The 498390-nt window shown below is 43.6% G+C and overlaps 6 protein-coding genes across 20 annotated transcripts; all 6 read left to right on the top strand.

Annotated features, from left to right (window-relative positions):
- Positions 1 to 9627: 9627 nt before the first annotated feature.
- FBLN5 (fibulin 5) lies at positions 9628 to 72791 on the top strand. 2 transcript variants are annotated; one of them, XR_013228567.1, is made up of 12 exons: positions 9628 to 9940; positions 17611 to 17665; positions 20294 to 20345; positions 24883 to 25125; positions 49361 to 49483; positions 52975 to 53091; positions 55744 to 55863; positions 61281 to 61403; positions 65819 to 65945; positions 68823 to 69018; positions 69904 to 72027; positions 72138 to 72791. XR_013228567.1 is itself a non-coding variant. In XM_077323512.1 (11 exons), exons 1-11 carry the CDS (start codon positions 9924 to 9926, stop codon positions 70063 to 70065), a joined length of 1335 nt encoding a protein of 444 aa, XP_077179627.1. In that variant the 5' UTR covers positions 9628 to 9923; the 3' UTR covers positions 70066 to 72791. The 2 variants fall into 2 exon arrangements, 1 of the variants encoding a protein (XP_077179627.1); XM_077323512.1 differs by having other exon boundaries at positions 69904 to 72791.
- Positions 72792 to 83876: 11085 nt separating this feature from the next.
- TC2N (tandem C2 domains, nuclear) lies at positions 83877 to 133998 on the top strand. Of its 10 annotated transcripts, none has more exons than XM_077323505.1 (12): positions 83877 to 83924; positions 110747 to 110866; positions 111670 to 111900; positions 113851 to 114030; positions 115229 to 115320; positions 115945 to 116020; positions 119002 to 119102; positions 120896 to 121012; positions 127292 to 127483; positions 128538 to 128652; positions 129569 to 129768; positions 133323 to 133998. In XM_077323505.1, the coding sequence occupies exons 2-12, from the start codon at positions 110800 to 110802 to the stop codon at positions 133431 to 133433; spliced, it is 1482 nt and encodes a 493-aa protein (XP_077179620.1). In that variant the 5' UTR covers positions 83877 to 83924; positions 110747 to 110799; the 3' UTR covers positions 133434 to 133998. The 10 variants fall into 10 exon arrangements, with proteins under 10 accessions (XP_077179620.1, XP_077179625.1, XP_077179619.1 ...); XM_077323510.1 differs by having other exon boundaries at positions 83907 to 83924; positions 110784 to 110866; XM_077323504.1 differs by lacking the exon at positions 83877 to 83924 and adding an exon at positions 84919 to 85033.
- Positions 133999 to 139324: 5326 nt separating this feature from the next.
- LOC143830670 (cation channel sperm-associated auxiliary subunit beta-like) lies at positions 139325 to 231559 on the top strand. 2 transcript variants are annotated; one of them, XM_077323499.1, is made up of 27 exons: positions 139325 to 139560; positions 141285 to 141369; positions 143874 to 143971; positions 148068 to 148220; positions 149127 to 149187; positions 154837 to 154932; positions 156762 to 156902; positions 157778 to 157870; positions 163409 to 163527; positions 165526 to 165558; positions 166205 to 166271; positions 166687 to 166733; positions 170218 to 170370; positions 171930 to 172082; positions 178173 to 178317; positions 183407 to 183558; positions 192035 to 192186; positions 198758 to 198954; positions 203002 to 203328; positions 204715 to 204854; positions 207835 to 208023; positions 211875 to 211985; positions 213391 to 213501; positions 214384 to 214522; positions 215409 to 215509; positions 218160 to 218234; positions 231169 to 231559. In XM_077323499.1, exons 2-27 carry the CDS (start codon positions 141285 to 141287, stop codon positions 231394 to 231396), a joined length of 3366 nt encoding a protein of 1121 aa, XP_077179614.1. In that variant the 5' UTR covers positions 139325 to 139560; the 3' UTR covers positions 231397 to 231559. The 2 variants fall into 2 exon arrangements, with proteins under 2 accessions (XP_077179614.1, XP_077179616.1); XM_077323501.1 differs by lacking the exon at positions 139325 to 139560 and adding an exon at positions 141041 to 141152.
- Positions 231560 to 236973: 5414 nt separating this feature from the next.
- Positions 236974 to 310476, top strand: CATSPERB (catsper channel auxiliary subunit beta). Its single transcript, XM_077319105.1, has 26 exons — positions 236974 to 236980; positions 237544 to 237638; positions 240854 to 241006; positions 241464 to 241524; positions 243299 to 243394; positions 247922 to 248062; positions 249110 to 249202; positions 250415 to 250533; positions 258546 to 258578; positions 259834 to 259900; positions 261394 to 261440; positions 264487 to 264639; positions 265740 to 265892; positions 266880 to 267024; positions 268079 to 268230; positions 276249 to 276400; positions 277833 to 278029; positions 286900 to 287226; positions 289148 to 289287; positions 290083 to 290271; positions 290914 to 291024; positions 294695 to 294805; positions 297291 to 297429; positions 299481 to 299581; positions 301807 to 301881; positions 310049 to 310476. The coding sequence occupies exons 1-26, from the start codon at positions 236974 to 236976 to the stop codon at positions 310271 to 310273; spliced, it is 3282 nt and encodes a 1093-aa protein (XP_077175220.1). The 3' UTR covers positions 310274 to 310476.
- Positions 310477 to 315322: 4846 nt separating this feature from the next.
- Positions 315323 to 349509, top strand: PPP4R3A (protein phosphatase 4 regulatory subunit 3A). 2 transcript variants are annotated; one of them, XM_077323498.1, is made up of 16 exons: positions 315323 to 316768; positions 320533 to 320588; positions 323399 to 323497; positions 325567 to 326184; positions 333259 to 333336; positions 333422 to 333538; positions 334040 to 334156; positions 336960 to 337091; positions 337196 to 337298; positions 338459 to 338617; positions 339914 to 340083; positions 341737 to 341879; positions 342924 to 343114; positions 344170 to 344396; positions 348135 to 348200; positions 348445 to 349509. In XM_077323498.1, exons 1-15 carry the CDS (start codon positions 316627 to 316629, stop codon positions 348153 to 348155), a joined length of 2373 nt encoding a protein of 790 aa, XP_077179613.1. In that variant the 5' UTR covers positions 315323 to 316626; the 3' UTR covers positions 348156 to 348200; positions 348445 to 349509. The 2 variants fall into 2 exon arrangements, with proteins under 2 accessions (XP_077179613.1, XP_077179612.1); XM_077323497.1 differs by lacking the exon at positions 348135 to 348200 and having other exon boundaries at positions 315332 to 316768.
- An 11820-nt stretch (positions 349510 to 361329) lies between these two features.
- CCDC88C (coiled-coil and HOOK domain protein 88C) lies at positions 361330 to 493764 on the top strand. 3 transcript variants are annotated; one of them, XM_077323495.1, is made up of 30 exons: positions 361334 to 361805; positions 363855 to 363955; positions 380291 to 380399; positions 415090 to 415159; positions 429565 to 429623; positions 436889 to 436972; positions 438446 to 438586; positions 441109 to 441293; positions 442434 to 442515; positions 443770 to 443928; positions 446204 to 446350; positions 449240 to 449384; positions 452043 to 452224; positions 462878 to 463015; positions 463728 to 464798; positions 465844 to 465971; positions 466932 to 467073; positions 468544 to 468729; positions 469864 to 470025; positions 472297 to 472574; positions 474222 to 474365; positions 476194 to 476380; positions 476602 to 476747; positions 477889 to 477978; positions 479071 to 479309; positions 483488 to 483652; positions 485452 to 485517; positions 488647 to 488715; positions 489853 to 490115; positions 491071 to 493764. In XM_077323495.1, exons 1-30 carry the CDS (start codon positions 361746 to 361748, stop codon positions 492085 to 492087), a joined length of 6015 nt encoding a protein of 2004 aa, XP_077179610.1. In that variant the 5' UTR covers positions 361334 to 361745; the 3' UTR covers positions 492088 to 493764. The 3 variants fall into 3 exon arrangements, 2 of the variants coding, with proteins under 2 accessions (XP_077179610.1, XP_077179611.1); XM_077323496.1 differs by lacking the exon at positions 488647 to 488715 and having other exon boundaries at positions 361335 to 361805; XR_013228565.1 differs by lacking the exons at positions 485452 to 485517; positions 488647 to 488715; positions 489853 to 490115; positions 491071 to 493764 and adding an exon at positions 481036 to 481504 and having other exon boundaries at positions 361330 to 361805; positions 483488 to 483627.
- The last annotated feature ends 4626 nt before the right edge of the window (positions 493765 to 498390 follow it).

The raw sequence follows: 498390 nt of genomic DNA, 5'->3' as shown, positions 1-498390 counted from the left end.
GAATTAAATAAGCATGCTGTTATATATCCTAATATGAGTGAGAGGCAAAAACCAAACTTGAAAATATAATTTTATCTCACATTTTAATGCTGAGCTTATAGACTACTTGAAAAGTTTTCTTCAAAAAGAAGAGTTGGTTCTTATATGCCGCTTTTCCCTACCCGAAGGAGACTCAAAGCGGCTTACAGTGACCTTCCCATTCCTCTCCCCACAACAGACCCTGTGGGGTGGGTGAGGCTGAGAGAGCCCTGATATCACTGTCCGGTCAGAACAGTTTTATCAGTGCCGTGGCCAGCCCAAGGTCACCCAGCTGGCTGCATGTGGGGGAGCGCAGACTCAAACCCGGCATGCCAGATTAGAAGTCCGCACTCCTAACCACTACACCAAACTGGCTCTAAAAAACCATCTTATATTTTCCCAATAGTCTGCAAAAGAAAAAATACTTTGTGTGTATCAGCATTCTGTGACATACATTACAGTTCAAAATGGAGTTGCTTATTACCAGTGATACTAACAAATGAATATAGCAGATGGGCTTGGAGATGCTCCTTAAAGCGGTGGCTCCCAACCTTTTTGGTATAGTGATCCACTGAGGGCTGGCTCAAGTTTTTGGGTGCCCTAGGCAAGCTGTGGTCTTGGTCCCCATCTAGTTCAGCATTCCGCTTTCTACAGTGGCTAACCAGATGTTTTTGAGAAACCATTAACCAGCGCACTGAGGACACATCTGCCCTCAAGATGAACCCCAAGAAGAAGAGTTGGTTCTTATATGCTGCTTTTCCCTACCCGAAGGAGTCTCAAAGCAGCTTACATTCACCTTCCCTTTCCTCTCTCCACAACAGACACCTTGTGAGGGAGGGGAGGCTGAGAGAGCCCTGATATTACTGCTCTGTCAACAGCTTTATCAGGGCTGTGAGAAGCCCATGTTCACCCAGCTGGCTGCAAGCGGAGGAGTGTGGAATCACACCCGGCTCGCCAGATTAGAAGTCAGAGCACCTAACCACTATACCAAGCAAATAGTATTATTATGACATACACAGCATTTCATTTGGAGGTTACATGCCAGCCTTCTCCATAATTTTTTCTTGTGCTCTTCAAGGTTCTTCCTCCATTTACCACCGGAACACATTTTACTTAAGCAATATGTGCAGTGAAGAAACAAAAAAAAAATACTGTTTCCAGGGCCCAATTTTGGTTTCTAAGATGCAATGGAAAGGTCGCAGAGGGGAGCTTATCAGGGAGGGCTGGCCCATGACCCACTTGCAAGAAGCTTTGTGACCTACAGGTGGGGAAAGACTGCTTTAAAAACAGTGCAGGCTACACAGATGGCTGCATTCCATGTCGTTAAACAAGCTCTTATTGACAAGCCTGCATTTTCCCCGTTCTGCAGGGTAAATGCATTCAACTAGGCACAGAATCCAGCATCTTGAGAATATTGCCTTTATCTTTAAAATAGGCATGTTTCTAGGCCTATTTATAGTGAGAAGGGTGTGAGACTTCTTTTCATGATCAGCAAAAAGCAGAATAAAGTTATTCATGACAAAGAATGGAGATCTGCATAATTTGTTCGGGTTTCAAAATATATCTTTTTTTAACATACAATTGATTTCTTCTTCCTTCACCAATAGCTTTGCTTGTGTAAACTTGCTCAAGATGGGGGTAGGGGGTGATTCTATCTGATTCCTGCTCTTCCCTGCAGACACCACCCCACTTGTGCTTTGTGGTACTTTGTTCATATGCACCCCTGCTCCTTGAAGAAGAGTTGGCTCTTAGATGCTACTTTTCTCCACCCGAAGGAGTCTCAAAGCAAAGCAGCTTACAGTCGCCTTCCCTTTCCTCTCCCCACAACAGACACCCTGTGAGGTAGGTGGGGCTGAGAGAGCCCTGATATCACTGCCCTGTCAGAGCAGTTTTCTCAGAAATACTGCAAGACTTCAGGTTTTGACTGCAGAGTTCATCCACTGTGGAAAAGATGGAGAGTTTTTGATCAGTTTTATTTCTTTTAGGTTGATGGTAACTAGATCCCCCTCCCCTTCTTCTTATAAGATGAAGTGAGCTGAGCTAGACGCTTAAGAATCACTCATTCCAACCGTAGATTCAAATGGTAGCCGTGTTGGTCTGAAGTAGCACAATAAAATCAGAGTCCAGTAGCACCTTTAAGACCAACAGAGATTTATTCAAGGCTGTCATGATGGAAGTTCATAGTCTGACGACGAGTGAAAGCTCACACCTTGAATAAATCTTTGTGGGTCTTAAAGGTGCTACTGGACTCTGATTTTATTATTGCAACCATGTCAGCCTATTCAGGTATGTGAGTCTTGGCCTACATACCTTGCTTGCCTTGTAGGCATGGCCTCTCAGTTCTAATGTCATTCAACTTGCATATATTTCTGAGGTTCCTATGGACTTTAAAATTTTACGAAGCGCACATTGGCAGTGTTATGCTGAACGAAAAGCAAACAGCTGCTGACTTTTAAAAGAAAGGAATAATGGCCTGCACACATTACTTGCAGCTGCCATAAATATCAACTCTTCGCTGAATTAGTGTAACTTAAGTGCTAGGTTCACGTCTAAGCAGCCTTTTTCTGCAGTTAGCACTTCATCTGTAATACATAGTACTACTTACCCTTAGAAATGACTTTGCCATCAAAGGTAATGGGTACATTTTACTGAACGGTGTCTTAATGCTTGCAGGCGAGTGATTTTTTTTTTAATGTGAAAAAAGAGGATTTTCTAGGGCCAGAACTAGTTTTAAAAACAGATTCTTTGGTTGATCCTGGGATAGGAGCAAAACTTGAGAATTTAGAACTTGGAAGAAAGAAGTATCCTGGCTGTTACCAGAAGGGGGTGGGTGAGGACTAAGGATGGAGTTATGTAGAGACGGTCTGGGATCTTGGCTGATAATATGGCTAAGGGGGAAAGAAAGGTATATTTAGTTTTTTGTTTCCCCCCAAAAGAGCTGTGAAATAGAACATCTCTGACAGCCTGTGCTGTATATCCGGGGTAGTCAACCTGTGGTCCTCCAGATGTTCATGGACTACTATTCCCATGAGCTCCTGCCAGCATTTGCTGGCAGGGGCTCATGGGAATTGTAGTCCATGAACATCTGGAGGACCACAGGTTGACTACCCCTGCTGTATATGACCCATAATTCTATATTATAAATGGGGTGAGGATTGAGTACAATGGTTGAGGGGCAGTTGCTTAGTCACAAGGAAAATGTACGTTCTTCATGGTTATGGGATTGAAGATAAATTCAAGGAGTTGGTAAGCTCTCAAACAAATTAGACTGTAGTGGACACCATTTTCCCTGTGGTTTGAGTTGTCCCCCCACCCCCACCTTGCAAGATTGTGGTTCTGAGTCTTGCTTTTCAAGAGGGAAGAAGCCTAAGGGGTACTATGAGACTTAAAAGAAAGTACGTCTTCATAGTGAATAAGGAAGCTTAATGAAAATATCCCACACAACTTAGATATGGGGAAGTTTGGTGGGGTTGACAGCTGTCGAGCAGGCATCAATTGGCGAGACTGGCTCAAAGAATCCGAAGAGGTGACCACTGCCCAGTGTTATGTATTATTTTCAAGAAGAGCTCATCTCTGCAAAAATTGCCACAGCTGCTGTTTGGTGGAGAAAAGGCAGCTACTTATCCTTCAAATATACTCTTTTAGGGCAGCGGTTAAAAAGCGGTAGACTCTAATCTGGAGAACGAGGCTTGATTCTCCACTCCTCCACTTGAATTGCCGGGTGGTCTCCGAGTATTATAAGCTGTGTAGCCTCAATTTTCAACTTACCCTGCCCTATCTAGGGAGGTGCTTCAGTCTAGAGGTCTCCAAAGGTGGATAACATTGTTAATCGCCCTCTGTTTGGATACTGTGACAGAAGTAATGTCAGTCACTTTCAGTGGGAGAAGTATATTGTAGAATGGAGCCATTGGCCCTGTCCGTCCCATGGCCTGTGCCGCTGCTGTGGGTCGCTGCTTGAAGAGTTCTTTGAAATGTATTTCTCTGGCATCCTTTGGTCCAGATCAGGGGTAGTCAAACTGCAGCCCTCCAGATGTCCATGGACTACAATTCCCATGAGCCCCCACCAGCAAATTGTAGTCCATGGACATCTGGAAGGCCGCAGTTTGACTACCCCTGGTCCAGCTCCTGTGCAGGGACAGAACAATAATAACTGATTATCTCTGTGATATTGAATTTATAGTAAGCTGCCTGAAACAGATCCCTGGAGATGTGGCACCCACATTTTCTAATTATCATAGAATGATAGAGTTGGAAGGGGCCATACAGGCCATCTAGTCCACCCCCCTGCTCAACGCAGGATTAGCCCTAAGCATCCTAAAGCATCCAAGAAAAGTGTGTATCCAACCTTTGCTTGAAGACTTCCAGTGAGGGGGAGCTCACCACCTCCTTAGGCAGCCTATTCCACTGCTGAACTACTCTGACTGTGAAAAACCTTTTCCTGATATCTAGCCTATATCGTTGTACTTGAAGTTTAAACCCATTACTGCGTGTCCTCTCCTCTGCAGCCAGCAGAAACAGCATCCTGCCCTCCTTCAAGTGACAACCTTTCAAATACTTAAAGAGGGCTATCATGTCCCCTCTCAACCTCCTTTTCTCCAGGCTGAACATTCCCAAGTCCCTCAACCTATCTTCATAGGGCTTGGTCCCTTGGCCCCAGATCATCTTCATCGCTCTCCTCTGTACCCTTTCAATTTTATCGACGTCCTTCTTGAAGTGAGGCCTCCAGAACTGCACACAGTACTCCAGGTGTGGTCTGACCAGTGCCGTATACAATGGGACTATGACATCTTGTGATTTTGATGTGATGCCCCTGTTGATACAGCCCAAAATGGCATTTGCCTTTTTTACCGCTGCATCACACTGCCTGCTCATGTTTAGTTTACAATCCACAAGTACCCCAAGGTCTCGTTCACACACAGTGCTACCTAGAAGTGTATCCCCCATCCAGTAGGCATGCTTTTCATTTTTCTGACCCAGATGCAGAACTTTACACTTATCTTTATTAAATTGCATCTTGTTCTCATTTGCCCATTTTTCCATTGTGTTCAGATCTCGTTGAACTCTGTCTCTATCTTCCGGAGTATTTGCCAGTCCTCCCAATTTGGTGTCATCTGCAAACTTGATGAGTAGTCCCTCCACCCCCTCATCTAGATCATTAATAAATTTATCAATAGAAACCAGTAGGAATTTCAAAGCAATGTGTTGTCCGCATTACATTCCAGCAACTGGACTTGTTTAACACCAGTTGCCTTCAGTCCATCAGAAACGTCCTCTTGTCTCTTATGTTTTCAGGGTAAAAGGAATTAATCTGAGGAATAAATATGCTTTTAACTTCCATAAGAAATCTAAGAAGAATGTAAATGTTGTCTTGATACATCCAACAGGAGCAGATCTCCGTCTTTGGAAATCTCCATCCTTGGAGATTTTTAAACAGAGGCTGGATAGCCTTCTGACAGAGAAGCTGATTCTGTGAAGGTTCAAGGGGGTGGCAGGTTAGAGTGGATAAGCGATAGGGTTGTGAGTGTCCTGCATAGTGCAGGAGGATGGACTAGATGGCCCAGGAGATCCCTTCCAACTCTATGATTCTATGATTCTAGAAGGTTTTTGTACCCCGTTTTTCATTACCCAAAGGAGTCTCAAAACAGCTGTCAATCTCCTTCCCTTCCTCTCCCCACAAAATGTACCTTGCGAGGTTGGTGTGGCTGAGGGAGCTCTGAGAGAACTGACTGGCTCAAGGTCACCCAGCTGGCTTCAGGTGGAGGAGGAGGAGGAGGGAATCAAACCCAGTTCTCCAGATTACAGTCCATTGCTCTACACCACACCACCATTAAGGTCTGTCTACTCCAGATCTCTGTGTCCAGTGTTGGTCAGACACCTCTAAGACACAGAAACTGAGCATAGTCTTTTCTCTTTGCCCCCAGCAATACACTGCCTCTCAGCATATTCTTTCTCACTATTATGGCTATCAGCAATCAATTCTCCATTCTTTTCAAAAGCCCATGGCCACCATGATATCTTCTTTGTTTTCTATCAGCTGTTTCAAGGGGATCTCCCATCCATCTGCAGCCATATTATTTTCTGACACTATTCTGGCAACAATCAAAGCCAATTCCCTAGAGGGTGAGGGTGTCTAAGTGGCAAACTATCCCTTTTAGAGCTCTGAGGATAAGAACCGGAAACTGCTTTTTTCTGCAGTGGGTGTTTTGCAAAGTATTTCCTTTGTGGCTGATGGACTTTTTCTACAGTCTATAGCAGGGGTAGTCAAACTGCAACCCTCCAGATGTCCATGGACTACAATTCCCATGAGCCCCAGCCAGCGTTCCCTGGCAGGGGCTCATGGGAATTGTAGTCCATGGACATCTGGAGGGCCACAGTTTGACTACCCCTGGTCTATAGTAATGCAACTTAACTGAAGGGATGGGGGTGCATACTTCACAATGACAGAACCAAGAAAAAATATTTTTAAAAGAAATACTTTGAAAGATGTCCAACAACACCGGGAACAGTCTTTGCTTAACTCAGTAGGTTCCAGACCAATCCTGCAAAAAGGACTGTTAAAAATGGTTGACTTCATAGGACATGGATCTCCTCCTTTGCCAATGGTTATTACCAAGCCATGTCTTGTGGACAGACATCTTTCTTTATGAGTGTGCTATGTTTATGTACTATAATGCAGAGTGACTAGCTTTCCCAGGGCAGAATTAATGAGTCTTGCCTTCAGTCTCCTTCGCAGACCATCAAGCCCTACCCGCCTTTAACACTGGAGTGCCAGATGTCATTTTTTCCCCAAAAGGAAAGAACCAAATTGCCTGAGACAGCCAGACCTGTCAGTGGTCTGGTTGGTACTATTTACTGCAAAAGAATATTAAAAGTGACAACAAGGAATTTTTGAAACCAGCTGTATTCCCATCTGCGGTTAGCAGATTACGCATATAGGGGCTTGCCTGTTTAAATTATATACCTGTGAGATGAGATGTAAAATATGCATTCATGCTTATGAGAAGAAATTTAATGTGTCAGCTGTCTAGCGTTTTAGAGGCAGTCTGCTCCCGGTCTTGTTTCAGCTCATCAAAACCAAAACAAAGCAACCCATCTCCTATCTTTCTGACTGGCCAAATTAATTTCTATGTTTCCTGTTTTTCAGAGATTCTAAATGCATTTAATGGTGTTTGGTACTAACTCTGTGGGCAGTGTGAGAGTTCCCTCCCTATGGCATATGTATAAAATGCAGTAAAGTGAAAAACCTAGTAGGAGCCCTATATATATCTATCAAACCAGCCCAGCTCACACATTCCTTTCTTCACAATATGTAACAAAGAATTATATAAAAAGGTAAAGGTATCCCCTGTGCAAGCACCGAGTCATGTCTGACCCTTGGGGTGACGCCCTCTAGTGTTTTCATGGCAGACTCAATACGGGGTGGTTTGCCAGTGCCTTCCCCAGTCATTACCGTTTACCCCCCAGCAAGCTGGGTACTCATTTTACCGACCTCGGAAGGATGGAAGGCTGAGTCAACCTTGAGCCGGCTGCTGGGATTGAACTCCCAGCCTTATGGGCAGAGCTTTCAGACAGCTGCCTTACCACTCTGCGCCACAAGAGGCTCATGTAAGAATTATATAGATGTGGATATTTGAATGAGTATCATATTTCTACAAGAGGGGACTAGCAAGGGCTGCTCATTTCCCTCTCCCCCACTATTTCCTCTCTCTTTTTCCTGCTTCTTTCTCTCCTTCCCACTCAAAAGCTAACCTGGATTTATCTGACCCTCTGTCTTCAGTCTCCCCTTGCCCTGCCTCTGCCTAGGAAAACTATGGCCCAGTTGTATGGCACCAACTACTGGGCCGGGGCCAGTTGTATTGTAGGGGATCCTCAAGGTCTCCTTCCCCTGTATCCCTCTCCCCACATTAACTCCTCCTCCTTCTGGCCACTCCCATATCCTTTCCTCTTTATCTGTTTCATTATCTTCTCAGCCACTCACCAACCTAGCTGCTTCCCATCCCATTTCTTATTTGTCTTCTTCATTTATACCTCATCTTTCTCCTCAGTGGGGATCAAAACAGCGGACATTATTCTCCCCTCTTCTGTTTTGTCCTCCCAACAACCCTGTGAGGTAGGTTAGGCTGAAAGTATGTGACTGGACCAAAATCACCCAGGGAACGGTCACAACATGACAGAGATTTGGACATGGATCCCCCAGACCCTACCCGGAAGCTCTAACCGCTTTACCACAGTGGTGTTCATAGGCAGGCTGCTATGGAACAGTAGCAGGCACCTAGGCGTAGGTGGCTCATACAAATTAGGAATCAAATCTCCCAGTGATTGCTGCCATGCCTTGATCCAATAAGTCCTCCTTCAAAGGCCAAAATATAGCTGGAAAGGACCTTTCCCTGCTCATTTCTTCAGATCTAAAGGTGCTAGGGTAACACAAGCTATGTGTACGTGTCACATTTCCATTGTACCCTATTAACCTGAAAATATCAGTTTTATGCTCCATCGCATTATACTCAACTGAGGTCCCTCCCTGCTCCAAATCCCATCCACTCCTAGCCCCACCCCCAAAGTCTCCAGGGATTTCCCAACCCAGAGCTGGCCACCCTAGTGACTGCCACAAAGTCTAGTTCTTTATCTGCTAGGCGGCCCCAGCTTTTCCTAGTGTGCCATTGGTCAGATATGTGTCAGCAGTGGGCAGACAGGCGAGATCTATGCAGCCTCACTCTTTGTGGAAGGCCCTTGATGTGTGTCTGTCGCTTTCAACAGTTTCGTGCTCACAATGAGAGAGCCAGTTTGGTGTAGCAGTTAGGAGTGTGGACTTCTAATCCGGCGAGGCGGGTTTGATTCTCCACTCCATCTCCAAATGCAGCCAGCTGGGTGACCTTGGGCTTGCCGCAGCACTGATAAAGCTGTTCTGACTGAGCCTCACCCACCTCACAGGGTGTCTGTTGTGGGGAGAGGAAAGGGAAGGTGATTGTAAGCTGCTTTGAGACTCCTTCGGGTAGAGAAAAGCGGCATATAAGAACCAGCTCTTCTTCTCCTTCAGTAATATCAGGGCTCTCTCAGCCTCACCCACCTCACAGGGTGTCTGTTGTGGGGAGAGGAAAGGGAAGGTGATTGTAAACCATTTTGAGACTCCTTCGGGTAGAGAAAAGCGGCATATAAGAACCAGCTCTTCTTCTCCTTCAATAATATCAGGGCTCTCTCAGCCTCACCCACCTCACAGGGTGTCTGTTGTGGGGAGAGGAAAGGGAAGGTGATTGTAAACCGCTTTGAGACTCCTTCGGGTAGAGAAAAGCGGCATATAAGAACCAAGTCTTCTTCTTCTTCTACGATGCTCCCTGCCCTGTGCCAGTGCTCCCTTTGGATGAGGCACCCTTCCTGATAATGTCTGCAAAAGAAGCAGCGGCTTCCCTTCCAATGTCCAGCGTTTTCTCCTTCTCCTGGCAGGCTCCTCAGGAGTGTTGTGAGGAGTCTAGCCAGTTGGTGAGCTCTCTAATCTAAACCAGCTGTCCCCAGGCTGAGGCCTCCCATTTGCATTGTTTAACATACTTAGAAAATGAAGTGTTCATTTTTAACATTCCTCCTCCAATTGGTTTAATGCTGAATTACAGAAGAGTACTAAGCAAAACCAGGTGCCTTTGCTGTATTCTCTCCAGGGTCTGAGGAGGAGCAGACCTCTCCTTCTCCCTTCCCTCTTCTCCCCTCCTTCCCTCCCTCTTCCTTCCTTCCCTCACTCTTTTTCTCTCTAACTCTGCTTCTGTATTATTTGCGCTTTCATTTCCTGGGATAAATAAATGATGGTCGGGCTGGACTTCTAGCAAAAGCTCTAATGCACGAACCCAGGTTCTAACTACTCAGCAAATATTCGCAGCACCGTTTTCATCGCCTCGGCTTCCTTCACTGCTTTGGACATGACAGGATTAAAAAGGTACGTCCTGTGCACTTAATGCATTATTATCTTTTAAATTATTGTTTGTCAAATGCCGTACTCAGTCCAGAGCGAAGGACTGCCCATCTCATCAGAGTTCCGTGTAAAGAAACAGAACTGGGGCAAGGGGACCTGATTCTTTAGTGTTTTATGTATTCCACATGGGACAGTCTCAGTTGCACTATATTCTGGCTTTTATGGCACCGGCAACTTACCAAGATGCACAGTCTCCCCAGGTGTGCATGAGCAGTTGTTGATTTCAGCTTGTGGGTCATTTAATTGTGGTGAAATTTCCTATTAGCAATTTTGCTAAACCAGCGTGCTGCGTTTGACGTTTTCTTGACAGTTTGAAGGGGTTGTGCTATGTCTCGCTGGAGTATAGGTGTCTTGAAGATCGGGTTGCAGACCATAATTTTTCATCCCCCCATCTGCTCACTGCCAGTGGCCAAGGGGGACCTGGCAACCCTAACCAAGAGGAACCTTCTGGTGTTTTGTAGAGTACAAAGATGGGTTTTAAAACTCACAGCATCATAAATATATATTGTCACACTGCTTCTGCCAATGAGGCCTTTAAAGAGAAGGGGAATAGTACAGTGGCTCAGAGACATGCCGTGTCACTGACCTTAGAAAGTAAAGATTCCACTTAGGATGGCTCTGTAAATAACATATCCGGAAGCCCCCAGCTCAAATCTTAACTCTGTCATGAATCACTAGGTGGCTTTAGGCAAGGCAATCTCTCTTTTCCTTCAGTATGAGGATAGCAGTACTGACCTACTTTGCAAGGCTGTTGCACAGAAAGGAAGGTAGGTGAACATTTGAACAAATGCTGGGTGACACTAATCTTCGACCTGAGAATCTTCGACACCATCTCAATTTTGAAATTGCAAAAGTTGACACAGGGAAAAAAGGAAGACCGGGGTGCATGTTGAACGGAAGGAGACAACTACATGTTTTTAAGTTTGAATAGGGGGTTAAGGAGTTTTCCCAAAAGGTTAACCTTGTTGTCTAGTTTGATTGTGGTCATTTGATTCTGAAAATTCCTCTGGTGACATTTAGCAGACTCAGCTGGCAGTGCTTTGATTTCAGCAGGGGGGAGACCAAGGTTCTCCGGGGCCTTTTCATAACCTCCATTTGAAGCTTACTTGTTAAGGTGAATGTATAGCCATGTGCTAGCAGATCAATGGGTACTGTACAGGTGTCCTTGTCACATCACCAGGATAGGCTGTTAAGTGTGCACCCAGCTGCAAGCCCGAATTTTCTTGTTATGCAATGTAGTTTCATTTTATGTGACGTGCTAAAACGAAATGGTGCATGTTTTGCATTGCATCCGGAGAGGTGCTTTTGAAATGATCCCATGGCTCTAGAAGGCTTTTGGAGGATCCCTGGACGAAGTGCAATGTTAAACGGTGGGTGACCCAGCACTTCCAATTGCAGTGGATTCGATTCCGGGCAATCACTCTGGAGAACAAGTCTATTTTTCTGCAGCTTAGGAAAGCTGCCAAAGAAGCAACATCTGCCTGGAAAGGACTGCTAGCTTTGGGATGTGCTGGTTTTTCTGTGCTTATTCTGAAGGGTTTGAGAAGCTGCCATCGGAACTAGAAAATGGGTTAGTTAGTGGCCGTTGGATGCATTGGCTGTCGTAACCTCTTGAAGTGGCTGGTAATCGGGGGCAAGTGGCTTCTTTTCTGAAAGATGGCCTTTCTAAGCTGGTTTCAATTAGTTTATATTAATAGCAGTTACTTAATCTTCCACAAATATGACTATTTAATAGGCACACCAGGAAGTGTTATACATGGCCATGATCTGTCTCTCATTGTTTCCTCTCTTCCCTCATCCTACCTTTGAGGATCTTGAGGAGGCACACCGGACTTCCCTCTCTACCACCCCATCCCTTCCAAATTTCCGATGAAGTGGGCCAGGCTGAGTGACAGGCCCTGTGTGACCCAGATGACAGGGTCCTGATTCAAGAGGAGGGGGTCTGGACCTGTCTCTTTCAGATCCCCTCACCCCTGGTTCTCATTAGGGTTGCCAGCATCCAGGTGGGATGCAGGGATCCCCAGAATTAGCCTCAATTGCTCTTGGGAGCTACAGGCTGCCTGAAGAAAAAGATGTCCTTTTAATATGGCTTGGTGGGATGCTATTAACTAACTCACTTTTAAGGTCTTTTGGCACAAAATCAGATATAGAGAGTGAATTATCTTGCATTACTGGGTGCCTCTAGTTTTGCCAGTCTCCAACTGAGTCCTGAATATCTCCCAGAATTGATCCCCTGGAGGTTAGGGGATGGAGCCTGGGAAGCACAGAGACCTCGGACAATGCCACAGTCCACCCTTCAAAGCTACCATTTTCTCCAGGAGAACTGATCTCTGTCACCTGGAGATGAGCTACAATTCCAGGAGATCTCCAGGCCTCACCTGGAGGCAGGCACCTCTAAGGCCATGGGAAGATGGGCAACGGGAGAACCTACGTCAGCAAGCCAAACAGGGATGAGGTATGTGTGGATGTTGTTCCCGCCTATTCTCTTGTCACTTGCTGATGCTATTGCGGCAGGGGCAAGTTTTGTGCCTTCATGGATATGGACATGCAGCCCATTTCAGTTTTAGAGAGCCCATTACATTCCACACGATGGGCACGGTGGTGGCTGGTGAGGCCCTGGTTGCTGCCCCACCACCACCTCCTTCGCTTGTCTTCTGAGGCCATCTTCACACTCCTGATGGCCGAGACGAGTGGTAGAGGAAGAGGCAGCACAGTGAGTGGGGCTCAGCACCAGGCCTGGCTAGCCACCATCTACTGACGTGCTCCCTGGGATGGGACAACGGGTGTTGTGTGCGTAGTCATATCCAGTAGATGTGTTTCCACATTAGAAACACTTCATTATTGTTGTGCTGCATAGTGCAGGGGGTTGGACTAGATGACCCATGCGGTCCCTTCCAACTCTATTATTCTATGATTCTAGGACACTGAATGTATCAGTATAGAAGCAACATTGATCTATGCAGGGCCCATGGGGGAATGGATTTCACATTTTTCTTATTCAGTGAGGCCAAGGGTTGTCAGCTTTGAGGTAAGGCAGGAGTTAGGGAGGAGAGGGGTCTCTGCAGGGCATAATTTCTTTCAAAGCAGCCATTTGGCCTAATGTAACATTACAGTGTGGCTTGGCAGGGCAAGGGGAAGGGGACTGGTGAGGTAGAGGGCAGCATTTTGTAAGCAGAATTTGATTCCACACTGAAATGTCAAAATGGAGGCTCCACTCTTCCCACCCTGCAGGTTCCCCTTTCAAATCAGAGAAAATTAGGGGCCATTCCGCACCAGGATCTATGTAGCAAATTGGTTGCGGAATGAAAAAAAGCCATTTTAAATAGTGGAATTCGTCGTTATGCATACCTGCCTTTGTAGTGGAATCCAGTTGCGTTTCTATTGTTTCCCACAGGTGTCCGGTCTCGGCAAAAATCGCTAGCCAGGAAGTGATATTGCGGAGCTTTGTCCTGCCCCTGGCCGTCAAGCAGCCAATGGGTGGCCGTTATCATGCTCCCAAAAAGCCCCTTTCCCTTTAAGGAAGGTTTTTAAATAAAACACACACATTGCAACGAATCTGCGTTGATTCGTTGCAACCAAGAGACCCATCTAGCTAGCAGGTGGTGTTTGAGCTGCCATTTCATCGTTGCCACGCTCCCCCCAAGTGAAAAAAAAATACCCCCCCCCCCCACATGGGTGCGATTTTCAGCTGAAAATAGAGTGAAAAATAAAGGGAAAATAAACCAGCAAACGGAGCTGTGTGTTGCTTGGTGCTTGGTGACTTAAAACAGCTCTGGGGATGGACTGCAGCCAGGGAAGCCTCGCTGGGTAAACTAAGGCTCGCCGGTGCGTTGATCTCCGCTTGCTCCGAGAAAAAAAAATGGCGATCACTTCACCGGAAGATCAGAGGAGAGAGCTAGGGGGAGGGACTTTGCAGAAACCGCAACAATGGTAACGCACAGAACTTTCCCGCTAGTGTTGCAGATTGGTTGCAAGAGTGTAGCGCTTTCTGGAGGGTGAATCCACTTTTTGGGATTTCCCTGAAAGCGCTACAACGAAGCGCTTTTTGCGGATTGGTTTCAGGAGTGTTGCAGATTGTCAACGACGTTGTGCATAACAGCAAAACAGTAGCGATTTCAATTTGCAACTACTGTGCAATTTTGAATGAGTTTTCTAATTCCTTCAGAGAGCCTCTTGTGATGCAGAGTGGTAAGGCAGCATACATGCAATTTGAAGCTCTGCCCATGAGGCTGGGAGTTCGATCCCAGCAGCTGGCTCAAGGTTGACTCAGCCTCCCATCCTTCCGAGGTCGGTAAAATGAGTACCCAGCTTGCTGGGGGGTAAAACAGTAATGACTGGGGAAGGCACTGGCAAACCACCCCGTATTGAGTCTGCCATGAAAACGCTGGAGGGTGTCACCGCACAGGTCTGACAAGACCCGGTGCTTGCATAGGGGATAACTTTACCTTTACTTTAATTCCTTCAGGGAAAGGAGGGGGGAAATGGGGAATGGAGAAATGGATTGGCATAATGTCATCTGGATGTAGGGTTGCCAATTCTAGGCAGTGTCTAGAGATCTCCTGGGGTTACAGTTGATTTTCAAGTGACAGGATAAGTACATGTGAAGAAAATTGTGGACTCCATGGCAGGGGTTGACAAACTGTAGCTCTCTAGATGTCCATGGACTACAATTCCCATGAGCCCTGGCAAGGCAGGGGAACCCTGGCAGAGGGCCTATGGGAATTGTAATCCATGGACATCCGGTAAGCCACAGTGTAGCCACCCCTGTTTGATGGCATTATTCCCCACGGAAGTCCCTCCCTCTTCAGTCTCCACCCTCAGGTTCTTGCAGAGCTGGCAGTCCTATATGGTACCCTTTATGGAGAGGGCTTCCAGCAGCCCATGAGGGAGAAAATCCCTGTGTCAAAGAAGACAGCATACCATAGGCCTCCTTATGGCCCTGACGCCATGCCAGCTCCCAACAACACTGCTGTGATGTTCGACAAGATACACTCTTCTGAAAAACATAATGTTTTGAAAAATTGAACGAGATAATAAAGAACTATAAGAACAAAGCTTTTAAAATGTTTTGGGGAGGTTTAGGGAAATATACATGTCCGGCTTCAGCTTCAGAATTTCCCAGGGCAGGGCATTCACCCAGACATCCCCCACCCTGGCCTCAGCCCTGAAGTCGCTTAATTTCCTCTTTCCAAGGACAAAGTGTGTGAGGGAAGCTTGCCAAGGTTTTAGAAGTTCATGCATGATCTTTCATCTGGAAGAACGAATGGCTGATTGGAACAGCCTTTCCCATTGCTGAGTGAGCATTCGGTTTATGAGAGAGATTAACCCTGTTATTCCCAAATAGAGCCTGGAGACCAAACCACAGATATTCACGGAAGAAGTTCCCTCCAAGGGTTGCTGGCTCTGGGTTGGGAATTCCTGGAGGTTTAGGGTGTGAAGACTGCAGAGAGCAGGGTTTGGGGAGGGGTACAACACCATTGAGTTCACCTTCTGAAGCAGCCATTTTCTCCAGGGGCACGCTTCTCTGTTGCCTAGAGACCAGCTGTAATGCCAAGAGATCTCCCATCACCAGTTGTAGGTTGTCATGACTCAATGCATGATTTACTTGTTCTGGCATTGACTTCTTTAATTGGGAGTGGGTAGATTATTAGTTATTCCTAATTAGGAAGGCCAGATCTCCCCTGGCCACTGGCACAGGATGGGAGATAGGGTTGCTAGATCCAGGTTGGGAAACTCCTGAAAATTTGGGGAATAGAGCCTGAGGAGGGCAGAGAGCTCAGTAGGATGCAAGGTCACAGAGTCCACCCTCCAAAGTTGCCATTTTCTCCAGAGGAACTGTTCTCTGTATTCTGGAGAAGAGCTGTAATTCCAGGGGATCCCCAGGTCGCACATGGAAACTGGCACCCCTAGGAAATGCAGCGATGTTACCTGTCTTAATGCACAGAACAATGACTCATTCAGAAGCACTGTGGGCTGGCTCCACAAAGTGTTTTAATTTTGCATTCTCTTCACGTTTGTAAGAGGGATATGTTTCCTCCATGTTTAATACAGGGAATGGAAAGGATGCCGGGCTAAATTACACATTATACTCAAGTGTGTGACTTTGTTTTCTTTTCATTAAAGCAGTTAACAGATGGAGAGTTTCAGGGGACAAGAAGAGTTGGATATTATATGCTGCTTTTCTCTACCTGAAGGCATCTCAAAGTGGCTTACATTCGCCTTCCCTTTCCTCTCCCCACAACAGACACCCTGTGGGGTGGGTGAGGCTGAGAGAGCCCTGATACTGCTTGGTCAGAACAGCTTTATCAGTGTTGTGGTGAGCCCAAGGTCACCCAGCTGGCTTCATGTGGGGGAGCTGGGAATCAAACCCGGCTCTCCAGAATAGAAGTTGGCATTCCTAGCCCCTACATCAAGCCTGCTCTCATCTGACAAGCAATGGGGTGGGCTGCACATCCCTTTATTGTGTTTTTTTTTCTTGTACAAAAATCATGCTCAGTCTGCTGTTTTTCATCCTGCAGAAAAAAGGTAACAGCTGGGAGGGAAACATTGAAGTGACCCTCTCCTTTGACAGCCAAATGGGCTACCAGTGTTGATGACAAGCACAGCCAGTGGGATTCCAGAAGTTGGCAAGAACTTCTCACCATCTGTCTGATCAAACTCATAGCCCTCTAGAGACTGCTTGCTTAAACATTTTTTAAAAGATAAATGTGACTGTGCATATAGGGTTGCCAGCTCTGTTTGGAAAATACCTGGAGATTTTGGGGGGGGGTGGAGCCTGAGAAGGGCAAGGTTTGGGGAACGGAGGCACATAAATGGGGCCTAATGCCAGAGTCTACCCTGAAGAACAGGCATTTTTTCCAGAGGAACTGATCTCTGTCCCCAGATGGATAGATTCAAGTGGGTAGCAGGAATGTTTCACACTTGGGTGGAGACCGAGGGGGCCAGCAACAAATGGTAAAGTGGAAGCTGTTAATCACTGACATAGACAGTTTTATTTCTCCTATGTTTTTGTGAACTACAACTGAATTCCAGGGGACCAATTAGCTGTTTTAGCAAAGAATTATCATAGGGCTGCATTTGGATGTTGTGACACAGGTTCCTAATTTAACAGGATCAACTTTTGCTCTATATCCCCACTGTCAAGATGGTCAGTTCATAGTCTGAGGAAAAGTGCTTGCACTCGAAAGTTCACACCTTGAATAAATCTTTGTTGGTCTTAAAGGGGCCACTGGACTCTCAGTTTGTTCTGTCCCCAGAAGACCAGTTATAATCCCAGGAGATCTCCAGCCACAACCTGGAGATTGGCAGCCCTATATACATAACTTGTTAATTGACTCTTTGTTGGAAATTTGTGAAATGCATGATTCACTGTGGGATAGCCAGGGTCTGGCTTTGATCATCCAGACATGTGCATCTTGCGTTCTTCTAGTGGCGGCTGCAGTTATGAAAGTGTTCATTGTCCACACTGACTTCTCAGGCCTGATGAGGGGAAGCTGCTCTCAGCTAATCTTCCCTCTGGTATGGCTCTGAATGCCGGGGAGTTGCATCAGGGAACAGTGGGTTGCCTGTACCTAACCCCACATGTTAACCATCCACAGGGCAATGTTTACAGCCTCTTTCCTTTCTGGTTGCAGGATACTGACCATTTTCATGGTGGTCGGCTGCCTTATAAGTCGTGGAAAGACACAGGTGAGAGATACATTTAGAAATATCTTAATTGTTCTTGTGGGGGGAGGTCATTGGCAGGCACAGTGTTGGAACAGAAAGCTATGCAATTAGATTCAGTGTAAAAGAATAAGAAGAGTTGGTTATGATATGCCGCTTTTCTCTACCTGAAGGAGTCTCAAAGCGGCTTACAGTTGCCTTCCCTTTCCTCTCCCCACAACAGATACCTTGTGAGGTAGGTGAGGCTGAGAGAGCCCTGATATTACTGAAGAAGAAGAGTTGGTTCTTATATGCTGCTTTTCTCTACCTGAAGGAGTCTCAAAGCAGCTTATAGTCACCTTCCCTTCCTCTCCCCACAACAGACACCCTGTGGGGTGGGTGAGGCTGAGAGAGCCCTGATATCACTGCTCAGTCAGAACAGCATTATCAGTGCCATGACAAGCCCAAGGTCACCCAGCTGTCTGCATGTGGGGGAGCGCAGAATCAAACCTGGCTCGCCAGATTAGAAGTCCGCACTCCTAACCACTACACTCTGTGTACAGTGATGGGTTAGAGCCACATTTTCTCATTATTGAATAATCTCTGTCAGCATGGCAGGAAAATCATTTAAATTTTTTTATCTCCCCCCCCCCATTACTCTCTATTTGTGCCCTCCATCTCCTGCCTGCTTCCCCCTCCCAGTCCAGCTGTAGTGGTAGCAGCAGCCCTTCCAGCTGCCCTGCTTCCTCCTCCCACCCCCTGCAGCATCAGGGGCAGTGGCAGTGCTCTAAGAATCACAGCAGATCTCCCAGTTCCAGTTCCCTTTAGGCCTGATAGTTTCAGGTCAGGACATTGCTGGAGATCTGGGGGTAAAGCCTTGGAAGGGTCAGGTGTGAGGATGGAAAGGAATTCAGGAAGGTATAATGTCCTTCCAAAGTAGTCATTTTTTTCTAGGGAGGCGATCTCTGTCCTCACATAAGTTGTAATTCTGGGTGCTCTCCAGCCCTCAGCTGGAGGTTGGCAAGATTACTTCCTCTGGAGGAAATGGCTGCTTTGGAGTCCCTCCACTCCTTAAATCCCTCCCATCCCAGACTCCACCCTGCAAATCTCTAGGAATTTCCCAATTTGGTGTTGGCAGCCCTATCACCTTCCCACCCAACAGCCAGCCTACCTCCACCTGCCCTTCTGTCTTCAACTTTCCATCTCCTTTCCCTCTGCAGCCTCTACTGAGGAAAGCTATAGTCTTTCTTCACACTGTGGAGCAAAGCGACTCACATTATTCTCTCCTTTTTATCTGTGCAACAACCCTGTGAGGTAGGTTAGGCTGAACACGTGTGACTGGTCCAAACTCATCCCATGAGTTTCCACAGCAAGATGGGCATCTGAACCTGGACCTCCCAGACTCCAAGTCTCCAAATCCTGGCTGCCCTAGGGTGGCCGCTGTTGCAGAGTAACAAGCAGCCAGGCTTACGGTCATACAAATTACCCCAATTTGGTCACCTCTGACCTAGGCCTAGTCTGCACACATAGGATAATGCACTTTCAATGTGCTTTGGCAGCTGGATTTTCCTGTGCAGAACAGGAAAATCTACTTCTAAAGCGCATTGAAAGTGCATTATCTATTGTGTGCAGACTAGGCCCTAGAGTATGCTGGAAGGCCTAGGGTTGCCAAACCGACAAGTAGGACCTGGAGAACTTGCAGAATTACAACTGAGAATCCCTGTTTTGCCAGTCCTCTTCTGTACACCGTAGATCTATCGGAGCATTACTGTATTTGCCATTTTATTTGCAGTCCTTATAATCTCCAGCATCCACCCACACCGAGCTGACTGTTTCATTGAGCTACCCACTGCGTAATCTTTCCCTCCCAATCTCAAACAGTTCCCAGTTCCTTAGCCTCGAGCGGAAGAAGTGTGTGTTACGGCACAGAGAGCTCTGAGTTGGATTAAAATATAATTCTGCACAGGGAGAAAATGTTGTTGCTCACAGAAATACGCAAAATTGGAAATATTCCCGTAGCAATATGCCTCATAGGATCAATTTCCCGTAACACACCCATTTATTTATTTCTTAGATTTTTTAGCCCGCCACTCTCCAGAGACTCGTGGTGGGGTACAATATACAACCCCACCCCCCATAAAACATAAAAACCCCATCCCAGAACATGAGCTGAAAAGATAAAACAAGGTTGGCTGTGTAGTCCCTCCCCCATCCCTGCAGCCATTCCTCTCCCGAGAGTGGGGTACGATAGATGTTACCGTGTAGCCTGACTAGGGGCCCCATTGTTCCTAGCCCTGACCTCAACCCAAGCCCTGGCAGAAGAGCTCTATTTTCCAGGCCCTACAGAACTCTGATAGCTCTGTCAGGGCCCTCAGCTCACCGGGGAGTTTATCCCACCAGATTGAGGCCAGGACCAAAAAGGCCCTGGCCCAGGTCAAGGCCAGGCATGCTTCCTTAGGGCCAGGGATCTCCAGTAGAGTGGAGAGCCCTGCAGGGGGTATAAGGAGACAAGTGGTCCCTCAGATAGGACAAGTGGTCCCTGTATATTGTGTACGAGTTGTATATTTCTGGAATGAGCATAGAAGAGCAAGGGGCTGGGTAGTATTCTATCCAATCTGTGGATTTATGTTCATATAGTATTTGTATTGAATATCCTTTCTGTTTTCTTTTTAGCAACAATGCTCAAATGGATTTGAGGTGGACCGTACCACAGGCCAGTGCTTAGGTAAGATTTCGACTATATCAGTTGTTTTGAAACAGGGATTCATAGTCTTTGTTTATTGATACCTCCCCCCATCACTGGAGTTTGGGGCTCTCAGTCCCTAAACTCAGCCTAGTAATTTTACTTAAAGGGATGGTTGGAGCATTTAATACATTTTATATAAGAAATTGGGTTTTAACTATCTATTGTTTTTAAAACCATGCATGTGTGGGTTTTTACATGCTGTTAACCGCCATGATACTGTTGCTGGAGTAGGGTGGTCTACAAATCAAATTAATGATATAACAACAACAACATCAAAAACAACAACAACAAATTCATCTCCTGTTGTGTCTTCCTCTTTTTCTGCTTTCAACTTTTCCTAGCATTATTGTTTCTTCCAGTAGCTCTTGTCTTCTCCTAGACCGTTTATGCACTGGAGGTTTCATGCCGGGCTGCAGGCTGGAGTTTTAGTCGTGGCAGGTTGCCCCACTTCTTCCTGCACCCACATAGGGGAGAATTTGGCCTGGTGCACCTCATCCGCCCCCGATTTGTGCTCCTGCATGAGAGCTGGGGCAGTGAAGTTCTCAGTGCATAAACGGTCCTAATGTGACTTGTAAAATGTCTTCAGATCTAGAAAATACTGATTTGTCTTTTTAGTCCCTTGTGTCCATAAACTCTTCTCTGATACCACATTTCAAATGAATCCACTTTCTCCATTACCCAGTTTTTGCACCCATACATATAAATAGGGAATACTGCAGCATGATTTAACTTGACCTTGTCTGCCAGAGACCTTTTCCAATTCATGGCTGCCCTTCCCAGCCTTGATTTCTTGGTTTCTTGAGTGCAGTCGCCTTTTTAGTTGATGATGGAGCCAAGGGACAGAAAATCTTGAAAATCGTGAAGACTTAAAACAACTACTGATGAAGGTTAAAGCAGTTGTTTCAAGTCTTCACTATTTTCTGCCAGCATTGTGTTGTCATCTGCAGACCTCAAATTGTTAATGTGCCATTCACCAATTTTCACTCCACTTTAATCAAAAGCCCTATGATGAGAAAAGGGGGTTGTGTGTCAAACTTTTGCTGGTTCCTACTTTCACTTTAGACCTCCACTTTATCCCCCAAGTCAGAGAGCACAATATGCTGCAGATGGAAAAGGGAGCAAGGAAATTTCAGTGCTATGAATACTGCTCTGTTTTTGCTAGAAAGGATTCATCCCAATGAATAACGCAAAGAGGATATAAGAATGATGTGTGGCAATGGCAAATTATTGGACTTGGATTCTAGAGATCTGAGCACAGATCCATAATTCCCGAGTGAATCTGTAGATGCCAATTTCTAATCAGCAAAACAAAACTGGAAGAAGAGGAGGCAAATGAAAACTTAATCCAGTATTAGGATGGGAATTAGATCATTCAAATTGGGAATTAGCTACTTCCTGTATTTTGACACCACAGACTTCTAGGAAAACAGTAGAGTTGGCAGAAAAGTGTGACAGATGTATTGACTGAAATAATTTTTTGAAAGGTTAAATGCTTGGGAATCCAAATAGACTGTAATTCAGGAACATGCAACTGCCCGATTCAGAAGGCTACACTGAGTGATGTATGTGGTAATGAGAAATAGCTCAAGACCTTTTGATGCTTGGTGGAGAAAATCTAAATATCATCACAATAGCGGCAAACCTCTAGTATTAAAGTAAGTTAATTTCCTTCACTTTAAAAGGTAAAGGTATCCCCTGTGCAAGCACTGGGTCATGTCTGACCCTTGGGTTGACGCCCTCTAGCGTTTTCATGGCAGACTCAATACGGGGTGGTTTGCCAGTGCCTTCCCCAGTCATTACCGTTTACCCCCCAGCAAGCTGGGTACTCATTTTACCGACCTCAGAAGGATGGAAGGCTGAGTCAACCTTGAGCCGGCTGCTGGGATTGAACTCCCAACATCATGGGCAGAGTTTTCAGACTGCATGTCTGCTGCCTTACCACTCTGCGCCACAAGAGGCTCTACCTTCACTTTACTGAGCTCTAAAATCCACCACTTGCAGGGGACCTGTGTAGGAACCATATTTCTTGTAGTAGGGTTTCTGTATATAAGATTTCATGTGGCAGGATTTCTATATAGGCTGTTTCCGTATGGGGGGAAGAGCCAGATGGGTTGGAGGGGGACAAGGATGAGGTCCACATGCTCTATCCCTGCCCTACCTGCTGCTGCCCCTGCCCCCCTGTTGCCCTGGCACAGAAGAAGCAATGTAACAGAAAGCTTGGTGACCCCTTTCCCATGGCCCTGCATCCCCATCTCTCCCTTTGCAGCTAAGCCAGGACTCACAACTGAGTTGTGTCTCAACTGTTAACTTTTAAATAATGCCTGTTAAAGGACTGAAGGCAACAGGAGAAGAACAGAACTTAGCTCCACTGTCGCCCTCCTCAGGTTGGCTGTAGGCAGAGCTTCCACACAGGGCTTTGCTGCCCCCTTCCTGCCATTTCCCATTTAAGTCAGAGCAAAAGAGGTGTTCACTTTGGACTCCCCAAGAGCACCAGGCATCATGCTTGGAGTTGTTTCAAATAACATGTATTTATTCCAGAAACTGGCTGTGACAATGACATCATTGGCCATGCTGTCCCTTGGCTCTCTGGGTGCTTTCTGACCGGGCCTCCACATTGGACCAAGGGTTAACTTTGCTTATGACCCTATTCCTCTCTTTCTCTTCTGCCTGCCTCTGCTGTTCCTAAGGCCTCTTTGCCAGTGACTCCTCACTCTTGGTCCTTCCTTCGCAGACACACTTTGCAGCCTCTGCCATCAACCTTTGCTCTTTGATCTTGACGTATTTCTTGTCCAGCTGCCCATCAGCTGTGTGTCTGCTCCTTTAAATGGCCTGGATATGTCTGTCCAGTCAATCCCAGTGTAATGTGTGGTTGGAAACAGTTCATTAAGGGCTGACTGTGTAGTGGATGATCCCGTACATGGGAGGTTTTGGGCAGGAAGGTTGCTTATAAAAGGCAGGGTTATTGTGATTATTGGATGTTGGTTCTTGCTTGCTGTTATCATCCTTATCCATTGTTCCTCTTAATATTTGTGAAACTGCCTGGGGGGTGGAATGAGTCCGGGGTGTCTGAGTTGGAATAGGGCCAGTCAGGGTGCTGGCCACATCCTGATTGGCCCTGCCCCTACAGCTCCAGCCCTCCTTTCCTGGACACTAGCCACTTTGCTCTCAGACACCTGAGACAGAGAGACAGAGAGACAGAGAGACAGAGAGCCTTGCCAAACCACAAATGAGCCCTGATTATCTGCTATGGCTCCTGCTGAGAGAGAGAGAGAGAGAGAGAGAGAGAGAGAGAGAGAGAGAGAGAGAGAGAGAGAGATTTGCACCTGCCGGTGTCCCTTGGGTCCTAGCGCCCATTGCATTCCTGGTTGCAATGGGCTTTCTTGCTAGTGTGGGAATAAAATTGAGTTACGGAAGAATGGCCTTCATTCTTAGGATGCTTCATCCAGGCATCTACCAAACTCCTCTCCCTTCAAGGCAAGAAACCAACAGAGATTGTTTGTCACTGCTTGCCTCTGAGTAAGAATCCTGGACTTCCTTGGTAGTTTCCCGCCTGAGTATGAAGCAGCAGCAGCAGAAAAGTTGGTTATTATAAGCCGTGCCACCATGGTTCGTTTCCAAGATCTGATGAGATCAGGCTAGCCTGGGTCATCCAAGTCAAGGAAAGTTTGTGTCAATTTTGTTTAAGAATGATATGTGAAAACACCACGAATGGATCATGTAGCAGCATCTGCTCTGTAACACACCAGGAAAAGTGGTATAAAAAGTGGTATATTAGTGGTATCATTCCAGGAAAAGTGGTATATAAGTAGTATCATTCCATTTCCCTGCTGAAAATTGGTGTCTTCCTGCTGCTTTGACCGGCACTAGAGAAAAACAAATATGTACTTATGAATGTATTTATTTATTTCATTGATTTACTGCCTTTCTCCCCTGAGGGGCTTACATAATTATCTTCTTCATTTTATCCTCACAAACAGCCTCGTGAGGTAGGTTAGGCTGGGAGTTTGTGCCAGGCCCAGGGTTCCCCAGCAATCTTGCATCTCAGTGTGGGGATTCAAACCGAGGTCAATCAGACCCAGTTCAATATTCTAACAACTGCACACATTTGCCCTAGCTAGGCTTTAAAGCCCCTCTTCCTTTATGCTGGCCTGTCTTTTAAACCCCAGCTCTGGTGGCTGTATTCTGTAAAAGAAGAAAAGGGTCAAAGGATTGTGGAATACTCCATTCCCTTATGCATCACGTCGAGGGCTTTTTCAATTCGAGGTTTGTTCCCTGTGCATGGTGGGTAGCCACTGATGGACTAATCTTCTACGATTTTGTCTAATCTTCCTTTAAAAAATTAATCTCCCTAACAAGGAAATATATTTATAATAGATAGATGTGAACGATTAAGGATTCAGTTTAAATATATTCATTATGAATTGGTTTGAACAGCAGAAAATGAATTGACTAAAATATTTAATGGGCTGACAAGCTGTACTGATTTATTTTTTTGTTTGTCCCTGGGTTCTTTCAGATATCGATGAATGTCGGACGATTGCTGAGGCTTGCAGAGGAGACATGGTGTGTGTGAATCAGAATGGTGGCTATTTATGCGCTCCCCGAACAAACCCGTTTTTTCGGTCACCATATCTGAATCAGTATTCTAACATCTATCCACCACCTCCAGCTCCAGCTCCTCCTCCCGCATATCCCGCAGCTGCAAGAACAGCTGTGTGCCGGTTTGGTTACCAAATGAGTGACGACAACCAGTGTGTAGGTGAGAAGGACACTACCTTGTGAATCCTTAGGTACAGCTTGTTCTAAATGTGCTACTGTATTAAGGTTGTCTGTCAGTTTTGTTTCCTGGAGAGCACTTTGGGCGTCTGGTGCAAATTCATTGGTAGTCTCTGGCCCCTGGCCCCAGCCTGGTGGAATGAGCTGCCACTTGAGACTGGGGCCCTGACGGAGCTATTACAGCTCTTCCGCCTGGCCTACAGATGAGGCCAGAGTGATCTATTGAAAGGCCTCCATCTGATCCTTGCAGTTCTTCCCCACTCCTTTCCTCTGTGCAGCTGAGGCACTGCCATATCCAACAGGCGGGAAATGAGATGATAAAAATGTGTGTGGAGGATAGGTAGCTAGGTAGCTAATTGGCCAAATAAGTTGCTAGGTAGAGAGTTGGTTATTTTGGTTGGTTATTTTAGTGGTCTGAATGTTAGAATTTTTAATATGCAGTGAATATATTCTTGCTATGTATTTTTAATTTGTTGTAAAGACCAATGGGAGAACAGCAGTCTAGAAACTTAAGAACATTTTTCTGCCGATATTTATACTAATGTTATCATCATTATGAAATATACTAGTAAATGGACATGGATACTGCTTCAGGTGAGGCTATAAATTAGGGGTGGTATGGCTCTCCTCGTGCTATTAGATCTGTCAGCCACATTTGATGAATTATTAGCCCACTGCCTCACCTGGCCTAGAATCCGAGGGACAGCCCTACAGTGGCTGAGTGCTTTCCTCCAGAACTGGATATAGGGTGGCTGTGGGGGAGAATTCTTCATGTCCTTACCAACTTTTCTGTGGAGTGCCACAAGGAGTGATACCCCCCCCCCCACACACACACACATTGTTCAACATTTACATGCACACAGTGGCCCAGCTGATACAGAGTTTGGGGCTGGACAGAAGACTCCCAACTCTACCTCCTGATGGGTGGTTGGCCTGATTCCCTTTCCCAGACATTTGCCAGATGTTTAGAAGCGTTGACTGTCTGGCTAAAGCCAGTTTCATGGGTTGAAACTCAACCCTTCCAAGATGGAGGTCCTGTGGCTGGGTAGGAAAGAGTCAGATTAGGAAATGCATCTCTGCTGCCTGGGAGGGGCCCAGTTACAGATCTGCCAGGAATTTGGGGGTGATCTTTGATGCCTCCTTGTAAATGGAGGCGCAGGTCACAAGAGTAACCAATTAGCATTTTTCCATCTGCAGCAAGTGAGGCTACTAGGGTCCTATCTGACCCTGTAGCACTTTAGCCACAGTGATCCACCCAACAGTCTCCTCCAGGCTAGACTTCTGTAACTTGCTGTACATAGGCCTACCCTTGGCTTTGACCTGGAAGTTGCAACTGATGCAAAACACGGCTGCTAGGGTCCTCATGGGAACATCTTTGAGGACCTGTATTCAGCCAGTTCTGAAACAGCTGCAATGATTGCCAGTGGATCAAGTTTCTGGATCAAATTCAAGGTTTTTGGTATTGACCTTCAAAGCCATTTGTGGTCTGGGCCCAACATCCGAGGGGCTGTTTATCTCCTTATGCCCTCACAGAGCACTTCACTCTGCAGGTGCTAATAGGTTACCTTGAGGTAACCATGTGAAGTGTGCCTGGCTTTGACCAGGGCCAGAGCCTTTTCAGTCCTGGCCCCTATTTGGTAGAACGAGTTCCCGGAAGAGCTAAGGGCCCTGTTAGAATTGGCGGAGTTCTGCAGGGCCTGCAAGACAGAGCTCTTCGACCAGGCGTTTGGTTGAGATTGGGGCAAAGAAAATCCCCCCCCTCTCAGGATGTTCTAGACCAGTGGTCCCCAACCCCCGGTCCGGGGACTGGGACCGGTCCGTGGATCAGTCGGTACCGGGCCGCTGCTCCTCCTCATCTTCCTCCCCGGCTGCTGCCTCAGGGGCTGCCCTGCCAGTCTGCCACTGGCTCTTCTTTGGTGCTCTGCAGTAACCGCCATGGCTGGGGTTCCCCCTTGGTGTTGCACTGCGCAGATGCTGCTGGCAGCGCCCCCCAGTGGGTGGCGGGAAGTCAGGAGCACCAGCAGGAAAGCAAGTGGAGCAGGGGCTCAGGCGGTGATGTCCCTCGGCAAAAGACTACCCCCCCCCCCCCGGGCCTCAGTAGAATTGTTAAGCGTCGACTGGTCCCCGGTGATATAAAGGTTGGGGACCACTGTTCTAGACAGCTCTATGCACTTTCTGGCCATCTACCCCTGAGCACAGGATCAAGTGGAGGGGGTTCATCGAGTGGGTATAGTGGGGGGTTAAATGTCATAGATTTCTGCCACCTTTTATTACTATATCTACTGTATTTTAATTGTATCTGACTGTATTTTACGCTTTTCTGATTTTCAAACTGCCACAAGCTAGTTAGTCTGAGAGCAGAGGTGAATAAATCAATACATAATAAATAAAGGAGAGATACTGCTTCATATTAGGTGACAAGTCAGCTTGCTTTTCAAAGTGGTAACATTTTAAAGGTTGTACAATATGGAACCCATACCAAAGGTTCATTAGCTCAGTCTGATTGGTAGTGGCTACTACGGTAAATCTCAGACAGAGACAAATCTGCAACCAATTCCTATATTACATGGTGAACTGAACTATAAGGATGGCAATGAGAGCAATCCTAAGAAGGCCTACTTGGAAGTCAAGCCCATTTTATTGAAAGGGTACAGAGGAGAGTGACGAAGATGATCTGGGGCCAAGAGACCAAGCCCTATGAAGATAGGTTGAGGGACTTGGGAATGTTCAGCCTGGAGAAAAGGAGGTTGAGAGGGGACATGATAGCCCTCTTTAAGTATTTGAAAGGTTGTCACTTGGAGGAGGGCAGGATGCTGTTCCCATTAGCTGCAAAGGACGCGCAGTGATGGGTTTAAACTACAAGTACAACAATATAGGCTAGATATCAGGAAAAAATTTTTCACAATCAGAGTAGTTCAGTAGTGGAATGGGCTGCCTAAGGAGGTGGTGAGCTCCCCCTCACTGGCAATCTTCAAACAAAGGTTGGATACACACTTTTCTTGGATGCTTTAGGATGCTTAGGGCTGATCCTGCGTTGAGCAGGGGGTTGGACTAGATGGCCTGTATGGCCCCTTCCAACTCTATGATTCTATGATTCTATTCATTGAGACTTACTCCTTGGAAAGCACGCTTGTGATTGCTGCCAATGTTACCATTTAGTAATCCCACTAGAATGTGTGAAATTGAAAAATTCAAGACCGGTGTGTCAGAGAGGGAAGGGGATGGAGATATCCTGAAATTGAAAGCTTAGCTGAACCACTTTTTGACAATACTGTCTCACCCCAATTTATAACAGGGTATGTAATTCTTGTTTTGTCTGTAAAAGAGGTCTTAAGAAATTTGTTTGCTTTCAGTCCAGAGCCAAAACATAAGATTTTCGTTTTTGTTTGGTCTACTTGGATTACATAGTGATTTGTTGTATGATATCATAGGGTTGCCAGGCACGTTCCTGTAACCCCCCCGCCCCCCTAGGATATTGGTAAAAACCCAGAACTAATGTCTCCGATAGTTCAGGTTTTGCCATAGAGATCTGTTAAGTCCTAGAAAGGTGGTGACATCATTTCCAGCTAAAAGCCAGATTTTAGCAGGAAGTCATGTCAACACGTTGATGCCATCTCCCATCCCTTATCTCTCCACTGTTCATATGAGCAGTCGTAGAGGCCCGGATTCATCAGGAGATTGCCGGCTCTAGTGTGCAAACCCGCATTCTGACCATGTGATTGCCCTAATCTATATTTCTGGAACCTTGTTTAAAATGCACATGTCATTAATGTGTTTTGTGAAATACACATCCAATAAACATTTTATGATTAGGGATGCCAGCCTGGGGACCTGAGGATCTCCTGGCATTACAACTCATCTCCAGACTACAGAGTTCAGTTTCTCTGGGGAAAAACAGATGCTTTGGGGGGCAGACTCTACAGCATTATATCCCCTTGAGGTCCCTGTCCTCCCCAGGCTCCATCCCCAAATCTTCAGAGGCCAGAGGAGAACTGGCAATCCTATTGACAATGCACGTGTGTATTAAGAATCAGATGGTTAGGTGAACTTGATTTCTTCATTCAACATGCTGCTGAGTGCCTTTCATGTGGCAGATTTCCCTGCATCTGCTTTGAGGCCTCTTGAACTAGCTTATCTCTCAACATTCTGTTCCTCTTAAAACCAAGAACTGCGCCGAGAAAAAGCCTGTGTTAAAAGACGAGTTCCTTTACGGTTGCTTCAGGTTGCTTCTAGAGTGGAAAAATCTCCTTGTTCATGACAGCATATAACGTATCCTATTCCAAGTGAGCACGGCTGTTTATTTAAGTGGTGTATTCCATAATATATCCATAGCACATAAGGAATTTCTGTTGAAAGTGGATACTTTGACATTCTTCTTAGTTTTTTGCGACTGTGCCAATGGCTTCATGTGCTTTGGTTTGACTTCCTCCATTGCATATTGCTTCAAGGCTCCCTCTGGGTTTCTCAAGGCTAGCTACTACTGGAAACAAAGCGCTGGCCCTTGGTTTTATCCAGTTTGGTGGCTCTTTTCTTTCTAAAATGCAAGTTATAATCACTAAGCTAAAATGTGAGCATCAAGCAGATAAGCATTCACTGGAACCTTTCCATACTGGCACATAGTGAGTACCTGAATAGCCATAGCTATGTTCTTGTAACTGTCTGACTATGCAGAGCTTAGCTGCAGGATGGCACATGATGGGTCTGCCCATGTTCAAAGAGAAAAGCAGAGGCAGGAGATATAGAAGGTTGATATGGGAGTAGACTCAGTGTAAGAACTCTAGGATCCTAGTGCTTGAATGAAAACATACAGCAGTCCAGCCCATTAGGAAAAGAAGAGTTGGTTTTTATACCATGCTTTTCACTGCTTGAAGGAGTCTTGAAGTGGCTTACAATCATCTTCCCTTCCTCTCCCCACAGCATTGATATTGTATCTGAGGAAGTGTGCGTGCACATGAAAGCTCATACCTTGAATAAAACTTTGTTGGTCTTAAAGGTGCTACTGGGCTCAACATTTGTTCTCCCCACAACAGACACTCTGTGAAGTAGGTGAGCTTTTAACAGGACTGTGACTAGCTCAAAGTCACCCAGCTGGCTGCATGTGGAGAAGCGGGGAATCAAATGAAGCACACCAGATTAAAAGTTGCTGCTCTTAACCATTACATCAGGCAGGCTGTCATTACCCCAAGGCATGCCAGAAACGTCTGCCAAGTGTGGGAATAGTTAGAACAGTCTATCTAGATAGCTTCAGCACATGGGCCAAGGCATACACTACAGGGAAAGGCATGCCATGCACACACATACCTTTACTTCTCAGTCCCAAATATGGCCATTGATTTAAGAATCTAAGCATGAAATAATGCCCAATATGTCAAATCCGGTGACACAGGAAGAAGCCTGGTAACACCACTTTTTGTGATGTAGCAGTTGTCTTGATGTCACATCCAGTGGGAGTGTCTAGGTGATGTCACTTCTGGTGGCACATGATTTCCTGGGATGTGGCCAACTGATGACACTTCTGGGGGTCCTCAAAGCCTGAAGAATACTTCAGGGGGGGTCCTCCATGGTCAAAAGGTTGAAAAACACTGACCCAGAGAGTTCACTCATGCTGTTGTGGCTTACCAAAGGCTTTTAATTTTTTAAAAGGGACCATGGTTCCTTTAAAGTTTAAGTGCCTTTCCCCTCTTCTGCTGGAAATAATAGATGATGGGGGTACCTTCAAGGGGGGGGGCTCATAAAATTGGACCCCCTGGAGTCTTTTTGAGAAGAGGCATCAGCAGCTATGCTGCAAATTTGGTGCCGTTACCTCAAAACAGCCCCCCTCTCGTGTACCAGTTACCCCCAGATGGATTCTCCATTAAAGCCTGTGGGGTCTATTGAATATAATGGTCCTCCTAGGTAGGTTATAATGGAATTGAACATTTTTGGCAGTCCTGAATATTTACCAAATCCAAATACCACAGAGGTTTTGGGATTCAAGAATATTGAGAAATATCAATATTTTTCAGATTCAATATGTTGGAATATTCAAGTTCTTCAATGTACATGATTGAACAGAATATGGAGACTGTCCTGAAGGGGGCATTGAAGGAGATATGTATTTAGCAGGGTTAGACTGGAAACTTTCTGATATTTTCAAATAAGGTTCAGCATCCTGATTGCCTCATTGGAGACTTCCTGCTGCATTGAGCACACTTGTTCCCTGCTTGCCTCTGGCATGGACTGAATGAAAAAAGAACAGACAGTAAAGTATGGAAGATGGCTAATAGAATAGGAACAGGCTTTGGCACAGACCTGTTGTTTAACTGGTGCAGAAGACCAGGACCCAAATGCAATTGTGGTGCAGGCCGCTAAACTATTCTTCATCTGCCGTAGGAATATGAGTGTCATGCTTTCCAGGATGATGTGACAGAGCTCACTAAACTCTCCCCAGCTGCAATTGAGTGGATTGAAAATTCAGATATTAGTATTTAGGGGGATTACCCAATCGGTCTGTTTCCTGTATGCAATAAATAATAATAGCACACAGTGCTTAATGTAGGCTAACATTTCTGATCTGGCTCCAATCCTTTTAGCTTGTTCCATTTTTTACTGTGATTCGTCCAGGCTCTAGAACACTTAGCCATAATAATCACACTTTTGTTCAAAGAACACAGCCCAGTAACCCTTGGCAGATCTTGACTGAGGCTAAAGTCTCACGTTCTTTCACTGCACATTCAAAAACGGAACATTCCTTCCAAATTCCCTTCACCCCCACCCTGCCATTTCCTGTTTTACAGTGATTTTTGCAATCCTTTTTTTGGGATAGTACGCCACAAATAGATGGCCTTTCATTTTTAGCTTTCTTTCCTGTGAACACAAGGTTTAGCACAACTGGGTAAAAAGAGGTAAAACATGAAAACATGGAAGGAGGTAGAGGAATACCTATACTGAGCAAAACAGAAGAGAGGCTGCAAAATACAGGAAGCCAAAGAGACTGTTTTGTTCTCTTTGTTCCCTCATAGACAGGAAGATTCAGGCAACAAGTCTTCATAGGATTACTTCCTTTGTGAAGAGATCACCTGACCAGGACTGCGCTAGTCTCCCCATAAGGATAAAAAAGTGCCAGCAACCGTATTCTTGGCCATTCTGTGGAAACATCCCAAATAATGGCCGGAGTGACAGCTGGCGAGTCCAGGTGCCAGGCCCCGACCACTGCGCTGCCTCTGCCACTGCCTCCTCCACCCAGCCGTCCATGCTCTCCTGAGGGCAGGGGTGGGCTCAGAGGGCAGGCAGCAGTGGTGCGGCAAATGGGGCTGGGCTCTGGGGCTCGCCAGCTGATGCCACTTGCTCTTCTAGGCTGCCCACATTCTCCTGAGGACGCTGGCAACCTCGGAGCACAGGTGGCAGCAGCACAGCAAATGGGGCTCAACTCTCAGCCTTGCCAGCTGCAGCTGCCACTTGTTCTTTGAGGCCACCTGTGCTCATCATCTACTGGCACAGTCCCTGGGTACGGGACTATGGACATCATGTCCATAGACTTCCATCTGAGGGGCCACACCAGTAGATGTTTTCCACATCAACAAACCATTGAGTTAATTTAGTTCAATAGAGTCTGCTGTACAAAACTACAGTTCTTCAGAATACAAAGGCAGACAAAGGTCTTACCACATGCTAACGGAGATCTTTGAACATTAGGTCCCAAAGATTTAAACTTAGATTTTCGATACTCAAAGCCAGAGCTATACCATTGAGTCACATTCCTCCCCTATGGCCCCTTCTTGGCAGGAAGCTGTAAAGATCAGGCTTAATTATCTTTTTCTGGTTTCTCCCCCTCCCCGCCTCCAACATCCCTCAGCAGGTGTGGAGCACCACAAATTCCAGAAAGTATTAGGTATCAGCCATTAGTAGTCACATGGGAGGATCTCACAGGATATGCTGCAGACATGTTATCTCCCACTGCTTCATGGGATTTCAAGGCACAGTGGAGATTTCTAGGTTGCAGTGTGGCAAACTTATGTGCCTGCACAACCTAAGAAAGAAATGTTATGGCTTGGATCTACTATGGAATTTCTGTGAAGGCAAGGTGGGGGGATGATTTGTGCCAGCTCTCCCTCTCATGGCAGATCTCCAGCAACACCCCCCCCCCCAATGCTATGCTTGGGGGTCCCAAGTTCTCCAGTATCAGCTCAGGGAGCATTTTGACTGCAGCAAGAGAGGAGAAGTCATGTTTCACAGACTTAGAAAATATCCACTGGTTCTAAACCTGTACTTGTTAGATTTAGCCAGATGCTATATCTCTTTTGAAGAGCCTCTGGCTTGCACAGGGGATACCTTTACCTTTACCTTTATATCTCTTTTGAGGTGCAGTGACCAGAACTGTATATAGCAGCAGTTCTGAACCTGGGGGTTGAGACCCCTTTGGGAGTCAAGCAGCTCTTTCACAGGGGTCGTGGCAGGGCGAAGAGCTTGGCCGGAGGGGCACCACCACTGTTGCCGTTCCTCCTGCAGGTGCCCGCGCTCGGCCTCTTGCCATTCCAGCAGCACCTCCAGTGCAGGGCAGTCTCCTGCTAGGCGCTCCAGGTGGCGGCAGTGCATCTCCTGCAGCAGTGCACCCAACCTCTCCAGATCTTCATGCCATTGGTCAGTTTCGGTTTGATTTCTGTGAAAGAACACTTGCATCATTTTTTGGTGGGGGGTCACCACAACTTGAGGAACTGTATTAAATGGTTGCAGCATTAGGAAGATTGAGAACCACAGGTATATAGTATTCCAACTGAGGCTACACCATCAATTTATACAGGGGCATTATAGCTGATTTGTTTTTAATTCCTTTCCTAATAATCCCCAAGCATTACTCCATGGGGATGTGCGATTCAGCTTGGATAAGCCCCCCAAAACTTGAATCAATGCTGATTCAAAGTTTTTTCCTGGCCTATGCAATCACAATTCCCATTAGTTTAAATGGGCTGAATCAGAGAAACCCAATTCAATTCAGGCTTCATTTGGCTGATCCAGTTGATTGAGAAAAAAACAACAACACCAAACAGCTGAGCTCTAGGATCAGCTGTTTGATGGTGTTTTTAAACGTCTCTCCAGTAGACCCGGTCTGATGCTGCTGAGAGCCAGTCTCCACAGCATCAGCTGTTTGTCCCGTTCCCATGGAGATTAATAGATTTGGGTAAACCCAAGTAATGGGAACCCAAATAATTGTTCTGAGCTGATTCAGGTATATCCTAATCAATCCAGGATGAATCCAAATTGTACTGTGTACATCCCTATCGCTCACTTGGTTGACATTTGTGTTACCTACCATGCCTCCAAGGTCTCTCTCCCGGTCAGTCTACATGAGTTCAGACCCCCTTCAATATGTATTTATAATTAGGATTTTTGGCTCCAGTGTGCATTAAATATAATAACTTTGTTCAGACGACATAATACTTTACAGTTTCCCCTCCTGATTTTCCCTTTTCCATAAGCCTTTGAAGAAGGCCATTCTGATTTCCTATTTTTACAGGTGGGGATCTGAAGCTGAGGTGCAGTGGCTTTTCCCAGGGCCACCCAACAAGTCTGCAGAGGGCTGAAATTTGAATTAGGCATCCAAGTTCCAAGTGTAACATTCTGGACCACACTGGCTCTAATGTGTTTGTCCATTCGTTCTTCTTTTTCAATTGTCCATCTGGGAATATGGTCAGCAAATAAAAATAGGGAAGGCAAAGAAAGAGAAATTGCTTCTGTAGTTATTTTCATTGTTTTTATAGTGCTTTTCCAGAGCTAAAAGCACTTTCTGATTCTGAAAAAACAGATGTCATTCTTCTACTAAAAATTACAGGACTTGTTTTCTGTGATCCTCCTCTACTTCATTGCATGGTGGTGCAAAGTGCCATCTTGAGCCTTCACAGAATCAGCCTCTCCGTCAGATGGCTATCTAGCCTCTCTTTAAAAATTTAAAAATTCCACCTCCCAAGGAAGCCTGGTCCACTGAGAAACTGCTCTGTCAGGAACTTCTTCCTGATGTTTAGGCAGAGAATTAATTTCATCCAGTTGGATCTGGTCCGTCCTTCCAGGGCAAGAGAGAACAACTCTGCTCTATCCTCTATATGGCAGCCTTTTAAATACTTGAAGAATTGCCAACTTATGGCAATTCTGCAGGGTTTACAAGGAATGAGATTAACAGAAATGGTTTGCCATTACCTGCTTCTGTGTAGCAACCTTGGACTTCCTTGGCAGTCTTGAATTCATGTACTATACAGGGTCAATCCTGCTTAGCTTCCAACATCTGACAAGATAGTGCTAGCCTGGGCCATATCGAAGAGAATAACTAATAATATTGAAGATGTGATAGGATCCCATTTTATATAAAAAGATCTCTGTTACTTGCATCAAATCAAAGGACTAGTCTAATAATTTGCTTTCCACAATGTCTTTCCATTTATATGATTGTTTTGCCCACTCTTCTCCTTTAGAGGCAAGATTTTTCCTTCATTTTTCTCTCTTTCTGAGCAGACTTACATATTTATCAATTTCTTTTCTGAAGAACTATGGCTATCTCACCTTTACACAGTATAAAACTTTGCTGTTGGCTCTGCCCAGAAACCTGAGGGAAGGGTCAAGATAGAGTTAAATAATTCTTGTTAAACCACTGATATAGCACCTGAGGCTCCTTAAAGTTTAAAAATAATAAAATATTTTATTCAATGCAGGGAGAAAGGTCAAATGAAACCAGTGGCAAAATTTCTTAGATAAATCAATACAGGCATAGAAACAGTTCATATGTTTCAAGCAACTGAGATTTTCTTAACCTTTTAACAGTGATCCAGAATCTTTACAATGAGAAGCTTATGTTTCAGTGTTTCCCAAACACACCAGTATACTTTTTTTTAGTGTATTTGGCTCTTTTGGTTTTCAGGAGGCAGGGATATTCTGTCCAGTATTCACAAGGGAATGTCCCTTATGAGTACCACCCTAATCCTAACATTAGTAGTACCCTAGTAGTACACCACTAGGTATTTTTCTAAAGGTATCTGTGAGTCTATACAACCATCTGGTTTTAAAGACTGTTCATGGGGAAGAGTATAGTACTTTTTGCAATACCACAGTAAATAACTGTGTGCTGAACATAAAATCTTATTGACTGATTGGATTTATATGCGGCCCCTCAAAGTGACATCTCGGCACAAAACTGAACTGTTTGTACCCCACTCTTGTGTCCCATCTCCAGTGTAAATGGATGCATGCATAGAAGGCTTAAAAGAAACCTGGCTACCTGGCAACCCTGGGAATGAGCTGCCAGACCCTTGTCTCACAGCCAGAACCCGAGGTCTCACAATCCTACTTATGTTATTTGTCATCCGCCCTTCTCACTGAGAGCCATGACAGATCGTACATAGACTCCGACATGGAAGCTATGTCTGCCAGTCCCCCAGCCCTCAGAGCACTGGGAAATGATGTGTCCCACAGGCTGCATGTAGCTAGAGATGCCAGTATTCACACTGACAGAGTAAAACGTTTGCTGTTCTTGGCGCCGTCTTATGTTTCTTGGTTCAGCTGTGCTTGTTTCTCTTTGGTTTGGTTCCAGCTCTGAAGATGGCAACAATTCTATGCCACAATCAAGATGCTGGGCCAAAATATGTAGCAAATATGAACTAGCTCTACAGCATTTCCAAACTGGCCAGATAGTCCAGGTGGGTTGCCAAGCCCTATAGGCAGAGATCTATTTGAGTCCAATGTCTTTCTCCCAGCAAGTGCCTAAATGTGGTGCTGTGTTGTACAAGGTTTTAACACGTCTGACCTACCCTGATCTTTCTCCTGCTTTGGGCCTCTTGACACATCCCATGCTTGCTTGTATAACAACAACAGTATTGTTTTAGGTGATCTCAAATTGTAAAATGGCAGTCTTCAAGCAAAGTCACTGGCAGACTTCAAGCAAAGGTTGGATACACACTTTTCTTGGATGCTTTAGGATGCTTAGGGCTGATCCTGCGTTGAGCAGGGGGTTGGACTAGATGGCCTGTATGGTCCCTTCCAACTCTATGGTTCTATGATTCTATGAAAATGTGAACACAACATGAGAGTGTGTGTGTGTGGGGGGGGGGAATCCTGTGGACCTGTACTGCTAATGACAGTGCCTTTTGTTAGTGCTATTCAAGTGTCACTGTTAGTGGAATGGATCTATGGAATCCAACCTGACATTTGGAAAGAAATACATGTTGATCAGAGAACCAGGTGGCTGCGGCTCCCTGTTGAGTTGATGGCAAACCCAGGTTATTGCTTTGTAATATGTTAAATGCCCTTTTATTAAGTGCTTTTAAAGATAATAGACAAATAGGTGATAATATGATGCTTCATCAAATGTGTATCAGCGTTTTAATTATGGGTCATATTCCACACGGTCAGTTTTCTGGTGAAAATTCCTTACAGCCAGATATGTTGTTGATGGGATGTTAGTTATTTTCACTGAAGGTGACTTTTGGTGTTTTGGCTAAGCTAGAAGATGGATTTTACATTTTGTCCTTCACTCCAGTTTAAGCAATTTTCCCAAGTTTACTTGCATGTATGGACCTAGAATTTTTCCACATACGTGGTAACACAGCCTGGGCCAGACTGCTCTTCAAGCTGGCTTTAAAAGAATCATTTGTCAGGATTCATCTGTCCTGCTCCTCAGTCACCAAGAAGGAGCCAGAAAGTGTCTGTAGACATACTCGTGGCTTGGTTGGCAAGGTGTGAGCTACTGAATGCTCCATTTCCTCTGTTTACTAGTTGCCAGGCAGACAATGATGCTTTGGAGCATATGAATCTGCCACATTGCATCAGGCCCTCCAGTCTGGTATTGCCTGCTTTGACAAACATGGGCTGTCTTGTGTTCTCAGGGGGAAAACAGCTGAGGGGCTGGACAATACATGTTCAAATCCTCCAACTTTAGAGAAAATCCCAAATAGAAACCACATAAGAGCCCAGTTAAGATCGGGATTTGTGATAAAGATTTTCTTCCATTTCCTGGGATTTGCTGATGACACCCAGCTCTATTTATTTATCTCGATCTGGCTGTTGGAACAGGGACAGCTTGTTAAGAGTTTCATTCATGCTGAACGAATTTAGACTGCTTTGACTCTAGAGGGAGCCATGGTGCATTCTCTGGAGTTCAGGGTTTATTGTCTGCTTTCTTTTGCTGTTCAGTTCAGTCTCCTAGGTCCCCCCCCCCCCCCGCCTTTTGTTCTTGTTGTTGTTGTGTATTAGTGCTTGAACTCTAAAGGCCTCTCTGTTATGGCCTGCAGTCCAGTTACTGTCTTGTTGCAAATCCTGCTGACAGTAAAGGTCATTGAAAGCAAACTTCAATGTGTGGGATTGGATTATTTCGAATTAGAATAATAGAATCATAGAGTTGGAAGGGACCTCCAGGGTCCTCTAGTCCAACCCCTTGCACAATACAGGACACTCACAACTACCTGCCCATCCAGAGTGACCCCAATTTCATGCCTATGTAATCCCTCCAACAAAAATCGCCAGTATCTAGCATGGCCTGGAGGAAATTCACCAACCATCCCACAGTAGCAGTCAGCAGTTCCTTGGATATGCAAGGAAGGACCACGAGAGACACATCCCTTCCTGACCACCCACTCACAGTCTGCCTAAGTTCATAAAATCAGCATTTCTGTCAGATGACTATCTAGCTTCTGTTCAAAACTTCCAAGGAAGGAGAACCCACCACCTTCTGAAGAAGCCTGTTCCACTGAGGAACCGCTGTGTCAGGAACTTCTTCCAGATGTTTAGCCAAAATTCTTTTGAATTAATTTCTACCCATTGGTTCTGGTCTGCCCCTCTGGAACAAGAGAAAACAACTCTGCTCCATCTTCTATATGACAGACCTTCAAGTACTTGAAGATGGTTATCATAACACCTCTCAGTCATCTCCTCTCCCGGCTAAACGGACCAAGCTCCCTCAACCTGTCCTCATACGACTTGGTCTCTAAACCCCTCACCATCTTTGTAGCACTCCTCTGGACACACTGTTCATTCTTCCAACACTGTTCCCAAAGCAACAGTGTCCTTCCTCATGTAGTGTCTGGTATGCATGCAGTGCTGGATGAGGCCAAACAGCTGATACTTGGCAACCACTAGAGCTGAATGTCTAGGTGACCTGTAGCCTCCCCATTGGCATCAAGCAGCTGGTGAAACCAGGGTGTACCTTGCAGATGCAAGACACAATCAACACAACCTTGGCTCCATCAACTGTTTGTCACTGATGAGGGGAGAGAGTCTCTCCCCATCAGTGCTTACTTAGATGTGCCCTGGTTCTATCAGCTGTTTGGCACTAATTGTGGGCATGTAACTTTAATAATCTTGTATCTTCTAAAGAAGCAAGGAATATTCATTCCTATGGCTCAGAACTATGTGGTCATATAATATCCACCTAGAGTTGTCAACCCAGCATGGGCCCATGGGTCGAGATCTACCCGATCAATGGTATACTGATTAGTCGCAGGAACAACAATGGACATTGCATCATTGTAACTTTATAAGATGTACCTAAAACTCTAGGGTTAAACCATATACAGTTAAACTTCAGGTGACTCCTAGGGCATCACACTGCTGCGGTGACATCATTTCTGGTTTATGTCAGAAGTGATATTGGACTATCCTGGCTACCCCCCTGAAATATATTTTCTGCATTAGCCAAAGAGAAAAGGGACCAACAGGAACAATATTTCTCAAACTGTGAAGCAGGCCTCCCTGAAGAAAGTCCATTGTAGTAATTTCCTCCAGTTATTACGTGCTCTTCGGCTTCCGGCACGAGCATGTACCCCACCCACCATAGCATTATACAATCAAGTTTTTGACAATTTATTGACTCCAAAGTACTTGTTAATAGGACCATGTTTGTGTTGAAATTGTTTCTACACAAGGGCTGTTTTCTGACTCTGTTTCAGGCAGCTTGGCATTTATCCCTGGCCACATTTTCCATCATTATGTGGATTAGCTGTAGGCCCATATCCTAATTGTGTTTTCTCTTTTGTCCGGGAATGTTTTGTTTGATTAACTCAGAAGAGATTGACAGGAATCGGTCATTCATATAAAAGTGTTCCAAAAAAAGCTGCCTTCTTAATCTGAAAGGACAGCTGATAGTTCTGCTCAAGGTGACGGGTTTCACGGTTTTTCTGTTGGCTGTTCCCTCCGATGCTAGAACTTGCACTTTTTCATTGGCAGCCCTAATTCTATGAAATGCATTGATGGAAGGAGACAGGAAGGTGTCTTCATTGCTCCTGTTTGGAGAGCCAGAAAAACAGCTTTTATTCAAGTATTTATTCTCTGCTTTCCTCCCCAATAGGGACCTAAATTGGCATATAACATGGTTCTCCAGCCTCCATTATATCCCTAAAACAACAACCCTGTGAAGTTGTTTAGGTAGAGAGAGAGAGAGAGAGAGAGAGAGAGAATGGTTAAAGTTCTACCAGTGAACTTCCAAAACAGACGGTGTGTCTCTCGATGGGCATGAACCAATTCAGAAGCTAAAATTCGTGACGGATTAGGCCTGGTTCGAGGCTTGCAAACCAAGGTTCAGGGGAGGCACCTTCCCCAAACATATTCCAGATTTTTGTCCAGTTTGATTTGGGGGGTTTGGGCTCTTTAAACCATCTGTTTTGCTCCCCCCTTCCATGAACCACTGTAATGGCTGTCAGCCATTTCAGCCTAAATGGACAAGCATGTCTGCCCCCATTGTTAGGCTGAAATGATTGCTAGCCACTTAAACCTGACAGCTTGGCAGGACTTCCAAGCGAAGGGGGGCGGAAGCAAAGGGATAGCTGCAATGGCTCGCAGTATTAAAAGATTATAGCCATGAGAGCCCAACAGCGGGGTAGGGGCAGGTGGACATGCTAGAACTTCTCTTTGTCTGTCAAGCACTGAGCCACTTAAGCCTCCTCCCCCCACCCCAGCTTGGGGAGGAAGAAAAAGGGAAGGCTTTTCAGCCCTATCTTATATTTTTTTGTTAAAAAAATCACTGTTGTGCACCCAAACTTCATTTTACACTGCAAAGGAACAGATTGAAATGTTTGTATTTGTTTTTTTAAACCCTTAAGAAGAGGAGCCAGACCAATGGTCCATCTAGTGCAGCATCCTGTCTCACACAGTGGCCAACAACAGGGCATAGAGGCCGAGATCTTCCCCTGACGTTGCCTCCTGGCTCTGGGATACCTCTGAATGTGGAGGTTCCCCCTCAGTCTCCATGGCTAGTAGCCATTTGATAGGCTTATCCTCCATGAATCTATCTAATTAGCTTTTAAAGCTGTTTATTCCTGAGGTCATGACTACATCATCTATAAGTGAATTCCACATATTAATCACTCACTGTGTAAAGAAGTATTTCCTTTTTTTCCATCCTGTTGAGTGAGAGAGAAAAATGTATCTTTGTCAACTCTCTCCACTCCTACTGGTTGAGCATAAACATATCTGTAAACCGCTCCACAGGAACGGTAAAAATAAAACTGTAAGGGGTAAGTGGGTGGAGAAAAGGGTGGGGCGAGTCCGGGATAAAAACTCGAAGGGGCCAATCGGGAACTGCAAAGCGGCTCCCGATTGGCCCCTCCAAGTGTCAGTCCAGGGCCAAGGGGCCAATCGGGAGCCGCACAACGCTCAGGCCAGGGGGGCCTCCCGCACCCAGCCACTGCCCGCTAGCACCCGCTGAATTTGGCTACAGCAGGCTTAAATTCTAGTTGAGCGTAAAGCAGTTTGAAGAGTGGTGATTTTGAACAGAAACATGGCAGTACAAAAAATGGTAAAGAACCCTTTCCCTCTTGCTGCTCTGATGTTTTTGTACTTTAGTTTGCAGCTCCTTTGGATGCAGTTTACTGAAACAATCATTACATATTTATTAAATATTTATTAAATAAATTATCTCCTTTAGACTCCTCATTTACCCATGGTGGTTATGATTTTGCTCGGCTCATAGTGGTTATCAGTTTCATGCCAAAGTGGATCACTGTAACTCAAACCAATAACTGTTACAGCCGGCCATAAATGGGTTATAGTTCAGGATGAAACCAGAGGCATTTCCAGTGGAGAATATTACTTAAAGTCAGAGGAGAGGATTTTGTAATGTGAAAGTTAGAAAGGGACATTTTTTATTCCATTACTTTGTAATGAGGACACAGCTGTTACAGCCTCCAAGCCAATACTTTTCAAGAAGTTTTCTTCATGCTTGGCTGTTGTCCATTATGACTTCTTTGCATCTAAAGGAACAACAACAACAACAACAAAACCCCCACAATGCTTAGAAGAGAATTTCTTAGCTTTATGGGGATTTCACTAGGAGCACATCTGGCTGAAGGACAAACCCAACATTGAGAGAAAAACAATTTCTTTTCTCTGGGATAAGACTTTTGGTTACTGCAAGGCCAAAGATCACAATATCTTAGCTCAAGAAAAAGAGGTAATTGTCTTTCTCTAGAGCCCATCTGGACTTCCCCTGAAGCAACTGGCAAAGGAGGTGGATCACAGATGTTTTTTGTGAAATGCATCATTTCTAACAAAACTCTTTGAATGCTCATCTCCTGCCTGGAAAGAGAACAGCTAGGAGCAACGGGGTTCATCCCATGCCATTCGTTTCCAGATTTTCTTCATAATTTGTGCTGCTGCTGATGTGATGTCATTTATGTATTTATTCCAAATAAATATATGTACCACATATTGTACCACATCTTTCTCTCTAAATGCGGTTTCCAAACATAGCATTATTCCCCTCTCCATTTTATCCATTTTATCCTCAAAGCCACTACATGTTGGACCAATATGCAATTTGGACTTGTGTGTGTGTATACACACATACACATACATATAGACACATACATATAGACACATACAAATAGTATCCCAACTGCTGGTATCACAGATTTGCCCAGGACCCAGGATGTAGACCAGAATTTCCCAGTCATGGTGAGGCCCCTCAATGGTACTGTGGTATGGGAGCTTTCAAAATGGTGGCTGTGGAGAACCAGTGCACCCTGTAACTACCATTTCCCACTCTGAGCAAAGAAAAAAAGAATAAGTTTTTTTTTAATCTATCCTTATTTGGACAAGTTGACCCGCCTCCTACCAAAGTGGCCAATGACGGACCAAGAGGGGGTGTCCACTGGCAGGTCATGCAGAGTCACGTCTAACAATATTGAGCATCAGGGAAGCATTTGTTTATTCATTGTTGTGTTGAGAGTAAAATGATTGGGTTGTGCACATATCTACTATAAAGGGAAAAGGTATAGAACTGTGTGTTTCATTGTACTCCTTGCTAGTTAGGGTGGGCTTGTTTGTTTGTTGCTGTCTTGAGTGGGATCGCTAGTGGTTTTCTATTTATATTGATTTTGCATTGGATTTATTTTATTTTTATTTATTTATTATTGGATTTTTATACCGCCACTCCTGGGACAGCCAGGATAGCAGACCAGAACTATTTGTGTAGGATAAGAAACTGATCATTTGGGCTGATCCTGCGTTGAGCAGGGGGTTGGACTAGATGGCCTGTATGGCCCCTTCCAACTCTATGATTCTATGAAATACGATAATGTATTAAAAGAGATTAACTTGTGAACTAGGTGCACAGGTGCATTATATCTGTTATAGGACATCTGCCCTTTTTTCCTGATCAGTGTATACATTTGCAAATGTCATAATATATTTAATGCTGCAGCTACAGTGCTGGATCAGTTCATTCTGTTGGTTCATTAGAATGGTGTTTGAATAACATATACCGGTATTCTACTTGCTCACTGTCTCTGCAAAATAGTTGAACTTAGATTTAACTCTGGAGATTATAAGGATTCCTTGCAAAATTTGTAAGAATGAGTTGCTGGAAAATACATTTCTCAGAGCCCATCCTGAGTTTACAGAAATTAAAATCTCAGTCTATAAAATCCAAATAGCAATCTTGTACAGCCTCAATTCACCTCATGGCCTCATGTAAGGGACAAGATGTTTTAGGCTTCACCCTCCACTCAAAACTAGGCTCTCTGTTTGGTTATCAGTATATTTACAATCTGCTTCTAGCCTGAGGTTTGCTATGAGAATAATTTTAAGTGCAAAAATGTTTTATGCCTTGAGACTTACATTTTTTTTGGTTCTGGGCTTTTATGTGCCTTTATTTTTTCAGGTTTCATTTAATGGTTTTAAATGGTTGTTAGAATTATTTTAAAAATTATGTTTTTATCTTGCTATGTGAGCCACCTTGAGTGGCTCTCTGAAGAAATAGCATTTAAATATTTTAAATAAATAAACTGCAGAGTAAATTAGTACAACATACCACAGTCAGACTAGCCACTCTGCCAATGTATGAGTTTCCATAAAGGTGCTTGCTTTGTTTTCATTGCACCCCTTAATCACACCATTCTGTACCTTTGATCACCTCTCCTCATTCCCCCAAAATGTCCTGAATGTGATTATTTTTAAACCCTTCATAATAACATTATAATGACGCTGGGCAAGACTGCTTTAAAAAAAAAAACTTTGAAACTGTCCACTCTCCACTATGATAGAAAAAAGGAAGGTTTCTTTGAGGGGTAGGTTGGTTGATGGGTCTCTCTCTCCAGGAGTGGAGACATCTCAGCCATGTGAATGTTTGTGAGCAGAAATATTGGCTGCTGGGAGCCGAAGGGTGGGGGTAACTTTTGCCTGGCAAATAACATTAAAGCTTCAATTAAAGGGACAGGACATTTCCCCAAGCCTATAGGCAACCTACATTAAGTGGGACCTGGCTGATGATTTCCCATTTTCTAACTGGGAGAGAATCATAGAATAGAATCATAGAATCATAGAGTTGGAAGGGGCCATACAGGCCATCTAGTCCAACCCCCTGCTCAACGCAGGATCAGCCCAAAGCATCCTAAAGCATCCAAGAAATGTGTGTATCCAACCTTTGCTTGAAAACTGTCAGTGAGGAGGAGCTTACCACCTCCTTAGGGAGAGAGAAGGGAACAATATTAATCAGAGCTGCTAAAGCAAATCCCTACTTTATCATTTCTTTAAAAGGGTCAATAATAAGCAAAGACTGGACATCTGGACTCTGCAGAATGGTGACTGCATCCAACTGTATTTGGAATCTGGTGTTTGATGTGAATTTCCTCTTTGCCATTCTTTTTTTGGATTCTGGCAAAATAAGTTCTGCTATAGTAGATTTTTCTGCCATGAAATCACATGCTTTCTCCTTCCCTCCTTTCTCCCAAGATAATTGCATTTGATAAGAAGGAGTGCTTAATAATTCAACATTCCTAAAGGACAAGCTAAAGCCAAATTCAAAGTACTGCTGTGTTGAGTCAGTGTTATTTTACCAAGGAAAGTTAGCTAGATTGGAACCTGTTCAAGACCAGCTCTCTCAACACCTGTTTAAGTATAAATGGGACTAAAGTGTCCAAAAACTAAGCTTTCAATATTTAAAAAAAACCTGGACATGATCCAATCCAACTACAGCTCTTTGAAGTCTCACTGATTACAGCAAAACACATATAAGTGTTTGTTGAAACACTTTTATTGATGTTGTTAGGAGTTCAAAGTGCCTAGCTTTGGAATTATGCCTAATTTTAAACAAAAAAATGTGACACAGGTTAGAAAAATTTCATAGAATGATAGAATCATAGAGTTGGAAGGGGCCATACAGGCCATAGAATCATAGAGTTGGAAGGGGCCACACAGGCCATCTAGTCCAACCCCCTGCTCTACGCAGGATCAGCCCTAAGCATCCTAAAGCATCCAAGAATTTCTGACATAAAAGGCGGAGGGAATGAAGCCTAGAGAAAATATATTAAGGGAAAGTGCTGTAGTGGTTAGAGTGAGCTTTCTCAACCAGGGTTTTTTGAATCCTGGAGCTCCTTGATAGCTCTGGAAGGGTTTTTTGAATGGGTGGGTGTTAATTGGTTTTTAATACATTTTAAAAATTTGGGGCCGGTGTGGGAAGGGAAGGGTGGGAGGGATTTTTATTGTTTTAAAAAATTATGTTGTGATCCACCGTGAGCCAGCTGTGCTGGGAACGGCAGAATATAATTAACAAAAGATAAATAAATAACCAGGTGATATGACCATATATAGTCAAGTCAACCTCCCCCCCCCAATGACCAATGATGTCCTGGAGGGGTGGGGAGGGGAGGGTCCTTGGGTAAGCATGTACACAGCTATGCTCCCTAACCATATTTTGCAGGATTGCACCCTTTCTGGGGTTTCTCGAAGCCTGAAGAATGTTTCAGGGGGTTCTTAATGGTAAAAAGATTGAAAAAGGCTGGATTAGAGCATTGAAGCAGGATCTAGAAATAGAAAAGAGCAAAAGCCCAGCATTATTATTGTTTGGGTTTATTATTCACCACGAAGGGCCTTAAAGGTCAATACCAAAACCTTGAACTTGATCCAGGCTGCAAGTGACAACCAATGCAGCTGCCTCGGCACAGGCTGGACATGGGCCCTTCAAGGCCCAAGTAGCGCCTTAAAGACTAGCAAAACCTGTGGCAGGGATCTTTCATGAGTCACTGCTCACTTCTTCAGGTGCCAATCTAGGAGATAAGAGCTTTGAATCCCCAGGTTGCCATAGAAGTTTGCTGGGTGACTGGGCCAGTCTTCAGCCTAACCTACCTTGTAGTGTTGTTGTGAAGATAAAATGGAGGACTTATATGCTGCTTTGGATCCTTATAGGAGGGAGCACAGTATAAATGAAGTAAAATAAAAATTAGAAGGCACAACAGTTTTCTTATCAAGGGCCAGCACTTGGTAAAAAAGCATAAATCAATTCTAGGTATAGAGGGGAGATTTTGGTTGCATTTTCAAAGGAAAAATTCTCAAGCAATAAGAAAAGCTGTGCAACCGTTGTTGAAAGACTATATGACATTTCCACTGCCGCCCAGATGTGTCAGTTCATCCCGTTTCTGTCTCTGTTTGTAATTTGTGAAAAGAAGTGATGCAATCAATTCCTTAGCCCATGCTTTGTCTTCTCATGGGCTATCAGGAAATTTGGGATTCTTTTCTGAGTTTTCTTACAGAATGGCTCTAGGGCACATTGCTTTGGCTTAAGGAAGGCCTGCTTGAAAAGTAATGCCAGATGCACAAACAGGGCACATGTAGGTAACTATTGGTTCTCTGCTTCTGTGCTTGAAATGATGACAAGCTGGCATCGTATCTGCCTGGGTCACAGAGGCACGACACGGGAGTGCTGCTGCCCTATTAAAAACAGTAAAGAAATGGAAAGGATTAGGCCTGTTCTATATTTCATGACAGACACAAATGGCAGCAAAAGGATTTGGCAGCTCATCCATGGGCTGCACAAAATGAAGCCATTTATTCCTATATTTCTGTAATGTACTGCATGATTGAAATGGGAAATGATGTTTACATAACAGCCTTGGGTCCATTTGCTCTTGCTTGTGATTTTCCACTGGACCAAAAGGTGCCAAAGAATGTCCTTGGAGCACTGCTTATATGTACTTTAGGTCTATGTGGGCCGTAAGGCTGAAATATGCCCCCCATTAGATGTTCAGCTTTATTGTTATCACTTCCTCTGATGTGAAATGACAACAGGGTAGTTGCCTCACTGTCTGTAAAGGTAAAGGTATCCCCTGTGCAAGCACCGGGTCATGTCTGACCCTTGGGGTGACGCCCTCTAGCGTTTTCATGGCAGACTCAATACGGGGTGGTTTGCCAGTGCCTTCCCCAGTCATTACCGTTTACCCCCCAGCAAGCTGGGTACTCATTTTACCGACCTCGGAAGGATGGAAGGCTGAGTCAACCTTGAGCCGGCTGCTGGGATTGAACTCCCAGCCTCATGGACAGAGCTTTCAGACTGCATGTCTGCTGCCTTATCACTCTCTGCCACAAGAGGCTCATCTCGCTGTCTGTATGACTGTGCAAATAAGACAAGAGTGGAGAAGGGCCCAGGAAGTACTCCTTTTTCCTGGGTTCTCACCCCTTTTTGTTAGTACAGTCATAATATGCTCTAATGTAGACTATGGAGCACCTATGTAGACTATGGAGGACCTATGCTCTAATGTAGACTATGGAGCACCTTTCAAGTGTTTTGTTGTATGCACATGCCTGGACATAGGCAAATCACAGCAACAGAACTGGACTATTTCAAGAGATAGCCTTATCCACTTTCACCCTTCTTGTAGGGTCTTAAATAAGTGTGAGAGGGTAACACCCCTGCTAGTTCTGGGTATTGATTGACTACATGCGAGCAGAGTCTTTGTGTGTACAAATTGTGTGATCTGGCAACCTGCAGAGAGCTGGAGTTATAAACAGTCCTCAAAAGAATTAACCTTTCTAAGCCTACTGGAATAAATGGGTTTAGAAGTGTATAATTCTGTTTAGGATTGTGGTACAAAAAAGTCACTTTAGATATGTTCTCTAGGCATCTGCTTGGTATATAAGAACATGATATACAGTCTTGAACCAATGCTGTGTTGGATTTACATCAACATTCCGACAATATTTGTTTGACTAGTGTATTGATTGTACCCTTTTTGACAAAAATGTTGAAAATCATGTACAGCAAAAAACTGAGCTGAAATGGGTTCAGTGAGACCTACTTCCTAGTAACTGTTGGATCCCATGTTTATTCAGAGAGAAGACCCATAGACTTCAATGGGACTTGCTCCCAAGGACACATACATTGGACTGCAACCAAACAGTGTTTGTAGGAGGCATCTCTTCTGAAAGGGATTACTCCCATGAAACTTTGCATACAACTGCAAAAGTCTTAAGCTTGCTTACCAGAGGGTCAGCCCCATTGAACTGTGGAGACCTACATTGTGTAATTACGCTGCAGATATGTTGAGGACTGCGTCTCTGGTGCCCTGGAGATCAGCCATAAAACATGTCTGATCGGAAAAGGCATTTTTATTATATGTCGTTACAACTCCCCAGTTGGTAAGAGTGCAGAAACATTGCATACCACGAAAGCAACCAGTAGATGTAATATGATACCCAAAAAACTAGAAACACCCTTGGTTCTATGAGTCAGAGCATCTGTTGGGTGGATGTGTCTCCCGAACTGCCAAGTAGTTTCATGCACTTAATATTTTGGCTCACAATGTACGACAGTGGATTTTGTTCAGTGCCTCGGAGGCGATGGTCAAAGCAGCTCCAAATATATTCTGGCATGGCTTTTGTCACAAACATATCTTTTATGTACTTGATTGTATGACTGGGGCTCTGTAGTTAAAACAAATGCTGCTTTGTGTCTGGATACTCACGTGGTGCTATTGTGGCATATCTCTGTGTTACAGATATTGATGAATGTGCAACTGAGTCACATCAGTGCAACCCCACCCAAATCTGCATCAACACCGAAGGAGGATATACTTGCTCCTGTACTGAAGGCTACTGGCTTTTGGAAGGACAATGTATAGGTAGGTATTGGGATGAAGTACATTTTTTAAAAATTGTATGTTTACATGGAGGATTCTAGGAGAACCACCAGCCTTCAGTCAATGGGATGGCACTGCTCAAAATGTACACCTTACATAAAGCAAATTACTTTGTGAGTTATTTAGGTGCAGTTAAATGAATTTCAACATGTTTAGTTTCACAATTATGTTGTTTCCCCCCCACATGATTACATTTTCTTGCTGCTAGTAAGCCTTTGCCAAAATGTTTAGAAGGTTGTATAGCAAAATGGGGGGGGGGGGGACAGTTTGTGATTTTTGAGATGAGTGTGTCTCAATGTCTGCTCATGAACCTAGATAAATTTAGTTATAATTTAAACCAACTTGAGGTCTGCAGGGTAGAAAGGAAGCTAATCTGTTCCACATAGTATATTTCTGGTAAGGGCTTGGAGGAGGAGCGTGTCTCATGGCTTAAGTGCCACTCAGCGCTTAACACCCACTAAGGGTGGCTGTCCCGCCCCCGAGTGCCTCCTTCCACAACCGGCTTGCCTTTCTGGCCAGTGGCCAGCCAATCACCTTTTGTCCCCCACCCCTGACCACCCCCTCCTCCTTCCACTTCCCTCTGAGGCTTGGAGGCTGCAGATCCCTGCTGCGTGAGAGCCGCCCCTGCTGCTGAGTTCCCTTCCCGGGGGCTGACAGCCTTTCCAGGTCCTGGGGGAGAGGCCATCCACTCCCCAATCTAGTGTCCATTGTATTCCTGAATGCAATGGGCTTGGCCCCTAGTAAATATTATAAATCAATGAGTTGTTATGGTTGGGACTTCTCTATTATATTATTTTACAGTGCTAAGGAATAGAAGTAGTGATAATAGCAGCTAGCATGAGCTAAATCCAAGGTGGAAAAAAACACTGGGAATGTGTCATTCATCTGAGAAGTATGTTTCCAGCTGCATCCTAAACAGTTTGGCTGGATGTGCATGTTTGTGAAGCTGGGTCACTTACAAAACAACAGAGTGCAGAGACAACTAGCATTTAAAAGGAAGGATTGTACATTCCCCTTCTCCATGTTCTTTACATGCACTCCAAGTGTCCAGAACCCTAGTTGCCAGAGAAGCTCTTGGGGCAGGGTGCTGCAGCAGATTAAATAGCCAATGGGAAAGGAGAAAGAGTTTTTCTGATGTAAATGCCCCCCTACCTCACGGCTGTACAGCTGTTCTGAGGAGAGCCTAGTTCTCAGACTCAGGTCTCCACCAGATGTGAAGGTCTCACTTTACATTTCGTCCAAATACAGCAGGTCATTCCAGCTTGGAAGCAAAAGGACATATTTGCTTTCCCTACAAAACCCACTCATCTATGACAACCATGTTTACAGGATGTTCTCAGACAGGAGTATCTTCCAGTACTGTCTTTTCCATCTGTTGCTTGCCAAAGCAGTTGAGGTGTTGGGAGAGTGGAACTATCAGGATAAAGAATTTGCTACAAGAATCATTCATAAGGCAGTGATGGAGCAGAGAATTAAAGACAGAAGTCATGTAGGTAGATCCTGAAGTTTGAAGTGCTGCCAATTACAAAATCATTACAAATTGTGAATTTGGTGTAGTGGTTAGGAGTGCAGACTTCTAATCTGGCGAGCCCAGTTAATCATAGAATCATAGAGTTGGAAGGGGCCACACAGGCCATCTAGTCCAATCCCCTGCTCAATGCAGGATCAGCCCTATGCATCCTAAACATCCAAGAAAAGTGTGTATCTAACCTTTGCTTGAAGACTGCCAGTGAGGGGGAGCTCACCACCTCCTTAGGCAGCCTATTTCACTGCTGAGCATGATTCCATGCTCCTCTACATGCAACCAGCTGTGTGACCTGTGTGACTTTTTCTCCCTCATATCCAGCTGGTACCTTTGAGACCCCCTTGGGTAGAGAAAAGTGGCATATAAGAACCAACTCTTCTTCTAAAAATTGGGATCAAAAAAGGAAGAAAAATTATTAGGTGACTGAATTGATTTTTTGGGGTGTGTGATGAGAAGGAAAAAGCTATTTTCTCCTCAGTGTTAACATTATTCATTTTTAATCCTACTAAGACTCAAGGATTTTGTTTGTTTGGTGGTGGTTCTTTTCTTTCATCCATATCCCTTGCATGTCACAATTTCAGTCAAGAAAATATGTGATTCTAATAGATTTTGAAGTCTACTCATAATGCAAATAAAAATATTTGAATGGAATGCTACTGCTAGAATGACAGAAGTCTTCTTGGAATAGTGGCTGTTCTTGCTTTCCTTCCTTCCTTAGAGTTCTATAAAGTATGGATGAGAGAAGGCCCTGATCCTTGTTTAAAATTTTGCAGTGTTCAGCGAGACGAGCCCTGAAAAAAAGCCTAAGTGATAAGATATGGCACTATATTATAGTCTCCCCCGCCTTGCTGAAGTTAAAGTTCCAGAATTAATAGGGCAGCTATTGGGGGATTCTTCCCTGTCAGTCGTGGGCAGCGTATCCCTTGCAAATATGGGTCTCTTTATTCATGTTTTTAGCCTCAAATGGAAATTATACAAGCATCATTTCTTCATGACTTATGTGGAATTCCCAATTGTGTGGTTTCTTCGGTCCTTTGTTAGGAAGTGGGTATGAAAGAGTTAGCAATTCCAGATTAGTTTAATGCCATGTACGTAGAAGAAGAAGAGTTGGTTTTTATACCCTGCTTTTCACTGCCCGAAGGAGTCTCAAAGCGGCTTACAATCACCTCCCCTTCCTATCTCCGCTACAGACACCCAGTGAGGTAGGTGGGGCTGAGAGAGCACCGACAGAACTGCTCTGTGAGAACAGAACTATTAGGACTATGACAAACACAAGGTCCCCCAGCTGGCTGCATGTGGAGGAACAGGGAATCAAACCCGTTTCGCCAGATTAGAAGCCGCCACTCTTAACCACTACACCATGTTGGCTCTTGGTTATTCTTCTCCCTGTTGGATTTCCCTTCCTTTACTGGATCTACTATGTTCTGAGCCTGTTGTTAGTACATGGAGTGTGCTGGTAGATACCAGAACTGGGGAGCTGGATTTCTCAATCTCAGTCTTTACTGTCCTGGTGCTTAATAGCCACGGGGTCTTCATCTGCCACCATGGCTTTGGCTAAGCCATTTATTTTATTCCAGTTCAGTAGATTGGATGGGAATAATAGATACACTAAAGAGCTGTCCTTGATTTTTGTCCAGGCCTTCAGAATCACTAAGATGGCCCCTGTCTGGGTGGTATCTAGGGATGTTTTCTCTTCTCTCTTTTGCTACTCCGTCCAATACAGATTGGATGCCTTTTCAAGGATCATTGACATGTCCTGCCAAGAGTACATCTGTCATATCTAGGTTAAGATTCTGCTTGCTCATCCTCATCCAGCCCAACATTGGCCAAATCCATAGCTTTTTCAGGAGCTGTTGAAAAAGAACAGCAGATCAGGATAGTTGTAAATTTTGTGGCACATGGCAGGTTCAATTATGAGCCAGACTTACAATTCACAGTTTTCTTTCAGACATAGATGAATGTCGTTATGGTTACTGTCATCAGCTGTGTGCCAACGTCCCTGGCTCTTACTCCTGTACCTGCAATCCAGGGTTTATCCTAAATGAAGATGGAAGATCATGCCAAGGTATTACCTGTGTGTATAGAAGGAATGAGAGGCAGTGGCTGCCATGTTTGCTCTTAGCCCCAGGCCCTTTGGGTGTGTTATATGCACTCCCCTCTTACAACTGTAGTTGGACATGTTATATAAACTCTTGCAACTGTAGTTGTGTGCTGGATTTCTGTGCTGCATACTTTACTTTAAAAGTCTGGTGGTTTTTAAATTAAATTTTTGTGCTGGGAAGAGCTGAATTCTTAATATATGCATATGACGGAGCAAATGTATTTATTTGAGTTATTCTAAAACCACGCTCATTAAAAAATATCAAGGATCTATGGGGTACTAATGTGTTCCTCTGCTCATTGACCAGTCTGCTCAGACATACCAATGGCTAATGTTGGTCAGGGTATTTTCTGCACACATTTGAAAATGTTTAGAAACTTGATGGGATTCTTGGGATGCTGAATTTTACACTTTATGTAAAATTTATCCCTTTCTGATGTATACTCATGGGATACACCCATCCCTATGTGTGTTTGTGTGTGCTTGTATTTGGTATTTAAAAGGTTTGTGTAAAAGGATTCCTTGTACTTAATCCATTACATTATCTGCACAGACAAACAAATCCAGAAGCCTCCCTGTAATTTGTTCATAAACAAGATTAAGAAGAGTTAAAGCTTTCTGTCACAGGCCTTTATACATTAACCTTCCCCCTTCTTTTTATCCTGCTGGTTTTGGCCAGGTTTTGTTATGCTTAGAACAGTGGGAGTTTTAAAAGTGGTAGATAAACAAGGAAACACCTGCAGGATATACTCCAGTTTGTCTGCTGTACTGAAGTCAGATTCCAAACAGACGACGCAGACTCTTTTAAGGATACCACAGTAGTCAAATCAAATATTTTCTCCACTGAAGTGTTATTTGCTTGTTAGAGATTGGAGTACATCACCCATTGTTTCCTGTTAAATATTGCAATAGGTGGGCAATATGTGTGGGAAGCTATGGACGTTTCCCAATAGTGCCAATACACAACAGAAGACAGCCGAGTGGCTGGCATATCACCTTGTCTTCATGTCCAGAGTTGTGACTCACACATCTCCATTAATGGATTTTGCAAAATGTCTGAGGTGGGGTGGGGGGAGTCATCTGTTTTTTATTATTTGCTGTTAGATCAGTTCCTGTGCAGGTAAAGACCAGGAGAGGATCATAGAATTATAGAGTGGGAAAGGGACATACAGTCCATTTAGTATGGTAACCCCCTGCTCAAGCATCCCTGAGGAGTATTTGTCCAGCCACTGCCTGAAGTTTGCTAGTGAGGGGGAGCTGGCCATATACCCAGGGAGCAGTTCCGCTGCTGAACTACTCTTTCTCTCTCATATCCAGCTGGTACCTTTCTCCTCATAATTTAAACCCATCACTGCAAGCCCTATCCTCTTCTATCAACAGGAACAGCTCCCTGCCCTCCCCTGTGATGGCCTTCCAAATATTTAAAGAGAGTAATAATGTCCCCTTGCAACCTCCTCTTCTCCATAGTGAACATTCCCCTCAGCCTTTTCTCCAGCCCCCTAATCACCTCCATGCCCCTCCTCTGCACTGCCCCATCGTTTTTGAAGTGACGCCTCCAGGACTGCACAAGGTACTCCCGGTGTGACCTGACCAATGCAGTGTACAAGAGAAGGGAAGCTGTAGCGGAGGTGGAAGTGAAGTCAGCCAAAGGGTAGCTGCAGTCAGCGAGACCAGTTCTCATAGCTCTTGAGAGCAGCAAGCCAGCCTGACCTGGAATATGTAATATCTTGCTTGTTTAATCATTTATATCCCACCTTTCATCGTGGTTCAGGTCAGTTTACGATAATCATTAAAACAGGAATAGCCTAGATTTGTGGCAGGAATTTCCCGGCCCAAAGTGGGCAGCCTGACTGTGAAGGCTCCCTTGGTTGGTGTCATCACATTTCCTCTATTTAACCTCAGCTAGGGCCCGTTATGCACTCATTGGATAATGCACTCTCAATGTGCATTTGCAGCAGAATTTTCCGATGAGGAGCAGGATAATCTACTTGTAAAGTGCCTTGAAAGTGCATTCTCTAATGTGTGTATAATGAGCCTAGGTGGCATTTGCCTGCTAAGGGCACAACCTAGTGGGCTTAAGGCCGTGGCAGATGTCTGCCCAGTGTCTATTTTCCTATTACATTTTAATCCAGCCCTTCCTCTTGGTAGCATCATAGATGTTCCTTCTCCATTTTACCCAGACAACAACCTCGCAAGGCAAGTTAGGGTGAGAGAGAATGACTGGCAAGCTTCATGTCACAGTGGGGATTTGAACCTGGTTTTCTCAGATGTTAGCCTGGTGCTGTAACCACTAGGCCACATTGACTCATAACTCCTCCACAAGCGGAAACCCTGATAAAAGCTCTAATTGGAACACGTTCTAGACATAAAATCTGAAGGTCAAGTGGTGACTGGTATTAGGCTGGTGTTTTATTTGTAATTTTGAACATTTCAGTCTATTTTAAGGTTTGGAAGAAATGAGGAGTTTTAGGCTGTGTGTGTGTGTTAAATTTGGACATTTGGACACAAACCCACCCATCCACCTGCCTCAAAGTTTACTTAATTTTTCATGAAAGAATGAATGATGGTTGAATCATGGAAAAAGTCATTGACATTCTAAGTGCTGGTTTTCCACAGATGTGAATGAATGTACAACGGACAACCCTTGTGTGCAAAACTGTGTCAACACCTACGGCTCTTTCCTTTGTCGCTGTGACCCTGGCTATGAAATGGAAACTGATGGGATTAGTTGTAGTGGTAAGTAGCAATGATGGTGATGATTAATTTTTCCTTTTTGGAGAAAGGTAACCACTTGCCCCTTTCTTTCTGGTTATTACCCCATGAAAGCTCAGGGCTACAGGAAGAAGGTGAGAGATTAATGAGTACACCTCACCCCAGAATATTTAGCAGAATTGAGGCCAGTCGTTCTGAAACAAGGTGAGAGTGGCCAATAGAGAAGGACTGAAAATTACTGGCCAGGGCACCATACTGAAGGGAACAATTGTGTAATGTATGTGGACATCATAAGGAAGTGCAGAACTATATGCAAATGAGGGCTTGAGACAAGACACTGGTTACCAGTTGAATCCCGGATCAGGCTTAAGGCCCTGACACTTGCCTTTAAGGCCTTGTGCCCAGTGTACCTGAGGGACCACCTCGCTATATATCCCATCAGCCATGGGAGAATTTATTTTTTAATGGCTGTTGGGCTGATGATGTGATGTCACCTCCAGGAAAACGATGGAAGTGACATCACACATCTAGAAATCTCCAGAAACTCTATGGTTTTACACTACGACTGATTGCAAGGCTCATACTGGCAACCCCAGCTGAACTCCATCCCATCTTCTCCTCATTTTCCTGCTGGAATTAAAGACTTCTTCTTCTTAAAGACTGCAATCTTTGGGGTCAGCAAGGTTCTTTTGGATTCTCACACTGCCTTAGAGAGAGGAAGTTTAGGAATGAAGTTAGTGAGGCACATCCTACTTGGAAAGCTCCCCTCAGCCATTGTATACAGAAGACTTTGAAACTGAGGAAAGCCAGAACTCTTAGGATGTGGCAAGCTTTTCTGATGTGACCAAACCATACAGTAGAGGAAAGTCACACAGGCAAAAGAGGGATCATAACTGGTATTAGAGCATGAGTAGCTCTAAATAAGTGCAGAACTGGATCAGAACGGCTTCCTTAGCTAGGTACATTGCCACAGAGGACATGATGAAGGGATGCAGGCAAGGTGGCCATGAGATGGAGCATGAATACAAGTAGAAGGCACCAAATTATGTCCTGGATCCTTCTAAACAACCCTCTAGGGGAGGATATTACATCTTATTGGATAGCCTGAGCCTGTCAGATCTTGGAAGCAAAGTAAGGTTGGCCCTTGATAGTATTTGGATGGGAGACGATCAAAGAATATCGGCATCACTATGCAGAGGTAGAGCCTCTTGTGGTGCAGAGTGGTAAGGCAGCAGACATGCAGTCTGAAACTCTGCCCATTAGGCTGGGAGTTCAATCCCAGCAGCCGGCTCAAGGTTGACTCAGCCTTCCATCCTTCTGAGGTCGGTAAAATGAGTACCCAGCTTGCTGCTAGGGGGTAAACAGTAATGACTGGGGAATGCACTGGCAAACCACCCTGTATTGAGTCTGCCATGAAAACGCTAGAGCAGGGGTAGCCAACCTGTGGTCCTCCAGATGTTCATGAACTACAATTCCCATGAGCCCCTGCCAGAAAATGCTGGCAGGGGCACATGGGAATTGTAGTTCATGAACATCTGGAGGACCACAGGTTGATGTCGCTAGAGGACATCAGCCCAAGGGTCAGACATGACCCGGTGCTTGCACAGGAGATACCTTTACCTTTACCTTTTTATGTAGAGGCAGGCGATGGTAAGTCACCTGTGAATGTATCTTGCCTTGAAAACCCTACAGTGTTGCTATGAGTCATCTGCAACTCACAAAAGTGGGGGAAGGCATCCTCGGTCTCCCTGATACCATGGTTTAGAGCAGGGGTTTTAAGACTCTTGTATTTCTGGGAAAGACTTTGGTTACCTGTACATTTCAATGCATAAATATTCTTCTTCCTGGCCACGTGTCAGCAAAACTCTTTTGGCCTGCATTTTCAACTTCAACCAAATGGCCTTAGCAGCAAGCCCCACAGATATTCTCCAGCGAGTGCTCAGGATCCCGGCTTTATTATATGGAGCCAGTACCATTTAACAGCAGGGCTTTAACCTCAAATGCACTTCACTCTGCCTCCTGCAATTGAAGACATATTTTCATGGATTCTCACTGCTAACCTGTTGGCTGCGGCAATAATCACTTGTGACCAATGAATTCAAGCATATGGCTACAATAAGGATTGTATGACTGTTCCCAGTGCTGTTGTGCTTGTGTTGGTTTGAGTGCTCTCAGCTTTTGGCAGCATTGAAAAAAGGATTACTTGAATCTATTTGTGTAGTGAAAGAGTCCCTGGGGCCTAGTTAAATGGGAGAGTCCAGCTCACACTCAGGAAAAAAAATAAATAACTGGAAAAATCCTTTGTTGATTGTTGGTTTTTTTTTTTTTACTGTAAGCAGATGCAACATTTTCTTGGTTGATGATGAAAGGAGCATGTGGTGTGTGGGAACAGGGAGGAGAAAGTTAGCATCTTTCAAGTCATTCATCAGGATCATTGCTGCTTTTCAAAAGAGAGAGAAGTCCCAGGCCCACCTTTTTCCCCCAGATACCTCTGTCTTCTGTTCCTCATTTTTGCAGGAATGCTTGTCACAGGCCTTCAGAAAAAAAATATCTCTGTTCCCATGTACAGCCATGACACCCCTGAATGAACTCACCAGTCCACTCTAGGAGTCCATCATCACACATTTTAACCCTTTGTTTAAGTAAAATAAATAGCAAGTAGCTTCTTGCTATGATTTTCCGAGTGAGAAAAGGGTTAAAAGAAGTACCTATTCCAACAAAAAATGGTGGCTAATACATATGTGTCATTGACAAACTCAGAGGAAAAGTTTTGGTTTATAAAGAGAAATGGAGAAAAGAACTTGCAATACCTAATCTGAATGAATCTTTAAAAAAAAAGTCATTGAAGATTTCAGCAATGTAGGGCTGAGAGAGAATGTAGTAAAAGCTACATATAGGGGGTATCTATCCCCTGATAAAATGGCCAATATGTTTTCCACAACTTCTAGAAGGTATTGCTATGGTAAAGAAAAACAGGGAACTTTTCTATATAATTGGTGGCTCTGTCCACAGGTTCCATGGTTCCTCTATTTATTTGTGAAACAGCCGGGGGGGTGGAACATGTCCGGATGTCCAAGTTGGAATAGGGCCAATCAGGGTGCAGCCAGCAATGCTGGCTGCACCCTGATTGGCCCTGCCCCTACAGCTCCCGCCCTCCCTCCCTGGACACTAGCCGTTCTTCTCAGATGCATCAGAGACAGAGAGAGACACACAGAACCCTGCCAGACCGAACACGAGTCCTCATTCCCTCCTATTGCTCCTGCTGCGAGGGAGGCAGAGAGAAACACAGAGAGAGCTGCCCCAAGCTGCTGACCAGCCCTGCTTTCTTCCTAAGAACAAGCCTTCATTACCTACTATGGCTCCTGCTGCCACGGAGAGAGAGACACAGGGAGAGCCGCCCCTGCTGTGACGGAGGGAGAAAGAGACAGAAAGGGAGGTAGAGAGAGAGAGAGAGAGAGAGAGAGAGAGAGACAGAAAGCTGCCCTGCTGTGATGGAGGGAGAGAGAGATACAGAGAGCTGCCCCAAACTGTACACCAGCCCTACTTCCCTTCTACAAACCAGCCCTGATTACCTGCTATGCCTCCTGCTGCGAGGCATACCGAGTGACACGCAGTGAGAGGGAGAGAAAGAGACACAGAGACAATCTGCACCTCCCAGTATCCCCTGGGTCCTAGTGCCCATTGCATTCCTGTTTGCTAGTATTTAATATAATGGAAGCCATTTTACAGATTAGAATACCAAGTAATCCTGAGATTGCTATCCCAAGGTTGGTATCCAAGAAGGGTAAGAAAGGCCCATAAACCAGGGATGCCTACCTTGGGGGGGGGGGTGAGCTCTCCTGGAATTGCAGCTGATCTCCAGACTACAGATATCTGTTCCCTTGGAGAAAGTGGTTGCTCTGGAAGAGCATTATAGCTTGCTGATGTCCCTCCCCAAGTTCCACTCTCAAATCTCCAGGAATTTCCCAGCCCAGAGTTGGAAACTCTATAGTAGATTATGAAGAAGCTCTTAGTTATGGCTAGGCTGTTAGTAGCATGGGGTTGGATGCCATCTAACCTACAAAAGATAGAAATATGGCTTCAGAAGGTTTGGTTTGTCATACCTATGAGGAAAAAACTATGATTTCTAGAAGGCTATAGGATGGAAGGAGAGTTATGTAGGTGCTGAAAACCTTTCTTAAAGAACTGGAATAGAAGGGACCTTGGAAACAACAAAGTAAAACAGACAAGAGTATATTTAAAGATAGGGTTAATAAATTATTAAATTGACTGTAATGTTTTTGGCCTTGTATCTTCATGCTGATAAATATGAATTTATATGGGGATCTTGTGGGTGGCAGGGGGAATTACAAGTAGAAAAATAAACTGCTAATCAGGCCTAGATCCAGGAGGCTGAGGAAGAAAAGAGAAGGTAGGTCACTCCCTTTAGCTTCTCTGCAGTCCCGTACGTGAATGCCTGAACTTGGCATTTCCTCAGTTTGGCTCAGCTCTTAAGTGGCTTTGGTCCTGTGGGTTTCCTCAGAATTTAAAGTCTACTCCCCAGACACATCACATAAATTGCATTTCAATCTGGTTTCAATAAAAATTTTGGAAGGTTGCTTTGTAATCTTGATATTGCGAAATCCTATGTTGACCTAGTCCAGCACTGACCTAGACTGATTCTTTATTGGCTGAAGGCCATCATTTAACCAAAACCAGCCCTGATATGGAATGGGAAGGCTTGCCCTAAGATGAGTGACGGGATTTCTTGTCCCGGGGATCTATATTTGGCAGAGCATTTAGAGCTATAGTGATGAAGTCCCCAGAACTGGTTAGGATGACAAAATAACAAGGGCACCCTGCATCTGCCACTCAGCTTATGGAGGAAAATGCAGGAGAAATTAGGGTTGCCAACTGCAAATTGAGATGTCCCTGGAAAAGAGGAGGCAGAGTTTGGGGAGGGGAAGGAGCTTAAGGGGGGATATGATGCTGTAGATTGCTCCAAAGCTGCCATTATCTCCAGAGCAAGTGATCACTATAGCCTGTAGTTCCAGGAAGCAGCAGCAAACATCAACCACACAGAAACCTGGGTTTCCTGAATGGCTGGGAATTAATTTTGTATATATAATTTGTATATATAATTTGTTAAATATTTATTGGGTGATATGACCATATATAGACACACTGACCTTCTCCCCCCCCCCAAAAAAAATGGCCAAAGATGGACCTGGGGGTGGGCATGTATCCAGCTCTGCTTCCCAACCATATTCTGCATGATTGTGCCACTTCTGGGATTCCTCAAAGCCTGAAGAATGTTTCAGGAGTGTCTCAATGCTAAAAAAGCTGAGAAAGGCTAGCTTATAGGTAGGACCCTTTATCTATCTTGGGTAATAGTGATCAGAATTTAATGGGAGTCAACAGTTTGTCTTTCTTTAATACTAAATTTCATCCAACTCTTGCAGATATGGATGAATGCAGCTTCTCAGAATTTCTTTGTCAACATGAATGTGCCAATCAGCCAGGCGGCTACTACTGCTTCTGCCCTCCTGGCTACATACTGCTCGATGACACCAGAAGTTGTCAGGGTAAGAACCAGCTGGCCATTTTTATTGAAGGGGGGAAATACTGGAGCAAAATGTATTCAAATTTTTCAGACTACAATCTAAGCAAGGAATTTTGTTTTGTAAGACATCACACAGCAGGAACTCTTGTGCAATACCGCTGAGCACATAACCATGCGAGGGGTGTCATTACAATTAATGGAATTCCTGGTCTAACCAAGTATGGTTAAAGATTACACAATAGGTCTCATGTTGTCCCCTTTTCTACTCCCACTGTGAAGACAAGTGGCAACATTCCCAGTGGCCTTAACAGAGGAAAGCCAGCTCTACATGTAACCTGGCCTCTTGTTTACTACAGAGCTGAGAAAACACTGAATGCATGAAATAATTTCTTGAATAACTATGTTTGAATGCTAGTTCTGGATATATGTGCCCCTCTGCCTTAAGCATAATTGGGCAGAAGTTTTGACTGCCTTACTATTGGCAGAACTAAGTGATTGCAATTCCAACTTCGTTTTTTCTAGTACTTGTGCTGTCACATTGCAGAAGTCAAGCCCAGCAAATGCTTTTCTGTCTTCCTTATCAGAGAGGTAGATAAGACACGGAAAGTTGAAAATCCTAATCCTTATCCATGGTTCCTCGATATATTTGTGAAACAGCTTGGGGGGTGGAACGTGTCCAGCTGTCCAAGTTGGAATAGAGCCAATCAGGGTGCAGCCTGCAACGCTGGCTGCACCCTGATTGGCCTTGCCACTCCAGCTCCCACCCTCTGTCCCTGGACTCTAGCCTCTTTGCTCTCAGATGCACCTCAGTGCCTGGATCCAGCAGCAGGTAAGGGGAGAGAGCCCTGGGGACAGGGTCATGGTGGAGGGCCTGCTAACTAGGGCCTCTTGGCCTGCTAAGCAGGGCCTGCTAACGAGGGCCTCTTGGCCTACTAGGCTGGGCCTGCTAATGAGGGCCTCCCAGCCTGCTGACTGCCTGCTAAGGAGCTCTGTCCTGGGCCTGCTGCTGCGAGCTGCAGCCCAAAGCCACCTTAAGCTGCCTGGCCAGGGGCCAGGGGAGGGAACTCTTTCAAGGCCCCTTCTTAGGAATGGGCTTTGAAGCTAGTTTACAATGAAGCAGATGTTCATAACCTTTTTTAACACATTTCTCTTGAAGACAAATAATATCGGCACCTATTCTTGAGTTGAGTAAAAGCCTTGGATCTCTTGGCTGGTGAATTCAAACAATTTACATTTACCAAGATTATTTTAAACCTTTCCATCTTTCTTTTCCTGAAGGCCCTGCCAGAAAGCTGCAATTCCTAACTGTTTCAAACTGCTTGAATTCTCCACATGATTGGTCAAGCATTTGATCCGGTGGAGAAAAAGTACTGGAAAGCTAAAGCATAATCCTAAAACAAGTTACACCATCTTAAATCCATTGAAACAAGGGAATGGCTGAATTTCTGGAGGTGACTTCTAGCCATTCACATGTACATCCTGGTTTTTGCTAAATTTTCTTGATGCAGTTGAGTGTCCACATAAAGTGGACTAGCACTTCCACACCATTATCTGTCACCTGCATTCTTCTTTAACCTTTTAACTAATGTATCTATAACTCTTTGGGGGACCTTCAAAATAGGTTCAGTCTTGCTTTCCTGTCCTGCTTATGGTTTGTATTCATGATATTGGCCTTCAGAGTTTTGACCTGTTGGAATAAAGTTAATGTGGGCATCTATGTGGTCATTCACAGAGTTGTTAACCATCAAATGATTCCCACAGTATATGTCTTTATTCCATGAGAAAGAGAATGTGTAAGAAGATGGCAATGAGCCCATCAGATGTCACAGTGAGGGGCAGTATATAAGCTGAATAAATATATATAAAATAAATAAATAGTATCTGGAGCAGTCACACAACCAAACTTGACACATGTTTGGCACTTGGCGTACATTGCCCTTCCCCATCATCTTATGTTTGTCTGTTTTTTTGATACATCTGAATAGGGATCAGGAAGGAACTGTCAAGGCACTTGTAAATGTGGCATGTTAACAACTCAATGGCGCATTGTTATAACTCTCCAGTGATCGCCGTTTCTAGGTCAGTGACTGCAGGGCTTAGTTTCTTTTGGACGAGAACACAGTGAGAATCCTGACATCTTTGCAGTTTATTTATATTCATTTTGAGCTTAGGGGAGAGAGAGAGAGAGAGAGAGAGAGAGAGAGAGAGAGAGAGAGAGAGCACTATTCTGTAGAGCCATATCAGTCCCCCCCCACAAAACCAGTGTTGACCAGTTGAGAGTCTCCAAGGTTCCTTCCTCCAGTACCTTCCATTCTTTTCTCCCTTGCTGATTGCAGCATTACTTCTGTGCAGACAAGTCTCTCTCTGCCACACATATGTGCTGTGCAACATTAGTCTCTAGCTTAAGTATGCTTGGCTCATAGTAGCCATCAGTCACCCTGGCTTATGTTTGATTTTATGTTTCAGCTGTGAGTGCCCACTGAGGACACTTCAGTCCAGGGGTAGTCAAACTGCGGCCCTCCAGATGTCCATGGACTACAATTCCCATGGACCCCTGCTTCAGTCAATCAGCACTAGTCATTAGCAGACAATCACTTATACAATAGATAATACCATTTTCACTGTTTGTTGTTTCTTGGGGACAGAATATTTGCTCTGATTTCTTTTCATCTCCCAGGATTCCAAAGTGCTGAGTAGATGGGGTGTAGCATAACTTGTCAAAGCATTTGTTTGTTTGTTTGTTTGTTTTCAATTTCTAGCCCGCTGTGCCTGCAAGCAGCTTGTGGCAGGTTACAATATTGTCCCCAGTAAAACCTCAGCCCACCCATTAAAACCCCTAATATAGTTAAATACGATTAAAAAACACCCTCCCCTCAGTCATAGTTTTAATAGTTTTAATGAGCTCTTTGATATTTTGTGTTATTTAAATCAGTTTACTAAATATTTTTAAAATACAGCAGAACAGTTCTCAGGTTGTGCATTTGCACAACATCCCATCCTTCCTCTCAAGAATTTGGAGCAAGATATATTGCAGCTAGAGAGCCTTTTGGTGTAGTGGTTAGGAGTGCGGACTTCTAATCTGGCATGCCAGGTTCGATTCTGCACTCCCCCACATGCAACCAGCTGGGTGACCTTAGGCTCGCCACGGCACTGATAAAGCTGTTCTGACCAAGCAGCGATATCAGGGCTCTCTCAGCCTCACCCACCCCACAGGGTGTCTGTTGTGGGGAGAGGAAAGGGAAGGCGACTGTAAGCCGCTTTGAGCCTCCTTCGGGTAGGGAAAAGTGGCATATAAGAACCAACTCTTCTTCTTTTTCTACTTACAACAATGTATAAGATAGGTAACATGAAAGTATATAACTATTCTAAAGGAAGGTAACCCTGATCACTTCATGGCATGTGGAAAATTCAAGAGGAGATAGGTTTGAAGAAGAGTTGGTTGCTGCTTTTCTCTACCAGGAGTCTCAAAGCAGCTTACAATCGCCTTCCCTTTCCTCTCCCCATGACAGACACCCTGTGAGGGAGGTGAGGCTGGGAGAGCCCTTATATTACTGCTCAGAACAGCTTTAGCAGTGCTAAGGAGAGCCCAAGGTCACCCAGCTGGCTGCATGTGGGGGAGCGGGGAATCAAACCCGGCTCACCAGATTAGAAACCTCTATTCTTAACTACTACACCAAGCCGGTTCGATACACAATATGTATTTGGCATCTACACGTGCCAAATCTCTCCATTCTTGCTTGTGCCCAGAGTTGAACTCTGTTGGTCATGGAGGTGTCACTGAATTCAAACTTTCTCATCCGTTTGTGAACTTTTGTATTTGTATGCTTATTGCCATACACAGATCTTATCAACCGCCTTAATCCAATGTCAGCCACAATTGCCCAGTTACTTAACTTATACATCTTGACTCCAACCAGCCTTCCTGGCAACTACCCACCCCTTGCATATATAATGGTTGAGGACATTCTGTTTCACTGTATCTGAGGTGTGTTTGCATACAAAAGCTTATATCCTGCATAAACCTCTGTTGGTCTTCAAGATGCCACTGGATTGAAATGTTGTTCTGCTGCTTCCGACCAACACAGCTACCCACCTGAAGTTTCTGGTTCAAGTTCAGCAGGCCAATCACTATACCACGCAGGGCCATGGAACCAGAGGATTTAAGATTCAATTTAGGCCAAATTCCTATGTGTTGGAATTCCTGCTGTTGGTATGCATGCGTAAAATACAGAAAGCATTTCGAAAATAACTTTTTGATGGGTGAAAAGCAGTTCCCCATGCTTTTGTCGCAAGTCTCTGAATTGACTGATGGCCTTGTAAGAAGGTTGATTTCTTTCACTTTATAATGCATATGAAATGTCAGCCGTGAATGAACCATTTCCTGTGCCACTTGCCTGAAAATAGTGTATCCAATACAGTATTTTTTTTTCATTTTAGAAATTAACGAATGTGAAATTGGAAACCACACTTGCACTGTGCACCAAACCTGTTTCAACATTCAAGGTGGATTCAAATGCCTGGACCCAATAACATGCGAGGATCCTTATATCAAGATCAATGATCAGTAAGTGGTGTTTTCATAGGAAGATGTTCCTTTTCTTAATGAGGCTAAAGGGGTAGAGGCATTAACCGAAGCACAGCAGTTCTGTTGGCCTACTGTTATACAAACATAGTCTTCTAGATTCTCTGAACATTCCTTTTATTATGCGCATGCCTGTGGTTAATGAAAATGTGTTATGCCCAGCAGTGATTGGTGAAGAACCTGAGAATAGCTGTAGTTATTTGTTGAATTGTTATGTTGTTATGTGCGAAGTCGTGTCCGACCCATCGCGACCCCATGGACAATGATCCTCCAGGCCTTCCTGTCCTCTACCATTCCCACTTCAAGGATCGCTGCCTTGTTGTGGCAAGGGGGCTTGCGTAGTTCAGTGAAGCTATGAGCTATACCGTGCAGGGCCACCCAAGACGGACAGGTCATAGCTGAGAGCTCTGACAAAAGGTGATCCACTGGAGAAGGAAATGGCAAACCACTCCAGTATCTTTGCCATGAAAACTCTATGGACAGTTGAATGTATACCTAGTGGCAAATTTGTGTTTGTTGCTGTCTAATATGCAAAACAGTTCTTATCTTGAAGCACCAGCGAGATTTTATTTATCACGTTTATTAACTGCCTTTCTACCTTAAAGAAAATCAATACAATACAAACAGCAACAATACACAATAAAATTCATACTGACCACTTATTAAAAGCAGCCATTTTAAACTGTTGATAGGGAGAAGAACTGGAATAAATCAAAAGCTGTCAATGGATGATGCTGGTGATAAAAAAGATTGGAGCTTTATACCCTGCTTTTCACTACCTGAAGAATCTCACAGCAGTTTACAATTGCCTTCCCTTTCTCTCCTCACAACAGAAACCCTGAGAGAGCTCTGACCAAATTGCTCTGTGAGAACAGTTCTATTAGGGCTGCATCTAGTCCAAAGTCACCCAGCTGGCTGGGGAGGAGTGGAGAATCAAACCTGGCTTTCCAGACTAGAATCAAACCCGGCTGTCCACTACACCAAGTTGGCTCTTGGATAGATGGGCAGCCCAGTGACTGCAGTGTAGTTACAACAATATGGCTCTGCTACAGTGGAGGCACTACCAGTTGGTTCCCTGTGGACATTTTGCAGGGGGGAAATCACAACATGTACCCCTCCACAGGGCCCAGACCAGAATCATAGAATCATAGAATCACAGAGTTGGAAGGGGCCGTACAGGCCATCTAGTCCAACCCCCTGCTCAACGCAGGATCAGCCCAAAGCATCCTAAAGCATCCAAGAAAAGTGTGTATCCAACCTTTGCTTGAAGACTGCCAGTGAGGGGGAGCTCACCACCTCCTTAGGCAGCCTATTCCACTGCTAAACTACTCTTACTGTGAAAATTCTTTTCTTGATATCTAGCCTATATCGTTGTACTTGTAGTTTAAACCCATTACTGCGTGTCCTCTCCTCTGCAGCCAACAGAAACAGCATCCTGCCGTCCTCCAAATGACAACCTTTCAAATACTTAAAGAGGGCTATCATGTCCCCTCTCAACCTCCTTTTCTCCAGGCTGAACATTCCCAAGTCCCTCAACCTATCTTCATAGGGCTTGGTCCCTTGGCCCCAGATCATCCTAGTTGCTCTCCTCTGTACCCTTTCAATTTTATCTATGTCCTTCTTGAAGTGAGGCCTCCAGAACTGCATGATGTTCCTGCAAGAGGCATAAACAAGTATGCTTATGCCCCAGGGACCGCACTTCCCCCACCACTGCACAATACTTCATTTATTTATTCAATATATTTTTGTATGAGTTTCCATTCCAAGGATTCTCAAAGCAATTTGTACATAAGCTGCCTTTACCTTCATTGTTTCTTTTAATGCGAACAATCTTTATACCTGGGGTAAAATATAATCCCTGGCTAGGTCAGCAGATGGCAGGAGACTCAACTGTTATGTACAATTACAGTAGGAAAATCTCCTTATGAAGCAATGCAAGCAGCACTCAGTGATGGTGAAGGAGTTTAGCAATTAACAGGTTCAATAGAATGGTTTTCAGTGGGAGCTACTTTATATGAAATAGTACTTGCCGATGATGGTATACTGCCTCTGTGTCTCTCTCTCTTGATTCATGTAAGCTAAATGTGGCTTATATTGTTCTCCCCTACTCCATTTTATCCTCTCAGCAACAACCTTGAGGTAGGTTAGGCTGAGAGAGTGTGCCAGACCCAGGGTCACACCCAGCAAAGGTCCATGGCACAGCGTGGATTCAAAATTTAAGAATTCAGATGCTAATGTCAAATTAAGGGGACTGTGAGGAATTATGGGGGGAGGAAGACTGTCAAGAAATCCCACAATCCAAATCTTCCACTCAAGGCCTGAGTTCCTAGGGAGACTTTTTCAAGCTCATGACCATGGAAGAACCCCTGAAGGACCTCAGGAATGCCCCTTCAGAGAAGTGGACGCAGAAGTCAGATGCAGCCAATGAATCAAGTGACCATTTACTGTTTCCATTGTGAAGAAAGAGACTGCCTGTAGAGCAACAGGGAAGTGGGCTGCATTGACATCTAGTGACATCAGTGGCCATCTGAACTCCTGTGAAAGGCTGTGTAACCCTTAGGGAGCTCTTGTACAGCCCCAGGCTTCCCCAGAACCCTAGTTGGGAATCTCTTGCGTAGGGCCTTAAGAATGCCAATTTCTTATCCCAAATATTTGCCCAGTTAACATTCTAAGCTGTTCTTCATGTTCTAAGCCTTCTGGAACATATTCAGGCTACCCACTTTCCCGTTCATTAATTTAATTTTCTGCACACCTGGGGAGTGGGTAGAAATCCCTACTTTGTGACTGGTCTGCTCTTGTGGCTTTTGTTATAACTATATTATTGGTTATACTGTAATAATAATACCTTTGTTCTGACAGCCACTGCATGTGCCCAGCTGAAAATCCTGGTTGTAGAGACCAGCCGTTCAACATTATCTATAGAGACATGGACGTTGTGTCAGGGCGCTCGGTACCCTCGGATATATTTCAGATGCAAGCAACGACCCGCTACCCTGGAGCCTATTATATCTTCCAGATCAAATCAGGGAATGAAGGCAGAGAATTCTACATGAGGGTGAGTGGAAATCTGGGACAGGACTAAAGCCAGATGCCTGGGTCACCCTTAGCACTTCTATGGGCACACACAGCATAAGTTTTCTTGTATACCCTTATAAAGGTAAAGGTAAAGGTATCCCCTGTGCAAGCACCGATAGATGTCTGATCCTTGGGGTGATGCCCTCCAGTGTTTTCATGGCAGACTCAATACGGGGTGGTTTGCCAGTGCCTTCCCCAGTCATTACCGTTTACCCCCCAGCAAGCTGGGTACTCATTTTACCGACCTCGGAAGGATGGAAGGCTGAGTCAACCTTGAGCCGGCTGCTGGGATTGAACTCCCAGCCTCATGGGCAAAGCTGTCAGATGGCTGCCTTACCACTCTGCGCCACAAGAGGCTCTGTATACCCTTATAGACGTCCATAAAGATGCTTTATTAGCCTGCATGTCTATATATAATAATGTTAATCATACGAAGCATACTGAAGTTATGGGGGTAGAGGGACACTACATAATTTTCCATTTCCATTTTTCCCACTCTCCTAATAGAGATTTCTTCAGTGTGGTTATTTATACATTTTGGGGAGAGGGGAAACTGTTATTTAATAATTTAGGCTAATGCTTTACTGCAGGGGTAGTCATCCTGTGGTCCTCCAGATGTTCATGGACTACAATTCCCATGAGCCCCTGCCAGCATGGGAATTGTAGTCCATGAACATCTGGAGGACCACAGGTTGACTACCCCTGCTTTACTGTACAGATGGATCTCTGTGCACACCAGAATGCACAAGCATTCTAGTGGACTTCAGTACCAGTGTCATGGCTTCCTTGCATAAATAAAGGGAGGATTAGCTTTGAGGAGATGTTTCAAGAAGCTCATGCTCTTCTTTCTGTACTTTGCACACAGCAAACGGGGCCTATCAGTGCGACTCTAGTGATGACCCGCCCTGTGAAGGGGCCCCGTGACATTCAGCTGGACCTCGAGATGATTACTGTTAACACCGTCATCAACTTCAGGGGAAGCTCCGTCATTCGGCTGAGGATATACGTGTCACAGTACTCCTTCTAAATTGGAGTTCCTCGCCCTTTTTCTTTAAAGAGTAACTGCTGGAAAAGACATTACTCCTTTCTTGCCAGAACTTTCTCCCCAGGAATCCGTGTGTCTCACAATTCCACACCAAGTATTAAATGTCAAGAGAATAGCTCACATTGCAATGGTGGGGCCAGGTCTCCCACGGATTGAAGGCACTCTAGCTTTTTATTGTCAATGGATCCTCACAGGGGTTTGTTTGTGTTCATCGATCATGTGCTGTTGCCAATCTTTTGTCTTGCTTTCCGAGGTTTATAAAATTGAATTATAACCTTAAGACACTGTGAAATTTTCCACCTTTATAATGGCAAGGCTGCTTAATAAAGGCTCCAGAGAAGCTGTGGGGAAAGGTGGCTTTTTCTATTCTGAGGGGCAGCTGCATTAAGTTTGTTGTTGCAAAATACAATACAAGTCCAGCAGCACCTTACAAGGCTGATCGGTTCGTCTTTAAGGTGCCACTGAGTTTTTATTTCATTTTTTGCTACTCTGCTCTCTTCTCCCTTCGCTTTAAAAAAAGAAAGTGCAAAGCAAAACAAAAGGCCGCCTATGCATAGGGATGCCAACCTCCAGGTGGGACCCGGGGATCCCCTGGAATTAAAGCTCATCGCCAGACTACAGAAGCCCATTCCCCTGGAGAGATTGAATGTTTCGGAGGGTGGATTCTGTGGTATTGTACTCCACTGAGGTCCCTGTCCTTCGCAGGCTACATCCCCAAATCTCCAGAAGTTTCCCAACCTGGATCTGGCAACCTGTCCCACCCTCATCCTCTACTGGTAGCTGGGGGGGGACGTGGCAACCCTACCTGTGAGGTGTGGGAACCTTCAGTCCCTCTCTCGTGTCTGTCACATCTTTGGTCACATCAGTTTCCAACCAACTGCCTTAATTTTTTTCCCCCAAAATGAAAAAAGCTTTCTTCGTTTGGGTAGATCCAAAGAACCACCATAACATGCTCAAGAGGGATTTGGGCCTGTGTTTCTGGGACTGCAGTAACTCTTGTGTCATGTGGCCCTTGTGCCTTCATTAAATGGAGGGGGACTTTCAAAAGGAGTTTGGAGTCTGGCATGGGAATCTGAGGCTCAAAGAAAAGGCGTGTAGGAACAAAGAAATCGCAGCCATCATGTATAATTGATCTCTGAGATAGATATTAGATGGTATATTTTTAAATATTTATTGTAAAATATATAGTGCCTGGTTTTTCACTTACGCTTCAAGCTCACATCACTGTCGATAAAGCAGTCTGCAATTGGATAGAGATCTTTACAGAATCTGGCAAAAAGTTTACTTAAGCCACATTTGAGCAGCTCTGTCGCATGCTCTGCACATGAAGGGATTTCTTTGCTCTCTTTATGCCGATAGGGGAAGCCATTTATTTACAAAGAGTTGTCCTTGGGAGGGGCATAGCTCCGTGGCAGAAGGCAGAAGAACAGGTCTTAGATAGCAGTTTAGGAAAGACCTTTGAATGAGGACTTCCTACTAGTAGAATCATAGAATCATAGAGTGGGAGGGGATCTCCAGGGACATCTGGTCCAATCCCCTGCGCAATGCAGGAAGTAAATAATGTTGGACTAAAGCAGTCTTTCTCAACCTTCCTAGCGCTGTGACCCCCAGGTTGAGAACCACTGGACGAAAGGAACCAGGGGAGTAATGGCGACATGGTATGCCCAGTCTCATCCTGAAATTTAAGCGGGGTCAGTACTTGGGTCGGATGCCAACAAGTCTTTGCAGAGGAAGGCAATGGTAAACCACCTCTGCTTCTCACGTACCTTGAAAGCCCCTTGCTATGGTCTCGGTTGCAACTTGATGGCACTTATGTATATTAGAGGGATCTGTGATCTGGCATAGCATTATATGTCAGATTTATATGCTAACTGCTGTGTGAACACAACAAAATTCCCTATGTGGAAAGCATGCAGGAGCTCTGGCTCATACCCTAGATCAGGGGTAGTCAACCTGTGGTCCTCCAGATGTTCATGGACTACAATTCCCATGAGCCCCTGCCACTGGCAGGGGCTCATGGGAATTGTAGTCCATGAACATCTGGAGGACCACAGGTTGACTACCCCTGCCCTAGATTGCTCCAGCCATTATTGTACTGTATGACATTTGTCTACTCTGAGGGAATTTTATTTCAGGAGCCTTTGAAAGTATCCCAAGATGTAAACTATTTCAATGTCTCTTTTCAGTTGCTATTGGTTGGTCATTGTACATGAGCTGATTTAGGATTGAGCTATAGTCAACTGGCATATAGAACCAAACACTTTCTGAATTCAAATCCAAAATTCTGCTTTTTGCCTGTGTTTCAATAGTAGAAACCGAGACTAGAAGACAACAAAATAAAATCTGAATTTTCTGTCTGTTCCTCTCCTGGGATTTTAGAAGAGGCTCATTGTCATGGTATATGTATATTTAGAGAGCATGTATTTGCAGGAACAATCATTGGATCAAATCATACTGGGAGTAAAGCTGAAAATGGCCTCCTGCATTACCAATAAAACAGATTTTCTTCCACTATGAAGAATCAGTTTGCAGCATGAATAGTTGTATAAACACAGGTGCTTTTAACATATCATTTCAATAGATCTGAGCAATGATAGGCAGGAAGTAGCATATAATATTGGTTGTTAATGCTTGGGGTTTTTTTCATGTGTGATTTTACCCATAGTTTTCACTACATTTTTAAGAAATACAGTATATAAGAAATATAAGAGGCCAGTTCTTTCAGTGGGCCAACACAGCAAGATTTCTGTGTGCATAACTCAAATTATTGACATTGTAGTCCTAAACACAGCTACACTCACAGAAGCCCACTGGCTTCAATGGACTTAGAAGGGTGGAACTCATTCAAAGATTGCGCTGTTAAGCTTCAAGCACTAATTTTTATACGAACGTGAGCCATTCTAGTAAGGCTTGTCCAGATGAGGACGCAGGCTTCTTGTGGGCAGAAAATACATTTTTTACCCATTTGTGCAATACCCAAATGACATTCATTCTGCTGGCATCTCCTCTTTTCCCTGTATTACGTGATGATTGAATATGATAGTACCATCAGAGGCTTTGATCCTGCCAAGCAGGTAGAAGGATTTCTGCTCTCTAGGGGCAAATTTGACGCTACCCTCTCCTGCTACCCTGGAATTACGTGTTCTACGAGCCAAAGGACCACCTCCTTGAACAGCATTTCAGACGGAAGCAACCAAGTTGTACTGCACAGGCAGAAATCTTTCCATTCATGACAACACTTGGGTGGATCTTAGCCAGAGATCCCTGCTACGGCTGGAAGTTCTTCCAAAGTTGCACTGAAATGAGTGAAAGGACCATATGAATACATTAGTCTAACGAGTACATTTTAATCCTTCCCAAGGAACTCTCAGTGGCGCATAGGGTTTTTCCTACCACTACAAACTTGTGGGAAGGCTGGGCTGAGAAAGTGAGTGGCCCAAACTCCACAGTCTTCATGGCAGTGTGGGGATTCAAACCTGGGTCTCCACAATGTTAGCCCTAAGCTAACTAGGGTGCAGCTCAGAAAGCAGCACTGCTATTATTTGATTGAAATATTGCTTAAATAATGTTATTTGAGTAGGAGAATTTCCGTTCACTTGAGTAGGAGAATTTCCAAGCATGTTGTGAGAGTTCATGAGTTCTTGTGGCTTTGCCAAGCAATTGGCTCTGTTTTGGCCAGCTATGGATGACTACCTGGTTTTCAGGATGGAGAAATCACCCCTTGTCCTTAGTGTTCCAGTGGCTAGAAGTGCTGCCACTTTGTACTGAACCCTGAAGTTGGATTTCAGTTTAGGGCTTGTGCCATGGCTTACTTATGAAGTGTATTGAATCCCATCATTTTTAATGTCAGCATTCATTCCATTTAGATTCATAATCTGAAACATTTTAAGATCTGATCAGCCTGCTTTCATTGACAAAGAGTCTGGAGGACATTGAATACTTCAAAGATGGTGCAGAATTGCAAAACAGATGACTTTTTAAAGTTCTTTGTGATATCTTCAGAAAAGACTTGAATTTCCTGTTCATTGGCTTTATGATATGAATAACTGATATACAATTGTGGATATAAATTCTGATTGATTACTACAATTTGAATATTCTCAATGTGTGAGACTCTTATGGTTTAAAGGGATTCTGGAAACTGAAAATAACATTGTACACAGCAAGAAGAAGAGAATCTGGTTTATTATTATTATTTTAGGGTTGCAGAATCATAGGATCACAGAATCATAAAATCATAGAGTTGAAAGGGACCTCCAAGCTCATCTAGTCCAACCCCCTGCAGAATGCAGGAGATTTACAACCACACCATCACATAATTCACATAATCGCTTGATCACAGAATACTGCAATCAAAAGATTATGATATAAGAAAGCAGATTATATGAAACTCTATAAGTATTATTTCAAAACACATAAAATAGTGTCCACATGTAGAGGATCAATTTTTCTTCTCTCCCATGTATATACATGCATCAGTGTATTTGCAGGGAGTGCAAGAGGAATTAGGGTAAACTGTAGATTTGGGGTAAACTGTAATATTGCCTGTCATATTCATAGCCAGCCCTCTACCTCTACTGGGTATGAGCTCTTGGCTCTCTGGAGCACAAGAAGTCTTTACAAGAAGGAGGACAAGATGAGAATACAGGAGGTTTTAGACCTTCCATATCTCTTAATAGCCTCTTCTACTGCTTATGTGTAAACCCTATGGAGGGAGGAAAACAAATTGGGATCCTCTGGATGCAGGTCCTGTGCCAGTGGACTGGATCATGTCCATAACTAAGACAATGCTAATTGGTTTAGAAGTCTGGACTTGGCAAATAATGCCTTGCCATTCAAAAAGGCAGCTGGGACAAAAAAAAAAGATTCTGGCTAAAAGAAATCTCACATAGGAAACCTTTCCAGATCAGAAAGTTAGCCAGTGAAGTCTTGCCTTTATTTTTCCTGGCCACCATTAGTTTATGAGGTAACTGTTTATAGTCAAAGTTAAAATCAAAAAGACCAAAAAGAGATCTTTTTAGGGGAACTAGGTTAGAAGACTGGGTGTTTATGTGTTCCTTTATAAAGTAAGGAGATCTTTCAAACTTCTGTCATTGGGGTAGTACTGGAGTATAAATGTGCCTTTGCAAAAAATGTAGGAACATTGCCCACGGGGTAAACTAAATGGATAATACGTAAAACTGTGTCAAGATAACAAAGAGAGACCAACACAACTGAGCTGGCCTGGTATCCCAAGCCAAGATGCCTAGATGTACAAGATGTACAAGATGCCTAGATGTGAAAGCCATTATTTTTGCTTGGGGAATTTTGGCAGAGAGGCCCTGAAATTCCACATTGAGAAGCAGGCCCCCTGAAGTCTGTAAATAAAATCTGGTTTCTAGATCATAGCCTACAATTGCAAACACTTTTATCAGGAAAAAGTAACCTCTCTCTCCCAAGTGTGCTTTGTAACTAAGATATTAGCAAAATGCTCATCACTTGGATGGACAGGGTGAATTCAGGAGGACAATTCCTACATGCTGCTGTCAGTGAGGGCTCCCCCTCAGTAACAATGCTCCCAACTGTAGTTCTTTGTTTTCCAGAGGGATGGAATGACGACTGGTTACTCACATGGGAGGAATCAAAGAGTAGAGGCATAGTGGGGATGGAGCCTAAACCTGTTCCTGACTCCTGATCATCAAGGCTGCTCTTACCTGCATAACTTCATCATGGCCCTTTTTTGGCTTATGCTAATGCAGAGGTGGCCAAGCTGTAGCTCTCCAGCTGTCCATGGATTACAATTGCCATGAGCCCCTGACAACGGACTGTAGTTTATGGACATATGTAGTTCAGGAACATCTGTGAACAGGAACTCGGGGTAATTGTGGTCCATGGACATCTGGAGAGCCACAGTTTGGCCACCCCTTGTCTAGTGTGTAACAGAATGTTGGAAACCAGCTTTTACATATATGGATAGACATTATGTGTTAACCCCAAGCATTCCATTCAGTTCAGGTTGGCCCATTCCATTGACGTAAATAACAACTTGAGGCAGCCGAGACTGTAGCATCCAAAGGATGCCACCTGCACGGATGGAATGCACCATTCATAGCTGAGCAGAATAGTTGGGCACAACCCATTATTACAAGGAAACAGGTATGCAGTTTAACTAGTTTTTAAAAATTAAGTGCACAGGTAATAGCTTTAATACTGGAGTTCTGTTCTGTTGACTAGGATATGATTAGCCACAGATATGATTGGCCGAATTGTGCTCCAGGTTTTCCAAGGTGCACAATTCAAATTGTTAAGCATTGGCTCTCTGACCAGTATGTGTTTGCTCACAGGAGTGATATTGCCATTTGATTTGGGGGACTTTAATTATTCTGTTTTTTCCTTCTTCTCACACACAATGTCTTACTTGTTTGTATGTGAAACCAAACATTTTAAAATCCTTGCATCCTTTTTCAAAATTGTGAAGAAACATCATGTTAAATATGCTAATATGGGAGAGTTTAAAGCTTTTGTAAAAATGAGAATTTAATTTCCAATAAAATTATAAGAAGAGCTGCTTGTTTTTGTAGCCTATGTTTAACTACCCGAAGGAGTCTCCGAGTGGTTTACCATTGCCTTCCCCTTCCTCTCCCCATAACAGACACCCTGTGAGGTAGGTGGGCAGAGAGAGATCTGAGAGAACTGTGACTAGCCAAAGGTCACCCAGCTGGCTGCATGCGAAGGGGTAGGGAAATCATACCCAGCTCTACAGATTTGAGGCCGCTGCTCTTAAGCACTACACCAAACAGGCTCTTGATTTCTCAGTCATTGATTCATAGTATTGATGGTGTTGTGATATTTTAAATATAGAGAAGAGAGTCGTAATAGTGCATTTTAAAATTTACTTTATCATGTTACAATTTTTAATGATCTGACACTGGTATCTGCACCAGTCCATACTTGGGGTCCCTCTGTAGTTGTGTATCAGCTTTGTATCAGAAGGTACCAGAAGGTATCAGTCCCTGGCATTGGCAGTCCCCCCCCCAAAAAAAAGATCAGGTTGTAGATAATATGAGAAATGTATCGCAGAGACCCTGGAGAGCTACTGCCAATGAGAACATAGGTAAAGGTAAAGGTATCCCCTGTGCAAGCACCAGGTCATGTCTGACCCTTGGGGTGACGCCCTCTAGCGTTTTCATGGCAGACTCAATACGGGGTGGTTTGCCAGTGCCTTCCCCAGTCATTACCGTTTACCCCCCAGCAAGCTGGGTACTCATTTTACTGACCTTGGAAGGATGGAAGGCTGAGTCAACCTTGACCTGGCTGCTGGGATTGAGCTCCCAACCTCATGGACAGACAGCTTCAGACAGCATTTCTGCTGCCTTACCACCCTGCGCCACAAGAGGCTCTTAATGAGAACATACCTACACTGAAAAAACAATGTTTTTATCAAGTGTTAAAAGGTAGCTTTGTGAGTTCATGTGTTCACCCTAGTAATTGATATTTATTTATTATTTCTTTTATTCTCCACCTTTCTCACTGAGACACAAGGTGGGATTACACAGTATAAAACACTGCAATCATGTAGCATGTTGATCTAATAAGCAGTACAAAAGGGCTATGATTATAAAAAATAGAAACATTATAAAAAAGTATCAGTCAAGCAATGAAGACAGTGAAATTACAAAATATACAGGGAGTTCCTATATGGAGGCACTAAGCAAACAGTTGGTCTGGGAATCCAAAATATGAACTGAAGTTACGACTGGGATTGAGTTAACTATCCAGGGTTGTAGTCCCTGAACTCTCTTCAGGCACTGTCGGGAACCTTTTCAGCTCTGGCTCCATCCTGGTGCAACAAGCTCCCGGGGAAATCAGGACCTCAATCAATTCTGCTGGGCCTGCAAGACAGAGCTGTTCCACTGAGCGTACAGTTGAGGACTACAATAACATCCACCGAACAGCTGGCTTCACCACTAGGAGGAGAAGGAGAAATTAGCAGATAGGCTTCCTTCCAGAGGACTCCCCTTTTGGAGTATTTTAGAGGGGTTGATTGTGTCGGCTGATTGTTTTGAAGTTTTAAACTGTATGTTCATTTTATTGATGTTACCCACCCTAAGCGTTTAGAGGGGTGGGAGGCTACAAATAAAATAATGTTCTTTCAATGTGCTTTGCAGCTAGGTTTTCCCATGTGAAACAGGAAAATTCATTTGTGAGATGTTGGGTGCTGATGCTGACATTTATAGTTTGTCTACAAGACAGGGAAAATATGGCTAAATTATTATTTTTTACTTGAACTTTGCCCTCTGAATGTTTATAAGAGTAAATTTGGAATGCTGAAAAGCTTTTGGTCTTATTTGTCTAGGACAGTATTTGTCTAGGAACTAAATGAAACTATTTGGTGATTATAAGCCGTGACTTCAGGTAGAAACCACTTGGTGATTTTTAATTAATTTTTTTTTATTTTTGCTTTGTCTCCAGGTGATGCATGTGCGTGACTGAGATTGTACAGGCTCTGTCACTTTTACATTCATTGGGACATATTACGTTTACAAGCTATTTCTGATGCTGATAAGGATCTTTAGTGGTTTCAAAGACAAATGAACATCTCGGTTGTTGCCTACAAGTGACACCCTGTGCAGCAGGTTCCCCAGGACAGCACGGCAAACAGATTACCATTGAATCATGCTGGCAATTACCAAAAGATTGCTTAAGTCCAGGTGGAGATCTAGAACTGAGTGTTCCAACTACTCTCCCACTCAGCATGTTATCACTAATTTATAACCTGTGGCAAGAAATGGCAAAATGCCTCTAAAGATAGATTTGGAGAGTTGACTTTCGCTCTATAAATAGGGGTGGATGATGATGAGAAGTTCCAGGAATGCTTCATTTGCTTTCATTTCACTGTGAATAGTTAATTTGTAAGCCGCTGGAGTGGCTAAGGATGGAGCTGTGAACCAGGAAGTTCTGCCTTATAGGGAATCAGGCCATTGTCGGTAGCAATTTGTGGTTAAAAATGGCAATCTGTTTTGTATGGAATACACTGGTTTTAATGAGTTTTAGATTCTGTAAACCACCTCGAGATGGTATTTCCAAGAGGGGAGGTATATAAATCTTCTAATAAACAAAGTCAGTATTGTCTGCTGATTGACAACAGCTTTCCAGAGGTGTCAGGCAGTGGCCTACCACATCACCTGTTACTTTAGCCTTTCTCCTTGGAGATACTAAGAAATGAACGTGGGATATTCTGCCACTAAGCTACTTGTCTTCATTCAGTCTGTTCTGAAGGGAAGCAGGGCAGCTGAGCCAGCATGGAGAGTCTTATCCACACTGGCCCTGCTGTCTTGAGCTCACTAAGGCTCCCTGCCAGTTCGCCTGCCTCAGGTTGCCTGGTGTGGCCCCTTTAAAGTATCAGTCAAATCAGTCTTCACTGTTTGACTGATACACCTTATGTGTAAGTCTCTGGGAAGCTCTCAGGCTTCAATATCTGCTCCACCTCACCAACTCCTCCTTGTGTAGCCCCTCAGTCAGTGACCTCATTTCTTTACTGTGTTTGTCTAGACTACGCAAGACTTGTGCTGTGTCTGGAACTTCCTCTTCTTCTTCTCCTTTCTTTTTTGGATTTCTCTTCGCATAAGCCATTTCCTTCATTTCCTTAGATGAGAAATAATTTGAGATAGGCTTTTAGATTTTGGTTATCTTGAAAAGTGTCTCAACTTAGCTGACATATATCAAAATATTAGTAATCAAATTTAGTATTCATTGTCACAATACCTATACCCAAGAACAGTATCTATCTCTATCTCTATCCCTATCTCTACCTATATATGACTTTTAGTTTAACAGCATTAGTTAGCAGTGGCCACTGAATATATGATATAGTATAGTATATATACTGCCTACCTGTGGGACCACTTGCTTGTTTATACCCCTTCGCTCTGCAAGTATGAATTTACTGGTTGTCCCGGGCCCCCGGGACGTATACCTGGCCTTGGCCAGGGCCTTTTCAGTCCTGGCCCCAACCTGGTGGAATGAGCTCCCGGAAGAGCGAAGGGCCCTGCCGGAGTTACCAGCTTTCCGCAGGGACTGTAAGACGGAGCTCTTCCGCCAGGCATACAGTTGAGGCCAGGGCAGAGTCCCGGGGGAGGGGTTTTCCAACTGGTTCCCAAATTCATCCCAGTCCCGGCTCTCATTACATTAGATTAGATTTAGTGCCCACCCTGAACAAGGAGGGATTACGAGAGTGTATGGTTGCCATTGTGATTATTATTTTAATGGGGTTTTATTGTTTTAGAGAGCCTCTTGTGGCGCAGGGTGGTAAGGCAGCAGAAATGCTGTCTGAAGCTATCTGCCCATCAGGCTGGGAGTTCGATCCCAGCAGCCGGCTCAAGGTTGACTCAGCCTTCCATCCTTCCGAGGTCGGTAAAATGAGTACCCAGCTTGCTGGGGGGTAAATGGTAATGACTGGGGAAGGCACTGGCAAACCACCCCGTATTGAGTCTGCCATGAAAACGCTAGAGGGCGTCACCCCAAGGGTCAGACATGACCTGGTGCTTGCACAGGGGATACCTTTACCTTTACCTTTACCTATTGTTTTAGAATTTTATGTGTATACCGCCACGAGGCTACAGCAAGTGGCGGTATAGAAATCAAATAAATAAATAAATATAGTATAATAGTATAATATAACTGTCACTATACATACAACAAATGAAAAAGAAAGACAGAGGAGAGGAAAAACCAACTCTATCATCAGTCTGTTAATACTAGGCAGAGCTAAATATTAAGCACTCTGACAGTGTGAACCTTAAGTTTCCAATCTCGATCGGTCAAACCCTTAAATTTTAAAAAAAGAAAAAAAAGGAGTAGATCTCTTCAACCCTTGCACTGGAAGCTTTTCCATGATTTATTCCAAGAAGCGTGGGCTGGTATTTCCTGTATTGAGGGTGGAGGTGGTAAGATTTGGTGGCTTATAAGACCCCCTGCAATTCTAGGATGTTATGGCCTTGGGACCCATTTTTTCCTGAGAAGTTACATGAAAGTTACATTTGGGGTGCAGGCATGTACTGACAAGTTGATCTTTCATAGAGTGAGTCGCTAGCTTTTCACCTCTATGTTCGCTCACAGATTTGAGGCTCAGCATAAAGCAAGCCTGACAAACATACAAGAAAACACCTTAGGCAACGGGGTGTTTGCTCATTTGGAAAGGACCAGCCTTTTTGACAAATAAAATGGCTTCCTACCTTTCAGAGAACAAATAAGTAAATAGCAGCCTGAATTATGATGTTTGGCAAACCATCACTGTTCAGCCAGCGACTTCTACTTATTTGTGAAGCGTTTCAAGGAATGCAGTCATCTGGAGAATATATTTTGTGCACTGTAAGCAAAAAGCTGATGCTTACTTGCAGGCAATAAAAACAGTGCCACCAAAGGTGTTGGAGCGGAGGCTACAAAATTGTCTGGGCCCAAGACAGTAAGAATCACCCTTCATTCAACCAATGCCCCTTAGTTTTCTTTCTTTTCATGTCATTCTGCAATGCAGCCACTAGGGGCACAGTCAAGGTAGGGCAGAGCAAACAGAAAGATGCACACATAGGTTTCCTGACACTGTTTTCCATCATTTTTAGCAGCAAATTTTATTTTAGAAAGCTCCTCGTGGTTGCAAGCTTTTTAAACAGTGAAGCTGCATTTTCCCTATCATGAAGTGTTCCTGAACTCATCAACCAACCTTCTGAGCCTTGGTATAGTTCTCCAGACTCTAATCTGGAGAACCAGGTTTAAATCCCCACTCCTCCAGATGCAGTCAGCCGGATGACCTTGGGCCAGTTACTGTTCTCTCAGAGCTCTCTCACCTCACCTACCTCACAGGGTGCCTGTTGTGGGAAGAGGAAGGGAAATGTGTTTGTAAAATGTACGGAGCTCATACCTCGAATAAATCTTTGTCAGTCTTAAAGGTGCCATTGGATTCAAATTTTGTTTTCCGAGAGTCCTGTTTCATGCTTCAGGCAAAATAATTCTTCAGTATATATATTTTAGTATATATTTGTTATTCTTCAGTATATATTTGTACTCACAAATTTCCTTAGTGGAGGAAATTATGGCTGACATCAAATATGGTAGGCCATGACCTGGATTGTTTGTTAACAAAGTGCTAAGGAAATCATAAAAATAATTGCAGAGTCAGATGGACACTTTCCTGAACATTGACACAAATTTTCTGTTCTGAGCCAATGAAGTCACTGGAAAACTTTAAAATCTATTATGGAACATAATCCAGATGAAACAACAGTTCAATGGATACAAAGCCGAGAAATGGAAAACATTAGACCTTTCCATCAGATTAATGACAGATTTGCACTGAGTTTTTGGCTTTGTTCTCAGGTTAGCTCAATACTATGGTCTCTCATGCTTGTTTTATAATATGTGAAAGTCATAAGCATCACACAAGATGGCAATTGTGACTGATTCAAAACTAATGTTGTGCTTATGCTAGGGTGGGGTAGAAGTTAGAATGTCAGACTGGATTTGAAAGACCCAGGTTCAAATCCCCACTCTGTCATGATATCTTGTGGGGGCAATTTGGGTCAGCCATTCTTCTCTCAGCTTAATTTATGTCACAGGTTAGTTATTCTGAAGAGAAGTGGTGTTTAAAAGAATGGATGACAACCTTAACTGATCATACAGTTATTTTAAGTTGGCTTTATTAAGGCGACCAGATTTTAACATTGGTAAAGTGGGACACCATTGACCGGGGGGGTTCTTGGTTAAAAATTTGGTCTATACGGAGCAACAAAAGGTTTCATAGAAGGCATAGAATGCAAAAATAGTATTGTAATATATATATATATTTAATTTCAACATAAGTACAATGTGCCAGGTGCCCCCAGATGTCCCTCCAAAAGCGGGGCAATCTGGTCACCTTACTTTAGTTCTATATTAGAGACCAAGATCTGATCTCCTTCATCTTTATATTAATGCTGTTTACTATGTAATCTTTCACCTAAAGTGGAAAACAGAACAGCTTGAATATAGATAAGGGAAAGAATTATGCCAAAATAGCCTGCAGATAGCCCTTCGTTTATTATTATTTTTATTATTATTTATATCCCGCCCTTTCGTATCATGTAGGGTGGGTAACAATATTTAGACTAAGCTTCTGCACCGCTGTAACTTTACATCCATGATAGAACAATGTTTGCTACATACTGACACCAGGAATATCCTGTGTTTAGTATAAGCTTGAAGGATGAATTCTGACTTGGTGACCCTGTCACATCAGAGGCATGAGATCAGGGCTCCAGGGCTGGCCTAGAGACTTTGGGGGTTGCCCTGGAGATGAAATGAAGGGTGGAGAATTATAAACGGCCCAGGTCAAACTGCCAGCCCCTTAGGTAGAAATACAAACTCCTATGTAACTGATTATTCTTTGCAAAGGTTTCAATGAACATGAGTTTCCTGTGACTTTGTTTCCACTGAAGCTAAAAAAAAATTAAAAATCAAAAGATTTTCCAATCTGTTGTGTTTTTGGATAACTCATGCTAGGCAAAGGACCTTGTTTGGCCCCAGGTTGACTAAGGGTGGAAAGGAGAACAATGTTGTAAGCTACTTTGGGCTTACCTTGGTGGAAAAGTAGAGTATAAATCAATATATTCAGAGATTGTGAAAATATGGTGCTGCCCATCAAGGACTTCACCTGGGAGCTCTCACAATCTGAAAATTGCATCACTGAGGCTCCGTATCACCTGCAGCAGATGATGCTATTAAAGAGCCCCTCAGTGAAATCAGCTTCAGATGTGGACTAGCCAATCAAAAGCCTGATAGGCCTGATGTAGCTGCTGCCATGTAGCTGCTGCCTCTCTCTCAGTTTTTGTGTAAGAACCATACTTGACTTTATTTTAAATAATCTGTTGCTGCCATTTTGCTTTGAACTGGCTTAATTAACACATCACCAAACTGGTATTTATGGCTGCAAGGTTCCTGCTGGGCACCAGCAGTGGATTGGGGTGATGCTATAGGTTAAGGTGACCAGATTTTAACATTGGTAAAGCAGGACACCATTGACCGGGGGAGGGGGGTTCTTGATTTAAAATTTGGTCTATATGGAGCAACAAAAAGTTTCATAGAATGCAAAAATAGTATTGTAATATATATATATTTAATTTCAGCATAAGTACAATTTACCAGGTGCCCCCAGATGTCCCTCCAAATGTGGGACAATCTGGTCACCTTAGTATAGGTTGCCATATCCAGGTTGGGAAGCTTCTAGAGATTTGGGGCTGGAGCCTGGAGAGGACAAAGTGGGGTATAATGCCATAGAACCCATCCTCCAAAGCATTTATTTTCTCCATGGGAATGGATCTCGGTAGTCTGGACCATCCCAGGTCTCACCTGGTTGCCGGCATCCCTACTGGTGTCTGTTGGCATGATGGACAGAAGATTCCACCCTCTTTTTTCCCCATTCAGCACAGGCCATTCAGATTTTAAAAGGCTACTGAATACTAAAGTGGAAAAAATATATCCTGAGAGGTTTAACAATAACCAACTAACAGGCTAAAGAAGGAGTTTTGGGGAGAGAGAAGGCATAGGAGGCTGTCAAGGGACTGCCTTGTTGTAGTGAGTCAGCAAGCTGCCTCCTCTTCTGAGGATGAGGATATGAAAGAATTAGGTTCTGCACCAGTGGAATGACTGCCTGAGCAGCTGGATTTAGAAGCAGAGGCAGCAAAGGAAAAGCCAAGAAATGAGAGTTGTTCATTCTGGCAGGAGAAGAAACAGGTAGAACAGAGATAAGAGTGTTAGTCTCTGTCAGCAATAGTACTTTTTAAAAAATGAACTGAGCACTGAAATGAGCAAAATCCATGCAGAAGAAAAAAGAAAGCCTGATGCACCTGTGAAATGAAAGTGAGCTGGCATGCAGAAAGAAAAAAAATACACCCAATGGGAATGCATGTTAAAAGCAAAGGAAAACACCAGTGCATAAAAGGTAACATCTAAAGAACCAGTGCTTATAAATATGTTTAGGTTATATATTTAGCTTTATTATTCTCTCCTAACTGTTCACCAGCCTTATATATTCCTACACATTCTTTTAATAACCCTCATTAATTATGCTATGTGGGGTTCTTGGATTTGGATGCTTTAATCTGAGTCTAGTACATTATCCTTTATTGGCTACAGCTGCTAGAATAGCGGTTCTCTGGAACTCAGTTTGGTAAATATTCTACTTTGCACGGCTGACTTCTTGATCTTAAAGCCGGGAGGGCTAAGAGTCCTTCCATCTCTGGGAAATGGGTTAATCAAGGGGACTTGTGGTAGCAATACCAATTACCAGCTCAAACACAAGGTAAGTAAATAAGGAAGGAAATCTTTCTAGCTATATTTGTAAGAGGCATTTTTTTCTGATTGGTAATCCTGTTTTTATTACACTTCTTCCTTATTTTGGGTCTTGTCATGCATTTGTCAAGATTGCTTATTGCCACACAACTGAACCTTGGAGTTGACAGGAAACAAGAGAATGATAAGATCTTGAGACTATGAGATGGAACCAATGGCATCATTTCAGGTTTCGGTGAGATGCGAGAACAGGCAGGTCCAGAGCCCATTCCTGAATGTTTTTTAAAAATCACGTTGTTGAAAAGTGGCATGTGTTAATTATTTCACCTGCTGTAATGGGTTGGGTTTTCCTCACCCTCTGGACACAGCCCTGGTTGGGGAAGAGTGTATGTGTTCATGATAACTGGCTAACAGAATCCCCCATGTTCACACCATGTCTACGTGGCCAATGATAAACCAGATAAAAATTATGTAAATAAGAACAGGGGGAACACAAGCAAGCCCTCAGTTCATTAATGTAACGTGTGCACAAACAGTCCCTGAAAGCCAGGCTGGCAGATGTGATATAAGTAAGATAAGAGGACAAGAGAGATTGCTTAGCAAACTTGGAAATTCCACTCTTTGCACAACAAAACCAGTTTCACTTTAGGACCCAAAGGAAAGGCTGCTGCATCAGGTTGCAAGAAAGGCATGGTAAGGAAGTACAGGTGCATGCCTTCGGACTCAGTTCAAGAAGGGAATGTAACAGCTGCACCTTTGTATTTGTACAAGAGTCAAAACGCAGAGAGAAGTGGGGGAGGAAGACACCTGCAAGGAACAGGGGCGACAAAACTCGGGAGCAAAAGAGACTCCGTGGAAGCGCTGCACCCACATGCCTCCCAGAAGAACCCGAGGCTGACTTCAAGCAGGACGGAAAGTTAGAAGACCCCCCCTCCCGGCGGGGGGTGGGGGGAACCGGGACATTTTCGCGCAGGCGCAGGAAAAAGCCGCGCGCCTCTGCAAAGTGTGTGGGCACCAAGGGCCTCTGCGCGCACAGCTGGGGTGTTTGTGTGTGTGGAAGGGCCCCCTTCGCAGCTACGCCAGGAAGGGGCTGCTGGGAGCCTCCCTCGGGAGCTATCCTCGCCGGCTCAGGCGGGCCGTGCTCCGGAGCGAAGTTCAGCCGGCGCTGGGAAGCCGCCCCCTCGCAAGAGAGAGGCCAGGCCACGAGGAGGAAGCCGCGGGCGGGGCCGAGGGCTCGCCTCCCAAGCGGCAGGTGCCTCTGCGCGGAGCCGGCTTCTCTCCTCGCGGGGCCGGTCTCGCCTGGCGCGCAAAACTTCGCCTTCGGGGCCGCGTGAGGCGCGCACCTCGGGGCGGAGCGGGGCTTGGCTGCTGCAGGACCAGAGATGGAGGATGAAGGGCACTGACCGAGGACGGCGGCGGCGGCACCTGGCTGAGGTAGCGCCTTGGGCGGGACGGGACCAGTGGCGCCGGGGCTCCCCGAGGGGCAGCAGCAAGACGGCCAGAGCTTCCCTCGCGGGGACATCCGGGTGGGGGCGATGGGGAAGACTTCGCCTGCTGGGCATGGCCCGGTCTCCCGTTCTTAAAGGAGCCCTGCAGACGGATGAGGGCAGATGCTCTCCGCTTGCCCAGCGGCCGCGTTCTCCCCGCAGAAGGTTGGTTTGGATCCCCTTCTGGAAACCCTTTAAAGCAGGGGTAGTCAACCTGTGGTCCTCCAGATGTCCATGGACTACATTTCCCATGAGCCCCTGCCAGCGTTTGCTGGCAGGGGCTCATGGGAATTGTAGTCCATGGACATCTGGAGGACCACAGGGCTGAAGTTTTCCTTTCCTTGGATTGATTTTTGGGTTTGGCGTGATCCTGATACTTGATGTGATGCTTTAAAGAAGTACTTGACTGCCTGTTTTTGCTTATATAAAACCAGTCCAGTTCTTGCATAGCATCGCCAACAATGTGTAGGGATATTCCTATTTTAACAGTTGTTCCTGATTCTGCTGTGCCGGTTGTTTCTGGCCCTCACCTGTTTTTCATGTGTGCGTAAATGGAAGCTGGATGGGTTCTAGTTCCTCCTTTGTATATAGCCTGCCTCGCCTACTCAGACTCAAGGTGGATTCCAAAAATATGAACAGCAATTCGATCAGATAGCCGAGACCTCCAATAAGCAATTTATTAGGACAAGAAGTATGGTTAGCAACAGCAGATAGCAATCCTCTCTGACTCCTCCAGAATGTAATGTTAAATCTGTGAAAAATGGCTAAGAAAAGTGGAGCTATTTTCCACTTCTTTGTGCTAACCATTAACAAAAGTCCTGATCATTAGTGAGCTAGACTTGAGCTCAATAAGAGTTTCAGCTTTTGCAAACCAAAGCTCTCCTCATCAGACACAATAGAGTATAAAAGTGGATCTGAGTCTTTTTATCCTAGTCGGAAGGCAGGAAGGGTCTAGGATGCAGAGGTACCTTGTAGATTGTTTGCTTGATTAGAGCAGAAGGAAAGTGCCTGGAGGCAGAACATTCACACAGGTACTGAGGTTAATAGTTAGGGAATGTGAATTGATCTAATGAAGTAGTAGTCCTCTGTGTTCTTAAAAAACTAGGGATTCAATTTAAAAAATGACTGGAACTGATAGTATTTAAATTCAAGTTGGTTTGGTCTGATGCGGCAGAACAAATTTAGAGTCCTGGAGCACCTTTAAGACCAACAAAGTTTTATTCAAGGTGTGAGCTTTCGTATGCACACACGCTTCCTGGTATGCATGCACATGAAAGCTCATATAAGTAGTAAAGGACATACTTTGTTGGTCTTAAAGGTGGACTCTAAATTTGTTCTGGTAGTATTTAACTGAGCTGTGCTACATTTCTGCTCTTAATTTCAGTATAATTAAAGATAACCATTTTATTTAGGCTGGGACTTAACAGTATACACTTTGGTAGAATAGGTAGACTGACTAATGAACCTTTAGCCACAGGTTACCCCTGGCTGAATAACATTGTGTTAGTAACCATTAAGAGCATACAGGTATTCCAGGTTCTGTCTTCCCATACTAGATGTATTTATATTAAAAGCTGCTAAATACTGCAATCTATCAATATACTTGTGGGACTTGCTGGGTGCTGAACTTGTTTTGTTTATTAAAAGTCATTTTAAACTCTGGTGCCTATAGTCACCAATTGGATGAGAAAGAACACTTAAAATTTAATCAAACCACTTTTAAGTCAGTTGGCAGCCCAAATAAGAAACTGTAGCAGTGTTATGTGCTTCATGGGGGTTAGATAAATGTTCCTGTTATGCAGATAGTGGGGCTACAGAGTTACATCACTTTTTCTATCAGTGCAGCACATATGAATTCATCTCCAGTGCCATCAAGAAGAGTTGGTTGTTATATGCCGCTTTGACTACCAAAAGGAGTCTCAAAGGGGTTTACAGTTGCCTTCCCTTTCCTCTCCCCACAACAGACACCCTGTGAGGTAGGTGGGGCTGATATTACTGTTTGGTCAGAACAGCTCTATCAATGTTGTGATGAGCCCAAGGTCACTCAGCTAGCTGCATGTGGAAGAGCAGGAATCAAACCTGGCTCACCAGATTAGAAGCCACTGCTCTTAACCACTACATCAAACTGGCTCCTTGTGTGGCAACTTCTTTTTCTATGCTGATTATTGTATTTAGAGCCCGGTTAAAAAAAAAAAATCTGTGTGTTTCTGCTGTTACCCTGGCTTACATTCCTTTATCTCACTCAATCTTGACTCCTGGGAATTTGCTTTTCTTGATTCCGCCGATCACTAAGAACTCATGAATGCATCAGCCCAGTGACTTCTTAAAGGGGTGTGGTGATCAATTAAAGCAAAATAATCTTTTACGTCAGATCAAACTAGTTGTCGAAGCAAGTATTCCTTCTAAGTTCTTCCGATTAGCTAAGGGAATTCACTTTGTGTAAATGAAGTCTAACTTTCTGATATCATCCCAGGCATCTTTCATTCAGAATTCCCCATGTGGGAAGTCTCAATATTGGAACATACTGTTCCAATACCAGACCACATACACTCTGAACCACCTGCCTCCTTGGGTGTGTTCAAGTCTGGCTTGCCTTTTTATGTAGCTCACTAAAATCAGCTTGAACTAGTCCTGTAACTTGCTTTATGTTTGGCAGAAACTCGTCCCAGTGTGTTTTAGAAGAATAGTGCTGGGCATTTTTATTACATCACTGGGATGTACAAAGCACCCTTTACATCATTTGGCAGCCCAACTAAGAAATTGTAACAGTTCTATGTGCTTCATGGGGGGTGGGGGTGTAGAAATGTTCCTGTTTCTTCAGGTGCTGAGGGATTTATGTATTTGCTTTTTCATGATTATCCTGATTCAATAATGCTATTCTTTAAATAGAATGTCAATACTGGTTTGTGTGGGCCAACCTTGGCTTGAAAATATAAATTACATAACTTACTGTAGAGAATCACACCAGCAAGAGTGAAGAATCATAGAATCATAGAGTTAGAAGGTGCTTCCAGGGTCATAATGCAGGAAACTTACAACTACTGAGAACCTTAGTTGCTTATGAACAATCTCATGTGCAGCTATAGATTGCCTGGTTCATCTGGATCTATTGTGCCGTTTTTGTGTTCAGAAGAATTTCCACCTGCACAGCATAATTCCCCCCTCCCCCCACCAAAAAATTGGCTTGCAGTAGGAGCAGGGAGAAGAGAAAGTTGTGGTTTATAGAAATTTTTTCTGTCTGTGGAAAGTTAAGTCAGTGGTTGAATAATCCAGCCATAATCAATATTTGGATGGGAGACCGCTAAAGAAGAGTTGGCTTGCTTTGTAAAGGAAGGCAATGGAAAACCTCTTCTGCTCATCTCTTGCCTTGAAAACCCCCTGGTCCTGTGTTCACCATGGACTGGTTGCAATTCGTCAGCACACAATTATTATTAGTGAGCAATGAGCAATGCAATTTTATAAGACTATCCAAGAAAAAAGTTCTAACGCTTGCTAGAAGTTTGCATTGTTTTTATTACATTTTTTTAAAGAAATTGTGTTGCCTTGTAACTTTTAAAATGTTGAGCTACTAAGGATTTCACCCCATAATATACATGTTTTGTACGTAGCCTTCATTTTAACTTCATTGGTAACTAAAACCAGTGCCTTCCTTTGGTAAGCAAATCACTTTTCTCTTGGCTTTCACCTGAATTGAAGTGCTCAGGTCATGGAACATAATAGATGCATTCACTCCTGTTTATCACATCTGCCACTTCCTCTACACACTTCCTTATCCAAGTCATTGAGCATATTTCCAAGTTACAGAAACAATATTATCTAAAGGAATAATTACAGGGCATAAACCAGACCCTTGCCCTATCACAGCACTAAAAATTTGTATAGAGAACAAATTTAAAATGGATTTAAAGCTGGGCAGGATCAGGGCTGTTTTAGTGTATTCAGTTAATTTTTGCGGTACCCTGTCTGGTTCAAGATCTGGTCAGTCAAATATGTGGATAGTTGTTTCAGAGTTGAAGCATGATAACTTTGAGCTGTCTTTTTGCTCTGTTGTTAATTTCTCCATTCTGAAACTTTCAACTGGTGTTTTTGTTTCTAAATGGCCATGTCTAGTAAGAGAACCTGGTAGATTGCTTTTCGCTCTATAAAAACATGCACCTTCTTTGTTGTTGTTAGGTGCGAAGTCGTGTCCGACCCATCGCGACCCCATGGACAATGATCCTCCAGGCCTTCCTGTCCTCTACCATTCCCCGGAGTCCATTTAAGTTCACACCTACTGCTACAGTGACTCCATCCAGCCACCTCATTCTCTGTCGTCCCCTTCTTCTTTTGCCCTCAATCGTTCCCAGCATTAGGCTCTTCTCCAGGGAGTCCTTCCTTCTCATGAGGTGGCCAAAGTATTTGAGTTTCATCTTCAGGATCTGGCCTTCTAAGGAGCAGTCAGGGCTGATCTCCTCTAGGACTGACCGGTTTGTTCGCCTTGCAGTCCAAGGGACTCGCAAGAGTCTTCTCCAGCACCAGAGTTCAAAAGCCTCAATTCTTTGACGCTCAGCCCTTCCTTATGGTCCAACTTTCACAGCCATACATTGCAACTGGGAATACCTTCTTAGTGAGCAACATTATTTTTCTATTTTATGGCCACTCTGAGTCAAGTTTCATACTTTGCGGTTTCACTTGCATTTGCTTCCATGTACTTTAAATTTAGTGTTTTGACATGCTTGGTGTTAAAATTTCTGCTGGTCACTAACCAGGACTGTATAATCAAGCTAGGTCACTATATGTTACTAGCTTTTCCATCTAGGAAATACAGTCACGCATACTATTAAAGCATATTGTACCAGCTTGGTGTAGTGGGTAGGAGTGCGGACTTCTAATCTGGCATGCCGGGTTTGATTCTACATTCCCCCACATGCAGCCAGCTGGGTGACCTTGGGCTCCCACGGCACTGATAAAACTGTTCTGACCGGGCAATGATATCAGGGCTCTCTCAGCCTCACCCACCTCACAGGGTGTCTGTTGTGGGGAGAGAACAGGGAAGGTGAATGTAAACCGCTTTAAGACTCCTTCGGGTAGAGAAAGGCGGCATATAAGAATCAACTCTTTTTTTTCTTCTACCCCATTTCCCAATGTTGAGCATGTATAAGAAGCTGTAGTGAATATGCTTTTAATGGGTTTCCTAGTGGTTGGCCTTGTGGGGAGGTTAACTTACATCTCAGCTTTGTATGCTTTACTACATAACTTCTGGTTTTATTTCTTGCACTGATAAAAGACCTCCCAGATTCAGGCCATCTTTATCAGTTAACCAGCTGTAGTATGTTAATTCTGTGATTAATTTCTAGCACAGCATATGAAGAAGGCAGGGGTGCACCAATACTAGGCTTAGCAATGACAATAAATACAATTAACGTTATAACAGACAACCATGGGATTTAAAAAGTTCTCTTAGATCCAGCCAACTCTGTAGAAGAAGTTGCTCAAATATTGCATCTTTTACACACATTCTTCCAACCTCCCTAGAAAGCTGGAGAAACAGAATTCATACCCTGTCGTGCTTTTCAGTAATCCAAAAGTGAGTTATGAGTCTTAACAATCTTGAACTCCTGCAAGCTATGACACCTTAAAGAAACAAAGACAAGGAATATAAATATAAATACAAGTAATAAATGCTTCATGTGACCTCAATGGTCTTGTGTATCCCCAACAGAACTTCAGTTGGTACAATACCGACTTCCTGATTCTACACATACTTTTCTTTCATGTACTTACAATCTTTTATATCAAACAAAACATACTTTTCAAGAATGGATTTCTCCCCCGGAGTTTTTAACTGCTTTCAGTTCTATGGAATAGATCTTATTTTACACTGTCATTAAGTTTGTAAAGCATTTCCCCCTTGGGGAAAGGGGCTACTGTCTTGCTTAAAAGAGCAGCAGCACAGAAAGGTTAGGGCTGAGCGTTATGTAGGCTGAGCATTATGCTATTCTTGTAAATGTTAATGTATTCTTATGGGTGACCTGTGACTCCTCCTCTCCTTTTGTAGCCTGGCAGTCCCCTTAGCTGCTGCTCATAGAGTCTGTAAATGTGTAGTGTGATGACGTCAATCTGTGTAGTCTGTTTAGCTGTGTATCAAAGAGGTGAGAACTTGGCATGGGGCTGCTATTTTCATTGGCAACTCTGTGTTTCTTGTAATGTGTGCTTCTGCCCTTATGGTGCAACCTATGCTCATGGATTTAGAAGGGTATGACTCCTCCTTAGGTTTGTGCTGTAAGTCTCCGAATGAGCGATAGCAGTGAAATACTGGCAGTCTTCAAGCAAAGGTTGGATACACAGTTTTCTTGGATGCTTAGGGCTGATCCTGCGTTGAGGATCAGCCCTAAGGGTTGGACTAGATGGCCTGAATGACCCCTTCCAACTCTATGATTCTATGATTCTATGTGGGTAACCAGTTTCTCAGTCATTTTAATATTTTGTATCAGAGGACCTTTCCATTTGAAACTTATTAATTTGAAGGGGTGTTTGCAATTCTTATACGGTTAAAGTGTCAACCTTTTGTTCAGGCTCGTGCTTAACCTTGAATGCATCCAGCTGTAGAGCTGTGCGTTCAAAATCAAGTGACTGAAAGTTGGCAAACCATTTAATCTGATATTGATGGCAGGTGATTTTTTTTTTAATGACACACAGCACTTTTATCAAGATTGAACTGCAGGGAAACTTTATTGACATCGAGGAGGGGGGCACGAGAGAACAGTTCTCTTCCGGTTTACAGAAACTTCCCTGTCTGTAGGTGGTTTTTACTCAACGTGTCAGTTCTGGAAGTTGGTTGACCACATTGATTGCTGCTGTAGTGTGTGTGTTGATTTTGAAGCAGTTGGTGCAAACTTAAATGGACTCCGGGGAATGGTAGAGGACAGGAAGGCATGGAGGAACATTGTCCATGGGGTTGCGATGGGTTGGACACAACTTCGCACCTAACAACAACAACAACAATAGTGTATGTGTATGTTTTTTTGGGGGGGAGTTCTTCTATGTTGCCCCCACTCACTCAACACCCCGGAATAACTGATCAGGAATTCACAGATTTGTTCTTCATACTTGCACATGCTTCTCTGCTGTGCTGGAAGGTTAGGGGAGGGGCATGATCTCTGGCCTCACGTTACACTATAGCATCAATGTCTCTGAAGTGCCCTGCAACATAAATGAGTGTCTTCCCACCACACTTCAGAATCCTCCCTGACCTTATGCTTCAGTAGTGCTCTCCATGTGTCTAATGCTCAGCCTGACATTCAAGTCCCTGCTCCTCAAGTAAGCTGGACTTAAGATGAAAGATCGTGCACCGCCACTGCGCTAGTGGTTGAAGCAAGAAATATTTAATGCCGTTAGCTTTTGTGGCCTGCTGCGGAGTCCATCCTGTCATTGCCATGAGGGCTGCAACTTCTGGGTTGAGAAATCCCTAGAGCTTGCAGATGTAACTTGGGGAAGGACCTCTGCAGGGCATAAAGCCACTGAGTACGCTCACTGAAGCACATGATCTCCGTCACCTTTAGGCCTCCTATACCTCAATATCTCCAGGCCCTCTCTGGATATTGGCAACCCTAGTGATGACCCTTAACAAGAACTCTTACGATCTTCTTTGAAACTGGCTTCAGCTCTCGTTTTGTTCTGGCTTCTGGCTGGGGTTTCTCATTCAGGATATTGTTTAAGTAGAACGCCGATTTCTAACCCCTCCCCAATCAACTAGTGATTGCCAGGGATACTTTTGATTTGCAGAGTTTTAACGTCTGTATAGATACAGATCTCTTAGTGGACCATCTTTGTGGCTCATTAGCTGCATTTGTTGGGTCAGAATGTCTTCAGGTTGCATGCAGTTGGGTCGGCTGCTGTGGGCTTGGAAATTCTGGGAGATTTGGGGGTGGAACCTGGGGAAGGCAGAGTTTGGTGAGAGGAGGGGCTTCACCATTGAGCCCACCCTCCAGAGCAGCCATTACTCCAGGGGAACTGAGAGCTGGAGACCAGTTTTAATTCAGTGAACTCCCCAGTCCTTACTTGAGCTGAAAGCCAAATTGCTATTAGGAGGTGTATATTTCTCCAAGAAAGATTCATGTGATTTATATGCAAGAATGGATTAACATTACATGGGAGGAGCTTAGCCACTGATGAAAACCTTTGTGCATGAAAATGAGAGTGAAGTTCCGGACGTCATTCTGGCAAAGCCCCCAGTTAGTTGTGGCCGAATGAGCCTTTGAATGTTTGGGATTAAAAGTACTTTATTGTTCAGCCATCGTTGTTTCTTTTCTTCGTTGACACATGTGGGAGTGACTGATTTTCTCTTTTGGACTCACCTGGAAATTGGCAACCCAGTGTACTATGACAGTAGAGGAAAACAACATCGTTATAATAGTCTCTTCAGCTGTGGAGACATACAATATCTCCAACCCAAGAAGGAAGGTACTTACAGAGGTTGCGGTGCTAGTGGAAATGGAATATTCCTCTCCTAATATTTTCTTTTCTTGGCAAAGGCTATTTATTCATTATCAGGAATATGAGAGGGAAGGAATAAAACACCGTAACAGATAATTGCACAATAAACAACGTAAAGAGGAAGCTAGTTCCCAGCCAAAGGCAGTTAGTGGCTTGCTTACATAACAAGGAATTTCTATACTTATTAAAGTTTAGGTCAGGCTGATGTCATGGTTGGATGTCTTCATATGTGTTTCTGCAATATAGGGGCAGGGGATTAATTATTGCCCCCAATGTGGCTCATTCAATAACCAGTAGTTTAATCAAACGTACGCACAAATATTTAGTTTACTGGAACTCGTAACTAGCTATGCTGCACTGTGCTTCTAAAAAGTTTTTATTATTAGAGAAGTATGCCTTGCAAAAGAGTTTCAGAGGGGAACCATGCTGGCTTACAGCTGGAGAGTTAGATTTTCCAGTAGCCTCTTAAAGACTAGCAGGAAAATCTTGCTCGTCTCTTTGCTGTTACCAGAATCAAATCTAGCTCTTGCAGAAGAGGGGAGAAGTGTTCCCTATCCTTTTCATTTTATGCAAGTAAAAGAAATTATTATAATTAGTCAATTAACTAATTTAATTTGATTTATAGGCCACCACAATCCCTATAAAAACACAATCCCTTCCAACCAAGTCTATCTCCAACATACCAAGATGGCAGAAACCCTCCTACCTCTCACAGCCTTCCACCAAGGGGTTGTCCCGGTGCTATAGCAGAGCCTGAGGGGGTGGGGTATTGATCTTAACCCAGCCTCAACTGAAGACCTGGTGGAAGAGCTCCGTTTTACAGGCTCTGCGGAATTGTGACAGCTCTTCCGGGAGCTCATTCTACCAGCAGTTGCCCCCTGTTTCAAAGCCATAGGAAACTAAAAATCATTGATGTGGTGCTCCCTCAAAGTGATAGTGCATGTGGGGATGAGGGTGCTTGAATGTTCTATCAAGACCCAGATCTGGGTCCCCTGAGCTACTGCCCATCTGACAGGCCGGCGGTGTCCACACCCATGGGTCCCTGAAGTGACATGCACACAGGAAACCAGCCCTTTTATTTAAAAAAAAATAAGAAAAGGTGTATTTGGATAACAAAAGAAAAAGGATTTGTGCTAGGCAATACAGTCTGCTGAATTAAATAGCATTAAATATTAAATATTAAAACTGGCTTTTCTAAGAAGGCATCGATAACAGATAACAGCCATAGAATTTCAAGGTTCAGAACTGGAGGTTGAAGCATTCTTCTACAGCTCAGCATTATCCATGCCTCTTTCCCATAAAGTCACCAAGTCAATAGTCCCTGTCCCTTGGTCTCTAACTCAGTTATACTCCTCGGCCCTTTAGCGTCAGGTGAGGCTCCAAATCCAGTCAAGGTCTACATTCACAGGAACAATCTAGAACAGGGGTAGTCAACCTGTGGTCCTCCAGATGTTCATGGACTACAATTCCCATGAGCCCCTGCCAGCGTTTGCTGGCAGAAGCTCATGGGAATTGTAGTTCATGAACATCTGGAGGACCACAGGTTGACTACCCCTGATCTAGAAGACTGCGTCATCACTTCTGCCCCCCCCCCCCAATCTTGCGGGCAGCAGATCTTCAGAAAAACTAACTGCCACATTCTGGGCTCCGGCTTTGAAAGAGATAAGAGTCTGTGGACAGGATGGATTAGTTATGAACACCTGCAAGGCTGGAATAGGTCCACTAATATTCACATTAACCCTTAGGAGGAAACAGGGTGCTTTGGTTCTCACTACCTTTTCAATGCATTTTGGCCATGATTGCAAGCTAAGGTTACTTATAAATAGGATGAAGCTGTAGAGCTTAGCGGTAGAGCATCTGCTTGCATGCAGAAAGTCCCAGGTCTACTCCTGGCATCAGGAACTGGGTGATGTGGAAAGGGGGGGGTTACCAGGTCCTCCGTGGCCAATGGTGGGGGGGGTGGAGGAACGGTAGGGTTGCCACCTCCAGGTTGGGAAACTCTTGGAGATCTGAGGGTGAGCCTGAGGTGGGCAAGTACCTCAGTGAGGTCCAAGGCCATAGAACTCATTCTCCAAAGTATCTATTTTTTCTCGGGGGAACTGATATTTGTAGTCTGGATATGAGCTGTAATTTCAGGGGATCTCCAGGCCCCACCTGGAGGCTGGCAGCCCTTGTGGAAGACATCTGCCTCAGACTTTGGAGAGCTGCTACCAGTTAGATAGGGCACTATTATTGCTCAACTGTGTGACATGAGAATTTCTCAATACAGCATAAAGTAAATGTAAAAGTGCTTAAGATAGATTGAATTTTCCAAAGCAGTAGGATCCTTTTCTCCAAATGAAAAATATTTATGTCTGTGATCTCCAGAACTAAGCAGGGTCAGTATTTGAATGGAAGAGACCACCAATGAAGGTTCTGTAGAGGAAGGCAATGGCCTAACACCTCCATTTGGTGCTTGCCTTGAAAAGACCACTTTTGAGGGTTGCCACAAGTTGGTTGCAGTTTGAAGGCACTTATGTACACATGTATGCTTGAACAATAAGAATTGTTTGGAAAACAAATTGAATTGTACTCTGCTCTTCTCTCTGCAGGTAAAAGACTAATGTAATCACAGGAAGACTAGGTTTTTGTTTTGTGGTAATTTTGTGCTCTCTCTCTCTCACTCTCTCTCTTTGGAAGTTCAAGGTGACTTTAATTGCAGAAGAATAGATGAAACTCCATCAGGTGACCTCAACAGCATAGAATTAAGGCAGTGAGATTACCGGCAAGCCAGGTTCTCTAATAAAAAGGCAATAGAAGTGGCTGTCACGTGTTCAGTATGTGTCTTTAATATCTTGTTGGAAAGAGAGGGTTATGTAAGAGAATCATGACATGGATATTCACTTTAAGAAGATTATGGAACAGTCAGACGAAATGGGAGAATGGGGGTGTGGGCAAAATGCACACAGCCAGCGGTATGATATAAGTCAGACATAGCAGGTGAACTGAAGTGAGGCTGCTTGTTCAATTTTACAAATCTGTCTGGTTGTCCAGGTGAGTAATGGATACTGGTCATTTTCTTTTGTGGCTCAGTAGCGGGAGACAAAGTTTGCTGATTTCCTTATAATGCTAGGAGAAGTTGAAGCTTGTGGGAAAAGAGGAAGGCTCAACGTGAGATGGATTGACCCAATCCGGGAAGCCATGGCCCTCAGATTGCAAGACCTGAGAATATCTGTTAACGATAGGATGGTTTGGAGGACATTAATTCACAGGGTTGCCATGAGTTGGAAGCGACAGGATGGCACTTAACACATGCACATATTACTGTATGCTGGATTCACAAATAAACGAAGAAATTCCATAAAACAAACACAAGCGCTTCTGACCCTCACTCCTTGGCTCAAATGTTCTTGCCAGCTTGCTGTATCTTTATAGGTAAACCTTGCTGCTTTTGACATTTGTCTTTGGTGTGAGGCAACAGTAGTTTGGCAGTAATTTTTCCGGCTCAGCATCTGTGTTCATACAGTATATAAGCGAGAACCAAAAAGGTTAGAGAGAAAATTAATTTTAGAAAAACATAGACTCTTTGTTATTGGAGCTCAAATGTTTAAAAACTATAAAAAAATGTATTTGGCACACATAAAACATGTAAGTTGACCTTGCCCTGTTAAATTAATTTTTTTGACCTTGACCTGTTAAACTAGTTCTTTAGTTTTTAGTTCTCACCCGTATGTCAGGTTAGATTTTTGTTTCCCTTTTTGCTACTTGTTTAGATAGTATAGAAGCCTTGAAAGAGAACAGAAACATAGTGGCAAAACTGAGGCTTTAGCGTATTAATAGATTCATGTTCTAATAAGGTGACCTGTCAAATTGGTTATTATATCCTTAACACTATTTTGCTCCCTTATATTTGGGAAACAGCCTCCTGGGAGGAGACTGTCCAGGGCCCTGTCCGTCCTGGTCCACCCTGATTGGCCCTCCCCCTCCATCTCTCGCCCTCCCTTCTTGCCTGCTAGCAGCGCTGCTGCCTCCAGACAGGTCTTTGCCGCCGAACAGGAGGCTGGGCTGCAGAGATGCTGCCGATGGCTAGGAGCCAAGCCGGCCACAGGGCTTTGCTGCCGAAGAGAGGCTCCCCCTGGGGGGAAGAGGGGGGAGGGGGAGGCTTTCCAGCCTCCCTTGGGCTACAAAGCCCTGTTGCCGGCTCGTGGAGGGCCTCGCAGCCAGCAAGGGCCTTCCCCTACCCCCTTCACAGCCCATTTGTAAAATGGGCTTTTCTACTAGATGTTTAATAATTTTGGTTAGTTCCTTGCCTGTGCTTTTGTGCTGCATACCTTTGGGTACACTTCTGGAACATTATGGTTACAAGTGCTGTGAATTCAATTTTATGTTCTGTCTGATGGTTTTGCCGTTGTTCTCCTTCCATGAAATTTTCTCATAAACGTGAAACGGTGTAGTTGCATGGGTTTGGCTTGGACATTTGTTGGTTAGTCCATATGAAAGTAACATCTCGACCTGTTCATAATTAACTGAATAAAATATCAAACTGCTGCTGGGAAGTGTGACCTACCTGTCTGTCTGGGCCAGGAAAGAGGTTCCTCTATGCAGCTGCATCCTTGGGGCACGTTGGACCCGCCCCGGCTTGATTCTGCCATCATGTGAGTGCACTTGGGGGAACCTTGGGCTTGCCCACTGCCTCTTCTGGCAATCACATACAGACAGCTACAGCATGCCATAGGTTGCTATTATATCTGAACCAACTAATGGTGTCTTTTGCTTTCCCCGCCTCACTGCCTGCATCCCCCAGACAGCTTTACGCTGTGTCATTTCCAACTGGCTGGTGATCCCTGGCCCCAAAGCAGCATGTCTGACCTCAACCAGGGCCAGAGCTTTTTCAGCCCTTGATTATATGTTCTCTTTACAGTCAGTCCCTGTTATGATATCCAAATTTACTTAATTGGTTTTTGAAAGTCTTTGTGTCCCTCTTCAAATATTTGTACCCTGTGTCTGGGAGAAAAGTCTTTGATATCCGATTTATCTGATATTGTTGTGCAGTGTGGCTAGGCAAATCTGGGAATCATTAAGATAATTATGTTCTCTTGTCTAACCCCATTAAAGCCGTAAAGATTAAATTCTTTAGGAGTGTGTCTGGCAGGCTTTCACACACACACCATCTTATGTTTCATGTATCTCAAGCACTAATCGTACTTTACAGTCTCTTGGGTCTTATCCACATCTATGTGGAAAAGTGTTGCATTTGGTTTAGTAGCTTGATAACAGGGTGGAAGGTAACACTCTGAACAGAACATAGAAGGACTTCACTATGGAGGAAGATGTATTATTATTGTGTAGTACCATGATACTAAGTGGGGGGTGGAGGATGGCAGGTTACAGTGGATGAGCAATAGGGTTGTGAGTGTCCTGCATAGTGCTGGGGGTTGGACTAGATGACCCATGAGGTCCCTTCCAACTCTATGATTCTATGATTTGTCCCTTTGCTGAGAATTGTGTAAACAAAGATTAAATTCCAAGATAACTCCATCATGAGATAGAAATGCCTGGAATCTAGTAACTGTGTGTTAGCTTTGAAAGATACCTTCTATCTAGCGCAGTATGGATCCATGTCTGGTTGTATCACCTCACAAGTACCGATACATTCATTGCTACATTTGCTGCCACTCAGAGCAAATGCTAATCTCATTAAGGTCACTCTTCCTCTGTCATTCTGGGACAATTGGGTTTGTGGCCCTAGTTTGAATGCCATCATTCTTCTGCCCCCATCAAAGTGGGTCTTGTGAGAATTCTGTGGTGGCCTGTTTATGTAGGCATAATCCTTTAAATTTGAATATGGAAGAGTAAGGATATCAGCCTTAATACAAAGTGCTGGCTGATCAACGCCATTGTCTTCCCCATAACAACCTATGGAAGAGAAAGCTGGACCCTGAAGAAGGACGACAGGAAGAGAATAGATGCTTTTGAATTATGGTGTTGGAGATGAATGCTGTGAATCTCATGGACAGTCAAAGTTACCAACAAGATGGTTTTAGAGAGGAGCAAACCAACTATGTCATTAGAAGGCAAGAGATTACGGCTAAAGCTCACCTACTTTGGACACATCATGTGATCAAACTCGCTAGAAAATCATTAATGCTCGGCATGGTCAGCAGCAAAAGGAAACGTGGTCGCCAAAGGATCCGCTGGCTCGACAAGATCAAAGCCGACACAGGGATGACCATGAACCAATTAAAAGAAGCAGTCAGAGACGGGCGCATGGCTAAGACTTTCCTATAGAATCGCCGAGGGTCGGACATGACTGAACAGATGACATCATCATCAATATTTTAAATTAAGAGTGTGTGAGAGAAGCCCTGACCTAGATTACTCAGGCTAGCCTGATCTTATCAGATATAACAAGCTAAACAGTGTCAGTCCTGGTTAGTATCTAGTAGGGTCAGGCAGCAGAAGGTGTCCAAGTCGAGATTTGCCGTGGGAGCTATCTCTGGAATGTCTCCTTCTAGAACTGATACAAGGCATCAGCGGTACCATTACTAGTGCCTGCAATATATTGTGCGGAAAGATATGTTAGCAGTCAGGCATGTTAGGACAAACTTGCACACTAGACTCATAACTCATTCTGAATGTGACATCTGCTAATTATTCTGACTACCGCCTGATGGTTGCACCAAGACAATACCCACCTGTTCCTGGACTTCTTGCACCACAGGCAGGCAGTCACCAGTATCAGGAAGACTTCTAGAAAGGCGAGATCCCTCAGGATCCTGGAATGGCCCTGATGTGCCCGCCATCAGTGGGTGTATCAGCATATCTGAGGTGGCCGGAAGAGAGTCCTCCGGTTACAGTGTCATCTGCCATATAGTGATCCCACTGAAGCTGCCCAAAATCTGAGCCAGACCAAAATATCCACCTGCATGCCTCATGTTGCCCTGATTAAATGATGGGGCACTTGAATCTTGGCTGTAGCCCAGGCCAATCTGGCTCCAGAGGCACATCCTGGTGAGACTACCCTGTGCACAAAATTCAAGTGTCCTAATGCCACCTGTAGTTTCCTCAGTGTGCACTTTCTGTTCCCCCATTTAACTGTGCAGTATCCCTTTCAAAGGGCAAGGAGACTGAAGGGGCCCTGCTTGGAGTCGAGCATTATCTCTAAGAATGCCAGCTGGGTTACTGGACATAGCAAGGTGTAGTGGTTAAGAGAGGTGGCTTCTAATCTGACGATCCAGGTTTGATTCCCTGCTCCTGTACACGCAGCCAGCTGGGTGACCAACCAAGCAGTCCTACCAGAGCTCTCTCAGCCTCATAAGGTGTCTGTTGTGGGGACAGGAAGGGAAGGAGATTTGACTGATATTCCTGCTCAGTCAGAACAGCTTTATCAGTGCTGTGGTGAGCCCAAGGTCACCCAGCTGGCTGCATGTGGGGGAGCAGGGAATCAAACCCGCCTCACCAGATTAGAAGTCCAAAATCCTAACCAGTACACCAAACAGGTATGAGGAAAGAAGATTCTGGTAATGAATGAGGTGAACAACCAACGATTAATCAGATTTAACTAAGGGAAGAAGAGGCAGGGTTTTTTATGATGGAGATCAATATGACTTGATGATGGGTTGAATATGACAGGCTGGATTAAAACTAAGATTTCGGCTGACAGGAGGCAGATCTGCCTGCAGGACAACATTTTCCTGCTGCAGCCCACTGGTCTTGCTGAAAAGCTGTTCTTGGAGGGTAGGAGGCTCTCAGGAATGGCTGGAGGAGCAGCAGGAAGGGAGAGTTGGCAGAAATTACACAAATAAAATTTAGCCTGGCTGCAGGCTACAACAAAAAACGAAGATGAAGCCCTAAGTTTGTGCCTGGTAGACATTGTGATGATGCTGATGCCTGTGCAGTTGAGGAACGGGAAAGCTGGGTGGAAGAAGAAGAGCTCTTGAGCCTTGGGAACGGAGCAGTGAGGGTTCTGTGTGGAAATAGCAGGCAGAAAGCTGGAGATGGTTCCGCCTCACAACAGCACTGGGCCCTGAAGGCTGATTGACTTGCAGTGTTGCTCCTGCAGATTCACTCTTCAGCCTAATTCTGTGAACAGAATTCTGGGAATTTGTAAATTTCCCCCAATGGATTTGTGAGCAAGGGCTTATCCTCCTGCTGGAACCCGTTTCTGGCTTTGGCTCCAGGCAAGTTTCTGAATAACCAACCAAGCTTCAGTGTGTATGCACACAAAGGAGTGTGTTTAAAAAGAAATAAATAAATCTATCAGCACAAAAGGTTGCTTTGGAAGAGACCCAGGAGCTGCAGTACATTCTGCAGCAGATGTTTCTGTGAGAGGACTGTTTTCTTGAAAAACCAAAAACCCTGAAGAACATTTATATCATCTCAGGAGAGGTCCGCAATGGCTCCTTCCACACTGCCTAGCCGAGAAAACTGAAATGGGGACAAAATTCCAGATGAAACAAGAATTAGTAGCTTGGATCCCAGGGACACTTTCCACAAACAAAAAGGGAGGGCAATGTTTTGGCTAATTTCCCCTTCCCACTCCAGTCTTCCAACTTTTGCCTCATGCAGTTCCTTGGGGGGCCCTTCTACCTCCCCCCCCTCAGCAGCATTTCAGGGAACCATTTGGTTTTATAGCCCAAGTTTTGTTTGTAGCTTGTTTAAAGGGTTGCCAGGTTTCCCCCTGTCACTGTTGATAAGGGGAGAGTAGGGCTGCCAGATCCAGGTTGGGAAACTCCGGAGCTTGAGGAAAATAAGGACCTCAGTGGAATACAGTGCCATGGAGTCTCCCTCCAAAGGAAATGAATCCTGGGGCATCCCCAGGTCTCACCTGGAAGTTGGCTTCCTAAGGGTTTTAGCAGTGAGAGCCATTTTGGTGTAGTGGTTAAGAGTGGCGGCTTCTGATCTGGAGAACTGGGTTTGGAGGAGAGGAGAACAATGTAAGCTTGCTTTGCGTCCCCTTTGCAGGGTAAAAAGGTAAAGGTATCCCCTGTGCAAGCACCGAGTCATGTCTGACCCTTGGGGTGATGCCCTCTAGTGTTTTCATGGCAGACTCAATACGGGGTGGTTTGCCAGTGCCTTCCCCAGTCATTACCGTTTACCCCCCCCAGCAAGCTGGGTACTCATTTTACCAACCTTGGAAGGATGGAAGGCTGAGTCAACCTTGAGCCGGCTGCTGGGATTGAACTCCCGGCCTCATGGGCAAAGCTTTTAGATGGCTGCCTTACCACTCTGCGCCACAAGAGGCTCTCTTTGCAGGGTATAAATGAACAAAATAATTTTTTTAAATTTTGTCCTATGCAATCTGTTTTGAGTCTCGTTGAGGCAGGTGGACTATAAATAAAGGAAATAAGTAAATACTTGTAAAACATGTTAAACACTTGGTCAAAAGGGAGAGGCAAAATTCTCTTTCTAAAATTAATGCTATAGTTTAATGACTGTTCATATGGTTGGCATCTTTCTGGAGTAATACATAGTAAAAATTTGTTAAAGTTTACCCACTCCTTTAAAACTCTGGCAGTGCAGCAAATATTTCCCCAGTGGAGTATGTTCTGTTCTGTTCATCAGTATTGATGTCATATTTGCAAACTGGACTTTCAAGATCCCCCCCCCGCCCCCATTAAGGTATAGAGAGAGGTTTCTTAGGTAACCTGCTTTCCTCTGTTTGTGTACAGCAAGTGATTTAGATTCAGCACAGGTGTAACTTGTAAACCTTTGTTTCATACATGGGGGCCTCTTCAACTGCTATGGGTCTGTTTATATTGGACCCAGCGCTATTACTAGAGAAGCAAAACAAATTTAGAGTCCAGGAGCACCCTTAAGACCAACAAAGTTTTATTCAAGGTGTGAGCTTCTGTGTGCACGCACACACTTCCTCAGATACAGTATGATGGGATGGAGGCAACCAGTCCATACTTTCAGGCAATGTGTGAGAGTGTAAATCAGGGGTAGTCAACCTGTGGTCCTTGGGGTAGTCAACCTCAGGGGTAGTCAACCTGTGGTTCATGGACTACAATTTCCATGAGCCCCTGCCAGCATTTGCTGGCAGGGGCTCATGGGAATTGTAGTCCATGAACATCTGGAGGACCACAGGTTGATTACCCCTGGTGTAAATCAACGTACAGCATAATTAAAATGGTGAAAGGATTCCAGAGATAAAAAGGAAAAAACAGCCATTTGGATTTGTTTGTATTCACATGAGATTGAATTGCATGGGAGACATCTTGGGCTCAATAAATATGTCTACATTAAGAGAATAATGGGCAACTAGATAATGGGTTGCTGGCAACAGTTAGCTGAGCAAGTTAACGTTAATGCCCTGAGGCAGGGTTGGCCCTGCTTAGTATTTGGATGGGAGACTGCCAAGGTAAAGGTATCCTCTGTGCAAGCACCTATTAGGCAGATGCAGCCAATGGCAAGCCACCTCTGAATGTCTCTTGCCTTGGAAACCCCATGGGGTCTCCATTAGTCAGCTGTGATTTGATGCCACTTTCTACCATCCAATTAATGTAGCTGCAAAAAAGGCATCCTGCCAGTTTCATGTAGCATGGAAGGCGGTCCCCGACCTTGATGGAGCTGATCTTGTCACCTGGATCCATGCTATCTTGAGGCCAGGATGTTGGAGTACCCTACATGAGTGTGCTTTTAAAGACAACCCAGAAACTCCAAATGGTGCAGATTGCTGCAGGCAGGTTACTCTTGGGAGTGAGCTGTAATTTGCATGTCACACCCATTCTGCAGACACTGTCCTGGTTACCAGTCGGGTCTTGAGGCCAGTTCATTTCAAGGTTCTGATTACCTCTTAATGGCTTGGCTCTCCCATACCTGCAGGGCTCCTGCCTTTGTTGCAATGCTCCACTCTGACAATTTTGCTCACCTGGGGAAAGGCTTAAGGTGCCACCCGTCATGCCCTTTCACGGGCATTCTCAGTGGTGGCTCGCACCTTGTGGAACATCCTGCCTGAGAAAGTCAGGAAAGCTCCCATACTTCTGTCATTCTGCATTACATGCCAAACAGAAATGTTCCGGAGGTCATTTTTTAAAAAGTGATTGGAACTGTAGTAAAACAGTCTGGGAGGGCCCTTTATAATGGAATAGGTTGCAGTCCGTTGCAATATTATACGTTTCTTATATCTTGTAATCACCTTTCTGCCTTGTCTTAGTTTGTTTGCATTATTTTCAAATTCTGTAGTTGATTTATATTGTTCGTTGGTTGTTCCATGCCATCTGAGTGCTCTGTAGTCTGCCTTGTGTCTCTTTGAGAAAGGCAGACTGTAAATAACATAATCAATCAAATCAGTGCCTAAAAACTGTCATTAGAACTTTTATTTATTGTTTATTTGCTATTGCTTGTTTGTATGTTTGCAGTGGCCTTTGGCTATGCGTAATAAATATGACTGACTGATTTATTTGCCATGGCCTCTCTGGAGACTCAGGATGGCTTTATTGGCTTTTATTTTTAGTTTTTGCTTTCTAATCTGTAACCTACCTTAGGATGCTTGTCACTGTATTGTAAATCGTGTTTTATTTAATCAGATATCCCTTTTCAGTATAGTTAAGGGAACTATATAGGGCTGGAGGAATGGCTGGCACAGTGGCTTGAGTATTAATTTCCTGTGACCAAAGACTGCCCAATATCCTCTGTGCTTTTATCTCCAAATAACTCTCATTGTTCCAGTGCTTTAAAAAAACTTTGAGCTCTTTGGCTTATACTTTGTTGAGTGTCACAAACATCCTCATCAGCTGTCATGGACTATATGAATGAGAAAAACATACTTTCAGTTAGGATGAGGCAGCTTTAGTCTCTTGGAAATATTTTAGACAGTACATTTCGTAGAAAGAGTCCAGTTGTTTAAAAAGTTACTCCTAATGTTTTCCAGCTGTGTCCTTAATATATAAAACTCCTTCAAGCAAAATTAAACAGATGTAGTGAATTCTGCATACTTATTGCTTCCCAGGCTCATAAGAAAAGGATCTTGTATTTGTAGCAAGGCATGTTAAGGCAGTGGTGGTGCCTCAGCTGTTAATGGTTACATGAGATTTTTGGATGTATGAGGAATCAGAATAAAAACATAGCAGCTTAACCTAGATGGGCTAACTTTAGCCTTGTATGCTATTTCTTTTTCATTTGAATCAAAAACCTTCATCGGTTTTCAAAAATGTTTTTGACAAAGCCAGAGTGTATCTATTGTGTTTCTTAACAGTTCAGGCATATATAACTTGTGTTAAGTGACCATGTGCATGCACTCCTGTTTAAGAACGAAATATTAAAAATGTGCCCAATCTAGTACTCTGGGCAAGGATCCAAGCAATAAGCACAGGAATTGGCAATAGACCATGCTCTGCATAAATGAGGGGACCAAGCAACAAGCAAAGCTGAACCTATAAGACAAGCTTTCTCAACCCTGGGGTTTCCTGAATGGATGGAAGTTAGCTAGAAATTTTTTTTTCATTTATTGCATTGGTTCTCAACCCAGGGGCCGTGACCCCTTTGGGGGTTGAATGACCCTTTCACAGGGGTTGTGGCAAGGCAAGCAGCTTGGCAGGGGGGGGGGCACTTCCACTGTAGCCAATCCTCCTGCAGGCAGAAAAGAGCAAGATGGCATGGTGGGGCAAGGGGCAGAACTGAACTGAGAAACCCTGGAAAAAAACCAATTTATATACAGCCATGAACAATGGATCTTCATGCCATTGGTCAGTTTGGGTTTAATTTCTGTGAAAATTATGGTTGGGGTCACCACAACATGGGGAACTGTATTAAAGGATCACGGCATTAGGAAGGTTGAGAACCACTGATTTATCTGGTGATATGGCCATATATGGCTTGTGATGGGACTGGAGGGGGGTGGGAGGGAGAGGGACCTCGATAGGCCTTTAAAACAGCTCTGCTTCCCAACCATAATCTGCATAATTGCACCGCATCTGGAGTTTCTCGAAGCCTGAAGAATGTTTCAGGGGTTTCTCAGTAGTAAAAAGCTTGAGAAAGGTCAGCTTGGTGTAGTGGTGAGGAGTGCTAATCTGGTGGGTCTGGGTTTGATTCCCTGCTTCTCTTCCACATGCAGCCAACTGGGTGACCCTGGACTCTCTACACAGCCTCCTTGTGCATGCCTGTTATTCTACTAACTTGGTGTAGTGGTTAGCTTGCTGTAGTGCGGACTTCTAACCTGGTGAGCCAGGTTTGCTTCCGCGCTCCCCCACATGCAGCCAGTTGGGTGACCTTGGGCTCGCCACAGCACTGATAAGGCTGTTCTGACTGAGCAGTAATATCAGGGCTCTCTCGGCCTCACAGGTTGTCTGTTGTGGGGAGAGGAAAGGGAAGGCAATTGGAAGCCGCTTTGAGACTCCTCTGGTAGAGAAAAGTGGCATATAGGAACCAAATCTTCTTAAGGGAAAGGAGCATTTGGTAAATGCAAAAAGGTTGTTAGTGTTACTCAGGAATTGCATTTCAGATTTCCTTAGTTCCTACTAATTTCCCACAATTTATATTGTGTTCATACTGCCAAATATGTATGCAAAAAAATCCGCCTGATTTTCAGAACCTGAATAAATTTTTATTATTGGAAGCTTAACAGCAAGAAGAATCAACTTAGTTCTAAGCAATAGAGTTTTACATAGCCTTGAAAATAGTGGACAGCTCATTGTTTGGTGTGGATGGACTTCAATGACCACGTCTACTTTCAAGATTTGCTCCATATTGTTTATCTTGTATATGTTGGGGATATTCAAGCATCTATAACCAGTTCTGCAGCATTGGCAATAGCTATCTGTTAGTTCCCTGTTCAAAGTTCTGGTTTTAGTTTGAAAGGTCTTCATAGACCTGCGTTCATATGGGGCCACCTCTTCCAATACGTTCTCCATGCCAAGTAAGATCTGCATTGGATTGTCCCTGGATTATATACGTTCAAGTTGGCTTCAGCAAGAAGAAGGGCTTGGGACGAGAGGTCTGGGAAATGGCTTTTGGGAGGGAGCTTGCCAAAGCATGTATGTCCCTGGTGTCTTTTAGAAAAGGTGCTCAGGATCATGTTATTTAAGCATTTGGGCGTTGTGATTGGTTGAACGATTGTTCCTGTTTTAAAACTGTATTTATAATTTTATTTCTGATAATTTTTATAAGTAGTGGGTTTAAAAAAATAATAAAGCTTGTAAGCTCCATAAGGTGAGGAAGAGTATAATCATGTTAACTACATTCTTATTTAAATTAGCAAAAGTTGCCAGAATGGGTCTTACAGTATTCACATTTGGCATCAATTTTGCTTAGATTACAAATGGGAAAACCATAAGGACTTGTGGGGGCCCTCTTTTTGTTCCCACCCTCATAATTCCCTCATTCCTTCTCTGAATATCCCTTATAGCCTCTCCTTGTCTCCTGCTTCCTTCTCTTCTTTTTGCCTGCCAGGTAACCTACCTTTATTTCTCTTCTGTCTTCAGCTCCCCCCCTTTAACAGCAAAACTATGGCTCAGCTATGCAGTATTTGCTAACAGACCCAGCAGCATATCTGGGAAACTGCTAGGACTTGTGGGAGGGACTTTCTTTTCCCTTTTATCCCCCTCCCCACACAATTTCCTCTTTCTCTCCTCTTGGAAGCCCCCATATCCTCTCTTCTTTCATTGCTTCCTTCTCTCTCTCCCCCCCCCCACAAGGAACTAAACAGTCTTTTCCTCCCTCCCCCACGCCTTCTTCAGCTATGGTTATTATTTAGCTACTTCATTTATACCCCTCCTTTCTCCACAATGGGGCCCAAATCAGCTTACGTCACTCTCATCTCCTTCACTATCCTCACAATAGCCCCGTGTGGTCGGACATGCTAAGAACGGGTCACTTCACTGGTGCCAGGTCACCCTGTGAGCTTCCATGACGCAATGGTGAATGGAATCTGGGTCTCCCAAATCCTAGTCTGAAACTCTGTCCATTACACAACACTGGCTTTTACGAACCATCTGGCTGTTGAAGAGTAGCAATCACCTTGGTCCGGATGAGTTATGAAACTTGCAAGGTAGCCAGTTGCCAAGCGGTTCTTGTCAGGCTTGATCCCAGTGAGTCTTCCTTTAAAGGCCAAAGCAGCTCTGAAAAAGCTCCTGTCCTCCTTCTTGCCTTATACTGACATAAATCAAGACTGGAACTGGTTGGCAGTACTGCGAGGTTGCCTAGTAATGATTACTGTAGGCATCTGTTCCTTAAAGCTATAGGTGCTCATTGTTATTTGGGGAGGTTATAAATTCAGATTTTTTTTGCAGACTTGGGGCATTTTCCCCATTTATTAAAAGATCTGTTTTGTCTATTCATAGTTCCATTCTCTGTGTTGGCAGATACATTAATAAAGTGATGGTTCTAAGCATTGTATTAGATGTCGTGCAGATGGAAATATGCCTGCAGTCTAATTGACGGTGTTTCTAATCAAATTTCGCTTTGTTTTTTCTTGTTGCTAGAGGCCTGATTTCTGCCTTTCTGGTTCCTTGTCTGAAGGTATTCCAGCTTGGTAATGGCAACAGAATTCATCAAGAACTGCTGCAGAGGGTGTTTGTACGTTGAGAAAGAAAAGCATGACTGTAAGTTCAATTTGCATCTTGTCAGTTCTGGCAAGGGGTTTTGAATGCTAGGAGCCATGCCATTCTTTTTTTCAGTGGATGAAATGTCTTGAGTGTTCATTTGTGCAAAAAGTCTATTAATACGTTGTATGATGTTGCATGCTGCTAATGATTTGTATTTACTAGGCAACTGCATTGTTATTTCTGTCCGCCTCAAGGGTAAGGTGACCAGATTGTCCCACTTTTGGAGGGACATCTGGGGGGTACCTGGCAAATTGTACTTATGTTGAAATTAAAAGAAAAATTAAAATACTATTTTTGCATTCTATGCATTCTATGAAACTTTTTGTTGCTCCAGATAGACCAAAATTTTAATCAAGAACCCCCCTGGTCAATGGTGTCCCGCTTTACCAATGTTAAAATCTGGTCACCTTACTCAAGGGTGGTGATTCTTTCTTGCATTCCGCATAGAACATTTTGTGTGATAATGAGATGGGCTGTTCCTCAGGGTTGACTTATCCCAGGCTATGAATGTTAATTTTTATGGCCCATAAAAGATTTGAATTAGGTTTTGCATGGATAACCTTTGACAACTTAAGTTTAAAATTCTCCCTTTAAAATCTGTCTGGTTGGGTTACTGGATATGGGAACCAGTACAAACCTCTTCAAGTTTCGGATATTTGCTACTTGCTGCTCCCTCTGGCTGGGTGTGACCAATGGGATGAAAAAAACCTCTTTGTCTTTGATCCTGTTATATACAAAAGATTGTTTCAGGCTGCTTATTTAAAATGAAATGTGCTTGTCATGCTTCCTATGTTAAACAGCAGCCTCTTTGGAGAAGGGCTCTGAAGCTGCAGCCGAATATAGATCTGATGTTGTGGAGAAACCTCCGTTGTCGTCTGTGTCCGTGAAACGGCAGGTTGGCTGTTCGGAGGATTATCTTCTGTCCAAACTCCCCACGGGGGGCAAGGAAGTGCCTTTTGTGGTTCCACAATTCAAGCTTGCCTACATTCAGCCCAGGAACCTTGGCAGTTCCCACCTTACTGGAATTCAAGGTAAAAGAATGAGAAGGAAACAGTATGGAATTTAAGTAGAAGCCTTTTTTCCAGGTTGTCTTTTGTGATTGGGGGAGAGGGGGGATATATTGATTCACAATTGTTGCCCTGGATCAGCAACCCCTGCCAACATCAGCAAGGAATTCTACCAGGTTTCAGGCCTCTGTCTTGAGGTTATTCATAGATTAGTATGCCCACTGTGTAGTGGTTAAGAGTGTGGACTTCTAATCTGGTGAGCCAGGTTCAATTCTGTGCTCCCCCACGTGCAGCCAGCTCAGTGACCTTGGGCTCTCCATGGCATTGATAAAACTGTTCTGACTGAGCAGTAACATTAGGGCTCTCTCAGCTTCACCCACCTCACAGGGTGTCTGTTGTAGGGAGAGGAAAGGGAAGGCGACTGTAAGACACTTTGAGCCTCCTTTGGGTAGAGAAAAGCAGCATATAAGAACCAACTCTTCTTCTTCTTTCTCTTCTTCTTCTTCTTCCACTATGCACACTATGTAAAACAAGGGCAACTTGTTTTGTTGGAGAATTCCTAACTTTTATCAGGGTCAGTTTTCGTTACCTCAGCTTCTGATTTACCCCCTGAAAATGTAAGCCAATCAGGATTTGAGTGCAGCAAGGGTGGCTGTTCTAACATGATGTAAACAAACCTGGATCCAAATAATTAGACCTGTGTTTTCCAACCATGATTTGTGCTACAGCTGTCTTTATTTCTGCAGCTTAATCTGGTTTGGAAGGTAGAGCCAAGATCTTGTTTCAAGAAGATATGGTTCCCATGACAATGTGCTCTTTCCTCTGTGTCTTTTGAAGTGGTTGGCTCTATATTCAACATCCCTCTCCCCCCCTTTTTTTTGCCCTTCTGTCTGTTGAGTCAGGAAACAGTATCTTATTGTGAAATGTATGCCCCTCAAGACTCTTAGCCCAGAGAAGTTGTGGGTAAGGCAGGAGGTTTACTGACATTGCATTCTTGACCTTGGGGTATTAAAAAAAAACAACCAGAGTATTTTGTGGCACTGAAAATGTTTAAATGTTTTAAAAGTGTTTAAATAAACATTTTTAAAGAGGGAACCATTCCAGGATAAAAACCCAAATTTAAAAGGTATTCTTCTGCTCCTGATTTAACCAATTTCTGTGTTCTTTCCAGTATTACATGGCTGGGATAGAGTACCAGTTCTTTGACTGTTCCTCCTTGTTGTAGAAATGCAAGAATTATTGCCCTTCAGTCTTATTGCCCTTCAGTCACTGCTGTTACTCAAGCCGTATGTTCCCCTTTCTTCCATGTCCTATCAGCTTCAGGTCATGCTACATGTTACAAGGAAAATGCAGGGCTCCCAAACCCATGTTTATATATATAACCACTGTGGGTGATGCACATGGTCAGTGTTGCATTTGAAGATCACTTGCTCATATGCATGCAGGGTTGGTGGGCCAGTAACTTGTAATCCTGGCAGACACACCACTGACATTCGTGGTAATGATACTTGAAATAAGCTGCCTGCTGCACGTGACAGCCTGCATCTTAATAGTCTCCTAGATGTCCCTAATGTGAGCCAACATCTTGGACACAAACAGGCTCCCTCTTGCACTCTGCATAATACGGAACATATTGTTGGCAAGACATAAATATCTAATAGTGATGATTGCCCTCGCTATTCATGCATAATAAACTAAAACACCAGAATACCCTTCAGACATTGCCAGCTATATGGATTAATGCATCCCTCCCATTCTTTTTAGCTGTGTGATATTTCCCTGGCATCGCTATGACTATTTGGTTGGCTCCAGTCAAGACTTCACCTTTATTCAGTTGCTGAGCTTTATTCACAATGTAAGGAGAGGAAATTATTCAAAAAACAAAGACTATATTCACCAAGCTCTTGCCTATGCCATACATAAGATTTTAGCAAAACGCTGAAATGCATAGTGATATATTGCCATGCCTCACAGGTTCTGCTGTAACATCTTTTGGTGACCGGAAGGCAGAACTTTCCAGTGCATACCAGCAAGGGCCTCTGTTTGATGTGGTGTATAACCCATTCTACATGCAGCAGCAGCATCCCCCTCCTTCCCCAGATTTGATCAGATGCCGCCCAGAAAAAACAGATAATAGAAGACTATATGGGTCAGGTAAGAAGCACCTTCTCTTGCACCAGCAATTTTCTGCCACTGCTCTTTGCTACCTGCGGGTAGATAATGTGAGTCGACATTTTCTGGTGTGGCTCAGAAGGTAATGTTGGATTTGGATTTGAAAAGTCTGAAAGCCCCTGTTCCACTTTGAACACAGTGGGCTTCTGGATCCCATTTGCCATAGTTGTAAGGATGTGTGTTAGAAGAGATGCCAAACAACTTTGAAATTATAATTATTATTACAAGCAGAAACCTGTGAAAACTTGTGGGGTGAATTTCCCCCTGCCACACTTCTTCCTTCTTTCTGCCATCTCCCTAGTGAAGAGGAGCCTTTAGACTCACGGGGTCACAGCTGAGCACAGGGTACGGCTTGTAATCCCTCTGCTGCACACCACCCCCAGTACACACTTCCTCGATCAGCCACAAACAAAAGCACTTAACAGAAACCACTCTCTAGCAGGCTACAAGAACCCCACTCACCCACAAACACTGCCCTCGGTCACATACACCCAGCAGCCTGCATTAGAAGAGGCAAAAAAAGAAGGAAAAACCTCTTACTTTGCCAGCAAATGCCCATGTGTTCCTTACCTTCTCCCCTGCTGTTCAGCTCTGCCTCCTCTTCTTTGTATTTAATGCCATCAAAATGAACCTGCATTATAATGAAGATGCAGAAAAGGTGCAATATTGCTTTATCCATCCCTCTGCTTACAGGGTCAGTCCCATTTACACTTTAGTGTGTGGCATTTGGATTATCAACAGACATGGGTGCCTGGAGTTCCGTGGTGGGAACCCAATTCTTAGGAGATGGATGGGTGGCTGGAGGGATGGAGGGATGGAGGGATGGATGCCTAGTTCAGATTGGGACCTTGTGTGGGGAGAGAGGGTTTAAGTCTTCTCTTCCCCCACCCTGGATGCCATCCCCCCTCCAACATTTTTTCCCAACATGGGGAAATGTGTATGTAGATACAATCCAGCATGGAATTCTCCTGCAGCAGTTTCACTTAAATTGTTGGGAGTCCAACCAGCACTAGAGTAAGCCCTCATGTGCAATGGGAATGGCATTGGAAGAGGTTCTTCTAAGTATGCAATTGTTTTTTAAGAATTTCATTTCTGAGCTGTTCTGTTACAGCCTGTGCAAATTACAGTGTTCCTGGGATTTATATTAGCAGTTCTTCTTTCTTTCTTGTTCTCTCTGCAGTTTGTGACTTAAGGAGTAGCACATTGCCCGGCTCATCCACTTTAAGTAACTCTATGTTTGATCTTACAAGTCCGCCCCATCGATTCATGCAGGTAAATTCTTCTTACTCCTTGAAAAAGCCGCACCCAGAACTTTGTTTTCTTTTCGTGTGCATTGTTAATTTTATGCTTACGGTGCCAAGGAAAGCCAAGAATTTTGTATAAGCCGATGAATTACTTTCAGAAACTGTTTTGTTCTCTTCAGTTTGAACTAAAGCATTGTGCATATTATTTAAGGATCAGACTAGATGTGTCCATAGAAGATGTATTTCTCTTCACTGTTCCCCGTCCTGGAGGGCAACTGCTCAGCTCTTTGGGCTCCCGCAAGCCTCCATCTTGACCCCTGCGCTCTTCAACACATCTAGATGAAATCCATAACTATTTTTGTGCTGAGTAGACATGTATGCAATCTGAAATGAGTCACTTCTCTCAATATTATTGAATGGATAGCTTCCTGCAATACCTGATCCGGTTCATTGCTTCAGTGGGATTTATAGACGACACACCTCACGCTTTTTAATAGCACAAAAGGCAAAAGCATAGCTGATCTCTACTCTATCTATTATACCTTGCTTGCCGTTCTTTGCTATTCATGCTGTGATTTGACAGGCTGTGCAGGTTTGCATCGCTGGCCTTGCCTTGCACAGGTGTTGCATTATTGTTGCCTTTCCTTTGCAGAGATACGATTCAGTGTCCAGCGTTCCGAGCAGCACCTCATCAAGGAAAGATTCGCAAGGTAGTAACAGGAGTCTAGGTAATAAATGCTGTTTGTCTTGTTTTCGTAACGAACTCTAAATTAGATGTTTAGACATGACTTTCGGAATGTGTACTGCAAATACAGATTTTGTGTACTCATTACATTGAGTGCTCACTACAAACGCAGCCCCAAGCAGCACACCTCTTTCTAGAGATACATAAAATTTAATGCTGCAGATTATTGTCCATTCCACGGCTTCTGAGTGAGACGTGTGAACTGTAGAACCGTAGAATTTTCTCCTTGCCCATGTGATATTAGAACCTCTAGCAACATGCCCCCCTGCCATGCCATTTGGGGCTGGGAAAGTGGCGTGGGCCATGGTGGTCCCATCCAGAACTGGGACCTCACAGTTGAACTTAAAGAAATTACAAGGTGGAAACTCTGTCTTTTAAATCGTGGTGTCCTCTGAGCATGAACGTGGGGATTCCCATCTCACCTAATTTGGCTCAGGATGTGCTGTGATGTTCTTCTGAGGCTGTTCTTGTCTATATTGCTTGTTCTGCAGTACTCTTTTCTGATGAAGTGTTACAAGATTTTAAACACTATATACATATACCAAGTATTTTCCTACATAGAGAAAGCTGTTCACATGGAAGCATTCAAATATGTAATTCCCCCTCATGCAGCAGTTCCCCCATGCAGCATTCAAATATGCAATTTCCCCCTTTCATTGAAGCATTCAAATATTCATTCCCTCCCCATGTAATTCCCCTCCCATGGAAGCATTCAAATATGCAATTCCACCTCCACTCCCGATCCAGGAAGGACTCTATTGTGTTTGTGTGTAGCATGGCAATGACCATCAAAAGCTGGGCCAATAGCCTCCTTCCATGCCATACTGATACTCTCTGCCAGTTTGGCACCCTGAGCAGCTGCTTGGGCATTAAACCAGCTCTGGTTTACAAGTCAATTTTATGATGCTTTAGGTCAGGGCTAGTCAAACTGCGGCCCTCCAGATGTCCATGGACTACAATTCCCAGGAGCCCCTGCCAGCATTCGCTGGCAGGGGCTCCTGGGAATTGTAGTCCATGGACATCTGGAGGGCCGCAGTTTGACTAGCCCTGCTTTAGGTGATATTAGGATTCTTGTTGACATGTACTCATGACACTCCTGATGCTGGCAAGAAATTAAGTAGCAATGCTCATGAAAGAAAGGTGAATCTCCTTGTGCATAATGGAGACTATCCTGTGGAGGGAAAATGCAGAACCATTTTCAGGATGAAAATGTAAGGCTTTGCTATGACAGTTTCCTCAGGGTTAAACACCACCCTTGAAGGATTTTCTTCCAGCTTTCCATCTGCCCCAGTGTCTCCAGTGGGAATTTAAACCTTGGAGGGGAAGGAATCTTTCTTTGGCTATAAACTCACCCAAGCCGGCGTTGGTAATTGAACAAAATTGTTAGTCCAATGTCACCTTTAAGACCAACAAAGTTTTATTCAAGGTGTCAGCTTTCGGGCTCATGCACACTTCCTCAAGCAATAAAAGCTCATATACCTAGAATAAAACTTTGTTGGCCTTAAAGGTGCCATTGGACTCAAATTTTGTTCTGCTGCTTCAGACCAACACGGTTACGTACCTGCAGAAACTATCTGCGAGGGTAATTGTGGACGAATGAAGTAAGATGACAGGAATAAGAGTTTGTTCAGGAAGAAACAAAGTTTGTTCAGGAAGAAACATACAACTGAAATAGACTGTGTATTTGAACTTGGATGGCCTATGGCCTAGTGCAATAAAGTTTACTGATACAACGGAGATAGGGTTGCTAGGTCCGGGCTACCGCCGGCAGGGGTGGAAGACACTTTCTGGAACATGAGAGAGAGAGAGAGTATCAAAGTAAACAGCAAAGCAGAACAATCTCAGTGTAAATTGTGTTGATCCGAAGAATCCTTCCTCCTTCTCTCTGAAGAATTGTGCATGCACAAAATAGCTCACACCTGAAATAAAACTTTGTTAGTCTTAAAGGTGCCGTGGACAGGTCTCTTTCTCATGCACAGGTGCTCGCTGTCTCTCAGCCAATGGGGAGAAGAGAAACTTGGCTTTTTATCTCTCCCACAGGAAAGCTGTATCACAGCAGCCCTGAGAAGAAAGCAGCAGAAAGCAATTGATGGAGCTGGAGAAAAGCAAGCCTGGGTTTTTTTGAGGGGAGGGGGATATGCCCCAGTTTCTTAAAGCCTGGAACTGGGGGGAGACATATGGAACTGAGGGATCCCCAGGCCCCAACTGGGGAATGGCAACCCTAAACTGAGATAAATTCTAACAATACTGGAATAAAATTTGAGCCCAACGGCACCTTTTGGACAACCAAGTTTTATTCAAGGTGTGAGCTTTCGTGTGCATGCCCACTTCCTCCCACTCCCTGACAGCTTTTTATAGAACACATAAAATACACTCTGCTGCAGTGAAGTTGCAAGCCAGATCCAGCAAACCCTGTTGGCACACTGTGGCACATCAGTTACCAGGGGAGAGGAGTGTAAAGATCTGTGGACATACCGGGTCTTTGGTTAATTCACACTCTTGTGAAACTAGGCCTTCAACAAGTCTTCTCTCTCCATCTCAACTTTCACCCGTCCAAACGTCTAACCAAACCACCAACTGTCAGGCTTTAACCACATTCCAGTACTCATCTCTTGTGAACCAGGAGCTTGGTTCTCAGTGCAGCTCTCATTGGCTGCTGTGCTGCAGGGTTAAATTCCCAAGCTCTTAACTTTCACAGTTACCCCCTTAGACTTTTGCCTCATCAATGGAACTTTGAGAAGCCTTCACTGCTGTATTTATACTTGGACAAAATCACATATGTATTTGAAATGCTTTTATTTCCTTATTGATAATTGATAATGATAATATTTAACTCCTGGCATATGTTATTTTTTTAGAGGAAATGTTTAAGCAATGAGACTTTAAAAAAATCTGCTTTTCAGAATTGCATACTGTTTTATAGTCCCTGAGAACAAGTCCTAAACAAATTGGATTTATCCCCAGATACCATTACGTTATCAGGTGATGAGCGAGAATTTGGCAGGCTGAATGTGAAACTGTACTATGTTCCGTCAGTGGAACAGATATGGATCACTGTCTTGCAAGTAAGTATGCTGAGGAGGTTAACAAGCGTTAAGCCCATGGTGGGTCTTGAACAGGTGAGGGCTTTGCTACATCACCCAGCATTGTGTAACAGAGGGAGCACCATGACACTGTCTTGAACCCCTAATCCAAATTAGTTTAGGGTGACCTGTAGGAAAACTTTCAAGACCCAGGTTTATTTGCCAGTATGCACAATTTAGGAGACTTGGGTTGATTCTGCACTTTGTTTATTCCATTGTCAATCCTGCTAAATTTAGATTGTCTTGAACCTGGGCCATCCTCATTGCTTTCCCCCAACTTGAAATAGAAAGTGTTCAAAGTGTTAAGGAAGCTGAGAGGGGGGAACGTGGAAGTCCAGTGGGCATGTTTTTTTTTTCTCTCCTCTTTTGACTGCCAGTGAAGAAGCCTCCTGCTTGTCACTTTCTTTGCTTAATTAACCTGGGGGGGGGGGGGGGAGCCAAGCCCAGCCGGAAGCAGCAGCAGCCTCTCAGAGAATGAGGCAAATTTCTGCTGATTCTGGAGTGCAGTCACTTTAAAACAGATTCCAGAGGGAAACAGAGAGAAAAAATAAATATTGGGAGGAAAGTTTTGCAACCAGGAAGTCTTTGAACTGGCAGCCAGCCAATCAGGGACAGACTGCTTCTCTTCCTCAGTGGCTGGATCAGTTACACTGAGTTATCTCTGCTCTTGGCTATCGTGGGGGAAAGGTAGGGTCACAGCAGCTCTGTCATTCATGTTGCAGATGAAAAATTTAAGCGTCCAAAATCAAAATGGAAGTCAAATTCAGTGTAGACGGCAGGGATTTATTCAGACTGGAGTGGATAAAAAGCCCCGTGCAGACTCCACCCTGGTCTTTCTGAATATATACCACTTTCATTTCCTTCTGCCTTACCCTATAAACTGCCTGGGAGCCAGGTGCATCTGATTCTGTGTGTATGTGTGAAATATACCTAGAAAGATAAAGGAAAAGGCACATTGCTTTTCCCCCAGGTAAAGAACCTTGTCTGATGCATGGAAGCAGATTTATAGGAGCGTATCCATTACTGAGTTCTACCTTTTTTCTTTTCTGGTGTTTTGTTTTTACGTTTCAGCTACCTTGCCTTTTATACCATTTGTTCTTTGAAGATGAATGCTGTTTGCCTGTGTAATGTTGCTAGGCTGTAGTGATAGAGGAAATGTAATATACTGTCACACCATTGGTGCACACTATCCAGAGATTTCATCAGTGACCTGGCAATAGCTCTCTGCTTCTCAAGCAGAGGCCCTTCCTATCCTTACAAGATGTTGCAGAACTGTGTGTTGCTTTAAGAGAAATGTAAAGAGGCAGGTGATTTAATAACAGTTCTGTCATGTCCATTTTGACTCTTTGACTGGCAAGGAATGAACTGACAACCGTGTTCATTTAGAGTTCATGCTTTGAGTGACTGAACTATGGTCCCTTTATGAGTATCCTTTTTCAGAAGAGACACTTTACCCCTTATTTTATTCCTTTGACAGTTTTGTATATTGTGGTGACCTGTAAATTTAATGTTGATTAGTTCAACTCCTGCAGTGAATGGATGGATGAAACTTGGCTCCTGCAAGTGTATATGTAGCATTCATTATGAATTAACATAGGCAGTAATGATTATATGTGCTCTAGCTCATAGTCTAAATAACCGAAGAATGACTTCTCAGTTTAAGATTTTAGAAAGATCAGATGATGAGAGGATGATTAATGCTAGACCTTATAAACAAATGGAGAAACTTTGTTTAACCAGCCAAATAAATTCATTCTTTGTTTTGAATGTTACAGTGTAAAGATCTGAGCTGGTCATCTAGCTGTGGAGAAAACCCTCATATTTCTATCAAGGGAATTCTTACATTGCCTAAATCAGTGCAATTCAAGTGTATGGCTAAAGAAGCTTCCAGTGTAAGTGATATATTCTGAAGGGTTTTCCTGCATGCGAATTAACATGATTTCTGTATGGCATGAGCAAAAATATGAGGGTAGATGAGAAGTTAACCTGCTCCAGACTTAGAAATGTAATATATTGTGAGATAAAGGAACAGTAGCATTACTTCAGATCTAGAAGAATGGTATCCATGTAGCAAAATGTTGTTGTTGTTATGTGCGAAGTCGTGTCCGACCAATCGCGACCCCATGGACAATGATCCTCCAGGCCTTCCTGTCCTCTACCATTCCCTGGAGTCCATTTAAGTTTGCACCTACTGCTTCAGTGACTCCATCCAGCCACCTCATTCTCTGTCGTCCCCTTCTTCTTTTGCCCTCGATCGCTCCCAGCATTAGGCTCTTCTCCAGGGAGTCCTTCCTTCTCATGAGGTGGCCAAAATATTTGAGTTTCATCTTCAGGATCTGGCCTTCTAAAGAGCAGTCAGGGCTGATCTCCTCTAGGACTGACCGGTTTGTTCGCCTTGCAGTCCAAGGGACTCGCAAGAGTCTTCTCCAGCACCAGAGTTCAAAAGCCTCAATTCTTTGACGCTCGGCCTTCCTTATGGTCCAACTTTCGCAGCCATACATTGCAACTGGGAAGACCATAGCCTTGACTAAACGCACTTTTGTTGGCAGGGTGATGTCTCTGCTTTTTAGGATGCTGTCTAGATTTGCCATAGCTTTCCTCCCCAGGAGCAAGCGTCTTTTAATTTCTTTGCTGCAGTCCCCATCTGCAGTGATCTTGGAGCCCAGGAAAATAAAATCTGTCACTATCTCCATTTCTTCCCCATCTATTTGCCAGGAATTGAGAGGGCCGGATGCCATGATCTTTGTTTTCTTGATGTTGAGTTTCAAGCCAACTTTTGCACTCTCCTCCTTCACCCGCATCAACAGGCTCTTTAGTTCCTCTTCACTTTCTGCCATTAGAGTGGTATCATCTGCATATCTGAGGTTGTTGATATTTCTCCCTGCAATCTTGATCCCAATTTGTGACTCCTCTAATCCCGCATTTCTCATGATGTGCTCTGCATACAAGTTAAATAGGCAAGGCGACAGTATACAGCCTTGCCGAACTCCTTTCTCAATTTTGAACCAGTCAGTGATTCCATGTTCAGTTCTCACTGTTGCTTCTTGACCTGCATATAAATTTCTCAAGAGACAAATAAGATGCTCTGGTATTCCCATCTCTTTAAGAACTTGCCACAATTTGTTGTGTTCCACACAATCAAAGGCTTTAGCATAGTCAATGAAGCAGAAGTAGACGTTCTTCTGGTACTCCCTAGCTTTCTCCATGATCCAGCGTATGTTGGCAATTTGATCTCTAGTTCCTCTGCCTCTTCGAAATCCTGCCTGTACTTCTGGAAGTTCTCGGTCCACATATTGCTGGAGCCTAGCTTGTAGGATTTTGAGCATAACTTTGCTAGCATGAGAAATTAGTGCAATGGTGCGGTAGTTTGAACATTCTTTGGCATTGCCCTTCTTTGGAATTGGAATGTAAACTGACCTTTTCCAATCCTGTGGCCATTGTTGAGTTTTCCAAATTTGCTGGCATATTGAGTGTAGCACTTTTACTGCATCGTCCTTTAAGATTTTGAATAGTTCAACTGGAATGCTGTCACCACCACTAGCTTTATTGTTACTCAGACTTCCTAAGGCCCATTTGACTTCACATTCCAGGATGTCTGGCTCCAGGTCAGTAACTACCCCATTGTGGTCATCAGGGATGTTAAGCTCGCTCTTGTATAGTTCTTCTGTATAATTTTGCCACCTTTGTTTAATTTCTTCTGCTTCTGTGAGGTCCCTACCATTTTGGTCCCTTATCATACCCATCTTTGCATGAAACGTTCTCTTCATATCTCCAATTTTCTTGAAAAGATCTCTGGTCCTCCCGATTCTATTGTTTTCTTCTATTTGTTTGCACTGTTCATTTAAGAAGGCATTCTTATCTCTTCTAGCTTTTCTCTGGAATTCTGCATTCAGTTGGGTGTATCTTTCTCTTTCTCCCTTGCCTTTCACTTCCCTTCTCTCCTTAGCTATTTGTAAAGCTTCCTCAGACAGCCATTTTGATTTCTTGCATTTCTTTTTCTTTGGGATGGTTTTAGTTGCTACCTCTTGTACAATGTTGCGAACCTCCATCCATAGTTCTTCAGGCACTCTGTCTATCAGATCTAATTCCTTAAATCTATTTGTCACCTCCACTGTGTATTCGTCGGGGATATGATTTAGTTCATACCTGAGTGGCCTAGTGCTTTTCCCTACTTTCTTCAATTTAAGCCTAAATTTTGCAACAAGAAGCTCATGATCTGAACCACAATCAGCTCCTGGTCTTGTTTTTATTGACTGGATAGAACTTTTCCATCTTTGGCTGCAGAGCACATAGTCAATCTGATTTCTGTGTTGACCGTCTGGTGATGTCCATGTGTAGAGTCGTCTCTTGGGTTGCTGGAAAAGAGTGTTTGCTATGACCATTGTATTCTCTTGACAAAATTCTACCAGCCTGTGCCCTGCTTCATTTTGTACTCCAAGGCCAAACTTGCCTGTTATCCCGGTTATCTTTTGGCTTCCTACTTTAGCATTCCAATCCCCCATGATGATAAGCACATCATTTTTGGGCGTTGCTTCTAGAAGGTGTTGTAGGGCTTCATAGAACTGATCAACTTCATCCTCTTCAGCAGCAGTGGTTGGGGCGTAGACCTGGATCACTGTGATGTTGAATGGTTTGCCTTGGATTCGAACTGAGATCATTCTGTCATTTTGGGGATTGTATCCCAAGACTGCTTTTCCTACTCTCATATTGATTATGAAGGCTACTCCATTTCTTCTGCGAGATTCTTGTCCACAGTAGTATACCTGATGGTAATCTGAATTAAATTCACCCATTCCTGTCCATTTTAGTTCACTGATTCCTAAAATGTCGATGTTCAGTCTTGTCATTTCTTGTTTAACCACGTCCAGCTTGCCTTGATTCATGGATCTGACGTTCCAGGTTCCTATGGAATAAAAATCTTTACAGCATCGGACTGTCTTTTCGCCACCAGTTACTTCCACAACTGAGCGTCCTTTCGGCTTTGGCCCAGCCGCTTCATTCATTCTGGCGCTACTCGTACTAGCCGTCTGCTCATCCCCAGTAGCATATTGGACACCTTCCGACCTGAGGGGCTCATCTTCCAGCGTCATATCGTTATGCCTATTGGAACTGTCCATAGAGTTTTCATGGCAAAGATACTGGAGTGGTTTGCCATTTCCTTCTCCAGTGGATCACCTTTTGTCAGAGCTCTCAGCTATGACCTGTCCGTCTTGGGTGGCCCTGCACGGCATAGCTCATAGCTTCACTGAACTACGCAAGCCCCCTTGCCACAACAAGGCAGCGATCCTTGAAGGGGGTAGCAAAATAGGCACCCCAGTTTGATTTGGGTGTTCTGTCTTATAAGTCTTGTTCAGTGTATCCGTTTACTAGTCACTTCCCTCCTTTAGAGTTGCCTGTCCATTATAAATCACTGACCTTAATTAGCCTCTGTTTTTTGTCTTTCAGTGATGCCTTGCTAAAATTGTCATCCTTTAGTTTAAGAGCAAGTATCAAGTCCAGTAGCACCTTAAAGACCAATGAAATTTCCAGGGTGTAAATTTTCAAGAGTCAAAACTCCCTTATCAGATATCTGACAAAGCGAGCACTGACTCTTGAAAGTTTACATCCTGGAAATTTTGATGATCTTTAAAGTGCTATAGGACTCCAATCCCAGTTTTGTTCTTCTACTGCAGAGTAACACTGCTACCCCTCTGAAATTATCTCCTTTACAGCGCAAGCCTCAGAACACTTTAGTGGGAGTTAGCCAAATTTAATAGACCTTTTTATGATTCTGAATAGACATCCTTAGGATTGCTATTCTAGTTTAGTAACCTTCGCAGCATCTCTAGAAGTTATACTTCTGAGTGGAGGATGGAAACAATGTGCCTTTGTCTGCACATCCACTTAAATGTTTCATAGAATCAAGAATTATAGAGCCATAGAATTGGAAGGGTCCCTACAGGCTATCTAGTCCAGCCTCCTGCTCAGTGCAGGATCAGCCTAAAGCATCCAGGATAAGTATCTGTCCAGCCACTGTTCAAAGACCGCCAGCGAGGGGGATCTCACCACCTCCTTAAGACAGATAGGAACTTTCAGACACACTGTTCCAGCTTGATATTTCACATGCTGATGGAATTTATTTGAGCAGTGTGACCATTAAGTTTTTCTAATATGTCTTTTTAACATAAAGAGCAAACTCATTCTTAGCTTTTGAAAACACAGCAGGTTAGTCTGTGGTAAAATGAATGAATAAATAAGAGAGAACAGTTTTCAGCAATATGTAATTTAGGAGAGAGGTTGCTTCTCCTGAGTATAGGAATTGGAGGGGGAATATTACAAAATAGGCCTGTCCATATTTTCATTTATGAAACATGGAGCAGTTATTGGGTAAGAGGCAGTCACAGCTTGCCATCTAGTCAGGCAATTGAAAAGTGCCATACTTCAGTGCTTGTTAGAAATTTGAGGTTCTGGGAATCATTGCATCAAAAATGTACGTGTTATGACAACCAGTGTTTTTCCCCCCCTAGCAGAGTTCTTAAGGATTTAATAGTTACATAGCAGAGTGAATTTTTTTTCTCCTTTCCCCAAATCCTATGATTGGAAAAGCTTTACCTGTTAATTTTGCCCATTAGGCTTCTATTAAAGTCAGCCGTAGTGTGTCTGTATTGGTTGTTGTCTGTGATGTTGCTTGTAATGAGGAGTGCAGCTTCTCCCTTCCTTCCAGCAGACATTTAACTTTTAGGAAATTAGAAGAAGAAAAGTTGATTCTTATATGCCGCTTTTCTCTATCTGAAGGAGACTCAAAGTGGCTTACATATTTGGCGGTATGAACACAATATAAATTGTGGGAAATTAGTAGGAGCTAAGGAAATCTGAAATGCAATTCCTGAGTAACACTAACAGCCTTTTTGCATTTACCAAATGCTCCTTTCCCTTAAGAAGGTTCCTATATGCCACTTTTCTCTACCAGAAGAGTCTCAAAGCGGCTTCCAATCGCCTTCCCTTTCCTCTCCCCACAACAGACACCCTGTGAGGCCGAGAGAGCCCTGATATTACTGCTCAGTCAGAACAGCCTTATCAGTGCTGTGGTGAGCCCAAGGTCACCCAGCTGGCTGCATGTGGAGGAGTGGGGAATCAAATCCGGCTCACCAGATTAGAAGTCAGCACTCCTAACCACTACACCATTATGTTTTTAATGTTATTTGGAAGGTCTTCTGTACATTCCCGTTTGAGACATGAGCACTGGAAATACTGGAGCATTTTTCTTAACCCACTAGTTAATCAAATTATTTACAAAGAAACCAAGTAACTCCCCCCTCCCCAAAGTTTCACCACTAGTTCTGAGTTTTTAGTCACCCGCAAGATATTATCAAACAGCAAAAAGTTCAAGAAGTGACAACTTGAATGATCAAACATTAGAGAACCTTTCTTCAAAGAAACAGCTAGAACATTTGGAACTTTGCAGTTCAGAAAAATAATACACCTTAAGTGGAGACACAATAATATCTAGAACACTATGAACTGTGGAGATGAAATTTTCATTTCCCCCCCCCCACATTGTGGGATTACACAATGAAATTGATGGAGTGGGTGGAAGAGACAAAAGGAAGCAATTGATGCAGTGCATAATTATAGAATTCTTTGCCACAAAATATGGCTATGGCTACAAGTTTAGTATTCTTTGAAGAAGGACTAAATTATATGAATAGTAATAAGTTTAGTTCTGGAACAAGGTGCCCCAATCAGTCTTCCCCCGTGGGCATGATGTTTCCATACTGCTGTACAGTTAGTGAACCTTAATATCCTCCACATAAACTCAGGGAGTTCTAATAATCTATAAAAGCCCTGTTATTTATTCTGTATTTGCCCTAACAAAACAGGTTTTCTGCAGATTATTGATGGCTTGAATCCCATCCAAATTTACTAGAGGTGGTAGGATTTCTATTTTCAGAGAATGACATTCTTGTTTCCCTTTCTGCTGTTGCCTAAAATAAGGTTCTTGAAGGATGGGGGGGCGGCAGAAAAAGCAAGAGAGAGCAGTTGAAGGGCTATGGCATTAGCATAGAATCAGGAAAAATCCAATCTGCATATGCATGGATCTGTACAACAGGATTCAACTTGATGTGTTTGAACTTAGGATCAAATTGAGTAGTTTGTTTGCTCTGTTCAATCATGGTCCTTTTTCATTTTAGGACATTGAAATCATGGAAACCTTTGTCTTTGCTATCAAACTGCAAATCCTACAGACCGCAAGACTAGTGTTCAAAGTACAAGCTCTGACTCCCAGAAAGAAAACCATAGGAGAATGTGTCCTGCCACTGCGAGAACTCAGCACACACGAAACTGACTATTGGTTGACAATAGCACCTCCTTCCAAGTCATCAGTAAGTAGTGGTGTGGGGAGTCCTGGAAGTAGTGTGGAACTGATTTTCCTTGTGGAAGTCCTCAGTATGGCTTGGGATTCTGGAGTGGAGCTTGAAATATACACTTAAGAAATTACCGTAATCCCCAAAGTGCTACAAATAATAGTATCCACAGCCTGGTATCAAGTTGCTGCTTATTTCTTGATGACCCCCAGAGGTAGACCTTAACTTATGAGATATGGTCAGACAGCAGAATGTGGACTTCCTATACCAATGTGGTATGTTACACTAGAAGAGACTGGAATATAAGAGGATGGTTAAAACTTGGAAGGTCAGACGCAATAACAAGTGAGTCAGATGGCATTTGCAGCTTTTATATTCTTTCTTTAAACACCCGTAACCATAATTAAATATCATGACCCTGAAATACAGCATTCCTTGGCTGATCAGCTGCAATCAGCTGTCATAGGATCCTGTTTGCTCTGCACGAAATAATTCTTAATGGATAGTTAAATTCTCTGTACTGTGTTTTTCTCTTTTTTCATGCATTATACTTTACAGTCTCTGGCATGGAATGTTAACTCACGTAATTGTAGTCAGCAGCAGTTGTTTGCTAAACTTTGCAGGGGGGAAACAAATTAACTGTCATTAGCTATGTTTGGACAATACAGTGAACGGCGTGCATGCACATGCATACTCTTGCTTATAAGAAATGGCAACTTTTACTTTACAAATAAGACTGGAAACCAATAGCTGGATAAATGCAGGGTTTAATTTTTCAACATGTGAAGTATCTTATGATGTTGGCCACCTTGGCGAACTTTGTTGGGGTGGGAAGGTGGCATAGAAATGTTTTTAATAAATAAATCACATATTCAGTTGTACTTGCACTGAATGTAAAATGAGCATTACCTAACTCACGTATAAAAAAACATGGATTGTTCATGGACTGTACATGTGTTCCTTCTAACTTGTCAACAGGGCTCTTCTCTGAGCACTTACATAGGGAACTCTTCTCAATGTGACTTGTGAAAGTTTGTTGAGATGCAAATGGAGCATATCCTGCTTCTTATAGGTGTGTTCTGCAGAACTGAAAATAGGAACCTGCTTTCAACCAGTAAATAGCCGAATCCAGTTGCAAATTCTTGAAGCCCAGAATCTCCCAACTTCATGCACACCATTATCTTCAAGTAAGTCTTTGCAGCTCTTTTGTATTTTGTTGTTATGGAGTAATTTGTGACAGTTAAGTGTAGATCTTGAATAGTTCAGTTGTTCTCACGTTCGCCATGCTACTTTGAAGCTTATTTCTCTTTCCAAAGCAAGATCCAGTAGATGTCCTGCTTGATTAAGTTTTATTTGGTTGGAATTAATGTGCTTTAATTCTTCTAAGATTAATGCATTATAAATACTCTACTCTAAATATTGCTTTGTCCAGTACTGTTGTGACTCATGAAGGTGACGAGTAATTAAAAAAGCAATAAGTTACTGTTGTTACAGCCCCTCGCATGTTAACTAAGTATCTTTTTAAAAATATGAGCATATCTGAAAAGTGGAGACATGGAAAGTTTTGTGCAAATGAATGGGTGTGACTGTGCATATAGGGGAAGGTTTACTTTTCAGTAATGTAACACCCATTAAGTTTTTTGGGACCAAATACATGGTTTTCTAGTATATTAGCAAGATTGGTGAAGGGAATTGTTGCTTTCGGGGAGGGAACTGGATGCTACTACAGGTGCAGATCATTTCCTCCTGCAAACTCTGAGTTTATCCCTTTAATTTACCCCTGTGGGGTTATTAAAAGGTACACATAAACACACCAGTGTGTTCACAGGTAACGTCCCCTCCCCCATGGGGAGGGCTAGTTTTCCCTGAGAAGGGTTCATTGGGTGTCTGCATAGAGATACCTTTCCCTCGAGCCACCAGGAGCCTCGTAATATGAGATTCCTCTCAACAACCTCTCCTTCTGGCCATCATACTGAAAACATTTTGCTATTCGGTTGGATCAGGTGATTCAGCACTTGCTGATTTTTAAACTCTACCATCAGCAATATTAGGAGGTTTCAATTGTGTTGAAAATACTGAGTTTGTGTCTGTCTTCTGCAATAGATTTTTTTGTGAAGGCTGCAATGTTTAGCACCAGAGAGCTGGTGGAGAAAAAGAAGACCCGCCTACTGAAGTCTTCCAATAGTCGAGTAAAATGGGGGGAAACGATGATTTTTCCGGTGAGCCAGAGCGAGCAAGGGGTTTACTTTCTCATCAAACTGTACAGCCGGAGCTCAGTGAGAAGGAAACACTTTCTGGGACAGGTTGGTGGTTGTTTCTTTCTCCCTCCCTACTCTTCACAATGGGAAACAAGCAGGAGCTTAAAAATGATGCCTCTTGAGTGACAGCTCAGCTTTGGTTGTGCTCTTTTAGCAAAAGGAATGCCTACTGTTTATGGTACTGTTTAGGAAAATAATAGAGCTTCTCAGAATGGTCGTTTTGAGTTCTAGCTGCATTCTGGAAAATACTAATAAGATCCTTTTTAGAATGAGAGACAGCATAGCAAAGTGGGTTAAGTGAAAGACCAAGGAGACAGACAGACGAATAAGGCTCTCTGGGACAGATTATGCATGGGGAGGAAAGGCTGAGCTGCCGGCAGCATGGCAGTGGGCCTAATCCCTGCTTATGCATGACATTACCGCCAGCCCAGCCCCAGCCCACTGTAGGGCCTCCAGCAGCCTGTGGCAAGGGAACACTGATTTTTCAGCATTCCTGTTTTTGCCACAGCTGTCATTGACATCCAGGCCAGGCTAGGCCCATTCACACAGGAAGAGCCGGGCCTGCCATCTAAGCCCCTTAACCAAATGCCATAGGTTGTAATCCCAACTTCTTCCATCTGCTACAGCAGTCCTGCCAGTGAAAACATTCCTCACATCCATATAAGTTCCTCCACTGGTGTAGTTTACTATATCTTCATTTTCCTGTGGCTACCATACTACTTGACCTTTCTGGTACTTTTTTGAGAAAAACAAGTGGATAGAAAGCCTGTTATAGATGCTGTTTAAAAAACGATTAGTAAATGCATACATTTCTCATTTTAAAAAGTCAAAGTTGCCAGTATCTTTGACAGTTCATTATTTTAAGGAACAACGATAAAGGCCAGCAGAATCTTTATTGCAGTCTGAATTTTCCAATAAAGCCACTGCATACTTACCATACTCCAAACAAATGACTAAACCATCTTCTGGACTAAGAAACTTTTTCCTTTATTAGGATAGTGGGGCTGACTCATCAGTGTAGCAGGCTGTTCTCAACCAGGGTTTCTTGACGGCCCTGGAAGGGTTTCCCAAATGGGCAGGAGTTAATTGTCATATATATTTTAAATTTGTTAAACCTTTATATATGGTCATATTGACCTGCCTCCCCTTCCCAAAATGACCAATGATAGACTTGTAGGGGGTGGAAAGGGGAGGGGCCCCGGGTGGGCATATTCACAGCTATGCTTCCAAACCATATTCTTCATTATCACACCACTTCCGGGGTTTCTTGAAGAGTGTTTCAGGGGTTTCTCAATTGTAAAAAAGTTGAGAAAGGCTGGTCTATAACACTGCTGTTCTGAACAAGGCAATGTAAGGTTGTCTTGTATCTTTTCTCAATGAAGTCAGACGAAACTGTATGTCACAGTATTGTTTCTGAATGTTTAGTAGAAGCTGAAAATTGTAGTTGCAGAAAGAGATATGCCAATCCCATATTTGTAGTTTCCTGGGCTTCACCAAATAAGTTGTCCATCCTTGTACAACAGTCTTTCTAGTTCTGTGTATAATTTTCTTGCTAAATTCAAGCAGAATTCATACTTTACACAGTGCAAAAGACACAATCTACAGAGGCAGAATCCAAGGAGAGTAAAGGTTAAGCCCCATAAAAACTCAGGTAGAGGCTTGCTATTTGTTTTAAGAGCCTCTTGTGGCGCAGAGTGGTAAGGCAGCAGATATGCAGTCTGAAAGCTCTGCCCATGAGGCTGGGAGTTCAATCCCAGCAAGCCGGCTCAAGGTTGACTCAGCCTCCCATCCTCCCGAAGTCGGTAAAATGAGTACCCAGCTTGCTGGGGTGTAAACGGTAATGACTGGGGAAGGCACTGGCAAACCACCCCGTATTGAGTCTGCCATGAAAACGCTAGAGGGCGTCACCCCAAGGGTCAGACATGACTTGGTGCTTGCACAGGGGATACCTTTACCTTTTTAATGTAACCTTTATATACCAAATAGGTGAATGTGCCAAAGCTCATAAAGCATCATTTAATACAAGCTCATACCAAATACAAAAAAGCATTTGTATGGTTGATAGAAGCATCCTCTCAGACTCACATTCTGTAATTCCTACTTCCAGAACACTGTTTCAGATCGTTACAACAACAACAACAACAACAATAATAATAATAATAATAATAATAATAATAATAATAATAATAATAATAATAATAATAGCCTTAGAGTGTGCATCAAAATCTGCACAATAGAGCTGTGTCCATATGGAGGGCATTTTTCTATAAGCCTGGAAGAAACCCTAATTTTGAAGAAAAATATGATTAAAAAAACTTTGAGGGTTTAAAAAACAAAACATAAATTCCTAGAAACAATGTCTGCTAATCTGAGAAAGGGGTGTAATCACAAGATTACATTTTGAGCTCTTGGTGGCTAACAGGCCTCAGTTGAGTGTCAGTCCTCAGGATGGGGAGAAGAGAGATGGACTGAGGAGATAAGGAGAAACACTTAAAACGGGGGCGCGAGGGAGCAAAAAAAGAGAAAGCTGAATAAGCGGGGAGCAAACTAGATGTAAAATTTCCTGAAGCCATGGGGAAGACTCTGCTTTTCCCATTCTTGGTAGAAAAATTTAGAAATTTGGGGGGAAACTGAAATATATGTAATCTTTATTCCTTTCAAATCTAAGAAGTCCTTAGACTTTTTCATGTTGTATATCTGCAGTGAGTGAAACGCTTTGTAAGACAAGTTTTTTTTTTCACTCAAAGAATTTCATAGTTGGTTCCTGCCACTGTCTCTTTCCCTTCCCTGTTCCCACTTGCCTCCCCTGTCCTCAGTCTCCAGTCATTTCTTAAGCACGGGGGCAGGCTCTTGCAACCCTGTCTCTTGCCAGTCCCACCTGAGTGGGGTACGGTTGGCATTCAACATCTCTGAGCCTGGTGCTTGGCTTGTCTGGGCAGCTGCATTGGCTGGCTGTCAAGTGAGCCCCACCCCAAGGTTGGGGCCAGCCTCCCATTCAAGATAGAGAGGGTGTCAGGGTGCATCTTCAGCGGCCATGGCTGGCCGCTGCATGGATGAGTCAATGGGCGCTATTGCGGGGGGGGGGGCAGTAAGGAGCAGCTGATCTCTCCTGAGAGGTTGGGACAGGGCAGCTGATCTCTCCCGGAAGGTCGGGACGGCCCCGGGAGACACTGCGGTCTGACAACAATATGTTAACACTCACTGGATGTTGAATATATTATTTATAGGCCATTTATAGGCCAATATCTAATCTCAAAGCAGTTTACAATAAAACTGTTTCACCATTAAATCCATAAAATTAGTTCTTATCTACTCCCCACACTTCTTAGCCGTTCTGGCAGCTTCTCTTAGTGAAGCTGGACAAAACTGGCAAGGCCAGGGGAAATAACCTCCTTCCCCCAGTGCTGTGGAGCAGAATCCGGCTGCACCAGAAGCTGAGTAGTTTTCTCTAGATAGTAGGGTCTCTCTTCACTCAGCTACTAGTAAAGGTGTAGCCTAGGTTCTAGATGTTACTGTTTATACAGTGAGGAAGGTAAATGTTGAAGCAGGTTCGCGGTGAGAGCTTTGTTTTGAAGTTCCCATTTTTTCTTTCCTTGCAGGTATGCCTAAGCGATGACAGCAACAGTAATGAAGCCGCAGATCAGTGGAAAGACACAATGGCAAACCCAGAGAAGCTTGTCATTAAGTGGCATAATGTCCATGCAGCATGATGCTGCTATGCGGGCAGCATTTTCTTGGCAGTGAAACGGACTTGGCCCAAGAAGACCGCTGCGCTTATTTGAAATGAACAAGCACTAAATAGGATGACAACTGGCACCTGCATGGATTTTGTAGAATGCCGTTTCTGGCAAAGAAAATAAGGAAATAAAGTGATACTGGCAAGAAATGCAAAGAAGGCAAAGGGTGGGGGAATCTGAGCCTTGTCTTCTGAAGATCACCTTGAGATGCAGACTGAATATTGCGCTTTTATATTCTAGAAAAGGATTTTACATTTAGAACTTTATATATTTATGCTCCTCTTAGAAGAACTAAATTAATGTATTCTGAAACCTGCACAAAAATGCCATGGAAAGACTTTCGCTGAGGAAGATTTCTCCCTTTTTTGTCAGTTGAAAGCCCTATCATAATTGCTGCCTTATTCCTAAAACTATTTCGTAGTTACCTTAATAGATTTTTTCCATGAAGACAGAAAGAGTTAAGGCAGGCTGAACAGGAAGGAGTTGGTATTTGTTGTTTAAAAGATCTTGGTTCAAATAAAAGTCCATGACTTTTAAAGTGTTTTTAATGTACATATTCTGACCCTTATAAGATATTCACAACAGCTAAGAGTCCCATTGGTTCAGATGTTTTTCTGGCTTCCTTCAGGTAACACATGAAGCTTTACTCTGTCCCCTTAAAGTGAACATGGGCCTCTCAGGGACTAACATAAACCATGCTGATATTATGACACTCCAGAACTTGTACACAAGGCCCCACAACATGACTATAGCATATTCTCACAGAATCATAGAGTTGGAAGGGGCCACACAGGCCATCTAGTCCAACCCCCTGCTCAACACAGGATCAGCCCAAAGCGTCCTAAAGCATCCAAGAAAAGTGTGTATCCAACCTTTGCTTGAAGACTGCCAGTGAGAGGGAGCTCACCACCTCCTTAGGCAGCCTGTTCTGTGTGCCTCTCCAGTGTTATGTCTTCCCCGACTCAATAGTCTAGTAGAATGGTTTCAAGGCATAAGGTGGCCCTAAAGAGGGAGTCTGATTTTGAATTTAGCTTGTGGCACATTTATTTTAAAAGTTAGCCATCGCTGGAGTAAGCCCTAAACTAAACAAAAGGCTAGTTTAAACCAAAATGTCATCAGTGATTTCTGAAATATACTTTAGAGACACTCCCCTGACAGCATTTGATTGCCATGGATCCGTAGTCTTTTCTCTTCGGATTAAAAGCTCACACAGAGATTTAATACAGAAGATCTCTCTGCTGTAAGGCTGCTGTGGTATGCAAGTGAAAAGGGATTTTACTTAGTGTGAATCCTCATGCTGAGTGTTTCCGGGACATATTGTTGATTCTACTTAAAAGCAGTGGCTTGTATTGTTGTTTCTACTTAGAATCACAGAATCAGAGAGTTGGAAGGAACTTCCAGGGTCATCTAGTCCAACCCCCTGCGCAATGCAGGAACCGCTGTAACTGTCAGGTTGCTTAGCTGAAAATTCTTTTGAATTAATTCTAACCTATTGGTTCTAGTTCGACCCTCTGGGGCAACAGAAAACAACTCTGTTCCATCTACTGTATAACAGCCTTCAAGTATTTGAAGATAGTTATAGTTGTTGTTGTTGTTGTTTTTGTTGTTGTTAGGTGTGAAGTCGTGTCTGACCCATCGCGACCCCATGGGCAATGATATAATATCACCTCTTAATCGCCTTCTCTCCAGGCTAAACAGACCAAGCTCTGGCCTCAACTTTTCCTCATATGATTTAGTCTCTAGCTACTTAAAGCAGTTGCTTGTAGGGAAGTCATTTAGTATTTTGCACATGGCAACTGTTGATTTAGGATGGTTGCCTATTCACATAACCTTTCAGGAGTTCTTTCTATTATATTAAGAAGGCTTAGTATTGACAGAATTAGTTCATATTTCTAAGATGTCCAGATGACATCAACTGCAATAACCTTTGCTTAAAAAAACGTGCTTGTAAAAAAGAGGTTTGACAGGTGGCGGAGAGCAAAATAAATTTCACTTTTCCTTTTTAAATCAAGGTTTGTTTTTAATTCCAGTGGCTCCCTGGGTCCCACCTGAAGGCAGGCATTCCTAATCAACACCTAGCTCTGACAAAGGGACCAGCATCATCACATATAGGGATGCCAGCCTCCGGGTAGGACCTGGAGATCCCCTGGAATTACAGTTCATCTCCAGACTACAGAGATCAGTTCTCCTGGAGAGAATGGATGCTTTGGAAGGGGAACTCTATGGCACCGTATTCCACTGATGTCTCTGACCTCCCCAGGCCCCATTCCCAAATCTCCAGGAGTTTCTTTACCTGGATCTGGCAATCCTACCGTCCCATTCCCCACCCTAATTACATAAGCGGAAGGGGAATCCCTGAATCAGGGCTGTTTATGCTGTTGCCTCAATTTACAGGATTAGGCCTAATCTCCGATTGATCTCTGTGTGTGTCTGTTGACTCAATTGTGGCTGCTCTTTCATAAGTCTAGCTGAGAAGGGAAAGTTTTCGTTTGTCTGAGCTTCCTGCTGACAGTGTGAGTCAGTGCTCTAGGATCTCCACTTGTTATTCAGCATATGAAGCCTGGTGCCAGTGCTTTGTTTAAAAAGGGTGTGAAAGGAATTGCCCAACAAGCCGATGAGGCCAAGCATTAACATCAACGTCACCAACATACCCGGCCTCAAGAATAATCCCTCAAAAGTACACCTGACATCTCTTGATTAACTTGGATGTGTAGCTGCCTATTCAAACGACACTGCATGTTTGTTTATTTTTTTCAATGTCACAGGGATCGAAAGACACAAGCAACTCAGTAAGGCATATGTAAGCTGAGACACTTTCTAGGGAGCAAATTCGCACTTGGAGGATGTGCTCTTTAGCAGCTATACTTGATGACACCAGCTCCCGAAACATGCTCTGATGTTATCTAGGGTGGGGTTATGCATGTAAAAGTTTTCATCAAAGCCAGCATGTGATTTCTCCCCCTCCCCTCGGAAGGCAATTGCAGTTATCCAAGGAGAAAATCTTGGGATTTGAGTCTTCCTTCTCTATTCCTACCACAAATGATGACATAGAATCATAGAGTTGGGCCATACAGGCCATCTAGTCCAACCCCCTGCTCAACGCAGGATCAGCCCAAAGCATCCTAAAGCATCCAAGAAAAGTGTGTATCCAACCTTTGCTTGAAGACTGCCAGTGAGGGGGAGCTCACCACCTCTTAGGCAGGCTATTCCATATCAACTCACCTGCTATCTGCCTTTCCTTTCACCCTCATGTCCTTTTCCTCTGTATTTTAAATTTTTTTAACATCTCATTACAATACAAATGTGCAATAACAAAAGTATCCACTATTTGAGAACACTCCAGAAAGTTAAAAGTCAAAAATGGAGACTCCACATTCCTCCCCCTGCCTTCCCCATCTTCCCCTCCAGCATCTAAATGCACTTTACTTTCATGATTTAAGGTACAATGGGGGCACTATGTAAGTTTTGCACAGATAAACAGTTCTGTAGTGGCAGCTGACATGTTTTGTCTTCATGCATGTATGGTGATTGAGTGCACATCTACGCAAGAACGCCCCCTCTGTCGCTTGGGTGATTCAAGTCCCACGGGAATTGAGGGATTGTGTGTGATTTTTTTCTTTATTTTTGATTGTGATGCGAGTGCTTTATTGCGCATGTTCAGACCAATAAACAGGTGGGAAGCATGATGGGGGACAGGACTGCTCACTCTCCCAATGAAAACGCAAAACACATGCCAAGATTGGAGTCCTAACTGTTGTTGGGAAAAACCCACAGATGCAGCATGCCAGGCCCAGACACCAACAACTTACTGTCCCCTGTCTTCTTTATGACCTCTTCTTACTGAGGCAGCTGTTCTGAGGTAAAAATCCCTGTCCCCCAGTACACGGGGATGGAGTGAAGAATCTTTGCAAGGGTTAGAAATCTCCCAAAGTATGTCCTGCCTCAAAACTTCATAAATAAAAATCTTAAAGCCCATTCCCATGACTAGTGGCCCTCAAAGCCTCAACAAGCCTACAATGAGGAATAATTTCAAACAGTAATTATTCAATCTTTTCCTTTTGACAGGAAAATGTGTTGACCCCCTCCTTAACACCTAGAAGCATACAGGAGTTAGATATAGACAGATACAAAATACAACAGATAAAACAAAGCATATACTATGTCACAATAATGTTCATTCTACATAGGAAAAGCCTAGGATGTCTAGTATACAAAACAACACATGAAAACAACATGTTCCTTTTCTCTGATTTTACAATTTCAAAGCAATGTGAAGCAATTATAGTTGCTTACATCTAGCCCTAGTAGGGCTAGGGCTTCCAATTTTCAGGTGATTAAAAAAAAAAAACCTGAGGAAAAGGTCTGATGATATGGCTGAACAGTAAAAGTCCCAAATTCAGTCTCGCTCTTTATTATGTGAATAGTGCTCAAACACAGAAGCCACATGCCAGAATGAGATTCCAGATTAAATTAACATTTTCAGTATTAACACTTTCCTCATTGGCACTCTTTAAACAACAGAATGGAAATTATAGGAATAAATATCAATTTGGGATACATACACCCATGGTGAGCCCACCCCCCCAAGAGACTGTGGATATGAGACTTTTATTATTCAGCTACAGCATCGGACCTTTTCCTTGTTTTTCTCTCCGTGGGCTTGATTGGAAATCTTCAGGTGATAGCTGGTGTTACAACTGGTATTATAACTCCAAATTACAGAGATTAGTTCCCCTGGGGGAAAATGGCTGTTCAGGGTCTGAACTCTATGGAATTATATCCCACTGAGGTCCCTCTCATTCACACACTCTGCTTTCCTCAAACCTACAAAAAATCTCCAAAACAATTTCCAATCCAGAGCTGGCAAACCTCAGGCTAACCATTCCTATAGAAAAGAAGAACACTATTGCCATAGAAAATATGGCATGTGAACTTTGTTATACCAATATAGCAGCAGTAGGAAGTATGTGAACTGAAATACTTGTCAACAGGTTAAACAAAAGTTCATTTAACAAAAAAATTAATCAAAATTGTTCAGTTGTATTGACTGTAAGATTTATTTACTTTTTGCCATCAAGTCACAGCTGACTTATGAGGACCTTGTGAGGTTTTCAAGGCATCATTCAGAAATGGTTTACCATTGCTTGAGTCTATGTAATGACCCCAGACTTTGTTGGCAGTGTCCCATCCAAATTCTAAACAGCTTCTCAGATCTTATAAATTCAGGCTAGACCAGGCCAGGGCAACAATAAAATTATGCTTCAAATATCATCTGAGAGGTCTCACCATTGAATCTTTGCATCTGTTTGCAACTACCTTTTTTGGAGGGTGGCTTCCTCTTCTGACCCTGATTTCAGACTTACAGCCTACTTCATATGTTACATTAGTAGTGGAATGGAGGCATCTTTTAGTCATTGCAATCCCCCATCACTCCAGTAACATATGAATTCAGTTGATGGAAATTGTATGGAAGGGTGGATCCCGGATGCAGTTTTTACAGCAGGGCTAGTCTCTCCCAGCCAGCCCAAATTGCAGGTAGGGGAACCTGGCATAGGAACTTCCCATATAATCCGGCCCCACCTCATGTTCTCCCCATCTGCAGACCACAGCTACTCCTAGAGCCAGCTTGATGTAGTGGTTAGGAGTGCGGACTTCTAATCTGCCGAGCTGGGTTTGAATCTGCCCTCCCCCACATACAACCAGCTGGGTGACCTTGGGCTGGCCACAGCACTGATAAAGCTGTTCTGACCGAGCATTGATATCAGGGCTCTCTCAGCCTCACCCACCTCACAGGGTGTCTGTTGTGGGGAGAGGAAAAGGAAGGTGAATGTAAGCTACTTTGAGACTCCTTCAGGTAGTGAAAAGTGGCATATAAGAACCAACTCTTCTCTTCTAGAGTTTGACCAGTTTGTGTTGCCTGGAGTCTCCCAACTGCCATCCGTTGGAACTCCAGACAAGAAACTGTTAACAGGATCTTGTGGAAGTGAACAAAAAGGCAGTGAGATGAGTTGAAGCAAAGACAGTTAAGCAGTTCTCCCTTTAAACAGTTTTAGAGCAGCCATGTTATAAGCTGACGGGAGGAAATACGGTGGCAGACAAGGTAAAAAAGGGCAGGCAGCAAAAGATTTGAAAAGGGGATTGTGAATGTATAAAGTATTTTCTCTTCACAGTATAACATAGAAATAAGTGTGATAGCTCTCATTCTGTGGTAAAAACAGAGCTTTTTTAATTTTAAAGCCACAAAAGTAATCCCTTGCTCACAGAGACTCAAGGCAGATTACACAGAATGAGTTGATTCAATCAACAACATGGGCTATTCAATACAATGTATTAGGATTGTAGAATTCTGGAACCAGCCAGAAAACCGAAGTATAGCATAGCTGTTAAAATATAAATATGATTCAACAACAGTTCGTATTCTAGAAATATTGGGCAGGGGGATGTAAGGGTTTCAGCCCTCATTCTCTACTCTTCCCCCCCACCTCAAAGCAAACTTCAGCCTTCCTTCTCTCACACAAGCCAGCTCCTAATTTTAGGTAATCTAGAGGCAACAGCAATTTTAGAAACACAACACCTTTCTGTGCTTGGCCATCCAACAGAACTGGTTGGCCACTTTGAGACAGGATGCTGGATTAAATGGACTATCGGTCTGATCCATATGTTCTTATGTTCTACCACAGTTCTGGACTTCTAGAGAGGAAGTAAAGGTTGTACTTTCTGTCTGCCCAGATAATAACTCAGGGACCACATTAGAGCCCCATATCTGGTTAATATCTCTCCCATACACTTTGAATAGCTTTTATTTCAATTCAGTTTAAAACCATGCCAGCAGCCTTGCTAGCTGGATGTTACTCCAAAATACCGCTGGCGTCACATCTTTGCACCTGCAAAGAATTTATCACACCACATTTTATCTTGTCCTGTCTATATACAGCTCAGAACCACTCTCTCACATCACTTTTAGTGAGCCTAAATTATTCTTCATCAGATTCTCAGAAGCTGCTCTCTCTTCTCTCAGATGTTGTTCCATTGGTATCTTACAAAGTGTCACTCTTTGGTTTAGCAGCCAAGAAAAAAAGGGCTAGAACTGCAGCTAAAGAAGGCAATGCTATTATTGATTATTACTTTCTGGTTAGATTATTTTAATGTTATTATGTTACGCTGTATGTGTCAGATTGTAACGGCCTTTGGACAATAAAACAATTTTGTACCAGAACCCAGTTTCTGATTACTGGGTCACTATGCCTTGAATGGTGAGCAAATTTTAATCCTCCTGCAGTATTGTGCCCAAATGCAGAACCTGATGTTCCCTCATTGGAATTAAGTGCAATTATTTAGTTCTAATCATAGAATCATAGAATCATGGAGTTGGATGGGCCTTTCTGGGTCATCTAGTCCAACCCCCTGCACTATGCAGGACACTCACATCCCAATCACTCATCCACTGTAACCTGCCAGCCCTTTAAGCCTTTACAGAATCAGCCTCTCCGTCAGATGGCTATCCAGCCTCTATTTAAACATTTCCAAAGATGGTGACAATAAAAGCACAACTTTAGAGGCTGGGGTGGAAGCTAAATTTGTTCCCTGCCTCCAACATTTGGAATGGCAAGGTTTTGTCCTGTTTAAACACTATTGTAGATTGCAGCCTCTTTGGAATTTAAGCAGAGCAACTACACATTCTGTCTTTACTGGGTAGCTGCATCCTGATTTCTTTTTCTTGGTCATTCTAAAGTACAACCAAATCTGGGGAGTGATGGAATGTTGGAAAAGGGGTTTTAGATATGTCATTTTCATGAAGATTTGTATTATTTTTTTTCTGTTCAGATGGTGTTGCTATGGTTTTATATGATGTACGGAACACTTCTGACAATGCCAAAACTTTCACTGGGAATTAGCTACAATTTACAAGGCAAGTTAGCAGTTAGATCTGCTTCCTAATATCCTGCTTTGTTGAATATCATTTCAGGATTGGATAGTGAGGCATTTGGTATTTGTACAGGACGTCATGATATAAATATTTTATCTTGTCAACTGATGTATTGGTATAATTTAATAAAGAAGGGGAGGGGGCAACATTGGCAGCCACAGAAGAAAAGAGAGAAGGCAAAAAGCTCAAAGAATCACTCTAAAACCAATTTATTATAGTTCAGCTAGGGTTACCAGCTCTGGGTTGGAAAAGCACTGGTGGTTTAAGGTTGGTGCTTGGGAAGGGAGGAGTTGGGGATAGGGAGAGAGGCTCGGCAGGGAATATGTGGCCATCAGGGGTCCCACCCTGACCAAGCGTCTCTGGTCTATATAACACCTAATGCTGATTTTCTGTCTGGACTTAGTAAAGTATGTTGGGTGATAGTTTGTTCCGCCATCTTGTGGGTTTTTATGTGTATTGCCATTGTTTTAAGGGGCTTTAGGGGGAAATTGTTATGGCTTTAATTGTTAGCTGCCTCGAAGTCACAGAAGCCGTGAGAGGCAGGATATAGCTCTGCAATTCAAAAGATGGCTTTTACACCACAATCAATAGCAGAACTAGAACCCAACTGTATTTTAAAAAAATGAATCATTATGTATTTACCATTTAAATAATATTAAACAACACAAAACAACAATCAACTAATTAGTTTGTTGTTTTGTTTTGTGGTAGCCTTAATACTTAAACTTTTTATGTTTATGTTTTTTTTTAATGTTTAATAACAAACATCTTCTAATAGATTGCTTTCTAAGGTATGAATTCTAAACTATTGAATTAAATGTTGCTGAAAGCTTCCATGGGTCTCCAGAGAGAAATTCCATCTGGGCCCCCCATGACCTTGATCTAAAAGGTCATAATATCATAAGAAAACACTTGGCTTTCTGTTACTATGAATACAATTATAACTGTTACCTGGAAATAAGTCCCACTGAATGTAGTGAGACATCAGCCTCTCTCAGGTAATACTAAACTGCAAAATGACTTTTAAAACATTTCTACTATCTAGAGGGGGGGGGAGCAGACTCAAGAGTCTCAATGTGAGGAGGAAAATTAAGGAGTGATGAAAAGATGTTTCATCACCCAGGGAGAAGAGGCAGGTGAGCAAAGTCTATATGGTGTTGGCTTCTTGCACCTACACTAACTTTACAAACTGCTTCTAGTCCCTGGATTCTAAAATTCCACTAGTTCCAACTCTTGCTTCCCATTCCATCTCACCTCCTTCTGCCCTGCAGGCCTGCTTAAAGAGTGGGGCTTAGCCCCAGTTTAGTTTTCTTGCTTGAAAGCTTAAAAAAAAAACATGTAATATTAATTCTATAGCTGGCTGCTTGAGGCATTAGTTCCCATTGAGTCTTGTCAAGTGACCAACTTTTTTATTGCAAGAGAAATCTGTACTTGAGAGAAAAGGCATAGTAAAGGCTTCTAGGAGGGAGGGAGATTGTAGAAAGCATTTCCAGCCCTTGTGGTGGACACAAGAAGAGAGGGAGAGACAGATAAGGGACCAGAAGAATAGCATTCTGGATAACAAAGGGAACACTACAAGAGCAGACAACGGTAAGGCCAAGAAGCATCTTACCTAGCCCTTTACTAAGTCTGTTGCCCTCCCCTGAGACACTGGTGCTTGTGCTAACATTAAATGATATTGGGCAGTTCCTTCCAACAAGAGCCACAAGCTGTGAAGGGCCCATTTCTGCCAACCAGGAGGGCAACGGGAATTTTGGCCCAATTTTGCCTACGCCTTTCAGAGTGCAAAGGGAAAGGCCAACAGATGCTGCATAGATCCTGATCAAGGACCCGTCCACTGGTGGAATTAGTGAGAGAAAGGCTGTGGCTCCCAAAGGTAAGGAGGTCAGGGGGGAAAAACAGTTGCAGTGAGCATGCTTCCCATCTTTCAGGACTGGCACAAGGACTTTGTCAGTAGCAAGATGGAAAAGAAAATATAATGTAAAAAAAAAAAGTGTGTGCAAACCTGCAGGAAATAGAATAGCAGATCCTGTAGATGCCCTTTCCTAATCCCTCTTCATTCTCAGCAAAGCATGCCCAAACGCTGGGAGAAGCCCAGGGCCCAGCAAAACCCCTGCTTGGCCCACAGAATCATACTGCAGCGGTCCCCAACCATTTTCAGCCTGGAGACCGGGGGGGGGGGCGGGGAGAGTGAGGCCCAGGGACCAGGGGGGGGGAGAGAGTGGCGCTTGTCGGCGGGTGCAAACACACAGGCGCGGGGCTACTGCTCCTGCGTGTTTGCGCCCGCACCTCCCCACCCTCCACAGCCTGGTACTGAGGGCTTCACGAAGCCCAGGGGTTGGGGAACACTGCTGTAAGGGACCCTCCATTAGAAGCGCTCATTGGACCCTCCATTAGAAGCGCTCATTGTTTTTCCACAGATTAGAATGGAGATATTTTCTAACACAACATTAAAGTAAATTGGGTAACTTTGTTTTCTCCCTCAGGGGATACTGATAAAATGTTTGCCTGCTATTTTTCCGAATATGAGACAACTCCTATGGTACCTCCAGTGATTAAATTATTCCTTCATGGGGATCATTTGGTAAGCTTCTAGTTATACGTTTCTTTTTTACAGTTTAGGATTCATGCATAGAAAGAAATGCAGTGTGTTTTAATGTGTGTACAAATATGTATACTGTAATCTAGTATTTAAAAACACATACGGACATTTTGTGCCTGTTATACTGATTTATCGTGAATGAGCATTTTTACAGATTACGATTTATTACAAAAAGGGAAGAGCTGATAAACAAACCGAGGAACAATCCAAAACTAAACTCTTTGGAATTTCCTTGTGTTCAGTGGTAGGATTTTTTTTGGGAAATCTTTAAATAATTTTGTTTATCCCAAACAGAGTTACGTTAGGGTTAGAGTAATGAGTGGAGAAGTACAAATATAAAAAGAAAAAAAAGAAAAGAAAGAGAAAGAGAAAAAGAAGGTAACATATAATTTATAAGTGACTTCCAGCTTTCCTTACAGAGAAATAATTCTTTACCTTTTTCTTGTAGACAATCGTTTATTACATCATATTAATATCTAATAATGCCTTATTCTAAAAGCCATAGAGCCAACCTTATCAAATATTCTAATCATATTTTGTTTTGAACCTTTGTTCCACATGTATCTTCTACAATCTCCATTCTGTGTTCCAATTTTCTTCAAGATAATTTAACGGAACTAGCCAAATCTATAATGTTTGTTTGTTTATATGGTAACAGACCAGGATATAAAAATTAGACATAGTAAAACATTATGATTTTAAAACATGTTAGGGGTGTAGAGAATAAAATTGGTCATTGTAAAATTTTAAAAGGTGTTTGTTTCCTTCTGGCAGGCTTGAGTCGCGTAGGCACATAGTTTTGCTGTTTGTAGAGAGACTTCAGGCTTGTCACCAATGAGGCGCTGGCCACCTCCCACGGTGGCCTCTGGGGCTGGGCAGGCATCTTTGTGGTCAGCAGGCGGCCAGGGCGCTTCGCCTCCGTGGCCAGGTGGGAGCGCTAGTGGCCGCGGCATGCAGGGCGCCGCCACCGCCTCAAGCTCTATGGGCACAGGGCTGGGGCCGCACAGCCTTCTCTGGGGGCAGTGGTGCAGGCAGCAGCTTGTCCACACCATGGACGGCCGCTGTGTCCCCACGACCGCCTGGGGACCATGGAGGATGTGTGGCGTCCCAGAGCCAGCCGCGTCTGCGGGTAGAGGGGTGAGTGACTGGGCCGGAGGGTGGGAGCTGTAGGGGCCAGCCCAATCTGCTTTGCTGGCCGCACACTAATTGGCCCGTATCCGAGCTTGGACAGCTCCACCCCAGTTTCATAAATATTAAGAGGCCCAATGGATAAGGATTTGTTTGTTTGGTTATTACATTTATATACCTCCCTCCCAGGGTGCTCAGGGCAGTTTTAATGTTGTCAAAGTCTTGTTCTCTTTCCCACCTTCATATTTGTATCCACAATTGTCTCAGTCATTCTACTATTTTTTTCTATTGGTTTTTGCATATTCTACTTATCTGGGGTTGCGATTACATTGGCTGTTTGCACCTGATTACATTTATGATTACATTTATGTGTAGTCATTTTCTGTCCGCTCTTATATCTATTTCTGTTATCTCTATTTTCAACAGCTTCTCAGGCTCAGGCTCTGAAACAGACTTTAAACAGTTCCTACTCATAGCACTACACTATATATTCCACTATTTCTGTTATCCAGTTCTTCTCTGTGTTGTGGATCTTTCAGGCTACAGCAATAGCAAGGACTTCTCAAGAGGAAGGGGCCAGCATAGTTAATTTAGAGGTGGCAGAAGCCAACAGACAGGGAGAGGAGGCACAAGAAGCCAAGAATTGCAACCAAAAGCCTGCACAAAATCACCTCCACCCCCCCAGCTGTCTGATGCTGCCTGTTCCCAGCTCTCCAGGTTCTCCTGTGCCAGTAGAGAAGCATAGGTGGCTGGCTGAGAGCAGAACTCCATATGAAAAGGAGAAGCACCTGGCTCATGGCTAGGCAGCAGCTGTCAGCTGAAAGTGATGTCGAATCATCACAGGATTAAGATCATGCAGGTTGCTGGTTACTGCATAGCAGCTTGAGAGATGCGGGAAGCACGTGGAAGCAAATGTAACCAGATGCTAATAATTTCTTGCCTTGAAATTCTGACCCTCAGAACCAAACCTCTGTTTGGACTGATCTCTGGACTCCTGAGGTATGGCTTTGGAATGACTGTGCTTTCTGGAAACTCCCCTGCTTCTGTTCTTTTGTTGGCCTGACAAGGATGCTGCAGCTTGGATCTAGCACCCAGTTGGCTGCTAGAGAGAGAGAATTCCAGAGTTTAGTGTCATAACTGAGAAGGCCCTGCCCTGGGTTGGCATTTGCCTAGTCACAAAAGGTTGAGGCACTTGAAGCAGAACCTCAGAAGATTAATATAATTTCTTAGGTTGCCTCTCTCTTCCCACTTCCCCCCACATCTGCTGCACAGACTGGTTCTGACACTGTAGAAGAGCACATTAATGATTTCTATCTACCAGGACCTTCTGTGGATGTCATCATTGTGCCAGGTCTGAAAAGTGCTCCCAGAGTAATGCTTCTTTGTACCCCTGCAAAGAAGAATGAGTTGTTAGGCAGAGGGGGGTCATTTTTAGCCTGTAGGCTGAGAGAGCAGTACTTGGAGAAGAAGCTACTGAAAGGAAAACAATAGGCCCAAGGAAGCATGGCTCAGTTCCCCTAACCTGCATGTCTTCTTAAATCTAGAAGAAGAGTTGGTTCTTATATGCTGCTTTTCTCTACCCGAAGGAGTCTCAAAGCAGCTTACAGTCACCTTCTCTTTCCTCTCTCCACAACAGACACCCTGTGGGGTAGGTGAGGCTGAGAGATATTACTGCTCAGTCAGAACAGTTTTATCAGTGCTGTGGTGAGCTCAAGGTCACCCAGCTGGCTGCATGTTGGGGAGTGCAGAATTGAACCCTGCTCGCCAGATTAGAAGTCTGCACTGCTAACCACTACACCAAGCTGGATCTCCATATGCACTTTAGTTATGACAGAAGACCTGGCTTTAAATAAACAGCTTACTAATGCATCTTGTTTGGCAGCAAAATGAGTAGCATTCACTGAGGTTACATTTTAGAGCTATTACACATAATCTGGAAATCATTAAAACTTGATAAACACTTTTAAAAACAAATTCCTTTATGGCCTGCTTTTATGACTATTTACCTACATTGGAAGAATTTATCTTGATCACATACTATTTGTGGAACTGCAGAAAAGGAAAAAAACAGTTGTGAATTTGAGAATAGCGGCTCTCTTAGTTTGTGCAAGTAAAATAGTTATCCTGTGATTGCTTGAGCCTCTTGTGGCGCAGGGTGGTAAAGCAGCCAACATGCTGTCTGAAGCTCTGACCATGAGGCTGGGAGTTCGATCCCAGCAGCTGGCTCAAGGTTGACTCAGCCTTCCATCCTTCCGAGGTTGGTAAAATGAGTACTCAGCTTGCTGGGGAGTAAAATGGTAATGACTGGGGAAGGCACTGGCAAACCACCCCGTATTGAGTCTGCCATGAAAATGCTAGAGGGCGTCACCCCAAGGGTCAGACATGACTCAGTGCTTGCACAGGGGGTACCTTTACCTTTACCTATGCTTGCTTAGAAGCCTAACAAATACATTGTGACCTGCACATTTGGAGGCATCCAGCTTTTTAGATTATCACTGAAGGCTTCGAAGTGGGACCTGGGGATTCTCTGGAATTACAGCTAATTTCCAGGAGACAGAGATCAGTTCCTCCAGAGAAAATTGTGTTTTGGTGGGTGGACTCCATAGCATTGTGTCCCACCTAGGTCCCTGCCCTCCTCAAGCTGCATCTCCAAATCACCAGGAGTCTTTCAACCTGGATCTGGCAACCTGACCTCATCCGTCACTGCTGGCCAGGTGGCACCTGGAAACCCTGTTTTAGACTTTTGATCAGGGGTAGTCAAACTGTGGCCCTCCAGATGTCCATGGACTACAATTCCCATGAGCCCCTGCCAGCGAATACATGGGAATTGTAGTTCATGGACATCTGGAGGGCTGCAGTTTGACTACCCCTGCTTTTGATGATACTAGATGTTGTAGACCTGTGACTCAGATGTTAATATGTGATACTGATTTTCTTCCTCTTTCCACAGAACCTCTCCTGTCATTTGTTTGACCGGTATGAGGTAGATGACATGAAAAACAGAAGGAAGAATCTAGTTCTATATACTTCAGCGGGGCTTGCTCCCAGCATAGAGATCTTCAACAGTAGTTACTCAAAAGTTTTCTTCTTCAAAATGATTCTGGTAAATCAAGTCACTGTTGCGAAGCAATATTGTTTAAGAGAATTAGGGAACTATTGAGGATGGTGTTTTCCTAAGAATAGCAAGAGTTAGGGCTGATTCCACAGAACATGTTTTATGGAGGATTGCATATGAATATAAAACTGTATGTGGAAAGGACTGGAAGAATGCCAGCTGCACTACTCTTGAGACCTGTGCTTCCATAGATAAGGAGGCATCAAAGATCACACCCAGATTCTTAGCTGAGGGAGCAACCAACAGTTGAAACCCTGTCTAGGCAGGGTAAGCACGTTTCCTCACTTAGTCCTTTCCTACCTATCCACAGGATCTCTGTCTTTGAAGGGTTGAATTCCAGGCGACTCTGCTTGAACCATTCCATCACTGCTTCCAGATATCTGGCTGCTGGACATCACTGCTTCTAGACACCCTTGGGACCATTAGGCCCTGTTGCTTATTTCTGTTTATTTTAAACTAGTAGAAAAGACTATTTTTAAATAGGAGAAAGAAGGGCAGGAGGGCCCCTGCAGAACAGGGTAGCTGAGCTAACTAGCTGGACTGCTGGACTCTGCAGGAGCTCTGCTGTCCTTCTACCCTTGCTCCTGCAGAGCTGGCAACCAGGAAGCTGTGGACCATGGTGCAATGTAGCACAGTGAAAATTGACTGGTTGGCCATCCCCAGCTCCTGGGCTTACCTCCTAGCTGCTTTTCCTCCTCACACCAAGTGAGGTGTGAATGGAGAAGGGGGAGGAGCAGTGGGAGGGGAAGAGCCTCTGATCAGCTTTCCGTCCTCCAGTGAGGGCCAATCAGAGGCTTGGCATGTCATTGGAAGGATAGTCCTCTTTTTATGTGGTAAGATGTGTGACTCTTTGAACAGTTCAAAAATCTTAATTGTTGCTATTTGTTTTTTAAGAGAGAAGATGATCATACCTGGACTATTGATATTCCTCGAAAAGACATTGCGCATAATACAGGTGAAACTTTGTTATCATTTCATCAGCATATTTGCTCATAGTCTTTTGATATTTTTAGATTAATTGCCACTGGCATTACACGCTTGTTATTTTTATATGGATGATAACTCTGTCTTTTGCATTTATACATTTCATGTATTTGCAGATTGTGTTACCTTACATGAATTGCTTAACCACTCCAAAACAATTAAATTTGACAGTATAAAAAGACAAAATATAGCCAAAGTTTAAACTCCATGTAATAGTCTCTCAGTTCCTGCTGTCTGTTTACAATGACTTTCACTCTTCTCCAAAGATAACATGACTGAGGGAGGTTTCCAAGGTTCAGAATCTTCCAGCCCAAAGTCAGGGTTTCATGAGTTACTATTTTATTACAGTCATTAGGTTTCATGAGCAAAGCAAAGCAAAGCCATCCAGTCCAGCCAGTTTGGTGTAGTGGTTAGGAGTGTTGACTTCTAATCTGGCGAGCCAGGTTCGATTCTGCACTCCCCCACATGCAGCCAGCTGCTGACCTTGGGCTCGCCACAGCACTGATAAAGCTGTTCTGACCAAGCAGTGATATCAGGGCTCTCTCAGTCTCATCCACCTCACAGGGTGTCTTTTGTGGGGAGAGGAAAGGGAAGGCAACTGTAAGCCACTTTGAGCCTCCTTCGGGTAGAGAAAAGCGGCAAATAAGAACCAACTCTTCTTCTAGATTTAAGAAGACATGCAGGTTAGGTGAACTGAGCCATGCTTCCTTGGGCCAACTCTTCTTCTTCTTCTTCTTCTTCTTCTTCTTCTTCTTCTTCTTCTTCTTCTTCTTCTTCTTCTTCTAAGTCAGTGTTAGGTATCAGTCAAGGCGGTGTCGGCAATTCATCCTTTATTGTATATGTTGTGTCCATGACCTACGGTGTCTCTTGAGAGACTTTATAGCTCCATGCTAGTTTTTCAGGCACAGTCTTGCAAGGACACTTCAGTTGATGGAGATTGCATGGAAGGGTAAATTGCTGGTGCAGTTTTTACAGCAGGGCTAGTCCCTCCCGCCCAGCCAGCCCAAATTGCCGGTAGGGGAAACTGTCGGCATGTAACTGAGTTGAGCCAAGAGGTGTGCATTTTTAAAAATTAAGATGAACTATAATTCTTCCATGCAAAGACTGAGGCAAAGTAAGAACTAAGCAGTTCTACCCTTTCTACATCGCCTGCTAAAATTCTACTTTTGTCTCCCTACTGTGGTCCTTTTTCTTCCTCCAAATATAACTAAAAAACCTTTAGTTGTGTTTAGCACTTCTATCTAGCCAAAGCTCATCCTGATCTTCAGCTTTTATAACACTCTCCCTACAAGTACTCAGTTCCTCCTTTTTTATATGGCTCTCCACCCTTTTCCTTAATTTGTCTTCTCAGATCTTTAGACAGCTGTTTATGGGGCCAGCCTGGCTTTTTTAGGTTCCTCCTATTTTTTCTTTGTATTGGAATAATTTATAATTGTGCCTTCAATATCTCGCTTTTAAGAAACTCCCACCCTTCTTAAGTTCTGTTGCTTGATGTTCCACAACCCGGCCTCAACCAAATGCCTGGCAGTTGAGCTCCAATTTACAGGCCGTGTGGAACCATAAGAGTTCTGACAGGGCCCTCAGCTCTCCTGGGAGCTCATTCCACCAGGTCAGGGCCAGAACCAAAAAGGCCCTGGCTCTGGTCGAGGCCAGGCGCACTTCTTGAGGGCCAGGGACCACCAACCTGTTTTGATTTGCAAAGAGCAATGCTCTGCTGGGGGCCTAAGGAGACAAATGGTCCCTCAGATACACTGGGCCCAGACCACATATGGTCTTAAAGGTCAGAAACAAAATATTAAACTTGATCCAGAACATAACTGGCAACCAATGTAATCCCAGAATTACGTAATCACTACTACCAAGGATGTGCACTACTTTTCACTTCATCCACCAATTCTTCCCTGTTGGTAAGAATCAATTCCAGGATAGCAGATCATCTTGTTCCCCCTTGTTCTGGGAACTGAAGCTATTAGCAAGACAAGTCAAGAATTGATTAGCCCTTTCATTTCTAATGGAGTCTGACTTCCAACAGATAACGGGGCAATTGAAATCTCTCATAAACTCAATGACTTGTCTTTTTGGAAATTTTGTACTGATTTGAATTTCTAGAAAATCTATGGTTTTACCCACTAGAGCCACCCATGGTCACCTCCAGGTTTTCCCCAGAAATTATATAGAATCATAGAGTTGGAAGGGGCCATACAGGCCATCTAGTCCAACCCCCTGCTCAACGCAGGATCAGCCCTAACCATCCTAAACCACCCAAGAAAAGTGTGTATCCAGCCTTTTCTTGAAGACTGCAAGTGAGGGGGAGCTCACCACCTCCTTATGCAGCCTATTCCACTGCTGAACTACTCTGACTGTGAAGATTTTTTCCTGATATCTAGCCTATATCGTTGTACTTGTATTTTAAACCCATTACTGTGCGTCCTTTCCTCTACAGCCAACAGAAACAGCATCCTGCCCTCCTCCAAATGACAACCTTTCAAATACTTAAAGAGGGCTATCATGTCCCCTCTCAACCTCCTTTTCTCCAGGCTGAACATTCCCAAGTCCCTCAACCTATCTTCATAGGGCTTGATCCCTTGGCCCCAGATCATCCTAGTCGCTCTCCTCTGTACCATTTCAATTTTATCTATGTCCTTCTTGAAGTGAGGCCTCCAGAACTGCACACAGTACTCCAGGTGTGGTCTGACCAGTACCATATACAATGGGACTATGACATCTTGTGATTTTGATGTGATGCCCCTGTTGATACAGCCCACAATGGCGTTTGCCTTTTTTACCGCTGCATAGCATGGCATATGTGTTGCTGATGACCTTAAAAAGAAAATATCCCACTAAAGTATACAAAGCAAGTGGCCCGTGGGAGGCAGGGTTTAAATTCGCAAAGAGGAGCAGAGCAGCAGAGCATCAGGAAGCTTAAAGGATTATGGTAGTTTTATTGTGAAGAGAAACAACACTGTATAAAAATGGGAGAGAAGAGAGATCTAACTGTTCTGTTGTTCATTCTGTAATAATTTTTCTGTTCCAGAGGCAAGCAGGGAGGTGCTCAAAGGAGCAGAGATTCTCCAACGAGCCAATCAAGGCACTAGAGGAGACCATGTGGAAAATATCAAGAAATGTATAATCTAACTATCTTAAATACATATCTCTGATGCCCCCAATAAGATATTCTACATATTCTGTTCACTCATGCACACTGTAGATCTGGCATATTCCAAAAGTCATGACCAAATCCCTTTAAAACTATAGATCCCTATTTGACTCTTTCAAAAGGTTTTCTCTGGACCGAAGGTTGTCTACAGCTTCCCTGGCATAATTTCATTTAACCTAACTACTAGCAGCTTAAATGATACTTGGGGTCCATTTGGGTGCTGCTTACTCGGAAGTACTGTTTTCTACAATCCCACAGCTAACTTTTTCCCTCCATGCAGGCAAGAGAGGGAAATTCTGCACTTACCTGTGAATGTATCTTCTTTACAGAATAAAAGCAGCTAGTCTCACCTTTCCCTAGTGCTGTGCCATCTCAAGACTTCCAGTTATTTACTTCTATCCTTAGGAAGATGTTTCTTCATGGAAATTTGATCTCTCTTCCTTGTTCTTCTTTGCTTAAACCCCCGAATTCCTTTTCAAGAAAGAGGGAGTGTTTTCTTATTTTTCCATACGTTTACTGTTAGTCTATTCATTGATGAGCTATTGGCAGAACTTGCTACTCAGTTATTGTGTGGATAGAAAGGAGAGAGGTACTTTCTCTTCTGAGTGGATATGAAAACTGTATTTCCGGTTTTAGAGGAAATCAAAGCTACTTGCCCTCTTTTTCTCAAAGAGAATCAAATTTAATGGATAAATGAAACAGTTTCTCCTTTTCCATTTTTTACTATCTTGTTCTAGCAAATAATAGATAATGATAATAATAATTTCATTTATCAAATGGTAGATGAACCCACAAGAGGTTCAGCCATACTGGACTTAATACTGATCAACAGGCAAGAGTTCTTCCCCAACTTCGATAAGTGCAGTCCATCAGGTGCTAGTAGGCCTTCCTCAAGAAAGCCTATCCCATGGTCTCAGAAACCAAATCTCTCCTGCCGGCACCAACTACTCAGCCACTGATTCACTGATAAGGTTCCCCATGATATTCTGATGGATAAATTGAAGGACTGCAATCTGGATTTTCAGATAGTTAGGTGGAGGACTGGCAAATACTCCGGAAGATAGAGACAGAGTTCAACGAGATCTAAACACAATGGAAAAATGGGCAAATGAGAACAAGATGCAATGTAATAAAGATAAGTGTAAAGTTCTGCATCTGGGTCAGAAAAATGAAAAGCATGCCTACTGGATGGGGAATACGCTTCTAGATAACACTGTGTGTGAATGAAACTTGTGGATTGTAAACTAAACATGAGCAGGCAGTGTAATGCAGCGGTAAAAAAGGCGAATGCCATTTTGGGCTGTATCAACAGGGGCATCACATCAAAATCACAAGATGTCATAGTCCCGTTGTATACGGCACTGGTCAGACCACACCTGGAGTACTGTGTGTAGTTCTGGAGGCCTCCAAGAAGGACGTAGATAAAATTGAAAGGGTACAGAGGAGAGCGACGAGGATGATCTGGGGGCAAGGGACCAAGCCCTATGAAGATAGGTTGAGGGACTTGGGAATGTTCAGCCTGGAGAAAAGGAGGTTGAGAGGGGACATGATAGCCCTCTTTAAGTATGTGAAAGGTTGTCATTTGGAGGAGGGCAGGATGCTGTTCCCGTTGGCTGCAAAGGACACGCAGTAATGGGTTTAAACTACAAGTACAACGATATAGGCTAGATATCAGGGGCAAAAATTTCACAGACAGAGTAGTTCAGCAGTGGAATAGGCTGCATAAGGAGGTGGTGAGCTCCCCCTCACTGGCAGTCTTCAAGCAAAGGTTGGATACACACTTTTCTTGGATGCTTTAGGATGCTTAGGGCTGATCCTGCTTTGAGCAGGGGGTTGGACTAGATGGCCTGTATGGCCCCTTCCAACTCTATGATTCTATGATTCTATAAACAATACATCAAATAATCCATAATATATAAATAACCATAACAATACTACTAACTGATAATTGCAACAGTGCAAACAATGCAACAACGCAACAGTGCAAACAGGTCCAGAGCACATTGATGGAGTTCTGGGAGGGAGGGAGCAGGGACCCTTCAGATATTGTTGGTTATGCCTGGTCTCAACCAAATGCCTGGCGGAAGAGCTCCTTTTTGCAGGCCTGCGGAACTGTTTTGGCTATAAAATGGGTGCTTTGAGAGTTGGAGCCAATCACAAAATGTTGAAAGGTTCCAAGCCAGGTGACCTCCTATGATGTCCTCTGCATTCTTCTGAAATGCCTTGTGCTCCACTGAGGTAAGGAAAACCAGGATTGGCTCTTTGCTTTGGTGAAGAGATAGTTGGGTAAAAAAGATTTGTCACAGGGCCAGAGGCCATAACAGAAGTGGAACCTGGAAGTGTATTGGTGGGCACCATGGTACTTTTGGCAGTATACCAAGATGCATCAAATATGAAAACATTATAATTCCTATCTTTTTATATGCCTAATGTATCTCCTTTTTGTGGCTGCTGTTGAAACAGATATTTCTCCAACTGAACAATGGTATGTAAAATTCATTATGCATCACGGATTAGATATGTTTACTACTAAAGGAACACTACTGGATTCTGCACGGGGTAAGCTGAAACACGTATAGACTGGTGTTTTTTACAAATCGGTATGACCGTGGGGAAATTAATCACTTTGCAGAAATTCGGTGAAAGCCTTTTGAGTGTATTCATAAGCTGGCTGTCGGCCTTCCCAATTATATTTGGAGATGAAGTTCACCTGGGTCATTCATAAAATCTTTAACTTGTCATATATTCAAATTAGATTAAGATGTTTACAAAACCTAGATTACTGGTGCAAAGGGCATATTGAGTATTGATTCAAGCGTGGGGACTAGCACAGGGAACTAGTAATCAAGCAATTATCCAGATTTTAAGAATAGCATTAAATATTGGAAGCATCTGAATTCGATACTGGGTATGCATCATATAGGTTTTGTTTCACACGTCATTGAAATCTGGAAATAAATTTTCAGGTTTAGTATATTAGCATTCTATAAAACAATTAGAAACATTAGCACTCTGCATGATGAGCAATGAAGATGGTAGTAGGCCAAGTAAGATTTCCTTAATGGAATGCCTGGAGGAATAACTTGATTTTATATCCTGCGTTGAGCAGGGGGTTGGACTAGATGGCCTGTATGGCCCCTTCCAACTCTATGATTCTATGATTCTATGATTCTATGATTCTATAAGCCATGTAGACCCCAAACAGGTTATGTAGGGTACAAATATCTTCAGAGACAGTATTCCACCAGGTTAGGGTCATGATTTTAAAAGCCCTTGATTTGGTTAAGGTTAAATGAGCTGCTCAAGTCACCAGACATTACAATTAAAGAACTACAGGGGGTGGTAATGGGAAAGGCAGACCTTCTTCCGGATGTTTAGCCGAAAATTCTTTTGAATTAATTTCAAACCATTGGATCTGTCTGACCCTCTGGGGCAATAAAAAACAATTCTGTTCCACCTACTATATGACAGCCATTCAAGTATTTGAAGATGTTTATATTATCACCTCTTAGTCGCCTTCTCTCCAGGCTAAACAGACCAAGCTCTCTCAACCTTTCCTCCTACATCTCTGTTGCCCTCCTCTGGACATGCTCATTTCTTCAGTTGTGGTGCTGAAAACTGAACACAGTATTCCAAGTGAGATCTAACCAGAGCCGAGTAAAGTGGTAACATCACCTCCTGTGATCTGGACACTACTTCTTTTCATACAGTCCAAAATCCCATTTGCCTTTTTAGTTACCGAGTCACACTACTGACACATGTTCAGTGTATGGTCTACTAAGACCCCCAGATCCTTTTCACACATACTACTGTTAAGACAAGTCTCACCCATCCTATAGTGATGCATTTGATTTTTCCTACCTAAATGTAGAACTTTAAATTTTTCACTATTCAAATTCATTTCATTCATTTTAGACCAGTTTTCCAACCTGTCAAGATCATCCTGCATCTTGATTCTGTCTTCTGGTGTGTTTGCTACCCCTCCCAGTTTAGTATCATCTGCAAATAAGTACCTCCTCTATTCTTTCATTCAAATAATTTATAAATATGTTGAACAACACAGGGCCCAGGACAGATCCCTCTCCAAGATGATGATCTTCATTTTGTAATTGCTTTGGGCAGAGTTGTCAAATCTTGGAGCCTCTTTAACTTTAAAAGTCAGCATGACTGGTAACAGCTGCTTCCACACGTAGATTATTCTCCATTTTAGCTTCCAAACTGAAGTGCTTTTTAAAAGAATTTATACAATATTGTCCTGTAATCATCCTGTCTTCAGGTTATATAAATATAAAACCTTCATTGGTCAAAGACTGTTACCACTCAACTACTCTTACCTTTTAAACGCATATTATTTTTTCATACATTAAAGTGTACTTTCCTTTTCACAGAGCCTATCCTTCAGTGGAAGTTTGGTTCTCGAGTGAATATATCAGAAGTGATAGTAAATGTAATAAATATCACTATCTCCAAAAGCCCTTGTGCAAGTGATGTGGCTGTAATAGGTCTGATATTTAATGACATGACTAGTGGTAAGTGCAGGGTCTCTTGTACTGGCATTTTAATAGAGAAGTGCAGGTAATATCCACTGAACTGGCTTCAGTTTCATAGGGTATGTCCTATAAATCAGGGGTAGTCAAACTGTGGTCCTCCAGATGTCCATGGACTACAATTCCCATGAGCTCCTGCCAGCATTTTCTAATCTCTTTTCTGTCTGCTGACTACAACTTGAAAGGCTAATTGGGCTGGCCTTCATGCACTTTGCTCTTTTTGATAGAAGGAACACAGTGAGAGTTTATTAGGTTGTATATCCTCCCTCTCTCCCTCATTGTGTTCAGGGCTAGTTCCCCCCCCCACACACACACACCTAGGTTTTTATCATGCATCGGAAATCACTGGTAACTGTTAAAACTGCAGTGGGAACATAGAGGGGAATTCCGCAAATCGAAAAGAATAGTGTCACGCCAGCAAAAGTGCATGATGCTATTTAAAAAAAAAGGCGTCTGCATAAGGTTAGTATTTCACTTTTGTACTCGGGTGCAGAAAAGACCGGAGAAAAGCATTTGAGAGACAGATCAACTGTTGGTCTGGCTAGTACAGGAGGAGATGGTGATTCAGATACCCTAGCTCCAGCCCATTTATAGCCTTAAAGGTAAGAACCAGCATTTTGAATTTTTCTTGGAAACAGATGAGTAACCTGTGCAAAATTTTCAGCTTAAGGATCTCTTTTCTCTTGTGCCTGGCAAAACTCCCAAGAATGGAAAAACGCTTCCTTTGTGAGTAGTCATGTTATGCCTTATCGATAGGCAGGTACAGGATCATTGCTCCTTAGTGGAGTAAATAATTGCTAGAAACCTGAATATACACTGTGATTCTGTTTTCACACGTCTATCTTTTGTATCCATAGGAATATATATAGGAATTTCTTGGTCTGCATTTATGAGTATGGATACATACTGGAGTAATTTCACAGAGAGCATTTGTGTTGTCCTTGAATATGGTAATCCCTTCTAATTCTCAATATTTTAATTATAGCATTTGTATGTGTATTGATTGCAATGGTAGATAAATCCCACCCACAATTAATTCAGCAATCTGTGAGTGCTCCCCAATAAGGGAGCAACAGTAATGGAGATTGTCAGAGGACGGTGGCATATAAATGTTAAATAAATAAATAGATGGGTACTGACTGCAGGCCTGACTAGGGATGTGAGAGACTAGCAGTTGAGGAGTGGGGAGGGGAAGAATCTGAGGTGAAAGAATAGCCTTGCAGGCTCTGGGAAGGGAGATGGTTGTGGCTGGGAAAAGAGGTGAGGGAGGATGGGGAGCTAAGAAGCAGGAGGCACAGCAGGTTTGGCTAAGAGAGTTTCAGTGAGAAGGAAATTAGAGAGGGAGATAAGTTGTATGCTGCCTGTCCTGAAGTATATGTAGTAGCCTCAAGGAGCAGTGGGACGTAGCTAGGGATGCTAAAGATGAAGCTGATCTACTAGCTGGAAAACTGGGATAGTTATGTGATTTGGTGTTATGGGGGTGGGTCTTGTGATTTTTCCAGAGGATCAAATATTGTCTGAAGACTATACTACTTTGGCAGAAATTTTCTATAATTAGAACATTGGCAAGGTGTTTTTTTTTTTTGCTCTATCTGATAGTTGCTCTGTCTGATTTGTTAAGTATTATTGCTTTGTCTGATTTGTTAAGTATTATTAAGATCACATTGCTCGTTTGTTGCAGGGTTGGGAACCCAAACTAGGTTGTGGCCCAGCATACCTGTATCCCTAGCCTACCACCACTTTCTTTTCTCTTTCTTAAATAGTTATTTAAGTTTGTTTAAGAAAGGGAAAAGAATGAAGCAGTAATACAGATTTTAGAGAGCCCAATATTCAAAGAGTGTAGGGCTGGATAAAGAACAAGAAGGGAGATGGATATATATGGCAAAAAATTAAAAGCGACTCTCATGATGTGGACTGGGGTTAAAAAGTGGGTCTGAGCTCTGAAAAGTCTACTGATATATTGAATCGTATGCTTATTCTTCCCTTGCATACTGTCAATGAGATGTTTTCTGCTAATGAATGATACACAGTTGGTATACAATTATATTGTATCTTTGTAATGAATAGTTCATTTTCAGTCTTGTTGTGCAGACACACATTGGGACTGTGCACGGGCACAGGCCGGCCGCGGAAGTCTTTCTAACTTTAGCCCTATAGGTGGTGTACTGTTCCGACATGGTGCGCATGCGTGTGGCTTCCTGCTGGAACGCACACATGACTCAGATGGAGCGCCCCCTCTTTTCTCAGTTCCTTTTTTGCCGCCGCGAAGAACAGTCACTCGCTAGCTTGCTCCTGCTTCTTTGAAATGGCTTCAAAGGTACTATTTAAGAAATGTTCCCGTTGTGGGGTGAAGATCACTCAGTCAGATGACCATGATCTTTGCCTTCTTAGCCTCGGTGAAGCACGTAACGTTGGGGTAAAATCTGCCAGTGCTTCATACCGAAAGCCAGGTCAGATTGTTCGACCAGTCTTAAAGCAGCCCTCTGGCCTTCTGGGTCCTAAATCCCCAGCCCCTTCCAAGCCGGTGTCTGAGCCTACTTCCACTCCCATCCTTACTCTCGGCTCGGCTTCAGTCTGTTTGAGCAGATCCATTCTGGCAGTCGTTCTGACTCAGATTGAGAAATGCAAAATGTTTCCAACAGCTCCGTCAGTTCCATCTACACCGATTGGCTCCTGGCTGCTCCTTCTTCAGGTGACTTACAGTTGCATGTTCTGCTCACTCACATTTGCCAGGAGCTAGGTCTCCAAGTGAATTTTCAGAAGTTCACTTAACTCCTTCTAGAGTTGCTACCTTTATTGGTGCCACTTTTGATTCCTTCCAGGCCGAGGCCTTTCTGCCCCATGACCGTATGAGGTCTGTCTCAGTGATGATTCATGCCCTTTCCAAAAATCATTGGAAGCATACAAAATTTGTCCAAAGACTTTTAGGTCTGTTAGCCACTACTACAGCGGTTGTTCCCCATGCTCGCCTGCACATGAGGGAGCTTCAGCATTGGTTTCTGAGTAATTTCTCATCTCTTACAGTTCCTTTAAGGGATTCTCGATTCTCTGTGGTATTGTTCAATCTAGTGGTGGACAAGGGAAGATATTGTTTTGTAAGGGGTACTCTTTGATTCCTGGAGTCCTGACCTGACCCTTACCACTGATGCTTCTCTGGTGGGTTGGGGGCCCCATTGTTTGGATAGGTCCCTCCAAGGTCTCTGGTCTGTTCAAGAACAACAATTGCATATTATTTTTTTAGAACTGAATGCAGTGTATTTGGCCTTGACTGACTTTGCAGACATCTTACAGGGCAAGAACAACACCTCCTGCACGTTTTATCTAAACAAGCAGGGAGGAGTATCATCCTGCCACCTCTGCCAATAAGCCATGAGAATTTGGGAGACAGCCATTCAGGGCCATTCATATTGCAGGGATGCTGAATGCCCAGGCGGACACCCTGAGCAGGTTGTTTGCCCCGCCTTATGACTGGTCCCAGAATTACAACAACCTGGTACCAGTTCTGCAACAGTGGGGTTTCCCCACAGTCAACCTGTTTGCATCCCCAACCTCGACCAAATGCCCGAAGTTTTTCTCCATGGCAGGGCTAGGCCTTCATTCATTAGGGAATGTGTTCCAGTTTCAATGGACTGGAACCCTGTTCTATGCCTTTCCCCCTCTGCCACTTCTGTCCAGGGTGTTGCACAAAGTACGGGAAGACCTTGGGAATGTTCAGCCTGGAGAAAAGGAGGTTGAGAGGGGATGTGATAGCCCTCTTTAAGTATTTGAAAGGTTGTCACTTGGAGGAGGGCAGGATGCTGTTTCTGTTGTCTGCAGAGGAGAGGACACGCAGTAATGGGTTTAAACTACAAGTACAACGATATAGGCTAGATATCAGGAAAAATTTTTTCACAATCAGAGTAGTTCAGCAGTGGAATAGGCTGCCTAAGGAGGTGGTGAACTCCTCCTCACTGGCAGTCTTCAAGCAAAGGTTGGATACACACTTTTCTTGGATGCTTTAGGATGCTTAGGGCTGATCCTGCTTTGAGCAGGGGGTTGGACTAGATGGCCTGTATGGCCCCTTCCAACTCTATGATTCCATGATTCTATGATTCTATGACCACACCTCAGTCATTTTAATCGTGCCAGATTGGCCACACCAATGCTGGTACCCGATGCTTCTAGACCTTGCAGCAGGTCGGAAGATCTCCTTTCCATACAATCCAGACCTGTTGTCATTCCTCACACCCCTGGTGTTCGATCTGAACAACCTACACCTCACGGCATGGAGACTTCACTGAGTGTTAGCTCTTTTTCCAAAGAAGTGAAGGAGGTACTGTTAAATTCCAGGCACATATCCACGAGATACTCATATAACCTTAAGTGGTCGAGGTTTCAGTGTTGGTGTGCAGTTAGAAGGCCATGTCCATACTCCTGCCCCCTACCTCAGATTTTGGAGTATTTATTAAGACTCACAAAGGAGGGCTTAGCAGTGTCCTCCATTTGTACATACCTAGCAGCCCTTTCAGCTTTTCATGAAGAAGTTCAGAGCAGTTCTTTGTTTGCCCAAACATTTTTCCAATGTTTTGTTAAAGGTTTGGCGAATTTGTTTCCCCCTGCACCCAAGGTGACCCCACAGTGGTCCTTATCTCTGATCTTGGCTGCTCTTATGCAACCTCCCTTTGATCCTCTGGGAACAGTCTTGTTAAGTCTACTTTATATGAAGGTAGCATTTCTGGTTGCTGTCACCTAAGCCAGGCGAGTGAGTGAGATCACTGCACTGAGGGCCGATTCCCCATTTTTACAGGTTTTTCCCTCAAAGGTTAACCTAAGGCCTGATCCACAGCTTCTTCCTAAAGTTGCATCCAGTTTTTACCTGGCCCAAGTTATTACTTTACCGAGTTTTTCCCCCTAGCCCAATCTCTAACGCCAAGAGGTCCCTCCATTTTTTGGATGTTAGACGGGCATTGTTGTATCATTTGAACAGCACACAAGAGTTTAGAAAATCAGCTTCTTTATTTGTTTGCTATTGAGGTCCCAAACAAATAAAGAAGCTGCGAAAGTTGGACCATAAGGAAGGCCGAGCGTCAAAGAATTGAGGCTTTTGAACTCTGGTGCTGGAGAAGACTCTTGCGAGTCCCTTGGACTGCAAGGCGAACAAACCAGTCAGTCCTAGAGGAGATCAGCCCTGACTGCTCTTTAGAAGGCCAGATCCTGAAGATGAAACTCAAATATTTTGGCCACCTCATGAGAAGGAAGGACTCCCTGGAGAAGAGCCTAATGCTGGGAGAGATCGAGGGCAAAAGAAGAAGGGGACGACAGAGAATGAGGTGGATGGATGGAGTCACTGAAGCAGTCGGTGCAAACTTAAATGGACTCCGGGGAATGGTAGAGGACAGGAAGGCCTGGAGGATCATTGTCCATGGGGTCGCGATGGGTCGGACACGACTTCGCACATAACAACAACAACAATTGAGGTCCCAATAAGGGTAACAAGGCTTCCTCTAACACGGCAGCTAGATGGATGGTTTTGGCCATTAAATCATCCTATTTGTCTGCTAGAGTTCCTTGCCCGCTCAGTGTACGAGCTCATTCCCTCCATGCCATGGGATCATCAGCTGTGTTTCACAGAAAGGTTCCAATGGTGGACATCTGTCATGCAGCCACCTGGACAAGAGAGGAGACATTTGTGACACAATATGCCATCGATCTCCAAGACAACAGAGATTCAGAATCTGGCAGAGCAGGGTTACAGTCCTTGTTCTCCTAAGGGCTCATCCCGCCATCCTTCAGGTATTAGCTCGTAAAGGTCCCAATGTGGGGCTGCACAACAAGACTAAAAATGAAAATGGGGTTGCACATACCTGTAACCGTTGTTCATTGAGGTCTTGTATGCAGACACACATTCCCTACCCCCGTACCCGCTATGAGCCTTTGTCTTGGGATCTTGGCTGTGAGGTTCTGGCCTAGGCTCGCGACAGAGGGTCGGAACTGAAGGAAGAGGGGGGCGCTCCGTCTGAGTCACATGTGCATTCCGGCGGGAAACCGCATACATGCGCACCATGTGGTAACGGTAGCACCCTCTATAGGGCTAAAGCTAGAAATACTTCCGCGGCTGGCCTGAGTCCCAATGTGTGTCTGCACACAAGACCTCAATGAACAACGGTTACAGGTAAGTGAAACACTGTTTATTCAAAAGCTAGTTTTTAAAAATCAAACCTGAAAATCCAGAGGAAGGACCTAAAGGTGTCATTGAAGCCCATAGAACATCCTTGCCTGAAATGTGCATCTAGTACGTGGGATAACCAGTCAATTTGTGCATCTTGTCCAACTTGTGTAGCTTGTCTGATGAACAGATACAGTAGGGTGGAGTCATATTTAATTTTCAAAATGCATATGTAATTTGACATGTCTTTAATCCCTATCCCTAGAAATTAATAAAAGAAGATAAGAATAGTATATATATACAACTGTGATGATTACTCATAATCCCTTTTCTCTCCTCTAAGACTGTGCGGATCTTTCACTTTTGAATGTTATTTTAACCAACACACATTTAATATTCCTTACTACTCTGGGGTTATTTATCAGTCAAGATCTGCGCTATGGACCCTTCCATTCAATGAAAGTACGTGAATAATGCTTTGACTTATACATATATGTATATAAGAATCTAGTGTTCTTAAACCACTAATAACAATTTTGGGGGGAAAGCTCACGCCGTTTACACACTGGAGGTTTTGTGCTGGGCTGCAGGCTGTAGTCATGACAGGTTGCCCCACCTCTCCCTGTACCCACATGGGGGAGTATTTGGCCCGGTGCGCCTCAACTGCCCCCGATTTGTGCCCCTGCATGGAAACTGAGGCAGTGAAGTTCCCAGTGCATGAATGATCACAGTGAGTTTATCCCTAACAGTGGAATCCTGTTAAAAATCTTACAAAATCTATTCAGTGAGGCTTAATCTCAGGAATGTGTTCTTGGGTTGCAGGATTAAATGGTATAAAGGGGGGGGGGTGTCACAATCTCATTTATGTATGTTTTGCTCATTGAACTGGGGGTGAGACTTAAGCTACACCCACATCAGTTTTAGTTTAGTTTATTCCATTTCTATACTCCTTATCCCAGAGACAGGCTCTGGGTGATGTACAACATATTGCATATACAAATATTTTTTAAAAAATGAAATAGAATTAAAGCAATTTAAAATAGTGGTAAAACAACTTTGAATAACCTGTTAATGCTAAGTATGTATGGTGCAGTGGGGCTTTACTTTAATGTTTTTAGCAAGTAAAAAGGTTTATTCTAAAAAGTACATAACCCTACAGCGTCCTTTGGATTTCTCCAATGAACATTCTGAGCAATATCAATCTCAAGCAGGTTTATTGGCAAGCAGGTGAACATCAGCCTGGCATTTAATCCTTGTTCACAGGTGCATCTGTTGGGAAGGGTTGCAAATAGGAGCAGGTTGCCGAATCTGACTATAAATCTTATATTCGAGTATCATGTGTTCTACCATCTCTGTGCTCCCATCTTGGCAAATATATTTATGTTCTTGTAAAGGGATCTTTTAAAAATTTCCCCTTTTAAAATGTTGAGGGGCAGCATTACGGAAGTGGTTTAAATCAGAAATATGGTTTAAAGGTAAAGGTAAAGGTATCCCCTGTGCAAGCACCGAGTCATGTCTGACCCTTGGGGTGACGCCCTCTAGCATTTTCATGGGAGACTCAATACGGGGTGGTTTGCCAGTGCCTTCCCCAGTCATTACCGTTTACCCCCCAGCAAGTTGGGGACTCATTTTACCGACCTCGGAAGGATGGAAGGCTGCGTCAACCTTGAGCCGGCTGCTGGGATTGAACTCCCAGCCTCATGGGCAAAGCTTTCAGACGGCTGCCTTACCACTCTGCGCCACAAGAGGCTCTTTAAAATATGGTTTAGGGGAAAGGAATTAATCCTCTCCTATTCTGTAACCAGGTCCCAAACTGCCACCCCCTGCTTCTTTTTTAAAAAGCAAAGCATCTGATCATGAGCTCATTCCGAGAAATGAATCTGCTTTGTAGTATCGAGAAAACCTTCACTCGCGTTCTCTGTGTAGGCTGCAGATGAACGCATGGGAACAAGACCAGAAAAATGGCAGCAGACCACAGCTCAGGAAGAAACTGGCAGGCGTGAATGCAATCAGTGGTTCTTTTCTGAGCAAACTACACGTTACACTGGAGCGATGTGTAATGAAGCCCTGGAAGACCCTTCTTCATTCAGGGGTCACTCTGCACTTGAAGAGTGATTGAGAATGGGACAGAGTCTCCGGCCAGCTGTTTTTTAACAGAAGCCAAGTCTGCTTTTGTTTGGGCCAGTGGAGTTTTGCCCTTAATGGAGAATGAAGAACTGAGACAGTGGCAGGCCTTTAAGCAGCCTTGCTTTGCAAAGGTTAAAGGGCTGTCGGGGGTTTAGTGTCATGTGCAGTTTGCCCTACTCATGTGAAGCAAAGGTGGCTCTTTTTTCTATTGGTTTACAATTACAATTGCAGCCAAAAATACAGTGGTAAAAGTTTTTATACTGGCAAGATACATCCCCACCGGCCAGTTCTAATCAGTAATATGTGTAATTTTATTATCCTATTTTCTTATAGTTCTACAAAGCAAACTTCTGTGGATTTGAAATGGTGAGAAATGATTAAAATTTATTTAAATATTCCTAATGTCAAATTGCAATACACAAAAGACAGGAGAAAACAAATCACCTGAAACTCTTAGAAGCACATGCATTTTTGATGCATGTGTCTTCAGGATCACAACCTACATGGCCCCTATCACCTGCTGAAGGTCATGGCATACCTGGAACCCTAACTGAGTGTATAGTTTAACTTCACAAGCTGTTATGTGTAAATATAACAAAAGTGTGCTGCTGCTACATGCCAGTCCTCATAGATTGCAATTTATTTCTTGATTTCTTCCACTAGTAAGATCCCACAAATTATCTTCTACCCGTCTCATATAATAGGCAGATATTTTTCTTTGGCATTAATTTATCCATTGCTATTGTCTTCTCTTTTTGTACCAAGGTCATATCTTCCTCCCCTCTAACACCTAGGCAGTACTTCCTTTGTCCCTCATGGTGGGGTCATGGTGATGGCCTCTCTGGATAAGCAAGTGTTAATGTTCTTGCTAGCACAGCCAATGCCTATTGGTTATCTCCTTGATCTCCAGCAAGGTGGCAGGGCAATAGGAACTCCTTAGACTCCTGTCAGCTGTATCATGCAACATATAAGAACTGAACCAATATTAATTACTGATTTCTCTTGCCCACAGTCTGATTATTACAGAGCAAAAATATGGTACAATGTCCAGTGTCTGGCTAACCAAGAAATGTACGAAGGTGAGTAAATCTGATCTGCAAGCTGTAAAAATATGTATGACGTGTAGCTAGGATAGTAATTCCTTTTAAAACGAAACATTGTAAGATGTATAGTTATGGTAAAACAGTCCCCTACCACACAGCTTTTTATATAGTTATACTGATTAAAATCTTAACATGATACAAAGTTAACAAATAGAGTTTTCGAAGTTATTGGTACTTACACGTAAGACCATCCTGCGTATCTAAAAGACTGCCTATTTATATTCCTGAAGAGCACATTATTATTATTATATTAGTTTCTTGACCTAACAAAATTACTTAACAAGTGATCTTGAATTCTTTACAAATCTTCAGTGGACAACAGAGTTTAATAAATATATTGTAGAAATCCAGACACTGCTTTATGAGTAATAGATTTCTTCTTTTCTTCCAGAGGATTATATTTCTGTCTCATTCAACAAAGATAAAACATTAAGCCAGGTAAAAGAACAGTTGAAAAACCCTGATGATTGGTTGGTTATAGTTGGGAGCTGACGAGTGCAGAAGCTAGAATGTGGTACAAAATTTGATTTCCTGACTGGCTTTGTATTGGATTGTTCCTTGTTGGCTGCAGAAGTTTTGTCATGTCTGGAAAAAAAACTCTATGAGATCTGCACTTCATAAATAAATAAATTTTGTTTTTTAAGGCCATGATTTTGGTATTCTGAAGCTTTGGAGAAGGGGAGAGTATACTGTCCTGGGACATTGTTTCAGGTGTAGTTTCAGCTTTTGGAGCTTCAGCATCTGATAACCATATTCTTTAACAAAGGCAAAATTAAAACATATTTGGATGCAGCAGGAAGAAGGAGAAAGAATACTATACTTCAGCTGGTTAATGGCTCATCAGCCTTTGAAATACCCTTTAAAGTTTAAAAAGCTGTTATTTTCAATCGACATTAGACCTGGGTGTAGTCTGCACGGGGCTTTTTACCCACTGCCAGCTCGAATAAATCCCTGCCATCTACACTGAATTTGATTTCCACTTTGATTTTGGGTGCTTTAAATTTTCCTTCTGTAACATGTATCATTGATCTCGAGTGACCCTACCTTTCCCCCACAATATCCAGAAGTCAATATAACCCTTGATATTGCAAAAATCGGCATCAGCAAATGTGTAGCTCTCTGCTTTTTGCGAATTTATTTCCTACCTCGTGCTTCCAATGCTGTAGCAAAGCAGTCTTCCCTGACTGGCCAGGGCATCAGTTCAAAGACTTCCTGATTCCTGGTTGCAAGGCTTGTCTTAAAGTGACTGCACTGCAGAAGCCCTAACTTCTCTTAGCAGAAATTTGCCTCTTGGATTTTTCCCCCTTCTCTGCTGTCTCCAGTCCTCTTCCCCCCCCCCTTCAAGAAAAGAAAGAAAGAGATTCCTGCTGCCCTTGGCTCCCCTCCCCACTCTGAGCTTTCCCAATAGAGTGCAGAACATTTTCTGTTTCAATTGGAGTGGGGGGATAGAGGAAGACCCAAGTTTAAATCAATCTGAATTCAGCAGGATCCACAATGGAAAAAACAAAGTAAGTGTAGAATCAGCCCTGGCCTTATCAATATCCCTTTAAAGTTTAAAGGGCTGATATGCTGCAGACTAACTTGAGGTACTATTGAAAATACTGGGTGACAAACATTAGGTAGTCATATTCCAGCTGCTCCACATGATGTCACCAACATCCAATGTTCAGACAGCAAACTGCTTGCTACTTCCTCCATTTTAGAGAGCTAGCTGGGGAATCGCATAAAGTGAATTCTCCAACCTAAAAAGTGCGAGCTACAGGAGAGCAACCAGCAAGCCACCAGCAAAAGAAATGTATGGAGGCAAAGAAGTGCTGTTTCCACCTCCAATGTCCCGTCCTCGCACCCACCTACCTCTCCCTTCTTCCTGATAGTTAAAAATTAAGAATACCCTGGAGCAATGAATAGGTGGACAAGGTGGACAAGAATGCAGGTGATGCAAGAAACAGTTGTCATCCAGAGTTGTAACACAAAGCGTGCCTCTCTAAAGTGCCCCCCCAATCAGACTTGTGATTCCATAAGGGGTGGAATTCAATAAGCACTATGCATCTATAATGAGATGCATTTATAATTAGATGCATAGGCGTTTAAACTGAACAATAATATCAGGGCTGTCTCAGCCTCCTCAGCTCACAGGGTGTCTGTTGTGGGGAGAGGAAATGGAAGGCGAATGTAAGCCACTTTGAGACTCCTTCGGGTAGAGAAAAGTGGCATATAAGAACCAATTATTTTTCTTCTAAATGGAGAAGTATTTAATTTTTAAAAATTAGCGGGTATTGCAGTCTCGTTAAAACATGGAGAAAGGGGATAGGTTGCCAGGATTGATTGACAGGCGGAAGAGATTCACATATAAAGCACATCACTGTCTTCTGCCATTTCCAGCAGCACTTGTGGAGTGTAAGAAGCGTGAAAAGGCAGCAGACAAGAGCAAGACAGCAAGAAGGTTCAGAGTGGCCAGGAGGCGGTATAATGCTTAGCACTATACCATTTAGCTTACGTAACTCTATTTTCAACGATGTGCAGAGATGCCTAGATTGCCTCCTACACACCATTTTCCTGCCATTTTGGGCATGAAAGCAAGAGGGAGAAGAGCCTTCCCTAAGTTTGCTATTTGCTGCAGCTCCTTTGTCTGTGAGAAATAAAAAAAGAGTATAATTTTCCTCTTTTCTTTTTCTCCATAGTTAACTTCCATGTAAGGTTTTGTTGTTGTTTCTTTCTTCTACAATCTATTTTATTTTAGCAAACACGAAAAGTCTCTTTTATTATTTTTTTAAGGAAATGGCAGAGTGGCAAAAGTGAAATCTCAAAGCCTCCTCAAAGTTAAAACTTTCAAAAGAAAAGCCAGAGCTTACCTTTTTTCATGATGTGTCCCAAAGCCCTCTTAAACAGTTGGGATAGACTCCCCCAGTCTGATGACCATTTACTCTGTATGCTGTTTACTCTGGGCCTGCTGACATAAAATGACACTATAGGAAAAAGCCACCTGGGAGTCAACCGTTCCAAAGTCCCATAACAAAAGGCTCACCCCAAAGTCCCTTCTCCATTGCCTGGTTATTATGTTACTCACACCACTCTATTGTAAGATTTTATGTCTTGCAACCCACCTCAAGCCTTCGGGGGGAGGCGGGTAACAACAACAACAACAATGTCCAGCAGCATATGAGACAAGTATCCACTAATAGAGACAGTACAATAGGCTAGTCTGTGGGGAAATGTTGCTGTCTTCATCAAAGCTAGTGACCCACCCAGTCAGCTCCGCCTTACCAAGGCAATGTTCGTCCTCCTTCAGTCAGCAATGGTAGCCAGCTCAGAGGGAACAACACTTGTATTCTTCATCCAGACACCGGCATCCTGTTCAGAGATCCTTCCCCTCACATCAGTTCTTTTCTAAGAGGCATAGTGGTCCCAAGCAGAAGACAAGGAACAACCTTATTCTGTAAGGTAGTCTCAGGGTCACCAAACTAAGCCAACTTTCTGACTACAACCATTTGTAAGCATAATCCTACTTTTAAGGGTAAATTACATTGCTTAACCATTGACAGGACTATAAGTTAGAATGTTGGTCTTTACCACCTGGTAACCAGCTGTTTCACAAGCAGTAAATAATCTTTTACCTAAATTGCAGCCCCAGGTTCTCTCACTTTTGGAGAAGGAAACGATCCAAGTGGTCCTAAAACCTGACCAGACTCCTGGATTTTACTCCAGATTTTTCCTTGTGGATAAAAATGGAGAGCTCCCATCCTATTTTAGATCTGAGAAGGTTCAGTGGGTTTTTTTTTTCTTCTGGTTGACCAAGATTAAAATGGTCACATTGGTTCCTATACTTATTATTAAAGCACAATATTTAGTTTGCGTGTCTCCACATTGAAATACATGTGGATTGTTTTCTTGCTCTTCTAATAAGAAATATCTTTTTTCACAGGAATCTACCTGTTTCTTTAGTTATGCCCCATTTAAACAATGGAACAGTTGCTTACCCCACAGAAAACAAGCTGACAGGCTGATTTCTAAACGGGTCGTTTCTTTTATCGTTGATTATCAACAGAATACTGGTGTAGGAGTTTTAACTCAGCAGGTACAGTACGTAAGAGAAACCATTTCTATTGATATGTGTATAAATGTTATAGTCAAAACCAGCAACTTTTGATCAGCCCTGGTTCAAGTTTTACTTCTGACATCTCATCACCCAGTGCAGCTCAAGCTGTTTCCCAACAATGTTCCCTACTTTTAGCAGATCTGAGTTTGGAAATGTGCTGCATCCCCATTCTAAGCATCTCACTTACAAACAACCCTGCTTAATATTTCAAAGTAGACCAAGACTCGAGAGTCTGATGAGTGTTCTTTCGTGTCCATTTGACCTCTCACATGTTGTATGCCAACTTCCAGGCACGGCATGTATTTGCTGAAACCTTTAGGAAGTTGCTGATCTCAGGTTTATCCTGCTAGCGCCATCTGCCCTGCTGTCCCTTGGCCTCATCTTTTGGCCTCTATAAAAGTTATTGCATAGATTTTGTTTCTTGTTTTGCATTTTTGCTTGCCAAAGTGGGTGCTACAACTTTTTTTCATCTCACGGAGGAAAGGGCCTGCAAGCACCAAGATCCCCTTTTTCATCGCTTAGTTTGGCCTCCATAAGGCCTCTTTTGCCAGGAGAAACTGGGGTTAGGTGGCATTTGGTTGCCTGACCTCTTCCCTCTGTCCTTACTTCCTAGACTATGAGGCATGCAATGACTGGCCCTGTCCTTCCTCTATGGACCATTTGTTAGGACTTCACTCTAGGCTGTTGTCTAGGTCAACAGGCCTCTAGCAGCCAGAACAAAAATGGCTGTTCTGTCCATTACTTGAACCACTACTGGCAGCTGTCAACAGTGGAGATGGATGAGCTCCTTTCAGCTCTCCTTGGACTAAAGTTCTAGCAAACTGAGTGCTCTTTCGATAAATCACTTCTTCGGCAATTACTTGTAAATAAACCCCATTGTGTTCAAAAGGGCTTAGTGCTGACAGGAGGGGCTGTGGCTCAGTGAGGGCATCTGCTTGTCATACAGAAAGTCTGAGGTTCAATTCTTGGCATCTCAAGTTAACACCTGGATTTATAGCAGCCGCAGTAGAGCTGTAGATCTCACATATAGATTTTTTTAATTGTGTAACCTCTAGTAACCTCGATGTTTGAGCAGATATTATTAAGCTAATTATTATTGTGAAAAACCATCCATATACTGAGGAGTAATCACTGAGGAAGCTCCTGGAAAACAGGTTTATGACCAAGGACCCCGTTTTGATTATATTGGGATAAATCTTAGAGAGAACATTAGGGATTTTGTAGCATTTATTTACCAGCCTTTCCGTTTCCTTGGTTTCTTCGTTGAGTCTTTAAGGCAGGGGTAGTCAGACTGCGGCCCTCCAGATGTCCATGGACTACAATTCCCAGCATTCGCTGGCAGGGGGCTCTTGGGAATTGTAGTCCATGGACATCTGGAGGGCCGCAGTTTGACTACCCCTTCTTTAAGGTGTTACTGGACTCTTGTTCTTTTCTCCTACTACCACAGCTCCCTTAATCCATCTTATTCAGCCAAATACACTGTTTCTATTACAAATTCTGTTAACTCACAAAATTGTGTGTTTTTCCTTCTTTTCTAGGGCGGGACATTTGTATCAGTGAATACGTTAGTAAACCACAAACTACATAGGAAAACAAAATTTCCCGAGTTTTGGTTTCCAGACCGAAAGTTCCAGGCATTTGGCATGATTTTCCATCCAAACAGTCATTTTCTGTATGTTTATGGAAATCAGGTGAGTATCAAAGGAATACCAAAGGAATACTGTCGGATAATATAAAGGTGATCATGGCAAGAACGTTGGAAATTTTTTTGAAAAATTATCCTATGATTTTGAAGGAAGGAGACTTGAAAGTGTCATAGGGCATACCTGCACCGGAGCCTGAGGTATTTATATCCTACTAGAGGCAAAGCCCGTTGTACCCAGGAATACAATGGGTGCTAGGACACATGCCTGCACTGTGGCTTTCCTGGGTGCTGACCCTCCCTCCACCCCGTTCCCCGCTGGATCTTGAGATCCAGCATGTTGGAAGTGATTAAACATTAGGAGACTCTAATCTCAAGAGCCCAGCTTGATCCCCCACTCCTCCTCCATATGCAGCCAGCTGGGCTGCCAACCTCTAGGAGTGGGCTTGGAGATCTTCAGGGAGGGAGGGAGGGAGTAGCAAAAGCCATGTTGGGTCTCATGGAGCTGAGGGGCAGCCTTTACTCCTTCTTTAACCCCCCCCCTCTGCACTCTTGAGGCTCCACCTCCAAACTTAAGGAACATTCCTAACCCAGGATCACCAACGTCCATGTGCAGTCTGCATACTACAGAGATCAGCATTCCAGGGGGAAATGGCTGATTTGGAGGAGGGATTTTGCTCCAGACAACAGAGATCAGTCCCCCTGGAGAAAAGGGCTGCTTGGGAGGGGGGGAGACAGCGTTCTTATGCTCCACAGAAAATCCAGGGATGCCAGTCTCCAGGGGGGACCTGGGCATCTCCCAGAAGGACAACTCTTCATCAGGCAGCAGAGATAATTTCCTCTGGAGAAAAAGGCTGCTTGGGAGGGGGGACTCAATGGCCTTGTGCCCAACAGAGGTCCAGGGATGCCAGCCTCCAGTGAGGACCTAGGCATTCCCCAGAAGGACAGCTCTTCATCAGACAGCAGAGAACAGTTCCTCTGGAGAAAACAGCTGGTTAAGAGCAACTCACTGGGACAGCGTTCTTTTGCTCCACAGAGAATCCAGGGATGCCAGTCTCCAGGGGGGACCTGGGCATCTCCCAGAAGGACAACTCTTCATCAGGCAGCAGAGATAATTTCCTCTGGAGAAAAAGGCTGCTTGGGAGGGGGGACTCAATGGCCTTGTGCCCAACAGAGGTCCAGGGATGCCAGCCTCCAGTGAGGACCTAGGCATTCCCCAGAAGGACAGCTCTTCATCAGACAGCAGAGAACAGTTCCTCTGGAGAAAACAGCTGGTTAAGAGCAACTCACTGGGGCTGGCTCTGCCCCCCCCCCAACATCTACACCAGAGTAATCAGCCTTTTGGTCATCACTTCAAAAGGGCCCCTGCACCCCTCTCATCCAAAAGCCTACATGACTTTTTACCATGTATTTGGCTATGGAAAGGGTATATAAACCCTCCGCATGTGCGCTCCCCTCTGGTGATGCCCAATTCAAATGATGGTCTCATTCACGTGGCCCTGACTCTCTTTCTCAATGCACCCAACTCCTTCATCTGTGCAAGATGGGTAATCATATTATCTTTGCTGACTCTTTCCCCGCGAAAACCCTTGTCATTTCCCATCTCATTTTCCCCTGCCTCATGTGCAATGTGATCATTGTTTGTCTTGTGTCTTATTCTGTAAATAAAGCCACAATCTTATTTTTAAAAGTATTTTGTTTTCTGCCTTGGATCCCTAAAGGGCATAATTACCTTGTAAACTGTGCAAAACAGATCCTAGCTGATTATTCTCTTTTTCAAGCCAAGATTCCCATTTTCTTTGATCAGAGCTTTTGGGATAACACTAAGTTCAACTCCTTTGTTAAAAACCCTATTCTAAGCACTGTTTGCTAGCCTCATTAGTAAGCTCCACAAGTAACCTGAGTTCCTCTTCAGACTCAGCCCTCTAATGGGCTCAGTACAAGACACAGAAATCAGTTGAACTGAAAGGGAAGCAGGCTGCTGCCTGGGGTTGTGCATTTGGATACTGCCATGCCTAAAAGTTATCTGATTTTGCTATTATTAGATTAGATAGGCAATATTTGAGATAGACATCACAGTGATCCAGGTCTACGCCCCAACCACTGCTGCTGAAGAGGATGAAGTTGATCAGTTCTATGAAGCCCTACAACACCTTCTAGAAGCAACGCCCAAAAATGATGTGCTTATCATCATGGGGGATTGGAATGCTAAAGTAGGAAGCCAAAAGATAACCGGGATAACAGGCAAGTTTGGCCTTGGAGTACAAAATGAAGCAGGGCACAGGCTGGTAGAATTTTGTCAAGAGAATACAATGGTCATAGCAAACACTCTTTTCCAGCAACCCAAGAGACGACTCTACACATGGACATCACCAGACGGTCAACACAGAAATCAGATTGACTATGTGCTCTGCAGCCAAAGATGGAAAAGTTCTATCCAGTCAATAAAAACAAGAACAGGAGCTGATTGTGGTTCAGATCATGAGCTTCTTGTTGCAAAATTTAGGCTTAAATTGAAGAAAGTAGGGAAAAGCACTAGGCCACTCAGGTATGAACTAAATCATATCCCCAACGAATACACAGTAGAGGTGACAAATAGATTTAAGGAATTAGATCTGATAGACAGAGTGCCTGAAGAACTATGGACGGAGGTTCGTGACATTGTACAAGAGGTAGCAACTAAAACCATCCCAAAGAAAAAGTAATGCAAGAAATCAAAATGGCTGTCTGAGGAAGCTTTACAAATAACTAAGGAGAGAAGGGAAGTGAAAGGCAAGGGAGAAAGAGAAAGATACACCCAATTGAATGCAGAATTCCAGAGAAAAGCTAGAAGAGATAAGAATGCCTTCTTAAATGAACAGTGCAAACAAATAGAAGAAAACAATAGAATCGGGAGGACCAGAGATCTTTTCAAGAAAATTGGAGATATAAAGAGAACGTTTCATGCAAAGGTGGGTATGATAAGGGACCAAAATGGTAGGGACCTCACAGAAGCAGAAGAGATTAAACAAAGGTGGCAAAATTATACAGAAGAACTATACAAGAGCGAGCTTAACATCCCTGATGACCACAATGGGGTAGTTACTGACCTGGAGCCAGATATCCTGGAATGTGAAGTCAAATGGGCCTTAGGAAGTCTGAGCAACAATAAAGCTAGTGGTAGTGACAGCATTCCAGTTGAACTATTCAAAATCTTAAAGGACGATGCAGTAAAAGTGCTACACTCAATATGCCAGCAAATTTGGAAAACTCAACAATGGCCACAGGATTGGAAAAGGTCAGTTTACATTCCAATCCCAAAGAAGGGCAATGCCAAAGAATGTTCAAACTACCGCACCATTGCACTAATTTCTCATGCTAGCAAAGTTATGCTCAAAATCCTACAAGCTAGGCTTCAGCAATATGTGGACCGAGAACTTCCAGACGTACAGGCAGGATTTCGAAGAGGCAGAGGAACTAGAGATCAAATTGCCAACATACGCTGGATCATGGAGAAAGCTAGGGAGTACCAGAAGAACGTCTACTTCTGCTTCATTGACTATGCTAAAGCCTTTGATTGTGTGGAGCACAACAAATTGTGGCAAGTTCTTAAAGAGATGGGAATACCAGAGCATCTTATTTGTCTCTTGAGAAATTTATATGCAGGTCAAGAAGCAACAGTGAGAACTGAACATGGAATCACTGACTGGTTCAAAATTGAGAAAGGAGTTCGGCAAGGCTGTATACTGTCGCCTTGCCTATTTAACTTGTATGCAGAGCACATCATGAGAAATGCGGGATTAGAGGAGTCACAAATTGGGATCAAGATTGCAGGGAGAAATATCAACAACCTCAGATATGCAGATGATACCACTCTAATGGCAGAAAGTGAAGAGGAACTAAAGAGCCTGTTGATGCGGGTGAAGGAGGAGAGTGCAAAAGTTGGCTTGAAACTCAACATCAAGAAAACAAAGATCATGGCATCCGGCCCTCTCAATTCCTGGCAAATAGAAGGGGAAGAAATGGAGATAGTGACAGATTTTATTTTCCTGGGCTCCAAGATCACTGCAGATGGGGACTGCAGCAAAGAAATTAAAAGACGCTTGCTCCTGGGGAGGAAAGCTATGGCAAATCTAGAGAGCATCCTAAAAAGCAGAGACATCACCCTGCCAACAAAAGTGCGTTTAGTCAAGGCTATGGTCTTCCCAGTTGCAATGTATGGCTGCGAAAGTTGGACCATAAGGAAGGCCGAGCGTCAAAGAATTGAGGCTTTTGAACTCTGGTGCTGGAGAAGACTCTTGCGAGTCCCTTGGACTGCAAGGCGAACAAACCGGTCAGTCCTAGAGGAGATCAGCCCTGACTGCTCTTTAGAAGGCCAGATCCTGAAGATGAAACTCAAATATTTTGGCCACCTCATGAGAAGGAAGGACTCCCTGGAGAAGAGCCTAATGCTGGGAGCGATCGAGGGCAAAAGAAGAAGGGGACGACAGAGAATGAGGTGGCTGGATGGAGTCACTGAAGCAGTAGGTGCAAACTTAAATGGACTCCGGGGAATGGTAGAGGACAGGAAGGCCTGGAGGATCATTGTCCATGGGGTCGCGATGGGTCGGACACGACTTCGCACATAACAACAACAATTTGAGATAGATAAGGGCTTCCCAACAGTTTCCAAATCTCTATAATTTTCATCTTTCTCATGACCCCTACCAAGTGGACTTTGGACTTTAACTCAAAAGCCTCAGAGAATGAGCTTGAGAAGCCATAAATATAGCCTCTTGGAGACCAGGGAATTCCAGGAGACCCTTGCATGGTAGATGTCTCTGGTCTGTTTGTTCCAGAGGCTGCCTTGATGAACCTGCAGTTCGCTGTCCCTTGAATTCCTGGGGCAACAAAATACCACCCCAGGGCTTGACCCACAAGCTCACTAGGGTCCCCCTCCACCTAGCAGAAGCAGTGAAGACAGTCAAGCTCTTGACAAGATAGCCCATTACAGACACCATATCAGGCTTGCAGCCCATACTCTACCTCTAGGGCCATAACCATGGTTCTAGTGGATGTTATCCTTTGCAGGATTCTGGTTCAGTTTAAGTCTTGACAAGATGAGGCCTAAGAGCTGCTTCCAGAATAGGTGGAGCTGCTTTCAACTAATATAAGCCTTGGGATGCTAATTCGCAGATGTATGTCTGCAATTTGTATGTATTTCCTGCAATACTGAAGGGGGAGGGAGAAAAGTATTGTCCCAATATTTCTGAAACAGAAAAATTTACCCAAAATAATTTTTAGAAATTATATCAGTCCTTCTCAAATCCTATGAAAATTATGATCAAGGCCTTTCTAATACTGCACTGAAAATTAACATATTTAAAGTAGACACTTCTACTACTGAGCATTGAAATATAGTGGAATCCCACCAGAATTGCCATCAACACGCTCAACAGAATAATTGGAACATGCTAAACTTTAAATGGACTGGATAACTGACAATTATGGTTGAATGTTTTAACATTGTAGTAAATTCCACAATTTTATGTGATAAATGTTTAGAATAGTTTATATTTTGTATTACATATTATTCACTTTGTACTGTACTATGATGTTCACCTCCCTGAGCCATCTGGGAGGGTGGCAAACAAATCTAATAGATAATAATATTCAAGGAGAGGAAAGTGCAGAAGGGGTTGCTGAACGATGATGATGGAGGAAGACATGGAGGTGGGGGGAGCCATAGAGAACTTCCTAGGGCTGGGGTAGTCAACCTGTGGTCCTCCAGATATCCATGGCAGGGGCTCATGGGAATTGTAGTCCATGGACATCTGGAGGACCACATGTTGACTACCCTTGTCCTAGGGGGTTATATGAGAGGAGTGATCCAGCAAACATGGCTGGGCCCCTTCTTGTGGGGAACCTAAAATTCCTTCTTGCCCTTGAGCAGGGAATGTCCAGGAATCCCTAATCCATAGTGCCTATTTCAGCGCTTATCATGACTGGGTTTTTTCTGTTCTTGTCTCCTCAATGTACAGAATTTATTTTTGTAATAGTACTATACTTGGACTGTTCCCTATCTATAATTATCACCTCCCATGTCACTTATGCCTTGGTAGTCCTGTCTATTTTCAATGAAGAGATTATCTTTTGTATTCAACTTCGTTTTGTTTTATAGGTGTGGCTTTCTCAAGATGGAGGCAACACATTCCAAATTTTAATTAAACTACAGGATCGTATTATTGTCAAAACAGATACGTGTGTTTACACACAATCAATTATATTTACAAGTGACAAGGGGACTACTTACTACACCAAGGCTGGTAAGAAATTCAAAAAAATTTTAGCCCTTGGAATAGGATGCAATGCATTATAATATTAGGGAATACAGAGAAAAATAGGTAATATCAAACACTGAAATGTCAAATATTGTGATGAACATGCTTTCCAAGAGGCACTGAGCAATGATCCTGAGTTGCTGCAGTTGGTTGGGTTCCTCATGGAGGTGCATGATCTCTACTACCAGGGCACTAAGGTCTATGTTCCAGGGGGCCAGGTAGAGAAGGCCAGTTTTACAGTGGCCATTCAGTTCCTTTCAGTTTCCAAAAACTTGCACAAAACTTGCACATATGCAGATGACACCCAGCTGTATCTCCTTATGGACAGCCACCCGGACTGTCCCCCAGAACCATTTGCCAGATGTCTGGAAGCCATGGCTGGATGGCTCGAGCAGAGTCGCCTGAAACTCAACCCCTCCAAGATGGAGGTCCTTTGGTGGGGTGGGGGAGTGGAGCGGATCAGGAAGCGCAGTTACCTACCTTGGCAGGGATGCAACTGTCCATCGCATCCCAGGCCAGGAATTTGGGGGTGACCTTTGATGCCTCAATAACTCTGGAAGTGCAGGTCAAGAGGGTAACTGGCCAGGCATTTTTCCATCTTTGCCAGGCTCAGCTACTAGCACCCTACCTGTCCCCTGAACACCTGGCCACAGTGACCCATGTGATGGTCACCTCCAGAATAGATTTCTGTAACTCACTCAATGCGGGCCTGCCCTTGGGCTTGATTTGGAAATTGCAGCTGGTGCAAAATGCAGCTGCTAGGGTCCTCACAGGAACACCTTGGAGGGCCTATAGACCCATTATGCATGGGGGGAATAACGCACATCCGGGGTGGAATGGTGGCGACTAAAATCACCGATAACACACAGAGCCGGCTGCAACCGGCAGCAGCTTTGGTGCATGCCGCCGAAAAAGCTGCATTAGCGAAACACGGAAGAAAGCGCAGCTTCCTGGTGACCGGGGCGCAACCAGAAGTGGCACCGGGATCGCCGCGTACATAATCGGTTACTCTGGGTTTTGCCACCGTCGCGCCCCGTCCCGTGCATAACCGGTGTGCTTCGTGTCTTCCCCCTCCACGTTTTCCATGTGACCCGAAATCGCCGTTTCTGTGGCCGTGCATAATGGACCATATCCAGCCACTGCTGAGGCAGCTGCATTGGTTACCAGTTGCCGCCCGGATTCGGTTTAAGGTTTTGGTATAACCTTTAAGGCCCTTCATGGTCTGCGACCCACATATTTGAGGGACTGCCTTTTGCCCTATGCCCCCTGCAGGATTTTATGCTTTGTGGGTTCAAATTTGTTGGTCATACCCAGCCCCCGGGAAGTGCATCTGACCTCAACTCGGGCCAAGGCCTTTTCGGTCCTGGCTGCCACCTGTGGAATGAGTTCCCAGAAGAGCTACAGGCCCTGTGGGAGCTTCCGGCATTCCACAGGGCATGCAAGACAGAGCTCTTCCACCATGTCTATGGTTGAGGCTGGCGGGCTAAGGAAGAGCTACTGGACCCCCCCTTGGGTTATCCAAATGGTGGCTTGGGTGCTATCGACCCCCCTTTTCTTCCTCCTCTAGGAGGTTATATTAGGGGTACGGGCTGTATAGAGTTATATTGAGATTCCGCCTGTTATGCAGCCCACTGCCACCTCCCGTCTCCCAGGTGTTGCCACAGCAACCAGGGCCTGCAGCTGAGCCAGCTCTGGCAGAAGAGACAAGGGCCTCTGAATGTGCAGCAGGGGAAAGCAGCACAAGGCTGTTCCCAAGAGGCATCTTTGGTGCAGCTGCAGATGCATTCCAGCCCTGACAGCTTGCCTGAACTACGTAGACAAAAGATGGGTGGCGTTTGCTGAATGCCGAAGGAGCCAGAGACTGTAGGCACGCTGTCAAAGTAGATGGGGCCCAGCTGGGATAGCTCCTGGGGAGGATGAGGGAATCCTCCCCCAGGTGCAGCCAATGAGCTGGGCTGCTTTTAGGAGAGACAGCAGCAGCTCTTCAGCGTGGATACAATCTATGCAGAAACATTCCTGTCCGGCTTGGATTCCTTGGTCTGTGAACTTTTGATTCCCATCAGCTTCCCTGACTTCTGGTATATGGCTTTTGACTACGCGCCTGGTAATTAGACTGGCTTTGTTGAGTATATGCTTATCTGGACTCTGACCTTGGCTTTCCCTCGACTAATCTTTTCCTCGCCCTTAACTCTGTTTGCTTTGATTCCTAACAACTCGGACTGGACTTTGACTTTGCTGTGGTGTGGACTCTGGCTAGGCTCTGCAGCCCAGGCACCTCCTGCCACTGATTGTGGCCAGCTAGGGCAGCATACTGCCATATCTTATACATGTTATTTTTGACTGTAATTTCTAGTTGTGTTTTAAGGGTAAGTTTTATTGGGGGTTTTATGCACATTTTGTAACCCACCATGAGCCTTATTAGGAGTGGTGGGTAAGAAATTTAATAATAATGATAATGATCATTAGTAGTAGTAGTAGTAGTAGTAGTGTTGAGGTATAGCATCCTATCCTCCCCTTTTTGCATCAAAGCTCTCAGGGGGTTCATGTGTGTTAGTACTGATTCCATTGTGAACAGCCTCTTCAATTAGTTGAATGCTGTCTGACATGACTCAGCATTTTGCTCCCTGAGTGCATCACCCCCTCACCCTTCCTCTTGCTTTGGGCAGGTCAATAAGGGGCAAAGCCACCTGGGCAAAGTGAGGGAAGGAAACCATTGTAGAAGTTGGTGAATTTCAAGAGTGATTGTAATTGCCAGTGGGTCCTGGGAGCACCCAGTTGAGAACATCTTGTACCTTGGCAGGGTCCCTCTCAATTCCCCATGTGGACACTGAGCCTGAATGGCATGACCAGATACTCAAACTGTCCCATTGGGGTGTTGAAGGCCATTTTCCATTCATCCCATGGGGCAATTTGAACCCAGAAATACGCCTCCCTCAGGTCCAGTTTGGTGAACAGTTCCCTCCTCCAGGTGTGTAAGTAAAAATGCAGGGAGTAAGTAAAAATTCTGTGGAGAAAGCAAGGCCCTTTCTGGGCCTATTTTGGCCTTTGAGAGAAGACTCATTGGGATTAGGTCTCTTATGGTTGTCAGCTCCATGTTTGGAAATTCCTGGAGATTTTTTGTTGGCATCTTAGGATGGAAGGAGTTGGGTAGCAAAGAGGCCTCTACTGAATATAATGTCACAGAGTCCACATTCCAAAGCAGTTATTTTCTCCAGGGCACAGATCTCTGTTGTCTGGAGTTCAGTTGTTATTCTGGGAGATCCTCAGGTCCCACCTGGAGGCTGGCAACCCTAGGTCTGGAAGCAATCTTTGGGTAACTTGAGTTGCATGACTCGGCTTGGTGTGGTTCCTTGCTACTGTTCAACAGAAGTCACTGTATGAAAGCCAGTGTAGTGTACCAGTGTAGTCTTCAGAGAAGAGTCTGACAGGCCAAGTTTTGAATCCTCATCTTGCTGTGGAAGCTGATTGGTGATTTTGGACCAGTCTACATACTTTCAGCATAACCTATCTCAGAGGGCCGTTGTGTGAATAAGAGGAGGACAGTGGAATAATGTGAGTTGCTTTGATTCTTGCTGAAGGAAAAGGTGGGGTAAAATGAACTAAATTATCTATATCTATATCTATATCTATATCTATATCTATATCTATATCTATATCTATATCTATATCTATATGTAAAGGTATCCCCTGTGCAAGCACCGAGTCATGTCTGACCCTTGGGGTGACACCCTCCAGCGTTTTCATGGCAGACTCAATATGGGGTGGTTTGCCAGTGCCTTCCTCAGTCATTACCGTTTACCCCCCAGCAAGCTGGGTACTCATTTTACCGAAAGATGGAAGGCTGAGTCAACCTTGGGCCGGCTGCTGGGATCAAACTCCCAGCCTCATGGGCAGAGCTTTCAGACTGCGACTGCATATATACACACACGTACACACGTACACACGTACACACGTACACACGTACATGCGTACACGCGTACACGCGTACACACGTACACGCGTACACACACTCTCTATATAATTTAGTTCATTTTACCCCACCTTTTCCTTCAGCAGGAATCAAAACAACTCACATTATTCCATATATATATAGCTGAAGTTGAGAAGTAGATAAAAGGTAGATTGGTGAATGGCTCAGAAAGAGAGAATGAGGCTTGGGAAGGAGAAAGCATATGGGGGTTACTAGTAGGAGGAAAAGAAGAAATAGTGTGGAGACAGCAATAGAGGGGAAAGTGAGGTGCCACCCCACAGGTCCTTGAGCCTGGTTCAGTGGCCAGCGCCACACAACTGGACCACAGTTTTCCCCTGGGGGGGGGGGGTTAAAGAGGAAAGTTATTGGGTGGGAAAGAGACAGGGTTATCTGTTGGAATATGCAAGATCTTTAGCATAGTTAGTTTAAGAACTTTGTTATGTTTTTCAAATAATCTCCTCCAATGGTGACTCCTGGAGATACAGAGAGTGGAGCCTGGGGATGGTGAGGCTTGAGGTGGGGAGGGGCTTCAGAAGGATATAATGCCATGGATGCTACCCTCCAAAGCAACCATTTCCTCCCTGGGAAGGGAACTAGAATTTCAAGTGATTTACAGAATACAGAGATCAATTCCACTGGAGAAAATGGTTTCTTTGGAGGGTTATGCCCTGCTGAAGTCACTTACCTCTTCAAAGGTCACCCTCCCAAGGCTCCACCCACAATCTGGTTTGACAACCCTCAGGGGGAGAAGCAGGAAAGGTAGAGAGTCTATGGGGGCTTTCAAGAAAGGAAAAGAAGAAATAATGAAGGAGGGTGAAGTGAGATGCCTCTCAAAAGTCCTTAGAGGTTCCCACTTGACTCTTCTTTATGGCATTATTTGCAGCATGACCAACAAAATTTGAGTCCAATAGGACCTTTAAGATCAACAAAGATTTATTTAAGGTGTGAGCTTTTGTGTGCAGGCAATCTTCCTCAGACCAGTAAGACATACTGATCTCTAGGAACATCTAATGAAAGTAATCTACTAATTGTAATGCTATCACAATTGTGCATGATTTTATATACATACCTTATTCCGTGTTTTGTTTTGTTCTTTCATTGTAGGTCTGTTCAGATATGCCAAGCTTCAGTCTCTTCGAATACCTATCTTTAGCATGAACTTTGACCACTTGGGAGCTTTACATATTGTTACCATGGATAATCAAACCCTAGGCTTCATAAAGACTTATGGCATCAATGTGAACAAGTTACTAAAGGTTTAATATAAATCTGATGTGCTAATCACATTTAATTATTTTTATGTGTGAAAGATAATCTATTCTTCAGATAATATAATTAAGAGGTTAATGCTACTCTGCTAATTGGATGGAATCCCACTTCACTCTGTATCTCTGCCTACCTATGCTCCTATAAAATTAAATCCTATGAAATATTGATTTATTTATGTTAACATACTAACTAGATTCCAGAAAAATTGCCATGCTGATGAATTATAGCAAAACCCAACAACAACAACAACAAAACCCAGCAAAAAAAAAAAAAAAAGCAAACAGCCAAGGAAATGTCTGCATAAAGACAGTCTGTCTAGGCCTTTTCCTAAAACCCTTATCTAAAACCCTGGTCTGTGTACCCCTGACTTTATAGATGAGGTGGGTGGCAATCAGAGCCTAGCATCTCACCTTTGGAATGCCTCCCCCATTGTGATGCCTCCCTTACTTCCCTTCAGGTGACAGGCGAAAACATTTCTTTTTACCCAGGTTTATTATTGTCAGTCCCCCTTCAAGGATCGCTGCCTTGTTGTGGCAAGGGGGCTTGCGTAGTTCAGTGAAGCTATGAGCTATACCGTGCAGGGCCACCCAAGACGGACAGGTCATAGCTGAGAGCTCTGACAAAAGGTGATCCACTGGAGAAGGAAATGGCAAACCACTCCAGTATCTTTGCCATGAAAACTCTATGGACAGTTCCAATAGGCATAACGATATGACGCCGGAAGATGAGCCCCTCAGGTCGGAAGGTGTCCAATATGCTACTGGGGATGAGCAGACGGCTAGTACAAGTAGCGCCAGAATGAATGAAGCGACTGGGCCAAAGCCGAAAGGACGCTCAGTTGTGGAAGTAACTGGTGGCGAAAAGACAGTCCGATGCTGTAAAGATTTTTATTCCATAGGAACCTGGAACGTCAGATCCATGAATCAAGGTAAGCTGGACGTCGTCAAACAAGAAATGACAAGACTGAACATCGACATTTTAGGAATCAGTGAACTAAAATGGACAGGAATGGGTGAATGACCATCAGATGACCATCAGGTATACTACTGTGGACAAGAATCTCGCAGAAGAAATGGAGTAGCCTTCATAATCAATAAGAGAGTAGGAAAAGCAGTCTTGGGATACAATCCCCAAAATGACAGAATGATCTCAGTTCGAATCCAAGGCAAACCATTCAACATCACAGTGATTCAGGTCTATGCCCCAACCACTGCTGCTGAAGAGGATGAAGTTGATCAGTTCTATGAAGCCCTACAACACCTTCTAGAAGCAACGCCAAAAAATGATGTGCTTATCATCATGGGGGATTGGAATGCTAAAGTCGGAAGCCAAAAGATAACCGGGATAACAGGCAGGTTTGGCCTTGGAGTACAAAATGAAGCAGGGCACAGGCTGGTAGAATTTTGTCAAGAGAATACAATGGTCATAGCAAACACTCTTTTCCAACAACCCAAGAGACGACTCTACACATGGACATCACCAGACGGTCAACACAGAAATCAGATTGACTATGTGCTCTGCAGCCAAAGATGGAAAAGTTCTATCCAGTCAATAAAAACAAGACCAGGAGCTGATTGTGGTTCAGATCATGAGCTTCTTGTTGCAAAATTTAGGCTTAAATTGAAGAAAGTAGGGAAAAGCACTAGGCCACTTAGGTATGAACTAAATCATATCCCCGACGAATACACAGTAGAGGTGACAAATAGATTTAAGGAATTAGATCTGATAGACAGAGTGCCTGAAGAACTATGGACGGAGGTTCGCAACATTGTACAAGAGGTAGCAACTAAAACCATCCCAAAGAAAAAGAAATGCAAGAAATCAAAATGGCTGTCTGAGGAAGCTTTACAAATAGCTAAGGAGAGAAGGGAAGTGAAAGGCAAGGGAGAAAGATACACCCAACTGAATGCAGAATTCCAGAGAAAAGCTAGAAGAGATAAGAATGCCTTCTTAAATGAACAGTGCAAACAAATAGAAGAAAACAATAGAATGGGGAGGACCAGAGATCTTTTCAAGAAAATTGGAGATATGAAGAGAACGTTTCATGCAAAGTTGGGTAGGATAAGGGACCAAAATGGTAGAGACCTCACAGAAGCAGAAGAGATTAAACAAAGGTGGCAAAATTATACAGAACAACTATACAAGAGTGAGCTTAACATCCCTGATGACCACAGTGGGGTAGTTACTGACCTGGAGCCAGACATCCTGGAATGTGAAGTCAAATGGGCCTTAGGAAGTCTGAGCAACAATAAAGCTAGTGGTGGTGACAGCATTCCAGTTGAACTATTCAAAATCTTAAAGGACGATGCAGTAAAAGTGCTACACTCAATATGCCAGCAAATTTGGAAAACTCAACAATGGCCACAGGATTGGAAAAGGTCAGTTTACATTCCAATCCCAAAGAAGGGCAATGCCAAAGAATGTTCAAACTACCGCACCATTGCACTAATTTCTCATGCTAGCAAAGTTATGCTCAAAATCCTACAAGCTAGGCTCCAGCAATATGTGGACCGAGAACTTCCAGAAGTACAGGCAGGATTTCGAAGAGGCAGAGGAACTAGAGATCAAATTGCCAACATACGCTGGATCATGGAGAAAGCTAGGGAGTACCAGAAGAACGTCTACTTCTGCTTCATTGACTATGCTAAAGCCTTTGATTGTGTGGAGCACAACAAATTGTGGCAAGTTCTTAAAGAGATGGGAATACCAGGGCATCTTATTTGTCTCTTGAGAAATTTATATGTAGGTCAAGAAGCAACAGTGAGAACTGAACATGGAATCACTGACTGGTTCAAAATTGAGAAAGGAGTTCGGCAAGGCTGTATACTGTCACCTTGCCTATTTAACTTGTATGCAGAGCACATCATGAGAAATGCGGGATTAGAGGAGTCACAAATTGGGATCAAGATTGCAGGGAGAAATATCAACAACCTCAGATATGCAGATGATACCACTCTAATGGCAGAAAGTGAAGAGGAACTAAAGAGCCTGTTGATGCGGGTGAAGGAGGAGAGTGCAAAAGTTGGCTTGAAACTCAACATCAAGAAAACAAAGATCATGGCATCTGGCCCTCTCAATTCCTGGCAAATAGATGGGGAAGAAATGGAGATAGTGACAGATTTTATTTTCCTGGGCTCCAAGATCACTGCTGATGGGGATTGCAGCAAAGAAATTAAAAGACGCTTGCTCCTGGGGAGGAAAGCTATGGCAAATCTAGACAGCATCCTAAAAAGCAGAGACATCACCCTGCCAACAAAAGTTCGTTTAGTCAAGGCTATGGTCTTCCCAGTTGCAATGTATGGCTGCGAGAGTTGGACCATAAGGAAGGCCGAGCGTCAAAGAATTGAGGCTTTTGAACTCTGGTGCTGGAGAAGACTCTTGCGAGTCCCTTGGACTGCAAGGCGAACAAACCGGTCAGTCCTAGAGGAGATCAACCCTAACTGCTCTTTAGAAGGCCAGATCCTGAAGATGAAACTCAAATACTTTGGCCACCTCATGAGAAGGAAGGACTCCCTGGAGAAGAGCCTAATGCTGGGAGCGATTGAGGGCAAAAGAAGAAGGGGACGACAGAGAATGAGGTGGCTGGATGGAGTCACTGAAGCAGTAGGTGCAAACTTAAATGGACTCCGGGGAATGGTAGAGGACAGGAAGGCCTGGAGGATCATTGTCCATGGGGTCGCGATGGGTCGGACACGACTTCGCACATAACAACAACAATTATTGTCAGTGCTTTTATGGTCTGCTTCTTGTCTGAGGTCTTTATCAACATCTTTTTCGACTGTTCAGTGTTTGTTGGGCTGTATATTTGCCCTGGCTTAATCTCTTATCATTGGTTTTGTTTTATTGTTTTAGTTGTAAGTTGCCTTGTGCAGATAATATAAAAATCATGGTTTCTCACTATGAGAAGAAGCTTTAGAGATCCATGTATTCATGCTTGTCCAGGCAGTAGGCACTGCTTGCCATGTTTTCTTCAAAAGAGCCTGGGACATGGCCAATGAGGATGTACTTGGCTGCCTGTTCTAAGCACTGATGGCAGGCGGAATAAAGAGGATACAACCAGTCCTGAAGAGGATAAGGAGATTGACCTCACTATGGAGCCTCGGCAGACAGTTTGGAAAAAGACTCAACGGTGTAGAGCGAGACGGTTCTCAGGGCCTTTGGAGCTCCAGAATAGATTTCAGGCCCTTGCATAGGAGGTGCAAGGGTCAACGAGGGAAGAGGCCCCGGGGATAGAAGGAAATGGAGTTGAGAAGGAAAAAAAAAAGGAGAGTAATGGTAATTGGAGACTCCCTGCTAAGAGGAATGGATCGCCATGTGGCTGGGCCCGACCCCCTAACCCGAGAGGTGTGTTGCTTGCCAGGGGTGAAAATTAAAGACGTTTCAGAACGGCTGCCCAAACTCCTCAAATCTCGGATCGCTACCCATTTGTGATGGTCCATGTGGGAACGAATGACATGTCCCTGAATACCATCGCTCCTATTAAAATAGACTATCAAGATCTGGGGAGGAAGCTCAAGCAAATAGGGGCACAAGTGGTATTCTCTTCAATCTTGCCTGTCAAGGGAAGAGGAATGCGTCGGGAGAGGAAGATAATGGAGGTGAATCAGTGGCTGCGTAGTTGGTGCCGGCAGGAGAGATTTGGTTTCTGGGACCATGGGATAGGCTTTCTTGAGGAAGGCCTACTAGCACCTGATGGACTGCACTTATCGAAGCTGGGGAAGAATGTGTTTGGCAGGAACCTGGGGAGATTCATCAGGAGAGATTTAAACTGAAGCCACAAGGGGAAGGAGACTATCAACATTAGGGAGTGTAAGGAAGGAGAACGATCGGGGGCAGCCCAACCGGCAAGGCCAGCTCATAGGGAACCAAAAGTAAAAGGATTCAGATGTCTTTATACTAACGCCTGAAGCATGGGCAATAAGAAGGAAGAGCTGGAACTTCTCATGCTGATGGAAAGGTATGATTTAGTAGGCATCACAGAAACTTGGTGGAATGATTCTCATGACTGAAATGTAATGGTGGATGGATATGAACTGTTCAGAAAAAACACAATAGATCGAAAAGGCGGAGGAGTGGCACTGTATGTGATGAAAGGGCTTACCTGTCAGGAAATTCTAGTGAAGGAGAGCATATCTATAGTGGAAAGCATCTGGGTGAAAATAAGCGAGGGGAAAACAAACAGTGTGGTGGTTGGTGTCTGCTACCGACCGCCTGACCAACAAGAGGATGTGGATGCTGCACTTTGTGAGCAGCTTGAGAAAATATCCAAGCGGCAGGACCTTGTCATCATGGGTGACTTCAATTTCCCAGATGTGTGTTGGGAAACAAACTCTGTGAAGCGTCCTCAGTCATGCAACTTTCTGACCTGCCTAGCTGACAATTTCATTTATGAAATGGTAGATGAACCCAGAAGAGGTTCAGCCATACTGGACTTAATACTGATCAACAGGCAAGAGTTGGGGATGAGGTGAAGGAGGTGGGGACCCTAGGTGGAAGTGAACATGTCCTCATAGAATTCCTTTTGAGATGGGGAGGCAAGGAAGCTTGTAGCCAGATGTGGATGATGGATTTTCGTAGGGCAAACTGTAATAAACTCAGACATGATGAGTGTCATACCATGGACGAGAATGCTGGAAGGGAAGGGAGCATGTGAAGGGTGGGCGCTACTCAAACAAGAGCTATTGCATGCTCAATCGATGACTATCCCAGAAAGACGAAAACACTGCAGGAGCTCTAAGAAGCCTATTTGGATGAACAGAGAACTTCAAGAGGAACTAAGAAAGAAAAGGAAAATGCTCAGGAAATGGAGGGAAGTACAGAGCTCTAAAGAAGAGTACCTACAGGTTACTAGGCACTGTAGATCAATCATCAGAAAGGCCAAAGCTGAGAGTGAGCTAACATTGGCCAGGGAAGCCCATTGTAACAAAAAAAGATTTTTCAGTTATGTGAGGAGCAAACGTAAAGTAAAGGAGGCAATAGGCCCACTGTTGGGTGCAGATGGACAAACTCTAACGGAAGATGCAGAGAAAGCAGAAAGGTTTAGTGTCTATTTTACATCTGTTTTTTTCCCCACAGGTCAAAGGGTTTAGGCACATCTAGAGATGGCAGTAGCCAAAGGATAGTGTCTGGGTGGCAGGTTAACATGGATAGAGATGTTGTCGAGAGGCATTTAGCTGCACTGGATGAGTTCAAATCCCCTGGGATGGATGAAATGCACCCGAGAGTGCTCAAAGAACTTTCCAGAGAACTTGCACAGCCCTTGTCCATCATCTTCGGGACCTCTAAGGACTGGAGATGGCCCGGAGGACTGGAAGAGAGCAAACGTTATTCCGATCTTCAAAAAAGGGAGGAAGGATGACCCGGGAAACTACAGACCAGTGAGTCTGATCTCTGTTGTGGGGAAGATAATGGAGCAGATATTAAAGGGAGCAATCTGCAAACATCTGGAGGACAATTTGGTGATCCAAGGAAGTCAGCATGGATTTGTCTCCAACAGGTCCTGCCAAACCAACCTGGTTTCCTTTTTTGACCAAGTAACAGGTTTGCTGGATCATGGAAATTCGGTTGATGTCGTTTACTTGGATTTTAGTAAAGCTTTTGACAAGGTTCCCCATGATGTTCTGATGGATAAATTGAAGGACTGCAATCTGGATTTTCAAATAGTTAAGTGGATAGGGAATTGGTTAGAGAACTGCACTCAAAGAGTTGTTGTCAATGGTGTTTCATCAGACTGGAGAGCAGTGAGTAGCGGGGTACCTTGGGGCTCGGCCCGGTACTTTGTAACATATTTATTAATGATCTAGATGAGGGGGTGGAGGGACTACTCATCAAGTTTGCAGGTGACACCAGATTGGGAGGCCTGGCAAATACTCCAGAAGATAGAGACAGAGTTCAACAAGATCTGAACACAATGGAAAAATGGGCAAATGAGAACAAGATGCAATTTAATAAAGATAAGTGTAAAGTTCTGCATCTGGGTCAGAAAAATAAAAAGCATGCCTACTGGATGGGGGATACGCTTCTAGGTAACACTGTGTGTGAACGAGACCTTGGGGTACTTGTGGATTGTAAACTAAACATGAGCAGGCAGTGTGATGCAGCGGTAAGAAAGGTGATTCTATGAGACCAACAGGAGGCGGAAGATAAGGCTGTGAACAAATTCCTTTCTAGAATCATAGAGTTGGAAGGGGCCACACAGGCCATCTAGTCCAACCCCCTGCTCAACGCAGGATCAGCCCAAAGCATCCTAAAGCATCCAAGAAAAGTGTGTATCCATCCTTTGCTTGAAGGCTCCCAGTGAGGGGGAGTTCACCACCTCCTTAGGCAGCCTATTTTTCTTCCGGTAGAAGGCCCCAGTGCATAAACCTTGGAGATTGTTGACTTCTGCCTTCCTTGTAACACAAAGATTTGCATGGTATACAGATGGGGGTGAAACGATAAACTGTGATTTGCCTGGAAACTGGCTTAGCTTTACAACTTAATTTCTGAGACAGAATCCAGTAGCAAATGGTCTCGCTCTAGCCCATGGAAGGTCATAAATTTGTCTTTAGAAGAAAAAGAGTTGGTTCTCATATGTGGCTTTTCTCTACGTGAAGGAGTCTCAAAGCAGTTTACGGTCGCCAGATTAAAAGTCTGCACTCCTAACCACTACACCAAACTGGCTCTCTTTACTAAAATGTCAACATTTTTTGGTGGCCAAAACTCTCCCAGTGAAATCAGTGTAAGTTGGTTTGGATCACTCTGACTGTCTGACAAAGCCTTAGTATATAGAGCGTTATGTTCACAGGAATTTTTAGGAAATCTAGGAAACACTTTAGGTTCTGCTATTGGGAAATAAACTCTTCATGGTCTGGTGTGGCTCCCATTAATCATGGGAATTCTGCTGAATTCCTTTCAAAGATTCTGAGAGCTAAGCTTCAATAGATGTTATTTGTTCTACCCATACACAGAGAATGAATGCTACTGAGAACAACCCATGTGGGCTCTCTTTTTCTTCAGCTGCAGTAGTGGAGCCACCATGTTCATTGTCATGCCCTTGTGTGTCTTTCCCGATTAGAGTGATACCCAGGAGAAGAGAGGTTACTGTGTTCTTTGAGTAAGCATATGTGGTGTCACGTGACCCACTGTCCTTCCCCATGACAGATAGTTTTTCTTCTGCTTTATTGAGTGGGGAAGTGACTGCACACCTGCAATATGCAAAGTACGGCCCATTCTCTGTGGCTGGCAGATCAGCCACCAAAAATCTATTTCAGCTTAGTTCTTGCCATTTCCAAATGGGTACTCCATTCAGGCTCCAGTTCCCATTGGTGTGACAGCACAGACAACCACTCAAAGAACACTAGTTACAGATATGCAGCTTTCATGTGCCATGATATAAAGATTTGCCTTTTATAATTGCTTATTGGTATGCTGATTACTAGTTTTGCAAGTGAATCAAAACACCTTTTTTGTATTTTGTTCCAGGCGCATGACTTGGCTTTTGATGCCCCTTTAGCTCCACAATTCGTCACTGAAGAGCAAATAGTGTTTTTCAATCATGTTCCATTGGGGCTACCACCTGGCATTACCCCGCCAAATTTCCATTCAATGTACATAGGAAAATCATTTGAATATAAGTAAGTAAAAACATGAAATGTTTTTTTTACCATTATCTATCAAGGAATATCCTGATGTTTCAGGTGCACTTCATTTAGAAAGCTTTTACAGTAAATTGCACAACTTTAAAATTTCACCTTTATCGATGTAAAATATATAATTGGCTTTACACTCACTATGTCATGATATATTTTTCTGCTGTAGTCACTACGGTGACTCTGTAGGGCAGCCTTTTTCAACCTTTTCATGGTGGAGGATTTATTTTAGGATTTATGAATTCCAGGAGGCCTGTAACCATGTAAAAATGGGGGGGAGGATTATTTACCAATTTTCCAATATTCAGTATTAGAAAATACCAATTTGGCATTTTCTAATACTGAATACACATTGGGTAATGCATCCAATGCACACGTTGGGTAATGCATTTCTTTTCTCTCTTTTTTAAAATAGTTTCAAATGTTATTTATAATCCATTACAAAGAAATACATTTAGCCATCTCCAAAATTACATGTTAATAGATTATATTACATTTACAAATAATAAGGCAACCACCTGCCCCCTCGATCCCTGTCAGGGCGACCACCTGCCCCCTTGATCCCTGTCCCTCTTGGCTTTTCAAGGGGAGCAGAGAGGGGATAGGAGGCCAACTCAGGGATATCATCAACCTTTCCCTGAGTTCCGGAGAATTCCCCGAGTGGCTGAAGGAGGCGGTGGTTCTCCCTCTCCTGAAAAAAACAACGCTGGACCCATTGGACCCTGCCAACTACCGCCCGGTGTCGCACCTAGCACCTGGGTGTCGCACCTGGCTAAGGTGGTGGAAAGGGCCACGGTAGACCAGCTCTGAGCTTTCTTCGATGACACTTCGGCACTCGATCCATATCAGTGTGGCTTCTACCCTGGCCACAGCATTGAGACGGTGTTGGTCGCCCTGCTGGATGATCTCCGCCGCTAGCTGGATAGAGGCGGGTCAGCCGTGCTGGTCCTTCTGGATCTGTCAGCTGCCTTCGACATCATGGACCATGAGTTATTGGTCCACCACCTCGCCGGTATGGGGATACGGGGTACAGCCTTGCGCTGGGTACGCTCCTTCCTCCAGAACCGGACCCAGAGGGTTGCGGTGGGGGATGAGCTCTTGCTCCCTTGTGGGGTCCCACAGGGTGTGGTTCTCTCCCCCACACTATTCAACATCTTTATGCGCTCTCTGGCCCAGCTGGTACGGAGATTTGGGTTGGGTTGCCATCAGTACACTGATGACACCCAGCTCTATCTCCTTATGGACGGCGACCCGGTCTCTCCCTGGAACCATTCGCCAGATGTTTGGAAGCGGTGACAGAATGGTTTGAGCAGAGTCGCCTGAAACTCAACCTCTACAAGACGGAGGTTCTGTGGCTGGGAAGTAGGGGGCAGGAACAGGAAGCGTGTTTACCCACTCTGGCAGGGGCGCATCTTACCATCGCGTCCCAGGCCAGAAACTTGAGTGTGACCATTGATGCCTTCCTGACTATGGAGGTGCAGGTCAAGAAAGTAGCCGGGCAGGTGTTTTTCCATCTCCGCCAAGCCTGACTACTAGCACCCTAGCTGTCCCCCGAACACCTGGCCACTGTGATCCGTGCAACAGTCACCTCCAGATTAGATTTCTGTAACTCGCTCTACACGGGCCTACACTTGTCCTTGATCCGGAAACTCCAGCTAGTGCAAAATGCAGCTGCTAGGGTCCTCACTGGCACACCTTGGAGGGCCCACATCCAGCCTGTGGCAGGAAAAAAAAAATTAATAATAACTTCCAACTGTATTTGTTGAAGAATATACAAAAAAACCCATTAATTCTCCTATTCAAAATTTCAATCCATTCTCATTTCCCCTTATAAATCATAAATCATAACCAATAGTCATAAATCCACAACTATACATTTTTCTAATATACTCTATCCATAAATTCCATTTTGTCTTAAAGTCCACTATTTGTTTATCTTCGACATAAGTTGTCAATTTTACCATCTGAGTGATTTCTAATGTTTTCAATTGCCAGTCAAATATGGTGGTCATCTCTTTTAACTTCCATTTTTTTGCCCAGGCTATCCTTGCCACTGTTGTCAAATATCTAAATAACTCTCCATATTTTTTATCTTTTTCTTTTACCAGAAAACCTAAAAGATAAGCTTCAGGATTTAGAGCTTATGGAGTCATTAAAGATTTTTGAGATTTCTTTGTGGATATAATTTAACTATTTAGTTTCTGTTGTAGCTTGCCCTCTGAACAGAGCTTCCTGTGGTGACAACCATAAATGAATTTTAGAATATAATTTTCTTTTATACTTATTCCAAACCTTAAATAAAGCAAATCTTATAACATGATGTAAAAATTGTTTATTTGCTTTCTCTTTTTCATACCATAAATATGCATGCCAGCCAAACCTCAAACCTGAACCTTCTAATGTTAATAATCTCTGATCTCTTAAAACTATCCATTCCTTTATCCAAACCAGACTACATGCATCAAAATACATCATTAAATTTGGTAATGTCTGTCCTCCCCTCTTTTTAGCATCACAAAGAATTTTCATTTTTATTCTTTTTTAACCTCTGTCCAGAGTTTCTCATAATTATCCTGGAATAAACTCAAGTTTGTGCTAACAATATTAATACCTAAATATTTATAAGTTTTAACTAATTAAGATACTGTTTTCTCTTCTAAACCTTTCTGATTCTCCTTATCCGTATTTTTCACAATTATTTTTGATTTGGTTTTATTTATTTTTAAACCGGTTACCTCTTCAAAATCTTTAAGCTTGCCTAATACCACATCTATACAATCTAAAGGATCCTCCAAAATCAATATTAAACCGTCTGCATAGGCCCTCAATTTAAAGATCTGTTGTTTAATTTTCAGACCTGTAATATTTTTGTCTTTTCTTATGTCTTGATTAAAGACTTCTAGAGCCATAATAAAAAGTAAGGGTGAGAGTGGGCAACCTTGCCGTGTTCCCTTCTGAATATTAAATTTTTCTCTAAGCTCACCATTTACTATTACCTTTGTCCACTGTTTTTTATAAATCTCCCTTATCCAATTTATAAGTGTTCCACCACATTCCATCCTTTCAAGTAAACTAAATAAAAAACTCCAATCAAAAGCTTTGTCCATATCAATAAAGAATAATGCCAGTTGTTTATCCAGTCTCAGTTGGTAATATTCAGTTACATTTAGTATTATCCTTATATAATTTCTAACTTGTCTACCAGGCAGAAAACCCGCCTGGTCTTCATGTATTATCTTAACCAATATCCCTCTCAGCCGATTAGCCAGTATATTAGTAAACATTTTAAAATCTATATTTACTAAAGAAATAGGCCCAAAATTTTGCACCTAATTTGTCTCCAGTTTAGGTATAACCGTAATATGTGCCTCTTTCCAGGAATCTGGGATGCCATCAATTATAATCTTGTTCATTATCTCCTTTAAAGCTATTAGTATTTCTTCTTTAAAAACCTTGTAATATGCACTTGATAACCCATCAGGTCCCGGAGCTTTACCTTCTTTTAGATTGTTAATTGTGTTTATAATTTCCTCTGAATTTATAGGCTGATTTAATAATTCTAACTGTTCTAATTGCAAAATATTCTGTTTTTCTAAATATTTCTCTCTTTTCTCCCTGGAGATGCCCTGCTTCTCATATAATTTTAAATAAAAATAAAAAAAACCTTGTTTAATTTTTTCTTCCTCTAGTAATATATCCCCATCTTTCTTTAGGGCTGTAATCAATTTATTTTGTTGTTTCTTCTTTAATTTCCAAGCGAGCCATCTGCCTGGTTTATTTCCCAGTTCAAAATATCGTTGTTTTACTTTATTTAACTGTTCATCTGGCCACCTCTAAGAGTTCCAGTTGTTTTCTTAATAGCTTTAATTGTTGTAGAGTATTTTTATCTTTTGGTTTTTCCATCAACGGTTTTTTCCTTGTTTTTTATTGCCTCTTCTAATTTCTGCCTTTCTTGATCTTTAAGCTTTTTTAATTTACAGCTGTGGGGTATCAATAAGCCCTTCATGTAGGCTTTACTTGTATTCCACACCGTTTTCATTTTAGTATCCTCCTGCATATTTAGTTCAAAGAAGTCTTTTAGTTTCACTTTACGATCTTTCACAACTTCTTCATGTAATAATAGACTATCCATCATTCGCTATCTTTGATTACTTTTCCTTCTCTTTGACTTCAAGCTCATTAGTACAGGTCTATGATTTGATATTAATCCCGGTAGTATCTCAATTCTTCTTTTATCTAAAACAATATATTTCGTAACCCAAATCATATCCAATCTGGACCGTAAACTATGTCTCTCAGAAAAAAAGGTAAAGTCTTGCATAGTTTTATTATTATTCTTCCACACATCCACCAATCCCGAATTATCAACCAAATCAAAAAAACTCAATGGTAACTTCCCTTGTTCTCTTCCAGTATTCCCATTACTTAATCTCTTATCTAATTTAGGTTCAGTTACCCCATTTAAGTCCCCCATTAAAATAACGCTAGAGTATAATAAATTTGACATTTCACAGGCTAAACTTTCAAAAAATGTACTTTTACCTTCATTTGGAGCATATATCCCTACCACCAATGTTTCGATACAATTTATTTCCACTTCTAACATTATATATCTTCCATCTTTATCAGATTTTATTAAACATGGTTTCAATTGTTCCTTAACATATAACGCAACACCATTTTTCTTTTCCTTTTTCATTGCTGACACAAAATCTAAACCCAAATTATTATTAACTAAATATTTGTAACAGATTCCTTTATATGTGTTTCCTGTAAGCAGATTATTTGGAAATCTCCTTTTTCAAAAATTGGAACACTCTTTTATGTTTTTTTGGGTCATTTAAACCATTCACATTCCAAGTTATTATATTCATATCTTTAATACACAACATAAGTAAGTTAGTTTTGCTCTGTTACAAGCAGACCAATATTTTAATTCAGCTCTTTTTAATATTTTTTAGGAAGCTTTTTGCTTTCTGTTTGTCTTTGATCTTAACTTCCCTACTTTTAAATTGGAATGAAATACCTTCTGGTATTTCCCATTTAAAATATATCCTATTTTTTTTTCAACACTTCAGTTATAAAACTGTATTCCTTTCTCAATTTCAAAATCTTTGGTGGCATTTCCTTCAACAAAATAATTTCCTTCCCATCCACTCTTTTCATAATGTGCATGAAGTACAGTATCCCATATAGATTTCTTAACAAAACTTATAAGAATGTCTCTTGGCAGATTTCTTTCTTTAGCATAATTTGAGTTTACACGAAAAATTTCATCCACCTCCAATTTCATTTCTCCCTCATTTTTCCCCAACATCTCACACAAAATGTTAACTACCCTTCTATATGTATCTTCTCCTTCCAGCTCTTGCAGTGAGTGCAGTCTTAAAAGTCTTTCCTTCTGTTTCACTTCTATCCACATTCTTTCTTGATTTTCTCTCTCCTTCTCATTCTCCAGGCTTTCCATCCTATCTTCTAGTTTCCAGTTTTTCATTGTCTTCTACTAGTTGAGATATGCCATGTTCCAGCCTGGAAATCTTTACTGTCTTCTGTTTAATATTGTTTAAATCTTCATCAATTTTATTTACTTTTCTATTCATGTCATTTAAAGTCTCAGTCGTTTGTGTTAATTTTGTCATCATCTCCTGCATATTCATTTTATCTGGTGTGGAGACAGCAAAGTGCATTTGTACCTCCTTTTTTTTCTGGGTGTCATTATTCCTTTTAGATAAATAGTAACACTGTTCAAAAGTTAATAAGGCAACAACCAGAATCTTCTGTAACGTCTGTGACTTTATACACCAGCTTTCCCTTCCCCCTTTCAGTTTCTCCTTCAGCGTCTTAATCAGGGGTGGGGTGTTTCAATCAGCCTTCGGGAAATAAGAATCTAGCTCAGAGGAGTTAGAAAGATTCCTCAACAATACAGCCTCCACTTTACTTTTCAATTGTTTAATCACCTAGTTTCAGGAAATGAAAGGGGCCTCAGTCTCCTCAGGGTCTTTCGTGTTGATAGGGAGTTCTTTTTCTCCTGCCGCAATGAAACACTGCTCTCGGTTTATAGTCACGACAACTGTTTCTCCTTCACAGCTTTCACCTTTATCAGGCACTGGAGATCCTCCGGCGCTTCTCCTTTGTACTGGAGAATTCTAATTTGCAGGTAAAAGAGTTTTTACCTACATTCTCTAACATGAAGAAGCTCCGTTGATTCGGAGTCAGCCAGCTGGAGCGGAAGTTCCACCGGAAGTCCTGGATAATGCATTTTCAATGTACATTATAAGTAGATTATCTTGTTCTGCACGGGAAAATCCAGCTGCAAAAGCAAATTGAAAGTGCATTATCCAATGTGTGCAGAATGGGCCCAGGAGTAGGTCCACAGGCAATGAGTCTGGTTCTATACTTGCCTTGTTTTTTTCTGTTGTTGATCTTCCTGAATTCAGATCAATTTGAATACAGTTTTAGAAAATGCCAAATGGGACAAGTTCTGAACATGTCGTAGTTAATTTTATTTAAAGTGTAGGCTGCCAATGTGACCCAGTTGTGCTTTCTTTCCATTCAGGGTGGGAGGATCAGGCACAATCAACAAGGTTTTTCTGCCCAAAGATCATACAGATTTTTTATCATCTATCACCGTTGATGTTCTGCTACGGTTCCCTGTCGAGAAAAGCGCTAGCAGCCCTTGCATATTAAATACATTAACCATTCTGGAACCTGATCCTGGCAGTACTTCATATAAGCTTCAGCTTAATCCATCAAGTGAGTTAAAAATATAGAGAGTGCATGGCAATAACACCTTGGCAGGTGGCAGTTCCTTTTAGTTCTCTGTCACTCTTCTGTATGGCTGTGTTCCGTGTTTAATGGCAGTGTTTCCTGAGCTCCTGCTTGGTCAGGCACATGTATTTTCTGAACCAAAATTGGAGACACAGTTCACTCTGACACCTGAAAAGACTTACTGTTAGCATAGGCACAAGTAAAAAAAGTACATCATCTTGAAGGGACAGTGCCTGCGTTGGATGGGATTATGCTATCCTTGCGCATGCACTCTCGGGCTTCTCGTGAGTTTAATGTAATATAACTTCTAACCTGGCGAGCTGGGTTCAATTCTGCACTCCCCCACATGCAGCCGGCTGGGTGGCCTTGGGCTCACCACAGCTCTGATAAAACTGTTCTGACCGAGCAGTGATATCAGGGCTCTCTCAGCCTCACCCACCTCACAGGGTGTCTGTTGTGGGGAGAAGAAAGGGAAGGCGACTGTAAACCGCTTTAAGACTCCTTCGGGTAGAGAAAGGTGGCATATAAGAACCAACTCTTCTTCTTCTTGAAGTGGCAAGTGGGAGTGATTGCCAGGATTGTTTTTCTACCACATCGTCTCGCCCAATTGACCACACTCACGGATTCACTGATCCATGCTTTTGTAACCTGCATTACTGAGTGAATTTTTATTTTCTATATTAACCCATACTCAGTTCCCAATTCTGCATCAGGCAGTTTCTTCACTGTTGATAAATATGTTGCAGGGCTTCAGAAACATTGTCTAGGAATGTGGCAATAAAATCTATGGGGCATTTATTATAGAAGCCTATAATCCATTATGGTTCTCATTCTTTCTTTTGTAAAATAAGCATTTATTTGTATTACACTTATTTTACTGTAAAAATTATATCCGAAAAGGAGTGTGCAACCTTCCTTGTCCCAGCTTAGGTGGGAAGTGCAGGCCTGGTTGGGGATGGAGAGTGTTTCTAGCACCTTAGAAAGTACTGGAAGGGGAAAGCTTTCTATCAAATGCACAGTTCTGTGTTTGCCTGCACAGACGACTATTTGATCAACATCAGTCACAAGTAAGTGCAACCCCATTTTCCTACTTTAAATTTTCCTACTTTTATTCCAAGCAACAGAACCAAAAAGAGAGGAGTGCATTTTTATTGTCTAGAACTAACACTGCTACTAAGTCAGCACCACACCCCTTCCTCTTGGAAAAACAAATTTGCATGCAGACAAACACAGAGACTTCAATTGTATAGATCAGGGGTAGTCAACCTGTGGTCCTCCAAATGTTCATGGACTACAATTCCCATGAGCCCTTGCCAGTGTTGTAGTCCATAAACATCTGGAGGACCATAGTTTGACTACCCGTGGTATAGATAAAACTTGGTCAGCTTTGAGATCTCAGTTCACATGCAATGTGAAACCATGGTTTATTTTATTTCTGGCTAGTTTGTGAAACCAGGGCCTAATATGCACACATTGGTTAATCCATTTTTAATGCAATTTATAAGTAGATTATCATGTTCTGCATGGGAAAATCCAGCTGCAAAAGCAAATTGAAAGTGTATTATCCAACGTGTGCAGAATGGGCCCATGAGTAAGTCCACAGGCAATGAGGCTGGTTCTATACTTACTTTGCTTTTTTCCGTTGTTGATCCTCCTGAATTCAGATCAATTTGAATCCTGGTCTTTCTTCTTCCTATCCCCCAAATTGAAACAGAAAGCATTCTACACTTGATCGGGGAAGCTCAGAATGGTGAGAGGAGTGCTGGTCGCAAAGCTGCTTGTTTATGTTTCTTTTCCTGAATGAGCAAGGAGGGGTTGGCATTAAAGGAGAGTGCTTTATTTCTTGACTTTTGAGCAAGCCAGGAGAGGGGCCAAATGCAGCACAAGGCTGCTTGTTTCTCTCTTTTCCTGCCCGGGGGGGGGGCGGGGGTGAGGCAAAACTCTACTGCTTCTGGGGCGCAGTCACTTTAAAACATACCCCAAAATGAGGGCAAAAATAAGTCTTGGGAGGGAAGTCTTGAAACCAGGAAGTCTTTGAACTGATGCCCTGGGAAGATTGCTTTGCTATGTCAGCATTGGTGGCGGGCAGAAAGTTGATCTGGCAAAGTCAGTTTTTCAAATATAGCGACTTATATCCGCTCCTGGATATTGTGGGGGAAAGGTAGGGTCACCACAGATCAATCATGGATGTCGCAGAGGGAAAATTTAAAGCACCCAAAATCAAAATGAAAATCGAATGCAGTGCAGAGGGTTTATTCAAGAAGAGGATAAAAAGCAAAGTGCAGACTCTACCCGACTGAATTGTGGCTGTCTTGCCAATACCTAATTTCAGCGGCTTCTCTTCTTTCCCCTGCCTGTCCAACAGAGACCCACCTGGTCACATTACTGCTTATTTTGCAGCATCCAACTTACAGCAAAGCCTCTGGATGTTGTCAACTAACTTACCATCTGCTGGGGAAGCTTGGGAAACTTCAGCTGATCTGAGAAGGACAAACAGGTGCCAAGCCACGTCCCTCCTCAGCAAATTGGGAAGGCTTTTCATTAAAGGGGGTGGGGGTGAAATTCCTGTCACATGTCATACAAGGTGCTTTCAGCAGTTATGTGTGTCCCTACCTCCACTTCCATACTCATATGCCCAGAAATGTTTGTCTCCTACTTAGATAGAAAGAGATGGCAAGTATCAAAAAGAAACCACTGTGAATGCCAGGCTAAGATGATGTGTGTGTGCACCTGTGATACAGTGAACCCCTGGAGCAGTTTGGCTAGGCTGGATATGAATGGGGAAGGGTGTGAACTCGGGAGCAGGAAGCACACTATGTTGGCAGGTGTGGACTTTCAGAAGTATTGGCTAATGGCTTTTCAAGTAGCCTTTGTGAACAGGCTTGAGACTGAAGGGACTCAGACTGCCCTGCTGATTAATTTGGGAACCCTCATTTTGAGTCATGAACCTTCTTTTCAGTTACAAGATTTTTAAGGATAGCAAGCGATCACTGCTATGATGCTATGCTAAGCCTGAAAAATATAAAGATCCGTGATATGGGGGGTTTAATGAAACAAAGACAAAATATTTGTGTGCAGGTTATGTAGGGAATTGTCTTTTGAAGTAACAAGGTCTGCTCACCACCAAAGACAGGCCTCACATCTCTGTCCTCTCCTAGAGGTATTGTTAAACCTGCCACATTACAAGGCAAAGCTACATACAGCCCTGTTGCTTTGCTGAGACAATTCCCCTCTCTTGCTTACATTCTCCCTCTGACGCCTGTCTATCCCCCCAAAGAAATTGATGGGGAGGGAGAAGCAGAAGCAAAACATCTCAACTCCGTCCTCCAGGGAGGGGCTAGTGAGTTGCCAGGAAACTCTGGAATCCTGCAAAAGATAAGGGGATACTTATAAGGCAGAGAGACACCAGAACGGAACAATGCCCCAGTGAAAATAGAACAGGAAGGGGATGCAGGGACAGAGGTATAAGAGGAGAAGGGTGGAGCAAGAGAAGGGAGATAAAAGGGAGGGAGGGAGACGCATGGGGGTGGTGATTGCTGCACAGAGAAAGGAAGGGAATATAAGACCAGTGGAGGTGTTATTTGTAAGAAGAAATAATGTGGTGTTTATTCAGACCTTTTGAAGTTTCTCACATTTTTGGGACTTGGAGGTGCCATCAAGCAGCTGAAGGGGGTGGTGCCCATAGGGGCAAGTCACCTCATGCCACACTTTATATATTTCTGCTGAGCTGATATAATCTGCCCAGCAATGTGTCATCAATTTTCTGTGAGTGCTGAAGCCTTGAGGGGGAGTGGAAAGGGGAAAGGGAACAGAGATGAGGAGTATTACTGTGGTCACAGATATTCCTCATGTGTACTATGCTAATGACCAAGCTGATATATCTAGGAAGTCACTACATTCTAGTTACTCTTTGGTTCAAGCCAAATAGTTAATTTTCTTTAAAACGGAAAACTGTATCAATCTAAAAAAGTGAACCTACCTTCTTTTAAGACATTAAAATAGTATTCTGATACAATGTTTCTTGTTTTCTAGCTACTCACATATTTCAAGCATCTGACATTGAGAAAACTATCACCATTCCAGGATTCAGCAGTTTTCTCATCATTAATGTTGTGGATGGCGTCAATGCTTTGGGACATGCTACTATGCCTTCGCTGGTGCCTTTAAATACGCCTTTTCAAAGTGGACTATGGTTTATGTATGACTTTGGTACTACAAATGGAAAAAGATGGAAGGTTGTTAGTGACATATGCAGATATACAATACAGCAGCTTGATAATCTACCAGTCCATGCCATTAAATACCTGGATCTTGGGTCAAAACGGACCTTTACATACAGAATAACACCAGTTAACGTAGGTAAGACATTCGTGATCTTGATTTTTCTTATGTTCAGTTTTCTTAGCTGTCAAAACAACCTACAATAAAATCAGAGTCCAGTGGCACCTTTAAGACCAACAAAGATATATTCAAAGGGTGAGCTTTCCAGTGCAAGCTGTCTTCCTCAGACTAAGAACTCCCAACATGACAGTGGGAATATATAGCAAAAATTAATTCTATTACATTAGTAAACTGTCACACATCCAAATACAGCCATATGATAATTCTTAGCCAAACCAGCCAATCAGTCCCTTGGAATTCAGTTGTAGTTCACAAAAACATAGGAGAAATAAAACTGTCTATGGCAGTGATCAGTGGCTCCCACCCCACCATTTGCTGTTGGTTTCATCTGTCTCCATAAAAGTGTGAAACATTCCTACAAGGGAATTGGTGACAACTATCTCATCCCAAGACCAGGGAGTTAAACTCAAAATCCCATTACATTACCATCACCTTGCAGTCACATTAGCACAAATAAAATACACCCAGAAACACCTCTGCTGCTTAAAGACCGCCCCAACCATCGCACACCTCAAGTGTATAGAGGAGGGACCCAGACAATGTTCCACCACCTAGCCTCAACTAAACCCCTGGTGGAAGAGCTCCGTTTTACAGGTTCTGTGGAACTGTGAAAGCTAAGTACCGATGTGACACCCAAATGCCATTCAAATCTGTTGCCTTCACTAAGCTGAGACAGACTATATGTTGCTTCCGTATAGTTGTTAAGTCCTCAGGTGTTTCTGGCAAAAAAGCTACTTTATCAGGAAACTTGCTAGATGGCCTAAGGCAACCCACTGTTGCAATACAGAGATAATAATCTTGACAATATGAAAAAAGTTGCAGGCAGGAGGTTATATAAAGAGCCCTGCTGGATCAGTCTTGAGGTTTCATCTGGTCCTGCACCATCCTTCACACACTGGCCAACTCAACACCTCGAAACAGGACACAAAAGGCAACAGCCCTCCTTAGTTGTTATACCCCCTCCCAGCTCCGCAACAGGCAGCTGGCTGGTAATACTTAGTAGATCTAGCTTTTAATTTGTCAATTAAAAAAAAGACCCATATCATGTCTTTTATTGAAGGTGCAAGGGAAAGATGGATGCATTTTGTTTGAATTAAAATTTTATCTGTTTTAGTAGATAGTGGCTCCCTAGAGCGAGCAACTAAGTTGGGACAAAAGAGAACTGCCATTGGTGGTCTCAGCTTGGTAACGGCAAACCTCAACCAAAGATCAAATCAGTTGGTATTGGTAACTGGGAATGCTGGGTTTTTGTTGGTGTGGGGGAGTTTGCATGAGATCTTGAAACATTTTCTCCTTTTTCTTCTTAGTTTGGTTAAACAAGGGAACACTCTTTCTCTTTTACAGCTATTCGTCTATTTCATATGCATCTAATGGAGGTAATAGTGGGAAAGCCCAATCTACTGGACGTAAGCACAGGCACCACCTGGGATGACAATGATAGTTACACACTGAAACTACACGTTGAAAGCAAATTTTTTGAACAGGTAATAGACAGCCAGCTTTGTTGATCATAAAACACAAGTAGATTTAATATGCTTCCAAAGCAGGGATGTCAGGCAGCTGGAGAGAGAGCTGTGAGCAGGGATACAGGAAGGCCACGATGCTGGCTGCAGCATCACATCATTTGGAGTGAAAACTAGAAGTAATATAAGCAGCTCTATGAATCCCAGAAACTCTATAGTAAAACCATAGAGCAGCTTTCTCATTGAGAAACCCCTGAAACATTCTTCAGGCTTCAAGAAACCCCAGAAGTGGCATGATTATGCAGGACAGAGTTGGGAAGCATAGCTCTGGATACGCCCACCCTGGCCCCCTCTACTTCCCACCTTTCCCAAGTCCATCGGGGAAGGTTGACATGACTATAGATGGTCATATCACCTCATAAATGCTTAATTTTTTAAAAAAAATATATTAAAAAATCAATTAACTCCCACCAGTTGGGAAACCCTTCCAGGGCCATCAAGAAACCCCAAGGTTTCATGAAACTCTGGTTGAGAAAGTCTGCCATAGAATTTCCAACAGTTCCTAGAGCTACTCCAGGAGTGACAAAGGGGTTAGTTCTAGCAATCATAGCAAAACCATAGAATTTCTAATGATTCCTAGAGCTATCTGTTGCCATTCCTCTTTTTACTGGAAGTGACATGATGCCACACCTAAAACATCTGCCACTGCTCTGAGTAGCAGCATGCCACAGGAGTGGGAGTAGGGAATGTTCTACCCTGACTAGGGTCATGGCAGTCCTATCAGGTTCTCTCCAATAAATATGTACTATCTACACTTACAGTACAATGCAAATTTGTATTGATTTTAGACCATCGTAGCTAAGATGTTTTTCCCAAAGGCATATTAGAGATTACCATAGATGGGAATATTACCTAAGGGAATGTTTGGGACAAACATGATAACCATGATTCCAAAACAATCAAGCTTGGGGTTTATCAGAATAAGAACTGCTGGCATACTCCTACTTTCTGCTTCTTATAATTTAAGCAATTTCTTATTCTATAACTGCAGTGCTAAACTTAGTCTTTGATGAGATATCCTGTCAAAAGCATTTTGGAAGTACAACTATCTAATGTCTATATAAGTAAACATGTTGCTATGGTATACTTAATGCTTATTTTATTGAATACAGACCAAAAAATCAATGGCACAGCATAGGACAGATTTAAGCACTGGGTGATCTTCCTGCCACCTAATAAACCCCTCCCCAGGCCATCTGCTGGGGGATAAACTGTGGAGTGACAAGATAGCATGTTGCTGGCCTCTACATGGTAGTGGAAGCCAGTTCACAGCCCTGAGTGGCTCTATATCCCAAGGTCCCTTATGGCAGTGGTCCCCAACCATTTTATCACCGGGGACCGGCCAATGCTTGACAATTTTACTGAGGCCCGTGGGGGGTAGTCTTTTGCCGAGGGACATTGCCGCCACCTGAGCCCCTAACTTCCCTCTGCTCACTGGGGAGCGCTGCCAGCAGCACCTGTGCAATGCCAGGCTGAGGGGGAGCCCCAGCCATGGTTGCCATTGGAGAGCACCAAAGGTGAGCCGGCGACAGAGTGGCAGGGCAGCCCCCGAGGCAGCAACCGGGGAGGAGGATGAGGAGAAGCCGCGGCCCAGTACCAACTGATCCACAGACCGGTACCGGTCCCCGGACCAGGGATTGGGGGCTCCACTGCCATATGGGACTCCCCGAAATAGGGAAATCAAGCATGCACACAGGCATGGCCTCCCCCCAAAAAAGCCATCCCAATGACCAAACTGAGAAGAGCAGGAAAAGTAAAATGTTCCTCATAATAAAACCAAGGGTGGATGGGTAAGTTGGCAAGCTCAAAAACAGAGGCCAAATGGCTTGCATGAGCTTGCTTAAATAGTTCAACAGGCTTTGCACCCCGCATCCCCAAGATTAGCGGTCCCCAACCTTTCTCAGGTCAGGGACCGCCTCCGGAGTGAGGGAAGAGCCGACGGCCCGGGTGCTGCGGAAACGCGCACGCGCAATTGCTGCTCATGCGTGTTTTCGCCACCAGGTGGCGCTAACGCGCATGCACGGCAACGGCGCGTGCGCATTTTCGCCACTAGGGGGCGCTAACACACATGCGCGGCAACAGCACGCATGCACGTTTGTGTCACCGCCATGCCGGCGGCTGCGCCTGCCTCTTCCCTTCCTTCTTGCTGCCGGCGGGGGAAGGCAGGCGTGGCTGGCAGCGGCCCGGTACCGTGGCCTTTGCGGCCCGCCACCGGGCCTCAGACCGGGGGTTGATGACCCCTGCCCAAGATGACACACAGTCTCAAGTGGCAATCTTTGGGTGAACCAGCCAACTCCCTCTCTGCATTACTAGAGAGCACCAGGAGGCAGGCACACGCCTCCTTCTAGCCTTACCCACCTCCTGACCCACAAACAACAGCAGAGGTAAGTGTTGGCTGTGCTTATTCACACAGCTGGTAGGCGAGCTTGAAATAGCAACCCAATGAGTTTCCTAGGAGCCTGAACATATTGCACCTTGGTCCTGCTAAAATGAATTAGCATTTGGGCTGCCGTCTTAGGCAGATCTGCTTGACAGTAACTCTTGCTGAAGTGATGTTGTATTGTAATAATAATGAAAGTAATGGGGTGTTAACATTAGTCAAAAGTAATCTGTCGTGTTGTTCCCTATGGGACTAAATCACAACTAAACTTTAACTACATAAGGACCACTGTCTTGATATGCTTTAGCTTCTGTTTATTGAATAATTAACAATTTAAACATCGACAAGGGGGAGGCATTGATCAAATATGAATTCCTCAACCATTGCAGAAAATGGCACCAGAAACTTTTCTAAAACACACTCTGCAAACAGACCAAATGTAAAGGCATTGTTTTAATGGCCCTTTTTCATAGAAAGACTTTAGGGTGGGAAAGTATTTATTCGTGTACGTTGGAGAAATACTAATGTTCTGTTCTGTTTTGTTTTTATCAACATCCCTAGGGTAAAACCTCCGTGGCTATGATTCTTAACCATGCATCCCTTTCTTGTGAAGTCACAACTATGATATTAACACTGAAGAGCTCCTGCTCGTATCTTAAAGACATGCACTTTATTCTACCTGTTCAGCTCTCTGCCTCAGATTGGATATTGCAAAAGGAGAATTCCTCAAAATACTTAAGGAATTTACCGGTAAGGAACCAAAACCCAACCAGTCAAGTCATTAATTCTCCCCCCCCCCCCCCCCCGGTTACTTTTCTGTCCTTCCTTAAGGCTTCGGACTGGGTTAGAACAGGGCTTGTCCGGGTTTCAAGGGTACAGGATAGATGGTTCCAAAGACATGTTCACAAGGATATTAGAGCGAGCCTAACTTTAATGTGACCCAAGAGAGTGAATGATGCTGGGAGCATCAGTAAACGTAATTGCTTCTCCTTGGCATTTTTTAATAAGCATATCGGTATCTTCTGTATCTTCTGCATCTTCTGCCTTTAAAGACACTCATAGGAGATACCAGTCCATAATATCACATAATTAACTAAACCCATGCCAAAGTAAAAGCAATACAATCATTCATTCATAAATGCTACTTTTTAAAAAGGAGCATCGCAGTTTAGAATCCTGACCCCATGGCCCTCCATGGAACAAGAATGCTTGAACCCCTTTCCTACAATCACAGTCAGCTGAAGAAGTATGCTTGCACATGAAAGCTTATACCTTGAATAAAACTTGGTTGGTCTTAAAGAGGCCACTGGATTCAAACTTTGTTCTACTATATTCATATATTATCAATAAATTATCAATTATCATAATTTTTGATGTTCAGATAAATTCATTAAGTCTTGGGCATTGTTTATAGAGACAGTGCCTTCTTATGCATTTTAGTTTAATGCATTGTGTACATTTTATGAATTGTTTCTTTCTGTAGTTGATGAAATGTTGTGTTATACATTAGCGATCCCCAACCTGTGGGCGGCGGACCACATGTGGTCCTTCGACTAATTGGAGGTGGGCCCTGAAGGATGCCTTCCCCCCCCCCCCCCGGCCCTTTACAACACACTTCAGGTGTCCTTGTCTCCCATCACTCCCAGATGGGACTATCTCATTGCAGAGAAACAAGCTCAGGGTTCCCATTGATTTGTCATTGTCATGAGTTAAAATTTCCATGAAAATAAAATGTTCCTTATGTTCATTGTTGTGGCATGTCTGTATCTTATTTTGAAGGGATGTTTAAACATTACCATAGCGATCAGAGAGCGTTAGGACAGTGGGCCTCAGTAAAACTGTCAAGCGTTGAGTGGTCCCTGGTGATAAAAAGGTTGGGGACCACTGTTATACATGATACATTACATTTGTGTTTATATTCTATGTTATATATTGGAATGCTAATAATTTTTACCCCCTTCAAGGATCGCTGCCTTGTTGTGGCAAGGGGGCTTGTGTAGTTCAGTGAAGCTATGAGCTATACCGTGCAGGGCCACCCAAGACGGACAGGTCATAGCTGAGAGCTCTGACAATAGGTGATCCACTGGAGAAGGAAATGGCAAACCACTCCAGTATCTTTGCCATGAAAACTCTATGGACAGTTCCAAAAGGCAAAACGTTATGACGCCGGAAGATGAGCCCCTCAGGTCGAAAGGTGTCCAATATGCTACTGGGGATGAGCAGACGGCTAGTACGAGTAGCGCCAGAATGAATGAAGCGACTGGGCCAAAGCCGAAAGGACGCTCAGTTGTGGAAGTAACTGGTGGTGAAAAGACAGTCCGATGCTGTAAAGATTTTTATTCCATAGGAACCTGGAACGTCAGATCCATGAATCAAGGCAAGCTGGACGTGGTTAAACAAGAAATGACAAGACTGAACATAGACATTTTAGGAATCAGTGAACTAAAATGGACAGGAATGGGTGAATTTAATTCAGATGACCATCAGGTATACTACTGTGGACAAGAATCTCGCAGAAGAAATGGAGTAGCCTTCATAATCAATAAGAGAATACGAAAAGCAGTCTTGGGATACAATCCCCAAAATGACAGAATGATCTCAGTTCGAATCCAAGGCAAACCATTCAACATCACAGTGATCCAGGTCTATGCCCCAACCACTGCTGCTGAAGAGGATGAAGTTGATCAGTTCTATGAAGCCCTACAACACCTTCTAGAAGCAACGCCAAAAAATAATGTGCTTATCATCATGGGGGATTGGAATGCTAAAGTAGGAAGCCAAAAGATAACCGGGATAACAGGCAAGTTTGGCCTTGGAGTACAAAATGGAGCAGGGCACAGGCTGGTAGAATTTTGTCAAGAGAATACAATGGTCATAGCAAACACTCTTTTCCAACAACCCAAGAGACGACTCTACACATGGACATCACCAAACCGTCAACACAGAAATCAGATTGACTATGTGCTCTGCAGCCAAAGATGGAAAAGTTCTATCCAGTCAATAAAAACAAGACCAGGAGCTGATTGTGGTTCAGATCATGAGCTTCTTGTTGCAAAATTTAGGCTTAAATTGAAGAAAGTAGGGAAAACCACTAGGCCACTCAGGTATGAACTAAATCATATCCCCAACGAATACACAGTAGAGGTGACAAATAGATTTAAGGAATTAGATCTGATAGACAGAGTGCCTGAAGAACTATGGACGGAGGTTCGTGACATTGTACAAGAGGTAGCAACTAAAACCATCCCAAAGAAAAAGAAATGCAAGAAATCAAAATGGCTGTCTGAGGAAGCTTTACAAATAGCTAAGGAGAGAAGGGAAGTGAAAGGCAAGGGAGAAAGAGAAAGATACACCCAATTGAATGCAGAATTCCAGAGAAAAGCTAGAAGAGATAAGAATGCCTTCTTAAATGAACAGTGCAAACAAATAGAAGAAAACAATAGAATGGGGAGGACCAGAGATCTTTTCAAGAAAATTGGAGATATGAAGAGAATGTTTCATGCAAAGATGGGTATGATAAGGGACCAAAATGGTAGAGACCTCACAGAAGCAGAAGAGATTAAACAAAGGTGGCAAAATTATACAGAAGAGCTATACAAGAGCGAGCTTAACATCCCTGATGATCACAATGGGGTAGTTACTGACCTGGAGCCAGACATCCTGGAATGTGAAGTCAAATGGGCCTTAGGAAGTCTGAGCAACAATAAAGCTAGTGGTGGTGACAGCATTCCAGTTGAACTATTCAAAATCTTAAAGGACAATGCAGTAAAAGTGCTACACTCAATATGCCAGCAAATTTGGAAAACTCAACAATGGCCACAGGATTGGAATAGGTCAGTTTACATTCCAATCCCAAAGAAGGGCAATGCCAAAGAATGTTCAAACTACCGCACCATTGCACTAATTTCTCATGCTAGCAAAGTTATGCTCAAAATCCTACAAGCTAGGCTCCAGCAATATGTGGACCGAGAACTTCCAGAAGTACAGGCAGGATTTCGAAGAGGCAGAGGAACTAGAGATCAAATTGCCAACATACGCTGGATCATGGAGAAAGACAGAGAATGAGGTGGCTGGATGGAGTCACTGAAGCAGTAGGTGCAAACTTAAATGGACTCCGGGGAATGGTAGAGGACAGGAAGGCCTGGAGGATCATTGTCCATGGGGTCGCGATGAGTCGGACACGACTTCGCACATAACAACAACAATAATTTTTAAAGGATAATACAGTTCTGGTTGCAATGTAAAATCTCAATTGCACTGATGCAAACATGACATACATAATGTCTGTTCAATATTTCATGGACATTTAAAAAATTGTGACACACAGACATTAAATGAAATAATTCTGAATATGGGGGCTAAGTAACTTTGAAATCAGTGTAACTAGAGCAAAAATATAGGTCTGCTGAGATGGTATTGAATTAGGGTTTCCAGTCTCCATACTAGAGAGATCATTTCCTCTGAAGAAAATGGCAGGTTTGGAGAGTGTCATCCATGGTATCACATTCTTGCTGCTGCCCCTTCCCTGGCTTCACCTCTCCAAATCTCCAGGAATTTTACCATGCAGAGTTGGCTAGCCTCTCTGTTGTCTTTCTATACAGGTGAACTACAGACCACCATCTAGACTGGGAATTGCTGTTCCACTCACCAAAAACTTTTACAATGCTGACCCTGAACAGCCTAAAATGAGAGATCATTTTCAGGGATCAAAAGTAAGTCTTGGTAGCTACACTCAAGGAAGCTTTGATAACCTGTGTATATTCTCCATCCATGGGTTTTGCCCTAAGCATCCCACCTGAACCTACTACAGATTGTCTCCTACATGTAAATATGTATCTCACCTGCCTGCCTTTCTGCTACCCAGGATTTTATAGTTGCTGCTTGGCTATTGTTGCTCATTGGTAGTAATGCTGGCTTCTAACCAAATTTTAGTTTGTAATGGGAAAGAAGCAACCATATTTCACAGGGCATTTCCACACATCAAAAAAAAAATAGCGTTACGGCAGCAAAATGGCGTAGCACTAAATATTATCATGCCTCCAGCCATTCTTCACCTTCTTACTGTCTAGCTTCCGTCTGCTGCCTTTTCACACTTCTTACACTCCACATTGCCTGCTGGAAATGGCAGAAGAGAGTAATGCACTTTACATGTGACTCTCTTCTGCCTGTCAATCAATCCTGGCAACCTATCCCCTTTCTCAATGTTTGAATGGTCCCACAATGCTAGCTATTTCTTTTAATCAATACTTCTCAGTTGAAACGCCTATGCATCTAATCATTGATGCATAGTGATTTTTATTGCCACTCCTCGTTCCAGATTTTGGGGGGGGGGACCTTAGAGAGGCATGCTTTGTGTGACAACATTGGGGGAAAATAATTTTTGGCTTTGCCTGCACACTTGTATGCCTATTCGTTGCTCCAGGCAGCTCACTAAAGGCCAACATAGTTGACAGTGTAGTAGGTCATGATTATCATGACGAATCAGAACATTCTGATTCATTTTGGGGTTTGGAGTGTTCATGAACTGAACCATGGAACCCAACCAAAGCAGAAGCCATGAAACAAACTGGCAATTTTGGGCCAGTCTGTTTTGTTTTCTTTCTGCTTAAAAGTGGGAGAAAGCAAAAGGGACCACACAGCAGACAGGCGCCAGACCCTGCTATAAGGCTGTGAGAAGGAGGGAAATTGATTACTAAAATGGCTGCCAGCCCTTTAAACCTCATAGCTTGGCAGTTCCTTGTATAGCTCTAGGTTCTATGTAAACCTCCATGAGCCTTCAGGGAGGGCAGTATATAAATGTGAAAATAAATACAATTAAGAAAATTAAGAAAAGTAATACTTCTCCATTTAAATGCCTATGCATATAGATGCATGGTGCTTTTTGATGGCTACCCCTTTGGAATCATGCAAGTTTTTTGATACTTCTAAAAATTAATCTCATTCCTGATTTATTTGGTGGGGGGGACCTTTACAGAGGCATGCTTCCTCCTCCGGCCACTTCCTACCCAGTCACAGATTGATTGAAGCTAGATTGATAGGTGCATTTTTTGTCGTTTTTCAGAATTTTGGAACAATGGGAGAAACTGAGATTCATTTGGTTTGCATGTCTTTCTGCAGGCTTCTGGGATTTATAAGCAGTGTGCTAACAAAACAAAACGGTCAGAATGTGGTTGTACAGAAGATATGAAGTTGTCATTTTATGTTGCCTTTTCAGACTGCAAAGAAAAGGTAAGAAACACTTGCCATAATGCTGGAAATGTTTTTGCAATGGAATTAAACTCAGTAGGATGCTCTAGCCAATATGTATACTCCTGCAACTCACACACATGGCTGGCAGCTCATCATCTGCACTCCTCCAGTCCTGCATAGTGCAGAGGGTTGGACTAGATGACCCATGAGGTTCCTTCCAACTCTATTACTCTATGATTCTATCGATAATGTTTTTCCCTCCTGTTCCCAGCCATCCGCCCTCTTCTCTGTCACATTGTGCATCTGCCTCTCTTACAAAAGTGGAGAGTACTTTGCAGTTATGTGTTAAAACTGCTAGCTGGCCAGCATTGCAGTCACCTGATTATTTTATCTAAGGGATTTAATAACAGATGGTCTAATAGCTGGGGCTATCTCAAGTGCTTGGACCAAGAAACCAATCAGAGCTCACACAAGGCAATGTGGGGAGGCAGAAGGAAAACAGCAGAAGTAGCTTGTGGATGAAACTGGGAGGCCTTTTGGATAAAGCACGGATTTCAACTCGTGGTGAATGCACAGCTTGCTGTCTGGGAATCCCCTGCCTACCGAAGGAATGCCTGTTTGTTTCTCCTGTGTAAGGCATACTGCTTTCCAACAGCTCAAATGCAGCCAGATGTGTGAACAGAAATAGTGGTCCACTTTCCTGTCTGTCTAGTGGACAGTGCAGCCTTCAGACAAATTATACCTTTGACTGATCACTAAGAACAGAATTGTGTGGCTGCAAAAGAGTTGCCTCAGATCAGACGAGAAACCCGCATGGTAAAATGTAACTTACACGGTGCTGTATCTCACATTGACGTAGCCCCCTATTAATCCATGTAGTTTGGAAGCTAATCTCTTTCAACCATTGGTATCTATTTTCAGGCAATCCGGATGAAATATCCAATCGTAAAACTCCCCCTCAGTTTCACAGTCGAGAATGAGGATGGATCTGTAAATTTGTCTTCTCCTTACTTTGTCATTATAACAGAAGTCAACAACAGAACAAACTGGGAGATCTCAGGTAGGAGAGACAGGAGACTGGATAAGGAAAATGGAATGAGATTCTGCAGTTTCCCGTCAAACCATCAGCGCTTTGTGCATTCATTTCTTAGTTGGTCATCTTGTTCACAGGATGGCTATAATTACCGGGATTACCACACAGGGGCAACCCTCTTACAGCCTTATCCTAAGACCTCAGCACACTGTACTGCTCTTGTGCCTGCTCTGTAGAGGAGGCGCAAGCAAACAGAAGCCACAGCAAGTCCTCATCATAGCTGCCTTTGCAGTCTTGGAGCTGGGGAGCACAGGAAGAAGCAGCTGTGCAGTCTGTTGGCTGGTCACATGGTCTTGTTCCTGGGACAAGACACAGCGGGGCGGAGCCTGGCCAGTGCATGCAGCTTGCATCTGGGGGAAAGGAGGAGCTGCAGGAATTTTGTACTACCTGCCCTCTCCTATTTAACTGGCTGCTGCTGGGCTGCTCTATGCATAAAGGTTAATGGAGACATAACACAGACTGTCCATTACTATTGTTGAAGGACATGGGATAGGTTGCAGAACCCTTCCATTCTTGAGTACAACTACTTCTACCTTTCCATTACTGGATGTAACCAAGGTTGAGTTGGTACCTTGGCCACAGTTAGCCACAATTAACGGTAATCAGAATCCCAGCATAATGTTTGCTTGTGCCTTTATTTCACATTCATTAAACTCGATCCACATGCTGTAGCAGAGAAATACATAATAAGTGTTGCTGTGCATGAAGGCATGTCTCTGATCTGCTCAAACGTTAGAAAAGGTATGCTCTTTAAGACACAGCTATATGGTTATTCCGTTCCTACTTCCTGGAGTCAGCTATTGAATATAAAGAATGAAAGCATCACTCGTGGATTATTTTAATTACTTTTCAGGAACCAATGCAACATCAAGCATGTTGAAAATGAGAAATTACTTGGGACATAGACTTAAGAAAACACTGTACAATCCAGATGGTCTCACTCTTAGCATACATGTAAGTTTTAGATAAAATACCTGTTTTGAACTAGAAATTCAGACACGGGTATCTAAATCCCTCCAGAACTGTGTGCCCTTTGTACATTTCTTCAAATTCTGTTAAGAATGTTATACAGTATCAGCAGTTCCTTGTGTTGACTTATTGGGAGGGGTCCATGTGATGATTGTTTATCATGTCTCATGTTTTATTGGTAAAATTTGGCCAATGTATGTCATGAACCCCTAGTTCCTGACCTGCGGCTTCCGTCTTAGCGGTTGTTTTATTTCCTTATGCTCCCGGATCTCCCACTGTGTTGTGGCACTCTCCCAGGCCCCTCTCGAGAATGCCATCTCCCATCTCCACTTGCATTTCAAAGGCTCATCCTGTTTCCCACTTACATATCTCAAGGCTATTCTCACCGGCCAATCAGTCTAAGTACCAGATGGCTGCTCTGGCTGTTTTGGCACCATGTAGATCAAAAGGTACTGTATTGTTCCTACCATGTGAATCAATGTTCCCACCAACTGATGCCCCGATGCCCCCCCCCCTTGCGTAGCTCAGATATATATACTGACTCAGTGTCTCTGTCAAGATTCCTGTCTTCGAGCTTATGCAATGGGCTGATCCTGATTCTCCAAATAAAGACTTTAACTTAAAGCTTCAACCAGAAGCCCAAGAGTGATGTCATGCAAAGCAGCTGGGTTTCAACCGCTTGCATCAATGTAACACTTGTCTAGCTCCTCTAGTCCATGTTGAATCCTCCACCTAAAAGTACAAGCATTCTTCATAGTGTCTCTTTTCTCATAGCCTTCCTTTAAACATCTGCTGAGTGAATCATAATAGTCTTGGGACATTGGAACCTCTTCCTGGGTATCTAGATATCCTGTACACCAGGTCGGAGGCAAGTCCCAGACCACAACAGTTCTCCAAGCAAGAATTCCAATCCAGAGTCTAGGGACACAGTCCAGAATTACAGTCCCAAAGTAGTCCAAGGTCAGACAGCCAGGTTCTAAGTGCGAAACCAGCCAGCCAACTGGTAGGATCATCATTAGAGTTACAGACAAATTGAGTCTTCACTGACTATAGCCTTGTTCAGGGAGTTTCCCCACAGGTGTTTCTGGGTCCCATATTAGATGTCTCCCCACAAGCTGAGTCAGCACCTCTATTCATCAGGAGAACTAGGGCTCAGATCCTGTGGGAACATCAATTTCTGCTAAGACATCCTTAGCAGAGGGGGAGGCATTAGTGTTCCAGGCATGGTCCCCTGCACCTGGACCATGTCTCAGCAGTCAACTTTAGGACAGTTTCAATGCATTTTAGGTACAACACCTATAAGAGAAAATATATTTCCGCTTATTTGGTTTGGCGGATGGTAGCTCCTGCAGTCCAATAGCCAACATCCTGAAAGTGCTGTTTTCGTGCAGAATCTAGTACATTCAGGAATGACTACCACAGTTACTTGGAACCCGGGCACAGTTCTGAAAAATTCTGAGGGGCATCTTCCTCCTCAAGAAGGAGGATTTTAACCAACAGAGGCTTAGAAAGTCCATATCAGAAGAAATGGTATGGGAGCCAACATCCTTCCCAGGAAACAATTTTAGCCAATGAAGGCTAAGGGACTACAGCAAAAGTAATCCAGTCAGTGACGTAAAAGCAACAGTCCAACAGCAAAATCCTGCATGAAAATACAAAGAAACTTCCTGTCTTCATAACTCCTGACTACTGCTTCTTCATCTAAGGCCAGTCAGCAAAAAAAAAAAAAAAAAACCCAGCCAGAAGAGTTTCTAAAATGTTGTTCTCTTCTTTTTCTCCAGCTCAGGGGTGACTACTAGCCCTCAAGCTCCAGAAGCCAACAAGGCTGCAACGAACAAACTAGCTACATACATGCATCGCTTCACCCAACAGCCTACATTCCCATAGCGCTACATCTGAAATGTAGAGACAAACAGCTGGTTTACAGCTAAATGCCCCATGCTGCACCTCCCAGAAGAGTTCAGTCATGCCCCTGGTGTTCTGGGAACTGGGAGCAATCTCAGGTGTGACTCAGCTGTAGAGGAAAGCCCAGCCACAAATTAACACCCAACTCTAAACTTACTCTGCGGCAGTAATGGCAACTCTACCACCACAGGACCTGCACACGATCATCCAATGGTGTTATTCCCAATAGTGTGAAATGTTCTTCATCTGAACCCCTGACAGGGTCATCCAGATTACTGTAACCATCTTCACAGATAAAAATCACTTGCATCCCTTTTGATTTAATTGCCAGAATTTGTGCCATACAGCGACAGGATACCCAAAGTATGTTCTAAACCAGGGGTAGTCAACCTGTGGTCCTCCAGATGTCCATGGACTACAATTCCCATGAGCATTTGCTGGCAGGGGCTCATGGGAATTGTAGTCCATGGACATCTGGAGGACCACAGGTTGACTACCCTAAACTATAGGCACACAATGTAGCGATCTTGCTGAAGCCACATCTGGATATAGGAGGTATCTGGATGGCAGACTCCAGGCCTGTTGTGTATGGTGACTTGAGTTTCATGAAGGTGGAAAGGCATTCGAATGAACTTTAGTTTTTACAACATGAGGAAGTTGACCGATTGGTTAAAGTGATGCTGCTGAATGCCTGACTTTTGCCTATCTTATTTGTTTTTTCCCCCCACAGGGATCGGAGCTGTTCCATTTCAGGGTGACAACTATTCCTGGAATCTCCTTTTGTAGCTTATTTGATGAATTTCAGGTAAAGTAAACCATCATTAACTTTAATTATCAATTGGAAGATATAAACAATAGAGTACAGGTTTATAACAAAAGAAAATCCTGAATGTTTAGCTATTAATTGTAGCAGGTATTTGTTAAATCGCAGCCACAATAGGTCTAATAATGAAATATGCCATGAGGAGCGTACCAGAGGGGATTCAAATAGCTAAGAAGAGATTCTTCCGAAATGTCTTAAGTGCCTTCTGAGACCTGCCAAGGGTAAATTATTAATAAGAAAACATAGTGTCCTGGACCAGGGTCTGGGAGATGTGTGTTCAACTCCCACCCCACTATAGAAGCTCACTGGATGACCTTGGACAAGTCACACAATCTCAGACTCACTTAGAGCAGTTGTTCTCAACCTTCCTAATGCTGCGACCCTTTAATACCATTCCTCATGTTGTGGTGACCCCAACCATAAAATTATGCAAGTGTTCTTTCACAGAAATTAAACTGAAACTGACCAATGGCATGAAGATCCATGGTTCATGAGTGTATATAAATTATTTTCTTACTGGGGTTTCTCCATTCAGTTCTGCCTTTTGGCCCACCATGCCAATCTCACTCTTTTCCACTGCTCCAGACAGACGAACGCTCTATCTCAATCTACCCCACGAGGCTGTTGTGTACATGGCACAGCCCCCTGGGCCAAGCTGCTTGCCCTGCTGCGACCCCTCTGAAAGGGTCATTCGACCCCCAAAGGGGTCCCAACCCCCAGGTTGAGAACCACTGACTTAGAGGCTTGCTGTGAGGACCAAATGGAGAAGAGAATTATGTAAGCTGCTTTGGGCTCCCGTTAGATATGTACTATATAATGTTGTATCTCCTGAACTTTCAAGTGATGGGCCACTCACTAGATTAAAAAGTAAGAATAAGGAAGTTAGCTATGTACTAAATGCAAAATGTAGTTGAGCTTTTAGAACTGATTACTGCCTCCCACATCTCCAATGTACATATGTAGTAAACAAGTATGCACAGCATTATTAGACAAGAAGCCACGTATCTGCATTATGGAATCATAGGGTTGGAAGGTAACTCCAAGATCATCTAGTCCAACGCCCTGCACAGTGCAGGAAATGCACATTTGCCTGCCCACCCACAGGAACCCCAATTCCATGCCGAGACGATCCCTTCAAAAACCCAGCAATAGTTAATCTTGTTACATTAGTAAACTATGTCACAGCATCTACACACAGCCACATGATGCTGTGACACAGTTTACTAATGTAACAAGATTAAGGGGCTTTACGCACCGGGATCTTTGTAGCAAATTGGTCACTGAATGAAAAATCGCCATTTAAAATAGTGGAATTCGTAGTTATGCATACCTGCCTTTGTAGTGGAATCCAGTTGCGTTTTGTAGCGTTTCCCGCAGGCTTCCGGTCTCGGCAGAAATTGCTAGAAAGGAAGCGCTATTGCCGAGCTCATCCCGCCCCTGGCCGTCAAGCAGCCAATGGGCAGCCGTTAGCATGCTCCCAAACAGCCCCTTTCCCTTTAAGAAAGGTTTAAAAAAAAAAAAAACACACACCCATTGTAACGAATCTGTGTAGATTCGTTGCAACGGAGAGACCCATCCAGCTGCCTGGGGTGTTTGAGCTGTCGTTTGATCGTTGCCACGCTGCCTCCGAGTGAAACCCCCCCCCCCTCACGGGCCCGATTTTCGGCTGAATGACTGTGTAAAAAATAAAGTGACTGCTTAGTAGTGTGCTTAGTGACTGAAGTGTGCTTAGTGACTGAAGGGGAGGGACTGAAGCTGGGGAAGCCTCTGTTTGAGCTGTCATTTGATCGTTGCCACGCTGCCTCCGAGTGAAAAAAAAAATCCCCCCTCCCCCCCTCTCACGGGCCCGATTTTCGGCTGAATGAATGTGTAAAATGTGTGTGCTTAGTGACTGAAGGGGAGGGACTGAAGCCAGGGAAGCCTCTAAACTGAAAGAGGCTCGCTGGTGTGTTATCCCCGCTCGCTCGGAGAAAAAAAAATGGCGAACAGTTCGCCGGAAGTTTGGAGGACAGGCTCAGGAGGAGGGACTTTGAAGAAACCGCAACAATGTTAACGCACAGGTCTTTTTCGCTAGTGTTGCAGATTGGTTGCAGGAGTGTATCGCTTTCCGGAGGGTGAATCCACTTTTTGGGATTTCCCTGAAAGCGCTACAAGGAAGCGCTTTTTGCAGATTGGTTTCACGTGTGTGGCAGATTGTCGACGACGTTGTGCAAAACAGCAAATCAGTAGCGTTTTCAATTGGCAACCATTGTGCTATTTTGAAGGCGTGCAAAAAGCCCCTAACTTTTGCTTTTACATTCCTACTGTTATGATGGTCAGTTCTTAGTCTGACGAAGAGCGGTTGCACTCGAAAGCTCACGCCTTGAACAAATCTTTGTTGGTCTTAAAGGTGCTACTGGACTCTGATTTTATTGTGCAACTTGAGACCAACACGGCTACTCATTTGAATCTATGACTACACTAAGCAGGCTCTCATATCATTTCCTAGCCGTTTTTCCAGGCTAAACAGACCAAACTCTCTTAACTTTTCCCCATACATCTTGGTGTCCAAACCCCTCACCATTTTCATTTCCCTACTCTGGTCATGCTCCATTTTGTCTACATCCTTCTTCAATTGTGGTGCCCAAAACTGAACACAGTATTCTTTGAGGTTTAACCAGAGCAGAGTACAGCGGTATCATCACCTCCCGTGATCTGGACATGATACCCTGTTTAGAATCATAGAATCATAGAGTTGGAAGGGGCCATACAGGCCATCTAGTCCAGCCCCCTGCTCAACGCAGGATTAGCCCTAAGCATCCTAAAGCATCCAAGAAAAGTGTGTATCCAACCTTTGCTTGAAGACTTCCAGTGAGGGGGAGCTCACCACCTCCTTAGGCAGCCTATTCCACTGCTGAACTACTCTGACTGTGAAAAACTTTTTCCTGATATCTAGCCTATATCGTTGTACTTGAAGTTTAAACCCATTACTGCGTGTCCTCTCCTCTGCAGCCAACAGAAACAGCATGCTGCCCTCCTCCAAGTGACAACCTTTCAAATACTTAGAGGGCTATCATGTCCCCTCTCAACCTCCTTTTCCCCAGGCTGAACATTCCCAAGTCCCTCAACCTATCTTCATAGGGCTTGGTCCCTTGGCCCCAGATCATCCTCGTCGCTCTCCTCTGTACCCTTTCAATTTTATCTACGTCCTTCTTGAAGTGAGGCCTCCAGAACTGCACACAGTACTCCAAGTGTGGTCTGACCAGTGCCGTATACAATGGGACTATGACATCTTGTGATTTTGATGTGATGCCTCTGTTGATACAGCCCAAAATGGCATTTGCCTTTTTTACCGCTGCATCACACTGCCTGCTCATGTTTAGTTTACAATCCACAAGTACCCCAAGGTCTCGTTCACACACAGTGTTACCTAGAAGCGTATCCCCCATCCAGTAGGCATGCTTTTCATTTTTCTGACCCAGATGCAGAATTTTGCACTTATCTTTATTAAATTGCATCTTGTTCTCATTTGCCCATTTTTCCATTGTGTTCAGATCTCGTTGAACTCTGTCTCTATCTTCCGGAGTATTTGCCAGTCCTCCCAATTTGGTGTCATCTGCAAACTTGATGAGTAGTCCCTCCACCCCCTCATCTAGATCATTAATAAATATGTTAAAAAGTACCGGGCCAAGCACCGAGCCCTGAGGTACCCCGCTACTCACCTCTCTCCAGTCTGATGAAACACCATTGACAACAACTCTTTGAGTGCGGTTCTCTAACCAATTCCCTATCCACCTGACTATCTGAAAATCCAGATTGCAGTCCTTCAATTTATCCATCAGAACATCATGGGGAACCTTGTCAAAAGCTTTACTAAAATCCAAGTAAATGACATCAACCGAATTTCCCCGATCCAGCAAACCTGTTACTTGGTCAAAAAAGGAAACCAGGTTGGTCTGGCAGGACCTGTTGGAGACAAATCCATGCTGACTTCCTTGGATCACCAAATTGTCCTCCAGATGTTTGCAGATCGCTCCCTTTAATATCTGCTCCATTATCTTCCCCACAACAGAGGTCAGACTCACTGGTCTGTAGTTTCCCGGGTCATCCTTCCTCCCTTTTTTGAAGATCGGAATAACATTTGCTCTCTTCCAGTCCTCCGGGACATCTCCAGTCCTTAAAGAGGTTCCGAAGATGATGGACAAGGGCTGTGCAAGTTCCCTGGAAAGTTCTTTGAGTACTCTCGGGTGCATTTCATCCGGACCAGGGGATTTGAACTCATCCAGTGCAGCTAAATGCCTCTCGACAACCTCTCTATCCATGTTAACCTGCCACCCAGACACTGTCCTTTGGCTATGGCCATCTCTAGATGTGCCTAAACACTTTGACCTGTGGGAAAAAACAGATGTAAAATAGGCACTAAGCCTTTCTGCTTTCTCTGCATCTTCCGTTAGAGTTTGTCCATCCGCACCCAACAGTGGGCCTATTGCCTCCTTTACTTTACGTTTGCTCCCCACATAACTGAAAAATCTTTTCTTGTTACAATGGGCTTCCCTGGCCAATCTTAGCTCACTCTCAGCTTTGGCCTTTCTGATGATTGATCTACAGTGCCTAGTAACCTGTAGGTACTCTTCTTTAGAGCTGTGTCCTTCCCTGTTTGATACAGCCCATTTGCCTTTTTAGCCACCGAGTCACACAGCTGACTCATGTTCAGTGTATGGTCTACTAAGACCCCTAGATCCTTTTTGCACATATTATTATGACTCTTCATCAGTTCTCTGGGGAAAAGTGATGTGCTTATGAGTCCTTTGTTGACTTAATTAGTGTATCTATATTCTTTCCTCAGGAGGGGTAAGTTTCAATCTTACATTGGGAAAGCCAGGGATGTGAGATGCTACAATTAATCGTCTTCATTTCAAAAGTTACACCTGCTTGCAAACCACTTTCTCTATCTTAGTTATTCTCCACAAAGACGGCAGATGTGTGTGGAGTGCAGTGTAGGAACAGCACTCTGCACATATGTAGAGGATTTGTATTTTCAGAAGTAGAATACTTATTTTTCTTTGCACTTCTAAAGATCTGATCTTTCTTCAATGAGAAGCAATGCACCCTAAAATTACTACTTGTGAAATATTCTAGAGTTTAAACCTACCCGCACCTAATGCCTTGTTTAGTCCTAATTCCAGATGGGGGGGGAGGAGGACAGGAGCTTGTATTACTTAACTCAAACAGGAATATCAAAAGAAATCTTCCTTAAGAACAGAGGGAGTTCAAGTCTTTGTGGACAGTGAAACTTATATTTAGAGCTGCTAGCCTCTAGGTCCCCCTTCAAGGATCGCTGCCTTGTTGTGGCAAGGGGGCTTGCGTAGTTCAGTGAAGCTATGAGCTATGCCGTGCAGGGCCACCCAAGACGGACAGGTCATAGCTGAGAGCTCTGACAAAAGGTGATCCACTGGAGAAGGAAATGGCAAACCACTCCAGTATCTTTGCCATGAAAACTCTATGGACAGTTCCAATAGGCATAACGATATGACGCTGGAAGATGAGCCCCTCAGGTCGGAAGGTGTCCAATATGCTACTGGGGATGAGCAGACGGCTAGTACGAGTAGCGCCAGAATGAATGAAGCGGCTGGGCCAAAGCCGAAAGGACGCTCAGTTGTGGAAGTAACTGGTGGCGAAAAGACAGTCCGATGCTGTAAAGATTTTTATTCCATAGGAACCTGGAACGTCAGATCCATGAATCAAGGCAAGCTGGACGTGGTTAAACAAGAAATGAGAAGACTGAACATCGACATTTTAGGAATCAGTGAACTAAAATGGACAGGAATGGGTGAATTTAATTCAGATGACCATCAGGTATACTACTGTGGACAAGAATCTCGCAGAAGAAATGGAGTAGCCTTCATAATCAATAAGAGAGTGGGAAAAGCAGTCTTGGGATACAATCCCCAAAATGACAGAATGATCTCAGTTCGAATCCAAGGCAAACCATTCAACATCACAGTGATCCAGGTCTACGCCCCAACCACTGCTGCTGAAGAGGATGAAGTTGATCAGTTCTATGAAGCCCTACAACACCTTCTAGAAGCAACACCCAAAAATGATGTGCTTATCATCATGGGGGATTGGAATGCTAAAGTAGGAAGCCAAAAGATAACCGGGATAACAGGCAAGTTTGGCCTTGGAGTACAAAATGAAGCAGGGCACAGGCTGGTAGAATTTTGTCAAGAGAATACAATGGTCATAGCAAACACTCTTTTCCAGCAACCCAAGAGACGACTCTACACATGGACATCACCAGACGGTCAACACAGAAATCAGATTGACTATGTGCTCTGCAGCCAAAGATGGAAAAGTTCTATCCAGTCAATAAAAACAAGACCAGGAGCTGATTGTGGTTCAGATCATGAGCTTCTTGTTGCAAAATTTAGGCTTAAATTGAAGAAAGTAGGGAAAAGCACTAGGCCACTCAGGTATGAACTAAATCATATCCCCGACGAATACACAGTGGAGGTGACAAATAGATTTAAGGAATTAGATCTGATAGACAGAGTGCCTGAAGAACTATGGATGGAGGTTCGCAACATTGTACAAGAGGTAGCAACTAAAACCATCCCAAAGAAAAAGAAATGCAAGAAATCAAAATGGCTGTCTGAGGAAGCTTTACAAATAGCTAAGGAGAGAAGGGAAGTGAAAGGCAAGGGAGAAAGAGAAAGATACACCCAACTGAATGCAGAATTCCAGAGAAAAGCTAGAAGAGATAAGAATGCCTTCTTAAATGAACTGTGCAAACAAATAGAAGAAAACAATAGAATCGGGAGGACCAGAGATCTTTTCAAGAAAATTGGAGATATGAAGAGAACGTTTCATGCAAAGATGGGTATGATAAGGGACCAAAATGGTAGGGACCTCACAGAAGCAGAAGAGATTAAACAAAGGTGGCAAAATTATACAGAAGAACTATACAAGAGCGAGCTTAACATCCCTGATGACCACAATGGGGTAGTTACTGACCTGGAGTCAGACATCCTGGAATGTGAAGTCAAATGGGCCTTAGGAAGTCTGAGTAACAATAAAGCTAGTGGTGGTGACAGCATTCCAGTTGAACTATTCAAAATCTTAAAGGACGATGCAGTAAAAGTGCTACACTCAATATGCCAGCAAATTTGGAAAACTCAACAATGGCCACAGGATTGGAAAAGGTCAGTTTACATTCCAATTCCAAAGAAGGGCAATGCCAAAGAATGTTCAAACTACCGCACCATTGCACTAATTTCTCATGCTAGCAAAGTTATGCTCAAAATCCTACAAGCTAGGCTCCAGCAATATGTGGACCGAGAACTTCCAGAAGTACAGGCAGGATTTCGAAGAGGCAGAGGAACTAGAGATCAAATTGCCAACATACGCTGGATCATGGAGAAAGCTAGGGAGTACCAGAAGAACGTCTACTTCTGCTTCATTGACTATGCTAAAGCCTTTGATTGTGTGGAACACAACAAATTGTGGCAAGTTCTTAAAGAGATGGGAATACCAGAGCATCTTATTTGTCTCTTGAGAAATTTATATGCAGGTCAAGAAGCAACAGTGAGAACTGAACATGGAATCACTGACTGGTTCAAAATTGAGAAAGGAGTTCGGCAAGGCTGTATACTGTCGCCTTGCCTATTTAACTTGTATGCAGAGCACATCATGAGAAATGCGGGATTAGAGGAGTCACAAATTGGGATCAAGATTGCAGGGAGAAATATCAACAACCTCAGATATGCAGATGATACCACTCTAATGGCAGAAAGTGAAGAGGAACTAAAGAGCCTGTTGATGCGGGTGAAGGAGGAGAGTGCAAAAGTTGGCTTGAAACTCAACATCAAGAAAACAAAGATCATGGCATCCGGCCCTCTCAATTCCTGGCAAATAGATGGGGAAGAAATGGAGATAGTGACAGATTTTATTTTCCTGGGCTCCAAGATCACTGCAGATGGGGACTGCAGCAAAGAAATTAAAAGACGCTTGCTCCTGGGGAGGAAAGCTATGGCAAATCTAGACAGCATCCTAAAAAGCAGAGACATCACCCTGCCAACAAAAGTGCGTTTAGTCAAGGCTATGGTCTTCCCAGTTGCAATGTATGGCTGCGAAAGTTGGACCATAAGGAAGGCCGAGCGTCAAAGAATTGAGGCTTTTGGACTCTGGTGCTGGAGAAGACTCTTGCGAGTCCCTTGGACTGCAAGGCGAACAAACCGGTCAGTCCTAGAGGAGATCAGCCCTGACTGCTCTTTAGAAGGCCAGATCCTGAAGATGAAACTCAAATATTTTGGCCACCTCATGAGAAGGAAGGACTCCCTGGAGAAGAGCCTAATGCTGGGAGCGATCGAGGGCAAAAGAAGAAGGGGACGACAGAGAATGAGGTGGCTGGATGGAGTCACTGAAGCAGTAGGTGCAAACTTAAATGGACTCCAGGGAATGGTAGAGGACAGGAAGGCCTGGAGGATCATTGTCCATGGGGTCGCGGTTGGTCGGACACGACTTCGCACATAACAACAACAAGCCTCTAGGTGGAGCCTAGAGATCTCCCCAACTTATAACTGATCCCCAAAGTTTCCTTGGAGAAAAATAGCAGCTTTAGGAGATAGACTCTATGGTAGATATACCCACTGATCCTACTCTCCTCTCCAAACTCTACTCTTTTTAAGTTCCACCCCAAAAATCTCAAGGTATTTTTCAAACCCAGAATTGGATCCCTGAATAAAAACAACAATAAGCCTCGGAACTTAAATTAAAGTTAAGAATATGGAGGTGGAGTGTGACATTTTGGGAGATATATGTCTCCCAAATGTCCAGTGGATATGGATCTCATTTCAGTATCTTACCAATAACACTTGACTGTCATAAATTAGGATTCAGCCTTTGAAGACAGAAGGTTTTGAAATTACAATGTGTTCTGTTGCAGATTTATGTTGATGATGCTCCACTGGCTTTCCCAGGACATTATCTTATCACTTCACTTATAGCTGTAGTAGTCGGATTTATTATCTTTGTGGCATTTATGTTGCAATCGTATGAAATTCATATATGGCGCATTTTGAAGCAGAAACTAGAAGCAAGGAAAGTGAATCTGAAATTTTCTCTTGTAGTTTCAGCAGCCTCAACTGAGATGAATGAATAATAACTCAACAGTGCTAGTCAAGTTCCTCTTTTTATAATTTATATGTTAGCATTTTATTCTTCTTACTTGGGCCATGAAATAGTTACTGTCTTTGTTAGGAAAATATTTTCAGAATATGTTTAAGAAATGTTTTCCTGTTCTTTTAGTATATGAGTTTTGGACACTGTTTGACATGTTATTTGAAAGGGTAATGTTAATAAACCTATATCTCTAGCCACTTATTTCTTGGTTACAGATTCTGTAGCAAGCACCCCACAAAGGGTTCTTTTAATCAGTTTTATTACACTAGCAAAAAAAAGTTTCTGAAAATTGAAAACTAACTATTGTTAAATACATTAAACAGTAAAGAATTCTTAAATGTTTTCAAAAATTAACTGTCTCATTTCCAGACCTGACATCATCCAGGAAATCCTTAAATAGTTAATCCAACACCTGTCTAATCACCTTGTTCAAGAAAGGATCATGTGAGAGTGGTAGATTTCTTTAGGAGTGGATGTTATACACATAGCCTGTTTGTGGCACAACATGTCCTCCTTCTTGAGGACCTGCCCAAGCTATCTTTCCATGCCTCCAACATCACTGCAGCTTTGGCCAAGGATAGGGTCATCACCTAGGTTCTGAACTGGGTGTCAAGAGGGTGGCTGGAGAACTATCCCGGGACAGAGTTTGTTCTTTTCACTGCTTATCACCACAAATTTTTGGTGCATGAAGGCTGACTCCTCTGGGGTAGTTGGGTCATGTTGCCAGCTAAGCTTCAGTCCTGGGTACTCTCAGTACTACATAAGGGCCACCCAGTTATCATTCATATGAAGGCACTAGTGCACAGTTACATGTGGTGGTCCAGCATTGACACAGAGTATTAGGCCCAGCACTGCTCCACCTGGCAGGAGAGCCATCCAGAGCTGCCACATGCACTTATATAGCATTGGGAGACCACACAAACTACACTTCACTGGGCCTTTCCAGGGGCAAACATTATTGATTTTAGTGAACTCTTTTTCAACATGGCTCGAAGTAGTCCTGATGTCACCCAGGACATCATAGACAGTGATTTGGGACCTCCAGAAAATCTTTTGTCACCCATGGACTGCCGGACGTCCTCATCACGGACAATGGAGCACAGTTTGTGTTCAAGGCATTCTGGGAATTTACTACCAGCCAGCTCATCCAGCAACAAATGGGAAAGTCACGCAAATGGTTTGTATCAAGAAGCTCATCCACAGGAATTGGCACCACTGAGTCACTGAATTCATTGCCAGACAACATGTCACCTCGTTGTCCACCACCAGCCACAGCCCAGCAAAGTTTTTAATGGGCCAGCACCTTGACACTATCTTTTATCGCATCAACCTGGACCTGATGTTCTCCCATCCTCCTAGCTGAGAGACACCAGCAACACCCCATTCATTTGCCACAGGAGACACTGTTTATATAAGGGACTATACCAGCAGGCCCAGCTGGAATTCTGCATTTGTTCTGCAGGACATCCCCTGCAGATGCAGATAGCATGCCATCACTCGTCAGTGCACCTGAATCTTCCATGTGCAACCACACTGACTGCTCCATCCAAGTTCCACTTCAGGATTCAGACTCTGAATCACCAGCCAACATCATCAGATTCTCTGGCACCTATGCTGCCACCAGCACCATCTCCAGCTTTGCCACCAGAATTGAGGCGCTCCAGGCACTCCCCCAAGTACTTAGAGGACTTCGTTTATAATTCTGTATGTGCCTATCTTAGGGGGAAGGATTGTTATGTATGTGGTCATTAACACTAACTCAAGTAACATGCAAATGAAGGATTGTAAAGCAGCCAATGACTGACATTTTAGAGATTCTGGAAATGGACCAATTATTGGGCTCTGTTAAGGGCCAATCAAGTTACTTGGCGGGCTGCCTCAAATGTATATGTTCCATGAGTCCTCTTGTTAATTGTTTGGTATTTCTTGTTTATTCAATAAAGAGCTGATTGTTTCCAAAGAAACTGTATCTGTATCCGCTGAACTCTAGTTGTGCTCTGTCTACACTTCTGGACTCAATTAGATAGATTAGACTGTGTTGTAATCTGTTTTAATTGTGTTTTTATATTTTATGGTTATAAACTGCCACAAGCCCATTCTAGGGAGGGGTGTTGTATAAATTGAATTATAAATAAATAATGCACAACATTCAAACTGCTGGTGTTGACCTTTAAAGCCCTGAATGAACTGGGACCAACGTACCTTAAAGACCTCCCTCTCTCATATAAACCTAACCACTCACTCCAGTAGAGATGCCAGCCCTCCTGGTCAGACCTGAGGATCTCCTGGAATTACATCTCACCTCTGGATTATTTTTCCCCAGGAGAAAAGGGCTGCTCTGGAGGGTGGACTCTGGCATTTTACTCCACTGAGATCCCTGTCCTTCCCAGGGTTCATCCCCAAATCCCCAGGAGTTTCCCAACCAGAATCAGGCTACCCTACCCCCATCCCCTCTCAGTGACCAGGGACCTCTGACAACCCTACAGTCATCCTTTAGTTGCCTCAGCCATCTGAAGCTAAAGAGGTGGCAACTCGAATGGGCCTTCTCCATTATGATGCCAAAAGGTCAACACCCCTGCTCAGGGAGATTTATCTGTCTTTCTGTGTTGATGTTTTTCACCAGCAAGTGAAGACTCTTGTTTCCCCTGGCATATTCATGTGGTTGTTTTTTAAATTCAATTTTGCATTTTAATTGTTTTAATGTTTAATGTTTTTATGTTCACTACCTTGTGCACCCTGATTAATAATTATTATTTTATTTTGTTTCACCCACCCTTCCCATATGGCTCAGGGCAGGTGACCCAAAAAATTAGCTTTAGAGTTGTGTGCGGCCAATTTGGACGCCACCATGCACAACCCTACTTTACATATTTAAAATAGTTAATATATAATTTAGATTAAAATTACTTTCTGAAAAGCCACCTCCTATAAACATTCAAAAGGAGGGCTGATGTCTTGTGGGTGGAATTCTGATTGGAAAAGTAGCATAAAAAGGCAGACAGACAGACAGACAGATTCTCTCAGAGGGGGGTGGACCTTATGGCATTTTACTGTGTTGAGGTCCTTCCCCTCCATAAACTCCATACTCCTGAGGCTCCACACCCCCAAATCTATAGGTATCTTCCAACCAAGAATTGACAACTCTCAGAAACTCCACCTCGCCCACATCCTTGGTCCTATGATCCTACATATTCCTGAAACAAAATGCCACTGCAAACAGAGGAGTCACCCCCAAATTATTACAAATCTCACTATAATTTTCTGCCCTTTTGTCACTGTAGGCAATACAAAAAAGAAGTAATGAAAGAAATACACAAATGGGTTCAGGTGGTGAGGGGGTTGGGACAGCACAAATTAATGAATAAGGATGAATTTGGTTAGGAAGAGGTAAATTGGTTTGGCTCCAGTTGGCTTGTAGCTGTCATTCATTTCCAGGCAATTAGGACAAAAACTACTGAAAAGGGCTAGATGTTTTTAAAACAAATAAAGTTAGGAAATGGACTCTGGGGAATGGTAGAGGACAGGAAGGCCTGGAGGATCATTGTCCATGGGGTCACAATGAGTCGGCTACGACTTAGCAACTAACAGCAACAACAAAAGTTAGAAATTTGGAGGGGCTGAAATATTTGAGGGGAGGCATGACTCCCAAGTGCTCCTGTAGCTATCAGTGTGCTTTCAATAACTTACTTGGCCATCATAAATTAGAATTCAGCCTTTTGAAGAAAATGTTTTGAAATTACAATGTTTCCTGTTGCAGATTTATGTTGATGATGCTCCACTGGCTTTCCCAGGAGAATATCTTATCACTTCACTTACAGCTGTAGTAGTCGGATCTGCTATCTTCATGGCATTTATTCTGCAAGTATATGACATTCAGATATGGAGCATGTTGAAGCAGAAACTGAAACAAATGAGCAAAGTGAGTCCAAAAGTTTCTCTAAGTACCATTTCAACGACATCAAGTAGCGAAAGTAGCGAAAAATGACTGTCAACAATGATAGGCAAGTTCATCTTTTTACGATTCAGTTGTCAATGATTTTGTTCTTCCAACCTTACTTGTTTTTTTTTTCTTTTCAAGTATGCAACTTTTGGTCATCGTTTGTCAACTTTATTTGGAAGGGTAATATTAATAAAAATATAACAACCTATGTCTCTGAGCACTTATTTCTTGGTTACAGATTGTGTTGCAAATGCATTGCTGAGAGGATTTTTTTATCAGCTTTATTGCATGAGTTGTAGTAGTAAAGAATAATATTCTAAAAATCACAAATTGACTAGTGTGAAATATATTGGGCTTTGTAGTGTGAAGCCTGCTATATTGCAAAACGTGGGGAATAATTGAAACTCACCGGCATTCCATACTTTTTGAGCTGTCTCGCGTGTTTCTGGCTGCATTTCACACTTTAGTCTTGTTGAGCTTTGGCCTGCCTATCAGTGTCAATAACTTTGGCCAGCCAATCCCTTCCTGGCATGGCTGACTGACAGATGAACTTCCGGCGATCGACGTTTGTTGTTTTTAAATAGACTTAGTCGTTTAAATGCCTATCCAAATCATCATAGAAGCACAGACAATCTCAGCTGAAGTGTGTGTCTGCCTATTCGTTGCTCCAAGCTGTTCTCCATTTTTAAAAAGTACTTCCCATCCCCCGGAAGAAGGGAGAGGGAGGTGCATGCAAGGGTAGGACATTGGAGGTGGAAGTAGTGCTTCTTCACCTCCATACTTTTCTTTTGCTGGTGGCCTCCTGGTTGTCCACTGGGGGAAAGTGCTTTTAGTTTGGTGAATTCACTTTATACAATTCCCCAACTAGCACTTTAAAATGATGTAGTGATTTCAAAACCAGATACAGCAGGCTGGCGACATCATGCAGAGCGACCAGAACATAGTACCTTCACAAGGTAAGCATTTCACTATATTTATCGCATGCAGAAAAGCCCATAGTATTCTTGTGTAAAGAATACAAAGAATGATTTTGTTATATATCTAGCTTTACAGTTCTGGGGTTGATGATAAATATTGTTATAGTCAAAAATTATTCAATATCTGAAATGGTTTCTTTGCTTTTGAAGTAATTCCTCATTTTGTCAAGCCATAAAGGTGCTGTCATTTATTGAATTGAACCCTCCCCATTAGAAAGGGTTACACTAGTACCCCCCCTGCCCCCTCCATGTGCAGGCAGAGGGTGCTGGCATGGGAACTTCGTATGCAATCCGGCCCTGCCTCAGGAGCTCCCCATCTGCAGACCACAGCCCCTCCTGGAGCCTGATCAGTTTGTGTTGCCTGCTCTTTGGCTGCCTGAGGTGGAGACTCCCAACTGCCGTCCTTCGGAACCCCGGCCAAGGAACTGTCAACGGGCTCTTGGGGAAGTGGGCAAAACGGCTCCGTGAAGCTGACGACGGAGCCAGATAAGGAGGCAGGGAGAGATGCTGAAGCGAAGCTAGTGAAGCAGTTCTGCTTTGGAGCCGTTTTAGAGCAGTCGTGCTTCAAGCTGAGGGGAGAAAATACAACAGCAGATGAGGTAAAAGGAGGCAGGCTGCTGAAGATTTGACAGAGGGGTTGTGATTGTCTAAAATATTGTCTACAGTATGCTCACTCAGAGCACTTGGGATTGCCAACTTCCTGGTCATGGCTGGAGTTGTCCCAGAATTACAAGTGATCTGCAGACATCAGTTCTCCTGTAGTTCTCCGAGCCCTCTTGTGGGGAGAGGCAGTATATAATAAATAAATAAAATGACTGCTTGGGGGGGAGGGTGGATGCCAGGGCACTATACCCTCTCTAAACACAACCCTCAAGCTTTACCCCCAGTTCTCCAGGAATTTCTAATCCAGAGTCTGCAACCCTAAGAGCACTATACAACAAACTGTCCACAGCATCACTTAGAGACAAGTATTATAGCTCTTATTCTATAGTAAAAGCAGAGTTTCCGTCCCCAAACCACACTCTCAAATGAAAAAAACTACTGTTTTTTAGTCCTAATTTCTAGTGCTATGGCTGTTGAAGAGCATAGAAGGGAAAGAGAAATGAGTTGCAAAGTGTTGCAGATAGATACCCCAAGGATATTTCGTCTGGTGATTTGTCCTCCACTGCAGTTGGGAGCACAGGACTCTGGGGAATGGGTGGTAACAATTTCTAGACATCAGACTGGGGAGCCAAGCATGCTGAGGGATTGTAGCAGCATACACTTTGCAGTCAAGTGGTTTTGTGTTTTTTGGGAAATGGAGGGGCCCCTAGAACAAATAACTTTATAGGGGCCTGTGATGGCCGCCCTGATGAATGTACTCATCTTTGTTACTGTAGATTAGTGATCCCCAACCTGTGGTCTGGGGACTAATTGGAGGTGGGCCGCGAAGGACGCCTTCTACCCCCCCCCCCCGACCCTTTACTTCATCCCCCCAGCCCTTTACAACACACTTCGGGTGTCATTGTCTCCTATCACTCCCAGATGGGACTATCTTGTTGCAGAGAAACAAGTTCAGGGGTCCCATTGATTTGTCATTGTCAGGAGTTAAAATTTCCATGAAAATAAAATATTCCTTATGTTCATTGTTGTGGCGTGTCTGTATCTAATTTTGAAGGGATGTTTAAACATTACCATAGCGATCAGAGAACGTTAGGGCAGTGGTTGAGAGTAGAGGAGTGAACTACCCCCCCCCTCACTGGGCCTCAGTAAAATTGTCAAACGTTGAGTGGTCCCCGGTGATAAAAAGGTTGGGGACCACTGCTTTAGATGACACCTTACTGCCTATTTTCTATTGGTCAAATATCCCTCCCTCAGGGCCCAAATCACTATTTGGGATTAAGCTTCAGTTCCAGGAGTTGGGGCAGGTTTGTGTTGCAACCAAATATTGGGAAGGGAACTGAATGCTGGGAACTGTTTTTATATACATCATTTGAAATGCACTCTCTTTTAAACTATACAGATGGTGTTGCTATGGTTTTATATAGTGCTTGGAATAATTTTGACAATGCCAAAACTTTCAAGGGGAGTTAGCTACAATTTAAAAGGCAAGTTGGTATTTCATTTATATCTGCTTTGGATGTCCCACCCTGTTGTTTCTTTACTCACATGCTGTAATCCACTTTGAGGCTCAAGGAGAAATGCAGACAATAAATAACATAAATAAATAATTTAGAGTCCAGTGGCACCTTTAGGACCAACAAAGTTTTATTCAAGGTGCCCCAGGACTCTAAATTTGTTCTGCTGCTTCAGACCAACACAGCTTCCCGCCTGAATAAATAAATAATATCACAGATGAGAGAAATGGATTGGGTAGTTAATGCAACAAACTTTACATAAACAGTTGCTGATGGGCATTCTGTATTTGGATTGTTTGTGTAAAAAAGATGAGTTAAATTTAATCAATATAATGGAGCACCGGTTTGGTTGTAGTGGTTAGGAGTGCAGACTTCTAATCTGGCAAGCCAGGTTTGATTCTACACTCCCCCACATGCAACCAGCTGGGTGACCTTGGGCTCACCACAGCATTGATAAAGCTGCTCTGACTGAGTAGGAATATCAGAGCTCTCTCAGCCTCACCCACCTCACAGGGTGTCTGTTGTGGGGAGAGGAAAGGGAAGGCAACTGTAATCCCCTTTGAGACTCCTTAGGATAGAGAAAAGTGGCATATAAGAATCAACTCTTCTTCTTCAAAAACCTTTACTACAAAAAGATTATAACAGCTCGTTTTCTTACAAAAGGATCTTCATTAGGCTCACTAAAAACAAACACCAATAATGACAACACTAGTAAGTATGCTTACTAACAAACGAAAACAAAGATCATGGCATCCGGCCCTCTCAATTCCTGGCAAATAGAAGGGGAAGAAATGGAGATAGTGACAGATTTTATTTTCCTGGGCTCCAAGATCACTGCAGATGGGGACTGCAGCAAAGAAATTAAAAGACGCTTGCTCCTGGGGAGGAAAGCTATGGCAAATCTAGACAGCATCCTAAAAAGCAGAGACATCACCCTGCCAACAAAAGTGCGTTTAGTCAAGGCTATGGTCTTCCCAGTTGCAATGTATGGCTGCGAAAGTTGGACCATAAGGAAGGCCGAGCGTCAAAGAATTGAGGCTTTTGAACTCTGGTGCTGGAGAAGACTCTTGCGAGTCCCTTGGACTGCAAGGCGAACAAACCAGTCAGTCCTAGAGGAGATCAGCCCTGACTGCTCTTTAGAAGGCCAGATCCTGAAGATGAAACTCAAATATTTTGGCCACCTCATGAGAAGGAAGGACTCCCTGGAGAAGAGCCTAATGCTGGGAGCGATCGAGGGCAAAAGAAGAAGGGGACGACAGAGAATGAGGTGGATGGATGGAGTCACTGAAGCAGTAGGTGCAAACTTAAATGGACTCCGGGGAATGGTAGAGGACAGGAAGGCCTGGAGGATCATTGTCCATGGGGTCGCGATGGGTCGGACACGACTTCGCACATAACAACAACAACAAGTAAGTATGCTTCCTCAAGCTTTACTTCTGCATGCATCCTGCATACTATATCCTCCATCTCCGAACATTCTTTGTGCTTGACTGTACACTGTAAGAGTTCACATGTAATTTTGACAAGATCGTCAAAGTACGGTAGCCTCAGTTTTGTCATTTTATCTTCTAGGGAGCGCTCGGCCTTGATTTGATCTAGAACTCACTTGTCTTGTTGGCATTCCATGGTACCAGCAAAATTCTCCTCCAACACCATATTTGGAAGGAATCTACTTGCTTCCTGACAGCTTTCTTCATTGTCCAACTTCCACAACCAGGCCTGGTCCCTGCATATCTAAGGGACCACCTGTCTGGCTATGTGTGATACAATGGTCTGATAGCTGCTGCAGTTTTTGACTTCTCCATTTGGGGAGAATTGGAATGTAAACTGAGCATCTCCAGTCTTGCTATGATTTTGGAAGATTCTGTTTCCGTAGCTTGGAATAGATCTGTTGCATTCCCATGTACTCCTGGTGATTAGCTTCTCCTGATTTCTGTCTGTGTAGTAGTTACTTCATTCTGAGATTCTTCTTCAAAAAATTCTTCTTGGAAAGAATCTGTCATCGTCTCATCTCTTTTATGTAGTTCTTCAGGGTGCTATTTAAGCAAGAATATAAACAGCATAAATCGTATAGCATGACTCTCATAAAGTACTTCTCAGGCAGAAGCAGACTATAAAAGTGGGTTTAAAAAATCAACACCTTTAAACGCCTAGGTTAAATACTTCTCACACAATCATCCTGTCCCCCTCCACAATCCCCAGGTGGCTGAGCAGTGACATTGACAGAGCAATGCTTTCTCCAGGGCTGTTTAGCTGACCCAGTGTCCACTGGGTCCTAATGTGAGTGCAGTTTCTTGGTACTTGTTGGAGCTACAATTTGACATTTGCTGACGTTTTGATTTTATTCATTTACTACATTTTTATCTTCCCCTTCCTTCAAGAAGCTCCCATTCTCCTACAGAAACCGTGAGAGGTATAGAATCATAGAATCATCGAATCATAGAGTTGGAATACAGTTTATTTGTCCTGCAAGTTCATGGGGGAAAACTATGACATCGCAAGGGAATCAGACAAAGGGGTGTTCGGAAATGTTCAGTAAGGAAAGTGGCATGACATGGCCCAATCTTGCCAGATATCAGAAGAAAAGCAGGGTTGGTATTTGGATGGGAAACTACCAAGGAAGACTCTGTGGAGGAAAGCAATGGCAATCTACCCCTACTTCTCACTTGCAATAAAAACCTGTTGCTGGGGTTTCCCTAAGCCAGCTGTGACTTGATAGTGCTGTTGGAAATCCTCATTCTGCCATTGCACCCTTATCAGCCAAATCGTATGATAATGAAGAAGAAGGGTTGGTTCTTATATGCCGCTTTTCTCTACCCAAAGCAGCTTATAATCGCCTTCACTTTCCTCTCCCCGCAACAGACACCCTGTGAGGTGGGTGAGGCTGAGAGAGCCCTGATATCACTTCTCGGTCAGAACAGCTTTATTAGCGCTGTGGCGAGCCCAAGGAGACTAAGTAATTGTGTTTTATATTATTTATTTCAAAGTATTCTTCTTTGTTTCAATATAATTAGTTTCCTCAAGCAAGCTTGCAATTTTTCCTGATATTTTCAAAGACATTATTAAAAGGAAACAAAAATGCTTGTTTTTGTCCCTAGCAAAGACCAATAAAACTTTCTCATGCTACTCTGACATTTTCTTGGATGACAGCGTGCCTGAAACAATTAAATTATACCTTGATAAGAGTGATTTGGTAAGATTCCAGTTATAAATTCTTTTATCACACTCTATATATGAAGAAATGCACAATGTATTTAATGTTTACAACTATTTATATCATGTTAATAATTTTAATGACATTCATATGCAAAGGATAATGAATTATACTTGCTATATTAATCATAAATGAACCTTTTCATTTATAGATGCCATTTTGTTATCAAAAGGGAAGCAGTTCATAAAAAGCTACATGGGACACAATGCAGCCAAACTTAAAATCTGGGAAATTCCCTTCAGTAGTTGAGTTCTCCTTCAGTGGGGGGAAGTCCTTTGAAACTGTTTAGGTCTTGTCTCCACTTGCTCCAAGCAGGCCTATGCAAATTAGTATGCCTCTCCAGGATAAAAATAGGATGTCCCTTCCAATCTCAATAGCCCTGCATCTCTAGCAGGATGTTCAGAGTGTAGCTCCTCAATCTGCCTACAATGGCCTATTAAAGGTTGCAGTAATCCATGGTTGGGACTAGAAGAAAAGAAATTGAAGGAATCTCTCTAGCTCTGAAGAGCCAGAAGAGAGAAAGATCTTGGATAAGCCTCATGCGCATGTCCATGTACTGGACCTGGGGGAGGGCTTGCCTGGGCTGAAGGAAGTATGCTCATGTCATAAAAGGAATGAGGCCCTGGTCCCTTCGCTGGCCTACCCATAGTGATGGTGATGGCTACGCTTCTCTCTTACCGCCCAGGATTTAGCCTAGGTGAGGAGAGAGCAGCTTAGATGGAAAAAGCCAAAAGGAGAGGTAGGCCGCAGGAGCCCAGCTCCACTCACAGCAAGAGGCTCCTGACACGTTGGAAAGAGTGAGTTACAGTGACTTGATAAGGCAAGCTTCTGGCCACTAGGGAATTTACTGACAACAACAAGGCAAATCAATTTCAGGAGATAAAGTCTATGCAAACAGAGGCAAGTGCACTTGTTGACCCTAGTTCATTTTGCTGGATCTATTGAGTGCCCCAATAGGTGCAGTATCATGGGCATGATTACAGCTGTATTGGAGATGATTTCCTCTCTAATGGGACATGGCAAGGAGGCATCACAAAATAGATTTTCTTATCTCAGAAGTGATAGAAATCCATGAACTGGTAGAAGTCAGTCATGACTATAACCAGGCAAGTTCTAGTAGTTCCACCCTCCCCAGGTCCTAATAATGATGGACATGGGTTCAAGGGAATGGAGGGCTCACTGCTTTGACTGTGTGACCTAAGAAAGACAAGCAGCATCAGATAAAGGATTGTGGTCTTAACTTGCTCAGGATTTAGCTAGTAGGATTGGCTTATATAATTTTGAGAAGCTTAATTGGCAGAATTGGCCAATGACGGTAACAAATAAATTATAAACCAACTCAGAACGGCAGCATCACACACATAAGACCTTTATTGGCATTATACAAAAGAAAACCAATTGACAAAGTACATAAAACAGATATGATTCCGATTATAACCTTAACAGTGCCTCTGACAAATAAACTGAATACTCTGAAGGTAGAGAAAGATAACATCTTGGCAAAGACATATGGTCTCTTGTATCAAGGCCTCCTATACTATCTGTTCCAGATGATGCCAAAGTTCCTTTTCAGGGGGCAGAGGCCAATGTCTAGGCTTAAAAGCTCAGCATGCTTGAGACATCTAGAACATGCAGATGAATTGGCTCTTTCACAAAGGTATTGATCAAATGCGGTGGCCAAACAGAAACAGGATTTTTTCAGAGGATTGAGAGCAGGTGAAGAAGACCAATCACAGACTCATTTGAATCAGTTGAATGCTGGATGGTGAAAAGGTTCATGTCTAGATACAAGGCCAAGGCTGCTGAGGGATCAAGCACCTTACATCAGGGCCCCTGTAATTTTTTCTACTAACACAATAATCCAAGTGTTGGTCAGGATGCAAGGAACATGTGTAAAAATAATTAGTCTTGTACTTGTTTCAGTACAGGGGATGGTGGATTTGGACACGGTTCAGATAACAGTGTCAGAACCGAACACCCAATTTGTTCTGGGAATTTGCTAAGCTAGGGATCCATTTGTCAACTGGATTCCTGGGGGCAAAAATTGTTGGCGATGTTGAGTAGATGGAGTTTTGGCACAAACAAGTTATCTTGTGACAAGTTCATTTGGAAATACCCCAAAACAGTAAAACTACAAGTACCCAAAGTGTAGCATACATTTCCTAAATGGAGCTGTTTTTCAAGGGGCTGCTGGCCTTAATGTAGTGGCACCAAGCCAGCTGTCATGAACCCCGGTAGGTATTCTCCCAGCTACACCCAGGCAGTTGGCCCCTTGACCTCCTTTGTGGTCATAAACTCATAAATCCCCCTGTTGGCCTTCCGCCTCCCTTTGCATTCCAAAGCATCTCTCCGCCAGTTCACCCTTATCACTTCCTGACCTTGCCGGGCTTTGTGAAGTCTCAACACTTGCAACTTTTAGATCAAGGAGTGTTCCTGATTGCTCCCTTGAGAACTGTTGCATTTCCTGCCTAGTGAATCCCTCGGCCCTCTTCCACCCCTACCCATCCTCAGGTATAAAACCCCCAAGGGGGAGATTGGTCTTTGTCTCTACCAAGGAGTTTATTCTTTGAACTGTTCCTGTTGATGCCTTTTGTCTTAGTCTCCTGAATAAATATTCCTTTGGGATTTCACTCGAGGAAGTGTTTATTCTAGTGACTTTACAGACATGTCCTCTGCCTGGTTCATGACACCAGAGTGGTGTAGTAGTTAAGAGCAGTAGCTTCTAATTTGGCAAGCCAGGTTTGATTCCCCGCTCTCCCACATGCAGCCAAGAGGAGCGAAGAATGCAGAGAAAGTCAATGAAAAAAAGAAGGCAGAGAACTGTGAATTTAGATGGAGAAGATCTTAAAACTGCATTCCTATGTCTTTCTTGTTACCTGAGATTTCCTCCATTTTTAGAAACAAACTCCTTGCCCTGTTTTTAAGAAAGTTTCCCTACACTGGAAAAAAAAATTCCTTTGATATACCTATACCATTCACAGAAGGAGAAAAAACAGTTGTGAATTTGAGAATAGTAGCTGTGTTAATTTGTAACACCCTAAACAAGTATGTAGCAGCTTAAAATTCTAAGAAATATATAATTGTATGAACAATTGGATGTATAATTTTTTTAATTTAAGGCTTTGGATCATGCTAAATACTGTAGACCTGTGGCTCAGATATCAATAGTGATTATTTTGTTCTTCTTTCCACAGGTTGTCTCTTGTTATTTGTTTGACAAGCATGAGATAGATTCTGAGAAAAGTAGAAGGAAGAATCTAGTACTGTATACGTCAGCAGGGCTTGCTCCCACCGTAGAAATCTTTAACAGTAGCTACTCAAAAGTGTTCTACTTCAAAATGATTATGGTAAAACACAACACTATTACTAAGCAACTTTGTTAAAAAAAGGAATTAGCAGGCAATGGGGTTGGGTGGGAGGAATCTCACTAAGATAGCCAATTCCGCCAACATTTTTTATGGAGGAATGTATGCGAAACTTGCTCCCTGAGAGTACACGTTACTGCAAAATCTAGATGCGTTTGGCATTTGTTTCAATTCTGTAAAGTGCCAACGATCCCAAAGCTTGCAGTTTTAGAAACAGAACCTAGGGAACTCTTAGATGCTTTGTCTTGACGGCTAGAACCACAGTGGCAGCTTGTCAAAAGGAAGAGTTAGAGGCTGCTTTCTGATGTGCTTCAATATTGTTGTGGCACATGGAAAGAAAATGGTAAAATCAAATTGCATTGTAGTATATTTAAAATATGTGACTCTTCTAACAATATAAGTCTTAAAATCTTTATTGCTGTAATTTTGGAACCAAAAGGCAGAAGAACAGCTTACCTGGTCGCTTAACGTTCCCCGGCAAGACATTGCACATAATACAGGTGAGAGTTCTTATAATTTTATTATATTTCTCCTCATATGTTGATGTTTCCTTAAGATGTCTAAAGGTGATTATTATCTTTTATGTACAGCTAAAATCTCATCCATGTGTCGACTGTGTTCTTCTTCCTTATTAATCTCTCAACGACTCTGACCCTATTTCATTTGATGCCAACCAGCCAAAGTTTAAGTTCCATTAATTAACAGTGCTAACTAATCAACTAAGTCTTCCTGTGAGATTGCTCATAATGACCTAAAAAGCCCGGACTAGTCTGAGCTCATGAGCATTGGGAAATTGAGAATTTTAGCCATGGTTAATGCTTAGATGAGAGACTACCAAAGGACACAAGGGTAGTTACGCAGAAAAAAGCAGTAGCAAACCAACTATGTTTGTCTCTTAAAAACCCATGAGGGTCACCATGAGTCACTAACAGTGCTCAGTTATTAATATCAAAACCATTGTTTATGAAAGAATATTCAGTTAGAAGACTGCAGCCCTCAATTGGGCATGTGGCTGAGTTGTTCCTCCCTAAGACCCCTTAAGGTAGTCCCCAAACTGCGGAAGTGAGCACACAGGCATGCCCCCCACAAAGGATTTCTCACCAATCTGTATGATGCTGGCATCCATTGCCCCCTGCTGAAATACTTAGTCCAAAATGGTAGCAAGAAGGACAAGCCAGCACATTCCTCTGTGTCCCAGCCAAGTGACATGAAAGCAGTCACAGGTTGCTTTCCCAGCTGGTAATCTTGCCTGGGTGTGCCTTTTGCATGTAGTTTGCTTGGGCCACAGAGGGAGACTCTTCCTCTCCAAATAGGAGCACGTGAAGCTTCAGAGCTCAATGAAAAAAATTGCTCATTTCATTTCTGCTGGGTTGGAGCACATGATCATCCTCTGGAAGACAGTCAGAATGCTCCAGACCTCAAACTGTCAAAGGCAGAACTGATATTCTCAGGTAAGTGAAATAGTTTCCCCCTTTTCACCTCATTTTAGCAAATAATTGGTGTTGATAATAACTGTAGAGGTCTTTTGTTTATACTGGCACAACAAAATCAGAGTCCAGTGGCACCTTGAAGACCAACAAAGATTTATTTCAGGCATGAGTTTTCGAGTGCAAGCACTCTTCCTCAGATACTGACAGTCTGGGGAAATGTCTACTATGTTCAGGGGAAATTATGAGAAAATTAATCAGAAAAGTTAATTTAACGCTTCCCACATTTTTCTACTGTTCCATGTTGCTTGTTGTTTGACTTCATTCATTATTGTTAATCTAAGTTATCTGTATGGTTTCTGTTCTTTTTTCTGTGAACCGCCATGAGCCTTTGGGGAGGGCGGTATTTAAATATAAGAAATAAATAATAAATAAGCATGGAGCAACACTCTTTATAGCAGGATTTCAAGTGATCCTGTGGGCACCTTTAGAATTTTAAGAACTATTACTGAGCACCAACCGAAACAATTCCCCTGGGAAAGCCCAGCAAACCAGAAAATGAGGTCAATCCTAAAATGACAAAAGGTTTCAAGCCAAATGCCATCCTGTGATGAGATCGAGATATTCTGTATGCGTCATACTTGAGGATACATACCTTAAAATACAGTGTAATAGCTCCTGGGTTCTTCTGAAGTACCTTTGGCACCAGCGAAGTACCCACAGGTGTAATGAGGATCAGCGTTTCATAGAAAAAAGGTCACTAAGCAGCATACCCAAAACAGTTTAAATATGAAAATAACTACTTGTCTCTTATGACTAAACTTTCTTCTTCATGCTGTTCACACAGATATTGCTCCAACGGAACAATGGTATGTAAAATTCAATATGCATCATGGATTAAATATGTTTACTACTGAGGGAACTCTACTGGATACTGCTCGAGGTAAACAATAGCTTTCGTGGTGTTTTTTAGAGAAGGCTTTGTCATGGGATTTTGCAAGTGTCACCCCTTCAGTCTTGAATGGGTTAAGTTAAACCTTCTGCAAACTAATTGCAAATTTAGCATGGGACCCAATTAAATGCTTCCTGCCAAAAGGGGCAGGGTTTTTTTTCTGAGAAACGTTCAGTCCTTCCTGTCCTGTCCTATCTATGTATGCAGAGATAGAGCAAAATAAACAAGGTGGAACAGATAGAACTAGAAAGATGCGCTAGTTGGACAGTTGGCATTTTCTCTCCATGTAATCCTTTCCTTATTGGTGTAGTAAAATCTTTTTCTTAGAAGTTAAACATACATGTCTGTACTGCATTACTCTGCTGCACTATATTTCCTCTGCTAAATAGCCAATATTACGACCATGGGGAAATTAATCACTTCATATTAATTCAGTGAAAGCCTTCTGAACATATTCATAAGCTGCCTGTTGGCTTTCTCAACTGTATTTAGAGTCTACCTGGGTGATTCATCCTTCTCATACATTGCCATATATTAAAGTAAAACAAAGACATAATTTAAACAGAATCAAGACTAAACTAAAGACTAGTAGACAAGACAATTGTCTGGAATTGAATTTTTAGCAAAAATGACTGTTCCCTTTGAAGCTTTTAAATTCCATACTGGATACCCAATGCCCCAATTCTGTGTGTCATGTCACAGAAAATCAGAAATACACTTTTAGCTTTAGAATAACATATCACATCAAGGGAGTCTGGTTCATACACGTGCATCCAAAAGTAAGACTGTGCCCATTTAACAACTGGGGTGGGACATGCAATGTCTACATCATGGAATCTCCAGGGCAGAATTTGCCCAGATTAGGGGACACTATAATTCAGGTGCAGAAATGCATTGTCTTACCACCACATTTAAGACTCCTAAATGCCCATGGGAGCTTCACTCCCATTCTGATCCAACTCACCTCCTTCTACCATATCAGAAGGTAAAAATCTACCTTCCCAAGGTTGCTCAAGGAGAGCACTGTCAAGGCCAACTTGTTCCCCTGTCTCTGACCTACCTTGAAAAAGTACCAAGGACAACCCAAGATGATTAGGGGGTTGAAGCACCCAGATGCTTTATAGATGAGGAAAAACTGAAGACTCTGGGACTTTTCCTTTTAGAAAACAACCAACTAAGGGGGGACATGATAGAGGTTTATAAAATGATGTGTGGGGTGGAGAGAGCTGACAAATTTTCTTCTTCTCCTTCCAAAATTCTAGAACTAAGGGGCATCCAATGAGGCTGATTGGCAATAGCTTGAGGACAGACAAAAGAATCTGGAATTCACTGCCAGAGAATGTAGTGATAGTCACAGCAATAAACAGTTTCAAAGGGGGGATTAGATAGATTCATGGGGGATAAGTACATCAATGGCTACTAGCTATGGTAACTGAGTGAAAACTCCTAACCATATCCAACTGAATTGAATGAGATAAGTAGCAAGATCTTAGATGTGATTATGGCTAGTAAGGGGAAAGGGTGGGGGGGAGAATGGTTGATACCTGTGCTAATGGACCTGAGAAAGTGGGAAAATATTAAGTGGAACTTTCCTCTGAATATGACTTCTCTGTGGACAAGTATACATTTTGTAACCTGACAGTATTGTGTGCACCATGGTTCTATATTTCCCCAGCATAGGATGCATCCCTAGTATGGGAGCATCACCTGGAAAGTTACCAAATGTTAAAAGCTCACTACCCCATCTAATATCCTACCATGTGGCGGCATCTCCAAGCGTGTCTAACCACCACGTAGGTGAGCATATTTTGTTTGACCCCCCCCCCCATCTGCTGAAGATGTCCATCTTGGCACATTTCTCTCTGTCAGCATTCATCCTTCCGACCCGTTCCTTTCCCCTTCCAGACATTCTTCCCCCCCCCCCACAGACATTCAGTAATATATCTGATCCCTAATTCTTCCGCGCGTAGTGCCAACCTGAGGAAAAACCCAGGTCAGGTGATCCTTATTCTGACTTCCAGCACATTGGCATTTTTTCCATAGCTATAAATAGCTACAGAATTACTTCCTTGTTTTGAGTCACTCAGCCATTCCAATAAAGTGTTGTGGGCATTGGCCCCAGGCCAGCTTGAGCAGCAGGTTGCCAGGTGTTAGTGAGAATCATTAGTCCCAATATGTTGCTCCTAACCAGCTAAGGGAAGTATTAAAAAGGAAGAAAATGCAAACATGCATCACTGGAGATCAGCATAAACTGCAGAACTTGGGTCAGGATTATGGGCACTGTGGTAAGAAGCCATGGTTTGCATTATGGGCTGTTTTGGTTAAACTATGGTCATGATAAAGAGATACTTAGAATGTAGTTATAGAATCATAGTTGGAAAGGGCTATACAGGCCAGCTAGTCCCACCCTCAGCTCAATGCAGGATCAACCTTGTGCCTGGGAAGTTTTTGTAGAATGACATAAATGATCCCGCTCTCAGCCAAGCAGCGCTTACTGGAGTTTTGAGGGTAATTCTGTGTGATAACAATTTCTGTTGTCTGAACAGAGACTTCTAAGCTACCCTGTGAGTGTGTAAGATCAGTGGCTTGCAACTTACAGAGTAGCCTGCCTGAGGTGGTCAGCAAGGTTTCTGCATTTCTGTTGTCTTGCAGAATATGCAAAACCATAATGTTTAAGAAGACATTTTGAAAGATTAGAATTTAGGTGAATTAACAGTCCAAGGGAACCTCTTGATAATAGAATAATCCACGGTGATGATGACTTGTAGGTGTAACTTCCTCGTATTGCATTGCCTTTACCTTGTAACATTTCTGTATTAAAGTTTACCTACCTTAATTTCTTGTTTGCATTGTTGCCTAATTCTGTAATCATAGTCCTATTGCATTACTCATTAATTGTCTAATGCTGTCTGACTGTGCTGGATATCATCTGTAATCAGTGTTCAGTCTCAGCAAGAAAGACTGTAGAGTAAATAATTACGTGTTAAATGATATAAAGAAACATGGAATAAGGTAAAGGTAAAGGTATCCCCTATGCAAGCACCGAGCCATGTCTGACCCTTGGGGTGACGCCCTCTAGCGTTTCATGGCAGACTCAATACGGGGTGGTTTGCCAGTGCCTTCCCCAGTCATTTACCCCCCAGCAAGCTGGGTACTCATTTTACCGACCTCGGAAGGATGGAAGGCTGAGTCAACCTTGAGCCAGCTGCTGGGATTGAACTCCCAGCCTCATGGGCAGAGCTTTCAGACTCCATGTCTGCTGCCTTACCACTCTGCGCCACAAGAGGCTCAAAACATGGAATAGGAGCATCAAATAGCTCTCAAGGCTCAATTTATACATCAGCAAGTCCTAATGTTTAAGGAGTGAGGACTTTGTATCCTGCATGTAATGTGCCTCCCAGACGCATACCAGCTGTTCTCTGTGACCAAAGTCATTTTCCCATCTGCAAAGTGCCCTGTGGGTCAGCTCTTGGCTCCACTGTAAAAATAGCATTACTTGCATGGCTTTCTGGAAGCTTCACAGAGCGCATGTGGAAAAGCTTTTAAAAGCTGCAAAAAATGGATGCAGAAAACTTGATGAAAGCTCCATCGTCTTGTCAAAGTTATATCGCCAATAAAAGATTTAAACAGCAGAAAGTGGGTGTGGAGGGGAGATGTGCTGTAGTTGAAAAATAACAATGATTATTATCCAGAAAGCAATGCAAGCATTTTTGCTTCTCTGTCCACATAATTTGGATAAGAAGCCATTGGTAAGGCAGAAGCATTTCAAAAACAGTTGTTGTTGTTAGGTGTGAAGTCAAGTCCAATCGCGACCCCATGGACAACGATCCTCCAGGCCTTCCTGTCCTCTACCATTCCCCAGAGTCCATTTAAGTTTGCACCTACTGCTTCAGGGACTCCATCCAGCCACCTCATTCTCTGTCGTCCCCTTCTTCTTTTGCCCTCGATCGCTCCCAGCATTAGGCTCTTCTCCAGGGAGTCCTTCCTTCTCATGAGGTGGTCAAAGTATTTGAGTTTCATCTTCAGGATCTGGCCTTCTAAGGAGCAGTCTGGGCTGATCTCCTCTAGGACTGACCGGTTTGTCAAAAACAGTAGGCACAGAAAATTGTACAAATAGGTAGGTATCAGCCCCACAAATTTTAATGATACAGTCTGGAAAGCCAAATTTTAATGATACATGCTGGAGAGCCAATGTAGAGTAGTGATTAAGAGCAGCGGCTTCTAATCTGGTGATGTAGCCAGCTGAGTGACCATGGTCTTGTCACAGCCCAGATAGACTGTGCAGTAATATCAGGGTTCTCTCAGCCTCACCTCCCTCACAGGATCCCTGTTGTGGGGAGAGGAAAGGGAAGATGAATGTAAGCCACTTTGAGACTCCTTCTGATAGAGAAAAGCATCATATAAAAGCCAACTCTTCTTCCAGTATAGTTACCACTCAACTATGCTTTCCCTTTTTAAAAAGCAAGTTATATTCCTACTTTCTGGTACATTAAGTTGAATCTTTTGTTTTTTCCCCAGAGCCTATTCTTCAATGGACACTGTCTAAGCCATCAAATATAACGGCATTGATACCCCATGTCATAAATGTCACAGTAACAAAAAGTCCTTGTGCAAGCGATGTGGCTATAATTGGCCTGATATTAGATGACCAAGTTAATGGTAAGTGTAGTGTAGTCAATAGACAAGTGTAGGGAGTGTCTGCTGAACTACTCCTGAGCTCCTTCTCAGTAATGTGTTCTGCTAATGGCTATGAAAAAGCTAGCTCTTGCAAGGTCTGCTCCATGGAAACATGTCACCAGAATCAGGTTCAAATGGGGTTCATGGCCTACAAATGGCTTATGGACAATAGGGTCTTCATAAAGCTATTTGCTAGATGCAGAAAAACAACAACAGATAGGTTTTGCCAATGAATTATAAATCTCTTGTGTATTACACAAGAGAGGGACCAGAGATAAATTCAAGAAGGAGTACATTAACAGTATGTGGACAGGAGAATTGTTTTAAGTTTCCACTTCCACTCATGTTGATGATGAATGGAGGGTGGACAGAACCAACTGCATTATAATTGCACCATTCTGGCCAAGACAGGTATGGTTTCCAACAACATGAATCAGTTAGTTTTTTGGCCAGATAAGGCGTGGATGGTAGATGCAAGGAGAACTATCAACCAAGAAATCACACAATGCTGGTATTTCCTGACTGAAGGTTTACTTAGTGGCCATTTCATCAGGTCATTCAAGGTCCTGGACATTTTCAATCCTATTTTGTTGTATGCACAGCAGATTCATTAATGCTGGAAGAAGTGTATCTTCTGTAATGCTAATTAATTATGTGTGGACTTTTTTTCTGTTCAAAATGGTCACAGACCCCAAATGTGTCTGTGGCCCATCATGGCCCAGTAACAGAGGTGACAACAGGGTCAGGGTACGCACACCTCACAATGTTCAATGTTCCCCAACCCTATGCCCAATATTCTGTGGGTCCTTGGAGGTAATGAGAATGCTTAATGCTAACTGAAATGTTGATTTCTACCTCCTCTTTTGGCTACAATGTGTTTTGCATACCTTCCAAGTATAGAAAAGCTCCTGCTTTGGGGGTGGCCCAGTTAGGTTGCTTTATTGATAGGAACAATGGAATAATTAAATGCTAGGAACCTAGTTGTATACTGTGATTCTCTTTTCTTATGGCTATATATTTTATTAATAGGAATATACATTGGAGTCTCTTGGTCTGGATTTACAGCTCGGAATACATTTTGGAGTAATTTGACTGATAGTATTTGTTCTATCCTTGACTATGGTAATTCCTTCTCTTTCTTGATACATTTTCATAACTGTATTTGGGTTTTTTAATCTATAGTCCTCCTATTCTAGAAAGACACGAACTGTGAGAAAATGAAAAATAATAAAACAATCTTTGTGTTTTATTTTCTTCCTTAAAGTCTAGTATTTCCAAGGTACAAGCCACTTAACATGGCCTCAAAATCTAGGCCCAAGGTGCAGCCATGAGGGAGCAAAGCACCATCTGGGAAGGTTACGTAGTTAAGGGAAATATGTTTGCTGTTGTCCCTATGAATCTGGTCACCGTTATGCTTGCTCATAGCAACATCATAATCCCCTATTAACATGTGCTTATATTGTATTAAATGATCATAATAATAACTAGGATTAAAAACATTTTTTAAAAAATCAAAGCTGAAAATCTAGAGAGAAACAAAAAGTGTTATTGAGGAGATATTCTAACTGCCCTGGCTCCAGTGCATACCTAGTTTATGGAATAACCAGCCAATTTGGGCATCTATTAGGTTTGAAGAATAGATAGAACAGGGCTAAGATAAATAACATTTAATATTATATTATAATTTTATAATATTATGTTTATATTATCCTTATCCATGGTCCCTCTATATATTTGTGAAACAGCCTGGGGGAGGGGGGTGGAACATGTCCGGCTGTCCAAGTTGGAATAGGGCCAATCAGGGTGCAGCCAACAAAGCAAAGCTAGCTGCACCCCGATTGGCCCTGTCCCTGCAGCTCCCGCCCTCTGTCCTTGGACTCTAGACTCTTTGCTCTCAGATGTGCCTCAATGCCTGGAGCCAGCAGCAGGTAAGGTGAGAGGGCCCTGGGCAAAGGGTCGTGGTGGAGGGCCTGCTAACGAGGGCCTCTTGGCCTGCTAGGCTGGGCCTGCTCATGAGGGCCTCCCAGCCTGCTAAGCAGGGCCTGCTGATTACCTGCTAAGGAGCTCTGTCCTGGGCCTGCTAACGAGCTGGCCAGCCCCCACCCGCCCCACTTGATCCGGCTGTGAGCTGTGGCCCAAAGCCACCTTAAACTGCCTAGCTGGGGGCCATGGGAGGAGACCCTTTCAAGACCCGTTCTTAGGAACGGGCATTGAAGCTAGTAATTATTATAATATTCAACCATATAACCTGTCTGTACAAAGTAATGACAGAAGTCAAGAACAAAATAAATATTACTGTGATGATAACTCATAATTCCTTTTCTTTCCTCTGAGACTGCGGTGAGCTTTCACTTTTGAATGTTATTTTAACCAACACTCGAATAGTCTTCCTTACTACCTTGGGACTATTTATCAGTGAAGATTTGCGCTATGGAAACTTCTATGAATTAAAAGTACGTAAGTATGCTTTGACTACTAATGTATTTTTAAAATCTGGTGTTCAAGTATTCCTCATATTTTATTATTATTTTATTTATTACTTGGACATTGCCTGCCACTCCCGGCAAACCAATTTGTGGTGGGTTACAAATCACAGAGCCTCTTGTGGCGCAGAGTGGTAAGGCAGCGATATGCTGTTTGAAGCTGTCTGCCCATGAGGCTGGGAGTTCGATCCCAGCAGCCGGCTCAAGGTTGACTCAGCCTTCCATCCTTCCGAGGTCGGTAAAATGAGTACCCAGCTTGCTGGGGGGTAAACGGTAATGACTGGGGAAGGCACTGGCAAACCACCCCGTATTGAGTCTGCCATGAAAACGCTAGAGGGCGTCACCCCAAGGGTCAGACATGACTCGGTGCTTGCACAGGGGATACCTTTACCTTTACCTTTACCTTACAAATCACAGTGATTTACTGGGTAACAGTATGCAGAATCTTACCGAAATCTATTCAGCGAAGCTTACTTCCATGTTCTTAGGATTGCTGTCAAGCGCACAGGAAACTCACAACAAAACTTATTCAAAAGAAAAATAGTTTTATTGATTAGCACTACACGCAATGGACTGAAAAGTCAAATCTGACTAGAAGCCAGATTTGCCTCAGCTTATCAATACATTTCTCCCGCCCAAAACTTGACAGTTCCCAAGGGGGGGAGGTGAGTGAGAAAAGACATATGTGAAACCAAAACAGGATTCCAAACTCCCATCCTTGAAAGAGGTGACAAACAGCCCTTTCTGCCCATAACAAGATAAGGTTAACATAACATCACTATTCTATTTTATTGCTTACAAACTACAAGGCCGGGACTAGCAGGCGCCGGGCCCCATCTAGTAATATAACTGACATGGAGGAACTCAGGCTAATTTATGACAGAGATTCTACAATCCTGACATCCCTCCGCATTAAAACTAACTTCACTCCCCCACCTAGCCGGCATCAACCGGGCGAGGACAATCAGGAAATGCTCGATGGAAAGCCCGGAGAAGGCGGGGTGCCTTCACATTTCCAGCCTCAACCCACTCTTTATCCCCAGAGGGGAAATCCTTCCAATCGACCAAATATTGAAGGCGACCCTTATGCAAGCGAGAGTCTAAGATTTGGTTGACTTCATAGTGGGTGTCCTTATCGATGTAAATTGGAACAGGCATAGATGGAGGAGGGTGCCACTCGTCCGGGGCTGGAGCTCTTCGCAGCAGGCTGGAATGAAAAACCGGATGCACATTCCTATAAGTTTTTGGTAGAGCTAGCTCCACAGTCACAGCATTTATCAATTTCACCACTTTAAATGGTCCCACAAACTTTGGACCAAGTTTCCTGGATTTCTGCTGGCACCTTAAGTTCTTGGTAGACAGGTAGGCTAAATCACCCACTTTCCAATCAGGGGCAGGTACCCTCTTCTTGTCAGCTTGAGCCTTATAGGCATCTTTGGCTTCCTTGAGGCTAGCAACGATTTCTGGCCAGCCCGTACTGATGGAGGCTGCCCATTTGTTTATGTCAGGGACCTCTGCGGAGCTAAGTCCCCAAGTGGGGGCTGACACTAAATCAGTCCCATACACCACCTTGAAGGGCGATACCCCCGTTGAGGAGTGGACCCCATTGTTATAGGCGAATTCAGCAAGTGGCAATAAAGAAACCCAATCATCCTGCTGGTGGTTGATAAAACAGCGTAAATACTGCTCCAGGATTTGGTTTACTCTCTCGGTCTGGCCATTTGACTCCGGGTGATAGCCCGAGGTGAGGGCTTGCTCCACACCCAATAGTTTAAGAAGCTCCCTCCAAAACTTGGAAACGAACTGGGGGCCCCGATCCGTCAGGACACGTGTCGGGATCCCGTGCAGACGTACCACGTGTTTAATAAAAAGAGAGGCCAGCTTTGGTGCTGAGGGCACGCCCGTGCAGGGGATGAAATGAGCCTGTTTGGAAAAAGCATCCACTACAACCCATATAACAGTGTTCCCTTGGCTGGGGGGAAGGTCTGTAATAAAGTCCATAGTTACATCAGTCCATGGACGTGAGGGGGTGGGCTGCGGCTGCAAAAGTCCTTTCCTCTTGCCCCCAATTGGCTTTGAGGCAATACAAATGGGGCACCCCTGCACATATTTCTCCACATCTTTACGCAAGGATGGCCACCAGTACTGTCTCCTGACCAGGTGCAGAGTTTTCACAAAACCAAAATGTCCAGCGGTTTTGGCATCGTGGCAAAGTTTCAAAACCTTCCCCCGGGCCGCGGCAGGCACAAAGAGTCTTTCGCCTTTGAAAAAGAGCCCCCCCTTCTCAGACAAATCAGGGCGGAGGGAACAAAACTCTGGGTCAGTTGACAAGTCCTTTTGGACCCAGCCCCCTGGGATGGGCGTAACAGTCTTTGTGTGGCTGCGCGTCACAGCGGCCATCCCCAGTTGGGCGGGAGTAAAGACGGTATCTACCAATGGGTCTCGTTTGCTGTTGTACTGAGGCAGGCGCGATAGTGCATCAGCCAAAAAATTCAGTTTGCCAGGAAGATGCTTTAGGGAGAAGTTGAAACGAGCGAAAAACTCCGCCCATCTCATTTGTTTGGCTGAAAGCGAGCGGGGCTGTTTGAGGGCCTGAAGGTTTTTATGATCTGTCCAGACTACAAACGGGATTGTGGACCCCTCCAGCCAATGCCGCCACGTGGAAAGGGCCAATTTCACTGCAGCCGCCTCTTTTTCCCAAATTGCCCAATTTCTTTCTGCCGCTGAAAATTTCTTTGATAAATAGGCCAGGGGGTGCAATTTCCCGTCCCCCCCCTCTTGGAGGATCACGGCCCCCATTGCTACGTCCGAGGAATCTACTTGTACTGTAAATTGCTTAGAGGGGTCGGCATGGGCCAACACAGGTTCAGACGTGAATAACAGCTTTAGTTTATCAAACGCCTCCTGACAGGAGGGAGTCCAAGGGAGAGGCGCCCCAGGTCGGCTTGCCGTCTTCCCCCCTTTGGTTTTTAACAAGTCAGTGAGGGGCAGCGCAACCTTGGCAAAGTTGGGGATGAAGGTCCTGTAAAAATTAGCGAATCCTAAGAAACTTTGTAATTGCCTCCTGGTGCGGGGAGGCTCCCATGCCAGCAAATCACGCACTTTGCCAGGGTCCATTTCGATCCCAGCCTGGGAGACCCGGAAACCCAAGAACTCCACCGCCTCGCGGTGGAACTCACATTTTGACAGTTTAGCAAACAACTGGTGCTTCCGCAAGCGGCGGAGCACTTCGCGGACCAGCTTTGTATGACTCTCAACATTCTCTGAATACACAAGAATATCATCAATGTAAACCAACACCCCTTGGTACAATAAATCATGCATAATTTCATTTATCATATTCATGAACACGCCCGGAGCGCCGGCGAGGCCGAACGGCATTACGGTGTATTCAAACTGCCCCAGGGGCGTATTAAAAGCTGTTAAATATTCATGCCCCTTCTTGATCCGAACTCGATAGTAGGCTTCCCTTAAGTCCAGTTTCGAAAAAACGCGCGCCTTCCCCAAGTGGCCCAGCAAGTCTTTTATCAGGGGAAGCGGGTAGGCGTTGCAGGTGGAGACCGCGTTCAACCCGCGGTAGTCGGTGCACAACCTTAGCGAACCGTCCTTCTTTTTAACGAAAAGGACCGGGGCTGCCAAGGAAGATGTGGCTGGTCTAATAAAACCCCTCGCTAGGTTCTTATCCAAAAATTCTCTAAGCTCTGCCATCTCTCGCGGGCTCATGGAATACAGTTTGGCTTTGGGGAGAGGCTCTCCCTTCTTTAATTCGATGGCACAGTCAGTTTTGCGGTGGGGGGGAAGCTGGTTGCACTCCACCTCCGCGAACACATCACCAAAGTCCCGGTATTCAGGAGGGAGCGCGTCCACCCCCACCCCCAATGCAGCCAACACCCCGGATCTCGGAGGACCCTGCTGCCGCGTGTGCTGCTCGCAAGCGGCGGAGGTAAATTCCACAGTCCCTTCCTTCCACTTCACAAGGGGATCATGTTCCCTCAGCCAATCCAACCCCAACACGCATGGGAAGGCAGAGTGAGGGGCCACCAAAGGTTGGATTTGCTCCCAATGTTTTTTTATGTCCAAGTCCATGGGGCGAGTCTTTGCCGTGGCTTCCCCACCGGGAGCGCATTTCCCATCTAACTGGGTGATTGGCAAGGGTTCTTTCAGTGCCACTTTCCCCACCCCCAAAGTCTCGGCCAGTGCCGGGCTCACTAGGGATTGGGTGCACCCCGAGTCCACAATACATCGGATTCCCACCGTTTTCCCCGACTTGGGGTTAGAAAGGTTGGCACGTAGGAGTAGCAAGGGGGAATCACTCACCACGCGTTTGCCCCTGTTGGCGGCCTGCTGGCGGGGCGCCTTTACAGCAGACCGTCCTCGTTTCCCGACTGCTCCTCAGCTTGATCCTCGTCCTCCAGCCCGCTTCCCTCCTCCGAGTCGTCCACCGCCGGCACGGCAGCCACTGGAACCAGGAGAGATTTGGTGCTTTTCTTGGTGGTGGTTTTCTTGGCAGGCGTGGCTTTCGATGGGGCGCTGCTCGCAGCTTTCGGGGTTGATGCCGCTTTCGTTGGGCAGTGTGCGAGGAAATGCCCGGCTTGGCCACATCCCAAGCACAGCCCTTTCTCCATGCGCCGAGTGCGCTCCGCCGGTTCCAATTTGGTTCGGGGCTTGGTCTTCACCGGGGTTTTCCCGGCCAGGGCTTGCACCATTGAGGCCCGTTCCAAGCGGTTTTCCATTTCTCCAGCCAGCTGGACCCACCCTTCGACAGTGAGTGGGTCTTCCAGGAGGAGGCACTTGTCAGCCAGAGTGGGATTGAGGCCCCCTACAAACGCCAGCACACGTTGGGGCTCCGTCCAGTCTGGTACAGAGGAAGCCAGCTCCTTAAATTCCCTGGCGTACTCAACCACGGACAACTTTCCTTGCCGGTGAGCCCGGAGTTTCTTCTCCGCAGTCTCCCGTTCAAACGGTTCCACGTACATCTGGCGCAGGGCCCTCATGAAATGGTTGTAGTCGCGGGTGGCTTGGGGGTGGTAACGGTACAAATCCACGAACCATTTGGCAGCTTTGCCTTCCAGGGCTTGCCCCACGAAACGCACCCGTTCGGCGTCGTCTTGGAAAGTGAACCCCATGTCCATCATGTAGGCTTGGAGGTGCACCAGGAACGTGGGGAAATCGGAGGGGTCCCCAGAAAACTTTGCCTTGAACTTATAGGTGTTCCGCATTTCCACTCCACGGAGGTGGGCAGGTAGGCGCCCTGGGCCCCAGTCCGCCGGTGCTGGGGCCGGGGCCGGGGGTCTTGCACCCCGGCCAATGCCTCTCCCTCTCCCAGCCGCCACTCTCGCTCGCTCCGCTGCCTGCGCCGCTGCTGCTGCTCGCGCGGCCGCTCGCGCTGCTTCACGCGCCGCCGCCGCTGCCGCCGCCTCGGCTCCCGCGACATCCGCCGCTGCCCGTGCCGCCGCCGCCGCTGCTGCGTCCTCGCCTCCGTCCGCGCCGTCTCCACCAGCACCGTCGCCGCCAGCGCCACCTTCGTCCTCTCGTTCCTCGCCTTCGTCTTCTCTCTCCCTCTGCGCCCTTGCGCGTGCTTCCGCCTCGGCTTCGATCTCTAGCTGAGCCCGGGCTCTGGCCAGCGCCTCAGCCGCCTCTGCCGTTGCTTGCGCGGCCGCCATGCCGTGCTCCTGCAGTGCAAACCCACCGCTCTCTCTCCGTGCACTGGTATCGTGTGCACCCCCACCGAGCACGTCCTTTAGCAGGCGTTGTGTTCGGCGTCTCTCCTCCGGATCCAGCCGACCCGAGAGGTCCTGCAGCCAGTTAGTCACCCTGTCCAGCTTGTACTGCAAGTCCTGTGTCTCACCCACAGGCTCCAGCGCGTAGCTAGGCAGTCCCAGGTGCTCCGGCCAACGTTCATCCCCAGTAGGGCGGTCGTATTTTGACAACCGCCTGCGCTGGGTGATGTGACGTTCCAAAAATTCCTCGGGTCCCGGGGTTGCCCCCGAGACAGCCCGCATCATGGCCGAGCTGTGCGGCCCCGCACCAGCGCCTTCGGCCTGGGAGAGGTCCCAATCCAGGCCCTCTCCCTGATCAGAAAAAGTATGTCCCTCGCCCTGCATTTTGCAGGTGAAAGGAGTTGTGAGATTTGACTTGATGTCAAGCGCACAGGAAACTCACAACAAAACTTATTCAAAAGAAAAATAGTTTTATTGATTAGCACTACACGCAATGGACTGAAAAGTCAAATCTGACTAGAAGCCTGATTTGCCTCAGCTTATCAATACATTTCTCCCGCCCAAAACTTGACAGTTCCCAAGGGGGGGAGGTGAGTGAGAAAAGACATATGTGAAACCAAAACAGGATTCCAAACTCCCATCCTTGAAAGAGGTGACAAACAGCCCTTTCTGCCCATAACAAGATAAGGTTAACATAACATCACTATTCTATTTTATTGCTTACAAACTACAAGGCCGGGACTAGCAGGCGCCGGGCCCCATCTAGTAATATAACTGACATGGAGGAACTCAGGCTAATTTATGACAGAGATTCTACAATCCTGACAATTGCATTATTAGTTTGTGTAAAAGGGTCTCAAGTACATTCATATATATTTTACTCAGTGAGCTAAGGGTGAAACTTGAGTGCATTTCATCAATTTTTGTGTTCTGACTTATATCCCAGATGCTTATACACTGGGGGCTTTATTTTAATTTTCTTTAGTGAGTAAAGGATTAATTCTGAAAAGTCCATCGACATCTGGAGAGGCACAGTTTGGCCACCCCTCCCCTAGACTTACTATATGTTTTTCCCTCTGTGAAGGAGATAATTTAAATCTGGAAAATAGTATGAGCTCTCCTTTGTTCTACAGCCATGACCCAAATTGCTCCACCCATTCTTCCCCCCACCCCCACCCCCACCCAACAGTTGCTCCTTCTGCTGTTCACAAACAGAAAACTGTTCACTTAATTTCTGTGTGAGGGCTACAGTTAAAGGCCATAAAATCGCTGCAGACCTAGGCACATATAGGATAATGCACTTTCAATGTACTTTTACACATGGATTTTCCTGTGCAGGGCCCATTATGCACGGGCCATAAGGCCCGCACTCCACGGCAGCAGCGCTTCGGTTAAAATCACCAAGAACACATGCTGCCGCCACGAGTGCGGGCGCCTCCCAGCCCTGGGCTCCAGAAGACCCGCATTAAGCGAACGCAGGATATTCTAGAGCTTCCCGGGTAAGCCGGGGCTGCAGCGGCCTGGCGCTGTGCATAATCGGCAGTGCCGGGCTTGTTGGGCTGCCCAGCCTCAACCTGCAGTGTCCCTTAAGGGACACCGCTCGCCCCTGCAGGCTCCATGGCAGCACTGAGCTGGCAGGGGCGACCCCCTGCCACCCCCACTCCCCCAGCCCCTCCCCACTTCCCCCGCCCATGGCGATGCACTTACCTTGGCCGGGCCTCCTAGCCCTGGTGTAAAGTGTGCGCGCCGGGGCAACCCAGCATGCCCCGCTCCTGTGCGTTCACGGGAAACTCCATGCAACGGCATGGCGCTAGGGCGCGGAATCTGGCGCCGTGCATAAAGGGCCCAGAACAGGAAAATCTGCTTCTAATGTGCTTTGAAAATGCATTAACCAATGTGTAAAGAAAGGGTGCTGGTCTCAGGAAGAAACATACAGGTTGGTTTCTAGACCGGACTATGTTACACCACAGCCGCATATCATGAAGCCCTTGGAGGCCCTTCTCCAGCCACTCTGCGTTGGAAGAGTGATTGGGAAAGAGACTTAGCCTCCTGCCAGCCACTTTTTAACTGAGAGTCTGCTTTCTATCGCCCCAAGAGAGTTACCCCTTTGTTTTAATGGAGAATGTATGGGACACTGGCAGGCATTTATGCAGCTGTACTCTGCAAAGGCAAAAGGCCTGTCAGGGCTTTAGGGTAATACTAAGGCATATTCTAGCTGCCAGTGAGTAATGTGTATATTTTTACTATTCTGTTTTCGTCTAGTTCAGCAAAACAAGCCTCTGTGGATTTGAAAGGGTGAGAAATCACTAAATGTCACTTTTAGGTATCCCTAATGGTAATTGCCTTATACAGAATATACGAGAAATAAAATAATCTGAATGGTTTATAAGCCCATACATTTTCCTCCTGGCATCTATTTTGGCACCCCTCATTTCCAAGTAAGTGTACTCATTATCACATTCTATACTGCACTTATGTAGCACAGAGAGAGAGAGAGAGAGAGCAGGCTTGGTGTAGTGGTTAAGAGTGGCAGCCTCTAACCTGGAGAGCCGGGTTTGATTCCCCACTCCTTCACATGTAGCCAGCTGGATGCCCTTGGGTTAGTCAGTCATAGACACATAGAGATGGAAAGACCTCCAGGGTCATCTAATCCAACCCCCTGCACAATGCAGTCCTGTCAGAGCTCTCTCAGCCCCACTTACCTCACAGGGTGTTTGTTGTGGGGAGAGGAAGGGAAAGCGATTGTAAACTTCAGGCAGTGAGAAGTTGGGTATAAAAAGCAATTCTTCTTCCAAAAATGTAAAAATAATATCAAGAAGATCTCTGCATCTATATATCAGTGAGAAGTTAGGTATAAAAAGCAATTCTTCTTCCAAAAATGTAAAAATAATATCAAGAAGATCTCTGCATCTATATATCAGTCTTAGAACCATAGAGTTGGAAGGGGCCATACAGGCCATCTAGTCCAACCCCCTGCTCAACGCAGGATCAGCCCAAAGCATCCTAAAGCATAAAAGTGGTCTTCATAGGTTAACACTTGTGAGGTCCCTCAAGTTATTTTCTACCAGTTCCTCAGATCATTTTTCCTTGGCATTCATTGTGTCCCTTTCTTTACCATCTCCCTACTGTCTTCCATCTCGGAAGCACCTCCCTCATCCCTCATGGTAGTGTCTTGGTGATGACTTTCCTGGATAAGTAAACATCACTACTAATGCCTTAGCCACCAGAAGCGACACTCTTCTCTTTGAGGATCCTGTTGACTATTTCCCTCATCTCCAGCAAGAAGCTGGGGCAACAGGAAATGGGGTTCATAATCTCATGAACCCTTTAGAACAGGGGTAGTCAAACTGCAGCCCTCCAGATGTCCATGGACTACATTTCCCATGAGCCCCTGCCAGCAAATGATGGCAGGAGCTCATGGGAATTGTAGTCCGTGGACATCTGGAGGGCCACAGTTTGACTACCTCTGCTTTAGAATCTTATCAGCTCTATCATGCACAATACAGAAACAATTTTATTAACAGTAACTCCTTATTTCTGTTTCCAACAGGATGATTATCTCCAAGCAAAAATATGGTATAATACCCAATGCCTGGCTAACCAGGAAAACTATGAAGGTGAGGAAACCAAACCTGCCTTTTTGAGAAAGAGTGGAATAAACACTAAAAATATGTCTGAAGTACAGCTGAGATGTTGTTGTTGTTGTTAGGTGCGAAGTCGTGTCCGACTCATCGCGACCCCATGGTCAATGATCCTCAAGGCCTTCCTGTCCTCTACCATTCCCTGGAGTCCATTTAAATTTGCACCGACTGCTTCAGTGACTCCATCCAGCCACCTCATTCTTTGATAGCTGAGATAGTAAATAGTTTTAAGCTGAAACATTATCATGTTTCCATGTTATTTTTAATTAAAACATAAGTATTTACAGGTTTTAATGTTGACTAACTTAAAATAATATGGTTGATTCTATATAGATTATTAAAAGAGAACAATTTCTTGAGCCACAAGCAAGAATCTTCTCCTTTCAGGTTCCAGTTTTTATAGGGTTGTGGCTAAATAATTCTTGGGTAACTAATTATAACTTCAAATGCCATACAAAATCACCTATATTCATATACTTTCTAAAATATATACATTCTGCTTTAATACAGTGCGTTACTTTTAATCATATAAAAGAATATCAAAAAATAGTGATTACTAATCTTTATACATAATGCTATATATTCATAGAATCATAGAATCATAGAGTTGGAAGGGGCCATACAGGCCAACTAGTCCAACCCCCTGCTCAACGCAGGATCAACCCAAAGCATCCTAAAGCATCCAAGAAAAGAGTGTATCCAACCTTTGCTTGAAGATTGCCAGTAAGAGGGATCCTCACTGGTCCGAACCATTATGCCCATCTTTGTATCTTCAGTTCTGGATAGTCTTATTTGTCTGTCTGTGTGTGTGTGTGTTTATTTTTGCATTTTTAACCTGCCCATCCCAATTAAAATTATTAAAATACAATTTCCTAAAAATATAAAACTGATAAAAGCGGCAGCACTGCTGATTGTCAATGTTCTTTCTTCTCAAGGAGAAAAGCATAGAAACAATATAAATATTGTTCACAAGACGACATTTCCAAATGGATTAAGGCAGGGAGGCAAGAGATAATTTTGATGTTATTCTAGGCCTCAACTGTAGGCCAGGCAGAACAGCTGCTTAAGGTCCCTGATATCATTCAGTAGGGCTTCTCTCACTGAGGCCCTAATCTTTAAACCGCCCGCTCCAGAGGAGTGGGAGGAATAAAGGAGTAAGGGCAAGTGGTGAGGAGTAAAGGCAGGCCCTGTCCGGGATAAAAACTCGGAGGGCCCAATCAGGAGCCGCGAAGCTTTGAAACTAGTAAATTATATTATTATAAATTATATTATACAAGGGGCAATTTTAATAAAAGCCATATTAGTCGGTAGCCCCTTTGTTCTTTGTCCCACTAATTATCAACTGCCAAGAAGATTTCTGGTTGTTTCTCATATATAATGTATTTTGAAGTTGAAAATTAGCATCTGAAGATGAACTCTTCGCAAATCTTCACTGACTTTTTAGTTATATATTTCTTGTTTTCTTTCAGTGGATTATCTTTCCCTCTCATTTGACAAAGATAAAACATTAAGCCAGGTAAGAGAAAAGATGAAAACACCTGATGAGTATTAGATGAGTGTAGTTGAAAACAGACCATTCAGTTCAGAACAGCAGCTGTAATGTGGCACAGAATTTGATTTCCTGACAATCTTTGCAATAGTTAATGTATTTAGTCCCTAGTAGCTGTAATCAGAGTTTTGAAATGGTTGATATAGTCTCAACAACCAAAAGGCAACTGGAACAATAATTCCATCATGGCTAGTTTCACTAAGTTTGATGAAGACTGGTCCACAGACTGGTACAATGAAATGATCTTGTCAGTGGTCACTTGCTTCATATGCTGTTGGAGAGTAAATCCACTAGGACAGTGGTCCCCAACCTTTTTATCACCAGAGACTGGTCAAAGCTTGACAATATTACTGAGGCTCGGGGGGGTAGTCTTTTGCTGAGGGATGTTGCCACCCCCGCCTGAGCCCCTACTCCGCTTACTTTCCCACCGGCGCCCCTGACTGCACAGTACCACATCGAGGGGGAGCCCCAGTCGTAGTGGCCACTGGAGAGCACCAAAGGTGAGCCAGCGGCAGAGTGGCAGGGCAGCCCCCGAGGCAGCAGTCAGGGAGGAGGACGAGGAGCTGCGGCCCGGTACTGACTGATCCACGGACCGGTCCCGGTCCCGGTCCCTGGACCGCAGGTTGGGGACCACTGCACTAGGATACCAACTGTCCAGCTATACATTCTCTTTGGTTTTACAATAATTTTATAAAGAAAGATGTCAGAAATGCTATGCTTCTGCCATAATTGTTAGCATTTGTTAGAAGTGTAGATGTAGAGCCCATGGCCAGTTTTACTGCTCGAGCTGCTTTCTTTAGTTTTCTCACCTTACTCCCCATCCATCTCTTCCTGTCTCCAGAAAGCGGCACCTCGACCTTGGGTGCCAAGCTATCTGCTCCTTTTAAGATCTCCCATATTGCACAGGTTCTCACACGAGAGGGTGTTGGTTTGGGAGTTAAATGCTGTGTCTATCCTGCCATGCTTTAGTTCTGACAAGGTATTATTGGGTTAACTTGCTTGCTCTCAATAAACTCTATCTTTTGCACCAAGTCAAGGATTCATATTTTAAACCATCTAAAGAAGCCTCACAATTTTTTTTGTTTGTTTTATAGATTGTAGCTGCTGGAGTTGCTGTTTTCAGGGGGAGAAAATAAGGAGAAGAGAATAACGTTTATCACTCTGTCATTTCCTCCTGAAAACTCCACCTTCAAAACAGCATCCAGACATTGGTTGGCTATTGCACTATAGCAATCATTTACCACTTGGAGTGTCTTGTCCACACAGGAAAATACAATTGCCTATGTATGTAATAACACAACAATAATGGAATATTTAGAGATATCAAGAAGCATTCCAAGCAGCTTTTACCCCCTAGTGAAGAAAGGAAGATAAGTGATAAGACTCACTGTAAAAACAAATGCTGGGCAAAGTTCAAGAAGAAGACCTAACATGAAATGAATTGTCTCAATGAAGGAAGCCCTAGCCTTCAGTTTGCAAGTCCTGAGCAAGGTTGTTTATGATAGGATATTTTTAGGAGGTCATTAATTTACATAGTCACCATAAGTCTGAAGTGACTCAAAGCAGACAGTACACACATTGAGTCCAGCAGTGTCACTTCTGGCATCTGTGATTTACAATTCAGAACCTTGGAATTATTATTAGGACTAGCTTCAAAGCCTGTTCCTAAGAATGGGCCTTGAAAAGGCCCCCCTCCCCTGGCCAGGCAGCTTAAGGTGCCTTTGGGGTGCAGCTCGCAGCCTGATCAAGTGGGGCAGGCGGGGGCTGGGCAGCTCGCTATCAGGGCCGGGACAAAGCTCCTTAGCAGGCAGTCAGCAGGCCAGGAGGCCCTCATCAGCAGGCCTAGCCTAGCAGGCCAAGAGACCTTCGTTGGCAAGATCTCCACCATGACCCTTTGCCCAGGGCCCTCTCACTTGCTGCTGGCTCCAGGCACTGAGGCATCTGAGAGCAAATAGGCTAGAGTCTAGGAACGGAGGGCAAGAGCTGCAGGGGCAGGGCCAATCAGGATTATAGATTTCAATTAATATGGTATCTGACACTGTTAAGGCTAAAATATATTTGTAGTTTATCAATGTGGGCTGTTGGCATGGAATCATTAGACCACCAATGCAGGTATAATACCAACACAAACAGTGTTTGGCATAAACTTAGGCCACAGCTTTTATTGTTATGCAACTGAGCATAGGCAAAACACAAGTGGATCCTGCCCCTTATCATCCAGCTGACCACAAGGAAAGCCCCCCACAGTAGCAGGCCATTCATAGGGATTGACCGACACACAGGTCAAGCTCCCCTGGACCACCAGGCCTGCTGAGCAAATGGGAGGTGGCGTGTGGAAGATGTCCTGTGGGTGTCAGCCTCTAGTAGGACTCCCACAGCCACCCACAATGCGAGGCAACAGCCTCCCCAGCTCAATATTCACCCAACCTTTTATAGACACCCCCAATAATGGCAGAGCCCCACACACAGGCACGGGCTCCACCCAAAAAGATCCACCTCCATAAGCACAACCACCACTGACCAGGGGGGGTTCAACCTACCATGCCCTACTCCTGCCAATGCACATTAGCCAATAAAGATCACCAGGGCATGATGAACATCATCCAGCCACAAGTAAATGCCCCAGCACTGCCAGCCACAAAATGACAGTGTCTGACAGTCATTGCCTGATAATACCCAGGTCCCTGATCATGGCTGACAACAACACCAACCCTGAAATGGTGGGCAAATAATTTCCTCCCAGCTGAATGACAAGCACCGATGGCAGGCTGTCATCCCAAACAATGGCTGCTAGTTACCACCAACAATGGCCAGCAGTGACCACCGGCACATGCCCCACCATCCATATCTGCAAACGTTAAGCCCTTCCTTGAGCTCTAAATCTTCTGTATTGCTTGTTACTTTCTGTATTACTAAGCATAGATTTAAAACCAAATATATGATGTGTTCTTCAGTCTATTGATTCTACCTATTCCTTTTATTGCACTTCTAATTTGAAATATCTTCTTCATAGGAATCTACTTGTTTCTATAGTAATGACCCATTTACACAATGGCTCAGTTGCTTCCCTCGCAGAAAACAAACTGACAGGTTCATGTCTCGGCGAGCAGTTTCTTTTCTTATTGATTATCAACAGAACACTGCCATAAGCTTTTTAACTCTGCAGGTAAAATATGCAAAACATACCATTGCAGTTGGCGTGCATGTCTATATGCCATTTTGTTACAAGATTTAAAAGGGATTGTCCGATCTTTTGTGGATCTATGAAAGTTCTATCCAATCATCTTAAAATAACCCAAACAACGAACAACAAAAGAGAGAACAAAGTAACCCAACCCGTATACGCAAGCTCGGATCTTAAAAGGTTGAGCAGCAGCAGAATATATTAAATCTAAAACTATAAATATTTATTCTAATTCAAGTGCACATATAAAAATTTTTAAACATCAACATTGGTCACACACTATTGCACAGATCCAAAGCATATTGACACATGGATGAATGATTTTAAAAAAAACAAACACACATTTCAGCCTCTCTTTGGGTCTTCGGTATATAATAGGTAAAGGTAAAGGTATCCCTTGTGCAAGCACCGAGTCATGTCTGACCCTTGGGGTGACGCTCTCTAGCGTTTTCATGGCAGACTCAATACGGGGTGGTTTGCCATTCTCTTCCCCAGTCATTACCGTTTACCCCCCAGCAAGCTGGGTACTCAATTTTACCGACCTTGGAAGGATGGAAGGCTGAGTCAACCTTGAGCCGGCTGCTGGGATTGAACTCCCAACCTCATGGGCAGACAGCTTCAGACAGCATTTCTGCCACTTACCACTCTGCGCCACAAGAGGCTCTATATGATATAATAAGGACTATATGGTTTTTAAAAAGAGCCTCTTGTGGCACATGGTGGTAAGGCAGCCGACATGCTGTCTGAAGCTCTGGCCATGAGGCTGGGAGTCCTATCCTTAAACATTCAGTTCAGAAAGTTCTGTTGTAGACCTGATCTTTGTGGGTAATGTTTCCAAAACTAAATTAAATAACAAAGGAGATAATGGGCAACTTTGTCAGATACCCTTCATAATTTTAATTTTGTCAGATTTTTAAATGAAAGTACAGATTTTTAAATGACCTTTAGAATGCAAAAAATGTGACTAGATATATTATAATGTGCTTTCACCTGTACTGTTTTCAAGCAGATTTATTATTCAGCTTGATATACCACATTTCTACCTGTTAATGTACAAAATTGTGTTTTTCTTTATTTCATAGGATAGGACATTAATATCAGTTATTAAGTTAACAGACCACAAGTTGAATAGAAGGAGAAAGTTTCCTAGGTTTTGGTTTCCAGATACTACATTTGTGCCATTTGGCATGGTTTTCCACCCAAATAGTCATTTTGTGTATGTTTATGGAAGTCAGGTAAGTATTAGTAGCAGGAATGCCTGAGATCCTAACTCCCAATTCTTTTAAAATACAGTCTCATATTAATGAAGTAGTCTTTAAAAATTCTCTGTGCATACCTGCACCAAAGTCTGCAACACTCCATGCCTATTATTGTGTTGAATTTATGTCTCCTTTCCCTCATTCTTTTCCTATTCTGCCATTTGTACATTATCTGTACATATGTGCAAAGAGCCAAAAGAAACATCTGCTTTCAGACAGCTGGTAGGCAAGGGCTATTGTTACTCTATTGAGATTCCAAGTGAGTTTTTAAAAGGGTGGTGCTTGTGTCATTTGCCTTGCAAGCACAAACAAATTGTTTTGAACATGGAGTCATGGCCACTCACACAACCACTTCACTTTCAGGATGGGAATAAGATGAATTGTAGTCATACAGTGTCAAGAAAGCCTCCAACATATCTCCAAAGCCAAAAGTGCATGTAGGTTCCCATCAGGTTGCCAGTTTTCTCTTCCCTTAAATATCAAAGCAAATACATTTCCTTTTGAAATAAAACAACACTTCCTTCCTTGAGAAAATACAAGCTCACCAATGGATGATTGTGGCTAATACTTTTGCTGCTGAGAAAATAGACAATGATGGCAAAGAAGGAACATGTGCTCTTAAGAGTATGTCTTCTGCAGCCCAAGTTGTGCCATACCTTGCTATGTGCCAGGAGCACCTCAATTAACTGGGTCAGGCACTTGTGTGCAGCCCAACATCTTTTCAAGTGGTCAGCTTGCTGCTCAGGACCACTGTGTTTAAGAATCCGTAAACCATGGTACCTAACTGCCTGTCACCTCCTGCTGAGTATCCATGGCCATAATTTTTGCTACTATCATTACCATTTCAAGGTAATCACTGTATTTGGGTTTTTCTCCAAAAATAATTATCACCTAAAACAATACTTACATTTTAAACCTGTCGATCTTATCTTTTATACTCAATTCCTCCCCCTCCCCCTTTAGGTGTGGTTTTCTGAAGATGGAGGTAACAAATTTCAACTTTTAATTAAATTACCGCGTGAGATCGTTGTAAAAACAGATACATGTGTTTTCACCCAATCTCTTATATTTGTGACTGACAAGGGGAGCGTTTACTACTCCAAGGCAGGTAAGAATTTCAAAAGAATTCAAAAACTCCTGGAATATGGAGTAAGACACACAATCGGAAGGAATACAGAGAGGAATAAAGAAATATTAAACATTGAAATGCTGTGGGGAACAGAAAATGCCTTCACTGTAGCTCTTTGCTATCTCACAGTTGGTATCTCATCTGTATGGCAACAGAGGGCACACCATTAAACAGGGGCCTCTACATTTTTCTCTTTTATTGTGATAATTGAATGCACATTCATTCACTTTTACCCACTCTATTTATTTTCTGTTTTCATTCAACTTAGACACCTCTTCCCTTCCACTTTCCAGTTCTCTCGTATCACATCTGCCACTCCCATGAATTACCAGTTCTAACCAGGGCTGAATCTGCACTCAAAAAAAATGTTCTGCTGTAAATCCTGCCAAATGTTGATAGACCTGAACCTATATCTTCCAACAGATCTGAAGCCTTCCTTTTTCCCGAATTGAAACAGGTCCCTTCTGCACTTGAATTCTCCCAATTGCCAGGAGCTAGAGTGTTTGGGGTGGGAGCGGTGGTCTCATGAAGCTCCAGCTGGCACTGAAGGATCACAATGCTGGAGAGGGCTTTATTTCCTCCCTGTTGTCTCCCAGCTCTACAGCCAAAGCAAGTGAAGCACGAGGCTGCTTGTAACTTGATGTTTGGCCACTTGTGTATTTCTAACAGTTCAGAATTGTGACAAGGATGTACGTGGCTTTTCTGGTAATGCCTTTCTATTGCAGTCCCCTTGTGTCTACTGCAAAGATGTCACCAAAATCAAAGGACCTCCCCGCTCTTGCAACAGCTTACTTCCATCAAGTACAAAAGTTGCCATCAGAAGGGGGAAAGGGTACCACTGCAACCTCTATGTATACATAGAGCTACTTCAGCTACAATTCCCCTTAATCATAACTGTTGCTTATTACACTGATCAATCAAAGCATGATCAGAATAAATCCAATGAAAACAAGCCTGGTACAATATTACCCTTATGGCTTGTCATCATATATATGCATTATTATTTCTGTTTTCTTTTGCCCTATCATGCTAGGTTTACACCGGTATGCCAAGCTTACAAATATACGATATAATATATTTAACATGAACTTTGACCACTTGGGAGATTTATATCATATTACTTTGAACGAAACAGCTAAAGATTTCCTAGAAGTGCGGCGTATGGATGAGAAAACTTTATTGCAGGTTTAATATGCAGTTTGTGTACCCATGTAAAATGGTTCTGAAATTTAATTATTGTTGCATGAAAATGAAAATCTACTGTTAAGGCGCATCTAACTAGCCAACTCGTGCTAGTGATTGAATAGACTCCATCAATATACATATTTACCTAAATGTACACATAGGAGGCAATTCTGAAAAAGAAATCATTTATTTATATTATTAACATACTAACTAGATTTCAGAAGAACAATGTTTGAGTCCAGTGGCACCTTTAAGACCAACAGAGTTTAATTCTGTCTATAGCATTTTGTGTGCATGCATACTTCTTCAGATACACCTAAACAGACTTCCTTAAAGCCTTACATTTAGGTTGTTATCTTGTTAGGTGCGAAGTCATGTCCGACCCATCGTGACCCCATGGACAATGATCCTCCAGGCCTTCCTGTCCTCTACCATTCCCCGGAGTCCCTACATTTAGGTACGGGAGTTTATTTGCCAGGAAGGGGTAGTTGGAATCAAGAAGCATAAAGAATTGTGCAATAAATATAGCTAAGATTGGATTAAAACCTGTGAATAGCAGCAAATCAGCAAACAAATAAGAATAAACAAACAAACTAAGTTTGAGTTGAGCGGCACATTTAAAATCCACAAAGTTTAATTCTGGGTATAAGTGTGTGACATGTATAGTAAGATAAGAACCTGGTATCTCTGTTCAGCCCTGAGAGTTCCATTGTCCTTAGTGTTGTAATAACTTGTAATTCAGCAGGATAGATTCAAATAAGTAGCCTTGTTGGTCTGAAGTAGCACAATAAAATCAAGAGTCCAGTAGCAACTTTAAGACCAACAAAGATTTACTCAAGGCGTTAGCTTTCGAGTACAAGCACTCTTCCTCAGACTATGAACTGACCATCAAAACAGTAGTATATGCCAGCAAATTTGGAAAACTCAACAATGGCCACAGGATTGGAAAAGGTCAGTTTACATTCCAATCCCAAAGAAGGACAATGCCAAAGAATGTTCAAACTACCACACTATTGCACTCATTTGTCATGCTAGCAAAGTTATGCTCAAAATCCTACAAGCTAGGCTCCAGCAATATGTGGACCGAGAACTTCCAGAACTTGTATGCAGAGCACATTGTGAGAAAGGCGGGATTAGAGGAGTCATAAATTGGGATCAAGATTGCAGGGAGAAATATCAACAACTTCAGATATGAGATCAGCCCTGACTGCTCCTTAGAAGGCCAGATCCTGAAGATGAAACTCAAATACTTTGGCCACCTCATGAGAAGGAAGGACTCCCTGGAGAAGAGCCTAATGCTGGGAGCAATTGAGAGCAAAAGAAGAAGGGAACGACAGAGAATGAGGTGACTGGATGGAGTCACTGAAGCAGTAGTTGCTGTCAGGATTGTAGAATCTCTGTCATAAATTAGCCTGAGTTCTTCCATGACAGTTATATTGCTTGGTGCCTGGTGGCCACAGGTCCTATATTCTTGCTAACAATTATAAGTGAAATATGTTGTTGTAACTCTTATCACTTGTTGAGGCCTCTCAGCTGGGTCTGGTTTCGCTATCACCCAGTCAAGGCCATGAGAATGTATCACTGTTTTAATTGCATGTGCCTCTTCTCTCCTTCCCCCCTCCCTTGGGAACTTTCAAGTTTTGGGCGGGAGAATTGTATTGATAAGAAGAAGCAAATCTGTATTCAGGTCAGATTTGACTTCTCCAGTCTTGATGCGTGTAGTACTTCTCAATAAAGCTTTCTATAATTAAGAAGCTAGTTGTGAGTTCTCTTATGTTTGACATTAAGTCAAATCTCACAGCACCTTTCGCCTGCCAACATGCAGGACGAAGGCAATATCTATACCGAGCAGGAAGAGGGCCTGGATTGGGATCTCTCTCAAGGCGATGTAGCCGGCGCGGGCTCGTTTAGCTCGGGCATGGTCAGAGCCTTGGGAGAGGCAACCCCGGGTCCCGCAGAATTCCTGGAAAGGCACATCACAGAACGCAGGCGTCTATCGAGGTACGACCACCTGACGGGTGATGAGCAGTGGCCTGATCAACTGCCCCTGGGGGTGCCTGGCCAAGGGTTGGCGTCCGCCCTGGAGGTGCGCGAGTTGCAGCAGAAACTGGACAGAGTGACCAGCTGGCTGCAGGGTGTGTCGGTACGGTTGGATCCGGAGGAGCAGCGCGAGGCGAGACGCCTGCTGCGCGAGTTGCAAGGTGACTTCCACGAACCCGGCAGCCGAAGGCAGAGAGATCTTCCTACCCTGAGGGAGCGCGAGGAGGCGGCGATGAACGCCGCCGCCGAAGCCGCCGCCTTGGCGGCGGCGAGAGCAGCGGCACAGTTGCAGGAGGAACAAGACGACGGCCTTGGTGGGGCCGATGCTGTGGGAGGAGTGGGCCTCCCGGGTTTGGGTCAAGTCGTGGCCCATGGACTGGCTACCGGAGCCGGTGGATTACAAATTGCAGCGGCGGCTGCTGACGGTGCCGGGGCAGCGGACGGAGTGGCGGCCGGGGCTGGCGGAGCGGCTGAGGTGGCAGCGGCGGCAAGAGCAGCGGTGGCGGCGAGAGCAGCGGCGGCGGCAAGAGCCGCGGCAGGAGTTGGCTGAGGAGTGCGGGCTCCGATGCATTGGGGCCCGGGTCGTTTGCCTCCCCATCTCAGAGGAGTGGAGATGCGGAGCACCTACAAGTTCAAAGCTAAGTTCTCGGGAGACCCGTCAACCTTCCCGTCGTTCCTGGTGCATCTGCAAGCCTACATGATGGACATGGGGTTCACTTTTAACGATGATGCCGAGCGTGTTCGTTTTGTGGGAGAGTGCTTGGAAGGGAAGGCGGCAAAGTGGTTCATGGACCTCTATCGTTACAATCCGAGAGCCGTCCGGAATTACAATCACTTCCTGAGAACCATGCGCCTGATGTACGTGGAGCCTTTCGAGAAGGAGACGGCGGAGAAGAAGCTCAAGTCCCTGAAGCAAGGGAAGATGACAGTGGCCGAGTATGCCCGGGAATTCAAGGAGCTGTCATCTGCTGTCCCGGATTGGACCGAGCCCCAGAGAATGCATGCCTTCGTAGGGGGGCTCTCCGGAGATTTGTCCAGCAAGTGCCTCCTTTTGGAAGACCCACTGACCGTGTCGGGATGGGTGCATCTGGCAGGAGAGATGGAAAGCCGTCTGGAGCGGCCGGCCGAATATAAAGGAGTTGCTGAAAAGACGGCTGGGAAGACGTCTACCCCTAAGAAAGCCAAGCCCAAGGCGAAGCTGGAACCGAGTGAGCGTTCGCGGCGCATGGAAAAGGGATTATGCCTGGGTTGTGGCCAGGCTGGCCATTTTCTCGCTCAATGCCCAACCAAGACATCGCCCAGCACCAAGTCGACGGGGGGAACCCCGGCCAAAGTTTCCACAACCAAGAAAGCGGCCCCGAAGAAGAGTGCCAAGTCCCTGCTGGCCCCGGCTGGGGCTGCAACGGTGGTGGAGGAATCAGAAGGCAGCAGCCAAGATGAAGAAATTCAATCGGAGGAGCAGTCGGGAAACGAAGACGACCTGCTGTGAAGGCGCCCCGCCAGCAGGTCTCCGGCAGGGGCAGACGCGCGGTGAGTGACTCTCCACTGGTTCTCTTGCCCGCAACTCTCACGGAGCCCAACTCCGGGAGAAAATTGGGTGTTCGTTGCATAGTGGACTCGGGGTGTACCAAAACCCTAGTTAGCCCAGCACTGGCCGAGACTTTGGGGGTGGGGAAGGTGCCTCTGGGGGAGCCCTTGCCCATTACTCAGTTGGATGGGAAATGTGCCCCGGGGGGGGAAGCCACGGTAAAAACGCTCCCGATGGACTTGGACATTGAAAAGCATTGGGAGCAAATCCAACCCCTGGTTGTGCCCCATTCCGCTTTCCCGTGTGTGCTGGGGCTGGACTGGTTGCGGGAACACGATCCCTCGGTGAAGTGGAAAAAAGGGACGGTGAAGTTTTCATCACCCAGTTGCAAGCAGCATGTGCGGCCCCAACCAGCTCGAGACTGTCAAGTCGTGGCCGCAGTGGGGACGGCTGGGGTGCCTGCTCTCCCTCGGGAGTATCAAGATTTTGAGGATGTGTTCGCAGAGGCCGAATGCAACCAACTACCTCCCCACCGAAAAACAGACTGTGCAATTGAGCTAAAGAAGGGTGAGCCACTTCCCAAAGCCAAACTGTACTCCATGAGCCCTAGGGAAATGAAGGAGCTTAGGGAGTTCTTAGACAAGAATCTAGCCTGGGGATTCATCAGACCGGCCACTTCTCCCCTGGCTGCCCCAGTCCTCTTTGTGAAAAAGAAGGATGGGTCCCTGCGCCTCTGTACGGACTACAGAGGACTGAATGCTGTTTCTACCTGCAATGCCTACCCTTTGCCTTTGATTAAGGACTTGTTAGGACATTTGGGGAGGGCTCGGATTTTTACAAAACTGGACTTGAGAGAAGCCTATTACAGGGTTCGCATAAAGAAGGGGCATGAGTACCTGACTGCTTTTAACACCCCCTTGGGCCAATTTGAATACACTATCATGCCGTTCGGCCTCGCCGGCGCTCCGGGCGTGTTCATGAACATGATAAATGAAATTATGCATGATTTGTTGTATCAAGGGGTGTTGGTTTACATTGATGATATTTTGGTGTATTCGGAAGATGTGGGTAAACACGCCAAATTAGTCCGCGAAGTGCTCCGCCGGCTGCGGAAGCACCATCTGTTTGCCAAACTCTCGAAATGTGAATTTCACCGAGACGCGGTGGAATTTTTGGGGTTCCGGGTTTCCAAGGAGGGAATTGAAATGGACCCGGGCAAAGTGCGGGACTTGCTGGCCTGGGAACCCCCCAAGACGAGGAGACAGCTCCAGAGCTTCTTAGGCTTTGCAAACTTCTATAGAACGTTTATTCCCAGTTTTGCCAAAGTAGCATTGCCGCTCACTGACTTGTTGAAAACAAAGGAGGGGGGAAAGGCGGCAACTCGACCAGGCGCCCCACTCCAGTGGACCCCCTGGTGTCAGGAAGCCTTTGAGAGACTGAAGCTCCTTTTCACATCTGAACCGGTGTTGGCCCATACTGACCCAACTAAGCAATTTACCGTGCAAGTAGATTCCTCGGATGTGGCAATGGGGGCCGTGATCCTACAAGAGGGGGAGGATGGGAAGTTGCACCCCTTAGCCTATCTGTCAAAGAAGTTTTCCGGGGCAGAACACAACTGGGCAATTTGGGAAAAAGAGGCAGCCGCAGTAAAATTAGCGCTTGCCACATGGAGACATTGGTTGGAGGGGTCTGCCATCCCGTTTGTAGTTTGGACAGACCATAAAAATCTCCAAGCACTCAAGCAGCCCCGCTCACTCTCTGCCAAGCAAATGAGGTGGGCGGAGTTTTTCTCTCGTTTCAACTTTACTCTTAAGCATCTGCCAGGCAAAATGAACTTTTTGGTGGACGCTCTCTCCCGCTTGCCCCAGTACAACAGTAAGCGCGACCCATTGGTGGACACAGTTTTCACCCCCGCCCAATTGGGGATGGCCGCGGTGACGCGCAGTCAAACAAAGAAAGGAAACTCGATTCCCGGTGGGTGGGTTCAGAAGGAGGTGTTACAGGACTCTGAGTTTGCTTCCCTCCGCCCTGACCTAGTCGACAAGGGGGGCCTGTTTTTCAAGGGGGAGCGCCTTTACGTTCCAGCGGCGGCGCGCGGGGACGTTTTAAAACTTTGCCACGATGCAAAAACCGCAGGACATTTTGGTTTTGTGAAAACTCTGCACCTGGTCAGAAGACATTATTGGTGGCCGACGTTACGAAGCGATGTGGAGAAATACGTACAAGGCTGCCCCACCTGCCTGGTTTCCAAGCCCCCAGGGGGAAAGAAAGAGGGCTGCTGCAGCCTCTGCCCACCCCTGGTCCGATATTACCATGGATTTTATTACAGACCTGCCTCCCAGCCAGGGCAAGACTGTAGTTTGGGTGGTGGTGGATGCATTTTCAAAGCAAGCCCATTTTATTCCCTGTGCGGGCTTACCCTCAGCGGCCAAACTGGCTTCTATGTTTGTGACCCACATAATCCGCCTACATGGAATTCCTAGGAGATTGCTCATGGATCGGGGCCCCCAGTTCGTTGCCAAGTCCTGGCGGGAGCTTTTGAAGTTGCTGGGAATAGAGCAAGCCCTGACCTCGGGCTACCACCCTGAGTCCAACGGTCAAACTGAACGGGTGAACCAAATCCTTGAGCAGTATCAGCGCTGTTTTATTAACCACCAACAAAATGATTGGATTGCCCTCTTGCCACTTGGTGAATTTGCCTACAACAACGGGGTACATGCCTCCACAGGAGTATCTCCCTTTAAGGTGGTGTACGGGACAGACCTAGTTGCTGCACCCACCTGGGAATTAGTTTCTGCTGAAGCCCCTGAAGTCACAAAATGAGCGGCAACTATTAGTGCAGGTTGGCCTGACATTGTCTCTAGCCTTGAGGAGGCTAAACAAGCTTATAAATCCCAGGCAGACAAAAAACGTGCACCTGCACCAGCCTGGAAAGTAGGTGACCTTGCCTACCTGTCTACAAAAAACCTACGCTGTCAGCAACAATCTAAGAAACTGGGTCCCAAATTTGTGGGGCCCTTTCCCATCATGAAGCTGATCAATGCTGTGACTGTGGAATTGCGTTTGCCTAAAACTTACAGGAATGTGCATCCGGTTTTTCATTCTAGCCTGCTGCGGCGAGCCCCAGTGCCGGATGTGTGGCACCCTCCGCTCTCAACACCAGTGCCTGTCTACGTTGATAAAGACACCCACTACGAAGTCAATCAGATCTTGGACTCTCGTGTGCACAAGGGTCGCCTCCAATATTTGGTGGATTGGAAAGAGTTCCCTTCGGGGGAGAGGGAGTGGGTGGAGGCTGCGAATGTAAAAGCCCCGCGCCTCCTGCGGGCGTTCCACCGTGCATTTCCAGATTGTCCTCGTCCAGTGGATGCGGGCTAGTGTGGGGGGGTCTTTTTTAGGGTGGAAGGATGTCAGGATTGTAGAATCTCTGTCATAAATTAGCCTGAGTTCTTCCATGACAGTTATATTGCTTGGTGCCTGGTTGCCACAGGTCCTATATTCTTGCTAACAATTATAAGTGAAATATGTTGTTGTAACTCTTATCACTTGTTGAGGCCTCTCAGCTGGGTCTGGTTTCGCTATCACCCAGTCAAGGCCATGAGAATGTATCACTGTTTTAATTGCATGTGCCTCTTCTCTCCTTCCCCCCTCCCTTGGGAACTTTCAAGTTTTGGGTGGGAGAATTGTATTGATAAGAAGAAGCAAATCTGTATTCAGGTCAGATTTGACTTCTCCAGTCTTGATGCGTGTAGTACTTCTCAATAAAGCTTTCTATAATTAAGAAGCTAGTTGTGAGTTCTCTTACGTTTGACAGTTGCAAACTTAAATGGACTCTGGGGAATGGTAGAGGACTGGAAGGCCTGGAGGACCATTGTCCATGGGGTCGCGATGGGCCGGACATGACTTCGCACCTAACAAGAACAACAAGCAGGTGGCTATTGGACTCCATTTCACTCAATTACAAACTTGGCACAGAAACCCCTCCTGGTGGTTAGGACCCATTCTCTGTAAACTTTGCCCATCAGTGTAGTGCATACAGACCACAGATACACACAAACAGGTTACTGACCTGTAACTGGTATTGTCCAAGTAGCTCTCTGTGCCATCACACAACACCCTCCCCTTCCTATCACTATCAGTATGTTGAGTTGGTGGAGGAGCTAATCGGGAAGGTTTTGATCCACCCCCCTTGAGATATACATATAACAATAATTGGGTGGGCAAGCTTAGGCTTCATCATTTTGAAACAACTTTGTGCATCAGATGAGTTTCCATTAGTATGACTACACAGATGACTATGTAAAGAAAGCCAGTTACAGATGTTCTGTCTTACATGGGTCCTAGACTTGCTTCTTGCTAATTTTGGGTTTTAGACTTGCTTCTTGCTAATTTTGCCAAACAAAATGAGTATAAAGGAGACATTTCTCTCTTTTTTTGGATTTTATTCCAGGAAGATGATTTAGCTTTTGATGGTGCTTTATCTCCACAATACATCACTGAAGAGCAGATAATGTTTTTTTATCATAATCCATTGGTTCTACATTCGAATAATGAAATACCACAATTCTATAATCTGTACATAGGAAAAGCATTAGAATATGGGTAAATACCAATCATGTTAAATATTCTAAGAATTGTTTATCAAGGAATATCATATGTGTTCTATGGTTATAAAGAATATTTGTTTCATAGTAGAAATGGGGAAGTTCCACAACTTTAAAATTACACATTTCTTGGCTTTACACTCTGTTATAAAATCCAGTAAAATAAATAGAAAAAGAATAGTAATGAACATTGAGAGCATTCTCCCTCTCTCACACACAAATTACCTAGTGTTCCAGGTCTGCCATATATCTGCATATATTTGTCATCTGTGAAACCCAACAATAGGAAACAATACTTTTTCTGATCATGAAGGCTGGTTGAATTGGCCTATTTGATTCAGTATAGCCTCCTTTATTATGTAAAAGAGTTGGCTTTGGTTTTTAATTGTTTACTGGGGCCCATATTTCTTTTATGTCTGCTTCTAGAGTATCTCTATATTACATCTTTATCATATACCATGGGTCCCCAATATTGTGCCTATGGGCCCATCTCATGTGTTGACTCCTTATGGCACCCACCAGGTATTTTTAGGAACCAGGAAGGTCCAGGTGGCAAGGCTTCTGGTTGAGCTTTGATTGGCTGTGCAGATTTTTTTTAAAAAACATTGTTTGAACAGCAGCTGCCACTATGACACAAGTATCTTCATGGTGTGACTGAAGATAAGCTGAAGCAGCCATTTTGTGGTTGGCTCTGCTTCCTGTGACAGCCATTTTGTGGCTGCACCTACCACACAGTGTCAGAATTCCAAAGGTGCCAGCAGACTCAAAAAAGTTGGGGACCCATGTTTAAAACATAAGGTCTAGGATCTAAAATGCAAGTTTTAAGTGCGTAGTACAATTATGCGCGGCAGGAGACTTTCATTTGGAAATGGCTCTTTTGATATGCATCATTTATATCAATCTAAGCCTGGAAGACACTGGTGCTGCCAGCTGTGCTTTTTCTGGAGATAGGATTCTGCTTCTATAGCAGAAATAGTACCCACTCTATTTTATTTGTCCTTAATGAAAGGTTTGAGACAAAGACTCAGGGGTTAATTTTGGGCAGAGTCCTCTCTACAACCCAAGCAAAGCAGAATAGCCTCTTTGGCTACTAAAGTTTGTATGAGAGCAGGCAATATAACTGTATTCCAGGAAACAGGAAAGCATGTTGCAGAGAGGTCTCTTCTGCAAGGCTTAACAAATTTCCACCTGCAATGAAAGACACGTACATGCTTATGGCCATGATCAAGCATCATCTTCCTTCAGCCATTAAAAGTCGACCTCTGTTTGTTCACAGATCAATGAAATTCATGACCTACACACACCGTTTAGGATTTTTTAGTATTAGATTGGAAAAAAGTCAAATGGGACAAATTCTGAACACGCTGTAATTAGTTTTATTTAAAGTGTAGACTGATACTGTCATCCAGTTGTGCTTCCTTTGCATTCAGGTTGGGAGGAGCAGGTATCATCAACAAGGTGTTCGTGCACAACTATCCTCCAAGGTTTTCATCATCTGCCCTTGTTGATGTTCTGGATCGGTTTCCTATTGAGACGAGCACTAGAAGCCCTTGTGTTCTAAACACTTTAACCATCCTGAATCGTGATCCTGGCAGTATTTCATTTAAGCTTCAGCTTGGTGTTTCAGGTGAGTTAAGAATGCATAGACCACACGGTGATGAGGACATTTCAGAAGTATTAAGCCACAAGTCACTCACCAGTCCATGGGCACCATGACACCCACCAACACTTTGCCCGGTGCCTGCAAAGTGTTAGAAAATGGGCAGCTTTTTCCCAGCAGAGAATATATACACATGTTTTTATATATTCCTCTATTAATAGCATCTGTGTTCCATCTGATAAGACAGGCACCCCAAGTATTCCTCCCTGAGGCACTGGGGGGGGTGAGCAGAAAGGGAGGGGATGAGAGTCTTTTCTGCTGCTGCGTCGATGTTAGTAATGGTGGGGTTTTAATTGCTCTAGTTTTTAATTTGTGGGGTTTTGTATAATCTGATCGCAACTCACCGTGAGACGATATTGAGAGCAGCGGGATTTTAAATGAAATAATAATAACAACCACAACAACGATTGGGGATCCAATTCAAAGGTTTTTTTAAAAAGTTGGTTCTACAAAAGTTGCCACCACAGCAAAAGGATCTTCACTGCATGACTGACGGAAAGCTGTTTGTATACAAGATGGGGGGTTTTTTAATGTTAATTTTTAGGAGCATCCTGTTATGTCTTTGCCTGAAATGTTGAAGAGCTACTATTAGAGTTATGCATAACCTTACTCTCTAATCAGAGCCTCTTGTGGTGCAGAGTGGTAAGGCAGTGGTAAAGTGGTAAAGCAGTGGTAAAGCTTCAGTCATGCAGTCTGAAGCTCTGCCCATGAGGCTGGGAGTTCGATCCCAGCAGCCGGCTCAAGGTTGACTCAGCCTTCCATCCTTCCGAGGTCGGTGAAATGAGTACCCAGCTTGCTGGGGGGTAAATGGTAATGACTGGGGAAGGCACTGGCAAACCACCCCGTATTGAGTCTGCCATGAAAACGCTGGAGGGCGTCACCCCAAGGGTCAGACATGACTCAGTGCTTGCACAGGGGATACCTTTACCTTTATTCTCTAATCATGTTTTGTGGTTAGTTCCATTTTGGGGTTGCACCTACCACTATATGTCAGCATTCCAAAGTCACCCGCAGGATCAAAATGGTTGGGTACTCTTGAGTTAAGCAATCCTTGCCAAACCAGGCCTGCAGAAGTATATATAAAATGTGGTAACCAGATATAACACAAAACAAAGATTTGTTTTTACTATGGCTAGTTGGTGAAACCAAGGCTTAGACTCACTATTAATAAACTCTGGCTTAGAATCATAGAGTTGATTTTTCTGTTTGTTCTTCCTCATCCCTTGTCATGTTTAAGAACATTATCTTGTTTTTTTTACTGCATAGAATCATAGAATCATAGAATCTTAGAGTTGGAAGGGGCCATACAGGCCATCTAGTCGAACCCCCTGCTCAACGCAGGATCAGCCAAAAGCATCCTAGAGCATCCAAGAAAAGTGTGTATCCAAACTTGCCAGTGAGGGGGAGTTCACCACCTCCTTAGGCAGCCTATTCCACTTTTCATTTTTCTGACCCAGATGCAGAACTTTACACTTATCTTCATATCTTCCACCTATCTTCATAGGGCTTGGTCCCTTGGCCCCAGATCATCTTCGTAATTCTCCTCTGTACCCTTTCAATTTTATCTACATCCTTCTTGAAGTGAGGCCTCCAGAACTGCACACAGTACTCCAGGTGTGGTCTGACCAGAGCCGTATACAATGGGACTATGACATCTTGTGATTTTGATGTGATGCCCCTGTTGATACAGCCCAAAATGGCATTTGCCTTTTTTACCGCTGCATCACGCTGCCTGCTCATGTTTAGTTTACAATCCACAAGTACCCCAAGGTCTCGTTCACACACAGTGTTACCTAGAAGTGTATCCCCCATCCAGTAGGCATGCTTTTCATTTTTCTGACCCAGATGCAGAACTTTACACTTATCTTTATTAAATTGCATCTTGTTCTCATTTGCCCATTTTTCCATTGTGTTCAGATCTCGTTGAACTCTGTCTCTAACTTCCGGAGTATTTGCCAGTCCTCCCAATTTGGTGTCATCTGCAAACTTGATGAGTAGTCCCTCCACCCCCTCATCTAGATCATTAATAAATATGTTAAAAAGTACCGGGCCGAGCACCGAGCCCTGAGGTACCCCGCTACTCACCTCCCTCCAGTCTGATGAAACACCATTGACAACAACTCTTTGAGTGTGGTTCTCTAACCAATTCCCTATCCACCTAACTATCTGAAAATCCAGATTGCAGTCCTTCAATTTATCCATCAAAACATCTTGGGGAACCTTATCAAAAGCTTTACTAAAATCCAAGTAAACGACATCAACCGAATTTCCATGATCCAGCAAACCTGTTACTTGGTCAAAAAAGGAAATCAGGTTGGTCTGACAGGACCTGCTGGAGACAAATCCATGCTGACTTCCTTGGATCACCAAATTGTCCTCCAGATGTTTGCAGATAGCTCCCTTTAATATCTGCTCCATTATCTTCCCCACAACAGAAGTCAGACTCATTGGTCTGTAGTTTCCCGGGTCATCCTTCCTCCCTTTTTTGAAGATCGGAATAACATTTGCTCTCTTCCAGTCCTCCGGGACATCTCCAGTCTTTAAAGAGGTCCTGAAGATGATGGACAAGGGTTGTGCAAGTTCTCCAGAAAGTTCTTTGAGCACTCTCGGGTGCATTTTATCCGGCCCAGGGGATTTGAACTCATCCAGTGCAGCTAAATGCCTCTCGACAACCTCTCTGTCCATGTCAACCTGCTACCCATACACTATCCTTTGGCTACTGCATTGTACAGGAGTTTGGACTAGATGACCCTGGGGGTCTCTTCCAACTCTATGATTCTATGACTATATCTGGAGTGCAAATTTGGTCCATTATACATTTCCCTGAATTCTCAGAATTGGTTACTTATATAACCACATAATCAGCATAACTTTTCAGTTTATTTTTCTGTTTGCTGTTATTTATTCCAGTAATAGTGGGCTGTTGCCTTGATTATGGATCAGAGTAATATTTGCTTCTTCCCAAATCAGTGAAAAATTCTGTGTCTCTTGGATTTCTAAATACCTTTAGATATTTTAGTTCTTCTATTACTTCCATATTTGGTTTTTTTGACTTAAATAGCCATGCCTTTCTTTTTGTTCTTTGCAGATTCTGAATAAACTGTGCACAAAAGTTTACAAATACTTTTTCATCTTCCTTTTCAATTTGAGTTTCCTGTTTACAAACCATGTCCAGACCTTTTTATTTAGCTGATTGAAGATATTTGTACATTTAGTCAGTCCATTCAAATTCACTGACAGTACTTTTAAACCATCATGGTTTCTGTTTCTTCCCCCCTTTCCATTTGCTCCTTCTGCTGGGGTACATTTGACTTTATTATTATTATTATTATTATTATTATTATTATTATTATTATTATTATTATTATTATTATTATTATTATTATTATTTTGATTTATTTCCCGCCACTCCCAAATGGCTCGTGGCGGGTTACAGTGTCTTAAAACCCCATTAAAACTCCCATTAAAAGACTTTAAAATGTCACAGCATGGCGGCACAATAATAAGATCCCCTTCCTACCCCCCTTCCTAAAAAAGGGGGGGTGGAGGAGAAGGAGGTCAACGATGTTCAAGAAGAAGCCCGGGGGAGAGCAGTCGATGTACCACAGCAGCCCCAGCCTCAACCATAGACCTGGCGGAAGAGCTCCGTCTTGCAGGCCCTGCTGAATGTTGAAAGGTCCCACAGGGCCCGCAGCTCTCCCGGGAGCTCATTCCACCAGGTGGGGGCCAGTACCGAAAAGGCCCTGGCCCTGGTCGAGGCCAGGCGTGCTTCCCTAGGACCGGGAACGACCAGAAGATTCTCACTCGCAGAGCGCAGAGCCCTGCGGGGGGCATAGGGCAGTAGGCAGTCCCTCAGATATGTGGGTCCCAGCCTGCATAAAGTCTTAAAGGTTAGAACCAGAACCTTGAACCGGATCCGGACAGCAATTGGTAACCAGTGCAACTGCCACAGCACAGGCTGGATGTGGGCCCTTCAAGGTGTGCCGGTGAGGACCCTAGCAGCTGCATTTTGTACTAGCTGGAGTTTCCGGATCAGAGACAAGGGTAGGCCCGCGTAGAGCGAGTTACAGAAATCTAATCTGGAGGTGACCGTTGCATGGATCACAGTGGCCAGGTGTTTGGGGGACAGGTAAGGCGCTAGTAGCCGAGCTTGGCGAAGATGGAAAAATGCCTGGCCAGCTACTTTCCTGACCTGTGCCTCCATAGTCAGGGAGGCATCAATGGTCACACCCAAGTTTCTGGCCTGGGACGATAGTAAGATGCGCCCCTGCCAGGGTGGGTAAATGCGCTTCCTGTTCCCACCCTCTACTCCCCAGCCACAGGACCTCCGTCTTGGAGGGGTTGAGTTTCAGGCGACTCTGCTCAAACCATTCTGTCACCGCTTCCAAACATCTGGCGAATGGTTCTGGGGGAGAGTCCGGGTGGCCGAAACTCCGTACCAGCTGGGCCAGAGGGCGTATAAAGATGTTGAATAGTGTGGGGGAGAGAACCGCGCCCTGTGGGACCCCACAGGGGAGTCCATAAGGGCGCGAGAGTTCATCCCTCACCACAACCCTCTGGGTCCGGTTCTGGAGGAAGGAGCGTGTTCAGCGCAAGGCTGTACCCCGTATCCCCGTACCGGCGAGGCGGTGGACCAATATCTCATGGTCTACGATGTCGAAAGCAGCCGACAGATCTTTGGAACTAAAAAAGTTGGATTCTTCTTTCTCCTTTTCTCTTTCTAAGACAACTTCTGAATCTGAGCTTGAGATATTTATGTTTTTATCTCATGTTAAAAAGTTGCAGCTTGGGGACCCTTTAGATATTCTGAACAGAGGTTCCAACCTTTCCTGCCTATACAGAGGCAAACATGCAGTCAGCAAAATAGGAGACATGGTAGGAACAGATCTAGAAAATCTCTTAGAATCATAGAATCATAGAGTTGGAAGGGGCCATACAGGCCATCTTGTCCAACCCGCTGCACAACGCAGGATCAGCCCTAAGCATCCTAAAGCATCCAAGAAAAGTGTGTATCCAACCTTTGCTTGAAGACTGCCAGTGAGGGGGAGCTCACCACCTCCTTAGGTAGCCTATTCCACTGCTGAACTACTCTGACTGTGAAAATTTTTTTCCTGATATCTAGCCTATATCGTTGTACTTGAACTTTAAACCCATTACTGCGTGTCCTCTCCTCTGCAGCCAACAGAAACAGCATCCTGCCCTCCTCCAAGTGACAACCTTTCAAATACTTAAAGAGGGCTATCATGTCCCCTCTCAACCTCCTTTTCTCCAGGCTGAACATTCCCAAGTCCCTCCACCTATCTTCATAGGGCTTGGTCCCTTGGCCCCAGATCATCTTCGTAATTCTCCTCTGTACCCTTTCAATTTTATCTACATCCTTCTTGAAGTGAGGCCTCCAGAACTGCACACAGTACTCCAGGTGTGGTCTGACCAGTGCCGTATACAATGGGACTATGACATCTTGTGATTTTGATGTGATGCCCCTGTTGATACAGCCCAAAATGGCATTTGCCTTTTTTACCGCTGCATCACGCTGCCTGCTCATGTTTAGTTTACAATCCACAAGTACCCCAAGGTCTCGTTCACACACAGTGTTACCTAGAAGTGTATCCCCCATCCAGTAGGCATGCTTTTCATTTTTCTGACCCAGATGCAGAACTTTACACTTATCTTTATTAAATTGCATCTTGTTCTCATTTGCCCATTTTTCCATTGTGTTCAGATCTCGTTGAACTCTGTCTCTAACTTCCGGAGTATTTGCCAGTCCTCCCAGTTTGGTGTCATCTGCAAACTTGATGAGTAGTCCCTCCACCCCCTCATCTAGATAATTAATAAATATGTTAAAAAGTACCGGGCCGAGCACCGAGCCCTGAGGTACCCCGCTACTCACCTCTCTCCAGTCTGATGAACAACTCTTGTTGCTGTTGTTGTTGTTGTTGTTGTTAGGTGCGAAGTCGTGTCCGACCCATCGCGACCCCATGGACAATGATTCTCCAGGCCTTCCTGTCCTCTACCATTCCTCGAAGTCCATTTAAGTTTGCACCTACTGCTTCAGGGGCTCCATCCAGTCACCTCATTCTCTGTCGTCCCCTTCTACTTTTGCCCTCGATCGCTCCCAGCATTAGGCTCTTCTCCAGGGAGTCCTTCCTTCTCATGAGGTGGCCAAAGTATTTGAGTTTCATCTTCAAGATCTGGCCTTCTAAGGAGAAGGCAGGGCTGATCTCCTCTCGGACTGACTGGTTTGTTCGCCTTACAGTCCAAGGGACTCTCAAGAGTCTTCTCCAGCACCAGAGTTCAACAGCCTCAATTCTTTGATGCTAGGCCTTCCTTAACGTCCAACATTCACAGCCATACATAGCCTCGACTAGATGCACTTTCATTGGCAGGGTGATGCCTCTGCTTTTTAGGATGCTGTCTAGATTTGCCATAGCTTTCCTCCCCAGGAACAAGCGTCTTTTAATGCCTTTGCTGCAATCCTTATCTTCAGTGAACTAGGAGCCCAGGAAAATAAAATCTGTCACTACCTCCATTTCTTCCCCATCTATTTGCCCGGAATTGAGAGGGCCGGATGCCATGATCTTTGTTTTCTTGATGTTGAGTTTCAAGCCAACTTTTGCACTCTCCTCCTTCACCCACATCAAAAGGCTCTTCAGTTCCTCTTCACTTTCTGCTATTAGAGTGGTATCATCTGCATATCTGAGGTTGTTGATATTTCTCCCTGCAATCTTGATCCCAATTTGTGACTCATCTAATCCCGCCTTTCTCATGTGCTCCGCATACAAGTTAAATAGGCAAGGCGACAGTATACAGCCTTGCTGAACTCCTTTCTCAGTCTTGAACCAATCAGTGATTCTATGCCCGGTTCTCACTGTTGCTTCTTGACCTGCATATAGGTTTCTCAAGAGACAGATAAGATGCTCTGGTGTTCCCATCTCTTTAAGAACTTGCCACAATTTGTTGTGCTCCACACAATCAAACGCATAGTCAATGAAGCAGAAGTAGATGTTCTTCTGGAACTCCCTAGCTTTCTCCATGATCCAGCGTATGTTGGCAATTTGATCTCTAATTCCTCTGCCTCTTCAAAATGCTGCCTGTACTCGGTCCATATATTGCTGGAGCCTAGCTTGTAGGATTTTGAGCATAACTTTGCTAGCATGAGAAATGAGTGCAATGGTGCAGTAGTTTGAACATTCTTTGGCATTGCCTTTCTTCGGGATTGGAATATGAACTGACCTTTTCCAATCCTGTGGCCACTGTTGAGTTTTCCAAATTTGCTGCCATATTGAGTGTAGCACTTTTACTGCATCATCTTTTAAGATTTTTAATAGTTCAACTGGAATGCTTTCACCTCTACTAGCTTTGTTGTTGCTCAGACTTCCTAAGGCCCATTTGATTTCACATTCCAGGATGTCTGGCTCCAGGTCAGTGACTACCACCTCATGGTTATCAGGGACATTAGGCTCGCTCTTGTATAGTTCTTCTGTATAATTTTGCCACCTCTTTTAAAATCTCTTCTGCTTCTGTTAGGTCCCTACCATTTTGGTCCCTTATCATACCCATCTTTGCATGAAATGTTCTCTTTGTATCTCCAATTTTCTTGAAGAGATCTCTGGTCCTCCCTATTCTATTGTTTTCTTCTATGTGTTTGCACTCTATCTCTAGGGATGAACAAACCAGAGGGTCATGCCATCCATTACTAGTCCGTGAAAAAAATATTTGAACAAAGTTCAAAAGTTATCAATGTTTCTTCATGATTGAGAACACATAAAGACTGATAGTTGGGTGTTATCTATAATCAATTCTGAATATTATTTGGAACTCTCTTCTTGGCCTCCATTTAATTCTCCTCCCCCTGAATCGTCAGACTGCTCCTGGAAAATGAGGATGACTCCTTGCTCCACAAGTGTACTTTAACACCACGTATTGAACAAACTTCATCTCCAGGGTTTTATTCAAGATATTTCACTGTGGGTATAAGAGAAGGGGTACGAGGCTAATTCTTGACCTTAGGCCCCTTAATAAATGCATACATATCCCAAAGTTTAGGCTGTTATCATTAGAGGAGATTCTCTCCTACTTTTATAAGGGTTTGTGGTTTGGAGTCATCAGTCTTAAGGAAGCCTACATTCACATTGTTATTCACCCAAATCCCTCTGTGTCTCACACAGCAATGGGTACAATGTGCTGCCACATGGCCTTGCATCCACTGCAAGAGTGTTCGCTTAATGCACTTCAGTAGTGGTAGCACACCTCAGACTTCAAGGGTGCTTGGTGCATCCATACTTAGTTCACTGGTTGTTTGTGCCCAGCAACCCTCAAATCTAATCTTGACTATGTTCTTGGCATTCTAATTAACTTGGATTTTTCCATTAATCATGACAGGTTTAATCTCTCTCCCTGTCAATATATTGATGTTATTGGGACTCATATTGATTCTGTTGTAAGTTTATTAACACTCCTTGTTGATAGAGTCAACAAGCTTGTCTTATTGGAAAGCAGGTTAGGTTGTGGCTATTTTAAGCTTGCTAGCTTCTCTCTGTGGCAGGCCTGCAGAAGTGCAGTCCCATGGGTGCCTGCACAGGAGACCACTCAATGAGCAGCCATTACAGGTAAGTGCCACCCTGTTTCCTGCATGCTTCAGCAACAGGCCTTCATTGATTTTGCTTTGGCTGCAACAAGTAAGTCGTTAAATCTAGAGTACCTTATCATTCTGTCTTATCTGTTGCCCAAGAAGGATATGGCCTCAGAAAATTTATGATTTGGAAAGAAAAAACAGTGCATATTCCTATTAACCCTGGTTTTTTATATGTTTAAATATGAACTTTGCTGTTTTGTAGATGTTCACATCTTTAAAGCATCTGACATTGAGAAAACAGTTGTGATTCCAGGATTCAGCAGTTTCCTCATTGTTAATGTTACAAGTAGCCTGACTGCTTTAGCTGATGCTACTATGCCTCACCGAGTGCCTCTGAATACTGCCTTTCAAAGCAGACAGTGGTTCTTGTATGACTTTGGCACCACAAATGGAAGACAGTGGAGGGCTGTTGTGGACAGGTGTCGATACACAATACATCAGCTTGATGATCTACCCGTCCATGCCATTAAATACTTGGATATTGGGTCAAAACTTGATTTTTCATTCAGAGTGTCACCAGTTAATGTAGGTAAGGCATTTATTTATACTGATGATTTTTTTAAGCTTTCAAAACAACCTATATAATATAAGGTGTGAGGAAAGACATATAGATGCATCATTTACATGAGAACTTCCAGTACCTTAAGATAAGTGTTGCCTCTTTCTAAACACAATTGAAAGACCAGGTCCAATGGGATGAAATTGATTCAAAAGAAAATCCGTCTAAATATCCGGATGAAGTTCCCGACAGTTAGAGTGGTTTCTCAGGAGGTGGTGGGTTCTCCATCTTTGGAAATTTTTAAACAGAGGATGGATAGCCCTCTGAGAGAGAGGCTGATTCTGTGAAGGTTCAAGAGGGTGGCAGGTTACAGGGGATGAGTGACAGGGTTGTGAGTGTCCTGCATAGTGCAGGGGGTTGGACTAGATGACCCCGGAGATCCCTTCAAACTCTTTGATTCTATGATTAGACTCACCCTAATGCCGTGTGATCATCTAGTCCTTGTGAACATCCAGTATGTTTAATATGGCTGTTCTTGGTTTTTTTAATATCAAGATCTTTTAAATTTGTTTCAAAGTCAAACTGTGTTTAATTATTATAATGTATATTATTGTAATCCGCCTCAAGCCATCTTGCAAGGCAGAGCAGTATGAAAATCAAATTAAAATACTCCAGCATTCTGCCTCAAACACTAATGAATCAGTTCCTCTGAATAGCCAACGACAGGACATAGAGTCCAAGGCCTTCACTGGCATTGCCTTCTGGTTCTGGGATTCTTTACTCAAGAATTTAACTGTAGAATTCACTGCCGGGGAGAAAGTGATGGCCACAAGTATAGAATGATAGCATCATTGAGTTGGAAGGGACCTCCAGAGTCATCTAGTCCAATCCCCTGTAGAATGCAGGAAATTCACAACTACCTGGCCACCAGAGTGACCCCAATTCAATGCCCAGATGGCTAACTTTAGGAAGATGGCTAATGCAAAGATAGCTTTAACGTTTGCGGGTTGGGTGTTAGACAAGATATATGTAGAAGTCTCTTAATGGCTGCTAGCCATGGTGATTGAAGGAGGTTTCTATATACATAGGCAGCAGACCTCTAAATACAAGTACTAGGAGATAGCAACACAGGGTGACTTCAATATTGATGCCTTGTTTGTGCTCCAGGGCAACTGCTTATTCAATGTGCGAAACAGGATGCTGGACTATATAGACCAGTGGTCCCCAACCTTTCTGAGGCTGGGGACCGGCAGGGCATCGGGCCGTGCCCGCGCGTCGGGCCACGCCCACGCGTCGGGCCGCACCCGCACGGGCCACGCCCGTGCATCGGGCCGCGCCTGCGGGCCACGCCCGCACGGCTGCGCGGCCCGGCCCTGATTCCCTCTCCCTGCCCTCCCACAGTAAGAAGCTTCCCGGGCCGCAAGCTTGTGGCCTGGGAAGTTTTTTACTGCGGGGAGGGGGCGGGGAGAGGGAGCCACAGCTCGGCACCATGGCCTTCGCGGCCCGGCACCAGGCCGCGGCCCGCAGGTTGGGGACCACTGATATAGACCACTATTCTCATCCAGCAGGCTCTTCTTATGGCATAACAACTAAACCTTTTGCAAGCATGCATGGGTGTGTTGCATATTGGCTTTGGTCTCTTTTTTCCTTTGAAATGTCTAATCATTTATAACTGGGGAAAGGGGGTAAGACCTCTAACTTGGATTATGACAAACAGTTGGCCATTTTGGCAATTTTGCAATGGGAGAAGCACATCCCAGATGAAGGGATGTTGAAGGATGTCGGGTACTTACAATCCATTTGTGTACAAAAACATCCAAGGACTGTTGTTCTATCTGGAATCTCAGAGAGTGATCTAGAAACATGTCCTTCTTTGTTTTCTTTTTCTTGGGTTTCCTACGGAAGAGAATTTTTAGTATTGCCTTTGGTGTTTCCCCCCCCCCTTCTACAGCTTATCCAGTATTTCAGATGCAGCTAATGGAGGTTATAGTGGGGAGGCCCAATCTACTGGATGTAGACACAGAAGCCTACTGGGATGACACTGATAGTTATATAATGAAACTACATATTCAAAGCATATTTTTTGTGCAGGTAACAGACTAACCATATTGCTCAGGATGTCCCATAAAAACACAGATGGGTTTCGTTGCATCCAAAGTCACACCAGGCTGTTATCATTAGGTTGGCACAGTTATTTCATATATCTTGAAAGAACTGGGGTGTCCAAATGAGATATTATTTTAACTGCCACATGTTTAATGAAAGATTTTCTGGTCAAAAACCAATTATTCCAGTTTTGAATGCCCATTCATGCAATGGAACGCCACTGGGTATCCTTGGGCAAGTCAAACTCTCTCAGCTTAACCCTACACCACAGGATTGTTGCAAGGATAAAATGGAGGTGAGGAGAGTGATGTAAGCCAGTGGTCCCCAACCCCTGGTCCGGAGACTGGTACCGGTCTGTGGATCAGTCGGTACCGGTCTGCAGCTCCTCCTTGTCCTCCTCCCCAGCTGCTGCCTTGGGGGCTGCTCTGCCACTCTGCCGCCAGCTCACCTTTGGTGCTTTCCAGTGGCTGCCATGGCTGGGGCTCCCCCTCGGCTGCTGGCAGTGCTCCCCAGTGGGCAGCGGGTAGTCAGTGGCGCTGGTGGGAAAGCAAGCAGAGCAGGGGCTCAGGCAAAATCTACCCCTCCCCCGGGCCTCAGTAAAATTGTCAAGCGTTGACTGGTCCCCGGTGGTAAAAAGGTTGGGGGCCACTGATGTAAGCCATTTTGGGTCCTCATTTGGGAGAAAAGCAGAGTACAAATGAATAAATGAATTAAATAAGGAATGTGGTATTAAGTTGGAGTCATGTTATTTTTCTTTCTTTTTTTTATACACTTCCCTAGGGTAAAATGTCCATTGCCATAATTGTCACACAAGCATCCCTTGCTTGTGACGTCACAACCCTCATATTAACACTGAAGAACTCCTGCTCATATCTGAAAGTCATGCACTATATTCTTCCTGTGCAGCTCCCTGCTTCAGCCTGGCTGTCGCAGGAGTCCAATGCCTCAAAACAACTAAAAGTTTTACCGGTAAGAATCCAAAATCCCCCTAGGAGTTGGAGTGTACGCTACTCCCCTATCCTTTCCTCTTCACCTCTTAATAATTGGGGGAGGGATGGGATTCTTAGCCGCCATGTTAGTAGATTGATGTTTTAATGGGAATTTTAATGGGATTAGTTGTTGTGACCCGCCTCGAGCCTATCGGGAGAGGCGGGAAATAAATCTAATAATAATAATAATAATAATAATAATAATAATAATAATAATAATAATAATAATAAAACCTTACCTGCCTGCTTTTTCAGTTCTCGTACTTAAATCTCTTTCCTCCCCTTCCCTAAGGCTTTGGACTGGGTCAAGGTAGGGCCTGATCTAGTGCAGCGGTTGCCAACCTTTCTGGTTTTGTATGATTTGTTACATTATTGAAAAATTAATAAATTTAAAAGAATAGTAGAGTGCTAGTTGAAATTGAGAGTCTCCATTGCACCATTCCAATCATGTAATATGTAAAGTGTTTTCAATCACTAGAATATCATGTACCATGTTTAAAATCTATGACAGACATTCAGATTTATTTCAAGTATGTCTGTGAAATCAGCAGGACCAGTAATGAGCAAAAGGGGAGGCCTGGTGAGATGGTGCTGAATTTCTGCCTGTTTTCTTCCCAAACAGGTGAACTACAGGCCACCGTCTAGACTAGGAATTGCTGTTCCACTCACAGAAAACTTTTACAACGCTGACCCTGGAAAGCCTAGAATGAGAGATTATTTTCAGGGATCAAAAGTAAGTCTTGGTAGCTCACCTGCAGAACCTTTGATAACACGTATATTTAAACTGCTATCTGTTTTTTATTATTTATTTATTTATCTCATTTATATACCACCTTCCCCGAAGGCTCAGAGCGGATTACATGGAACTGAAGAAATTATACAGGAAATTCTATATCTTGCTGTCAATGTTTTGATTAATTTAAACAAAAATTCTGTATAATCACAATGGATGTTGAATAGTGAGAAAGGTTTGTGTTCCACCACCCAGTATAGGTTTCTGTACAATCCCCAGACCTGTGTACATTCTCTGTCCATGGGGCTTGCCCCAGGCATTATGCCTGCACCTACTTGAGCTATGGGATATGTGTGGGGTTGGGCTTAGACTCTTAAGAGACTGGGATTTTTTATGTGTTTTATTGTGGGGTTTTAAGCATTGTAACTTGCCATGAGCCAGCCAGTCTGGGAGTGGCAGGTAACAAACAAACTCCTACCAACTCCATCTCCCACACGTAAATGGGTATGTTGCATTCCTGCCTTCCTGCCTTCCTGCCTTATTGCCCTTCTGCTACCCAGGCTTTTATTGTTGCTGCTTGGTTAATCATTGAACATTGCTGATTTCTGATACTAAATTTTAGATAGTAATGGAAGAGAACTGATCTTTTATCCCACAACCAGTTCATAGTAGATCATGTTTTTGAGCAATTACTCAACTACTTAATCAGAGTAAAGCTAGGTACAACATTTTAAGAGCAATAGGAGCCATTTGAAAATGTCATTACAAAGATAATTTTTTTCACTGGAAGGTGAGTTCCGGGGAGAAAAATGCTTTTAAAGTTTTCATTTGCTTAAGCGAAGCTGCAGCCTCATCCAACAGACAACAGTGCTTACAGAAGACTGATCTGGCCTACAGGCCCAGCAGAAGGTAGCAGTGGTCCATGCTTTAATATCTATGACTGTGCAGAACTAGGGATGGCTCCTAGTTAAAATTTCCAGCAGCACCGAGTGATGTGTCAACAATTAAACAGTTCAATTGAAGTAAATCAGCCTTCCTGAAGGACAAGCTAGATTGAACCCAAAAGATCAGTGATTAGGATTTTCTGTATCTTCTCTGAAGAGGTAATTAGAACTGTACGGGATGGGAGAGTCAGCTCAAGCAGCTTTAGTAGTACAATTTCAAATTATCGAAGAGGTAAAGAGGGAAATAGTTCAATATCCTTTGTGATGACCTTAGAGGTAAGGTTTTCAGGCAAGGTTTTGGGGAAGGCAACGGGCAGCTCTCCTAATCAGGAGGGAAGTGTTATTGTTTTAATGCCATTAACTGTGGAAAAGTTGCCTGCAACAACACCTACACTGAGCAGGGGGTTGGACTGGATGGCCTGGATGGCCCCAGAGTCTATGATTCTGCCAATCAGGACCTTGGACAGCAGCCCATTTGAATTAGCACAAGAGAAGAATAAAAGAAAAAAACCTGAGGTGGAAAATGTATCTGGATGTAAATGCTATAAAGGATGGTGGGGATGGAATAAGCACAGTTTAAAAGACTAAAAAAAAACATACAAAACAGAAATCTAACCAACGTATCAGCTTCCTGGCAATCTAAAGAGCAGCTACTCTTTACCTCCTTTACTGTTGCTGCCACCCTTTTGGGTAAAGTCCTGCCCCCCATGTGGTTACCTGAAGTCAGCTTTGCAGGGGCAATTGTTCAGTAAAATGCCAATAAGTCAGGACATTGGGTAAAGACTTTTACGGACTTTTTCATCGTAAACCAAACTTTATTTCTACAAGGTGCAGATTCAGGGTATTGCAAAGGACAGGATCTAGGAACACTAAGAAAAATCAGTTTAGTTATTATCTATAATAAAAAAAACATTTGTGCTGGTCATAACTGCATGTAATATCATGATGATACTATTGCAATATAAGTACATCATCATCATTATTAATTACATTTAAAGCCCACCTTGCTCTGAAGACTCAAGGCAGGTTACATCAAAATATAAATTCCATAAAATCCCCTAACCTATATAACTCCCATAGTACCAAGATGGCCAGGTCCCTCTTACAAGAAGTACACTAAAGGTTGTATAGTGGAGCTTGAGAGGGGGCCATTCCTCTTGCTGGACTGGCCTCAACCATAGATCTGACGGAAGTGCTCCATTTTGCAGGCCCTGCAGAACTCTGTCAGCTCCTTCAGGGCCCTCAGCTCTCCCAAGAGCTCATTCCACCAGGTCAGGGCCAGGACAAAAAAGGTCAAGATCAGGCATATCTCTCTGGGGCCAGGGACCATCAACAGATTAGTACCTGCAGGGCCCTGCAGGAGGCATAAACAGACAAGCAGTCCATCAATCAGTATGGCTGCCTCAATACTGGCTGGATATGTGTCCTCCAAGGTGAACCAGTGAGAACCCTAGCAGCTGCATTCTGCACCAGCTGGAGTTTCCAGGTCAAGGACAAAGGTAGGCCAGCATAGAGTGAGTTACAGAAATCTAGTCTAGAGGTGACCGTTGCTTGGATCACTGTGACCAGATAGTCTGGGAGCAGGTAGGGTGCTAGTAGCCTTGTTTGGTGAAGATGATAAAACACCATGCGTGCTGTGACCTGTGACCCTGTGACCTGTGCCTCCATTGTAAGGGAGGTGTCCAGGATCAGTCCCAAGTTCCTTGCTGTGGGTGAGATGTTAAGTTGTGCCCCTGCAAAGGCGGGAAGACACACTTCCTCTCCTGCACCATTTCTGCTCAGCCACAGGAGGGGTTGAGTTTGAGACAGCTCTGCTCTAAGCATCCAGCAACAGCTTCCAAATGTATCCAGGGGGTAGTCCAGGTGGCCATTCATGAGGAGATAAAGCTGGGTGCCACCCACATATTGATGGCAACCCAGCCCATAGCTCCAGACCACCTGACCAAGGGGCACATGAAGATGTTAAATAACATGGGGCAGACTACCGCGCCCTGTGGTACCCCACAAGGGAGCCCATATGTGCACGATAGAGACTTCCCCACAGCCATCCTCTGTGTCTGGTCCTGGGGAAAGGAACACAGTCATTGCAAGGCTGTCCCCCGTATTCTGGTTCCGGTGAGGTGGTGGGCCAGTAACTTGTGGTCAATCACTTCAAAAGCGGCTGATGGAACAAGCAGCAGAGTACTGTTGCCCCGCACTAATCCAGCTGGCACCGGAGTTCATCCACCAAGGCGACCAACACAATTTCCACCCTGTGGCCAGGACAGAACCCAAACTGTTATGGATCGAGCACTGAAGCTTCATCGAAGTAAGCCAGGAGCTGGTCACCACGACCCTTTCAACTACCTTTCCCATATTCTGTGATGTTGCAATGGTGTCATTTTGCCTATACACTTCATACATGGTTACACAGATCCAGTTACAAGAACTTTAAAATCAATAATCCAAGACAGCAGAAAATAATTAAATCTTTCCTCAATACTTAAATGCTAATTGTGAAAACTTCCATAGATCTATGATCTAACATGGCTTTCTATCAAATTTGATGCACAGGATTCTGCCACTTTACCCCGCCCCTAAGAGTCTCAATGGTAAAATGGGAATGTCTATTAGCTGGTCCACACTTTTCAAAATTAAATTGATAGTTGCATTGTCTATTTTTTTAATATTCAAAAAGTCAGGATGATGGCAATTGAGATTCATTTCATTTGCATATCTTTCTACAGACTTCCGGATCTTATAAACAGTGTGCTAACAAAAAGAAGCGTTCGGAATGTGGTTGTACAGATAATATGAAGCTGTCGTTTTTTGTTGACTTTTCAGATTGCAAGGAAAAGGTAAGAATCTCTTTTCACAGTATGAGAAATGTTTTAGTCATGGAATTAAGGTCAGTAGGATACTCTGATCATTACTGAGAACTTTACGGTCTCACTGTACTTGTTCCTTGTTGGGCAAAGGCCGCTTCCAATAGACCATGATTACAGTACAGGCCAGTATTCCTGGTCTGTGTAGCCCAGGCTAGCCCAATCTCATCAGATTTTAGAAACTAAGCAGGGCTGGCTAGGATTTGGATGGGAGACCTCCAAGGGATATCAGGGTCATGATGTGGAGGCAGATAATGGAAAACCACCTCTGAACGTCTCCTGCCTTGAAAACCCCACAGGGGTTACCATGTCAGCTGTAATGTGAGGGCACTTTCCCCCTCCACAGCATAGTTAAACTGAAATATTTCTACATTTCTGTACAATGTGCTTCTGCCTCTCCTTTTGCCATCAGATCCACATCTGATGCCGATGTGGCTAAGGAGAGTACCCTGTAGTTAACTGAGAGGGGTAGCAAACACAACTGAAGACAGCAACAGAATACAGGATGAACTTGATAGGCTCGAGAAGTGGGCTACACTGAATAAAATGAAGTTCAATAGGGACAAATGTAAAGTTCTGCATTTAGGCAGGAAAAACCAAATACACCAATATAAGATGGGGGAGACTTGTCTTGGCAGTAGCATGTGCAAAAAGGATCTAGGAGTCTTAGTAGACCATACATTGAACATGAGTCAGCAGTGTGACTCAGTGGCTAAAAAGGCAAATGGGATTTTATTTATTTATTTTTATTTTTATACCACCACTCTTTCAGTGATATTGCGGCGGTTCACAACAATAAAACAGTAAAACACAATAAAACACATAAAATCACCCCTTACAACAGTAAACAACAATAATAATAATAATTATTATTAATAGTAATAATAATAGGTAGAGCCTCTTGTGGCGCAGAGTGGTAAGGCCACAGACATGCTGTCTGAAGCTGTCTGCCCATGAGGCTGGGAGTTCGATCCCAGCAGCCGGCTCAAGGTTGACTCAGCCTTCCATCCTTCTGAGGTCGGTAAAATGAGTGCCCAGCTTGCTGGGGGATAAACGGTAATGACTGGGGAAGGCACTGGCAAACCACCCCGTATTGAGTCTGCCATGAAAACACTGGAGGGTGTCACCTCAAGGGTCAGACATGACCCAGTGCTTGCACAGGGGATACCTTTACCTTTACCTTTAATAATAATAGGTAGCTGGCACTCATATGTTAAGCAACTATAATTACCCGATCATCTCCTTCCCCGTTCAGCTGGAGGCCAAGTTTTCTTCCACTGGGAGCGAGGCACTAGGTCTAATCATCCTTATACCTTGGGGGCTCCTCAGATGGAAACACTGAGACTGTATTAGTTTTAGCGGGCCAATATTGCAGTCAACTGATCTTTTATTAAAGATGACTGATAACAGATGGTTTCCTAATAGTTGGGGATCTCTCAAGTGCTTAGACCAAGACATCCCTCAGCATTTGAAAGGCGGTGCGAAGAGGGCACAGAAAAAATGCATAAGTGGTTTGTGGTTTGATTTGTGGAACTTTCTTGGTAGAGCAAGAATGTCACCTTGTGGCGATTGTATAGATTGCCACCTGGGGATGTGCTGCCTGTTGAAGGAATGTCTGTTTACTCCTGCTGTGTTCTTTTCAATATTTGTAAATGTATTCTTGGATCCAAGGAAATAACATTTGCAGTAATGACTATGCCGATTTTCAGTACTTACAGAGATGGTCTTTGGATTTTTCATTGCTTAGGACAGTGGTCCCCAACCTTTTTATCACTGGGGGCTGGTCAACGCTTGACAATTTTACTGAAGCCCGGAGGGGGGGTAGTCTTTTGCTGAAGGATGTCGCTGCCGCCTGAGCCACTGCTCTGCTTGCTTTCCCACTGGTGCCCCTGCTGGGGGGCGCTGCCAGCAGCAGCTGCGCAGTGCCACACTGAGGGGGAGCCCCAACCATGATGGCCACCGGAAAGCACCAAAGATGAGCCGGCGGCAGAGTGGCAGGGCAGCCCCTGAGGCAGCAGCCAGGGAGGAGGATGAGGAGGAGCCGTTGCCCGGCACCAACTGCTCCATGGACCGGTACCGGTCCCTGGACCGGGGGTTGGGGACAGCTGGCTTAGGGTATACAACATGCTGGTTTCCAGCTGCTCAAATCCAGCCAGATTTGTGACTGAATGCAGTGGACAAAAGTCTACTTCACATGGTGCTTGAACATGTTTCCTGTCTGTCCAACGGATAGTACAGCCTTGAGACAAGTTATACCCTTGACTGATTGCTAAGAATAGAATTGCGTAGCTGCAAAAGAATTGCATCAGACCAGATGAGAAACATGTTTAGTGAAACTAATCTGCATTATTCCATGAATGACACCAAAGGAGTCCTATTTAAATCCCTGCATTTTGAATAGCGTGCTTGCCCTGTATTTTCTTTTTATAGCAACCATTTGTTTGTAACTTCTCTTCAGGCCATCCGGATGAAATATCCAATCACAAAACTTCCCCTCAGTTTTACAATTGAGAATGAGGATGGGTCTAGAAATATGACATCTCCTTACTTCATCACAATAACAGAAGTCAACAACAGAACAAACTGGGAGATTTCAAGTAAGGGAGGTGGAAGACTTAATTATCTGGATAAGGAAGACAGAATGAGATCCTGCATTTTCCTGTAGAGTCCCTGCAGATCATCAGCGTTCTGTGCATTCATTTCTTAGTCGAACCTGTTTTACTGGATGGCTATAATTGTAGGAATTATCACAAGCTCTGTACAAAAGGACAGGTTCAAGTCCCAGCAAGGGAAGTGTTGGTTGGATGGCAAGCCTCACCTTTTAACTGGAAAGCACAAGACAGGAGAGAGAGGACTAGACCTCACACTCGCACACCCTGGCAACCAGGGGGAGATTTGGGAGAGAGAACATAGTGGGGCATGAAGTCCTTGATTGGCTCCATGGTGATAGTGGGGGAAAATTCTTGGCCCCATGCCTTTGGCTGTCTATCACAGCCACATTGTCAGGAAACAAGAAGGCATGTTGGTTGCTAGAAAGGCCATAACATCTTCATCTGTCCCACTACTGCCATCTCAGTACTACCCAGGCCCAACCAAAACAGATGAAAAATCACTCCATAAGCCCCCAGGGTGACCGGTGTTCCTGGAATTTTTACCCATAATCCTTTCCCTGTCAACAGTCTTGCTTTTAGGGACCTTTTTTTTTTTTACTTATAAAAAACTTACTCTCCCACCATACAACTCATGCACCACTGTGGTGCTAGCTCTGTAATATCAAGTGGTGAGGAAAGCCCCAGCCAGCAAAAAGGAGGGGGTGAAAGGCCCCCCTGGGAGGCACTTCACCCCTGTATTGGTTTTCTTCCCCTCCCTTTTGGAGCAAACCCTCCTGATCATCTCCAAATCAAAAGTAGAAGAGAAGAACTACTGCATTTGGACAGATTCAAGGAAAATTTATGGATTTATGAAAAGGCTTATTGACAAAGGTTAAACGCCCTTTTTCATCCCCTTAAATGTCATTATACAGAAAGGTATGGTAGAGGCCACAAATTTAAAAACCCAGTTTTGTTCAGTCCTTTGCACATAATTCCTTTCCAGGTCACAAGAGTAGTGCGGCTACTAGCGCCCTACGTGGCACCAGAACACCTAGCCACAGTGATCCACGCATCAGTCACCTCTAGACTGGACTTCTGCAACTTGCTCTATGCAGGCCTACCCTTATCCTTGATCCAGAAACTGCAATTGGTGCAGAACGCAGCGGCCAGGATTCTCACCAATACACTGTGGAGATCTCTCACCCGGCATATACTTCAAAAGCTCAACTGGCTCCCAATTGAATTCCAGATCAGGCTTAAGGTTTTGGTTTGGTTCTTACCTTCAAGGCCATACACAGTCTGGGCCCAGGGTACCTAAGAGACCGTCTCTCCACCTACCAGGGCCCTGTCTAAATCCCCAAAATTCTGCAGGGCCTGCAAGAGGGAACTCCTCCACCAGGCATTTGCCTGAGACCGACAACAGGTCCCCCCTCAGACATTCCCTCCATGGCCTGAACCAGTCTGTCCTCTCTAGGGGCCTTAGCTAAATTCCTGTTCCTGTTATATTGTTGCTTAAGATCACTGAAATTGTGTTATTTAGATTATTGTTGTTGTTGTATTGGTTTATGTTATATATTAATTCGTTCCATGTATCCCCCATGTTGTATGTAAGCCGCCCTGGAAGGGTGGTATAGAAATAAAATAAATATACAACAATGATTATCCTCAGAAATGCCTAAGGGCTAATGTAGGTATATAACATAGGTCAAGGATGGTGAAGGAAATCCTTCCACAGCTAACATTAACCAGGATTAAGCTGGTACCTTCATCACCATTAACCAAACAGTTAACAGTAACCAGGATTCCAGAGTAATGTTGGTTTCTTCTCTTCTTCACTTTCATTGTCACTTCATCAGCAAGGTCTACAAATTTTTGCCTGTGCAGCTTTAGCTCAAGATGCCATGTCTGTGATACTGCTCCAACACTGAAGTATATCCTTTAAAGGCGTATCTGTGTGCTTAGTACATTCCTATTTTATAGGATCCAGTGTTTACTGAATCATAAGCTCTGTAGAAACATGGAAGTACCACTCAGAGATTGCTTTGACTATTTTTCAGCTACCAACAGAACATCAAGCTTATTAAAAATGAGAGCATATTTGGCTCATAGCCTCAACACAACATTGTACAATCCAGAAGGACTCACTCTAAGCATATATGTAAGTTTTAGATAAAATATATATCTTGTACAAGAAAGCCACACTTGAGAAGCTAAAGTCCTTCAAAACTCTGGATCCACTGCACATTGTTTCAAGATTAAAAGTTAAAAATATCAGTCAGTCAGTTAGAACCTTTAATTGGCATAAAGGCTAAGAGTGTTATATGGTTCCTTCTTGTTGGAATACAGAGATATCCAGTGGCGGCAGAGCAGAAACTGCAGTTATCAACCTGTGGTCCTCCAGATGTCCATGGACTACAATTCCCATGAGCCCTGCCAGTGTTTGCTGGCAAGGGCTCATGGGAATTGTAGTCCATGAACATCTGGAGGAGCACACGTTGACTACCCCTGCTCTAAGTCATCAAATGCTTTTGTTTCAGATGGGAATGCCCATTTCCTCTTGGAATAGGAAATAGAGGGTTTGCTCCCCGCAGACTCTGTCTTTTGCTGGTCTGTGTTAGAGACTGACTGGCAAGGCTTGGACAGTCAGTCAGTGAGCATGATATAGTTGTGTAGCAAGTAAACTTTATTTCTTAAGCCTCTCTTATTTTTTTCCTGAGCCTCATTGAAGCTATACCTCAAGGATCCAAGGTAAAGCATTTTACCATGCTCTCTCAAGGTGTGCCAAGAATGGAATCTTATGCAATGGAGAGGGAAGGGTAATCCTCTTTTTGGTGACTTTTGCCAGCACTTACAGATGGGTATGTAGTGTCTGGACAAGTGCAGAAGTTATAAGGGGCCACAGTCAGATCCACGACAGGTTTTGGTAGCAGAGGGTAGTGTGGGCATCTATTCTTCCCCCCAAACACTGTGAAAACAAATATAGTTTTGCTTTTGTTTTTCCACAACACTTCTGTTGACTTGGTTGCAATGCTCTATGTGCATCACAATGTCTTTTTCAGTCTAATAATTTATTAGTAATATTTGGCCATTATATCACATAAAGAGGTATCATGTGACCAGAGTATCTCATAAATCTTGCCGGTCTTTTGGAGCTGACAATAATGACTTCTTAAAAAATTATTTCCCATTATTTTTGTTCTCTGTCAATATGGATAGATTCCTGATTGCACATATAACTGCTCAAAATGTTCGCAGCAAACACTGTAGCTAAAACATTCCATATCAGTTTGGACAAGAGGGAAGAGGGCTTTATTTATTAATTAAATTTTTAGAACGCAACTGCCGGCTTTTGGCGGTTTCCTTCTTTATCATGGGCAGTTCATTTATCAGGTGAGTCTTAGACTCATGGGAACTCAGAGCATTTCAGAGCTGATCCGTTCATATGGCTTCCTGACAATCCACAGGGTGCTTCCTACAAACTTAACTGCTGCTTCTATCCTGGTGCAATGAATAATTGGTTGAAACAAATGTTCAGTGCTCTTCTGTCCAGGAAAGTTGGGTTAGCCCCCTGAATTTCTGGAAGTTGATCAATCAAAAGAGTGGCTCAGGTTTGGAGGAAAACTTAGAGTGAGCCGCATCCAAACATGTGTTAGGACATAGCTCTGAGCCTACTCTGGACCAGTGATAGTGACTGCCACCATGACATCTGTCAATTGAAACTATTCCCAGTGGTGTAAAATCTTCATCTAAATCCCTGGCGTCGCAATCCAGAACCCTTGCAGGCGCACTATGATTTGTTTCCAATCCCTTTTACAGATAAAAATCACTTTTATCTATTTTGATTTAGATAGCAGAGTCATACCTTACAATGATATAGCCTCCTAGCTAAACCTACACAAGAAGAGTTGGTTCTTATATGCTGCTTTTCTCTACCCTAAGGAGTCTCAAAGCGGCTTACATTCACCTTCCCTTTCCTCTCCCCACAACAGACACCCTGTGAGGTGGGTGAGGCTGAGAGAGCGCTGATATCACTGCTCGGTCAGAACATCTTTACCAGTGCTGTGGGCAGCCCATGGTCACCCAGCTGGCTGTATGTGGGGGAGCGGGGAATCAAACCCAGATTGCCAGATTAGAAGTCTGCACTCCTAACCACTACATCAAGCTTGCCCTGAGACATCATAATAAGGCTGGATATGGGAGGTATTCGAATAGGAGATCTGGGAGCCCTGTGTACAATGCCTTGAGTTTCATGAGGAAAAACAGGCAAGATAGTTTAGTTATTGGCTCTTGAGGAATCTGACAAAGTGGTTAGAGAGATGCAGCTATATACTTGACCCTTGCCTATCTCATTAGATACTAACAGCTTTTTTTTCTTTTCTACAGGGATCTGAGCTTTTCCATTTCAGGGTAGAAACTATTCCTGGAGTCTCCTTTTGTAGCTTATTCGATGAATTTCAGGTATAGTAAAAAAACAAACAACTAACTTTATTTAGCAATACCAAGATATAAACAATAAAATAGAATATGGATTTATACAAAAAAATATTCCTCAATGTTCAGCTATTCATTGCAACTGATATATTTGTTAAATAACTTCCATATTTCTGATAGTGAAGTTTGCATTGCCTAGGAACAAAAAATTCTGGATTGGGGGAAACCTTGCAAAAACTGTTGCTACTGCTGGGCCTTTATATCAGAAATGTTGAGAACTATCAATAGTAGACAATAAGGCGGGGAAAGTTTTATTGACTGCTACAGCCATAAGGCAACCTAGCACTGCACATACAACTTCGCTTCCAGAAAGTAGTGGTTTATATATGTCAGATGGATGGCCAGATTCAGAACGGCGCCCTATAGCAACAGGGGTATTAATGCCAGTCATGAAAGCAGCAAAAGCAGACCATCTCATTGAAAAAGTAAAGATCTCTGGGTACTTGGGGGAATTTCTTGTTATGCAAAAAAAAACCCCAAAAAACAGCAAATTACTCAAAAGGAAAAAAGCCCCAAATCAGACTGTTGAGACTGTATATGCTCTCTGTTCCCTCCCTTAACTTAAACCATGCCAGATTTATAAATAATATAAAATATATATTTATTCAGAGATGGCAGTGCTGACCTGGCATTTATGACTGAGATATTTATTTATTTATTTATTTATATGCCATCCTCCTTGGAGGCTCAGGGCGGTTTACATAAAATGTATAAACAATACATGAATCAATCCATAACATACAAATAACTGCAACAATAATACTAATAATTGATAATTGCAACAGTGCAAACAGGTCCAGAGTGTGCTGATGGAGTTCTGGGAGGGAGGGGGGGAGCAGGGGCCCTTCAGATGGTGTTGGTTATGCCTGGTCTCAAGCAAATGCCTGGTGGAAGTTGGTTGGAGGATTCCAGATGCATCAAAAGTCAATATGTCTCAGTTAGCCCCACCTGGCGACATGATCTTTAGTCAGCCCTGAACTGGGGGAGGAGGTCTCTTCCTTCTGCCAGTTTCTGGTTGAGACATGGGCACATTTTGATGGTATGTCCCTTGGCTTGAGGGTTCCAGAGGCAGGCTGGATACTGCTGATGTACCTGTACCTGAGACCTGACAGAACTGGCAGAGTCAGTCTTGGAATTGATATTCCGCACCCCAGCCCTCATGGTACTGTAGGACTACAACATCAATGCTGAGACCTTCTTGACTGGATGACCTCAGGATCATGGCAGCTATGGGAGTGGTTGTAGTGGCCCTGATCCATCATAATAGTCATACCTAGGATCTTCTTTTCTGTACCATAAGTAGTCTAGTGTAGGAGCTGATTTTACAAACAATGTCAGGATCAGATTGCTTCTTCCTTAAGGCAAAGGTTGTGGCGTCTTCCTCTTTGTGTCAAGTATCCGAAGGTGAACAAACTGAAGTTTGATCAAGACAAGACACAAGTGAAGGCAAAGTGCTTGGCTGTCACTGTTCTACCAGACTGGGGCTGAGCTTTTTTCGGTAGATGAAGTTAAGAGTTTGAAGGTGCAGTTAGACCTAGGCTTGTTGACTGATAAGCAGGTTGACAGTATTTCTAGGAGTGCCTTCTTTCAGTTTCACCTTACTGACAGGCCAGCCCCTTATTTAGAATCTGCAGACTTAGCCATGCTGAGCCATGTGACAAAAACTTCAAGACTGGACTACTGTAAAGTACTCTGAACTATTCTCAGAAAATTCAGTTCTTATAAAATGCAGCTATGACTTTTCTTGGGAGTCAGCCACTTGGAACTAGAGTTATGTGCTAAGATCCAGCCTGGTATAGTGGTTAAGAGTGATGGCCTCTAATATGAAGAACCAGGTTTGATCCCCCATTCCTCCTCACAGCAGCCAGCTGGGTGACCTTGGGTCAGTCACAGTCCTGTTAGAGCTGTTCTCACAGAGCAGTCCTGTCAGATCTCACAGCCCCACCTATCTCATAGGGTGTCTGTTGTGAGGACAGTAATGGAAGGTGATTGTAAGCCGCTTTGAGACTCCCTTGAGTAGTGAAAAGCGGGTATAAAAAATAACTCTTCTTCATTAAACACACTGGTTTCCTCCCATCCCATCTTACCCGTTCCAGTGCTGATTATTAACGTTAAAGCCCTTCATGCCCTAGGACATTTCAAACCACATCTTTCAGTGTACTCCCATGTGCCCACTGCATTCTTCAGGCAGCCATCTTCTTATAGTGCCCTCTCTGAGGACTGTCCATATGGCAACACTTCACATAGTTAGGCTATTTTTTATGGTCTCTGTGCTGAGAACTCATTCATGAGTTCTGTGCCTGTACAAAACAATGGTTAGGAAGCTTCTAGAGCTTCCCTCAGAAGCACAAACTGTGTATGCCTTGGGGGGAAGAGTCACACTTTTGCCAGTCAACACACCAATTGTATTTGGAAACCTCTCTTCTCTCCAGAGCTCATCCTCCATGATCTTCTACATTGAAAAAAGTGTTTCACTTTGCTGTATTATTCTCTTTGGACAGCATCTCTAAATAGTTGGTTTCTTGCCTGTGGCAACATTCAAGACCTGTAGGCCCTGCAGGGGCAAGATGCCTTCTGTAGACTTCTGCCTCTTCTGCTTGGGCAAGTTTCATAAGTTCCCTCTTGCCCAAACTGTTTACAATTTACTAAGCAATCAAGAAATACCAGATCGTCTTGTTTTAGCATTCTGCTATGTAAGAACATTCTTTCAGCATCAGCTTCAGGTTCAATCGGTTTCTTCAGTAAAAATCTGTATTCTTTTGATTGAGCAGTCCCCTTAGAAGGGGAGTTAGATTTGTCATTCAGTCACATTCTTCAGATTATCTGTCATTCTTTTATCTTCTTTTAATACTGAGTGTTCCTTCATGCTGCTCCCATCCACATTTTTCATCTTCTACATTCTCTCTTTCAGAAGAGGCAATAGCATATTGCTCCTAGGTGGCCCAGGTTTCTAATCTTAGTATTTTCACCATCCCCAAGAAGGTTCAGCAGACCTTGCAAGGCAGAGCCGTTCTGCCAGTAACAGAGCTGTGGCTGGCCAGTAACTAATCTCATAGGCCATCCCACCTACTCCCCTTCTGAATGTGGAGATTCCCCTCAGTCACCATGGTTAGTAGCCAATGACAGACCTCCATGAACCTACCTAATCCCCATTTAACGTTGTTTATTCCTGTGGTCATCACTATATCCTCTAGCAGAGAATTCCACATTTTGAACACTCTCTCTGTAATGTGTTGTTGTTGTTAGGTGCGAAGTCGTGTCCGACCTATCGCGACCCTATGGACAATGATCTTCCAGGCCTTCCTGTCCTTTACCATTCCCCGGAGTCTATTTAAGTTCACACTCACTGCTTCAGTGACTCCATCCAGCCACCTCATTCTCTGTCATCGCCTTCTTCTTTTGCCCTCAATCGCTCCCAGCATTAGGCTCTTCTCCAGGGTGTCCTTCCTTCTCATGGTTTGGCCAAAGTATTTGAGTTTCATCTTCAGGATCTGGCCTTCTAAGGAGCAGTCAAGGCTGATCTCCTCTAGGACTGACCGGTTTGTTCGCCTTGCAGTCCAAGGGACTCGCAAGAGTCTTCTCCAGTACCAGAGTTCAAAAACCTCAATTCTTTGACGCTCGGCCTTCCTTATGGGCCAACTTTCGCAGCCATACATTGCAACTGGGAATACCATAGCCTTGACTAAATGCACTTTTGTTGGCAGGGTGATGTCTCTGCTTTTTAGGATGCTGTCTAGATATGCCATAGCTTTCCTCCCCAGGAGCAAGTGTCTTTTAATTTCTTTGCTGCAGTCCCCATCTGCAGTGATCTTGGACCCCAGGAAAATAAAATCTGTCACTATCTCCATTTCTTCCCCATCTATTTGCCAGGAATTGAGAGGGCCGGATGCCATGATCTTTGTTTTCTTGATGTTGAGTTTCAAGCCAACTTTTGCACTCTCCTCCTTCACACGCATCAATAGGCTCTTTAGTTCCTCTTCACTTTCTGCCATTAGAGTGGTATCATCTGCATATCTGAGGTTGTTGATATTTCTCCCTGCAATCTTGATCCCAATTTGTGACTCCTCTAATCCCGCCTTTCTCATGATGTGCTCCACATACAAGTTAAATAGGCAAGGCGACAGTATACAGCCTTGCCGAACTCCTTTCTCAATTTTGAACCAGTCAGTGATTCCATGTTCAGTTCTCACTGTTGCTTCTTGACCTTCATATAAATTTCTCAAGAGACAAATAAGATGCTCTGGTATTCCCATCTCTTTAAGAACTTGCCACAATTTGTTGTGCTCCACACAATCAAAGGCTTTAGCATAGTCACTGAAGCAGAAGTAGATGTTCTTCTGGAACTCCCTAGCTTTCTCCATGATCCAGCGTATGTTGGCAATTTGATCTCTAGTTCCTCTGCCTCTTCGAAATCCTGCCTGTACTTCTGAAAATTCTCGGTCCACATATTGCTGGAGCCTAGCTTGTAGGATTTTGAGCATAACTTTGCTAGCATGAGAAATGAGTACAATGGTGCGGTAGTTTGAACATTCTTTGGCATTGCCCTTCTTTGGGAAACTGACCTTTTCCAATCCTGTGGCCATTGTTGAGTTTTCCAAATTTGCTGGCATATTGAGTGTAGCATTTTTACTGCATCGTCTTTTAAGATTTTGAATAGTTCAACTGGAATGCTGTCACCACCACTAGCTTTATTGTTGCTCAGACTTCCTAAGGCCCATTTGACTTCACATTCCAGGATGTCTGGCTCCAGGTCAGTAACTACCCCATTGTAGTAGTCAGGGATGTTAAGATTGCTCTTGTATAGTTCTTCTGTATAATTTTGCCACCTGTTTTTAATCTCTTCTGCTTCTGTGAGGTCCCTACCATTTTGGTCTCTTATCATACCCATGTTTGCATGAAACGTTCTCTTCATATCTCCAATTTTCTTGAAAATATCTCTGGTCCTCCCCATTCTATTGTTTTCTTCTATTTGTTTGCACTGTTCATTTAAGAAGGCATTCTTATCTCTTCTAGCTTTTCTCTGGAATTCTGCATTCAATTGGGTGTATCTTTCTCTTTCTCCTTTGCCTTTCACTTGCCTTCTCTCCTTAGCTATTTGTAAAGCTTCCTCAGACAACCATGTTGATTTCTTGCATTTCTTTTTCTTTGGGATGGTTTTAGTTGCTACCTCTTGTACAATGTTGCGAACCTCCGTCCATAGTTCTTCAGGCACTCTGTCTATCAGATCTAATTCCTTAAATCTATTTGTCACCTCTACTGTATATTCGTCGGGGATATGATTTAGTTCATACATGAGTGGCCTAGTGCTTTTCCCTACTTTCTTCAATTTAAGCCTATATTTTGCAACAAGAAGCTGATGATCTGAACCACAATCAGCTCCTGGTCTTGTTTTTATTGACTGTATAGAACTTCTCCATCTTCGGAGGCAGAGCACATAGTCAATCTGATTTCTGTGTTGACTGTCTAGTGATGTCCATGTGTAGAGTCGTCTCTTGGGTTGTTGGAAAAGAGTGTTTGCTATGACCATTGTATTCTCTTGACAAAGTTCTACCAGCCTGTGCCCTGCTTCATTTTGTACTCCAAGGCCAAACTTGCCTGTTATCCCGGTTATCTTTTGGCTTCCTACTTTAGCATTCCAATCCCCCATGATGATAAGCACATCATTTTTTGGCGTTGCTTCTAGAAGGTGTTGTAGGGCTTCATAGAACTGGTCAACTTCATCCTCTTCAGCAGCAGTGGTTGGGGCATAGACCTGGATTACTGTGATGTTGAATGGTTTGCCTTGGATTTGAACTGAGATCATTCTGTCATTTTGGGGATTGTATCCCAACACTGCTTTTCCTATTCTCTTATTGATTATGAAGGCTACTCCATTTCTTCTGCGCAATTCTTGTCCACAGTAGTATACCTGATGGTCATCTGAATTAAATTCACCCATTCCTGTCCATTTGAGTTCACTGATTCCTAACATGTCGATGTTCAGTCTTGTCATTTCTTGTTTAACCATGTCCAGCTTGCCTTAATCTGACGTTCCAGGTTCCTATGGAATAAAAATCTTTACAGCATCGGACTGTCTTTTCGCCACCAGTTACTTCCACAACTGAGCGTCCTTTCGGCTTTAGCCCAGTCGCTTCATTCATTCTGCCGTTACTCGTACTAGCCGTCTGCTCTTCCCCAGCAGCATAATGGACACCTTCCGACCTGAGGGGCTAATCTTCCGGCGTCATATCGTTTTGCCTTTTGAACTTGTCCATTGGGTTTTTATGGCAAAGATACTGGAGTGGTTTGCCATTTCCTTCTCCAGTGTCAGAGCTCTCAGCTATGACCTGTCCGTCTTGGGTGGCCCTGCACAGCATAGCTCATAGCTTCACTGAGCTACGCAAGCCCTCTTGCCACGGCAAGGCAGCGATCCTTGAAGGGGGCTGTGTAATGTAGTACTTCCTTTTGTCCATCTGGAACTAGCTCCTGGAGCATGGGGAATTCAACCAGACTCATATTAGAATTGCAAAGGACTCGAGGACTGGACCCAAGGACTTCAGATTCAATGAGAGACAATTCCAAGTCCTTTGCCATTCTTATTAGCAGGTTTGGCTCATTTATTATTAGAAAAGTCCAGTAGCCCCACATTCTGATAAGAAGAGCGGCAAAAGAGGCAGGAACATACTTAATTGCTCAACAAAAGGTTGATGTGTGGCAGATACTCCCTCTCATTTCTTGAATTGTGTGTACACGTATCCTAGAACACATGTATTGGAGTTGTGGGGAGATCAGCCAAATTATGCGAGGGAGGGGGTAACTAGCGTTGTAGGATCGTTGCATGTGTATACCAGGCAGACACATAGGTAAATGGTAAAACAGTAAATATAAGTTTTATTGCAAAGAAAATAACAAAAGCACAAAAATAGCTAGCACACCTACAAACAGTCGTATAGAGAAAGGAAGGAAGGCTGGAGGAGAAGGCTTGGTAAAATTACCTGTCCACAGAATGGAGAGTCAGCAAAAGTGACACAACACAGCATAGGAGGTTCCAATGGGTCCCAAGTTGGAAAGCACTCAGGGTGGCTGTGTGAGGCTACGGTTTATATGGGGATTGGGAGAGGGGCTATATGATAAGACTGTGAGCACATAATGGAATTTTCTATGGGTCAGGATCTTAGAATCAGAAATTCAAAGAATAATAATAATGAAGGGACCTCATGGGTCATCTAGTCCAACCCCTTGCACTATGCAGGACTCTCACATCCCAATCGCTCATCTACTGTAACCTGCCATCCCTTTGCCTTCACAGAATCTCCCTCTCTGTCAGATGACTATCTAGCCTCTGTTTAAAAATTTGCAAAGATGGAGAACCTACCACCTCCCCAGGAGCCCTGTTCCTCTGAGAAACTGCTCTGTCAGAAACTTCTTCCGAATGTTTAGACGGAATTTATTTTGAATTAATTTCATCCCATTGGTTCTGGTGTTTTTTCTACCTAAATGCAGAACTTTACATTTGTCCCTATTGAATTTCATTTTATTCAGTTTAGACCAGTTCTAGAACCTATTGAGACCGTTAGTAGACCATACATTAAATATCCGTCAACAGTGTGACTCAGTGGCTAAAAAGATGAATGGGATTTTGGGCTGTATTAAATGGAGCATCGTGTCCAGATGCTGGATTTGGGCTTGAGACGCCATGATTCACATCCCTGCTTCAGACCTGAAGTTGACTGAGTAGCCCTAAGCATAGCCTCTCTCTTCCTTGTTTAACAATTTGTTGAGATGTTAAAATGTTATTGTTAGCTTGTTATGGGAGAAGCAGAATTCAAATACAGTTAAAAAGCAGGGGCCCACAAAAAAAAGCACAGAAAACAGGGCTGCACTTATCCATAACTTTTCTTCATTGCATGGTCTTTTGTGTAAGCACACATGGGAATGGTGCAGGTGTAGGCCAGTTGACGAGATGAAGAATCCAAAGCTTTCTAGAAGATTCTAAGCATTAGCAGTCATGCTTTGGTGTTTCCAGAGAAGACAAGCTCTGATACCCTACTACTTCTGACATTTCTCATTCTGCCAGTTGTATTTGGTAATCACAAATTAGTATTCAAGCTTTTAAAAAGAACATGTTTTGAAATTCTTGCGTTTTCTGTTGCAGATTTATGTTGATGATGCTCCATTGGCTTTCCCAGGGCAGTATCTTATCAGTTCAATTACAGCTGTACTAATAGGTTTTATTATCTTTCTGGCATTCATTATGGAAGTATATGAAATTCAAATATGGACCATGTTTAAGAAGAGACTACAAAAAGCAGCCACAGTGAAATCAATAGTTTCTCTCATTACATCTTCAACAATTTCGACTGAAAATAACGAAAAATGACTGCCAGCCACAGTCACTAACTGCTATTTAGTTGACAGTAATTGTATACACTAAGAGCTACTCTTCCATCATTCCTTAGCCATGAAACAGTCTCAGGATTCATTAGGAAAACAAGTTCTTTTAAATTGTCTGAAGAATAATTTTGTATAGGTTATTATTTAGGAAACTTTTGGTCACTGTCACATGGAATAGAATTTTATGGGGGGCAATGTTAATAAATATTTAACCACTCATTTCTCTCAGTGCCACTTAGTTCTTGGCTATAGGTTCTCTAGTGAGTGCAGTAACACGTGACACTAGTGAAGATGAAGTGTAAAAACCAGTGCCCTTTTGAGCATACCATTGGAGAAAGCAGCGACTAGGCATCATAATGGGACTTACACCTAAGCTTCCTACATCATCTTCTGCCTTTCCCCCCCTCCCATTAAGATTTACACTTGAAGGCCTCATAGTGCAATTCACACTGAGCCAAGGCTCCCCCCTCCATTCCCCCCTAAGATTTCCCAGTACAGTCACATATATGCATGATGAAGTACACTGTGACTCAAATTCATATTGGAATGAACGCTGTTAGTCTTTAAGGTACCTCCAGAGGCGAAGGCAAAGGACTTCTTTTCTCCCTTGTTTGAAACCCTCACTGGAATTTGACAAAGTTTTCCACTTCCCTGGGAAAACATGATAGGACATAGAAGGATTTTCATAGGTATAGGAGCAGATCCAAACAGCAGTGGTGTACCTCCACTAGCATAGTATGAGTAGTGCTATGTGTCATTCTATAACCACAAAGTGAGCACACCAGGGACCCTAGCAGTGCTAGTGATACATCAGCAATGTGCTGTTGGTGCCTACACGAGTGCCATACATCTGCAACCAACATCTGTCTACTAATGCAGTCATGTTTGCACTATGTGCTCAAGCTTGGTACTTCTTTAGCTGCTACTCCCACCCTCAAAGTGCAGGGCTCTAGTTCACTGCATGGGCTTAAGCAGTAGGCTCCCATGCCACATATCCTTTGAGATTTCTGTAGTGCTGAGGGGTAGGGACTTGTGATTTGCCACTGAGGGACTGATACAGCTGTGCTGGTGTATGGGGGCAGGGAAGGAATGAAAAACACCTCTATCTTTTTCCCTGCATATGCCTGTTCGGGCTATGCCAGTGTTCAAAGATATATCTTTATGCCAGCATTGGGGCATGCCTGGGGCTACAGGGTTTTGGGTGAGCCAGCTTAGTCCAGCTTGGCCCATGGCACACTTCTGATACCTCCTCGTGCTGCACTGGTATAGCAGTTCCACTGGTGCAGCAATGGTATTATGCGAGCAGGATTTGCAGAGGAATATCTTTGGAGACACTACCATCACTCAGGGAGATGACTTTTGAATTTAAAGGTATGTCTACAATGATTTTGCACTCTATATGTGTATGAGGAAAGTGAGGTCTGACTCACAAACACTTATGCTGGGACCATCCTTGTTCATCTTTAAGGGGCCTTTGGATTCCTGTTTTGACAAGCTGTAGCCCCTGAATCCCAAGCAATCTAAAACTCAGATTGTGGTAGGAGTGGATGAAGATTGCAGTGCTGAATATTGCAGGTGCTACTATCAGTGATTCTGTGAGCTCTTCAAACATGATTTGTATACAAAGGTAAGGGAAAAATGACAATATGTGCAGTCTCAACCTGTTACTCTGTTCTGGATCAGAGTTTGATGGTGCTGCATTTCCCTTGTAATGGACTGACCATGATGGGGGTTCTGTTATATCTGTCTTGGTTTTAAAATATAATCTTCCATTTGTGCTCACTCAGATTCTTTTGTTAGTAAGGAGGCAAAACCTATTAAGTGGACAGGCTGCCTGTAAGTTGAAGAAGATACATGATAAAACATAGGTAAGAAAACAGAGTTGCACTTACCTGCAACTGTTGTTCATTGATGTCTTCTGTGCAGACACACATTGGGACTATACATGTACAGGCCTACCATAAACATTTTATTTTCTATATAAAAGCTCCAGGAGGGGGTACATACTCTGTGGATCTGGTGCATGTGTGGATTTTTCCTGCCTGAGTGTCGTGTTTCTGGGCAATGTACCTCCTTCCCTTGAGTTCTATCTAAACTGCTGTGAGAATCCCACCTGTCACAATGGCACATATGAGAGCTCAGTGTGTCAGGAGGGAGGGAATGTGCTTCTGCTCAGAATTCAATAAACAACAATTAAAGGTAAGTGTAACTCTGTTTTCATCTTCTAGTACAGCCACATATTGGGACCATTATTGAGCTACTTACTGTTGGAGGTGGCAAGAGCTCTCATTGGAATAAGGCACATAAGACCGCTCTTCCAGGGGACACACTTTGCCCGTAGTTCTGTAGCATTACTGAATATTAGCCACCACCCATCTACATAAATTGTGATGTAGCTGCTTTGCCCTTCTTGGGGCCTCAATAACATACAAATAAAGTCTTATCTCTGCAAAGATAGTACAAAATAGCCCTCTTCACATCAAGTGTATGAAGATACGATTCTGCACTTGAAGTAGGAGGCAGGAAGAAAAATGGTAGGAGAATTTTCTGGGCTAAATGGAACTTAGATACTATTTTCAGGAAGAAATCAAGACTAGGGTGAAGAACTTAACCATCCATCAAAAACTTTAAGGTAAGGTGGGCCAATTCACTGATCTGTTGAGCTGAAATAACAGCAACCAAAAATGCAACTTTCCTAGTAAATAAAGACAAGGAATATAAGATTAAAGGTTCAATGGGCCAGAACCAATGACAAAGCCCACTGAGGGACTACATGAGGAAGATGGTGGGAAAACATTCAACAGTCCCTTTAGGAAACATTTAGCTAGCTTATGAGAAATCAACCCGTAAACCCTTGTATTTCCTTATGGAATGCAGCAATAGCTGCCAAATGGGTTTTGACAGAGAGCACTGCCAAATCACCCCTGGCAAAAGTTAGGTCTAAAATCAAAGCTGAAGGTCATGTGAAAGGACATTCACCTCTAGACAAACTCCAATCCTGAAACCTTTCTGACTTTCTGCCATAAGCATACTGTGTCAATGGCTTGAAAGCTAGAAATACAGCATCTAAAGTCTTCCAGGAGAGCTGAGAGAAGGATGAATCCTCCAAGTGGTTAAATGCTGGCCCTTCTATTCCTTGGTGCAGCAGAAAGTCCTGAACTAACTGACCTGGAACCAGAGGCAGAAGTATAAGGTTCCTTCTAGCTAACCAAAGTTCAGAAAACCAGATCTGGCGTGGCCAAAAGGAGGCTATAAGAATGCAGTCTGTTTGATTTGCAATTAACTTGCCCACTACCCTGCTGAGGAGTCAGAAAAGGGAAAAAGGCATTAAAGAGACCCCTCCCCCCAACCAAGTGTTCTGAAAAGGATCCCATCTCAAAGAACACGGCGATCTTTGTGGACTCCAACATGGTGACCCATTTGTAATTTGTAAAGAAGACACTGCTCAGGCTGTCCCCCTGTACATTTCCTGAAGCTGCGATGTATATTCTGAGGGTTGACTCTCATAGGTAGCTCCCAGACTTCTATTGTGCCTGTACAAAGATCCCTACCCTTATCACTGATATGGAAGCTACAACTGGTGCAAAATGCAACCTTGGTGGGCCCACATCTGGCAACCTTGGTGGGCCCACATCTGGCCCATACTCCAACAGCTGAACTGGTTACCGGATCAGGCTTAATTTTCTGGTAATGAACTTTGGTCTGGGCCCTGAGTACCTGAGGGACCATCTCTCTACCAACGCCCCCCAAAGAGCATTATACTCTGCAAACCCCTGACCCAGGAGGCTTGTCTGGCATCAACCAGGGCTTTCTCTGTCCTGGCCCCCACTTGTTGGAATGGGCTCTCAGATCAGGGCCCTGCCAGAGCTAAAACAATTCCACTGGCCCTGTAAAATTTAGCTCTTCCACCAAGCTTTCAGTCAAGGCCAATGAAAGGAGCCAGAGCCCCAGAGGCCCCTCCCACCACCAACTAAGCACTGCAGATGAAAGAGCTGAACCACAGTACAATAAACAGTTACACAGTTGCAGAGTTGTAAAGTTAGAATGTTCTAATAGTAAAGGTTAAATGTTAAATGTTCTACTGTTACAAGTTCTAACCTTAGAAATGTTAGACGTTCACAATCACGACACTTCCTTGTATTGTTCCATGAATTTAATTGTAAACTGCCCTGAGCTTCAAGGGACAGCGGTATATAAATGTAACATTAATAAAGTACCAAGTAAACACTCACATGCACAAGTAAATATATTTAACACTAAGCCTTCTGCGAAGAACGGCTCCCCCCATCTTGTCACTTTTAACAGGAAAGCTAAGCCAGAGAGGGCAAAGGACAGGAGGAAACGGGGGAGGAGGGCTGGCAGTCCCCCCCCCCCATGTTACTATTTAAGTATCTTTTGGGTCTCCCTTCAACCATCTTTCCCCAGCCTTGTGTAGGGGTGGGACCTGGGGATACCCTAAAATTATAGCTCATCTCCAGAGTAAATGGATCAGTTCTTCTGTAGAAAATGGCTGCTTTGGAGGGTGGGCTCCATAGCATTATACTCCACTGAGGGCCCTCCCCACCCCAACTCCTGCCCACTCCCAGCTCCACCCCCAAAGTCTCCAGGTATTTCCCAATCCAGAGCTGGCAACACTAGCCAGAAGCAACGCATTGGGCCAATTCAGAACTTCCTAAATGAAACGAATATACAACCTTCACCCAATGGTCTACCTCAGGGGTAGTCAAACTGCGGCCCTCCAGACGTGCATGGACTACAATTCCCAGAAGCCCCTGCCAGCAAGGTAGTCAGATGGGTAGCCGTTTTGGTCTGAGGTAGCAGAACAAAAAGTGACTCCCAAGGCACCTTTATGAAGGCCACTAAAACTTGGTTGGCCTTCATAAAAGTGCCTTTGGACCCACATTTTGTTCTCACCTGTCACGTGGCTTCACCCCACTCTTCCTTCCGACGGCCCTTTCCCACTCCTAGGACTGCTTTCCTTCTTGTACCCCGGAAGCCGGGGCGGGGAGGAAGGAGCCCTTCAGTGCGCAGCGCGGCCTTTTCTCTCCCTTCCCCTTCGGGTCCCTTCGCGCGTCTCCCGCTCGGCGGCGCTCCTCGCCGAGGCTGCTGGCCCTTTAAAGGTTCGCGGCCGGCCCGTGCCGCCTTTGGCGAGGAGACCCCGCGCCGCCAGTGAGAGGTGAAACCAAGATGGCGGCCGCGCAGTGAGTGAACCTGAGGCCGAAGGACACCAACGGGCAGCGCCGCGTCCACCCAGCCCGTCCGCCGAAGGGGCCGCGCTCCCTGGTCGGGCGCCGGGGCTGCAGCGGGCGGCTAGGAGCGGGCCAAGCGGCCTGCGCGGAGCTCGGCGGCGAGAGAAGCGGGCGCGGGAAGAACATGGCGGCGGCGGCGGAGGCAGAGGAGTCAGGCTGGGCGCGCAGCCGCCGCGGCTTGTGAGAGGAGCTCATGGGGAAGACGAGGCGCTGAGGCCGCCTGCGCGCTCGCCTCGCAGGGCCCCCGTCCGAGCCAGCCGGCTCCTTCGCCCGCTCCCCTCCCCACCTCACCCCACCCCACCCCCCAGGCTTAGGCCGCGGCCCTCGCTGAGGAGAAGCGGCTCCGTTTCGGCCCTGTCCCCCCCCCCCCACTCCCCGCCTGACTAACGGACAACCGGGCTGAGGGGGCTGGGGCCTGCCAACCCCTGCCACGATAGGCCGGGCCGACCCCCTTCCCTCGCCCCCCCGTCTCTTCCTGTCCCCCCACCCCAGTCCTGCCCTCGGTCACATCGCGTGGTTTCCTTCCTATTCGCTTGCTTAGACGGGCCGGGAAGGGGGGGGGATCTCGGTGAGGCTGTCTAATCGTTCCCGCTAACGAATTCGCCCCCTTCCCAACGTCCCCGGTTTGTGCCGGGCCCCCCGACGCAGAGTCGTGCCCCTTCCCTTGCAGATTCTGCCCTCTCTGCCTTTGGCTGCTTGTCCCCCGTGTAGTAGGGCTGGTCCGTCTCTAGCTGCCCTTTCCCATTTTTGTACACTGACCTTTCTCCCCCTCCTCCCCCCCATCTCGCTTGTTTCTTCCTCTCTACTCTCGCTACTTCCTGTTCCCTCCCATTCCGTGGAGCTTTCACTGCTGCTGAGTAGCCCTGTGCTCCCATATTCTCTAACAAGCTCCTGTTTTGTTTTTGCCCCTTTTTGAGAGTGATGCGGCTGCTTTAGCGGTGGCAATTTTTAAAAGAAAGGAAAAGAACTCTTTAGAGTGTTCTGTGGGACTTTTAAAACCTTTCCTGCTCTCTTTTACTGAGGGGGGCAAGCCCCCCCCAACTTACTTTAAGCAAGTATTGTAGGCCCTTGTGGGGAGGCAAGTGGCAGGATGACTGATACCCGGAGGAGGGTGAAGGTGTATACCCTGAATGAAGATCGACAGTGGGATGATCGTGGTACTGGACATGTGTCCTCTGGCTATGTGGAAAGGCTGAAGGGCATGTCCCTGCTAGTCAGGGCAGAGAGTGATGGTAAGTGTATGGGTACGTGTAGGTCAAAAGTATTAATCTTCCTATTTGCATAATAAGGTGTGTGGTGGGAGTTACATGTGGCGATAGAATTTCTGTTTTGCATAATTTATATGAGATTTTTGAACCAACAAAGGGTTATTGTCCATATGTTGCTTGCAGTAATGACAGAAGATGCCCACTGTCTGGTGATATTGCATATTGCTATACATGCATAGCAAAATTTGAACCGATATGGTCCTGTAATTTTATTTTACAAATAGCATATTAAGATGGTCTTTTGTTTTGAACATAGGTTAAAGGAGTAATAAGCATACTGAAGAAAGTATAAAGGTAAAGGTATCCCCTGTGTAAGCACCGGGTCATGTCTGACCCTTGGGGTGATGCCCTCTAGTGTTTTCTTGGCAGAATCAATACAGGGTGGTTTGCCATTCCGTTCCCCAGTCATTACCTTTTTACCCCCCAGCAAGCTGGGTACTCATTTTACCGACCTCGGAAGGATGGAAGGCTGAGTCAACCTTGAGCCGGCTGCTGGGATTGAACTCCCTACCTCATGGGCAGAACTTCAGACTGTATGTCTGCAGCCTTACCACTCTGCGCCACAAGAGGCTCTTGAATAATGTATAGTGTTTGTTAATATATTTTGCATTTAAAAGATGATAACCTTATTTGGTAATTTACCTGCTAAACTTGTAACTTGGTTGTGCAAATTTTTAATAGCACTGCATATTGAGTATGTATAGTGTTAACATACAGACAAGGACATCCACATGTATGAGTTTTCCAGTTCTATTTGTCAGATTAGCAGTTTGCTATAGACCAGTGGTCCCCAACCTGCGGGCCGCGGCCCGGCACAGCGCCGGGCCGCGGTTCCCTCCCCCCCCCCCCCCCGCAGTAAAAAAATTCCCAGGCCGCAAGCTTGCGGCCCAGGAAGCTTCTTACTGTGTGTGGGGAGGAGAGGGAATCAGGGCCGCGCCTGCGCATTGCACATGTGCGATGGGCGGGTGCGGCCACGCATGCGCAGGCGGGGCAGTTGCCCTGCCAGTCCCCAGCCTAAAAAAGGTTGGGGACCACTGCTATAGACTATTATTGGATACGGCAGGGGTAGTCAACCTGTGGTACGTAGGTTGACTACCCCTGCTCTACGGAATTGAATGATAGGTGTCTTTAAAACACCGGAACTACATAATCTTGTTACGTGTTTGCAAGCGGTTCTCCCTAGTGTGCTGTTAAACTCCTTTTCTCCTGTAGTAGAGAGAGATTTTGTGGAACTTTCACTTCAAATCAGCTAAGTGTTGTGTTTACTGCAAATTAAACCAAGCTTTGGTTTGAATTATTGTTCTGATAGAGTTAGTGACATCTATTTATCAGTGTTAATCTGTATCTTCTATTTATAGTATCAGTTTGTAGGGGCTCTATTATGTAGTAGCCTAAAATTGTCAGTCGTTTTCTAAAACTATATGTTAACAAGAATTAATTGGGCTGGATGACAAAATACCATATGAAAAACCAATTGAGCCTATCCATATCCTGATATGCCTTATTTAAGGTTCTCTAAATTCAATGGGACTTGTTCCCATGTATGCATGCATACAATTTCAGACTCATAGAACTGATCTAACCTTATTTACTCTGAAATGAACTGTTTGTTTATTTTTGAGCAAACATGCATAAAGTTGTGCTAATTTGTATATTAGGCTATTAAATTGGGAGAATATCTAGGTGCACTGTATATTTGGTATATAGTATTTCGTATACTACATAGATTTAGTAGAATAATTAAACTGACAGTTATTTGAATCTCTGCTTCTCATTATCAGCACTGATAAGGCTACTTGTTGGACTTCAAAACTATAGTAAAGCTTATTTTTGTAGATTACTTCAAGGCTCTTCAAACTTCTTGGTAAAATTCTGTATTGAGATACATTAATATTTATGCAAAATACTTTAAATTATAATGGTTCTACTGAGCACATGTTGCCCACTGAGCACAACATCAACTGTTACTCAACAAGCTAACCACAGTCCATCACCCGCAACCCCCTCTTCCACATAGAGTTCACCTGTCATAGATTTGATGAAAAGACCCTTGGCATCCCTAGGAGCAATGGTTTTTATTTTGTGGGTTTTTCCTAGAATATCTTGTTCAAATTTGCTTTGTACTCATTTTTATTTTGTTTATGAATCACCTTGAGTGTCTTTGAAAAGAGTTAAAAGTTTCATAAATAAATATATTTAGTTGTGACATCTGCTTCTCTGAGGAGTGATAACAGCAAAGAAATAGGTTCTCCAGATGGGTTCTATTCACCTAAACACCAAGAGATCAAAAAGAGATATGCTTATTCATAACTGGCCTGTCTTTTCATTATCTGTGTGACTTTTATACCATCAGTTTAGGTAATGATATTTGATTTTAACTTCAAGGTGCAAAATTTTAGGGAAACTGATTATGTAAACGAAGGCATGTACTGATTCCATGGTGGTGGTGGGGAGGCCAGGCCAACACTCATATGGCAGTACCCTGCTTAAGCATGATGTCAGTATCGGCCTGGCCCCTTCCTGGTCCTGGCCCACTTTAGGGCATCCGATGCTCCACAGCAAAGGAAAGCAGAAAGGAAGAGCACCATCGACACCTATGTTGGTCCCAGCCCCTGTGCACAGGAAAGGCCCTGCTCCTCCCCCACCTATGGTGTCCTGGCAGGGACAGAAAACACCCCATTTGGTTCCACAGTGCTTTATGGTGGTACAGAACCAAACATGGCATTTTTTTCTCTTCCACGAAGGTGGGATTGCATTGTGATGCAATCCACCTTTATGAAAGTAACAACCTTGCTGCCGCAGTGAAGTGTGGTAGAACCTTTCTGCCCTGGCTGTATGTATGCATGCAGAAATTCAGGGCAGACCATGTCTGGCAGGGAAAATGTTTCCCCATCCGTATGCAGGAAGTGGTGGGGCCGAAACTTGTGGTAGCCTGGTGTGGCTCCCACTGCACATAATGTGGCTGCTACATTAAACTTCTTAAGTTTTTTTTTCCCCTCCAAGAGGACATAGATTTGAGGGACAAAATCTATATGATAGTAGTGCCATTTAGGGCATGAATCCTGTGGTTTCAAGGAAACCACCCACTCCATTGTGGGATCACATCACTGTTGCTGCACAGTCCATCCATCAATGATGACCTGGTTAATCAGATGGCTCTCGTCAATCCAAATAGCACTTCTCCAGGATGGTACCACTCCGGTGGGAAGAACCTATGTGATTGACCGCTTGGTTGGAGTAGTCACATTCTTCAGTAAGATGGGATCCCACTATCCTGTCTTATTTCCATCCTCATACATTATCTTACCTTTTCTTATAGTAATACGTTACCCAATTATTAAGCCTACTCCAGTTCCACAATTAAGTATATTTAGTAACCGTTACTTTCAAAGATTTATTGTGGGTTTGTGGTTTTAACTTGTGTTTGCTTTATTATTCATAGAATAATTAAAGATAATAAATGTACCTTTCACATAACCCTGCTTTTAAATCTTTAGTGGACATCTTTCCCTTTGTCTAATCAACCTCATTGAACTTTCTTTAGCTTTATGAACTGACGCAACACCCATAATTACTAAATCTTTGGAAAGGGTATTAATTGTTTAATCATTAATTTGGTGAAGAGAGATCTGGGTGCCACATTTCTCAAGATCAGTGTTGAATTTATGACTTATGTGTGGAATGGGTATATTTAATGTATATAAAATATATGTAATTCTTCTCCACAGGTTCTCTTCTTCTGGAGTCCAAAATCAATCCTAATACTGCATACCAGAAGCAACAGGTAACCATCTAGTTAGTTATCTTCCTTGTAGAAGACAGTCTTTGGAAATAGAAGGTACATGGTCCTGCCAACGTCAGGATGCTTTCTACCCAATGCTGTTTAGGATGTTACCACCTGGTTTGTGAAATGCTGTGACACAGAAATATATCTCTTGATTATTTTAATGGCAGCATTGTCATCAAAACATAGTAACATCTACTCAGCCAACGTAATTTACGACTTCTTTTTTGTGTATTAAGCATTTTTAGTCTTTATCTCATTCATCATAATAGCCTTATGAGTTAAATCTCTGCAATGTAAGTGAAAGATTTATGAAGAAGCTCTGTGATTTCACAAGCAACTTTTACCAGAAGGATTTATTTCAGATATTTTTATAGCAAAGTAGAGTAATTAAAAATAATACTTCCTTTGTTGTTCAGGTTATCAGTTTTTATTCATTTTATTATTATTATATTGTATTGCACTGGGTGTAGACTCATGTCTATATTGCATAATGGCTGTAAAAACTTCTCACTTTCCTTGGGAAGTATTGTCAGATGCTTGTGAACGATGGGAGACGGTCCTCGGTAATGCCCACTGAAAGGCAAGAACATATAGACACATGTTAAGGTTTTTCTTTTTAAGTAGTCCTTTTGTGGTAAGTGTTTGTTTTATTCAGGCCTTGAGAAAGTCTGCTGGGGAAATATGTCCCTGAAACCTCTTGGGGAAAGCAGTGAGCTTCCTGAAAGGAAGCACCTTCCTAGCAAACCATTGAGAAATGAGAAAAGCCTGAAATCTTAGGGTGCTGGTGGGTGCACATTCCTATTGGCCAGTCTTTTTTAGAGTATTGGGAAGAAACTGTGTGGAATTCTTCAGCTATACTTTGCATAAAGGTCACTGCAAGGAGTTTGCTACAGTAGTAGTTTGCAAAGAGTTCCTACCCTCTTCCATGTCACATGCTGGACTTTATTTAAAGAACAAACCATAGTGATGAGGTGAATGCCAACATTTCTGCCCTTTTGCACCTGTTATATTGCATACCAAATTATATATTTGTAGGTTTGTTCAGTGTTTGTGTTGATACCTGGGAGATGCTTATCTAACATTCAAGTGAATGTTTGTGCTTGCTGCATTTATGTACCTTCTTTCTATATAAATGACATCAAGCATTGTTTGTAGATCTGGTGTGTTGTAAGGACTATTCTTCCCCAAATCACTACTTTTGACTAAACACTTTCATCAGAAAACTTTTGTGATTTTAAACAAAAATTCCAGGTTGTAAAATCAGCTTACAAAACTTTTCCACTGTTAATAAATGGAATAGTGGTTAATAAGAGTAACTGATATTCCACATTCTTATGGTTACACCATTTATGTGTAAGCATAATGTTAAGCTAAACTGAAGCTTCTGAAAAATCAGTAAACTGAACTAGAGGTGTAGAATATATATATTCGTCTCAATGACCCTTTGTTATTTACATGCCTATTAACTCACTGGCTTTTGTAGTGTTTACTGCTTTCATTGTAATTCTTTAAACTTGCTGTACTAAAATGTTATTGCTGACTACTGCACCTTGCAGGAGTGATTGTGGGCTAGATGCTTCTGTAAAGGTCAATCACTTAACCTTATTGTAGAGATGATGGAAGGTAGTGTTGAACATTAAATAGTTGCACAGACCTGATTCATAGGATAAAGTTACTAGGTCAAGAGTCAGCTCATGTAAAATTACAGAAATGTGATGTCACATGTTTAATAAATTACCAAGCTTCTACCAGTCACATATCTAAACAACCTGTTACATTCACCAGACTAGGGTAGGGGTGCTCTTATGGATCCAATATACCCGGTAACAAATTCTTCTTGCCAGAAGTTTATAAGGAAACTGGTAGTCACTGGAAAAGAACAAAAAGGTGGTATCAATGAATAAATTTGTGGCTAATGAGTAAATGTTAATCTCCATGTAGAAAGTTTCAGGTGTTCTATAGCAGGAAAGTGACTGAAAATATATCACTGTGTAATCAGCACAGGAGCAAGTCTGTGGAGTCCATATTTAGATGAGTTACTTCTAAGTTAGTTGAAAACAATAGGCATACAAGCGTGTAACTCTGTTTAGGATTTTACAGTATATGTAGCACTGCTTAGAAGGCTGCTTAGAATTATTGCCGGGCAGAATCATTAAAAAAAATATCTTGAAGTAATATGGTAACTGAAGAAGCTGAAGATCTTGAGAGAAACAGAAGAGTGAAAAAGCAGTCCTGTCTTCATAAGATTATAGTCTCTTATTGAAATGTAGCAGAAAGGACAATCATAATGTAATACAGTTTCATACTAAATATTAGGTTGGATCCAAATATGCATTGTAGAACTGGGGTATCTCCACTCAGGCAAGAAAGGGAAGCAATTTCTGCCAATTTACTACTGCTGCTCCCCTGTATCTCTTTTCAGAATGCAGGGGCTGCAGATTGAAGGGGGAGATAACATCATGTTCCATGGGCAGAGCACCAGCAACAGTTCTTTGGATCAAACACCCAGGAATTCATCAACTTGCTGCAGAAATTTGGCATTTTATAAATGGCTTTTTAAAAGGGTTCATATACGGACCATAGATTGGTGAGCAGTACATGCCAAATTGTTAAGATTAGTAGACTACGGCTACTGTCATTGTGCCATGGATTTGTAGGGCTTAAGCAGGTTGTGTTCTAATTTTGATGTTTCTAATGTAACTAGAAACTAGCTGTCATATTATTTGTGGACGAAATAATTCATCAGAAAATGCTGTATTAAATATGCTAAATCTAGTTAAATTAAACTTACATTTTTACCTTTGAAGGACACTTTGATTGTGTGGTCTGAGGCAGAGAACTATGACCTTGCACTTAGCTTTCAAGAAAAAGCTGGATGTGATGAAATATGGGAAAAAATATGTCAGGTAAGTGTTTTCACTTGAATCTCTTAAGCATAGTTCATCCCATTTACAGCCTTAAGTGGACATCAGTATTTCCCTCAAGTTCAAACCTATTTTATAACTGTGTGACACTGTTTTAGATTTTGATACCTTTTCAGATATTTTGAAAATAACATTTCAGTGATTGCTACTTAATAAATTGAAGTTCTAGGCCCCCCCCCTCCCGGTGGCCAGAACAACTGACTACTCCCCTGCCGTCTGTTCCCCCAAGGCATTAGATACTGGTGGTCCATTTAGCGGATGGGGAAAGAGGAATCTTCTTTTGCTACCAGGGCGGGATAATTGTTTTATTCTGTTTTATTGTGGGGATTTTACTGTATTACCCGCCATGAGCCAACCAACTTGTCTGGGAGTGGCAGGCTACAAATTAAATAAATAAATATATAATCACTAATTTTTGAAAATAAGGTAGCCTCAATTTTGATTTAGACTACCATTCTGTCTAGGATGGTATATGGGTGAGTGTGTCTGCAGCATTTTCTGGTGCTCATTAATTAGAGGTTAGAACAATCAGTGGTAATACAGAGCTTTCTTTAAGATTGTGAATCACTGCTTTAGAGGGCATGTGAATCTTTTGTAAGTATAGAGGATGAGCCTTTCTTACAGCTGTCTGGCTAATGTAGAATCCTCTTGCTTTTCTAGTAATTGGAGGGATTTTGTTTCAATTTAAAGGGATAGAATTGCCTTCCTCCTCTTTCTAATGGAGGGAGGTCATCAAACTGCCATCACCCACAGTCTCCTAACCTCCAGATCATCTTGAAGCATTAGCTATAAAATATGCTGATTTGTTGCTGGCATCCTATAGCTCAGCCATAGGAACTCCCGATTGACTGAGTGGTACCAAGGAGGTACAGTCTTGTGATAAGTGTCTAGTAGCCCCTTAGAGACTAACAAGTATTTCAGGTATAAAATGGAACTGTTTTCCAATGCAAAGGGTTTCAGCTGAAAGATAAATGGCAGTCTGTGTCCATAAACAATAATTGCTAGTGGTGATCAGTTCAGCTTTTGAATGATGCTATTTTTGTGGTTTGTTCTGTGAGGTACTTTGGAGGGGGGAAGGTCTTTCCCCACTCTTGTTCATTGGGCGTCAGGCTGGAAGTTTCTTGCTGTCTCTGAACTAAGTCCTTTCTTATCAGTGAACAAGATTTACTGGAACTCGGGTTGGGCCTTCTGGATTGTGGCCCTACGGATCTGAGCTTCTGAGCCATGTACAGGCAGTACTGTCATTTTAATTATATGTGCTAAGCGTGGCTGACTGTTTTTTGTTTTTTTTTAGAGATTCCGCAAAGTTTCCCCTTTTTCTTCTCTCCAACACCTACCTTATGCCAAACAGTCCAATGGAAGCCTCCATCCTCCTGTGTCTTCAAAATAATACAGTGAAATTATTTTGAGGACACAAGAGGATGGAGGCTTCCATTAGACTGTTTGGCATATGGTAGGGAGTAAAGAAGAGGAAATGTTGAGGAGTCTGGGGGGAAAAAAACCAGAACTTCTGTAGAGAGAGGAAGATCTCAAAACTGTTTTTGTCTTGCTGCTTCTTGTAAAGCCTCTGAGGATTGGGAGATTCTTACAATATGGGAAAAGGGCTTGTGAATCTAATATGGAGCGGAGGGCTGTACCAAGAGTACATGATCAAATGAAAGTCCTCCCACTCACTGCTTAGTGAGTAGAGCAAAAGCTCATACAAGAATGTTGGTGGGGAAGTCATTTTATCCAGCTTCTTCCATCTTGTTGCAGTTCCCTCCTCCCCCATTGCCACACTGGGGTACTCCAGCCCTCAAAAGTGCATTTACCTGCACTGCTCTGGGAAAAAGTCAGAAAAGATCTTTTGTAAACATCTTCAATTCACAGGAACTTAGATTCAACCTGTAACTCTCGATCCTGTCTGTTTGCTGAGATTTCTGGTTTTCCATTATGACCGTACATTTTTTAAAAATCCTTTGTGTCTTTTTCATGGACAAAATCCTTTATAGCGGTATGATTTGATAGTGGAAACTAAAAAGGTGCCTTCTGGTTTTCTTCCACTTTAATAGGTTCAAGGAAAAGACCCTTCAGTGGACATTACACAGGATTTGGTGGATGAATCTGAAGAGGAGCGCTTTGATGATATGTCATCACCGGGTCTAGAATTGCCATCTTGTGAATTAAGTCGATTGGAGGAAATTGCAGAACTTGTAGCATCTTCACTGCCTTCCCCATTACGTCGAGAAAAACTTGCTCTAGCACTGGAAAATGAGGGCTACATTAAGAAGCTCTTAGAAATTTTTCACGTGTGTGAAGACTTGGAAAACATTGAGGGACTGCACCATTTGTATGAAATTATTAAGGGAATCTTCCTTTTGAATAGAACTGCACTTTTTGAAGTCATGTTTTCTGAGGAATGTATAATGGATGTAATTGGATGTCTGGAATATGATCCGTCTTTATCACTGTCACGGAAACACAGGGAGTTTCTAACAAAAACTGCAAAATTTAAAGAAGTTATTCCAATATCAGATCCAGAGCTAAAACAAAAAATACATCAAACATACAGAGTGCAGTATATCCAAGATATGGTTCTACCAACGCCTTCAGTATTTGAAGAAAACATGTTATCAACTCTTCATTCGTTCATCTTTTTTAATAAAGTAGAAATAGTTGGTATGTTACAGGTAAGTCTGCTTTTGTTGTAAATCTAGTTTGTGGTGCATTAGATATCTCTCTTGTCTAGTGCTCCTACTTTGGAATCATAATGTTAAACATAGTGGGCCATTTCATGTATCTAGAAGGTGCAGAGTTTTGGAATTAGAATTGTCAGAGCTTTAGCATTTACCTAGCCTAATGATTTCCGGGCAATTATGCCAAATATTTGATTTGCAAACCTACTTAACTGAGTGGTTTGAACTTGCTAATTCTGTCTTCTGTTATTCTGCACCTAGCATACAGCCTATGAATTTACCAAACAGCAACACTTTTTTATTGTAAATATATTAAGCTTTGCCATAAAAAAAGTTGGTCGAGATTTTGGGTTTTCCCCCCTCAAGTTTACTCTCTATATACATGTTCTGAAATTAAACTGTGTAATGTAGTATCAGGTATGTGTTTATACAAACTGGCCTTAATGGCTTTTATCCTGCACAACTGGTCTTAGTGCCTCATTGATAGTTAGCTTCCTTGCTGTTTTCTGAAGCTCTTTCCTTGCGGCCTAAACAAATCAGGACCCATTATATATGGGATGGGGATGGGGATGTCATGTGACCGTTGTTGATGGGAGTTTCATTGCCATCAATGCATGCTGAGTTCTCTGAGACCCAAGAAGCTCAAGGGGCAAGCAGTATTTTGCTTCAGAGAGAGTGAACGGTGAGTCTTTTCCTCTCATAAAAAGCATGAAAGCCACTTGCATTGTGAGGGGAAAGTCCAAAATATGTGGTGAAATCACCGCATTTCATTTAGTATTGTCAAGTTTATAGGTGTGCATACATGCTTTTGTATAATTCACTGTTTTGGTGGTGGGTTCTCCATCTTTGGAGATTTTTAAACAGGGGCTCGAATGCCATTTGATGGAGAGGCTGATTCTGTGGAGGTTCAAGGGGGTGGCAGGTTACAGTGGAGGAGCAGGAGGGTTGTGAGTGTCCTGCATAGGGCAGGGGGTTGGACTAGATGACCCAGGAGGTCCCTTCGAACTTTATGATTCTGTGATTGATGTAGAAGCTGCATATGATTAATGGGGGAAAGTGATTGGATGCTGTAAGATAAGTCACATGGGACATACAAGCTGTGCTTTCCCCTGGTGCCTTTTACAGAACATACCACATGTTTTCTAACACACTTGTATAATTGTGTGTACTAGAACCTTGTGGGTATGTGTGTGTGGTACATGAAAGCTATGATCATCTCATATTTTTATTTGTATGAATAGATTCTGTGAGCTGCCAGTTTTGAATATAGCTGAATTTGTGAATTTTCTGAAAGTTGAGAATGAGAGTATATCACCAGGCTGTTCACTTGCTTATTCCGCACCCCCCTCATTGAGTCATTTGAAAATCCATAACATTAACATCATTCTGGGTAACTTGGTCATATTCAGTTTCAGATAGCATTAGAAACTAAAATAGATAAGAGCAAAGCAATAAAAATACCCAGTGGAGTGTTTTTGTTTACCATATCTATCCATCAGTGTGATTCAGCCAATTCATACGTATTTATACTTTTTTGCAGAAATTAAGATTTTCCAGTGCTTTGTATAAATGCTTCCATTTCTAAGGATTCAGTGTTTTCTAAAACTGATATGAAATGCCATTGATAATGCAGCATTAGGAAATTTGGCAGTTTCAAAGTTGTAATTAATTTGGGTGATTATCCCTAGGAGTTGCATGATAGAGAGCACATGTTTATTGCTTTGTACACTGGGGTTAGGGGACCATCAATTCAATTTTTTAAAAAAAATCAAAGATATGAATTAATTAGATTATCGAAGAAGAGTCGGTTTTTATACCCTTTTTTCTCTACCTAAAGGAGTCTGTGAGTGGTTTATGATTGCCTTCCCTTCCTCTTCCCACAACAAACACCCTGTGAGGCAGGTGGGGGCTAAGAGAATTCTGAGAACAGTTCTTTGAAAACAGCTCTAAAAGGACTGTGACTAGTCCAACCTAAAAAGTTGAGAAAGATTGCTATAAACTTGGGCAGATTGTCAGTGAGTAGGCAGGAAATGTTGTGGCAGTGTTTGGCTCTTGTAGCCCTTTCTTGTATATTCAGGGAAAAACCAATTGGGAGGCAAATTTCCTCCAGGCCAGGGATTCTGGTTTTCTTAAGGGGGATATCATCTGAGCATAAAATTGGGGTCACTGGGTGGAGGAGTGGTTGTGAGCATCATGCATTCTGCAGGGGAATGGGCTAGTTGACCCTGGAGATCCCTTCCAACCCCATGATAATGATTCTACCTGTCATGAAGAAGTCTGGCTTTGGAAGGTCTAAAACAGGGGTAGTCAAACTGCGGCCCTCCAGATGTCCATGGACTACAATTCCCAGGAGCCCCCTGCCAGCAAACGCTGGCAGGGGGCTCCTGGGAATTGTAGTCCATGGACATCTGGAGGGCCGCAGTTTGACAACCCCTGGTCTAAAATGATCCTTGAAACAATCAAATTAATTAAAGTTTATTAGCTGAACAGTTTTAAAAAAATCCAAAGTGCATGGTATCAACTGATTTTGAAACTTTGGGGGTAGAAGTGGATATAGTATTGTTCCTAAACAATTATTTTATAACGAAGAGTGCTTGCACTCGAAAGCTCACGCCTTGAATAAATCTTTGTTGGTTTTAAAGGTGCTACTGGCCTCTGATTTTATTGTGCTACTTCAGACCAACACGGCTACCCATTTGAATTTATCACAAGGGATATCTTTGTATCTCAGGGCAAATAACAATGGGTAATGACTCAGATCAGAAAAATGGCACAGTGGAAAAATTGTCAGTCTCCCCCCCCCTTCCTGCACCAGGATCCCCAGCTTAATCAGGGCTTTATACAGCTCCCATTTAAAAATAAAAAAATACTATGAATGGATCCACCATTGTCATGTCCAGTGTAATCCTAAGCATATTTTTTCAGTAGTTGAGTAGGAAAAATTCAAAAGTTGAAAATACAAACTGTCAGTATGGCTCCAGATATAACCTTACCTGACCATTAACTACAGGTAGAGAACAGTAGAGACCTTGATAGACTGTGATGTAGACAAAATTGCAGGTTTATCTTGCAAATTTGTCAGATCCCTCTCAGTCATATTACATGCTTTCTGTAGTACACAGTATATATCAAATAATATCATGTTGGTCCTATGCATTGCAAGTGGCCTTTACTTTTTGAAAGCAGATTTCTGAATGCAGATTTCTTAATATAATTGATATTTTATTTCTTGCATTAGTTACATGTTCTAAATGTGGTGTTTAATTTCATCATCTTGAGATTTGGTAACATTACAACAGATCACAACTTTTAAATGTTCCATTAATTATGAACATTTAATAGCCACGTTCAAAAGGAAATCTTGCTTTAAAGACAACTGTCTTTCCTTATTGAAAGTCCATCTTTTCATCAATAGAAATATAAGCTTGTGACTTTCACATATCTCAAATGATATAACAAAGAAATGTGGGTTAGAGGAAACTGCCATAAGTTAAATAAAGACTTTGGTAAAACTGATTCCAAATGTAATTAATGATTTTTGTGAACTGATAATACTTGTAGAACAATACTTGGGCCTGACTCATTTTCTTCATTCTCTTGAATAAAGTTAAAAGCAGAAAGTGTTATATTTGCTCATAATAAGTTATAAGTAATTCAAAGAGATGGCTAAACATTCAAAACTGCTTCAGGCTGGATAGCTGATCCAGTAATAAATCTGAACAAGTCCAAACGTGCAGTTTTTATACTTAGATGAACAACATAACACTGAGATTGTATAGTAGACAGTAAACTAAACTCAGTCACGAACTGCAACACCAAAATACGGTTCATGCTATTTTAGACTGTATTAATTAGAACATTGTGTCTATGGCTTGTAATGGAGTAGTGGTGTAGTAGCAGTGTCAAACTAAATTTAGTGTAACACATGCTATACGTCCTCTCCCCGCCCCCCCCCAGTATTCCTTTGAAGCTTCATGGTCATAGAGAAGGTGGTCACAGAAGAAGGAAGGATATTCTCCCTGCTAAGATGCAGAAGAAAGGCAAAAAAGCAGACAAACTGGTCTTTATGCACAACCCCCAGTTTGTTGCATATTGTGTCTTGCAGACATCCATGATTTCTCTAGCAAACTGCCTAGAATTCTGATCAAACAGTGAAAGGGATGAAGGATAGCTTTTTAAAAATAGAGTGCTGGAGGAGATGTGAAAGACTTTGGTAAATATAAGAAGTTACAAGTAAGAATACCTTGACTTCTAAAACCATGATCGACTTCTAGAAAGCTGCTTACTAACTGTAAGAGCCAGTGTGTGCATTGCCAAATTGCTGTATGCATCTTATATTCCTTTTGAAGTTATTTTTGAATGGCCATATGAATGATCATAATTTTGGGTGTGATTTTGTGTGATTTAATATTTAATTATATAGCTAGAAATATCTGTTTTAAATCTTGGTGTTCAGTCACATACTTGAAAAGATTCAAAACAGAATAAATACTTTCTCTTATGGTGGTAGTTTGTGTGTCCAAAAAGGGTCCATGGGAAAAGATCCCTCTTTGGTTTACATAAATATTTAATTTACAAAAGGGAACTTCTGTTAAGAACTACTAGTCCCAGGACTTTACACACTGGATGTTAAACGTGAGAGGCATGACAACGGCCAGGGTGGGGCTGTAAACAAAACCATTGGAATAAAGAGAAATTACCAGGACTTGATTTACTGTGGTGATTTATGCAGGGATTTGTAACACCTATTTGAATGCTCCATGTAAATGCTTGAAGTAGAGAATGCAGTGGGTCTTACTGATAACTCTTGCCTGTATTTATGCCTGTAAGTTAGCCAGAAGCTGCTGTAGTATTATTATTGTACCAATTAAGATAGCAGTGTTTATGTTGTAGTTCTGGGATCTACATCACATTTTTTAATATACAGCAATGGTTTCTATATAGGACAATTTGTAGGTACCAAATTATGGCATGTGTGCATTTTTTGCAACAAATACATTGAAGGACAATTAATACATCCCTGGCTGCCCAGTCTGCATATTCATTGTGGAAGGAGGAAATCTCTTGGTCCATGTTTTGGATACTGTGGTATGCATACATTCCTCAAATAATTTTTTTTTGTACTTGGAGGTGTAGAGCCCTATTTGCTGCTAATTAGTTGCTGAATCTGGGTAAATGTATATGCATTAGGGGTATGTGTTCAGCTAAATCTGAGCCAGAATATCAGAAAAATAAATTATTAGTACTTTCTGGCTATTTTTTCAGCCCCATATAGATTGGGACCGAATTTCAGCTATCCGAATTGGCTAAACCCCCAAAATCCTGAAAATATTTGGGATTTTTCTGGACCTCAGGATAGTTGAGTTAAATGGTGTTTAAAGAAATTGCAGTCTCTTTAAATGCCTTTCTGGTGAACTTGCTGTTTGGATACGGTTTTAAAGGAACTGTAATCCTTTGAGCACCGTTTCCCCTGTTCATTAAAACCAATGAAGGACAGGGCATCTTCTTTGGGGGCCCAGAGAATTTCACCCTCTGGTCCAATCATTTTGAAACTTGGGGGGAGGGAGGGGTAAGGAGAGGCATCAGCAGTCTCTCCTCAAAATTAGACTTAACTCTAATGTCACATTGAGTGCTTGAAGAGTGCGGTTTCATATCATACTACACATGTGTACTACTCAGATTTACACAGGCTGTAAGATTTAGAATAGAGGTAATGTTAATGGTATAGAAGAAGAAATTACAAAATGGCAGGAGATCTTTCTTCTAGCTTTGACTAAGCTTTCAAAGAAATTTTAGGTGCATCTAGGATGGAATACCATATATCTAATTCTGAACCAGACCCTAGACTGTAGATCAGAAATGTGCAAAGTGGAACTAGGGATAGACAGATTTCTTAATCAGAATGCAGACCCAGGTTTGCAGAAGAAAATCTGAAATCTAAACCGGGTTTGATTCCCCACTCCCCCACATGCAGCTAGCTTTGTGACCTTGGATTAGTCACAGGTCTCTGAGAACTGTTTTCACAGAGCAATTTTATTTAGAGATCTCTCAGCCCCACCAACTTCATAGGGTGTCTGCTGAGGGTTGGGGAAAGGAAAGGTATTTATAAGTTGCTTTGGGACTCCAGTGCTTCTCTTCATTTTGGCCATTGCTAGGCTAGACAACCACAACAGTCTTGCTGACTCTTCTGATGTCTGTGATGCAAAACCATGGAGAAACAAGAGTGGGCTAGGGGACCAAAACAGCCTTGAAAAAAGTCCCACCTCACCCCCCTATCCCGGCCATGTCCCTGATGGACAAAAAAAAACTTGCCAAGGACAGTCTAGGTGGCTAGCACCAGAAATTTGCTTTCCATACAGGTCCACAGATGGTAGCCAGACTTTTTCCAAGGAGAAGCTGACAAGAAGGAGGAAATGAGGGAAAGCTGAAGAGTGTAGGGGGACATAAAAAGGGTAATTTGGCTAGTGGGTGAGAAGAGAGAAGCTATGAAGTCTTTCGGGAAGGAAAGAATATAATGTAGGAGGGGAAAATGAGATTCCCCCCTCCTCTTCACAAATCTTGTGGATCCTTCACTTAATTCTTCAAGTGTGTTGGATGGGAAATGGTCATAGTTTGGGAATTTCAAATTCATGACTGAATTTGAACTAGAAGGAACTTTTGGTCTGAGCCCTCAGGTTGTTGTTTTTACGATATGTAAACAGGAAAATGAAATGTAGCATTGGTAGCTCTGGTATTTGAAGTTGTAGGTATTTACATTTTAAAGAATACAGATGCTTTAAAGGTAAAGGTAAAGGTATCCCCTGTGCAAGCACCGAGTCATGTCTGACCCTTGGGGTGACGCCCTCTAGCGTTTTCATGGCAGACTCAATACGGGGTGGTTTGCCAGTGCCTTCCCCAGTCATTACCGTTTACCCCCCAGCAAGCTGGGTACTCATTTTACCGACCTCGGAAGGATGGAAGGCATAACACAGATGTACATATTTGCCTTTTAAAACTGTCAGATTTGTAATTGGGTGGATATTATCATTTTTATTGGTACAGTAAATGTAACACTGACTTCTTTTGTAGGAAGATGAAAAGTTTTTGACTGAGCTGTTTGCACAACTTACAGATGAAGCCACAGATGAGGAGAAAAGGCAAGAATTGGTAAGTGTGTTTAAAGTAGGTGCAATAAGGCACTCGCCGTATCGTGTTCCTCACTGAAATAAGTTCTTTTCTGTTTTTTTTTTAGGTAAACTTTCTTAAAGAATTTTGTGCGTTTTCTCAAACATTACAACCTCAAAACAGAGATGCTTTTTTCAAAACGTTGTCTAACATGGGCATTCTTCCAGCACTAGAAGTCATCCTAGTGAGTTGTCAAAGTTTATTTTTAAACATTTGTCTTACCTTTCAAACCTCTAGTGCAGGGGTAGTCAAACTGCGGCCCTCCAGATGTCCATGGACTACAATTCCCATGAGCCCCTGCCAGCAAATGCTGGTAGAGGCTCATGGGAATTATAGTCCATGGACATCTGGAGGGGCCACAGTTTGACTACCCCTGCTCTAGTGTTTGTATGTATGCTTGGTATGTATTGCCATGTTGGGGTAGATATTTTAGTAGCAAAAAACATGCCTATCCATATCCACAGTAAAACACTATGAGATAAAAGGCTAACTGTACTCTCACCCCCTGTTTGTGGCCCATTTTGGCTGCTAGTTAGAAACACCCTGAGGTATCTAACCACAGCCGTCCCATATTGTTGCGCAGTTTGGGGCTTAAGTAAGTAAAATAATGAGAGAATGGTTTGAGTCTTAAGCCTTTTGAACTTCCTCAGCTTAGTTCCACAGCCTTGTTTTTGTTTGACTCCAGGGAATGGATGATGCACAAGTGCGAAGTGCAGCTACTGATATATTTTCATATTTGGTTGAATACAACCCATCCATGGTACGAGAATTTGTCATGCAAGAGGCTCAGCAGAATGACGATGTAAGTGGGCTCTATCAATATACTGTTTCTGATACTTAAAACAACTGTTTTGACAAAAGCTGCGTTTAAGTATTGAAGCTCAGAAAGATGTTTGCATATTCTTTCACTGAGGGATGTGCCATTGTATCTTCTGGAAACTACCAGTATTTTTGTGTAATACCGTTTTTCTTCAGTCATCTGGTGCAGATGTCATGCCTGGTGCCTGCCAATCATACATGCAGACTAGGAGTGCATGCTCCTTCTATCAGCTTTCACCATGAGTTTTAAATCCTGGTGATGGGGACCCTAACTGTCGTGAGCCACACTTAACATTGGCTTAGATCTAATACTATATCATAGTTAAGAGTTATCAATGGGTGGCAGGGAGAGAGTCACACAAGATAATTAATAAAGAGGAACATCTATATGAGACAATGTCTGAAGATGGTTTTCCATAATTATTTTGTGTTCTTTTCTTTGTGCTAATCTTCAGAAGCCCCGCTATTGTGATTATCACTGCCAAGTTAACCCCTTTTTTGTTTTGAAGAAAAAAATGACCACGACAGTATAAACCAGCTTGAGTTTGTTATAAAAATATTGCTGTTAACATGGGAATGACCCTTCAGCTCAGAACTATATACTAATGCTTTGCATCAGTAGTTTTGAATGATGCTGTTTCTTTAGATAGTATGTTGTTTTGTTTTTCTATCGTGTTAAGAGGTCGCTTTGTATTTCTATTCTGTTAGAATATATTTAATGCAAGTCTTTGTGTTAAATTTTTGCTTTTATAAAAAACAAATTGTATTCAATTGTAAAACAACAGAGGTTATATCAGCTGAATGGAGAGGTTATAATTAGGAGTATTAAAAAAAAACTTGGGTTTTTTAAAGGTTCAGATCTATTGAACACCCCCCCCCCCCCAATTTTGGTATTTCCAGAAAATTCCAGGTCCAAGTATCTGTAATCAGATCTGGGATTTTTCAGAAATCCCAGTTTTTTTCAGGTCCAAAAGACACAAGAAAAAAAATATATTTTAAATCCAGGCTGGGACTGGCTTGGCTTCTCCTGTGGCACAATCCTGGGCTTGCTCCTCTTGCAGCTTGGTTTAAACTGAGGTGATGCAGAGCTCTCAGCTCCTGCTGCCCTTGCTGATCATTATAGCTGAATATCCCATGTTTAGTTCAGGCTGAACTATACTGGTAGCTGATAAAATCAGAGAATCTGTAATTGGCTTAAATAATACTTTTTTTTTGGCTTGATTTAGCCAAATGTCAGACCCTAGAACAAATTTTGAAGCTGCCCTAGAACATGGTGAATTACTTAGCAAACAGGGTGCAGATTTGTATATAATAAATATAATAATAAATAAACTTTCCCATGGTCACAGTTCATACCAAGTAAATGTGCCAGTACCTCCGCGGGGCTCAAGATGGATTTTGTACCAATCTCTTCCTATGATGTCTCAATGAAATATCACATTGCACAGATGGGCTGCTGTATAGTAGCAGTGCCATCAAAACCTACCCCTTTACATAAACTTGATTCTAGCAATAAGCCAGTTTCTATTGATGTCAGTGGAATTAGTAAGTGAGTGAGAAACCCATAATACTTTAATGCTACTCTTAGGTAAGATTTATGAAGCAACTTAAAAAAGGGGTGAGGATTGGATGTAGACTTTGGCAACTGGCATTCACAGAAACACCTAACTTCACTTTTCGCAGTCCCCAGAAAGCCATCCCCAGTAGCTGACTGACCATTAGGAACAACCTGGTATGCAACACAGGGGCCGCGGTTGCAAGGAGGATGCAGCAGATGTCATCCCCTTCCTCTTGAGTAGGCCCCTGACTCAAAGGCTTTTTAGTGGGCTGCAGAAAGGAGAAGGTGGCAAAGATTCACTCTGGCCACAAAACTGTGCTCACAGAGCTAACTCAAGCCTCTGGATGTTGTGTTGTTATCAAATATAGTGTTTCTTTTAAAGTTTCAGTTCCCCATGTTTAAAAAAAAAACATTATGGGCGCAGCTTGGGTTCTGCAGTAAATTCTGGAACTGTGGATCGTCTGTAGTGGTACCGAGTGGTTTGATCTTCCCCATATGCGTGTCCCTCTTGCCTCCCTCACAGAGCAAATAATGGAGAGAAACTATTGCAGCTGTTGCTGGGAACCTTGTCCTCTCTATTCTCTGAATGGGAGAAGGTGAGGAAACTTCCTGCCAGGCCAAGGGTGTTCCTGCATTTTTTTGGAGGGGGAATATCCTGCTGTATTATGCTCAGCTACAGAATGGTGTAGACTGTTTCTGCCTTTTCTGGGTTGAATTCTTGGAGAAAAGGCAGAGTTAGCACAGCCTCTCCTGTTTCTGCCCAAGTGGACAGCACTCCGGTGCTCTCTACCCCTTACGGGGAAGGAGTGCTGCTGTTGGAATGATGCAAAGTCAAATGTGTTGCAGTATAAAATCTCAGAATCACTTTTGACTCTATCCTAAAGTTCTTGATCAGCATGCGCAGAGCTGCTTCAGGCATGCTCAAGACTACACATCTGTGTCCTCTGGGATTTCTGGTTTTCAACCCACCCACTCCTATGTACAGCAAACCATCCCAGGCCTTTGAAAACTCCTCCCAGTTTTAACAGTGAATTGCCATTCAATGTTGAGAGGCTGTTTGGTATTAACAAAACACCACAAGTCCGCAGCTCCATTTAGTGCACTGAAGCAATCACATGGTTCTTGACAATCTTTCCTTTATCGGAATGTCTCTGTTGGTGTCTCTCTCAGGCTGTGTGTTAACCTGCGACTAATCGATTTGGTTTTTGACTTTATTTTCTTAAACCAGGATATCTTGCTCATTAACCTCATCATAGAACACATGATTTGTGATACAGATCCTGAACTGGGAGGAGCAGTCCAGCTGATGGGTTTACTACGTACCTTAGTGGATCCAGAAAATATGCTAGCTACTGCCAATGTAAGCAGATACCTGAATATTTAATGGAGGGAGTGGGGGGGATGGGTCTTAAACATTTTGATTAATGTTTGTAATGTTTGTATGAATATGTTTTTATTCCACAGAAAACAGAAAAAACAGAATTCTTGGGCTTCTTTTACAAGCATTGTATGCATGTTCTCACTGCACCTCTATTAGCCAACACCACAGAGGAAAAACCTAGCAAAGGTGAGATTCGGGATGTGTTGAATTTTGCCATGCTGTCTTATAGCAAGAGAAAAATGACAGGTGGGGCTGCTAATGGAAAAGAGGAATAATATATCATGAAGACTCCAGGAGGCACACCTCTGTCGGATGCCTGTTAGTAAAACGGAGGATGTCCATTGTCAGGAGTGGAATGCTGATTTCGTTTTCTCTACCACACTGCTTCCAAGCACTGTGCATAGTAATGTGCACTATGTGTGTACTGTGTGTCCGCCATTGGTTGCCACTGGAAATTATCTTCATGTAGTATATATCCATCCTGTATAGCTGTATCTTTCATGTGCTTGCAGCAGATTTTTTTTAACACAAGGACAAGCAGGGGGATCCTGAGTTCCTGGATGAAAGGTACGCTTGGGCTGGGTGTGTCTTGCTGTGCTATGGAGTAGTTGTTAATGGTGTCAGACTAGGATCTGAGAGACCCAGCTTGGTGGATGACCTTGGACTAGTCATGCTCTCTTAGCCTAACCTACTTCACAGGATAAAATGGAGGAGAGGAGATGTAAGTTGCTCTGGGTCCCCGTTGGAGAATAAAGCAGGGTATAAATTAATCAAATAAAAAAGTAGCTGTGAAGTTTTAAGATGTGTAATACGGCTTAATTGCTCCCAATGTGTGAGTATATTTGTTGGCAGCACAAAACAGCCCCTCTAGTATGTTTGTGTGCACATTAAAAATCTATGCACCTTTGTTACCACATAAGAGCAACAGACGCAGCACTGTGCAGAAATTAAGTGCCACAAGAGTAGATGCATACCTGCTTATATTCTCCTTTCTAAAAATTGGAGCAGTTCTGCGTCTTTTCAAAGAAACCCACAGCTTACAGAAAATTCCTAAGTACAAAATTGTGTAAAGATACATAAAGCAAACACACATGTATCTGGCCTGATCCTGACCCACCAGACTGCCTCCCAGAGGCTGCAAGCAAATAGCTAGGGCCCCTTCCACTATTGCCCTTTTCTTATGCCCAGGATTCTGTGCTTTGACCCCACTCATCATGCACACTTAGTAAGAGAGAAGAACAGACTGTTGCTACCTTGCAGCCATCAGGCCATCAAGGTCTTCTTCACTTCTTCTGCCGGAAGACAAGGTACTTGTTCAGCATTTAATTAGTGTTTTTTTCTTTTAGATGATTTTCAGACAGCCCAGCTGTTGGCCTTGATATTAGAATTATTAACTTTCTGCGTGGAACATCACACGTATCATATAAAGAACTACATTATTAACAAGGATATCCTTCGAAGAGTGCTAGTTTTAATGGCTTCAAAGCATGCGTTCTTGGCACTATGTAAGTATGACAGGGTATCAAGTTTTATTAGTTTTTCTGCAAACCAAATTTTAATTATGAAAAGGCCTCTCTCACAGGTTAACTGTGTATAAAATGTTATCTTCTGACAATTTAAGACCTAAACAGGTCACTCTCCATCAAAACAGCATACAATCTCCTGAGATCGACTATTTTTCCAGGATTGCTTTACCTCTAAAGTTAAATAACCCTGGTTGGCTTACAAGACTTCACAAGATCATAGTCAATGGAACCTGTTCCCTGCCACCCAATCTATTTCTCATAACACTGTGGCCCCCTGGGAAGGGGAACGGACGTCAGTGTAGGCGATTGTAGTCCCAGGAGAGGTATGGAGGTTGAGGAATGAGAGCCTTACTTACCAATCCCTATGTGGCTGCATCATGAGATCCCAGTGGAGGGCCCTGCTGTACCTTTGGGAGAGGTCAGCCACAGAATGTGGTCTTTGCTCTCCTTCTGGTATATTCTCTTCAGGTGCTCACCTAGCACTGCTAGGTGCCCTGTCTGAGTTTTGCCTGCCACCAAGGTATATGTGAGCTTGTTCTGCATCTGCACAGCAGGGAGTTGTCAGAGCTGTGGGGCAACCTCCTGGAATCACTTGTAGTGCCATAAAGTGGGCAGGTAGTAATTGCGTGCCAAGGAGGGACAGTGCTGCACAAGGGGTGTGGTGATTGAGTGTGCACTTGGTATCCTGAACTGCTTGAGTTCCTGTGGGTATGGCTGTGCGTGCGTGCGTGCGAGAGAGAGAGAGATTGTGCCTGTGCCTATTCTGGGGGGCATTCCCATGCTGACACTGCTTTGGGAGATGCATAGCTGACAACGCATATCACCAATCACCCACATGATGCTGGCTTACAGATTTGTGCCATCACTCCACCAATATGCAGGTGTGGCACTGCTCACGCCCTGCATCAGTATTAATGCCCCGTATACCAGCATAATTTCTCCTTGGCTAATGTGGGGGGGATCAAGTCAGCTCTCTGCGCCAGTTGCACCTGCCCTCCTTTGGATTGTGTTTTCCAAATGTTTTTTTGTTCTGCATTCTGCAGCAGAGAGGCTTCTCTTTACGTAACTATTTTTGACTGTTTCATGTTCCATATGGTATTGTGATTATCATTCCGGTATTGAATTCTGTGTTCTGAATGTGCTGTTCGAAACGCAATATCTTCCCACCTATCATGGTATTTTCACATTGTTGTGAATTAACTGTGAGGACCAAATGACTCGTTATTGTTCTGGGAAATGCGAAAATAGCTTTTCAATGCTGTTTGTCTTTGTTAGGTGCTCTGCGTTTTAAAAGAAAGATAATCGGCTTGAAGGATGAATTCTACAACCGCTATATAATGAAAAGTTTTTTATTTGAACCGGTGGTCAAGGCATTTCTCAACAATGGATCCCGCTATAATCTAATGAACTCTGCTATTATAGAAATGTTTGAATTCATTAGAGTGGTGAGTACCTCATTCTGGAAGGACAGTGGTCAGTGACTGTAGTGTATAGGGAAAAAGTATCTAGATAAAGTCTTAAATTTGTGAGGGGAGTAGGATTTATTTGTTCATATAAAACAGGGGCAGTCAAACTGCGGCCCTCCAGATGTCCATGGACTACAACTCCCATGAGCCCCTGCCAGCATTCGCTGGCAGGGGCTCATGGGAATTGTAGTCCATGGACATCTGGAGGGCTGCAGTTTGACTGCCCCTGATATAAAACACGGGCTTAGATAAACCTGGAGAGTGAACAACTCGGTCTGGGACAAAAAAAATTAGAGTGAGCAGTGTTGTGTGCACCTTGGCTATCAGGTATTCATTCATTGAAGCAGAACCATAGAAGAGATGTTGTGGTGTGGAGAAAGATGCTGCCTTCATGTTGATAGTGGTGGAAGCACTAGCCTAGCTTTTCAGGATATGGGATTAAGCATTGTAGTAATGACTAGCACTCAAGTAGCAGGGCCAGTTATTTATCACTTTTGCAGTTGTAGAACTACAGATAGATGGCAGGGAGAGAAGATCAGGCTATCTTGTCCTCTGCCACAAAATGGGAACCTCCAGGCACTTGCCCAAATAACCAAGATTATAATATATCCCAAGAAAAGGACAGGGCTGAGTGAAAAACTGCATTTGCTAGATTATAATCAGATTGAGCAAAAAGTACAAACCATCGCTGATGCCCAGAAAAAGATAATGCTGTTGGGCCAAGTGGACCAAAACTGAAGAACCAGGATAATGGTCATCATTGAGGATGAAGATCTGTCCTAGCTCTGGGAGCAAATTATTGATTTTAAGTGCATTGTAATTTTATGTTGACTGTTGTCTCACACAAAGATGGATTATAAGGAATATGAGTTCTGACAACACCACAGCTGACTTGGCTGGCAAACCGCTATTTTGTCCTCCTCAATAACCATCTCATGTTTTGTGGCAGCTCATTCCTTCAGATTAATGGTACAGCCACGGTCACCTACATGGCCTCATAGCCTGCTAACGTATTTATGGCTGATTGGAGCAGTACTTCCCAAGCTCCTGCTCAAGCACGGCTTATATCTGTGATATATTAATGACATTTTTATTGTCTGGACCAGGCTTTTTCAACCAGGGTTTCGTGAAATCCCAGGCTTTCTTCGTGGCCCTAGAATGAGTTTAATTTTTCAAGTATTATTAAAACTTGTTAAACTTTTATTCCACATGAACTGCATATGTGTAGATTATGGTTCAGGTTTGGTGCAGGCATATTAATCAACCTGGCCCTCAGCCATGTCCAGCTTATAAACCCATAAAAAATAATGTAACATTTGTTTTGGGTATTAATTTGTATTCTGTAACTGTTGGCACTTTTATTGCCAGGGACTGATAAAAAATGCTTCTTTCTGTTGAAAGCTTGCTGTGAAATTATTTTCTGTTTTTGTTACACACTTTCCCTTTACTATTGCTTCTGTAATTCAAACATGTAGTTCAGCATAGCTGCTTAACTGTTATGTACATGTAAGACTGACAGTTGAACCAACTAGTTGAACTCCCTTAACAGCATTTTGAGAGTAAATTGTCATAGGTTTTCTTTGTTTCTACTTCTTAACACTTTTAATTGGGAAAAATAACTTCATTTTCTAGGAAGACATAAAATCCTTAACAGCTCATGTAATTGAGAATTACTGGAAAGCACTAGAAGATGTAGATTACGTGCAAACATTCAAGGGTTTGAAATTGCGTTACGAGCAACAAAGGGAAAGACAAGATAATCCCAAACTTGACAGGTCAGTGTACATTGAAGTATTTATTATAGTCTTCATCATAGGTTATTTGTTGAGGAGAAACAAGCACAAAAAAGAACAAAAAAAGTGGGTGCATATTGAGGTTGCTCAGATGTCTTTTAAAACTATGTGTGAGGATGGAACAGTTTTTGTGCTACATTAAGAGGATGCTTTTAAAAAAATGATCAGTACAATACAAAAGAATACAGATCTCTTAAGAACATCTGTAAATACTATCTAGACCTGGGGTAGTCAACCTGTGGTCCTCCAGATGTCCATGGACTACAACTCCCATGAGCCCCTCCCAGCATTTGTCCATGGACTACAATTCCCATGAGCAGGGGCTCATGGGAATTGTAGTCCATTAACATCTGGAGGACCACAGGTTGACTACCCCTGATCTAGAACATAAGCTAAATTCCCAAGACCAGTAGAAATCCTTGTCCGCTTGGAACCAATTTTTGTGATTTGGTCAATGGTATCAGTGGTATCAAATTAGAGAGAGAGGACTAAAATGATGTTGAAGTAGTGTCAGAAGCAGAAGTATATTATGAGGGAGAGGCAGTATAAAAATCCAATAACAATAAATTTAAAATGATAAACACATCTGCTGTCTATAGATGTCTACCAGCTTGTTTTAGATTGTTGTATTCTTAAACTTAAAGGGTTGTGTTACGTTGTCTGAAATGTAAAAGTTTCACATCAGTTAATTAAACAGTTACACAGGGCCTGCAAAACTGAATTTGTCTGCTGGGGCTGTGGTTCAGGCCACCGAATAACATCTAAAAAACCATTGCTGGCCTCCCTCCGACCAGCACCACCCCTCTTTCTTGTTAAGGATATAGCACTGGGAAAATTAGTTTTACATTTGTATGTTTTTTTTTAATGTTGTAATCCTCCCTGAGCCTCTGAGGAAAGGCAGAACGAAAGTACAAAAATCAAATAATAAATAAAATATTGTTTATATCTTTAAGCACTGTTTGTGTAAATTGAAAACCTCATAGTAGTGTGGGGAAACAGTCTTGAAAAGTATGTTCTCTTCCATAGTATGCGTTCTATCTTGAGGAACCACAGATATCGGAGAGATGCTAGGACCTTGGAAGATGAGGAAGAAATGTGGTTTAATACTGATGAAGATGATCTGGAAGACGGAGAGGCTGTGGTGCTCCCCTCTGACAAAAGTAAAAATGATGAAGATATTATGGATCCCATAAGTAAATTTATGGAAAGAAAAAAATGTAAGTCAGTGGAAAAACTGCAAGTTTTTGGTTTAAGTAGATTCAGTGAGATCGTTTAGAAAGTCAGTTTATATAGGGGTTCTTTTTTACATCAAAGAGTTGCAGTTTATGAACTGTAACCTATGCTGAAGGGAGTGGGACATGAAGGTATGCAGTCCCTCCCTTCTTCAGTTTAAATCCCTTTCTGTCCTTCTGATAGCCTTTACTGTGGTTAAAATTGGCATTGGCACTAACCAGAGTTTACTGACTGCAATGGTTTTGCAACCTGTGATCCATGCCCTAATGGAGCTGTTTTGCAACCTGCTTTACATCTGGATGAGAGCCTCTTGTGGCGCAGAGTGGTAAGGCAGCAGTCATGCAGTCTAAAAGCTCTGCCCATAAGGCTGGGAGTTCAATTCCAGCAGCCAGCTCAAGGTTGACTCAGCCTTCCATCCTTAGGAGGTCGGTAAAATGAGTATCCAGCTTGCTGGGGGGTAAACGGTAATAACTGGGGAAGGCACTGGCAAACCACCCCGTATTGAGTCTGCCATGAAAACGCTAGAGGGCGTCACCCCAAGGGTCAGACATGACCCAGTGCTTGCACAGGGGATACCTTTACCTTTACATCTGGATTATATAGTCCTAGTTGACAGCAGACTCTGGTTAGATCAGCACCAGTGAAAGCCTTATCCATGATAAAGACCAGTATGAAAGAATGAGGTAGAAAAAGGAAAAGGCCTGGAATCAGTTTCTAATCTTTCACTAAGAACTGTATAACTTGCTGTAAGTGGGGGGAAATGCTTCGTTCACATGAGCAAATCAGAAGGATTTGCAATCACTATTTTTGATACATGGATGTTCGGTGCCTACCCACTTGTGTATAACCATGGGTTCCTGTAGCATTTGCAGATATTGTTAGAGTTAAGGAATATGCGTGGATAGGATTTCAACAGTTGGTGTGCACAGCAGAATGTATCTATGTACAATAACTTGTGATACAGTTGCTATTCTGTGTCTAAAGCCAGTTGCAGTTCTCAGTAGAACTTTATTACAGCATTCTTTGTTTTAAATTCCAGTTAAAGAAAGTGAAGAAAAGGAGGTCCTTCTGAAAACGAACCTTTCAGGTCGTCAGAGCCCAAGTTTTAAACTGTCCTTCTCTAGTGGTACAAAGGCTAACCTCACCAGCCAGTCATCTGCAACTAATTTGCCTGGGTCTCCCGGTTCACCAGGATCTCCCGGGTCTCCAGGATCTCCTGGATCGGTTTCCAAAAGCACATCTCAGATGGCAGCTATAACAACCAAGGTACTGTGTTCACTTAGGTCAAATTGTGCTCGTCATGTCTGAACCAGACCACCAGCTCTGAAGGTTGCCAATTCACATATGCTGCCCTTCATTTGTGTATAGTTTAGGGTTTCTCCCCCAAACTTCTATTAAAGAAATTGTTAAAATGATGCAACAAAGGAGCTAATTGTGTGTCCCAAATATATGAATATGAATTCAGATGCCCAGTTTTATATATGCAACCTATTGGACATGCAGTAAGGTCTCACTAGATTGTAAATGTCACAGGCTTGTGCCCTTAAACTGACAAGTTTTAATTTTGAAACTATGTTGAGATTAATGAATATAATTACATAGCCTTTGTTGCTTTAATTTTGCTCTGTGAAAGGACACTCTACGCAGGGATACTCTTGGTACTTGGTCTGGAGATTACCACTGGTACAAAATGCAGCTTTACAGGTCCTTATGGGGACCCAATAGAGAGCTCATATTCGACCTGCCATGCAACAGCTGCATTGGTGGAATTCCAGATAAGATTCAGGGTTCTGGTACTGACCCTTATGTGGTCTGGGCCTCATGTATCTAAGGGACTGCCTCTCCCAGCATGTCCCTCAGAAGGCACTACGCTTCGTTAACACCAATTTGCTGGTGATCCCTGGCTCCAAGGATATGTGCCTGGTCTTGACCAGAGCTGCCGGCTGAAATCCATGCCCTAATGGAGCTGTCAGAGTTTGGCAGGGACTGTAAAATGGCACTCTTTTTACCAGGCATATAGGCTTCTCTCTATCTCCCCTCTCCTGGCTCCCCCATTTGCTACTTTTCTCTGGTGTCACCTCCAGTCTGAGGTAGCTGGTGGAAGGAGGGGGTGGGGGGATGGAGTTTTAAACTGTATAACTGCAATAGATTTTATTGTATATGTCTTTATTGCTGTAAAGCACCTTGGGTCCATATGGGGGAGGGGCAGTATAGAAAATAAATAATTAAATAATTTTTAATTCCTGATGAAGTCTCCAAGTAAAAAAAAATAACATACTGTTTGAGTACATTATTAATTATATAATCTGGGAAACAGAGGAGCAGTATAGCAAATCAGTTTCTTGCACCCTTAATTAAAAGCTTGCTGGAAAACATGGCTCATTTCATTATGCCAGGTATATGGTATCTCTGACTGCAAAAAATTCCAAACACAGTGGGCACTGAAAAAGCTCTTCACCTGTCTGATTACGTTTTGCAGTCCTTTATTGCTAGGAAGATGGTACCCCCTTAGGTTTCCAGGATCTATAGAAATTTCTAAAGCATATTGAAGACATTTTGGAAACAGATCTGTAACCATGGAGCACTTGCAGTATTCAGTTAGTTACTTCTCCCCATCACCTGCAATTAATATGCAGTGTCCTGGGCCAGTTGACGTTTCCAAGCCATTTTCAAAGGGTACACTTCAAAAAGTACACTGCAGTAGTATGGTGAATTGTCACACACATACACACACACACTACTTGTATGTATGTTCACGAGGAGGCCTACATCCAGAAGCACTTCCAGCATGTAAACTGCTCTTTTAGGATGTGCTGACAAACTATTCAGTTTTTTTCTGGATTATGCTTTGATTCAATCGCCCACTTTCAGTCTGTTACTAATATCAGTTATTTACAGATAGAAACTACCATACCTGGTTAGATGTATGTGAGGATCTGGTGTCATCAACATATGCTGAGAACCCACTCTTGAAAAAACTGTCCAGGAGATTTGCGTACATGTTTTATAAGGCATAGAAATTCATGTCTTTTAGATTTGTTATGAATTTCCTTCCACCTGTATTGAAGTCATCTTTGCTGCATTCTTTAGCTTCCTTCAAGCTATTGGGCAGGCCTGGAGAGGCCTGGAAAACAGGGAGAGGACGGCTAGGAAGAGCAATTGTGTTTACTGCCAATGTTGGCTCCCTTTTTTGCAGAAGTCAGCTAACAAGATCTAAAAATCCTCAGTGGCAGCCCCTTAACCAGTTGGATCCATATGATTTCTTATTGAATCCACCCCACCTGCAAAGTGCATTAGCCACTGTATTCACAATGATACCAGCTTCTTATTCAGCCATTTCAGTGGGAATACTACAAAGCCCCCCCCCCCCCCCCATACAAAATCCCTAGCATGCTTAGAATAACATTTCAGACCTTGGTCTGATCACATATTGGGAATGGGGAGAGGATCAAAAAAAGGGGTAAAGTGCTAATGCTTTACAATCCTGATCCTAAGAATGGCTTATCACTCTCCCAGTGTTGCATCTTCCTCTCAGTGGTACCAGTCTGTCCAGTATTGTGACATCTATCTAGAAATTCCTCTCCATTATAGATCGGACCAAAATTATCATTCTCTAATAAATGTGAAAAGCCGGTCACTTCCTTTTCTTATGAAGATCTCGGGAGCTCAGCAAGGTCAGCCCTGAAAAGTATTTGGATGGGTGACCAACTAGGAATTACCAGGGTTGTGATGCAGAGAAAGGCAATGGCAAACTACCTCGAAACGTCTCTTGACTTGAAAACCCTACAGGGTCAGCAAGGCAGCTGTGACTTGACAGCAAAAAGAGTGTATATGTGTGTGCACACAACTGGATCTGCAGTCATAAGTCTGCATACAGTCACCCCACTCAAGTAAGGGTGACACATTCTATCTACACAAAGAGTGGTTCCGTTGGCATAGGGCGTATTCCATCAACAGGGATCGGCTTGTGCCTTAGCTAGCTGAACAGGGTGATTGGATCTAATCCATTGCTTTTTCACTCATTGCTATCTTTGTTAGCTCAGAATGATAGTTTAAGAGAGTTCTGGGGGCATCTTGAGGATGCAAGAACCCTACGATAACAACAGTCCGTGTGAGTCTTGTATCCAGCCTTGCACAGATTGAATGCAGGGGACTATTGCCCGCAAATCAGGAAATATTTTCCAGTGCAGAATAGGTGATGCCACTGCTGTGAAAAAACCAATGAACATCTAGGGCTGCTGTCTGTGCTTGTGGAGGAAAAGCACCAGAAATGAGAGTGCTGAACAGACATGGCGGTAGGGTTAGCCTTGGCTTTTCATCCCTTACATCTTGACCTTAGTTTTTAGGGAAGCATTACTGATCCCCAACCAGTGTGTGCAATACTATTCAGTGTGTGCAGTCCCAGACTTCAAACTCATGTACATGTTGGGGTTTTGTTATCTTTTTTAGTGTCCCCAATTGTATATTACAGCCATTAGGATCACAAGCTTAGCCTACATATTTTTAAGATCTCCATGCCTTTCCAGTTTATGTGTAAAACCTTGTATAAAGATCAGACAAAACATCCACTGGTGTTTATTTGTTTTCTCCTTCAGGGTAGGCCATTGTCTGTATTGTGGTCAGGAATAGCAGCACTTGCATGTATGTGATCTTTCAGATGTAATGAGCAAGTTCATCTGATTTAGTTATGGGCACTGATTCAAACAGGATGGAGCATAGAACAGTTGTAGATGTTCATCACCCTTAACACTAGATTACTTAATTATGGAGACAAGTGACCTAAATCGCTATTTCTAATAGTAGGCAACATAAAAACCCTTTTGTACAGCACAGGGGTTCATCAGTGGCCGTCTAGTAACAATTTGTCTTTAATTTTGCTTGAATCTTATAACTTGCAAATAATGCATTCATGTGGCTGTTTTGCTTGTACATCAATATACTATAGTTATATAAATGGAAGAGATCACATCATTAAATTATCCTAATTGATAATTCAATTTGAAGGATGTTCCATATTGTCTCTGAAGTACGTCAGATCGCTCATTGCTGCAGTCCAGCCAACTTTTCTAGGTAAAAGAAATTTCCATCTTTGTACAGATAGAAAAATGTTGTTACCTTTTCACTTGAACCCAATCTACCTTCCCCCGAGTAGGTAGAACTGTTTAATCTGTTTTAGATATATTCTTCAAATATTTTCACATATTGTGAAGACTGAAGTTCTTACTTCCAATAGTCGTTATGTTAGAACATAGTAAAGCAGAAATATAGCTAATATTGTTTGTGACTCTAATTTCTTTTTAAAAAATCTTTTTAGGGAGGCCTGGTGGGGCTTGTAGATTATCCTGATGATGACGATGAGGATGATGAAGAAAGTCTACCTTTGTCACAGAAAGCGAAGGTTGAATCCTCATAATGACAGTTCTGGAGATCAACCTCAGTCGGGAGGTGAACCTGCTATCCAGAACAGGAGAAGTCCATAATTAAAAACTGCAACCTCTAGTAAATTACTGTGTGTGACACAGATCAGTTTAAATATGTGGATTCCTGCTAATCAAGTGCCAATTTGAAGGAGCAGAAGAAAAGGATATTCTACACTTAATGGGAATGACATGCCTTTGACCTCTCCAGCTTGGACCACGCGTTGCCCTTTTCTCAGGGAAGGAAATGGAAAAAAATATATAAGAAGCCAACAGGGCAGGAGTTTAATAGTGGAACTCTGGATTGGCTGGTCTGTTGCTACAATCAAAAAATATGCTTTCTTGGACCATGTACGAGACTTGAAGTAAAGGCTTTTCTGCCACAATTCTTCACTAGCTAAGAATGCCAGCAATTTCTTTGTAAAAAAAAAAGAGAGAGAGAGAGAGAGAGACCTGCCTTTGAAACCATACATTCTGAACATTTTCGTTGAGCTACAACAGGTTTTAAAAAAACACTTTGGGGGAGGGCTGACCATAAGTTTTCTTTTTTTTAAAAAAGTGTTCCCCTTTGCCCTTTAAACTGCAGAATTTTCTTTGGAGGTGGGGGATTTGTCTATCCCTTGATTAAAAGATTGAATGGAATTCTAGATGTGGTCACTTTTTGTGTCATAATTTTATTTTTATTTTGCCCCCTGAGTGTATGCTTAGTTGTTGAGTATATATTTGGGACCATTAAAATTTTTTGATGTAATATAATCTCATTGTTGTGCTGGTACCTGTTTCACCTGTGAAATTCTGTTCTACATCACAGTTCTTAATATGTGTAGGATTTTATGACAGATGGTATAGTTTTTATTGAAAAAGAGCAAATGAATCTTGCCTCAATGTGCATAAAAAAGCAATACTATTTTGTGACTAAATATTTTATATTAAACTTTCCACCATCAACTGTCTTGAAACAATTCAGGGAACTAGGCTGCATTTTTTTAAACTGAAGAAATCCATAAATATGAAATTAGTATTCCAAAGAGATTTTTGAAATTTCTTAAATGGGAACAATGCTGGTACGTTTAAATCAAATTTAAGATGATTTATTTAAGAGTATAAATATACTGATGCATTTCAGTTCTGAAAATAAAAAAAGAATAATTCCAGGTGAAAGAACTACTGCATTAGTGGTATTTTTTATAAAAAACAACAACAAGCAAACCAAAACCTTCTAACTCCCTTTGGAATACCAGTTTTACTGTCATAGTTTATTATGGGATTATGAAATACTTATCCAGTTTATTAATATGTTCTGGTTCTGAGTGGGGGAAAATATTTCTATTCTCTTATTGCAATCTGATTGCAGTCCTGACTGACCAGCATAACTGCCAACAGCCTTTTGTAGCAATAATTATTAGTGGAAGTTTGCTGGAATGTTTTACAGACAAGTCAAGACCCACTCTCCTATTTACCAGAAATCAACCTGGTAAAAATCCTGAATGCATGTTTGCTGGTGTGGTTTGCCACAGATAATTTGTCATTGTATCAGATCAAAACACACAGCCTCTTTCCAATGAGAGTTCTGGTGGGTCTGACACCTTCTCAGAATATAAATATTTGAGTCCAGATCACTCATCACTTTCTCTACACAGGCAGGAAGAGGGATATTCAAGAACCCAACGATTGCCGTGTTGAAATACCACCTGGAAAGTAACAAATGGACAGTTCATGTAATTTAGAACCATAGAATTATAGAGTTGGAAGGGGCCATACAGGGCATCTAGTCAAACCCCCTGCTCAATGCATTATCAGCATTTAATACATCCATCTTTCCAGCAATCGAATATCGTAAACTATTTCAAGCAGCAGGGTTGGTTGTATTTATTTAATTATATTTCTGTGCCGTCCTTCCATGAAGCTCAGGGCAGTTTACATAAAACATGGAGGGTATACATAGAATCATGGGACAATAATCACAACAGTGGGTTCCAAGTTAACAGCAGGTCTACAACAGTTTATAACACAATGAAAACTTCTATAACTTGTAACATAAACCCATAGGGAGGTTGGTTTGGATTCAGATTGTTGTAGGCGTGTCTGGGGGACCAGTGGATGCTATTTGGTCAGTCTGCTTCAACCAAATGCCTGGTGGAGGAGCTCCCTTTTACAATTGTTGGGAGTTCAGGAAGGGCTCTGATCTCTTCAGGGAGCTCATTCCACCAGGTGGGGGCCAGGACAAATAAAGCTCTGGCCCTGGTTGAAGTCCGACATGCTTCCTTGGGGCCAGGGATCCTCAGCCAGTTGGTGGTGGCAGAGCGTAGGACTCTTTTGCAGGCATAGGCAGGGGTACACTGGGCCCAGAATGCTAATGGCCTTGAAGATGGTCACCAAAACCTTAAGCGTGGATAATCTTATTAAATAGTCATTGATTTCTCCCATTTCACCTATTTGTGTAACAAATAATTCCTTTCTGCATTCAAAGGGCAATTTTCATTGTGTAAAACTGTACCATAGTGTGAGTTCTTAAAATGTACAGTTGTTCATGCTGCTGGGTGCGTTCCCTTGTCCTGTAAAGTGTCCTAATTCCTTCTGTGTCATCTCCCATATTCCACATAAGTGAATTATATGTAACAAAAATCACTGAATAGGAACATTTAGATGTAGCGATATAAAACATCCATCTGATCACAGCATTCTTAGAACTAGCAGCACTTCATAAAAATCTATGTTTCTCAATTCAAAGCAGGCCAATGCCATAGAGTGAGCTGATGCTGATGCGAATATTTCACTTCTGACCTTGCTTTTTCAAGTTTCAGTTCTGGTGGTCATTCTGGGTTGCATTTGGTTCTCAGCATACCATGCTTTCACAAATAAGAACACATGGAAGTCTCAGCACTGCATGATTTGAGTAATAGAGAAAATGTGATCATTACGGAAAATTCTGTCCGAGGGAAGGGCTTTGGATTTCTGGGAGGGGAGATGTGGGGTGGAGTGATCTGCATTAAAATTGGAAATTTAAACAAATGTTTTACCTGGTTTTCTAGCTGGTATATCCAGTGGTGTATGAGATGCATTGTCAGTCATATGTCTAAAGTGGAGGGTGTAGATTGTTTTTCAGTTGTTTCTGAGTTGACCCATGCATTTTTATGAATGGAATCTGTCATATTTAAACAACTGACTATCAGCGTATGGTAGCTGATACGGGCTCAGTAGAGGCTGACAAATGGGAAATTCTTGCGGCAACAACTTGAGTAGCAGTGTTACTATTTGTTTATTATATTTATATATATTTATTATATTTATATACCACCCTCCCCGGGGGCTTATTGAGAGGAATCCGAACCCACTTCCAGTTTTCAGTCTGCCCACCAACAAGACAACAGTCAGGAAGCTCAAAGGTATGTCCACATTATTTTCCTCCCTATCTCATAAAGGGATTAAAAACTTCCTTATTGAGAGTCACAAATCTCAGTGAGCGTATTTGGTTTTATTACTTTCTGATGATGATGATCTGTTGCTTCAATGAGCATCCCTTCAGATGTGGGACTGAGCAGCTGGAATCCCAGGATGAAATGTTGTCCTTCGTGTGAGAGGTAATAGTTCTGAATTATAAAACTGTTACTAAAGTATTATTTGGAACAAATCTTGATCTGTATAGAGTTTGCTTAATGGTGATACAAGAACCAGAGAACATTACATATTGCCACAGTAGGTTATTGTTTTTAATGAGCAAATAAGTAAGGCTTGAGTTCTGTGAATGGATTCCATGTGTGCCAGATCATTGTTTTTAATGGGCCCTTACACGAACAACTTTTAGAGGAAAAGAAAGCACACTCCATGGCAGAGACAGCTAGCAAATGTAGAACTTTGTAGCATCTAAGCCATTTGTGATCAAGGTTTATCCTCTATCACTTGTATCTACCATTTTCATTTAAAACATTTATATCCGGCTTTTCCCCCTAGTGGCCTATTGCACCGTTCCCCCCTCTTCCATTTTATCCTCACAACAGCTACTCTGTGAGTAGGTTGTGCTAAGACTGTGTAATGGGTTTAAGGCCACCAGGCAAACTTCCATGGCAGAGTGAGGATTTAAGTCTGGTTGTTCCACAACCCGATCTGATGCTGTAAACACTTTACCCTGCCACACCATCATATCAGTTGACTCTCATCCAGCTTTTTGTATCAAAGTATTAAGGAATAACATTGTCCACCCTTGATACTTTTGCTAAACTCTTGGTTTATCTCAGATCCACAGCAGTATTAATACAACTCTGGATATAATTCCCAGAATGTGTCAGATAAACCCATTTGTCAGTCTTCTATGGTCACTCTGATATGGACAAGGTTCTTGGGTTTATTAATACACCACCTTTCTCCCCTGTTGGAACCCCAAATGGTTTACGTGGTTCTCCTGCCCTCCATTTTACCCTCACAACAATGCTGTGAAGTAGGTTAGGCTGAGTGTGCGTTACTGGCCCAAGGTTGTGACTAATCTGCTTCCAATGCAGTATTTCAACCTGGGTCTTCCACCACCTGCAGGTTTATCACTGTAAGATTTTACTAGGTTTTAAGTAGCTGCTAGTGTAACCAGATTTCAGCATCCATCACTGGTAGAAGGGAATTTTTGAAGAATGTGGAAAGAAGCTATGATGAGTCTTTTATTCAATATTCTGGTTTTCACAAAAGATTATTACCAGGTACAGGCTTGTGTCTAACCTCCCATTTTTAGGCTTGATAGATAGTTCATCTTCCTGTGGCCCTTTTCAATCTGACTTCAAGGCTGGGTTTGGACCCAAACCAGCTTTATTTGCCCTAGAGGGTGATCTCTGTATGTATGAGGCAGTGCTTCTCTGTTAATCCTTTACATCTATCTCCAGCATTTGATGCTACTGACCATTATACTAGTGAACCATCTGACAACTGGATTAGAGGTTACAGGGACAGCCTTTCGATGGTTTGTTTCTTTTTAAAGAACACTTAGCATTTTTTCTAAGTTTGGAAAAGATAAGTGGTTCATCATTTTGCCATCTGAAATAAAGGAGTTCACCCAGGCTCTCTGTCCTTGTCTTCAGCCCTTTCTGCAGTCAGAAGTGATAGAATCCGTAGTTCCTCCCCATTCAGCTGCATCTCTAGACCAGACCATCTGCTGTGTTTCAGAATGTCAAGTTCCAGAAAGCCAGAAAATCTCCATCTCTACTATTTGGGTTGATATATTTTATTTGGCCATGTATTGTTTGTTTGTGGTATTGATTTGCTGCTTTTTCTCCCAGAATGGGAGAAAAGTAGCTCAAAACACACACACATTCCCAAATAACATAAAACAACCTGCTTAAATAGCCTTAGATAGATCTTATCAGAACTCAGGACTTAAGCAGGATTGGCCCTGGCTGGTATTTGAATTCAGGGGCAGGCAGGCAATGACAAACCGCCTCTGAACTTCTCTTGCCTTGAAAACCCTCTGGGGTCACCAAAAGTCAGCTGTATTTTGATTGCATTTCCCACCACTATACCAAAGCAAAATAAATGGATCATGGGCGGTCCTGATCAATTAAGCTGTTTAAGGCAGGCCCTAGGCTCTGAGCAAAAAGGCCAAGAGTCCTTTGGCTCCTACAGCAGATGCCGTGGATACTTTGACTCCTACCACAGATGCTTTAGGCTGATCCTGCATTGATCAGGGAGTTGGACTAGATAGCCTGTATGGCGCCTTCCAATTCTATTATTCTACCCTTTGGTGTGAACCTAAGAACTCATACCTCTGAACTCGTACCCAGGCATTATGTACCTGCAAAGAGAGGAAGACACACTCAGCTGGAAACAAGCTGCTGCTAGCTTGGTGCTAGTAAAATCCCTCCGCCACAAATAAAATGTATGCTCATGCACAATTAGCCACAGAGACTCCCCACCTTTGTTCAGTGCCAATAAAATTAGAACAGCGAGTAGATCTCTGATTGTGTGACATAGTTTTTCTGCCTTCAGACCCCCAACCAAACAGCTGATCCTGAGGATTTGGGATAATAAGAGAGCTTGAGTGGGAAATCTATGAAAATTGTGGAAGTCCCCCTCCCTATATGTACAGAATTGCCTTCCAGTCATGCTAGGGCTACTCTGGATCCCACACACAATCTGGTGTCTATAGATGGAATTATATTTTGCTTAGTGGGTGTTGTGAATAAACAGCTCCTGCTGCCATGTAAACAGGCAAGTAACAAAACTGAAGGTTTTCTTGTGACGGTGAACACAGAGAAATGGGGGAAGGGGTTGAACTTGGTCTATTCTCCTGCTTTCTGTTGTATCATATAACCTTGTGAACGCTGTCCTTCAGGAACTAGATTTGCAGACAACTCATGAATGAGAAAGCTTTGTTGATGCTTGGGGCTGTTGCTAGGAGACAGCTGGAGACAGGCTAAGCTTGCATTTTACAGTTGGCGTAAAGTATATTTGAAGCTGCCTTCACTTAGGAAATCTCCTGCTTATATTTTAGATTGGGGAGGGGGACATGCCTGAGAAAAAAGGGGAAGATCAGTGCTTTGTGTCTATTATCCTTTCAAGTTGTCCTTTGAACTGAAACCACTGTACTGAATCTTAAACAGAGGTCCTCTTAATTATTTTAACAAAATGAATTCATTAGGCTGATTTCAGCTCCAGAAACACACAAGAGGTGTCTACAGCATTTTATCGGTTTTGCCCAAAGAGAAACATTCCCAATGGGGTGGGACTTAGTGCTCTGTAAATATACTAAGATGGTATACTAAGATGATACACACCAAAAATAAATACAATTAATCTAACAACTTCAATGTTATTCAATGGTAAGGACCTGCTGTTGTCTATAGTCTAGGTCTTACTGAGTATCGAACGATGTACTATGTCATTGGAATTCTGTGACTGGAAACTTAGACATATAATTTGGTTACAGAAAAAAGCTGCCAGAGCCCAACATGAATGGGAGCTCTGATGCCAAGAAAGAGAAAGCTGCAGCCATTTCCCCAGTTGAAAATACTGCCCTCCCCCCAGCTACTTCTAAAACTCTGATATGGCAGAAAGATAAGTAGCCAGAGACTGGGAGGGGTTGCGGCTCAGTGGCTCTGCTTTGCATGCAGAAGGTCCCTGGTTCAGTCCCCAGCATTACCACTTTAAAAGTACACAATGCTGACCTTGATGATCCACTTCAGGATAAGGCAGCTTCATGTGGGACAATATCATGCCCGTGTTTCTCCCTGACCCATATAGCATAGCATAAAGCAACTGGGGGGAAAGAATGTTCAGCTAGTACCCCATCCCCCCCCATCACCCATTCCTTAGTATCATTATACTGACATCCCCTGGGCTGGATGAAATGCACCCGAGAGTGCTCAAAGAACTTTCTGGAGAACTTGCACAACCCTTGTCCATCATCTTTGGGACCTCTTTAATGACTGGAGATGTCCCGGAGGACTAGAAGAGAGCAAATGTTATTCCGATCTTCAAAAAGGGAGGAAGGATGACCCAGGAAACTACAGACCAGTGAGCCTGACCTCTGTTGTAGGGAAGATAATGCAGATATTAAACGGAGTGATCTGCAAACATCTGGCAGGAGCTCATGGGAATTGTAGTCCATGAACATCTGGAGGACCACAGGTTGACTATCCCTGGCCTAGGGCATCCAAGTCATGGCTCTGTCATTGTAAATTAGAATTATGTGGCTTATTTCTTCAAGCATTTTCTCCCACCCCCAAACCTGAAGTTTTACATATATTGGATGGTTTGGTACCTGGCACCACCACTGGCTTTGAGTAACAGAAATCAGAAGGCCTTGGAGAACTGTTATCCACAGATCAAGTTGTTTCAACTAACGCCTTGCAGCTTAAGTTTGCTTCAGATTCACAGAACATGCCCAGTCTAAAACCCAGAAGTCCCTTCAGTACTTGGAAGCCTGCAAATCTGGGCATATCAATTTGGAAGTAAGGCCAATTGAACCGAAGTGGGGCTTACTTCCTAATGAACGAGCATAGTGCACGGACTAGGCCAGCCTCAAGGATCTAATGAGCACCAGCATGTCTCCCAGCAGCAGAACATTGGGTGCCATCATCTGAAAGTACTGCAGTGTACAATGTTGGGGTCTTATAACATCTCCCTTTGCAGTCCGGATATTTCTCTTGACTTCTTTCTGGCTGTTGTGGGAATAAGCACAAGGACCTTTCTCTCTCCTCCGCTAGTATTCCCATACTTTCAAGAGCGGTGAGGAAGGACTTTTTGGCCACATGAGAGGGGTGGGGAATCCAACATCTTTTGTCTGTGTATTGGGCTGCAGCGCACTGGCAAGGTTTGTTGCATTTATTGGGGGCAAGGATGTTTGTACGATCCTGTTCTCATAAGGCTGCCCAGAATCATATTATCTGCGTAGACACAAACCTTTAATTCCAGTAAACCCATGCAGAGTTGCTGAAACAAACCCTCTCATGTTCTATCACCTCTTTCCCCTCCCTGTTGTCATCTCCCTTGTCTCAAGCTTTGCCTCCTTGCAGCAGAGACCAGTCCTTCTAAACTCTACATACCCTGGGTGCATCTTCGGCCCTTTAGTTATATTATCATCATTAAGGCTGCAAGCAGTTGTGTAGTTCTGAGTACAATAAGGAAACATAAGGGAAACAGTATACAATTTCACACTTCCCAGACTTCAGTGTGAGAAGATTTAAACCATGTGGTGTTTCGAGATAATCCATTCCATATCCCTTATGACAATGGTTCTCAACCTGGGGGTTGGGACCCCTTTGGGGGTTGAACGGCCCTTTCAAAGGGGTCGGAGCAGGGCAAGCAGCTTAGCCGGGGGAGGGGGAGCACCATCCACACAACAGCCTTGCGGGGTAGATTGAGACAGAGTGCTCAGCTGTCTGGAGCAGCGGAAAGGAGCCAGATCAGAATGGTGGGACAGAGGCAGAACTGAACTAAGAAACCCCAGGGGGGAAAATTATATACAATCATGAACAATGGATCTTCACACCATTGGTCAGTTTTGGTTTAATTTATGTGAAAGAACACTTGCATAATTTTATGGTTGGGGGTCACCACAACATGAGGAACTGTATTAAAGGGTCACGGCATTAGGAAGGTTGAGAACCACCACCTTATGAGAAGGAATAGATTTCCTTGTTAAGCATCCTTAGCCACCAAGCAATGAAAAACCAAGCCTGCCTATTTTCCTTCTGTAATATGCAAGCGGTTAAGCCTATCTAATGCATAGGTCTACTATTGGAAACAGCAGGCAGAGAAAATTACCCAAACTTGGCCCCAGTTTGACTCTGCCCTAGACTTTTTGCAGCGGCATTAATAGCTGCACGTCTGCCTCAATCCATCAGTTAACATTTCTGTGGAGGCAGGGAGAAGGAGAAAACATCCAACACGTCAAGGTCAATGTTTTAAAGAATAAAAACGTGGTTTGTGGCTGGGTCGCTGCTTAAGCAGGAGGTGTTTCCCAGTGCTCCCACTGCAGTGATTTATTTCTGTGTCACTTGTGGTATCAGCACAGGCATATTTGTTCAGTTTTAGAACTCTAGTTTTCCATGGTCACCAGAGCATGTTTCATACTAAATGTGAATTGCCTTTGGGAAGTCGCTAGATGGCGTGCTCATGCTTGAACTGCAGAGTCACTCGGGGTGACTGGAGGTGCCTTTTCTCCAGACTTGCACCTGACTTGAGCTAGGAATAATTGTATCCAGAGCCCAGCAGGCCTGTATGAGCTCTACACATTGAACAGTATTTAAAACAACACTCTCCAACAGTTGCTCGTAGCTACCCAGATCCTTCCAGTCATAAGGAGATTCTGTACCCGTTTAAAGGACACAGGTCTGGATTTCTGTACTGCTTTAAAAGAACTTCCAGTTGAAGACTTTATTGCTTCTTCAAGGGCAAACTGTGGAATCTTGCAAATCAAAGCGGGGAATAAAGCTGTTAATTGACTTATTCAGTTCTTAAATGGGGCTGTGGTCCTTTGAAGTCGATGTATGTGCTTTTAATAATCCCCTTGTATCAATACACATAGATGTTTTGCATGTGGCAGAGTTTCTTCTGTGATGTCTAACCCTGAAAAGTACGTATAAGGAGGGTGTGTGTGTGTGTGTTACCAGGACTATGATACTGGAGAGAAAAGAGAGGGATTAATCCTCTTCCTTAATTGAAAACAGAAACTCTGGGTTGGGTTATACCCTAGTTGGGAAAAACAGCTGAATGTGCATTTTGTGGAGGTAGTTTTTTCCCTTTCCTTGGGCTAGAAGTCACTGGGGGGGGGGGTCACTGTTGATTCAGGGAAAGTGCAGGTGAAAGAGGTCTCCACAGCCCCATTTCAAATGTTGCCCCACCCTGTGCACTGCTTTTTAGAACCCAAGTACAATCCAGCATTTTCTGTAGGTTGGAGAGCGGGTGGGGAGAGAGATACTTGAGCCAAGTTCATTTTAGGCTGTAAGAAAGCACTCAACACATTATCAATAGAGACCAGTAGAGAATCATTGAAGGGTTTACATGGTGAAGTCTGTACCAAGCTAGGGCTATTGAAACAGGAAAAGCCAGCTTGGTTTAGTGGTTAAGAGGGGTGGCTTCCAATCTGGAGAGCTGGGTTTGATTCCCTGCTCCTCTACATGCAGCCAGCTGGGTCACTGGGGGCTAGTCACGGCACTGATGAAGCTGTTCTCACAGAGGAGTTTCTCCCAGAGCTCTCTTGACCCTACTTACCAGACAGGGTGTCTATTGTGGGACGAGGAAGAGAAGGCGGTTGTGAACCTGACTCCTTCAAGTAAAGAAAAGCGGTGTATAGAAACCAACTCTTCTTTCTGTTTGGCTGACCTAGTCTTCTGGGAGTCTGTTGAATAAGGTTCTTCTGCCTCAGTAACGTATCTTCTACCCATTCAGGCCTAACGTCTTGAAAGGAGTGGGTATATTTAGTATTGATCAACCAATTGCTTCATTCAAGATTTAGAATCATAGAATCACAGAACCATAGAGTTGGAAGGGGCCATGCAGGCCATCTAGTCCAACCCCCTGCTCAATGCAGGATCAGCCCTAAACATCCAAGAAAAGTGTGTATCCAACCTTTGCTTGAAGACTGCCAGTGAGGGGGAGCTCACCACCTCCTTAGGCAGCCTATTCCACTGCTGAACTACTCTGTGAAAAAATTTTTCCTGATAATTTGTTGGTGTAGGGTTTTCAAGATGAGACGGCATACCATTGTCTGCTCTTGAGTAGTGACCCGGTGCTTCTGTGGTCGTCTCCCACCCAAGTACTAACCAGGGCCAACCTTGTTTAGCTTCTGAGATCAGGGACAGTCATACTAGCCCGGGACATCCCAGTTCCAGCATGCAATAGGTTAGACCAGCCTTTCTCAGCTTTTTTACCATTGAGAAACATTCTCCAGGCTTTGAGATCCCCCAAAAGTGGTGCAATTGTGCAGAATGTGGTTGGGAAGCATAGCTGTGTACATGCCCACCTGGGGACCCTCTCCTTCCCACCCCTCCAGGCCCATCATTGGCCATTTCAGGAGGGGGGGGATGGACAGATCAACATGACCATATATGGTCATATCACCTGACAAATGTTTAACAAAATGTTTTAAAATATAAGAAATCAATTAACTCCCACCCATTCAGGAAATTGTTCCAGCACTTTCAAGTACCACCCCCCCCCCCAATAAAAACACCCACTTTTAAACACAGGCAACCAATGGATCTTCCTGCCAGTGGATGCTGTTTGGTCACTTTCGTTTTAAACTGAATGGATCCAGCAGATGGGATGTAGCTGTGCCTTGGTCTGCCCAGATCCTGCAAGCTCTGTCCTCAGCAGATCTACAGACACAACAGGATTCTATTACAGCTTGTAGCACTGGTTTAAACAATTATTGATTTGGGACTGCCTCTTCTCAGGAACAAACCTGGGATGTGGCGAGGCAAATTCAGTCCTCTTGCTTCCTAAAGCATGACAGAAATATTTCTGTAATTCTTTTTTTGTATTTACATTTCTCTTCTAACTGGGGGAAAAATAAAAGATCTTGATCTCAGAAGAGCACATCCTCCACAGTAAGTGGGGGGATACCCCAAAAAGCTGTGGGCAGGAGTTGCCCTGTGGGATACTGGTCTTCCTCCTCAGGCCTCCTGGCTAAATTATGCCCAGGACTCTGGAGCTGAATCTTGCATGTATCCAAAGGGTCCCTTGCCCAGCCCTCTTTTGTGATTTTGGAAGTTTTTTTGGCACGAGTTCATGTTTAAACACAATGGGAAAGCCTCGCGTTCGAGTCATGTTAGCAAAGGCTATTAGCACAGAAGAAAAACATCCTGTGGATGGGGGGGGCGGGGGGGGAAACGAGCCCTCCCCCCACCCCCTTCGGGAGCCCTTCATTGGGCACCATTGTTTTCGGGTGAGGCGAGAGCCCGCAGTTTCCCACCAGGCTGCCAACTGCAGCCTCCTGCCGACCATCCGCCTCCCCTCCCGCCCCATAGGCCTCGCTGGGGTGAGGCGGCCCAGTGGTTAGAGCCACCAGCACCACCAACTTCTGCGGGCCACTTGCGGTCGCCCCCTCCGTCCCTCCCTCGTCCTTTGCCACAACCAACCTCGTTCAAAGGGGGGGCGGTTTTTAAAAAACCTCCCCTCACACACGCGCGCGCGCAATGGCCGCACTCTGCGCGGCTCCCTTTCGCCCCGCGCGTAAAAAGAGGGCGCGTTTTCGCCCCGGGCACGCCGCCCTGCTGCCACCGCCGAGGGCGTCGCCCCCCCCCCCCAGCCGCCTCGCGAGGCCGGTCGCTCGGGTGTGCTCGAGGGCCTGGAGCGCCCCCAGCGGAGCTGCCTCGGGGCCGCCCGCTTCGCTTCCCCAAGCGGCAGAAAACTTTCCCCTCGCGCTGGGGCCCTGGCGGTGCCGGCGGCTCTGTCCGCGCCTTGCTTCGCCCGGCAGCGGCAGCAGCAGCAGGTTGCCGGCGAGGCGCGCCAACCTCGAGGAGGGGCCCGCGCTCGCTTGGCCAGGCGAGGCAGCGCGGCAGGCAGGCAGGCAGGCAGGGGAGCTTGCCCGGTGTCCCTTCCCGCCCGGGCCGCGGGGGAGGAGGGCGAGGGCGAGGGGAGGGCGAGGAGATGAGCCTCGCATTGTTCCCGTCCTAGGCGGCTCCTGCCGGGCCATGGGCTCCGCGCCTTTGTTCCCCGCCTGAGCCAGCCGTCCCGCCAGCAGCCGAGCCCCGCGCCGGCCCTTCTCGCCGCAGCCATGGAGGTGACCATTTCCGAACTCCTCGAGCTCTTTCTGCAGAGCCCCTTGGTGACCTGGGTGAGTGGGCCGCCGCCGCGCGCGTGGAGGGGGGGGGACCGCTCGGGCAAGGAAGCCGCACATGGAGGGGGGCGTCCCTTCCCCTCCCCCGATGGGGGTCCCCACCCAGACAAACTTCCGGGGGGGGGAATCAGGGGCTCTGCTCCTGGAAAGTGCCCGGCGCACCTGGCGGCCGCCTTCGAAGGGGCGAGCGGAGCGTCGTGGGGTGCCTGGAGTCGCGGGGGAGGGGGGCCGGCTTTTCTTGCTCGGGACCCGCTTCCTCGGCGTTGCCTACGGGCAGGTCTGCTTGTGCCGCCGGGGCTGCTGGAGCCAGCTGCAGGAAGAAGGGCCGTCGGGGACAGGGCTCGCGCTCTGTGCAGACAGAGAGAGAGGGAGACCTCCATGACTCTCCGGCTGGCTCGGCCGCCTGCTGCAGCAGGGTGCTGATGCCTCGTGCGCCGGTCGCCTGTCCGCCCTGGCAGACACCCCGGCACGCCGGAAACGCCGTCTCTGAGAAGCGAGCAAGCGCTGGAGCCTGCCTCGGATGCTTCCGAGGGGGCCAGGTGTTGCTTCGTAAGAGGCAGGATGCCGCCCGGGACGCAGCTCCTGCCCGTAGCCCGTGTGCACGTGGCGGGGGTGGCTGCAGGTGCCCGGCGAGTGTGCTGCTGGGGGTTTCTTGCACTTCGGGCATATCATGTGGCCTCGTGGGACTTTTTAACCCAACGGCTGAGCCGGGGATTGTGAAGAGGTTGCCCTCGTGCTTCCCTGAAGGGCAAAGAGACCGATTTGTACCCCCTTGTTTTTGACACCATCCGTCTAGGCAGGTCAATATCATGCAGTGTGGTAAAGAGGCAGTGAATAGGACCTGCTGTTGTTCCCTAGGAACCTGACATCGGTTCATGTGTTTTATGCTCCTGTGGAAATCAATGGGACTGAAAAATGCTCAGTGCAGCTTGGATTGTGCCCAAATGTCAATCAGTCCATCTTTTTCGACTGAAGTGCTCCCCCCCCCAAAAAAAACAAAAAAACAAATTCAGTATAGACCAACCTATAGCTGTAAGGAAACCATGTAAGCAGGCAGAGTGCCTCATGCCCTGCAGGTAATTATGCCTAGGTATTTCCAGAGGCATTTCTAGCAGGGGAGGAAGTGGGGGCAGTCTTGCTGGCTTCCTGATTGTGGCGGAAGACCATTGGAGCTGAGCTTTTTAATCTCCTCTGCTTCACAGGCACTTAAGCCCGCATGTGTTTGCTTTGTTTGTTGAAATTGCATTATTTATATTTCACCTTGAAATATGGAAATTGTTTAAAGCCGTTTTAGGTCTCTGTGGAAAGATAACAATATCATGGTGCCCTAATTTTGGAACTAATTAATTAATCAGTGATGTTATGACACTGAGTTTCAGGAATTCCTTCCCCTCAGAGTTTTCCTGGTACCAAATGTGTTGTTTTACAGATGCCAGGCTTGTTTCCCTTTGCCTTGAAATATTCCACTGCTCCAGGTTTTAAGTGTTCTGTGATTTTTTTAGGTTTTTTTTTTTATTATCGCTTAGCTACTTTCTAAGTGGTTTCATTCTTGATCCGTTATACAGCTTAGGTTTTTGGTTTTCTGTTCCTGCCCTGCTTGATCTTAGCCAAAAGGCAGAGAACATTGTATCCATGTGTTCTACTGCAGGGGCAGTCAACCTGTGGTCCTCCAGGTGTTCACGGACTACAATTCCCATGACCCCCTGCCAGCAAATGCACAGGTTGACTACCCCTGTTCTACTGGACGCACGTAACCCTTTTGATAATGTTTTATTTTGGCAGTGGGGACATACTTAAAAATGGTTTATCAGTGAAAGGAAATCTGGTTGTCTTATAGTGCTGTAAGCCTTTTTCAAACAAAGTGGGTGGATCAGCTTGCAAGCAGAAATTATGTCGTTTGGAAGAATCTGCGACTTGGCTCGCTACTATGATGTTAGAAATTATGGCTAATTCTTCTGTGGCCACCATCCAGGTTTTCATCCAGTTTTGCTCTTGTGGCATTTTTTTATAAGTGCGTCTGTCTAAAATAAATTTTCTTTCTGGCAGGTGAAGACGTTTGGACCATTAGGAAATGAAAATGGAGAGAAACTGGCAATGTACATGGATCTAGTCGATGGAGTCTTCCTGAACAAGATAATGCTGCAAGTGTAAGTTACAATGAAAAGGAAGCAAAAGGAAATGGGGTTATTTATTGGTTTGCTTACTTTGTTTAAAGCTTTCCTTACGGAGATTCCAGGTTATTTACAAAATATACAAATTAGCTGATCTGCAATAAGCAGTGCAATAGGACTGGGAGTACAGAATTGGGAAACATTGTAAACAAAGCAAACAAACTCAAGCCTAAGGCGTGAAATGCCATAATGCAGAAAGTGAGTTGCAGAAGTATAAGACAACACAGTAAAAGCAGGGTGATGCATACAGTAAGCATTGCCAATAGACTTCCATTATACAAGTGTCCTCCTGAACTGTTCCATTATATAGCAGCCCTTGAGTTATGCTATGGTACAATGGAAACACTTCTGTTGGGAATCAGTGTGGTTGACCAGACCCATTTTTGTTTTGTTTACCTCCTGGAATATTGTGTGTTGCCTTTAATTTGTGACTGACGCTAAGGGTTCATTTGTCTGTCCTATCAGTGATTGGCATTCACAACAGTTATTGGTGTTCACAGCTGCTAGGGAACAGGAACAACTTGGAGAGCCCACATCCAGCCAGTACTGAGGCAGCTGAATTGGTTGACAATTGCTAACGGATCAGGTTTAAGGTTCTGGTTTTGACCTTTAAGGCCATTTGCAGTCTGGGCCCAATGTGTTTGAGGGTCTGTCTTACTCCCTATGCTCCCCACAGGGCTCTGTGGGGTCTAATTGGTTGTAGGTCCTTGGCCTGCGTGCGGTTCACCTGGTCTCGACCAGGGTCAGGGCCTTTTCGGCCTTGGCCCCTGCCTGAGGGAATGAACTCCCGGAAGAACTAAGGTCCCTGCAGGAACTAAACCAGTTCCACAGGGCCTGTAAGATGGATCTCTTCTGCCAGGTGTTTGGTTGAGGCTGGGCTGGGGGAAGATCAGCACTCTTCCCCTCTCACAGTATTGACATCTACTCTGGCAGTGGCAGATGTTAGTTGGGCTTGGATTATCAGAGTTGGGATGTGTGTGTGGGAAGGGTAATTTAGTTGTTGCTTTATTATTTTATTTTATTTGAATGTTGTAAGCTGCCGCAAACCAGCTGGTCTGTGTGTGGCGGCCTATAAGCCTAATTATGGATAAATAAATATTTTAAATAGTATTTTTGGATAAAGTTGACCTGCTAAGATCATGTTGTTGTGAAGGTCTTAAAGGGAAGCTCCAAAAAAAAGAGCCTTGCAGGTAAGGCTCTTGTGAGAAAAGGGTAGGAAATATCCCCACCTGGGTCCTTGGTATTTGTTTCTGATAATATGCCAAGTTCTAGACTGGATGGCATCACCAAGATGCTGAGGATCTGCAGTGTCTGTTAGCATTTCTCTCTACGTGCTGCTTTTTAAAAAAGAAACGGCTTCTTAGGTGGAATAATTCTGTGTAGATTGACTTTAATCAATAAATAAATATTTCATATACTGTGTCTGTTAGCCTAGTAGAAGAAAGGGAAACAGTGCAACTGAAATCTGGCAACTTTATTGGGGAATAATCAAGTATAGGTGAGATTGTCCGTTACAGGCAGGGATCTCCCTAGAAGTTAACCCAAATTCATCATGGAGAGAGGGAGGGAAGGAAGGTGGAGTCTGGGGAAATGTTAGTTTGCATATAGGCTGTCTCCCCCTCACACATACTTAAACCCAGACAGACCACATCCCTTCCTGTTGCTGAGAGTTCGACAGGAGCAAAGTTTTGTGTGATTGGCTGAAATGAAAATGTCTTTTGAAGAGGACACTTCAGTGGAATATGCCTTGGCCCTCTAGTTTTTAAAGACTCAGCTTTGCTGTTGTTTCTTTTTAAGGTTTAATGTTGTCTTACATCTAATGCATATTTTCACAGCTTTCTTGGAGGTGCAGAGTTAGCCAAATGTGAAACTTGTTTGAAGCTGCTGGGGCACCTTAATAGAGGAGTTGGTTTTCTTTTTCCTTTTAGGGACTTTCTTCTTCCTTCCTAGGCAGCCTTGGCAGGGTGCCTAGCTGTGCCTCCGGATCAATGAAATTAAAACCTTTTCTCCAGAGGGGCAGAGTCTGTTTAGCAAGGGACCCAAACTCTGGCATTTGGGTCTGTTCAGCCTAGCCTTGCTGAGAAGGTGAACTGTGACCTTCCCTCTTTACTGACTGATTCCTTTAGGCAGCTACTGCCTGTAAATCAGAGAAGGATTATTCTTTTCCACTCCCCTCACAATGCAGCCTTTTTGGCTCTCAGGCCGGGGTAAGAACTGTCCTTTTAAAGTATTTGGTTCAGTGACTTGTGCTGAACCGTTGCCAGATTTGATAGCTTATTTCGTGGCTTGTTGAGGTTCTGTCGGCGTATGACTGAACCTTTCTCTTTACCGTTTTTTATTTAGTTACTGTTTATTTAGTTACTATTTTTGTTTAAAGCCTATATATACCATCTCTCCAGAACACGTGCCTCAGAAGACTCACAGAATAATGTTAAAAAAAAAAAAAGGAAAATTCAGAAACCAGCTCAGAGTGTAAAACTTATAAAAACTACATATGTCAGCAGAAGTGACCACAAACAACAGCAGGATAAAGTGACCAGGAAGGATCAGGCACTAGAAGAACTCCAGGCACTGAATCCATTAGAAAGTCTTGGCTCTTAGTGAAATCTGCAGAACAAACTTTGAATCCAGTGGACCCCCGAAGACCAACATGCACTTTCAGAAATTTGAACATTCTTCAGTTGTATCTGCATTGAGCTTTAGTTTAGTGGCCCTCATTCAGCTTTACTATGTATAGTTCATTCGTAGCCTCACATACCTTAGATCAGTGGTCCCCAACCCCCGGTCCGAGGACCGGTTCAGGTCCGTAGATCACTGGGTACTGGGCTGCGGCTCCTCCTTGTCCTCCTCCTCGGGGGCTGCCCTGCCACTCTGCTGCCCACTCACTTTTGATGCTCTCCGGTGGATGCCATGTTTGGGGCTCCCCCTTGGCATGGCACTGTGCAGCTACTGCTGTCAGCGCCCCCCAGTGGGCGGCGGGAAGTCAGGGGTGCTGGCGGGAAAGCAAGAAGAGCGACGTCCCTCGGCAAAAGACTATCCTCCCCCCCCCCTCCGGGCCTCAGTAAAATTGTCAAGCTTTGACCAGGCCCCGGTGATAAAAAGGTTGGGGACCACTGCCTTAGATCAGATTCAAGTGGGTAGCCATGTTGGCCTGAAGTAGCACAACAAATTCAGAGTCCAGTAGCACCTTTAAAACCAACAAAGATTTATTCAAGGCGTGAGTTTTCGAGTGCAAGCACTCCCTCCTCAGACTAAGAACTACCATCATGAGAATGGGAATATAGAGCAAAAATGAATTCTGTTAAATTAGTAAACTGTGTCACAACATCCAAATGCAGCCATATACTTAGTTCTTAGCCTGAGGAAGAGTGCTTGCACTCGAAAGCTTACTTACGCCTTGAATAAATATTTGTTGGTTTTAAAGGTGCTACTGGACTTTGAATTTGTTTTACCTTAGATCGTGCTTTCTCATGAAACCTCAGTCAACAAGATGGACCTCAGTCAACAAGATGGGGCATTCAGTATTCAATGAAATAGTATTTGGCTTGTAGAATCAACCAGAAGTCTAAAAACAGAAGTATAAATGTATGTCTACATGATACATTAAATGATGCAACATGACACTATAGGATCCCACAGGAAAGTTGTCGAGATGGGCACCAACTGGGAAAACCTGAACAAGAACCCAACAGGTCTGCCAAACTGGTTCAAGAAGCTTGGGATGCAGAGGGCAGCTCTCCAAGGTCCTAGACACCCCAAAATTGCAGAGTGACGCCAGTTGATTTCTCCCTTACTTGCCCATCAAGTTTGTTGTAGATTGGGCTTGGGGAGGTCTACGTTATGAACACCCAAACAAGGTGCCCCTCGGAAAGTGCTTTTGGGGGAGATGTAAGGCACGTGGTCTGAAATATTTAGAACAGGTCCTGTCTGAGCTACAAGCAACAGGCTCATTGCAGACCTCACCAGGTTGCCCCCCTCCCCTACATGCTGTACAAGTTACATGCCTTTTGCATTTGAGGATCCAAGTTACGAATACCCAAGCAAAGTGCTCCCATGAAAGTGCTTTTCCAGGAGATGTCAGGTTCAGGTACCTGCCTTGTGTGAGCTGAAGTCTTCAAACTCGTGATAGACTTCCCTCAGATGCCTGCCATATATACCTTGACTTGGGGGGGGGGGGAGTTCTAAGTTACAGCTTGCCAAAGAAGGTACCCCCAGGAAAGTTCTTTCTGGGAAAACGTTGCCCAGTGTGCATTCTGGGCCATATGAAGGACAAGACGGACCCTCTGTGACTTCATAGAGGGGAGGTGTCAAACTTGCAGCAGACCTCTCCTTGTTGGATGACACCCCTCCCCCCGGGCATGCAGGCCCACCACTATTGCCAGCACTGTGGCAAATGGACATGTTGAATCCTGCTGAGAGGTCTAGTATCGCAAGTAATGCTGACTTGCCCCGGTCCAATGCTGACTTGCTCCGGAGGTCATCCATCCGGGTCACTAGCGCTGTTTCTACAACTCAACTATTATCTTCCAGGGTGATAAAGTGTGAACTTAAATCCTACTCCACGCCACAGCCTTCTATAATTGCAGACCTTACCGAAGGGGAGTCATTCTATTACTATCAGGACCTTTCCCCCCCACTTGCATCTGTAAAATGGGAACCAATAGCTGCTCACAGTGTTGTTGCCCGGCTGACGAAAAATAAGTGTTAAAGAAAACACTGCAGACTGGAGTCTTTTTTATAACCCACCCCTAAGACCGCTGACAGAGTTCCCACATAGTCTGTCACCCTCTGCAGCTGTACCATCTCCAATGTGGATCTGACCCTGAGATCTCCCTGAGCTCAGGAAGGTGCTTCTCTCCTGGCTTTCCACAAACCGTGAAAACTAAATTATTCAAGAGGACTTTTCTATGGAAGCAACAGGGTATCACTATACAACAGGCATCATGCAGTTACCCTGATGAATTATTGGGTACTATGGTTTTCACTGTGTAGGGATTGGTATGAATAGCGGGATGAGGCAACCTTGTGCTGGATTCTGGCAAGATCAGGGCTCAGGAGGCAACATCCGACACGCATGTGGTCTCAGAAGAAATCTTCAGGTTTGGGGGCACAGCTAGGAAAACAAAACCTGCCCAGGAACCTCTGATGCAAAAATGCCAGAAAACATTGTGTGTGGGGGGGTAATTCTCTTCGATTGACCTACCTCACAGGGTTATTGAGAGGATAAAATGGAGGAAGGGAGCAGCCCTAGACACCTTGGAGTAAAGTTGGAATAAAATGTATTAAAAAGTAGGGTAATTAACCCATTTGAAAGGGAATTTTAGAGCAGGTAGACATAAGTCTGTGTTGTGCAGGTTTCTGATACTATATTAACTGAAGGAGCCAGCTTGGTGGTGTGGTTAGGAGTGGCAACCTGGAATCTGGAATACTGGGTTTGATTCCTCGCTTCTCCCAACAGCAGCCAACCCTCTCAGCCCCACCTACTGCACAGGAGAGAAAAAGCACAGGCAATTGTAAGCTGCTTTGAGACTCCTGGTAGTAAAAAGCAGGGTACAAAACCAGCACTCTGGAATCCAGAAGCTCTGTTGGCATTGGGCAGATTTTTGCTAATGTGGTACCAAATTTTCCATTAGTATGGTTTTTAAAATAATGTTGGGCAGCATTTCTATCCCCTCCTGAGCTAAGGAACATGTCTGAGTATGTTTATTTCCTACAGTCAGTTTGGAGAGCTATTTTAATCTCGTCAATCTAACCTGCTAGAATCACGTTTCCTGTTCAAGAGCTATTTTTGCCCAGTTTACTTTTGATAGCTGGGCAGGGGTGGATAGTCTCGGAGGCTCTGTGGGTAATGTTGTGCACTGTGGTTGGCTGAGACTATGAAGAGCCTGGTGGTAGCTTTGTGCGCAAGATATTCTTGTAGGTTGCCCAGCTGCGGTGAGAATGATGAGTTTGCCCATCTGGTGATCAAAAGTGCTGTCAATCCACAGCTGACTCATGGCAAACTTGTGGGGTGTGCAAGGGAAGGGACATTCACAGGTGGTTTGTCATTGCTAGCCTCTGCATCTCAGATCCCCCTTGACTTGGCATCTTGGCAGAAGCAGTTTATTGAAGTAGTGATAAGAAACTGATGATTATTCTTGCTGAAACTGATTTGATAAACAATACATCCTTATCCATGGCTCCTCTATATATTTGTGAAACAGCCTGGGGAGGGGGGTGGAACGTGTCCAGCGGTCTAAGTTGGAATAGGGCCAATCAGGGTGCAGCCAGCAAAGCTGCCCCTGCAGCTCCTGCCCTCCGTCCCTGGACTTTAGCTTCTTTGCTCTCAGACATGCCTCAGTGCGTGGAGCCAGCAGCAGGTAAGGGCAGAGGGCTCTGGGCAAAGGGTCATGGTGAAGGACCTGCTAACGAGGACTTCCTGGCCTGCTAGGCTGGGCCTGCTAACGAGGGCCTCTTGGCCTGCTAAGCAGGGCCTGCTAACGAGGGCCTCCCTGCCTGCTGACTGCCTGCTAAAGAGCTCTCTCCCGGCCCCGCTAACAAACTGGCCAGCTACCGCCTGCCCCACTTGATCTGGCTGCAAGTTGCGGCCCAAAGCCAGGGGCCAGGGATCAGGGGAGGGGACCCTGAAGCTAGTTGGTCAATATAACCCCAGCAGACCTAAACACGTCCCAACTGAAGAAAGTGAGACTTCCCTTTTTTCCAAGGAAAAGGCGGGCTCCTCCATTTAGCATGGATAGTGGTAGAGTACCCTTGTACCCAGGTGCACAGTACAAGGCCAGGCTCACCAGATAATACCCATGAATACCCTTCCCCCATGAGTCAATTCTCCCTAAAGGAATTTAGCAATTAGACTACACAGGTGAAGCAAAACAATACAAATGGTTACAAAGAGCTGGAGGCGGCTTCTCAGACCCACTGCCCATTCCCCACAAATGACCATACATTGATAGCTGGCACTGCTGTTATTGATACCTCATTGATACTTATTGACACCTTGTTGATATTTATCACTATCCCTAACATCCACGGCTGGAGGCTGACAAACAGGCTAATCCTGACATTGTGTAGCTATCCTAGACTTTACAGGGTATTACACAGGGGTTAATTGTCATGGCTTGCACATATGTTTGAGCTTATGGGAGGGAGGTAATCAATGAATTTTATCAATAAATGCTTCAACGCAATTTATCTAGTTAATAAGGCTTCAGAACTTACAGTGAATTCAGAGCTGGAAGTTTGCTTCCAGTCATTTCCCTGCTCCCCCAGCAATTTCCAAAATGACACAGCTATAGACCATGGTAAAAGCCTAACAGTGGGTCCCTGCCTCAGTATGGCCCTGATAATTGGTCCAAAAGACCGGATTTTAGTGTTTAATCTTTTGTCAGTGTTTTCTTCACCCTCAGTTGACAATTCACACCCATGCTATAAATACTAAAACTCTCCTTTTACCACCTTCTGAATGTAGTTCGATAAACAAAGTTCTCAGATTACTGGAGACCACTTTGCTTATAGGCCTTGGGAAAAATGCACTGGGACAGATTGGAATAGTGATATCTAGTCTCTTAAACAATTTATTTTCTGTGAAGGCAAAGCTGTGCCCCAACTATTATTGTGGGTGGAGTGATGCTTAAAGTATTGGACTAGGACTGGGAAGCTACAAGATCAATTCCATGTTTGAATGATTTCGGGGGTGGGGGAGGGGGAATAAAACATACCGTTGACACAGTCCCATCCGCAACTAAAGTTGAGGGGATATATATATCAGTACAAACCTCCTGTTTTAAAATAAACCCAGTGTTTCAATTCCACATTTCGCCATGAAGGTTATAGTTGTCTTAGGCAGTTAGTTTCTCTCAGCCCAACCTACTTCACAGGGTTGTTGTGCAGGGAGGATCATGAATGCCACCTTATGCTCCTTGGTGGAAAAACAGTATAAAAATGTGGCCCATAGTAATACGAAGAAGGTGACTATGGAGAAGTCATTCTCCTGGTCATCCCTGAACAAAAAAAAAAATACTATTTCACACTGTCATTTCTCTGGAATTGATGGTCATAGTGAGAATAGCCCTCTAGCTCAGTGGACTTAAACCATTTAAATCTTTGGAATTCCCTTCTCCACAGTTGAATGCTGGTTCCTCTTTTTTTCTTTCAGCTATCAGGCTGAGGCCTTCCTAAAACTTTGGTGTGAATTCTTATGTAGGCCTCTATGTGTGCACTCTGGTTTTAACAGTGTTTCTGGCTTAGTTTTTATTTGGTGGTGTGCTGCTTTAATGAGTGGTTTTGAGTTTTTATTAAGTATCTTAATATGATATGACCTTGAAGGCCTACAGCTGACTCTGGGCGGGAAGCATTTTACACAAAGATTATCCATATTCATGGAAGATTAGGCAGATCATTTTAAAAATGTGTTCAGAGACAGAATGCCTTTCCTACAGGAGGATGGGTGTGACTCTAGCACACTCTGTTAGAGAGTCAATGTTGTCGAAAGATCTTTGATCTAAGCCAGCAAGATTATTCTCATATAGTGCTTTTCAAAGAGTACTTGGGCACATATTCACCCAATCAAGAGCAAGCAGACAAACAGCTGGCAAACTGGTGCCTGTAAGACAATATACTGTTCTTCCCATGTCTCTGTCAGTATCTGTATTTAATATTTTATAAACAGCCTCTCAGGTGTCAAGCTTGAAAAGCTGCGCTTGTTTTTTTTTTTTTTTAATGATTCCCTCCTCTTCATTTCATATGCCAGCCCCACGGAACAACAGCAATAAAAGGACATTATTGGCTTACTCAGGGTTTCGTGATGGCCCTGGAAGGGTTTCCCAAATAGGTGTGAGTTACTTAATTTTGTAATGTATTTTTTAAATGTTAAACATTTATCAGGTGATATGAACATATATTGAGCCTCTTGTGGCACAGAGTGGTAAGGCAGCAGACATGCAGTCTGAAGCTCTGCCCATGAGGCTGGGAGTTCGATCCCAGCAGCCGGCTCAGGGTTGACTCAGCCTTCCATCCTTCCGAGGTTGGTAAAATGAGGACCGAGCTTGCTGGGGGGTAAACGGTAATGACTGGGGAAGGCACTGGCAAACCACCCCGTATTGAGTCTGCCATGAAAACGCTAGAGGGCGTCACCCCAAGGGTCAGACATGACCTGGTGCTTGCACAGGGGATACCTTTACCTTATGAGCATATATGGCCATGCTGACCTCCCCCCCCAATGGCCAGTGATGGGCCTGGAGGGGGTGGGAAGGGGAGGGGCCCCAGGTGGGCATGTACACAGCTCTCCTTCTCAACCACATTCTGCACGATCGTGCCACTTCTGGGGTTTCTCGAAGCCTGAAGAATGTTTCAGGGGTTTCTCAAAAGTACAAAAAGGCTGGGTTAACTTGTATACATTTTGTTTCAGATGTTTGTGCCTCATTTTTCTCCCCAGTGGGGACTCAAAGCAGGACATATCATTCTCAACTCCTCCATTTTGTTCTCATAACAACCCTAGAGGGTAGAACAAAGTGACACCTTTAAAACCAACAAAAGTTTTATTCTGGGTGTATTTTTTCATGTGCATGCACACAAATGTTTATACCTTGAATAAAACTTTGTTGGTATTAAAGGTGTTACTGGACTCAAACTTTGTCCTGCTTCTTCAAACCAAATGGAAACCCACCTGAACCTAAAGGGTAGATTAGACTTGATACTGTGCTTGATTAGACTTGTGTGTGATTAGCCCAAAGTCACCCTGTAAGCTTCCACGGAAGAGTGGGAATTGGAATGTTAGTCTTCCCAGATTTTAGTCTGACACTAACTGCAGTGTCAATGGATTAAAAAAAAAGCCGTCATACTCTTTAAAGAAAACACTGACCTCTTGCAGTTAATGAAATTTAAAACGATTTCTTAAACCAGTTTTGCCTCTGCTTGTTTGGTTTTGAGCTACGTAAGGTGTGTGATTTTAATTTTTTTTAATTACCTTCGAAAGCTAATGTGGAAGGGAGCTCAATTGCCAATAAATTCCATTTATACAAGAGGGTAGGATTTTTTAAAAATAGCCCTCCTTTTTTGTTTTCTGCTTCATTCACATGGGGTGTAGAATAGCCATTGCAGTGATTTTTGAGAGCTCATTGGGAATTATGGATAATATCTGTATGACCAAAATGTTGTATGACAATTTATGTATCAGAATTTCCAGCATCTTTCTTCCATCACAGGGCTCAAGTGCCTTTGAACTTTGTCCTGGGTAGGTGGGAAAGAGTTCCCTAACATACACAGTTTGAAAATTATTCTATTAAAAGAGTGTACAAACCTTTTTGAAAGTTTATCTAAGCCTATGTAGAGACTGTTTCAATAAAGACTATTATCTTACCTGTTTGGTATTTCAGTTAATCCCGACAGTTTTAGCTCAAAGGTTAGACATGAGGCTGTTTTTCCGTGACGGCCCTCCTGGAACATTTCAATGATGTGGTTATATGCCATAGAAAATCAGCGATCGGAAGTCACTGATCTTTCATCGCTGTAGTAAAACAGCAGGTGCCACATATCCTAAACCAGGACTCTGTTTTTCTTTCTTTTCTGACTTGGAATTCTAAACCACCAGGCATTGGTTCTGCTTAATAGCCAGTGTAGTTCCTCGATATTCAAACAGTTACATTTCCAAATTTTTCCTTGGAAAAACATGTTCTCTGCCTATTTAGGTATCTCACCAATTTTAGGCTCTTCATTTTAGCTTAATAATTACGTGCTGTCAAGTCACAGTTGACTCATAGCAGTCCCAGGACTAATGGGATTTTCAAGGCGAGAGATGGTCAGTGGTAGTTTGCATGACCCGCTTCTGTAGCAACCCTAGATTTCCTTGGTGGTCTCCCATCCTAGCACTAACCAGGACCAGCCCACCAGTCCAGGGAGCAAAGGTGATAGGGCAGGAACACCAGCAGGAGCTGTCTCACCATAAGCAGGCAAATGAGAAGCCTGTCTCAGGTAGAGGTCTTTCTCATCAATTATTATTTGATACTTTTGATTGGAGATGCTGGGGACAGAACCTGGGGCCTTGTACATGCCAAGTACATACTCTTCTGCTGAGCCCCAGCCCCTCCCCTATTTATTTAAAATATTTTTATGCCATCTTTCCTCTGATCAGGATCCCCAAGCTGGCAAACATTAAAACAGTTGAGCATTTGAACATGAAAAACACAACCGTACGACACCAGAACCAGGGAGGTGGGTCAATAACCATTTGGGGGAATATGTCAAATAAAAGAAGGAGGGAGTTCTGGGGAGGGAGTTCTGAAGATTTGGTGGCGTGACCAAGAAAGACCTTTCTTGTGTAGCCACCTATCTAGAGAGAGTGCCTAAGGCAGGGCCTCCAAAGACGACTGAAGTGAATGGGTAGGTTCATAGGGAAGAAGATGGTCCGTATGTGGCCCCCAAGTCATGTAGAGCAGTGTTCTCCAACCCCCGGTTCGGGGACTGGTACCGGACCATGGATCAGTTGGTACCGGGCCACGGTTCCTTCTCATCCTCCTCCCCAGCTGCTGCCTCGGGGGCTGCCCTGCCACTCTGCTGCCAGCTCACCTTTGGTGCTTTCCAGTGGCCACCATGGCTGGGGCTCCCCTCGGCGTGGCAATGCGCAGCTGCTGCTGGCAGCGCTCCCCAGTGGGCGGAGGGAAGTCAGGGGCATCGGCGGGAAAGCAAGTGGAGCAGGGGCTCAGGCCACGGTGGTGATGTCCCTAAGCAAAAGACTACCCCCCCCCCCTCCGGGCCTCAGTAAAATTGTCAAGCGTTGACCGGCCCCCGGTGACAAAAAGGTTGGGAACCACTGATGTAGAGATTTAAAGGTTAATACCAACGTTTTGAATTATGCATAGAAATAAATTGGAAGCCAGTGTAGATGGAACAAGACTGGAGTGATATGGTCTGTCCTGATGTGTGGTTGGGCATATGTGGCTCCTACTGTATGGAATAGTCTGGCAGATGGTCTGAAATGCTCCCACACCTCTGTCATTCCGTCAAATGTGTAGAATGGAATTGTTCAGGATGGCATTTTTTTTTAAATAGAACTGTTTGGGAGGCTACTCTGACAAAGGGACAAAGACACTGCTTATGGTATTTGTTAGTGACATTACTGTATGCATTTGTGGGTTTTAATGCATTGCTTCCTCATTTTCTGTGGTCCGTTTTTTCTATTGCACTATTTTCTAATGTTGTCATCCAGTGTTGTTACAGTGTTTATTGTGTGTATTAATGTAATATTGTTTCTATTACATTGCTAAACATTGTAGCCCACCTTGAATCTCAACAAGAAAGGTGGATGATAAATATTTATTTATTTGTACATTGATGTACCACCCCTCTTAGTAAAGCTGTCTCAGGGCAGTTTACACATAAAATTCAATAGACTAATACCGTTTAGTCAGCCAGTTACTTCTAAAACAAACGCTGGCAGGGGCTCATGGGAATTGTAGTCCATGGACATCTGGAGGACCACAGGTTGACTACCCCTGTTCCAAAACACTAAAACCATTTAAAATCAATTAAAACCGCATTTGTCATTATCTCATCAGCACTATTAATACTGCATGGCCACTAGACGTTAAAATTGGGGATCCAGAGAGAAGAAAGGACAAAAAAGGGGTGGGAGGCCCAAGATTTCTGTATAACGATGTTTATTGTCCAGCCGGCCTCAACCCTAGGCAGACACATGTTGCACCAGTTGTAGTTTCTGGAGCAGGGCTAAGGGTAGGACTGCGTAGAGCGAGTTACTGTCGCTGGCTATATGACTCAACCCTTGACATGCACAGCATGTGAATATCGCGTTGCATGGAAATACTGATTAAAAACAAGGAAGAAGAGTAAACTGTTGCACTTTAGATTGCATTTATAAATAAATTAGAAGATTAGATGCCTGTGGATGTTTTAGTTCACAATGTGAGGCTAGAGTTTGTTGATGTAAGGGCAGGGGTAGTCAAACTGCGGCCCTCCAGATGTCCATGGACTACAATTCCCAGGAGCCTGGCAGGGGCTCCTGGGAATTGTAGTCCATGGACATCTGGAGGGCCGCAGTTTGACTACCCCTGATGTAAGGGCAGGGTAAAAAAGTTCCGTATGGATAACATGGATCTGACATTGTCTCCTTCATCACCTTGATAGGATAAACAGCACTTAACAGAACTTCAGTTGCCCCCAAAGTTCATTGGGGCTGCAGATTTGGGGGAGGAGCTGGGCATTAGAACCTTCACTCCTCCCCCTTGCTAGCATGCCTATCTGATCTTTGTTTCTCCTCATATGTGCACTTCTAGCCACCTCTCCCTCCACATCTCTCTGGGATTGGTGAGGCAAGACTTATTGGTGCCAGAGAATCTCTGTTTTGCTCTCCTCAGTGTGCCTCCAGTACCTGTAACCTTGGCATGCATTTCTGGGGCGATTACCGTTCTGTAATGGGATAAATGGCTGAACAGCACAGCCGTATGCGGCTTTTTTGTGTGAACACTCTTGTTGCCTCTCACTGCAGCATTTCCTGCTTCCTGGTATTGGAGTCACCTGGGGAGAAGTAAGGCTCCCCTCCTGCCTGAGAGAGCCATGTTGTCTTATCTCTCCAGGTGCTTTTCCCATCAGGGCAGGGCAACTCATCCCAGAAGCCTTTGTGACATGAAAGGGCCACTCCAGTCATCTCTGATTTCATGATGGGAGCAGATGGCTGGCTGCTGTGGTGGTCGTCCCTCTGTGGAAACAAGGTCTCAGTAGAGGCCCCACCAAGCTGACCCCTGACATTGCCCAGAGTTCCTGAAAGGAATATAGCCATGTTCCTAATAGAACATGGCAATTCTAGTATTCCTGGGCAGCTCTGCGGAACTAGTACTAGGGGAAACGCTTTGTTTTGTCCTGTGTGCTGTAAACTAGATCTGTCTTTGTTCATTGTTCATTCACTTCTTGCAGCCTCTGTGCATCATGATTTTAACGGTGCAGTGCAAGTTTGCTAGATTAAGGAGTCTAAAAAAAAACCATGGGGGAGAAGTGTCTAAATTCCCCCTATATTTGGCCACCAGCAAAATGCATAACTCTTTCTGTGGACAGAAAAACATTTTCTAAAATGCATATTTGGGTGTCATCTCTGTCAGTCAGTGAAAACACAGATACGGATGCTGTATTGTAAACTCCATTGTTGATTTGGCATGTACGTGTCCGGGATGGCAGTGTGGGAGAAAAGTATAATATAAATATTTCAGTTAATAAGGAAAGGGGAGGAAATTCTTTCAATGAGTAACCTGCCAAACCTAAACCAGATTGAAAGGGGCCTCTGGTAGCTCTTCCTGATTGTTTCCCTGTAAACTTTCCGCTTGTAATACTTGACTTGTAGGGGAGGCAAGCTCTGCACCATTATATCCAGAAGCTCCAGAAAAGCTTAGCAAATCAGTCTCCCATAGTTACTAGCCTGCCTTCCACACAGGCCTCTGATCAGTCCATAGTGGACTGATGTCTCTAGGTGCCCTTGTGGGATTGCAGTGTATAACCTACACTGGAAACTTATGTGTATATAAAATTCCAATTTAGTGAGACAGAAGGACAGAATCCAAGATGGAGCCATGCAAGCCAAAAGCCTTGATTTTTGGAGGCCCAAGTGGCCTACTTGGATAGCCCGAGCTAGCCTGATCGCTGAAGGAGAGCAGGGTCAGCCCTGATTAGCATTCAAATGGGAGACCATCAAGAAAGCCCGGGGTTATTACACAGAGGCAGCCACCATCTCACACCCTCCTGCCTGTTGCCCCTTTCAAAGCCAATTTTTAAAATGGGCTTTGATACTAGTATTTAATAAAGGGGAAGGTTTGTAGGGGAGCCAACTTAGTAATATATTTTTTCAAGAGTCCTAACACTGCTGTTTCAAAGCTAGTCCTTGCCCTTTGTTATGTTGTGGCTTTAATAGGCAATAGATCTGACAGCCTTGGCTCCATAGTCTTTGAGGGTGAGTAATCTTTTCCTCAGGTATCTTTGAAAAAGCCTCACAAGTGCACCTCTTTCTTGGTATTTGCATTGTGAACAAACAAAGAAAATAGGCTAAAACCAAGGACTGCGCAAGGCCTACCAGTTGGAAGATCTGGACTGGTGCTTTAAGCCACCTCTGATGGGGAATCCAAATGGTGCCATATTCAAGTTTTCATTTAGGGTGTAGAGCTTTTTTCCCCCCTACCTTCTGTCTAATACAGTACAGACCAGTTCAGAATTCCAGCAGTTTGCTGTGTGGCTTTGCACAGGCACCTCATGGGGAAGAGCAGAAGCTAGTGTGTGAGCTGCACCCATGACAGAGTGAACTGCCCTATGTGCAACTTCCTAAACATGAGCATGTTGATCGACCTAATGTCCAGGAGCATTAGATTGGGAAAGTTCTTTCATGGAGCCTGTGAATGAACCATGTGGATTGTGCAGGTGCTGCAGCCATGTCTGGCAAAAGCAACGGAAGAGGAGACTGGGTCAATGAGATAGATACAAGATACTAAAAGCCTTTATTGGCGTAAAAAACAATACAGGCAAGGAGATACAAAATGGTACAATTATAAGAGTCAGGCAGAGTTACTCAATTTTGTTAAAAACAGGGAGTTAATACTAAAAACCTTTGCTAAAAATTTTGCAGTGCGGGCAGTCCGCTCGGGATCCTTGCTATCAAGTAGTTTATTGATCGCTGCCATTTCGTTACTATGGAGTTGAAGGGAAGATAGAATATCGGATATCCCCTGACGGTATAAAGAAAACTTAGGGCAAAACATAATAATATGCGGAAGGAGATCTGGGACCATACAGCCGTGAAAACATAGTCTCTCCGCTAAATGAATGTGGTTAAACCTTCCTAAAAGAACATTAGAGGGGAAAGAGTTCAGCCGAGCAAATAAGAGTGCTTTCCTGTCAGAGAAAGCTTCGATACTAGTCAGGTGGGGGGGGGATAACTTTGTATAGCGGGACAATATTCCATACACGGGGAGAGCAAGATGGAGATGTGAATGAGTCAATGAGTTTTCTTCTGTTCCTCCTCCGTCCATATGTCTTGGAATGCATCCAACCATCCTCCAGGAAGCCTTCTTCTCTAGCCTAAGGAGGCTTCCTTCAACGTGTGGCTCTTCCTTCCAGTTCCTTCTTCCTTAGGCTAGAGGAAAACTTCAAATTTTGTTGGATGGAGAGATTAGGAGTAGGATACACTATGTCTACAGGACTACTAGTAGTAGGGATTTACAGGGGGGAGTCAGGACATGCCGAATGGGAGAGATGGTAAGAGTCAGGTGGCTCTGGAAAATTATTTTGATTCCTACTCTTTCTAAATCCTTGGTCTTACTTTCTTAGAGATCCACGGCCAACAAACCAACGTGTCAACAAGCACGTCAACAATGATGTCATCCTCCGGATTCAAAACCTCACCATCTTGGTCCGAAACATTAAGACATATTATCAGGTACGTCTTCTTTTGAAGCACAGATACTGAAGGACTGTCAGCCCACAGCTGCAGATCTACCACAGGAAATGAAGAGGAAACTGTACTTGAGGCATAAACATTTTCAGTTAGCATTGGAGTCATTACAGCCTACCAGCTTCATGTGTATTTAAGGTGAGGATGTCTTGATTGAGTTGAGTGGACTGTGTAAACTGTCTTGGTTGTAGACAACCATGGTAATAAGTGCAGTGAAGAGGCTGAAGTTGGCTAACTTCATTCTGTAGATTTCTGTGTACAAAGCTGTTGCTAGCAACGATGTAAACACATCAGAATAATGTGATAATTGAATTGGGCAATAAATAATGTGACAGTTTCCCTAATTGGTTGCAAGGAAAATAGGCCATCAGGTTGCTACTGGCTCACGGTGACCCCATCCATGAAGTTTTCCAGGCAAAAGACAAGCAGAAGTGGCTTGCCATTGCTTTCCTCTGCAAAGCAACACCAACCTTTTTGGTGGTCTCCCATCTTACTACTGACTGTGGCCAACCTTGCTTCGTTCCCAAGCCATGATGAACTCAGGGTTTATTCTCCTGTAATTTGCATTCAGTTTAAAATGTATGCAAAACTGTGTGGACATGAGGATCACTCCCAATGGGTTAAATGTGTGTTGTGACCCTTTGGAGCTTTTGTTGTGTACGGTTGGGTTACTAGTCCGTTTCCAACATTTGGAGGGGTTAGGGTAAAAAATGCTTTGTCTTGCTACATCCCTGTACCTATGCTATATGGCATGTCTTTGAGAGTCCCTTACTCATAGGAGCAGCTATGTAGGTGGCACGGAAAGCTGCTGTGGGGACAGGAAAGCTACAGAAGATCTGCTGCCATAAACCCCTTCTGTTTGCAGAGCTTGATTAATCCTTTACCTTTCTCAGAATTGATTTGTGTTCCACTGGGGAATGGTAAGAGAATTGCAGAGGGAGCTTGTTAGATTGGCAAATCTTTTCAAAACCTGTCCTGACACATGACGAAGTGTTAATGTTTGTAATGCATTATTACCAAGAGAAAATGTTATTGTAGGTGGCCAGTGTTTGTAAAAAACGAGTAAATGGTTTCTTCATTGTTGCAAGGGTTCTTTAAGCTTATCAAATGTGTAATTGTTGAATAATCAGATTTTTAACTATCTGTAACAGGAGATTTGTTGAAGGGTTTCTGACCCTCCTCAGTAATAATGCTTAGAAGTTCTATCAAGGCAGTAATTAGAACAGCTTCTCTTGTGAACCACTCCCATTGTGTAGCTCTCATTGTTCCTCCACAGTTTGGCTCTGTTGTAAATGCTCCTGTAAATCTAGAGAGGTTGGTCAGTAGAGAGTTGGGCTTTGCATTCTTCTATTGCCTATAAATCCTGGGTATTCCTTCTAGAAAGATCATGCCTTTTCATTGTTTCCTAAGCCAAGCAACAGAGAGCCAATAACAAACCACAATCCACCTAATACTTTTTATTAGGACCAGCTGCAATGCCACAAAAAATGTGCAAGCTTTTTAGTTCACCAGAACTCTTCTTCAGTCTGGATTTTAAAAAGTAAAATAAAAACAAATTGAAGGGAGAAAATTTGATGTTTCAGGCCATGATTTTAAAGGCCTTTTCCCCCCAGCAACTGAAAATGCATCAGTGGGATGTATGTATATATGTATGGTATGGTATGGTATGGTATGAATTTAATTCAATTCAATTAGATTTTTATTCCACCCTTTCCTGGAGGCTCAAGAGGCTATCAGAGGCTTTCATCTGCATTCTATAAGGTGTTCTTGAGACTTCTTGTGAGTCTTCCACCAAACTTGCTCTAGTCCTCTCAGTTCTTGTTTCTTCTTGCAAAACTACTCTGTGTTCCCAGAGGCTCGCTTGAGATGGGGTTGGAAAGGATGCCTTGGAGCTATCTCATCAGTGGTGTCCATCATTCTGTCTTGCCAGTTGCTAACCAGACCATTTAGAGAAGTGCCAGGAGGCATTGGGTCCCACAGAGCATTCAGGAATCCAATTGGATCCATAAATCTTTGTGGGAGAGCCAAAATCTGTTCAATGCCCAACTGAGGAGAGGTGGCAGCTTTAGCTTTTTAAACTGCAGAAGAACTTAAGGTCAATACAGGGAGGAGAAATGACTCTGAACCAGGCAGCAAACTTGTTCAGCACCTTACCTGTTCCAGGCTGCTGAATTTACTTTTAAAGCTTCATAAATGTAGACACTGTTGTAACATGAAAAAATACAGATGTGTATTTCATAATGCCAAAAGTCACTGGTAGGAGCTGTAATAGTAAAACAGAGCATGTTTTTAAATTATTGTTGTTGTTGTTATAGACTACCTCTCTCTCAAATTGAGCTTGAGGCGGTTTGCAACATAATTAAAATTGAAAACCTTTAGGAAACCTGGGGTTGGTATAAAGGGGAGCTGGTAAATATTTCAAATCTCATATCCTGTTTTCTTCACAGAATTTTATGCTGTGTGTATGTGTTTGTTTGTGTGTATGTGTGTGTGTGTGTAAAAAGAGTTTTGGCACCTGGTAATTCTCTGAGTAATTATTTTGAAACCTCTTGTTTGGCTTCTGGCATTTCCAGCAAAAAGTTGGAGTGGGGGAGGAAGAGGTGGTTACATGCATTTTTAAGCAATATCTCTTAATAGCAGGAGGTAAACTGGGTTAGCAGGAGAAAACGTGATTGATTTAAACAGGAGGCTGGAAGTGGGAGGGGAGGCTCCTTGAGAAACAATGGAAATGCAGACCTGCTGCTTCCGTAAGGGAAGTGTTAACTTCTGGATGCCCACAGCTAGTGCTGATGGAGCTCCTTTGTTCAGCTTATTGCCCGGGGATTGTTTCTTGTAGGATTGTGCTCTGTAGGGAGTAAAACTTGGGATATTAACATTTTGTTTTTCTTTAGCAGATGAAGTTGTAGAGTAATTGTTCTTTTTCCATTCCCTCCTCTTCCTGCTTGGAGTATATTCAAGCTTTTAATTCCAAAGAGAATAGAATCTATAATCACAATAACAGTGACTTCTCCCTGCCAGTCTAAAAATTGGATATTGCATAAATTCCATGAGATGTCTGGTGAAAATGTTCCCTGGTGTTTCATTTTAAAAGCTGTCTTTAATCAACATCTGCTGGCTTAAAAGCATTTATTTATTTAATAATGTAATTAATTCATTAATTTTGTTTGTTTATTTGATTTATTGACCTCCACCACCACCCCTGGCCAAGCCAGCAGTTTACAATAAAACTTCCAGTAAAACATCAATAAAATACAGTTATAAATCCACTGGTAGCATCACCTTTAGACTGACACATGACCTTCAGGAACTGTAAAAAATGGAAGCATTCAAGAGATTTAAAAAATGGAAGCATTCTGGAAATCTAGAGATTAGGCCAGCTTTTCCCAACGTTTTGACTGTGGAGTAATCCCTGAAATATTCTTCAAGCATCAAGTAAGGACAGAAGTAATACCAGTTGCCCATGCCTCCCTGCCATGCTCCCATCAGTCATGTTTACAGAGTGGCATGACTAATAAAATAAAATGCTTGTTAAAATAAAAAGTTAGTTTCATTTTTGTGTGTGCAGGACCTTGCCTGAGCAAAAGATGAAGCATTCATCTTGGCTGCCATAAAGGCCATCTCGAAAAGCTGGAAATAATCTGTGCGATTTGGAGACAAATAATTAAATGTTTAAGTCTTAATGAAATAATCCACCTGGAGGATAATGGACAATATAAACTATAATTTTTATTCTTTTGGAAATCTCATTATTATTGGCTATAAAATTGGAATCTAAGCTGCAATGTATTGTTATACCTTGCCCTATTTTTAGTTGCTTGTATATGCTATTTTTTTTCCTGGGGTGGGGCTTAGATCTATACATTTAAAAATAAATTTATTTATAAGTTTATATTTTAACTTTTAGACCACCCCAGCCTGCAAGCAGGCTCAGGGCAATTTACAGCATACAGACACAATAAAACCAATTTAAAACATAATACAATGTTTTTAAAATCTGCATTTAGCCATTTCAGTTCCCACTGTTGTCTCTTTGACCATCCTATCTTAACATAGCAGGAGGATCTCTAAGTGCAGTAGGAAAACCAGAGCAGGAAAAAAGACATGAAGAAGAAGTTGGTTCTTATATGCTGCTTTTCACTGCCTGAAGGAGTCTCAAAGTAGCTTACAGTCGCCTTCCCTTTCCACTCCCCACAACAGATACAGGTGAGGCTGAGAGAGCCCTGATAGTACTGCTCAGCCAGAACAGCTCTAAAAAGAAGGAAGCAGATGGTGGCCCATTGTTGATTTTCAGTTGTCCTGGCTTCTACTATATAAAAATATAAATAATAATAAAAAAGAATTTGTGGATATAATTCTTCTACACAAAATCTTTGATTTGGAAACCACATTTATGGGATCTGGCTCCCTCATCCGGGTTGGTTAGGATTATTTCACAAGGATTGAATGGCTGGCAACATTCTTCTGTTCCCTGATTTATAGCTACATATACAGGCATTAGATTCTTTATGATTAGGGTCTATGTTGAAGGCTCCATGGGATGCTGCAGGACTAGCCTGAGCCTCTGAAATCAGGAAAAAATGACCAACTCCATACTGGGGCTTAGTAGGAAAAAGATTGAGAATAAAATACCCAATATTGTAATTCCCTTGTTTTGATGCCATGGTGTAGCCTCATCTGTAGGGCTAGCCACCTCCAGGAGGTGATTGAGGATCTTCCAGTATTACAGCTGTTATCCAGATGGCAGAGATCAGTTCTCCTGGAGAAAATGGCTGCCTTAGAAGGTGGACTCTATGCCATTATCCCCCCCTCTGATGTCCCTCCCCAAGCTGTCCCCTCCCCAGGTTCCTCACCCAAAATCTCAAGGAATTCCCCAACCAAGAACTGGCAACCCTAGTTATTTGGAATACTGTGTACAGTTCTAATTGTGATAGCTCAGGGAAGACATTTTGGTGTGGGAACAAGTACAGAAGATGATTACGATGCTGGAGCAATGGGGAACAGTTAATTTAAACCAATGTGTGAGAAGGGGACATGATACAGGTTTATAAAACGATGCATGGGATGGAGAAAGTTCTCAGAGGGAGCTTTTCCTCCCCCTCCTATTTTACTAGAACTTAGAGGCACCCAATGAAGTTGATGGGCAATAGGTTCAGTACAGCCAAAAGGAAATTCTTCTTTACTACATAAGTAATTAAAATGCAGAACTGGCTGGTAGTGGATATCGTGATGGCTACGACCATGGGTCATGGAGGAGAGTTTCATTAGTGGCTACTAGTTATGATGTTTAAAGATGGAGGCCTGTTTTTTTGTACGCTGCTTTCCATTGGCTGAAGGAGTCTGTAAGTGGTTTACAGTTGCCTTCCCTTCCTCTCCCCACAACAGACACCCTGTAAAGTAGGGGAGGTTGAGAGAGCTCAGAGAGGAACTGTCCAAGATTACACACAAATCCATTTCTCCAGATTACAGGCTGCTGCTTTTAGCCATGGGAACAAGGGAACTTCCTTATATAGAGACTTCAAACCTCTAAATACCAGTGCTAGGAGGCAGACTCCGGGGAAGACCTTGGCCTTCTGTGACAATTAGTTGGTTGCTAGATGGGATGGGATGCTGAACTGGTTGCATCTTTGGTTTGGTCCAGAAGGGCTCTTCTTATGTTCAGTTACCTTTTCCCCCCAACAATCAGGTTTTTTTTTTTTTTTAACCGTTGTACCTCTTGTTTCTATGAAAAGGGCAGGCACCAGTCTGAGGCAGCTTACGTCTTAGATTTCAGCAGTGATTGAGATAACTTGGGAAAGAGAAAGTAAGGAGGAGGAAGCAAAGGTTAAGGGTTTCCACTTTCTGACATATGTTAATTAGAACAAAGCAACCTGTTTCCGCACAATAGTTTACTGAGCCTGTTTATCAACTTTGGTTAAAGTTCAACTGCTATCAGCCATGATAAAATTCACTGAAGTCATTCCGACGCATTCTGATATGCAAGCCGTGATCATTATAGCAGAAGCAAATGCAAATGTGTTATTGTTCCATGGTATAAATGCGGTCACAAGGAAATAGAAATGGAACACTGGCATAAAGTGGAGGACGAAACACATTTTAAATTTGTGCTTCTTTGCCAGCTGTGCCTTTTTCTAAATGCATGAAAAGGAAGCTGATGAAGAGCCTCCATGCGTTTTGCATATGCTCTGCCCACATGTCCTATTAAGCCATGGCTGCACATGAACCTCACTTGTTAATGGGCTTCTGTTTGTGCCTGGGTCCTGTTTTCTCTTCCTTCTCTTGTCTACAGATAGATGAAGGAATGTTGGTTTAAAGGCAGCTGTGGTTACTTGCAACATATAAGGCATAGCTAAGGGACTGCCTGTCTGCTTATGCCCCCCACAGGGCTCTCCACGCTGTGGGTTTGAACTTCCTGGTTGCTCCCAGCCCATGGGAGGCACACCTGGACTCAACCAGGGCCTTTTCAGCCTTGGCCTCAAACTGGTGGAATGTGCTCCCAGAAGAGCTGAGGGCAGTGATGGAGCTTTCACAGTTCTGCAGGGCCTGCAAGATGGAGCTCTTCCACCAAGCATTTGGTTGAGGCCAGGCCATGGAAGATCGGGTCCCTTCCTCAGGCCCCCGAAATACTTGACCATCTGGGGCAGATGTCCCTTCCACATTCAGTGTGGGTGCAGATTGGACAGTGGGAGGGAATTAGATGGGACTAGGCTGCCAAAGATGGAATTTTATTGCTGTTATTGTTGTTTTATCGGACCTTCTTGTGAACTGCCACGGGCCGGCTGAGCCCAGGAGTGACAGTCAATTAAACTTAATAAATAATATATAAAGGTAAAGGTAAAGGTATCCCCTGTGCAAGCACCGAGTCATGTCTGACCCTTCGGGTGACGCCCTCTAGCGTTTTCATGGCAGACTCAATACGGCGTGGTTTGCCAGTGCCTTCCCCAGTCATTACCGTTTACCCCCCAGCAAGCACACATTTAATAAAATGCAGATGACCAGATTGTCCTGTGCTGTCTTCTGCCCTGCAAAGTAAGATTCTAAGATATCCAGAGTGGGAGGAAGAAGCAAGCCCTTGTTAATCCGAGTGTTTGCATTTTTGCATTTGGGGGGCAATAGGGGTTTTGCTTTATGCCAGAATTCCTTCATTGTGCTCAGTGTGACAAACAGAGAGGAGGGTGGAGCTAGTTGAGCAAGTGAGCCCAGCCATGTTTGGGGGCGAAGGGCAAGGTCAGTTTAACATCTTATTCACATGAAGTCTGAACTTGCTGGATAGTGCTTGCTGGCAAATCATCGCAACATAGAATTCATTAGCGAAGATTTGTCACTAATTCAATTTTCCAATAAACATTGTCATGAATGACAATAGAAATAAAAGTCATTAACTTAACCTGTTTGCATTCCTTGGAGGAGAAGGGGAGAGATATGCAAGCTCAAAAATTTTGCCAGCTATAACATTCCCAGTGTTTGATATGTATTTGCCATAGATTCTGGCTATTTCAGCATGTCAAGAGACCTAGCTGCTTCTTAGCATAGTTGCTAAAATTCAGTATAGGTATGGTGCAGGCTCATATTTGTTGGTACTCCTTATAGTACTCTTTACCTTTTGTCTGGAACTCTTATCTATGTGGACTTCAAACAGACCAGTAGTTCAAGGGACTGGGGTGGTGGTGAGGGGAATGTTATGTGTTGAGGCCCAAGTTGGCTGCAGCAATTTTAGAAACATGAAAATGAAATACATGCCACAGTTGAATTGTACCATGAGCTGAAACAGGAGACAAGCATATAGTGCATCAAATGAATGGCTTAGGCATTGTGGTCTCCTAGTAACTATTATCTCATTAAAAACTGCTGATCCATTAATACTTAAGTGTGTGTTTTACAAGCAGTGCTCCAGCAAAGAATGTGTGTGTGGGGGTGGGGTGGGGAGATGTTCCCTAGATTATCTGAATTTAAAACACAGCTTAGTGGGGAAATTGCACTTAGGTGCTTATTCTCTTAAGGTACACTTTTGGTTTCCACTGTAAATTATTTTTAGGGAGAGGAAGGAGAAGGTGTTTGTAAGCCACATTGGGACTTCTTTGAGTAGTAAAAAGTGGACCATAAATGTTCAAGGAATGTTAAAAAGCATTCCTTGTACACACAAAAATAGTATGTTGGGAAGAAGATTGGAACCTTTCTCTCTGACACTTGTTAATTCTGATTCTCACTCCATGGAGAGATTCTTGGAAGTTAAAAAAAGTCACCACAGTAGAGCTGTCCAGTTTCATTGGTGTACCTTGGCTTGCTTGCTCAATTTAATTTAAAAGTGCTTATCTCCTCTGCTATGAAATATACATTTAGTAGGGCCGGTTTGTTTTAAAGGAACAAAATGAAAGCACTCCATAAAAGAACACACCAGGATGTTGAAATGAGTAGATAAAAAACTATTGTAGCATCAGTGGCATAAAAAATCGCAACAGTTGATTGTTAGAGGCAAAATCTTCCTAAAAGCAATTGAAATAGACTATAGAATTCTTAACAGGGAAAACAAGCTGCTTTAAAAAAAAAGGGAAATGTACAAAGATTGTATATATGACACCAGTCAAGCTTGGTAGAGAAGGTTTTTGCCCCACTCCTGGTGACCCCACAGAATAAGTGGGGGTTTTATAGTGTACCCCTATCCTGCCTCTCTGTCAGTGCGAACACACTGTGAAGCACAAACTCAAACGACTTCCTTCACTGGTGGGCAGGCTCCTATGGCAAAAGGTGTTCCTGCTCTCTCTGGTTAGAGCTGAACAAACTAAACGCTTGTGTGGCTTCAGAAATCAGACTTCCCTCCCAACAAATGATTCCATATACAGTCCTTAAATAACAAGGGTGGTTCACTGACACTCAGCTTTTATTTTAGAAGCCTTTGGAAAAGACACCGAGTAAAGAGAGGCTTTGCCTGATGGCAAATCCACTTACTTGTTAATCTAAGTGTAATATGTTTCTAATATGATTCTGAATTGGATGAGACTTTTAAGTCTGTGCTGGCAACATCTGATTTTCTGCAAACAGGAACTAGTTCCAATGCAACGGGGTGGCTTGGGCAGGTAAGCCTGGTCCACCTTGCAAAGCCCTTGGTTTGCATAGCATTTGAGCCCTCTGCAATGAGCGCTTTGTATTAGCATAGGGACATGTATTTCCTTGAATACAGCATGCAGTTTGATATTGGGGGCTTGGAAGTTAAGTTCTTAACCTCTTTTATGCTTTCACCAGGCCAAGAGGTCACTGTCCATCAGCTCATTTAATATGAGGTATAACACCTTTTTAATTGCTGCGAAGCACAGAAACAAGATGGAAAATAAACAGCCATCCAGCATCCGTAGTTGAAAGAAGAGATGCAGAAAAGGTGGCAGAGTGACATCTGGGAGGTGAGGAACAGCCCTCATTCTGCAGTCCCCGAGAGACCTGCTGTTCTGAGACACTTTGGCACTCTTTGGGTTAAAGGCAAGAAAGGGTCAGGCTGGGATTAATGCAGGGCTGATTAGGAACAGCTGTCTTGCAGTGGGGTTTGAAAGGCTGAGCTCTCCTGGGAAACACAAGAATTATAACTAGAAAATGGAAGCAGGTGAGTCTCTCTTGTACAAATTCATTGCGCATGAGAGGCAAATCATGATGTGGAAAACTAAGTGGTGTTAGCGTAAGTCTATGTGTGCCAGACTTCTGAAATAGGATGCTGTTCAATTTTAGCACAATTCAGTAGATAAAAGTTATTTGAGCAAGAAGCACTGAAATGTGGAATATCTGTTACTTTGCACCTAGAACGGATGAAGTTGGGAAGCAGGTGTTTGGCTCATGTGTGTTTAAATTTATTTACTTCATTTATACCCTGCTATTCTGGTTAGTATGAGCCTCTTGTGGCGCAGAGTGGTAAGGCAGCTGTCTGAAAGCTTTGCCCATGAGGCTGGGAGTTCAATCCCAGCAGCCGGCTCAAGGTTGACTCAGCCTTCCATCCTTCCGAGGTCGGTAAAATGAGTACCCAGCTTGCTGCTGGGGGGTAAACGGTAATGACTGGGGAAGGCACTGGCAAACCACCCCGTATTGAGTCTGCCATGAAAACGCTAGAGGGCGTCACCCCAAGGGTCAGACATGACTCGGTGCTTGCACAGGGGATACCTTTACCTTTACCTTTATTCTGGTTAGTGGGGGATCTCAAAGCGACAGCTTTCTCTTCTGCTCCATTTTATCCACACAACAACCATGTGGTGTAGGAGAGGCTGGGAGTGCATAACTAGCCCAGGGTCACCCATAAAGACTCCCATGGCAGAGTGGGGATTCGAAGAAGGATTTCCCAGATCCTAGTCTGACACTTTAGAAGAAGAAGAGTTGTTTCTTATATGCCGCTTTTCTCTACCCGAAGGAGTCTCAAAGGGGCTTACATTCACCTTCCCTTTCCTCTCCCCACAACAGACACCCTGTGAGGTGGGTGAGGCTGAGAGAGCCCTGATATCACTGCTCGGTCAGAACAGCTTTATGAGTGCCGTGGTGAGCCCAGTGTCACCCAGCTGGCTGCATATGGGGGAGTGCGGAATCAAACCGGCTCGCCAGATTAGAAGTCGGTGCTCCTAACCACTACACCAAGCTTTAACCCAGCCTTTCTCAACCTTTTTTACCATTGAGAAATCCTTGAAATGTCCTTCAGGCTTTGAGAGACCCTAGAAGTGGTATGGTTGTGCAGAATATGGTTGGGAAGCATAGCTGTATATGCACCCACCCAGGGCCCCTTCACTTCCCACCCCCTCCAGGCCCATCATTGGCCATTTTGGGAGGGGTGAGTGGGTTAACATGACCATATATAGTCATACTACCCAATAAATGTTTAACAAATTTTAAAAATATATTAAAAATTAATCAGCTCCCACCCATTCAGGAAACCCTTTCAGGACTGTCAAGAAACCCCAGGGTTTTACGAAACCCTGGTTAAGAAAGCCTGCTTTAACCATTGCTTGGTTTCTTGTCTCTTCAAGTCTTTACCACACATGAAAGGCAACAGTTGCTGTGGAAATGCTGCATTCACATGGATGTCATGTGAATGGCTCTGAGGAGAATGTGGATTCCAGAGTCCAGCATAATGTTTGTTATAAAGAAATGCTTGTGAGGTACATGTGCCTAGTACTTGAATACAGTGCGGTGGATGTTCTCCATAATCTTCTGGGTAATACAAAAAAGCTATGTAATTCCAAAAAACTGGAATCCCTCAGTGAAAAACCTTGTTAAAAACACACATTTTTTTGCTTGGTGCCTAAAAGCAGAGCAGGCAATAGGCAAGCTTTGAAAAGAGAGGGCGTTTCCAAAGTCAAGGTGCCATCACTGAAAAGCCCACATCTCTGGTTGCCATTGTGCTCTCCTCTGTAGGTTGGGGCATGGAAAGCAGGACTTGGCTAGAGGATCTTAACATTCAGGCATAAGAGCAGTTTGTTGCCTTGTTGGTGCTGCTGAAGAAGAAAGTAGAGGAAGATACTGTTGCATGTACAAATTGGTTGTACGCTCTTGGCCTTGACATGCAGCCTAGGGCTTCTTTGACTTTATTATGCCATACACCCATCGAGGGATTTGTTCATGGGTGAAAGAGCCTGGCTCTCATAATGCACAGGAAGTCCTGGATTTCAGCATGGCTCTTGAGTGCAATAGAAGGTCTCCAAACATAGGAAGTGTCTGATGGGAGAAAAGGGATGGCTGCAGCTTACTTTTGGTAGAAGAAATTATACAGAAAAGAGCTACTCCTTTCCAGAGGCTGCACAGATCAAGCTACACTGGGGCAAGGGTGTAGAACAGGGATTCCCAACCAGGGCTCTAGGGAACCCCAGAGATTAAACAGCCTTTCCCAGTAGTTTGGGACATCAACGGGGCTCACTTCCACTGTTGCTCTACAGGCTGAGTCTCTTTCTCCACAATGGAAATGGTAAATGATCAGTCAGTTGATTGGCTGGTGCCTGCATCTTACATCCACGCCCACTTCTCTGTAGGGGCCTGTCACCACTTCTGAGGTTCTTCAACACCTAAAAAATATTTCAGAGATTCCTCCACAGTCCAAAGGTTGGAAAAAGCTGGCGTATAACATGGTGGGCCTCAAAAAGACTCAGCATTGCCTCTACTCTTGCATGGAAATGTTTGCTTTCCCGAAACACAGGATCCTAGCTCTCAAGCTTTTGTTTGCAAAGTCATGATTTGTAGCTAAGATTTATCTGAATGTTGCATGCAAGTGTCTCCGAATCTAGGAAACAGAAGGCAGAGCTGATAGGAGTCTGCAACAAAACGCTCTCCCTTCTTGATACATGGTTTTGTGTCAGTTAATTGTGACTTGTAATTGTCATGGCAATAGGCAGTAATTTTCTAGCTGGTGATGGCGCCCCTGTTTCAACTGATTGATAAGCTGGTGTGGGTTTTATAAGGATCGCTGTTATCAGCTATCAGAAATCTATTTCCATTTAGAGAATGTGAAGGTCTTAATGGATACCAACATCCTTGATTTCAAGCTGCTTTAGAAACCACTTCCAAGCCCCTTTCTGCCCTTTGCTGAAATGTTGACTTAGGTCCAAATGTAGCCAGACAAAACACACACGCACACGGAGAACCCCTATATTTCTTAATGACCTTTGATCCCAATGTAGAAATGCTTGAACCATTTAGTTAAAAAGTAGCCTATAAACAAAAGAACCAGTGTTGTGGGCAGGGTGGGGGGTGGAGCCCAGTCCTCAATGCCATGTAGTTTCCTTTTTTAAAGAATGAACTGTAGTCATTTTACTTGCAGCGAGCAAGGCAAAATAATTTCACATTCTATCCTTTGGATCCCATTGGATGCATGGCGATGGAAGGGATTTCTGCGCATGGAGTGTGACTCTCCCTCCCACGGCAACCCCAAATGCCCCCCATCTGCTGCTTCTGGGGGATAGGCTACCTCCCAGGCACCAGATTATGGGCAACTGGAGGTAGGCAGCAGGTGGAGAGAATCCATGGAGAACTGCCTTCTCTTCCTCCCACAGAAATCCAAGCTATTAAGTATGACACTTTCTCCAAATCTCTGAGCATATTAATTTTAACAAAGTTAAAAAACAGGGTTTGTATTTAAATAATCTGAGTTGCCCTGTGGTATCCTTCCAGTGCATCTTTAGAACCATAATGGCAGTATCATTTCTGACCACAGATCTCGTCAAGGATGAAAGAAACCTTTTTAAATATAATAGTTGGTGCTTGATTTGGCATTCCCCCTCTTTCATAACAGGCTAAATCCTGGCCCTGTTTTAGAAGTAATGCTGTTTTAGAAGTAATGGGATGCTTTTGCCCTAATCTGGATAGCTCAGATTAGCCTCATCAGATCAAGGAAGCTACCCAGGTCTGGCTCTGATTCAAACTTGGGGGGTGACCACCAAGAAAGTCCCAAGATAACACACAGAGGCCAGCAATGGCAAAACCCTCTTGCCTTGAAAAACCCTACAGGGTTGCCATAAGTTGGCTACTTTACACCATACTAAAATTAGCAGAGGAATCATGAAATATCCAGCGGCCAGCAAATAATATCTGATACATTTGCTGTCTTTAAAAAAATTTGCCATCTGCACCAACTTGGCATAAGCATAGTTAAGGGTAGGGAGGAAAGAGGTCGTACTGTAGTTTATATTACTGTGTGCATGAAATGCTGCTTATTTTGCAACAGGCGGAACTTGTCCTAAGATACACAAACAGCATCTCACATTCTGCCTTCCTGATGTTATCTTGGCTACCTGGTGGCCTGGTCATGTGAGGTGCTGGTCAAACTTGGCACCTTCTGTTGTTTCCCTGCCCAGAGACACTAAAGCTCTAAGCATTGTTTCTGAGGCCTTTATAGAATTGTGAGGCTGTGTACTGTGTGCGGTTTCAGTGAGTAATTTTGGCTTTCCCCTTTACCGTTTGCTTTGGCTCTTTCCCTTGACAACCTCCTTGAGGATTTCAACAGCATCAAAGTAACCATTGTGAATGATCAGAACGTTTGTTTTTAGCAACCAGTGTGAAACTGTCCTGGCTGACTTATTCTACTATAGCGGTCAAGTCCGTTTCTTTCGGTCAGTCGTTTATACTTCGTAATTCCTGAGGAAAGGAGGAAAATATTTGGCAGTTCCCAAAAATGTTAGTTATTTAAATGGAGTTCCCTGTTCACTGCAACATTTAGTGATTGGGCCAAAGAACCTCCCAGCCAGAACTGCTTACTGGTGTTTATACTGAGGTTGAGCCAGGCAGATTTTGGCATGTTTCAAATGTAACAGGAAACTATGGTTTGTTCTTATGAGAATGCTAGGAATACTTGGATTTGTGCATTCCCTCCCCTCAAACACCACTAGGAAATTAAATGATTTTGTGACAGGTTGTTTTGAATGAATCACAAACTGTGGGTTATTCTCTGCCTTAAAATTGTGGCACAGTTTCTTCTTTGCTCTTCAAACAGTGAACTGTACTTTTTCTGCAAAAACACTTATTTCCTACTTGTACAGAAGGAAGAGAAGGGATCCTGTAAGTCTGATGATTATATGTTTATTCTGTGGCTACAAACCATGGTTTGTAACTGGAAGTAAGAGGCCATACACAGCCTTTCAGAGCCTAGAGAGGTTCCTGTTCTTTCCTAGGATTCTTTAGGTGAGCAAGCTGATCTACCATGGATGACAACAGTGACCTACATTAGGACATTTGGTATTCTGTTGCCTAGTAAAGCTTCTGATTTCTGTGCAGATTAAAATATATATATATATTGCTTTGGCAGCAGCCTGCCACTATTTTACCAGAATCTTCATTATATGGCTGAAGCTAAGCTGGGGAGCTGGCTCCGTTGTGTCTACCACTGAAAACCAGTTTGGTGTAGTGGTTAGGAGTGGTGGCCTCTAGGAGTGGAGAGCCAGGCTTGAGTCCCCACTCCTCCACATGCAGCCAGCTGGGTGACCTTGGGCCAGTCACAGTCCTTTTCAGAGGGCCTCTTAGCCGCATCTACCTCACAGGGTGTCTGTTGTCGGGAGATGAATGGTGGGCAGTTGCAAGCTGCTTTGAGACTCCTTCATGTTGCGAAAAGCGGTGTATAAAACCAACTCTTCTTCTTCATGCTTCATCAGAATTCAGAACGTGCCTGCAGGCTCAGAAAAGTCAGAGATCCTTTCTTTAGCCACAATAGCACACTGGCTTTTTCATTCTCCATCTATTTTGGATTTTTTGAGGGGTGGATCAGTGGGTTTTTCTTTAGTTTGCAATAACAAATCCAGAAGAGAATGGGGGGGTGTGGGGGGGTTGTGCATGCATCCCCTTCTTCTGTTCAGTGATAACACCAGCTTTATAGACCAGAATGTTCTAAGGACACTTAAAAGCACACTGCTTGTATCAAAGATGACAGAACAAATGAATGCGGTTCATCACATGCCTGTCATCCCCACCGTGCACGTGAGCATAAATTGGCCAATTCAAAAGAGCAGCTGTAGCTATGATAGACATAATAGTGACATAAAATATTCAGTAGTGGCAGAGAAGCCAAATTGCTCATTCGCTTGGTTTTTACAAGACTTCATTTAAGCAGAAAATTGTTATTTGCCACTTTATAATAGCCCCTCGAAGGGCTTCTATAAGACCGGAACACCAGATTCTCATCTCTGTGATCATATTTCAAGGGCAAATCTTTTTCGGAGGCTCACTCATGGCAGGTCTGTTCAAGTCGCCCTCACAAACAGCGTGGCTCTTGCCCCGAAGGCAAACAGCTAGAAGTATGGGCGGCATTGTATCTATACCTTGAATAAACAGGCTGCTGTTTGCATGATGCTGCTCATTGAGAAGAGCTTTCCTCGGGGCGTTGCCCAAGTGTGCCAGACATCCTGCTTGTGGTGAACAAGAGGATCCTACCATGCACAGCAGACATCCAGCTTGGTGTAGTGGTTAGGAGTGCAGACTTCTAATCTGGAGAGCCGGGTTTGATTCCCCGCTCCTCCTACACATGCAACCAGCTGGGTGACCTTGGGCTCACCACAGCCCCGACAAAGCTGTTCTCACCAAGCAATAATATCAGGGCTCTCTCAGCCTCACCCACCTCACAGGGTGTCTGTTGTGGGGAGAGGAAAGGGAAGGCGACTGTAAGCCGCTTTGAGACTCCTTCGGGAAGAGAAAAGCGGCATATAAGAACAAACTCTTCTTCTTCATCCCTCCTGCTACCTTTCATTGGCATTCAGACACTGGCATTTGGCACTCGGTGGCCCTGGATGGCTCTTCAGGCAGAAGCTTCTACGGAACCAAAATGTCGGGGCATGATTTGCGTTTGGTAAATCCATAGGCCTCATCTGTGGTTCAAAAGCCCTGCTTACTAAGTGGGCACGTTTTGTTTTTGGATGTATGGTTGTGCCGAGTTTGGCGTCACAGTTTGGTTTGGATCAGCCTCTTCAGGCAGCAGAACAGAACTTTTCTGTCAGTCGTCTCTTGCTGCGGCCTACTAATCTCACAGATGCTGCCCCAGGGGGCAAACTGTGTGTCTTCAGGACTGCAGTGGCTCTCCAACGACAAATATTGATCTCTCCGTGACAGAACAAATATTGGACAGACAGAACAATAGATAACTGAAAAGCAGCCTAAAGTTTCTGGTCCTAGTAAGGCTTATCTGTTTCAAAATACATGTGGAGACTTCCATAGTTCAGTCACCATGACAACCGCATGGATAGATTTTAAGAAGTTAATACAAGAAAGCTTCCTGACCTTTGCATATGTACATGAAGTATTGTCAAGCACAGCCATCTTATGGCAGCCCCTTGTGGGATTTTCAAACAGGAGACGTTCAGAGGTGGTTGCTGTTGCTTTCCTCTTCCCAGAAGCCCTGGAATACCTTGTTGGCGGTCTCCCATCCAACTAATAAGTAGAGCCAACCTCTCCCTAGCTTCCGAGATCTGACAGCATCAGACTAGCATGGACCATAACTTCTGTTGTGGCCGGATTTGCTTGGAGAGCTATCAAAACAAGGAAGAACTGGGTGGATTTGGAGCAACTTAGGTAGAGATAGTCTCAATTGCTTCAGATAATGCTTGTGAGTTTTAAAATTAGAATGATTCTTATAGCTGGAATGTTTTTAAATTGTATAATATTTTAGTTATCAATGATTCTTTTATGTACCTTGTTAATGCCAGATGTTTTTGTGTATTTTGTAATTTGACTACTGGTCTAGTACCGTAATAATAAAGACTTGACTTGACCATCCCGCTCATTACAAGCACTTAATTCTGGCCCTGTTCTTTTGCTGTCTATTTTCCTTGTGTTTTAAAAAGATGTTTCTATACTTTGTCCATCTCTGGATCAGTTAGGTGTAGGGAGAACTGAACTGCTTGACCTGTTGCATCCTGACAATGTCAGCCTCTGTAATCTGTTTAGAAGATGGAGATGCTTTATTAATTCTATTTTTTTTAATTATTCTTATTTTGCGGAAGCTGGTTCTGCCATGGACTGAGCTAATTCCTGTAGTTCTCTAGTTTCCTACCAGCCATTCTTTGGCACCAACTAGTTCACGGCCCTCTGTGTGAAAGAACAGGTTTGACAAGGTAAACCAACACCTTGGCATGAATATACTTAAACAATGATGCAGACAGACTTTTATTAAAGTGACAAGAACAGCCTGGACAAATGCTCTTTTAAAACGAGGCTATGCTTATTTTTGTAGAGTTCTTGGATACTTTTTTTTAGCTTACAAAATGTAGTAGGGGAGGTTTCTAAACTGCTCCTCTGGACATAGGTTTATCTCAGATATTCTAAAATGAACATTTTTAGTGCAAAAAATGGTGTGCGATACTCAAATGTTAATACCTGTTCAATATTGTTTGTTCCCTTCCGCTGCCATGATTACCACCACCAGGCTGCTGTAATCTCACATAATCCTAGCCAGTCAGACATCATAAGTGTAGTGCTTGACCACTGAAAAGTGACCAAATATAAGAGCACATCAAAATGCATCCATGCCCTTCCAGTAATGTCAGTGTTAGAATTCCTCTCCTCCAGTGGTTCACTAGTATATCCTTAATCAGGGGTCCCCAACCTTCTGGCACATTGGGGCCTCATTAGTGTGTCCAGTGCCTAAAAAGGGCCACTTCTTAAACCAAAACGTAACAAAATGATTAACCAACTTATTTAGATCAAAAGTAAACATTCAAAGGTAAATGAATTAACTTTAATGCAATCCATTTTGGTACAATATTTTACTGTGGAATCCTTTTATTTAGTTACACACGCTTGCCTAGTCAGTGTGATCTTTGTGGCTGTTGTCTGTTAGCCAACACATTGATGTCCAAGTCAAGGTTTGTGGCAGACACTCTTAAAATGTCATGTAAATGTAAGTCTTGACCTACACTTTGATTCCACAATTTTTGTCTTGGAAAAGGTTTGTATGTGGTGCCAAAGACATGCCTGCAGCAAATTTCTTTAGGTTGATAAATATATCAGGTAGACGAGAACAGAAATCCAGCAGACTAGTTTCTTTGTAAATGTCTCTGAGATTATCACTGGCTTGCAAATCAATTAGTTCCATCTGAAAAAAAGTTAATGGAAGAGGATGAAGAGCAGTAGATCGTGCCTCTTGAGGCAGGAAGAACAGTCTGAGGGAAAATGCCCTGAGGGTGATAGCAGCAGGCAAGCAGGTTGGAGAGATGCACAGAAAGAGGGCCTCAGGTTTGAGACCCCTGCCCTAAATTCTTTATGCTCATTGTTCAGGATCCCCAAGGAGGTGAATTCAGATACAGCTTAACATGAGATGGAATAAGGGGAAAGGATTCATGTGCCTCAGATACCTCGCCTCCTTTGCTCCAGTTTATCTGGCTAGATATCAGAAAAAAATTTTAACTGCCAAAGTAGTTCAGCAGTGAAATCAGCTGCCTAAGGAGTTCCCCCTTCCTGGGAGTCTTCAAGCAGTGGCTGGACAGATATTAGCCTGACATTCTATTTAGTCTAATTGTGGTTTGCCTTTCTAAAAGAAACTTAAGACAAATTGTTTTTTTTTATTGATTAGATTTGTAAAACACATAAATCAACATTACGGTTTAAAACATTATCAATTAATTTAAAATTATTAAGCTCATTTAAAGTCATGTCTGGTAGCAACAGCCTGATTGTAAGTCGGCCATATCTCTCAAGAGATTTCTTCTTTGGGATTTCTTCTTAATTTAATTTCCAGTTCGTGCCTCCCTGTGGGCAGTCTTGGACTTTGAATATCCACAACTATTCCTTGAATGTGTTGTATTCATAGTATTCTTACAGTGTCTCTGTTAGTTAAAATTACATCTAGTCCTTGTTCATGGTTTTTCCTGGCTTATGTGGTATTTAATTATATTTTGTTGCTAGTAATTGTGCCTGTCATTGTAGATATTCCTTGTGTATTCCTTGCTGATGCCATTTGCTTATATGTCCCAATATAATCATTTGAAATAATAATAAATCCACCTTTGTGGGTCTGTTTTTCTTGTGTACAATTCTCCATTGTATAGTTTGCTTGTGAAGACGTAACATTTGAAGTATCACGTGAAAGACCGAGAAACACTTAACAAACATCATTTTTCTGTGGGTACAACCAAAGGAGTTGCTAACGTAACAAGCACAATACTTTGAAGCCTCAGAAACTGGCTTAGCCAGGCATATTGAGTAGTTAATCTTCCGTGAATGTTAATGATTACATTAGAAGGCCTGCCTCTGCATCTGTGACAGGCAGCAGTGGGATAAAAGGATCTTGCAGGCCTGTGCTGCACCTGCTGGGTTTTTGCCATGTGTCTTTCATGGACACTCTCAGGAGAGCTATTATATGTCTTATGACTTCTGACGCCTGTGAATGAGGGGAGATCTAAAGAAGGAAGAGCAATGGGGTCCTCTCCAGGACCCACACCACCCCAATTCTAAATGTCTTTCCTTATTGCCAGAAATGCTTGGCAGGTAGCCCACTGGGTCATATGGCCCTGATTATGGCATGTAAACATCAACATGTGCTTCAGTCCTGAACCACAGGGGAGGAAAGGTTGAAGTGCAGCGACTTAGTTAATGTTAATGGTTTTAATCACACGTTAGATGCCATTTAGATTATACAGATTGCTTTAAATGGGGATGATTGGTTGTGTTCTCTAATCTCGAATATTGAAAAGCTCATGGCAAACATGAAACATGTTAACCCTTGCACACGGTGGATGCATGTGCAGACAGAAGCACACAGTGTTTGCATGTACGCACATAAGCAAACACAATTTTGCTTTGTTAGGCATGTATGGGGCCGCAGAATGAGCACATCTAAACATTTCAGGTCTTAGCATTATGGTCTTAGCACAATAAAGTCTGTGTGGTATACATTTTTTGCATGTGGAAATGTTACCTGGTGGTTAGATGATATTATTACTTCATTTGTATCCCATCTTTCTCCCCCACTGGGCATCCAAAATGTCTTGCATCATTCTCTTCCCCTCCATTTTATTCTCATAACAGCCCTGTCATGTTGGTTAGGCTGAGTGTGTATGATTGTGGAATGGAGATTTGAACCTGCCTTTCCAAGGTCTTAGTCCGACCCTCTAAACATGAGACCACGCTGTCTCTCAACTTGCCTGCTTTTCTGAAAACTTAGTGGGTTGACCTGAGATGCGTCATTAACCAAATAGTTGTCTGTTGAGAAATCGTTGTCATTGAATGGTGTCCAATTAAAATTGGGGCGGGTGAGGGAAGTTCTGTAATAGATATTACAGATTCTGATTCGTATGCATGTGTCTGAGTATGAGACCAATAACCTTTAAGGGAGATCTTACCATTCAACTGGATTCAATTTCCATTGCAATATAATAGTTGAATATCATTTGTGTTGCTCATAAGACTCTGAGTGAGAACAATTGTGGATAAGGGTTAGGACACTCGGGTTTGAAAGACCAGGAACTTTGTGTATACTCTCACACTCAAAAAGAAGGCACTTTTTGGCATGAGTAATTTGGAACAGCTTACCTGAGAATGCCAAGAAGGCTTCTAAGGTTTCCTAAGTCAGGAAGGCTTTCAGAGGAGTCTTAATATAATTTGTTGTTCTATTGTCTGTGGTGGTACCTGGGGTCTTTTTCTGGGTGTTCACACTATGCAAAACACCTTGGGACCTTATTGGAGGGGGGAGATGGATGAAAACTTTAAAATAAAAATATTGTCGGTATGGTGTATTTCATTATGAGCCAGACCTATAAAGGTGCCTATATTCAAGTTCACAACATGAATTATGTATCACTTTACACATTTTATTTCTTTCACGGTGCTTTCGATCGGCCTGGTTTAAAAATGCAAATTGTTTGTTTTAACACCTTTTATGCACAGCGAACTTGAATGTGTGAGTGCTTAATAGGGATTAGTAGAATAAAACGGAAGAATGAGATCATACTGTGTTGTGCAGTTTTTGAAGACCCTGCAGAATTAGCTCTGAGCATCTGCTGCTCCTTCTGCAGTGCCTTACAATAGTGTGGCGCATACCAGGGAGATGGGTGCTCCCAACCTATTGGTCCAGTTCTGCTTCCTTCAGTAGAGAGCACCAGAAGATGTAAAGGGGTCAGCTGCAGGACACCAATTGGTCAGTGATCTGCAATGCTGTAGCAACTGTTCTAAACCTGAATGTGCTTTTCTCATTTCTCAGAGACAAAGGCAGGGGTATCTAAAAGCTGCTTGTGGAGGTTGGAGGAGGACAGAATAAGTAGTCTATCCTCAAAAATTATTTCAAGAACCTTCTTTCACACATTTGCACACAGGTTTCTAGGTCATTGTTGAGATGCAATTTTGCAGATTCCCTTAAAGAGCCCAAAGTGCTTCCAGTCTATGTTGAGAGGAGTTTTTGTCAAACTTGTGACATTCAGTTTTTCCAGCTTATTTGGTCTCTCCTCGCTTATTTCTATGTTTTCCCCTTCCCATGGTATTTCAAAGGACTAATTTTGGTTTATATTTTATGTAGGTCATATTCTGTTTTGTGGATAGGACAGCTTTCCTCTGTATGTATGTGTGTGTGTGTGTATATGTTTATAAACAGTCTCCTTTCTGGATGTAAGAAATCCTTATTGCATATAAATCTTAATGCATATAAAATATACATAGTATATACATAGTAATGTATCCTCTGTATGTTTAAGTGCCATTAAGTCACTTCCAACTTTTGGCAAACCTGTGAATTAATGACCTCCAAAATACAGCTTCCCCAGTATCCAACCGAGGTGGTTCCATCTTTTGTGACTATAATTATTTTCCATTTTGGATTGTCTCATCATATGTTTTCCGAGGCAAGGGAAGATCAGAAGTTATTAGGGTTAATGGAAGCTGCACTGCTGTGGTCTGTGAAAGATACTCTGCCACTTACAAGTAGTGCCACTTACTACCACCACTTTTCGTTTCTTACATTTCTTTAAAACTGTGGACGAAATGGAGGTGAGTGACGTTGTGATTTTCCACAAGTACCGGCCACTCCGCACATGAGAGAACTTTCAGAACTGCCACTTTGGGAAGCCATTTAGTCAATCAGTAAGACTGACTGCTTACCGAAGCAGTAAAAATCAATTGCTCTTCACCTTGAAAACTTACATGGTGGTGGAAACCTCTATCAAGTCGCAGCCAGCTTGTAGTGACCCCAAAGATTTTTCAAGAGAAGAGATGATCATTTATGCAACAATCCTGGACTTCCTTGGTGATCTCTGATCTAAGTACTAACCTGGGCAACACCTGCTGCAGCGGCCAAGATTGGATGAGATCTGGCTAGCATGAGCCATTTAGGTCAGGGCTTGAAAACAACAGGGGTAGTCAAACTGCGGCCTTCCAGATGTCCATGGACTACAATTCCCATGAGCCCCTGCCAGCAAATGCTGGCAGGGGCTCATGGGAATTGTAGTCCATGGACATCTGGAAGGCCGCAGTTTGACTACCCCCTGGTCTAAAAAGTCATGACTGCAGTTATCCAGCGAACGAAACTACTCAATACTTCCCATAGTAGCCACAAAAATATCCCTAGGATTTTGTTGAAAAGCTAAAATAATTAAGTAATAAACCTCAACATGCAATCATGTACTTTACATTGAAGAGCTGTGGAATTTGTAAGGGCAAGTATTGTATAAGCAGTCTAAAATTTCCAAATGGGAATGAGCTTTGTTGAAACAAGATGTGTAATACTAGCTTTTAATGAATTTAGTGATGCTTTGCTTCTGTGTATGAGGCCTCCCCCAGCCTTCTGTGCAATAATTCGATCTGTGTGGATATTTGTGAGTACAGCAGAGACGTGTTGAACAGATGGATTGAATTTTTAGTTGTCTGTAATTTTAAGTGACAGGTCTTTAAAACACACCGTTTTATTATCCTCAGTTAAAGAAACCCCACTGGACAGATTGGGACTGGAATCAAATAAAAGCTAGGGTAATTTGTCTGGAGAGTAATATAAAAATGAAGAGATACTTGCACATCCTTTAAAAGGAGAGGCTGAGGATAAATCAATTGGCTTTTTATTTCCAGTTGGTGACTTCATTAGTAAATTCTGCTGCCGGCAGTAAAAACTGGGCAGTTTATACTTTTGCAGTTAGATTGGGTTCAAATCAATAATCCCCACTATCCACAGGGGGCATTGCAGAAGATCCGTATTTTAGTTCATGGAACATGCCAATAACATTTGGTGAGTTATTAAAGTGAAATTTTGGAATTGGGGAAGCTTCTAATTCATAAGGGTGCAAGGGGAAGCCATTTGTGATTGTTAAATTTCAGTAAGGGATGCCTTGACATTTTTAATATGAAGAAACATGTCATTGGTTGACCTCTTAACATCTGGATGCTTGTAAATATAGTAGAGTGTCATACCTTGTGCAATACAATTCTGAAACGCTTCTTTAATTTTATGCCTTGACATGAGTCTCCTGTGCTGTTTGCCCCCAAGGTTCATGGATGTTTCCCAGATCTCTAATTGATGAGGATTCTTGCCATAACGAGACCATCAGAAATCCATACATTTTGTTGATTTTGGCGGGGCTCATGCCCTGTTTTTGATGGGTCATAGCTAAGTAGTTATCAAAAATGGAATTGTTAGGCACATAGACTGATTATGCACAGCAGTGGTCACTCTAGGCTGCTGCAGACGCATTGCAGTGGAGAAGCATGCTCTGCCATTTCTTGTGTCTCCACAGGGGATGCATTTCGGTGGTGGAGCTAGTCTGCTGCTTTCTGCATCCCCATGGGGGGCATGTTTTGGCAATGGAGCAGCTCCGCCGCCAAAATACGTCCCCCTGGGAAACACAGCCATGGCAGAAAGGTTCCACTGCGTGGGGGTCTTGCAAAGTAACAACAGCAACATTTGATCCAGCACTGCAGAGCCGAGTGTGGCCAACATCAAGTGGGTATTAGCCCCACTGTCATGCAGGTGCTGGCCCAGACTTTCCTACCTGTGCATAATCAGTCATAGAGAGTCAGTGTTTGCTGAGGAGAAATCAGCATACCTTCTGCAAAGGGAAATCCTGCCTCACCAATCTTTTGGCATTCTTTGAGAAAGTGAAAAAATGTTTTCTGATATGTGGCTTAAAGCAGTGGTCCCCAACCCCCGGTTCGGGGACCAGTACTGGTCCATGGATCAGTCGGTACCGGGCTGCAGCTCCTCCTCATCCTCCTCCCCAGCTGCTGCCTCGGGGGCTGCCCTGCCACTCTGCCATTGGCTCACCTTTGGTGCTCTCCAGCGGCCACCATGGGTGGGGCTTCCCCTTGGCGTGGCACTGCGCAGCTGCTGCTGGCTGCGCCCCCCAGTGGGTGGCGGGAAGTCAGTGGCGCCAGCGGGAAAGCAAGCGGAGCAGGGGCTCAGGCGGCAGCAACTTCCCTCGACAAAAGACTACCTTCCCCAGGCCTCAGTAAAATTGTCATGCGTTGACTGGTCCTCAGTGATAAAAGGGTTGGGGACCACTGGCTTAAAACCTTTACTGCAGATCCTGTCCTCTGCTGCCAACAGGAACCCTTCCCTCTTCTAAGTGACAACCTCTTAAATACTTAAAGAGAGCAGTCATGTCCCCTCTCAGCCTCCTTTTCTCCAGGCTGAACATTCCCAAGTCCCTCAGCCATTCTTCATAGGGCTTGGTTGCTTTTCCAAGCCTGACTTGCCCCAACTCAGCTTCTTGTGAGCTCCCCAAATAGGCCTGAAAACAGAGGGAGCTTCTCTCCAAAGGCTGTCTATTTCGTATGTGCTTGAGGTTTGGCTGGATATTCTTAGACTCGTTTTCAGGATGCTCTGACACTGACATCTCTGTAGCAATTTTCCATTTTTTGGTGTGCAAGCCAATGCTACAGAAAAGGTAGATGTTGGCATGTAAAGGTGTCCTGAACACCTGGGAGAATGGTGGGTTAGAAATCTAAAAATAAAAATAAAGGTAAAGGAACAAAAAGTAATGCTGAAGTTTCAGGAGTTGTTTGTTTGTGGCTTGAGCTGTTTTTAGGCACCAGCTCTGGAATGGACTGACAAGGGGTGTATTTGTGAAAAATGCAGGCACAGGAGTTTGATGAGCCTCAGACCTCAGTGTAATGTACAATCCGATGGGACACCATTTACTCTACAAATCCATTTGACAGTCCCTCGGGCCTTGAGAAATGCAATTGAACTTGCTAATGAATTTCAATTCTGTACCCATATGCTCTATTTGTTTTTGGAATCTCCTTTTGTGTGTTGAGTTCCCTTGAAGCAGGGATGATATTTATGGTTCTAATCCCACACAACTCTTGCAGACAAGTTCCTGAAACTGTGCAAAGAGAGGCAACGTATGAATAGAATGAGTTAAAATTAAAATTTTTCACCTCAAATATTTCTCTGGTGTTTGAGAGGAAAAGGATGGGTGTGTGCAATTTTCTCTCTATGCTGTCATGAGATTAGTTTAATACCGAAGGCTTGTGTTTGTCCTTGTTTGTGGTTTGTAGTTGATTCATTTTATGACAAATCATTTATGTTGCAATTAGCAGCTACTTAAATGGAATTGTAAAGATAAAAGTGTTAACATTAATTATTTGAATAGTTTAAGGATAATCTGTATACCATGTGTGGCTTCTCCCATGCATATTGTTGTAATCCCTTTTTTTGGCTTTTGATTTTTGTTGCATCTGTTCTGTGAAGGGATCTGTGGTAAGAACATGTTTTATGTAGTCCTTAGTTACTATATTAGTGTCATGAACAGAATTTCTATACCCATGCTCCTCCTTCCCAGAGAATGTAAACTGCTTTGCAGTTTGGCTGTTCTGGGGAAGAGAAGAAGAGTTGGTTCTTATATGCTGCTTTTCTCTCCCTGAAGGAGTCTCAAAGCGGCTTACATTCGCCTTCCCTTTCCTCTCCCCACAACAGACACCCTGTGCGGTAGGTGAGGCTGAGAGATCCCTGATATGACTGAGGAAGAAGAAGAGTTGGTTCTTATATGCTGCTTTTCTCTCCCCGAAGGAGTCTCAAAGCGGCTTACATTCGCCTTCCCTTTCCTCTCCCCACAACAGACACCCTGTGAGGTGGGTGAGGATGAGAGAGCCCTGATACTACTACTTGGTCAGAACAGCTCTATCAGTGCTGTGGGGAGCCCAAGGTCACTCAGCTGGCTGCATGTGGGGGAGTGGGAAATCAAACCCGACTCGCCTGATTAGAAGTCCACACGCCTAACCCCTACATTAAGCTGGCATCGAACTGATGAGAAAGCCGACTGTTCCTTTTTCTGAAACCTCTTATCGTTGTTACATGCAGGCAAGGTTTGGAACTTTTATTGTTGCATTCTAGAGTTCCTTAGATTATTAGATTCCCAGTATTAAAAAGCTAAATTTTCTACAAGGCTTGTCCTCTACAAAATTGGCTGTACCCCACATAAATTGGTACGTGTTCTCATTGACAGTATACAATTAATGTTTTGATAGTGTACACTTTGATGACTTATTTGCCAGTTCTGTGGCAATCCTTCATTTGTATGTACCCTCCTGTCAGGGACCATATTGGTAGCAAAAGTGTCTGGCTTCTAATATAGCTCTACTCTTGTGGCACAAATTCTTGGGATCTTTCAAACAGGTAAAGCAGTCTAAAACATTTTAAATAAATAAAATATTAAACCTTCTGTATTTCAAACAATGAACTTGTAGTCTGCATTTTTCCTTGTACAAATGTGAGCCATCTCTGATTTGGATTTTTGGACCTGGCTACAATTTTTGTTAGTTTAATGTTTAATTTTGTTGTTATTGTTGTTTACTCTCACAATATGAAACTGACCTTTTGAATTCTACCGATTTTCTGTTAAGATGTATATTCCCCCCCCTCCTCTTCACTGTTTAAGGTCTGTTTGTTTGTGCCAGAGTATATTCTTTACCTTTTGTCTTATCAAAGTAGTTTACAGTGATGTATGTGTAAATTTCTGCATGAAGACAGTAAGGGGGGGGGAGCAGTAATATAATCTATCAAATACTGTTTAAAATCTGGCCAAATGAAGCTGTGTTTTTTCCCCCCTGATGCCTACACCTTATTAAAACATGTGCCAGGTAGCCCGGAGATTCACAGAGGGGAACATATTAGGTGATGAAAAAAAGCCCTATTTCCGGAAGCCCTCTGAATTCCTTGGTCACTGGGAAGATACACATGGGAGCAGGCAATTCTACAGACCCTCCTTAGAGTTTTATTGGTCAAATCCAGTACTCTGAATTATGTGCAGGTACAAATAACTTGTGATGTTCTTCCATAAGCTACTGAGTGAGGTTCACTCTTTTTCGAGCCAGCTGGCAACCCTGACAATTGCATTTTCACCAATTTCTGCTTACACCAAGCCAGCTTGGTGTAGTGGTTAGGCAGTTTCTAATCTGGCAAGACGGGTTTGATTCTGCACTCCCCCACATGCAGCCAGCTGGGTGACCTTGGTTTTGCCACAGCATTGATAAATCTGTTCTGACTGAGCAGTGATATCAGGGCTCTCTCAGCCTCTTACCTCACAGGGTGTCTGTTGTGGGGAGAGGGAAGGGAAGGCGATTGGAAGCCGCTTTGAGACTCCTTCAGGTAGAGAAACGCAGCATATAAGAACCAAGTCTTCTATATATATGGAATTCATGTTCTGTTGGTAATTAGTTCACTGATTTTCTTCTCTTAAAAAAAAAAAGTTGAGAAATTGTTCTGTTCCAACTCGTCTGTGCTTGAGCCGCTATTTTCTTCAGCATTTACATTCCTCTTTTTGATTATTTTGTATTTTGATGTAATTTGTTTTGGCCTATTGTGACCAAGCTTTTAAGTTATGCATTGTGCCCAAGATGTAGGTTTTTTTTTTTTGGCAACTGCCATGTTGTTATTATTTGTAATACCCCAATGAGCTAATCTTTTGAGTGGATTCAGGTTGCCTGTTAACAAGCTAGTCATGCAGTGATAATCCCATTGCTTGATTTTTCCACCCTTTGCTAGTGACAGCAATTGCTCCCAGGCAATACCTTGAGCTGGCTAGTCATGAGAAGAAAGCTATGTTTTTTCTTTTCATTTTTTAGAATTGCAGCTACTGTGTGACTCTCAGCTGTTTGTATTCCACTGTCCACAACATCAGAATTCCGTCCATGATTTCAAGATTGGGAGGGGGGATGAGAGCTACTGAGCCACAATGGCCTTTAAAGTCACAATATGAGCAGGCAGTGTTTCCCTGGAGTAATGACAGTGAAAACTGGTGTCCTTTTGCTTCAAAATGTGCTTTCTCTTATGAGATGAAATCATGCTTTCCTGCACCACATAATAGGTTGTCTATTTTATCTTCTCCTCCTTCCCTATTCAAATATTATTGTGGTGTGTCGTCTTTGTGACTCTGATACCTGGGCCTGTCAGGTACCTATAGGGTAATACCTATGCCATTACTATTGGACAATGGAAGTTCTCTATGGGTTCAGTGGTAAGCTTTATGAGGTGCACATCAGCCCCCGTACACACGACCCCAGCAGGTTCACTGGTTGCATGGAGAAGGAACAACAGGGCATGAGTGCATATGAGGTCATTGCCTGTGCATGTATGTCCATACGTACGCTCTCCCCCTGTGATGGGGGACCCTGTTGCCAGAATATTGCTCTGGGCACAGGGCTTTTTATTATAGCCATTCGTTATTGGCATCCATTTAGTTCTTTCTAAATTAAAATCCTGATGTACGAGCAAGGGATTTTTTTTTTTGCGGGCACTTATACAACACTTTGTTATGCCTGTTAATTCATTTTTTCTCTCTTTGGTTCATTTCAATTTTTTACAGAAAATCTTGGAAGGATCACTCCTCCCCTTTCAAATTTTAGACTGTGCAATTTCCTTGAAAAGCAGGTTTATTGTCCACTCTTAATACTCCTTTGTATTTGTATGGGTGTCACAGTCTAAGTAAGGGCAAGTCAGCCATTTCTCAGAGAGAGAGAAATTTGTACCCAGTCACACTGTCCAGTAGTTTAGCATCAGCCCTGACCTAGGTAGCTCGAGCTAACCCAATCTCGTTGGATCTTGGAAGCTAAGCAGATTCAGCCCTGGGTAGTTTTGGGGTGGGAGACCACCAAAGAAATATCAGCATTGCTTCACAGAATCACAGAATCATAGAGTTGGAAGGGGCCATACAGGCCATCTAGTCCAACCCCCTGCTCAACGCAGGATCAGCCCAAAGCATCCTAAAGCATCCAAGAAAAGTGTGTATACAACCTTTGCTTGGAGAATGCCAGTGAGGGGGAGCTCACCACCTCCTTAGGCAGCCTATTCCACTGCTGAACTACTCTGACTGTGAAAAACCTTTTCCTGATATCTAGCCTATATCGTTGTAGTTTAAACCCATTACTGTGCGTCCTTTCCTCTGCAGCCAACGGAAACAGCATCCTGCCCTCCTCCAAGTGACAACCTTTCAAATACTTAAAGAGGGCTATCATGTCCTCCTCACAAAGGGGCAATGGAAAACCATCTATTAAGTTATCCGTATTGTTTCTGTTCTGTTTTATGTGAACTGCCCTGGGCCTTTGGGGAGGGCAGTATATATATGAAAAAATAAAATGATGTATCTTGCCTGAAAACCCTATGAGGTCTCCATAAGTTGACTGCAGGTGGATGGCCAAAAAACATTGGTGCCAACTTATCTAACAGGGTAAGTGTACAGCTAACAAAATCTATTCTGGGCAATGGGTTTTCGCTCCTTATGAATGTTATATTGAATATGATACAAGTACTGGAGTGTTCAGGGTGGGCATTTCTGGGAGCTGGCCAGGAGGCTGTGGCCATGTCCGGGCTGGAAGAGCCCTTCCATCACACCCACTGTTAATGCCAGGGCCAAGTGGCTGCAGCAGTGTTGGCAGGGCTAGAAAAAATATCTCTGCACCCACTTGGCCCTTGGAGACTGCAATAGCAGCAAAGCAGTGGAAGCAGCTAGAGAATGTAGGCAGGGTGAGGCCAGGCAGACTCACCTGTCAGGAGCAGCTGGGTGGGAGTGTAGGGAGAAAGCATTGCCTGCTGATCCAGGGACAGCTGGTCAGGGTGACACAGCCTTCAAAGGCCAATGAAAATGGACTAGGCCAGGGCAGAAGCAACAGGAGCGGCCTGGAGACAGGCAAGTGCAGGGTGTAATGAATTCCTAGGAGCAGCACCAACTGGCAGGAGGCTACATCCAAACCTCAGGTCAGGCAGGGCTGATGAGGGAAGAAAACACTGAGAGAACCGATTGGCTCAGAAACCAGGAATGAGCTAAGCACCATTCCTAATGGGAGGGGCTTTGGCAGAGCCTGGGGTGGCCTTGCCTCCAGGCAGGCCTTTATTAGGCACAATTCCAAGGCAGGCTGGGGGGACATGCCCACCCACACCTGAGCAGTTGGGGGGGAGGTAGACTGAGGACGGGGACAGGGCTAAGGGATGCATTTTTGCCTTTTCATTTCTCTCCAGAAAGAAGCATCCATTTAGGAGATGGATATAATGCTGCTAACAAGTAAGAGGCAAGAGATTAATGAGAAGCAGCTGACCCATGGGGTGTGTGTGTGTAAAAGGTTATTTTTAAAAGGAAAGTGTCAATCTAATAAAGCAATGATTAGTATGTGTGCTTCTTGTAAAATCTAATGTGTTGCACCTGCTGGAAATTAAACACAGTTGTCTCTGCTTAGCTGACATCTGGAAAACATGTGTTCCTACACTGAGGGTGACTCAGCACAGTATGGGCCATTGTGGTGTTTTTTTTTTAAATATATACTCCATAGAAATACTGCTTGCACCAACACAGACGGAAAACTTTTGAATGTTATCTTCTGTATGTTGCAGAAACTAATTCACCTTCCTGAATGAAAATATAACATTTGGAAATGCAGTGACAAACATAATGTCAGTGTTTCAGGGGTTGTATTCTATCCAAGTTCTTTTCTACTAAGAGAATTGGAAGTGGCTGTACTTTGGGGCGTCGTTTATTAATGCACAGCTGATAAAAAGGACAGCATTGAAGAGCCACTGTTGGCAGTGTTCTACTAAAAATGGGGCAGTCAGGATCCCCCCCCTACATCAAAAAAAAAAAGGTTTGGTCCATTGTCTGTTTTGGGGTTCGGGGGTAGAACATTCCCCATCATTACTGGGGCCTAACATCTTGGCACAGCAAGGCAGGTGGTGGCAGCTGTGAATTGACTGGAGCCTGTGCTCTAGTTTCAAAACTTTCTGTAGCAGGTTACTGGAGAGAACGAAAAGCCTCTCCAGGTGTTAAGAAAACCAAGAGGGCAGAGTGGAAGAGAGCCTGCAGGTCAGAGCAGGACTGTCCTGCCACAATGCCAAGGACAACCAGTCATTACTGTTGTGAGTCTAAAAGCTGGAAACTAATTTTGCTGCAGGGGAGAAAAGAAGAATAGTGAGGGTTAGCCTTGATACAGGAAGCAGTGCTCCTGAATGGGGGAGACCTGTGGGCCTGGCTGGGTTACAGTCTGTGGTGTGATCCTGTCAGGCCCCAAAGGCAAAACCATCCCAAGGCAGCAGGAGGTGTAGGGGCACTTTACGTGATGCACAGGATTTGTCATGCAACTATACTCTTTTAGTGTGCTCTCTGCTTCTTCACAGCCTCTAGTATACTTGGCATCTCTGCCCTGTATCTGTGGAAGAGTTTCTCTAAAATGGGTCGACTGTGAGTCCCTTTGCGGTCCCACACTTCTGCACCTACAAACAGCGGAGGCGTCAATTGATCAAGTGACCCAAAGCCAACTTGCTAGCTAACTTCTTTTTCTCATAGTTGAACTGTCCCCCGTTTAGCCACTGAATGAAAGTTGGGGGCTTATGATGTTTCTGGTGGCAGTAAGAAACCTCAAGGACAACCTCAATAAATTATCCAGTATCTTATTTACTTGGGCTGCTCTTATTGTATTTGTAGTCCATATTCTCAGTGAAAAACATATGAATGCCTAAGTGAGTGGAAGAGCCTCTTGTGGCGCAGAGTGGTAAGGCAGCAGACATGCAGTCTGAAGCTCTGCCCATGAGGCTGGGAGTTCAATCCCAGCAGCCGGCTCAAGGTTGACTCAGCCTTCCATCCTTCAGAGGTCGGTGAAACGAGTACCCAGCTTGCTGGGGGGTAAAACGGTAATGACTGGGGAAGGCACTGGCAAACCACCCCGTATTGAGCCTGCCATGAAAACGCTGGAGGGCGTCACCCCAAGGGTCAGACATGACCCGGTGCTTGCACAGGGGATACCTTTACCTCTAAGTGAGGGATAAGAGATCCAAGCAACTGGGAAATGTCCTGACATACAAGCATTACTTGGAAGAAATATGGCATTTTCCTGGTCAGTGTCAAATACAATGTGCTGGAACTTGGCTTAGATGGTGGAGCTGCATTTGACTGACCTTATGGTTTGCCATTATCTAGCTATGCTTTCCCCATTTACTACTTCCCGCCTAAAATCTTTAGTACTATTTGCTACTGACATTTGCTGTAAAAAATTAATTAGCGCCAGGAACTCTTGCCTACGAGGACCAAAGGATTCATTTTACACCAGTGTGAGGGTTACTTATGATACGGAAATCCATGGATGTTTCTGAAACTGAATCTGCTGCCTCTTTTCCTGCAAGTTGTTTTGTTTTCTTAGCTTGCTCAATAACCTGCCCTCTGGCCATTTAATGCATTTTCCCTGCACTTATTCAAGGCTGACTTCAAACCAGTCTGCTGAACAAATACTGCTTCCTTAACCCCCTGACCCTAACTGACCTTGACAAGCCCCATTTAAAGGTGGGGATGGACTCTCTGCTGGCTCATTTTGTTTCCTCCCTCTCAGGTTTGAATTCATCAGTTGGAATAAGCTACACCCTTACTTACTCCTTGGTGTATCTATTGCAGTAGGAACAGTTAATACCTCAAATACTTTGTTGTTGTTGTTGTTAGTTGCGAAGTCATAGCCGACCCATCACAACCCCATGGACAATGATCCTCCAGGCCTTCCTGTCCTCAAATACTTATAGGGTCCCTTTTAAAGGGTAGTATTTATCAGACTGAGTAATATGCTTTTAAAACATCGCATGATCATTCATGAGTGGGGCAGCTGAGAACTTTGACACCAAGATACTTGGCAAAATTGGCAGGGCTCCTATGTTACTTCCTCCTATCAACTGCAGCCATGTTCCCCCCCCCCCATGAAAGGTTCAGATGTTCAATACTTAATCAAACATGGCTCAGTTTATGGAACTAAAGGATTTCTTAGAAATGCTTTACAGGAATGGAAATGATTGAGGAGCACTGTTGCCGTTAATCCACGTGTGACCCGGATGTTGGACCCAGACTAACGTGGCACCTTCCACTGATTTTACCCTTCCCCCTGCAGATACCATCCTGTTGTTCCTGAGGGTCCGCTATCTCAGGGGTTGGAAAATTCCATTCTGCTGATGGAAGATTTAGTCTGGATCCTGCCCCACATGCAGATTTATGCAGTGCACTAGAGCGGTCACACAGGGTGTTCCTTGTATATATTTATCACCTACTGTTTTGTACTTCCTAATAAAGATGTTGCAGCCACCAATGTTCAGGCCAAAGAAAACTTGTATGTTCTTAATTAGTAAGTCAATAATTAGTAATCTTGTAAAATATTTTCAGTTATTTAGATGGGCTTTCTTATACTGGCTCTGCATTGATCTCTTGCTCTGATTTTCTGCACAGTTTGGCTCTCTAATTGCAAAAAGGTTACTGACCTCTGATCCCAGGCAATCATCCTATCTAGATGCAAGGTGTAATTTATGGAAATGGGCTCACTCGAGTCCATTTGTCATGTTCACTTGAACAGCCACCGTGTGCAGTCTGTGTGCAGTGAAATGCCTTCCATTCCCAGCATTTACAGCAAGGTTGACAATAGTTGGGTCTGCATGGTGCACAGGCTCAGAGGCTGCCAAATACCTCTTGCGAACTAATAGATACACCAGGAGGAAAGTGGAGTAGGTGTGACTCATCTCCCAGCACCTTGCCATCCAACTCCATAGATATGCAGGTAGCCCTAGTCGGGAAAGGACAAAATATTTAAAAGTCATATATAAGCTACAGAATTTGGGAGACGGATGTCCCTCTGGGGACCAGAAAAGAAAGTGCAAAGATGATAAAGCCCTGGATATGTGGAAGAAATTCTTCCTACGTATGGGTTTTTCTTCACCAAGAAGGTGGCTTGTTCACCTAAGCAAGCTGCCCATGGGCCGGCCAGTGGAACAGAGCATTTTCAAAGATGATCATAGACTGTTTCTCTCCTTTTTTTTTTTTTTTAGGAGGTGCTCCAGCAGCTGATCATTATGAGTTTGCCGAACGTTTTGACAATTGGCAAAGATCCTCTGTCTGGTGAGTTACCCTATGATGTTTCTCTCCCCGCCCTTTGCAAGTTTAAAATAAAAGGTTTCTCATACGAAACGGCACTGGCAGCTCCTAATGGAAATGAGTTGGAGCTGGGGAAAAGAAGCAGGAGCAGAAGATAGATGTCATCTGGCAACTCTGCTGGTTAATCAAGCCATGAAGGAAGGGCACAGAGAAAGGAGAGACACTTGCAGAGCATAGATCTGTACTGCTTCCCCTGAAATACTGCTCCAGAGACCTTTGGTGCAGAGCCATATGGTTGGATGTAGGGGGAGAGGGGTTGAATTCCAGCAGATCAGCCTTGTGTCACTGCAGGCACCTGAAAGGTGAAAGAGGCTGCGGAGAGTTGTGATTCCAGCTTGCGCACCTCTTCCCTCTGCAGCACAGAGTGCTGAACCATGTCCAGAAAAGCTGGAATTCTTGGCTACTTTGCCGGCTGAAGGCATGTCCCATGACAGGTTTTTGGACCACCTATTTATTTCTGAAATGGTGAATCTGACCTACCAAAAATATGCAGAAAGGGAGGAGCACTTTTCCTCCCGACTGTGCTTTGAAAACAGGAACTTGGTTTTACAATGTTAAGCAGCAAGTGCTGACATCTGGCTGGTGCCCCCTGTGGGGTGTGGGCTCCTGTGAACAGAGAGCAGGCCTGCACAGAGAGAGCATCTCCATGGGTGTGCACTGCAGGGCTGCTCAGAAGCATTTCCATAGCACATAGAGGTGTTGCACCGCTGCTATAATTATTTACGTTAAGCGTTCAAGTTCTGTGTTCACAGCTGAGGCACTCTTGTGGTAGCTAACAGTTCGGTACATTAAAACCTCACACAGTGCAGCAAGATAAAGCAATAAAACTTGCACTATAAAATCGAAGGCCATGACAACGCTATTGGTTGAAAGTAAAGCAAAACAGGGAAGCACTAGAATCATAGAATCATAGAGTTGGAAGGGGCCATACAGGCCATCTAGTCCAACCCCCTGCTCAACGCAGGATCAGCCCTAAGCATCCTAAAGCATCCAAGAAAAGTGTGTATCCAACCTTTGCTTGAAGACTGCCAGTGAGGGGGAGCTCACCACCTCCTAAGGCAGCCTATTCCACTGCTGAACTACTCTGGCTGTGAAAATTTTTTTCCTGATATCTAGCCTATATTGTTGTACTTGTAGTTTAAACCCATTACTGCGTGTCCTTTCCTCTGCAGCCAATGGGAACAGCATCCTACCCTCCTCCAAATGACAACCTTTCAAATACTTATAGAGGGCTATCATGTCCCCTATCAACCTCCTTTTCTCCAGGCTGAATATTCCCAAGTCCCTCAACCTATCTTCATAGGGCTTGGTCCCTTGGCCCCAGATCATCCTCGTCGCTCTCCTCTGTACCCTTTCAATTTTATCTATGTCCTTCTTGAAGTGAGGCCTCCAGAACTGCACACAGTACTCCAGGTGTGGTCTGACCAGTGCCGTATACAATGGGACTATGACATCTTGTGATATTGATGTGATGCCCCTGTTGATACAGCCCAAAATGGCATTTGCCTTTTTTCCCACTGCATCACACTGCCTGCTCATGTTTAGTTTACAATCCACAAGTACCCCAAGGTCTCGTTCACACACAGTGTTACCTAGAAGCGTATCCCCCATCCAGTAGGTATGCTTTTAATTTTTCTGACCCAGATGCAGAACTTTACACATCTTTATTAAATTGCATCTTGTTCTCATTTGCCCATTTTTCCATTGTGTTCAGATCTCGTTGAACTCTGTCTCTATCTTCTGGAGTATCTCCCAGTCCTCCCAATTTGGTGTCACCTGCAAACTTGATGAGTGGTCCCTCCACCCCCTCATCTAGATCATTAATAAATATGTTAAAAAGTACCGGACCAAGCACCGAGCCCTGAGGTACCCCGCTACTCACCTCCCTCCAGTCTGATGAAACACCATTGACAACAACTCTTTGAGTGCGGTTCTCTAACCAATTCCCTATCCACCTAACTATCTGAAAATCCAGATTGCAGTCCTTCAATTTATCCATTGGAACATCATGGGGAACCTTATCAAAAGCTTTACTAAAATCCAAGTAAACGAAATCAACCGAATTTCCACGATCCAGCAAACCTGTTACTTGGTCAAAAAAGGAAACCAGGTTGGTCTGACAGGACCTGTTGGAGACAAATCCATGCTGACTTCCTTGGATCACCAAATTGTCCTCCAGATGTTTGCAGACCACTCCCTTTAATATCTGCTCCATTATCTTCCCCACAACAGAGGTCAGACTCACTGGTCTGTAGTTTCCCGGGTCATCCTTCCTCCCTTTTTTGAAGATCGGAATAACATTTGCTCTCTTCCAGTCCTCCGGGACATCTCCAGTCCTTAAAGAAGTCCCAAAGATGATGGACAAGGGTTGTGCAGCGTAAAAATAAAATGATACAAGCATCAAAATGAAGGTGCAGCAGAGGACAGAGAAAGCAGACAATCAGTATTATTATCTAGAAACCAAGATGAAAAATGAGGCACTCAGAGAGAGAGAGAGAGAGAGAGAGAGAGAAAATGGTTATCAGCAAAATTTTGGTTCAACGCCTGGGCAATAATAATAGTAATAATAAGTTTGGAGCTGTCATGAAAAATCCAAATGATCTGACAAATAGATGGTTGTGAGTATGTCAGTATTTAACTTGTAAATGGAGATTTAATTTGAGCTGGAAAGTGGTCGTTTTAGTGCTACTAGTCAGCCCGAGAGCATTTGTTCAAACCAGCCAGAATATGGTCTGGGATTGAGTAGATTTGGAGGGGCATTGCTTTTCCCAGTTCCTAGGTGAGGGTTTTCCAGCAGGGATTCAGTAGGGTGTTTTACGTGGCGAAGGGGAGTTGAGATGTTAAGCTGATGGGACCTGTATTATCCTGTTTTACCAGGCTTTTGTACTCCTCTCCCCTAGCGCCTTCTGCCATCTGTATTTCCTGTTCTTTCCAGGCATTCGTGCTGTAGGACTTGCGCACCTGGTCCTAAATTAGTCAGATTTCTTTTCTGTCTGACAGTTGCTTTGAGGATTGTGCCCCTCAGAGCTTCCCTTTGGCGTTTCTTTTTAATTGGATTCTGGCCAAGAGCCAACTGAACTTTTAAACCTTCAACTTATTTCTTTTATCCCTTTCCTTACTTTTGAACTTCCCAAGTTTTCTTCAGATGTAGCACATATTTTGCAATAGAAATGAGCTGTTGTTCCTTTTAGAAGGACAATTTAGTTAAGGAAACATTACCCAAACTTTTCTTCCCCTAACTTCTAGAATGTCGCTTCTTTTTAAGTTCTGTCTCCAATTTTCCAAGGAAGTATGACCTTTACCTTACATTATTTATCTGGAAAATTTATATGCCACATCTTTGGAGATTTATACTTCCATGCACAACCTGACAAATTTAAGAGTTGATTAATACAGAAGAAGAAGAAGAAGAAGAGGAAGAGGAAGAAGAGGAAGAAGGAAGAGTTGGTTCTTATATGCCGCTTTTCCCTACCCAAAGGAGTCTCAAAGAGACTTACAGTCGCCTTCCCATTCCTCTCCCCACAACAGACACCCTGTGGGGTGGGTGAGGCTGAGAGAGCCCTGATATCACTGCCTGGTCAGAACAGTTTTATCAGTGCTGTGGGGAGCCCAAGGTCACCCAGCTGGTTGCATGTGGGGGAGTGCAGAACCAAACCTGGCATGCCAGATTAGAAGTCCACACTCCTAACCACTACACCAAACTGACAGAAGAAGATGCTAAAACATGTGCCTAGTGTTGTTCCGTCATTAAATCCAAGACTTGCATATCTGGAATGCATGACTTCAGGCTATGTTGAGCTGCAAGAATTTAGTAGAATGTCCTGATGAGGAAGCAGTTTTTTTTTTTTTGGCTTGTCGCTTCTCCCTTAAGCCCAGTTCACATGTTATTTCGAATGCATGCACAGTGTGTATGCTTGTGCATACACCTGTTTGTAAGAAAGACCAAATGTGTGTTAACTTTACAAACAAAGTTAACAAAACAAAACTTTACGAACAAAGTTAACAAAACCAGAAACAGTGACTGGGCCAGTGTACGGTTCCAGTTATACCTCAAATGTAACATGAGAATTGTCAGCACATGTCTAGAGCCAGCTTGGTGTAATGGTTAGGAGTGACAGCTTCTAATCTGGCAACCTGGATTTGATTCCCTGCTCCTCCTCCACATGCAGCCAGCTGGGTGACTTTGGGCTCATCAGAGCACTGATAGAGCTGTTCTCACCGAGCAGTAATATCAGGGCTCTCTCAGACTCACCTACCTCACAGGATGTCTGTTGTAGGGAGAGGAAAGGGAAGAAGCCACTTTGAGACTCCTTTGAGTACAGAAAAGCAGCATATAAGAACCAACTCTTCTTCTAAAGAAATAGCAAGAGTACATGGATTGTATGTGCTTTCATGTGAAAAAAGCTCTGGTACCCCAGAATTCATTCTGCTGTTAGCTTGAGAGAATGTTAAAGAGCACCTGCCACAAGTTGGGAATGGAGGGGAAGGGAACAAACAAGGAAGCTGAACGTCTGTATAGAAAGAAGACTGGAGTGAGGAGAATCAAGAAGAGGGAGGTGATAAATTAGTCACCATGCTCTGATCTTTTACTAAGACAGCATGCAATTCAGAGCTGGGTCTGTGTATTTATTAAGGTTGCAGGCCCATTGTTTGATATTCATTGAGTTAATTCCTGAGCTCCGAGATCATTGTTGGGCTAGAGCCAAGGCAATGAAATCCATCTCTCCTAGCATTTATGTCTCTAAAAAGTCTGAAAGTTTTTTAATTTTGTAGATGGCTTGCATATTTTGTGCAAATTACTAGTATTCCTTTCCCCTCCTCTCTTCTTGCAAAATTGTGGACAATTGCATTCATTTTTACTGTGGACAAACAGTGTTAAAAATTGGCAATGTTTAATGTGCTAATGAAAGAGGGATAAATAGCCAGCCAGGAACAGAACAAATACCAGGGCCTCCAAACGGAGGTTTATGCGTAGTGACAGGACTTGGTTATTTTATCCATCAGGAAATCTGATGACCAACCTGCAGTGAACAAAACTGGATCCTCTGGCTTTTATGCTTAAAAAAACCACACAATTTACCCTTGCTGATAAAAAGGATGGGGAGGTGCAGCATTCTGAACTCTTAACTTCCAGAGGAATGGCAAACAGGATGATGGGGATCTGGTGACAAGGGTTATTATAATAATAATAATAATAATTATTATTATTATTATTATTATTATTATTTAGATTTTTATTTCCCGCCACTCCCAAAGCTGGCTTGTGGCAGGTAACAAACAGTCCATCCATAAAAACCCCAATAAAACCCCATTAAAAATATCAAAAAGCAGGACATAAAAATTACAAAATATGAGTAAGGAACATGGCAGTATAAAACAACTATCCATCCTGCCCCATAATAACATCCAATAGAGGAGGTGGCGAGACATAACCCAACGCCAATAGATGCTTAGCACCAAGGAGGGGCTAACAGCTGGCATTATCAAAGGGGTGCCTGTCCTGACCTAGGTAGCCCAAGCTGTTCAGGTCTTGGAAGCTAAGCAAGGCCAGTCTTGGTTAGTACTTGCATGGGAGACCACACATGAACTTGAGGTTTGCTACATAGAGGCAGGCAATGGCAAGCTACCTCTGAACATGTCTTGCCGTGGAACCCCCATCAGTGGTCACCATATGTTGGCTGTGACTTTACTGTACTCAAGAGAGCCAGCTTGGTGTGGTGGTTAAGAGTGGCGGGCTCTGATCTGGAGAACCAGCTTGGATTCCCCACTCCTCCACATGCAGCCAGATGGATGATCTTGGGTCAGTCACAGTTTGCTTAGGGCTGTTCTTGCAATAGTTCTCTCAGGGCTCTCTCAGTCCCTACCTCACAGGGTATCTGTTGTGGGGAGAGGAAGGATAAGCAACTAAGCTGCTTTGAGACTCCATCGGGTAGTGAAAAGCAGGGTGCAAAAACCCAGCGTTCTTCTTCTTCTGTCACATCATGAGTTACTGAATTTGAAACCTCTGGCTTGTGGGTTCTGTGGGGCAGGCTTGGAATGGAACTTTAAAGAAACAAACAATTTTTACTTTTCTTAAGCAACGGCTTTGCACAAACCAAACACAGAACATTGCAGTATAATGAACAATGTTTCATTTAAAGTCCAATAGATAGACTTTCCTCCTTCCCAGCCTGCAAGTCCATCTCTTTCCCTTTTTGCTAGAAGTTCAAGAAAAATCTTCAGTGGGACAGGATGGCCTCTCGTCTCCCAGAGGACTGTTCCCGAAGAACTTTTTTACCCATCTGCTCAGCAGTCAGCTTTGCCCTTCAAGGAATAAGTGCTAAACATTCAAAATCCTGACTGCATGCCTCCCTTCCCTCCTAGTCACTACCACTGATTAGCACTCAACTTAATTGAGGTGTTAAGGGCCTCATATCAAGTTTCTCCCAAGCTAGGCAGTCTCCTCCTACTCCATTGTCTCTTCTGCAGTCTCTCTTTGAAGAAAGAGAAAGACTCCAACCCCTTCCTGGCTTGTACCATTTGCTCGTAGGGGTCGCACATTTTTCTTGCCAGAAGCTCGTGGCATCTTTATTGCTATTCCAGATCAACTTTTCAATGTAATTAAGACACAGTTGTCCTGTCTTTAAAGAGTACAGCTCATTCATTCTTCCAGCGTAGATTTTTGTGGCAGGATAAAAGAGTCTGGTGTGGACATTGCATATATGAAAAAAATTTGCCTTGACTTGTCATGGGGCAAGGAAATAGGGAAATGTATAGGAACATCCTTGGGTTAAGATTTGGAGTAAAACTAAAAGAGGATCCATAGGAACTTTGACTTGGCCTCCATTGCCAGTATTCTACACCAGCGGTCCGCAAGCTTCCGCTTGCTGCGGACCGCTGCGGCGTAGTGGGGGGAGAGGGTGGCCCGGGGGCCCGCGCACGCGCGGCAGCCCCAGCGCAAACGCGCGTGCGCGGCAGTCCGCACATGCGCGTTTGCACTGCCGCCATGCCGGCGGCCGCGGCTTCCCCTCCTGGCCCCTCCGGGCCGCGAGCAAATCGGCCGCTAAAGCGGCCGGTTAGCTTGCGGCTCGGCAAGCTTCTCTTCCGTCCCCTCCCGAAGCAAGAAGCTTGCCGGGCCGCAAGCTAATTGGCCGCTTTGGCAGCCAATTTGCTCGTGGCCTGGCGAGCTTCTCGCTTCGGGGGGGGGAGGGAAGAAGGAGCCACGGCCCGCGGGTTGAGGACCACTGTTTTACACCATCTCCTTCACTAACCATTTTTATTTTATTTACATTTATTATTTGAAACATTTATACATTTGTTTTTTCCCCCAGAGTTTCTCCGTTCAGTTCTGCCTCTTGTCCCACCATGCTGATCTTGCTCTTTTCTGCTACTCCAGAAAGACAAACGTTCTAGCCAAGCTGCTTGCCCTGCCGCGACTCCTGTGAAAGGGTCATTCAACCCCCAAAGGGGTCCAGACCTCCAGTTTGAGAACCACTGATGTATTGGCTCCCCCCCCCCTTAAGTTTTCAAACTTAGTTCTGTGGTCAGCTGCTGGATTGATCTTTGTTTCAGCAGAAATAGTATTTGCTTACTTAGTCCTTTCTGTGCATTTATTTATTTACTTTGCCTTTCTCCTAAATAGGGACCCAAAGCAGCTGCGATCATTCTCCTCTTCTCAGTTTTATCCTCATAACAACCCTGTGAGTTAAGGTTAGACCATCGTGTATGACTGGCCAAAAATCCCTCAGTAATAAACTGAGGCAGGGTGGAGATTTGAATCTGGCTCTTCCAGGTCCTTGTCTGACACTCTGACCACTACACCACATGTGCACATTTACACACAAGGTTGCTCTCTGTTCCCCAAGCATCAATCTGTTCAGACACATCTCATTAACTCTGGGACCCTTGCAAACGCTGTTGTACATTAACACAGTGGAAATGGCACCCTGTTGTCAGACGTACTGGCCTTTACCCCCTTTAAGGTCATGTTGTTCAGGGGGAGAGACGAGGCAAAGGCATGCAGATTTAAACTTCTCTGAGCTGTAGCCTTAAACCAGGGGTAGTCAAACTGTGGCCCTCCAGATGTCCATGGACTACAATTCCCAGGAGCCCTTGCCAGCATTCGCCAGCGAATGCTGGCAAGGGCTCCTGGGAATTGTAGTCCATGGACATCTGGAGGGCCACAGTTTGACTACCCTTGCCTTAAACTATACAGCGTGTAGCTACCACCACAGAATTATCAGTAAATAACCAGAGTTGTAATTTCATTTGGGTGTAGTAGAAATATTAGGACAGATCCGTAGAACTGTGACTCACTGAACTGTGTATCTCCTTGATAATATCTCCGTCTCCCCAACAAAAATAGAGTCCAATAGTGCTGTTTCAGACCAACATGGCTACCCACTTGAATCTATGCATCTCCCCAAGTTTGTATTATTCTGCTTAAGCAGGTGTGACTAAGGTTTTCTCCACTCTCTTGTAGGGCAGCATCCATGACAAGGGAGCTGTGTTCTTCTTGAAGGGTCACAAGTTACGCTTTCAGCTTAGGATATAAGAGGGGAAACCTCTTTGGACATGGTGTGCATGCTGCTGATCATCTAGAGCAGGGGTGGCCAAATTCTAGTCCATGGACGTTTGGAGAGCCACAGTTTGGCTACGTCTTATCTAGAGACCCCTTCTAGAAGCAAAATCAGTTTCCTGCTCTTGAAAACAGCCATGAAAATAAAAAGCCCTTGACACAGATGAGGAAATCAAGAAGCATTCTTTCCACAATCACTAAAAAAAAATGTTTTTTTTCCACATTATGAATGTCAAACATTTAAACTTCCACTTGTGTATTTACTTTTCATGGCCTGTTTCCTTCCTCGTTTTGTTTCATAACTCTGTGGGGTGACAAAATATAGTATAGTGTGGTCTTCCTCCTTTGGATTGAAAAGTCAGGGTGGTGCAAATAGATTGCCACTCATTTAGGACATTTAGACAGTGGGTGTATGTTTACTGCCAACACTGTTGCAAAAGGATCCAGTTTTGGACCCCACTTTTCCTGATTGTATACAGTTTACAGCCTCTCCACCACGTATGATATTTCTGTGAATTCCAAATCAGTTTGGACTAATTTCCTAGGGGCTATTACCGTGCTTGGATAATGGTGAGTTAGATAGCAGATTAAAAACATGGAACATGGAGATTTAAAAAAAAAAAAAAAACAGTCATGCCAATTCCCCCCAGGTTAAAAAATAATGGGGTTGGTGGTGGTTTCCAGACTGGATACAGATAGTAGACTTTGGAGCCTCTACTTCTGCTGGTTGTAAGACTGCTGGTTGTAAGATTTCAGTATGTTGAATTCCACGCTCTGACATCAATCCAGTTTGGTGACCGGGAGCCTGGCACCCTTTCTCCACCTACCCTCCACCACAGGGTGGTTGTAGTGATAGGGAAGAGAGAACCACGTTTACCGCCTTGAGCTCCTCAGAGGAAGGGGAAGGATAGAAATGAAACCTTGGAAGAAATTAGCTCAGCAACTGAGGTGCTGTGGAATGTTTATGAGTATTCCAACTGTTCACACATTCCTGATAGCACACAAGGTCTTGGGGACTGCTTAGATGTTTTGGGAAGTAGCACACAGAATAATAGAACCAATACTATCACAGTGTTAGACAACAGATAAGGAATATGTGGTGGTGAGAGAAAGAGGAGGCATTTGGACGGCTGGTTGTGGCTGTGAGTAAATCGGGAATGGTGCCAGAGTATTGCAAACAAACAGAAACATCAAGAAATGTATTCATAGGCACCAGCAATTGTCTTGCGAAGCAACTGTAGCCATATGGATGAATTAAATTCCTGTTTCCCGCCATGCTTGGCTTTTTCCCACCTCGTTTTGTTTCTTTGGGGAAGGGGGTGCTCTAATCTCTTTCTCCCCCTCCCTCGGCAATCCCACCATCTGCTACTCGCCATCCCTTTCCTGGGTGAGTCTGGGGGGGGTCTGTGGCCCAGTACTGTAGAGAGGCTTCCAAAGTCCGGGCTTTATTCGCTCAAGGCATAAAGGCTCTGTAGGGAGCAGATGGCTTCTCTGCAAATCCCCGGGTTTAATGGCTCAGTGACCTAGTCTGACAGAGGCTGCCTTGGAATTCTCAGGAAAGAAGGGAAATGCCATTGTGTTAACTTATACAGATTGGCCATCCCCTCCGAGCCTAGTTAGTTCAAACCTTAAAACACCCAAAACTTTGTGGTGCTTTAAGGTCTGCAGGCAAATGAGGTTCATCAGATGCATGAGGTGGGTGGAGAATGGGAGGGAGGCGGTTTGCTTGAGTCACCAAGAAGAAAAAAAAGGACCCCCACAGATAATGCAAGCGCATAAAATGCTGCTTTGCAAAACATTCATGCACTATCTAACCTAAACTCGGTTTGCCTAATCGGAAGCTTCTAAGTATGAATACTGATCAATCATTCTAATTCTAATGAATGTCCATTGTTTCCTCTAGGGATGGAGGAATGCTGCATGAAATTTTTAAGGATCCCAGAAAATATTTTTGGGGAGGTTCTGTTTATCTGCAATTTTCCATTTTTACCCAAAATCAGGCACGCATCCCATTCAATTCTCAGTAGAAAAGAACAAAACTTTCCCTTAAAATTGATATGTTTTGGTGTGAGACAGCCAATGTGACCTTGTAGCAAATGTATCTGTTCTCCCCACCTGAGGGAATAAATGCAGCTCTTTGGGTAACGTGCCTAACATCTGCTTGTTCTGCTGATTTTCCTCTGCGGATGGGGGTCTGTCTCCAGAGGATCCTGTCTGATGGATCTGGCTCTTAATATGAGCAATTGCCATTTAATTACCAGAATGGTGTCACCATCACAAACTGTGGAACAAGCATCTCAACAGTGGACATCACAACTATGTGCACGATCCATTGCATTAGTGCTTGTGTCAGAGAGCAAAAGATCACAATACTTAAAGTGATTGACCATGTGATGGGTCTTTCAGAGTACACAGGCAACTTCTAGACAAGCATACAAGGTAGTAACTAGATTTGATTTGTGATTAAACGGGTGATGTTATAATCCATTTAATCTGTATACTTGCTATTGAGTGGTAATGAATCAAGCACCATTATAAGCATATATAAAACCCTTGTGATTTTAATTAAGTAGAGTATATCGGTATATCGGTATGTTAATATGAAGACTGATTACTGATGCTAATGCAAAAATAGATACACGTTTTCACAAAATAATTTTGACCCCCAAATTAGCATGATTATTTTATTTTGAATGTATTTGAGGAAGAGCCTCTTGTGGCACAGAGTGGTAAGGCAGCAGACATGCAGTCTGAAGCTCTGCCCATGAGGCTGGGAGTTCGATCCCAGCAGCTGGCTCAAGGTTGACACAGCCTTCCATCCTTCTGAGGTCGGTAAAATGAGTACCCAGCTTGCTGGGGGGTAAACGGTAATGACTGGGGAAGGCACTGGCAAACCACCCCATATTGAATATGCCACGAAAACGCTAGAGGGCGTCACCCCAAGAGTCAGATATGACCCGGTGCTTGCACAGGGGATACCTTTACCTTTACCTTATCAGAATACTGAACAAATACCTGAGAAAACAGTAACCATCTATTGGGGTAATGGCACTTCAGATTAGTCCCCTTTAGCCTTTAGGCCACATCTAGTTTGGAATTCTGCTTAAAGCATCTGCTGACAGAAAAGATGTGGGTTTTGCTCATTCCCTCCTCACACTTTTTCTGAGGGTTGGTTAATGTTCATTGCGCTTGGACAGAATGGAGGTAGTGTTTTGTCTTGAGAAACATTTTCCCATTTAACTTAAAAGGAGGTCTGTCCAGGTGGTTGCTGTAGCAGGTATGCTTGCTGCTAGTGACTTGTATATCTGTATTATTATATACACTAGCTAATAAGCCTGCAGCAATCAGGAATGCAGCGGGCACTAGCGAGGTAGTGGGGGGGGCTTTGGAGGTGGCACGTGGGTGTAGTGGGAGGGCGTGGGAGGCGGGTGGTGGACTTACCCCACATAATGTTGGCGTCTGTGGGGAAGGCAGCGGGACAAGTGCGTAGTGGCTGGGGGGGGGTGCTCAGAGTGGTGCTCCATGGCGGGGGAGAGACGCAGCCGCATCCCTGGTGTCTGCAGCGCTGGGTTTCGCATTCTGTCGCGTCATGGGGGCAACGAGGCTGCAGCAGCGCTTGGCTGGCAGTGTCACAGCTTCCCCGCCGGTGAGGAGGGGCTCCTGCCATGGAGCCGGGCGGGTAGGGAGCATCCAGCTGGAGGGGACAGGTTAATCGGGTGTGGGCAAAGGCTGGCGGTGGCGGGCGGGCGCAGCCGCTGGTGGGTGCATGGGGCAGGTGGTGAGGCGGAGGAGTGGAGCAGCAGCGGCGGGATCCAGGGAGGGTCTGTTGGGAAGGGTGGGCGTGCATCTTGCAGGCGGTCTCTGGAGGCGGGTGCTCCAGGGGCTGGCCCAATCCAGATTGGCCCGTGTGGGGCGGAAGCACAGGCCAGACACCAGATAGTGTTCCAGTCAGCGCTTTACCCACAGGGCGCTTTCTAAAATATTAGGAGGAACTGTGGTAAGGATGTGTCCACCACCCAGGCTGCAGTAGTTCCAGGGTATAAGGCAGCTTGTATGAGGCCTTTGCTTTCCTGGGGAATGGTTCAAATAGTAGCAAATAAAACCAGGAATTTTGTGTCTGTGTGTGTTTTGAGGCTGCCAAAGCAGGAGGTTTTTACGCTGCAGGGGCGTTGTAAACTTAATGCACAGCAGCAAAAACTAAATACAAATTGGGAAACAGGTAAAATTCCAAGTGCCTGTTGATTATTTCCACTGGTTTGCACTTGTCACCTAGAAGGCAGGAAGAAGTTTGCAGATAAGCATATCACACTGCCTCACACTGAGTCAGGCCAGCGGTCCATGTGGGTCAGGATTGTCTGCTGGCAGCCGAGAGTCTAGGGAAGAAGAAAATCTTTGTCAGGATCTGCGGCATGCAGCCTTTTAACTGGAGGTATCAAGGCAGAGCCTGGGACCGTCTCTAGATACAAAGCACCATGCTGTCCTCCGAGTCAGTCTTTGATCAGTTATGCGTGGGAGGGATAAGCCAGGCAGGCACTCACAGGTCACCAGCAACCCGGCCCTGGCCCGCTTTAGGGTTTCTGATGCCCCGCATTAAGGGAATGCTGAAAATTCAGCATTCCTTTTGTAACATGGGCATCATTGGCAGCCATGCCAGGCCGAACAGGGACACCCAACACCCTGTTTGCTTCCATGATGCTTCATGGTGCCATGGAGCCGAACAGGGTGTTTTTCCCACTCCCACGATTGTGGGATAGCATTGTAACGCTATCCCACCTTCATGAAGTAAACTCCCCCTCCCCCCTTGCATAGTTGGTCTTTGAGCTTTTTACAAAGCAACGGAGTAAAATCACCTGCAGAGAGTTTCCTATATTTTCTTCAAATTACTGGGTCAGAGATCTAGTTAGAAGATCTGTTGCCACACAAGCAGAGATCAGCCCCTGTTTCCTGTCTGATTCCGCATGTTAGGAGTACCCGGATGCAAGTCCTTTGAGCTTCTGAATCTCTCGTTTCATCTTCAGACATGTTGTTGGCAAACTTAGAAATGTTTTAATACAGACTCTAGGCAGTCTTTCAAGGGATCAAAAAAATGGACGATGGTGACAAGAATAAGGCCAGGGAGCCATTTCTGTGAAATGCGGACTTGAAAATGTGGAGGGGACTCAATATTTTGGCCCTCATCCAGGAAAGCACTTAAGCAGATTAGCTATCTTGTTCACAATTAGATGACTACTTTTGTGCATGAATTAAGCAGTAGTTCAAAATTCACTGAGAGACCCAGAGAACTTGGGAGTGGAAACTTGGGAGTGCTTTCATATGTTAAGCTGGGGGACTTTTGGCATTTTTGGAATGCTTGGCTGTGTTTTGTGTGTGTGTTTATCTTTAAACTCGGAAGTGGCTTAATCTTGAACATGCATCGTTTTTACACAAATCATCCTCTAGCATTGGCAGTAGCTGGGTCTAAAAGTGCTGTGAAGTGCAGAACCCAAGGGTGGGACGGACAGAAATCATAGAATTGGAAGAGGCTATATTGGCCATCTAAGTCCACCCCCTGCTCAATGTAGGGTCAGTCTAAAGCATCTCTGACCAGCAGTTGTCCATCCATTGCTTGAAGACCACCATTCAGGAGAGGGGGTGGGGCTCACCACCTCCCTAGGCAGCCAGTCCCACTGCTGGACTACCCTTTATTTATTTATTTTTCCAGCTCCTCTGGAATATATGCCACCTCTTAAAAAGCTCTTTGCTTCTTCGTTCTAGTTCAAAAATTGTTGCTCTTTTGTAATCTTCTATATTTGGACTCATTTTTGTCTCTTAGGTAAAAGTATGGATGAAATTAAAAAGCTGCTGTTGCTGGTGTTGGGTTGTGCTGTGCAGGTAAGTCTGCTACTAGTTTACTACTTAAGAAGCTACAGTTAAGGCAGCTATTAATGGAACTGATGAACTAAGATATACTAACTGCCTGAAGTCCTTAATCTATCTTTGTCCCAAGCAGCAAGCTATATGCAGCCATATACTTAGCTCTTACACATTTCCTGAATGTAAAATGCACCCAACCCAGCCAGTGTTCAGTCTAATTCACCATAGTGGTAATTATTACGGATGGAATACCGCTAAGTGATACCAGCAATTTTTCTATATCTCTTTGTGTCAACTGAGAACAAGCATTTGTGCATCTAATGTCAGAGGGGTAACCATGTTGGTCTACAGTAGAAGAGCTAGATTGGACCCCTGTAGGGTCAGATTTGAGAAAGGGAACTTTCACTCTTGAAAGTGTATACTTTGCAGATCTTGTTGGCCTCTAAGGCAGGGGTAGTCAACCTGTGGCCCTCCAGATGTCCATGGACTACAATTCCCAGGAGCCCCTGCCAGCAAATGCTGACAGGGGCTCCTGGGAATTGTAGTCCATGGACATCTGGAGGACCACAGGTTGACTACCCCTGCTCTAAGGTACTACTGGACTCAAATCTTTCCCTGTGCATCTGACATTCTAGCTCACAAAAGCTTATGGCAGGATATATATTTATTCAAGGTACCACCAGGCTCACTGTATCATTTTTGCTGTAGTAGGCTAACATGGCTACCAGTATGATATGAATAAGAAAACTAATTAACAGTATAATGGTGATGTGCTGTCAGTAGAACTAGCTGGTCAAGAGAGAAGCTATCTTAGAGGAAATTTTCAGTCCATTTCAGCTACTGTTCTTTGATTCTCTGCACACACACACACACACACACACACACACACACACATATACACACACACATACAGGTATTGATCATCATGGCCATCCACCTAAGCCTATTAATTTTCTCACATCTGTTAAAGAAGGGAAAACTCACTCTTGCCCTGGAAAGTGATGGTTTGAGGAGGCCAGGAGGTTGTGGCCAGCATTCCTCTATAAGTATGACTAGAGGTAAGAATCATTATTCCAAAGAGCCATGTTAGTATAGTGGTGAAAAGTGGTGGCCTCTAATCTGTAGAGCCTCTTGTAGAGCCTCTTGTGGCGCAGAGTGGTAAGGCAGCCATCTGAAAGCTTTGCCCATAAGGCTGGGAGTTCAATCCCAGCAGCCGGCTCAAGGTTGACTCAGCCTTCCATCCTTCCAAGGTCGGTAAAATGAGTGCCCAGCTTGCTGGGGGGTAAACGGTCATGACTGGGGAAGGCACTGGCAAACCACCCCGTATTGAGTCTGCCATGAAAACGCTAGAGGGCGTCACCCCAAGGGTCAGACATGACTCGGTGCTTGCACAGGGGATACCTTTACCTTTACCTTTACCTTTACCTTTTACCTAATCTGGAGAGCCAGGTTTGATTCCCTGGTCCTCCACAGGCAGCCAGTTGGGTGACCTCAGACTAGTCATAGTCCTGTTGGAGCTGTTCTCACAGAACAGATCTGTTGGAGCTCTCTCAGTCGCATGTACCTCGCAGGGTGTCTGTTGTGGAGAGAGGAAGGGAAGGCAATTGACAGCTGCTTTGAAACTTCTTTGGGTAGTGAAAAGCGGGATATAAAAACTAACGTTCCTTCTTCTTTTACCCTTTTCTTCATACCCCCCTTACTGCTAATAAGATATTTGTGTTATGCTCTGGGACTCTTTGCTTTGTGAGGACATCAGTGTGTAAGTGTAGCTAGTCAATGTTATTATTTATGTGCATTTCACTGCCACTGAACTATGTGCCTTGTTTTTGTACTTTTCTTGAATGTCTTCAATAAAGCCTTCTTTTGCTTTATGGCAGGGGTAGTCAAACTATAATGGATCATCGGTCAGCCTCCTGTATCTGTGGAGTAGGGAATTATGCATAGGTTCTCCACCCTTTCTCCTCAAATGTCCTCTACTCCAGAGTCAGGAAACTGGAGAATACCCAAAAGGTGTGGTAGATGTATCAAAACTCAGAGTCAATTCCTTTCCTTGGGAATGTCTGTGTAACAGCATACATTGTCTTCTCCCAAACATTGGCTCTCATGCCCAAAGAAGGTGCCAGAGGGGGCAAAGGTTCTGGAGAGCTTTGTATAGCATCATTCACGGTTTCTTTCCCACTCTTTCTGTGTTTCTTGATCATCCAAACAAAGTGAGCCGTACTGTGTCACATTAATCTAATAGACTGGACTTGGGGTTGTTTTTCTTTTAGGATCTTGTTGCTTCAGCATTAGAACTTCCTCAGAGGAATATCAAAGGGAGATAGTCATGTATGTATTTATACAGCAACCATGTGGTTAAGATCTTTGCAAAAATGTGCACATGAAAGAAAAGATCTTGCGGAAGATGATGGTCATGAAAAGCCTATCAAAGCTGGCATCTTTTCTCTGTTGTTCCCTGCTGACATGTGGGAACCTGTGCACAAAGTCTGCAGAACAAGATAGATTAGCAGAAGGAACAGATACTGTTCAGTCAATGATTGCCTTAACTTGTCCCCCTGCTTCAATAGTGTTTTGAACTAGTCGGCATGATGAATGTAGTCACAGGAAAGCAATCTGGAGAGTATAGTGCAATAATCTCCTTCCAGGATTATCTTGCATTCTTAAAACACTTAATGCTATAAAAAAAACACTGTTCCTTTTTTTAAAAAAGGAGTTTTCTTTTGTGAAACTGGTGATGGATACGTTTTATGTAGCATCATCTGCTAGGACTGATTTAAAATGACGCCAGTGGATCATGGATTCACGTAGTACATACACAAAATATATGGTAGTTAGCCAAATAAAAGAGCCAGTGTCCTGTGCACCAGAGCTTTGTGTCTGGAATGCCACTTAGGAGCTGGCTCAGCAAACAACAAAAGCATCACCAGCTGGCCTGTGCTTATGATCTGACCTTCTTTCTATGATGCCTGACACATGTTCTTGTCCTGCTGTAGGACGCTCAATCCTACTTCCCTGTGTCAAGTCTATTATGTTAGAATAACTCTGTCTTTTTGTGGCTGTGCCAATCTTGGTACTTTCTAATTGTTATATTTCTAACAGAAGACTGGCCTTTGTAGTATGCCTATTATATTTCCACTTCAACAGCTTTCGAGTCGGTGCCATTTTTCTGGATGTTTCGGCGAGTAGCAATGTTGGTCTGCAGTAGAATAGCTAGATTCGAGTCAGTTCTGAGAAAAAGAGCCTTGACTCTCAAGAGCTTACACCAAAAATCCTGGTCTTCAAGGTGTTGTTGGGCTCGAGTCTAATACTTCTGGTTGTGGTCCTCAAGCAGTGAATTTAGAAGTTCATTGTAATCCTAATGTCTTTAAGGAAATTAAACCAAGTGCAGACATGTTTGCTGAGCAGCTTCAAACATTTCACAACTTGAATTGGACATGGTGGACGTTTTTGGTGGGAAAGCCCTTTGGTCAATGAATGGCCTAGAATTGGAGTATTTAACAAGCCACTGGTGTCTATTTCAACCTGCCTTACAAGTTGGTTCTCCCTTCAAGACACTTTTCTGTGCCCAAATCTTCACAGGAAAGGTGCGTGTAACTAAACATTTTTCTATAGTGGCACCTGAGCTGTGGCACTCTCTTAACACAGCTATTTTCCAGATGCCGACTTAACCAGGTTACTTTTCGGCCCCAAGTTAAGACCCAGGTTTGTTCACACAGATTTAGAATTTATTTTGTTTAGTGTATTTATGTTTTCAAGACAGAGAGATCTAATGGGTGTTTCTTTTGATGGGGAATCTTTCTCTGGCCTCTGTACTGATTTGCAGTAGCTGAATGTAGCTAATTAATGTTTTGTGTAGTGAATTCTGCTGGTATGTATTAATCATATGTTAGTGGGCTTTGAGGCAGAACTGCGCATGAGCAAGCCTGTGATCAAATAGATCTTTACAGCTAGAAGCCTTTAGGGGGAGCCGTGTGCCAGAGCCAGAAGCTTGTTCCCACCCAGGGACCACGTCCTTCTGTGCAGTAGCATCCCCCTACACTCAGTTCCTCTTTAGCCAATGAAAGAGAAGGTTGTCTTTTTGGAGTCTCTAGATACAGGGGTTGTTATCCAGAGTCGTTGAAGCTATGTCAGCTTCTGAGTCCCTTCTATGGCTCAAAAGGCCCTTTTCAAGAAGTGCTTCTGATACGGAGCGAAGATGACCCAAATTGATGAACGCAACCTTTGTTCTGGTTGGGTGAAGGGCATAGTGTCTCCACAAGTAAAGTCTGCTTCACCCATAAAGTTGGGGGGGATAGTGTGCTGAAATATAAGGCAGTGTTGTGAAAGAAAGCCCTTAAAGCCTTATGGCCTTGTCCAAGTCTGCCATGGAGAAAGCTCCCAATTCTTTGTGTTCAGATCAGTGCATTTGGCTCTGCCTCCCAGAGCCATGACCTCACAGGTCCGATCTCAGTCACTCTTCACTCCTGAGCCAATGTGAACGTTGCAAGAGAAGCCCAGTGCCCTGTCTCCAAGTTCGAGATCTCCACCCATTTCTACCTTTGATGAAACAAGGATACTAGCTTACCACATGGCCAAGTTCTACACATCTGATTTGGAACAAAGACCAGGGTACCCAAGTCTCAACTCCAGATACCTATGTGGTAGCCTTCACATCTCTACATGATATCTCTGGTATATTTGGAAGAATGGGACAACAAATTCACAAGTCTCAGGGATGCGAGTTTATATCATTATCCTCATCAGGTGTCTTCGTATCTGCCTTCAGTGACCATGTCACACAGACTGCATTATCTTTTCCTGTAGTTAGAGGAGAAGAGCCAGCAATCAAGATTGAAGGATTCCACACAACATTGGACCTGAGCCCAGATGAGAGGATTGGTGAGCCATCTCTGGCATCTCCCATGGAGGATCTCCAGATGTTTAGAGAACAGATAATTCATATGGCCCAGTCTCTTGAAACAGAAGTCATTTCAGCTACATTCGCAGCAAGCCCTGTTTTACACATTCATTCCTTATCAGGGTAATAGAAAAGGTCAGAGGTGAGGGACTGAGCATGATCTTGGTAGCACCTTTCTGGCTTCATCAAATATGGTTTTGAATCCTTATGGAGTTCTCCCAGGGACAATTCCTTCCCCTAACAAACCAACCAGATTTAGTCAGCTCAACTAGGTGTTCTATCACTACCTGAACCACTTCAGTCTGACATCCTGGAGACGTCAGACCGAAACCTAATATTTTCAAGGAAGTTAATGATGTTCTCCAACAAGCTGAAAACTGAGAAATCCTAGATATAAGTAGAAGCAATTTCCCCTCTGGTGTAGTGAGAAGGATGTATTGCCGGATAGTACCCCTTTGCAGGTCATATCTAATTATTATGCCTGACAGCTAAAGGCTTAGTTTTTTCTTCTTTAAAGGTTCGCTTGGATGCCATCTCTTGCTGTCACAAAGGAATTGAGGGGGGACATGTTTTCTCCCATCATCTGTCTAAGAGGTTTCTTAGGGAGTTAGGTAATCTCTGCCATCCTAGGGATCCCTTTGTGCCCCAATGGTTACCATGGGTAATGCTTAAGCTTTTGGATCCATTGCTACCTATCCTTTGGCAGAACTTTCTGTGCAGGTGTGTTTCTTAGTAACTGTTATCTCAGCCAGGAGTGTGTGTGAATTAGCAGGCCTTCAGATAGATCCCCTGTTTTTGAAGTTATTTCCTGAAAGGATAATCCTTCACCCTAGTATTAGGTTTCTTTCTATGGTAGTTAGTAAGTTCTAGATATTGTTTTGCCTGTATTTTTTCCGCCATGAAGCTCTGAGAATGAGCATTTGTTGCAATCTTTAGATGATAGGAGGGCATTATTCTTTTGCCTCAAGAGAGTTTTGCAGGGATAGAGCCCTGTTTGTTTTAGTGCCTCTAAGAGTGGTAGGAGAACTCCATCTCAGACTCTGCCCTAATGCATTGTCAGTACCATTAGGGGTTTTTATGATAGGGCCAGATTGTCTTGCCCATTGATCATTCATGCCTATTCCACTAGGGCAGTGGTCCCCAACCTTTTTATCACCGCTTGACAATTTTACTGAGGCCCACTGCCCTAACACTCTCTGACTCTGGTCGCTATGGTAATGTTTAAACATCCCTTCAAAATAAGATACAGACACACCACAACAATGAACATAAGGAACATTTTATTTTCATGGAAATTTTAACTCATGACAATGACAAATCAATGGGAACCCTGAGCTTGTTTCTCGGCAACTAGATAGTCCCATGTGCGCCTGCCAGATCATGGATGAAGTAAAGGGCCCGGGGGGGGGGGGGAGAGAAGGCGTCCTTCATGGCCCACCTCCAGTTAGTCGACGGACCACATGTGGGCCGCGGCCTACAGGTTGGGGATCGCTACACTAGGGCAATGGCTTTTTCTGCAGCTTTCCTGAAAAGTGTATTTGATGGAGATCTGCAGTGCTTCCACATGGGCATCAGCAGACATGTTTGTATGTCAGTAGGCTTTGGATCTGCAGGCGAGACTTGAGGCTCAAGTGAGTAAGGCAGTTCCGCATTTGGTGTTCAAATGAAGAGAGCATGCCCCACTTCTTGTTGAGCAGCTTGCTAGAATCCCTATGTGGGACTGCACAGAAGATCGATGATGATGTACTTAACTGTAACTATTGTTCATTGAGTGTCTTCTGTGGAGGCGCACATACCCTCCCTCCTGCCCTGCTGCATGCTTTGGCTTCAGTGGTGCTAGAGATGCTAATGATAAGGGGCACTGCTGCACAAGACCATGTGAACCCTGGGTGGGAACAAGCTTCTGGCTCTGGCACATACTACCCCCTGGAGGCTTCTGGCTGTAAAGTCCTATCTGATGACAAGCCTGCACAGAAGATTCTCAATAAACAATACTTACAGGTAAGTGCTACTTTGTTTTTTTTATGTGGACAGAGAAAATGTGTGTGATGAAAGCTTGTGTGATGAAACCCAAACAATAAACTGCAGTGCTATTTAAAAAATCAATAGTTTTTCATTCATAACAACTAGAACGAAGTAATGACTTGCGGAAGGCCATGCAGAAACATTGTGACTGAAAAGTTTTCAAACCCTGGGCCTGTCTACCATGCCAGTTGCTCCCACTTATGGATAAGACAGAGGACTTCTAGGTCCCAGTATCCAATGAAGTTTCACGAGTTATTTTTGACGTAACATTCATAAAGCAAGATTTTAGGGCGGGATTCTTTAATTTGAGGAAATGCTTTAATTATACTGGTGGTGATCATTTTTTTCTTGTTGCTCATAGTGTGAAAGAAAAGAAGAATTCATTGAAAGGATAAAGCAGTTAGATATTGAAACTCAGGCTGCAATTGTTTCACACATACAAGAGGTAGGGTAATCAACTCCTCAAACATTTTCTTTCATGCTCTTGTAGGATGTTTAGTGGTGGGTTTACTCCTTGTGTCCTTATGTGTTCCGAAAGAGAGGTGCTTGAAACAAATGTTTACTTGCTTCCTTTATAGCCCTCCTTTCTCACTGAGGTTCCATGCGGATTACATGGTATAAAGCAATGCAATCAGGATTCAGAAATGTCTAGTTGCATCTGTGTTAAACAGGAATGGTGAAATGAGTGCTCACAAACAAGACCATCTATGTTATTGTTTTATTGCTGCTTTCAGTTTTTCCTTGCTATTGTAAAAACGTGTTATAATGATGACTTTATGAATTGTTTTTTCTTGATGTTACGGCAAGCCACCTTGGGAACTTAAAATAAATATAAACTGTTGCGCAGTTCTTTTGTGTAGGATTTGGGATAGATACCTTATTCTTCAATTATTAAATTTATTTAGTATTACATTTTTCATGGCCACAGGACAGAGTGATGGCTGCTGGGACGGGGCTTCAAAAGAGGATTAGTTAAATAGGTTTCAAAAGCACCCGAACTCTCCCCTCCTTAAAATATGTCAGCTGATCAACCCCCTTAAAAACCCTGGCCAACACACAGGTTTTAACACTGCTCTGACCGGGCAGTGATATCAGGGCTCTCTCAGCCTCACCCACCCCACAGGGTGTCTGTTGTGGGGAGGGGAAAGGGAAGGCGACTGTAAGCCGCTTTGAGCCTCCTTCGGGTAGGGAAAAGCAGCATATAAGAACCAACTCTTCTTCTTCTTCTTCTTCTTCTTCTTCTTCTAATGCCTCTTGAAGTTCTGCAATCTTAAAATTAATTTTTAAAGGCATCCACCAGAGTTGCTATTATTGTTACCTGTCCTGGGGAAGGGCAGGCTATAAATAACAATGATAATTTATATTAACATATTTCATATATAAAAGCAGTTTTCAAATTCAGCTTAAATTTTCTGATAAAAGAAGGGCAGTGTACTCAACAGTATGAACCTTTTCATTATATAATGTAATTTCCTTGCTATGTAGCTCATGTAGCCTACAATCCTAAAGATATTTGCCAGGATGTAAATCCTGTTCAACTTGGTGAGGCATCTCTATCAACTGATGGGCTATGCAAGTGGAAAGCATTAAAGGAATTGCATAATTCAGACCATTTCCACACTGGAGGCTTCGTGCTGGGCTGCAGGCTGGAGTTTGAGCCAGGGCAGGTTGCCCTGCCTCTTCCTGCTCCTGCACAGTGGAGTATTCGGCTCATGGCACCTTGTCCATCCTGGATTTATGCTCCCGCACATGAGCCAGGGCAGCAGAGTTCCCAGAGCAGAAATGATTTCGAACAAAGTAAATGCATATCTCCCCCCCCCAATGAGCTTTTTGACATTTCCAAGTAACATCTGAGGTATGATGACCAGAAAATGAAAACTGTATGCTTCTTTGGATATTTTTGTGTTCTTAATTTCAGGTGACACATAATCAGGAGAATGTATTTGACTTGCAATGGCTAGAACTGCCAGATATGGCACCCGAAGAGCTAGAATCTCTCTCCAGAAATATGGTTTTCCACCTTAAGAGGCTGATTGATGAGAGGGATGAATGTACTGAGGTATATATAATGTTGCTTAATTTGGTTTTCTTATATATGGGTTTGTTTGTTTGTTTATGGGATTTATTCATGGGATTTTTTCACCACCCCTCCCGGCATAGCTGTCTCAGAGCAGTTGAGAGGATCATCATGACTTTTCCGGTGGCTCACCCTATAATGATTTTCTCTATCTCATATGGCTTGTCAAGTGCTACATGAAAATTAGAGCTTCATCCCCCCCTTCTTAAATTAATATTCAACATTCATTGACAGTGATTCTACACGACATTATGCATGGGTACCTAATAAAAACTGTGACCCATGTAATAAAATATAACTTATTTTATTGCATTTTTAGACTTTATTACATTGAGGAGAGGAAGTGGGATTGGATGTTTCAGTTCTATATTGGAAGCCACTCTGAGCTATGCATAAAGGTGGACTATAATTTTTTTTAATGAAAAATGAAAAAAAATTAATTTACCCATCCTCTTGTACTTTAGACATTGTGCAGGATTAGGCAACAAACATTTGACAACATTCTAGAATGTACCATTTCAGATTGTAGGTGGGTGATCATGCTTTGGAACTCTCCATCATAAAATCTTCCTTACTTAGCAGATTAGATGTTAAACTTCTCTCTATGATCTGCTAGTATATTGCATCCAAGAATCTTGTTACAAGGAAGCACATTCCAAAATATCTTTGATCTGTGGTCTCTAACAGTCCAGTCCAAACTCTTGTTTAATGGCCAAACTTGCTTTCCTTTGGTGCTCACTCATGCATCTCTGCTAGCTGTCTGCACTTATGAGGTTCCAAGATTCTTTGGTTTTTACTTAAAACCCAGAAAAATCTTCTTTTTTCTTCTCAATCTTATTTCAAATGTAGAACTGAAGGCATTTGTTTCCTTCAGCTCTTCCTCCTAGTGTCCGATTATTTGGCAGAAGCAGACTGATAGTTCTGCAGACAGGCATGCACTAAAGCAGGGGTAGTCAACCTGTGGTCCTCCAGATGTCCATGAACTACAATTCTCATGAGCCCCTGCCAGCGTTTACAGACAGGGGCTCATGGGAATTGTAGTCCATGGACATCTGGAAGACCATAGGTTGACTACCCCTGCACCAAAGGTCCTAATTTTAAGAGAGGAAGGGGGCATGGGGGTGCTGAATGCTGCCCACTTTCTGCGGTGTTCTTTTCCTCTCGGTGGCCCCTCACTCATGGACATGTGAAACACTCTTAAACTGAATCAGACCATACGTCCATCTAATGTCTACTGTAATACAGGTCCTCAGAGAGGTCTCCCCCATCACCTACCACCTGATTCTTTTAGCTGGAGATGCCAAGGACTGAATCTAAGATCTTCTGCAGTGTTCTCCCCTAATGACCCCTCACCAGTACTTTGATAATAGTAGGGTTCCCAGCTGAGAGAAAAATATCTAGGGAGAAGGGGGCGGTTTCCATGCCCCTAATCACCCATCCCTTTGCCAGGCATTTGTATAAATAAGAGACCAGTTTTTTTTCCTCCAGTGGATCATGTATTTATTAATTTAGCTTTTTCTTCCTGGATGGTGACTAAAAGCTGCCATTTCTGTCCGGGCAGTGCAATGTGTAAGGGAGGATCTCTCTTATGGTCCATGTTGTATCCTAAAGGAAGCCCATGCACCTCACTAACCAGAGAATCAGCATAGTGTACTGGTTAAAATGTGGCAGTATTTGGCCAGTCATCAAAAAAATGCTTTCACACAGGTCTGAGCAACAGGCCTTCTTATTTTAGAGATGAATGACTGGCTCTAAATACTAGAACAGAAGGAGGGCTTGCATTGACTGTGCTCCTTGGTTATTTACCTCCCATCAAAAACTCTTTAAGTGAATAAATCCTAGAAAGCAGCCAGCTTTGTCCTGATTGGCCCTGCCCCTGTGGCTCCCGCCCTCCGACCCTGGACTCTAGCCTCATTGCTCTCAGATGCCTCAGTGCCTGGAGCACTGAGCAAAGGATCATGGTGGAGGGCCTCCTAACGAGGACCTACTGGCCTGCTAGGCTGGGCCTGCTGACCAGGGCCTCCTGGTCTGCTGACTGCCTGCTAAGGAGCTCTGTATCAGCCCTGATAACGAGCTGCCCAGACCCCGCCTGCTCCACTTGATTTGGCTGCGAGCTGCCGCCCAAAGCCACCTGAAGCTGCCTGGCCAGGGGCCAGGGGAGGGGACCCTTTCAGGGCCTGTTCTTAGGAACGGGCTTTGAAGCTAGTTAATCTATAAAAATCATTCACATTGATGGGAGTGCATAAATATGACAAAAATCTGATGAAAGTGTAAGCAATGCGGTAATAGACTCTAGGTTCTTTGAGTCATAAGTGAGCTTTTGGTTACTCTGCTACAGACTTGATTTACATGCTTGTGTCACTAAAACTTTATGTCCCTAAATCTTCTGTCCATGTAGTTTGTTGTTAAAGCAATTCAGGATCTCTGTGTGAAATGCAACAGTGAGTGAGAAATATTTTTCACTTATGTCACTTGGTTGGGTGATTTTCTTGACTTGTTTCCAGCTAATTGTAGATCTCACTCAGGAGAGAGACTATCTGCAGTCCCAACGGCCTCCAAGTCCACTGAAAACATCTAGCCCAACCTCTCCCCCAAACCCAGTCAGCCGCCTCTCCAACGAGGACAAACAACATCTGTCCGTGGAGCTTGCAGACACAAAGGCTAAACTGAGAAGGGTCAGGCAAGAGCTGTAAGTATGGATATTAACCCTGTGGTACTGCTGGAGAACTATTATTTCCTCACGTCCTTTGATGCTGCCATTCATACATGAAATGCGGCTTTTAGGTTCAGTACGGTGATGCTGACTAATGACCTTATATTCAGATATGTTACAAAAGTAGGTACTTCTTTTAAAAAGTGAGCAAAACTGTGGGATTGTCTTGCTATCTACTCTTAGTACATAGCAAGACAATCCCCACATATAGAAAGTGTAGAGTAAAAATGTAACAAGAGAGATAAAAGGGCGATGACCCTCATCTGGTCATGTGAATGGTCAAATGCAGATCTGCCATTCAGAGGGGAAGGGAAGCTTTATATTGATTAGTGTGTAGCTCTACCCAAAGGGACATTTTGCTCAATGCAGAACTTTTGACACAAACACAACCCCTGCTTGTAACACTACCATTTACTATCAGTGTCTTTACCCACTGCATTGACAAGCTGTTTCCCAACATGCATTCTCAGAAAACAAACATGAGGGTGTGCCATCCAAGACAGTCCTCTTGTTTTGCCGGGCTTCTTTCCCTGACAACCAAGTTACATTTCTAACTTCTTTCTCTTCCCACGGCCCCTGGCTTTCTGCCACCCTTTGGGTTTAATTCTAATGTTGCTTTGCCCTTTGCTTGAGGCTTTCTCCATATGCTTGTTGTTTGTCTCTGAAGGCAGTGGAAAGGAATGTGTGTTACAAAAGATGTAACTTTTTATGAGATTGCTGATCTTGATAAATGAGCAACATGGAGATGGACATCCTGCTGTATTTCTCATGTCGGTCTAGATCAAGATGGGTGACCATGCTAGTCTGCGTAGAGCAGTAGGAAAGAGCAAGAGTCCAGTCCCATCTTAAAGATTGACAAAGTTTGTGTCAGGGTATGAGCTCATGATGGGGAAGGGAATGGCAATCCACCCTGTATTGAGTCTGCCAAGAAAATGCTAGAGGGCGCCACCCCAAGGATCAGACATGACTTGGTGCTTGCACAGGGGATACCTTTAACTTTACCTTTACGAGCTCATGAGGTCTAGATATGTATCTGTCTATCATGCTTGTGAAGCAGTGGTGACTCCAGGGGCTAGTGGTGTCGTTTCTAACTAACTTTTTAAACAAAATCCTCAGGGAAGAGAAATCAGAGCAGCTCGTTGACACAAGACATGAAGTAGATCAGCTAGTCCTGGAACTTCAGAAAATAAAGCAGGAGGTAAGATCTTAGTAGCTATTTTTTTAATCTTTTAAATTCCATTCTTATTTCTATTGATATGTGGATGTACAAGTGTTTAGGTTAGTCAATAGGAGGAGAATCCAGTGAAGAAGTGGAATGAAACATCTGCTGAGGCTATTAAGAAATAAAAAAGCAGTACCTTTTAAGAATCTAACCAACTCTGTGGCTGCCCAGAGAAGATTTGTTTAGACCAACCTTGGTCAACTTTTTCACTGCTGAGAAACACCTGAAACATTCTTCAGGCTTTGAGAAAACCCAGAAGTGGTGTGACTGTGCAGAATATGGTTGAGAAGTATATCTGTGAACACACCTAGCTGGGGCCTCACCTCTTCCCACCCACTCCAGGCCCATAATTAGCCATTTTGAGAATGGGGGTCAGGACAACAGGACCATATGTGGTCAAATCACCCAATAAATGTCCAGTATCTCAGGAAGACAAAGATCTTTGCCACTTGAGTGAAACGGTGTTAGATATAGCAATTACTCTAAACCAGGGGTAGTCAACCTGTGGTCCTCCAGATGTCAATGGACTGCAATTCCCATGAGCCCCTGGGAATTGTAGTCCATGAGCATCTGGAGGACCACAGGTTTGACTACCCCTGCTCTAAACAACAGAGCCAGCTGGGAGATGCAGTATTGTAGGACAGGATGAAGGTTAGAATTCTGGCATGGGCCCAGGCTGCCTTACTGAATGATTCAAAAGTTGTTGTACTTGTTAAAGATTTACAATATAAAACTTGTTTGGAATCCAAACTGCAATCAGTTGCTTGATACAACACTGAGATCATTCTAAATGAAGATGTCAGGAATTAAACCTTGAGCTTTGTCCGTGCAATACATTTATTTGGACCCCCCATGTCCCTCCCTTGCACTAGCCACATATCAGTTGAGGGGCTTAAATCTGTTAGTCCTCATTGACTGGAGATTCCAAACTCTGAACAAAGGTATCCTGAGTTTATTACTCTCTCTTGTTGTCAAGCAACTGCTGGTAGCATAATTAACTCAGTGGTGTGGCAGGGCTTGTCATACTTTTAGCATTGATTGCTGGTCAGAAAACCCTTCTCTAGAGCCGAAAGGCTGTTCAGCCCCACAATTACTTTTCCGCTTCATTGGTGTGCGTCTCCCCATTTCATGACAGGATTGTTTCTCATTCCTGCCCTTGTTTCCAACTGTGGATGCCCTTCATCAGTGGACCATGCTAACATTTTTGCTGTGCTCCTTTCTTTTACGCAGAACATTAGCCTCATGACAGATGCCCGTTCTGCTCGGGCCTACAGAGATGAGCTGGATTCCTTAAGAGAAAAATCAAACAGAGTTGAGCGCCTTGAAATGGAGTTGGTCCGGTGTAAAGAAAAACTGCATGATGTGGATTTCTATAAAGCACGCATGGAGGCAAGTTTAGGTTTTGCCATTGATGAGATTTGATTCAAAATGGTAGCATGATGCAAAACATGAGCATCCCCATCCACAGTAGTGACTTAATTGGAAAAAAAATGAGTGTTGTTTTTAATTTGACCAGCTTCAGGTTACAGTAAAGTGTGCATGTAGACTGACCTCCTGTATAATCCCAGTGTATTTATCTAGTAATACATAACAGAGCATTCTTAAGGTATTTCCTCCTGAGAGGTGATATCAGCCAGTGTAAATCTTCTGCAGCGTTCCTCTCCATTGAGCATTGTGCTGCTCCTGGAAACCAGATTCTTTCAGAATTTTGGGAGCATTTGTCCGAGTCCCCTCTTCCAAACATGTCAGCATTCCCAGAGGAGAACGAGGATGGGGCAAAATTAAACATGAACCCAGATGCGTGGCTTTTAAAAATAAACATATAGTTCAACACTAAAGTATCGTAATCTTTTAACTGAATTTAAAGGTGAAAAGTTTCATGTCTCTTAACACTCATCTCCAAGCTATAAAAGGTGTATGCACAAGCTTTTTTAAATTAGTTACAAAAGGAGTGGTTGATTAATGGCTTTTTTGTTAATTAAGTGAGAGAATAAATCTTCCATGCCCAAGTTGTTTATGTTGCCTGTCTAACACAAAGATGATTTGCATCCAGCATCAATGCTGCTGGGAATTTCCCCCCTCTTAGAGCTTCAGAGTTAGTGTGGAGTAATTATTTCAAGTAAATTGTTGCTTTAAGGGCGGGATGGGGGGGAGAAAACATTGCATGATGTGAGGGTGGCCACCACAGTGTAACTTGTGAGAGTTTAGCAGAGTTTAACAGAGCGAGCCTCTCCATGGATTATGCCTGCTGAGCAGAGTATGAATATTTTTAAACCTTATGGTGCAGGTGGGACAGTGTTGTGTGGGTGGTTCAGTAAGAATTCCCGGGGGTGGGGGTAGGGGTGAGAATGGAAATATTGAAGAGATTGCAAAGTGGTGATCCTGGATCCCACTGATTGTGTCTGGGATAAGAGGACTTTTATTTTTCCCACTCTGCACTCAGACCCAGATGCTGTCTGGCAGTTCTGCCTCCATGAATATCAATATATGGGAACCTGTGAAGTTGCCCATGGTTAAAGTTGGGCATCCTTATGGAAGCTCTTTCCTATGGAAACCCTAGTGTTGCTGTAGAAGCACAGCAACAGCAGTTTATTTTTCTAAGTGCCTGCAAAAGAACAAGAGACTAGGATTAAGCATTTTGGAAAATACAATACATAAATTAAAAAGTACATTTCCTTGCTAGTGAAGCACAACATCTCCTCTAAAGTCTAGGAACAGCAGCCTGTGCATTTGCTCAGACACTGACTGGTAGGCCTTGGATTGATGGAGCTGATGAGGGACTGCTTGATAAAGGGTTCTCTCATGTTACATATTTCCAGCTTCTCTAGGACGTTGTGGGCTTCTTGTTTGTCCAGTAGCCCTTTGAAGTTCTGCTTAAAAGTTCCCAGCAAGAGGAGTTTGGTTAATAAACTGTTCCACAAAGTCAAGTGCAGCTTTATCCATGGGACTTTTGGAGACTGGATGCAAAGCTTGCAGGTTGTATGCGAGGAAAGATATGACATAGTCCTCCCTGGGTTGAAATTTACCAGGATAGGTACACTCTCTAGGGTAGCCATCCCACCCTGTCTATCTACATGTCCAAGCTCTGAGCAGAATGTAGTGGAGGGATCAGGTGAGATCCATGCACAAAACTAGCTTTGTTGGATTGCCCCTCCTTCAGTGTTTTGGTACCCAGTTAACATTGAACACAAGTCTAGAACTGGGTGCAGGGGACCAGGGGGCATTTTGGATCTGTGGATGGCTGCTCCTCTTCACCTGCAAAACATCTTTCATCTCCTCAGCCCTGCTCTCCTGAAAACACTTAAACAAAGAAGGGTTTTTTGGGCAAACCCTACATGTGTGATGTGTAGTTTATTGTCGTGGAGTTAAAGCGCCCTTGATTTCATCCAGCTCATAGGCATGAGCCAGGGATGGAAAGTTTCATTCTCATGGAACATGCAATGAACTTCAACTTTTCCTGTCTACTTCACAATTTTTGCAAATCTACAGTTTCTACTTTGAAAAAGGCATGGCATTTATGATAATGGTATCTCATAAACAATCATAACATTTGTTATTAAAAATGCCTGGCATTTGTGTTACTGTCATATTAAAGTTTCTGATTTTGAAAATGTTAAGGGAGCTCAACCATTTGCATTTGTGAGATTTTTCTTTTAATTTGCAGGAGCTTCGTGAAGACAACATCATATTGATTGAAACCAAGACAATGCTAGAAGAGCAGCTGATGATGGCAAGAGCTCGTGGGGACAAACTGCATGAAGTCGAAAAGGAAAACCTACAACTGAAATCCAAACTTCATGACATAGAACTGGTATGGTGTGATGTCCTTAATTATCAATGGGATGGTCTTATTTTAAGCTGATTATGTTGTTCATCTGACTGGATTATATATTCCTGTAGCAGGTAATAGTAGTTGTTTATTATTATGGTCATAGATCATCAAATATCAAATACAGATAAAAACAGTAAAAAAAACCATCTGAATAGACTAACATTTGCTAATAATATTCAAGAGGTTAATAGGTCTGTAATTTGCTGGATCTGTTTTATTGCTTTTTTTGAAAATAGGAACAACTGTTGTCGTCCTCCAATCTTTGGGCATCCGGCCAGTTGAGTCAATGTATGTAAACAGGATTGCCAAAAAGGTTGCCCACCACTCTTGAGTTTTCTTTTAGTGCTTCCACTGGGATACCATCGGAGCCTGATGCTTTCCAATTTTTTAAGTGGGCACCATATTCACAGTTTTTCTATTGGTGTTACTGGAGCTACCTGTAGATGGTCCTCATATAATTTCTGAAAGAAGATCATCTATTTGTTATTATTATTATTTAATTTGTTATCTGCCACTCCCAAGCAGGCCTGTGGCAGGTTACAGGTGTCCAGTTAAAATTCCTATTAAAAACCCACTACAATGGACAAGGAATACTGATACAGAAACCGACAACCCAGCAACATGGCGGAAACTCCCCCCCCCCCTCAATATAGCCCCAATTTCTACTAATACCTCCAGAGGGAGGAGGCAGGAGAGACAAGATATCCAAAAGTTGGGTTCCCATTGGGAGAAAGACAAGATATAAATAAAGTAAATAAAATGTAAAAAATAATAAATTGATTTGTTGAGAAAACAAATCACACTAGTTTTATAACAAAAACCCATACCTAGCATCCACATCCCTGTGATAAAATGAACAGTGATACTCTTTGGGACTATTATGCTTAAAACTGTGTATGACTCCTGTAATGATTATGTTTTATTAAGACTTCAGAGAATTAGATGTGAATTTCAAAGCTGGGCATGTTATGGCATGTTTAGCATATAACCATGCTGCATGGGGAGGGAGTTGGGATTTCAGGTAATTTAATACTTGCAGTAATATTTCAGTAATTTAATACCTGGAGAGAGAGATGGTGCGTTACAAGTACAAGACCAATGGAAATTTCACCTGTCTGAAGGAAAATTAATTTTGAAAGGTTGCTATAAGCATTTGTACCCTACCAACCATGTCATGAGAAGGGAAGATATTACGGCTAAGGCTCACTTACTTTGGACACATCATGCGATCAGACTTGCTAGAAAAATCATTAATGCTCGGCATGGTCAGCAGCAAAAGGAAACTTTGTCGCCAAAGGATCCACTGGCTCGACACGATCAAAGCCAATACAGGGATGACCATGAACCAACTAAAAGAAGCAGTCAGAGACAGAGGCACATGGCAAAAACTTTCCTATAGAATCGCCGAGGGTTGGACACGACTGAACGGATAACAACAACAACAAACCCCTATGAGAACTCTAGTTCAGATGCTGTGACATTGGTGCAGGTGATGGTATTTTCCCCTTGCTGCTGCAGGGATTTGAAAGCTCTGTAGTTGTTTTCCTGGCCTAGGCAAATACTGCGATTCATGGCCAACAAGAGGTTGGTGGTCCATCTCCAGCCCTTGTTTTAAGTTTTCCACCCTTAGTTTCTCCCACCCTTTGTTATGCCATACCAGGAGAGCCAGATGCTGTGACAGAACTTTTTGCATTTGGAAATAGCCAGTCACCCAGAGCCTCTGCATCCTTGTAGAAACCCTTAATCCACAGTAAAGGTAGATAGTCTGAGGAAGAGTGCTTGCACTCAAAAGCTCACACCTTGAATAAATTTTAGTTGGTCTTAAAGGTGTCACTGAACTCTGATTTTGTTTAGTAGTAAAGGTGTTTGCCAAGCTGGTCAGCCCTGAAAGGTCAGATATTTCCTCATCAAGCTTCTGGAGGACTGTGAGTTCATGACCAAGGGATGGTTAATACTGTGAGCTATTTGGCTGAAGAACTCATAGTTCCCTGTAAGCATCAGGTTCAAGGAATTGGCCATCCTTAGCTTAAACAAGTGGTTCTTAACCTGGGGGTTGGGACCCCTTTGGCGGTCGAACAACCCTTTCACAGGGGTCACGGCAGGGCAAGCAGCTTGGCCGACAGGAAGACACTGGCATCCACACAACAGTTTTGCTGGGTAGATAGAGAGAACGTTAATCTGTTTGGAGCAGCGGAAAAGAGCGAGATCATCATGGTGGGGCAAGAGGCAGAACTGAATTGAGAAACCCTTGAAAAAAAAAACAATTTATATACAATCATGGACCATGGATCTTCACGCCATTGTTCAGTTTCGGTTTAATTTCTGTGAAAGAACACTTGCATAATTATATGGTTGGGGGTTACCACAATAGGAGGAACTGTATTAAAGGGTCGCGGCATTAGGAAGGTTGAGAACCACTGGCATAGTGCAGAGTATTCTTTGTAACTATGAAGTATGCAGGCTAATCATGAGTTAATACTAAGAAATTCTGGAGACGTCCCTTATTTTGTTTCATTGCACTCTGTATGAGGCAGAAAGGAATTAATTGATAGTGCCCACCCTATCTCATTTCAAGCCCCTGGACAGCTAGCTGAAATACGCAGATGGATGCCTGCTAAGATTTTTATTGGAAGACAGGATTAAGTCAGTTTCAAATGATGTTGCAAAATTTTGTTTTTTTAGCATCTAGGAAATGGAAAGCCTTATGCCACCAAAATTGATAATTTTAATGCTTTGCCATACTCTTATCATGGTTGTCTTTTTTACCTGTTGTATGTTAATGATCAAGAGTCTTCTGTTCGCTGGCCTTTGCCCATATTTTAAAAAATCTTAATAATAATGTGTCCTTCTGTGTGTCGTCTCCATTAGGATAGGGATACGGACAAAAAGAGGATTGAAGAGCTGCTGGAAGAGAATATGGTGTTGGAGATTGCACAGAAGCAGAGCATGAATGAGTCTGTCCATCTGGGCAGGGAACTGGAGCAGCTGTCAAAGAGCACAGATCTGTCTGATAGTAAGAAACATGAAATAGGTTACCTCTGTTTTAAACATTGCTGCCTCTCTTCTGGAAGATGACTTAAAGGTTGATATTCCCAACTAGAAGTGCATAGGGGAAGCATGACTGTCATCAAGCTGTACTCAAAAACTCCCATGCTTTCATGGAGACTTTGGGTCTCCTCATTAAACCTCTTTAAAGGTTTTGTGAGATCTTCCAGTATCATCCCTGTTACAGAATTGCACTCACGTTTGCTTCCTGCAGTAGCACCTTGCACTAGCAAGTTGTTAGGTCCTGGAATTTTCTGCCAAAAGTTCATACAAGGTATTCATGTGTCTCTTTTACCACATATATGTGCGTTGATCAGCTGATCAGTTTGATCAGTCATGGTTTACAGCGCATGTTCACGGTTAATACACGCATTCTTTAATGGCGGTATATACTCATGGAGTATATACTCATGGAGGAAGTATATCACGGTTAATACACGCATTCTTCTTTAATGGCGGTATATACTCATGGAGGAAGTATTCCTTTATGAGCCACATTGAGATAAAATCCTGTGATTGCAGTACTATCGTATTCAGAATATATGTAAGAGGAATGTTGCCATGGAAGTCATATTAATGTAAAAAGAAGGAAATTTCTCAAAAATGAAGGAATTGATTAATAGGCTGTCAAAAGGGAGAGTCATGAGGGGCATATCTCTTCCAGATGCTTGGAGGTTCCTTAAAATTGCTGTTGTGGAAATTCAGATAAAATGTGTGCCACAAGGTAGAAACAGGGCCAACCTATCTAAGAGAATGTGAGTGGCGTTAACCACAGAAGCTCTAAAAGATGCAAAATCTTCCTTAAAAAGAAATCCCGCCCAAATGAGAGACATAAAAAGAGAACATACTCTGGCAAGTGCACTAGCATTTAATTTTTATTTAAATACTTTTGAAAGCACAAAACCAGGCAATGAGGTCAAAAAATATTATTATTTATTATTATTTCATTTTTAGACTGCCATTCTCCAATTAGGTCTCAGGGCGGTTTACAGCATAAAACAGTTAAAAACACAATAAAATCCCCATAAAACCACAAATCATAAATTACATCATATGTTAAGGAACTGTGGAAGAGGGGAGAAGGATAGTTCAGAGACATTCAAAGTCTTCTTTGCATTAAACTACTGTGTTTCTCTAGTCATGTCCGTAATGGACACATACAATAATACCTTGCTGCTTGCAAGTATATGCTCCCTGTGACTGGAAGGGCCTGTTGGCTTCACAGTGCTGGTTTTAGAGTACTGACTGAAAGCAGTTCCTGTAATTAGTATGAAATCTTCCATGTTTACAGGGCCATTTGTGTAGAGTTTGTTCTCCGATGCATCTCTACTTCCTCTCCCTTTAAAACTGCTAAAATCAGGGCAAACCTATAATCAGGTTGGGCTAGGCAGCTCATCTCAGGCAGATGGTTTTGGGTGCTATTAATTACAGAGTAGCAAGAGTCAAGTTGTCTTAATTCCATTACTTTTACTAACTAGGGACCGGGGTGCCATTTGGATCTCCAGCCTGCCGCACCCAAACGTATGGGCCCATGCCTGCACAAAAGAGCAACCAGCTATTAAAATTTATTGGAAGCTTATCTTGCAGTGACTTGCAAGGTCTTCCAACAAGTTGCAGTGACACATCTCATTGCTGGCATAAACAGTGGTTATTTAATGAACAGCTGCAATTTTTTGATTTCTGGATTTCCTTTGAATGACTTAAAAACATACACACAACTTTGCCTCTATAAGTAATTGTCTAACTGCAGTTCTAATCCAAGCTTTAACTTAGAAGGTCATACCTCTTGTTAGGTTTGCACTGCAAATGATGGAGGGACCCCCAAATCTGTCACTGAGTTTGAATCCCAAAATTCCTTACTGACTTTCTGCAATGGTAGTTGGAGCGGGTAGCTATGTTGGTTGAGTCTAAAAGAGCTAGATTCACATTTAGTAGCACCTTAGAGACCAACAAGATTTTGGAGCTAAACACTTTCAAGAGACAAATCTTCCATCAAATACCCTGTGATAGCAGAGACCCACTAGACTAGTGGAGCAGTGGCACTTACTCCCTAGTATAACCACAGCCAGCAAATCAGGAACTGTTCTGGAGAATGTATTTTTCACACCCTCCTGAAAGGTTTGCTGGCTCTGATGTTAAATCTCCTAACCAGGATCTGAAAACCATTGAAAGCTGTGGTGTCAGATCCGGTTTTTAAGTAAATTCTGGTTGTCCTTAATTGTCTTTTGTCTGTGCTGGAAAACTGTCCTGATCTAAGGAGAGGAGAGCTGTGAGGTAGGATGGGGCAAGTCCAGTTTCCTAATCAGGATCACAGGTCACCAGGATGGCTTATTTCCTACTTTCACTCTGATTTGACTTCATATATAGTTTTCATTTGTGGTGGAAGATTGGAGGGGGAAACAATGGTTGAGTATGAACAGGCAATGAAGTAGCAGTATGAAGGAATGGAGTTCTCCATCTTGTTCTGAAGCAGGCAGGGGCTCATGGGAATTGTAGTCCATGAACAATGTAGTTACCTACAATCGCCCAATATCCATAGGATGGAGAAATAGACTGCAACCCTAGAAGTAGATCAGAATTTGTGATCATGCAACAACTGGCTATTCTGAATGTTGTATTTCGACAGCAAGGAAATCTTTTGTATATGAATTGAACGAATGTGCATCAAGTCGTATCTTGAAGCTTGAAAAGGACAACCAGAGCTTACAAAATATAATCCAGGAGCTTCGGGATGCATCTGTCAGCAACGAAGAGAGTAACTTTAAGTTTGTGGAGCTGCAAAAAGAGAACCAACAGCTTGGCCAAAAGGTAACAGAAAGGTAGCTGCATATGTGTGGGGCTGATTGGAAGCTGAGGCTGATCCTCTGAGGAGTTTTCCAATTCTGAGTGTTACTCCTGGCTAGGATTGGCAGTTCAAGTTATGTTTTTAACCCCAGGTTGCCCTTGAGTGCCATCCACATGGCTTCACTTTTTCTATTCTTTTCACTGCACCAGTTTGAAGGGGCAGTATTTCTGAATGTTTTTGTGTACATTGGTTTGGAGCCATTGGATTGTTTCCATGGACTCACTCCCTTCCCTCCTTCAAAAGACTTCTATCTGCAGGAAAACTCTCATGAATCCTAGCTGTGCTTTGTTTTGAGAATCTTGAAAATTTTATTTAGACTAATTTAATGCAGTTTTACATTGGATTTTTTTTTTAAAAAATGACTATATTAGCCTTTTAATGTGATTGACATATTTACAGGATATTTTGTTAAATATATATGTGCACACACATATACATATATGCACAGCCACACACAGAATTTGTTTATTTTGGGCAACGCCACCTGTTTTTTTTTTTAAGCTTGGTTTGCTTACCATGTTACACTCTGCCCTCCAGCTGGCAGATAATAATTTGTTTGTCCTTGAGTAAGTATTTTGGGATGTCTCAAGGGCTTACCTCACTTCTCTGTGTTTATTCTGAGTAAGCTGATAGCCGTCTGTATGATCTCTCTGTTTATATGTATTTACCTTTGTGATTTATACTCGCCTTTCTTGAGGAAAATCAAGAATCTCTACATTATAAGCTGTTGTGGATTTGTCTCAGTTGATTATACTTGTTTTTACTAGTGGCAATCTTCTCTAACATAGATTTGCAGAGCCCGGGGAAAGTTATGCTTAGGAGAAACACCCCCTTTCCATCAGTTAACTAACGAAATCATAGTTCTGTGTGAGCAGTGCTACTGTGAGGTCGAGGGCAGCTTTTTCTGTTACATTCTCAATATGACAGCCAGTTTTGACACAACTTGGCAATGTGGTGTTCCCAGGGACCACACAGAGGCACTGTAGCCATTTTACCTCAGGATTTCTGCCACAGGGCCTCGTCCTGTTTAAAACCATGGCAAAGTGAGGAGAGGCTTCTGCTACTTTGTCTTTCAAGAACCTAAACCACTGGGGCATTGGGGCTTTTGAAAAATTGCATGTAAGAACAGGAGCCCCTCCTCCCCCTATGCCATGGTCCTGAACTGGGTCAGGCCCACAGCATTATTTAAAAACCAGGAATCCTGAAGTAAAATGGTTGTGATGTCCCTAGGGACGCCATATTGTCTAGTTATGATCTTAGGAATAATAAGAACACCTGTAGTAATTAAGGTTTGTTAAAAATTATGATAGACTGTGAAAGAATGACTAGAGATGATATTCTGTGGTTTCATTGTTCTTTGTGAATTTCATTTTTTTTCCCTCTACTGCTTCATTTATTTAGATAATTTCTGGCCCACTTTTCTAAATAAAGCGCTCAAGGTCACATAAACCAAAGAAAAAACAATTAAAAACTCAGAATAGCAACACACGCACAGTTCCCTACAATGAAAATGCATAAGATTAGCATCAGTCAGATAATAAAAACATTGTGGCAGTAAGCATCAGCTAAGCAGAAATCATAAAATCAGGACGTGTGAGAGCAGTGAAGTCAGAAGTTCACAATGAACAGTGAAACATGGCCTCTAATATTATATTCTCTCCATACTTGTATCATTTCCTTCAAAGCTGTTTACTATTTGCCATTGTGCCTTGTAGGTACAGTTCAATATGGCATAGACACCACACTGTTCTTTTTTAGCCTGATAACAGGCAAGAAGGGGGACCAGTATTTCTCAATAATTTAGGTGCTCTAAGAACTCTTGATAAGGCATAGATAAATGTCTAGGTCAGCAGCTCATTTAAGAAGCCCTTGCCAATTTTGGAATTGTAGCCACCGAACTATATTCATGTGCGGCTCCCATTTTTGTGCTTCTTCCTTTGGATAATTAAAGGTAGAGGTTCCAGGGGTCTAGATAGCCCAGCCTAGCCTGACGTTGTCAGAAGCTAAGTAGTCTCTGTCCTGGTCAGTATTTGTATGGGGAGACCACCAAGGGAACCCAGGGTTGCTACACAGAGACAGACATTGGTAAATTGCCTCTGAACATTCTTTCCTTGAGAACCCCATCAAGAGTCACCATAACTCATTTGCAATTTGGTGGCAAAAAAAAAAGGCATGAGTGATAGATTTGGACGTGGGGATTCCAAATCAGCTCTTGTATTTAAGGAAACCTAAACAGAGACATTTCAAAGCATTTTAAATGGACCGTCCTCAGTATTTGCAATTCCCTTTGATTGGATTTGGTCAGTTTGGCTCTAAAATTGTGTTTTAGTATTGTGCCAACTTATTTACAAGGGAAGAATTTGGCCTGCAAGCAGGATCCATTATTCAAGCACCTGAGCTTACTTCTCTCCTCCATTTCACTCTTAAAACGGCACAAGATGAGGTGCATATTGTGCAAGTCTATTACAACTCTATTATTTTTCCTTGTTACAAACTATGGAGAGGAGAGGAAAAGAGAACTCTGAACACATGAAGCTGTCTTAAACTGAGCCAGATTGTTGACCTCTTAAATTCATCTACCCTGACTGGAAGCGGCTCTCCGTGATCTGAGGCAATCTTTCACATAATCTGAGCCTACAATCTAAAACTCTTACCTGAAGATACCAGAGATTAAATCTGGTACCTCTTCTATGCAAAGCAGAAGTTCTGCCACTGAACCACTGCCCTTCCCTGAATGGTGGCTGGCTAAATACCAGAACATGCCAAGTCAGGACCCCAAAACATGTAAAACATGAAAGAGATGACCAGAAATGGCAGCTGTAAGAACAGCTGAAAAGTAGATGATAAGAATAAAAGTCTGTGGTCAATGATGTTTCTCCCTAGTAACGAAGAGTGAGTCAACATGAAAGTTGATTCACTGTGGCAGCTGGTAATTCGGTTATAGGAATGAGTCAGATTGCTTTTTGCTTAGTTCCCTTCTTGCATGCACAGTTTCCTGCACAGTGGATTGCTCATCATTTTCTTTCTTAAAAAAGAACTTTCTTAGAGAGAATGAGAAAGATTTTCGATTGTTTGAAGGTGGTCCTCTTGCATGTTAGCTAGATAGCTAACATGGGCCCAAGGGTGTCCTGCTGGAATTTTTACATCCGGAAATAGCCATGCAACTTTCCAAGGATTTTGGATATTTCAACACAGCAGAAAAGTAGAGGCGGATCCATAGATTCTTTGAGTAAACACATGAAAATTGATGTAGCCCTGTTGGTGTTGCAAGCGTCCTGATATAGCTGAATGTCTGCAATGAGCCCTTAGGCATGTTCATGAGGATTCTCAGCAGCAGGGCCCTAATTTTTGTAGAATTCCTGGTTGTTTGGAGGAGACTTCATACATACCTTTGCTGCAACTGCTGAATGGTATGTGAAGATAACCAATTGTCAAGGGGCCACTTCCCTTTAGAGACTTAGCACATTTATAGTTTTGAATGTGTGTGAGGAGATACTGAGCCAGTTCTAATTTTTAATTTTCTAAAATGAGAATACTAGTAAGGTTGCCAGGTCTGTTTTGGGAAATTCTTGGAGATTTGGGGGGCAGAGCCCGAGGAATATGGGGTTTGAGAAGGGGAGGGATCTCATCAAGAGATTACCTTCCAGAGCAGCCATTTTCTCCAGGGGAACTGATTTTTTTTTTAGTGTTTAGATGGCTTGGAATTCTGGGAGATATCAAGCCACCAGGACTGCATATCACTGACCTTGTAAGTCATACGCAGTCCAAATCTTTAAAGCCATTGTTCTCTTAGAGTTTGATTTAGGTCAAGAAGGCCAGACTCTCCCTTTGAAGCAGGACTGCTTCTCTCATATGGCCCAATGATACAACTTGTTCATCAGAACAAAAGAGAAAAGTTTTGACTGTTTGGCCAGAACTTAGTGGCTTAAAGTATGCATTTTTATACGTCTCACTTTTTAGCCATTAATATTTTTCTAATTGATTGTAACATCTGGCTAACTTTGCTCATGACACATTATTTAGGCTAGAAAATCCCAAGCAGTTTATTGAACTTAAACTGCAATTTACAGCTTGTTCAGTGTTATTATGTTAACATTAAATTGTAATAAAATCAGAGTCCAGTAGCACCTTTAAGACCAACAAAGATTTATTCAAGGTGTGAGCTTTCGAGTGCAAGCACCCTTCGTCAGACTATGATCTTCTTACATGACAGGGAATATATAGCAAAAATCAGTCCTGTTACATCTGTGTCACAACCAGATACAGCCAATGATAATCCTTTGCCATTAAATTGTAATGTATACCTTGTTGAATTATTAGCAAATTCTCAGTTTAAGTCTAGTCAGTTATCAGTGGTACATGTCAGAAAAAAGATACTTCATCCTCAGATCCTAAACAGGCATCAATATTGGTTCTTTTTTCCAATGAAGTTGGCCTATAAGACACAGTTTTGTCCCTCTGATTAAAGAAAACCTACATGAACAATCAAAGTCTTTCAAACCAACGAGTGTTCACTGATCTCAGCGGAGTGGTTGTCGATCCTCTGTTCTTTCCTCACCCCCCGATTACTTCGTTACTGGTCTCGGTGTTTCTCTTCAACTCCCAGGGCTATTCCGCACTCGTCCAAAATAGCACAATGGTTACAAATTGAAATCGCTACTGTTTTGCTGTTATGCACAACGTCGTTGACAATCTGCAACACTCCTGAAACCGATCTGCAAAAAGCGCTTCGTTGTAGCACTTTCAGGGAAATTCCAAAAAATGGATTCACCCTCTGGAACGCGCTACACTCTTGCAACCAATGTGCAACACTAGCGGGAAAGTTCTGTGCGTTACCATTGTCCCTCCCCCTAGCTCTCTCCTCTGATCTTCTGGCGAAGCAATCGCCATTTTTTTTTCTCCGAGCGAGTGGAGATCAACACACCAGCGAGCCTTCGTTTACCCAGCGAGGCTTCCCTGGCTGCAGAGCTGTTTTAAGTCACCAAGCACGAAACAACACACAGCCCCGTTTGCTGGTTTATTTTCCGTTTATTTTTCACTGTATTTTCGGCCGAAAATCATGCCCGTGCGGGGGGGGGGTATTTTTTTTTCCACTCGGGGGAGCGTGGCAACGATGAAATGGCAGCTCAAACACCACCTGCTAGCTAGATGGCTCTCCGTTGCAACGAATCAACGCAGATTCGTTGCAACGTGTGTGTGTGTTTTTTAAAAACCTTCCTTAAAGGGAAAGGGGCTTTTTGGGATCATGATAACGGCCGCCCATTGGCTGCTTGATGGCCAGGGGTGGGACGAAGCTCGGCAATATCGCTTCCTTTCTAGCGATTTTTGCTGAGACCAGAAACCTGTGGGAAACGATAGAAACGCAACTGGATTCCACTACAAAGCCAGGTATGCATAACGATGAATTCCACAATTTAAAATGGCGATTTTCATCCCGCAACCAATTTGCCACATAGATCCTGGTGCGGAATGGCCCCCAGTATTACTTGTCACTGTCCCTCCTTCCCTTCACCTCCCTGACACTGGTTCATCTTCCTACAGGAAGAGACTCAGAACCTGTGAGCTGGAGAATTCCGTTTGAGACTTTGGAGAGTGTCTGTGAGTCACAGATGCATCAGTAGCCTGTGGCGGTGCCATCTATTCAGACAGTGACCCAATATTCTGTCGGGTCAGTGCTAATTGATCCAGAAATCAATATTTGAAGGGGGCCTTCAGAGAATAATGAAGTGTCCATGACAGATTCCAGCAAATAACTCTTGATAATTTTAACCTTTAATAGTCTGCTTGAGAAAAGTTTGAACAAAGCACACGTTTTGAGCTAAATAGCTTTTATTTTTTCATTTTGGGAGTCCTTAAGGGAAAACAAGCACTTTCAAATAGTCGTTCTCATTTGGTGCAGGTCCCCTGGGATACCCTTGTGAATTGCAGTTGTCACTGAGCTCAACAAACTTCCCCTAGGGGGACTAATGGTGTATTGCTTTTACTTTTGAAATTGCTAAATTTTCTTATCTAAAGAATGGTTAGCACCTTCTTATCAAGACACTTCCTGTAACGTTGGCTAATAAATACTTACAGTCTGCTCATCTTCATCCATTTCTTCCTGTGAGTCAACCTTATGTATCTCAGTAACAGTCTTGCAAAACCAACACCAAAAAAGGAACACAACCCAACCTTTACAGGTAGGAACTCAGAATTTGAGCTATACAATAAAATAACGTAAAAATGTTAATTATTTATTATAGTGCATAATTAAAAACAGACTAAAAACTACATAAAAACTATAAAGCAGTGGTCCCCAACCTTTTCGAGGCTGGGAACCGGCAGGGCAACTGCCCGCCCACGCATGCTGTGCATGCACAGCCGCAGCCGCGCATTGTGCATGCGCGGCCAAAATCGTGCGTGCGTGAAAAGTGCCGCGCATGTGCGATTTTGGCCGTGCATGGCGCATGCATGCATGCGCGGCATTCCTTCTCCCCCCCCTCCCGCAGTAAGAAGCTTCCTGGGCCGCACGCTTGAGGCCTGGGAAGTTTTTTACTGCGGGGGGGCGGGGAGAGGGAGCCGCGGCCCGGCGCCAAGGCCCGCAGGTTGGGGACCACTGGTATAAAGAACTAACGGCACATAAGACCAAATGCGTTTTGACCCTACTGGGTCTTCCTCAGTGGTCAGAATTGTGACAATACACTCTATATTAAATATCTGTACTCATTAGAAAGTGTAGCTGAAAGGTTGAATGGGATCTGTAAATTATGGTTCCAACCAATATATGTAAATTTTAGACTATTTGGAGACCACCTCCTATGGCATATGCCTAGGCCCACCACTCTTCGCTATTATATAATTCTGTGCTGAGAGTGTATCTCATGTGCGTCAGAAAAAAAACTTTATAATAAGTTCAGATATTTTATATAGAGTGTATTGTCACAATTCTGACCACTGAGGAAGACTCAGTAGGGTCGAAACGCGTTCAGTAACGGTCTTGCCAACCTGTTGTTTGGTCTATTAATTTGCGAATAAGGACTACACTGAACAACTAGTTTTCTAAAAAGTGTACACAATAATTGGGATGCTAGGAGATGCCTGAAACCCTTCATGCAGTTTCAGGCATAACACCAAAAAAGGGGGGGGGGGTGTTTCCCTCAACTCTATGATTCTTTTCTTGATACCTCCCTCCTTTGATAGGTTATAACACTCTAGCTGAAAATCTGCTGATCATTTCCTCTGTTCCCACTTTGAGGCCATTGCAGGCTCGAGTCCTGATGCTTTAGGTACATTAAAACAAGTACTGACAACACAGTATATCTAGAAGGCCCCCTTGGACCTGTGCAACCCTCTTCTGAGTAGTCCCAGTTTCAGATGTGGTGGTGATCAGCAATAGGATGTTCTCAGTAGTAGCGTCAAGTTATAGAACCATGGGATGCATCAGACCATTCTCCAAGGAACCTTCTATCAACTTAAATGGAAGGAAGGCTCCTTCGGCTAGAGAAAGGCTCCAGACTTTGATCAATGGAATGATAGCATAGGGGTAAGATTGACATTATCCCTAGAGACCTTCAAGTGGCTGGTTTTTGCAGTGCCAGGTGGACCTTGAATTCGACTGAGTTTTCAGGTGATAAAATGTTTTCTTAGGTATATCTTTCAGCATTTATTACTGTGATAGTGCTGGTTTTGCTGCTTCCTTGTGGCTGTAATAATGTTTTCTATTTTATTTCCCCCAAATATTTCTGTCTTGCTCTTCAGACTTAAAGCAATTATAACATCATAGATTGAGCAACCAAAAGCCTGGGCAAAGAAAATGTATTGGTCTTGGAGTAAGGAAATTTGGATTAAGGAAATTTCAGATTTCTGGTGGCGCAGCAAAGAAATCTCGGTTCATTCTTGCTGGCTGGTTGCTTTGCTCTGGAAACACACAGAGTTTTTCTTCTGTTGTCAGGCTGAGATAGGATTGGGTGGCTCATTTAGAATTATTAAAAGCGTGTCAGATTGCTCTCCAAAGTGAATCAACAGCCCCTGCAATTTTGTCATGATCTGTGTTCACAGAAGCAAAAACCCTTCAGCAATCACATTGCTGCATTTATTTTCCAATGAATGCGTTTTAATTTTATTTATCTTCTGTTTTTAATTGCCTTGGGGGTAGATAGGCTGAATTGCAAGATGGAAGTTATTAAGGGAAAGAAGCAGCATACATCTATCCTTGCTTTATTTGTAGATTCCTAGCTTTAGAATTGGTTCCCCTGCTAAATAGGCTATAAGCACAAACAAAAAATATTGCCCGAATCCAAATTTTACAGCAAGCAGAAGTTTGTCTGTGACATGCGCAAGCATCACTTACTGTCATGCTCATGCACTGACCTCCCTCTTTTTATTCCCTCTTCCCCCTTCCCGCTCCCCCCTGTGCCTCTGCTGAACTGAAAACTTCTGGGTTTGGGGAGCCTAAAACCCAGCTTCAATTCCAAATCTTAGTCTGGTGATGGAAACAAACTCCAGTTGACCAAGCAGCCCATATGTGGACTTTGTGGGAAATTAGAAGCTGTCTTTGTGAAGGAGGAATACGGGGAGGGGCAGAGAGAAGATGCTTGTTACTCTTGGTGGCCATGAGGCTTACCTGCATAATCCAGATAGTTGGACCACTGGACCAGATGGCAGCAGCTGTTCCATCTTTCATGTATATCATTTTACAGCCACAGATAATTTCCAGAAAGATTTCTGCCAAACATATTTAAATTCCCTAGGAAAAAAAGAAACCATTTAATTACCAACATCTCATCCTGATGTTGACAAATATCATGATGTTGAACGATTCAGTGTGCCTGGACCTTTAGCAGCAGAGCTGCTAAACAAGCTTAGAGGCAACTCAGCAAGGGCTCTTTTAGGGAATCCCTTTAAACTGGACTGCCCAAAAGAACTGTTGATCCTGTGGGGAAAACTCTCCCAGCAGGCCCGGCTGTGGCTCCACTGGGCAGCCTGGTTTAAATTGGGCTGCCCAACACAGCTAGCCAAGCAGAACTCTCCCTACAGGCTTGGCTGGGCAGCCCAGTATAAGGGTGAACTGCTTTGTCTCCTACTCTGGGCAGTAAAATAGCCACTCCAGTAATCAGGCAGGCAGGATATGCTCCCTTTTTACTTTATGAGAGTAAAAGCTTTGCCTTCCAAGGCTTCAGCTTCCCCACCCTCTGGGTTCGTCCTGCAGTGCAGCCACATTCAAGTCAGTGCCTTGAGATACAAATATAAGTTAAGTTTATTGGCTTAGAGAGTATTGCATAGTGTAAATCACTCAAGTACAAGTAATAGGCATGAAGCAAATAAGGCTTGCTTCTGCTATCTAAAAGCCTGCCCATTAAGATTTAGAACTTATTACCTTCAAGCATCCCAGGATGGTATCCTTTAGTCATCCAGCTCACCCATTTTACAAATATATAGGTTGTCTTTCTGCTCGACAGATATAGCATGGTGCAAACCAGGGTGGAAGAATAAAAAAATAAATAATATATGTGCGTTAAAAGCCCTCTTTCAATCAAACAATACCTCACTCAATTTGACAGCCAATTGAAACCAAACATGTAATTTAATTTGCATTTCAGCTGTGAAAGGGGGGAAACAGCCCACCAAGCACTCAATCCTGCGGGGGGGGGGGGGGGGGGAGTTGTCTCCACAGGCTCAGCTGGGGCTCTGCTGGGCAGCCTGGTTTAGAGTGAACTGTCTAACATAACCTGTTAAGTAGCTGATCCTGTGGTGAGAGTTCTCCCTGCAGGCTCTGCTGGACAACCCGCTTTTGCCAGCAATTCCCGAATATATATGGGATTGGGGGATTTTTTCCAGTTCTCTCAAAAAATCCTGGCTCCATTTGAGAAGCCAAAATATACCTGAAAAATGCTGATAAGATGTTTTGGGGGTATATTTTTGGATGGGATAAACCCAAAAGTACATCCTTAGCAGGAGATCTGTAACCTGCCATGAGCCAGCTCCGGGAGTGGCAGGGAATAAATTTAATAAATAAATTACTACTACTACTACTATTATTAATAATAATAGTGCTGCACACCTTGGCACTATACCATCCTTCAAGCCAGGGTTAGTCAAACTGCGGCCCTCCAGATGTCCATGGACTACAATTCCCATGAGCCCCTGCCAGCATTTGCTGGCAGGGGCTCCTGGGAATTGTAGTCCATGGACATCTGGAGGGCCGCAGTTTGACTAACCCTGCTTCAAGCTGTTTCTCCTCTCCATTCATTTGCCTGGCAGAAGACAAGCTGCTGATATGGTACTGATGGGGGAGGAGTGGATAGAGAACGTGCTTCTGGGGCCCTCAAATCCTGGAACCAGCTCTAGGACAGTGTTCTGTTGCAAACTGAGGTCCTGCTGCAAGCTTGTGTCATTTAGATACTTGGCAATATCTTATGCCAGGTCTTTGAATACTGCTTGCTGACTTCTGCGCCAAAGAAGCGTGGGGGGGGGGGCTTATTGGTCCAAACTCGTCGTCTTGGCATAAGTATCAATGAATGGGGGGGGGAGAGAAAGTTCAAAGCATTTTTTTTTCCTTTTTAGAGTGTCCTTGTATGAAAACAGTGTGTTGTTCAGGCTTGTATGCATGATGTATTGTGGTAATTTTCTCCCTGCAGATTGAGAAGTTACAAAACCAGATTGAAAGAGAGAAGCAAAGCAATCAAGACTTGGAGACGTTGGGCGAAGAGCTCCTAAAAGAGAAGGAGGAGTTTCAGGGCATGATGGAGACCTTAAAGGCTGACAAAGAGAGACAGGTATAAAGAAAAGTGGGCCTCGGATTTTCTCTCCAGAGGCATACTAACTTAGCTATGTAGAAAAATGTGTTGGATTCCCAGTGTAAAGGCAACCAAAGATTTTTCTCTGCTGGCTGGTTTTGTTCAATGAAAAAGCAGTCCGTCCAATTCACCTCTGCCAATTTTATAACCTTTGAGCATTTCCTGATCTTTGCGTTAGTTTGGAACTGGTGCCAGGAGGATATAATTCAGCTTCCATATTAGTAAAGGAAGAATCTTAACACCTTCGGCACCTGCTGTTCTGAATAGCTTCAGCCACTCATATTTTAAGTTGACAAGTTGGCATTATTGGGCCTATGCATTTATATTTCCTTAACCTTCAGGTAAATTTGAGTTCATCCTGGAAGATCTAGCATGAATTTCTTCTAGGAGTGTAGAAGGGGTTTGCTGGTCTAAGGTAGGCTACCTCTATCTCCTTGCTTGCTGGGACTGCTGTGTGTTGATGCCAGCACTTCTAGCCTTTCTGTGTTGGCCATGACCTTATCATGCCATGGATGTGGTAGAATCCGTGACCAGTACAAAATTTCATTAATTTCTGTGAGAACATATTGGTGCAACCACCAAATCTCTATACTCACGTACAGCTTGCTAGAGTGCAGTTTATGATAGAACACATCCATCCCATCAGAGCTTTATGGTATTCAATTTTCCACCTCATTTATTTTAAATATAGATAAAAGACCTAGAAAAAGAAACGCATCATCTCAATCAAGTGGTTTTATCGCTAAGGCAGAGATCACAGGTCAGCAGTGAGGCCAGAGTGAAAGACATTGAAATTGAAAACAAAATACTCCATGAAACGGTGATCGAGACTAGCAGCAAGCTCAGCAAGCTGGAGTTCGAGAAGAAGCAGTTGCAGAAGGACTTTGAGCAGGTTAAAGAGAAGGTGGAAAGAGTTGAAGAAATGGACAAGGAGCTTCATCGGCTGGAAAGGGAGAATGAGCAGCTCACCAAGAAAGTGGCAGCCATGAAGGTCACCACAGACAAAATGGAGGTAGTTGAGCAAGAGAACAGGGATCTGGAGATGGAGAACAGGAAGCTGAAGAAATCACTAGATACTTTGCACAATGTTACAGTCAGACTGGAGAGCTTGGAAAAGGACAACAAGGAATTAGATGAAGAGAACTTGGAACTCAGGAGGATGGTGGAGACAATGAGATTCACCAGCACAAAGATGGCTCAGATAGAGGCAGAAAACAAAGAACTGGAAAGGGAAAAAGAGGAACTTGGGAAAAATGTGGAAATGTTAAAGATGCTAGTCAAGAAATCTGAAAGGTTAGAGTTGAGTTACCAGAGCGTCAGTGCTGAGAACCAAAGACTCCAGCAGATCCTGGAGAACAGCAGCAAGAAAATCCAAGAGCTAGAGAAGGAACTCCAGGGCACTAGAGGTGAAAACCAGACTCTCAGTAGAAGATTGGAAGAGCTAAAGATTTCAAATAAGCGTCTGGAGTGGCTGGAAAATGAAAAGAAACTGCTTGAGCAAGAAGTGTCCCAGTTGGACAAAGACAAGAAGATGCTGGAGAAGGAGACCAGAAGGCTTTGGCAGCAGGTGGAACTAAAAGATGCCAGTTTAGATGACAGCACTGCAAAGTTGGCCGCTGTGGAGAAAGAAAACAGAACACTAGAAAAAGACCTTGCTAGGTCCAGAGACTCGTCCAATAAGATGAAAGAATTTGAGAAAGACAATAAAGACCTCCTAAAGCAAGTTACCATTGATAAAAGAACACTGGCTACATTGAGAGAGGTAAGTAAAGTAGCCTTTGTCTGAAGAGAGCACAAGTTTCTGCATCTAGCATAGACAGAACAAGTATGTAGGTTTGACTGAACTAAAAAAAGAATGAGGGAGACGTTATGTGGTAGCTTAGAGCATTGCATTTTGTTATGGCCCCAAAAGAGAGAGAATATATTCTCATGACACGGTCTGCAGCTGATAGGCACAGAGTATTCTGACACAAAAGCCTGAAACCTATAGGGAGGGGCAGCTTATAAATCCAGTAATAATAAAAATAATAACAATAAAAGATACTGGCTTGCCCGTGAATCCTGTGACCTACATCTGTGAATCATAATTTGATGGAAGTGGATGCTAATTAACATCAGTAATAACTTTAGAAATGCATCAGTGTGATGATATTCTTTAAAAACCATCTCCCAGACCACACCATAAAATTTGGTTAACCCCCCCCCCCACCCCAAAAAAAATACAGAGTTGTAACATCTAGAACTATACCCTACAACAAAAGTTATCTTCTAAAAATTATGAGTTGGAGCTTGCCTAACTTCTTTGGTCAAAGCTGTAATTACGAGAGCCTAAGCAAAAATGGATATTGCCTATAATACTGTAATTGGAGATTGTATCCTGTAGTAAATGTTAGATGAGTTGTTTCCACAATGACTTCGCTTTGGTCTACAGAAAGTTCAGTGGGGTAGAACCAGAGCTGCAGATTGATGCCGGGTCAAGTCATCTCATTTTGGTGGCAATAAAAGTGGTCTTGGAAATTACTAGTTCAATTCGGTCAGTTAAAGTGGACTAAATTTATTTAAACCTCTAGTAAAATGGGTCAGATGAATACCGTGAAATCTTCATGTTATGACCATCAGGTTGAACACATAAATTAAGGCTCCAAGGTTGCTTCCTTGACTGTGTCATTTGGTCTATAAAACCAAGAGTGGTACACACACACACACACACACACACATATTTTAAGCCGCCTCCCAGACCCATGCTTTTGAACTATACTTGTGTTTCTCTCACTATGCCTGCTAATCAAATTTTGTGCTATTTTCAGGATTTGGTTCTTGAGAAACTGAAGAGCCAGAGATTGTCCAGTGAGCTGACCAAGCTTGGCCAGGAACTAGAGAAGATTGGATTGAACAAGGAGTTGCTGCTGCAGGATGACAATGGCAACAATGACAAGTGAGGCCTTTTTCTGGTAGTCTCGTGGAAGGCTTTTCTGCACATGATGCCCTAATTTTGATCTCAGAGGTTCTAGATTGGGTCTTCAATAGGGAGGTCTTGAGTAGCTACCTGACAGCTATGGAACAGATTGTGCATCCCCAGAAGACCCAGGAGAAATCACCCCCCAAATTGTATTCTAGACCTTTTTAAAATAAAGCTTTCGTTTCTCAGGATTTGTCTCTGTGCTGCTTAACTGATAGCTTCATTTATAATGTTCCTACTGGAAGAAGAAGAGATGGCTTTTATACCCTTCTTTTTTCTACCAGAAGAAGTCTCAAAGCAGCTTATAATCACCTTCCCTTCTTCTCCCACAACAGTCACCCTATGAGGCAGGTGAGGTTGAGAGAGTTCTGAGAGTCTGCTCTGTGAGAACTACACAATCAGGGCTATGATGAGCCAAAGATCACTGAGCAGGATCCATGTGGAGGAGCAGGGAATCAAACCCAGCTTGGCAGATTAGAAGCTGCCACTCCTAACCACTGCACCAAGCTTGCTAAGACAGAATAGAACATGATAACATGCCAGCGTGGGGGGAGTAGCTCAGGATATTTTATTTGCTACTCTGAAGCAGGAATAGATTGGCAACCCACATTCTGGTTAATGTTGCTGTACTGGTTAGGATTCTCTGCTCCTCTTCATGTGGCCAACTAGGTGACCTTGGGCTTGCCACAGCACTGATAAAGCTGTTCCGGCCAAGGGCTGCCGTTCATGCACACTGACCAAATCCCAACAAGCTTAGGTTCAACAAGATTATTATATCATATACCTTCCAACTTATACCTATTTGGTTTTCCTAACAAACTAAACAGATCTTTGCTAATAGGAAATTAGTGTTGTTGCAGGTACACAAGGAGCACTTGACATCTCTCAAGATGTGCATGCTGTCCAGTATTGAAATGTTTTTGCTGTTGCCCACAGGAAATACCAGATCTTGGAAATGAAAACTGAATGTGCAATAAAGTCAACACTAGCCAGTAAAGAAGAGAAAATTGTTTTGTTGGAGGCCCAAGTGCAAGAGTTTCTTAACCTGAATCAGCACCTACAGAATGAACTCAATACGGTAAAAGAGAAAAATTTGTCTTATGAGGTCTAGGCATTTAATAGACTAAGTAAGCTATCAATTGTCTGTTAGAATGCATGGTGTATTGGAGATAGGAATGTAATGCAGGGGGCTTGATTTATTTATCTACATGCAACACGTACAGTGGAAACAGGCAGGTAAGTTCTTCATAAAGGTAAAGGTAAAGGTATCCCCTGTGCAAGCACCGGGTCATGTCTGACCCTTGGGGTGACGCCCTCTAGCGTTTTCATGACAGACTCAATACTGGGTGGTTTGCCAGTGCCTTCCCCAGTCATTACCATTTACCCCCCAGCAGCAAGCTGGGTACTCATTTTACCGACCTCGGAAGGATGGAAGGCTGAGTCAACCTTGAGCCAGCTGCTGGGATTGAACTAAACTTTTGGGAATGCAGCATCCTCCCCATTTCAAGTTGCTAGAGCAGGGGTAGTCAAACTTTGGCCCTCCAGATGTCCATGGACTACAATTCCATGGACTACAATGGAATTGTAGCCCATGGACATCTGGAAGGCCGCAGTTTGACTACCCCTGTGCTAGAGAAAGAAACAGCCTCTAGTGTTCTTCTGCAAACATTTGCACAGTTCATTCAGTGCTGTAACTAGGTTCTTTAGCACACAAGTGGACGTGGTTTCTTTCCTTGCCATGGTGTTAAATCAGGCAGCATAAAATGTCCCTTTTGCACGTTGGACAGTGGTTGCTGGCCAGTTGATCATGAGTGATTGGTAGCTCTTTGTCAGTTCAACATTTGTCATGGGGGAGCTTGCCTTTCTGAACACTCCAGAGAGCAGCTGTTTCTATTTCGGCTCCGCTTCTGAGCTCAGCCCTGAGGCTGTGAGAAGCCAGTGCTGACAAGAGCTTGGCAGACTTCACACCATCTTCCCTTCCACCTGGCTCATGTCCACCCGCTTGCAGTGCCCTTGTTTCCGGAAATGCGTTTTTTTTGTGCAGTGATGGGGCATTCTGGTTATCCAGCACGGCAGTACCCCTTTTGTAGGTGGGGGCAGAGTGAGTGGTACTCATTTATACTAACATCCACACTGCCTCCCCCTCCCCTCCAAAAATAGATCGTGGCCTTTCCATTTCCCTCAAGCAAAATTCTGGCAGACAAAAAAGTTGTCTATGCCTGATTGTAGAAACGCAACCCTCTCTTGTGAAGCCTTCCAGATGCCAAAATGTAGATTGAGGAAACAGAAAACTTGTCAACCAAAAAATATTGCCATACCTAAGAAGTATCAGAAACTTTTGAAGATACATAGAATCACTTTCTAAAAGATTTAGAGCAGAAACAAGAGAAACTGTCAGACTTGTGAACATGGCAATATGTATTCCACAAAAAATAAAACCTTTCTTGCTCATTTCTGATTGGTAGACAAAGATTCTAATTTCATTCTGCTGACCTAAGAGCTGTCTTCAGTTGTATGCTTGACAAGGCTTTGCCTATGTATTTTGCAGGTAAGGAAGGACTTTGAAGGTCTCAAGCAGAATAAAAAGGATGAAATGCATGTGTTGAATTCATTGAAACAGTCCTCAGAGAACGTTTCTAGTTATCAGGCAAAGGAAAATTGGGAACTGCTCCACAAGGAAGCAACTATGGAACTTTTGAAGGTGAAGGACCGAGCTATAGAACTGGAAAGAAGTGTAAGTTTTGGTCTTTCAAATATTATGTTTTAGTTATTTTAGTACTTATATCCTGCTTTTCTCATGAAAGAACTCAGTGGTATATTAAAAATGCACTATAAACCAGTCAAAATCAATCAACGATCCTGCGTTGAGCAGGGGGTAGGACTAGATGGCCTGTATGGCCCCTTCCAACTCTATGATTCTATGATTCTAAACAAACAAAAAAATATGGGTGTGCATTTGCGTCTACCCAAACCAAGAATACACCTGAAAATCTACTTCATTATATTTTTTGGGTACATGCCCGCTTGGGGCACCTCCCTTTCCCACACCTTTCAGGCCCATCATTGGCCATTGGGTGGGGGGGCAGGTCAACATGATCATATATGGTCATATCTCCCAATATATTTTAACACATGTTTAAAAAATATAAAAAATTAACTCCAACCCATTCAGGAAAACTGTCCAGGGTCATCGAGAAACCCCAGAGTTTCACGAAATCCTAGTTGAGAAACCTTGGTCTAAACACTGGGTCTAAACCTTGATCTAAACACTTCTTGCCTTGCAAGAATATGCTCTTGCATTCTTTATCTTATCTCCTGCAGAACCTGACCTGGATCGCCCAGGTAAGCCCTATCCCATCAGATCTTGGAAATTAAGCACTTGGAAGGGCGACCTCCAAGGAACACCAGGATTGTGATGTGGGGGCAGATAATGGCAAACCAACTCCAAATGTCTCTTGCCTAGCATCCAGACAGGGTTTCCTGGCTACTTTGCACACTCACCAGTTGGTTGGTTGGTTGGTTGGTAGGTAGGTAAATAATCTGCAGAGTTTCTGGTACCCAAGAGACTCCAGAGTGCAGCTTGAATACCTGTGATACTGGAAAAGGAGCTGAAAACTCACTTCTGTTCCTTTTGTGTTACTTAAACAATAGACAGGGGGGAAAGGGACCATTGTATCCATTTGTTCTTTCCTCCCTTTCTGATATTCCACTGCCCACTTTGAAGCCAGTAAATGGAAAGGTACTTATGAAGTAGCTGAATTTGAAATAATAGAGGCAGGTTGCTTTACTTTATGCATCACAATTGGCCTCAGAATTCTCACTGTTTCTCCTGCCTGCTTTTTTAAAAATAAAAATTTGTTTTCCTCAGAACGCAGCCTTGCACACAGAGAAGCAGCTTCTCAAGGAACAGTTAAGACATTTGGAAACCCAGAATACCTCCTTCAGCAATCAGATCCTGACACTACAGAAGCAGAATGTCTTTCTTCAAGAGCACAACACTGCAATGCAAACACAAACCGCCAAACTCCAGGTCAGGAAAGTCCCCAGGAACGTCTGCTGGAAATGTTCCTACCTGGCTTGTTTTAGACAGCATTGAAGGAAGTTCCAGTTGCCTAGTTTTGGTCTTTTCAATTCAGGTGTTAATTGAAAAGAAATAGGATTCCACAGGTAGTAAAACTGCTACCTTTAAAAAAAGAAGAGTTGTTTGTTCCTATTCTGGATTTGATGCTATTAAAACGAAGAGACATTTCAGAAATGTACTAAAATAAGTGCAATAGTAAAATTCTTTATGTTATTACATTTTGTTAACTTTATCAGCATACTTGCTTTGTGCTGAGCACTAGGAAGAATATCTGTTTCCTTTTTTGAGAGAGAGCCGGTATGGCTGGAGCTGGGCTGGAGCTGTTGAGTTCTTCACATTCTGCTTACTCAAATGCTCCCTGAATGACTTCGGCCCCATCTCCCCCTCCAGTCTAACTCATAGGCTGTTTATGAAGATAAAATGGAAGAGGGCAGAATTGCATTTATTTGCTTGAGCTCTTTGAAAAAGGAAGAATAGGATTAAAATGACAGATGTAGAAAGTTCGCACTGTTCATGAACGAATCAGACAAAATGCAGTCTGGATTTTTTAGCATTGTGCCAAATAATAGTTACTGTATTGCGCCTAATAATAGTTACTGTTGTTACTTGAGCTGCTCTTCAGCATGATTTCCTTTCAACTGTGACAGATTTAGAGCTTGAATGGTTCTTAAGAGTCCTGTCCCCCCTCCCCCCAAAGTCATTGGCTTGACTGCATTTTGTCAGAGAGTACAGAAGTGTGTCAGCGGAGGTACCAAAGGGACATGTTTTGGTTTTTAAATCGACTGGCAAAGCCAAAACATGCCATGGTGGAAGATTTTGCAGTAAACGGGGCCTAAGATCAAGGGGAAATTATTTCCATTCACTATAACCCTAAGTATATGTCATATCCTTTACATGTTCTAGGTGGTATTATTTTCACACACACAAATAGAGGCTAAAATATTTTGAACAACCAAAGTTTGCTTGCTGCTTTGGATTTTGTAGAAACAGGTACCAATAATTAATTTCCAAATATATATAGTGCCTTCTTATTAAGACCAAGCAAAATAACAAGGCACATTTTGCAGGCTTTCAAGTTTTCTAGTACTCTTTTTTTTAGGACTGTTTGCCAGGCTAGATGTGAAAAAGGGAGACATGGCTTCTTTGCCTTCATATTGTGTTCGCTGGTTCATTGACTTCAGTGGTCTACTTGTTAATCTTCTTTTGGAATAATTCATATGAAGTTCATTGACTTCAGTGGTCTACTTGTTAATCTTCTTTCGGAATAATTCATATGAAGCTGAAATGTTAGACTAGTATCAACATTTCAACCTTGTTGGTTTGCTTGCTTGCTTGTTTATACTTTGATTTATATGTCATCTCTCAGGGCAGCTCACATCAATAAATTAAAAACTGCACAAAAATGTAAAATACCCATCCATATTCCTGGCTCCAGCACCCCTATAAACCTGGCAATTAAGATGTCCACAACTGTAGCCAAGCACTGAGTGGAGGATGGTAGGGGTTCAGCTGGAAGCCCCATTCGATGGTGGTGGTGGTCCTTGGCCTCAACCAAATGCCTGGTGGAAGAGTGCCTTCTTACATGCCCTCCAGAACTTTGGGAGCTCCATGAGGGCTTGCACTTCAGGCGACAACTTATTCCACTAAGCTAGAGCCAGGGCCCCAAAAGCCCAGTTTCAGGTGAAGGCTAAGCATACCCCTCTAGGGCCGGAGATCGTTAGTAGATTGAAGTTAGCTGAATGGAGAGTCCTCTGAGGCAGGGGTAGTCAACCTGTGGTCCTCCAGATGTTTATGGACTACAATTCCCATGAGCCCCTGTCCGAATTTGCTGGCAGGGGCTCATGGGAATTGTAGCCTACGGACCTCTGGAGGACCACAGGTTGACTACCCCAGCTCTGGGGGATGTATTCAGACAGGCGGTCCCTCAGGTATGCAAGTCCCAAACCACTTATGGCCTTAGAGGATAGAACCAGCACCTTAAACCTGATCCGGAGCTTAGTAACCAGTGCAGCTGTTGGTCTTACATGTGCTCTCCATGGGGTCCTTGATAGGACCCATGCAGCTGTGTTCTGGACCAACTGCAGTTGATCCTATACTGTGAGATCTTTGAGAGTTCCTTGCTATAACTTCCAAGAGATTACAGTGGTTTAACTATGTAACCCCTCCGATGGCACCCCTCTGTGCTAACACGTTTTTGTGTTGCCTTGATATAAAATTTAGGTAGAGAATTCAACGCTAAATTCTCAGAGTGCCTCCTTGATGGCTCAGAACACCCTCCTCCAAAACCAGCAGCTGGCCAAAGAGAATGACTGTGACGGCCTGTTGAAGCAGAAGGAGCAGCTCAAAGCGGAATATGAGTCTCTGCTTCAGGACCACGAGCACCTGGCCTTGCTTCATGAGCGGCAGTCGACCGAATACGAAATGCTGATCAACCAGCACAGCTGCCTCAAGACACTCCACAAAAGTCTTGATCTGGAGCACAAAGATCTGGCTGAAAGGTAGGGGGGTCTTGTGTCGCTACTGGAGAGGAATGGGTTGCTCACCCTAAGGATTACCAGCTTCGTGAATGGCCTAGGGCTTTTGAATACTTACCTTGTTTTAGTGATACCTCCATGCTGTGAAAAGCTTCACTTTTTAGTGTCTGCAACTTGGAGCTGTGGCAGACCGGGTTCTGAGTGTGCGGCTGACCACTTATAGAATCATAGAATCATAGAATCATAGAGTTGAAAGGGGCCATACAGGCCATCTAGTCCAACCCCCTGCTCAACGCAGGATCAGCCCTAAGCATCCTAAAGCATCCAAGAAAAGTGTGTATCCAACCTTTGCTTGAAGACTTCCAGTGAGGGGGAGCTCACCACCTCCTTAGGCAGCCTATTCCACTGCTGAACTACTCTGACTGTGAAAAACTTTTTCCTAGCCTATATCGTTGTACTTGAAGTTTAAACCCATTACTGCGTGTCCTCTCCTCTGCAGCCAGCAGCCAGTCCATGTCAGGACTGTGACTCACAGAGAGGAAGGAAGCGCAGGCACCTGGTGATGGCTTCTCCTGATCACAGTTTTGCTTCTTGCTCAGCCGCCTATGTGAATGAGCAGACACCCCTCCAGCTGTTGCTCCTAGTAGTCAGTAAACAGGGGCCAGTGGTGAATGGAGGCGCTGCTGCCACCTTCCCTGTCACTTGTCTAGCAGAGAAGAAAGGCATGGGCTGTGTGCATGCTAAGTGAGAAAGAAGAGTGAGCAGGCCCTACCCTTCCAGGGCCACCACTGCGATAGCCAGAGAAAGGGAGCAGGCTGTGACTGCTGCAGCTACTGCACAGTGGTGGGCTCTTCCATGAGATGTCCAGTATCGCTGGTCCCCGGCCCTGGGATACAATAAGATTCTGGGGTTTTTCCAAAATACAGAAGCCCTCTTTATGGAACATCGGAGGCAATTATATAGAGCAGGGGTAGACACGTCTGGAACGCCATTAGCTAAGAGCTGCGATTAATACGACCTTACATACTGTCCAAGTTTTTTTGCATATAAGAAGTGTGTTTGAAACACTCATATTTGTCCCTTGATAAAGCCAGCAGGTGAAACGTGTTGGGACTTATATGAAGGATTAAAAAAACAACTGAAATTGAAGAAAGATGACTTTTCTTTGATTTATTATTGCCATTGTTGTCCCAATACCCCTGATATAGAGCAGTTGGGGTTTAAATATTTAGGAATATAATTCTGTTACAATGCAAGCTGGGCAACACATTGTAAATGAATCATAAGTGCTATGATTCTAACACCAGAAGCATCTTATATTTATCAGAGGCCTCCCGTTTCTAATTAGGAGCCGCAACAGGAATTTAGCCCTAATACTTTGATACTATTAAACAGCCAGAATCCTGTTTTAATAGAGTTGCAAAATTTTTACAAGAAATGCGAACATGAGCATTCTATGTTTAATTTTGCACATATTTCTGGTCCCTGTATTATTCATTTATACTGTTTTGCATGCCAATAAAGGTGCTGTTGGACCCAGAACTTGGTCAGATTCTTTCCCCTTCCCTTGTATATAGGAGAATGTGTTATTAATACTTAACCTCCACGTGTACTTAAAGAATGAGGAAAACCAGATTTATTTTAAGAAGCAGGAACTGTTCTTTTCCCTAGGTACAATAGTTTAATGCACTACAAAGCAGAATTGGAGGAGCTGGAAGCTGTGTTAAAATCAGAAAAGGATGTTCTACAGCAAGAAAAAATTTCTAACACAGCGGTAGTTGCAGAGAACCAGAAGCTGAGAGATGATCTAGAAAGGTAACTGCCTGCAGAAATAGCATAGAACTTTTCATTGTACGCATCTGAGTCACTGTGTTTGATCCTGTCTCATTTCCAATAGCATGTACAAAATTCTGTCCTGGTGGATGGACATATGGTTGGGCACAAACTGGCTGATGAACCAAAGTTTGTCACAAATTTTGTTCAGCTTGGATTTCATTAACCAAGGAACCACAATGAACGTCTCTGAAATTTGAGGGTGCAATTAGTGGTGATTTGTGACCCTGTGTGAAGAGCAGAATGCAGGGGTTTGCACAGGAGAGAGGGAGATGGAAAGCACCTTCCTGGGTGTCCCTCCCCCTCCTTGCTGTATGGGCAGGAAAGACATAGATGTGATCCTGTCTCATTTTCTTCTGGCCAGAAAGGTGGAAGGAAGTTCCTTCCAAGGTGATCTTTGCCTCCTTTCTCCTGGCCACAGTGAAACCCACCTGGAGAAAGGGGAAAGGGAAATCCTTTCCTGAACTACAGAAATAGAGTCCAATAGCTCCTTTAAGACCAACAAAGATTTATTCAAGGCATGAGCTTTCGAGTGCATGCACTTTAATCTTTCCTGAACTAGTTCAGTTCAGGTGGGGGGCTATTAGGTTCAGGGTTCAGTTTGGGCCTGTCCCCCAAATGAAACAAATCTTCTTTTATAGGTTCATACCCATCCCTAGTTGGGCATCTTAAGATGTTTAAGTGGGGCCAGCACTTACAGGCTAGGCTGTGGTTCTTTGCATACAGAAGAACCCAAGTTCACTCTCCAGTAGAATCAAAAAGAAAGGTAAAAGGCCTTTACCTGAGATCCTGGAGAGCCACTGACCTTGGTAGACCAATGTTCTGACTCAGTGTAAAGCAGTTTCATATGTTCATGATGAACAAGCAAAGTCCTCCTTCAGAAGTCGGTCAGCACAACCTAATGGTCTGGGATGTATCCTGATAAGTCCTTCACCCTGAGCGATCTCAGTCTTACCTGGCCTGCACCGACTGAATCCCACTTTATCATTTGGGCAAATGCATGAAGCTGTCTTATACTGAATCAAATCCCTGGCCTATCATTGTCTACTTAGACTCACAATGGTTCTCCAAGGTCTCAGGCAGAAGAATTTCATATCAGCTGTTTCCATCTCTTTTGACTGGAGATGCTGGGGATAGAATGTGGGACCTTCTGCATGCTAAGCAGATGTTCCGGCTCCTGCTGTCTATACCTTTGATCCTATCTGTTTTTTCAACCTTCCAGTTTGTTTGGAATTTCTAAGTGTTTCTCTGTCTTTTTCATAGCATTGAATGTCCTGTGGAGAATAGAGATGAACTGTAAATTTGATTAGACATAGCAACTTAACATGGGTGGAGAATTTAACACACGCACACCCACACACACAACTTCTGGTGGTGGTATTTTGGATTTTTTTTTTACCAGAGTGGAGTGGGGACTGGGAGTTAGTCATAGGCAGAAACACAGAAATCTGTTGTAAAATATTAGCCTCTAGAAGACAACAATTTAGACAGGTATAAAAATACTCTGAGTATTTGACAAAAACCAGAACACAAATTCTTTGCCAGAACACAAATTCTCTGCCAGAATGGGTAATCCCTCTCAAATATTTTAATATTAATAAATCAAAATCAGGACTGTTTTACCTTAGCTGATACCAGCTCAAAATCCTGGTTTTTGATTTTTAAAAAAATGTTTATAACATTTCTTTATCAGAGACAAAGTTCCATCTGTTGTTTTTTGCAAATGTAATTCCCCCAAAAGGCATTGATTGCATTGCTCATGGAGATTTGATTGGGGAAGTAGCTAAATCTTTTGGCTTTCCTTATTTAGGGTGAATTTTGTACATGGCCAACTCAAGGCAGATTATGAAGGGCTTCATCTCCACACTAAGGAGTTGAAAACTTCCTTGAATAATTCCCAGCTAGAACTGAACCGCTGGCAAGCTCGCTACGATGAGTTGAAGGAACAACACCAGACAATGGACATCTCCTTGACCAAATTGGACAACCATTGTGAGGTGAGGTCCATGAGACTATGTATGTCTGTATGCATTTATTTAGGTCAGGCTTTCTCAGCCAGAATTTTCTGAATGGGATCAGTACAGTATTTTTTGGGCTATGGGGGAAAAACACTTCTGAAGGTGGAAGTTCCTTCTGCAAGCGGAAAACTTATGATTCCAGTGAGTATTTTAGCAAGTGCAAAGTAAAGAAACTCATCTGTAATGTGTGTGTTGTGTAGCTGCTTGCTCGTTTGAAAGGAAACTTAGAAGAAGAGAATCATCACCTCTTAAGTCAGATCCAGATGCTGAGTCAGCAGAACCAAATGTTGTTGGAGCAGAACATGGAGAACAAGGAACAGTATCATGAAGAGCAGAAGCAATACATGTAAGAGCCTTGCTGTATCTTGCTGTCAGATTGGTGAATATTGAAACATGGTGAAAAGGAAATTCTTTGCCCATTGGGTCAAATTAGGGAGATCGAAAACTGTTCCAAGAAGCAAGTGTCACTGTGGAGTGATTGTGTGTGTTCATTTTTACATGACTTATTTAGCAAAAATCTGACCACCCATTATCACTTAGGCAGTAGACAATTCAGTCCAGAGGACCAGGCAAGTTAAATAGGTTGGGGATTGTCTCAAGTCTGCCTTGCTGATATTGACTAAAACCAGGGCCAGGGCCTTTTCAATCCTTTCCCCCACGGGTGGAATGAGCTCCAGAAGAGCTGAGGCCCCTGTCGGAGCTGACCCAGGGCCTGAAAAAGAAAGCTCTTCCACCAGGCATTTGGTTGGAGCCAATGAATTCCTGCAATAATATCATCCAGAATATCATTGGGCTCCTTCCACAAGGATAACCTCCAACCAGAAACCAACATCTGGAAAAAGATCCGGAATTAACTAAGATCCAGAATTAACTAAAATTGCCTCAACAACACCCAAGAATAATATATACCAGCAGTTGATTTTATTGTCTTTTGTAGTTTTCTCTGGTAGTTTTTGTTCCTAACATTTTACCAGCATCTGTGGCTGGCATCTTTAGAAGTCTGTCATGATGTGTGATTTTAGTGTTTAATAGGTTTTAATGTTGTTTTTATTGTCTTAAGAACTAACTGTTGTTTTATTGCCAGGATGAATAAATCACATCATATAAATAAATAAAATCCAGCAATGTGGTTATTTTAGATCTTTTCCTCTCCACTAACGCCCCCCCCCCATAATTAGCATTTAAAATAATACGTAAAACAATTCAGTAAAAACTTAAACCCACATTAGTGTTTTAGAATTCTCATTTATACCTTTTGTCTCCTCTTGCTAGTTTCTGCCCCAGCTGAATCAATAATGTGAATTATTTCGGCCTTGTGACAGAAGAGGGTTTTTTAATTACTCCAGATCTGGCTGCCGGGATATTGACTTTTGTCTCCTGGAAACCCAGGAGGTCTCAGTTTCTGATTATACCTGGTTCCCAGCAAGTAGCATCCTTGAAGTACTAACACATTTTCCCTCCCCCACTCTCTTTTTGGATCTCAACAGTGATAAACTAAATGCCTTAAGGAGAAACAAAGAAAAACTAGAAGAGAAAATCATGGATCAATATAAGTTTTATGACCCAGCTCCAAAAAAGTAAGTTTTCTTTAAGATTAAAATGGCACTGAATAGAGCTGGGGTGATGAAGGAAGTCACCTTTTTATTTAGGTATTATCCATTTGCAAGGGGGAAAGGTAGAAACTGGAAGCACATTCTGGGTCCCACAGTGTAGAAATTGCATTAACAGTTGCCTAAGCTACTTCGGACAAGATTTGAGGGATTTGTTGCAATTTTATCTGGTCGTAATCTGTAATGGCACAATTGGCATGGGGTTTAGATTCTGGAATGTATTTATCGTATGCTGTGTGTGATGGAGCCAGGAGATCCAGAGATTGCCTGGCTGTCAGGCAAGAGACATTTGGAGATGGTTTGTCGTTGCCTGCCCTCATGTCATGAGCCTGGTACTCCTTGGAGGTCACCCTTCCAAGCTTCTGCGCTTTGGCTTGCCTGGGCTGTCCAGGTTGTGTAGATTCTGGTAGTTGTGTGTGGCCTTGCAACAGGAAAGGCTAGGGTTTAGCCCAGGGGTAGTCAAACTGCGGCCCTCCAGATGTCCATGGACTACAATTCCCAGAAGCCCCTGCCAGCATTTAGCCTATAACTTGATTAATTATGTATGGTGAACCCCAGTCCTTTTTCCCAGTAGAATTTTTTAAGCAATATGGGACATCCCAGCCATTTTTAATGCCCGCATTCTGATTAAGATGTTAATCAGAAAGCCCAGATAAAGCACAACAAATGCTAAAATCAGTCTGTCCTTTTTAAAAAGGTTGTAGATCTCTTGTGGCGCAGAGTGGTAAGGCAGCAGACATGCAGTCTGAAAGCTCTGCCCATGAGGCTGGGAGTTCGATCCCAGCAGCCGGCTCAAGGTTGACTCAGCCTTCCATCCTTCCGAGGTCGGTAAAATGAGTACCCAGCTTGCTGGGGGGTAAAATGGTAATGACTGGGGAAGGCACTGGCAAACCACCCCGTATTGAGTCTGCCAAGAAAACGCTAGAGGGCGTCACCCTAAGGGTCAGACAGGGGATACCTTTACCTTTAGATCAAGAAAAATAAGCGAGATAATGGACTTAGGTAAAAATGTAAAGAGCACAACTGACTCTCCTGTTCAATATCTTCTGCCATTGATAGGAAAAACCACTGGATAGGAGCCAAGGCCTTGGTTAAATTAATAAAGCCAAAGAAAGAAATGACAAGAGAACGGTTGAAATCTTCAGCAGAAAGCCCGCCGGGGCATTTGGAAAGTGCAGAGACCGCAGGATCTCCACTGCCCTCCCAGCGACTGAAGCAGCAAGAGAGTCTGGATAACACGTCTGTAGGTTCAACTTCTGCGGAAAGCAGAGAACAGAATAATGGGTCTGCAGGCAAAGGTAGGCGTCATTTGACATAATGGGTAGCTTAAGGCTGAAGAGCTTGTGCTGGCCTGGATTACTAGCAAAAGAAATAAAAAGGTCAGCGTGAAGGCCACCTCGATATCAGTATCGATGGAAAAGTTAAGCACACAACTTCTTACAGAAAGGATGAAATTAATACTCTTGCGCATTGCAGCAGAACAAGGTTAACGGCCTAGAGAATGGGAGTAGCCTGCAGAAGAAGAGATGGTTTTTATACCCCGCTTTTCGTGGTGCTTTGTAGGGACAGACTGAAACAAACAGGGCAATCTTGAGAATTTAGAGACCCTCTGGGGGAGCGAGTGGCTTCAGTGTGGTCCCTTTAAGCTGGAACAGGCCGGGCTTGCAAGCTGAGGCCTCTTGTATGGCTGACAAATGTGCTCCCTCATGCACAGTAGAGTAGCTGTGTTGGAGCTTTAAGCAAACGCCTATCACCCTCTGTAACTGGTACTGCAAAATGAATGAATTTCTATTTACAGAGGGGTCAGATTCTAGCTTTTTGCAGTGGATAGGACGCTGTGTTAGGCACATAATATGCTGAGATCACTGCTTATTAGTCTACTGAGGGGGAATTACCCATTTTCTGGAGCCTTAGTACAACTCCCCACCTTGCCCTGTGTGAGGTTCAACTGCAAAACCAGACAACTGGACAACAATTGAAAGTGTGACATGGCTTGATAACAGCAGAGGGAGCAATCGAAAAATAACGAGCAGCATGGTATTAAGAAGATGACGAATGGGAGGAGTTGTGTTACTGATACTGGGACAGGCATGGGTCTGGCTGGTGTTTTTACACCATCATCACCTGTTCCTTAGCACAAAACCGGTGCAAGGTACTATACTAAATTGCAACAGACAATGGGCTTCTACGGGTAGAAGTCAGTTGTGTGAAGAGCTGCAGAATCAAAAGTTTAAGCGCTGATACGAGTAATTTCTGTTTGGAGTCTTCTGTGCTACACAGACCTTACTAGAAGACATTGTTCACGAAGCATCCAAACATTTGTGGGTACATATCAGACCTGGGAGAAGCAGAGTGTGCTTTATCACCAAGGATGTCTGAAGACTCAACTAACCAGGGTCCCATTTGACATGTAGGGTGAATGGGCCCTTAACAGTGTACTGAGAATTCCCATTGAGCTCAAGGGTATTAAAGCACTTCTCAATTTTACACTTTTCCAGGTAGGAGTTTCTGGGAAACCTGCATATAAATTATCATGTGTGACTAGACTACTCAGGAGTTTTGGGGTTGAGTTGCTGCTAGGACACTACTTCTTGGCTTAAGATTAATTCCCAGGAGTATGTTCATATGGAGCAGCCCTCAGGCCTTTGCTTGTAGATATACTGCATAAACTAAAACCAGGCGCATCTGGGAACTCTGTCCAAGGTTGCTTTCATTCCACGTGTATAACAAACAATACGCTGATGAAGAAATTTGTGTTTGGCTTGCAATTAAGGTGGTGCTGTTTTGTAAATGGGATTAAAGAAAACAACGAAGGAGGCTATTTTGTGTGTGAAGTGACAATGTACGTTCATTCCTAGACAGTAGAGACTGCGCACTGTTAGAAGTAGTTGCTGTAGAAGTAATTAATTCCTGTTTTTGACGTTTAGCTGGTCTCTTAAATTGTGTGAAATGTATTTTAGTTGTTCCTGATCTTTTTTTCCTTCCTTCTTCTTCTTTTTGGGATCTCTGGGCCATAACATTTAGCTGTTCCGCGCAAAAAGATTCCCTTTCTGAGAAGCACAAGCAAGCCCAAAGAGAAGCCTCCTAAGTCTCCATCGACTCATTCATCTCTCTCTAATCGCCTCTGGTTCTGGTCGTCTTCTGACAGCCCATCTTCTCCTAATGAGCCACTTTCTTTCTCGGACATGGGAGCTCTCTAACACCCTCTCTTATTATTTATTTTTAATACACTTCTATATTTTTTTTAAACTCAGACCCGTAACTTCTTCAGACACTCCCCCCCCCCCAATCCTACCGTTCCATAACCACTGGCACAAATTAAAGCCAGGACCAGATCAAGTTGACACGGACTGCATTTTTTGTTTCCCCCATAAGATGAAGAACCTTTATTGCACAATCTGGACCATTTCTTCAGTGCAGTACACTTTAAAGAGACCCATGACACACAGTGCCCTTATGTTTACAGTGCCACTGACGATGGCGCACACCTTAAGTAAGTGAGCTTGCTGTGTGCTTCAGTGATGTTTTGCTATCACAGATGTGCCTCATGTCCTGTCCAGATGTGGAAATGGCCTGTTCTTGTTGCTTTGTTGCCAACAGTGCATCCTCCTCTATAAAATTTGCCTTGCCAGCATTAAGGGCTCCTTACATTTTACACTTTTGCATAAGCTCAGTCCCATGTAGGCTGTTTGTCTCTCCTCTGCTACTGTGCAATATACGTGTGGAAATGGGGTGATCTCTACAGTGACTTGCCCAGAGAGACTGACAATTAGTTGGCTCAGTGAGTGCCCTTCTGTCATTGGAAGGAGTCATTCTATGAATGCTAGGGCTCCTTGTGATTTGAATCCATCCCATTGTAAGCCTCCAAGATATCCTAACCTGATCTTATTTTGGTTTGTTTTTCTTTAAACCAGAAAATGCTAGGGGAGCTCTGTGGTTAAAATGTGCAAAGCTGTAATGAGCAAACACACCCCATTGCAATGGATTCGCCAGGCACCTTACCTGTGCTACGTTTACAGTAGATGCTAAGCAGCAGCTCTACACAAAATCCCAGCAATTGTCACTGCTTGTTATTATAAGCAACTGGCCTTTGCAAACCCACTGCATGGCATATGCATGCGTCCATCTTTCTGTTGCACTTAAGACCTTTGCTAAGTACCTTTGAGAGCAATCTGAAGCAGGTTTACTCAGAAGAAAGTTCCATGTTAATTCCATGGAGCTTATTCCCAGGAAAGGGTCCTTCGGATTGCAGCCTCCTTTTGGGAGCGCCATGTCTCCTTGCCCCCTCTCAATCCTCACCTGTAACTAGAGCATCCCTATGCACAGTTCGCCCCACTGTCTTGGAAACTCTTCTTTTTTTCCCTTTTGGGCTAATAGAAAAAGTCACACTCCAGCCTTTTAGCTTGGCTGCCGCTAGCCTTGGCTTGTTGGATCCCATAAATATTTGGATGGATGACTCAGTGAGCCCCAGAAATGTGGAGCCAGTTAGATAAAGTCTTCTCCGGCCACATTACGGCAGCATACACCCTTGGACATTCTACTGGGCACTACACATTCCGAAAATTCAGGGGAAACAACACAGCTTCAAAACACTTTTCACTAACTTTTTGAAATGCACTTTTAACTAATCTATGTCTTTGGTGCTAACTCCTTTTTTTCTGTCGTCTGTGCCAGTCATTTGTTACTTGTCTTATTTGTTTCCAGGAATTCAGTGCCTTTGTTGACATAGAGTTGCTGTGGAAAACAGCTGGAAAACAAGGGCTTGCTTCCCATCTGAGCTAATTCTGAATGCACGGGCTATGCCTTGGTTTTTTAAAACAGGCACCTTAAGACATTGCAAACTTTTGTTTTCTTTGAATTCTACCATGCTCCTGCTTTAAATAATTTTGCACTGGCATGAGAGACAATTTAAATTGTAAGTAAAGCTCCCAGCCTCACTAATACTGTCCAGAAAACAGTATGGGAAACAAGATCTCTTGCAGGAACAACATGCTGTAAAAGCCACTGCAGATTCCAAGCCTCTTCTATTGTCATCAGGCATGCATCACTCCTACAGCTTAAACTCAAGGAAATTGCATTTGAACAACTTGATCCAATGTGTGTTTATTTGGCAGTAAATCCCACTTGCTTACAGAAGTCCCTTTGAGTTCCAAATAAATGTCCTAAATAAGTGCATGAAGCTGCAGCATTAGAGGACCTTCATCCCTTCCCAAACCCCATTTGTGTATTGGCTCCCCTCTTTCCATAATATATGTAAACATGCCTCCTTCTTTTGCTCATCTGTTATTCACTGAGCTGGCAGCTGTTTGCAGGACTGGGTGCAAATGTCTGATCTCTGATTGTTTTATTGATGGAGTTTACGTCGTCCTTGTGCCTCTTGTTCTGTTCCTGCTTGCTGTATTTATGGCATGCTTAGACACACGTTTTGTGCTGGTGTGCATTATTTTGTATCTCCTTCCCCCCTGCTCAACATCAGTGGATCCAAAGCATAAGAGAGTTTCTCATTATGGAGGCAGCAGCGACTACACTGAAAATGCTCTTAAACATTGCTATGTGGAGCCAAGTTCCAGGACTCAGTCTGCATCAGCCACCTTCTTGGCCACTTCTACTCCTACCTCTAGACACCAAAGCAGACCCAAAGGTATGTAGCATGTCCCATCTCTCTGATCATCATTACCTCTGCCTCAGTCAGATTGAACCTCCCTTTGGGAAAAGCCGGCCTTATTGCTTCTAATTTCTCTGATTTGGGAGAAGATGGCAGCAGCTGGACTGTGCAGCTGAATAGACCTCTTGCATGGAAGAAGGAGACACATGGCTTGGCTTTCAGATTACAAAGTGGAAATATGCACAGGAGGATTATTACAAGTAGGGAGGAAAAGCCGGGTGGCTCAATAAATCTGAACAGAAGAATTCCGATGTTCCTACTATGTGTGAAGTTTTTACTGATTGTCACAATAACAGACCGTGACTTGGTGCAAAGATCGATTTACTGGATAAATGCGAGCAAACCTGATCAGTAAGTTGCCAAGACCAAAGCAAAGTCAAGCTTATATCGGTTGCCCCCATGCCCACCCCCTAGCTCCAGTTTTCAGCAGGAAACAGGCTCTGCAAGATGAAAGACACAACTGTGTGAAACAAAACAAATGCTGGAGAAGAGCAGAATCAAGGACACAGAATCTGGGATGTGACACCTCAGGCTGCCCACTAAGTAAGACTTAGCAGGACAAATGGGAACTGGTATCAAGCCAGATCAAAGGGTAGATATAACCAAAGAGCTGGGGGAAGTAAACAGGAAAGAAGATGCCATGAGAGAGTGTTTGTCAGATCAAATATAAAATACTCATGTGACACAGAGATAGATAGATGCATGGCAGGATTAAGCATTTTTGATACTAGGTCCTCTGTTATGTTTTCAAGAGACTTTGCTCTCTGTTTGAGGTTTTTAGTCACGTGCCATTATTACAAAGCTGAAGAAGTTTCACAACGAAACTAGCGATTACTTGGGAATCTAGTCTGATATTAAAGCTTCTGAAGACAAGAACTTCTCTTGATGCTTCATATTTACCTCTAGTAGGAACACAGGAATTCTTCTGTTAAGATTTATTGAGCCACACGGCTTTTCCCCCTGCTTGCAATTGGTTTCAGATTGGTAGAATCCTTTCAAGGGATTTCCCAAATCACAAATAAGTGTTAGAGAGCCAGTTTGGTGTAGTGGCTAGGAGTGTGGACTTCTAATCTGGCGAGCCGGGCTTCATTCTGCACTCCCCCACATGCAGCCAGCTGGGTGACCTTGGGCTCGCCACGGCACTGATCAAACTGTTCTGACTGAGCAGGAATGTCAGGGCTCTCACAGCCTCACCCACCTCACAGGGTGTCTGTTGTGGGGAGAGGAAAGGGAAGGTGACTGTAAGCCACTTTGAGACCCCTTCAGGTAGATAACAGCAGCAGATAAGAACCAACTCTTCTTCTTCATAAGGGGGTGCATTTAAGAACATTGTCTTGCTATATTTTTACCCCAGTTTTCTCAACAGGCATGCCTTACTGTGGCCTAGCTTCTCTACTCTCCAGTGGGTCAGTGCTGAGGGGCAGAGACACAATTGTTTGAGATAATGTATTAGAAATAGATTCTGGTTCAGTATTACAGGTCCACCTGCTATATGCTGCTGTCTTCTAATGGATTTGGGTTTGTCTCTGAGTGTTAGAGTTGATATCTGAGCTGGACCTTGGGCTGACCACCGGGGTCCCATCTAGTCCCCCCATAAGTCTTCTTTAAACAGGTAGCTTGTTATGCAAACCAGCCTCAGTTCTGGCTGTATTAGCCCATGTCATTTCTGTAATTACCATCTTGGCTAGTTGGATCTTCTGTTCTTATTCGATGACATCCCCACCGGCATTGTACCTTGACTTTTTTCTTTTTCTTTTGTTTTTGTTTCTTGGCAGGCCACAATTCAGATGGAGATCTGTGTAAAATCTTCCCAGAGGCAGAGTTTTCAAGCAAGCAGCACAGTAAGTTTGCACACAGAGAAATTAATCCTAGCTTTCTCCCTTTTCTGTATTTGGCTCTACCTCCCACTGTTGATGAGACAATCACTCAGTTTGGCCATGGCCCCCCGGTTTGGTCACAGCCAGACTGTTTTTGATAGCAACCCTGAGGAAAACTGACCTCTCACTCCTTTAAATTTGGCGGTGTCTGTGTTCACATTCACATGCTATTTGCCAAATAACTGTTGCTACAAGGAGGACCCACTGCTCAGCAGGAAAGTACTTGCATGAAGAGAGTCCCAAGTTCAGTTAAAGGTAAAGGTATCCCCTGTGCAAGCACCGGGTCATGTCTGACCCTTGGGGTGACACCCTGACCCATTATGCACGGGGGTTTTAGCGCACATTCGGGGTGGAATGGCGGCGACTAAAATCACGGATAACGCACGGAGCCGGCTGCAACCGGCTGCAGCTTCGGTGCATGCCGCCAAAAAAGCCGCGTCAGTGAAACGCGGAAGAAAGCGCAGCTTCCGGGTGAGCGGGGCGCAACCAGAAGCGGCGCCCGGATCGGCGCGTGCATAATCGGTTACTCTGGGTTTTGCCGCCGTCGCGCCCCGCCCCGTGTATAACCGGTATGCGTCGCGTCTTCCCCCTCCGCGTTTTCCATGTGACCCGAAATCGCCGTTTCGGCGGCCGTGCATAATGGGCCCCTCCAACGTTTTCATGGCAGACTCAATACGGGGTGGTTTGCCAGTGCCTTCCCCAGTCATTACCGTTTACCCCCCAGCAAGCTGGGTACTCATTTTACCGACCTCGGAAGGATGGAAGGCTGAGTCAACCTTGAGCTGGCTGCTGGGATCGAACTCCCAGCCTCATGGGCAGACACCTTCAGACTGCATGTCTGTGGCCTTACCACTCTGCACCACAAGAGGCTTTCAATTTCAGTGAATGGCACCTAAATTTTAAAGAATCTCTGGTCTGCACGGCTGAAGAAGAGCTGTTACTGAGACCTCAGAAAGCTGCTGCCCGTTAAATGGGATGGGGATGGGGTGGCCTGAGCAAGTACAAGACAACTTTTAGTTTGCTTACACACTGAGTTCTCAGAGTGCTTCACATCTACTGCTTCAGTAGTCTTCAAAACAAGAGATTGTGCCCATGTTGCAGAGTGGATCTGAGGGTAAGAAGATGTACGCTTGACTAGGAGCACCTACTTGAGTTCATGGACAAGGCCAAGATGACATGTGCACACGTGGATCTCCCCACTCATTTATCCAGCGCACTACCTGAGAGAAGTTGGAACCCTGGAAAGTTGCCACACAGCATCTGTACCACAACAGCATTCCAGCAGGTGGCAGTGTGCGCCCAGAAATGTCGCTCCAGAACCAGCCCAGTAGATTTTGATTTTTGTTTCATTTTAACATTTGTGGGTGTGTTTCACCACATTAGGACTTGGTTCAGATGCAACATGAAACTGTCTGTTTTAACTTTGGTTTGTTTGAAAAATCAAGGTTCTGCTCAAAGAGCATCACCCCAAGTCCTGGATTGACTCTACAGATGTTGGTTCCATTTCCTTCTCTCTCTTGTCTAGGAAAGCATTTCCCTGACAACAAGCCAGGAATTCCGCATCTGGGTGATCACATGAAAACATAGTTAAGACTAACTTCAGATCCTGATTCTATACATTCTGACTCACCTTAAATTAGTGAAGTGGCCTCAATTTAAGACAGTCACTGTAACTGTAGTTTGATTCAGGTGGGTAGGTCGTGTCAGTCTGAAGCAGCAAGACAAAGTTTGCATCCAGGGGCACCTCTTAAGGCCAACAAACTTTTACTCATGGCCGAAGGGCAGACATATTCATGTGTACACACATGATTGGTTGAGCAATAAAACCAGAGTCCAGTAGCACCTTTTAGACCATGCTTGCATTCAAATGCTCACGCCTTGAATAAATCTTTGTTGGTCTTTAAAGGTGCTACTGGACTCTGATTTCATTGTGCTACTTCAGACCAACACGGCTACCCACTTGAATCTATGATTGGTTGAGGAAACTGATTCATTATATCTGAAGTGTGCTTGCATATGAAAGTTTATATCTTGGATATCTGCAGTTTATTTACTTAAATGATGGTCTGTTTAGTGCATGTGTATGAAGCATGTGTATTTACCTTGAATCATTTGGATAGGTTTACTTTGCTATTTAATAGGTGAGCATCAATCCTTTTCCTTTCCCACCACAATTTGTGAAGGGGAAACACAAAATGATGTCTCATGCTGCCTACTGGCTGCTTTACAGGGCCATCCTAAGATGCCTTTCTTGGGACTAAGCCCCACTGAATACACCAACTGAATAGGACAGCCCTGTTCATGTAGCATCACCCTTTTGCGCACTGGGGATTACTTAGCGCTGAAATCCTTTTCATTGCTGTGGTTCTGTCAGCATTTGGGAAGCTGGTGCTTGAAGGCGCCTCACCTTCCGGACCAAATAAATTAAAAAAATCTCTACCAATTTTTCATTTTCATTCAGAACATTTACTGCCGTAAAACCTGGGCACATTAAAAAAATTGCCTTATAAAATCCACCTTGGTATGTATGGTTGATAGGGGAGCCGCTGGCAGTGCCATTTTAGTATTTAATTATTAGAGAAAAAAGGCATTATTTCAGGTCCACATCCTAGATATTTACATAGTTTTCATCCCTTCATACTCCACCACTCCTAAGACCCTGGGGGTCATTTGGGGCTTTTCATGGGGCCGTGGTTCAGTGTTAGGGCATCTTGCTTTGCCCGCTCAGTCTCTGGCACTTTGAGGTAAAAATGAGGTTAGCCAGTAATGAGGGAAAGCTCAAACCAAGGCTCTGGAGAAGTGCTGCCAGTCTGAGTAGAAAATACAGCTTGTTATAAAGCCACTTCATGTATTCCTCGAGGTTCTGATCCAGGCCACAGCTGCATATCTGTCAGCAGAGTTTTCAGCCTCAAGAGTCCACAGTGACTATAACGAGAAAGAAAGAAAGATTTCTTAATTGGTGCCAAAGATATTTCTTTTGAGCATCATAAAACAGTATTCTGCTCCCTTTCACCTCACTTCCTTCTGGTTTGATTTCACTTTCCTTCTCTTATGTTTTTCTTCCTCTCACCCAACCCTGCTCACCCTCTGCAGTATCCAGGCCAAATAGCTTAGAGAACAGTGAAAATGCATCCACTAGCAGCTCCCCTCTAAACCTGAAAGGTGAGAGATTCACATAAAAGTAGTGTGTTCATTTTTATAGCACATAAAACTGTCAGCTGTGAGTCATGGCTGTTCATCAAACCAGCCCCTGTGGTCATACGGTTTGCAGAGAGCTATTTTTAAAAGTTTAATCTCTCTGCGCAAAGGCCAAATCTGTTCCTGTTCTACATAGCATTTGCATGTGGTTGGGTTTAAATAAATGTATAAAGATTTTCCCAGTGTTGTCACTGGTTCTCCAGACAAATTTGATAATGCTGTAAAGCAGACAGGATTGCGCTCTTTAAGTAGCTGAAAGGTTGTCAATTCAACTAGGGCAGGGAGCGGCACCTGTTGGCAGCAGAGGATAAGGCCTGCAGTAATAGCTTTAAACTCCATGTAGAATGGTACTGGCATCATATTGTTTTGCCTTTTGAACCTGTCCATAGAGTTCTCATGGCAAAGATACTGGAGTGGTTTGCCATTTCCTTCTCCAGTGGATCACCTTTTGTCAGAGCTCTCTGCTACGACCTGTCCATCTTGGGTGGCCCTGCATGGCATAGCTCATAACTTCACTGAGCTATGCAAGCCCCTTCGCCACGGCAAGGCAGCGATCCTTGAAGGAGCTTTGAAAGCCTACTCCGTGACAAAGAAGCAATATTTTCCCACTACATCCATGCACTGTAGATCTGCTGAATTCTTCTGGGTGCTCAGGGACCTATTGTATTCTGGCCAGTGGATTATTTTGCTAAGTATTTTTGTGGATAAAATTCTACATCCATTCTGACTTGGTTTCGATAGTTCCAGAATGCTGAATTGTTCAGTTGCGTGAGACAGCTTTCAGTACACACAATCAGAGTATGTGGACAGGACTCTGGAATGGTACTTGCTAGATATCAGGGGAAAATGTTCACAGTAATTCAGAGGTGGAATAGGCTGCCTAAGGAGGTGGTGAGCTCACACTCACTGGTGGTCTTCAAGCAGCGTCTGGACAGATGCTTATCATGCATGCTTAAGGCTGATCCTACATTAAGCAGGGGGTTGGACTAGATGGCTTGTACGGCCCCTTCCAGGTCTATGATTCTGCGCTGAAAGACAACTTTGCAGTTATCAGGGGGGAGCAAGGAGGTAACTTTGGTGTGTTGGAATCTTCTTGTGCAGGTTCTTTTGACCGCATTCATGGAAGATCAGAGAGCCTCAGCAGCGACGACGTGGTGCAGAGCAGAGACATGACCAGTTTGTCTAGAGAGGGCCTTTTTAGTCCTAACTCTAACACAAAGCATAGGAGTGGCTTGTTCTCCACTGACGGACCTCAGAAAAATGTCCACCCGCAACTTCTCAGGCACCGATCTGCCTCTCCAGGGAGTGAAATGGTAACTCTGGAAGAATTCCTAGAAGAAAGCAGCCGGCTGTCACCACTAAACGTAAGCAAATTTAAGCCTCTGCCTGTGCAATGATGCATACGGGATTACAAATGTCTCTAGCGGGAGATCCAGGCTGTCTCGATTACTAGTCAGTCTAATGAGTAGATCAAGGATATTTAAAAAGAGAGGATCTAAGATTGGGGATTAGTACCATCGGTATCCCCTCTCCACCTGCTTGTAGTAGGAGGGGGAGGTTGATTAGCCTATCTTGCCAGGTTAGCTTGCTAACCGATAATGTTATATTGTAATTGTTGTTGAGGGATTTTAATGGATTTTATTGGGGGGTTTAAAATGTTGTAACCCGCCACGAGCCATAAGGGAGTGGCGGGCAATAAATCGAAAGATAACAATAATAATAAAGTGGTCAGGGGTGCAGAATGGTGAGGATTTCTGAGCTAGGTAATGAGATTAATTCAGAGGTTCTCAGCACATGGGTCAGGGAGCAGAGGAGGTCATAGGACGGTATTTTCTGGATTGTGAACCCCATTTTGCCTCTTTTGAGTGAACTGTGGGTGGTTTTCATACATAGAAAGCGAAAGCACTCATGAGAAGGGCGAGCAGAGTGACAATGGGCTCCTTTAGCACAGGTAAGTTCAGAGAACCTGGCTCCTCTTTCTCCTGTCACATGCCTTCCATCTATGTTCTTGCAGCTTCTTGGGTCTCATGTTGCTGTCTGAGGTTAGCAGTGAGCTCTGAGTCTGGAAAGCTCGAGGATCATTAGATGCTAGAATTTGTTATTTTCACAATCTCACCATATATCAATTAAGCAGAATTTCAAAGTGGCTAGGACTAGTTAAGCTCCGGGGGGCTTCCCAAATTCTTCTGCCTGATGCCACCACCTCATTTCACCTGTTGACTGTTGCAGAGAACTGCTAGGGGGAAACCTTGGAAAAGCTAAATTGCTGTATTCAGACAATGTTAGCATTCACTTCGTGGTCCTTATATTCCTTCTCAGGACATGTCGAGCAGAGATGACTTGCTGAGTGACTACTTTAGAAAAGCGAACGAACCTCCTTCTGTTGGCAATCAGCTCTCCCAGGCAAAGAGGAAGGAGGCCGTCAAAATGCCGACCAGCTACGTCACTCCCACTGTGAAGATGCTGGCCACGAATGAAGAGGGAAGGCCCCCTAAACCAGGGCATTATGTCAAACCAAGCCCCAGACCAGCAGAATCTGAGCTCCTGACTAGTGCAACAGGTTCCCACAGACTGACCCATGCATCTCAAAATCAGCCCAGCAAGGGGATAAGGCAGACGGCACAGCCCTTGCAACTCAGTACCAGCAGCAGGCAGAGCACCTCACTGAATCGAACATTCAGCCTAGCTTCAGCAGACCTCCTCAAAGCCACTGGCCCAGAGACATACAGACGCTACGAGAGCCTTCCAAAGTCTGCGACTGCAGACGCCCGAATAGGCAAGGAGGTGAACAGCCAGACTCTGCCACTCCCTTCGCCTGCGGGCTCTCAGGTCCCCCTCAGAGAGAGGCCACAGTCTGCCAAGCTGGGGGGCTCTTTGCAGGGCGTCGATGCCCGCTGCCGACAGCTTGATGTTCGACGCCTCTCGCTAGCGCCTCCGAAAGATGAGAGGCTGCTCCCGTTCCCTGGCTCTGCCGCCGCTTCTGACGACGATCTAAACTGTCAGCCGCCTGAGCAAGCCAGTGCAGGATTGGAGCAGCACCGTCTTTCCCCTCACACGACTTCGAAAATCAAACCCAAGTCGGCTGCGCGGTCTGGGGAAGTAGCCACCGTGACTCCCGTCAGAGTTGTCTCCGGCTGCGCTGAGGGGAATGTCTCTCCAGCACTAAGCCCAAGTGACTCCTCCAATACCAAAAGCCAGAGCCAGTCTCCGGAAAGTAAAACTCTGTCAGGGAGCACTGAAGAAGCAAGCAGAGCGGCTGCCTCCAAGAACCCCTCGACATCGCCAGATCCCCATAGCGACCAGCAGACTGTTTGGTATGAATACGGCTGTGTCTGAGGCCTCCCTCTTCTCCCCCGGCCTGGCTGCAATCCCTGAAAGGGGTATCATATTTGCATTACTACTGAAAACTGGTTAGCTGTCGTTGTCTCAATTGTCTTGGATTTGCTAAAGTTTGTGTTCAAATATATTGGCACACCTGAGGTGAAGGACTGATTTGCCAAATGTGGTTGCTGTTTTGCTCAGAAGGTCCCATGAACAGCTAGAGGATGTGTAATTCTCCCCACCTCACCTTTGAAAGCCAAGCAGCTAAGTCAAAACTGTCAAAACATCATGGGCTGCACACCGCATGCTGTGTCTTCCTTGTATCTCATTCCCTATTGTCAATAAATCACACTTAACGGCCAGACGCTGTCAGTCAACTGACCTCAATCCTTACTGAAGACATAATTTAGTACAGCAAATACAATCTCCACACACACACACACACAGTGGTAAAGAACACAGTGTTCCTTTGCACACTTTAAAAGAATCTGTGAGTCATTTTTTGCTGGTGGTCCTGATTTAAACAGGATATTATTTCTGCCTCTTTCTCTGAGAGCCAGCTTGGTGTAGAGGTTAGGAGTGCAGATTTATAGTCTGGCGAGCCAGGTTTGATTCCACACTCTCCCACATGCAGCCAGCTGGGTGACCTTGGGCTTGCTACGGCACTGATAAAGCTGTTCTGACCAAGCAGTGATATCAGGGTTCTCTCAGCTTCACCTCCCTCACAGGGTGTCTGTTGTGGGAAGAGGAAAGGGAAGGTGACTTGTAAGCCGCTCCTTCGGGTAGAGAAAAGTGGCATATAAGAATTGACTCTTCTTCTAATGGCCTTCACAGTTATACTATAGAGGCCTATTCAACACTCTGGCTTTCACAACATCTGCCTTAGAGTGCTGGAGAGGTGCTGCCTTTTGGATCTCTGTTCAATGTTTTATGCAAAACACTGGAACAGATTTTCTGCTTGTGTGTGTGTGTGTGTGTGAGAGAGAGAGAGAGAGAGAGAGAGAGGGGGGGGACATCATCTTTAGATGGCACAGGCAGCTCTCCCTGCACTGGGCCAACATGTTCATCCCTGCATACATGAAATATTAAGTCCCTACGTGGCACTGCTTGCGTGTCCATGGAGTATGTGCCGTCAGTCTGTTTGCCTCCTAGAAATGCATCCAGCTGCTTGTTTCTCCAACGATGTGCGGCAGACGGTTTGAATGGATCTCCCAGCTGCTGCAGTCTTCCGGCAGGCTTGTGCCATTGGGCCCATCTCGTTCCACAGTCACGGATTTCATTTTATTGTTGGGCTTAGCTTCTGTCTCCATCAACTTGATCTGGGTAGACACCAAAATAAATTTTATATGCACCTGGAAAGAAATACTTTTTATTATATTTATGTCCAGATTAAGCTTTTTTTTTTTTTTTTTTTTACATTTCTGGCGTTTTGTTGGCTGCTTGTGTTGACGTTGTGTGCGTGTGTGTTTCTGTTTGCTGTTTCGCTTGTAAGGATGCTTCCTTTGCAGCAGGCAACATTCTCACAATTGTAAAACTCCTCTTCACTTTTGATTCCGCCGCAGTAGCAAGAGGGCATGCAGTCCGTAACGAATGACACGCAACCAGCGACTTATGTGCGTATTGTATTGTAGTGCGTAGCGGTCTCTTGTAAAAAGAGCAAGATTGTTTATAATAAAGCCTTTTAAAACTACAGAGTACTGTTGGTGTGTGTCCTTGCACAAGACTGAAGGAAGAGACCTTCTGCAGCAGGAGTCCCCAGTAATATGGCTGCCAACGTAAATTAAACTCCCACACACACCAGATTTCCTTTAAAAATTGCTCTGCCAGTTTCTTCTCAGGGCAAGTAGGGGGGGGGGTGCCTCTTTTGTACAGGTCCTGCTCGGTCCAAAAGGCATCCAGCCCTCCTCCTCATTAGATCCTTGAATTGTGATATTTTTTTCAATCCAAGGCAGCGTCATAGCCGTAACAATATCAATTATCCTTTGCCATCGCAGTGGTGCTCAAGATTTTAAAAAGCATAAGAATTCTGGTAGCAAAGCCATCTTTTTATAGTAACTATATACATCCTGAGAGGAGTAAATTGTAGGTTTCTTAAGATTCTGAGTATTGCCGAATTTGTTGGAACTAGAGGGGTATAATTTGCACAAAAGAGTCAGATATAGTAATCCCTGTGTACTTCAACTGTGTACCTGCCCAGGAAAAAGGGTTAAAAGTTGCAAATAGTTGCCAAATGTGTAGTTTTGTTTTTTTTTAATAACAAATGTATTTCACCATTTTTCTAAGAACCTCAAGGTAACACTTTTAGCATGGCAGTAGCTGTGTGAGAGCCTGTGTAAGAGCCTCTTGTGGCGCAGGGTGGTAAGGCAGCAGAAATGCTGTCTGAAGCTGTCTGCCCATGAGGCTGGGAGTTCAATTCCAGCAGCCGGCTCAAGGTTGACTCAGCCTTCCATCCTTCTGAGGTCGGTAAAATGAGTACCCAGCTTGCTGGGGGGTAAACGGTAATGACTGGGGAAGGCACTGGCAAACCACCCCGTATTGAGTCTGCCAAGAAAACGCTAGAGGGCGTCACCCCAAGGGTCAGACATGACCCATACCTTTACCTTTAACTGTGTGAAGAAGGTTAGGCTGAGGATGTGAATTGGCATAAAGCCATTCAGTGAACTTGGTGACAAATGTCCATCTAAGCCAGTGGTTCTCGACCTTCCTAATGCCGTGACCCTTTAATACAGTTCCTCATGTTGTGGTGGCCTCCCAACCATAACATTATGCAAGTGTTCTTTCACAGAAATTAAACCAAAACTGACCAATGGCGTGAAGATCCATTGTTTTTTCTCAGTTCAGTTCTGCCTCTTGTCCCACCATGCCGATCTCACTCTTTTCTGCTGCTCCAGACAGATGCCTCCAGGAAGAGCAGCAACAGTGGTGGCGCCCCCCCCCCCCAGGCTAAGCTGCTCACCCTGCTGTGATCCCTGTGAAAGGATCAATTGACCCCCAAAGGGATTCCGACCCCCAGGTTGAGAATCACTGATCTAAGCCCATCCCCCTGGCCCCTTGGCACATCAAGGACAGTTCAGTTTTTAAAATAACTTTAATAAATTGTGAAGAGCCTAGTCTGCCTCTTCTAATATATATACTAGTGATAATTTGTCACCCTCTCATGAGCACAGGTATGACACATTCAGGAAAGCTACTGGTAGGGGAGTGAAGGTCAGGAATAGGGGTCAGGAGGGGAGAATGTAGTAGCAAGTTATGAAATGGCTGTCAAGATGTACCTGCCCTGGATCAAACGGTGGATGCAGGGCTGTAGATGAATGGTAGAGCATCCACTGGATGTGAAGAAGGTCCCAGTTTCAATCCCAGGCATCTTCAGTTAAAAGAATTAGTTTGTAGGCAATGTTGAAAGACCTCTGAGACCAGAGAGCTACTACCACTGAGTACACAGTACAGATCTTGAGAAACCAGTGGTCTCACTTGGTATCACTTCAGATGTTGCAGGCAGTGTCATAACAAGATCCCAAACAACTGCTAGCAAAGGATCACTTGCTTCCAACAGTATGTCCCTCTGCTATCATTTCAGTAAGGAGGGGGATTTATTTATGTAAATATTTACACTGTCTTTCCCTTGTGGCTCAGGGTAGCTTATAATTTCAATTAGAAAAATTTCAATTAGAAAACAGCTCAGTCCTATTCCCCCTTCCCAAGAAAATGCCTGTAGCTCACAATCCATTTTAAAACTATTTCAGATGGAATTTTTGGCACCTCCTGAAAACTTACAGCATTTGTGCTCCCTCCCCTCACTACCTCAGGGAGCCCATTCATTAGGTTTCGGACTACTATTTTTTTTTAAGTAGAAGAACAACCAGAGCCCAGAAACGCCCTTCTTTCTTTTGATTAATTACAATCATTTTCATCTATTATGTTTTTTTATCGTGCCCTTTGTCTAAAGAGCTTAGGGCGGCATATATAGTTCTCCACCCACAAAATTGTCATGACAATCCTGTGAGGTAATTTAGGATTTATGTGATCTATGGTCACCCAAATCATTGCTGAATTCAGATTTGGGTCTCCCTAGTTCTAGTCAATCACTTGAATCAATACACTATGCTGGTTTTTTATAGATGAAACTGAGGCATAATGGTTAGTGTTTATGGAAACTCTCATGTGACTGCAGTATTACTCTTAAAGTGGGAGTTCCCTCCAAATTAATATAAAACTGGAAAGAGGTGTCAGTTTCATAGGCTTCTATTAATATGAAGGCAGCCTGAATAGCCCAGTTTAGCCTGAGTTCATCACAGCTGGGGAACCTTATCAAAAGCCTTACTGAAATCAAGGTAATCAATGTACACAGCATTCCCATGATCTAGCAAGATAGTAACTTAAAAAAAAATAGAGAGATAAGGTTCGTATGACATGACTTGTTCTTGAGAAAGCCATGCTGACTCTTAGTAATTACAGCCGTCTGCTCTAGCTGCTCAAGGACTGACTGATGATTTGTTCTAAAATTTTGCAGCTATAGATGTCAAGCTAACAAGTCGGTAGTTACCCAGATCCTTCTTTTCCCCCTTCTTCAAGATGAGAACAACATTTGCCTGCCGCCAATGTGCCATCAAGTCCATTGTGACATGATGGCACATCGTTATTATTTATTGATAGGAAGGGGATGTACTGTAGCTCCATAACTGAATTTTTCATTTTTTTGTGACTGAAAGCATTTTAGACAAGCTCTCCATTTTGCAAAGGAAACTGAACTTTTCCAGTGCTTTCTGCCCTTGTTTATATGAACTGATTTATTGGAGCTCGTGGCAGCTGGTCAAGCATTTTCTCCTTAGACTGAGCTTGGTCTTTGCAAATCAAACCTAACACTATCGCCGTGGAGCATATTTCCAATATTGTGAGATGATTATTCCAAATTGGAATAACTGGTGATTGTACTGCAACGATCATCACGGCAAATTAGTTAGAACCTTCCTTCTAAAATCAGGAGGACTGCTTAAGACTAAGTGAAACCCCAAAGAGGGGTGCTTTTCTACCTTTTGTAATATCTGTTCTTTTATATGTGCTGTTTCTCCTGAAGAGGCACATGTGCACATAGTGTGCAATGCATGTAATACTTCTTGGAACACTCTTGATGCAGTAAGACCACGCTCTTCTTAGAATTTGCCATCTTCTTCTGTTTGGGGCCTGGGACCACCAACTGGTTGGTATTCATAGAACGAAGCATCCTTCCGGAGGTATATATAGAGAGGTGGTCTCTCAAATACGCAGGACCCAGACTGTGAATGGCCTCATGGGGAAACGCCAGTACCTTAAACTTGATCTGGAATTCAACTAGGAGCCAGTACAGCTGCTGGGGCACAGGACACATAATAAATGTTTAGCAAATTTTAAAAATATATAAAAAATTAATTAGCTCCCACCCAATTAGGAAACCATTCCAGGGCTGTCAAGAAACCCCAGGGTTTCATGAAAGCCTGGGTTAGCCACTGCTGGTGCCTCCAGGATCAGCCTGGACACACACAGGTGAAGCCGCCTTATACTGAGGCAGATTCGTGGGCTGTCAAGGTCAGTACTGTCTACTCAAGCCAGCAGTGACTCTGAAGGATCTCAGGCTGAGGTTGTTTTTCAATATATCTGCGGCTGCCTAATTGTTTGGGTTTTTTTAAGGGGAGTTTTAAACTAGCGATTGGAGTTGGGACCTCCCTGCCACTGACCCATGGCCCATTCCTAATCCCAGTTAATGAGTGAAAAACTAATGCAGTTAACACACACACATGTCTTTTAGAAGTAATGAGTTCATGTTTAACTGCAGTTATTACTCCAAGGAAGAATGAGTCACCCAGCAACCAGTTGGGGTTATTATGAGCACTTTTCCGTAACAGTAAAATACAAGATCAGAATACTTTTTCCCTCTCTTTTCAGTCCCTTGTGGGCACAAGCTCATTTTGCCCCCAGAGTTAATGTAGTTTTTAGTTTCCCTTTAATCCTCCTATAAATAAATATGAAACGGCTTTAACTCCACTTAAGAGGTAAAGTCTGGTAAATTCTTTCTGTTGAAGTGGTCTGAGTTAGAGCATAATTTGTTTACTATAGTAACATCATCCCCAAATATCTACCCCATCAGAAAACAGAACAGTACTGAGAAAAAAAATAAAACACTGTTCAATTTTCTGATTAAAAAAAATCTTTTTATCCTTGTTCACCTTTTTTCTCATATAAAATTTCTAAAAATATTTTTAAAAGAACAGTATTCATAATTGTATAAATACGTTTAAATATGCATTGGTTTTCAGCTTAGTTTCGATTCTTAAAAAATAAGAA

The sequence above is a fragment of the Paroedura picta genome, chromosome 2 (genome assembly GCF_049243985.1).
Source record: "Paroedura picta isolate Pp20150507F chromosome 2, Ppicta_v3.0, whole genome shotgun sequence".
In the NCBI taxonomy this organism is placed as follows: Eukaryota; Metazoa; Chordata; class Lepidosauria; order Squamata; family Gekkonidae; genus Paroedura; species Paroedura picta.
The sequence above is the reverse complement of the archived record's forward strand: the minus strand, read 5'-3'. Positions and strand labels throughout refer to the sequence as shown.

What these genes read in the sequence shown, in the direction of transcription:
- FBLN5 (XM_077323512.1), top strand. An exon ending in TGACGACAACCAGTGTGTAG is followed by an intron (nt 25,126 to 49,360) that starts GTGAGAAGGACA and finishes TCTGTGTTACAG; the next exon opens with ATATTGATGAATGTGCAACT. An exon ending in AGATGGAAGATCATGCCAAG is followed by an intron (nt 53,092 to 55,743) that starts GTATTACCTGTG and finishes GGTTTTCCACAG; the next exon opens with ATGTGAATGAATGTACAACG.
- TC2N (XM_077323505.1), top strand. Translation starts at nt 110,800, where the DNA reads ATGGCAACAGAATTCATCAAGAACTGCTGCAGAGGGTGTTTGTACGTT. An exon ending in CGCCCCATCGATTCATGCAG is followed by an intron (nt 115,321 to 115,944) that starts GTAAATTCTTCT and finishes TTTCCTTTGCAG; the next exon opens with AGATACGATTCAGTGTCCAG. An exon ending in CACCTCCTTCCAAGTCATCA is followed by an intron (nt 127,484 to 128,537) that starts GTAAGTAGTGGT and finishes TGCTTCTTATAG; the next exon opens with GTGTGTTCTGCAGAACTGAA.
- LOC143830670 (XM_077323499.1), top strand. Translation starts at nt 141,285, where the DNA reads ATGGTGTTGCTATGGTTTTATATGATGTACGGAACACTTCTGACAATG. An exon ending in TGTATGTTTATGGAAATCAG is followed by an intron (nt 172,083 to 178,172) that starts GTGAGTATCAAA and finishes TTTGTTTTATAG; the next exon opens with GTGTGGCTTTCTCAAGATGG. An exon ending in AAAGCAAATTTTTTGAACAG is followed by an intron (nt 204,855 to 207,834) that starts GTAATAGACAGC and finishes CAACATCCCTAG; the next exon opens with GGTAAAACCTCCGTGGCTAT.
- CATSPERB (XM_077319105.1), top strand. An exon ending in ATTAGATGACCAAGTTAATG is followed by an intron (nt 248,063 to 249,109) that starts GTAAGTGTAGTG and finishes TTTTATTAATAG; the next exon opens with GAATATACATTGGAGTCTCT. An exon ending in GCTTCAGCTTGGTGTTTCAG is followed by an intron (nt 278,030 to 286,899) that starts GTGAGTTAAGAA and finishes GCTGTTTTGTAG; the next exon opens with ATGTTCACATCTTTAAAGCA.
- PPP4R3A (XM_077323497.1), top strand. Translation starts at nt 316,627, where the DNA reads ATGACTGATACCCGGAGGAGGGTGAAGGTGTATACCCTGAATGAAGAT. An exon ending in AGGCTCAGCAGAATGACGAT is followed by an intron (nt 334,157 to 336,959) that starts GTAAGTGGGCTC and finishes TTCTTAAACCAG; the next exon opens with GATATCTTGCTCATTAACCT. An exon ending in GCATGCGTTCTTGGCACTAT is followed by an intron (nt 338,618 to 339,913) that starts GTAAGTATGACA and finishes TGTCTTTGTTAG; the next exon opens with GTGCTCTGCGTTTTAAAAGA.
- CCDC88C (XM_077323495.1), top strand. Translation starts at nt 361,746, where the DNA reads ATGGAGGTGACCATTTCCGAACTCCTCGAGCTCTTTCTGCAGAGCCCC. An exon ending in AATTGGACAACCATTGTGAG is followed by an intron (nt 476,381 to 476,601) that starts GTGAGGTCCATG and finishes TGTGTTGTGTAG; the next exon opens with CTGCTTGCTCGTTTGAAAGG. An exon ending in GAAGAGCAGAAGCAATACAT is followed by an intron (nt 476,748 to 477,888) that starts GTAAGAGCCTTG and finishes GGATCTCAACAG; the next exon opens with TGATAAACTAAATGCCTTAA.